The sequence below is a fragment of the Lagopus muta genome, chromosome 1, assembly GCF_023343835.1.
Source record: "Lagopus muta isolate bLagMut1 chromosome 1, bLagMut1 primary, whole genome shotgun sequence".
NCBI lineage: Eukaryota > Metazoa > Chordata > Aves > Galliformes > Phasianidae > Lagopus > Lagopus muta.
In genome coordinates, this window is record NC_064433.1 from 174,741,716 (window position 1) to 175,318,431 (window position 576,716).

General features: G+C 41.5%; 7 protein-coding genes across 24 annotated transcripts; 4 read left to right on the forward strand and 3 right to left on the reverse strand.

The window, feature by feature from the left end:
* Nucleotides 1-32,640: 32,640 nt before the first annotated feature.
* On the reverse strand, nt 32,641-97,951 carry CDK8 (cyclin dependent kinase 8). 5 transcript variants are annotated; one of them, XM_048933690.1, is made up of 13 exons: nt 97,449-97,951; nt 78,720-78,795; nt 72,562-72,672; nt 70,676-70,816; nt 53,505-53,562; nt 50,608-50,739; nt 48,008-48,151; nt 45,968-46,037; nt 44,845-44,917; nt 39,927-40,024; nt 38,479-38,557; nt 38,201-38,350; nt 32,641-33,936 (listed from the first exon to the last, which is right to left on the reverse strand). In XM_048933690.1, exons 1-13 carry the CDS (start codon nt 97,574-97,576, stop codon nt 33,811-33,813), a joined length of 1,386 nt encoding a protein of 461 aa, XP_048789647.1. In that variant the 5' UTR covers nt 97,577-97,951; the 3' UTR covers nt 32,641-33,810. The 5 variants fall into 5 exon arrangements, with proteins under 5 accessions (XP_048789647.1, XP_048789648.1, XP_048789646.1 ...); XM_048933691.1 differs by having other exon boundaries at nt 38,201-38,359; nt 97,499-97,950; XM_048933689.1 differs by having other exon boundaries at nt 38,201-38,356; nt 97,449-97,950.
* Nucleotides 97,952-103,422: 5,471 nt separating this feature from the next.
* On the forward strand, nt 103,423-112,076 carry RNF6 (ring finger protein 6). Of its 5 annotated transcripts, none has more exons than XM_048933668.1 (4): nt 103,423-103,527; nt 106,758-106,959; nt 108,302-108,409; nt 109,224-112,076. In XM_048933668.1, exons 2-4 carry the CDS (start codon nt 106,767-106,769, stop codon nt 110,960-110,962), a joined length of 2,040 nt encoding a protein of 679 aa, XP_048789625.1. In that variant the 5' UTR covers nt 103,423-103,527; nt 106,758-106,766; the 3' UTR covers nt 110,963-112,076. The 5 variants fall into 5 exon arrangements, with proteins under 5 accessions (XP_048789625.1, XP_048789622.1, XP_048789623.1 ...); XM_048933665.1 differs by lacking the exon at nt 103,423-103,527 and adding an exon at nt 103,538-103,779; XM_048933666.1 differs by lacking the exon at nt 103,423-103,527 and adding an exon at nt 104,044-105,652 and having other exon boundaries at nt 106,754-106,959.
* An 11,287-nt stretch (nt 112,077-123,363) lies between these two features.
* On the forward strand, nt 123,364-445,602 carry ATP8A2 (ATPase phospholipid transporting 8A2). 8 transcript variants are annotated; one of them, XM_048933644.1, is made up of 38 exons: nt 142,393-142,493; nt 147,964-148,027; nt 158,483-158,627; nt 171,794-171,893; nt 172,481-172,579; nt 173,396-173,441; nt 175,384-175,424; nt 177,259-177,332; nt 179,877-179,946; nt 182,223-182,350; nt 183,331-183,442; nt 184,082-184,247; nt 186,607-186,734; nt 187,436-187,513; nt 189,506-189,594; nt 190,365-190,409; nt 191,636-191,711; nt 200,102-200,207; nt 201,196-201,278; nt 202,414-202,463; nt 204,402-204,471; nt 206,167-206,251; nt 206,997-207,136; nt 209,983-210,121; nt 215,012-215,076; nt 245,944-246,116; nt 296,615-296,798; nt 300,751-300,861; nt 335,404-335,478; nt 338,572-338,694; nt 339,769-339,847; nt 343,109-343,170; nt 343,494-343,550; nt 347,834-347,941; nt 410,390-410,478; nt 416,340-416,444; nt 432,299-432,390; nt 439,359-445,602. In XM_048933644.1, exons 1-38 carry the CDS (start codon nt 142,425-142,427, stop codon nt 439,454-439,456), a joined length of 3,624 nt encoding a protein of 1,207 aa, XP_048789601.1. In that variant the 5' UTR covers nt 142,393-142,424; the 3' UTR covers nt 439,457-445,602. The 8 variants fall into 8 exon arrangements, with proteins under 8 accessions (XP_048789604.1, XP_048789602.1, XP_048789607.1 ...); XM_048933646.1 differs by having other exon boundaries at nt 142,398-142,493; nt 147,874-148,027; XM_048933647.1 differs by lacking the exons at nt 142,393-142,493; nt 147,964-148,027 and adding an exon at nt 123,364-123,464.
* A 6,102-nt stretch (nt 445,603-451,704) lies between these two features.
* On the reverse strand, nt 451,705-454,397 carry SHISA2 (shisa family member 2). Its single transcript, XM_048933718.1, has 2 exons — nt 454,036-454,397; nt 451,705-453,035 (listed from the first exon to the last, which is right to left on the reverse strand). Exons 1-2 carry the CDS (start codon nt 454,334-454,336, stop codon nt 452,482-452,484), a joined length of 855 nt encoding a protein of 284 aa, XP_048789675.1. The 5' UTR covers nt 454,337-454,397; the 3' UTR covers nt 451,705-452,481.
* Nucleotides 454,398-460,000: 5,603 nt separating this feature from the next.
* NUP58 (nucleoporin 58) lies at nt 460,001-496,769 on the reverse strand. 3 transcript variants are annotated; one of them, XM_048933682.1, is made up of 16 exons: nt 496,424-496,769; nt 492,841-492,980; nt 491,570-491,605; nt 490,164-490,316; nt 488,312-488,446; nt 487,518-487,628; nt 484,892-484,916; nt 484,377-484,442; nt 483,464-483,638; nt 482,100-482,179; nt 481,648-481,766; nt 479,549-479,631; nt 476,615-476,816; nt 470,657-470,755; nt 467,772-467,867; nt 460,001-462,009 (listed from the first exon to the last, which is right to left on the reverse strand). In XM_048933682.1, the coding sequence occupies exons 1-16, from the start codon at nt 496,537-496,539 to the stop codon at nt 461,840-461,842; spliced, it is 1,806 nt and encodes a 601-aa protein (XP_048789639.1). In that variant the 5' UTR covers nt 496,540-496,769; the 3' UTR covers nt 460,001-461,839. The 3 variants fall into 3 exon arrangements, with proteins under 3 accessions (XP_048789639.1, XP_048789638.1, XP_048789640.1); XM_048933681.1 differs by having other exon boundaries at nt 491,570-491,608; XM_048933683.1 differs by lacking the exon at nt 470,657-470,755 and having other exon boundaries at nt 491,570-491,608.
* Nucleotides 496,770-497,723: 954 nt separating this feature from the next.
* MTMR6 (myotubularin related protein 6) lies at nt 497,724-524,733 on the forward strand. The gene is made up of 14 exons (XM_048933680.1): nt 497,724-497,845; nt 501,142-501,258; nt 503,379-503,541; nt 504,700-504,857; nt 505,662-505,790; nt 506,829-506,963; nt 507,977-508,109; nt 513,636-513,745; nt 514,264-514,389; nt 515,672-515,721; nt 516,254-516,454; nt 517,117-517,251; nt 517,330-517,456; nt 519,419-524,733. Exons 1-14 carry the CDS (start codon nt 497,822-497,824, stop codon nt 519,677-519,679), a joined length of 1,869 nt encoding a protein of 622 aa, XP_048789637.1. The 5' UTR covers nt 497,724-497,821; the 3' UTR covers nt 519,680-524,733.
* Nucleotides 524,734-551,289: 26,556 nt separating this feature from the next.
* Nucleotides 551,290-561,194, forward strand: AMER2 (APC membrane recruitment protein 2). The gene is made up of 2 exons (XM_048933675.1): nt 551,290-552,144; nt 552,319-561,194. Exons 1-2 carry the CDS (start codon nt 551,319-551,321, stop codon nt 553,197-553,199), a joined length of 1,707 nt encoding a protein of 568 aa, XP_048789632.1. The 5' UTR covers nt 551,290-551,318; the 3' UTR covers nt 553,200-561,194.
* The last annotated feature ends 15,522 nt before the right edge of the window (nt 561,195-576,716 follow it).

The following is a 576,716-nucleotide window of genomic DNA, read 5'->3' on the forward strand; positions in this document are numbered from 1 at the left end:
CTTACTCTCCTTACATCAATCTCTGCTTCATTCTCCCCTACTCTGTCCTCACTTATATATGTATCATCTTTCTCATGTCATTGTTCTTTTTAGTTGTTGTGCACAAACATTAAATCAGGAATGAAAAATGTTAAAGCACACCTATGTTTTCCTCACTGCCTCACTTCTTTCAAAAAATCGGGGAGCCAAACTAGAGTGAAACCCATCACATCCTACGTGATACTTTCAGAGTCTCTTATGTTTCACTTATCTTGACTGCAACTCATTGGGCATCCAAGCTATGAGTGGTAGAATCTCAGCAGATCTTCAGCTGTTGCTGATGTACAAAAGCAAAGAATTTGTCTGTCTTCAATATATAAACAAGATATTTTGATTTCCACAAGTAGTGGTCTTGTGAAAGGTGTAGGCATATGATGGACTCTCACTGGTGTTTATTATATGAAATGTCACAATTATAATATAGCCCTCCATTTCTGCTCTACTTTTTATTCCTATGATATAATTAAATTATGAACTCTGAAAGGGAAAGCTGTCCTCCATTTTAAGAATTGTTCAGCATCTAGCTCACCAGGGCTCCGATCCCTCATTAGATCTCTGGTAATACCACGACGTGAATAGTAATGGGGTTGCATCTGCCTGCTCACTAACCACAAGTCTCCAAGCAAGCCTAATGCAGCAGATCTTACAGCCAGTAACACAATAACTGGAGTGACAGATCATTGCAGTGCTTTGTGCTCTGCCAGAAGTGTTACTATGAGTATAAGCAATTAAGCTGGTTATTAATAATCTGAAAGCACTTTACGCATGCATAAATATAAACCACAGAACTCCATTCAGTTGGGTAATCTCATTTTGCTACAATGATCTCCTTCTAAAATTTCTACTAATAATAGTGTTTTCACTTCTACTTCTAAACTTTGTGTCTTGTTGCTTTGCACCACTATATAGCTGACATATTTCTCTTCTGAGGTGATCAGGTTTCTTCTATGGAAATGAAGACATACACAGAGCTACATTATATTTTTTATGTAGATGACAGAGAAGTTTATAAAACCCTTTCTTCATATTGAAATATGTATAAATGTACAATTTTCCTACTCTAACATAAAACGCATTAATGACATTTAGCAACTAAGCTCTTTAGGAAGCCTTTTTGAAAGCCAAAATAGTAGACACTGGCTCCTAAATCATATTTATTCCATGGTGTCATAAAATCCAAAAGCAGCCAGGAAAGAGAGAAAATACCCTTCATGCACTTTTCAAAATCTCCACACAATTTGGATGGTTCTGAATATAAAATAGCAATGTCATTTGCAGCTGGCTATTTATTATTTATTGCACAAGGCTATATAGCCACACATTTCTTTATAATACATGAAGGGAGATTTCAATTAGTAAAGCAGAGGAGATTTGGCCTTTTAGACAGCCATGCATGAAAACATTTGAAGAACATAGCTGAACTGTGGTTCCTGAAGATCTGCAGCCCTTTTAATAGCTACAGTTTAGGATTTATTCCTCAGAAAGAGCAATTCTCCTTGACTGAAGCAAAGTTTTTGTATCCAAATGAAAACGACATATTGAAGCACGGCAGTCTGGTGGCAGCTTAGGTAATTTCCTTTATTTAAAATAATAATAATCATTTGCTTGTAACTTTAAATAAGCCCCAATGTGTTCTTTTAGGTCAATTCCCAAAGGAAGAATAAATGCAACTTTTTTTTCTAAACAGTGCTATAGTCCTGAAATTATGTATAACATCTGATAGCATCAGTTTGGGGACTATCTTTGGAAGCTTCTCTGCTATAGCAGCAAACCAAAAAGATAAGCAAACACAAACTAGAATCTGCATCGTTGCTTGGAAACAATCAGTTCAGGAATGGCATAATCCTATTAGTCTAAAGAAGGCCAAAATTTTAATAGATTTCATGCAATTCAGATGCAAACTCTTCCTCTCAAATCAAATTTTATTATGTATATATATAAAAAACAGTTTTTCTCTTTTTTTTTTTTCTTCCTCCCTATAAAAGGGTTTACATAAATGCCTCTTGGCATCGTGTGTGGAAAGACTTAGATGTGCTAAGTCTTCATTGATTTGCTTGGCATTCTCGTGGATTCCCACTACCAAAACATACACATTGAATTATGCACTCATGTTAGTGGTACAAAAAAGACATTACATTCAAAAGAAGATATTGAAAAGCTTAAAAGACTGCTGGTGGAATACAGAAGCATTGATTACTCAAGCTGGGCTTGGCACAGGAGCACATATAGGAACGCAGAGGAATGCTCATGTCAGTGATTTTAGGCAGCTCAGTTAGTTAGCATGTCTGGTTATACTTCCATTGGGAGTGGAGAAGACACCAGCAGCTCCCAAAACTGAGCCAGAGTAGAAGTCAAACTTCACGTCCTCCTCTTTATCCATAGGCAAGGAGCCTAGCTAGCCAGTAGGAGCACTGAAGTTGAGTAGAGAAGCCTCAGGCCTGCTCTAATTTACTTTCAGCTGTCTCAGAAATCAGCTTAGCACTCTGGGACTGCTGCAGCAGAGGGAAAACCTGTGCACATCTTGTGGCAGCAGCCTGGACAGTGCTGAGCACAACTTAGTCTGATAGTAGATAGTTCTAGTGATGGTTCATGAAGATGACTTTCCAGCTTCAAAGCTGTGCAGAGCATAAAGGAAGGCATAGAGGAAGCTTTCAGTCTTCGATGGGTAGAACTGCATTTTTTGAAGTACTTATATATATGCTTAAATCTATTACATGCTGAGCTCCCGTTCTCTTCAGTAGAGCAGAAACTTGTGTGAAATGTAACATACACTGAAGTGCTTTCCTAGTGAGAAATGCCCTGCATCATGGTCATGGTTGCTGGCTTAAATCCAGCCAGAAATGATAGTCATCTAGCTTTATTGCATCAGTGTTAAATTAGCTTATTGACCCTGTGCAGCTCCTTCTGAACAAATACCACAATCAGAGGCACTACAACAGCCATAATTCATTTCATACATAGTCAGCAGAAAGGCAAAGGAACAGCCTTACAAACTGCTCTGCTTTTTCTCTCTAGGAGGCTTCTCTTCAAGGCAGGGTTGTGATAAACATGGGGCAGGAATAACGCAGAGACACCTACTGACATTGCTTAGTCTGAGCTCTGTTCTCTCAGGCCAACAAGCAAGCCTGCATTTTCAATGGGTACAATATTCCTATTAAAAGAATGAATTCTGAAAATGAAAATGGGAGACGATTCTCAAAAGGGATTTTTATATCCACAAGAACTCTTTATGCCAACTGCTTAAAAAGGCTTTGAAAATTTTCCAAGAAGGCACAACACAGACCCAGATTACTCCTGCTGCTTTAGCTTTATAATTACCTTCCCTTTCAGTACTTATTTTTGTCTTCAGAAGGGTGCCCTGCTCTCCATCAGCCAAAGTTCCTTTTCCTTGCCAGCATTCTTTAGAAAGAGCTGAATAGAGCTTCTCTTTCCAACCCCACAGGCATGGCTTGGCTGTGCCACAGGATACCAAAGGCAGAAGCACAAGGTGCTCTTGCCCAGCTGTGCCTGAAAACTTGTCCAACTTTTCTAGCATTAAGTATTGACATAAGGTCCAACTCTTGGGTGCAGCACAGAGAACTGCCATCTCCTGAAACCTGTGCTGGTCCCACAGCAATTGGCAATGTCTGCTTTGCCAGCACAGCTCTCTTGAAGCATAACCCATTCTGTCACTCACGTACCTGCATTACATGGCTGACAACAGAAAATACTTGTGTTCCAGCCAGCCCTCAAAGTGTGGTGTTTTAATGAGACAGGGTAACCTGAATTAAAGACCAGATCCACAGTTCCAGTGCAAATTGCCAGAGCTTCCCATGAGCCTTTTTCAGTGCTGAAGTTCCAGTGAAATTTAAAATGCTGTATTTGGATGAGAATCTTTCTAAGTCCCTTTGCTGCCATTTCTGTGCAGAAGAAATTTTTTCTTTGCAGAAGACTCGCTTGACCCAGGTTCTTTGAGTCTGTCCTGGAGACTTTTCCTTCTTTATTAACTATTCTGTTGGCTAGACCCCCTGGGTGCTTGTATTTCCACTTTGAGAGCAATAACGGCCTTTGATGCCTTTGCTGTCCTTCTCCTACCTCCTAGCATGGAGAAATTTTTGAGCTAGCTGCTCCAGAAATGCAAATCAATGGATGAAAAGATAATAACATTTTCTCATTTGTGTTCCTTAGCTACTTTGTCTATTAGAAAACCTCATTTCCTGGGCTTTTATACACCTTCAGCTTTCCTGTTTCTTCTTCCTTAGATCTTTTATAAATTGTAACACATTTTCATCTTAGAAATATTGTCTGTTTTCTTTAATACCTGACCATCAGATTCTTTCTTGTTAACTGCTAGTTTGCTGTTATTATAAGCATATATGTGGTATGCAACTATATGTACACCTAAATGGTCTCACTGGTGAGCTTTTGCTGTGAGGAGGCCAACAAAGCAAAAGAGTGATGATGTCTAAGTAGCTCAGCTTTATACCCTTTCTACACTAGCCAAAATCTGCGTGTGCTAAGCTTTCCTGAGAGGCTCTGAGGTATTAAGTACTTGAACTTGTAGCCCCATAGCCCTGTAAATATAGCATTGCTGCTGCTCACAGTGGGCTGTAGGCTTTCTGCTGAGTTTTTGAAGTCTAGGACTGAGGTTCATCAGGCTGGTCTGAACTTGCCTTCACTTGCCTAGAGCTTTGTTATTTAGCCTGTTTGGCTGTATCACGGTTTTTCAAATGACCAGATGGGTGTTCCTGATTCATTTTGCTTATTTTTGCATAGTATAACCATCATGTTTACATTGACAGTAGAAACAAATAGCTATTCTATGAAGAACAAAATATGTACGACTCCCTTAATGAAGTTCTGTAGTGGAATGCAAGCTGGGCATAATAGTAGAAACCCTGAAAATTGGGACAAAGGACACAATGTGTAGGCATGGGATTATAAGAAAAAAGGATGAGGGCTAAAATAGCAGAGCCCAGGGCTGTAAACAACAGAAAGTGATCGGGCAAAGAAATGAAATCATCGAAGCTGAACAAAGCATGTTTCAGGGGTGGAAAACAGAGCAAAGAACAGGTATTTAACACAAATGAGAGGTACTATATATAAAAATTGGTTATAAGGTAGCCTGGCAAAGCAAGGTGTGAAATAAGTTCACATAGAGAAGAGACCTTAAGGGGTCACCGAGGAGGAAGGAACCATCAACAAAGCAAGGAACGCACAACTGAAGATGTCTTAGCACCTATGAGGGTAGTGAGAGGGGCTGCAAAACCTGGACTGTGTAGTAGGACTAGATATAACAATTTTAGCTGTTATTATTATTGAAATATTTTCTACAGTAGCATTCTGCGTATTATTTTTTTTCCTTTCTTCGCAATACTTAGATCAAGAATAGTAATAGTTCTTTGATTAGATCATTTGGCTTTGAATTATGCAAACAACTGAGTTTTAGTTCTGCATGTGCAGTGCATTTCCTTTGTGCCCATAACAACATTTTGAGCTTAACACATGCAATAAATCCATTATGCTTTGGAGACTTGGGCAGTTTTTGATTTCTCTCTCTGCCAACAGCTTTGCACAGCAGACACCTGAAGGCACTGACATTATCATCATTCTCCCAGAGCAATGTGAGTAAGAGAGGGAAAGAACGCTCAGCAGCCACAGAGCACACATTACAGCCACTCAGCTGGAGCAGCACCTTCACTGAGGCCATAAATCCCCACTCTGGTATAAATTGCTAATTCCTGCAAGAAACATTACTCTTTCACATGACTCTGCAGTGTGTACAGATGATTCCCATTGACACACTAGTGTGTTTTAATGTTCTCTTCCTGCTTTCCCAAGATTTGAGTATGATAGGATGACTGAAAAACAACCAGCATCTTTGTTTCTGCATGATGGCAAAGCTACTGCATGCTTTATCAAAATGGTCTTCAGCCAAGAATCACAGAGCAGAAGAAATCCCCTGATGATATTGGACATGCAGGATCAATTACAGCAGTTTCATGCCCACAAAGGCAAAGTCAGTTCCTTACTGTGCTAGTTTTATTGCTTGGAGAAAAGTGTCCAAAGCAGGCTGACTGAAAGTAGCCCGAACTGCTCAGGCTACTCCTCCCTGTAACGCTAACCAGATTTCATTGTTTTTCCCCTTATTATTTCAGCACTTCCAACATTTCCTTAGAAATTTCCAAACCTTTGCTGAAATGGATTAATTCAGTAAAGAAAATTCCAGCAGCTCCTTCTGAAATCATCAAAATAATCCACTGCATTTCCAAAGCTGCTATGTGCAAGTCTCACTCAACAGCAAGAGCTTCAGTGGGAATTCGGTGCCTCTGAAAGTCCAGCAATAAGAAAATGTTAGGCCACAGGCAAACTGGAAAGGATAATGGCAAATGAAATGAGAGAATGTCTTTGGGAGAAACAGTACCCTGGTGAAGAGGATACCAAATCTGTCTGCTGCAGAAATTTTCAGGTTACTTGTGGAAAAATGCAGCTGTTAGTAAATTAAAAAGTTTTCATTGGCAGATTAGCTCCTAAATCCTTTGCAGAAGAAGAGAATTAAAGGGGAATTTTAATGAGGAAAGGATAGTCAGTGGGAACAGGGAGCCACCCCCTGCATGAGGTATGTATGCCTTTACAGTGTGCATGCATTTTACTTGTGTTTCCCATCTTTCTCTCTGCCCTGTAATTTAAGGCTGTGTGTTCAAACAGTGAACTCAGAGCTGCAGAAAGGAAGTTGCAGACAACCTACAATTAACTGCCAAACATGATTCTGAAGAGGTTTGCAATTGGTGATAACGGTATTGTTACTCCAATTCTTCTCTTGTAGATCATCCCTCATTACACACAAAGCCCTCTGTGTTTAGCAGCATTAGCCCCTCAAGCAAGAGATTACAGTAAGAATATTTAAAATTTTATTACTGCAGCTATTTTTAAGTCCTTAGAGGCAGTGAATACAAGGTGGGAGTGGGTAGTGCCACAAAAAATCATTTGTGTTTGTATCAGGCAACAAGTAAACCACACGCATCTAATAAAACTTGACATAACAAACCCTCAGTGCAATTAGCCTTTAGATCAGTAATTTTATAATTCAGCTGTTCAGCAATGACTCAAACCTGTTGTATGCGATTTTCAAGTAGCTAAATAAATAGCTTTAGCAAACAAAACAGAGACCTGCAATTTATCATTCCAAAATGTACTTTTCCATTACGGATCTCAGAGGTATTTTGAGATCAAACTGTCTGAAGATGATTTGGGTTAAATAGATGGGCTTTACCCAGAGCGGTCTAAGGCTCCTTTGAGAGTGTATAATCTGTGCCAGCGCTGAATGAGCTTGGAAAGCGTACCCTCACACAACAAGAGGCCATTTCTCTGCTGAACGTTTTACTTCACTGCTTCCTCAAGTAAAATATGCATCGCCTCTTACCTCTGAGGAGGGAGGCATGTATGCAAAGATGGTCACTGCACACAGCCTTGCAGGTAGGATTAAAATGAGAGATGTTTGCCGCTTCTTGAGCCTAGAGGCTGAGGTCTGTTTCTAATTAAGATACTGCTTAAATCCATGTAGGAACCTCATCTGCCAAATCCAAAGGTGTTGGTTTTTGTTTTTTTTAAATTTATTTTGATTTGTGCTATTGGTTTTACTGAGTTTTCCCATCAGTGACTCCTTCCAGAAACAGTATTTTGTGTCATCAAAGACCTGAGGAAGGGGAGCACTCAGCTCTGCTGCAATGTCCTTCCTTATTCAAGGCCCACATGCAATTGCTCAGGATCCGTGACACTGTACTTGGCTCCCAGATTATTCCTGTACCTCTGCACTGTAGTGTGTCACCTGGAGTGTTGCATTCAAATAGTTACACTTTTCCTCTTCTGTGCTCCATCATCTTTCTTTTCCTTAGCTCAAATGTATCTTTTCACTAGAGAAAAAATATTCAATGATTCAACAGTTTTCTTGTGCTGTGAAAATAGTTTCCTTTTTGAAGAGTCTGTGTTTTACCCTAAAATATTGTTTTATCCATTGGGCTTATAAATAGACCTATGTGGCAATGCCAAATCTACCTTACATCCCATGTCTGTCTTCTCATTACAGCATCATGAGACAGGGAGGCAGGCAGGCTATAGCTCTCATCTGACTCCATGAAGAACTGTAATCCAATCTGGTAGAGATGGGGCTGTGCTCTTCAGCATCACCACTGTTCATCTGAGAAGTTTTTTCTAAATCTGATGATGTGTGTAAGAAGGGCTCCTGACAGGCCACCGTGGAGGAATCCATTTCACTTGGTAAAACAGAAATAGTAATGTAAATTATTTATTTCTTTTAAAACCAATTAATAACAACATTTAATTGAACAGCGGGTCAATAAAGACTTGGGATCTGCTAAAGGATATCAGCTTAGACTGGGCAGTCAGGCTGCCTGATATGACATTTATGAATTTGTATTTATTTGTCAAGAGTAAGGTTGGTAAGGTGTTGTAAAGCTAATACGACTGACAGTGTTAAATACTGAGATGATATAATTAAAAGATAGCTCGTTGTTAATTGATATTAGAAAATTATTCACATGCTTTGGTGAATAGATCATTGTGTATCATTTTAAATAAAAATACAAATTAATTTTCTTTAAGGAAAGTTGTGTTTGCAGAGCAATTCTTTGTTGAAGCTGCTTTTCAAAATGCATTGCTATCTTGTTCTGCCAGGCTAAGAAATTAAACAGCACAAAAGAGAGAAAGCAGTACAGACTGACTTGAGAGATTGCTTTAAAAAATCTAGTAGCACAAAATGCTTATTTTGCTTTATTATTTTCTTAAAGAAAGCTGCAGCATCTGTCAGTAACCTTTGTGTGATTGGTGAGGAATAAATCTAGCAAAGTGCTACCCATATCCTAACTCACTGCAGTATAACAGAACTAAAAATCTTTCCCTTTTTATTACCAATATTTACACCCTGAAGTCATTTCATACATACAATATGCCTACTTCTAGCATATCCTAAAACGGAACTTTTGCTATGGTTTCTTCAGGGTAAGGTGTGGCCCATGCTGCTCCATACTTATCAGGCATCTGTTACCAAGATGCCTGTTTTGGCAGGCTTTATGTTCTGGCTATGGTCAATACTTCCTTGGATAGGAAGCTCCCAGCTCCGTAGCAGCCAGGAAATGCAGAAGACACTGTGAAATCCACACGAACCAAAGCCCAAACCAAACAGCTGAAACAACAGCTCTCAGTGGAACACAGCCTGACCCTCAGAACGTGCAAATTTCTGATGCTGGGCTGCAATTTGGATGGGTTTGGAAGGCTTTGTTTCACAAGGCTCCTGTCCAGTGGGGGCATGATGGGATTAGACAGAGTGATAGTTCAGGTTTGCTAATAATGGGTGACATTTCAGCTAATAATTCCTAGAGGAGAAAGAAGGCTGGGAAAAAGAGACTTAAGCCTGCTAAGGATATGTTTCCACCAGCATTTGGCTTTAAGAGGTGCTTTTGCAGGTGTTTAGCAGTCCTCAGGGAACCAACTGCACCTCAGGGTGAAGGTTCTATAACATCTGTAAGCTACATTATCAAATATTTGTGGTAACTACAGATTAGTACTTCTTCCTCCCCTTGTCTGCCTCCTCTGATCCCAACTCAAGAATCAACAAAGGCATTGCTGCTAGGACAAAGCTGCATTTGCCCAGCAAGAGATAAGGTCAGTTTTCTGTTAGAAGACTGCAAATAGTTTTACCAATGAAGCCCAAATATGGTTTTTAATCTCAGCCTCATAGGACATAGTGCCCCTCCCAGAAGAAAGGGATGAAGCACTGTCCCACCATCCCTGTGTCATGCTGTCCTGTCCAGGTGCAGAGAGCTCTTCCCCTGAGCAGGTCTGGTCTGTAGAAATTGAGCTGCAGATACAGAGACGAATGCCGAGGAGAGTATTTGGGAGTCAGATTAGAAATGAAAGCCAGATAAATATCTATGTTTGATTTTGAGCCCCTCACTGCAAGAAAGACATTGAGGCCCTGGAATGTATCCAGAGGAGGGCAATGAAGCTGTGAGGGATCTGGAGCACAAATCTGATGGGGAGCAGCTGAGGGAACTGGGATTACTTGGTCTGGAGAAGAGGAAGCTCAGGGGAGACCTTATCTCTCTCCAATTGCCTGAAGGGAGGGTGGGATGAGATGGGTTCAGCCTCTTCTCCCAGGATATTACCAGGCCCAAAGAGCATTCAAACTAATGACCAATTAATAGTACAGGATTGTTTAGCAGCCCAATGAAACTGCCCTCAATGACAAAACATGACAAGCTATTTTCAAAGGATATACAACATATATAAAGCATGTACAAATGCTAACAACTGGAACCAGAACTATCTTGATCACTCTGACACTCTGTACAGTTGCACTACATATCTACTGCTTTTTTGCTATCACTCAAGGGAGTTGTGTTCTATTATTTGATCTAAGGTTCTGCAGAAGGTCTTTCATGGCCTGGCTACCTGCTGTCTGAGGAATGACTATCAAATATGGAAGTAACAAAACAGCCAGGGCCTCCATTCTCAGCACACAAGATGAGAGGTAATGGCCTCGTTGTGCCAGGAGAGGCTCATTTTGGATTTGGATTAGGAAAAATCTGCTCTCAGGAAGAGTGATAAGGCAGTGTCACAAGCTACCCAGGGAGGTGGTCGGGTCACCAATCCTGGAGGTGTTCAAGAACTGTGTGGATGTGTCATGGAGGGACGTGGTTAGTGGGTTTGGAGGGGATGGTTGGTAGTTGGATTGGATGATCTTAGAGACCTTTCCCAACCTTAATGACTCTGTGATTCTGTGATCTACAGACTATATTTCCTCTGGTCTCTGTACAAGGTAACATTGCTGTTGTATACTTCACCTATAATTGATCACACAAAAAAAAAGTTGTGAAGTTCATGTGAATTTCTGTATACTTTCAGTTCAGATACCCATTTAAATAATATCTTGTTTTCTTTCTCCTCCCCTCCAGCAAATGTCACAGTCAGCAGAGCAGAGTTTCTGAAGGCTTTGTATTTCTCTGATAGCACAAAGCAATCCAAACAGTACCAATGGGCTGCAGCTTGGAAGCACTGCTGGGGAGGAAAATTAACGCAGCTGAATAAACATGGGTCAGCTTTGGCTGACACCTTGGGGTGAAATCTCTAGGTCAGTTAGACTGAAAACGACAGTAGGAAATGTGTCAGGCATGCAAGACCCAGCACTCCATGCTTCCCAGGCTCCAAAGAGATTTTTTGCAGTCCAAGCAAGCAGGGAATGCTTCTCTGCTGAGCCACTGGAGTAACTGACACTGGCAGGGGATGGATGAGTGCTGAAATCTACAGAGGAGGGTGAGACAGCCACCCTTGCTGGGGACAGGACAGTGGAGAAGAGGCAGAAATGAAGCGGAGCTGTTGCAGCAGCGGTGAGTTATTGCAGCACTCATTTGTACAAAACAACCATGCACAGACAATAGAAAGAAATAGTCATATTTTGAAAAGGCTGGTTTAAAAAGACACAATGCATTTCCTGACTGACACCTCCGCAGTAAATGTGTATGAATTGCTTCTGACAGCATGCAGCTCAGAGAATTATGGGTTCTGTGTGTCCATAAGTTCTACTACTTGGATTTCCATAGGTTGGCTAATGGCTGTGAAATTCCCTCCCAGCTGTTAGCTGGAACATTGCATCCAGAATTTAAAAGCACTCTCATGTTGACTGCTGTGTTAGAAAAAGAAAGAAGCTACATGGGCTAAACAGAGTATTATACCCCTGGATGCAGCCAAAGGGAAAGACTGTTCCATCTGCAAGGCTATGGCCCTAACTGAATAAATGCACAAAACGGCATCTGCAGCATAACCCTGCTTCAAGCACCAGAAAGAATCAGGTCCTAACTGCAGAGATATGATCAGCTGCCCATGCAACACCTCATTGTTTCTATTCATAAGTTCCCTCTATCTTTGCTTTTTTTTTACTACACCATTTTCAGGCCAATGAGAAATTCCTCAGTTCCCAAATCACATTCAAGCTACTGTAACCCCTGGCTGCACTTGAAAGCAGCGGATTCTGATTTGGTTTTGCTCTATTATTTCAAGTTTCCTCCCTTGACCTCTTGAAAAGATACCATTCAAACCCTCTGAAAAGAAACTCTGACTTGCTAGTTGTATAAATTTTCAAACAAAAGGCATGAATAATTAGCTCACCCAATTTTGTGCACTAGCAGAACCCTTGTTAACAGACAGCAACCTTAGAAAGACGCTTTTTTCTTACCCAAAACAAAACCACAGTGCTCTGGTGCTGTAATGGTGAGAGAAAACTTGCACGCTGTTGATCTACTGCAGTTTTATAGATGACCTAATGCTGTTAATTAACAGCTACCAGAGAGTTTACTTGTCTCTATGTCAGCAAGCACAATTAAATACAAACTTTTCTGTCATGAATCTAAACTATCTTTTAGGGGCTGATTCTGCATTTCATTTGCTATTGAGACAAACATCCCTGCACATACCTAGGGTAAAATAGCTGTGCAGCAAAACAGCATCCTCTGGGGTCATTGGGAGTTCACTCAGCACAGAAGAACGACTTGGTATTCTGTCTGTTAGTGATGGAAATATCTCACACTTAGGAATTTAAACCCACTGCACAAGGTGAAGCTAAAGCTCAGACAAAGATGATAATGGCCGCCTCATTGTTAGACAACTGCTTTTACAGTTCAACAAGTGAACATGAGCTCCAGACTATCGCTGCTCCAGATGGAGCCTGGCATAGACATTGTTCAGTTATTATGAAAGTCCGTATCCTGCTACTCAAAATGGCAGTACCCTATTTAGTGGGCTGTGTGAACAGAAAGGGTAGAAAACAGCATCTCTTGATGTTTCTCTGGGGATATCATAGGGCAATTTGCATCTTTATGATTCTCCCCAACCAGATAACATCAAGAGAAACTGACACCATCCACAGGAGACATGGACTGGCTATTGTCAAATCACAGCCACAGTTTGGGGCTGTGAAAGGCTTAAACAGCTTCATTTATAAGAATGTCCTCTCCCAAGGGAAATGAGAACAAAAGAAAGGAAAACCATCTCAGAGATCTTAGCTCATCTGGAAGGACACAGGCTTAGCATGGTGTCCTCAGAGTGTTGGAAGAATCACAGAATCACCAAGGTTGAAAAAGACCTTCAAGATCATCCGGTCCAGCCATCCACCCATCACCAATAGTTCTCACTAAACCACGTCCCTCAACACAGAATCCAAACGTTCCTTGAACACCTCCAGGCTCGGTGACTCCACCACCTTCCTGGGCAGCCCACTCCAATGCCTGAGCACTCTTTCAGAACAGTAGTACTTCCTAACAACCAGCCTAAATCTCCCCTGGCTCAGCTTGAAACCATTCCCTCTGGTCCTATCACCAGTTACACGAGAGAAGAGGCCGACCCCCAGCTCACTGCAACCTCCCTTCACGTAGTTATAGAGAGCAGTGAGGTCTCCCCTGAGCCTCCTCTTCTCCAGACTGAACAATCCCAGCTCCTTCAGCTGCTCCTCATAAGCCCTGTGCTCCAGAACTATTTACACTGCTATGACAGAGTGAATTTGTGTGTGGGGAATCATCTAGGAGCATTTGAGAGTTCTCCTGTGAGGATTTGCCTGTTCTGCCTTAATGGTCAAGGCAGTCTCTGGCTCCTGTGGACAGTGTAGTCATCTTAAAGTAGACATTTGTAGAATCATAGAGTCATAGAATTGCTCAGGTTGGAAAAGACCTTAAAGATCATCGAGTCCAACCACAAGACCTCGAGATGAGGCCTCACCAATGCCTCAGTACACAAGGATGACTTCCCTAGTCCTGCTGACCACACCATTCCTGATACTTTTCTACTTAAATAACCCAGTAAAGATCCCTCTCATCTCAACAGTAAAGGAGAACATTGACCAGCATTTGCAGTGACAGGTTGAGGTGTGAACTCCACTGCAATCAAGCTAATGTCATGCTGACTGTTTCCTCACAAACATGAGATGAAGTCCAGGGTCACTGGAGCCCCAGTCCAGCTGGTGACTATTGAGCAACTCCCATGATTCTATAACTGGGCCAAGGGCACAGCTGTAAATGAGAATTCAATCAGAACACTACAGCTTGGTGAAAAAATATCGACTTCACATTCCTTTTTGTTTCTGGGTAGAAATTTGTTAACACTCTTTTTTTTTTTTTTTGGAAGAAAAGAGATGGTTTCAATGGATATTCACCTGGAAATTAAAATAAAAATATACTTGTGAAAAAAAATGTATTTTGGGGGGGCTAAAGAACTTTTTTCCCTTTTGTCAGAGGCAGCTGATAAGGCTTGCTCTGCCTGCACCAATGGGTGCAATCACCCTTATTTCTTCCATCAGTATGTTTCAGCTTTGTGCATAAAACGATGGATCTGCTAGCAGTGTGCTCTTGCAGCTTGGAAGGCCAACTGTATCCTGCACTGCATCAAAAGGTATGCAGGGAGGCCAGCAGGGAGAGGGAGGGGTTTATTCCCCTCTGTTCTGCCCTTGGTAGGCCCCATCTGGAGTGCCATCCCCCTCCAGTACTGCATCCTCCATCTGGGGGGATCCCCCCCCCCAGCAGAGGAGAGATGCAGAAGTGTTGGAGGAGGTCCAGAGGAGGGCCATGAAGATGATCAGAGGGCTGGAGCACCGCTCCTGTGAAGAAGGGTTGAGGGAGTTGGTCTTGCTAAGCTTGGAGAAGGCTCTGGGGAGACCTTGCTGCAGCTTCCAGTACTTAAAGAGAGCTTAATAAGTAGGAGGGAGACCAACTCTCTTATACAGTCTGATAGTAATAGGACAAAGGGACATGGCTTTAAACTAGAAGAGGGAAATTTAGCTTACTTATTAGGAAGGAATTCTTTACACAAATGGTGGTGAGGCACTGGCACAGCCTGCCCAGAGAAGATGTGGATACCCCATTCCTGGAAGTGCTCAAGGCCAGGTTGGATGGGACCCTGGGCAGCCTGCGCTGGTTGGTCGCAACTCTGTCCATGGCAGGGGATTGGAACTAGATGATCTTTAAGGTCCTTTCCAGCAACAGCAGTTGTACAGTTCTATGATTCTGTGACCTAAGCAGATGCTTACTAGAGGAACAGGATGGTCCTATCATTTTTTTCTTAGACTGCTCACTCAGCCATTTTCTCTAATGATATACTAGAAAAGGAGCTGTCTTAGTGATGCCAGTTTGTAGCGTGGAGAACAAGTACTCACAATTGTATGGCATCCTGATCGTAATGGGAAGGCAAGCCCAAGTGATTCATGTCCTCATTTGCTCCCAGCATAAAGAAGTAGAAACTACTCATGAACTAGAGAGTCTCGAAGAACAAGGCAACCATTTGGAGAGTAACCTCATGCATGGAAGAGATCAGCAGCACTTTCTGCATAGGAGATGAGTGTCCTGCCAAGCTGCTTCTCTTTGAGGGTCACTGGAGAATCCTATCTAGAATCCCATTTTTTTGGCAAAATAGTGTTACAGCTCCCATCGCCTAGTCTTGCTTTGAGAGAAAGCTGTGGGAAACTGCTAGTCACTCTCCTGTTGCTCAGTTGTCCCTCTGATGTCACACCTGGGGAGTGGTTGCTCCTGGAGCTGCTCTGATGACTTAATGAGTACTGAACTACTTACCTTTCTCAGGGTGTCAAAGTAGTGACAGCCGAAGAGCTTGAGGAATACTTAGAGCTGATAGCTTTTGCAGGAAAGATTAGACTTGTGTCACTCTTACCTCAGGGAAAGAAAGATATGAAGCCATGCAGTCATTGCTGGTTATTTCCATGTGCCCTGCTGCCTCAATCTGCCTACTTTACGGTTTTCATTCCTTTTTAAGGTGTAACAGATGAAATGTGAAGTTCTGTTGGTGATATCATGGTATCTCAGTCCTGCTGCCACTTCCATCATGTCATGTAGGAGCTCCAAGGTTGTGTGAAGCGCAGAGTTAGTCTAACCTCTGAGTTAGTCTTCATTACCCTGAGCAAATTTTCTAGCAGCTATAGTACAATGGACACCTCTTTTTGCTTTGGTGTGACATTCCTTGAGAACTGGGAGGAGGGATGCTTCCCTCTCCTGGAAGTGCTCAGTGCAGAACTGGAGGGCTGTATTACTGCTGCCACAGCTCTTACTGCCCAGGGCCAGTACTTACCTCCCTGACACAAGCTCTTGTGGAATAGGAACATGGGGATACCAAGCCCAACAGATATGTTCTCCACCCTGTCCTCCCAGTCCTACTCTCCAAGGCTCTCTTGATCCCATTCATCCAACCTTCTTTGGCAGCTCTCAATTCCCCGTTGTCCTTTTCCCACCCTCCCAGGGCTTGGCAGCCCCGAATACCCACAGACGTGCAAAGAGGTCTCCTCTGTATCCTCCAGCAGCAGAATGCTGTTCTGCCCTCTGTCCCATCCCTCCTCCAAAGCATGAGATGGGCAAAACTGGGGAGCCCATGGGAAGACATGGCTTGGGAAGTCACACACATTATCTCTGGGAGCAGAGGGAGGAGATGTCCCTGCACCATGTTGAATGCCTCAGAGTGACTTCAGGCTTTTGCAGAAACTTCAGAGCTTTGCCAAGTTCAGGCCCTTTCCAGTTTCCAACAGTCTTGGCAAAAACAGTGTCTGAAGCTCAGGAGACTGACGTGGACAGGAAAAAAAGAAAGTTGATGTAATTCTGCTCCTTGACCTCCTGCAGCAAGACTTGGAGTGAAGAAAGAAGAAGGTGTAAAGGAGAAGAGGAGGAGGTGGGGAATCATTCAGCACTGTAATGAAGACTTTTAAAAATGTCTTACACCTTGTCGCTGAATTCAAAGCTGCTCCAGAAATGAACAGCTCAGGAGAGTACAGGGCTGTTGTTCATGACAGCCATGGGTGATAATGCCAGATTCCCTCACTGGTACATATTTTTCAGATGACCTTTTTTCCCCCCTTCTTTTGATGAAGTTCAAGAAATATGATTCATAATGCATAAATACATACTTCACATATTGGGAGAAATGCTCCTTTTTGGAGAAATGCTCCTTCTTGTAGAAATGCAACTTCTTGGCTAAAGTCTTATGATAAATTTTGTTTTTTCTACTGTGGAGCTATAAGAAACTAATTTACAAAGAACCATATTTAAAACACCCTGGAATTCTCCTTCAGGTACAACAGCTTTTCCCAGACCCACAGAACAAATCCTGGTCCAGCTCCTGTGCTTCAGACAGCCAAAGTTTTCATTCCACAGGAGCCAAGTGGGTACAGACAGACACACAGACGTGCAGCCACACCGCATGCCTTTGATTCGGTGGCTGCTTGGCAGACACTGTCCCTAGCTCCCTGGAGAGCCCTTTTCTCTGCCCCAGTCTGCCCATGTGCAGGCAGCATCCTTAATAAGTCAGAGTGAGCAGAGAGAGGCTGAAGGCAGAATCTCACACTCCATGTTTCTCTCCTGTAGCATCAGCCCCTTGTAGTTCCTTTGGGCTTGGGGCAGCACTACCCACAGAGGCTGTCCCAGGGCTTCCTCTGGCCTGGGAATAAATGAAGCAGCATGAAGTGGAATATAATGATCTGAAAAAATATAAGCAGGCTTCTCAGAATAAATCTTTACGAATGTCAGAAGGTAGACTGGAAAACATTCGGGTGTGCTTCCATTGGAGGCTTCACGCACTGGAAGGACATCAGGCTCTCATCTCCTGATGTGAGCATGTGTCTCCCAGCTGTGTCCCCTTCTGGATTTCTCTGCCAGATCTCTCTAGCTTCCATCAGCCACTTTTCCACCCAAATGCTGGCACCCACTGGTCATGGCAGGGCTACGTGTCCCCCAGAAAATCCACAGGGAATCATCTCCCTCTTATGGTGCGATCCCGTACTACACAAACATGCTCATTTCCAAGCTCTCCAACCTGTGCTGCTCCAACTGGGCTCAGAAGTGACAGAGGTGGAAGCCCACCTGAGCTGCTGAGCAGACAAGGGGATAGATGGAAAACACATGAACTGAATTGCCACAAACATGAAGAGACCCAGAATAAGTATGGGCTGGAAATTAGACAGTGGCATAACCACTAGCAGAGAAGACTGAGGGCAGGAAGAGGATGACAAAGTTGTTCAGTTTATGAGTGAAGAGGAGGTAACTGTTCATGGCTCTTGAAGACAGACACATAAGTAAGGCAGTAAGGCAGAGCTCCCAGCCAGTCCTTTTCAGCTCACATCCAACAACATTCTTTTCCCTAAAGCTGTGCTCAGAGTGACTGTGGTCCCTCCTCAGGGCATCTCCTCACCCTGCAGAGGGATGCTGTGGGTGTGAGCAGAACAGGGCTGTTTGTCCATAGCAGAACAGGGCTTTTTGCCCATAGGCTAAATGAGCTATACCTTTTTGAGAATTATAGAGCAGCCCAGGTTGGAAGGGATCTTGAAAGATCATCAGGTCCAAGTCTTGGGGAAAAAGGATCCTCAGTGAGATTATGGAGCATCCTGTGCAACTGCACACTGCACACTGCACACTCCAATACTGGAGATCCTGCCACAACCCTGGGGAGGTTGTTCCAGTGATTGATTGTTCTCAGTGTAGAAATTTCTTTTGCTCTTCACAGTTTACGATTTTCATAAACTTCACAAATGCTTGAGCAGTCACCCCGAAGCTAGGCTCTGCGGAGTTAACATCAGCAGCATACAAAATGGAGAGGAGCACAGTGCTCTGATGCAGCCCTGGGGCTGTGCGCATCGGAGCACATCCCCTGCGCAGCTCATGCAGATGCACTCCCAGCTGCCCTCTCCAACAGCACCAGCAGCAGCTCTGCTAATAGGACAGCTAATTAGATGTGTTAACAGAATGCCCTTGTCCTGTGAGTGGGGGCTGGGAGTTGATGCTTCGTTCCCCTTGCACAGTCCTCATCAGAGAAATGTTGTCCCTGGATTAAATCACCTCCAGCCGCACTTCCTATCAGGTTATCCCAGTATAGCTAAGGCCTTTCATTTACAAGTTTTCCCTGAATATCTCCCTTCTAAAAAAAAAAATTAAAACTGTGTTTCTTATGTAATTACATGACTTCATGGGTGAAATCTTTAGGAAAAACAGTGTAGCTCCTGACTTCCCAGTAACACAGGGGATGGTGGGTTATAAACAAATCACTTTGGAACTGCTCACCTGTCTTCCCTCTAGTGCTTCCAGGAGAAATTGCATATGATTAGTGGTGTTGTGATGGCTGGTGTGCAAGCCCCGTACCAGCCATACAGCTTTTTGTGTCAAATCCCTGATCTCTCAGGCACATTAATCACGACAAAAACAAGGCAGAAACTGTCAGATAGCTATTTGTAAGCCCTGGACCCCCATTTGCAAGGAGTTCCCAAGGCTCCCAGCTCAAGAAAACAGCTCAACACAGCGTGTTTTCCCCAGGACAAAGGTTCCTTTCCACGCACTGTTTGCTGCCTGCCCTGTGGGTGACATTTAAACTGGATCTCCTGGCCTCTCACCTATGTGGCTGAACAAGGTACAGCTCTGATCACATTCAGGTTATAAGAAAAATGGGTGGAAAAAAAGACTGAGAATTTTTTTGCTATTCTGGAATAATGATCTCTGAGTAATGCTGTAAAGAAATATGATGTTTGGAAATAAACCACAGAGATGTTATGGAATTGGATTGATCGTCATGGTACAGCTCACTGGGGACACTTTGCAAGCAGAGATGGCCATGTCTTACTGAAAGTATCATTTAACATGGAAAATGTAGAAAGAAAAGCAGAAGAGTAAGAAGAACACTTACTTCTAGGGAAGGCAGTGATGGAAAGGGAGGGAGAGGAGGAATATTTGTAAAGAGATCTGTGAAGATCACCGCACACTTTGCTCAAGCTCAGTATTCTGCCCACGCACCTTTTCCACTCGAGGTCCCACTGAGAAGGAACGTTTGGGCCTTGGCAATTTCTTTGTGGGGAAGACTCCTCCAAAATGGGCTGCGGTGGCTGAAGAGCAGCTCACAGCAAATTGTGGTTTGTGTGCTGGCAGCTGCATCACCCCAGCCAGGGCTGCCCCAGTCAGGTGGCTTGGTTCTGTTCACCTACCGGATGACATTTAATTTGAGATAAATTGCAAACGTTACAACCGAATGAACAGTTTGAAATTCATAGAGTCATAAATTGCAAGGCCATAGGGGGCTATTACCATCATCTTATCTGACCTCCTGTATAGCACAGCCATAAACTCACAGCCAGTGATCCCTGCATCCATCCTCGCAATTTGTGGCTGAGTGGGAAAGACACTCCATCTTGATAAAAGCCCCACTGTGACGGAGAACTCATGCATGATATCTCCTAAAAGCTAATTACCCACTCAAAATTCATACCTTGCTCTCACTTGGTGGTTGCTCCTTTCCTCGCTGTCCTTTAGTTACATTACTCACAGAGCTCCCTTGCAAAAAGCAGGCCGAGTGTTGCATTGTTGGTGGCTGTGTGGCACAGGGATCATTTGCTGTTTGTTGAACAGTCATGGATAGTCCTGAGCAAACATCTCAGATGGGATCGTAGAATCATCTATGAGTTTTGGAAATGCTGAAATATTCATTCTATTCTTCATGTACGGTTTGATAGAAATGATTTGCTGAGCCTTCATCTGAAAGGAGATGCTGCAGTAGTGGGAAAAGAAAGAGAGGGAAGTAAAAAAAAAAAAAATAATTGATCTGGGGATAATTGAGGAGAAAACTGCAGGCAGTCTGTGAAGATGCATCAGGAAATGTGGCCTGAGAAAGAAAAAAAGTCACGTTTTTGAAAATGTGAGTGCTCTGGGAAGAGTGGCACTGGGAAAGACAAAAGACAGGGGGGTTGAAATGGAGGCATCAGGCAGAGGCCAGCATCTGTGGGCTGCAGAACTGAGGAAGAGAGCAAGGAAGAAGCTTTCAGCTGCAGCGCTCCAAGCAACATGGCAAAGGAGGCTGAGAACTGGCACAGGCTGCCCAGAGGCTGTGGACTCTCCTCCTTGGGGACTGCCTGAGGCTGCCCAGATGTGGCCCTGGGCACCCTGATCTGGTGCCCCTGCTGAGCAGGGCTGGGCCAGGTGGCCTCCAGAGCTGCCTTCCACCTCCGCCATCCTGTGACTGATTCAGTGCATATCCAGCCAGGCACCATGGAGCAGCAGCACTGACACAGGTCGCTGCAGCATTAAAACAGGCCATTACAGGACCGGTGAGTTTCTTTACATCCACACACCAGCACAAAATCCAACCTTCCATTCCCATGGCAACCCCAGCCCGGCTGCAGCCTCGGTGCAGCGAGATGGAGGCATAGCGGTAATCTCTGAGCCTTGGTGTGCGAGAGGCAGTGAGTTCAGGTTGCTGGGGGAACCACAACTTTTTAATCATCCTGCATTAATGGTTTTATTGCACTGAATATTTGTAGTGATTGCTGTATTCAGACGTGTTAGGAGAGAGATTTGCCACCTCCCTGGGCACCTCTGTGCAGGGCTGGGAGGCCACAGAAGGCGCAGAATAGCTGCAATGTGGAGGGGCGAAACAGCAAACAGAAATGCTCTGTGAACAGAAGCGTGTGAAGTGTCCAAAGAAGAACATTCACAGCAGTGGCAGATCAGTGCTTGACACAACACTGAGTATTCTGGTGGATTTTGATTGAAGAGGCAGCTGTGAAAAGCATTAGGAGAGTGTTTTATGCGAACGGAAACTACAAACATTTCAACAACTAAAAAGAATGACAACCAAAGGGGAAAAGATTACTCAACGAGCTGTTTTCTGTAGGGCTGTGGAATAAATGCAACACAGACCAGAAGCCTTCTGCCTCCCAGGGCCTTTGTGGAAGCTCGTCATTCCCCTCCTGCCTGTACAACTCTGCTCAAAAACCTATTTGGAAAGCTTTAGGAAAACACATTGATCCTATTCTGTATTTGAATCAGCTGAGAAGAATGTACTTACCAAAACATTTGGGACATCATAAAAAATGACCCAGAGAAGCACTTGGAGGTTGTCCTGGGCTCAGAGTTCACACTAGTTCCTTTGGGTTTAACTGCTGACTTTCATCATCCTTCCCCCCCGACAAACACAGTTCAAATTGCACACATTTTACCCCTTCTCTGGGATACATCTGGGCTTCTTCTTGAGCCTCTGGGCTCCTGCAGCCTCTGGGCTGGAGAAGGTGGGACCAGTGGGGCCAGGTTTATCCTCCCTGGGTACTGCAGAGGCTCAAGCACGGTGCTGCTGGTGACCAGTGTCCCACGTGGAGTGAGGGATGGGGACAGCCTCACTGAGTCATATAGATGAAGTTGTTGCCTAGGAAAGTCCCTTCTGGAAGCAGCAGGAAAAACAGAGTGGTCAGCTCTGCCACACGCTCTGGAAAATCTTCCAGTGCTCTAGCCATGGTGACCACAGCCAAATGGAATGTCCAGCTGAGCCTTGGCTGAAGCTTTAATGTCACCGTTTCCTCAGTACAATTCCTGCCACTGGCTTTTGGGTCTTTGAGAGGGCTGTGGATGCCCAAGATCCTTGTGAGGGTCTGAGAAGAGGCAGGTCATTCACTCCATTAAAATATCAGTTGGGTGTGAAGTAAGAAGCAGCCAATGCTGGAAAACCCCAAGCAGCCAGAGCTAAGGAGAATGTCACAGAGAGAGTTCTGCTGGGCTGTGGCCTGGGAGAGGGACATGGCTGAGGGTCAAGAGACGTCTGGGCTAGAGGGGCTTTTTCTGGGTCATACAATCATAGAATCACAGTTGGAAAAGACCTCCAAGATCTCCCAGTCCAACCATTCACCTACCACCACGATTTCCCCACTAAACTATGTCCCTTAGTAGAACATTCAAATGCTTCTTGAACACCTGCAGGGTTGGTGACACCACCACCTCCCTGGGCAGCCCTATATCCCCAGGTGTCTCCTCACATTCTGGAGAATCTCCTCCTTGCAGCACACGTCTGTGGGTCTTGGGACCACCTCACCACTCCATGCCCACTTGCCCAGGCTTTTGGCCAAGAAGCTGAGTTTTGGCACCTGCAGTGAGGTACAGCTCATGATGGAAACTCAAATAAGGTGCAGATCAACTCATATGTACAACAGGGCTCCTTCCTTACAGAATCACAGAATCACTGAGGTTGGAGAGACAAGAAGATCATCCAGTCCAACCATCAACCCACAGCTGTGGCTGCTCTAGACCACATCCCTCAGTGCAACATCTGTGCATTTCTTAAACACCTCTAAGGATGGTGACTCCACCGCCTCCCTGGACAGCCTGCTCCAATGCCCAACTACACTTACTGTGTACAAAGTCCAGAAATGCTCTTGTCTCCCAGCACCTCCCATTTGTGGAGGCCACACTGAACACTGGGTTTCAGGCAGCACATTCCAGCACTGGTAGCAGTGATGCTGGGCTGAGCTTTCCCTTCGCTGGTGATGGCGAGGGAAGAGCAGCAACAGCCGAGTGAGCGCAGACTGTGCAGGGTGTCCCTGGTGCCAGGAGGAACCAAGACCCACAAGTGACAGTGCACCCACATAGGGCAGCAGGGGTCTGTGCCCACCGGCTCTTCTCCTGCACACCAGCGGCAGTCACACCTTATTGGAAAGTCCTTTGCACAGCCACTGTCAATGCCGCGGTACTGCGCTTTCAGTGCCCATTTTCTCTGCATGCAGCCAGTAATTTCTAAAGCACACAAAGTATTTTTAGAGCTCACTTTGAAGAGCTTCAGGTCTGCAATTGTGTGACTCAGCTGCCAATGCTATTTATTTTGGGTTTACATTCAAACTGAGCAATTACAGCCCTGAGCAGCTGTTTAGGTACCGTATTTCTTTGTCATGCTGCTGTACCGTTTGCATGCGGCATTGTCTGCTTTGTGCTCCCAGTTATTTGTCTAAAGGTTTCCAAAGCACATCCAGAATAAAGCCGTGGGCTATCACCTCTCTTTCTTCTGGCTGCGTGCAACCAGGCTTCCTGCGCCCGCTGCAGCACATCCTCATTCCGTGATGATACACCACGCTCTCCCAGGAGTGCTCCACATGATGACAGCTTGCAAAGTGCTGCTGCAGGATTTGGGTCACGGCTGGAGCATAACGTGGTATTTTCTCTTTAAAGAAAGTCTCTCGCACAGCTTTTTCCTTTCAGAGGAAGAAATTTCTGCCTCTTGCTGAGCCATTTGTACGGGTTTAATGATGCTCAAGACATTCATCATGGGGAAGGGTTCTGCCTGAGCTCCTTGTTTACTTCAAGTCCATTTATTTCTAACATCCTGTCCTCCAGTTCTTGAATCCTTCACCTGCATGAACAGCACCTTTAGATCATCTTTATTGAATACAGTTAAGTGTAGCTCATGGGGTTATTGAATTACAGGCATGAACTTACCAAAATGAGATAAATCACTACCATGTTAGCCTCTCTCTATTGAACGCATTTCACCCTGAGGCACGTTTCCATAGAACAGATACCATATATCAAGCATTTGAATACCCAAAGTAGCTAATGTGGCTTCTTCCTGGGAGACAGCACGCAGCAGGGGCACAGAGCTGCCTCTGAAGGAAGCCTAAAATATTCATCATAAGTAACAACCCCTGTGCAAGGCTTGAGCGTAAGGACTTGGGATGGGTTTTGAGACACATTTGTTCACTTTAGACTTTCTCTCAGGTGGAGCAGTATTGAATGAAGAGGGCTTGCAATGGAGCTGGGCTCTTGTGTTAAATGAGTGAACTGGGTCCACCTGCTTCCCAGGAACAAGACTGGGGGCTGCCTTGACCTCAGGCCCGAAGTCCCTGCTGACGTTCAGCAGTATCTCCCCAGCATGGTCACCGTTTTACAACCACAGTTCTGGAGGACCTTGGCTGCACCCATTGGGGATCTCCTCCAGTGTCCCATGCTCGTGCCCTCAAAGGTGGTGAGGAGATGAGATGGCAGGGTGACAAAAGAAGACTCCAAACAGAGCACTCTGTCATGAGGAAAACCCACCCTCTCTTCCCCCCCACCTCTGTAGTGCATCTCAAGGTCCTACACATCACAAAGCCTGATGATGAGCAACCAGAATCACAGAATGGCCAGGGTTGGAAGAGACCTCAAGAATCATGAATCTCCAACCCCCCCGCCACATGCAGGGCCACCAACCTCCCCATTTAATACCAGACCAGGCTGCCCAGGGCCCCATCCAACCTGGCCTTGAACACCTCCAGGGACGGGGCATCCACAGCCTCTCTGGGCAGCCTGTTCCAGCACTTCACCACTCTCTCTGTAAAGCATTTCCCCCTGACATCCAACCTAAATCTTCCCTCCCTCAACTTAAAACCATTTCCCTTTGTCCTGCTGTTGCCAACCCTTTCAAAGAGTTGATTCTCCTCCTGTTTGTAGGCTCCCTTCAGGTACTGAAAGGCTGCAATTAGGGCACCCTGCAGCCTTCTTTTCTCTCTCTTTTTCTCCCCATGCCCTGCAGCCTAGGCCAGCCCATATGATGGCCAGGGACAGCCTCCACCAGCACCACACTTACAACAGGGAGGGGTTTGACTCCAGATCACCTGCAGACCAGCAGCTTGCCTTTTCCCCTGGTTATTTCTTGTTCTTGCATCCCTATTAACTTTTCTTATCACAGTTTCACCTTTGGTATTTTCACAGTTGACATCATTTCATCATATTTCCTTTCCTGCCTTGTGGTTTGATAACCCTCATTTTTTTGTGTGTGCGTTTTTCTTTTCCTATCATATCATCCTGTTTGAATTCAAACCCCGAGAGTTTCTGGTGACCAAGAGGTTCTAGCTGGGGGATCCTGATTCCACACCTGTAAGTTGTCGATGATGTAAATCCAGCACACTTGCCCAGCTGAGCTTCAGCCTGAGGTCTGTGAAGTAAAGGCACAAATTCTATCCCTGGGGCCACGCAGAAACTCTCTTGTAGGTGCTGATCCTCTGCAGACAGCTACGAAAACCCAAATCACGCACCCTTTTGTGCACTTCTGTTCATTCACGGAATTATGAAAACTATCAGCTGCCTTTCACATTGTTCCTGCAATCATACAAAAGGAATGATGCTTTCGGATTGTTCTTCAGCCTGCTGAAAAACTGCTCTTATTTCTTATCATTATTAGCAGACACGAAGTTTGACTTATTTTCAGCTGAAAAGATTCACTCAGGTACAAAGGTGGAAATAAAAAGCAACTTCCCACATCACTGAGTCCACCCACCTGCCAAAGCAGGTTCCCTATAGTAAACTGCACAGGTAGGTATCCAGAAGGGTCTTGAATATCTCCATAGAATGAGACTCCACAACCTCTCTGGGCAGCCTGTTCCAGTGCTCCGTTACCCATACCATAAAGAATTTCTTCCGCATGTTAGTATGGAACTTCCTATGTTCAAGTTATAGGCCATTGCTCCTTGTCCTATCGCTATGCATCACTGAGAAGAGCCTGGCCTCATCCATTTGCCTCCAACCTCCCTTTAGATATTAATAAACATTAATCAGATCTCCCCTCAGTCTTCTCTTCTCCAGGCTGAACAAGCCCAACTTACTCAGCCCTTCCTCATAGGGGAGATGCTCCAGGACTTTTTATCATCTTTGTGGCCCTTCGTTGGACTCCTTCTAGGATATTCCCTGGCTTTTTTGAACTGGGGAGCCCAGAACTGGATTCAGTATTCTAAGTGTGGCCTCACCAGGACAGAGTAGAGAGAAATCCCTCGACTTGCTGACCACTCTCTTTTTAATGCACCCTGGGTTACCAATGGCCACAGCGGCACAGTGCTGGCTCACGGCCAACCTCTTGTCCACCAGGACACCCAGGTCCTTCTCTGCAGAGCTCCTCTCCAGCAGATCATACCCTAACCTGTACTGGTTCATACAGCTACTGCTTCCTAGACGCAAGACACTACACTGGGCTCTTGATAAACTTCAGGTTCCTCCCTGCCCAACTCTCCAGACTGCCCAGGTCTTGTTCAATAGCAGTACAGCCTTCTGGTATGTCAGCCACTCCTCCCAGCTTTGTATAATCAGCAAACTTCTTGAATGTGGGCTCTGTCCCTTCATCCAGGTTGCTGATGAAGATGTTGAACAAGACCAGACCCAGCACTGACAGGGAACATAGCAAGTTATAGGCCTCCAACTAGACTCTCCACTGCAGATTACAACCCTCTGTTTTGCTTGTGCCCATGTCCCACTCAGGACTCTCAGCACTGAGAGAGCCCCACCACTGGTGTTTCGTTCCCATTCTCACAAGTGAGCACAGCACTTGCTGTCCCTGCTCTGTTCAGATTTTCTGTCAGGGATTTCCTCTCTGTCCCCAGAAGATTGGACCTGTGGTAGCAGGTCGTGTGGCACTTTGAATTGCTCCCACACAGCTCCTGCACCTGTGGGCTGAGCTGCACACAGCAGTGTGCAGCCCAACAGCCCAACAGCCCCGCTCCACCTGCAGCCTTTCTGTGACCCAGTGTGAAGTGCCACTGTCCACCGAGCATGGTGGCCACTGACAGCCCCCTCCTCTGTGCCCACAGAGCTGAGGATTGATGAGATCACAGAATATCTGAGTTGGAAGGGACTCCAAAAGATCACCTGTTCCAACCCCTTGCAGTGAGCAGGGACACCTACAGCTGGATCAGGTGCTCAGAGCCCTGTCCAGCCTGATCTTGAGTGCCTCCAGGGACAGGGCATCCATCACCTCTTTGGGCAACCTGTGTCAGTGCCTCACCACCCTCACTGAACAACTTCTTCCTTATATCCAGTCTAAATCTCCTCTTTTAGTTTGAAACCATTTCCTCTTTTTATGTCATCACAGACTGCTAAAGTTTGTTCCCTTCTTTCTTACAGCCCCCCTTCAGATACTGAAAGGCCGCCCTCAGGTCTCCCTGCAGCCTTCTCTTCTCCAGGCTGAACAGCCCCAGCTCTCTCAGCCTGTCCTCACAGCTGTTCCATCCCTTGGGTCATTTTTACAACCCCCCTCTCAACATATTCCAACAGCTCCATGACTCTCCTGAGGACTCCACATCTGGATGCAGTACTGCAGGTGAGGCCTCACCAGCACAGAGCAGAGGGGAGGATCACTTACTGCTGGCCACACAGCTTTGGATGCAGCCCAGGATACAGTTGGTTTTCTGGGCTGAGAAGGCACATTGCTGGCTCACGTCCAACCAGTACCACCACCACCATCCACCAGTACCATCAGGCCCTTTCAGCAGGGCTGTGCTCCATCCTTCCATCCTCCAGCTTGTACTGATAGCAGGGATTGCCATGACAATGGTGCAAGACCCTGCACTTGGACTGGTTGAACCTCATGACACCTGACCCAGCAGCTGCTCATCATCCCCAGGCTGTGGACACATCACCAGCCTGGTGACACAGGACATTCAGGCTGCTCTTCGAATGTCAGCAGCTCGCTCAGCTGAGCAATGAGGGGGATGTTTAACAACAGCTGGTTTTGTCCAGTATGCAAATGTAATACATGGATATCCCACATACCTGCACTGCTAAAGGAGGTAGGACACAAGGGAAGCTTCTAAGGGAATTTCTAAGCTTCCAGGCTGCATTATCAACCCCTCTCACCTTGTCCAGATCTTCTGGAGAAGACACAGGACAGAACACCAGGGGAAAGCCCAGTCCCTGAGCACAGGACATGAGGAGTGCCTGAGCCACATACGAACTGCCTTTACAGAGGTGAGCATGCCTCAGCCCACACAGTGCCGAGGTGACTGCTGCTGGCACCCAGACATAGAAGTTACCTAAGGAGGCTTTCCCCAGGATGTGCTGGATGTGTGAGCAGTGTGACAGATCCGCGGGAGCATGTGGCCAAAACACAGGTGGTGTGGCCTCACCACATCCCTAGGTGTGGAAGCAAACTTTTCAAGAAAGCATATGCGTGTTCCACTGTTGTGGAGGCAGGGAATGATGCACCAATGCATTCTGTGCTGCATTCACCCCTCCTCCACCTCATGCAGCCCAGTGTGCGTGCAACCCCTAAGCAGGGTCTGAAATGTAAAAGGCTAATTAGGCTCCACGTGGGAGCCAAGGGAAGACTTTGACCATGGCAAGCTGAAAAGTATTGCTTGGTACTTTGCGATCTGGGAGCTTTTGGAGCTGTGGTGGAGCTTATCCATGTTCACATCCTAGGTGAGAGCTGGTGTGCTGCCCCAGGGCAACAGCCTCACTGACACCAGTGCCAAGTTCCACAGCACAGAACCCTCCTAATGGCTTTGGGGCAGCCTGTTGAAGTCAGCCAAAATACAGATTGCTTTAAGTCCTTGCGAAGAACTTACCAAGTGAGCCTTGGTGGAAGAAGCAGCTGCATTTTTTTTGCTTTCAGAGGATAAGCACCTGCTGTCTGCCTCCATGCTGCTCGAGCAGTTTGTACATCCTGTCATTCAGATGCCTGCCATGTTCACAAAGCGTTCTTTATCCGTAGCTGTGACAAGAAATTATGCTGAATCAAGCTCATCCACCTTGGTCTCAGGGAATATTGGCTATTAAACTGTCTCAGAAGCAGCTTCCTGAAGCTCTGTTGCTATTCAGCCTCAAGGAAGATGCTGAGATGGTTATGCTGCCTGACAAAAGGACGACTCCATTCAGAGGTGTAACTAAAATAGCAAGCAGGGAGCACCACATTAGTCAGTCCTTCCACAAAAAATATGCTCAACTTACAATAGCAGCAACATTTTGTCCAAATGGCAGGTCTGCAACTTCACAGTTGGCTCCAAGAAACAATCTGTGGCCTCCCCTTTTGAAAGGCAATAACCAATCGAAGCTCCTCCTCCCCAATTATCCCAATTATTCCAGTTGGTGGCAGTCAAACTGCCTAACAGTGCCCATAAAATCACCAGCAGCCACCACACATGAAAGGTCAAGCCTTTCAGCAGAGCCAGGATTGGCCTGGGGAGAGGCAGAAGAAGTGGCTCATTATTTAGGGAACAATTTCAGAAAGGAATCAGTGGACTTTGGGGAACAGCACAGGTAATTTCTTCCCATAAAACCTTTGCGTGCAACTGACCCCAAGCCCTCACTCTCATTGCCACTTACACTCGGGTGTGAGCTGGCAGGAGACAAACAGCAAGGTGAAAAAAAGAAGAGTTTCCAAGATCCCTTCTGATAGATCTTCAGGTGGTTCGACATGCCCCACTCACGCTCTGTTGTTGTCTTCTCACTTCAGATGGCGATGGAGTTCCCTTTGCACTGCTTCCTATCAAACACCACGCTAAGGGGCAGTGAAGTCTCACAGAATCACCTTGCTCTGTGTTTTGCTCTGTGCAAAGCTATGAGGTCGCTGAGACACTTGGGCTGCTCATGGCCCTCAGCACAAGAATGCGAAGGCACTTGCTCTTTCTTGTTCTGTCAGAGTATTACGTCAGGTGCTATGAAGAGAAAGGGAAGTGGTGTTTGCACCTACTGCTCCTGCCTCTTCCACATGAATCTTCCCAGCTCACAGCAGGCTCAACTCAACCACGCATCCCAGAAAGGAAAAAGCAAAGTGAAGGAAAACCCAACCTGAGCTCTGCCTGCCACCCAGCAGCACACTGCCCTGGCAGCTCTGTGAGCTCACCAAGCATTTTTCAATTCCTATACAACACCACAGAAAAGCAAAGGGCAGAAAGGGTCTCATTTCCTTCTGCTGCTGCTCCTCCCACCTCCATTAACACTGAAACCTTCTTCAAAAAGGGTCTTTGCAAAAAAACGTTTTCTATTTCTTTTAGAGAGATGCATCCTTAGCAAGTATAATAAATTCTGACCACAATAAGCTCTGTTTTACAAAGCCTTGGCTTGCTGCGAGTGCCAAGGTGAATCAAAGTGCAAAAGCGTACTTAGTCTAATGATTGAGCTAAACCTGTAGCCCCGCTTTCAGCATAAGCCTACCCTAGGAAAATAATTTATTCTTTAATCAGAGAAACAAAGACTGGCTCCCAGGCTCCAGGTGTTTGAAATATGCTCAGATTGGCCCAGAGAATTGTTGATGAAAAATGAAAAGCTCTGAACTTCTTGAGTCTCACAACAAATGCTCAGCTGTGCAAGGAGAGCTGCAACTCGCACGCCAGCTGCCACCGCCTCGCTGCTCTCACCAGTCTGCAACTGCTCTATTAAAAAGTTCTCAAAGATGCTTTCTTCTTCCTTACCTTCCCTTAGCCTCACATTAAAAGCTCCCCAAAGCCAAACCCGGACAGAATGAATTTATGCTTTTGTTTTTGAATAGTTCAGGATAGTGATTTCCTGTCTTTCCTACAGTCTTCCTTAAGACAGCATTAAGAACTAAGAAATTTATTTGGTGCAGAAGATAATTTTATAACTGTCACCTACACAACAAAATTAGCCTTAGCAACAGTAGAAATGCACCCTCTCTTGAAGGCAGAGGTCACACCAAGTACTGACAACCTTCCATTCCCACCGTTCTGGAGAAAGAGGTGACACTCAGACATCAGAACAAGTCTGATACAGAAATGACTGCCCTGTAGGACTGCAGTTTGTTGAAGCAATCTGTGATACGTTTACAAGAATGGAGTAGAATGAATGAAATGACTGCAAACGGAGGAGCAGACAGCTTATAACTACATGTAGGGCATAATTTAGTTTCACTATTATCAGATGATAAGCTGTGCCTGCATCTCCAAATAACCTTTTCAATGGGAAAATTAAATTCAAGTGCAAACTAATGGCAAGGGTTCTTTTTGTCAGCTGGCAGCACATCCCTATAGAAAAATAAATTAATGTTGGCCTGCTATTTTCAAACAAAGCATTGGAGACATCAGAATATACTGGTATCAAGTAAGATTAGCATTAATATGAATAATACTAATTCTCATGCATTAATAAGTCCAAATAAGCAAAAAATCGGGGCTGACAGAAATTTAATAGAAATAAAACTGCATAAAAATTACTCTTGTCACCCCTTCAGCAGCTGTGAGAGCCACTGAACACACAAGTTCAAAGTCTACATAAATATTTAGGAAAGAAGGGAAAAGCTTTCATGTGAAAAGACACCAGAAAGAATTTTACAGCACTCCCAATTCCATATTTCAGTTTATTCCAGACTTGAGGAAGTCACATTTTGACTCTATTAAGTCCACGATGAATCTCAGGCTATCGCTGAACTTCCTCTTTCTCAAGCAGCATAAACTTTGGGCTCTGCCTTTTTTCTTTTGTCTTACATCTCAAAAACATTTAGACCTCTTCTCTACTCCATTACTTTTATTACACCTCAAACTTACCCCTGGTTTGCGTTTTGGGTTGGCTACAGATTTGTTTCTCCTTTGGCTGCACCCAGCCCCCACCTCTGTGCATTTTTTAGTGCCCAACTTCCCTGCTCTTTCCATGGGACAGATGGGTCGTACAACTGGACATTCACTCTCCATGAAACGCTCGCAGACAAAATCCTGCACATACTGCAAAAGATGTTAATGTCGTAAAGTCGTGGTATGGTATCAGATCACAAGAAAGTGAAAGAAACCTTAGGAAAACTACTTAAGCAAGAAGGTCTCTGGATTTTGCAGATGAGAACGAGCTGTCTGATCCATAAAACACAGCTGGCAATGGACCCACATTCAGTGCACCTCCAGCTGACCAACCAGATGTCCCCAGCAGGAGGCAATGATGTTTTATGAAGGCATCTATCTTTTTTCTGCTATTTAAAAAGCAGCAGAAATGCAGGTTAAATGCTGTTTGTGAAAACAAAACCCAATATATACGTACAACAGGGGACTGGGGCGCCGCGCACTGAAGGAATACAGGCAAAGATCATGTGCAGATTTATGAAAAATAAATTTATTACATAACACCTTGTTTTAACAATGTTCGATTTTTCTTTTATTCAGAATACTTGCGTCATTCATGTAAAATAGTTTGATACAGTACATTGTAGGTAAGGTCTTCCTCATAAATTCTAAGGCTCTCCTAACACCTTGATCCTCTGCTGTAAGGATGGCACCCCTAAACAACGTGCGGACATTTAAAAAAAGAAGAAAAGAAGTAACTGAACGAAATTTGAAGTCCACTACACCAAGCCTGCTCTCAAAAATCATGACGAAATATCTGAACGGATGCCACACCTCTTCAGGGAATATCACTCATGCTTTTTTAATCCCAAAGCATGCTCACAAATCATTAACACCAACAGGAAGAAAAAAAATAAAACACTGTCTATGACAATCATTTTCACTTGTTTGCTGAACCAAACATGTTTATATCAATGACAACATACTTATTTTACTATCAAATAGCAGCTTTAATACCAGTCAAGTCATAGATTTAAAAACAAAACCAAAAACTTACGCTGGAAATTAATCTTTGGGACGTTTGTAATTGCTGGAAAAAATGCAAACGTTTTCATGTCCATAAAAAAACCTCATCGTAGCAATTGTGTTGGTCATCAAACATTGACCTACGTGGAAAATGAACCAACCCACAAAAGTCACTAAAAATAAATGTATACCAAAATAATTTCAGTTGGAATCACGGTTATTTTGCTTTTTTTGCCATGTTAACACATACTGTATGCTTCAAGTACCAGTTCAAAGATGTCGTGTACTATTGGTCAGATAAGGTTGTTACATCGAGAAAATTCACCACATACGACAACAAAAATGCTTGCCCCTAGCACATTTCACAGCTTCAACTGCTACAGACTGTCACTGAACAAAAATGCATCGGTCAGTCTGAACCATGTCAAGTAAACTATGGAAGTAGCATATCCACAACACAAACTGTGCTAGCACTTTCTTTTCAAGTCTAACCCAACAACAGGTACAACTGGGAGCCACTACTCCATTCTGTGAAAGGTGGTGGAACTTGGCGATCAGACGTGTTGAAGGTGTGGTTGTACAGTACATTCTTGTGGCCCAGGCCAGGTTCCAGGCAGGCAGCTGCGCAGTCCTGCAGCATTAGCAACAGTGCACTGACATTATTGGGATGCAGCTCAGTACCGATGTGTCTGATGTGAGTACTGTGGAGGCTGCTGGGAGGTAGTTGAATATCCCATGCTGCTCTGTGGCTGCGATGTGCTTGGTCCGGGGTTGGGGTAGGCAGCATGGGGATTGGAACGCTAGAAAGGGGTAAAAGCAGAGGAATGGTAATCCTTCTCATCAGCTGGGTCTACAGAGTTACTTCTTCTAGAGGTACTGAGCACACGCAGTCCTAAAACAGCTGCTGTCCCTATACTCTTCTCACTTTGATTACCACAGGCCCTGATGTGAACATCAGGAACAGCAGGTTAGAAAGGCACTGCTACCACCAGTCAGTTATCCACTCTGAATTACCTTTTGGGAATCCACACCCATCAGAGCCAAATCCCAACAGCCCTCCAGGTAGATATGGCACAGCTGCATGTTACAGAAAGCTACTATCAGCCACATCAGAGGCTTCTCCACTTGCTCCCTTACACTGCCAAGAAAGTATTTTGGGGCTGGAGCTCAGATCTGTGCAGCTCAGTGCTGATGAGCCAGTTGGAATCATTCAGACCTCCTGTTACAAAGGATGCGTTTACCAACCTTCTGCTTGGCCTGGGAGCACGGGCTGGAAAATGATGAGTGTGTTTAGGCTAAGGGGCCACCTAGCAACCTTATAGCTCCTTGGAGTTGGGTTAAAGATGATAGCCAAGCTCTTCTCAGTAGAACCAGATATTTCAAGGGAAAAGGGCCACGATGGCAGAAGCTTGGGAGGTTCAGGTTGGACATTAGGGAAAAAATATACACAAGGAGGCGAGCACAGCACTAGGAGAACTTGTCCAGGAAGGCGGTGAAGTCTCTGCGGCTGTCTATGGAACTTTCCACGACTCGGCTACATAAAGCCACGGCTGACCCGATTTAGCATTAGCAACAGTCCTGCTTCAAGTGGGAGATTGGACTGGATGGTCTCCAGAGGCCTCCTTCACCCAGCATTTCTATGATTATTTACCAAGTGGAGCACTGCAAGGAGACCTCAGCATGTCAGCAGCTGTCTAACTCAATCCCAGCCTAGAAGTCAGTTATTTACACAGCTGGAACTATAAAGGGGAAGAACTGCATGCAGGACTTTGAATGTAAGCATATGATCACTGGGTAAGTTTACACACAAAAATCACAGGTTTTGGAAACTGCTGTGCAACTTCTGAACTCTTGATACCACAAGATCCGTGTTAGCAAAAGCAGCTCCTACTAAAGGTTGGGAAACTTCTCCATAGCGAGAACTCCAGGGCCAAAGTGGAGCTACTGAGATCTGAATACACCAATCTGAGGTTAAACAATGTCCCGAAAAAGTAAAATATTAAAGTAGCTTTAACGATGTCATCAGCTGGAAAACAAATAACAGGATTGGGTTTTGGCTTTTTGTTTGTTTACTTCTTTTCTGCCATTTGGCATATAGAGTGGAAACTATAATTGGGATGTTGAGCAAGGAAAAATCAAAAGCCAAACTCTACTTGCTAACATATGCTCACTGGATGGAGCTGGCTCTCTAGAGGTGCATAGTGTAAAGAAGAAGAAATGGCAAGAGCAGCACTTAGTGACAGCAGGAACAGATTAGCACTGCTGAGCTTCACCATTAACACAGCGACAGAACTTCTGTGGCACTTGCCTTCTCTTCTAGAGATGGACTCAGTGAAAGTGCCAAAGCTCTGGGTCACCCCTCTCCACAGAGCAGACACAGGATGCATTACACAGAGCAAAAAAAAAACCAACCCCTCAGCAGTCTTTTTGCTCAAAAGTGGCTCTCCTATATAGGAAACTGGAAAATATCACAAGCACAGCCATTTAAAAATTCACCATTCACTGAAGCTGTAAACAACTTCTGCATCTCTACTTCTATAACTGATGTTATAAGGTGGGGCTCATTAAAGAAGTCATGTTTTTCATGAAACTTAGTGCAATGAACAGCTTTTGTTTTAAGACAAGATGTAAATAGCCAGTACTCTTTACAAACCGTTAAGCACCCAGAGGGCTATAGCTGGCAAAAGTGCAGAGTACTGGAACTGCTTCAGTTCATTTAATCGCATCAGCTTCAGAAGTGTCATGTTGCAAATGTAAGGAGAAGGCAAGGATGTCTGTATGCTATGTGTCCACTATTTTTATGCACAGCAGAAAGAATTTAGAAGGTCAGCTTGCTCTGCAGAGAGTAATTCAGCTTCTAAGTGGAAAGGGAAACTGCCGTAGTGTGTCCTGCCCAGAAGATGGCAATCCTTCTTCGCAAGGGGAACTTCAACAAATTAAACGAAGAACAAAGAGTAGGTGTTGGATTAAAACACAGGGCTGTATTGTAACATTTGCTTGCTGTCTCTTTGAGCTGCAGGATCAGAATTAAGAAATTTGAGGAATGTTTTCAGGGACACCTGAAACCACCAACGGGCAACATTTAACTGCTTTTGTTCCAGTGCCAGCAAGTGCACATCTCCTCTCTTTGCCTACCATATTTTCCAGATAACCTGATCAGAGCAAAACCCATTTCCTTCATGTGAGACTGAAACAGAGGGGTGAGGGGAGGAAGAACAGAGATTTTTTGGTTTCCTTTTGTTGTAGTTGTTGTTTGTTCAGTAATTTTTTTTTATAGAACCAAGTGTTTTGCTTCCTGAAGAAAGCAGAACTATTAATTAGGAGCAATCAAGTTATTAAAACGAGCTCCTGAGGGAGTAAAGTAGCTGCTATCACTACTGCAAGGCAGAAGTACTCCGAAATTAAGTTTGTTGACAAGGGCTGCCCCCATCTACAGTCCTGGGATGGCTACCAGAGAACACAAAACTGTTTTGATGAACACAAACTGAAGACAAAACTAGTTCAACTCCTTCCAAGGCAATTTCAGTCTAACTTCTCAGGTAGCAATCTTAGCTCTTGCTCATAAAAGTGGAAACATAAGTTTGTTCCAAATGCCAAGCTACAGCAGCAAAATTAGGTGAAGGATGCTTAAATAGGGCAAGGAAATGGGGCTCCTTGACACAATACATGCAACCTTCATATCAAACTCCCCAGATATGTGACTCAAGATGACATGAAGATTAAGAGGGTTACAACTGCATATGCTGCCTTAAAAATAGATGCACAGAAATAGTAAAGAGCCAGCTAAGAGCACTATTATCAACTTTGCAGCCTGACAAACTGAAAGAGATGAATCTCCAGTAAGAGTGTTGTGATGCACAATCCAAATAAAAGACAGACCACCTTTATATTCAGAAGCTCAACACTCAACACTCTACTTTGTAGTTAAGATGGACCACATAGTTTCAAACAGCTCAAAAAATCTATGTAATTCTAGGAGAACAACTTGAAAACTGATAAATTACTGATGTCCTAAGATGAACTGAACCATGGCTCACTGGGATTTATACAAAGAGTCTCAATAAGGCTCCTGAAAATGGCCCTATGTTACATTTCCAGATGTTTTCAAGTTGTGCATACTGCCCCAAGTATACCCATCTTTCTAAGCTAGGGTCATGTGCCCAGGCAGACTCCTGGGACACTCGATACTCTCATGAACAAACTCTGAAATACAAGATTTCAACACCCATTCGTGTTCATGGAGAAACAGCCTATCAAACTGCGAAAAGCAAGTCAACAACAACAGTTTTATTAGTGAACAAATGCAATCTTCTTTGACTCTTCCTAAGTTTTGCTGTGGAATATAAGGATAGCTAAGTGAGTTCCAGGTCATTATTTCTCATCTCCTGAAAAATGTCTTCCTTGCCCCTCTTTTGTAATTTCTAGCTAGCTTTAGCTGAATGTTCTGTCTTTAATTCTTCAAGAGCAATCTCATTTAACCCTATACATTTCGATAACATTCCCTGTGCAGACTGTGGAATATTTTTTGACCCCTTTTCCAATTTCCTAATTTGACTTCACTTCTTCACTTACTGATTGCTGCCATCGCACCTGTCTCCTCATATCAGTAACACTGGGCTTACTCGATCTGGAACCTCACTTGGTTTTCATGTCAACTTTGCCATCCAAAATTCTGCTTTTCAGTCCATTTACCCAACTAAAACCCTTGTTCAAACTCAGCTTGTTTACTGCAATATGCTTTGCCTCCTAGCACTGCAGGCTTGTCAAAATAAGCAATGTTATTTTTAGGTCATACAGAGAGAAGCACAACAGGCCCCTGATCTACAATCAGCACTGCCTAATACAAATGCAATAATTAGTAGCTATAATAATTTCTGATCCTAATTTAGTTGAATGGGCTGCAAACTTAAGAAGCAACAGCATATTAATTGGCAGGCAAACCATCAACTAAATGCAGTTGATCTGATGGATGCAAAAAAAAACCATTTACAGGATTACTTTATTAGCTTGAAGAAATTCTGTTGTGAACATGAGAATCAAACAAGATAAGAAAAAAAAGAATACCTGATAGTCTGAGGTCATAATAAGTCCACCTGAGGTAGTGGTAGGAGGAACAACTCTCACTTTTTTCAGTGGGGGTCCCTGCGTGTGACTGTTGTCTTGGTTCCCTGGATGACCAGTTCCATTAGTATGGTTATTGCCCTGCTGCTGCTGCTGGTTCTTCTCAATTGTTTAAACACAAAGAAAAATTTCAACTCAAAAGCAGTACATGAAAAAACATGAAAACAGGAAATAGTGTGAAAGCCAGTGAAGCACGATGATACCGTTCTTCCAGTACTTACTTTGTCTCCTTTATCATCTGGTTCTTCTTCTGTTAAAAATTCTCGTTTTGGGTAAGGGATTTGACAACCTGCAAAAACACTGCCCCCCAGAAAAGTCTATTTATCACTGTATTAGAACAGAAAAGTTAGACCTGTAAGATCCATACTCCACCCACACTAGTTTCAAGTAGCCTCACTGGGAGCCTTTATCTACAACAAATGGAGTTCTCCTTTTCTTACTTCCACCACATACTAGACTTAGTAAACCTGTTCACATTAGTTTTAAATTTTACATTGCCTCTGATAAACTCATCCAAATTCCTAACAGTTTTCAGCGTTTCCAGTAACTGGTGATGAAACTGATGGCTGGAAAGGTATCTGCAGAGGACCACAGAGCTGCCTTCATCCAGTCACAGCATAATTCACTGTCCCAAATCCAATTAAAAACTGGCCTGTAAAGTCCACTGCCTATTAACAAAACCACCTGTAACACTTAAAAATAACTGGAAGTTTCATCTTCAATTCATATCTCATGGATCACACACTAATTTGCTACTGCTAGCACAAGTTAAGACTTATCTGCCCTTTAGCAATAAAAAACATTTGTAATAATGTTTCTGTGCACCTGTTAGCATTACTAATAGTGCATTTGCTCTGAAATGCCAACTTAATACAAGAAAGAAGTCAAGCACTGACCTAAAACCAGATTATGCACAATCAAATCATTCACATGACAACATTAAATAACAGAGGCAGGTCAGGTTATAAATAACTTAGCAGATTTTAGTGATATAATGTCATTTTAATTAACTGCTTTTAAATATACATACCATACTTTGCAAATTCTACCCTAAGTAACTGTAGAGAATGATGCACAATGGGCACTAATCGCTTCTAAAGATGTGCACATTCATGTTCTGCACTGTTGTTTTTTTGAGGAAAGGAGAAGTTCATTAAAAATGAAATTATTCATCGTCTCTAAATTTTGTTCCTTTTGTAATCTCACTGCTTAAACAAAAGGGAGCATCTACAGAAAACAGGTTTAAGTTGTTAAGGATGACAACACAGAGACACACAGCTGAGTCTCTTCACCACTGAATTTACAACAAAGGCTAGGACAGAAAAATGTAAACTTATTAGTGAGTGTCATTTGGCATTCTGGAGCAGAGGAGTGGACCTGCAGGCACTTAGCAGTTGTCTACAAAGATCTGTAGCATGCCTAATCAACCTGTCAGTGAATAACAAGATTAGTGCTGCAACTAACAGGATCAAAGTTCCATAAAGCAAGAGATTAATAAGAATGCTACTTAATTTTAAAATCCTCAAACAGCGTTTTAGCTGTTAGAGCTTTCTTTGGATGTTAGACAGTAAGTATTCAGCTCAATATTCACCAACATTTATAGCAGAGAAAGCATGCACTTCTAAGGCACCTCTGGATGTACTGATAGGTTAATAAACTGACCACTTACTCGGATGTGGGAAGCGGATCTTCTAAGAAATATGGATCCTGCATAGCCTGTTCTGAGGTAATTCTCTTTATTGGATCCATAGTAAGCAATTTCTGAAGCTACATAAAATGAAAGATAAAAAGCTCTGCATTATCAGAACTGATATAACAGAATTTACAAAATATTCATTTTGTAAACGAATTTCATTTCAGACTACATTATTTCTGAAAGATCAACTGATACAAATGTCTCCGATGTCAAAACCTTAACCATAAATGGCAGGAACCCCATTCTTTTCTTTTGTTAAAAACACAGCTCCACACAGAGCATCCATAACTTACCATCAGTTTTTGCAGCCTGTCACTTCCTGCTACATGCAACACGTGCATAATTGGCTTCATAACTACACTTAACAGGAAGTCACATCACACCATTTAATTAACACGTAGCAATTGATAAGCAAAAGTGATGCCATACTCATTATTCCTCATTATTTTGTATTGCCACATCAATATATTTCCACTGTCATCCATAGAATTCAGAAGATCTCTATAAAGTCACAATTCAGAAAACATGATAAAGCGGCCACCAGCACATCCAAAAACTCCACCTGGCTACACAACTTTTTATTACCCATTCCTGCACGTATTTGTCTCTTCTGATAAACACAGATTCTCCAACACAACTGTTTGCTACACGTTGTTGGTACGCTGAAATGGATCCAGCGCCATTTCTCTATCAGATTAAGACCTGGGCCTTTATTTCATGAAGGTGATAAATCAGATCAAATGACAGCTACTTGAAAAGAAAGTGTATTTCAAAACATCTGTGCTGGTTAAAGACAGTGAAGATGATCATTGCCGATAAAGTATGAACATGCAAAAGACAAAGTAAAGTACATTTCAGAAAATAGCTGAACTCAGGTCAACTAAAAAACCAGCAAAACCTTACCCTTTGACATGGCACATCTTGCTCTCACTGGAATGCATTAAAAGAGGGCTAAGAAGCACACACGATATTTGCCCTGTGCCTAACTTTTTAAAATGGCAGACAAGATGTTTCAGTGACAGGGAGCACAACCAAAACCCTAAGGTAACACACAAAGATGAAAATTTAATAAAACAAACCTGCTAATCAAAGCAAAGTGAGAAAATGATACGGAAAGTTTCAAACACAGGTACTTAGATGCACGGCCTTTGAGAAATGCTCAGGATACATAGCCAGAATCTCATCCTTACCAACTTAAAATACCACTAACAAACTTGAAGTCTAAATTCAGCATAACACTGAAGACTGAAAGGTGGTTTTAAAAACATCTCTTGCATGTGTTTTGCTGTTCTAGTCTAATTTTGCAATCACCTGAACATTTTCAGAAGCTGTCTGGACTTCACACATCTGCCACTGTGACATCTCAACAGCAATTTTCAATAAAAAATACATTAGAAATACCATGTTCTTTCCATATGTTTAAGATCTTTCTCTGGTTTAGGATCTGCAGACCATAGAGGTTTTGTCTAACTCCAGTACTGAAACAGCAGTACTGCATTTTAGAAGTTTCTCTTTCTCAAAAGGGTGGTGCAGGTGCATCTGTTTCTGTCCATCCATTCAGCAGTTATTTTGTGGAATACAGTTGTGCTAGATGCACAGCTTTTCTGAGCAGAATGAGCTGAACTTCAGATAGTAACAGGGAAAGAAAAATAAAAATCCTTCATGTATAATTTTGGAATACAGCACCTGAGTCAAAACTACACCTTGACCATAGAATTACAGAATGGTTTTGTTGGAAGGGTCTTTAAATATGATCTAGTTGCAACCCCCATAGCTGCCATGGGCAGGTATGCCACCCACTGGACGTACTGTCACAGACAATGATCTTCAAAAGAAATGCTGCACTTTTGACTTAGAGCACTTTGTTTTGAAAAATAAGCCATCTAACAAGATGTGCAGAAATTACATATGTAAATAGCATGAATTTCACAGTTGCTCTTCATACTTTTCATGAGATTAACCTTTTTATAAAGATCTAGTGTCACAATCTATGTATGAGTTGATCATCTCCTTTTACTAGCTATAAGTGGGCATATGCAACCACAGTGCAGACCTCCATATGGCAGACAGCTAAAGTTAGAAAGTGCATTTCCTCTCCTCAGCCTTCAGTTCTAATGGCATGGTTTAGAACATAATAAATCACAGAATCATCAGATGCTTTGGGCTGGAAGGAACCTTTAATATCATCTAGTTCCAACCCCCTGCTATAGGCAGGGACACCTCCCTTTAGACCAGGCTACTCAAAGCCCCATCCAGGGGGCCTAAAGGAAAGCTGGGGAGGGACTTACATAAGGCCATGTAGCATCAGGATGAGGGGAAATGGCTTTAAAGATTTAGACTAAGTATCATGAAGAAATTCTTCACTGTGAGGGTGGTGAGACACTGGAGCAGGTTGCCCAGTGAGGTTGTGGAAGCCTGGCCAATTCCTCATCTAGCAAGTGATCCACCCATCAAATCTATTTTTCTCCATTTGGTGACCAGGATATAATGCGGGAGTGTGTCAAAGGCTTTGCAAAAGTCCAGGTAGGTGACATTAGTTGCTCTTCCTTTATCCACTGACGCTGTAACTCCATCATAAAAGGGTAGGTCAGGCACGACTTACCCTTGGTGAAACCATGTTTGTTACCACCAATCACCTCGTCTTTGTTTTCCATGCACCTTAGTAGGGCCTTCAGGAGGATCTGCTCCATGATCTTGCCAGGCACAGAGGTGAGACTGACTGGTCTGTAGTTTCCTGAATCTTCCTTTTTCCCTTCTTGCAAATGGGGGTTATGCTTTCCCTTTTCCAATCAGTGGGAACTTCACCAGACTGCCATGACTTTTCTAAAAAGACGGATAGCAGCTTGGCAACTTCACAGAATCACAGAATCATAGAATTGCCCAGGTTGGAAAAGATCTTAAAGATCATTGAGACCAACCACAACCGAACCATATCATCTGCCGGTTCCCTTAGAACCTGTGGATGGATCTCATTGGGTCCCAAGGACTCTGAACTTTTAGGTTCTTTAGACGGCCTCAGACTTGATCTTCACTTGAAGCATGCTGATCTTCCTTCTCCAAGTTCTTATTTTTGCTTTCTGTAGCTAGGGTAGTGTGGCCAGAACCCTTGTGATGAAACTGAAGCAAAGAAATAACTGAACACTGAGCAGCTTTCCCTGTATCCCATGTGACCAGATCTCCAGTTTCCTTCCAGAGAGGGCCCACATCTTCCCTGGCCTTCCTTTTATCACTGATACACCTCTAGAATTTCTTCTTGTTCCCCTTGATGTCCCTGGCTAGATTTAATTCTATCTGGCTTTTAGTTTCCTAACCTGATTCCTGGCTGCTCAGACAGCTTCTTTGTAGTCCTCCCAGGTAACCTGTTCCTGCCTCCACTCCCTACAGACTTTCTTTTTGTGCTTAGGTAACTCCAGGAGCTCTTTGCTAATCCATAGAGGCCTCCCAGCACTGCCATCAATCCAGCTTTGTTTTTCACATCATTCACAAGGAGTCACAATAGGCATTTTCAACTCCCCGAGTTTGCACAAAGTTTTTGTGGAACTATTATCTCAATTCAAAAGCAATCACAGGAGTGAAAAGAAGGGAAAAAAAGAAAATTGCCAACACACTTAAAGAACACCACAAGCATAAAAAACATTATAAAATTCTGGCACTTTATTAGGAAATTGGCTTATAAAGCCTTCCCATCATGTGCAGACAAGATGTGAACAAACTTTGTAATCATCAGCAACAAAAAACTAAAACCACAAGACAAATTTAATGACTGTGTAGCCATTATCGTGTGGGAGACATCCAAACTATTCTGTCCCCTTGTTCAGGCAACAGCACAGACATGAATTTTTCACTTAGCATTACAAATATTGTCTATAAAAAACTGTTGAACCAGAAGATCACCTGCCTGAGCAACATAAGAAAAATACAGTATACTTTGTATGACTTTGTGACTACATGCCATGGGATAAAAGGAAAAATGAATCAACCAGGAGCAGCTGCTGGGTCTCCATGTTCCAGGGCACATTTAAGCAGGAAAACAGAAACCAAAGAAAGAGTTGGAAAAAAAAATAAGCTGGAAAAACAGAAAGGAGTCAAAGTTGTCTCATGTAACATCAGTTCCGCATGTGACAAGGAAACCTGTACTTCAGTGTCAGGAGAGGAAAAATTCTACTTAGTTCAAGCTGATAAATGAAAGCAACTTGGCAACCACACTTATCCATGCATTCACCAGTTCTGGAATTAGCTGGGGTGTTTTACAATTGCAAGTGTATTATTTTAATGGAAGTCTAAACAAAAAGAAGTGTTATGTTCTAGAGACAACTAACTATTGTAAGAGTACTGAAGAATACTAAAAAGTTTCTGTAAAAAAAGCTATTAAAGATTAATGCACCAGGAACACACACATTATGTAATTTTCTAAACATACAAGTCTCAAGTAAAATGTTGGGCTCTTTTGATTTGGCAGCTATTTTCTTAATTCATGTTGTTTTGTTTTCAAATAAGCAAGAGTGGTAAGTTTAAAATGAATATGTAGAAAATAATGTGATTAAGGATATTTTTAAAACAAAAAATAGGCTATTAGAAGTATGTAAAGCAGCAAAATAGCAAAAATAATAGTAATATTGCAAATATAGCTACACATTTAATACTGTTTCAAGACCGAAAACTTCTAATACACTTGATAAATGAATTAATCTGATGAATAGCTCACAGAATTATACTACTGCGAGAAGATAATGTGTTTTTGCAACTTTCAAATCATATATCACTTATTACTAACTTTATTTAAAAGATGAAATATAATATTTATAAAATAAAGTTAGTCACAGACTCTCAATCTAAACAATTCTAACTTATGTAAGGATTTTTATTTTATTTTGTGAAAGCAGGAACTTACCAAGTGAAATGCCTTACTGTCTGGTTTAACTTTATGCTTTTCCATATATTTGATAAGGCTGCAGTTGGTGTATCTAGAGAAGAACAGAAAATTAAATTTCTAATACGCAAAGCAGTGATGCTACAAAGCTTTCTTAGCACTCAAGAAACATATTATTGAGAATAGCTGTCTTTGCTAATCTGTTAAGCACAGAAAGAGCAGCAACTACCAAGACCAGAAGACTGCTTAAAAAGCATTCAAACACTACAGAAATTCATCTGTTCCCTCTCACATGTTTGTGAATACACATCACATCAATATAAAAAGCCTACTCTTAAACCATGTACAGTCAGCAAACCTGGACTTATAGCCACTTCACTGTAACAGTTTGAACAGTTTCATTCTATCCAGAGAATTCTATGTATTTCTAATATTAGGACACACTGAGATAAATGCCATGTCCGTGTCAACACTGTCCTACAACGTGCAGGTTGTTACAAGAACATCCACAAACTCACTTTTTTGAGCAGAAGCTCAGAAATAAGGTCTCTAAATGGTTTGTTGCGATAGCATTGCAGATGCAAGAAACATATAATAACAGAGCTCCAAATCCCTCAATTTGATCAGTAGGGAAGCAAAAAGACAACAGTGGTAGGGTCTTAAGGGCAAGTATTAGAATCTGGTAATGTGACAACAACATGTTTAAGATATTCTTTCCTTCATAAGCTACCCCAGGTATCATGACTGACAATTATACTCAGCTTGTTAGAAATACTATAAGCTTGCAAGACTACTTATATGCAGCTATCACAGGAGAATCATTTTCAGTACCACAGATTTGGAAGCAGCTCTGAGAAACTATGCTTAGTAATCTTCAGAGCTGTCTGAGGTCTTACTGGCATCAGTAGTTTCACACCTGCCACTCTCTCATTTGCTGTCCATGTCTGGCCACTTTTCTATGATTCACATCAACTCAACAGATCAACTTTACCATTAAAAACCAACTTTCTACTTCTTCAGAATCTAAGTCCCAGTTACATAGCCACTGCTTAGGATGAAAACAACCTAAACTATAATAACTTTAAAGTAGGAGGGAGAAATAAAATAGGCATTCTTCAGAAAGCTCATCTCAACACAGACTTACGTGTTTCTTCGGAAATCCTTCATTAAAGTTGAATGTTCAGGCATCTTTTTTATGTCTTCCCAATCTTTATCTGCAAAAATCAGTATTTATTACTTTATTTTTCTTTCTCCTAACTACAACAAAGGCTTTTAAAGTACCATTGTGGACCCTACTTTTTTCATTCAGCTACTCTAAGCTTATAGCTACTTATTTCTTTACATTCCCTCTATTCACAATTAATCTTCTCAGCTCATAAGAGATTCTATTTTTAAGTAACTCAAGAACTCCAAAAAAAAAACCTACCAGCTACAATGAAGATCTCCATATGACCAAAGGACAACACAGAAGAAAAACATGTCAGCCCAGTGCACTTGCACCCTTCAGGTTGGTTCCCTAATTTATTTAGGAACAACAGTGATCACTGGGTAGGATTACACCCAAGTCTAGTAAACATTCATTTTCATTCTGATAGTTTTGTTACAGGAAAATGCATGGAGGTACTGTGTAAATCTGTGCCAGCTTCAGCCTAAAAGAAATCCTGTTTGTCCAGAAAAGGTCAAGGTGGGGTAACATTAGCACATTCCAATTAAATGACATTTAATCTTAACTCTCTGTATGCACAAAGCCTGAAATGCCTTTAAAAATAAAACAACACTCAGCAACATCACCTGTTAGCCTCAAATGGATTATGCTCTGTAACTACTAAAAAAAATTCTATGGACAAGCAGTTTGATTCAAGTCAAATCTTTACCAAAACTAATCATATTTGCAAATCCTTGGAGCTCAGAAGTATCAAATTAATACATAAATCCATAGACATTCTCTACTTTCCCTGTTGTTCTGTTCCTCTCCCTACCCCTTCTCAAGACAGCTGAAACTTTCAAATACAGCAACTGTCAGTCAAAAAAATGTTGCTATTAAATGAAAAAAATAGTAATTGTGAGAAAAACAGACCTACAGAATTGAGAGTAAACCATAAAACAGCACTATTTAAACCCAACACAAAAAACAATGAGATCGTTATCTATTTGTGTAAGCTACACAAAGACAATATCAACTCCAAATAAGAAAGGAAAAGCACAAGAAAATGATAAAATTCTAGGCTAGACACCGAGAAGTTAAGTAGTGCTTAAAGAGGATAGATTGAGGGGCTTTCATTAAAATTAATCCACCTCATGTGCAAAGGCAACACTTATAGCAATCTCATACAGCAGTATGGAAGCAAGGAACTAAATAAAGGAAAAAAGAAAGTCAAAGGGAAAGATGAGAGCAATAACCACACAGAAATAGAGACCACAAACTTTGTGTGATGAGAAGGAGAAAGTCCACCAGCACAGCAAAGAAAGAGGTTACTAATACTAAATGGGAACAGAGAATACAGGGAACACAAGCAGTGAAGAGAAAGATGACTGAAAGGTAAAAATAAGCCCCCTGCAATTCAGACACCTGCAATCATATAAGTACTAGCAGAAAAATGCTGAAATGAAACTATTCAAGATATCCTGTAGAATAAAAAATGACCAACACTGAGAGGAAAATGCAACAGGAGACATCCACGCTGTGATTTGTTTTGGCTCATGTGACCAGTTCTTTCTTCTGGTTTGGACAAAATACTATTTCTCTGGAAGATAACCTTTCTACAAGGGAGAAACAAAAAAAGAAACATCCTCCTCTAATTCCAAATGTAATCTTTCTTTAATTTAGCATACACATAATATTCAGAAAATGTAGGTATTGTTCTTGGTTTTATACAATCATAGATCACTTTTCAAACATAAAATCAATCCTGGAGAAGTCCCAGAAATATTCTATATTGTTTTTAATCATCCATCATTTAAAGAGATCTTTTAAAAACAGAATATTGATACATTTATAGGCATAGATAAACACATCAGTAATAACAGGAAAAATATTTGATGTAACTATTAGATTCTAGGTGACTCATGACAAAGTTTGTGTTTAAACAGCTTTGCTGCTTTTGTCAGCTGCCACCTTCATATGCAAAAAACACAATACAGATATCTTTCTTTGAACAGCCGTGATAAAAAAGACAACACGTACCTGCAGGAAATCCCATAACGTTGAATATTCTGTCCAGCTGGTCATGGTGATAAGGATTACTAGTTTTGATATCCTCTTGTCGACAATGGAATATTGGCTCTGATGTTAGCAGCTCTGCAAATATACACCCTATGGCCCAAATATCTTTAGAAAAGGAGAACAGAAATAAACATCAAATGAATCTTTCCAAAAGCATCTTGGTGAAGTAAAATGTTAGTTTTCCACTTATGGGTTAAGGTTCCTACACGGAAAATTCCAAGTTTCTATTGTACAACACTTCTTAAGATTTCCCTTTCAGCTACAGGTCCATAATTCAGTAACACAAGTATCATAAAAGTTTAGTGGGGCTTTTTGTTTGTTTTTTTGTTGTTGTTGTTCATTTTGTGTGTTTTATTCTGGTGGGTTTTTGTGTGTGTGTGTGTGTGTGTGTTCAGTGCTGTTGCTCATTTATTTTTGTTTGCTCATTTTTAAACACAGTTACCACACTGGTAAAAGTGAGTTTGATTTAAAACAAAGAAAGAAAAAAAAAACCCCAACAAAAGCTATTTGATTAGCTGTCCATACAAACACAACTGGAGAACCAACCAACACGTCACCTGCTCAAGGTCACACTGCTCCCATCAAAACATTTGCTCTCTGATCAGCCCCTCATTTTAACAAATATTTAAAGGTCCCTAAAAAATGTGAGCAGTGATAGAGAAATAACCAAATGCTAGCTACAGAGTTTTGCAGTAAAGTAATAAAACTGCTCTATGCGCAAGCATCTCACCCTCTTTAAAAAAAAAAAGTTCTTAAAAAAAAAAAAGTTATGCTTTTCTTTCTGGATAATGTTCTCCCCAGCCTGGGTTTGGGTTTTTTTTGTTATTATTTTTTAAAACAAAAATACTTTCATTTTTAACTGCTTTGTCACAGTCCGCAAAATCAGTCTAAATCTTCTGAATTGCTTCCCCCATTTTTTTCTTGTATATACAAGAGCAGTTTCTAAGTTACATATACTAAAGCCACATCAAACCTTGAATGAACAAGGAAAGGTCAGGAACAAGGACAAAAGCCAATGATGCAGAGAACACAACCCCACTGCTCAGTGCTTGCGTGCAGCCAGTTTTTATCAGTGCTGAAAAAAATTATGCACTAAAGGCCATGGTTATCCATGCAGTTTCACATGCTGCAACCAGAAGGAAACACCAATAAAACAAAAGAACACGCAAACACTATAAAAAAAGCAGTTAAAAAGAATGTACTTAATACAAGAAATATGGTACTAACATAGTTGCTGAAAATACATTTGAATCAAAGATTAAAATCTCTGAGAAAAACATTGACACAATATTAAGAAAAGAATGTGCAGCCTGACAGGAGAACTTCAGGTTACGGAAATAATAACATCTGTGCCAATGCACAGCCTCCACGTTTGTCCAGAAAAAGAGGAGCCCTGCAGGGGAAATTGTTTCCCCAGAAACATGTGTCAAGCTTTAACACATTTTGAAAATGAGCAGCTTGAGAGGGAAAATTTCCCAGATCTTAGACCTTAGGGTCTCTCACTCCCCTCACTGAGGTGAACACCGTCCCCAGCTGCCCAGGCCTATCCCTGCCCTCCAGCTACAGCCTACCATGGCTCTGGATTTGGGGACACTCGTACCGCCCAGCGGCAGGTGGAAAGACCAGCACAGTGATGGCCACTCAGACTGGTGAGTAGGAGTGATGAAATAAGGAGCTGGCAGCATTCAGCTGATGAATGATGTGATGTGAGGATGATGAACACCATCCTCACAATGCCTGCATACAGCCAGGCTGCAGGTCTGGGTGCGCCCACAGCCCCTCCTGCTGCAGGGCACTGACCACGTCCCACTGCCTCAAGCAATTCTGAGGCACTTGTGTGCTTCCAAAAAGACAGAATCATAGAATGGCATGGGTTGGAAGGGACCTTAAAGCTCACTGAGCTTTAACCCCTTGCCATGGGCTGACACCGCTTGGGCTGCCCAGGGTCGATCCAACCTGGCCTTGAATGCCTCAAGGGATGGGCTAAAACAGGCCTGACAGAGCAGAACCTGTTATTGGCAACTTCCGTCCACTGAAGAGAAACACATAACAAATAGCAAACTTAACATGATTAATTTCTCACACACTTTGACAGGTGCACAAGTGAGGAGTAGCAAGTAAAATGCCACGTTGCATTAAACTTCACTGATACAGGTCAGTGCAGTGAATACATTCTCCATTCTATGCTTTCCCAAGTATATTTCCCAAGCATTTATAAAACTAGATGAAAACCTCTGCAATGAAATCAACACATTATGTCTCATCATCACATGGGTATTACCAACAGTTTGAAGATGCATCCCTATCACTTTAAATCTAACAGCAGCTAGGAAATTCTTGAGGAGCAGCCATTACACCGCATTGCAGGGCACTCTGAACCAAACCCAGAAATGTTTCATTCCTACAGCTAGTCAGAAACCACAAACAACTTGTCAAAGTTAAGCGTTTCCTCGAGAGTTCAGTATCACAGCTGCTGACCTTTGTACTGTTTAATAGTATTCAATGTCTGGGTGCAATCTGCATGAACAATAGTACAGCAGGTTATCCTCCATTTTACTTACCGATAGCTTTGGTATAATGCCTCGCTCCAAGAAGCAACTCTGGAGCTCGATACCAGAACGTTACAACTACTGGATCCAAGTCTGCTAAAGGCTTCAGAGGTGAATTAAATAAACGGGCAAAGCCCATATCAGCTGCAAAATTTAAAGAGAGGTGTTTTAGTCTTTTAGGAAAACTACCGTATATTTTTAATAATGAACTGATTGAGTTTGTTAGAGCTACCATCACTGTGCTAAATAAACACAAAGACAGACTGCAGCAGATAGGAATTCTGTGAGCAGATTTCATGTTCTTAAAGCTTTTGTAGAAGTTACTGGATGCCATCACCTACAAAGTACATCATTATAAATCATTACTAACACGAGCCATTTAGAACGAAGAATTAACCATTGTTCTGAAAAAGCGTATCATTCACTTCTCTCAGGACACTGGTAAATCCTGACTCATTTTACCTGATGTTCTCCGGTAAAATAATCCATTATACTGCATGGTCTTTCAAGAAGCATTTTACATGTGAGCAAAACACAAGTTCTGCACAGGTTAGAATGATTTATAATACATACGTGCATGCCACAAAAGCTACCTACTCATGAAGTTAGCTGTAGCAAGTTCTCCTCCACAGAAAAAGCAACTAAGCCTACAGCACCTGCCTCCCTAGCAATATTCTGTCAAGAAGTTATTATTTCCAGCACCAACATAACAGTACTAGACATCATTAAGGTTCTGATTTTAAGCTGTGCTTGGGGGATTAAAAACTGCTTTTTAGAATTGGTAATATATATATCTTCCTAGGAAGCTGCCTGAGCTAGCTGGCAATAGAAATGATACAGGAAAATGGGCAGAGACTAAAAATTGCAATTTCACCCACTGGATCTGCTTGTCTACCCAGTGCTCCCCAAATCCCAAGAACAGGGACTCTGGTGCAGGGGTATACACATGCTGAGAAAGATTGAAAGGAGATGAGCAGCCATTCTGAGGGCAAGAAACTATCTGTTATAGCTCACTGGCGGGGGGGAAATCTGCGGTGTAATATGGGTCTCTAACTTGACTAGACAACTTGAACTACTTTTTCATATGCATTCCTATTTATGATTGTTTTAATGCATTTAAAAAGAGAAACATTTTGCCATTTTCTAAATTATAGATTACTGAAGATACGATCAAGTCACTAGCATCTATAAAAAATTAATAGTCTGCAGAAATTGTTTGGTTTTTTTTTTATACTCAAAATGACGCAAAAAGCTTATAAAAGTTATTTTAAGTTAAATGCCAGTTATGTATTTTTTAGAGAAATTAGTTGCACTGGAAAAGTGGATGCCCTTGTTATGGGTTTAATTTCTGCATTTTTTTCCTGCTGTGGTAATATCTTAAGAATATGAGAAAAAAAATCTACATTTTGATAACACACTTAGAAATGCAGGGTCCCCCCACCCCCTCCCCCCGGGAATGGATGGCTCAGAGGACTGGTGGTACAATCCAGAATCTTTCACCCGTCCATGATCAGTCTGACTAAATTTGGTTGTGTTCAAACTTATTCCCAAATTAATTCAAAACTATCCATTAAGAGATAAATTGGTGGTCTGTGTGCAAATATTAGCAAATAGTTGTGTTCAGCAAACACCGCCACCACAGTTCAAACTGCACATGCCCAGAGAACGACCTACGTTCTTCATTTTGGAAGCAACTGCTCCATGAAGAATATGGCAGTAGGAAGAAATAGTCACTTCTGCTGTCTGTGCTGTCCCTCTTTTGTACGTAGAAGACCTCAAGTTCTGCTGTCAACCCTAAGGCTTAGAGGGGCACTAAAATCTTTCAGGGTAGGATGTGCAGAAGTGTTCAGCCTTGGCCTATCTATTCCCTTGGGTTTCAAGAAGGGAGGGCAGAGCTAGAGCAGCACCGAACGCTCCCTGGAAGTCCTATAGCCCTGTCCTTTACACTAGTGATTAACGTTATAGTTCAGATAAACAAAACAGTAAGTGTACAGAGCAACAGTGCAGAAGAATCACCTCATAAAAGAGAGCCAGAGGGAAGTGAAAAAGACGAACTACCTTTACAATAAATTAAAAATAAATAAATAAAAGCCTATAAGATGGGGCTGTATTCGCATAACAGATACAAGGAGGCTGTGCATTAGCAGCCTGTTCCCACAGCACTGACACACTAATGCACAGCCTGCTATTGCTTAGTACTGTTAGGCTATGGTTAGTTTTTATGTATTTATTTACTTTAATTTAAAACAATTGAAGTTCTGTGAGTTATCCCCTCACTCTGAGCAGGAATTCCCACAAAAAATTCTACAGTGGGGAAGCGTTGGGTCACTCCTACCCACTTACAGCCCATTTGGAGCATTTAGCAGGAGTTCTCAGTCAATGTTTTGTCTGAATTCCTGTGTTTTCTGGACTTTAGGATCCCTCGTGCTGATCTCCAAGAGACCTGTCTGCCCTTTCAAAAACATGTTGTAGGCTTGATGCCATCTCTGATTTCGTTATGAAGTTTTAAGGTTTTTAGGAGTAGCAGTGGATAGTTCCTATTTAGATTTTGGAAGCAGCAGCAAGATAACGTCATGACATTACTAGGGCAAATGGACGAAGTTTTAAAACCCCATTTCTTTCTCCTCTCCTCCCTTGCTGACTCCCTTACCCCCACATCAACACCCACCGCCCCACACAAACACCCATTTAAACAAAACATATTGACATTTTCCAGCTTTGATTGGTAAGGCTACCACATTTCATTGGCAGGGATCTAACATCAAGGAGCCAGTCACTCAAACACAGCATTTAGACAATGTCTCCAGCAAATACTAGTATGACAGTAACTACTTTAAGGGGTACAACCGCACCTCCAGAACATTCTAACTTAAATGCTACACTGGGACTTATCAAAGATATCAACATACCAATTTTTACTCTTCCTCGCTCAGGACCTTCACCCATAACTAAAATATTAGCAGGTTTCTGTGGAAAAAAAAATAAATATACAATACATATACCACGATAAACCTAAACACAGTCTCTGAAAAGTTAGTTAAGCTTTGTTTTGCCAGTTTTAAACCAGTTTTGTTTTGATCAAAATGACAAGTTTCTCTACCACGGTAAAGCTGTGCAAGGGCCCAGCCACGGGCTCTCCCTGACTGCACCTCCCTCACGTTTCCTCCCAGCGTGGCTGTGCTCCAGCACTGTGCTCCCTATGCTGCTGCCCTACCGTCAGCCACCCCAGCAGGCACTCTGCAGCCTCCCACATTGCTGTGGAACCCCTGGTATTCAACCCGGTGCGCTGGGCAGGAGGCAGACCCTGGCTGCTCAGCATCCCTTGGCACTGGTGCAGGAGTCATCAGGCACCTCTGCAGACACGTTTTCCATGAAAAAAGTACATTGCCATACAGTTTTATATGGGAGACAAAAATCATCTGGATTATTCCTATTTACAAGTATATACCAATTCAGACAGCATGAAACCAGAAAGTGTTCCCATTGTGCTATCTTTCTCTCCATTATTTTGATAGAAAAATACCGATTCTTCCTCTTCTTTCTTTTACTAGAGGTGAGTCACAGAACTGAGCTGGAGCTCAGCTGATCAGTAAGACAACCACTTGCTCCTTAATCCATTCTCCCATCCTCTAGTTTCTGTTCTCAAAGTTAAGTTCTTAAAACCCAGTCTCTGTATCTCCATCAGAAGATTCCTCACATGCTAACATGCTGCATATAAATCAAGCTTCACTGCTTATTTTGAAGAAGCAATGAAATTTACAATGAAATTTTAAAATTTATACCAGTGTGATTTTTTTTGTTTGTTTTTTAAATTTTATCTTAAATTGAGTGATATCTACTCATACAGTGATTCTTGGACAAAATGGGGTCCTAATCAGTTGTCCATTAGAAGAACTGCAATAAGGTCAAGTTACCATCTAGCTTCTTTTTCCCACTTTACTTGGACCTGAAGAAAGAAAGTAGTCCAGCAAGAAAATTTAAGCTACTTAAAATTTAAGAGAATGAATCCTAGTACCTCTTGTAGAGAGCAAAGTGTGATCTACCAAACATTCACTATGACTGAACCTATTAGATTTTGGCATAAAGCACATTCAAAGAGTTAGAAGACCACAGTTAAATACCAATCTAGTAATAATTCATATTGCACAAAACTAGGTGAAAGGTAATAACTGGAAAAAAAAAAAATCCTTGAGAAACTTCATTACTTCGGCCAATGAAAAGCTCCAATGGGGGTTTCTGAAGCTGCACAACCCACGTACAGAATACATAAATGGAGCACAGGGTAAAGACGAAAGCTGGTGTTACAGCTCGGCTGACCAAAGACTTTCTGATAGCAATTACAGCTCAGCAGAGCACACCTGAGCTGTACTAGCTCAGTGATGTGCAGAAGAATTTGTGTCCCACACCACCAACCCCATCTTTTTTTTCTTTTTCTTTTTTTTTTTTTACTTTATTTATTCTTTCTTTACATACAGGTATACATTCCATGCGAGCAGTGCTTCAGCACAAAAAAAAAAAAGCAGGATGTGTGCACATGGCCCACAAAGCATCAAATTCAGTTGTTTCAAGAGAAGTCTCAGAAATAAGCAAGCCACGTAAGTCTTCAAATTCAGAGGTAATGCTGAAGTTTAAAGCAATTCAAACTACTATTCAAGAAAGACAATTCTGCCACACTCTCTTGCTACACACTGATTCAAGGAGAAAATATGCAGTTATTTTATGAAAGCTGCTTCAGTGTATCTAGGATGTTAATGAGCTATTTGCCTGATTAATATATTTTTAGCAGAAAGATTACAAAAGCACCAAAGTTTTTCAGGTAAATCGTATGCTATTCTGAAACATCATATTTTACATGTTGGTAACACTCTTTACAAAAATGCTTATAACATCCTCCTTATTCTTTTACCTTAAAAAAAAAAAACAAACAAAAATTACTACATGGACTGTGATGGGGGTAAGAAGCCATTCTCACACCTGGGCTCCAATACAACAGATGATTAATCAGCACAGCACAGGGTAACGCCTGCCCGAAATGTTTCTACCCTTAGATCAGGGTAGGTGCACAGGAGAAAACACAAAGATGAGACAGAACTGGTTAGCAAAACAGGTAACAACAGCAACAAGTAACTTGATTCATGCTCAGGGTTTGTATTTTTCCTCTCAGGATTCACAGAAAAATTTTAAAACCACAGACAATTTAGAATTCCATGTAGGAGTCTTTGGAAGCCACAAATTACCAAAAAATCTCAGCCATCAATCTTGAATAATCATTCACAGCAGTTCACCTCTTTCTAAAGTCAAAGGCCCGTCTCTGCAAAAGCACTGTTTGAAAAAGATTCTTATTGCAGACAATACTTATCACTGTAAAGAGAGACAACATCATATTTAAAACAAGGATTACAACCTGGAATTTCCCAATATCAAAATTCGATGGAAGAAGTTCTACCACAAAGCAGTACAAGGACAGCGTGGGCACTCCTAAAACATACATACTGGGGACTCTCAAAAAAAAAAAACACAAAAAAAACACCAAAAAACCAACAATCGAGTCTACTAACAAAATTCAAAACATGGGTCAGGAACTCTTATATAGATCTGTCTCCAGTCATAAAATGGATTAGGCTTAAAGGGACCTTAAAGACCCTCTAGTTCCAACCCAAGTCCACCATCTGGAGAAAAAAAGCACCACCAAAAGAGACAGATTGGGAGAAACTGAGTACATATTAGACAACTCTAATTGCAAAGAAAAATAAGTAATCATTAGAAACAGAAGAGAGAAATCCAGACAAACATCAGTTTAATTTAGTTTTCGTTTAATTTTCATTATTCAGAGAAAATGAAGGTTTAAAGTGCTTATTCAAATCCCTTGGGCTATGCAAGCGAAGAAAAAAAAATCTTACAGCTATTTTTTACATTGAGTTCTGAAAGCAAACTATTTTAAAACAGTAATCTTTTTTTATAATTACTAATAAGTAACTTTTGAAAGTCACTTATTTTTGTTGCAGCTGAGACACATTTATTTTTGCCTTCAAATAAAACAATTTGCTTATTATGCCAGCCAAACATAAATGAGAAAACTGCTGAGATCCTAAACCAAACGTGAAAAGCCATGCAGTAATGAACTGCTGAGTACTTGGCAAAGACTAATAAAACAACATTCAGATACCTTTATAAGATGAAAACTAATCCCCCCCCACCCAACCCCCTTAGTCTCATCAGTAATGGACTAATTCATTCTCGTGGACAAACAGATTTGTGACCATGGCACAGCACTGAATCTTACCCAAAATCTCACTTTGAAGGACTCCTAGACAAGACCTGTGTAGTGCAATTAATCACTATATCTTTAAAGAGAGAATAAATATGCTCATTGAAATATTTTATATACTCTTGCTTTAATCAGTATTTGTAAACTGCACACGATTCCTAAGAAGCAAGCTAATATCAAATAGAGAAGCTATAACAGAGAATACACTGATAGAATTAAAGATCTTCAGGCAGTCTTCCTCTTCCATCTGCCTCATCTAACACGTGAAATATACCACTGCCTCCTTACTCTGACCCCCAAGTCTGGGACAGAAGGCTGCACAATCCTTCCAGGCAGACCACCTTCCTTCACTTTTATTACTGCAATATCTTTCCTAAACTTTTCAGGCAAGCAACGATGTTATACCCATTGCTTCTTTTCTTAAACTTCAGCAGACATCTTTGAATACCTACAACTCTTTTCAGTCCCTTTATCTAGATTGAAAGAAGTTCTTCTGCTCAGTGTTTCCTAATAGGATATTTTTTACTGATTCCTCTCCCTGTAGTTCTGCCCCAGGGCCACCTATTCATTTGAACTGGAGCACCCCAAATTGCACGCTGCTTCTGTTGAGGCTTCACTAATGCTAAATACAAGTGATTATTTTACATGCCTGGCATATAGTCTTCCCTTACATACAATCCCAGCAGGGTACATGGTTTTGCCAGGTGATTGATTCACGTTGAGGTTATGAGCCATGCATTTCCTTCACATCTTTTCTGCAGAACAACTACTTTTTAAAAACATTCCTCCATTTGAACAAAACATTACACTCCCACACTGCTTCTAAACATACAGTAAAAATGTTTAGGTTCATTCAGAGAGGAATTCCAGGCTTTAAAACATATTCCATTTTCTATTTTGAAGATAAAAATGCAAACGACATGAAAATTGTACCAATCCTTCTCAATGACAAGTAATCATAGATCAAAAAAGACATTTGTGTTGCTTGCAGCGAGTTACAAATAAGAGCAGGAAATGATTACTTGTCCTCATGCTAAGTGATTGGAAACCATGGGGCATTTTTTGTGCTCCAGTAAAAGCACTGTCAGAATCTACTTTCAGTAAGTTTCATTCAAAGCAGTGAAGAGGGAAAGAAACAGAGTTTTTGGAAAGTGTAGCAATTGTTTTGCTACTACTTTTAACGCTGAACCAGACTGTAGGAATTACTACTCTATATATTTTTCACTACCAGACTGCATATGAACCAGTTCGTTTTAAAGGCTATACACATATCAATGAATAACCAGAATTCCTTTGATTTATCTATGGTATTATAATGCAGATGTGACCTTTTTTTGCTTGCCACTTATTAAAGTTTTGCAGTAGTCTGACACAGAAAGAAAGAGCAGCCTGACCTTCTTTGTTACTTCCGTTTTAATGCACCTTCTAATAAGGTTTAAGCATTATCCTGATTCTCATTTGGCCTAATCCCATAGTTTGGCTGCTAAAACAGTAGAGGGGTGACTTACAGCACTGACTTTTCCAGACCTCTAATTGTGCATCTGATGGTCTCACAGACAGTTTTCAGAACTACCATGCCATGTATTTCTATGTGTGATGAGCCAAGACAGCTGAATTAGTTAACACTTGTTTTCATTTGAAACAGCAGCTTTGAGAACAATACTAAGCACAGTGGTTTTATCCCTAAGTTATTTTGCCTTAGCAATCAATTTCAGCAATGATTCTATTAAGATTCAGAATTAATAACTTTTTAGTATTTCACTCTTCATTATTAAGCCATATAGGAAGAGATTCAAATGTACAACTCCACAATTGCAAAGGCTTTCCAGTATCAAATTGTTACCTTCTGAGGAGAACAGTTTTTGTGACTGAAGCAGAAATCTAAAATCCTGATGTTATTTCTCACTTCACAGTGAGGTCCTGTGAGAAGAAAAGCTGAACACACACAGGCACAAAAAAAAAGGAGCCTTCGTCTGGCCTGGTAAAATTCACACCCAATTTCACGGTCTGTGAGCTGCAAAGCTTCACAGTTCTTAAGCTACATTGGTTTGCTGAGCAACCTTGTTGGTCTTCAAATAATTGTAACATACACTAAAAATATTCACCTCAATGAGACATGTGCTGGTGCTGCATTCTTAGCAATTCTACCTCATTTTCGAGCATTTGATGGTCACAGAAAATAATTCAGTTACACTTCCATTGGGAACAAAACTCAACACTACAATGCTAAACAGCACTGCAGCACAGTGAAAATATCAGTATTATTGTATACAGCTGATAGCATCAGCAATTTTCTGAAGTTAATCTTTTCCTTGTATTAAAAGATGGGCATTCACAGCTGAAATATTTTTAGTGATACATTAACTGAGTTGGTCTTTAACATAAATAATCAAAAGACCACCATAAACAATGTAACTTTTAATGGAAAACAATACTCTACAGAATTGAATGTGTACTGAATCTAATCATTGAAGTATTTTCAATTGAAAGTATATGAATTCTGTTAACAAATTAATTTTCTTATAAAAAAAGACAGCTCAGAGGGTTACGTTTCGATTTTTGGTTTCTTGGGCGTTGTGGGTTTTCTCTTTTTGTTTTGGAGATAAGAAAATATTCAAACATTTAAAAATTAGTATTTAAACCAGGAACTGTTAAATTTTCAAGGTACAAAAGGTATTTGTACAGGACAGAAGTTACATGGATGCCATGTCTTTGCCAGGGAATCCTTCTGCTAGGTACTATCAGCATATTACATCTCTGCTTCATCCTGATGAAAGCTGGCTTTTTTTTTTTTTCTTTTCAACAAGCTTCAAGAGTTTATTTCAGTTACTATTATTCAGTTACTGAAAACATGGGGCAATGTAATTTATTAAGATCTGTGCATAACATGCAGGCTTTTCTATCACTTTGATTAGAAATGCATTGTACTGGAAGATGTAATTACGCTTTTCAAGCCAACTGTCCCATCCAGTAAAAGTGTACATCAGACTAAGCTAGAAGGTGCAGCTTTCTGTACAAAGTCTCCAAGGACAAAAAGGTAGATATCATAGGCAAGAAAAGCGATTTCTGCAAGAAAAGTTACTAGCACATAAACCATAGTTATTGTATCACCCAAACATGCAATAAGAAACTTGAACTAAAACAGACAGACTGGCACAAATGCACTTCCTGTGTATTTTGCTACAAGCGATTATCATCTCTGTGGGTCTGGATGGCCGCTTCCTGTGAACACACTGGAAGCAGGGTCTGTGCCTTGCATCACAATCAGATATCTGGACAGTTTGCAAAGCCATCATATGAAAAACCAGGCTAGTAACAATAGAACACATTTACTATAGACAAGAAAAATCTGGTATAGCGTGCCCATCAGTTCATGTATTTGCATCCCAAGAATTCAACCTAACTCAGGCAGGACTTCTGCCCTTGAAAGGACAAAACCACTCAAGTTACTTTAGTGAAGTCTTCACACACAAATACACACACACAAATGGTATGATTATACATACATGAATGATATCCTTCAATATATTACCTAAATGACACTTAAGATGATTCTTCCATTATGAATATACTTCAATCCTTCGGAAGTAAAAAAAAAAAAAGTAGCAGAAGTATTTTTAAAAATACATAATAAACAAAACATAAAAAATGCTAGTTCTGCACATGGTCTTCCTGCTTTCCGAAAGATGCCGAAGTATAAGACAGAATAATATAGTAACTACATCTGTTTGGAAAGCATCTTCACTGCAGTTATTGAAATCTTCAGCTATAGATCAAGGATTAGAATAAATCAGAAATCTTCAGTTATTGAAACTAGCAGGAAGCAGAACAGCTTCGAACACTTCAGTTAAAAATAGCTATGAAATACAGAAAACATCCAAAATGACAGCTGAGAAATAAATATTCAGGAAATGAAATACAAGCGAGAAAAGAACATTACAGTCATCTGACCATCTTTCTTTCCATTCAAACAGATGCATCTTTCTGTTGCTTCATCCCCTCACTTCCATGTTTTATATTGCATGGCAGAATAAAGCAAGCATGGTTTATAATGCATGTTCCTTTCACAAACAACTTATTTTTTCTCTTCCGAAGCATTTGTGAAAGCGGTAAGAACAGACTGTGAGACTGCTGCATTAACTACTACTGAGTTTATGACTGACTGAAAATACCAAGCTCTGCCTGTACAAAGAGATGGGATCCTTCATCTGTCAAACAGTTTTGAGCAGCCGATTAAAGAAGTTTGGAACACTGTATTTTTAAACACTTAATTGTGCAAGCTGCTTAGCAGAGAGCCATTAATAGAAACCTCAAGCCTTCTGGACAGCTAAACAGTGATGGTAACTTTCACGAGGAGCTCATACATCTTCCCAAGGAAAATACTTGCATAAAGCTTTTTGATGGCCCAGTTCTCTCATGGTCAAAATTCATGGTCAAAATAACGAAAAAACAATATACAATTACACGGAACATAAAATGTACTGCTTTTGTAATCAGTGGGGGGTCAAAAAAATTCCCCCATACACTCTTCTGTATTCTTAAAAGGTTTCTCCATTCTATATATTCTTATCCAAACATTCATCACAAAAATCCTTAACATCTTCAATTTAAATGTGGTAATACTCAGAAAACACCTTCCAAACACTTTTTGCACTACCTGTTTACTTTTGCTACAAAGAATTGTCAACGTATTCCATTGTACTTTGCTTCTTATTTACCCTTCTCTCACAATTAAATCAGGCTTCTAAAGGCTATCCCATCCTGTCAGAGATCCAACAAAACAGATACATTATGCATTATTTTAAGTAGGCTGGAGCCCTTTTGAGCATTCACAATTTACAGGAGCTGGTATTAACTCTGGCAAATTTAATGTCTGAGGCATCAATCAAGATACTGCAGTCCTTAATCTGTAAGGGAAAAGGTAAAGGATGCTTGTGAGCTTTCAATAACTCCAGGAAAGAACAAAGACATGGAATCTTAAAAGCCTTCACTGAAAATAAAATTAAAAATCTTTCACATATCTAATATATTAATCTGTTCACATTTTCTCCATTGCATCATGACATATTTCAGTCTAAAGCACTTTAACAAGTGGAGGTGTTTTCCTGAAGGCAATGCTACGTTCTCAGCATCCAAGTCCTAGATTCTCCTGCATTTCTCATTGCATTCCAGCACCATCTTGTTTCCCTTGTCCACCTCCAGAATCCTCTAGCACCCCTCCCATCCCCTATCTGCTTTGAGGACCAAGTAAAGTGAGCCAGGGGAGGCGTGTGGTATAAATGCCCAGTGAATCACTGTCAAAGGAATGAAGGCAAGCCCAACTGAAATGGCCTTGGTACACGTTCTCCTTTATTGGATTACTTCTTTTTGTGAAGTTTCTAAAAAACGTCATGGCTTTGATACTTTATCTTTTCATCACATTTATTTGAAATTTGATAAATACAAAGGTTACGTGAGGGAACTAGCAAAAACCAAACACTCATTTAAGCTTTGTTCCCACTTATGTTGTTCCAGCCATCTCTCTAGAAACTAAAGTAATAATGCTGTCATTTCTTCTAAAAAGCTCTAAAGTACCACCATGTTTTCATTTTAGAAGTCAGTAAACAATAAGCAGACAAGGACATCTGTGGTACTGTTACTGAACGTGTTCCACTGAACAAGGACAAACTTCTCTAAAACTAATACAACAACATTATTTAATTCTTTGGGACACTGAAAAGGCCTTCCCTGACTTCACAGCAAGGTGAGGATGTAAAGTTTTAAACATCGGCCCTGAAACATTCCATCCCACGCTGAGGGGCTTCAGCAGAAGGAGGAGAGAAAACAAAAAGCAGCATCCTCAGACCTGCAATTCCTCTGCAGGTACTAAGATTCTTCACTACCTAGCTGGTCTGAGGTCAAAGTTTAAAAAGAATGTGATTCACAATGACACTGCAACATCAGGAAAAAGTGTGTTGTGTGCACTGCTTCATGTTTGACAGTTCCACAGCAGATAAGTGAAAAATCTCACTGAAGAAATATCAACGAATTGTAAATGACAGCAGGTTTGCAAATATTATCCACACTGTTAGATGAGTGCAGTGTAACTTCATGCCTCCACATAATCATTCATCCCTGAGCCATCTGGTGGTTAATAAGCAGCCTTATGTTCTCCACTCTTTTTTTTTTTTATTATATCTTATATGTTGCCGATGTGAAACTTTTCACTAACTATGGAAAACTGAGAATCTTTAAATGCATTTACTCAAGGTAGTAACAGCTTAAAAGTAAGTCTGCCTAGTTTGGCTCACATTATTGCCTTGCTTAATCGGCAAACTTCTAATAATTTTGTTCCACCTTGATCTGCAGCTTTGGGCAAAGACTGTGTTTACTGCAGTTTCAAAGCAAGATATTCTCACATAAAGCCAAAGTGCTGTCACCTGAAAATTACAACTTCACTACAGTGATGTTGGACTTCACTGTTATCTCCAATTATTTTTAGAATTATTTATAGAAGAAAAATATTGAACTAAAAACCAGGAAAGGTATTGATGACCTAAATTTAGGTTTCAGTAAAAAAAAAAAAAAAAACAAACAAACAAAAAAAAACCCACCAACCACAAGTCAATACTGATACATAAGACAAACTATCAGAGTTGGACTCTATAAGATAATGAAAGGCTTAATAAATTTAGTCATCTTTACTATACTCAGATAAGGTTGGACTTTATCAACAAGTCAATATAATCTGGAACAAAAGCAGTTGTCTAAAAGAGGTGAACTTGGAAAGTGTTTTCAAAGTTGTGAGATTTCTGACCTTCCCTGCACTCGTGAATGAACTCTACAGACAGGCTTCTTAATTGCAATCAGAAAAACCACTACTACAAGTCCACCTATTCAGCACTTGACTTTGTAAGAATTTAACACCACTGTGAGATAAAAGACCAAAAATGTTTAGAAAAATGTTTTCTATTTTTCATGAGCATTGGTTGCATGGATAAAGATTTATTTGCATGTATACCTGTTGATCTCACACATTATAATCTATTTTGTAGTTTCACTCTACCCTTTCCATGGTTCTTACCCCAAAATTCACTGACCTTGCCCATGGTTATAAGATCTGAGGTTAAAAATTAGGAACCTTCAAATCCTATGAATTGATCTATGAATTTTAAAAGACCTAGTCTATCTGTAAAAAAACAAACAAACAAACAACACTAATAAAGGATGTATTGGAAACCCACATACAAACGGAGAGGCACTTGAATACAGTGTTTTCATTTATCTTTTCAAGTTTTATTTCAGCATTAACCAGCTTTAGCACAATAGGAATCATATTCCAGCCAAGAATATGAGAGCGCTAATCCAAGAAAGCTCTAAAAATATGAAATCCAGTTACACTTCCATCAACATAGAAGTAGTTCATTTTTTATTCCTTCAGAACTCAAATATCTTTTCCTAGAGCTACTGTGGTTATGGAAGTTCTTCATAGCCAAAGTTGGCTCAAATATATAAAGGTTAAAAAGCCACATAAAGATAAGTTTTTGTTTTTCCCCAGCAAGCAGCTGGAAAAGTAATTTACTAATGAGTCATCCTGATGTTCAGAATATTTAATTAGCGCCCTAAAGGAAAAGACAATTAATTCCTGGCTAAAAAAAAAAACCCTAAAGATTAAAATAAAAAGTGGACCTTCACCCACTTACTAATTCCTACTTTCTCATGCAATTTGACAATCCAGTACTAAGACATCTTTTATTTTATGGCCATACAGTTTCCAAAAAACATTACTTGGGATACAGCATCTTTTTCCTCTAGGGAAAAAAAAAATAATCAAAAACTATGAATTTCCTCTCTTCCCCTGCCGCAGTCAGGAGAAATAGCAGAAATTTTCTCTTTCAATGTAGAGGTTCTGACACATTCTGTATAAGCTATTTAATCTTTCATTTTCTTACATCTATCCTAATACTCCTTCCCCACCCCATTCTCTTTAACTGATCTGTTGTGAGCCGGATTTCAGATTTTGAGAAAGCAATAAGTGAATTTCTGTAAACATATCTGTGAACGTACAGCACAATCGGGGGTTGGAAGGCACCTCTGGGAATCTTCTGCAAAATGGTTAATGGTACACTCTGTCCCATTATCCAGATCATTAATGAAGATGTTAAGCAGCATTGACCCAGCATCACCCCTGGGGATTCCCTGCTACTGACTGGCATACAGCTTGACTTCGTGATGCAGATCATGACTCTCTAAGACCATCAGCTCAGCCAGTTTTTGATTCACTTCCCTGTCCACTTACCTAGTCTGTACTTCACTAAGTTTGTCCATGAAGATGCTACAAGATGAAGTGTTGAAAACATTCCTAAAGTCAAGACAAACAACATCCAGAGCTCTTTCCTCATTCACCAGGCTAGCCATTTTGTCCCAAAAGGTTTTCAGGTTGGTTAAGTGTGATTTTACCTTCATAAATCCACGCTAACTACTCTCAATTCCCACCATGTCTTTCATTATGTTTTAAAATGGCTTCCAAGAAGATGTGATCCGTCATCAAGGTGAGAGCAGCTGGCATGTAGTTTCCCAGATCCACCTTTTTGTCCTTCTTTAGGTCGGGGTGACATTGCCTTCCCTCCCCTGATTGCTATGACCTTTTAAAGAGTGGCCTTAAAACAACTTGATTTTACAAAGCCAGTGATTTAAGGTATGTCTATAGGCTTTCCTATGGTGAGTTCAAAGATCTGATAAGAATGCTTTCAACTTTTCTGGCCGCAAGGCTGGTAGCATGGTAGCAACACACTGTATTTCTAGCTTCAAATCTTCATTTGTACATATCTGTACACTGACAGACTATTGAATGAAGTATTTTTTGTTTGTTTTACCTTGGAGACCGTTGTCAACAACAAGGCCCAAGAAGCACACAAAGTAAAATGGATTCTAGTTAGCAGAGCTGGTCTTAAAAATGGTAAAGATCTTCAACATGTTTATTTCTTCTTTTTTTGAAAAGTCACTGATATGAGCATGGGATATTTGCTTTTGCAGTCTAATCTGATCATTTCCACTCTATTTAGTTACTGTTTTGAACTTTGAGTCTAATACTAAAAAAGGGGGAAAACAAACACTCAAAAAGGCAAGCAAGGAAGTAGTTGCAGCCACTGTAAAGATCTGGATTAAGAAACACTAGATAACAGTATTTGAACTATAGGATATTCAAAATTACAATTCATAGGAAAACCCAAGTTGTTATAACCTAAGCAAGAGAAAAATATTCTGCCAGAAACATTCTTTCACGTGCACAAAATGCTTGTGCATACCTTGGAATCAAAAACTTTGAAAAATGCAACAGATAACAACTTAAGTTGATTTTTTTAACTCCTTTCAAAAATCACCAGTAAGTCAGTAAAATGCCATTTAGTAAGCAATGCCTAATACCTGGTTATAGGTGTAAAGAGACTGAAAGACCACACTGCTTTTAAAAGCCATTAACTACTTTCTAATAACAAATATAGCTTCTATCAGCTCTTTGTGCAAATGGTCTTAGTTTTGTGAGCACTGAAGGGCATTCCTGCATTTCTGAAGTAGTGCTTGAATACTGATCGAGGTTAACATCCTTTGATTCAAGAGCTCTAATGTGGAAAATGGTAAATTGGCATAATAAAAGTTCCATGTATTTCACTTTGCCTAAGGCACTTATTTAAGTGATTCACAACTAGAGCCTGGAAAGTGACTAAGATGTTGGCCTACAAAAAAAACACCCTGGCAGAGGCTTCTCCTCACTTACTGAAAGCATATCTTCAGTATTCTTGCTGATCCCAAAGCTGGCAATAGGCATTCTTGGGAAGAGCTCAATCTGAGGAAACAAGCTTCCAACCAGCACTGTATTTTACCCACCTGAAAGCTCATTACCAAGAAGTGCTCACCCCAAAACAGCAGCTGAGCTGCAAGCTAGGAATACATTAAAAATGTTGCAGTATCATGTGCTATCTCTAGTATGCATATGGTCATGTAGATCATAATGCAATTCCAGACTATTCAGGACGTTAATGTTATTGACAAAGCCTGACAGAGATTATCAGTGCTTTGGCAAGAGACTGGAAGACAGCAATGGGAAGCAGAAAAGCAACACTGTGCTACCGACATCCATACCTGGCTTGCCAAGTGGCAATACATCCACTCACACCGTGCACAAAGTAACTGGCCAGACAACATAGTCGAAAGGTTTGCCAACAAAAAATGCCTTGTAACAGCACCTCAGCTGCAGAACTTTAAGGAAGAGCCATAAGATCCTCTTTTTTTGCTTTCAGCATTGCAGTACGAGGTGAGTACATCAAATATTTTTGGTGAAAACCAAGTTAAATCACAGCTTAATCTTACTGTCACTACACAAAACCAATGGAGAAGTGTGCATCTCTTAGCCAAGACTGGACCCAACCTTTGGTCAGGCCTACCATGCAATAACGTTACATAATAATGCATTTTCCAACATTACCATAAAAGTTGCTGTAACATGCAAAGGGGCCTCTATTTTGAGCCCAGTACTTGAAACCTTCCAAGCACGCTGCAGAGACCATCCTTTCTTTCCTTATGTTGCTGAGAATGCAGATTGATGAAAACAGATTTATGGCCAGTTTTCTACTTATGCTTATTTTTAGCGTAAATAAGCTCCTAAAGTACAGGAAGAAGTTTGATAGTTGGATAAAATGAAGTAGAACAAAGACAAGGAAGAGTAGTCAGCAAAACGCTGTGTGTTTCAAGCATGCTTGATAACTAAATTCAAAATATTAAAACTATAATTGATCCACTTTGTGGTAATTACGTGAAGTGTTCTTATTTCCTTCCTGCTACAGAGAATGAATAAACAATCTGTTTTCAATTGCTTCAATCATAAAATTAAAAAAAGCTAAAGAATATTCAAGTCAAATATGAAATTTTGAAAGGAATGACACTTGCTGAGAAATTTCACAGTACGTTTCAAAGACATGAAAAAGCTAACTACTTCGGCACAGCACTACTCAAAGATAATCAGCATCTTGCTTGCTAATAGAAATGGTGAACTGGCTTTCAGATAAGTAGTAAAAAAGAAACTGAAGACAGTTAAGTTATTGCTGAGGTCTGCATTCATTCACTTTGTAAAAAACAAACAAGGACTAAAAAGAGCAGATTAAATGTCTTCCTGCAGTTACTATTTCATACACTCACTTTATACAAATCTTATACAAATTAAGCCTCTCTAGTTCCTCTGCTATGAAGACATTTCACAATCTAAGCTCATGTGGTTTCAATAATCATTGAATTTCACTGTCTGTTCTGTGGATGCTAGCAAGAACATTGCTCTATGCTATGATTTCTTTCTGGTTACAAAAATCAGATCTCAAAAAACCTTCAAAACTTGACCTACCTAATGCTAACTTCAATAATGCATCTTAAAAAACACTACAAAATTGCACTTCAGAGACCAGTTTCTCAAAAAACTAACCTTAATCTTCAAAAAAATCCTTACCCTGTAAGATAGATGTACCAAAGAACAGATTTTTCTGCTGAAGTATTATATTCTCCAGCTCCTTACCACAGCCAAACAACATCACTCAGAGCTAACGTGTGAAATGAACATAAGCGTGTTACTTGGTCAACTCTGTGTCAGTATGCATATATGTTCAGATATAAATATACCACTTAAAAGACAGTCTATCCAGTCACCCTGTCAGGAGGTGAAACTGGTGACTAACATTTCTGAAGGCTGATATTACAGATATCCTGGAACAGAAACATCTCAGAATAAGCATCAACTGAGATGATTTTGCTTTACATCGGAACGTGCATGCTATTAAAGTCTCAACTTACAAGCATTAACCAGGCACCAATATGCCCCTATCTTGCTAAGACAGAATATTAGCAAGAACCCCTTCCCTTATTCAAGACATTTCCAAAAACTGAACATATGAAGAAAATATTTGACGTACAATTCTGTTTTTTGCTGCTGCATGGAATACACGCCATCCATATTCCACAGATTTTCTATTAGTCACATACCTCAAACTGAACATTTTGTAAAGAACCCAACGGTCTCCCTAAGAAGGACACTGCATGCAGCCCCTGCACAGCTTTTGTATGCTTCCTCATCCACATGGCTTGACAAGATTCCAGTTAAATGACCTCTCAGACTCTGCCTCAAGCTTTCGCCTTCTCCTTAGCTACCAGAAGATACTCGGTTGTGATGGTGGTTTTTTGCTGGACTGAGACCACCAACTCATTTCACACAGGTCAGAAAATGAGATGGTACTTGTTTTGGCTGTTGCCAACAAGTGTATTTGAGCTACAGACCTAGATGTGAAAGGCTCTGTAATAAATTGCCAATCTCCTGAGCCATCCAGTTAACAACATGCATTATTTTTTCCACTCAATTACATTAATACTTTTCTACTTAAGTTCATAAATTTTCTGAAGCCTTATAAAGTAAAACACCAGAAAATTCAGATTCTTGATGACAGGTCATTTGTTTTCCATATGCCACAAAAATTGAAGAGTACTGTTGCAGGCATGTAGTAAGGGCAAGACATTACCTTCTGGTTTAAAACCAGATGTCTGTGCAGTAACATACTATATATTCTTATATTACTTTTTGCTCCAGTATTTCATGGAGTGATGACTAAACCAACACAAGATTATTTTTTTCCCCTCAGTGCTGAACCTTTTGTTCAGTTTCTAAAACCAGGATCAAATTAGAAACAATATTCATGCAACACTGTTGTAAGAAAACAAGCTTCCTTGTTCTTCAGTTCTGAGAACATTATTATTTTTTCAAATATAGATGTTTTACCATCAGTTTAAAGAGACTAGCACACTACAGAAGCATTCATTAGACACAGAAACAGAAGACAAATAACTAGTCATTGACCAGATTTCAAGGAACACTATTAAAGCTATTTCAAAGACAAAAATTGATTCTAGCAGTTCCTGAGGAGCAATATGGAAGGCACCAAGCATAGAATAGTGCTGGTAATATCTACTCATGGGAATGACAGGTGAAACTCATTATGCTCTCATGTATTAATGAAATTTCAGTAATTAGAAGTCTCACGTATCATATTATATTGAAGAACGCTATAATATGTAAGAGGTATGGACAACTGGGTCAGGAAAACAAACCAGACTTCAAAATTATAGAACACTGTCATATGCCAAAACAAAACTATGGGCATATTTTAGAAGCAAATATTTAAGAATTGGCAGGATTTACTCATTTAAAACATTTAATGGAATCTGTTGGTTAAGAAATACTAGTTCAAGTTCAAATGCTTTCCTTACATTGCAGTTGGGATAAACATTAAGTCTTCAGCAGTTAGTATGGCTATATTTGTGATATAAATGCTCTAAAAAGCTAACTCTTGAATGCCATTAACTTAAGTGAAACTGACAGTGTTAGGAAGGTAGATTTTTTGTTTAATCTTCATTTCAGCAGCTCTTGTAGTCAACCATCTTCTCTCACACCTACCCGCACGCACTATCAACTATTTCTCAGGCCTGCAGTCATACTACCAGAGGCACATTCTGTAGTTTAACATGCCTGTTATTTAAATTAACAGTCAAAACCAGTTCATTTAGAAAAAAGTAAACCAGCCGTCTGATACGCTTCACTTCCATAAGCTTATTACAACATAGCAGGCTTTGAAAATTTGCACACAGGGCTGGCTGACTGCTGTATAAAAATATTCATTTTATTTTATTTTTCATTAAGGGCCACTTGCCCTTAGCACAGAAGATTGTTTCCCCAAAAAAACAAAAATAAAAAATCCTTGCCCTTAGTCATCCCAGCACTAAACCCACTGCAGATGAACTTACCAAATCCCTGTGCAACACCCAGTTAGCATGCAGGTAGTGAATACCATCTAGGATCTGATATAACAGTGACTTCACCATTCCCCGAGGTAACTGAACTGGTTTCTTGTTTGCTTTAGAAGCCCTGTGAAACTTGATTATATGCTGTAAAGAGGAAAGAAATCAAAATTTAAAAAAGTAAATTTTTTTCTTTTAAACTTCAGCATTACAGAAAAACATTGCCAGCCAATTCCTTACATAGATGACAGTTTTTTGCAAGCTTTCATAATTCATTCTCCAAATTAAAAACCCTTACGAACTAGAAAATGAGTACTATATGAAATAAGGCTAACACCATCTCTCAGAAATGAAATCATCAGTGCAAACTGCCTCGCACTGATCTTCCGTAGGTCTGAAGTTTCTGGAGAATATTTTTATTTGAGGCTGATATCTCTATATATCACAGCACAGAATTAAATTACTTTACTCCTGGATCATTTTACTTTACGTTTTCTCTTACGGTCGTGACACTAACATTCAAGATTTAAAGCCAGGTTCTTTGAAACTATATGAGGAGTTTCTAACTTTTAATTTAATCAAGAAATTAATCTGAGCTTAGTCCATACTCTCAAAAACATCATACAAAAGAGCTGTTGCTGACTGAACAAAGCTACAAGTTTGTCTATCTTAACATCAGTCACCAGGCCACACACAGAAAAACCTTCAGCAATTGTCTGCATACACAGGCAATGACATCTAGCAACACAAGAGAGTCCAAAAACCTATGTTGTCCTAACACTCAAATCCCAGATGCCACTAACATAGAATCATAGAATCATTTGCCCAGGGAGGTGGTGGAATCACCGAGCCTGGGGGTGTTCAAGGAAAGACTGGATGTTGCGTTGAGGGACATGGTTTAGTAGGAGCTATTGGGAATAGGTGAATGGTTGGACTGGATGATCTTTTAGGTCTTTTCCAACCTTGGTGATTCTATGATTCTATGAACACAAGAGAGTCCAAAAACCTACGTTGTCCTAACACTCAAATCCCAGATGCCACTAACATTAATGGCTTTATGCCATATAGCATGTGTGTCAGTCTTGGTAACCATTATCTTGTTTCTGTCCTTTTGAGAGAGGGGTAATATCTAGAACAAACACTGTCTGTGATGGCTCATGTGATTATCATACTCATGTGATAATCAGAACCTAATCCCACCCTCACCCACCCAAAACTTGGCTTTGAACTGCTGCCACATGTTCTTCCTATTGTAATGAGGAAGGTCCTCTCTTTTCACTGCGTTCCTCAAGTTCCAAATGCCCCCTGGATACCTGACTACTCAACCCCCCAGGGCAGTTCCTCCTCTAACACAGTGTCCTCTCCCCAGTCTCATTATAACAAACTGCTGCACTAGCTGTGCCCAGCACATATGTGAGATTTCAGAACAACATTGAGTAAAAAGCTCTTTTACTGTAACATACGGATGATGTCCCCATTCTGTGCACTGCTGTTACTTTGACATCTTTTAATCATAGATGACACACAGGGTAGGTGAAACTCTACCCTATTTGCTCAATGTATGTTATTTTTCCAAGGCAATCCACCTTTTACACCACCAATTACACTTTCCCACACACATCATTTTAGCTGTAGCAAAGGATTAAATCTGCATTTAACTAGATTTTTAGCTACTGAGGGCTGAATGCAGGTTTTTGTCTTAAAGAGCTCACAAGCTAGCTGTATCGTGTGGTTGCCCAACATTTTCCATTGCTTTTCCTTTGGTACTGAAAAAGTTTCCAACACACACTGAGAGTAAGAGGCTATACTGTTTTTAAATCAATGCCTCTTCCCTGACCTTTCCCCTTTTCTGCACATAAAACTGACTGTTATCTATAAGTAATTCACCTTACCCAGAGGTCATGTTCAGCATAGTCAAAGAGAAGCCACACTTTCCTGTCAGCATGAGAAAGAAAGACCTTTTGCAGAGAAATGACATTTGGATGCTTGAGCTCCCGCAGCAACTGCAAAATAAACAAAGACCATAATGGTTATATTCACACATCCAGAGCTGTGGAAGGGCTAGAAAAATGAAGAGTAATAATAGCATTTGCTATGTATTCTACAATACAAACAACAATGACAAAAACTGAAAGAAAATAGCATCTTTTTCCCCTTTTTTCTTTGTTTTTTAAATGACAGAATCAGTCACTAGTTTGAAACCAAAGCCAAACACACAGTTTGTAACCCCCTTAGAGCAAACACTTCCTATTAATTTTCTTTAAATCTCAGTCAATCTCACTATTATCCAGGATCACAATGCTCCCTGAATAGCCAGCTGTGGCAGCTGCCCCTTCCTACAGGCTCTAATCTTTGACACAGCCATTTGGGGTATCCAATTTTCTCCGGATTCCAAATTATCTTGGAAACTCTGCATTGTGGTTGCAGTCATTCCAGGCAGAAGCTCATGACTCATGGAGCTCCTGTCAATGCAGTCAGCTAAATGAAGCTGTGGTTCACAGGATGGAGTCAGCTGATGTAAAAGGTCAGCTCCACCAAAAGAAGGCAGCCCAGCTCCCTCCCACAACATACGCCAGCTATGGCACTCACAGAAGCCATCCACCAAAACAGTTCACCAGTTCAGAAGAAAACTAACCCAGATACACAAAGGTGGCAATTTTCTGCTGAGTTACAGAGCTGCAGTGAATTGTGGCACTAACAGCAGACCCAGCAGCAGCAAAAGGACAGAACACAGCTTGGAGCAAAGACTTTCAGCAGCAGCGGGCCACCAAATCAGCTCTGCTGCCTTTAGAAACTGCAAGCTTAGTCACCTCTAAAAGGAAAACATAACAGACAGCACAAGAACTGAATGCAGAGAGAATGAGTATAAGCCTTACCAGTCATGTTACACTTTACTGTACTCACACAATTGCTGAAACAAAAAAACTTCTCGCAAGTCCCTAAGCAAACTACTCTCAAGCATGGATCCACAAGGTTGGAGGAATTTTTGTCAGCTTACAGATGGCGAATGGAACAGTTAAGTCTGCTGGAAATTATAACATTTTAAATAAAAGAGTGGCCAGCTTTTTTTTTTTTTCTTAAAGCCAAGGACAATTCAAACAAGTCCTTTAATATAAAATTAAAAATTAGAAAATTAGTATTTTATGTCTGAGATTGAATCTAATAGGAGAATTTTGATTTATTAGACAATAGAGGAAACGAGATAATTAGTTCCTTTCCATTGATAATTCAGTTTCATGCTAACATTTTAGCTGCTATTTAGAAAGTAGAAGGGCTATCCCAAAAGTAATGTCTCCTATTGTATGATGTTGGCTCGTGACATCAGAGGTGGATGTTGGTATTGTGGCAATAGAGCTGAACCTGCCTGCCAATGTTTTGTACATAGGAAAACTGCACAGTTCCAGTATGCTAAACTTCTTAACACACTTAAAAGCATTCAACAGAGGAATTTTAAGGCAAGATCTGAAAAAACAAGTGTGGAGTTCTGTAAACGTATATGATCCCTGCATAGCATAAGGATTGGGGTGAGAGGGAGAACACCACAGAAATGCCTGTTTGTTTTTGTCCGTTACAGGTGGGGGTCATTGGTGTTGGGTTGAGCCTAGCCAGCAGCTAAGCCCCCAAGAAGGAAGAGCACAGGTGAGAATACTTTTGGGTCAAGATAAAAACAGTTTAATAAGTGAAGAACCGGGAGAAGAAAGTAATCTAAAAGCACTAACTCATCACCTTCCATAAGCAGACTGATGCAGACTGCCTCCCACCAATGGTGACCTACCCCAAACCCATTTCCCCTCAGTTTTTAATGCTGAGAATGACGTTATAAGGCACAGACTATCCCTGTGGCCAGTCTGGCTCAGCTGTCCCTACTGTGACCCTTCCCAGCCAGCCCTCAGCCTTCTCACTGTGGGGGCAAAGTAAGAAAAAGTCAATGCACTGGTATGTTATCAACACTATTTTAGTCACAAATCTAAAACACAACATGTGCTGCTATGAGGAAAATGAACTCCATCTCATCCAGACCCACTACAGCATTGAAGACCAAAAGTAGGAGTCAGTCTCTTAAAAGGGAATGAGGTTATAAGGCTCAAAAACACACCATTCCAGTCCTTAAAGCCAGAAGAACTTTTTGTTCATTCAGTATAAATTCATGGTGCTAGCTCCAATTTATACCAAACATTTTGATGAACTGACTGTAACCAGAATATTTCATGACAGTACATAATTATATCTCCCAGACCAAAATCTAACCATATCTCCTGTGGTCTGATGACACTTGTATCAGCAGTCCAACTCTTCACACCCATACAACTCCCGGATAAAAGAGGATGACAATAGTCAGGGCTCCAGAAAGTATTCATTACCCTTCTCTTCACCTTCTGTTCCATTTGAAGTCCACCTGACTCCTTGTTCTCCATGTAACAAAAATCATCAGCTTTAAAAACCCATCCTCTTCACATCAAATGTGATCCATCTTAAAGAACACAAAAAGAATCTATCATCAAAGCTGGACCAGAACACAATGCAGAGATGAGAAACCTCCAGTAACCCAGCAGAATGGTGCCCTGTCTGCACAGCCAAGCAATATAAACATAATCCTCCTTTATTCATGCCAGGAATAGCCAGTACTGTGGATTATTAAATTCATAGCATTCCTTCTGATCTGCTACGTGCCAAGCTGCTGCTTTCCCACTTCCAAATTCAGCCAGAGGCAAGGTCTAAGTAGCAGAGGGTATACTTCCAAAGTGGGCACACACATACAGACCCGTACATGTAAACACACAAAGTACAGACATGACCAGTCACCGATAACAAAGGCAACAGAACAGTACCTCCTCTGCAGGCACACAGACACAAAACTTCACCGCCTTACTGAGCAACATAGCCACAGAGAAGCAAGGAGCCAACGCTCAGCCTGCTCACATGGAATCAGACACTTATCTCCCCTCCCCACTTCCACATGCTTATTTCTCCCAAACCCACCTTGATCTCAACCCTTCCTGCCTTTTACCCTTTCCCTGATCATCCTACAGTAAGTTCTACACAACCTCAGCATCCCTCCCAAATACTCAGTAACACCTCCGCATTTTCCTGTAATACTTGCAGCCATCTTACTTTCCCTCTCATCAGTTACAAAGCCCTCATTGAGTCTAGTCAAGGATAAGCCTGAGAGACTCCTTACGTGGCCCATCATCAGTGCTTTAAGAATTCTGGCTTTTGTTACTGCCATTGATACAGGCTGTTTATGATTCATGCATCTGTGTTCTCAGTATTATCACTCCTGCTGGCTTTTTATCCTTGTCTTTTATGCTGAATAGCTGTTAACCACATATTCTTACAGCCTGCTTTAAAAGCTGATGCATTTGGTCAAAGCAAGACAGCCACAAGCATCTCAGTGAACAGGATGGCTAATGCACATCAGCAAAACCATCAGAATGAGGAAATGATTGCTGCAGTGATGACAGATGATCCCTGAATTACTGTCTTGGAAAGGCTGAAATGCTCCAGGACAGAGATAACAGAGCAATAAATGCAGACGCTGTCTGCAGGACAGAAGAGCTCATGCATCACGTGGGCTGTGTTTCCAGCAACCTCACTCTCCATGAACCAGGCCTCTCCAGCACAAATGGCACGTGCCTTTCCCATTTGCCTCATGTCTAGCAGCTGACAGAGATCAATGAAGAAAAAACACTGCAAGAAACAGAGTATGCAACCAGCATGATATTGCTTCTTGGCCTAAGGACTCTCATACCCTGGTTTAGTTCTACAGAAAACACAGAAAGTAGACAAAAAATCGTTCACCCTAGCTCTCAGCAAGTGACTGTCTTTTTCATCTGCAATTAATATGATGATTCAAAATTGTTTCCACAGGCAGAAAGATTTCCCTTAGATCAGAAAGGCAAAACCTGGCTCACATTCAAAGAAATACAAATCTGCAGCTGATGAAGATGATGATACATCCTGTTTGACTTCAGGGACATAACCTTATGTCTGTCCCATCTGGGCTTGCCCTTGTTTTCATAAACATTGTTCAAGACACAGCAAGAGAACCAACAGCAATTGGTTCCTAATAGCATCCTAATAGCAAATCTTGGGCTCATACTGAGGTTCCTCTACCTCCCTCTTCAAATGCAGAAATATCCCACACCTACGGGCAGCTGAGGGACAGTAAATGAGTGTCCTGATGACACAAAATGCCAAGAGGAAAAAAAAAAAGGCACATTGCTGATTTAACTTTTGTGGTTTCCAAAATAATTGAGTCTTCCACATCACACATAAAAGGCAATATTTGCCAGCATCTCTCATGTCCAAGCACATTCAAACTATTAGAAGTTACGGAAATGTTCAGGGTCTGCTAGAACTAAGGAAATAGACGAAGAATCCCAATGACATGGGCACCTGTCACCAAGCTCAGCAGATTCTGCTCTTCACAGAAAATGTTTACTCCTTAGGAGCCCACTTTTAACATTTACTTGGTATTTTATTCCCTTTTCACAGAACTAGAGCTATTACTACTTCCTTTTATACAAAATCTCTCTATCATATTGCTTGTATACATACCTATAAACCAAGGCAGCCATTTCAGCTCTGGTCCCTGTCCTAGTCACAGCTCTTACTTTTAACTGATGTCATTCAATAACTATTTCACTTTCAGATGGTTTGACACTGTCAGACATCAGCCTGGATGTTTGCCTCAAATAGATGACTTAGAAAAGTAGGCTATGGGCATTTTTATACTTAAAAAGGTCACTTGAGTCCTAAACTAGATAGTCATTACAAGAAAGAATATTCACTGTATAGTTCTAAAAAATGAGTTCATAGTTTGATATACATCAGTGATTGCTTAAGTGATTCTGCTATTGTGACTAACATACAAAAGCTTCAGCCTCCAAAGAAAGTGAAGTGGATATATTTCACACACAAAACAAGTTGTGTCTAACTTCCTCTTAATACCACTGTGCTCATAAAAAGCATTCACTGGAATAGTCTAGAACACACTGCTAGTCTGCCATTCAGACCTGAATTTTATGTATGACAAATAATAAGTTCATTAATTAGATATACAGATTCCATCTTAGGACACAGCACTACTGATCAACTCAGTATTCATATATATGTGTGTATATATATATATATATATATATATATGTGTGTGTGTGTGTGTGTGTATATATATAAATATATATATAGAGTTTATATTATGCAGTTGTAATATATATACACAAATACACACATATATTACAACTACATAATATAAACAATCTAGGTATTATCTTTGATTTCCTTCTCCATATGAAGCTCCATTTTTTTTTTTTAACACAACATTATTTCACAGAAATGGGGAAAATCTGTTTAATGGAATTTAAAAAAAAAAAAAAAAAAAAGAAGAAGAAATAATTTGGAGGGGATACGGAGGTGATTTTCTTCTTAACTCCCCAAAACAACATCACAAGAAAAGTAAGGAAAAATAGGTAAATAAACCAAATACTAAATTCCATGATGAACTACTAAATCAACTGCAGGGAAATTTGATCACATCAGCACACCAAAAGCCAGATGGAAAACAAAGCAAAGCCAACAGGTGCTCAAGAAGTGCTGCTTCAGGTTACTCCAACTTTCTATCCCCATAATCACTTCTGGGCTCCACTCCACCCTTTGGTCTTGATGACCACTTCCACTATGATTTTGGGGCCTTTAGAGCACGCTCTGATTGTTCTGAGCCAAAAAGAATTAGTATCTCTTTAAGAAATAATTGAGGTAGTAATGCAAAAGTCAGATCAAATAAGTCATTTAAACCACTGACTCCAATCACATCTTGAAATTCTGCTTTTAATCTGCCCGAGGCAAGCAGTAAACTTTAACTGAAAAACAGGCATTCACCGACAGCAAGTAAAACAGGTGCATGCATTTCCATGACATTTCTATTTGTTTTATACCTCCATGATAAAAATATAGGACCCATAGTAGGATAACATGATTCAGCAAATAAAAACATGCATTCAATCAGTACTTTTAATAAGTCTGTTAGCTAGTAGAAAGAGCTGTTACTTACTGCTATTTCTCTGCATGCAGACATAGAAATTCCAGTACCTTCTATCTGCTTTAAAGCGTAATCTTTATCATCTTTCCTGTGAAAGAAGAAAAGAAATTTGTTTTAAAAATAGCACTACGAATTCAATGAGAGCTCTTTACCACCATGTCCATCCAAGAGATTTTTCACAGGGCTCAAAGACAACCCACTGTTCGCATCAACCTTTCTAAACAGAAAAGAGGAAAAAGTAGATTAATGGGCAGAATACGAACATGGTTAATGGGGAGAAAGAATGGAATGAAACTGTGAGTGGGCGAGAACAGATTTCAGCAAGAGGGCAATTACACCGAATCAGAAAGATGAAAGAGAGGGGACATACAAGAGCTGACACAGGAAAAAAGGAGCAAGGAGGACAAAGACAGAAGGCATTAAAATGCTTCTATATGATAAAAATTTAAAACTTACTGTCCTGGAAAACAGACTGGGACAATAATGAGCACAAACTCATTCACACATCCAAAACAATTAAAAAAACCCAAATACGGAGCAATTCTCTATTTTTCACCTTATACGAATGTTAGTAGTGTGAAGCCTGAAAACAATAAACTTTCATTATTAAGCACATAATTAAACCACGTGCCTAATGATGACGCTGTTCTAAGAATGAAAAGCAAAATGAGACATTTATGATGGACAGGAGATTCACAGAGCGCTCCAGGCAGCTAGCACAGGGCTTTCCTATGCTGCTGATGAAAGGTGAAATGATTTTGAGCTAGAAAAACTTCCCTCTGTCTTTTCTACCTCCCTTAGCTGGTAAAGGCTTGCAGCCATTATTGGATATAAATATGAAGCAAAATGGATTGGACAGGAGGTTATTCTCATTGTTCTATTCACTTATACACCTGATTTTCAAGGTATTTGGAGGGATCGTTATTGCATGAGAAGTGCTACTACACAACTGCTGCTCATACAAGCACTACCAGGGACAGGACATGGCGCAGGACTGCTCAGACTGAGGGTCTGCCATTGACCTGCCTGCTTTGATTTCATGGCAATAGGAGAACTCAGTACAGAAAGAAGTGCTGCCCTACAAATGGTGTTACAAGCACTTCTGGTAGCGCTGACTGCTGCCTTATACTTAGGATTGTGGACCTCTATTTTTAACTGATTAATTTTTTGCCAAATTAAAAGTCTAGATTAAAATTTTCCATAACAGATGGTACTTTCTCTGGGAATTCTTAGAAAAAAATAACTTCAGCTGTTTCCTAGAACAAAACTGGAAAAAAACCCCATGCATTTATTCTTGCTGAATGTTCTAGAATTATCACTTTAATGGGAGGTGGGGGGGGGGGGGGTGCAATAACATTGCGTCCTCTTTCTCCTCACAAGAACATACTCACATTGGATGAAATAAGAAGTTGGGAAAAATAAGATTTTTCAAACTGAAGAACAGTTTCAGACCTGAGCTCTGAGATGCTGTGCCCAGCCATGCAGCACTCTGTGGCTGTGTCCCCTTCACCACTTGCTCTTCTGCTCCTCCCAGCTGCTAAAATGCTGCACTCTGCTACTGGAAGCAAGGACGCTGTGCCCTGTCCTCCACTAAGCAAATGTTTGAGAGGAAACATAAGCATAGGTTGATACATTGGAGGGAAGGGAAGCCATCCAGAGGGACCTGGACAGGCTGGAGAAGTGGGCCCATGAAAACCTAACCAGGTTCAACAAGGCCAAGTGCAGGGTGCTGCATTTGGGTTGGGGCAATCCCAGGTACTGATAAAGGCTGGGGGAAGAACTCCTTGAGAGCAGCCCTGCAGAGAAGGTACTTGAAGATCCTGGTGGACGAGAAGCTGGACGAGAGCCAGCAGTGTGTGCTTGCTGCCCAGAAGGCCAACTGTATTCTGGGCTGCACTAAAAAAAGGTGGCCAGCAGGAGAGGGAGGTGATTGTCCCCATCTACTCAGCTCTTGTGAAGCCCCATCTGCAGCGCTGCGTCCAGGCAGTGCAGGAAGGACGTGGAACTCTTGGAGCGGGTCCAGAGCAGAGCACTGAGATGATCAGAGGGCTGGAACACCTCTCCTATGAGGAAAGGTTGAGAGAACTGGACTTGTTTAGCTTGGAGAAGAGAAGGCTCCGGGGAGACCTCATTGTGGCCTTCCAGTACCTAAAGGGAGCATATAAACAGGAGGGGAAATGCCTGTTTATGAGGGCGGATAGTGACAGGACAAAGGGGAATGGTTTTAAACTGAGACAGGGGAGGTTCAGGTTAGATATTAGGAGGAAGTTTTTCACCCAGAGGGTGGTGATGCATTGGAACTGGAGGCATTCAAGGCCAGTCTGGATGCGGCTCTGGGCAGCCTGGTCTGGTGGGTGGTGTCCTTGCCCATGGCAGGGGGTTGGAACTAGATGATCATTGTGGTCCTTTTCAACCCAGGTGTATTGGAACTGTTGAATCATGGCCTGAACCTCTGATTGATCACCTTTGGCAAGCACTGAGTCAGCTGTGGGAGCACAGGTGAAGGCGATTCAGCTGTGTGACTGGAAGGGATGGAGCCTGGCTCCACCTCTCCTAGACCCCATTTAAGGGCTGACTGCCACGAAGGAAGGATCTCTCTCTGGAGATTGCCTCTCGTGGAGTTTCTTGCAAGCCTACAACACCAGTGAGCACTTTTCATTTCTGATTATCTTTTCCAACGTGATAATCTTACTTGCTTAACTTCTCTGTATGCATAATGATCATCCAATACTTTACAACATCTGTATAATGATCTTATACCAGGCCATTCTATAATTGCATACAGTTAAAAAATAAGTAAAATTTAGGGTAAAGCTCACTGTAAGCACTGCACTATGCTCTCTTCCAGAACAAGAGAGAAAATAACAGATGACTTAAGGCTTAAATTCAGTAGATGGTGCACATGCAGTTGAGTTATAAAGCAATATTCAAACATCTGTTCTACACTGAGACTAGAAAACTGCAATGGTTCCCCTCTACAACATTAGTGTCAGCTATTCCATTAACAAAAGCAGGAAAAACCAAGTTTGATTGAGCCAAGCTAGACTGGCTTTCCATAATTCCTTGGTAATCATGAGAATTAGGACAATATTCTTTTTTTTAGAGGGAGGAATAAGAATTTTTTGAAGTGTTATGAAATCTAAGGAAAGGTCAAAGTGACTGAGCTTATTTTACACAACTTCTAGAAACACTTAACCCATAGTCTGCGTTTACCATAACACAGCCTAAAGAGCCTCTCTGTGTTTGCATGGATAATCACAGACTCACAGAATCGTAGGGGTTGGAAGGGACCTCCAGAGATCATCGAGTCCAACCCCCCTGCCAAAGCAGGTTCCCTACAGCAGGTCGCACAGGTAGGCATCCAGGCAGGTCTTGAACATCTCCAGAGAAGGAGACTCCACCACCTCCCTGGGCAGCCTGTTCCACCTTCTTTGAAGATACTCAGTGTGTTTGACAAGGCAGGAAAAAAATTTAAAAAAATAAACTGTAGATGTATTCCCGAGCAAACTAAGCAACAGCACCAGCTATTTATCAGCTTACATTTTAAGGGCACAGAAAGACTCAAACCGTAGTTTACCTACAGTTCTAACAGAAGGATCACATTGGGAAAACCTGACCATTTTCTCAGTTGTGTGAGTGAGACTTCCAGTAAGTCCAAGCAGATCCTCCACAGCACAGCATGCTCAGAGAGGATGGTAAATCTGCACAATTATATCCCAACTACTACCATCATATATTCTTGTGTTTAAGTAGGCTGGCATTTTCAGCACAGGAATACTCCTTATTAGTAACAGCTGTCAAGTGACAAGAATAAGGGAACTTCCATTGTACACCACTGCTGGGAAGCTCTTACTCAGGGTGCAATGAGGCACTGGCACAGCTGCCCAGAGAGCTGTGGGTGCCCCATCCCTACCTCTGAAGTACTATAATACTTTCCACAACAACAAAATCAAACTGAACTGATAAGTACAATGGAACCTAAAGGAATAATCAATGTGAAAAGAACACAACAAAAAGCAGCGAAGAGTAGGAACAGATGCCTGCCAAATGCAAGCACTCTGCACAGCTCTAGTGTTGCAAGGCCTGGTATTTTTACCATTTGTTAGAAAGAATAATTAAAGCATATATAAGCATATATGCTACACCTGGAAGAAAAGGGGGCTTGTTACCTAAAAAATACCTTAAATAAACATCAGTGTTACTGTTATTTCATATTATGCATGTTGTACAAATGTACTGATACTGCACTAAAGGATATCCCAAATGCTGATCATGAGATCAGTTACAAAGTGAGTAATAAAAATAGAAGTACTAAAGACTTAAAAATCAATGGTTGTTATTCCAAATTTACGCTACTGTTAAAAACAGGTCAGAAATTTGAAATTAACTAGTCATAACTTAAGAACAGTTCTTTAAAAATAAGGAAATGGAACATTTGTCAGCAGCTAAACATCTGAGGGAAACAGCTTCTGCTGTCTTAAAACTACCAAAGGGAACTTTAAATGCAGCATCTATTCAGTAGAAAATTAATGAACCCAGTAATTGTTTATGGTTCTTATTCTCTGAAGAATATGAAAATGCTCATAATTAAAGATAAGGATACTAACAAAACATAGGATTAAAAAAAATGAATGTTTCATTCTACCTTTGAGAATTCCATTAATATCAATAGTAATAAAAATAAAAAATCCTAAGCACAGCTGTCATAGTACTGTTAAAGTGACTCAGTCTCAGCAGTATTAATCCAAAATCCACTGAATGTGCTATCACAGAATCTTTTGAGTGAGAAGGGATCCTTAAAGGGCATCCAGTCCAACTTCCTGCAGTGAACAGGGAAACCTACAGCTCCATCAGCTGCTGAGAGCCCTGTCCAGCCTGACCTTCAATGCTTCCAGGGACAGGGCATCCACCACCTCTTCCAGCAACCTGTGCCCGTGTGTCACCACCCTTACTGTAAAACACTCCTTCCTTATATCCTCCCTAATTCTCCCTACTTTTAGTTTGAAGTCATTTTCCCTTATCCTATCACAACAAGCTCTGCTAAAATTTGTCCTCTTCCTTCTTACAGTCCCCCTTCATATACTGAAAGGCTGCTCTCAGGTCTCCCCCACAGCCTTCTCTTCTCCAAGCTGAACAGCCCCAGCTCTCTCAGCCTGGATGTTTTTGTGGCTCTCCTCAGGACATGCTCCAACAGGTATGTGCCACTCCTGTTACTGAAGACTCCACATATGGGTGTAGTACTTGCAGTGAAGTCTCACAGCACAGAGCAGAGGGGCAGGATCACTCCCTTGCCCTGCTGGCCATGCTGCTTTGGATGCAGCCCAGGATACGGTTGGCTTTCTGGGCTATGAAGGTACTTTGCTGGCTCTCATCCAGCAGTACCCCCCGGTCCATTTTGGGAGGTCTGCACTCCATTCTTACATGCCCCAGGCTTCTACTGACAACGACCTTGGTTTTTGCAGTTGAAAGTGAATTTGTGTTATAGACATCTTAGCTTTGAGCAGCTTATCAGATGAATGTCAAGTAACACTGAACCCATAGCTGTGCAACCAGCAGAACGTCCACATTATTAACAGTAAAACATGGACAGGAACTTTCATACATGCTAGAAAGCCATGCAAGAAATATTAAGTGTTGCCCTACCTATTAGAACTTCAAAGAAGGGCATGGATGAATGAGAGGTTTTATTATACTGATAAACATCAAAATGGAACTCTATAGCAAAGATTTAATTTACTACCAAGGAAGAAAGAGATAACACGAAATTAAAAACAATTCTATTATTCTATGAATTAACTGTAGCAATCGAGTTCAGAGAGGAGAAGAAGAAAACTTCTAGTGAAGCTGGTCATAGCAGCTGTGTGGTCTTAGCGCACATGTGAGATGGAAGGAGCGGCTGAAGGAGCTGAGATTGTTCAGTCTGGGTAAGAGGAGGCTCAGGGGACACCTTATTGCCCTCTACAACTGCCTGAACAGAGGGTGTGTGAGGAGGAGGTCAGCCTCATCTCCCATGTAACAGGGAGAAACAGGAATAGAATAAGTAGAAAAGGCTACAAATTGTGTCAGAAAAGGTTCAGGTTGAATATTAAGAAAAAATAATTCTCGGAAGAGTGGTGAGGCATTGGAATGGGCTGGCTGGGGAGGTGGAAGAATCACCATCGCTGGAGGTGTACAAGGAAAGGGGAGATGTCACACTCAGGGACATGTTGTAGAGCAGAGGTGTGGGCTGATGGTGCGACTCCATGATCTTAGCAGCCTTTCCAACCTTAATGAAATCACCTGAGCTGCAATTCAACAGCTTTAACTTAGATTCCATGAACTTACCAGCATACTTAGAGCTTACACAAAGATCACATAAAATCCTTTCACCCCTACAGGAGGCTGACTTACACAGCCTGCCTTCCTCCACCTCCCAAAGACCACTGCACACTGACAAGGTGCTTGCTACAACACAAGCGGTACAAAGTTTGATAAACTGCATAACAGGCACCTGATTTACCAGAAAACACTTCGAATCCAAACACTTGTCAAAACCAATTAGCACACACAGCAAGTCTGATCAATGGCTGTGTACCTTCAGATAAAAATTGAGAAAAATCTCACCAAAAGGACAAAAGGGGCTGCTGTATGCTCAGCTAAGTGCTGAAGTGCTCTGAAAGAGATCAGTCAGAACTAACACAGGCACAGCTGCTTCATTCAAGATTAAGTTAGCACATCTTCTAACTAGTATCATCCTTCCAAGTCAGCTTGAGATACTACACTCACCTTTGCAGAAAGCCGCAGTTGAGTTCTATACCCACTGCAATGTTGAGGGAAAACTAAAGTAGACTTCTTTTCCAACATACAGAAACAACCTGAAGTAAAACTACATTGTGCACTTCTAGCTGTCTGAAGGTTCCTTTAAAGCTATTTTACTTTCACTGGTGCTCTATGCATTACATATATCACTACAAAGAAATAATTCTAAAAATCTCTGAATTTTCTATGATGCACTTTTTTTTCTGCCTTTAAAACAAAAACTATTACCTAAAACAAGCTGGATGAAGCAATACTGAATTAAATACATTAGGTCAAACAACTGGTTCTTCACTTGACTGAATTTTAAAACACTATGAAAACGAGAACGGTTATTTAGCATACGTGAAACACAGATGATAAAATTGTCTTCTCTATTATAAATTTTCTGTATACAACAAAAACATGGCTGTATATGAAAGTTCAGATTTATTCAAGTCCAGAGTATTTAAAAGTATTTACAACCGGCTTAAGGTTCATCCCAGCACAGATTGTTACTTGTTTCCTGCACAGAAGATATCAGTCAAAAATCAGATAAAAAACAGATTCTGTCATGAAAGCCTCTTATGTATTCATTAAATGAGAAAGGATAACGTCCGCCAGTCAGAAAAGCTACTTTGTAAAGGATGTCAGCTTGGAAGCGTACTTGCAGCTATCCTCCTCTGCTCTACAAAGACTTTCCAGGTACAGGTGAATAAAGAGCAGTTTGTACTTGTTCAGCTGTAGAGAACAATAAATTCAGTGCCCAAAACATTATGACTCCAGACTTGTTTGTGCTTACCACTAGAAGCAGTGCTCCGTACTGCTCTTGATGTGGCTGCTGGCATCCGCACCTGCTGTGCAGCATCAGGCCAGGTCCCACTGCAGCTAATGACCTCAGGACTGAGTTCTGGTCTATAACAAAATCACAGTGCAACACCCACAGAGCCGTGCTACTACATGTGTGCACTTCCAGGGCATCTGTGTTTTTTTTTCAGGTGTCGCCGATGTGCAAGGGCTCTCAATGAAACTGGTACACAGCTAATATTGGGACGACCAGCTGTATCTTTTCTCAACAGAATACAATTAGTTCAAGGCAAAAAATAATGTATGCACCACGTTCTAAAGAGAGCAAGAGCAACAGTAAGTGAACACTGCAGCAGAAATCCAGGATCTCAATTTTCTTTTCACTCTAAGACAATGGCTGTGGATAGCTGATGAAGCAGGAACACGTCACTAGGAAATCAACACTACATGCCCTCATCTTACTTTACTTTCTAAAGATTGCTAGAGCTGTCGAAGACAAGTCAGTAGACCTTTCCTATGACTGAGGAGAACTGCTCAGTAACTAATACATCATTTTATGAAGGCATGTCATGTCACAAGTTGCGTGGATGTTACTCCAAGTTTCTATGTGATGCGTGACCACAGTAACTCCTGAGGAGTCAGGAAGTGTACAGACACTCATATTTGAAGAAATTTGAGAATTCAGAGAAACTGACAGAAACGTTTAATTGCCTTGTTCTCTCCTTTTCATCTAGAGAATTAATGTATCAAGAATCAAGAAAGTAATATACTGATTACCTGCCAATAATTTCTAACATTAACATTTAAATACTGAAGAACCTAGCACAAGAAAAAGACACCTAAAGATGCATTTCAACACTCTGCATGTTTTTCCTTTTAAGGTATGTCTATTAACCACAAAAATGAGAACAGGTAAAACAGCATATTTTAAGTTATGCACTTTTTTTTACTATTACAGCCCCTACTTCAGAAACATACGTTTTATCCTGAAATTTTCCAGTGTGACTCAATCTTGCTAAATCTTCAGTATTCAATTTTTAAATACAGCATTCTTTAAGGAGACAAAGAAACCTTTAGAAAAGAATAAAAGATTACAAGGAACGCAATCTGTGACTGAAGCCCATGTTGTGGATTTGGAACTAAATTTGCAATATGTCATGTAAAAATAGAAGGCCATAGTACTCAAGGAAATACTAACAGAAAGAAAAACATGGCAGGGAAAGATGTGCTAGGAGAGTTAAGCCTCCAGTTAAGAAATTCAAGGCTTTCTTTATTACCAAGATGCTTGCAGAACATGGCACAGCTGATATGCCAGAAGAGCATCATTATTCTTACCAGAGAGCAAGGCTTGTGCAGAGAGCATTTTCTACTTCAAAACAAATCCTCTAGCAATCAGACCTATTTGTGAGTAAAGCATATTCCACAGCTGGAGGAAAAACCAGCAACAGCAAGCCAGTAAACCACATTTCTGAGACAGCTAATACTATGTGGCAAATGGCAATTTATCACTTTCTTCCTTTTATTCTTTGATTTATTTTTTTAATTAACACCTTTTGCCACAACACATAGTTTGGCAAGAAGTTCAAAGTAAAGGAATAAATTCAATGATACACTGTACATGCTGTTCTTCTGACCCAAGAATTTGCTGCTGTCAAAAGAAAAGTATTTCCTTGCCATCTCCTCCTTCCTGCTCCCAGCCAGAAATCCCTTCCTTCTGACACTCTGGTCTGTGCCACACTCCTCCACCAGCTGATTCACCCCCTGCAACAAGATATTCCCAAGAAACAGACAAGCAATTTGGATAACACAGTACGTTAGGCTACAGAACAGTTTGATGAGTATCCAAACCAGCAACAAAGCATGTGGTACGAGCAAAAGATGAAGGGATGGATGGTAGAGGAGATGGAGAGGTGGAAGAGAAAAGACGCTTCTCTGCCAGTTCCCCCTTCTGGAAGCAGTGACACACAGTGAGCGTGCTTGGCCACAAGTCAAAAAGAAATGAAACTAAACAACAGAGACAGAACAACCCATCCACCTATCCTAGTGATCAACTCCAGCACAGAATGCCCACAGAAGCAAGAATGCCTGGGATTCCCTTTTTCTTTTTCCCACAAAACTATAATTTCACTGCCAGCCTGAAATGAAAGTTTTCATGGAGTACAATTACAAGGACTGCTTCTATAAGAAGACGAGCTAGCAATTGCAGCAGTGAAGAAATTCTGCAGTGACAGCCAAATGACGTTACTCCTGAGAAAAGCTGTGCCACTTTGTTGAAACACACTGCAGTTTTAACATCCCTTTATCTAAAGCACTACACAAGGTACCTACACAAACTCTTCTTAAAAGAAAATATTGCTGGACTTCATTTACACTTTCTTGTCTCAGACTGCTCTTCAGTTACCTTGGTACTGTGTGAGTAAAGAATCATCACCTCACAGAAATGATTAATTTGTTATCTCTACAACTTCCTGAAGGGAGGTTGTGGTAAAGAGGGATTTGGCCTCTTCTCCCAGGCAATGAACAGGACCTGGGGAAATGGCTACAAGTTGTACCAGAGGGGGTTTAGATTAGACATAAGGAGAAACTTTTTATCTCAGAGAGTGGTCAGGCACTGGAATGGCTGCCCAGGGAGGTGGTGGAGCCACCATTCCTGGTGGTGTTCAAGAGGCGTCTGGATGAGGAGCTACAAGATATGGTTTAGCTTGTGGTAGCAGTGATAATGAGAAGACGGTTGGACTAGATGATCTTACAGGTCGTTTCCAACCTTGTGATTCTATGATTCCTTCAGTCTTGCAAGGTCCTTTCCGGAGCCTTCACAATCAGCCCTCACCTTCACTACCCCAAATAACTACCTCCAGGCAAAGCTGTTTCCCAACTATTTATGATAAGTAATTTCCAGACAATATAAAAGTTAAATTGTCTCTTCTCCTCAGAACCTTTTATGGGTCCACCAGCTCTGCTGTCAGCCCACCTTACTAGTTGGTGGTTTCCACTCTTCCAATAACTCCTTCAAAAAAGTCACTGTTGCCCCTTTCCAGTCATTTATGGCTCAATTCGAAGCATCGGGTTATGATCTGTACTTAGCAATCCATTATACTTCTGAACTCCTTCAGATGTGTGAATGTTTCATCTTGAAAAGTGACCGCCCTTCAGTTTGTTCAGGCAGCGCCTCCTCCACACACTGCAATTTGGGATCTCCTGTGGCATTCTTTAACTTCCAATGCTTTAAGTTCTTCTGTAACACACAAAAGCAAAGCTCGTTTCCTGCTGTCATTTCACCTTCTCTAAATGTTTCTCCTATAGGTCAGTTGTCCTCCGGTTCTACAGGTAATGTGGTGTTACAGATGCTTCAGAACAGGGTAGAAAATGGGAGATTAATTTTATGCCCACTTCAGGATTGAGAGGGGAGATTGAGACTTGTGTGTTTTGAAGGGTTAGATGCAGAGGGTGCCAGAGGGCTATGACACTGCATTTTCATACTGAGCCTATTGTTACTTTCATTCTTTTCCATCTCCATAACACACAGAAAATGTAATATTTAATTTTTCAGTGTTCTTATTCACAACAGCTTCCTTTATTGTACTATTTAGCTGTGCCAGATGCTTTTGACCAATGGTTTTACAGTATCTTGGTGAGTGATACATACCCACCAAAAGTTAAATCTGTTCTCAAGTAGCTTGCAACATCTCACCTTTTCAGCTCACTTTTAGCTTTAAGAAGCTGTATCTTCCTCCCACTGCCATTTCCTTTCTTAAAAAGGAATCATTGAATGAAGTTAAGTGGTACTTTAGTGGATTACTTAACCCTGTTTAGATCCAGCACCCCCTCCAAATGCAAACAACAAATCACGTTTGTCACAGCCCTCAGCAGTAATACTCAGAATCAGCTCTGACATCCCACTGCAGACAAAGCCATGAGTTGTTTCTCCCTGCGTGGGTCCCATGACCAGCTGATTCATAAGGAGCTACTCACTGTCCCCAGGATTGTCTTGGTATCTCCCCCTGACAGAGCATCTACCTAAACTAAATTAGGCAACAGGTTTTTCATTACTGTTTGCTCTGCAGCCACTCTAATCTTACACAGACAAACTAGAGTCAGGCAGCAATAATGCTATTTGGTTTTTTTTTTTTTGGCATGTCCTTTATGTGTGCCTGGAATTCTACCTGTACAGATTCCAGTGCTGCAACAGGTACTTTTTGGGAGGTTGAACTGAGTACTTTGGTATCTGACACTCATCTGGAAGTCAGATAAGCTTCCAATTGAGCTGAATTAACCCAAGAATGAATGCCACTATTGGGGCACTCATTTGTGAGCAGTTGTTTTGTCCAACCCTGTTTAAATAGGATTGCAGTCCACTCGAGAAGCAAAGAGTTTGAACTCCAAACAGTTCAAGTACAAAAAGTTAGATAAGATCCAAATTACATTCAGAGACAAACTTGCTGCCTTAAAGTCCACGCAGGCAGCACTTGCCCCAGTTGCTTCTATTAAGCTCCATACCTCGTACAGTAGCTCCGTGAGAACTACTGCGTTCATGAAACCTGATTTTCTGAGGCTTCACTAGGGGATTATCCAGTGTCTGAATGCAAACTCTAATTGAAAGTACACCTGCAGCAAGGGCTATCATTCATAGGACAAGGCTTCTCTCCCAGAAAACACAGCCAGAAACACAAGGCAGAATCTGGGGATTTAATGCAATTCAGATCCCTTTGTATTTGAGTTCAGTCGCACGTATTAGTCAAACACACAGTAATGAACTGAGTCTTCTTTTTTACAGCAACTCTCAAGTGTCCTTTACTCAAATGTCAACATCTTGTATGCAAGGTGTTACAAGCACACAGAATGGAGCATTCCCAGAAAAACAGGCAGATTGTCTCACTGACCTTTCGTTGTGTTCTTCCTTATTGACAGAACATGTGCATTTTTTCCAAGACTCATTTTAATTTTGGATGTTTAGGCTATCATCCATAGTAGATTAAAAAAAAAAAAATGTTCTCTTGAACATTTTGGTCTTTAAAGAACACATCTACAGTTCAAATCCCGGTTTACCATTCTTTTCCCACAAATACTGAATTAACCACCCAACACACCTTACTATACCTCTTACCGCTCAAGGTAGTTTAAAGCAGTTGAATTGAAACTGTTGCCTGAACAGCAGCTTCTTTCTGTTCAAGAACTACAAAACAGTGCTTTGACATCCTGATCTTCAAAAGCTTGGGACAGTCTTTGGCTGGGATGTCCCCTGCTCTAAGGGACATCAGCAGAATTCTCTACAGGTTAAACTGTCTAACCAGTACCTCTCCTGTATCAGCTAAGAAAGATTTCACATTTTTACACAAATTTCAATAAATTTCTTCAAATATATATTTATTAAATGGAAAGTCTACAAGACACAAAAGTATCTAGTTCATAAGCAGCCTTGTACCTAGCAAAAACACATCACTATGGATAATCTATTCCGTAATCCCAAATGTGCTATTAGAAGGGCTTGACAAGGTCTCAGAAACCATTTGTTGAGCCTCTGAGATGACAAGGTAAAAACAGCAGGCCAGCCAGCACACAAAACTCTCTGAACAGCCATCAGCCTGCACGCAGTGGCAACACAGCACCATTGCCAGGCTCTTGCAGAAAAAGAGAGTGGGAAGGGAAGGGGGGCACAAGAGTCAGATAGGGGGAGAAGCCTCAACCTCACTCCCATCCACCCACACCAGATGGGTTTCTCTAAACCTTTATCCCCACAGTTCTTCCATTTCTCACTCATTTGCAATTTAGATTCGAAGAGAAGCTGGAGCTGCAGCTACCAGCATTAATCATGCACAGGTAGGAAAAGCAGCCTCCCCAGCAGCCCAGGTGCCATACTGACTCCAGTCTGCTTTCCACATCGTTGCAATTCCACAGCTGTAAGGTACACTGGACAATGGCAGACAACTACCAGGCTTCAACGACAAAACAGACACATCAGTAATGTAATTTGGGAGTCCTGGGGAAGCGCCTGCCATCATTACACACTGCTGGGCTACAACCTCACATAGGCAAGCCCCAGTTCCTGTGCCCTAAAGGTGTTTCTATTGTAGTTCTTGTATTTCTTAACAAAAAAAAAAAAAAAACAACAAAAAACAAAAAACAAACAAACAAAAAAAAAACACCTATTCTTAAGAAAAAAATTCACAGGTTCTACTTCAACCATCTGCAAATTACAGCCTTTCCAACTCCTCTGCTCAAGGACATTAAAAAAAAAAGATACAAAACAGCTGTAAACTTTAATGTTTAAACACGAGAACCCAAGAATACCCAAGAGCTAGAGCAAGCGTACAACCTCAGTGCCATTTGACCAAGGGCAGCACTCTCTTAACACACACTTTCTCTACAATCAGCACCTTCAAAACCTGTTAATGAGAAACCAGGCACAGCAGTACATCGCCCTGTTATTTACATGTTCTATTATTCCAATTTGTAACCTAGAATAAAGCAGATACCGATCTCGGCTCTCACACCCTCCTCTGTGTGCTTGCTAATGGCCTCAGATAGCAATGAAACACTCAAGGCTACACAGTTCCACCTTTGCTGCTGGCTACCAACATTAATTGAGGCATGTGGCAAGATTACAAATAGACTGTACCAAGGAAAGCCCAAGGCTCAGCAAACAGCTCATGGTGAAGATGGGCCAACTGACCTTAAAAGATACAAAGCCTGGAGACGCCTAAGAGGATGAGAAGGGAAGGAAGCAGATGGGAAGATAGCTAGCTATATGAGTTTTACAAAAAAAAATTTAAAGAGCACAAGACTCAATGCAACACAGCACACATACCTCATTATGCAGATAGAATTTAATTAGATTTCCAACAACTATGGTAATGGATCCAAAAGAGACTCAGGGCATATATTTTAACAAGATCATACAGACATATTACATAGGCACTAAATAAAGTCTGTGACATTTAGAAATTCCACCCCATTGTTCACAGTAGTGGCAAGCCAAGTGCTTGCATTCTGACTTCACACTTTCATCCCGTGCACATCACCTGGTGCAGTGCCACTGCTTCTGTACAAAGGAGTTCAACTTGACATGTGAATACAGGTAAGAAAAAAATATATTGTGTTTCTTAAACAGTGAGAAGACAAGAGCTGTTTGTCAGTTCAATTTGAAAGCTAACAGGATGAACTCCATGACACAGCTCCAGCAAAGGCTCAACGCAGAATTAATCCAGAAGCTGGAAGCCTAGGTCTGTTGCTTGCCTTCTTGCCAAAATGTCCTTGCTGGACTCATTGCTTCTATTTGTGGCACTCCCAAGCTCCACATTCCTCTCACTAAACCCAAATAAGTGAACGATCTACGATCTCAAATAGGTCAACCAACACATACCCGTAAATACCCACAACATGCACTGTTTCATACTACTTAAACATGGTTTCCATCTCTTTAGCTTCAAACCACACATTTCTGAAACAGAATCATCATAATTCTTGCAATACTCTTTTCCAGGTAAGTAGAAACTACCACATGTCACACTGAAGACGAAGCAAACCAGTCATTCACTGGATGCCACTACTTTCTCCACCGCTGTTTTTTTAATACAACTCGTGCAGACCCTCAAGGAAAAGAAAAAGCCACATATGGATTTGATTCTTTGAAAGGTACAAGTTCAATACATAAATGTATTTTCATGCTTTCAGCTAAGTGTTAGTACATCCAAAAGAAAGAATGTGTCCCTCCGCTTACAGAAATACTTCCAACGCAGAACTAATGGCTGAAATGAGAATTAAAAAATAAAAAATCAGCTGTACTTCTGTTGGGCGCTTAGATCACTCCTTGTATTTCCTGAGAATAAGCTGGGAAGCATGAGCTTACTGACCATGTGTTCCCAACCATGAGCACAGTCTCCAAAGTCCTCTTCTCCTGAAGAGTGAGAAGATCTTCCCTTCCAATAACATGTGGGAGATGTTACTACAGACTGGGATTTTCAATTATGTCATTTTCTGCTGCTGTAATTAAAGAGTTAGACATGGCCTTACAGTGACATTCAATAGTTCCTTATTCTCATCCAAACCACAACCAATAAACAGGAAGAACAACTATTTGGAAACAGTCCAAACTGCCACCGAAGCAGACATCCTTGCACAACAGCATATGCTTCTCAGAGACCTCAGACATCAGCTGTATGCTAAGAATCGAAGGCACAGGACAGCAAATAAAACAGCGCAAGATCAACTCCATTACAGTCAGACACCATTGAGGAGTCAGCACACTACCACCGTGCTCTGCCAGCACAGAAATCACAGCCTGAGAGGTAACAAAGCATCTGCTGCACACTCTGGGGCAAGCTCTCCAGTTTCCAAGCACCTCAGCATGCTGCAGCCATCAGCTGGGAGTCAGTTCCTGAGGAACTCAGCAGGAGTCTGATCTCATCAATTAAACAAAGCAACCACCTCAACTACATTTCTAGCCCCAAAAGCTAGAAAACGCTGGCCTATTTTCCAGTTCTGCTGCAAGTTAAACAGGTAGTTTTAAAATCTGTGCTGAGCAACATTCCTGAATGAGCACCCAAACAGCATGCAGAGCAGCTTCAATGCAGGAAATAACTGAAATTCCCCAAACAATAAAAAGTAAGCTGTCCTACTGCCACTAGAGAGAAGAGCAAGTTTCCTTAGGTACAGAGTGACATTGAGCATGGCACACCGTTCCTTTCCTGCCTGCCAGTAGAAGGAACTGCCACCTCACGCACTCTGCTGCTGTATCAGTCACCAATGCAGTCAGCCTGCTCAGAGGTGCAGGGCCACCAGCACCACTTGAAAAGCCGGGAAGATTCTTTTCAACCACAGGGCTACAAAGCTGATGACAAAAGGAATGGAAATGAGAACTTGGGAACTGAATGCAGCTTTGCTGCAGGCCATGTGCCACACAGGGCTTAGCTGTAGCACCACAGGAGTACTCAGCTGATGTGATGTTCAAGTTTTGGCAGGCACTATGTTAGAAACATCAATGGAAGCGCACCTGGTGACTCCCCGTGCAAAATTCTCAACACAACCAGTCCAGTCTCAAAGCCTCACCTTGTGGCAAAGGACAAGGCATAGCTGGATTGGCTTTTTTGCTGGTGCAGGACATAAAAACCATGTTACGTCTTCATCAGTACGTCAAGAACACGGAGCATCCTTCACTCCTTTTAAGGCTCCTTGCTGCACCAAAATGACCATGTAACTGTCCCCCAAAGCAACCCCTCATAGTTTAACAACTATTACATTTATTTACATATTATTACAACAATTACATTCCTACTGTTTGGACCCATACCTGTTAATCTAGTTTCACGAAGGCAATCAGCAAGAAGGGGTGAAGACCGCTGCTATACAGAAGGCACTAGATCCTTTTGCTTGTAAGATGGATATTCATCACTGAGTTTTTAAACGTTTGCACAGGATGAATTATTAAAATATAGTTCTTTCCTGTGTTTATCCTATTCATTAGACATCCATGTATAGAATGTCATTTAAGAAAGCGCAGCCTCTATTTTTAATAAAACATTTGCAGTCCTGTAGCTCAAGCACTTAAAAAATTGTGACGCATAATAAACATGGGACTTTAGTTATTTAAAATGGGATTTAGAATCATATAATGAAATTTAAAGTAAATGCACACCTTTAAGGGAAAAACACATGCAAATTCAGCAGGAAGAAAGAATTTCACACACAAAGAAAGTTTGAGCTGTGCAAGAACTACAAACAAAAAGGTTTCTCCTCTAGCATTATACAACATGTGGGGAAATATTACAGCAGTGATGCTTTGTATATAGCAGTACTGAGCTCTACCTTTCATAAGCTCACACTGTAACATGTACAGTGACCATCCATACGTTATCATAGTGTCAGGAAACTGAATTGCTATTAGAGACCTGCTTCTGTAATTCATTTCTTTGTGATAAAGGAATCAAAATGGAATCTTCCCCTTTGATCCTAATTCCACCCACATCACTTAAGGCCACCTATGTACCACTATGCCATATGCTACAGAAGCATCCACAGACAGTTATATCTTAAGTGTTTCAGATATTGTCCAAATGCAATTACCCAGCATATTTGAGAGTTCTCAGCAATCTGGCAGAGAAATGAGAAGCGCTGGGGGAAGAGACTGGAAAAGAGGCACTGAAGAACACCTGCAGATAAGGAGATGTGCTGCAACAGCTTACCTAACTCACTGCAGTCTATGCCCTTGCACCCCCCCGTCCAAAAAAAAAAAAAAAAAGAAAAAAAATCAGACCAGGTAAGAATTATTCCTGCCAATGGTCTGAAAGATTCACATGTAAGGTGTAAAGTAGTTAGCTGAATCCCAGCAGCAGACAAAACCCATGGTGAAATAACAGCACTCCGATGAATAGCGGTGCGTGCAGAGCCGGGCAGCAGCCCCACCGCAAGTGCTCTGCAGGCAGCGCTAAGAGCTTACATAAAGGGAACCCGATCGCATTTCTGCCGTGGCTGACCACAGTCTGCTCTAAGCTGATTTACCACAGGTAGAAACAACGCCCAGGCTTTCAAACGCACATCTTTTCAATGAGAAAACACGGAGTTCGAGGAGGTGGACAGAAAAGCCGGGTGCGACGGAGCAGCGGGACCTGTTAGAGCACAGCGCTGCCTCTCCCGCTGCCCTCGCCCCCCACCGCCCATTGTTCTGGCACCGACGCCGTGTCACCGAGAGCCAGGTGACACACCTGCATCTTCCTAGACGGGATTTCTGCGGGGAAATTCACTTACCGCGGTCTGTACTCAAATACAGACCTTCGAAAGCATCCTAAAGGAGACTTGGGCTACAGGAGCAGCCGGCAACAACACCCAAAATGGTGACTACAAGGAATAAACCAGACAAAAAGCGTTCAAAAGGAAAAAGGAACCGAGCTCAGCTTTACGAAGCCGGCGGGCGGGCTGACGTCTGGGGGCCGCCGGCTTCTTAAAAAGGAAAACCCGCCGAGTGCCGCCTCTTATCCCAGCCGTGGCATTTTTCCTCCAGCGGCCGCCAGCCCGGCACCGGGGCGGTGGCGGGGGAGGAGGTGAGGGGGGCGGCGGTGCCGAAAGCCGCTCCGGGGGGCAGGAGCCGCAGGGGCCGAGCGGCAGCCGCCGCCGCAGGGACGGGGCCGGGACTGGGGCGGTCAGAAGGGAGCCCCGCTCCTCACTCACCCGTCCTTGCGCTTGGCTTTGTAGACGTGCCCGTAGGTGCCCCTGCCCACCTTGCAGCCCTCGTACTCGAACAGGTCCTCCACCCGCTCCCGCTCGCCGGTCAGCTTCACCTTGAAGTCATAGTCCATCTTCGCCGCCCCGCGACGCCTCTCGGCAGCCGCGCACCCCGCCCCGCCGCCCCCCGGCAGCGGAGGCAGCAGCAGCAGCGGCAGGAGGAAGAGGAGGAAGAGGAGGCCCCCGGGCCGCCCCGCGGAGCATGCAGGGCCGGGAGGCGGCGGCGGCGGAGCTGCTCGCTCCTTCCCTCCGCGCTCCGTCTCCGGCCGCTCCCCTCCTGCCCGCCGGCTCGCGGCACAACAGCCGGGCTGCGCGCGGAATACGGCGGCCGCGCCTGGCCGCACTGCTGCAAAGAAGCGTCGCAAACAGCGGGCGCCTCCCCGGGCACGGCGGACAGCGCACCGCGTGGAAGGCGGCGGGCTCTGACCACAGCCCCACCCTCTCGCGGCCCGGCGTGCCTTGCGGCGCGGTGCGAGGCGTGCTGGCTGCTGTAGTGCCGGGGGAGAGGCACAGCGCAGGGCATGCTGGGAGCTGTAGTGCCGGGGGAGGGGCTTAGGCGCGGGGCACGCTGGGAGTTGTAGTGCTGGGGGAGGGGCACGGCGCGGGGCATGCTGGCAGCTGTAGTCCTGCCGGCCCAGCTCCCGGGTATTGAAAGAAGAAACCACGTTTTGTGGACCGTCCAGGGAGCGTTTGTGTTTAATTTACACCTTCAGGATTCCTGAAACTTGGAGGAACGGCTGTACGAGCCTCCTGTGCTGGCACTGTGCCACAGGCCCAGTACCAGCTGTGGTATTGCTGTGTAGCCGTGAGGGACCTGATGCCCGCTGGAAGGACACTGGGCAGGCGTTGTGAGCAGAGCGAGCTGGCACGGCCTCATCCAGCACCCAGCTCCTACTGGCCAGCCCCAGAGCGCAGCCCTGCTGGCCGGGCTGTGCGCAGTGCAGCACTCTCACAGGGGCGATGGATCTGCAGTCTCCTTCACGCAGCTGCTGTTACCGGGAGGCAGTAATGGGTGAGGTTAGGCTGTCCCAGCTGCGGCACCGTGGGGTGTGGAGGAACAATGAGTGCATGAATAAACACAAGGATGCGGCAGCCAGAGGGCCTTCTGAAGACTCGTGCTCTTTGACTCCTTTGCATAAACCATATGGAAAGAATTCCTTGCTTTGACAAAGAAAACCTCACAAGTCAAAACCACAACAGAAAAAAAACTTTTTCCTCTCTTTTAGGATTTTATTCCTTTTCTAGGAATGTTCAGAAGTCTGTCTTTCTGCAGATCTTTCTTCCTTTAGCTTTTCCCACCATTGGGATTGCGCACCATCCAGAATTGGTGGATTTTTTCTCTGCTTCTTCACTCTGTTTGCGCTTCCAGTACTTCAATTGTTGGCAGCATTGAATTTTATCGATTCAGATGGGTGGTTCTGAAGTCATAAGAAATTTCAAACGAAGCGCAAGTTGAACTTCTTAACGACAAGAAACCAACATGGACATTTCAAGACCAACTTTTAATTCTGCTTCATGAAAAAATACACTCTTGTCTGATTTATTTTAAATATTTGTCAAAATATGACATAATTTTAAGAAAAGGTTAGTTTAGGAATCTGTTCTTAAAAAGAAAGAGATGGCCAGGCCACGATCTGCTCTTCCTGAAGTACCACAGTGGCTCTTTAAATTGATAACATCTCTTATTTCTTATTCTTTTGCCTTCTTTCCTTTCATGCTGTCTCAGAAGTCAATTTTAAAATATATTCTTAACAACTCTTAACATCTACTTTATTCAATTTTTTTTTCCTAGCATTTCTGGCTTATGTTACAATGTCCTGTCCCAAGCTTGTGTTGTTTCTAATGTTTCCAGCACACACATAGTTTAGACATTTTTTTCTTTACAGCCACACCTTTAAAGAAAATCAGAGATCTCCACAGAAAAGCAACCATTGCCATGTTAGCATTGATCACGTGCAGAGGGTTGGAGATAGTTACCACGACACATCCCCATGTCACCGTAATATCCACTTGCTCCATTTACCAGTTTGCCAAATTTGAACAAATTTTGGCTATTTGGAGACTTTTTCGTTTCAGAACAGCCACTCTGAAATGGCTAATTTTTTTCTTTATTTCCCCAGAGTGATATTCTGTAGCTTAGGTGTTCCCAGGTTGGTACTGAGTGAAAAAGAGCCAATCCTGCTAAACCCTGTACATCTTCTGCTTAGAGCAGTGAAAGCTGAATGCAAATGAATGATGTGGTGTTTGTGGTCTGTTCTTTTCACTTTCCTGTGTGTAAAGAAAAGCCATTATACTTACATAGTGTGAGCATTTCCTAGGAACCTTGCAGTTGATAACATGCAGCTATGTTAGCTGAATACTGACAGCATTTAAGAAGCTGAGGTGCTACTCCCACAAATTGACATATAAAGTTAAGTACTTTCTATTATGTGCTCAGCTGCCCTTTGCTATAAAGTTGATCAGACCAGTGATGCGCTTAACAAGGTGTCTTAGATTCTGGCATGAGTGCAAGTCATCAACAAACATACACCCATAGTTTGGATCCAGATCCAGAGAGCTGTGTTAGCAGAACATCTGTTTGCCAGACACATGACCATCATCACTATCTGTCTGATTGTTTTATGCCCCTGAAGAAGCCAGAGTGTTGGTCCTCAAGAGTCTTGACTTCAAAATTCTGCCTAGGAACAAACATCTGTCTACTTTTTTAGAGCCCTTCCGTAGGGAAATAAACTCTAATACTGACAACTATGTTAGAGATGTATGTTAGTTCAACAGCAAGAATCATAGCAAGAGACCTTAAGAGGTTTGTTAGTTTAATATCCTGCTTAAAGTAGGATTGCTATTAAATTCAGGCTGCTTGAGAAAAAAATGCTGAGGGAGATTCCACAGCCTCTTGACTGTCCTCAGGATAAAAACACTTGTCCTTATTTTGATGCCGAACGTCTATCAGATTCATGGCTACTGTCTGCCTTCCCACTGTGCACTTGGCTAAAAAGTCTGGCTCTGTCTTCTCAGCAACTTCCTTGCGAGTGCTGGCAGGCTGCCCCTTCTCCCAGCTGAACAAGCCCAGGTGCCCACAGCCTCACATAGAAGCGTGCAGCCCGTGCATCTTGGTGCTCTCTGCTGAATTCCTTCCAGTTTGTCAATAATTTTCTGTATGAATATTGTTCTGCTGAAGACCCCCCAGACATAGCATGGTAGCATGGTATTCCACGTGACGGCAGTCAAGCACCAAGTAAGAGGAAACCACTTCCCAACAACATATGTGTGTCATTAGCTTTTCTTGCTGCAGGGGTGCACTCCTGACTGTATATAAAACATGATTATATATAAAAAAACCCGACACATAATAGCATAAAGTTACTTTCTAAAGAAATTAAATGACTGAACAATTGAATGAAACCAGGTTTATAGAGCTTACTTTAAGATTAAAACCGGTTTCCTGAGGTTTGCTGCCCTCTACAGGCTACTTCTATTATCGTCCTAAAAGAGGTATTTTATGTGTGGGAAAGTTGCTGCTGCAACAATAATAATGTTAGAGGAAAGATTTACTATTGTTATTTCGGTATTAACAACACAAATAAGAGCATAAAATAAACATAAGAAGCATAAAATAATCAAATACTTACACTGCACTTCTGTGAAATACAAATATGAATAGGAAATGAACAGAGAATTGTGCACCGTAGAAAAAGGACTCTTTCAGTCTAAGCTTTGAGTAAAGAAACATGGATTTATTTATCTATCTTCCCAAAACATAGCATAACCTTATTCTGGATGAGCAGCTCATGTGTGCCTTGATACCAGAGAAGATGCTGAGCTTGACTGTGATTACTAAACATCAGAGTGTGAGAGAAAAGGACTGCCAGAAGAGGACAACAGGAAACCATGAAGAAATTGTCAAGGGAGCAGGGCATTACTTTGTATGCAAGGCAGTTACTCAGACTCCTATTACAAGAGTGAAATCTGTCTTCAGGAAACACATATTTTAGTTATATCAGGCAAAGGAAGCCAAAGCACACTTCAGCAATCACTAACTTTCATGGTGTGATGAGAAACATGAATAACAAGGGTTGAACCCTTGAATAAACCTAGTAGAAAAGAGTAGCCTTGAGCATCAGAATAGCCTCGGTGCTAAAAATGTCCTTCCTGTTGCATCCCTACATCGATAGCATGAACTGGCAAAAACAAACAAACAAACAAAAAACCCACAAAACAAACAAACAAACAAACAAAAAAACCCAGTATAAACTAGTAAGAAACCTAAATGTAACTCTTTCTTACACTTCTTTCTCAAAAAGTATAAACAAATTGTGCAGTATGTAAAGAAGGGAATAGAAGTGTCTTCCTGGAGACTGCCCTCAGCCCTTCCTATCACCTCCCTTATTCATGAGGACTTGTTTTTGCATCAAGACCAACTGCAGGATATCCATATTTTATTTCTCTGAGGAAATTTGAGCAAAAGTATCAGCAATTTGGATATCCTAGGAATGAGGTGATTTTACTGAGGTCTCCTGTTCTGCTGATTCAAATAGTTTATACAAGGTGTGGAATGCTCCATCTGTCACAGCCCATCAGCTTCTGCCCTGTGTAGAATCACAGAATCGTTTGAGTTGAAAGGAGCCCTTAAAGGCCATCTAGTCCAACTGTCCTGCAGTGAGCAGGGTTACCTACAGATCCATCGGGTTGCTCAGACCTCCATCCACTGTGATCCTGCACAGTGATGGGGCACCTACCCCCTCTTTGGGCAACCTGGGCCAGCGTATCATGCTTATTGTAAAAAAACCTCTTCCTTACATCCAGTCTAAATCTCTTGTAGTTTGAAACTGTTTCCCCTTGTCCTATCGCAACACGCCCTGCTAGAGATTCTGACCTCTTCTTTCTTACAGTCCCCCTTCACACACTGAAAGGCCACTCTCAGGTCTCCCCATAGCCTCCTCTTCTCCAGGCTGAACAGCCCCAGTTCGCAGCCTGTCCTCTAGGGAGGTGTTCCATCCCTTGGATTAGCATAGAAGCTACCAATGGAAGCAGCACAGGAAAGAAAGCCTGTGCACGTTGTTAGCATAGCAGCAGTGTGCACGACAACTTTGTAATAGCATTTGGAGCTTGTGTGCAAAGTTCTATGCTACAAAGTGACTGAAGTCACAGCTTCTGCAACGGCACTGAGCTCTTGGAGGCTCTCTTCGGAAAATGGAAAAGGTGAAGGGAGACAATGGCAGAAAAGTGAAGGAAATAGAAAGGCAGAAAGGAAAAGCACAGTCACATGGAAAATACAATCATCCTATCCAAAAAAGCAAACCCGGGAAGGGAAGAGCAGGAAAAAAGCCAGATCTTGTAAAGAATAAGATATGGAGCACCAGGAGCAGCTGAAGCTGCAGTCCTACGCTGGTTTGCCAACGTGCAGCAGTGATCACCGGAACGGAGAGGATATTCCGGTGCCGAGAAGGGATGCATGGCGAAATCCTGCCTGTGAAAGTCTATCCGCCCTCAGTCAGGGCTCACACCCGCCTGGAGACAGCGATGCGAGTTGTGACCCACAGCGGGCTGGCTAACGAAACGCCAACACCCGAGCAGACTTCCTTCTGCGTTTAACGGGAGAGAACGTGTCGAGGACGGCAGTTAGGAGCGAGGAGATCAGCGTTAGCGCGGACGCGTACAGTGAGGCGGCGCGGGGCCGTGCAGGGAGCTCACGGGCTGCCCGCGGACAGCCGGGCGAACGCGAGGCGTTTTTTCCCCGAGCTCCTGGCCCCCGATCGGCCGCGGCCGCCCCGCAGACCGGTAACGGCTCCGAGCCGACAATGGCCGCGCGCCGCCGCACTTCTCGGCGCGCGGCCGCCGCCAGGCGCGCGCCCCGGCCGTCGGCCTTTGTCCGGCGCGCGACCCAACGGTCGCTCGCGCCGCGGCTGCGCATGTGCGGGAGGGGGCGGTGCTCGGCGGAGGGCCGCACTCGGAACTCGCGCTCGCGGCTCCCGGCGGCCGCCCGGACCGCAATCGGGGCCGGGACGCCCGCTCGCACGGCTCAGGGGTCGGTGTCTTTCCGCTCCCGCCGCCGGGAGGGAAGGGGAGAGCGGAGCGGGGCCGGGAGCCGGGCCGTCCCGCGGGCGGCAGGCGGGGCCGGGCTCCCGGGTCTTCCCGGCCCCTCTCCGGGCGGCCCGCACCGCGGCGGTCGGCGGCACGGACGCCTCCCCGGCTCCGCGCCGCGGGTGATGCCGCTCCCCGGCGGGCGGGGCGGCCGGGTGCGCGGGCGGCGCTGGAGGCGGCGATCCGGCCGGTGGCGGTTAGTGCGGGGCCCGGCCAGGGAGCGTGAGGAGAGCCGGGGGGGGGGAAGGGGCGCGGACGCGGCCTACCTCGCCGCGTCGCGGTGGGCCTGCGGCCGGGCGGGCGGTTGGCCGAGAGAGGTGTCGATCGCTGCCCCCGGCCTGCCCCGGCCCGGCGGCGGGCTGCGGAACGGGGCCGGCCGGCCGGCCGGGGGGGTGCGCGGCTCCGCGCCTCCGGCAGCGCCCGGGCCGCAGAGAGCGGCGCGGGGCCGCGCTGCCGTGGGAGCGGGGGAGGCCGCGGGGGCTCTCGTCGCTGTGCCGCGCTTCCTTTGTCTGCCTCTGCTTCCCCCTCCCTTCCTCACGCAGAGTCTGGTGGTTTCTCTCCCTCTTTTTTTTTTTTTCTTTCAAGTTCGGTGAGATCATCTCGCCCGGAGGCTGAGATGTGACGGAAATCCTAAGTAGTCTCGTTGTCCGCGAGGTTTCCTCATCTAAACTCAGTTGTCGTCTTGTAGTCAGGTGGTAGGCGATCGGAAAATGCATACCTCGTGGCCTGCGGGGCAGGGAGGCGTGGAGGGGGGCCAGAGCTTAAAAGCGCACGGTGTGTGCAGCTTAGGTAGAAACGATCGTAAATATTAGAGAAAGGGCCAGAATAGGTGTGAACTAAGAAGGAAAGGAGTTTGTCTTGGGCTGGAAAATGTGGACAAGCTGCTGGCTTGTGGCACTTGTTTCTTTGCAACGGAAATGTAACCCAGAGCTGTAAATGGATTTTACATTTTTGTTTCTTAGTAGTTAAAATCCTGCAGCTTTCAACGCCTTGAAATATTTTAAGGGCCAAAGTATTTCATTTTGGTGGTGTTTGATAACAAATATGGCTAGTAGCTGTCATCCTTGCAGTTGTGTTAAACAGATGGGACAGCCAAAGGCTTCTCACTTCTTATGGTTTCTAAGTGAGTCACTTAAGGAGGGTGAGTAATTGCCCTACTGTCCCATTGTCAACAAAACAGTATTTTTGTGTGTGGTAGAATTCCAGATTTTGCATGAATGCAGGAGGAAAAGCAAAGAATCCTTCTTTCACACAACAGTTTAAATTTAGGTTGAAGGAGACTACATGCAGCAGGCTTCTCATCTCAAGAATCTGTGTGTGAGTTTCTCTGCAGCAGTATGGTGATATAGCCAGGAAATCAGTTAACATAGCATAGTTATAGGGCGGGCACTAACATTTACTGTTAGGTTTTCATCTCAACAGCAGCCTTACGTGAAACTAAATAAACTTTATTTGTTGTCTTCTGTGTGCTGCTTACCTCAAGTATTAAGTCAGCTGGGGGCGGAGGCATTTTCTTTAGTACTTACTGCAGCATGGATTAAGCATTTTCATGACAGCAGTCAAGTGCTGCTGCTGTGAGGATAGCAATAGTGCTATTGACCTTGTTTTGAGTGGAGGGGGGGCAGTTGCATTTGTTTGGAGGAAGGCAGGGCAGTGATAAGAAGAGCTGGCTGAGAAATTGGTGTTAAAATGTGTTAAGAGAAGTGACCTGATTTGGGCGTAGCCACTGTGGTAAACAAAAGTCAGTACTTAACTGCAGATTGTGAGGCTGAGCACAGAAGGTGACAGTAAATTAACAGACTATGCAAACATTATGGGAACAGAAAATGGCTTGTGAGGGAGGTACTCAGATTTCATACAGTTTAAGTTAAATGAGTTAAACATCTAGAAGAGAAGTATTACATACATCCAAATGCGGCATTGGATGCAGGAGGCAGATGAATGACAAGATTGATTGGCATGTTTGGAAATGCAGTCACCTATGGTGAAGGGGGAAAAGTAGCAGATGGGGTGGAAAATGAGGAGACCGAGGATGCATCAGAATGGATCCCACAGAGAACATAAGCAAGGTATATTAAATGTATGCCAGCGTCTGCTGTTGGCAAATACATTTCCTGACTCTTCATATCTGTTGGCAGCAGTGATTAAGATCTACTCTTTATTGACTGTGTGTTGATTTGGTCTGCTTGTCAGCTTGTGAGCTTTTCTGTGAAGACTAATTACCGAGTGGGAGAGTGCTGAGAATGCTGTTCTGTGTTTCCCCATTTAACACTTGAAGGCATTGACATGTTGGTGAATTGACCCCTCAAAAAGAAGTATTTATCCAATAACTTCTTCTCCACAATTAAACAGAGTAGTGCTGCATGGTGATTCGTGGTAATCTCATTAGAGAAGTGATCTGTTCTGTCAGTTGTCTACCACAGCAAGTATTACAGATGGCTTTTGTTAAATGTGAAGCCCTACTGAAAGGATGACACCCTGCTTTCTCTTCTTTAAAACTGAGTATTGAAAAACAGGTATGGCCAAGAAAAGGGAGATTCATTCTTTTGTTAGCTTGGACTAGAGATTGCAAGGAAAATGTAAAACTTGTCAGAATGTCAAAAGGATAACTTCCACCAAAAACGTATCTGTAGGCTTTGTACTGTGGGAGTGGTGGTATGGACTGAGATAATGCTGTCATGTGCCTATCAGTAAACATTTCAAGAGTTCTCCAAAGCAGTAACTGTTTTTTTTGAAGTCTACGCTGGGTAATTACAGAACAATGTTTTCAGTGATATTTAGCTTCTGAAGTACTATACGCTGCTGCTTTATTTCACTGGGGAAAGGTGATTCGTGTTATTCCTTTAATTTTCAATGCTGTCCTTATACAGCAAAAAATAAACCTTTCATTGCTGTTGTATTTTAAAGTTGGTGTACCAACTTCAACGTCTTTTCCAAGAGGAAAAAGGGACTTCGAGCTATTTTTGTACAAGTTAGAAGCAAAACACTTGTACAATGAACAACACTGGTGAACTGACTTGGCAAATAACATAGAGTTTGGTTCATCTTAATCACCTTTACCTATTTATTAATAAACTAATTTAAATGAAAATGGTGGGAACTTCTTACCATAAACTAGATAAAATCTTACCATAATTATTGTACAGTCTAACCTTCCAATTTTGCATAAGGCAGCCTGGCATCATGGATCGCTCTCGGCACCGTGCAGGGAATGGCAATGAACAGGCATCTTCACGAGAGCATGGTCATGGTGAAGATGAGAGACAGCGACAGCTGGAGCGCCTCAGCAGGGAGGAAGCCTATTACCAGTTCATCAATGAACTCAATGAAGACGACTACAGATTGATGAGAGACCACAACCTGCTTGGCACTCCTGGTAAGATGTGGGTACCTTCAGCAGAAAAGTTGTACTGTGAGGTAATGCTGCTGTTGTCAGGCTCCACATTTAGTAGAAATGTGGATTTCTATTTAAAATTAATGATAGTCAATAAAAGCTAACTTAAATCGATGCTGAAGCTTGAAAAAAAAAAAAATTATCTGAATACTGGTGGTATTCAAACCCAGATAATTAATGCTAAAGTAATCTGGCAACTGATGTCACCTACCTGGACTTTTGCAAGGTCTTTGATATGATCCTCCTCCACATCCTTATCTCTAAATTGGATTTGAAGGGTGGACTGTTTAGTGTATAAGGAATTGCTTGGATGGCTGTAGCCAGACAGTTGTGGTCAGTGGTTCTATGTTCAGGAGGAGGCTGGTAATGAGGTGTGCTACAAGGAATGCAGATGAGATGGGGAAGTTAGCAGTAGTAAAGAGAGAAATCCTAGCAAATGGTTAACAAAGCAGGAATAGTCACCACCAGGGATCCAGCGGTGTCTTGTTGGCCCATAGGGAAGCTGCAAGTCAGTCAGCGACGTCTGGGTGAGCTGCAGTGCTGCAGTTCTGCCAAGGTGGTACCCGTTCTTCCGTGGAACTCTTTTGGTTTTCCGTAGTGTCCTTTTGGTTGCCAGGGGCAGCAGCTGATTGTCAGGAGCACTTCTGTTTGGTTCGCTGGGGCAACGGCAGTTGCCATGGGTGCTTCTGCTTTGTTAGTGAGGGGAGACAGTAGTTGAAACAGCACGTCCACTGTACATGCCCTTCCTGTTGGGTAGTGGGCAGTAGATCACGCGATTGTCTCACAGTGAGCTGCTAGGTATGCACACTGACTGCATGGTGGTCCTCTCCTCTGAGATGATCCCCACAAGTCAGCTTGAATGCCCAATAGAAGCAACAGCTGAAAAGGTTTCTCCTGGTTGCATATGTTTCTCTTGCTGCTGTGCTTATGGTAACCATTAACCCCAAAAGCTTGTCCAGCAGATTATGCCCTGGATGTGTGCTGCTGAACAAGCTTTGAGCCAGAAATTGTTCCAGCTTCTTACAGGGTCCCTTCCAACTCAAGCCAATCTATGATTCTATGGTATCTATCTGTGGCAGTACTTTGGGCTTCTGGTTGCTTGTTTAAAGTAAGCATGCACTTGATGCTCATTCAGTATCGACCCCTCCCTAGTAACTACTTCTTGTTATCTGCTTACTTGTCTTCCAATTTCACCCTAATGCTCCTTGCTTTTAAATTTAAATTTACCTCCTTTCTTAAGATTTTTTCTTCAAGATGGAAAATATTATTTCTGCATGGCTGTGTTGAGCTGATAACAGCATGATCGATATGTAAACTATTTCAGGGGAAATAACAGCAGAAGAGTTGCAGCAACGCTTGGAAGGGGCTAAGGAGCGTCTGGCATCACAGTCTGATCTGGAAAACAGAGAAGGTGAAGGTAGAACTGCTGGAGGTAAATATTCTTTCTTCATATGCATGTATGGTACATACAGATATTTAAGAGAAATGCTGATCAAAAGTCTTTTTTTCACTCTGCCTCTGAAACGTTCTCAAGTAAGAAATTTCCTAATGATATAAAATTAACTTAAAATTCTTATGAAAGATTTTAATGGGAGACACTAATTAGTTTCTTCTCTTCTTCTGATTTCCTTTTCTAATGAGTCTAGGAGCGCAAAAAAAAATTATTTTAATTCTTAAGAAGTTTTAGTATACATTAGAGAAGTTAGAGGAGAAAAGAGGTCAACTGGTAAACAGTTAACCTTTCTTCTGTTTTGTTTTTGTTATCTTATTTCTGTTTGTTGTAACAGTGAGGTTGATACTATTTATGCTCATCACTTCCTCACCAGTATTGGCTCATTTGGCCAGTTCCTTTTCTAAAAGGATAACATCTGTCTTAGCTTTTCTCACTTTATCAAAATTAGTTGACAGAGTTACTCTGAAATCAATAGCTTAAGTGAGAGACGGATATTGGACAAATTGAACTACTTTTGGGCTGTCTCTGAGCGCTTTCTCAGAAGAGGCTGTGTAGATATATTAATTTATTTGTACCTGCTGGTAAGATCAAAATTCCAGCTTAAGCTTAACAGTTTTGTTGATGTTTCTACATGAGCATATTTTCAGCAAAATTACGTTATCAGGGAGAGGTAGCTGTCCTGCTACCTTAACTCTTAGGAAGTCAGAGCTAAGCAAGCGTAGAGGATTTGGAACGCATCATAGTGTGCTAAGAATGCAATTGTATGGATGCTTGCAATTTTTATTTCTCTCAGATTCTGATGTTCTTGCAGAAAACTCAAATGGTGATTCTTTGCTTGAATGGCTGAACACGTTTCGTCGCACAGGAAATGCCACTCGCAGTGGACAGAGTGGGAACCAAACCTGGAGAGCTGTGAGTCGGACAAATCCAAACAGTGGGGAATTTCGATTTAGTCTTGAAATCAACATAAATCACGAGCATAACAATTTTGAAACCACTGGTGAAGAATATGTGGGTATAGATCGTAGCAGAATGTATTTAGAAAGAAGACATCAAAGAGCTGTCAGTCCAGTAACCACACGAACAAGAAGCAGGATGACAAGAGAAGCGAACAGCCAGGCTGCAAGCACTGCAAGAACCAGGTCTTTAAGAAGCTCTGTAGTGCAAAGCTCTGAAGCAGCCTCTCTTCCAATCTCAGGGAGGCTCAGGAGTAGAACGAGGGAATTGACTGGCCTTCACCAAACAAATACTACACGTCATAGTTCCACAACTGCTGGTGAACAAAGAGAAATGCCAGAAAGAGGTACTTCTACAAGAGTCACAAGACGTAGTAGATCTAGAGCTAACGTTCGGGTGAATACAAACCAAAGACTGGAAATTCTGCGGTTGAGGTCTACTTTGAGTAGTCGAAGCCGCTCTCCACTGCAGAGGCAAGGTGAGACTGCTTATTCTGGGGAACTTGGGCAGAGGCAGAATAGAGGTACACAGCAAGCTAGTAGAGGTAGAAGACAAACAGCACAACATCCTCAGCAGCCTGCTGAAGAGCAAGCAAGAAATAACACTCAAACGCCTCAGCCTTCCTCTGCAGCCCCATCTGCGGGATTAACTTCAGAAGAGGAGGAATCTGGTAGGCCAGTAGCCGCTGTTAGAAGGCATCCAACAATTACACTAGATCTTCAAGTGAGAAGAATTCGTCCTGGAGAAAACAGAGATCGGGACAGTATTGCTAGCAGAACTCGTTCTAGAGTAGGAATGGCAGAAAACACAGTTACTTTTGAAAGTGACACTGGAGGATTTCGGAGGACGATATCGCGCTCAGAACGTGCGGGTATTCGAACCTACGTTAGCACCATACGGATACCTCTGCGTCGGATTTCAGAAACTGGGCTTGGCGAGCCTTCATCAGTGGCTCTTCGGTCAATCCTTAGACAAATTATGACAGGTTTTGGAGAACTGAGTTCTTTAATGGAAACTGAATCTAACTCAGAAATGCAAAGAGGTGCTCATCACTTACCAGATGTACAGGCAGAGCAGAATAACTCAAGCTCAGTAAACAATAGCAGTGATCCAAGTGAGGTTTCTCCTCGGAATGGGCACGCAGTAGAAGACGACAGTGAAAGAAACAGACAGAGTGATGATACACGACACTATGGTCGCAGTAATGAGAACCAGGATAACAGACAGTCTCAAGACGCTAACAGCCTGGTGGAAAATGGAACTCTGCCCATCCTTCGGCTTGCCCACTTCTTCCTGCTGAACGAAGACGATGAAGACGAGCGTTTAAGAGGTTTAACCAAAGAGCAGATTGACAATCTTTCTACTCGGAATTATGGGGATATCCACACTGAGGAGGAAATAAGTAAAACATGCAGTGTTTGCATTAACGAATATGTAACGGGAAATAAGCTAAGGCAGTTACCTTGTATGCATGAGTTTCATATTCATTGTATAGATCGCTGGCTTTCTGAAAATTCCACTTGCCCAATTTGTCGGCAGCCCGTATTGGGGTCCGATGCCACAGACAACGGCTAAAATCATTTGTACTACTCAACATTTAAAGATCTACTTCTGCTCTGTTTATGATGAGCCAGAGCAAATGAATTGACTTGCATAGGGGTCCATTTGTGTGGGGAATTTTGTTAGGTTTCTTTAAAATAATAGGAAACTTGTCTAAATCTAGCAATGTAAATAACTATTTTTCTCCAAGTGCAGATCTAGGAGTACACATAGAACCAAATGATATCGGTAAAGTTTATATTTTTTTAGGTAATTTTGTTATGCTAAGCACTTTTGTAAATAGAGAAATGCAATAGTTAATCGGTCCTGCTTCTCGTATGTTTTTTTTTAACAGCGTAATGGACTCACTTTATTTAGATTACAAATTGTTTCACACAGACCTACCACTGTGTTGAAAAATTAGTGTCTAAATAGCCATTCATTAGCTTTTTGTTCTAAGAACAATTTCTTTTACAGAGTCTCTTGCTGGATATGTTTGCTAAAAGTATTTAAGTTACTTGAAGTGCTCATTTTAATATACAATATATTTTTTTTAACATTCAGATATCCTTTCCAAAAACTTGCCAATTTGGTTCTATTTAAAATTCTTATGGCAATTTTTGCATGTGGTTTTACACAATGCTTAATGCTGACAAGTTCATGTTCAAAAGGATGGATTAGTGATAAAAATGTGCATAATTAAAAGCTGTCTCTGACAATCGCTGTCTCTTCAGTACAGACAGCCGTCACGTTGATGACAATTCCAAGAGTGTGTCTTAATGAACATGTTTGCTCAAGGAGTAAATGAGCATTGAGAAAGCCTTTTTACTTTTCCAAATTACTCAATATTCATGTTTGGTTTTTTTAACTGCCTTAGTTTAAAGAGGGAAATAATTCCTTAATCATTATATTGTCAACAATATGCATGTTTTGTGCATCCTACTCAGAAAAACAAAGGCTTGAAGTGTTTTTGTACAGAATTTTAAGGTACATATGTTACTAGTCCTCTTGAAACATATCTGAGGAGCAAATGGCAAAAGACACTAAAAAGGACAAGTAAGCTTCCTTTGAAGTCCCCAAATTATTGTACTATTAGATATTAAACTTTATACCAGTAACTTATAAAGAAATAAAGTTGCAAAACAAATAACTGAGGCCTTGTGTGGGTTGCTTTTGAATTGTATCCTGTACGTCGGTAAGAAGACTTACTGTTGATTCTCAGGTTTTTTTCCCTTTCATTTCCCCCAGATATGTACTTGTGTTTCCACAGTATGTGTTAGCTGCTGTGGTAGGTTAAAAGAAAAATCGAGACAAAGCACTCTTGAGGCTTTTGGAAGTGTGCTGAATGTTAGAAAAGCTCATCTTTCTCTGAGGAATGTACATCTCCATCTGCAGAGAAAGGCAGAGTCATGAAACACGTACGTGCGTATGTTGAGTAGTTGAAAGAATACTTAGTGAATAAAGTTGCACTTTTTCTGATTATGGACTGCCTTGACAGGATGTGTTTCAATTAAAACACTTGGTTAGGCAAACCTGGAGGGGAAATGATACAATCCTGCGTGAGGCTGTTGGGTATCTTTTTTCAGGTTTGCTCATGAAAACCTTGTGTCAAAAGTTCCATACATTTGGGATGCTTCTTTTTTATTCCTAACAGTAGTTGTAAGAATTTTTTAAAGAGGTTTAAATGAGTTTCAGGATATGGTGATGATCTCTTCTGATGTCATTTGGACTGCTAATTATTATGAACATTGCTAACATCTCTCTGATAGCTCCTTAGCAATATTAAAAAGTTAGATTTAAACATTGTTACCAGAAATTTTTTTTAAGTTTTTCTGTTATTCTTGTTAGCTCCTGATATGGACAGTAAATATGTGGGTGCCTTCTGCTACTTCCTTGTCTCCTGTGGTTTTCCTTTGTATTTGAAAGCTGCCTCACTCAAGTGCTACGGCTGTAGGCACCTGCCTTTGCCTCACTGTTGCTTTGCTGATTGTTTTTTTTTTCAAAGTCAATTTCTGCTTAGATCTTTACTGGATCACACGTTTATGTGTTTCATGGAGTGTTTATCAAGTTGGAATCCTGCTCACTAATGCACTAAAGGTAAAGAGAGATTCCTTGTGCTTTCTTTGATTAGGTTGGGGTTTTGTTGTCTAATGGCAAGAGCAAAATTTCTGATACAGTTCAAGTCTGAGCTGCAGTTACTGAGCTGGGGAATTCCAAACAGTTAGAGCTTTGCATGGAAATCATGGGCTGCTGGATAGGAAAGATGAAATCTCCCATGTTATATTCCTGTCCTGTTGCACATGAGTTGTTCTTGTTTGACCTAATTGGAAGGGCATGTCATTTGTTCCTCAGTTTTCCTGGCAAATTGTATTGATGGGACCAATTAAAGGCTCAGTTATTCAGTTAGGTATTGGCTTCTGTTGCTGAGATATTCCTTCAGTTCTCCACATCTACCTTCAGGTACCTTGTTGTACCTTGTCCATGGTTTGGGAGTTTCTTGATCCAAGTCGTCTGTGTGTTTAAGAGCTTGGTTAATTTATTCCCCATGCATTTCCTAGTGGCTTTCAAACTCATCTGTGTTCTTGATCTCCACAGAGATTTGCTTAGAGGTAAAAAGTTTCTTTTGTTGTTTTATACTCAATTTTTTACTGTTTAGGATCTGTAGATTTTGTACTGTAAAATGCCACATCACCAAAATAACACTTCCCCATTCATTTTGCTAATTCTGCCACTTTTTATTTTTAACACAACAGTCTTAACAAATCACTTTCTACCTGGAAACTGTTCTTTATTTGTAATCATCCTTGTTGCTCTTTTTTAATGGGAGGACAGGTACTCATGTAATATTTAAGATGTGCATGCAGTAGGCATTATAAGGAGATAGAACAATAAATCATTTTGTACCCTCTGTGATCTGAATAATTCCTGATATTCCCGTTATGGTTTTGATTGCTGCTGAACACTGAGCTGATATGTTAAGGAAGTACACAAGAAGACTTCACAGTTACTTTCCTGAGTGCTGAATAGTAACTCTAGAGCTGACGACTGCTGTGAGTTTTATTTAGTCCTTTCCCCCATAGGGGAATATGAAAGCTGAATGTTCAAATTCTGTAATGCCACAGACTTTTATTCTCTTTTTCCTGTTAGTTGTCACGGTCTTCCATCCCACTAAGATGCGAATTGTTGAATGATCCACAACTTTCTTTCCTTCTCTTAGAATTCAGCATATTTGACCATTTCCCATGGATGTTTTCATTTAATTTACTTGAATTTCCACTTCCCAGTTAAGAGAATTATCCAATGCAATTCTCAGATTCTTGTAGCAGCACTCATTAGGCATATTTTTTTCCCTTTTCAAAGGGAGGAAACCTGGCCTTGAGCTTTTCTGGGCCGTCTGTGCCAGTGCCTCACCGCACTGAGTGAAAAGTTTCCTCCTAACATGTAATCTAAATCTCTTTTAGTTTAAAGCCATTCCCACTTCACCTGTTTCTGTCTGTGTAAAAGGTCAGTCTCTGCTGTTTGTAACAAGCACTGGAAGACTGCACTGAGGTCTCCCTGGAGCTTCTCTCCTCCAGACTGAAGAACCCCAGTTCCCTCAGCTTTTCTTAGCAGAAGTGCTCTAGCCCAAAGATCATCTTTATGGCACTCCTCTGGACTCAGTCCAACAGCTCCAGAATCTTGTTGTATTTTGGGCCCCAGGCCTGGGTGCAGTTCTCCAGATGGGGCCTCACAAGGGCAGAGCAGAGGGGAACAATTCCCTCCCTCTCCCTGCTGGCCACCGCTCTTTTGATGTGGCCCAGGATACAGTTAGCCTCAAGTGCACCCTGATGGCTCATGTAAAGCTTTTTGTCCACCAGAACCCCCAAGTCCTTTCCCATTCGGCTGAGGTATGCCAGGTGGCCTGGCCTTCACCCTGTTCATGCAGGGGTGATGGTAGAGCTAAAAGACTTCCCTGAGGAGCAGTGTCCTCTGTGGCATTTTTGGGTGTTAGTTTCTGTGCATCTGTTACAGCACCAGATGCAAGGCCAACTGAATCCTGTGGAAAGGCGTTGTTGGGTGGTACTCAAGGTGCCTTAATGTTGGAAGTTACAAGTATCCCCTTTTTAAATGCCCTGAGAGCATTAGTTTATCAGGTTGTACTCTAACAGCACAGCAAGCCTCTACAATTTGTGTCTGTTGTAGCAATTAAAGGGAGGTTGTGTCCAATTGTATGAAATGAGTGGCTGGACATTTTTGCATCCTGCTGAGACATCTTACTGCAAAGGTTAGCATGCAGGGAAGATCTTATATAAGGCTACATAAGATGAGCAGTGACTTGACATTTACAGGATATAAAAGACTCAAAGCCTCGTAGTTAACTACAGTCAAGGGAACAGGGTGCTCAAATGCAACTACAGTTGGAAGTTAAGTAGAAGCAAGCTAGGAAACGAGGAGGAATGTTGTCTATGCCAAGGTGGTGTGGCTTTCTAGTGCCTCCCATGCTGATGTTATTGCTGTACAAATGGGGCCTCTCAGAGCACCGACTGGGTCAAGTTCACTTGTGGAGCTCCTGTCAAATCTTTCCTTACATTTTGCCAAAGAGCTATAAGTCTTTTTTACTGCATGCATTTCAATTCCTATCTTTAAGAGAAGAATTTAATTCTTTGTGAATTAATTCATGATTCTTATTGCTCATGATGTTTCTTCAGTATGTTTGTGAGAGAAGGATATGCTTTGTACTTAGAAATTTTTCTTCTCATCTCCCTTACCTTAGATGATTTTCTTCATCTTTCTTATCTTTTTTTTTTTTTTTTTTAAATGAGCATTAATTCAGCAGCCAACTGTCTTCTATTCAGATATTTAATAAGATCTGGCTTACATAAATACAATTTTATGGCACAAAAAAAAAGCTAAAAATAAAGAAATGTTAAAAATGAATGGCTTTTTATTCGGATGCTATAGGAAATGTCTTCTAAGCCATCTTTGGATTATATCTAACAGACATTTCTTATTGGAAATCTGCTTCATGTACACAGCTATTGGCACTGGGCTAGCTTTACCACTGGAAGGAGTAAGAAGTTAAGCAGCTTTTATTGGTGACATTAAGAAAACTAATTTTATTTATATGGAAGTAAGTTGGAAAACATGGGCAGAAGTTCTAATAACAAAAAAAATTCAATTGAAATAATCTAGAACATGTCTCGAGAGTCTTGATGCTGAAAATGACCCAGAGAACTGGATTGGACCCTGAAAAAGGTATAGAGAACTACAAGGCTAAATTAATAGGGTTTTTTTTTTGTTTTCATTTCTTACATGTATGATATTATCTGTGACTTCCTAGCTGCTGTTATGGCCACGTAGGCCTCTGTAATAGTTTCTCCTTTAATAATATATAAACTAGAAATGGATTCCTGTGTTGCAAAGTAACTGCAAACTATGCAGAAGTGTTGTCATTTCTTCCTGTTCCTCAGACTCTTTCCATCTTTTTTAATTCTATCATCTTAGAAGCAGACTGCTTCTGCAAAGTAGCATCCAGGATATTTCTAGATTATCATTCCACAACCGATAAAGATTATTCTTGCCAGTTTCTTCAGTATCCTGGCACATGTCAGCAAAATGTGAGGATTATTTCTTTCAATACAGATCACTAAGAAAAGACACTGACATTAAGTTGATTGAATCTGTAGGATTTACCCATTCCTGAAGAGGCTTTCAGACCTGACTCTCCTGATCATACACCACTGCAGCATGAGTTTTGGGGCTGAAAGCCAAATACAGGATAATAAGGGAGAAAGGGAGCAAATGGCAGGAAGCTCTGTGTTATGTCATACAGTCACATAATGTGGTTATAGCTATGCAGCTGTGCATATGTAGCTTTGATCAGAACAGCATACACAACAAAAGAAATGAGCACTTTAACAGTGCAGCACTCAAATATATGTCTTTAAAATGAAATGTGTCCTTTGCTCTCCTTGGATGCTGTGCAGCTAATCTGGCTTTGGCCTGGTGTGCAGGAACCACTAAAGATGAGTAGTGCAAACGTCCTGGAGATTTCCATTGGCTGCTCCAGTGTGCAGTGGGAATGAGTTGAGCCCATTATTTGGGGGCACACACTGCCTCAAAGCAAAATTTCTCCCATTTTCTTCCTTCAGCTGGGCTTCCACTGGAATTTGACCAGTTGAAATAAGACCCAGCACAGGTTCACCAACACACGGCTCAGTGCAAGCTGCCGATTCGCATTCACGCTTATTCCAGCAGGTGTTTGTACCACCACTAAATTTATCTTCTGTGTAATATAAATTGCCTGAGGTGCAAAACAAACGTACACCTAACAAAGCAATACAAACACAGCTTTGAGTTTCTTCTGTGGGTTGAACAGCAAAATTATGGGATCATTTGTTATTTTAAGCAGTCTTTTAAAAAAAACCTGACTTCAGGCATTCGTAATACACAGTTGGGATTTTCATCCTGAGATAAGTGTGTCAGGTGTATCACTTAGTCTTATTTCTAAGAAAAGCTCTTGTATATTATGCTGGACCTTTCTGTCTCATCTTTAGTATTAAGTCTTCATCTAGGACAGTTCTATTAAAATGTATTTCCTTATGCAGCATTAGTTTTAGCGTGCTGAACATTTGCACATACCTTACGCAGCCTGCAAGCTATTTTCATAGTTCTCATAGCTTTGAGCTTCTTTGAGCTCAACATTTTGCATGCAGTTTATTCCATTTGTTGTGTTAAAAGTGTACGTATAAATAAGTTATTCCTCTTCTGAAAGAATAGAAAAGCCAGTATATGTATGAACAGAGCATATCATTAATGTTCTTATATGTAGCAGTTAACTTTGTATGCATATGATAAGAATAAAGAAGCACACTACAACTTGCCTAATACTGTAGGATTTTCCTGTCTGTATATATATACACAAACATGTATGTGTGCCCATATGTGCACAACATTGGAGGTGTTCAAGGCTCAGTAGTTTGGGGCTTTGGCCAACCTGATCTCATGGGAGGTGTCACTGCCCACGGCAGAAGGATTGGAATTGAAGGGGCTTCAAGTTCTCTTCCAACCCATTCTGTGTTCCTATGATATATGTGCATTAATTGAATTCTGCAGGAAAAACACCTGTAAGCATAAGGAAAAAAAAATATACAAACATAGCAACGTAACAATAAAACTAGAATTACTGAATATCTGGATTTGGGTCCTTCCACTGCTCTTCTTCACTGTACAGACACTATAGTAGGGCACTGTCCCCACGATCATAACAGCTGAGACCTCTGCTTTTTGGACTACTTAAATTCCATTTGCTTAGCTTGTTTTTCTTAAAAGTTTATGTTCAGTACAAGATAGAAGTAATAAGTTTAGGGTTATTTCAGCAAGAGTTTTCTAAAATGTAGTCCCTATTTCTCTCGTCTGCTCTCTTTTTCTCTCCTCTCCACCTTAGACAATGTTTCTGGCCTCCCATCTGTTCCCAGTCACTTGGTTCACAACATTCCCTTATGTCCATACTTTGTTCTGACCTTTAACATTAAGTTATGGTTCCTTTCCTGCCTCTGTGTATGGAAGTCACGAGATTTACATCCTTGAGGCTAGTGCAATTAGAGAGACATAAAACCCCAGCAAATACACTGACTGAAGCATGCTAAGTAAAAACCTGGCTGCAGAATCTCTCTGCGCATCTGAGGCCGTGCCGTCCAGCAGAAGAGGGCGCCCGACAATAAACGTTGTTTTCCGGAGGGGAGGAAGAAAAGCAGAGGGCTGGGACCAAAACCTTTCTCTCTTGCGCTGGCCCAGACCGCGAGCCGGGAGCGGACCGTGCTGCTGGAGCTGTCCATGGTGCTGGAGTTCTCCACGGTGCTGAAGCTGTCCATTGTGTTGGAGCTGTCCGTGGTGCTGGAGAGCAGCGCCCAGCACAGGGAGCCATGGGGGAACGCAGTGTCCCGGCTTTAAATCACGTTTCCAAGGTTTTAAAACTACTTTTTACTTAATACATGCAGTAAATCACTTTTTCCCCCTTGAATGCAAATATTTACATAAATCATACAGATATACTCTATGCCAAACTATTTCCTATCAAATGATTGCGCTGTCTACAATAGCTAGTTCAAAATGTATTTTCGAATATTTGCACATTTGCTGCAGCATGTGTCTTCATCTTAACAAGTGTGTCGTTTCTCATACATGTTTTGGTCATTCTGATCACGTCTGATCAAGGCCAACTTTTGCTTCTCCGCATTTTTTTTTTACCATACTACGAAGTGGCTGCCACCAAATCAGTATGGCACTCTTACCTGCAGGTCTTGGGTTCTCCTGGCACCAGTCTCATTGATCACATTTCAGGAAAATGTTGAATTCAAGTTAGCTTTCAACCTAGCTGTGGAACAAAGAGGAGAATAAACATAATAAAAATACATCTACTATCCACATTCTGAAATTTATCTTAAACTTGCATTCCTTGAGCCTTTCATTTCTCCAGTGTTATTTTTTGCTTAACATAGCTATCTTTTTATTTTTTATTTTATTATATATATATAACATACATATAAGTATATAAATGTTATTTATTTTATTATTTTATATTTTTATTTATTATTTTATTATGTAACCCTGCACAAAGATTTGGTTTCAGATCAAGGCAGTATGTTTTTATTTTTAAATCCAGAAGAATTAAACAGGCAGAATTTTCGTGAAATTACTCTAGTTCTGTAAATGAACAATAATATCACTGGTAAAAACCACAAGCTCTGTACTGAGCTTGTAAGGCCTCATAGGAGGCATAGGAACTCCCTCCCCCCCCCCCCCCCCCCCCCCCCAAAAAAAAAAAAAAAGGGGGGGGGGGGGAGAGGGTTAGAACATTGGCAATGCAGAACTGAGGTCTATGAACAGCTCTTCAGAAATCAGTTAGCAAAGTGCAAACTTGGAACCTGGGTAAAACTGGGTTTAAGGATAACAAAAAGAAGAAAGAACAAGTACGTAACATGCATAAATAGCATTGCATATAAGAAAATAGGATGTAATGCAGAACTGTAGACAAATGAAGAAAGAACAAGATGTAGAAGTCTGTTAGAAAACATAAAAATAGCTGCAGGGTCAGCCTCAACTGAAACAGAAGGAAGAAAAGGAGCAAGAAGAAACTTCACCACATCACACTTTTCTCAACAAAGCACTTGTTGAGAAGACACCAATGACATCTGCTGTTCCAGGGAGATTAACACTGTCAGCCTCAGATCTCAGAGGGATGGCTGACGGGTGAGCACAACACCAAGAGAGGAACAGATAGGAAGAGTGCGTCTAGATAAAAAATGAACTGTTACATTTTTTGTAATAGCATTCTCTTCTTTCTTTTTTTCTTTATTTTCTATACTAAACTCTCACCTAACAATTTCTTGATGAGACAGTTAAGTTTTCTGTTACATACTAAGAAATTCTATGTGAGGCATGTTCCCATTTTTTTTCTTTTTATTTTTTTCCTTTTTTTTTCTTTTTCTTTCTTAACAAAACTCTGTAGTTTGTTTCTCTGTTAGTAATTGGAGCAAAGGATACATCTTTTGGACACTAGGGCTTAGCAGTCTCTCCAAGGTCCCAGACAGTATCTGGCACTGTTAGAAATAGAACCAAGATATCCTGTCTTCCAGTCTGGCACATTAACCACAAAACCATTCTTCCTGCCTTTGCTTTATTTATTACATTGAAATAATTATGCAAACTGAGATCTTTGAAAGTACATTGCTATAAATACTAGAAGAGTAAGCACACTGTAATTTGAAGATCATCAGCTCCTTTCTCGTTTTCATCACATCATTCAAACCGTGGAGCCATTATGACAGACCTCAGGGAATCACACTGTCGTGACTCATGGTCCCACAGTATACAATATAGTGCGCATCAGCGGCATGGCAAAGCCAGGCATTGCAGAACAAAAGGACAACAGTGAGGTCTGTACAGAACGTATGTCTCTTCTCACAACTCAGGGCTAACCTGGTACTTGCTACTAATGGTTATGAGCTTGTGGAAGCAAAACCACCTCAAGTTCACCTCAGGACTGCAAATTACCATTCCTGCGGGCCCTACCCCTTGGCCCTCTAAAGAGGACTCAGTTTCAGTCTCAGTTACCGAGAGAATCTGGCACACCTTGCTTTCTCACAAGACACCTGCACAGTATACTTTCTCCCTTTTACTCCCCAGTGACTGCAATGCATAGTTACACCAAGCAGCTGCAGAGAGAGATGCTGTAGACAGATCCTCCAATACTCACAGGCAATGCAGAGACAAATATTTTTTCCTTCTGTGCCATTCAATTCCTGGTACCTAATGCTTAGGGATCTGCATTCCACAGGGATACGACTCAGGCTTGTTGTGTGTGGGATGAGATATTAAAGCTCTTTGAGGAAGGAATATGAGGAGTCGATTTTGCATGTTAGCTGGGGCAGTGAGAACACTGAAAAGGACACGGGTGAAAGCAAGCACTGCACATGAAAAGGAAGAATGCACCTTAGCTGCTACTTAGCTATCAGAGAATACCTTGCAGTGCTGATAGCTTACAGTTGGCAGTATTTTTAGTGTACTGCAAACATAACTTACCTGACAGTTAATTTCTGAAGAAAAAGTAAACACAAAACCAGGAGCTGCCATTCTTTGTTGGTCATTTTTTTTCGCACTCTCTTTGACTTTAACCCAACAGCTTGAACCCAAAGTGACCTTCACTTTTGTCTGTTAGCTAACACCATCTGGTTAGGCAACAGACAATTCATCCTGGTGCAGAAATACCGACCATAACAAAAAATAACCTGTGGGAAGTCAATAGTGTAAGATATTGAGCTAAGAGAAAGCCATATTCTTGAATGAAACCTCCATGCCACATGCTGAAAGTGGTACAGTCATGCAGGAAAGCCAGCATTCAGCATTGCTTCTACCATATGATTTCATTCTCAAAAGCAGTCTGTCCCCAGAGCAATAAAATTCACGAGAGCAAAAGGTTTTCTCTGGGCAGAAGTTCTACAACAGCCTTAGCTCAAAGCAATTATCTCCAGAGGAGTCCATCCAGTGCAGTTACCATAAAGCACTGCAATTCCATGCTTCTCTGCAGCTATGAAGCCCAACATCATTTGTAAACTACATTTATATTTGCAGCTTCCTGTGAGGTCCTAGCTGGAAACTATCAGTTTCTATTGTTCTATGTGAGGATGCTGAAGCACAGTGAGGTTTGGAAGCTTGGCTTTATTTATGATCTTTGAAACAGTACCAAAATTTCCCATCTTGTACTCTTGCCATCTCCATACGGTAGAGTGGTTTGGATAATGTTTTAAGGCCTTTTTTTTTTCACAGACTTTCACAGTACTGGACATTGTTTCTTATGCAGCTGATCTTTCCAAAACCTCGTCTCCTCACCTCTGATGAGCTTCTGCCTCTCTTCAAACAGCCTACCAGAAGCTACTCGTAGGGTAGGCAACCCTAGCAGAGAAGGCAATCCGTTCAGGTGTGGCAACCATTGCTGGCTGTGCTTGATTGAGATCAGTATAAAAATTGAGATACACTTTTTGGTAGATAGAGTTTATTAGTGTTAGGGTGGGGAGGAATGGCTTTAAAGTGAAAGAGGGGGAAGTCATGTTAGATGTTAGGAGAAAATTCTTCACTCAGGGCACTGGCAGAGGCTGCCCAAAGATGTTGATGCCCCATCCCTGGAGATGCTGGGCGAGTGCTGGGCAGCCTGGTCTGGTAAGTGGTGCCTCTGTCCATGGCAGGGGTCTGGAACTTGGTGATCTTTAAGGTCCCTTCCAGCCTGAGCCATTCTATGGTTCTATCATTCTATTTTTGTTCTATAATTTCTTTCCCTTTGTTTGACCTCGGGCAAACTCTTTATTGCAAATGCTGCACAGAAAGAAAAGAGTGATGCACTGATCAAGTTAAGTGGTATATTGATTAATCTTTCATTTATTTCTTTTTTTACCTTTCATTTACCAGATGTTTTAAGTTGAAAAGGAATGACATGTCTCGTGAAGAGGCTGCCAGTGATGAAGGATGTCCTTGTAACTGCAACAAAGGAGTTTGCTTGGGGATTTAGATCCAAGCTGGGCCTTGTTAGGATGCAACAATGCGATGTCACGCAATCACAGAATGGCAGGGGTTGCAAGGGACCTCTGCAAATTGAGTTCGACCCCCTGCTGATGCAGGTTCCCTACAGCATGTTGCACAGGAAAGCGTCTAGAGAGGTCTTGCGTATCTACAGAGAAGTAGACTCCACATCCAGCCTGTTCCAGAGCTGTCATACTCGTTTCAGATAGACAACTTTAGGAAAACAACAGGCCTACTCGCTCATTCTGGGTGAGTCCGGCTGCTAGGCGCTGAGTGCCGGAGAAGTAGCACTCCGCCCGCAGGCAGATGGCTGGCTGCGATGTAAGGCAGTAGGGAACGGGGCTGCCTCCCGCTGCCTCCTTACGACCTACAAAGCGGGCACGGCCGCACAGCCCCGCACAGCCCCGCACCAGGGGAGCGCCGTTATTTCCGTAGGCAGCGCCGAGGAGGCGGTCGGACCCGCGGCCGCAGGCGGAGGAGCCCGGTAGGCGCCCGGGGCTGCGGGGCCCGCGCTGCCCGCCGAGGAGGGCCGGGGCCTCCGCCGCCGCCCGGGGCCGGGCGGGAAGGGGCGGGCACCCCGCTCGCGGAGCGCTCTCCGCCGGCCCCGGCCCCGAGGCAAGGAGGCGGCGGGCCGCCCGCGCTGACCCCCGGCGGGAGCCGCGCCCGGCAGGGCTTAGCGCCTCGCCCGCCCCCGCAGCGGGCCGCGGCGGTGCCGGCGCCGCGCGGCGTCTGCGCGAGGGGTGGCCCATGCCCGCCCGCCGCCGCCGCCGCCGCCGCAGCCCCGAGCCGGCCGCCCCGGCCCCAGCATGCCGACCAGGGCCGGCCTCGACGCGGCGCTGAGGATGTCGCTGCGGCGGAAATCCTCCAAGATCCACTCCTCGGCCGGTGAGGAGAGCGCGAGGCGAGGCGAGCGGGCGGCGGGGCGGGCGGGCGCGGCGAGGGCGGAGGCGGCGCGGCTGAGGAAGGAGCGCGAGCGGCCGGGAGAACGCAGCTCCGCGGCCGCGCCGCCCGGCCCTGCCCCGCCGGGCCCGCTCCCGCCGGCGCCCGCCGGTTCCGCTCGGGAGGCGCGGAGCCTCCCCACAGTGCCCCCGCCGCCCTCGGGGCCCCGCCGCCCGTCTCGGAGCGTCGGGCCGGGCGAACGGTAGCGTCGGTGACGTTACTCGTGCCCTGTAGGCGGGTCTCGTGAAGGCCGAGTTCCTGCGCCCTGTGCAAGGTCTGCGGGGAGCTGGGGTGCAGCGCGATGCGCTGTTTATTGGATGAGGAATGTGCTTTTGAGGAACGTTTCCCCATCAGCTCTGCTGTGCAGAGAGCACCTTGGAGAGCGTATATGGGGTTGTTTTGGGGTGATGCTGAGCTGGAAGAAGTCCTCCAGCACGGCGTGGTTGTTAGCCCGCAGAACCAGACTGGAGATGATGTGAAGGAGAAGCCGCTCTGCTCTGCACAGCCTGGTCACTGTGCTCACGTCCTCCTGCTCGGCCTCACTGCTTGCTAATAAGGACAGAACCCCCGGGAGCTCTGCAGAGCTGCTGAAGTAAGCAGGATGCTGAGCAGCGAGCCATGCAGTGCTGTCTCATGGGGAACGGGAAGGTTTCAGCCTAGGGTTTAGCATGTTACCAGGCTGTCCTCAGTGTAAGCCATGCAGATGAAACAGCCCCACTTAAGCAGATTGCTCTGTCTGGTGGCTGGGGTCGTGTCTGCCTGACTGCAGTCAGTGTCAGGGAGCTGTTGTTCAGAAGTGCTATTTGTAACATTTCATTCAGAGTCTAAACTAGTGTGCTTAGCCAAAACCAGCCCTTCAGAAGGTATCCAGGTGCAGAACATTGGCACTTGAAGAGTGTTTGGCCGGAGCATGGCATATGCACTGAGTTTAAGCTTCAGCTTCTGTACATCTTACTCATGGATCTGGGTGGCTGTGTTGCATGTCAGTCATTCTGGGGCACCTGAGTTATACAGGGCTTCTAGCTGGGATTTGTCTGTACCTAGATTTGGACTATCTCATGTACCCTGCCTTTCACATAACAGAAATCCAAGTTAGGTAAGTATTTGAAGAAGGGTAGGAGTTGCTGGGTAACACTGCTACCACTGCTTCTCAGCTGTTGGCAGTGTATTTCTTATTTAGAATATTTTTCTGGAGGATAACAGAACCATATCACATTATATCTATACAAATTTACATAGTACAGGTTTGTCTAATTTAAAACATACACTTGTTAATAAGGATGACTGTGGTTGACACAGATCAGGACCTATGGGCTGCCAGAAAGAAGCTCCTGCCTTCATCTTTCTGGAAGAACACGCACTTGGGAGCTGACCAACCACACAGCTGAAAATGAGGTCAGGTATGGAAGTGTGATGGCAGTGCAAGACCTGAAGGCCTTTCTTGAGCTGAGTGGAGGGAAGGAGGATCAGTCACCCTTTCATCACCCTTAGTAAGGGTCATGAAACCTCTTTAACCTCTGTGACTCCCTTCATGCAATATTTGAGAGTATTCTGCCTGCTTTCTTTTTCTAAAAAGATGCTTCCTGCTTTAAATACTTGCAGTGTATTTGCTAGTCCTGTTTACTTTTGAGGGAGCTTTAGTATCTTAAAGTATTAGCTTTTAAACTGAACCGCAGAGATTTCTTTTCATGCTGTGTGAAGGATTTCAGCAGCTTATGGGTGTACTTGTTTACAAAACGACACTCTGTGACGATCTGATGATCTTTTCACATCAGATCCAGTTGTGATTTCTACCTTTGCATTTTGTAGCATCACTTCTGCATTTACTAATACAGGATAAAATTCAGTGGTTTATTTAGTAGAACTTTAAACCTGCGCAGCGCTGGTGCAAAGGACCACAGAGAAGCAGATGAGGTGAAAAGGAGAAATTAGAGATGGCGAGTCACCTCCTGCCACTCAGGATCAGTCCTTTTCTACTTTGTGCATTTTCTCATTAATCGATTTCTTTTTTTGCTTTGTACAATGAAATCTTTTTATTGCTGTAGTGTTGTACCAGCTGGGCTAAATTGATTAGATTAAAATTATTCTCAAAGAAGTCTCCAGTTCTTTGCTGTTGGAACCGCAGACATCAAAAGCCAACCTGTACCTCTCCTTCCTGTCTCCTTAAGCCACTGAAAATAAGCAACTGTCAATAACATATTGGATGATTACACAACAGCATTTTTATTTTTAGGGCAAAAGATGTTGAATTCCTACTTTAGATTGGATTAAAGGTACAAATGATCGCGATGTCATTTACTGAGGTCTTCTTCAGCCACTCAGTGGTGTGCATCAGCAAGAAGAGATCATTTTAGCATAGAGTTAGTCACTGAGTCTTCTCCCTGGGCATGAGGAACTGAAATATAAACATCATTTTGCGGTACAAAACCACACTCCTTGTATGTCTTTTCCATCTACATTTATGCTTAAGTATTTGATGACATTCTTTTCTGTGTCTTTAGTCTTAAGACCAGTGACTGACTCCCAGAGTCTTACTCCCTTCTGATTGTGAAGGGTCTTCACAGTCTTCGGACCCACTTCAGTCAGAAAAATGCTTCAGAGGTGTCTGCTGATGCTGCAGAGGTCAGGTTCAGGCAGTTCAAGAAGTGCAGTGAAGACTGAAGCTTTCACTGTGCAGCTCACTGAAGTCACCTGCTTTGGGCTGTCCACATCATACTTTGGAGGCAGATAAGCAATCACCCTGAAGGCATTTTTAACCAAACAAACCCTAGGAAAGAGGTCAGCCTAGTGCTGAACTTGCAAGAGTCCTCAGATACTAACATTTAAATGTTTAAGAGCAAAATCCCTGCTCTGCTGTGAGAAAGACACTTGGCAGTCACAGAGACATCGGGCACTGAGCAGAGATACATCCTCAGCAGATGCTGCTGCAGCCACAGTGTTGTCAGACATGAATTTTAGCCTATGATGAGATGATTTCCAGGTGAAGACTAAAGCATGTGTGTGCTTATGCAAATGGTGTGGTAATTACTTGGGTTACTGAGTTCCTGTTTCTTCTCATTGATGTATAACTTAGGATAACGTGCAGCTTATCCAACCACTTCAAATGCCCAATCCTATTCTCACAAACATCAGCGACAATTACGTCTTTTGAGCAAGATCTCATCACAATACATGCTGTGTTTTATGTTACTGTGCTTTTATACTTGCATGGAGTGGAATCGTGTCAAGCAGAGTGAGCCCTTTTTGAGGTGTAAACTGGCAGTATGACAATGATGCCTAAATAAATGCCAACCCAAACTACCTTTTGTCTTGGGTAACTCACTCAGAGCTTGTCTGGCTATGAAAGTTAGTGTAGAGTAAGATAGGAGGGAATTCAAAATGTATCTGCTTATGACACTGACTCAGAAAAAGATGTTTTATGCACAGTTCCTGTGAAATAACTTCATGTATAAAGCCTTAAATATTGTTCCAGTAGAAGCACTTTGCCTTATTAGAAAGAGAAAGGTGAAATGATGAAGAAATACATTAAAGATCAAGCCCCTCAGATGATAGAGGACATGGTTATTCAGGAGTTAAACAAATTTAATTAACTTTCAGGTTTTAAGATTAAATGTGTATTTAATAAAAATAGAACAGTTCTAGCTGAATTTATAGCCAATACTTTCATTCTCTTACCTATGTTATCTTTTATTTGAATACGTGCAACTCCATTGAAAATGGACAAGTGTTTTGTCTACTTTAGGAAATATTTTTTCCTTCTCTGCTTCACTCTCTCCTTGGGAAGAGAGAGGTCTGTTCCCTTGCAGTGTCTGCTTTCACTATACTTCCCTATGCTACTGTGCGTTAGCAGTGATGCTGTTGTAACTCCATGCAGGATTAGAATGCTGATCAGAACATAACATGATTGCAAAGAAACCTGTCTGCCTGTTCAGGTTCCCAGAATATAGAATCATAGAGTACTCCAAGCTAGAAAGTTCCCACAGGAGTTGACTCCTGACTCCACGAAGAACTGTTCAAAATCCTAAATGCATTGAAACTGCATTTACTGAAAGTAAAAAGAAGTTGTTCAGCAATGCATTGCCTTTGCCTCAAGGTTGTCCTGATCTCTTACTATTCTGTAGGAGTTTGTGTATGGAAACTTATGGCTTCAGAACTGGTGCTGTTTTAAAGCATTCCCTTTTTCTGAATAGTTGTAGCTGATCACAAAATCTTTCTTGTATATATAGGTAGTGGAGCAAAGCAATATGTTATATGTTGGAAAGGCAGCTGAATATCTCTGCAGCTACAATTTTCTGCTCCTGGGAAGACATTAATTAAGTTTGGCTTGGCCTTTTTGTCAACATAAATGTTATCCTTTCAGTATTTTCTAGCTGAGCTTTTTGGAGCAGTTGCAGATGTACTAGATGTGAGATCTGAAAGCTTTAGATAACTCATTCTTTGCTGGTACACTAAAGGGACTCCGACTCACTTTCTGTGCTGAATAGAAGGAGGGCTCGGGTTTGATTTGTTGCTACTTGAGTGCTGCTCTGCCCCTTCACCTGAAGCACCATGGAGGGAGGGAATTGAGCATCCTGTGCTGTGAGATCTTGGAGCATTCAGCCCAGAGTTTGTGAAAAGGATGTGTGAATCACATAGCTCAGGCTTTTGTGGGCCTGAGAGTACTTAAAGCAAATGTCACCTTATGATATGATAGGTTATTTCTAAACAGCTTATTTCTAAGCAAGAGACAAATGATGTGAAAGACTATATACAAAGCCGCCATCATGCCTCTGAAGTGGGTATGGTCTGTGTCTCTGTCTTACTAGTTATGTGAATGGGAATCAAGACTTGAGCTATAAGCCTTAAACTGAAAGCCTGTTATCATTTACCTACATTTCTGCATCATGGGGGAGGCTTAGCATAATTCCTGTTCAGTGATTTTGAGTATTCAGTAATCCAGTTGCTGGATATGGAACTAAATGTGTTAACCTCAGTTCTGGCATCTTCTTTTGATGAGAGACAGAAAGACAGAGGAATTAAAAGTGTGCAGTTGGGTGTTGTCTAAACCAAGACTGATGTGAGGTTCTATTTTGATCAACTGATGAAGAGTCAAATCTTTTCCCCAGAGGTTCGCTAATACAAACCTCTGCTTGGAAGCCATCCTTGTGCCATTTGTCTGCCTGGTAGTCGGGGGGAAAAAGAGCTCATGTAAGATCTTAGCCGACAGATAGAATGAGAGAGTGCTTTTCTTCTCCCTCCTTGCTTCCAGTCAAACTTGTCCTAATCCATTCCTACCTGAAGAGAATTGTTGATTCACTATGCACTCCATCCCTAAAATCCTGACTCTTGCTAAAGTTATTTTCCACAATCTTCAGTAAGTGAGAAAGTTCTTACCCTCTGATTTTGATGGAAGTCATTTTGTTTACAAGTATGACATTTGCTTATGCATTCTTTCAAAAGGCTTTAGACCGTAGGAATCTTTAATAAGAGAGCAAATGGGAGTGATCTGTCTTCAGAAAGAGAAAGTTGTAAGAAGATCTGAAGGAGATGAATGAGTTGATTACGTCAAGAAAAAGCAAAGGTTTGGGAGTTGGGGTCCAAATTAACACACTTCAGAAAAGTATGGTTATTGGTAAATTTATCAAAATGCAGATCTGCACGTTAACTCAGTGGAATTATTTTAGATTTGTTTCAATTTGAGAAATTAGAGTTGGACACTATTTCAGGTCTTTACATATAGCGTTTAGCCTTAGCTTTAGGAAGTATTAAAACTACTCTCTCTAAAGTGAGTAAGGACAGTTTTCTTCTAAAACACTGCAGAAACTCATGTTAGTCAGTGAATGTGCCACTGGAGTTGCTGTTTTGGTTATGGCAAAGCTCCTCAGGGCAGAATATACACAATATGCACAAGAACAAGCTTTCATAGATGTCAAGTCTGGGAATGCATAGTAAGCATATTCAAAGTATCAGGCAAATGTTTGGAATTGCTTTCCAGTAGGAGTGTTAGGAAGGAAACTTTGTTTGATTTCACAGGTAGATTTGATTGATATATGTACAGGTCTATGAAGCAATCATTTGGAGTGGGAGGAGCTGAACTTTTAAACAGGCTTTTGCTTCTAGGTCTGTGTTTTTAAACACCTGGTAAAGCCAGGAACTTCAAGGGCAGAAAATAAACGTTATACTTTCTAGGAGAAGATTGTAAAATAGCACCTGCATTTAATATCTGACTTCCACTGAATACTAACAACCATAAAACTTCATTTTAACTATGCTAGGATTGAGATGATCTGTGATGTCTGCTGTTGCTTGAGTTTCAGATTAAATTCTTGCTCAAAAATGACCAGTAGTTGTTTGGAAAATAGCAAAAAGTGCACAAAAGCAATACCATGAGAAATGTAAAATAGTGGAAGAGCGTGGTAGTAGAGGGGAAGGAGGAAGTTGGTAACCCTAAGTGTCCTGGTAATCAACAGGAACAAAAGAAATCAGATTACCTGGAAGAGCAAGTCTAAAGAGGGCAACATGAGGTCGCAACAAGCAGCATGGCCATGGTTGTCCACAGGAAGTCTGAACTGTTGAAGAGAAATGTGTATGTTGCTATAAACTGTACTAATCTTATGTTGGAGAAGATGGAGAGATCCTGTTCCTTTCCATTTTTTTAGTGTGACTGTGCAGGAGGAGGAAACTGATTGTTCTATTTTGTCACAAGGTAAGCTGCAGTCGGTGTATTTTTTTTTTATCCCTGTAGTATGAACACAGCTTGGATGCAGTTGATAATCAAAGCACAGGGGGGTCTTTATTTTGCTTTCCCAAGAGGCATTTTCCTAGTGATGTGTTTGATGTCCCATCCCTGGAGACTTTCAAGGTGAGGCTGGATGAGGCCCTGGGAACCCTGATCTAGCTGTGGTGTCCCTGTTCACTGGAGGAGAGCTGGACTAGATGGCCTTCAGAGATCCCTTCCAACTCTAAGGATTCTGTGATTCCCCAAGCCTTCCTAATGTTGGTTTATCCAGAACTTCCTCCTGCGAGACGCAGTGTCTGGTGCCAACTGAAAATTCTCTGTAGGGAACAGCACACAGGATTTAGAGGGGCAGGTAGAAGGACTCCCACTGCATTGCTGGAAGACTGCGCATCCCCACAGAGTCTGTTGACTACTCCCATTTGCCCATTTGATGGTTGAGCGCTAAGTTTGGCACCACGTACTCATAAAAATCTGCTGTGTGAGCACTACCATCTCTCTTTGCAGGCCTCTAAAGATAGAATCATAGAATCACAAAATGGCCTTTGAATGGGTTGAAAAGGACCTCGAAGATCATCTAGTTTCAACCCCTCTGCTGTGTGCAGAGTCGCCAACCACCAGACCAGGCTGCCCAGAGCCACATCCAGCCTGGCCTTGAATGCCTCCAGGGAAAGTCTGATATTGAGTTTCCTAACAAGAAACTTTTATTATTACTTTTTTGAAGTTCCTTGCCAGGCAGCAGGCATGTTGCGCGTAACCATCCTGCTGAACCTCTGTCATCTTCAGTTACTGGTTACAAATCAAACCAGTACTTCAGTTATGCCCACTGAAGAGATGATGGAGTTTATGTCTCTGTTGCCCTGCTCAGACAGGGTAGATAGTACCCATAGAGCATATGCTGACATTAATTAGGGAGTAGAGAACTGTAAACAACCCAGTCAAAGTCAGTACATGAACTAGCATTCAGTAATGAAATGTAGTGCTTTAAAGAGAAGGCACAACATTTACTAATTGGAGAAGGGCAACAATGTGGTGGCTTTGGTCTTCACAGGGTTCTAAAGCTACTTCCCTTCAGTTCCAAGTGTTCTGTCATTTGTGTCCATGGAGCAAGGGAATAATTTTACCTGCTTCATAGAGTCATTATAAGCACAGCATTTGTGTGGTGCTAGGGGAGTAGAAAATGGTGTAAGAAGTTTCTTTAGACAGATATGCATGCAGATGAGTTTCTTCATAGGTGCTGTCTGGCTCTGGTGATTCAGACCTTGTGAAACTATATCCACGTGAGTGTCCTGGAGAAGAAAAACAGATTGTGACTTTTCATTGTAAAGGTTCATTTATATATTTATTTTACAAGTTTTAAATATGTTGATGTAGTCATTATATAAAACAAGGGTGTTTTGTAAATGTATTTCTGTAGGTTATTTCTGCTCAATTTCTTACTACTAAAATCACAGAGTAACAACAATTCTGTAAGAAAGTTGCTACGTCAGTTCCTATAGCCTAATATTTGAGAGGAGCGATTAACAACTGAAAGAAGGGGGAAGGGAAGTCCTGCATTAAGAAGATTGGCAGTGCTTCAGCTACAGGGCTATGCTGTGACTGAGGCTAGAGCCAGAAATAGAATTGGATTAACGAAAGAAAAGCAAGTAGCTGAATCTAAGGTCAAAGCCTTAAAATACAGAAACGCTTTAAAATGATCTCATACACCACAGTTAGGAAGAGATATTTAAGGAGCTTTCCTATTGTGTACACCTGTGAAAAGGAAAATCAGTTCATACTATAAGAATAGTGAAAGAAGACTTAATAGAAAGCCAATTAAGAGATCAAGGCTTAAGCTTTAAAATATGAGAGAAAATGACAATAACCTTTCCTGGCTGCATGTGCAGGTGTTAATCCATGTGTTATGACAAGTAAGCTAAAAAATAGGGAAGGCATAGCAAAAATAATGCCAGCACTACAAAATGAAAGGAACAGTAAAAAGCAAGTTACGTGAAGATTCTCATTCAGATGGGACAACACAGTAACCTATAAAACTGAATAGGTTCTTCCTGAATGCCTGAGCAAAAAGTAGGCTTAACCTGATAACCCGATCCTAATTGTTACAGCTCTGTTTATACTGATGAGCCCCAGCATCCTAATTTGTAGTTTGTGAGAAGCATGCAGATTAAGAGTCTTCAGAAGAGGAAAAATGAAGTAGAAATGAATGTCTGTAGAGGTTTTGGGAGCATAGGCTGGAGCATTTAGGAGCTTTGTTCTTTTTCAGGTTTAGCTTTTAGTCAGCTGAGTTCTTTTTAAAATTAGGAAGAAGACTGGAGTTGAAATTATTAGATACATATATATATCCAGTTATGTTCATAGCTTTCGTCTTAGGTAGAGTAGATATTGACTGTCTTTATTTCTTCTTTCTTTTTCTAGGTAGATAAGATGAATTTTTTTTCCAAGCAGGAAGGTGGCAGAACCTAAAATCATAGGAGGGGTCTGGAAGTAGGGAAAACAAGGGCAACGTCTGCATTTTGGTATAAGAACTGCATTCTGTGTCTGCAGTGGGATACTGATCAGCAAAAGTATAGCTGAAATTTAAATCTGGAAAGTAACCAAAGATGTTTTTATATTAAAACAACTCTTTCTTGTGGTTAATTTGGTATTTTTATTGCTGTTGTCATACACGCACGCATAAACTGCGACACAAGTGCTGCAGCAGGGCTTCTCAGCAGATGTGCAATAGAAGACATTATAAAGATTAAAATACATGCTCAGTGTGAGAGACCCCTTCATCCTTGTCAGGGTGTAGGGCTGCTCGGTGCTAAGAAATCAGTATTTTATCAGTGAGCTCAATATAAAGATAATAGCTGAATGGAAGGTATTGCTCCCTGATGAGCAGCTGTGCTCTTGGCCCTAATAGTTATTCAACAGAACTACTCGCTTATTTTATCTTTCAATCTTAAAAAAAAATAAAAAAATATATATAAAAAGGGTAACTAATTGACTTTCAACGGATGTCTTTTCCTTCATGAGAGATGGAGAAACTTCAGAAACCTGTATGTAATCCAAGCATGGATGCAGCTCAGCACTGACTGAAGGCTGCTTGAAGTTCTGTCTGAAGCAGTTTAGGACCGCTTTTGGATTCTGTCTTGAACCCACGTACTGTATTTTAGGAAAGTTCTTGTCAGTCAGATCTGTCTTAAGAGCAATGCTGCAGTGCTCTCTGCACCTTAATGAATATGTTGCCAGTGAAAATGGAGTCAGATAGGTGGTGATGCACAGTGTCAGGCGGGGGTTTGTTTGTCTGAGCTGTTTTCCCTTTCCTCCCTAGGGCTACTTTGCCATGAAAAGCTCCTCCAGTACTAGCATATGAGTCATAAGCATAATTTCCTCTAAATCCACAGTAGGCTGTGCAATACTAGGTAATTAAATATTGAGAAGGTCTGTGATTGTTGTCTGCTCACTCTGGTAGCAGTTCCAATAAACCAGTGTGTGCCTCTTGCAGGCAGGTACCGCAGTGTCTCAAAGCTGTTGTGTGGATGCCTTACAAGTGTGCTTAATCCTCAGCAGGGATGGGATAGGTCAAGCTGAAGCCTGATAGAAAACAAACAACTGTTTGGGAGGATACGCTGTGTATTCTAGCAGATCTGTGTGGTCACAGCCCCAGCTGGTCCAGTCAGCAAAACTTTACTGAAATCGCATTCACCTGCTCCAGTCTGCAGTAGGTCAGGCTGGGTCTGGTCTACATGCTTCCTATTAAAATGTGTAGGAGCACCATAAAGTATTTTTTAGAGATCAAGCCACTGAAGCTGTTCAGAATCACAGAATCACATAAACGTAGGGTTTGGAAGGGACTTCTGAAGATCATCTAGTCCAACCTCCTGCTAAAGCAGGCTCCCTACAGTAGGTTGCACAGGAAAGCATCTGGATGGGTTTTGAACATCTCCAGAGAAGCAGACTCCACAATCACTCTGGATTGCTCATTTCAGTGGTCTGTAACTCTCACAATAAAGAACTTTTTCCTCATGTTCATATAGGACATCCTATGTTCCAGTTTGCTCCCATTGTCCTTTATTCTGCCACTAAGCACTGTTGTCTTGATTTAGGAGAAGAAGAAAAAATATTAGGGGAAAACAAAGAAATAATACTTCTAAAATTCATCCAGTACAGGTGCTGCAGGCAAGACAGCTGTTCCAGGAAGTAAAAGTAGAGTAAGAAAACTTGCTAGGCTGGGCTTTTTGTAATAACAGTGCTTTTTTGGGGAAGACTTTTCCAGCTATATTTAAATACAGGAGTTCAGCATAATGGTAGCATGTGGATGGTGTCACTTTAATACTGCAGTACTAAAGTAACTGATATCTTTATTTTTCACATAACTTGCATCAAAGGAAAGAATCCATATGAGTACCTAGTTTAATAAGCTTGCTTTCATCCCTGATCTGATCTTCCAGCTGGGGCGGTAGAACAGAGATGAAACTGGCTGATATCTGTAAGCCTCTCTTATCTGACAGGAGGGCCCTTTCCTGTAGAGGGCAGGCAAAGGCATAAGATGGCAGCTTTTCTCCTGTCATTATTTAAACATTGCTAAATTTTTTGTTCTGGATGAGTGTCTTATACATGCATTAAGCTTAAAAATAAACTTGCCCTACTGAAGGGTTTTGTTAAGATAATGTTCACAAGTCTGTCTTGAGCTTTGCACACTTCTCTTCCTTAAACTATCTTTAACATCATTACTGTGTTCTGTTTTTGTTAGCCCTTAATGTTGCAAGTCTGCTGTGAGCAACAAAAAGATGTTCTGTACAGGATCTTTCATCTGGTGCTTAAGACTGAGAGCATTCTTCTAAGTCCCCAGAGCCCTGCACCCCAGCTGTAGCATTTCTCTTAGCATGGAGCTGGTTTCCCTCCAGCGTACAAGTCTTTTGGAAGCTACTAAGCTGGTGAAGTGGGCTCTAAGTTCTCATATTAGCATAGACACTCCTATTTCAAGGTGCCTCAGAAAGAGAAAGATGTGCGTTAGTGCTTGAAAAGGAATCTCAGAAATGTGCTACCTCTGCATGCCCCATCCATATTGTGATGGTGATATAGGACAGCAGTCACTTGGAAATGTTCATTGCTACTTGTAGAGCTCTGAAACAGCCTGAAGTTTCTTTCTGCTTCTTCCTGTTCAGATTCATGTCCATATAGTCCACTCCTCACTGAGGATAGAATTTCTGTTTCTCTTGCTGTATTAGAGTGGTGGGTTGCATGGATTATGCTCATAGCTCTGAGGTTCAGTGCAGAGCTCCACAGACATCAAACGATTCTTCCACTGAGCAGTCCTTGGTCTGAAGTTGAATGGCTAAAATACTATCTAATTAACAGGACAGTATTAAACCTATTCCTGCATCACACCAGACTTCACAACTGGTAGGTATTGCGTTAGAAAAATGTGTGTATTTGTTAGGTATTTAAAGAACACAATAGCCTAATTTTATTAGCACTGCACTGGACAATTGCAAATACACTCTTCTCTGCAAGGCATTTGACTTCTGCATGAGGTAGCTGAGTGCAGACTGCAATTAGTGACAATGAATTAGTTTCCAATTTGCTCTCCTTAATGTTTCCATTAGCAGTCCCACTAACAGTTGTAGTGAACCTTTAATGAATACAGTAAGCCACATAACCCACACAAGCCTCCATGGCTGCATACATGGGGTATTCTGTAATGGCACTGTGCAGTCAGGTTTTCCATATGATTTACTAAGTATTTTATCAAGAACTTTCTATGCTCGTTCTTCTAAAAGTATTCCCTCAGTCAGGGGAACGGAGTGTTTCATTGTTGCCCCTTTTTTGTATTGACTTTGTTCTGTGTTAAGCACGCTTGAAGAAAGGCATAAGTAGCAGATGAGTAAGGGTATAGTGGGTTAATAATGTGTTGTTAAACTAAGAACAGTACACTTATTAATCCTTAGGATGTAGCACAATGCTGGGGTACCCTCTTAGGCAACATCAGTCTTACAGAGGCATTTTGGTGGCTTTTGCAAGCAGTGAAACACCTCAGCATTGGAGACAGGATCTGCTCTGTGCCCATCCAAAGGCGTAGAAAAGCATCTAAGATGATTACTCAGCTGCATAAGGCTATGCTGGATGGCAGGTCCTTCATCTAACAGAGGCAGGATCAGGTAAAATTAGATCTCATTTCTGCAATAGCTGAGCCAAAATTAACTTAAAAGGGCCCCTTCCCAAAGGAAGGGAGGCTAGCCAAAGGGACCTGGAAAGGCTTGAAGTGTGCTCATGTGAAACTAATGAAGTTCAACAAGGTCAAGTACAAGACGTTACGTTTGGGTAGGGGCAGTCCCAGATATATGTACAGTCTGGGAGAACTCACTGAGAGCAGCCCTGCTCAGAAGGACTTGAGGGTCCTGGTGGATGAAAAGCTGGACATGAGCCAGCAGTGTGCGCTCACAGTCCAGAAGGTGAACTGTATCCTGGGCTGCATTAAAAGAGGGATGGCCAGCGGGGAGAGAGAGGGCATCGTCCCCCTCTGCTCTGCCCTTGTGAGGACCCATCTGGAGAACTGCACCCAGGCACAGGAAGGATGCAGAACTGTTGGAGCAGATTAGAGAAGAGCCACTAAAATGGTCACAGGTCTGGAGCAGCTCTCCAATGGGATAAAATTGAGGGAACCAGGGTTCTTCAACCTGGAGAAGAGAGGCGTTGTGGTCCTGTCACTGACTGACAGCAACTCAACAAGGGGAATTGCTTTACAGTAAAAGAGGAGAGATTTGGATTAAGTGTTATTTAGTAATTTTTTCACTTGAAAGGTGGTGAAGCACTGGCACAGACTGATCAGAGAGCTTGTGGATGCTTCATCCCTGGAGGCATTTAAGGCCAGGTTGGATGGGGTCCTCTCTGGCCTCCTGGACTGGTGGTTGACAGCCCTGCCCGTGGAAGCGAGCTGAAACTGCGTGGGCTTTAAGATTCCTTCCAACCCAAGCCATTCTATGATTCTGTGATTGCACATGGTAAAGCTGCTGGGCAGAGGCTGCCTGAGGTTGTGCTGGGAGGGAGGGTTGTGGCTTCATCAGAGCCTGTCAGTCAGTCTTTGCTACAGAAGTTTTTCCTAATTGCTTCTTGCTGGTCTTTCTTCCTTCTCCTTCCAGCAGAAGGGATATATGAGTTTGAAACACCGAAGTTCAGTGGAGGTTGTTTTAAACATTGGTTTCCTACTTCATAGTCAAATGTCCCTTTCAGAAGGCAGCCTCAGATGCATCATGTGCTTGTTGGCGTGCTCAGGGTTGTGCTATTTAAATATCTTTTCCTCAACATCTGGTGTTCTGCTAATGTTCGTGCATAAACTGTTGGGGTCTAGAATGTCACTTACTCCTGTGTTTGTCACCTGGCATTTCTCAGTGTTGATCTGCCTGTGAAGTGCATACACCTATACATTAGACAGCTGCAAAGCCCATAAGGAGATGTGGAGGAGTTTATGTGAATCTTAGATGTGCCTGTGTTCCAAAACAAGTCCTTCAGATCCAAGAGGACAGGAGCAAGCAGTATAGCCTGGTGAGTGTCGACGTAGCTCCAGAGTTCCTTATCAAAGCTGTTTCTGCTCTATGCAGGGCCATCCACTTGCCCTGGCTTAGTGCAGGTCAGTACTGAAGGTGTAGTTCTGCTGCTGTTGGGTGCAGCCTTGAGGAAGTGATGCATCTTCAGGGGAGCATGGCTGTCTGGTAGCTGGGATCTTGTCAGTGACTGCAGTTGGCAGCAGTGAGATGGATGGTGTTGGGTTTGTAGCCCTTACAGAGATCAACTGTGAAATGTGGAGGATCCTGCCCATACTTGGTTTGGTTTGCATTAGGGCCACATTCTTCTGTACTTAAGTGTTAAAATTCACCCCTAAAAGGTTATTACCCATGTCTGATCAGGGCAGCTGTGCACCTTTCCATACAGCAGGTTGTATATTGGAAGATAGGTGTTTTTCTAATGTGTTGTCATTCTCCTAAGCCTAGAACCTGCAGTGTACACATGTGTGCTGTCTCGCATCTCCCCCTCCACTCTTCCTGCTTGCACCCCCTCAAGGCAGGTTGTGGTGTCCCGGCAGTGCACTGCCCTGCCAAGGGAAGGGTGCATGGAGCAGATTCTCTTTTGGCCTGGTGGAAGGCTGTGAGGCAGTGGTCTTGGGTGTAGACCGAGTGCTGCTGCCACAAGGGGGTGAGGAATGCATTTCTTCCTTTTAGCTGGTTGACTTTCAAGCTTTCCCCTTGTATGACAATCTAGAGTTCTTGCCTTAAATATAGAAAGTGAAAATCAATCAATCCAATCAAGTAAATCAACTACACTGCTGGGTTAATATGATATGTGAATAAATGCAAGGAGCTGTAATAGCTTCAGGCTGCTTAAAACAGGCAAACTAAAAATGTTTTAACATGGTAACACATTTCATTGGTGTTTACTCAGTAGGTTATTAAGAACAAAGGGATAGAATAAAAATGTGTTCATTTTGTTTGATAGTGTTTCACTGTTTGCAGGTACTTCATCTTCTTCATCTACATCAATGTTTTAGCTTTCTGAAGTGGAAAGCCTATTTAGTATGGAAGTAATGCTTTTGAGAAAAAAGCACTGACAGCTGAATTGCAAGGAATAGGTATTGAATCACAGTCCTTTAGCTTATATCTTGGTTGGCTCCCCAGTTAGCAGCGGAGCACAAGCTGGATGTCAGGATGATAGTTCACTGTAATTGTTCACTAATGGCTTTAAATAATAGATGTACCAAGACCTTACTCCTGTTTACTTAAAAGCTTAGTTTATGTGATAGGTTTTTTTGTTTAAGTAGGTGTGGAGGAGCAGTTGCTGTACCTGGAGGGCAGTTCCAATTGGTGAGAGGGAGTCAAAAGTTGGTTGGCTAATGACATCTCAGAGCTAATTTGTTCATGCTGCAAGCTCTTTTTTTTTTTTCTTGGAGTGATTATAAATCAGTACTTGAACTGTACTCTCATAGTCCTGGGCTATCTTGATGGAAGTAGATTACTAGCATAGTCTAGTCCTATCGTGTAACAAGCAGTATCACTAGAGGGAGTGGGCTCAACTTGTAGTAGGGGAGGTTCAGCTTGGATAATAGGAAAAATTTCTTCTCTGAAAGACAGGTCATGTAGTGGGGTGGGCTGCCCGTGGAGGTGGTTGAGTCACTGTCCCTGGAGGAGTCCAAGAAGCATTTAGATGTTGCACTGAGGGACATGGTTAAGTGAGGAGACATTGGTGGTGAGTGGATGGTTGGGCCGGGTGATCTTGGAGGTCTTTTCCAGCCTTGGTGATTCTGTGATTCTACGATTCTACAAAATCAGCTGATCGAGGTGTACTTCTATCATAAGGAAGGTTGAGCTTGCACTCTAAGTGCAGCTTTGGAGGTGCATCCAGCTTGTATCACATCCATCATGTGACGTGCTGCCACTGCAGATATGGATGTTAGCAGTGAGCATAGATGTGAATCCGCATCTCCTCGGTTTCAAGACTGGAAGATTGCTGGAGTACTGAGAGAACAGAGGGTCACTGTGTACAGTGATGTCTGTCTCTGACCTTCTTTGGCCATTAATATAGGAGTATGAGTGAGTGCTATCCTATCTCAGATAAAAACAAAATTGGTGGTTTGTACGCTAACTTTACTGTTGCTTGAGGAACTGTTTTTTATGGAATTGGTGTTCAGGTCTCCTGTGCTTGAGGTGCTTTGGGAAAGCTCAGGCACTGGCCTTCATCAAGTCCCAATGCATTGCCACTTTTTGTTGACATGGGGCTGTTACTGACATGGGAAAGGTGGGTTTTTGAAGTCTTTTTGCGCAGTTCTTCTCCACTACCATGGTGGTGATTAATCTTTGCAGAAGGCACGTGGGCTTTTTGACTTTTTTAATGGACAAGACTTAGAACAGCATCAGGCTTTTGATCCTGGGCTGTGCATGCATGTGCCTGAGTGGATGAACTGAGCAGTGGTCTGGGGAGCATGAAGAGATCAAAGAAGACAGTTTGCCCTGAAGTCACAGCTACTAAATAAAACTATGAAAATCATCTTACCTTTAGCACATCTATGGCTTCTGGTTATCAGATTTGACAGCTTTGTTCAGAGAGCAAAGAGCCTGAGATAGCGGCCAGAGGGAGGAGTTCATGCAGAAGGAAGTGGAAGTGAAATGAGAAAAGACAATGAAAGCATGAAGTGTGAGAAATACAGCAATTCTGATCTGTTTTCAGCTGAATCTTGGTGGTTTTGTGTACAGTCAGAATCATTTGCACTGGGACAAGGGGGGATGTAAAAATAGGGCAGTGTAAAAACAAGCAGGTTTAAATGTGACTGAAAGTACAGCTGGTTTTGCCCAGTAAAGCAAGGCTTGTAACAAAAGAACAGGTTTCCATTGTGCTTATTTTTCTGAAAATCTATTCTCAGAAGTTGTGGTACCATGTTTTATGACAGCGTAAAATACAAGATCCATTTGTAAGCATCTTTCTCCTGTCAAATGCAGCTGAAACAGCTACAGAGGAACAGAAAAGCTGAGCAGAGGCCAGGTTTGCTATAAGGCTGATTTGCAAAACACGGTGAGCAGGTGGGAACAGGTGCCTTAGTCACAGGTAGGTGGAGTGCTCATGAAACCAGGGGTAGCTCAACCTGGCTGTTTTTTAAAGCTTCCATTTTGCACTGGGAAACCACCAGCCATTGCTCTTCCTCGCTTCACACCTTCTGAAAAGAGAGCAGTATTTCAAATAACTTTTACAGATCAAGGGTTTTATGGACAAGAGGAATATAAGCCCATCATTTATAGATTTTATTTATGTATTTTTTATTGTATAGTAATCTGAGTCCTCTGTAGATGATATGGCAATATGGGCTTTGGTGCACGGTTTTGAAATTAAAATCAAGTGTGTGTATCCCTTCAATTTACAAAAAATTTATCCGTAGACAGATGAATTGCCTGATGAATCACCAGAGACATTAATCTTACTCAAACATTAGAAAGCAGAACAAGAGACTGGAAATTGTTGAGTATTAATTTTTTCATGTTTATACTACATATATTTGCGTGCATGTTTCTTGACCCAAGGCATGCTATCACTAACTTGGAAATTGATTAACAGTGAATTGGAATGAAATTCCATCTTATTCCAATTCCATCTTATTGTCTCGATGTTACACCACAATCTCCCTGGCTGCTGAGCTGCTCTGAGAATTAATTCCCTTTCCAGGATATGATACAGAATTTGAATCTTTGCTCAAGCTAGGGAAGTATGTTTAAGAGAGAACCACCATGTATTGCTTTATTATTAACAAGTCTTGTCTTCCTGGCAGTTCTGTGTGCATTTGTCAGTGTTCAGCATGATAATATAAAACCAGTGCCAGGTGCAAGTGTTATGCTGTGACTCTTCTGAAAAGGTACTTGACAGAAATCTTGAAGGGATGGATACTGGAGGAGGACTTGAACAACACCCAGCTAGGAGCAAATGAGCAGAAGTTGGTTGTACCTGAACTTCTGGCATAAGTTGAGGATCTTGAATGCAAGTGGCTGAGTTACTGCGCTGCTGTCCTGGTTTTGTCTGGGATAGAGTTATTTTTCTTCCTAGCAGCTGGGATGGATCTGTGATTCAAGGTGAGAACAGTGTTGATAACACACTGATGTGGTGGTTGCTGTAGATCAGTGCTTACACTAATCCAAGGACGTTTCAGCTCCTCATGCTTCCTGACTAGTGAGGAGCTGGGAACGCACAGGGAGCTGGGAGGGGCCAGAACCAGGACAGCTGACCCCAGCTGGCCAAAGAGATGTCCCAAACCATGTGGTGTCATACTGGGCAATGGCACTGGGGGAGTTGGCTGGGGGGATGCTGTTGCTCAAGGATGGAGTGGGTGTTGATCAGCCAGTGGTGAGCAAATGTGCATCTCTTTTTGTATTCTTTTACATCTTTCTTTATCAAAATATTCTTATCTCAATCCTGAATCTCTTGTACTTTTACCTTTTTTGATTCTTTGCTCCATCCCACTGAGGGTGAGAGAGAGCAAAAGGCTGTAAGGTGCTGAGCTGCTGGCTGGGTTAAATTGTAGCGCCTGTTCATTTGGGAGGCTGGTAGAATGACTGGGAATGCCCAACTTGATCTCAGCAGTTTTAATCCACCAGCAAACTGTTCTTAAATCTCTTTAATATATGGTGTGACAAACACCGTCTGTACAAGAGCTGGATTTGAAATGTTCAAAGTGTTTTGTTCAGCTTGGAGGAGAGAAGACTCCAAGGGGATCTCACTGCTGTCTTTCAGTATTTAGAGGGATCTTATGAAAAAGATGAAAAGTGATGTTTTACATGGTCTGATAGTGATAGGACAAAAGGGAATGGCTTTAAACTAAGAGATGGGAGATTTAGGTTAGATGTTAGGAGAAAGTTGTTCATTCAGAGGGTGGTGAGGCATTGCCACAGACTGTCCAGAGAAGCTATGGACTATCCCTGAAGGTGCTCAAGGCCAGGTTGGATGGGACCCTGGGCAGCCTGATGTGTTGGCTGGCAGCCCTGCCCACGGCAGGGGGTTGGGGCTGGATGGACTTCAAGGTCCATTCCAACCCTTATGGTTTTATGGTAATTCTGTCATTCACAGTCTCTAGGAAAAAAGATTAAATATCTTAATTGGGTGCTACCCTCACCTATTCAGTCTGTTTTGAGACAGCACACTAGATCTTAATAACCCACTTGAATGAAGTATCTGGGAAGCTAATATTGACTGGGGCTGCAGCATGTTACCTGTGGAGGATTGTTCTATTCATCCCTGCAAAACTCCTGTGGGTTTCAGTGACACTGAGGCTGTCCTGGCAGTAGTTAAAAACAGGTTCTCTAATAGTGATTAAACAAAATGCCATTTATATTTCTGTTGTAAGAGAATTCGAACTGTTACATAACAAACACAGTTTGTCTAAATATAGCTGTAAAGAATAACATGCATGACTTACATCTTGTAGCAGATGAAGATTTTTACCACAATTGCTAATTGGAATGGTTTGTGGCCAGCAGTCATGAAGTCACCAGAGCAGGAATAAATGCACCTAAGCCATTTGTGGCATTTTGTTTCTGTCTTGTCTTCCTTCTCATTGCTAGAAGCTTGGTTTGTGTGTTTACTCCTTTTCCCCAGTGTGGTACCAGAGGTGGAGGGCATTTCCTTCATTCCTCAGTGTTCCTTTGGTGGGAGCAGCTGCAGGCCCTCTGTGGTTTCCTTGTGCTGCACTGTGCTTCTCTCTGCTGGTTCAGCTGATGGGGTACATAGTATGCACAGCTCATCTGCAACTTTTGGGATGCATTTATGTCACCTCTCTGTGTGGAATGAAGGAGCTGAGGCTCAGCAGGTGTTTGAGGTGTAGGCACCGGAGTAGTTTGATCTGAATTTGAATAGAGTTAAGCAGTTGAAGTCCTGTAAAGTCCTTGCCCTTGAGGAGCACAAATATTTTAGTTCCTGTAGGAAGAAAAGCTATTATTAGGACACCCAGTGTGATGTGGAACTGTTATAACAATATACTCCTGGCTTCCAGAAGTAATTGCCTTTTACAAGTTCAGGAACAAAGGTGCAGAAGAACACCTTGTTGCTTAAAAAACTCTAAGAGAGCAGTTGACATACTGATGAACATTAGCTTGTTCATCCGGTAATTAACTTGAAATTGTTTTAAATAAGGACAGCAGTGAAGCTTTGAAGATCACTCCTTGTTCTACATTTGGGAAGACTGATCAGTGGCAGTTTGTCAGCTCTGAGCAGTAGGAGGCTATGCTGAAAATGTTTTAACTGTGCAGAGAAACTGGGGGATGGAAACTGCCTGTTCTGTCCCACAGCTTGTTGGGGACTCAGCAGCCAGGAGAGGTGGATGAGTGCTACAAGATCTAGCCCCTGCCATTTTGCTGTTTAGGAGACAGTGGCAGCAGCCACTGCAGACACTGGGTGCAGCCATGTGTGCTCCAGCACAGCTGTCCCACAAGAGAAGGTTGTAGGGTCTTCTGGGTTGTTCAGGGTTCCTTAGTGAATAAAACATGGGAAATGGTGAATGGGAGTAGAAGAGGTTCTGCCTGTGTAAGGACCACCTTTTAAAAGCTTGTGTGTTCTGATTCCTAAAGGGATGGTAAATGGTAGAAAGATGTGTACCAAAATAGAAAAGTCTCTGCCCTGCAGCTGTATTTCAGTAAGGACCCAGTAAACTCTCACAAATATCAATGGCATGCCTGTTTTTTACTGCAGCCTCCCACATAAAATGAACCAGCTGATATCTGCTGGCCTCCTAAGAGCCCTTGGCTTGAAGCAGGGGGGGATTAAACAAACAAGCTGTTACAGCAGAGAACCCTGACAATACAACACCTCCTTTAATATAAAGTGCCAGGGGTGAGAAGATAGGTAATGTATTTTTTTTTTCTTTTTAAAGAACCAATGAGCAAACCTCCAAACCTCAAAATCCAAGACTCAAAATGTAATTATGTTTTTAAAGCAAAACTTTGCAAAATCTTCTTTTTTTCTGACTCAGTTTTTCCATTTCTGGAACTGACAATACTGAGTTGCTGATACTCAGCATTATGCATGGAAGGATTTCCAGTAATAAAGCAATATTGATACTAGACAGTGCATGTTGTTGAGTATACTGTGCAAATGGCTAATTTGTCTTCTCCTTGGCCTGAGAAATGCAAAGGGAGACGTGCACAAGCCATCAAAGGATAGGGACAGATGGGTTCAACGAGAATTGGAGCTGGACCATTTTGCTTAAAGAGAAATACTGTGCAGTTCGGCTGGAGAAATGTGGTTTTTATGGTACTTCTAAAATGATTTGGAGCAGTCACAAGAATCCCGGAAGCTAAAGTCATGTATGTGTTGAGGTAGCCTTGTTTTACTGATTTTTCAAAATAAATTCCATAGTTTTTGAAATGATGTAATATTCAAACCTGACAGTATAGAAAATGCCATAATGTCATGGTGAAGTCAATCTCCCTGCAGCAGCCAGCACATACACTTGTTGTACCTACCACATCTGTCAAGGACAAGTCTTGCAAAACTTCAAGTTACAGTACAAGAGTTTAGATAAGGCTTTTTGCCCCTGAAAAGAAATGATGTGGCAAAGTTAAGCAGTCTGATTATATTCTCATATAATCCTTCATTATCTTCTGTCCAAAAAACGTAGCTCGGGCATACAAATCCAAAGATGGACTTCATGTGTTGTGCATCAGCAGCCAAGTTCAAAAAGATCTGATGGCCTTTTTTACAGAGCATGAGGTACAATTTTTGCCACTTTCCATTTTAAAAAATAAAATGCAGTAACTTGCACTGTAACTTCATCCAGAACAGTTTTAGGCAGGTGTTACCATCATCATGCATTTCAACTGCAGTTGAGCCTTTGAAATAAGATGCTGGAATTGGGAATGGCCATGGTAGCTCTGAGGTTGCATAGAGCAAACGGAACTCAGGGCAAACAGCAGCCAGCATCCTGCTGGGACCCTTCTGGGCTGGGCAGTCCAGTGCTTTGAGCTTTCCTACCTGTGGGTATGCTAACACAGCAGTCTGCTTTCAGATCTTGCTGGCCTGGATCAGGTTTGGGTAGAGATAAGTCAGTTGTGTGGTCTATAGTAGGGCACCAAGAATGCAGGCTGCCCTAGTCAGCTGGCAAGCTCTTAGCATTTTTAGTAGAAAAAACTGGCTACAGCAAAGTACTCAGCAAAGTACAAACAGATACAATATGTTTTGCTCACAGATTCATCTGTGTAGGGAGCAGATAATGTTCTCAAACGTTGTTCTCAGATGTTTTCCTCATGTATTATGCAACGCTTCCCTAATGAAAGCTAGATAAGAGCAAATAAAATTGTGAGTGTCTTCCTCTCCTGAGGAAAAAACACTTATTGTAGCTAGCAGTGTCCTCTGTGATTTCCTGTCATTGTCTTGCTCATGAATATTTGACGCCCTCTACTTGATGATCCCTTACCAGCCATAGCTGTGCTCTTTGCCAGGTGATGTTCTGGCTTTCTGCTCCACCAGCCTGCAGCCCAACAGACCCCTCGTGTCTGAATCTGGTTTTGCATTGGTGTAAACAAAACACTGCTCTGCATTAGGTAGTGTTATGTTGGTGTGCTGGAGAGACAAAACTAACAGAGCAGGGAACTGCTGGAGTGGCCCCTGAGCAGAGCCCAACAGTGCCCTGTGGCATACCAGAGCCAGCTTCAGCTGCCCCAAAAGGGACCTGCTGCTGGGCAGAGCTGAGGCATGAGCTATTCTGGTTGTACCTGTGGGAGAGCAGATTGAAGAAAGGGAAAAACTGCACAACAGCAGCTGGGAGAGGGGGATGAGAAATAGGAGAGAAGCAGCCCAGCAGCCCCAAAGGTCAGTGCAGAAGGAAGACGAGAGGTGCTCCAGGTGCAGAGCAGCAGATCCCTGCAGTCCAGGAGAGGCCCACTGTGGGGCAGGTTGTCCCCTTGCAGCCCACGGGCACCACGTTGAGCAGATCTCCACATACATCAGCGTGAGGTGCTCCACAGAGGAATGTCCTGGAAGGCATATGCAGTATTGGAAAGGTAGCTTAAGATATGATGTAGTAAGCCAAATCCTAGCCGTCTCACAGGGCTGCCCTGTGAGGCTTTAAGTATGATGCTGACGCTTTGTTTTCTTGTCCCCATCCAAAATGCAAGTGAATGGTCTGGAGGGGGGCAGGGGAAGACCCTGGAAAGCTGCTATAGGGACCACAGAAGTATATGTGACTCAAAAGAAAGGCATAGACTTATGGGGTACTATGGGTGAAAGAAAGGAAAACTACTTTCCTTCTTTAAAGGCAAGGGACTTTTATTACCTGAAGTAGTGGCTGAATGGACTTTTATTAACCTTTTCATTTGAGATCCAGAAAACACTGGCATCCTGTTCAGAGGCAAGGAAAAGTAAGTTTAACAAAACTAATTCCTTTTTTGTAACTGCAAAGATGAATCAATCTCATAACCTCTAACACTGCAGATAGCAGCTCCAAAGGGAACACAAGTTGAGTTCTATTGTGTCTTTTTACTAGCATTTCACTTGAAAAAATCCGTGCTTTGAAGCCTGGTATGGAAGGGTCAGAGCCCAGTAGCAGGTGGATGGTTATTTCGAGTGCAGGAATTAGGGCAATGTCAAATTCCCCTTTTTGCTGAAACATATTAGAATGTTCCAGGGAAAGCCACAGTAGTCTTCTTGTGTGGGTATACGCAGACACAGACTGCACACTCTCCTCCTGAGAATCCATTGCAGAGCAATTTGAAAGTGCAAAACATGTATTTCACAGATTACCAAGAGGATCGCTTTAATCAGCTTTGAGACCTGCTAATGCTGTAGAGATCTTTGAAGGACTACTGCTGTTTTTGTCTTCATGCAGCTGATGCAAGACAGAATGAACATCATGCCCTTGTGTCATCGCTGGAGGAGATGCATCTCCATAGGTAACTGTACAATGGGCAGCTGCTTTTGTGCATTATATGGAACTGTGGGGGGACAGAATGAACAACAGCAGCTTTGGGAATGCTTTAGAGCTAAAGGTCAGTATGTATTCAGTAAATCTTTCTAATCTTTCATTGGCTGGAAGCCAATGTCACAGGCCTTGCAGCTTCTAGCAGAAGCATCAGAATACAGATAGCTTTAAATCAGCAGTGTATAAAGGGGAAAATATTTCTCTGTCTTCTTTAAATTGTTCTCTTAGAAATCAAGATCAGCTGTGCTTGCAGCTGATATGCTTAAAGCCGTTAGTAAATTGTTTTAGGAACAGATGAATTACAGAAGGAAGAAAAGCACTTGTGTGCTAGAATACTAATAGAATTACGATGTGCCAAAGGTATTTTTAGCTTCAACCAATATCAATACAGAGAAAAATGCCTCAAAGGTGGGAGGAGGAGAGGCTGCAACTGTTCTCTTGTAAGATTAGTTGTGACTGCCAGTTGTGCTAAGAAGATTTCTGTGTCCATTTCTGCAGTATTTTTGTAATCACTTAATAGATGCTCTGCACTTGGTAGCATGGCCCACAAATAGGATTAGTGGTTATGGCAATCTAACATGGCGTTGTAGCACTTTTGTTGGGTATAGAATCTTCCCTGGTTTGTGAGATTATTCAGAGGAGAGATGCTTATTCTTTTTCGATCTCTCAGAATCCATTTTTGATTTAACCTCTGCTACCTCATGTTCACTCTTTAATTTGCTTTAGCAATCAAATTTCTGAAAGAAAAAAAAAAATCACTCCAGGATCTGCAAAGGATGGTACTGAAAGGAAGTTGTAGAATTATTTCTGAGCATTGTAAAGTGCAGTGGATTCAGTGTTATGACATTGGACAGTAAGATTTTGAACTGAAAATTCAAAAGAAACTTGGTAAGGTTCACCTAAGAGGCTGAAAGTCCACACAGAATGGATTCAGAACGTGTTTTCATGTGTGTGCACAGTGGAATCTGCATTTTGATTGGTACCTTGCATGCAAAATGCTTCCAAGTTTTATTAAAGGAGCTCTAAATCCAGTGTTCTCCTAACTGTCTCAAATGCAGGCAGTTTGCATTCAGTGTATCCTAATGTTTACAAATGACTTTTGAGCTTGACTGACAGCAGGCCATGCCAATTCAGAGGTTTAAAGAAGAAAAAGAATGAGCTGAGCAGTATTGGATGAGCAGAAACAGAATTCCCCAAAGCCTCCAAATTCTGTAACCGCCAAACAAGAAGCATCAGTGTTTGGTGTTTCAGCTTCTGACAGACTCTTGGGTGAGTTGGAAAAAGGAAATAACATAAAAAATGTTTCTTTGTTACTATTAGGATACATACACTTTATAACCAATTCTCCTTCAAAGCCACCTTTTCGGTGCTTTTTATGGGGTTTGTTTAAGTTGTCATCAAGTTCTTCAAACTATCAGCACAAACTTCTTGTAGAAACTTTAACTCAGTCTTAGTGCCTTTCCATTGCTTACTAAGTTGTTGGATACCCAGAGCGTACGGGTCTTGGATTCAACTCTTCAAATTACCTACAGGTTTGAGAGAAGCCAATTTTTAGAACCAGCTCTTAGAAGACCAATTGCACTTGAAGATGTTTTGGGTTGGGACTGAGGAGTTTCAGCACCAGCTTGAGAGATTCCTCTGTCTTACTGGAGTTGCAGAGCTTATTATATATTTAAATTTCTGGTGATGAAGAGTAGTTGCTGATGCAAGTATTCGCTCTTTGTCATGGTATTAAATCTCACTTATCTGTTGCAAGAGACCCATAGACCATTAACAGACACAGTATTGTCTACTAGAAAAAAATATTGAAGCTCAGGTTATGATGACAAGCTGCTAGCAACTACGTGAGTGAGCTTGGAGAACAACTGAAGGATGAGTGGAATAGAGCCAGGGTCTAGAAAAGCCGTTGTTGTCCAGTGTAGTACAGGATCTTAAACAACACTGGTATCAATTATTAGTGCTCCACTGATCTGCTCCTGGACTGTGTTTATTCTGAAATTGTGGTCATAACAATAAGTGACTGCACAGAGTTAAGTTTTTTCCATTGAAAGATGTGAGCTTATGTGGTGTCTGTAGTTTGTTTTTCTTCTAACTTTTCTTAACTTATCGGTGATACAGGTGCAGCTATGGAATTTAGCTGACAGCTGTGGCTATGAAGCAAGAGGCAGAATAAGAATAGATTGCATTCGTCCCTTCTGCAGCTTTATTAGCTCAGCGTTATCAGCAGGAGCTGCCTGGTTTTGACATTAAGTGAGCAGGTACAAAATGACTTGGGAGATGGAGAACAGCTATTTTAGGCAAAGTGTTATTCCTCTTGTGGCCTCATCAAGGTTGCATACAAAGATTGTTGCAGGGAACAAACATCAGGCCTTTATTTTGCCATCCAAAGCAGCAAAAGAAAAAGAGGCCTTACTTCAGACTGCAGGCAATTCTTTCCTTTCCCTTGTCTAATTATTCTACCTTTTTTTTTCTTCTTTTGATTAATGTCTTATTCACTAGAAGAATTTTATTGGGTGGACTTTCTTCTTATCCTTTTCCTCAGTAAGAGCTCTGTCTGTTGACATATCTGTTACCTGTACGTGATCATGCATCTGAGTTTTCTCCATATAGTTGTTGCTAAGCTGTATTGCTGCAGTAGTTTGATTCTAGTTGCTGCTGCTTAATTCTTAATTCTAGTTTTCTGCAAGGAATTTGTTCTGTCAATAGTGACAACACTTGGCTTCATCATTCAACAGGATTTGGTCACATGCATCAAAATTCAGGCTCCAGCTGTCTCTGCTTGCAGCATGTAATTCCATTCACTATCTGACTGAGCCTGCTGTTCAAGACAAGCTATGTTTCTTGCCTCTAACTCTTCAGGAGTTAAGAACTGGCAAATTTGTCATACTTGGATTGACTGGTATGTGCAAGCTCTTCTTTCAGCTTCACTGAGCTCTGTTTATAGCAGGAATCTTTGCACTGTTTCCTGAATGGCAGTGTTAAGCATTCGTACTGTATTATTTATGTTCTTGATGACTGGATTAATGTCTATTTAAGACTGACACGTGCTGTCAGCTTCACATAGCTCTCTAGTTTCAGTGTAAGCAAACCCAAGCTACTGACCACTCACCTGACTTCTGGCTTTGAGTGATTACATGAAATTGTTCAAGAAATTGGTCTCACAGAAGAAGGTTGACAGGTGACTTCTTTCCAGCATGACAACTTCTCTTGCAGAGCAGTACACTGTCCACTGTTTTAGACAGCCCTTTGGTTTTAAGTAACTTCTGAAATACTGAACATTGTCAAATTGGTTAACTTCCCTGCCCAACAGTACCCTTCTTTGTTAATTTTGTTGGTCTACCTGCATTGTATAGCTATGCAGAGAACAGAGATGTTACAGAGCTGCTGGCTATTTAATTTCCTTTGCAATGCCTGGGTCAACTTGATTGATGACAACTCTTTTCCTGCATCTTGGATTTCAGAAAATAAGCTTCCTTTGCTCAATCATGTTCTGTCATGTCTCTAAAGCTTTATTTACTCTTAATATCCTTCTGGGGACCCTGTGTTCATCTGATTCTCAATTTTGTTGTTGGTCTGCATGTAGCACTGAAGAAAATTCCTGTCTTAAAATCTGATTTTTCTGCTGTGCATAAAATATTTTTCATCCTTTCTGTGCATCTTTAAAACATCTTCAAAGGTATAGATGTGGTTTTGTCTTCTGACTTGAACAGATAGGTTATCTGAAATGTTTAAACCCTAGCATTCCAAGTTTAGTTTGTAATAGAACCATTCCATAGCAGTCACAGCTTTTTTGACTCTAATGCAGAATTTTAACCACTATAACTCTTGCTGTTGACAAACAGGAATTTGGATTAATTAAAGAATAAATGTCTAATCTGATGTTTTGCTCAATTCAGCATGCTCAATGAGAATCTGCTGGAACAAGAAAGTATTGAAAACAAAACAGCTTAAGAGAAATGTAGAGAATATACCTACCAGTTTTAGCGTCAGAACTGAGTTCACTTCCAACTTGTCTATTTCATATTCTCACCAGCCAGGAAAAATAAATACCTTCCCCAGAACTGTTTCACTGTATGTAGTGCTGCTTCTGTTTTACTGCATGAACTGCTAATCTGAGTGGGAGTAATCACCCAATCTCTGCCATGTAATGCAGACAATACAAATAGACCATTTTGTTAGGGTTGCATGATGGGAGCCTCTTATCCTGTTAGTGTAATGGTTGTGTGGTTTCTAATGCTTGGAATGATGGAGATGAAGGGAAAACTTTCTGTTCCCTTAATGCTTAAACAAGCATTTCCTGATTATACTCTGAAGCTTGCGTACTTATGTTCCCTCATTTACTGAACATGTTGTAGCTAGCACACAGCAGTTTGCAGAACTTGTCACGGCCTTCTTGTTGCTCTAGGCTGAAGTGCTGAATGTTAGGCCTCCAGTCTAAAAGACTTTAACTGCTTCTGTGTAGCCCTTACATTGGCAGGACTGACGCCGTTGCCTCTTTAGATGACCCTTTGCCCTTCAGCCTGATCAGACAGTACTGGAGCAGAAGTGTAGTGTTAGTGAAGTTCTAAGCTAAAATACTCAAGGATTTTCTGCTTTTTCCTACTTACCATTTGTATTCTTGCAGGAATTTTGTTATATTATGTATAAAGGATTGCTTTTTACTAAATGGCCTCAACAAAAGTTGTGTAGGAACCCAAGGCAACACCCCTGGGAGAACTGTGGAAATGTATCCTATGCTTCTCTGATTTATATCTGCCTATTAAAACTTAGGCAAGTCCAAGTCATTGTGTCTACAGTAACTTCAGGTAGAGCAACTCTTGCATAATTCCTGGGAGAAGTGAGTGGTGATTTGCAATTATATTAACTTCAAGGCTGTTTTTATGAACCCTGATACTTGTCTGCAAATGTCTAACCACATCTTATTTTACAGAACACTTCTCTAATAACAAAGAAGGGAAGCATGTTTAAAGTGACTTCTGATGAGGTGAGAACTAGGAAGGAAAGGGCTCCACTGTAAGTTACTCAGAACTTTCTTTCTCAGACTCTTCTATATAGTATTACATTACTGAATGCTGTAGAAGCTTTCTCATTTTCAGAAAATAAGGCCTTAATGCTTATCATCAAGTTGTCACATGAACTGGTTATAAGTCATGGTCAAAAGATCGCAATCCTGGTAGGAGCCGAGCTTTCATGGAAGACTGGGCAGCTGAAGTGCCCTACAACTCCTCCTAGGGCGTTCTGTGCTCAGGCTGTTTGAACTCTTACCTTTAAGCATTTTCAGATTCCCTGTTAAGTGCATTGCAGTGGAACAGTGAATGGAGTTTATGAAACAGTGCAAGAAGGGAGTGTGTTTTGGATAAAAGCAACTTGCTTCAACAAGGGGTCTGAAGCTTGGCTATGTAAGAGGTTGTGGACAATTGTCAGCTACAGAACTTCTCATTTGGTGTCATCTTTAGCACTCAGTGAATAGTTTGTGAAACTAACCGTGCGAAAGAGAAGTTCATCAAGAAAGTGACGGTAACTCAGAGCCTGGAATGGCTTGTGAAGAACCAATTTCATTTCACTGCAAGCAGAATCCCAACCTATCTGACACCTCTTGAAATATGTCTTACAGTTTCAGATATTCAATTTGCATCTCCTTTCTCTGAGGCTTAGCCTGTAACAGTACCACTTCATGTTCTGTTGGAGGCTCTTGGTAAGATTGTTTGCTTTTATTTATTTATTTTTCTTGGAGAAGAAGTGTGTTTCAGCTGTCTCTAAATTGAAAACCACTAAGTAATACGTTTGAGGTGACACAAGCAGCTGCGTCTGGTTGTTTGATGTTGGGCCTGTGACTGCCAAAGCAAAGAATCATGGAGCAACAAAGGCTAGATAGGACCTCTGGAGCCTGTAGTCCAACTCTGCTCAAACAGGATCAGTTTCTTTAGTTCAGTGTTTTCATTTACTAGATCCTAGTCCTGCAGTGTGTGTGAAAGCCATAAGATTATTCTTGGCTGTCACACTTAGCATTACTTAAGTTCCAAGCCTGACTCAGTGAAGACTTTCTGGTAAGTGCCATTGCAAACCTGCTGTTCCTCATAGTTTGTGATTCTGTTATAAGCACTTGATGGAGTGCTCCATTACTCTGTTAACACTTTTTCTTAAAAATGGAACGTATTAGTAAAGCAATCAGGCACCTCTCCAAGATGGAAGACAGAGGTAGTAACAATGATCTACTTCAAGGGAAAACAAGTGCATTGCAGTGAGTTCTCTCGTGACCTGTGATGGTTGGCAAGCTTCATAAGTGACTGATCTATGTATTAAAAAAATATTAATAAATTAAAGAAACAAACTGCCAAATTCAGAACACTTTATTTACTCAGAGAACTTACAATTAATAATGAGCAGACATTAAGGAGATAGATATGTGTGGGAAAGACCACATTTGCAGGTCCAGTGAAGCAAGATTATTATGTTTTACTGAACTGTTTTTCAAGTGATAATAACTGCAGTGTGAAGTTGTCTGGATAAATCAGGCATGATGTCCTAATGATGAGAGAAAACTATAAAATAAGGTTTTTTTGGTATTTTGTCAGGCTTTAGCCCTTACTTTTTTTAGAAAATTGATTACATAGTGTGAAATAAGAGCTTTAAAAACCATGCTTTACGAAAGGGTGTTTAAACTCTACTCTTCCTTGTGGAACTCTGAAAGCACAGTGGGAAATAATATTAGACTCCTGCTGTAGGTGCCTCAGGTCCCAAAATTGAGGCCAGATGTATTAGGCACTGTTCAAATTCCACTGAGATCTCAGTTCTGTTAAAAATGACAAGTAATGAGTGTTTTCCTGGATAATCATGGTGCTTTAGTAGCTCTTTGGTACCTTCACATGTACCTGTGGGGAGTCTGGCTCACTAGTATCTCATAATGTTTTTTTGTTTGGTTGATTCTCTAATTTACCTTTTGTGATTTCTGCTTTACATAAATAGATCAAGACTCCATCAAGGTTTATTTCCTGAATAGAAGTGGGAATAATCACTTAATGGCATATTTTGATTTTGGTCAATGACAACTTTTGGCCAAGTACTAAAATTCTTCTTTCTCTTTTCCCTGAATTGCACACTCACAGGCTGAGAGCAATGTGGTGACACTGGGAATGTATTTCCATGATTTCTGGATGGGGAAGAACTGGCAGAATGACTGGGAGGACTGACAGAGGAACTCAAGAGTAACTAGTTGAGCTGAAGTGCTCAAGCAGTGAAAAGAGTAGCAATGTTTAAATGCTGAAGTAATACTGGATATTCTTGCAGAATCTGCTTCTTTCTATCAAGTTATCTTGACCTGACAGATTACACACAGACAGATGTAAACTGTTTTGTATTCAGGATGCAAATGCAAAATGATACACGTTTAGGATCAATGTAATGAGAATATCCAAAACCTTCTGTAGTTAACCATACCAACTAAACAGGCTGTGATGGTCAATGTTCTACCATTAATGTGTTCTGCTCTAGTTTTTCCCCCATATAAATTGGGTTGCAGTGCTGCAAGATCTTGAAGAAATAAAAGAAAATGTAGATCCCACGGGACAAAAATCTTCCCTGAGTGCTAAGTTGGTCAGCCCTGAAGCAAAATTAATGAACTTGATGACTTTGGATACAAAGAAGTAAACATTGCTGAAAAAGAGCTGCACCCCTGTAGAAGCTGATCAAACCTGCATGGTGTGTATCCACCTTTTCTCAACCAGTGAACAGAAGTGAACTTGTTTTCACCTTTTTGAAGCGAGTCTGTGCATGGTCTGGTTCCCTTGAGGAAGATGCCCTCTGAAGGTGGTGTTGCTTCTGGCACTGCTGTTCACCAGGAACCCTTCAGAAGCTTAGGGCTCCTTAATCTTTCTGAATGTGAGGAATGAAAGCTTGTACAGCCAGTACATAGGTCACTATCTGCAGGCTTCTGGCTACGATCTGCTTAGAAACAGGGAAGGGAGGTGGAAGGCATTCCTGCTGGGCAGGATTAGTGGGTAATCTTCCAAAATGAGGCTTATTCCACTAAGAATTGAAGCAGCTGATTTGAACCACTTTCAAAAATGCAAACCCTCTTAGCACAGCTGCTTATACAAGCTCACAAGCTGGCTTTGAAGTCTTCTGCTATACCTAAAGAATGAGGTTTATGAATTTGTCTTTGGAGCATCTCTCTTGGCAGTAGAATGGTCAGGAAAATAGTACGTGAAGTAAACCTAAGTGCCTTTGAATTTGGTCATCTGTCAGTTATTTCTAAATGTTACAGCACAGCTTTGTGATAGTTGATAGTGAAGAAAACTGGTGAACAGGAAGATTTCAAGAGTCAGAGGGAGTGAGATGGAAAAAAAAACTTGTTTGTTACAAGTAATGTCATCAGGGGGAGGGAAAATGTTTTTAATTGTATGCTTGCACAATTATAATTGTGCTTCTGTTCAGGAGCTTGACAAGGAAAACAGATGAAAGCTGCTTCCTTGCACTTAATGCTCTTAAGGGTACTGCCCTTTGATCTCCACCCAGTTACACAACATGGAATCAATGGGAAAGAACAGCAAGTCTCCAGTACTGCTCTTAGCTCTGTTTTTCTGCAGAGTAAAATGTTCAGGAAGATTGAGTGATCCTTTGTGTTGTGGCAAGTTTCTTCAGACTGAGTAACCTGATACAGTATTATAATGGCATTATCTTGCATGATACACAGTCTTACATATTTTATTTCAGGTATTTGTTCATGAAGTATGTACATAAAGCTTATTTTTGCTGTCTGAGTTAGTGTCAGATGTAAGTAAAGGCAATCAATTCATTAGGCCTCACAAAGTTCAGTTTAATGTATCCAAAATACGAATTTACAACGTGAAACACTTGTGTTGGGCAAGAGATGGTATTGTTGAAAGCATATTAGTTTAATTACACAGTGGCTTCATTGGCCAGGTATGAGAACTGTGAAATTTTTCTTGGTACTGACATGTGTTGTAAAAACAAGGGGTAATGTTGCCCTCTAGTGCTTAAAGTTTAGAGGTTGTAGAGCCAGTTTGCCGTGACAATAAAATTATCAATAGTCTGGAAAGGCTGGGGTGGAGGAATAGAATATCAGCCTAGACTGGTTTATTTCTTACACACACACAAAGACAAGGCATATACCAGTAGTATGTGAGAACTTAAGGGCTGTAGTAGGGCTGCTGTTTTTCCCTCAAGCTGTAGTTAAGAAGGACACAGTTAAATTTCAGGGGCACTCTATGTACTGAGTTCTTTTTAGGCACTGTTGGATCCAATCAGTTTGTTGCAGGTTGATACTAGCATAAATCAGAAATAGCTGCTGGATTTGGCTTTAACACTGATTAATACTGAGAAATAAGTATTGTATCTTTGAAAAATCATATAAACAACAACAAAAAAAAACATTTTTAGAGGATTACTGTGATCTTATTCTTGTGCATAGAGCCACCTTTGCTAGACTGTAAATCTGTGGCTTGTTATACTGCTTATCCAGTGTTTGCAGCTCAAGTAACACAGCATCTCCATGGCTCAGAATGGAAGGGGAAAGCTGAAATACATCCCTGCCTCAGTAATATGTTGAGGCTTGGCAGAGAAATAGCTAGTTATTTTCCCTGTACCTGTGTTGGCTTCCTCTTAGCGCAAAGTGAAACGGCGCTTTGCATAAGCAAGTTGGAGTTAAATTATTTTCAAGTCTAAGAACTCATCTTTGAAACCGTGAGCGTAAAGCTTTCGGTCTCTTCAGTCCAAGTCGAGGTGTGGTGCTGGGGAAGGAGCCCTCTGGCCAGTGGTCTGTCTGTGGTGTCACTTGAGGGAAGAAGCTGTGCGTGAACTTCTCCCACCCCCGTGGGCCTCAGCGAGGTCCGTGAGCGTGGTTCTTTGCCTTGGGCTGCGCCGGGCAGGGGCGTGCGGCACTAGGGGCACAGATGGGCAGCACCGAGGCCCGGAGCGGCGGTGTGCCCGTGCCTCCCGCCCGTGGGTTGGCCCCGCGCCGGTGCCTGGCGGTCTCCGGCAGCCGCGGGGTTGCGGGGCCGGATCCCGGGGCGAAGAGCGGCCGCGGGGCGGGGCCCCTCCCGCTGTTCGAGGCTGGCGGGCCGCACCGCTGCCAGCTGGCTGCTGTGGGCCCGTGCCCCCTCCCCGGCCCTGCATTATTTATCAGCCGCCGCCGTGGTAACCGGCGGGGAGGTGCTCCTGCGGGCGAAGCCGCGGCTCGGCCCGGCCTTTCTCCTCCCTCAGGCGCGGCCCCGGCGGGAGCTGCCGGCCCGGGGTACCGAGGCTGCGGTAGGTGCGGCGGAGCGGGCGGGATGGATGGATGGATGGATGGATGGATGGATGGATGGATGGATGGATGGATGGATGGATGGATGGATGGGTGGATGGGTGGATGGATGGGTGGATGGATGGATGGTGGCCCCGCGCTGACCGCCCCGCTCTCCCGCAGGACCGGTGTGTTCCCCCACGGGATACAAGAAGGCGGATGATGAGATGTCCGGAGCCACGTCTTCGGCGGATCTGGACGAGGCGCCAGCCCGCACCATTTACGTGAACCAGCCCCAGCAGAGCAAGTTCCGCGACAACTGGGTCAGGTACGGAGCTCCCCGCTTCTTCCTGCGCGGGCTGCTGCCGTGGGCACGGAAGGATCCGCCGCCCCTCCCTGCCAGCACCGCGCGGTCCGGCGGGGCGCAGCTCTGCGCGTGCGATCAGAGCGCTGAGCCCGCGGAGCTGCTCGGGTGGGTTTTGGAATGGCAGGATCTGGTTCTTAGGTACGGCAGGTGACCTGCAGAAATGTAGCGTGAGGTTTGGGTGAAGCTGGCTGTACAAACTCCATGCAGCGTACTCTTCAAAATGAGTGATGCTCAGACTCAAGGATAACTTAGACTAAGTGTAACAAATTGGAAGGAAGGAAAAAGCAAGTCTTAACGGGGCAGGAATAGCTGAAAAGTTTACAAATCCCATTTCTGTGCATTTGAGGCTGTGGTCCAGTTGTGTTTGTAACAAAGACCAGTGGGAATTGTCATTGGCAGTCGGAGCCCTTCCAGTGTGTGTTTAAGTGTCGGTGCGATGAACGCCGTGCTGTTGTGGGTTAGAAAGGTGAGAAACAACCACTGCCACAGCGGTGTGAGGATGTGTAAGGTGCACAAAAACAGTGCTGTTTGGTTAGCGAGGTGAGCAGATGGCTGCTGTCATGACCAAGGAGTGTTATTTAGCAGGCGTCCGTTGGTGCAGATGTTTGGGTCATTGTTCAGGGAATGGTTTATACAATGAGTGCCTTTGTGAAAATACAAAAGAATTTTATATCCTGTTGAAATGATGTATTTTATTGGCTGTTTTATTGCATGTATATGATCAAAGGCAATTTGAAGAATATTATCTCAAAGATTGCTGGTCTGTGTAGTGCAGTGACTTGCACATAATTTTCTAAACAACTTTTACTTATAATATGCCAGCCTGCAAAAGCCTATGGCTTAGGAGGAGTTACAGTTATAGATTTTCATTGTGTCTTGTTTTTTGTACGTGGACAACACCATCAAATGTTTTTTCACTTTTTTCTTTCTTAAATATTGTATGAGTTTGATGCCTTTTAGGGATAGAGTATTTGTATTTTTCCTACTTCACAGTAAAAAATGAGGGGATGAAGATTGGCTTAATGGCTGTTTATGAGGGTGGGTAGTGATAGGACAAGGGGGAATGGTCTTAAATTGAGACAGGGGAGGTTTGGGTTAGGTATCAGGAGGAAGTTTTTCACACACAGAGGGTGGTGACGCACTGGAACAGGTTGCCCAAGGAGGCTGTGGATGCCCCATCCCTGGAGGCATTCAAGGCCAGGCTGGATGTGGCTCTGGGCAGCCTGGTCTGGCGGTTGGCGACCCTGCACATAGCAGGGGGTTGAAACTAGATGATCTTTGTGGTGCTTTTCAACCCAGGCCATTCTATGATTCTATGGTTAACACGTAGCTTAGGTTTTTCTGAAGGCATTCAGTTTTGATCTGGTGAAACTGTATGGAAATATAGGGTGTAACTATGTTACTAGGAGTTAGTTCTTGCTGGCCTTGACGCCAGTGCTTGAGCAAGCTGTGTCCAGTTTACAGTCCAGATGCCGTCCTCTGACACCTAAGGGGCATTTCAATAGCTGTTGTAACTGACTTCACACTGGTTTGCCTCCAAACTTGGGCGGCTTGATCCAGGAGTACTGGTGTAACTAAGGGTAGGACAAGAAGAGGTAGCATAATTGGGAAAGCAGAGATGTTTGCATTGCCTAATTAGCAATCTTAGCTCCTCTGCATCACTTAGGAACTGATTCCACTTTGTAATTGCTTGCTCCTGGTTACGAAGGAAGCTTTGACCTCTTCCCAGCAATTTTTTAAGGATGACAGCCTTTCACTGTGGAGTTAGATTTCTCCCCTCAGCTCAGTGGAAACAAAGGAAAGGTGATGTATCCTTGTACCTCTTGTGGTTCAAAGGGTGTCTTTTGTGCAGTGTGAGTGGTTACTTGCTTGTGTATATTGCTTCTTCTCTTCAGTACAAGTGCTGTATTTATTGCCTGTGGACTCTTGCTTACTGTGTCCAGCTTCTGGATTTCTCAGTGCCACTGGAATTGAGGATGTGTATGAAATGTCAGTGTGCCACAGTGTGGAGTGCTGTGTAAGCAGATAAACATCTGTATATGAGGGCTTACAGCATTAAACCCAAGGAGATGGGGAAGCTTTCTTTTAGCATTGTGTGACTTCTGACTGTCAGTTTTTGGTAGTTGTCAAGAATTCACAGTGTGAACTTGTGAATGCTCATAGGAAGCTTCCCAAACCTTGAGGCATTATATGGAATAGTTTGCTCAAAGCTGAGCAAAACAGAGCAGGAAACAGAGCTGGATTTTCTTCAAGATGAAAGTGTTCTAATTCATCACAAATACGCTTTTTTTCTTGCTCTCTCTTCCAGGAGAGAGGCAGTGTTAAAAGTGAACTCCTATGGTTTTTTTTTTGTTTTTTTTTTTTTGCTTGTTTACTTGTTTTGTGGGAGAAAAAGGAAAGTGATGTATATATCTGTGTATCTATGTCTATCCCTATTTCTGATTTTGGGCAAGTTATGCAAAACAAGAAATTCCTGAGTACAGCTTAGAAATTCTATACAGTACTAATGCAGAGATGAAGCGGATGGCAAAACAGGAGGACACTGTAAGATATTAAAGTGTGAGGATGCGGAAGGAGGAATTTTTTTCAATCCTTTTTTTCTCTCCCTCAACTTAATGGTGTGAGTAAGTGAGCTTGTGAAAATTTGAGGAGTGATGGTTGGATATTTCACTGCACATTTCAGACTTTATCAGAAGATATTTTAAAACTCAGTGGCACAACTTTTTATGTGTTGTGTGCCTGATTTAGTTCCTTTGTAAGGAACTTTGGTTCCTTACATGTATCACCATTCTTCTTTGCACTGTAGCAGCAGTAACTCCTTCTGTAGAAACACCCTATGTGTTTTCCCTGTTAACTGTGTTCCATTTGAAAATCTGTGTCCATGTGTAACTTTGTTAACCTTCTAATAAAAGGTAAATAGAGTTCCATTTTTCAGCAGAAAGATTTTAGAAGCTCTGAAGTATGCAGAAGTGGAACAAAAGTAATTACTGTCCAACATACCCTTAGCTCCAGTGTTGCATTCTTACTCTTATGAAAGCTATCTAGCAGCTGTTTGGACTTGTTCAATATACACAACTTAGGTATGTATCTGTTTATTTAATATGGCTATTTCTGTGTATAAATTTTAAGTTTAATATGAAATGAAACAAGTCCACATTCTGAAAACCTGCAGCCTTTCTGTACGGAGCTCTATGCTCCTAAAGGCAGTGGTTGTAATCTGTAATCTGAGGCACTGAACCCTGATGGATGAAAGTCTACCAGCAGCTGTCACAACCCTAAAACATCGTTGGCTGCAGAAGTCTGGTCACCTATCTCACACTGTCTACAGAGACACCAGCCTGCTTTTTTTCCTCCATTCTTCTCAACAGGCTATGGGAAAAGGCTTTCTTTCTCTGTACTTATTTAACATACTTTCTCTTCTCTGTAATCCAGGTGAGAAGAACAGAATAATAGTGAATCATTATTTCCAACCTGTACCTGGAGTGACTGAGCAGTGACTGATTAGGCTGGTTTCTACCCAATTACAGCAGATCATTGTGGTGTGAAAAGAGCTATAGCAAGAGTGGCAGCTGGGCTGGCAGTTCTGACTTGAAACATTTTTTGCTGAGTTTGATGGTCTGCCTGTTTCAATGACAGTACCTTATTTTTGGTTTATAATGTGATTGATTTTCTTAACAGTGAGGGAGATGACTCAGAAGTCTTTATTTCACAGTTTGAAAGCAAACTTGAGTAGTGCCTTGTAAAAACAGAGAGTGAAGATGGGGCGTGATGATAGCGGCTGAATTGTGTCAATATTTCTGAGATGTATGAGGTAATGGCATAAATACCTACCTAACATATCCTCACTGGTGTGCAGGAGACTGGTTTATTTTGCTTAACAAAGTGAGAATGTTCTTCAGGACCACTTTTCACTGAAGTAGAATTCCTTGGTATTCCTTACTAATATGGGAATTGGCTCTGAGTTCATTAGCTTATACTGAGTACGTGAGACTGTACTGAAACATTCTTCCAATGCATGTGGTAAGTTCCACCAGTGGAGTGGTCTAAGTCGCTCATTTGTTGCAAATATCTTGATGCTGGCATTAAAAACAGCTATTTTTTATTTTTTATAAACAGAATTTCTCCTGCCTTCTTTATCCAAGAAACAAAGCAGCGCTGAAATTAATTCAAAGACACTTAAAACTCTAAATTAGAAAAAAAGAAATCCCAAGCACCCAAACATTACAAGTGTTGTGATAACTGCTTTCTGCAGTGTTCCTGTATTTCACACTCAGTAGTGCCTTTTGGTGCAATTCTGAGCACATCTGAGGCAGGACTCGAGGTTCAGCCTTGGTGTGTGACTTGTAGGAGAGCAGGCACAGACACCACTAAGAGCAAAATTCTATTCCATGCGTTTAGTGGATCGAGAAGTCTTGTTGAAAAACTTCTCATCAGAAGAGGATTAGATGGCTTAATCTATTAAGAAGACCCCTCAAAATGCACCAATATCCACAAAATCCATTGTTTGGAGAGCTGTGCTACCACAGCTTGAATCTTGCTAGAAAAGTGAGCGAGAGGTAAATTGGTTTCCACTTCTGAGCTGTGCAACATCTTAAAACTTGAGCAAATCTTTGAGAAGGAATTTCTTAATTCTTAAGGCAGAGATATTGCTGCACAGAACGTAGTGCTGGAAGCTGCAACAAGGCTGCTAGTTGTAACGCAGCAAGACTAGTGCTTAACGGGCCACTTAGCTGGAGTCCCAGGCTGTTCCATCAGTTTACTTACAAGGTGCTTGCTGAGACAAAGTTGTGACCACAGTCTTTGTTCCTTTTTAATTTCAGTTGTATGGAACCAAGCATTAGGTTATATGCAGGCACTATAGAAGCCACTTGCATTACTGATAAAGAGCAGTTTGTGCTATTTTGGAATGTGTGGGAAGATTTCCACTGATGCTACTGAAATACAGGTTGCTGGTAGCAGAAGCCAATTAGTATTGACCAACTAATGCAGATAACCCAGTTAGTGTTATTTATCTGCACTTAGGCTCTAGATTGGCTTTCCTTTTTCTCTAAAATGTGCTTTATGTAAGTGCTTTCTGCATGAAACTACCTGTATTTAGCTCATAAGTTTCAGACAAGATAACCATTTGTAGTGGTATTTGTATTACATTTGGAAATCTTTTCTGTTGTTGTATGAGTAGATTGTTTAGTGGAAAAGCATCTTGGAGTCCTTCAAAGAATGAATATATTGTCAAATTCCAAATGATGCAAGTGGTAAAATGCTATTGTTAAACTAATTCTCTTCTAGCTTTTTTAGTTCTAGGTAGATATTGTGTTCAACTGGTAAGAAATGCTGATTTATGATAGAATATAACAAACAATTCTTCTGCAGTGCAGCAGTAGCGGATACTGAAATCTATCACAGTGCAGAAAGATTTGGATACCATTATGGAAGGAGTGCTTTAGCCATTGGAACGCTCTCCATACTTGCCTGGTGTTGGTGATGTGTTGCTAATTTGTGCCAATGTATTTGAAATGTCAGCATCTTCAATCTTAGTGGGGTGCTCCTCTCCAGGTCCCTGGGACAGTTAAATTGGTGAATGTAGCCTGGACTCGATGTCCAGATGGGAAGAACAGCTGTGAGATGGCTGTGGTGCCCCTTCACCTGCTGCGTGCTCAGCTCTTTGGCATCCTGAAGGAGTTTTTTTAGTTTGTTTGTTTTCTCCCAGCATCGTGGTGAATTTCATGTATCAGCAGTAGCAACACAGCATGGGAATGAAACTGGGTCATTTTATTGGGGGGTTGGACTCGATGATCTCTGGAGGTCCCTTCCAACCCCTACAATTCTGTGATTCTGTGATTCTTTCTCCCTTTGCTTAAATTCACAATTTAAGCAACTTCCATACACCAGACCTTAAAGTTAAAAAGCAGTCCGACTTGATGCAAACAAATCTGCTTTCCCACATTTGTTGAATAAATATTGGCCCGTCTTCAGCAAGATGTGTTCACTTTTGACTCTGCTTTTCTACTTTTTCTACTTTTTTTTTTCCTACTTTTTTCTTCCACTGCTTTTCTTTGCTCTTTCCAGTGAAACGTGAACAGGAAGAAGTGAAGTTTTTTTGTGGTTATTCTTTATGTTTGAGTGAGAATGGAGTTGATTCAGATGCACTTTTGAAGGAACAGATAGTATTTGCTTCTACCACCTCCCCTACTTGTCAATGAAGAAGTAACCATTCTGACAGTTTCAATGACACTTAGAAATAATGGCTTTAGAACTGGGGATAGCACTGTGAATTTCAGATCGCCATCACTTGTAGCAGGTGGCTTGTGTCTTGATTTCAGTTTTCTTCATATCAGTGCAGTGTGTTTAGTGAAATCTATTCTGGGTTTGCACAGTAACTGGATATGTTGTTAAACTCCCTTTATTGGACAGTAGTATATCCAGGTTAATTGTTTGTCAGCTCAATTTTATTGAGCTGTACTTGCCAGCAGGGCTGCATATTTCTTTAGTGATGACCTGACATTGTTGGAGCTTGCTAAAACAATGTCGTGCCTACGGAGCTTTTAGAGCTGTTTTCTAAACATGCTTTGTTCAATGCGTTTGTTACTGACAAATAGCCGGGAGTCTTTTCTCTTCTCTATAGGGATTGCATGAATAGAGAACAAATGGAAAGGCCTTGTCTATTTGTGTGCTTTAGGAGAATCCTCCAGCGTACAGGATTTGGAAGTAAAAATGCTACCACTTCCATTAAATGTGACCACAGGGTTTGGGTTTTTCAGTTAAACTGAGCATAAGCAGTCATGCTAGTGCCTGCAGTGTATGAAGGCTGCCATGAGCGTTGCTGTAGGAGACCTTTCTACTGGAAAAATGCTAATTTTGCAACGTTAATTAGCTTTTGCAGTTTCCCACTTTCTACATGTGGCAGAAGTCCTGCCACAAGGAACTGTAGGTTATGGAAAGCTGCCAGACTGTTACCTGGTTGTCAATTGTTCTTACTGAGCTAGAGGGGAGCAGGATTGTCAGGCTCCAGTGGACAGCAGTTCACAATGCATGTTCCAGCACTTCTAGCTTAACACTGCTCTGTACAAGGTTAACTACCTGTAGTACAGGTGATACCTGTGAACTACAAGTGATTGAGGATAAGCTTGTTGCTGATGCAGCTTCTGAGGATGTGCAGATAGCTCAGCCAAGCAGGGCTTGTAAAACTCAACATCAGTCCTGAGATGTCACTTATGCAGTAGGATAAGTAGGACTGTTGGCCAGAAGTAACAAAGATAATTAATACTGTTAATATCCATCTAAATAGTTGCTCACAAATGTGCGTACTGGCAGAAAGCAATGCTATGAACAAGGCATGACTGTGAAGTGAGTGGGTGTTTTTCTCTGGTAAGAGAGGGCTTTTCTAAGTATGGTAAAGAGGCGTGATTGGATTTTTGAGTATCACAGTTGTGGAACAATTTGCCATTGCATTGGTCAATGTTGCTCTGTGCCTTCCCTGTGCCCTGCTTGCAGCCCAGGCAGTGGTGGTGAAAGTTGGCTGGCAGAGGAGATTGTGGGCTGATGTGATACCCTGAGACATTTAAACTCGTATGAAATGGCCTCTTTCCCGACATTATATGATATGAGAAGACCTGTGCACACTTAAGATGTGATCACTTCTTTCTTCTACAAAGGCAGAACAAATTTCTAGAAGACACAGTGATGCCTTTTGTTACTTCTGGTAGGAGCCCACTCTGTAAACAAAGGAATCTTTGTTCTAAGGGAGATCTGAGCAGGGGATGAGGTCCATGGGATAAGAACTGCCCCTTTGGTTGAAAGTTTTTTCAAGTTACTATGCACTGCAGTTTGAAACTGCAAGAAATCTTTTTTTTGTGTACTTCCAAAGTTCAAATGCTTTAATTTTAAGATATGTGAATATTCCTAATCATTTCTCATAATATATGGGTAATTCAAGAGAGCAGATTCATCCCTCTTAAATGGCCTTGCAGTGGTTTTGTTGGAAGATGTTTCAGAGCTTGATGTTTAGATGGCTGGATAAAACATTGCTATAACAAAGTTGTGACCCTTTTTATTTTGGGGCAGTATATAATATAAGCTGCTTTCGTGCAAGATGTCAGTGTAACCGAAACAGGGAAACAGGAGGGGTGAGCAGAAACTAAAAACAAAACAGCCATGTGGAGTATGGGCAGCGATGTCTCCACATCTGAGTGATGGATGTGGTAGCTTTTGGTTCTTTGCCTTGCTCTGGTCGGGCAACTCAGCCTGGAGCAATCACAGCCCTTAGGATCCAAGCCTTGCACTCCAGGGCTGCTATTATTTTCCCTCTTTTGTTCCTGAGCCTGTCTCAGACTTCCTTCAGAGACTGTCTCAAACTGTCTCAAGTACTGAAGCACAGCATGCCCTTTCCTCAGCTGATGGAAGTATACAGGATTACTGATGGAAGTTCTATTCTCAAGGATTCACTTGACAGAGTGAAGGGAGCTCCATGAGACTGGAGGCTTCATTTGTTCAAACTGAAACTGCTGTCTGCCAAAACAAGCCAGCATGGCTTGCTGAGGACCTCATTTCCTTTTCAGCAATAATCACTGCAGAGACTTGTAGGTAATTGCTCTTTATAAATCTTACATCTCCCTTTTTGGGAATTTGTAAACATCTGACTTTTATGTCTCCTGTGTCAGTTTCATCATTAAAATAACCTTCCACACGCACAAGGAACCAACCTAGCTAATAGTCTTCATGGCAGCACTGTTTGTTGGTGGGGTTCTGTGTGAGTGAGCTTTCTCTGCACCTGCTGTAATAACTGTGTGTTGTTCATCTAGTTAAATGTCATCTGAATTACATAGTGCTTGCTGCTGTGCTTCCTGCAGCAGTAACAGCTCTGGAGTTAGCTTGTTTTAGTGCTGCTTCTGTACTTAAGAGCTGATGCAGAACTTCTGTAGCCAACATCAATCTTGCTGTTAAGAGATGTCATGTGCCTCCAGGACCTTAACACGCACACGCAGTTCCACTGAAGGCAGTGTCTGAACCCTTAATTCAAGTAGATCTTCTTGATTGATTTTTTCCTTCCGCTGTTCCAGAGAACCTGACCTTTTGAACGTGTTAGTGGAAACCAAACCTGCTCGTGAGAGGAGTTCAAGTCCTTAATGCTCAATTACCCAGCCCCCCCATGGTTCACATGTCTGTGACTGGCTCTCTTTCTGCTTGCTCTTGCAAACTTACAAAAGCACTGACATGAAGCAGTGCTCGTGCTTCAGCTCTCGCATGCGAGAATATTTCAAGGTTTTTGTTTTTAAACTGTGGAAGAGACAGTTGTAGGTGAGTGCTGGTGAGGGAAGTACTGTTACCTTGTCACTCTGGAAACAGGACCACCTGTGCCTCAAAGAGATCTTGTTCTCTATGACACGAGGAGTTGCAAGGTGAAGTTAATATCTGTGCTGTTAACAAACAAAACAAAGCCCCACCTCAGTGAAGGAGTAGAAGTGGGTGATTTAGAAATGGTAAAGCTGTATTCAAATGCCTCTTGCCAGTATGCACTTGCTTCTAACTTTTTTGCCTTTATCACAGAATCACAGAATCACAGAATCACCCGGGTTGGAAGGGACCTCAAGGATCATGTAGTTCCAACTCCCCTGCCTAGCAGGGCCACCAAACATACACATTTAGATCAGGTTGCCCAGGACCCCATCCAATTACTGGTAGTCTTTGTATCTTCAAGGGTGATTCGTAGAAAAAACATGGGAAAACATGGCTTTATGAAATGTATTGGGGACGGATATAGGGATAATGGTAGCTTATGGTGTTGTTACAGAAAAATTACCCATTAATAAGTGAAGTAAATATATCAGAACACAGTTAATGAGTTTCTCAGCTTGCTGCTTGCTACTTTTTGTGCAGATGTTATAAGAAAAAACTCATCTCTGGTATTTTTTTAGTAGCACAAGAATGAGTTAAGGTATGTGAGGGACATACATTTTTCCAAATTATACAATGGTTGCCTTTCAAAGAAATCTCTGCGTTTCTGCCAGAGAGCAGGGCTGGACTTTGAGCTCTACTGATTTGTGTCCAAACTCATTCAACAGCGTCAGTCCCACTTTGCTCTGCAGTGTAACTTGAAACATGACTTACATGAATTAAGTTGCAGATATCAAGGAGACAAATCTGTTGTAATGTTTGTACACCTGTTTAAGCATGAAACCCCATCGGTAGGCAAGGTGTGCGTAGTACACAGCTGTTGCTTTAGGAAATGCTGGTCTGTTATTTAGTTTTCTGCATATGCTCCACTCCTCACCCTGAGCTGCAGACCTGTAGTGCCTGGCACCCAGCTGCCAGAGCTGCAGTGTTGGGGCTGGTCAAAGGGCTAACCTCTGTATACTTGTCCTTAGTGACCAAAAATGTGCTCCAAATGAGCTGGTAACAGCTGAATGTGTACCTCTAATTAGTCATACCTATTTTATTCTAAGCATCTGCCATGTTACTTAAGTAACAAAGTCCATGGATATAAGGATTTCATGCATATCAAGTTCACTCAAAAATGACTCGTTGTGTTGATGTTAGCATAAATAAGAGCATGGTTTGGAGCAGTCAGCTGCAGAAGTTGATAAATGGTAGAATGTTATAAATGTTTTGATATGATTACAATTGCACGAGTTCTGGCTCTTATCAATCATAAATCCTATGAGCATACAATCTAGAAATAAAAATGTGTTCCAGCATTACATTATTCTGTTCCACTAGCTTGGTGGCCTGTAGAGCATTATATGTAGTTGTAATGTATCTTTGAAATCTGCAAACTCTTATTATTATTATTTTTTTCTTTAGTCCTGCTTGGGGGATTCACATCTGGTGTAGATCTGAACTATTCACTTGATTAAAAAATGTGTTAAAGATGCAAGGCACTGCTGAAATTTGTTTAATTATGTTCTGTATTATAGGAAAGATATTACACTTGAGATTATGTGCATGTAACTTCAAATGAAGGAAAAAACAACTTGGAAGTAATAGCATTCAAGGAAATAAATTCTCTTCATTTATACAACAAATGTTCTACTTAATCTTTTAAATGCAGACATGTGTTTTTGTTCAGTTGGTTTTGTTGGTGTAAGCTGTATGGAAGCCTGATCCCCTGATATTTCTGTAAAATATCACTTTGGGTATTGAGTATTGAGTAGTAGCAAAAGGAGTCTATACCCTGTAGTTTTAGAAATGTTCTTACAGTCTTTTTTCTTTCTTCTTCCCCATTTCTTTTTAGAGATCCAGTTCAAGTAATAACTGCTTTGCATCCGACCTAGCAGGCATCTCTAATTGCTTAACAAAGGGACTGTATGAAATGGAAATACATCTCCCGCAGTCAAATAAGATGTAACCTTGATTGGTTGTATTTCATCACACCTGCACTAATTCTCCTCTGGTTTCCAAAATGGAGCTTCATGTAACAAACTGTGCTATCTTATGTCTTATAACTGTTTTGTTCCGGAAGGTGCAGCAGTCATTATATGGCTTAGAAGTGCAGACGAGGAAAGACAAGAGGGAGAAGAAAATGATTAAAGCATGGAGAGTGCAGTTATCTAACTTTATATGTATGAAGATAACTAAGACAACCCTACTAAATTGTCTGGTCAAAGTTGTAGTAAGGGTTTTGTTCATAGCAATCAGTTGTGAAAGACAGAACAGGTAGGCAGTGCATTTCATTTTATTATTTCATGATTTGTGATACATAGTGTTGTGGCTTGCAATTATTCTGAAAGGCTTAAAGGTGGAAGATAACTGGAAAAACATTTCTCAGAGAGAAGCGGGCTTAATAGACTTGGGAGACTTCAATAATCATAGAGTCACTGAGGTTGGAAAATACCTCTAAGTTATCCAGTCCAACCACCCACCTGTCACCAATGTTTCCCACTAAGCCATCTCCCTCATTGCAGCATCTAAACATTTCTTGAATACCTCCAGGGATAGTGACTCCACCACTTCCCTAGGCAGCCCATTCCAGCAGGTAAACAAGTTTCCTTTCTTTGAAAGGAGGAGCACTGATGAGCTGTCTATTCTCTGGGAACATAAGCTGCCTTTGTTAAAATAATAAAATATAAACCCAAAGGACATTTAGTATAGTTTGTCTGATTCTTGCAGGGCTTACAGTCAGTGTCTTGGTGGAAGACAGCTGTACCATGGCTGCAAGCACTTGGTTCTTAAGGTTCCGGCTCATTTTAATGCCCAGTGCATAAATGAGGGAAGTAATACAGTACAAAATAAATCAGAGCTGCTTTTTTAACTGTAAAAATTATTCTTTTCATATAAGGGAACGTTGTGTGCTACTTGGATAAACTGTGCCTCTCATACTGCTCAGATAGTGCGAGAGAACTCGTGCATCTGAACCTATATCAAGAAAGCACATATATCCCCAATGTCAATATTATGTTCAGAGTGTAGGCTTGCATGTAGTAGTCTTACTTTCTTGAGCTGGTTTTGGTTACTTGACAACTTGGAGATGGCTTATATAACTCATTGACAATTGTGTGATTGAATCTTCTTGTCAGCTTGGACACCTTTCCTGAAAACGCATTCACATTTTGCATAATAGCCATTGCTGGATTTGATGTGAAAACAAGACATTATGTATCTTAGAGATCGGTTAGTGTTTGTGGAAAATAGAAAGCGTTATTGTGAAACTGTGGATGGTTATTATGGAAAATTGTTCATAACTGAACTTGGGTTCTGAGCTAGGAGAGGAGGCAGCTCAAAAATGTCACTGTACCATTTCTGATTCTAACTGTGTTTAACTCAGCCTACCCCAGTATTTAAGATTCATGCTCTGTGAATCTTAAATACTATGTGTTTACCCCTTGAGGTGTAAACACTTACATGCTTTAACCTGAGCTCATATTGCTGCTGCTCATGGTACTGGGGTTTGAACACACATCAAGTTATAGGGTGGTTCTCCTAGTCGTTGAGGTTGTAGTGATGTATTGCTGTCTGCCTTCTGGATCTGTGTGTTACCTCTTGTTCTGTATGGCTCTTCATTGTAATACAGATAGCTGAATTCCTTCATATTGTACATGTCTTTACTGTATGATCTTCAAATCATTTTCTAACAGCGGCTTTAGAAGCCTTAATGTTCAGATGAAGGATTAAAATAAAAATCTTCTAACCTACAGCACAGCCAAGTACAGTGTGGTGACTTTTCTACCTCGATTCCTGTATGAGCAGATAAGAAAAGCTGCAAATGCGTTCTTCCTCTTCATTGCCTTACTGCAGGTATAGTTTCATTGTTTTACTTTCATTTATTAAATAACTGAATGCAGCTACAGTTATTTGAATGTTCGTGGTCGACTGCAAAAAAGTTCTCGAATGTACGTTAAGTCGTAACATTGATGAGATATGTACTTAACAACTGAAATTAGAGGGTATTTGAGCTGGTTTTTTTTCCAACATAATTCCTAAAATCAAGCTAGTTATATTATTAATACAGTAGTATCACAAGATATGGAACTACTGACCATATTGGGAAAAACATGCATAGATTCTTGTGAATGTGCCGATATTTTAAATAGTACAGATATTCACCCTGAATCAGTGGCATTCATCAGCTGAATGCTTTTCTTATTAAGAAGTAAAAGAAAAGGCCTGTACAGCAGCATAATCATAGACATTCATAGCAGTAGCTTCTTCAAGTTGTTTGGGAGCTTAGGCTGGTGTGTCTGCTGAACTTAAATGGCAGTCATGTACAAATCAGAATTTAAGCTCTACCTCTGTTCCTGCTGGTAACTTTGCATAAAATGCTAAATTTGCTAGAAACGTATTTTAAAAATAATATGAGCATCTCTTTTCCTTTCTGTTTACAGCAAATTCCAGATGTCTCTCCAACAGGAAGATATACCACCTTGGTGCCATTGCTATTTATTTTGACAGTTGCTGGCATCAAAGAAATCATAGAAGACTATGTGAGTATGAATTATTATGTGGGAAATCTACACTAAAAACAAATGGTGCTTCAAAAAGCCATGAGATACCATAAAGCTTTGCATCCCTGAAGTCTATTTAGCCATTACTGAGCAGTGGCTAAATACTTTCAAAGATGCTGACTCTACAGGAATTTCTGTAGCACACAGAGATAAGTAAATTATTTTCTGGTACAGCTTAAATGGTGAACAAAGAAGTTGTATGGAAACAAGTTGGTGTAAAACAGAACACTTATCAAGTTTATCTGCTGGTGCTTTCATTAGGAAAGCCTGGCTAGAACAGGAACTGTAGAGTCCTGACATATATGTAGCCTTTTTAGTAGGTCTAGGAGATCAAAATCATTAAAAGTGTAAAATTATCTTCAGGGCAGACCAAAAGAAATTCTGGATACTGTTTATAATGACAACGTGTTTATACTTTGCAAGGTTCTGATTAATAATTTAACTTAGAAAACATTTTAAACACACAGTACGTATAACATGTATACTCCAACTGTCATCTAAATATACTATTGCTTTCTGTTCCCTTTGTTTTCCTTTCAAAAAACAATTTTGGATACTTGAGTTTTCTGCTGTTGATCCATGTTTGTGTCTGATTGCCAGCATGGAGAGTGGTGCTTTAAAGTTGTATTATTTTGTTTGTAAACCATTTAGATTTAGGTGATCAGTGTGGCTTTTTTCAAAACATACAGGCAAGAAAGACCCAATGTATCTTCTTGTGGCATGTCATGTTTCTAGCTTTAATGTGTTTGGAATCCTCCCTGAAATGAGCTGTAATGAAAAATATTTTTCTTGCAGAAAAGACATAAGGCAGACAGTGCAGTGAACAAAAAGAAAGCAGTAGGTAAGAATAAAGAATCTTAAATATTTGAAGTGCAAATAGTGAATACAAGAGTACTTTTTTTTATTATATAGACTTGTGTTACTGAAACTGTCATTATTGTGGCAAGTACATGTCTTTTTGGAGTCAGAAGTTACTGGTGTGTCAGGACTGCACCTTACAAAATGTTTGATGCTGATTGTGTGATGCCTGGGGTGAGAGGTTAGGGGTAAGCTTTTAGAATTTAAAAGCTGATTTAATTTCAGAGTTTGAAGTCACACAGATCTCAGCTCCTCCGTGAAAACAGAGCAGTTTTCTCCTCCTCCAGAATACTTCCTTGACTGTTCAAAATCCACCAAGGCTATAAAACTTGTATCAAAGGATATATATATATATATATATGTATGCATGTGCTGCCCTTAAAATATAGGAAGAACTCTGGGTATTCTGTGGATGTGCTTTCTTTGAGGTGTCAGCAAAAGAAAAGAATAACAGACTTCCCATAAATGCCTATGTTTACCCCTAATGTATTGAAACTGCTTGACACTGATTACCTCAAGACATCATTTTCATTTTCTTTTCCCTTAACTGAAAAGTTGTGCAGAAAATAGTAAGGATTTATTGATTGCTACCCCACAGCCACTCTGCAATCACTGGATCTTGGTGTTCTCAGACATTCCATGGTGGAGCTCTATAGGTGAAACTTATAGGTGATCTTAAGAAGCTTTTCCAGCATAAATGATTCTGTTGCTATGATTCTATATGTAGTTTAAGTGTCAAAAAGCTAAAGAAACACTTAGTGGAACATGAGGATCAAAACAACATGCTAGATCCATGCTTCAGTTAACATGCAAAATATATGCAGGAATATTTTCAGTGTGTTTTTCCTTAGTGCTTGAGCGGTTACGTTGGTCATTGAGGTTGTATATTAATGAACATCAAAGAAAGCTTTGCTTTATCAGTTCTTTAAGGTATTTTTTTCCTGCAAGTTTGAGAAGATGTTGCAGGTGCAATTATTAATCCTCAGAAACCTGCAGTTGTCTAGCTGTAGTACAACAGAACTTTCTATAGATAACATTAGAGGCTGCTCTTTCCAAGGTCATGTAGGCAGTTCAGTCTCATCCATTTATGGATAGAGAACATGCACTAACAAACACTTAAGAGGAAGCTTATCATAGTAATTGTGGAGAGATAGCCTAAAGAACACAAGATACTCTTATGGATCTAACTGGAACATAGCAATTGAAAAGCAATTGTTTTGGTGTAGTTCAACTTGTATTTTTTGCTTCTGTATTCTAAATACAGTTTTCAGAATATACTGTCATCATTTTTTTTTAAGAGAAAGGTTAGAAAGGCACATTTATGAGAGTGTCATAAGAGTGAAAAAATGCATTATAAGTATGAAAAGCTTATTTATGTTCAGAGTGGAATTAAGGCATTTTAAACTTAGGTTCTGTATGTGCTTTTAGATACCTAGACTCCTCACTCCTCATACAGCTGAGTGAGGTCTAGGCCATGTCATCAGAATAGAGAGCAGTTGTGCTTACCCTCAAGCAGACATCCACTGTCTGCTTAACTATGTTCTGAATTCCACCTGTAGTGACCAGATGCTTGCTTCATTAACATACATATAGACTTTGTATTTATCTCTGTTTAGCTTTTGATCTTTATTGTGTGGCTTCAAAACATGTTTCCTGTTTTCAGTTTCCCATAGAGTATGTTAACTTGGTTTACAGAGTGAGTTTGGTATATATGAATTAAATTGCCTTTGGAAGAAACCCAACTGAAAGTTGTTCAAGTGAGCATGTGCAACTACGCTAAGAGCTGAAGTGTGTTAGGCTTGGAGCCAGTGTGTGGAGATTACATTGGATGTAGGGAACAGACCATGTTCTGTGCTGATAATTGTTTCAAAATTTGTCTGGTTCTTGCGTATTTATTCTGATCTAAGTTTACATTTTCTTTTCAGTTCTAAGAAATGGGATGTGGCAGGACATTGTGTGGAAAGAGGTAAATATAATTAGGGATGGGGTAGAGAGTGGAGAAATTGTTCAAGAGTTTTTCTTGCTTGAACAAAGAGGGAGGCCTAGAGTTAATATGTCCTATGGGTGCCCTGTGACTTAAGGTGGGAGGGGTCCTTTCTGCTGTAATGGTGAAAATTGCCCTGAGCAAAACCTCTAGATGCTGATCTTTATTTCTTAGTACTATGTTTCAACCAAATGTTGCAAAACTGTTGTATTCTTGCTTGACAGTTAATATATTGTGGTGTATAAATAGTATTTTCTTTTCAGTCCATGTCTAGAAAAGTCACTTTCACTGCAACACTCTACTTCTCTTACGTATTTTTGTCCCTGTGCTAAAAAGTTCTCATGTTTTGAGGCTAATTTTTTATTTAAGTAAGGAACACAAGACCTGCTGCCACCTTCAGCACACTTGAACGCAGGTTGTATTGAAACTTCTGGGACAAGCTGAGATTTATTTATAGAACTTTCTAAAGTCCCTCAGCATGCAGTGATGTAATTTTGGCTGTTAACTCCTCTTAAAGACAAAATGAGTTCTGTTAACTAATAGATGAAGGTGAGCTACAGTCTTCTGTAAACTCAGAGAAATGAGACTTACCTCAGGAGACCTAAATGCAATCCTGCTAAAGTGTTAGATTACAGCAGAAAGTAAAGATCTCTGGGGATTCTGAGGCCTCTTGGTTATGGTTATTTATGCTGTTCCACATCCTGTTTGAAGTGAAGACAATGAACTCAAATATAAGATTTGAAGCTGAGCCTGGAATCTATTTTTTTTCTTATACCCGTTGTCTTCTCAGATAGTTCTTCAATTGGTCTGTATCTTGCATTTGCATATTGTCTATGCTTGCATGTGTTGTTAGGGAATAACAGTGCTATCAATGTATTTACTTTAAGACAGATTTCTGATACTTGAGCTTACAAAGCAAGGGAATTTGTTTTCAGTGGGATCCAAATAAGGCTAATGAATCTGCCTGTTCAATCATGCCATCTGTTTCATTTGTAATAAATTTGTATGTTCAATTATTTGAAGTACGTTTTGGGCTGTAAGCAGTACATGGGATGCTCAGAACTGATATACGTTAGGCAGTTCTGGCTCACTGTCTTGAGAGAGTTGCATGGAGTTTTGTAGAAGGACAGAGTATATGCAATTCCTGTAACAGCTGCTGGAAACTCTCAGGTCTTCAGTACTCCAGAAGTTATGACTTTGCGAATCTCAAGTTACTGTGGGTCAGAAAAGAACTGGTTGATTGCTGTCCATCTGTAGAGACAAATCTTCTTGTTAGTGACTGTTAGAAGCAGTGCATCTATATAGTGTTAAGGAAAGGTAATGATGCCTGAGTGGGTAAGTAATATGGAGAAAAAAATTTAAAAAACTCACTCTTATGGAATTTGATCTTCTTCAAGTATCAAAGGTACTTTTTAACTGGGGAAGATCTTTCTGTAGGTTAGATTAGACTGTACTTAAATGAAAAAAAAATAAGTCAGATACGGGTAACAGCTGAATATATAGAAGAAAATCACTTCTACTAAAAGTTGCTGCACAAGTTCATACTTTCCTATTATGTATTCTGTACAGACAAATATATATGTATGTATGTGTGTATATATATAGCTTATTTTGCCTTCAAGAAACAGGAAGCTTTGATACTAGATCTATAATCTTGCAGTGAAAAGTACTCTGACTTTCAGTAGCACTGTCTGTAGTTGTTTTGTGCATGATTATGTTCTGTTGGGTGAAGAACAATAACAAACTAACATTGCAGACAAGCAAACTGTTTGTTTTTCTCTTCCATGCTACTGCACCCCTGCCCCTGATTCAACAGGTAGCAGTAGGCGATATTGTGAAGGTCACCAATGGGCAACATCTTCCAGCAGACATGATCATTATATCTTCCAGGTATCCTGTTTGGGTGTGGAAGTGTCTGATGAACTGAGGTGCAGAGGACTCTAAACTCTGTATTTTCTATTAATAAAAACAGACATCAGATGACACTACATTTTCTCCACATCTTAAAATAAGATTTCAGCAATGTTAAAGCTTGCTTTACCAGGCAGTGATTTTTTTTTTTAGCATTGCTGATAGTTCATAAAAAAGAAGGCTTCTTTAAGACTTTGGTAGTATTGTGTGTTTGTAGTATACAAAGTTTGTCACTAGGTTTTGAAGATGGAAGATGTGTTGCACAAGCTTGATGCAGCCATTTGTTTCTTGGCTTTTTGTGGACCCCCTTCATTTAATCAAGGAAGCTTAAGTTTTCTTCCATATAATTCCGCTGAACTTCCAGCATATTTTCCTGCCACTCAAAGATTTCTTCTAAAGCTTTTCAAACAGTAATTTCAGAAGGCTAGCCCAAATGGCTTTTAAGTTGCTAGCCTGCAGCATAGGTTTTGGGCTTTGTTTGTATGCTCGTTGCCTTTAGGTTATTGAACACAAACCTGTGTTGAATTATCTCTAGTATGGCAGCAGCAGTAAACTGAATACCATTCCTTTTCCCTTGTGGGAGACAGCACAACTTTTATGATACAGTGGAAAATGAAGGCTGGTAGTTCATAGAAGTATTTCACTGGTACTCAGAAATGGGAAGCTCAATCTCTTCAAACTATGTTATGTGATCAAGGATAGAGGCACCTTCATTCCATGGTTTACAATTCATTTTTGAAACAACACTATTTTTTACAATAAACAGTTTTCAACCTTCACATGCAGTTAGTTAGGCTACTCTCAGTAACTTTCTGTTTTGGTGTTGAGAAATACTTGTTCTGCTTGAACTTCTTATCATACTATACTAAAAAACAACCAAAAATCTTTCTGATTTATGCCTTAACTTGCATGGGTCAGCTTTTTGATCTATTATTCTACTAACCTGCTGTCACTGCTAATCATGTAACTGAAGAATTAGAGCCAAAGTATTTGAATTTTAGGAGAAACTTTGCTTGAAATAAGTAGCAGAACTGCCATAGTGAATGCTGTACAATTGGTATTATTTCCATAATTTTCTGAATGACTAAGTGTCCTCAGTTCACCAGAAGGCTTTGCATGCTCTGAATGAGTGGGATTTTTTGCTTTGTGTTAATGTGTTAATATTTTTGTCTGAACTGATTGTCAGAGTTGAAATAAGCAATTGTTTATCTCCTTCTTGCTTTGCCTCATAGGAGAAAGGTGACATAAAATGAAGTTTGCATACAGAATAAGTTTTCATGGAGGAAAAATAAAAAGTAATTTGAATCCAAACACAGCTTTGTATGGAAACATTTTTACATTGCTGTGAAAATGTACATTTACAAGGAACTGCATTTTAAGAGTTTTAAGAGTTCTCCCTGAGTTAACAACCTCAGCTGTAGTGGGCAAAGTATTTCTAACAAGTAAAATTGGAGTTGGATTGAAAATACAGTGTGACTTTATTGAGTTTGGACTCAGTTTGCCCACACAGGAGGAGAGAAAGAACAAATGCTGCACCTTTCTTCTTGAAGAAATAATTAATGGAGAGAAATATCTTCTTACTGTTATATATGTGTCTGTTTTGTAACAAAGCTTTTCCTAAACAGCATTTGTTACTGACTCCTGCTGATTAAGTACATTTGCAGTTTAAGTAATTGTTTATTTTGGAAAGCAAATAGCAACATCTCAAGAGTAAGAAAAGTGATTGACTGGAGACGTATGTTATTTAGGTCCAGAGGGGAAACTGATGTTCCCTAACAGCCTGAGAAGCCAGTGATGAAAACAGTTTTGGTGGTGCCATATAGAGCTTTTAAATCTTAAGCAGCATGTCAGGAAGTAATCTCTGATAGAACTATGTTTCCTTATTGCAGGTGTTTATGCACACTGTTCCATTTAGATATAGGAAAGGCCTTCACTAATTGAAAATGCTTGCACATACAAGGAAGAATTTTTGCCCTTTTAGGTAAAGGCAAAAGCAACTCTAGAAGATGCAAATCACAGCCCTCAGTTTCAGTCTCGTCAAACCCTGATTCCTTACAAAGTGGGGAGCACTTTGTGTTTAGCAGTGTTTTCAGATTCAGTTGAATAACTTCTGGGCATACAAGTTGGTCCTGTGGATCACGACATTAGTATGCATGGTTCACAAAGTCAGTAGCAGAGAGCACTGCTCTCTTCTTCTATGTGCATCCTCTTACACTGTTTGCTACTTCATCTATGCACAGCTCTTGCAACCTCAGGTGATTTTTGTGGACTACAATGTAAAATATCAAATTCAGGAATCTAAATTAATTCTTATTAACCTGACTTAGTCCTGTCTTTTTGGATAGTTTTGCATGAGAGCATTCAGGCATATGTACTTTCAACTGGTTCTTTCGTTGTTGTGGACCACCTATGTGATTTTTCTCTTCAGTTTATTGAAGATGTATTGTGGACAACTTAACGCAAATGTAGTGGATAAAAAGAAACTTGTTTTCAGTATCTAAAATCTTGTCATATTCCTTACAGCGAACCTCAAGCCATGTGCTATATTGAAACAGCTAATCTTGATGGGGAGACGAATCTTAAAATACGACAGGTAAAACAAACTGAATTTTGCCATATTTTTCCTCTACATGTGTAGTGCTATCTACTAAGCAGACTGTGGGCTGTATGACAGCAGTTCTAGTGCTGTTTAAAAACAAGACAAATAAACAAAATATGCATCTCTTTCCAGGTTACAGTAAGCCTTTTTATTCAACAGATAGGAACCCAAGCAATGGTTTGTGTACAAGTCTAAGGAGCTAATCTGAAGGAAACAGGGAGGTTATAAGTTTGCAAAGGTAAATCCAGCAGACTTTGATAGTATTTTGCTTGAGGTCCAGGGGGTGCTTCGACCAATTTTCCTGCCAGTTATGATAGCATTAACTTTAACCTGACTCGTGTGAAACACTTGAAATAGGTTTTGACTCTGCCTTGCTGAATTGAGCGTAGCACTAATATTGAGAAGATGTTGAGGTGTCACTCTTAAATGTATATGACGTTGTGGGTGGGACAAGTCTGGCATGGTTTTTCTGGCATATGGTTTGTATTGAGGAATAATTGTAGGTCTTGCATTTATATTTGGAAGATACAGAACTATAATTAAAAACTAAAAAATGATAAGTGGGATTTGTTGGAATAGCTTTTGGAATAATAGACTTTCCAGCAGTGGTGAATTTTCATCTATTTTCATCTTTTTCATCTATTTGTGCCTCTTGTTTTCCCTAAACGATGATAAATTTTTGCCTAAAGGTGGAGTTTTTCTGTAAAAGCACTTCTTGAAAACAAAAACTTTTTTTTTTTTTTTTTTGAGTGAAATTTTTTTCTTTTAACTTTTCTTTATTTTAGGGGAGGTATCTAAAATATCTAAAATCCTCTGTACTAAAAGTGAAGTAACATCACTAGTCCTCAAACTGTGGAGGTGAAAATCTAAGCAACTTGTGCCCATTGATGGATGAATTTTTATCAAACAACTTTTTGCTAATACTGGGAAACCCAAACATTTCTTAGTATTTTAGTAAAAAGAACTTTATCAAGAAGCTGTGTTGGTACACTGTGCTTCCAAAGAATAAGCAGGATTCAAGTACTCAAGTGCTGGTTTTATTATTAAAAACATGAAAAGTGCTTGTGCTTGTGGTCACAGCTACAGTCTCTGCTGTCACATACACCACTCTGTTACTTCTCCCTCTGGAGTGCTCAAAGGAGCTTTTCATTATGCTTCAGTTAATTTGTTCCCTGTTTGTGGTATAAAATGGAGTTTGGTCAGATATTTCTAGTTTTGCTGGCAAAATCCAATTCATCATGGTGCTTAGAAACAGTTGAGAATCCTTGCCTTCTTTCCGAGAGAGTTACAAAAAATGAGTTTGATTATATCAGTATTTCAAAATGATGCCTACATGTATAAAATATTTATATATATATATATATATATATATATATATATATATAATATTTATATATATAAATATAAAATATTTATATATATATATATATATATATATATGCTATTTAAATATATATATATATATATGCATTTTAAAAGCTATACACTTGTGAAAGTATGGCTTCCTGTTCTGAGAGCCCAGTAGATCAGATCACACTTTCCTGTCGAATTTTATTTGCTTCTGGACACATGCTTAAAAGGCAGTATTAAAAACAAACAAAAACCAACTGATCGGGGGGGAACTTCTCTTAAAGATTTGTTCTGGCTTGCAGTACTGTGGTCAATCTGGCAAAAGAAACTAAAATGGGATCACTCTTAACCAAGTGGAGGCATTCAGAGTTGAAAAGCAATGGAATATTGTGTGTGCAATCCTTGAGGTGGAGTGGCAATATGTTAGATTACAGCTTCATGTTGGATTGAAAATTAACCTTGAGTTCAGTCAGAGCATAATGCATGTACTGACCTATAAGAGTCTACACTTAAGGGTGACTACATTTAACAGCAGCAATACATCAGCAGAGCTGTACTTTGAGAGAAAAGCCAGGCCTCTTTAGGCTCTTTGTTTCCTACTTCATCCTGCACATGTGCAACTTAATGGTTTATGGATATGAATTTTATGTGATTCTCTTGGTCAGAGAGATTGTTTAGGCTTTCTGCGTAGGAGGGATGTAAGGCAATCTCCATAAGCAGCCTCACATGTGCCTGTAATAATTAAATATTGCAGGAAAGTTAGGGAATACTCATCTGAAAATAAAAACACAAAATGAGGAAGAACAACAAAACATTCAAGCAAATTTTTAATTATGAAATATTAGAAGAAAGTAACTTTTCCTATCTTCTTGCCTTCTAACAGTTTTTGACAAGAATCTCCTTTGGTTTGGTCTCTGCAGGGGTTGTCTCAAACTGCTAGTCTCCAGTCAAAAGAAGAATTGATGAAAGTATCTGGAAGGATAGAATGTGAAGGACCAAACCGTCATCTCTATGACTTCACTGGAACCTTACGCTTAGATGGTCAAAGGTATCAGCTTGATAACAGTCGTAGACTCCTTTGGTTATGATAAATGCTTTCTGCAGGCTTTTCTTCTGCAACACTGATCGTATATCTGTTTTTAGATGGAGTAGGTTTGCCTTTCTGTGGAGTCTTCTGTTTGCTAGGGGAGACATGGCTTCTTTGAAATCATAGTTGTTCTTTACCTAAAGTGACACTTCGGGAGGAGCAAAGGAAATGGTTTTATTTTTAGGATTGTCTTGCAACAGGAGATGTGCAGAGGATACTGGAAAACTTTATCTTCTGACAGGAGCTAAAGCTGAAGCAAGCTCAGTTCCATATTGAAAATGATTCCAGAATCTGGAGTTTCTGTCAGTATGACTTGGATGCGTTGCAACTCTTGAAAGGAAAGAAATTCTGAGAAAATAGATTTTAGGACTATAAATAATAGAACCTGAAGCGTCAGCAGTAGTATACAGGTTTCATCTTACTGTACAGGTTTCCTTGCACCAAAACTGTACTACTTGAGTGACTAAGCAGAATAGTGACAGATGCGCGAAGAGTAAAAGATCACTTGCATATTACTTGAAAAATCACATGGGTAATGCATCTCTTCCAAAATGCTTCTTTAATGACATGTATACAGTTATAGCATGCTTTGAGTGGACGGTCTGTTTGCAGTGTGATGCTTCCTTGTCTTGGATATGAAAGAGAATTTATTAGCCAAAGTGAAGCAGAGAGCTGCCACGGGTTCTCAAGTGCTGGGAAACTAGAGGAGCTCCCTAGAATCAACTTCTTCCTGCTCTGCTTAGCATAGATTAGGCTTTCAACAGAGGAGTGAAACCTGTGTATTGTATGTATAATTATATGATGGTGGACAATATAAGTTGATAAGGGAAAATGCTTCCCCTTCTTTCTTGAGCTGGGAGGAAGCTAAAGCTGAAAGGAGAACTATTTTCCTAAATTGTTATTGAGAATTGAGAGATGCTTGCTTGCTTCTTGCTTTGCAGCCCAGTTCCAGTTGGTCCAGACCAGATCTTGCTAAGAGGTGCACAACTGAGAAACACTCAATGGGTGTTGGGTATTGTTGTGTATACAGGATTTGATACGAAACTCATGCAAGTAAGTTTTTAAAGATTTGGAGTGTGTTCTTTTTCTGCATTCTACTTGTCTTTCATATTGGAGTTCATGAAATGGTTTGATTCATTATAGCTGTTTAAGTAGAAGCATGAGGAGAACAAGGATACTACTGTACTTAAAATTGTATATGTACAAAAACTAATGGAGGTGTATATCTAAAATACTTGATATGCAACCAAAATTAATTATATTCTATTTTTTAGATTGTCTATTGGCTCATTTAAAACTGAGCTTTAGCAGCTGAAGAAATGATAATGGCTGCCTACTGTTTTAACACTTGAACATAGACAGGTTAAGACTAAGTTTTTTCTTTGTCTTAGTGGCAGTGAGTTTGGAGTGCTTTTTCTGCTCACCTTTGCTGATGGCCATTGGGAGCAATGGGCAGCTAGGAGAATCTATGAGATCTTTAGTACTGCATGTTTCTCTTCCTCCAATATTTTGTCAGTTTAGCTGTTGTATGGAGCCCTGGCTACTATTCTGACCTTTCTTGTCTTTGTATACAAAATTGATCTACATAGAGCTGAAGTATTAAGTTCTATAACTGACTTAAAAATAAAGAATGAATTTGCTTCTGCAACTATTGGTATAAGCCATTACCTGATTGCTTCTGTTGCTGTTCAGAATTCAACCAAAGCACCTCTGAAGAGATCAAATGTGGAGAAAGTAACCAACATGCAGATCCTGGTTTTGTTCTGTATTCTCCTGGTGATGGCCCTTGTGAGTTCTGTAGGTGCCTTATTATGGAACAGAACACATGGCGAAGTCGTGTGGTACCTTGGCTCTAACAGTGAGTATACTGGCTGTGTGTTGGGATGTGTCAGACTGTATAGACATCCAGGGTCTTAACTCTGCCAAATGAATTGACAAAGTAAGAAATGGATGAAGAAAGAAACATAAGAAACAATGCTTGCTACTAACTTTTGATTCTTTTGTTTTGTTTTTGGGTTGGTTGGTTTTTTTTGTTTGTTTGTTTTTGCATATAGGCTGGCTTAAGTTAATTGGCCAGTGAGGCTGCTGTTAATAAAATGTTTTAAAGGTTAGGTAAATATCACTGGGCTTCCACTTAGGGAGCAGGAAACAAACAGAAAAGAGGCAAGAGTGGTGTTTGTTGCTCACACTTGATGTTCACCTCTGTGGAGACTGTATGCATCTGGATTTCCACAGAATTTTTTTTGGAGTAGAACGTGTATTGTTGCTGTATGTATCATAAATTGATTGTACATGACTGTAAGATAGAAGGTATCTGGCTTGATGGGACTGACTTCAGCTTTTTGCTTCTATTTGGAAGAAAAGGATTTGTCTTGATGCATTTTTTCCCCTGTTTTTCTACATGCTGATCTTTTGTGGAGAACTGGAGTGCATGCTAACTCTTGTGATTTTGGTGCTTGTGATTTTGGTGACGTTTGAGTTGCTTTGGCTTCTGATGTCTGTCATTTGTAATGAGAAAACTGATTGGTTAGTATGCTTAAAGGGGTTTTTTGGTTTCATCTGTACTCTTTGAATTTATTAGTTCAGATATAAAAAATGAATCTTATGCAAACACTTAGGAATGAAATGCATCATTGCTCATTAGACTTCTGTTTTGGGGGTTATGTTGTCTGATTATTAAGTGTACTGTTGAAAACATTTTGAGATGCAGGTCTGAAAATGATTGTCACTGCAAATTGTCTTTCTGCTCGTGATGGTACAGACAGATGGCAAAAGGTATCTTCAGCCCTTCTACAACAAAGCACAATTATGATTAAAAAAAAAAAGGGAAAAAAGCTTTTGTAGGAAGAGCAGGAAGTGCCTCAGGCTTGACTTCAATTTGTGGTAGTTGCAGTGTTGTCTTCCAGTAGCAATACTGGCATTTCTCAAATTATATTTTGTACCCTCAACCTTGGTTTTTAATGAGGAAGTTTAAATTCATGCCTTCAGATGGCAGGAAGGAAAGATGAGTGAAACAAACTCGTGAGCTTGAACTAACATGGAACAGGTGCAACCTGTAATAAACAAGGATGAGAAAGTAGTTTCTATAGGTGCTTTCCTGGAAATGAACACACAATTTCCATCACCTCTGCAATTATTATACATGGGAAATACTTTTGTCAGGCTTGATCTGGAATTTTCATTAAATGTCTAATTTCTGTAAAGGTTGTATTAGAAAAAGCTTTTTTTTCCAGTGAAGTGTGCTTTCATTCTTCATGTTTACTGATAAGGGGTATGAAACTCGCATGTTCACACTTGGAGGTGACTGAGTCCAAACGGCAGCTTTTTGGCTTCTATCTCCTCGTAGTTTGCTGCTCTGCCTTCATCTCAGGTTAATTAAGTTATGGGCTGTGACCCCATTGTACTGGGCTCTGCTGTTCAAAATGCCTCCTAAAATTCAATAACAGTGCAAAATGCAAACATGGAGACTATGTCTACTGTAGAGAGGATGTGGTCAGCGCCATGGAGAAGAGAGGAGCTGTTATCCTATGTCTTTCCTGAACCATTTCTTTTCTGTCTGCTGTTCATAAATGCTTTTCCTTCCCTTTAAGAGCAGTTGTGCTATTTGGGCGACTTGCCCAACATTGGCTCTGTTACTAACAGCACTTCTGCCTAAGCAGGATTCAATTAGTTTGTTCTCCGGATGTCTGTGTCATCTTGCTTGCTCATATTTCTTTAGAATGAAGGACTTCTCAAGTCTGCCAATGCTGGCAGCTTTTAGAACAAATTTTATTCTTTGTTTTTAATTCCACTGAGACATACAGGATAGTTTCTGAAGGGTAAAGCTATGTTATGAGTGATATTGGTGGCTCTTAATTGGAGTATTTGACACATTAGATAAATGTCTAATTTTGGGTTACAGTGTGGAACATCACACATCTCGCCATCTGTTCAGCAAAATATTCTCAGAAAGTGTTCTTATCTCTAATACACAGCCTCAACGATTTTATGCTTCACCTGGCATAGTGTGCTCTATCGTCAGGCATGTGTTCTGTGGGTGTTTTTATATATGTAATATTCAAATCAATATTAAAAAGACCCTTACGCTAAGCTAACACACTATTTGTTTTAGTGCTACTAAAGATGATCAGGTCAAGTACAGAAAGTTGGCTGTCCCTATTCTGTGCCACTCAGATTTCTGCCTTCTGCATGATTGTCTTGTGTTTTTCCGTCCACAGAAATGCTATCTGTCAACTTCGGGTACAATCTGCTGACATTTATTATCTTGTACAACAACCTTATTCCAATCAGTCTTTTGGTGACGTTAGAAGTTGTCAAATTCACCCAAGCTCTCTTTATAAATTGGGTAAGTAACAGCAGTTGATGTATTGCAATCACTTTTGCAAGATGGTGTAAAAAACCTGATATCTTTACCAGGATTTCTGGTTTTGAGAGCAGGACAAAATTCAGAGGATTTATTTTGTGTTAGTGCTGTGTTCCACAAAAAAAATGAAAAGATTTTGTTGTAGGGATCTCTTCTGTATAAATAATTGCTTTCATGTATTTTAGGTTTTGAGGATGAGGGAAGTCTTTAAGCTGAATTACTCATGATAACCTATAGCTTTTCTCAGCCACAGCAGACAGAAAGACTAGACTTGTTTGGGTGAGGTGTTAAGTTTTTTTGGGAGGGGTTGTTTCTTGGTTGTTTTTTTGGTGTCTTTTTCTTTTAAGTCTTGAGGTTGGCATTCAGATCCACTTTGGTATGAGTCATGATATTTATGATATTTCTCAAAAGACATGAGTTGGTGGTGCCTTATGCTACAAAATGGTTATACTTTTATTCAGGCAAGTTCTGCTTCAAACTGTGTATTTCTTCAGTTATGTACTGGAAAAATTCACACCTCTTGAGCTGAATATCAGCAAGTAGAAGAGATAAATTCCTTGTGTTAGTATGCATTAACCCTTGAACTTCCAGTAAAGATAGAGCAATTCTTATAAGATACAAAAAGATTGGAGACTTTAGTGTTCAACTTGCCTAGTATACATCTAATTTTGCTCTCATTTCAGGACATGGATATGTATTATCCTGAAACTGACACACCTGCAATGGCCAGAACCTCAAATCTTAATGAGGAACTTGGGCAGGTAAGCAAAAATTTTCTGAAGTGTAATGTTTGTATTATGTAGTTTTATATTATTATATTATATTATTATTATAGTGTTATAATAATGTGTAGTCTGGGGAGATGGAAAGTGTGAAAGAATGCTGTGCAAATGAGCTTTATTCTTTTGCATTGTGGCTTGCTTAATGCAACTTCTTCGCTTTCATTAGTCCAAGTCTTGCCAGTATGAGGCATGATAGGATCAGATTTAAGGTCATACAAGCAGTTTTAAGCCTGAGAATAGAGTCTGCATTTCCTACCTTCTCTTGGAACTGACTTTGTCCTTGAGGTATCTGTGCTTGTGATTGTCTGTACCAGAGCAGGATATACAGCACTTAGCTTGGCTAAGGAGCAGCCCCAAACAGCCTTGGCCTTCCTTTGTCATTCGTGTTTCTGACTGCCACACAAAAAATGGAAGTAAAAAAAAGATGTAGCGTTATTCCTAGCTTAGATTGTGTTCCTTGACATGCTTTTCCATTTTCCTTTAATAATAAAGGACTGCAGCATAGGAAGTTCCGCACAAACATGCGCAAGAACTTCTTTACAGTGAGGTGACGGAGCACTGGAACAGGCTGCCCAGGGAGGTGGTGGAGTCTCCTTCTCTGGAGATGTTCAAGACCTGCCTGGATGCCGACCTGTGCGACCTGCTGTAGGGAACCTGCTTTGGCAGGGGGGTTGGACTCGATGATCTCTGGAGGTCCCTTCCAACCCCTACAGTTCTGTGATTCTGTGATAATTGTATATTAACTTGTGGTTATAAGATATTCGTTACAAACACCATGCAGTTCTGGAAGCGAGAAGGGAATAGAATGGAAGGGCTTCCCACAACAAAGCTACTGGAGATCACAACTTTGCCACTGAAATTGTGCAGTACCACTGAGAAATCCTACTTTTTGTCCTTGGCCAGTAAAATCATAAGTATGTAAATAAACTACATGAACTTCATAGTTTGTGTGAACTTAATCTTGGAGATGATGTGTGTCTATGTAAAATACATAATTACATTTACATAACAAATACATTGTGTGCTGCTCAGCAGAATGACTGTCAATATCTTTTGAGCTTTTCCTTGGAACTGCTAAAATATAATTTGTATTTGTGTGACTTTGAGAAGTTACTACAATAATCTGACTTCCTACAAATGTTGTGTAGCATAATGTATCTTGTTGGCCCTTATGATGCTTTTCTAAAAGTAGCTTAGTATTGCTTCCATGCAACTAGGCTGAATTTTTATATTTTTCAGTGGAATTACTTGATCACAAGTGTTTTTAGCTTTGTTGTAGGTCAGAATTATTAGTAACTTGAAGTTTCTCAGATTTTTGGGTATGTACTTTGACTTCTGACTTGCTCAGGCTCCACTTCCAATGCTATGTATTCAGAGATTATTTAATGCATTGCTAAAATGAACTGAATTGAGTTGCAGATCTTGATGAAAAACTTTCTGCAAATCTAGAAGAATTCTGGTCTTTAAATGGACAGATCCCTGTAGTAGTACCATCCCTTCTGAATGGTTGCTGGTTTATAATCTTATCAGATTCAGAGATAAAACACCATGGAATTTAGCTCTCATCTATTTTTTTTTTATCTGTTGTGGCTTAAGAAAGGTAGGAACCTTGATTCTTTTTATGCTTCTGATTTTTCAGGAACCTTTACTTTAGTTTCCTGTCTTGCTATACAATGTTAATACAACTGAAAGATTCAGTGAACGTTGAACGTTGAACTTGCACAAGCCAGTGTAACTGGAGCTGTGGCAATTAATACCTACTACTTGATCCTTGCTGCATTTACAGATAAATAAGAGATAATACCATTAAAGAGCTTTCCTGATTGTTTTCCTTTAGCTTTGATATGACAAACCTGCATTGTGACATTTCTGGGTCTTAGGTCTGTTCTTGAATTTTCCTTAAGCTTAACTGTTTTCCATTTATTTCAGTCTTGTTACTTTGCAAGTTAAAATTAAACTTCTTTCTTCCAGGTAAAATACCTGTTTTCAGATAAAACGGGTACTCTAACATGTAATATCATGAACTTCAAGAAATGTAGTATTGCTGGAGTGACATATGGGTAGGTATGACTTTTTAGAAACTGTAGGTAAACCTGTGCATGATCATATAGATACTTCTAGATCACAATATCATCAGAACGTGTTGTTCAGTGTATACTGTAATGTATTTTATGATCACAGTTATTAGCTTTCATTTTCGTGTCCTGTGACACAAAGTATGAAACACAAACCTGGAGAACACTTTACATGAAAAGAGAAATAATCTTATTGCTTCCTAACTGTCTGCTTGTGACTTAAAACAGAAGAGCTAAATACCCTCTGGCCCCTTTGCAGAGGGAAGATTACGTGGCTTAAAGGCAGAAGTCTATTTTGCTTCCATGACTCCCTCTAATAGTGAGAATTTCACTACTGTCAGATAGTTGTAATTGTTGTCAGAAGACAAGAGTTAAATCTTGCTTGTACAGGAGCGATGCCCACTTAACTATTTTTGTTCTGTTTTTATCAAAAGGATCTCCTGGGATCACTCTAGTATTTCATAGCACCTGGCTTTTTGACTCTCAGATGCTGTATTTTTGGTCTTTGCTAATTTTTTATGACTACTCTTAAGGCCTCCATGCAAAATAGCCTTTGAGTTTCATGGTAGCTAACTTAGATACTTCAAAAGACAGAGAATATTATTCAAACCTTAGAAAAGCTGAATCCGTGATTCCATTGTGTGCTTGTATGTGTGATGGCGCATTGATCTCTGCCTTCTGCCTATTTTCTAGTTTGCAAGTGGAATAAATGCTTCATGGGGTTTGTTATTTTTCTTCCCCATCTTTTCCCTTAGCCATTTTCCGGAGTTGGAAAGAGAACGTTCATCAGAGGACTTCAGGTAAATACATTCCAACGTGTTTGTATTCTGTGTAGCAGAGTGGGAACAAACTGTATAAACAGACTGCTTTCAAATTTGAAACTGAAAGAAGCCCAATGAAACGATGTGTTTGAATGTAGGCTCCTGTTCAAAAAGCATTTAGGGCTGGTGGGTGGTGCTGCAGCTTTTTTCACAGGGAGAAGATGATAGAGACAGGAGGGTGAAGTGGCAGTGGCTGCCCTGGCATGGATGCCTGCTAATGCAGTGCTCGTTTATAACTGCCAACAACAAAGTAACAAGCTAAGAGTGACTCTTATTTCAGTCTCCAGTGATAAATGTACTGCTTTTCCTCCACTTCACTAAGCTCAAAGTTGACAAGAAGCAAAGAAATTTCTTAACTGAAATGTGATGTTTTACTTGGTAAGCTGGGAAAGTGCTAGATGTGTTAGTGTCATAGATGGAGTGAAAGCCTAGAAGGAAGTCATTCACAGGAGGTGTCAGTGTAGCATATTCAGTTTAACAGGAGGTGGGAAAGAGCCAGAGAGTGCTGATGTGGCTTTGAATGTCTGATATGGGTAATGAGGGGTATGAGTACCCCTGAAGAAACAGGCAGACACCGAGTGCTATTAGGAAACTACTTCCTTATGAGCTAAGTTAAGCTTTTCTAGTGCTTCTGATTTTTGTGATTACTTCCAGTAAGAAGTTAATATGAGAGGCTGCTACTTCTGCTGAGATGGAATTTCTGTAGATGCTTCTCTCCTTTCATGTTGTTGCTTCCTTCATTAATTTTTTTTTTTTCTTCCTCATATGCTTCCATTAATCAGCTCTGTAAAAGAATTCCTAGAATTTCTTCCAGATACTAATTTGGATTCCATAGGCTCAGAGTCCTTCAGGAGTCAACTTAGAGCAGAATTCACTGACTTAAGAGAGGAAACTTGAAATCAATGTATTTTAAGAACACTTAAAAGCTGTTTCTGCTACGCCTGTCCCAGGAAGTGTACTGACACTTGAATGTTGAAATATACTTCCAGGCATACCTCTTTAGGCTTCTTACTGCTGTGGTGAAGAGAGTGTCAATTATTTTCAGCATTTTGTGTATGAGTCATATGATCTTTTCACAATACTTGCTAGGGCAGTAGGATTTTATTTTAGTTCTTTCTCTCCAACAAAGTGGATGAATAGAAAGAGATGAACTGATAAGAATGGCAATATTGTTACTGTTATATTTGTCTTGACTTGCTCTGCAGCCAGCTACCTCCTCCTACCAGTGAATCGTGTGAATTTGATGACCCAAGACTGCTGCAAAACATTGAAAATGACCATGTAAGTCTACTTCGTGAATGTCACGTCTCTTAAATGCCCTATTTTCTAGACCAGTCTGAAACTGAATGCTAAACAAATCTGCTTCTGTGATCAAGTTTGCTCTACAGGTTTGTCATAAAACAGATGAAAGCACAGAGAGATATGGGAAACAAATTGGCTTCCTCCTACCTCTTCCTGTTAAAATACCTTTAATTTTTTTTTATTTTTAGCAATAATTCAGGGCATTACAAGGTGATTGTATTGAGACCTGCTTAAAATGCTGCAAATGATGGAGATTCTGTAAGGAACGTAGCAGATTAGGATTTAATTGCAAGCCTAATCTTACAGTGACTGAGACCTAAAGCAATGGATAGTTTTTGTGTCATTAGTTATATCGCAAGGGGACGTACTTCTTAGGACTGTCAGTTCTCTTCTTATTTAGACACCTTGTAGCTATAAAAAGAAGAAGAAATCACTTGTAAAATGTAGAGAGAAAATTAAAAAGCATGACCCTTCTGTTCTGCAGAAGCTGTGCCACAGTATGGGATGTGGATATTGGCAAGCAAAAACTGAAACAACAAACTTGGTTAGCAGACTGTTCTTACTGTATAATTTCTGTAACTTGGCAGGCTAAGTTTAATACGAACATCTAAAATAAACTTACAACATGCTGTTTTTCTGCTGCAGAGCTTTGCTTTCTGCTTTGCTTTGCAGTATTAACAACTTGAAATGCATCGTAGTACAAATATCTGAAGGATTATTTTATTACCGTGCATTGCATTAAATTCCTCAAGGTGAAGGAGCCTGAAGACAGCTCCTGTTATCCCTCTCCGGATAATGCACTGGCTTCCTGTGTGGCTTTGGCACTCAACTGCACTAGAAAGACCTACATCCAGGATGAGGATTACCTCCTGTTCCTGTGTTCTGTTTATCACAGAATCATAAAATCATAGAATGGTTTATGTTGGAAGGGACCTTGAACATCATCTAGCTCCCTCCCCAGCTTTCCTGTAGGCTCCCTTCAAATACTGGAAGACTGCTGTAAGGTCCCCTTGGAGCCTTCTCTTCTCCAGTCTGAAGAGCCCCAGCTCTCTCAGTCTGTCCCCATACAAGAGGTGCTCCACCGTTCTGATTAGTGTCCCTCCTATGGACCCGCTCCACCAGCTCCATGTCCTTCTTGTGTGTGGGGACCCAGAACTGGACACAGTACTCCGGACAGGGTCTCATGGGAGCAGAGTAGAGGGACAGAATCAGCTCCCATGACCTGCTGGTCGTGCTTCTCTTGATGCAACCCAGGATACAGTTGGCCTTCTGGGCTGTGAACACACATTGCCAGCTCATGTTCAGTCTTTCATTGACACCCCCAAATCCTTCTCCTCAGAGCTGCTCTCAAGCCATTTTCCACTCGACCTGTATCTGTGCTTGGAATTGCCCTGACCCAGAAGCAGGACCTTCCTCTTGGCCTTGTTGAACTTCATAAGGTTGGAATCAGCCCACCTCTCAAGCCTGTCCAAGTCCCTTTGGATGGCATCCCATATTATTAATGTGCAGTTACAGTTATGGTTTATGGTAGTGGCTCCAAAGTGGTAGTTGCTGCACTAAAGGCTTAGGTGCAGACTATAGGTAATATGTGCTTGGGCTCTTACTCACTATCTGTTACTCTTAGGGGTGTGTAGATGTGATTTTATGTTTCAGTATGCTAAGCAGAAGAGACATACATTAGATGGATTGAGAGTTTCTCATTTACCCTTGAGGTGGCTCCTTAACCTTAGGATATCTTTTTTTTTTTTTATCTCCTCAGGGTAGAGCTGCTTCTTTGTGGGATAGATGGAATATTCACTGCTGACAAATAGGTTTAGGTAGTATCCCTAGGTGTCACTGTAAAGACAGCTGAGATAGAGAGCTTTGTTCATCACGTTCAGCTCTTAGATATCCAGGCTGCCTTTTAGCTGGCAACTTGAGTGCAGGTAAGTTATTGCACTGTTAGTTAAATCAGCTATCAGGCAAGCAGTGGGGAAATTTCTGCCTTATGTTACTTCAGATGGGCCTCTTGTAGACCACAGATGCCTTTTGAAGCCTGACAGTACTGCAGGAACAGATGCTACACATGGGGAAGTGATGATTTAGCGTAAGACTTAAAGAATGGGTGCAACAGTTTGCCTGCGTTCTTTTAAAATATAGGTCTCTCTCTCAAACTGCATCCGTGAGATGAGGACTGGATTACAGCATGGAGGGTAAAAAGTTGCCTGTTTTTAGCCCTTAGCTTCAAGCCTGTTCAGGTGTATAAATTGTCTGTGTTTATGTGGATCACTTCAATTTTCATAGCTTGTTGATGCATGCAGATGTTGTTCATGTATGTATGACAGTTTCTACTCAGAGAACTGAGGTGGTGAAATGGGACTTACAGCACTAGCAGCATTGTGGGGTCAGAAGCTGCTGTACTCAGCAAGGCAGTGAATTCCCTTTAAACATTTGCCTTTTTGCAGCTGGAGCTATCAGTGTGTTATCTTCTACCAACACTCATTAATGGCACACTGCTTTGGTTGTGAAGATTGCATTGCTTTTTTTTTCTCTTCAATCCACTCACGTACATTACTTTTAGAGCTGTCTTAACACCAAGTAATTTTCTTTCCAATATGAAAATTAAAAAAAATATAATATGCAGGTGGCTCCAAAAGTAATGCCTCCTGGTTATTTCCATGGAAACTAAATAGGTAGAGCACAGTTACACTATTTGACAGAACAAATTCTCAGCTACAAAGCACTGTTTTTCGACATAATCACACTATTAGCCAATTTGTGCAGATCATCTGATTAAGACACTTAATTTTCTGGTGTGATGGCTGTGCATGGCTTGACTGGAACATGGCTTGTCTTTCAGGTTGCTGTCAGCACTGCTGAAATGCACCACCCACTGCCCCACTGTGCTCAGACACACAGTTTGGTCTCCATAAATGTTCAGCAAGCATCAATGAATGTCAATGAGTGCAACTTTTTCCACATGGAGAAATTCATTGTTTCATATGCACTTCCATGTCACAATTAGTCAGTTGACAAGAAATACTTGTTACTCTTCTGCTTTTTTGCATGCTGCATATGGGACTTGGACATTTTTCTTTTATTGAAGTACAGTCATTCAATCATTGGTTATTTTTCAGTGGTTTTGACAAGAAAAACCTGTATTTAATTCACTTGGAATTCCAGTGCCCCTTAATGTGTTTCTGAATGAGTTCCTGAAACACCAACTCCAGCCTTACCAGCTTCCCTGTTCTAGAGGTGACCAGCATGACTGGATCCTCAGCTATTTTCCACATAGTTTAATGAGCAAAACAGTAAGAATTCTTATATCTTTTTGAGATAGTGAGTTATAGTTCTCTCTGGTAATAAAATGAGTAAGTATTTTACTAGCTATCATTGGCAGGATGGGCAGCATTTATTCAAAGTACTAAGGTCAAGTTCTTAAATTGTGTTTTAGTGTTCTGTTGAACACTTTTGGACAAGTTGCTTAGAAATCTATCAATCTAGCTTATCTGGAAACATAATAGAGGCACTGATCTGATACTGCTGGAAGTGAATAAAGAAATTACATGTAACTTTACATGTAATCTCTTTGTAACTTCAGGCTATGAGTATCTAGCTAAAATAATGCAGTTTCTTCAGAGTGGCTGACCTGCACGTGTGACACGCAGATATGTAGTTTGTTCCAAAAGACCAAGTTTCAGCTCAGTGTTTATTCCCCCTGAGTAACAGAGAACATGTATGCAAAGGGATGAGAAGTTCTAATAATGGTTTTCTGACCACTGCTCTGTGTTCTGCTTGATAGAGGTTAGTGTTGTGCCTTCTGGACAAGGCAAAAAAAGCTGTATCTATTTTTATTGCAGATAACGCTTTGTAGATAACAATTCAGAGACTGCTTCCAGAAATGAGACTGTCTCCACATGTCCGTAGCTCTTACTTTAGAGACACAGTGTGAATTAAGTTCAGACAGTGAGATATATTGCTCATGGAGTGGTTACACATTCGGTATTCCACACTGACCTTATTGTGAGCGTTAAATTGTGTTTTTGCAGTAGAAACTTCCAGTGCCAAGGTGTAGACCCTTACTGAACTTATAACTTCTTACAAAACGGCTGCTGCAAGAAAGATGCTGGGCAACAGAATAGAGCAGAAGCTAGGACACCCTGACCAGGGTAAGAAATTAGTCGAGAGGGTTTGAGCAACACCCACCGGGATCAAACATGAACAATGCGAGCTTTTGCAAAGGAATACGCAAGGGAAAGGCTGCTAAATACATGTAAATATAGAACTGAATTTATGCTTGCTAGCACAGCATAATAGGTGCCATAAATCAGGAATTGGGGCTTAGTAACCTTTAGATATTTTCTGATATGGGTTTGTTCTTAAATATGGCTTTCATAAGCAGTAAGGGAAGGAAAAATACAGAGCAGGGTAAGGAATGCCTGGCACAGGATGAAACAGCTATAACAGCTTCAAGAAATATTGCCCTTCTGTATCCATAGAAATATACAAAATTATCCTAAAAACAATAGGTTGATGGTAGACCTCATATGGAAAACTGGATTAACAAATGTGTTGCATAGATTGTAAGCCTGGAGTACCTAGTAAATAGGAAACAGGCAACGAAAAACCTGTGATAGGAGAAAAAGGTATAATGAGAAGTGTTTCACTGATCAAGTGTGTGATTTCTCCCTTGCCATAAAGGGGTGTGCACCCTCCATTGCAATAACCAATAAAAACTTTGCTGTTTCACTGAGATCTTTGCCTGGTTGGAAATCATTGAAGCTGGGCATTTCTCGTATTATTCAGAGAGATGCAATAGCTTTGACCCAGAGCTGTTGGCACCCAGAGAGAGGAGTGGGGAAGAAGGAACCTGGAATGAGAGTTTTGTTCCTGCTGCAGATTTAGGAGGAAGGAAGAAATGGAATTGGGAGAAAATAGATCTGAGTGTAAAATAAAACTTATGAGGAATGCCTGATAGAGACCATCAGTAAGAATCTGTGAGATTTGCTTTAAATAGAGGAAAACAAGTAATTAAGCAGGATCATTTAACCTATGGTACTTCCTTATGCTGGGATTAAATGTGTGATGCAGAGGATAAATTACTGCAAAAGCCGTTAGTGAGACTGAGCTGTTCACAGCTCTGAAGCAGACATTCAAACATTCTGTCCTGATTCATGCCAGTGCAATAAATATTATATCATTGTTGGAACAATATAGAAAGGAAACAAATGACAGTTGTGTGGAAGAGCTGACCTGTTAAACTAAGCTTCTGTCTGGTGATCAGCTGCTGTAGGTTTGGAAAATTGCCATGGAGTCCATTGTGAGATGTGAAAATACCAAGGCAGCAGCAAATTACCCTGCTGGATTGTAAGCAGAAATATACATGTAGGAATGATTAAAATCAGTGATGTTACCCGAGACAGGTTTTTTCTAGCTGATAGAACAGGTAATATTGAAGCATGCAAAGAGGCTAGGTGATACAGTTGTGAGAAGGACATTGAAGGTCTGCAGCAGCGGGTGCTGAAGTGAGAGTCTGGCAGGCTGTGCATTTTTGAGAGGTAGAGGTATCTTACATGGCTTTCACTGGAAATAATGGAGCAGCAGTAACCTCTTGAACAGTGCTTTCCTGTGAACTTATCATTTCTCACACTACTCTTTGGTTATGTGCAATCTGTTCATTTTCTTGAACCACAGCCTCTGTTCTTTGCATGTTGAATGCGACAGTGGTTATTTTAGTGGCACGTGACCATGCAGCTCAGAAATCTCTATGCAAAGATAAAGGCCTGTGTGAAACAGTGATGTAGCATGTGGTAGATGGAGAAGTATGAAGATGTCTGAGAGCCAGCTGTGAATGCTGCTGCTCTAACTAAGGGAAGATGCATTTTAAATTTCCCTTTCTGATGTAGGCGTCTTTAGTGTCTCTGATTAGTGGTTAATGAATGTGGTGTATTTCACATTTTAGTACTGCATTTCTGAGAAAAATACATAGAATACAAGTTTCACACATCAGAGAATATTTGGTGGCATGTAGCTTTCACTTGAAAAGTGTTCATTTCAACATAGCCTTTGAGTTCTGTTGTGAAATGTTCTACTATATGCTGGGAAAATAGGCAGTGTAGAAGCATCTTCTAATTGTTTAAAAAAAAACCTTTGGATCCTGTTTTACTAGATGATTTTACAAGATTTCAGTAGATAAAAACCAGGCTTTGTTTTATAAGGTTTGTGTTTGTCTCCTCCTGATTTTCCTTGTAATATTACAGTACTATTTCTTTTGACCTGATGTGCTGATAGCTCATGTAATACTTTTGGTTTCATAGTTGCTCTGATAAAAAGTATAAAATAAGCTATCCTAATGAGAATTTTGGAAACAAGATGGCTTTTTCCATATTCCAAAGCTCATGAAAGTTTGCAAACTGAACCACAAAGGATGACTTCAGTAATTTTCTGCTAAAATAACTCCGTCACTGTACAAATGGCTGCTGTGATGTAAGGTTTCAACGCAACAACTGTGGGCAGTATGGTCAAAGCATGATGAACTGAGATGATTTCAGCCAAGTGTCCTAGTAAAGGTGTGAACTGCATATGATGTTAATATGCCTGGTTTTGATCTGGGCAGTTGACTACTATTTCTGACTGCTATGAGACTGAAAACATGGGGCAAGAGGAGAGGGGTAAAAAGGAGGTAAGAACAGCATAGAGGGCTCTGCTTCCAATCACTATAGCCATAATTGCCAGAATTTGCTGATGAGCAGTGTGTTATGACACCTTCAGTGTCATGGATGTACCTGGTGACTATGCAGTATGAATGATGTTGTGTCATGATGCTGAAGTTGTAGAAACTGTTGGTGAAATTTCTGCTTGGCTGGATGAGTGGCCCTGATATGGCCCTGCTAGGCAGGGGGGTTGGAACTACATGATCCTTGAGGTCCCTTCCAACCCGGGTGATTCTGTGATTCTGTGAGTGTTCCCATGTGACAGAATATGATGGCTACTTTTGCTTGTTAATCAGCAGCTATTTACTCTGTATGTTCTTCACTCAGAGTACAGTTGCAATGAGTTGAATTTTGGTGTGGTTACTTTCAATTTATTGAAAGTTCTCATGGAAGCTATCAAAGCAGTAGATCTTGTTTCTTAATAATCAGTATATAGTTAAAACCTTTGGCCTGTGTGAAGCTTGGGGTGCTACATATCGTATCATAGAATGACCTCGGTTGAAAAGGACCACAGTGATCATCGAGTTTCAACCTCCTGCCACAGGCAAGGTCACCAACCACCAGAGCAGGCTGTGCAGAGCCAAATCCAGCCTGATCTTGAATGCCTCCAGGGATGGGGCATCCACAACCTCCTTGGGCAACCCTCTGTGTGAAAAACTTCCTCCTAATATCTAACCTAAACCTCCCCTATCTTAGTTTAAAACCATTCCCCCTTGACCTATACTGTCTACCCTCATAACCAGTTGTATCTCCTCCTGTTTATAACCTCCCTTCAAGTACTGGAAGGCCACAATGAGGTCTCCCCGGAGCCTTCTCTTCAAGCTAAACAAGTCCAGTTCTCTTAACCTTTCCTCATAGGAGAGGTGTTCCAGCCCTCTGATCATCTCAGTGCTCTGCTCTGGACCCGCTCCAAGAGCTCCACGTCCTTCCTGTATTGGGGGCCCCAGGCCTGGACGCAGTTCTGCAGATGGGGCTTCACAAGAGCTGAGTAGAGGGGGACAATCACCTCCCTCTCCTGCTGGCCACCCTTTTTTAATGCAGCCCAGAACACAGTTGGCCTTCCGGGCTGCAGCAAACACTGCTGGCTCTCATCCAGCTTCTCGTCCACCAGGATCTTCAAGTACCTTTTCTGCAGGGCTGTTCTCAAGGAGTTCTTCCCCCAGCCTTTATCAGTACTTGGGATTACCCCAACCCAAATGCAGCACGCTGCACTTGGCCTTGTTGAACCTGGTTAGGTTCTCATGGGCCCACTTCTCCAGCCTGTCCAGGTTCCTCTGGATGGCTTCCCTTCCCTCCAATGTATCGACTGCACTGCTCAGCCTGGTGTCGTCTGCAAACTTGCTGAAGGTGAATTAGTTTTTAATTGCAGAATTAGTGCTTCTGTATTAGGGTGTTTGGAGGGCTTTCCAACTCTATGTAACTTAAGTGAAACACTTCTCTTTAGCAATATAGTTGATTAATGCTAGCCTTTGACTCTGTTGTATTGATGTTCTGGAGCCAAGTAAGACAACTACTGCAATCAGGGAATTATTTTATTTTATTTTATTTTATTTTATTTTTCAAGTTTTTTTTTTTTTTTTTTTTTTTGTCTGTGATCTAAGAGATCATTTTCTCAAGTTGGGGGACAGCTGCCTCTGTGTGTAATACTAAAATTGCCTCTCCTGGTGTTCTGTCTAGCCTACAGCTGTACACATACAGGAGTTCCTCACTCTGCTGGCTGTGTGTCACACTGTAGTTCCTGAGAGACAAGGAAATAAAATTATCTACCAGGCCTCCTCTCCAGGTTGGTTGCTGCTTTCTTTTTTTTTGGGGGGGGGGGAGGGGAGAAGGGATGGGATGTAAGGAGTGGATGTATGGGGATGAAAGGAAGGTCCAGAAACTTCTGAAAAGATCACTAATTTTAAAAGCAGGATGGTCCTCCTATGTGATACTAGCAGTAGATCTGCCATCCTCTGTCATTAGTGCATGCTGCTTTTAATGCCTTCTATAAAACTGCTGTTAAGTCCCATTATGTTTTTGACAGGCTGAGCTTATCATCCCTTCTGCTCTTAAGAGGCCTCTCATTCTTGTCTCTTTGAGGGTTGAAAAGCAAAGCTAAAATTTCCAGTGATTTCACTGTGTAGAGGGAAGTGGAAGTACTGATTTGTTTCTGCATGTAAAGTTATTTGGTGTATTTGGCACAAGTGCAGTTTATTTTTCCTTATTTAGTAGATGCTGAAACAGGACCCAGTGTGATACAGAGTGGAGTCTTGGCCATATTTGGACATGCTCTTCACCCATTTTGTCCTTTCAGGAAGTGCAGTAGTACTAAAAGAGCTACGTAGGGCCAGTATTCAGAATAGCAGGACCCTGTTCCCCGTCACAGAATTGCAGAGTGGCTTGAATTAGGAGGAACTTAAAAGCCCATCCAGTTCAAACCCCTTAGATGAACATTGTAAGAATGTAGGGTAACTCAGCTTTGATCTTGCTTTTTGAACAGGTATTTCCCCCTTTTCATGTAGAAGGAAACTATGACTCCTCCTCAACAGCGGGGCTTAATGCTTCAGTAATTGCAGAGTGTTTTATACAGATGGAGTATGAAGTTTGTCTAGCTGATCTCACATGGCCTTTCAAGGAGTAAAATGTGCTACTCTAGCAGTTGTACAGGCACAGCAGCTTGAATAAATGGGAAGGGTGGCTTCTGTTTTGGCACCATGTCTTGCTTAGATGTGAGCTTTGTACTTTCCTTTCTCTGCATATCACATCAAATCTAATCTTTTATTTATTGGCAGATGAAGGGGCTTTAGTGAAAGGAGCAAAAAAACTTGGTTATGTCTTCACAGGAAGGACTCCACATTCAGTTATCATTGATGCGGTAGGTAGACTGTGTGCCAAGCTCATGAGCTCATGTAGAAAATATATGTTTACTGTTTAGTTCTTCTTACTTTTAAGGCCTTTACTAAGGTAGGTACAAAAGGCTTTTGTTGGTTGTGAAGAGTTGTTTTAGTCTATTTTATATGCAAAGTCCTCTGTTCTTCTCTGTGGAATGGGCAGTAGGGAGTTGGAAGCTCATGTGAAATTATGGCAGTTGTGTCTGAAGAACATTTCACTTAAACTGGGAAGCTCAAAGTAGCACACATCCATAAGGAAGTCATAGAGTCAAGGCTGAGAAAGACCACTAAAATCACCACCATGCCCACTAAACCATGTCCCTCACTGCTACATCTCCTCTTTTCTTGAAAGGCTTGTCTAGCACATTTCGTTCTGTTGTATTTGGTAGTTACTCTATTTCTAAATGTTGAATTGCTTGTATTAAAACATTTCTTTTTCTTCCAAGTTAGATAATCTTCTGAAGAAATGTTATGTACCTTGCAATCTCTGCATGTATGCTGGGGTGTGTAACTAGCAGATAACATTTGACATGGCAGTCTCAAACTCATGAAGCCACATTCTGACTCTTAAGTTGCAGTTTGTGCTGAAGTGGCTCCAGACATGTACAGGTGCAGCTGAGATAAGAACTTTCTGTGGAATACCTAGTAGGTGCTTACTGAGAATAATGGATATACTTTTTTCTTCTCTGTGGATTCACTTTCAAATTTTTGGTACAACTCCAAGCCAGGCACTTGAAACATCTGACAGTCTGGAACTTGTTTCAAACCTTTTATTTTGCAGGAAACTAATGCTTAGATTAAGGAGAAGAGCTTAGGATGAGGCATGTATTCTAGAGCTATCTACGCTCTTATCCTCTCTGCAGAAAGCAGAGGATGCTTATATCTCTAATAGTAAGATAATTTTTTTTGAAGTTGTATAAAAAGAGTAAATGGAAGTGCCATGTCAAATGATCTTCGTTAAACAAGGCTCTGCGTCACTTGTGCCAGGAGAGGGAGCTATTATCTCAGCTTATTTACACCAGGATGTATAAGCAGAAGTGTTTCAACTAACTTGTATGTTAACGCATAGGAATATCACGTGATTTGTACTTAAAATAGTAAATATCTTTGTTTTTGTAGCTGGGAAAAGAAAAAACCTTTGAAATTCTTAATGTTCTGGAATTTTCCAGGTAAGTTTTCTATAATATATTTTACTCAGGGTAGTGAAAAACATTTTAAATAAATATGTATCTTTGATAGGTAGATATATAGCTAATGCAGTAAAAAAAACCTGAACCTCCTTAGTTTTTTTTTCTCCTGCTCCTCCATCCCCATTTTCCAATAATGATCTAAAAGAGTTATTTAAAAAATGGTGTCTGGTGGCAGCTGTTAGAATGGGAGGTTGGAGGTTTCTCTGCTACCCAGGCTCTCTTTTTACTGTGAAGTTGCTGCTGTGAGAGTGTTGCTCCATGCTTCACTTATATCTTGATGTATCCTTTGTCTACTTCAAGAACATGATTTCAGATTGAGTGTTTACAGAAGTTGTGCAAATCACTTGTGTTTTACTTTCATAGGTAAAATTGCCTACTGAAGGACTTTTTGGTGCTCATTGTAAGAAACATCTCAGCTGTGAACAACTAGCCATGATTGCTTTTGATTTCTTTTCACCTTTTCCCATTCTGAATGCAGCTACTTAGGCTACATATGAAAATATCTAAAAGTTGCTAGGAGAGTCTTTCAGGGTTTCAGACAAGTTGACAGCTCTCCACAGACAGCAGTATCTGTAGCCCTCATGCAGTGCTTTTAGTAAATGCTGTCCTAGCCCTTCCCTGTGTGTATCAACTTTCCCACATGACCAAGTGAGGAAATCCCTATAATTACATTTCAAAAGCACATGGAAGTTCCCCAGGGCCATTAGTTTGCTGCATAAATTCTTAGCATAGTTAACTTGCTTCCAGACTTGCTTTGGAAAGCACAAAAAGATGGTTTTGTCTGATGAGACATAGTAAGAGCTTGCTATTGTGTAAATGTTTCCCAAGCTTACAAAAAGAGGTTAGATCTGCCAGAGTAACTTTTAAAGAGAAGGATTTGAGACTTCACATTCTGCTCTGTTTCTACATACTTGTAAGAAAGGAAGGAGGACACCTCTGCTCCTTGTTTCCATCTGCTTTTTTTGGCTAAGGACAAGAACTACATGAAGTCACAGACAGCTTTAGGTTTGAAAGACCATTAAAGATCACCTTGCTCCCTGCCAAGGGCAGAAACATCTTTAACTAGGTCAGGTTGCTTAAAGATCCACCCAACCTGGCTTCCAATGATGCATCCAAGTATGCTTACAGATAACTTTTGAATATGAAACTACAGTTTCTTCAGAGTTCTCTTGAGAGGAGTTTATTCGTTTGCCTCTCACCATTATAAACTGCATTTTTATTTCCAGTGTGTATTAGAAAAGAGAGGTGGATAACTGAAATGTCAAAATGTATATATTTAAAATAATTAAGTTTAAAAAAATCCCTTACCTTAACTCTTAAACCTTAGATTCTTGCACTGTTTACTTTAAAAATACACATATACAAGACTTGGTCTTGATGTGCAGCTCTCAGAGAGTAAGGAGGCTAAAACCTGATCTGGAGTGTGACTATTTTCTGTGATATTTTTGCATGTTCTTCATTCTTTTGAGTTAAAAATTTAAATAAAGGCCCCTATGTCAGTAGGTATTTGTTTCAGTATGTTAGGAGTAATATACTTCCAGCCTTAATATTTCCATTTCTAGCCAGAATCCCCAAAACATTACCTTTGAGATATAATAAAAAAGATGAGAGTAAATGACTCCTCTTTGTTCAAGATAATTGTTATGCCATCTTGCTTTTTTCCAAGTTCTTGCTCACATTTGGCTGCAAGTACAGGTGTTTTGATCAGGTGCTTGCCCATGGGAACCATGGGGCTGAAGCTGGAAATGTGCAACTTAATATTTCTTCTTGCTTTCTAGGACTGTGAGGTCTTCAGTTATTACTCTTCCACCTCACACGATCCTTGATGCACTAAGCACAACTGAGTATTCACTGGCTAGAACAGGGCTTCTGCTTCATCAATATAGATAATGAAAACAAATGTTTTTCTTTCAATAGTAACAGGAAGAGAATGTCTGTGATTGTTCGAACTCCAGCAGGACAACTACGTCTGTACTGCAAAGGAGCTGTGAGTAATTATACCACTTCAGTGGAGAGCTAATATTACTAGTTATTGTTTCAACAGCTGTGACTGATGCTGGCACTTTATGTCTCATACGTAATACCAGTTGGCATTTTGTTTAGGACCAAGTGATTTAGGAGGTCTGTAATTCCTTCTTTGACTTCTTTTGCAGGCAAGTTGTTAGGCTATTTACTATCCAAGTGGAATCCTGAAACTTACAGGAACAGTACTCTCAACTTAAGCAAAGGCTGGATTTCATCCAGCCATACAACAGGAATTCAGGAGCTAGACAAAATGCTGCTGTCTAAAGCTGTAATACTAACTTTTGCTTTCAAGTGGTTGGCTCTTGATCTGGCTCTCTCACATCTCTACACCTGCTGTTTTTTGTCATCATGACTTGCACCAAGTTATGTTTCTGTCTTCACTGATGGGCAATAACTTAACAAAATACAAAGGCTGTAAAAGCAGCATTGTCCACAGCCATAGCGCTCTGATTTCAATGGAAAATCATGGAGGTGACTTTTTACAACAGGGAAAACTATTTCTAATTTCCGGTAAGGATCTGGTTTACTTGACATATAGGCTTGGGTGCACAGCTCTGCTTCAGTTTAACTCCTGTGATACGGTAAAGATGATGCTAGCTTCAAGCTAAAGTGGTGGGAATGAATTAAGCCTGCTTTTGCTACGCGATACTTTAAAGTTGTGTGCATAGTAACTCCTCACTGATTTGCACCTGTTTGTGTTCAATCACTGCTATTACTGTGCCTCTGTTAACAGTTTCTTGTAGATTGGCAGTGAAAAGGATGGAAAACAGGAGTAAGAAACTTCTTGCTGTCTTTGATTTGAGCAGGATCAGATGTCTGATGTGCTGATTACTACAACCCTTTTGCTCCAATATGGTTTTTCATTTTGTTTGTTCTGCTGCATCTACTGCTCATCTACTGTTTCTGTTCTGCACAAAACGTGCCAGGTTCTGATGGAAACATCTTATCCTAACACTTAGATCATAAATTTCCTGTTTTATATGACTATTCCATGATGGATGTAGGCCTATGTGCTTAGTTTGCTTTAGAGTATGCATTTAAGGACATTTAGGGTTTGCATATTTTACTTAGCATAGCAACTCAATCTGGTAATCACATGATAAAACACAGAGACAAGAAAGATGATGATGCTGCATTTTGATTACTTCTGTTATTCATGTACATAAGTATTTCTATTGCCATGTGATTTAGTGTTAAAGAAGGAGCTGTGGGAGGAAGGTTTTTCTACCTTCTGTTTTTAAACATCAATGGAAATCTCTTCTAGAAAGGCAGGAAGACTACAATGAGTACTAAATAAGACAACATACTTACATACTCTGAAAACTAGTACGTTTGCTTAATTCAGACAGGAGTGTTCTCCAATGGTTGAGAGGGGATTACATGATGGAAAAGTCCCTATTATTTAAGTGGGTAGAGACAGTGTGTACTTTTGTGCCTGTTATATGTAGTTGCTGCACTATGATCTCTGCTACTGGGCACAGCTCAGATGATTATTCAAACCAGTGTCTCTGAAACTTGAATGCATTACATTAAATTTATTAGTCTTGGGTTCTGATGTAAGCAAGTCCAGTCAGGTAATTTCACTAGATCTGGTACATACACACATTGAAACTTTGTATGCAGACTTACTCCATTGTAATGAATTTGCTTTTAACAGGACAATGTAATTTTTGAGAGGCTTTCGAAAGATTCCCAGTATATGGAGCAAACACTGTGCCATCTTGAGTACTTTGCCACAGAAGGTAAGAGAAGCAGCATGTAAAAGTCATTCAGTTTATTAGTTTATTTCTTGCACTACCTGAGCTTTCTTGTGCCAAATAAGGTGGCTGTATGTTCAAAATTGGTATGTAGCAGCAGATTAGCAACTTGTAAGATAACTATACCTAAGGAAATTTGTGCCCTACTTCTGCTTCTGTGCAATTCCAGTACAGAAATGGAATGTGGAAGGAGTTGGAACTCTGTGATTAAATGAAGGGACACTAATTATATTTTTCAGTTTAATTGGAGAAACTGGTATTTTTACCACTGTAAAAAGTCAGATGACAAAGTCTCTGGCTTTATGAAGCAAACTTAATAGCATGAATATACTGAGATGCCTGGAGGGCACAAGATGATCTGAGATGGTCTCAAGACCTTTGACTGATGTAACACCTCTGTTCACAGGGAAGTGCTTGGCTTTGTTCCCTTTTCTGCAGTAGGATAAAATGTTGGCATTAACTCTAGATTACAATACTGAAAATTAGAGAGAAGCTTGTACCCATTAGGCCCTCTTGATTTGCACCAGCAGTAGTAACCTGTATGAGCCAGACACTCGTTTAGTATTTGTGGAAACAAATGCATTAAAAAATGTACAGGAAACCAGAGTTCACCAATTTGCAGAGAGAACTGTTGACTCCAGTGAGAGGGTTAGAATTTAGTGTTCATTAGACCATTTTGCAGGTACTCAGTCACTGCACACCTAAAATTGCACTGTATTCTGTTTTGTAGGTCTGAGGACTTTGTGCATCGCTTATGCCGATCTGTCAGAAAACTCTTACAGAGAGTGGCTGAATGTCTATAATGAAGCCAGTATACTTTTGAAAGACAGAACTCAGAAGTTGGAAGAATGCTATGAGATCATTGAGAAGGTAAGAATTTTTTTGAGGGTCGAATGCAGATTGCTTTTGCATGCAGTTTGGGCTTTATACAGTGTAACAAATAGTTCTTTTCAGTTTCAGAAGAATGGAATTGTATTCTTAATTGAAAACCTTAATTGAAAGTTAATCTAACTTGATAGCAGAACTGATATAGTCAGCATATTGCATCAAGTTCCCACTTGCTAATATGTGAAGAGATGCTGCTTCTTTTTTGTAGTGCAGTCAGAGCTGCAGTTTTCTGAAGGATGTTTCAGACACTGCAGGCATTACCATGTGCTCAGTGTGGCCTGTAGCTCAAAAACTGCTCCTTTCACGTGAATTGTTGAACTAATAATTCTGAAAGTTTAAAGCAAGTACGAGAGAAAGTTTTACCTGATGGCACGTCTTGCTGAAATGTTAAGATGTCAACACTAGGGGCCAGTGTTTGATATTTGCTGGTCTTTTATCTGCTTTCTGAAATGCAGATGGTCAGCTCACCTAAACTCATTCATGTTCTTTCCCTCTTGTTTTGAGTTTTTTACTGATTTTTGTTTAGTGGTTTATTTTGAAGACTTGTTATTAGCTTTATTAATGTTGCTATATTAACAGTGCAATTCAAATTCCAGAGGCCTCTTCATTGGTTATTCAAGTTATTTGGGCAGAATAGGGGAGAAGGCTGAGACTAGGATGGGAGCCAGCTTTAATGGAGTAAGAGAAATGCTCCAGCAACTCATGAGGTGGTAGCTGAAGATTAGGTCTTACTTTTCAAAATGTCTAATGGTCATTTTCTGTTGGCTGATCAGTAACAGTGTTGTTATCTAAGCACTGATTTTGAAGGCTTATGTAGCTTTTTGCATTCCTGCACTTTGCTTTCATATTTTACTGATTTCACAAATGAAAAATTGTTGTGGGTGATCAACCCATTAACATGGGGCTGATTCTTTAACTTGAGGATGTTTTCTCAATCCTTCAAACATTTTTTGCCGTCTACCTTCTGCCTCCTTTCATAATTTAACATCTTGAAAAATGGGCAGCCATGAGTAGGTTTTTGATTTGGAGTTTTGAACTTTGTGGCACCATGTTGGAAGGAAAACACTGACTTTCATGTTAGTTTACTTTCTGGTCAGGGTGTGAGCAAGGAATTGTACTGGAAACTTAGATTTTTCTCAGAGTTTGTGTTTCCCTGGTTAATTCTCTCGTATAAGGAATTTTTGTTTTTTTTTTTTTTTTTCCTAGATAATAAGCTGAGATTTAGTATCAAATAACTGTTTTAACATGCTAACTTTGCATTTAAAGGCTTTAAGTGGTGGAGTCACCGAGCCTGGGGGTGTTCAAGGAAAGGCTGGATGTTGTGTTGAGGGACATGGTTTAGTGGGAGCTATTGGGAATAGGTGAACGGTTGGACTGGATGATCGTTTAGGTCTTTTCCAACCTTGGTGATTCTATGATTCTATGATTCTATAAATAAGAGTGGTATTTTAAGTCTGACTGAGGTGACTGGATTGTAGTAAGGTGTGTGTGTGTGGGGACAAACTTCAGCTGTCTTTTTGGATACCTATAAATTGGCTGAGAGGGTTTCAACAGATGCAATGAATAGTAACTCCTTGCTCCTGGCTTCGGCCATTCCCAGCACTGTGCTTTAATGTGTAATCAATCATTTAACAGGTAAATTTGGGAACATAAGACAAGTTGCACTTACATACTTGCTCTGTGTTTGTTACATTCAAATGCGACATTGTATTCATTGGAGGAATGTTTTACCAAAACTCAAAGGGATTTCAAAGAAAATGGCTTGTGGGAGTTCATACTACTGCCTTTACCTACTGAACATCTTAACAAAACTTGTTTGTTGTCAAGGCTTACATTAATTAATGTCTGGTTACATGCCTGTATGGACAGCAGCTTCCCCTTCAGTTATTTATACATGCATAGATAAATACAAGCAAGAACTGCTGTAATGTTCTCTTCATCTGTTTTTGCTAATTAAAAAAAAAGTAGTGCTTGCAAGCATGAGAAGTTGTTATGCTCTCTGCTCAGTTCCTGAAATGGGGCATATAACTAAGCTCAATTTATATCCATTTCTTTTAAATTGAACATTTTTGCATGTCTAAGCAATCATTAAAAATACTTCTAATGTTCAAACTGGGTAACTGGATTATGCCTTTTGACAAGGTGTATTTCTTTGGTATTTCTGTCAGCCTGACTTTTTTTCCTGTAATGTTGCCAGATCTCTTCAAGCAATCGCTCTGCAATTGCATATGAATATGGCTTATTCTGTAGCATTAAGTGGTTGTGTGAGACATTCTTTTCTGGCACACATCTGTATTAGACTACGGATACTTGGACTGATTAATGTCCATACCACTTCTATTACATCGATGTGGTGATTATATCCATAAATAGTTGGAATAATTTTTGCTTTGATTGTATCCATTCTGTGTGCACGTTTTACAGGAGGGAAGTTAGTTTCAATGATGTGATGGCAGGTGACTTTTGTTTTGTGAGCTTAAGAAACATAATCTGTGGCCACTCATCATGTTGCTGCAGTGATTACTGAGTATTCTAGTGTACATGTTCATCCACAGGATAGCTTTGGAGCTGTTTAACTTCAATTAACTGCTCTTGAAACTCTGCCAACTTTCTGATCGTAAACGCTGGGTTCCATTCTGTACATCCTGAAATGTGATTTGTGTGCTGGGGAACTGGAAGAGGCACACCAAAAACCTCCTGGAGTATGTACTGCTTGTCAAAAAGCTGTATTAGCAATGAGGCACAACATGTTTTTAATTCCCCGTTTTTAGAGTATTCTAAACAGAGATTCATCCTAAGAAACCAATCCTTCAAATTCTTTCTTTCAGGATTTACTGCTTCTTGGAGCCACAGCCATTGAAGACCGCCTGCAAGCAGGTGTTCCTGAAACAATAGCCACACTAATGAAGGCAGAAATTAAGATATGGATTCTGACAGGGGACAAGCAGGAAACAGCTCTCAACATAGGTATTCTTTTTGGTTACATAACGTTTGTCTGAGGTGTAGCAGGTTTGACAGTAGATGTGATGTGTGGGTTTTTAAAACAAAAACAGGCCTGATTTGTACTCATAGACTGGCTCCTTGGTAGCTGATAGGCTTGTGGAAGCCTTTCATTTGGAGAATTTGGAATTCTGGAATGAAAGTTTTGCACTGAATGTCAGGCTATGTGAAGCTGCTGGAGAGGGTCCAGAGGAGGGCCACAAAAATGATCAGAGGACTGGAGCACTTCCCCTGTGAAGACAGGCTGAGGAAGCTGGGCTTGTTCAGCCTGGAGAAGAGAAGGCTATGAAAAGACCTCTGCAGCTTTCCAGTATTTAAAAGGGGATTATAAAGAGGAGGGGAATCAACTTTCTACTCGGGTAGATAGTGATAGGACAAGGAGGAATGGTTTTAAGCACAAGGGGGGAGGGAGATTGCATGTCAAGGGAAGCTGTTTACAGAGAGAGTGATGAGGTGCTGGAACAGGCTACCCAGAGAAGTTGTAGATGCTCTGTCCCTGGAGGTGTTCAAAACCAGGTTGGATGGGGCCCTGGACAACCTGGTCTAGTACCAGATCTGGAGGTTGGTGGCTCTGCCTGCGACAGGGGAGGGTTGGAACTTGATAATCCTTGGGATCCCTTCCAGCCCAAGGCATTCTATGATATGCAGCTTCTTTTAATGCACAAAAGATTTAGCTTTTGGCTAACTGCAGTTTTTTGTGAGAAGAAAGAAGATATTTCTTTTTACTGAAAGTAGAGGGCTCAGTGAGTCTGTAATGTTTTAGTATTACTGTGCATTATATCTCAATTTATTTCACAGTTAGTCATTCTTATGGACTGCCTTCATTTGATTTCAGTACGGTTAGGGATATGATGGGAGAAAAATGGGTATAACTTACAACTTATAGCAAGATTTGTTGGTGAAAGTAGGTGGATATTTGAATAACTAACTACTCATGCTGTCACTTTGGTGCATCTTCTAGTCAAGTATATCATAATTGTAGTCTTCATAGAATACTGTTGCTATTGAATATATGGATAGTTTAATATGGATTGTTTGTCAAGGCACAAGATGGGTATTCTTATGTCTCAAACTTACTAATGTATTCCAACTTTGCTGATTCTATGATCTTAGCTTACAGAATGCTGTTTGTAATTTAAGACCCAATCCACATGTACAGTTACATTTCAGGTATTGTATGCAATCTTGGGAGTAGAACTATTTTCAGTTCCTCATGGTGCGTGGCAATGATGCTTACAGTCTCTTGCTTATGCTATGGGTATGCTTATGTACTTAGGTCGTCTTCAACTCTTGGCAGCCACCCTAAGGAGATGAAATACTTTGTTTCAGTTTGCTCTTGATTCTTTGGTCCTGAGTTTGCTTGTTTGACTGTTGTCTTTTAATTGTATTATTGACTTTTTTATTTGAGTAATGCTTCACCTTGCTGTGGGGTGGTTGCATGCCTTCCACTCAGTTGTGTGCCAGTTTTGCAGAATGAGTGTGTTTATGATGGGTTTCAATACTGATCAGACATTACAACTTAGTATAGGAAATAGGAGTTCTGGTTTCAGAAATGTCTTCAAGCATGACATACAGTCTGCTTTCTGTTTTTAGCTGCTGAAGCTGTCATTAGCCAGTCTCTGCAAAGAGCTGTAGAAAGCTTGGCAGTGTTCTTCTGGCAACGTAATTCTCCTAAAACAATCTGCAGAATCTGAATTTCCTTTGCCTTTCAGTAACTGTTACTCTGAAATCTGTGACAGACTTGTGCTTAGCACCATCCTGGTAGGCTCCCAGGAAATCTGAACTGATGCATTCTAGCCAATAACTTGTGCTAAACTAGTTGCACATATGAAAGGCCCTACAATCTTTTTAGTAGCCATAAGCTGGGAGTCACCCACAATGCCTCTGCATGCCTTCATTTCATTTACCTTGACTCTGTATCTTCACATCATAGTGAGCGTGCAACCTGAAAGTCATGAAGCCACATCTATGTGTGCAGCTGCTTTCTGTTTTCCTTACTTTCCTCAGGCCTCTCCTGGAATACTTCTGTCATTTTTTCAGTTGGAGAAATTGAAGCAATGCCAGTGAGCTTGTCTGTGTCCCACAGCGAAGCTGGAGCAGGGCATACGTGCCCTCTGTAAACACGGAAGATAAGTGTTCTTGCCTCAGATGTATTCTGTATGCCTGCAGTGTGAGTGTGCCTGTGGGCTATGATCTTGAACTCCAGTTCAAGCAGTCTTTCTCCCAGGATACTTGAAGGGAAACGAGTCCCAGAAGCACTTGATTCATCTGCTCCATGGGCTTTTAGTTAGACTTTCAAGTTTAAGACCCAGACAGCAATTCACAAGTGTCGATTGACATTTTATATCTGGCTTTGAGCCAGCAGTTGATCAAGTCAAAAGCATTGACAAAAATATGCCCTGATCTCAGAGAGCCTGTTTTTGTTTGTCTTGTTATTTCTGCCAGAAATAACTATTATGAAACTTCCTATATAAAATAGAACTACAAAATTCCCATGTAACTTTATGATTTCCAGATTTTGGTTTATATTAATGCTAGACTTTAACATCTTCATAGTCCTAAACTTGTGCATTATGCATAGATCTCCTGTAAAACATTAGGCATAACTTACACCCTCCTATTCTAAGCTTGATCTCACTCCTGTTTAATGTGATGACAATGCACAAAATGGTCTCTTCTGACTCTGTGACTTCCAAGTCAGACCAAGTTAGCATTTTCCAGAGTTTTTTCTCTAGCTCCAGTTGTCAAATGGCATCTTGCTAGATTTGAAAAACTTAAAATGAAGCAATGAGCAGCAGTTTAGAAACTGCAGCTTGCTGTTGCAGCTGCTATTCCAATCAAATGCTCCTAGAAAATGCATTTGAATTAGTTATACTGAATTTGTAACAGCCTGCTGCGTGAGGTTATTGCCATTCTCTGGGGAAAGAATAACCCTGGCATGGAGGGAAATGATTAAGTTTGTAATATCCTCTTTTTCTCCCCAGTAAAAATAAGGAAGTAGTTCTTCAGCCTGGGACTAACTCTCAAAAATGGCAAACTCTGAACTGACTTCTCACATCAGTGTTTTGTCTGTACCTGTTGTGGCTTCCTTTCTCAATTCTGTGCTACTCCCTAGAAGACAATTTCACCGCTGTAGGCTGTCTGCAAAGCTTTCGTGTTGCAGGTTGCATCTCACTGGCATATATTTCACCTCTTTCCCAACGGTTTCCATGCCGTTCTCTATCTTTCTGTAAAGCAAAAAGTAAACCTTAATACAGTTAAGATGATAACATTTCTGTAAGGCTGCATCTGATACTCATATTCTACACAGCTGTGAAAATGGAATAGAAACAGAACTTCTGCAGGTAATCGTATGTAGTGTCTGAAGGTGACCGTATGATGCAATTATGCCTTTTACAAAGAAAGATGAGGGATTTTCTTGACAGAAGTCATTGATGCAGGCATGCCAGCCCTGGATTATACCTAGAAAACTAGCCCAATTATAAAAAATATTGCAGCCTGAAGAAATGATTTGCATTGCAGTTCACAAGTCTGTATGGCCTTCCATTCGAACCAAAAATCTCATAGAAAACAAATCCATGCCTCAATTTTCTCTTGCTGATGGGAGGTACAAAGAGAGTCTTAATCTTTTTATACTGACTGTGGTTCTACTTGCAGTGGTTCCCCTTAGAAACATTACTCTTATGTTGTAGTAGTATACTCCTTCATATAAGAAATGTAAATGGACAAGAAAAAAAATCCCACAACCCTTTTGTAGGCCTCATTTCACAACCGTTATTTCTTGAACTTTCTGTGATTCATTTTGTTGCAAAAGTATGGTAGAACTGCAAAACAGTTTGATTATATTTTCTTTTCTTGCGTGACTTAGGTCAGCAATGAGGCATATGGTTAATGTTTCAATAGATAAATAGACCTGTGCTTTATGAAGCCACATGACAGTGCCATTTGGAAGAGAACTCGCATGTGCTTTGAGAATGCAGTAGGATCAGTCTGCAACTTTTGATTTGCTTCTTCTCGTTAACAGTGATGGAATTACACTGTTTATTCTGTTAGTTCCATGTATGTATACCCTGGATGGCTCATCATCTCAGTGACAGTCACATGATGGAAGAACTACTGGGTCAGTGTTATTAAGCAGTGCTGCAATCTTTAGCTCTTACAAAAATAAGGGTTTTTTCTACTTTCAGTATTTTTTTTTTTTTTTTAATTTGAATCATGGTGTCCTGCTGAATGTGTTGAACTGCATTCTGTGCACTGCTCTGCACTGTGATGATGTGCTGTTTGTTGGCTTCCCAGTCCCACGTGAAGAACAGTCTAGTACAATTTCTTGATGCCTACAGGAGCTGGTGGGGCTCACCCCTGAACACCTGAACTGTGTTTTTTGGTGAAACTCAGGACCACCTTCCACACTAAAACCCCACAGACGTGCTGAGGCTAAGTGGAGTGTGATGCAGTGATGTGTGCTGATGCAGTGTGTGTGCTTCCAGCTGTACGATGTAGCTGCAGCTGACTTCAGATCCATTCCTGTAATGTGCTGAAGGTCATTCAGTTTTCATAAGGATAAATGAAGTTTATGTATAGGAATGATTATTTTTACTGTAGAGATATAGCATATCTCTAATGAATATTGTATTTTCTTTGGTTAAGTGGTGTATTTGGAATTGCAGATAAAATGGAGTCTCCATTGCCAATAAACCTGTCAAGTTGGAGTGTGGCCTTAACCTTCCAGTAGCCCTGCCTGATGGGAGTTGCTGCTCAGATGTAAATCCCAATCTAACACATAGAACTTCCTTTTAAGATTGAGCTCAACTGTAATACTTCTCTAAAAATCTAATTCTTGTTTCATTCCTCTTGCAGGGTACTCTTGCAGACTCATTTCACAGAGCATGTCTCTCATCCTGGTCAATGAAGATTCCCTGGATGTAAGTAACTAAGTAAATTCCAGTGTAACTCTTGACCAAATTAAGTATTACTCAGAAAACGGAAAGTTGATGGGCTTTCTTATTTTGATTCCTTTCACTTGGCTTTAGGGGTAGCAAGATTTAACAACTCATTTTAGGAGACCACTAATGATCACGTATCAAGCATGCTAAAAAGGATATGTTGTACAAAATGAGCTTCTGTAGTCTCTGATCACAAGCTGTACAAATCAAACTAAAGTCTCAGAACAAGGAACTAATTAAATCCATGGGTTTGATTTTACTGTAAACTGGTGAAACCTGCAGTATGCCTTCAGGAATGTGGTAAGGCTCTGCTGCGCATATAGGAGTAAGGTGTTTGAAGAAGGGAAAAAAGTTTTGAAATAAAACCAAAGCAATTTCAGTGCAAGAAGCTATCTTCAGTATTGCTTGTAATGGCTGCAACCAAACCTTTGTAAACTATTTAAACTATCTTGTGAGCTCACCTGAGTGTAGCTTCTGAGACCTGAAAATTAGATTAACAAGTGATAGCTGTGTTCCTCAGGTATGTTTCATAAACAAATAAATAGAGTTCAGATAGTTAAAATAATACACTTTATCTTCTGGAGCAGATTCATATACATTTTTCTACTTTGCTTGTTTCAGTGTCGTTGTCAGCACTTGATATCACTTGAATATCAGATTGCTACTAAAGGTATTTGTAGGACATGACAAAAGATCTATGTTAAACAAAATCTGATACTTGCGTTTAGCATTTATAGTTCATCCTGCCTGACACAGTGAGTGATGCAGAGCTTGTATCTCCACATACCAAAGGAGTTAACGGATATCTGGAACTCTGGTGGCAGAAAAAAACAGCTGAGAAGCAGCGTTTTCCTAGCTGCATCTACGTGATTTAGTTAACAGTAGCCTTGATAGTGCTTTCAGCTCAGACTCAAGTTTTCTGAATGCATTTGTGGCCTCTTATGCTGTAGTGTTTTAACTCATCAGATCTCAAGAGTTCAAGGAGTTGTCCAAGGGGAGAAAGACTGCCTCCAGGGGAAGAAAGGCTGCAATACTAGTTTCCATGCAGCATAATGCATCCTGGTGGAAGATGTCTCTTGCTGAGTTTGAGCAATGTAGACTGTTACTTCTGCAGCAGAAATTAACTGTCTTCTGTGTTTCTGCATAGTTGAAGTTGTTTAAATAATTCTACTTGGATGAGGAAACTGCTTTTCTTTTCTGAATTATTATTACATTAGATGTGCCTAGATGGGAGTTATGTACATTTGGTTTCAATCAAATATCTTGCTGAAGACTCCCATCTGCTCAAACATCCCACTTTTCCACTTCTGTATGGCCCCTCTTTAAGGGAACTGTTCCTTTCCTGTGGGATCAAAATACTCTGCTTCTGATGAGCATTCTGGACCTTTTAACCCAAAGAATGATGCAGAACCTCAATAGAAAATGAACATCTGGTGGTATTTTTTTCATTAGACAGCCAGATTAGTGGGCTACGATCATAAGAAGAAGAAAACTTGGATTCTTTATTCTAAATGTACTGGGAACTCACCACCAGAAGAAGGAAAATGATTGTGCTTGGTTTTTGAGTTTCTTGTACTTTCTAAAACTGAGTTAAAACATGGTTTAAGTTTTTTGACCCTTGAAGTAAGACCTGTATTTCAATCTAAGTTTAAACTAGTTCCTTGAAAATTTCCAAAAGGAATCAGTGTGACTCCTGTGGTGCCTATTTAGAAATCATCAGAGTTGCATAAAGATTTGTGATTCCTAAAGAAAGGCATGCAGTATGAAGACAGAGGTTCTTACTGGGTAAGAGAAGAAAAATGGAGCAATGTTGCTTAGTATTTAGAAATATCTAGAAGTTGGACAAGATGGTCGTCAAGCCACGTTAACTTTTTTTACTTCTTATTTTGTATACAGTGATAGAATTGCAGACAGATTTCTGTTTGTGAATATATTGCAGAAGGTGCTGAGTAGTATCTAATAGCTTCAGCAGTTGCTTCTAAGTGCTGACTTCAGGTAAACTGGCTAAAGGGACCACGAGAGCACAGTCTGAATAACAAAAGTTGCTTGTTGTGTATGCTATAATGGAGAAGGCTTCAATCCTGGGAGGTTCCTTTAAACTGTAGTTCAGGTAAATGGATGCAAGGGCATTCAACATCGGCAAAAGTGAATTTGTATTTTTCAAGAGGAAAGCCTGGAATTAGGCAGTGAGAAACAAGAAATCCATGCTTCAGTCTCCTTTTTTTTCCAATCTTTCCCATCTGTAACATCAGGGGCAGCTTGGCCCTGACCTATGTGGAACAAGCTCTGGTTAATTGGGGTGACTGCACTCTTGTCTTGTTCACAACAGAGGTGTAGACTCATTGTTGTGCAAATCATGTAGCTGTATGAATGAATACACTGACAAATATTTTTATACAATTGTTTTAGACTCCAAAAAGTCTTCTATGTATTATTACTAAAATTTGGTATGTTTTCTGTGGCTTTAGGAAAGTAGGAGTTATAGCTAATTTTATCTATGCCCTTGACATCCTATTAGATCTTTCTGCTGTTTAGGCAAGCCTTTCATTCTTGTCTACAAGCATGAGAAATCGGAGGCCTGTAGCAACTGTTTGATTCAGTAGATCCAGCGATGTGTTCAGAGTGCTGCTTTAGTGAGAGCTCGTTGTGTGACCATAGCTCTTGACTGTGGTCTGCTCACCCATGGGTTGGATACGTGGTGTAGGGACAAGGCATGCTGACAGTCTCCATGCTCTCCTTTTGAGTCTCCTCCAGATGATCAACTGCCTGCCTGACAGCTTTAGTTGATAATCTCCTCCTCAATATATTCACTAAATGCCAAACTACTTGTAACAAGGAATCTGTCTTTACTGTTCCTTTCTTAGCAAAGATCTGCAAAAGCAGACCTGGCTACTAGAAAGGAAAGCAAACTGGAAAAAGAAGCAAGAGCTACTGAATGCAGCAGTTCCTTTCATAAACATTAAACTTTCTTATTAATAAATGTAGCAGCCCTGTTTTGGGAAATTCTGGTAACTTCTTGAGAATTGGGAATGCAGAAGACTGGATAACTGAATAAAGAACTGCATACTTTTTGTAGTGATACAGAAAAAGTTAATATGTAGGTTTTAATACTGCTCTAATTTTAAGAGGAAGCAGCTTCGTACAGTTGTAGTACAAAAGAGGAAAGAGGTACAGTTTTAGGGGAAAAAAATAGACGTAGGGTAATAAACTGAGAAGCTTAAAGAGTTGAACAGTCTGGGAAGTTTTGAGGCCATATTAGGCTCTGTGATGGGGATTAGGTGAATGAGAAAGTATTTTAAAAAACTGTTAATTTTCAGTGATAATCTGTCCTCTTATTGAAGTTGTTACAAATGCCTGTGTTGAAGTGTTGGCAGATGCCTCATGACTCAGATATGAATCCACAGAAAGCAAAGTTATATCGACAGACAGAGTCCAGAATTGTAGGGCAGTTCTTGGTCACATGTGAAAAATGTGTGTCACATGTATGAAAATATTATTGTGGTTTCCTACCTCTCAGTATAGGAAAGCACGTTGTATAGGAGGAGATGTGCAGCCTTCTGAAAGCTCCACTTTTGTATTTCAGGTGTGCTGGGATGGTACTATATGGAATACTGGCTGTTAAGACAAAGTAGCTCCTCAAATAAATGTTATGAACTGTTTGCTTACTCTAAGTGTGAGAGGTCAAAGATGACAGTGTCAGTAATATGGGCCCCTTTGTATGCATCTTACCAGCTGGCTCACCCTAAGGATGTGCTAGGGTGAGAAGCCCTAATCAAGGATGGATTGGGACACAATGAAAACCCTCCTTCCTTCCTTTTTGCTTGGCCTCTGCCAACACAGAAAAAAAGTACAATCAGCTAACATGCTTTAAAATACCCAAGTAAAACAGGAAAACCACTCTGATCCTCTTTTCCCACCTGCCACATCCAATTGTGAGAACTTCTCTAAATGAGGAGATCTCTGGATTACCAGAGCACAGCAGTGGCTTCCGCTTTTTTTTTAAGTTGGAATTGCAGTATTGCTGACGGCTCCTGTTGAACTGAATGCCTTATACTCTGATTTTGGCCTCTGGTATTACTGCACACTTGAAGGCTCTCATTTGCAGTGCACTGAAGATACTTTGCAGAAATGAGTGCTAAAAGCTTGGCAAACTAATGTGGTGGGGCCTCTCACGCACATCATGTGGTGGTGGGAGAATGGGAAGAAACAATAGAAGGGTTCCATCTGTGCATAGCACACTGCTTTTCACAACTTTTAATCTTAGCTGGTATCTTCTGGCTTCCCCCTGCGTGAGCTAAAAAGGAGATCTAAAACTTAGAACAGTTCTAAAAAGAAAAGCTAGGTATCTTTTTTTTTAATAATTATTTTCATTTGTGTTGTCATACTACTTTGTAGTCATCACCTCAAGTTTGTGATTATAAAAATGAAAATCTCTCTTCTGGTCCTGTAACTTTAGATAAGTTGGAACTGGAGATGACAAACTTAATCTCAGCTGAGCATGTTGTTGGCAGAGGTTCTAAGGAAGGGGTCATGACTGCTCTTTGAGTGATTTGAGGTTGGAAAGTGATAGCTGTTAAACAGCATCTCTTGTGCAAAGTCGAATTTACTTCAGATGTACCATGCATCAGTATTCTTGGACCATGTCAGCATTAAGTACAGATTTTATACTTGAAATAGCCTGTAAAAAAGAACCACGGTTGATACATTGGTGAATAATGCAGAATAGGATTCTGCCACTAGTAAGTGGACAGGCTTGAGCAAAAGCAGCAGGTAGAATGTTATCTACTGTTACTTTATTCAAGTTCTTGCTAGACACATTAAAAATTGGTTGTGGAAAATGAGCATTGCTTGTTCTGTCTTCTCTTGGCCTCTCATCTGATACATACTTACATTTAAGACAACAGCATTAGAAATTTTTCAGTAAACACCAAAACTAATGGAAGTTACTTTATCAGAACTAATGGAATTTTTTATGCTCAGAGCATAAAAGAAAAATGAGAAACAGAAATACATGATGTGTCAGATGAGCAAAAAGTTCATGATAGATATCTACTGTTCTTTTAAGTGAAGAAAATTGGTGATTACACGGTGTATCATGAGCACATATCTAATATTGAAGGCACTTCAGCTAAGATAACTTTCTTCTTTCTGAAACAGGAGTACAAACTTGTGAAGTTCTGAATTGGTGCTTCCAAAATGCTTTCTGTGGCATCAGCCTTAAACTTAAATGAGAGTGGCTCTGTATTTCTCTCATGATCAAGCACTTTTATAGCTATTTTTAATGTAGAACTAAACTTTGTGAAAGCAGGCCATATGTAAAACCCTTATGTGCTTTGTTAATAACTATCACTGGTTCTTTTAATTCTACAGTAGTTTTATTCAGTTCATTACTGCTTATTTTTCAAGGTTGGATCTCTGCAGTTAATAATGGCATATTGCACCTGTAGCAAATTATTACTACTGTTCAACTTAGCCTAAAATGTATCAACAGAAGTTTCTTACACTGAAATCCTACAGCATTATATTTAATATATTCTGCCTCTGAAATCCATTAAGGCTAAAAATGAATTTTTACAGGATCCAAGTTGAGCTTAGAGCCTTTAAATATTGATGCCCTTTCCCCTTGTGTGACTTCAGCCCCTTCCTTCTGCTCCTTGGCATGCAGCAGCAGGTGAGATGTGATCGAACAACTGTCTTGGGTTGTTTTTGAGAGCTAGAATTTTTTCTAAATCTTGCAGTTGAGGGAAAAATCAATCATTTCTGTTCTCTTTAGAGAACTACTGGGAATAGAAAAGACTAATCCCTAGCTTGATTCAACTGAATTCGAGAAACTTAGCATAATGATCTGCAAATGTTTATCCCTTGTAGACCTAACTACATGCATACATATGTGCACTTGATTTTTCTTTCCTTTTCATAATAAAGCTTCTTCAAGTGAAAATATTTTGAGCACTGGGTTTACATTGAGTGTGATTCTTGGATTCAGTTTCTGCTTAATTAAATTGGAAATGCCATTAAGTCATCTTTTGCACTCTTAACCTGGACAGAAGTTTTTTGTTGGCATGTCACTGATGTTGAATTGTGAGAGCTGTGGGAGGGAAAGCCAAGAAAGGGAAATCAGATGACCTAGCAGGCCCTGGAAAGCTTGGGATGAATCCTGGATATTACAGATGGTAAATTGTGGTGGTGGTGTTTTCCTTTCGATGCAGTAGAAAAAAAGAGCTGCAAACTATCTCACTGAGTTGTATATAATAGTAGTGGAAGGACAAAACTAGAAGGAATGATTCTGAACCTATGCGTAGTATTTTGCTGTACAGTAATTCTGTTAATAGAAATGGAGCTGCGTGGCAGCATTTGTCCGGCAGGATTCGTGTGCCTTGTCTCAGAATTAATGGCAGTTACTGTATAGATGTGTATGTAACCACAAACTGATGCTTCTGTGCACGAAGGTACTCCGTGCTAGTGTCTGTGATAGTAATCTGCCTGAAGGAGGAATAAGAATAGAAACAGATGCTGGCCTCCTTCGTTCTGTGCTTGCTCAGCTGAATCTTTTGCATATTTCATCATTAGGATGAGCTATTAAACAAGAATAGAAAAAATTCTGTTCCTGCTACCATGGTATTTTATACATATATAAATATATATATATTTATATAGTTTAAAACTACGCCACAAAAAAAACCAAAACAAACAAAAAAACCAAACCCAAAACCAATAACAAAAACAATACACAACCAAGTACCTTTACAGTGTTATTTGGTGTTCCCTGTTAGTGTAGATACGATGAGGATTACCTTTTGTGCTAGAGAGGAAATCAAGATACTTTTTTTCCATTTTCTGCTATCATCTGCCTAAATGCTTTCAGATAAGTCAGCATTCCAGAAAACTGATCAATGTCAGCAAGATCGTTTTTAGCCAACCATCAGCTCTCCTTCAAGTAGACACTTGGGGTGCCCCTGTGCAGTCTTTAAGCTCTCCAGTTACCAGTCAGCTTGGAACTGTAATCAACCATATAGCATAATGCTGGGAATTTGCAAAGGAGTCTAGTTAGGAAAGAATTAATTTCTCGGTTGTACCAAGTTATTTTTTATAGCTCATTTCTTGTACAAGCCAGAGCTCATGCTAATAAGTAGTTATGCAGGTGCCCAGTAATCAGATAAATTTCCAGAAGTATTGAATAAAAAAGGTTGTTTTCCTGGTTTGCTTTTGCAAAATTAATAGAATTTTTCACTGTGCCAAAAGTGGATATGGAAAATATATAGCTTCTCATTTAAAAACCTGCTTTAATTTGAATTTACTGTGTAGAACTACAAATTATGGCATACAAATGTCACTTGGACTTGTAGGTCTAAGTACACACAGGGCTGTGTAACCTCAGTGTTAGATTACTATTTTCTCAGGAAATAATACTAATAAGCTTGAGCTGTGAGTGCTGAACGAGTTGGGCTGTTATTTTTATTTTATCATGCTTTCCTGTTTTAGCATTCTTTAATGACTGTTTTCCCTTATCAGTAGTGGTGGTTTTTGTTTTTTGTTTTTTCCTGTTAGTATTTTCTTGCACTGTAATAGTTTGTTTGCATGCAATGGGGGTGCTCGTATCATAAAGATTGCAAGGATGTACCTTTAGGAATCCAGAATCCAGGCTTCTAAATAACTGTTCCACAGCTGAAATTTTGGGGGGATGAGGAGGGGGTAGTGTGTCTGATATTGTCTATCGTTTTTTCTCTCTCTTTCTGTCTTTGAAAAAAGCTTTTCTAAATTACTTTTCCCTTCTTGTCTTCGTCTCCAACAGTGATCATATTTGACAAGACCCAGAAAAGACCTTCCAGCTTTAGCTTTAGGCTGCAGGTATTTTAGCAGCTGGGGATTCATCCATGTAATGTCTTGTCCGTGCTGTAGGACACAGTAGCTCATATTACAGAGAAGCAGAAAGGAAAAGTGTTGATGGAATTCCATTTAAAATATGATGTCTCTTGTGTAAGATTTCTCATATGTTTGAGGAAAATGACTTAGAATGCTTTTCCTCTTAAAACTATTGATGATGTTCACATGTGTGAAGGGTTATCTCTCAATCCTCGAGTGTTACCCATATCTGTTCTCAGTTGTGTAACAAATACAATAATGGCTTCAGTTGGACAGTGAAGCAAGTATCCATTGGCTTGAAAGATAGGATTTTCTGCACCATACTAACATCTTCCTAACAAATACAGAGAAATAATGGAAACTTAAGAATGCATAATGAGGTGAACACAGGGTTTTGTTAAATGAGAAACTACCCATGAAATGCTTTTCCTGCTTACAATAAAGCGTGATGATGGTTTTAGGTGAACAAGGCGAAGTGAATGCCTGATTTGTAGGCAAATGAGTTATGAATAGTGATCCTCTTGATTGACATGGTTAATATTACACATCTGTATAAACAATTCAGGTTGGACTTTTGTATTGAAGGGTAAGAACTAAATAGCCCTTTCTTTTCTCAGGATACTTATTTTCATATCTGATCTTTTGCTTTCATTGAACAGGAGAGAGGCCTTATTTATGTAAATTTATGGTCTGTGGTGTTTTGTGGAGGCTGGAATCTTGCTTTTTTTTTCTTTTTTTTTTTTTTTCTTCTATTTTTTACATAAGCAGTTTTCTCTTTTGGGGCTAGTTTAAAGCAATGAGACTGATTCACCTGCACTGTTAATTTAATGAGGGTAGCAGACAACTTGCTTTGGGATAAGAATTAGGGCATGACTAGATTGCATTTTCAGGAAGCAAATTTAGTTATATAGGCATCTGTGGTCTTATTTTTATGGCTCACGTAATACTGATTTACTACTTTGTTAAACCGTTTCCCGAAGATTAGTTTCACTTTTTAAAGAATTAGAGCATCATTCTTGTAGCTGAGACTTGATTACTTCTTATGGCTTGTTCATCCATCATAGGAAGGAATAAATTTTCCTCACATGATAATTAAGGAAAGATTTTTAACATTTGGGTCATACCAGAGAAATGGCTCACTGAATTTTGCTAGCTTATTGGTCTGTGTCAGAAACTAGACTTAAAGAATTCTCCATCTGTGTGAAGTTAATAGTTGTGTGCTTTCTGCCTTTTAAACTTATACACTCAGTAGAACTGATGAGAAAAATCTGTTTGAAGTGTGTAGATTTTTCACCTGCTTTTGCCATGAGGAAGTACATTTGATGCTTACCCAAAGCAGAGATGTATAGAGTCATTTTCCCTCCGCTTTAATTTAGAAAGCAATTTGTTAGAGAAACTAATTGGTTAGAAGTTAGGTGGTAAGATAGTTTTGAGACAAAACTGGATTTGGATATTTTGCATCTGTTTTTCTTGAGTAGTTTTATGTTTTCATTCTATGTCACTTGAGTCATGTTCACTATTTATCTAAACATAATACAGTGCTGTCATAGCAGGTTATCTGGAAATCACTAGCTTTTCTACCCTGTCTGAAACCTCCACTTCACTGTTAGCAGTATTACATTGCTCTATGAGACAATGTTTTGTAAGGAGAATGCCTCAGTCAGTCCTGATGGAATAGCTGCCACTGACTTGAAGTGTTTCAGCAGTTACATTACCCAGTGGCAGGTGATTTTACAAATAATGCCGGAAATGACAGAGTGCCAGATTTTACAGGTTCTTGCCAAATCTTATAATTATCTTAACCAGTCTCCTAAGCAGGCCTAAAATTTCCATTCTGAAATGTCAGATCTTAATGCTGGGAAATTTTTGTTGTTTTTGTTGTTGCCTATTTTAGAAAGTTCTGGGACCAGGAGTGTTGTTCAAAGCTGGGGTGATTCAGATGTCCTCTGAAGCTTCCATTGTGCTGGGTTGCAGCAGTGTGCATGCCTGTCGCATGCTCTGGTCCTTTGTGCTAGCAGGACAAGATGGACACAAGAGAATGGGTAGGGAGTAAGGGCTGAGAAAGTTTACTTCACAAGCTTGGAGTTGCTCTTACTTCTTTCATCCTTGCAAACTTGGGTTTTCTGCTCCCGTTGGGTAGTCCTTAGTTCTACTCAGTTCTACCGTGCTTTCCCTTCTACCCTGCCATGATAAAAGCAGATGGTGAATTTCTAAATTTAGTGATGGTGTTGTATTCTGCTTGTTGGTGGAGTGGCTGTATTTCATGCCAGGCCTCACCTGAGTAAAACATAGGGTTGTAAAATAATTTCTTCTGCTTCGTCATTTAAGTTCCCTTCTCAAGCTCCACAAAGCCTCCTCAGCATCAGTGAGATGTGCTTATCCCATGAATACTTTTTTCCTTCATTTCCCCCCCCTTCCCCCCCCCCCACCCAATTGTTTCCCTCTTCTACATCGTGAACTTCTTGCTAATGTTTTCCTTCATGTAGCATTACAGACATCTTGTGACAGATTATTTGTGGGGCAAAACTAGCTGTTAAGAACATGATTTCTCTATCAGTAGTTTTTTAACCTTTTAACTTTTCTCACTCTTCCATAAATCTCAGATTTGTGCATATACATGAACTGTCATAAAGTTTAAACTTTGCAGTTTACTTTTGATTTGGTTGACTGAACAATATGGTCTTGAAAAAGCAGAGTGTTTCCGTATGTCAAGACAGTTCTCCTCCATCCTTGCTATTAGCTCAGATAAACAATGTAAGATACTCTGTGTAACTGACCCAGTTAGCCTTATGCAGTTAGATAATAGGGAACAGGGTTTAACCTTAGAGCTTTCACATCAGTTGGTAATGTTCAGGAAAAGAAAAAGAAAAAAGAAAAGGAAAAAAAAAAAGTATAGTGTGTTGTGATTGTCTTTTTATGGAAAAACAGATTGCCTGCATGTTCTCTGTCGAGGAATGTAGTACTAGTCTGCCATGAACATACTGTCTAACTGGGAGAAATCTATTTTTAATTTTGAGTAAGCTCTCCTGAAAGAATACAAAGCATTCCTCCAATTTATTTATTTATAAATATGACATATTGCAGAGGTTTTCTTTTATAATTATCAGCAGACAAGAAAAAGTCAACAGCTTGCAGATTTGCTCCAAGAGAATTCTGTGAATGTATAATAGGGTCCATAAACTAGATGACAAATGAGCTTTTGGCAAGTAGGACTGCTGTAAGCTGTGTCTGCACTTAGGAATGGTTGGGTGCATGCTGTGATGTTGAGCCACTGGGAATTCTGAAGAAATATGTGGAGTTTAATGATAAGCCTGTTGTCTTCCAGCATTACATGCCGAAGTTGTGATGACTCACAAGAAACTTGTTTGGTGGTGAGTTTGGTCAGTCTGTTACTGCCTCCCCGTTTAGAACAAAATTGCCTGTTTTAAGCTCAATTCTCACACTGATAGTCATGGACAGCAACTGTCTGCATTACAGCCTCTACCATCTCTTACTGCCTTTACTCTGGGATAGTGCTGTTGATGGGGGAATTCTTCAGAAAGCCTGGAATTATTTGGAACAAATAAAACAGTCCTTTGCTCAATTGATTTCTTGAGACAGTACTGCTACTAAATGCTTGTGCAGCTTTTGTGAAAGTGCTAAAATGTGTGCTACAAGCATAGGACAACCTCTGATGCTTTTTTTAACACTGCAAGTGTTGATCATTGATGGTTTCTGTTAGCTGAGATGGAGAAGGTGGGATGCTTCCAGTGTTTGCAGTTATTTAACCCTTTACACTGAGGCTTCATGTAATGCAGCTCTTACCATTCTGAAGCTGGTTTTGGAAAGCAACTTTGTGAAATGCCTGTGAAGCTTTTAGTTTTGCCTGCCTTATAAACCTGATTTATTCTTTTTCTGGTCTCCTGGTTATGCTCCCAATTTATAGTGATGCCCCAGATCCAAACGCTGTTTTTCAAATGAGATTTTGCAAATGGAATGAGCTGAGTAGTTTTGAGTCGCACTGTGTACACTCATGGGTTGAGTTTTATGTTAAAGAGACAACGTGAAAACTGAAAGAGGATGAATGCATACATGCTTCAGAATATTCACCTGAGTGCCTGCCTGGCTGTACCCAGAGGTTCTGAAATAACTAATCTGAATTCCTTACTGGGTGCTGCAGACTTCATGTCTTTATCAAGAAGACTGCCTGTCTGGTGATGCAGTGCTTTTTAATAAGCACTCTTGCTGTTTTTTCTTACCTTGAGTTTTGCAACCTGTAGTTTTCATATAATTAATGATAACTTAATAGTGATATTCTTGATGTTCTCTGATACAGGGAAGTAGTTCGTGTTGTGGTGTGAACTGACAATCCGATGAAAGGCTCTATGGGAAATACTTCGGGTGATACAACATAGCATTGAATGTAACAAACTTCTGAAAAATCTCAGGTGGAAGCCTGGCTGTGTAGTCCATCCAATCTGCACGTTTGTTCAGTGCATGTGCCTTTGGATCCTTTACAGTTGTGTAAAGAGAACTGCTCAGTATTGCTTTACCTTTTGTTTCAGTTAACAGTAAAGACATTAGCAACTCCAACTTAGGAAGCAACCTGGATATTAGCTCAGTTTACTTTCATATTCCTCTCATTTAAGTAAAGCCACATAGCACTGAAAGACCTCAACTAAGACTCCTTCCCTAAGGATTCATCTCTGAGGGAAGAATTGGAGCGTTCCTCTGCGTGGCTGGCTCAGGTAACAGAGGTGTTAGGTAGGAAGTTCATGCTTGTGTAGGTCTACACCCAAGCACTTGCATGCTTATTAGAATAATATGTGCATCTTGTATGCAGTATTCAACCGTGATCTGTTCTGATACTCCAGAAAAGAGAAGGTAACCCCTAGGACAGCTAGCTCTTGAAATGCTGTTTACTAAAGGATCAAAGCAGTAGTTGAATTGCATTATTATCAGATATCTTAATTAGACCAAAAGACTGAAAATGATGGCGAGCATTTAGTAGAAAGCTGGTCTTAAAATCTTTGTCTATTTTCTGCATCAAGGAAAGCTCATCACTAGGAAGTTTTCTTTCAAAAGATGGAGGGATTTGGTGCCTGTTGTTAATTCCAGCTATTGTAGTTAAAGTATAGAATTCACTGAAATAACAAGATATGGCCATTTGTAGAAAGACAAGGTATCAAATTCTGCAGTAAAACTGGGGACCATTTATGCAGCTAATTGTGACCAAAGATGTCTGGCTTGAAGAATTCTGTGCTCTCAGTGGGGGAAAAAAGGGTCAGCAGAGCATGTCCTTTCTGATGTGAAATTTAGTAATCTGTAGAAGTCTGGGAAAATGTGGATGAATAAAACCAATTAATAGTTTAAGAGATTTGTAAGATCTCGTTTGGTAATGTCTATGACGCTGTAGCAGTAATGTATCCCAACTTATCTATAAATAATGTAAGAAAGGAGGGACAAGTTCAAAAATTAAGAAAAATAACTGCTAGTTAAATTTTTGAACTTACACTTTCTTTTCAAGTTATTAAAACTTAATTGCTATGTCTCTATTAGGTTTAATATTACTGAGTACCCAAGGGATTTATACTTCTATCCGGAGCTTGACAGACAAACTCTACAGTTCAGTAGACAGAGTTAATAGGTTTAGTAAATATTAGTAAAATAAATCTATTGTACAATATATCTTTAGGGAAATTACTCTTGTGGTTTAATTTTAAAAAGGAACACGATCTTGATGTTTTTATGGAGTTTTCTTATTAAAATTATTTTTAGTAATTGAAGAGAGTATCATGTTTATTAGATAAACTTTAATAAGACGTAAGATCCGTACGTGGGGTAAACTGATAGGGAACTAAATGGTGTGTTTTTAAAACTAGGGGAGAAAAAAAGCTTTCTGAAAGTTAGTGATCACCTCAGGGATTGGTATTTATTTGACTAGAAAAAAGAAGTTTGCCTGGGGCTTTCTTAAAAGTACCTTTATATACTTGGCTAGAAAATAAAAAATGCAGGAAACCATCAGCATGAAAGCAATTGGGTGCTGTGTCCGGCTTCACTTGAGTCTCTGCTGGTCAACAGTTAGACAAAGTTCAGTTTTATTTACAGTTGTTTCTATGGCTGGACCGAAGCAGCCAGGTGATGAGCGTGCAGTATCCCAGAGCGGCAGCAGAGTTAGAGATCTGCTTCCTGAGCTGCCTGTGTGTGCCAGGTAAGTGGCATTTTACACTTGCTGTTTGTGAAGCCAGAGCAGGTGTTTGTGGTAAAACCAGCAACATTCCAACTTCACAAGTTTTGGAAGCAGTGATGCTTCCAAGCCTGTCTGAAATGCCAGCGTAAAGCAGCAGTTTGTAATCGATTGGAAAGTGGTTGAATAATACCAAAGACTACCTTATAGGCTGCCCTGAGACTCATTCTGCATTGTAGTCACAGAGACAGTTGCCAACAAATATGTTATTTTTTCATGGGTTTTTGTGCTTTTGGAACCATAAGGAATGGATAAACGAGTCTGCAGCAGAGGAAGGTGTTAGAATGAGTTATTTGTGAGAGTCTGATGGGGCCGAGAGTCTCTGGAAGATGCTCCTTCCTGTGTGATTCAGTACCTGCCACAGGCACAATATAACATTTTCCTAAGACATGTACTGTTGGCCACCAGAATGTTCTGGGGAAGCCAGCTTAGGGTGGTGGAGAAATCACTGTGGTGGTTTTGGACAGAGAAAAGTCTTTGGGTGGTGGTAGTAGTGGTTTTTTTTCCTTTTTTTTGGGAGGGGGTGGAAGTATGTGAAGGTAAGAAATTGAAGCAGTTTAGCTGCTTGAGGTTGAAAGCAAAGAAACCCCTGTGAGAGATTATTTGGCAAGTGGTTTGTCCAGTGTTTAGGAGTCATGTGAGCCTTCAATAAAGAAATCTGCAAATCAGAGAGATTATTCTGGCAACAGAGTTAGGAAGTATCTTTGCCAAGAATGAGTCATTCCTATTTGTCAATATTGTCAGAGAGTGCTGTATTCAATGAAATAAAAAGTTATTGCTACAACCATTGTACAGAAGTGTAGTAGAGTTACCTGTTATTAGTCTCCCAAGAGCAATATAGATCTTCAGTATAACTTTTTGTGGTAGTCATTTACAGAAAATGCTTAAACTAAATATTACTCAAAATGCACCTTAATAGTAAAGAGTCATATAGGACCAAGAATGCTTCTATCACGTTTCATACCCTTATATGAGAGCTGAAGCACTTGTACTGATGCTGCCTTAACTTCTGCACTGGGAACTTAAACCACTGGACAGACAAGGTAACTGATGTTTATTGGGTAGGCTGTTGAACAACGAGTCTTGGAGTGCCTCAACTTCAGTCAGTGCAGCATCTGTTAAAATATGGCTGGGTTTCTTACTAGCTATTTGGATTTTTGGCTATTTGGATTTTTGGCTATTAGTATCTCTACAGTCTAATCATTATTGTTCTCACTGCTATTCCAGTATTTTTTTTTAAATTGGAGAGAAGCTTGTTACATATGTGTGCTTAACAGATGCCTGGTGTTAATGGGAGCTAAAATAGACTGAATATTTCAAAGACTAAATATCACAGACTAAAATAGGAAAAAAATAAATCGTCTTTTATATCCCAATAAGACATTGAATTGAAATACGTTCTGCTACAAAAATTGGCAGTATGTTGTTTAAGACCATGTCTGCTGCCTTATAAATGCAGTTTCAATAATCCTCAGCTTAGGTTCAGATGTACAAAGGACTGGCTACAAAATCCTTTCCCATTAAGCATTTCAGGAACACATGATGCTTTATGAGCAGAGGTTAACTAGGGCCTGAAGGAAGCTCAGAGCAGGAAAGAACAGATGAATTTGTAGCAGTGAAGACCACTAGCCAAGCCAAGTGTTACTACTGCTGTGTTATTATTTAAAGGTAGAATCTGTTGCTCAGATCTGCCAGTGTCTTATGAAAGATGGAGTTCTGCCCTAACTCATTTCAATGTCCAATGATGACTAAATTCCAAATTCCCACATGATAGGATTTCAATTCATGTAGTCAGATTGGTTGTCTGTGTGATTTAAGGATGACTATTTGCCACTTGAAACCACAAATATTACCTTGACTGTATGTGACTTTACACTCTAAGTAGAGCACTGAAAGTCTTCATGGTGCTACCTACTGAAATAAAGCATTCCTACTGAATTGTTTTTAGCTGCTGAACGTATCTTGTGAGAATAGTGGAAAAAGTTGCAAGAAGAATATGCAATACCTGGAACCTTGTAGGACTGAGAAAAATGAGGTCTCATCATCCCTGTGAGTTTCAGGAGTATTGTGTACAGTCACAAAAATTGCATGATAAGCTTGTGGATTTTGGGCCCTTCTGATTCTTCCAGAGACTCATTTCTGCAGGTAAAGCATTTATTGACTTCAGCTGGGAGAAAGCATTTTGTGGATTTTGTTCTATATTAAAAATAGCACATTGCTGAATTTTGGTTGATACTTGTGACATCTCGTAGAATTAAATTGGACTGTGCTTAGCAAAGGTCATTTTTCTATTGTTGTGTAGCCTGCAGGTGCTTGGAATGGAGAACACTTCACAGTTTACTTTTTGTCCCTCCAAAGAATTCTAGTTAGCAAACTAACCAGCAATATTGTCCAGGGAGCAGCTGCGTGAAGGGCCCTCAGCATTTCATTTTCAAGGAAGCCAGTGGCCAAGCAACACTCATTCCTGCTTGCATTCTTGTTCATGGCTGAAAAAGAATGAGGAAGTTGCAAGGCCTGACCATCCTCAGGCAGTGCCTCTGAAGCTGCTGGCAGGAGGATGCTGAGAGTGCAGCGCATCAGCCTTCCCCAGCCATGCAGCCTGTGCCTGTGAGGGAACGCTGTTGGAGGGAGTCAATAAAATCTCAAGCTACTGACTGATTCTGGAAAAATTTTAGTCTTGTCACTGTCTTTTATATCTGTTAATGCATTTTTTTTTTTTATTTTTCTTGTTTTAAATCTCTCTAATCAAGGCTTCAGGCTGTTGAGGAGCCTCCAGCGGATCAATTCCATAACTAAGTCTAGCCTCCTCTGAGCAGTTAAGGCTGCACTGTAGTTGCAGCATATACTGAAGCATATAGGTTTTGTTTTTAGTTTTTGGTTTTTTTTTTTTTTCTTTTTTTTTTTTTTCTTTAACACACGCAGAAAAGAATTGTGTTTGACTTAAAACTGAAGAAACAATCAGCAAATATGATGGCCTCTCTGTCGTGCTCCATAGAGCCAAGTCCTGCTTCTCCTGAGATGGCAGCCTTCAGCAAGGGGCAGTGGCTGCAGCCCACTCTGTGCCATGCAGCCATGGATAGGCTGGATGCCTCATCTCCAGTCTCAGCAGTATGAATCTGGGAGCAGAACCCGTGCTGCATCATGCTTACATGCACACATGTGCTGTCAGCTGAAATGAAATCAACTGGTCCAAGTAAAACTTAATTGTACGCGTTTTTTCAGCTCTCTACTTATGTCCCCTCGTTGCTCATTCACTTGCTGTTTTTGAATTGCAAGACAAAAGATTTGCATTTTTTTGGTTTTATGAATGATAGTGGTGATCATGAATTGATTTCTGGAGAGTGGCATCTTCACATGCCACTGATGATCACTTCATTGAGCAAAATGGGTAATTAAGTTCATCAGGCTGGATTGCATGAAACCAGCTAGATAATTTTGCTGTGCTTTTTTCACTGTATGACGTAATGCTATAAAGGTTGTTCAGCTAGTTGATGGGATCCCCAGCTCAAGTAGTACATAGTTATATGGGTTTTGGAATATTTAAATGAGCATAAAACTAATTTTCTCAGGTGTTGCAGTTTTTACATTCTCTACAAATGTTAGTGTGCTAAGTAGCTTTGCTAACAAATTTCTAAAATTGAATCAGTTATTTTATCCTATAGATCTAGCAAATATTCTGTTTTTTTAGTCCTGATATTGTCATTGTCTTGAATGCTGAGCTACAGAGCTTGTAATTCTAGCTTTGGGACACAGGGAAAAATCCAGCTTCACACGTCTTTGTTCCAGCCTTCCCATCTTCACATCATCTTCGGCCATGGTTTAGTCTCAGGAGCGTCCAGATACAAAGTATGGCTTGAAGAACAAGTATTTTCTTTGCTCAGGATGCTCTTCAGCCTCCACCCACCCTCTTGGCAGCGTTTGTTTTAAAGAACTTGAGCATTGTTCTGACTCAAACACAAGGCATACCACTTATGTCATTTTCCCATTTGCTTGGCCAAGGCTTAGGCAGGGGAGTGCTGCCTTGTGGGCTGTCTGTGCTCAGTATTATTACAAGTCATGAAGGGCACAGGTGGGACTGAGGCCAGGTATGAAGAGGCCCGTCTGTTGCATCCTGCATATTCCCTTGGATAATGACTGAAGGGCAGAGGATGCCTGAATTAATTCATTAATGAGTCAGTGATCTTCAGGGACTTTAAATGAGTTTAGGAACCCTTACAGAAGTCCCAGTTGGGTGGGAACAGTTAGTAAATGTGCGTGTTCCTTCTTTCCAAGGACAAGGTCTTGGAAGTACAGCTTGTATCAAATCCTTCTGAAAACACCTCTGTGTTGTTGTTTTATTGCCTAGTCAGCCATGGGTAAAAAAAAAATGCATAGTCCAAGGAGCACAAGTAACCTCTGATGTTTGTCATGCTTTAAAGGTAGAAGTGAAATCTCTAAGGTTATTTCAAGAACTGTAATTTCTCTCATATTTCTCTTCAATACCTGTATTGTGTCTAAATCAAAACCAGGGCTTTAAGAAAACAAGCTGCGTTAAAAGCAATCTGCTGCTTGAAAGCCAGTTTTATTACAGAGCTCGCCTGTGCTGATCAGCTGCTCTGGAACTTTCTCTGCTCCACTTGGAGAAACAGATTCTATAGTATGCGAGCACTTGAAAGGAAGACTAATACGACAGGCTGGCCTGTTGCATGCATGGGACTGTCTTGAGTAGCTTTGAGTTTATAGTTTGCTGTTTGGCTTAATACTCCAAGTAGTTTCCTTTTACTTAAGCACTAGAATAACTTTGGCTATGAACTCTGACAGTGGCATGGCCTCTGTTACTTAACACTAGCATGCAACTGAGCCATTAACTGCACAGATGCTAATGGTTGCTTTTTTAAGGGAGATTCTGGAGAGAGAAGTGGGAATGAAAGGCTAAAAATTATTGAAACTGGCTTTTCCCTAGCCCTTTTTATTAGTATGTAGAGAGGAAAATTCTGTCTTACCAACCTTGTTTTCATGTCTTACAGATTGACTTTACCATATACGAAAAGGTACAAACAGTTTTTCTTTTAAACACAAGAGATGTAATATAACTTGGAAATAGTAATTTTTGGAATTGCTTGTACTGTTCTGAGTATGAGGAAATTAGGTTGAGGCAATCTGGTCATGTACAAGCCAATGGACTCTATACCCTTTCCTACATATGGTGCTCTTTTGGGGAAAAGATGGGTTTTTTCCTATATATTTCATAATGTTTGTTTTTTATGTGTTAATAAGCATGGATTTTGTACTTGTTAGCACTAATAAAATTCCTTCAGTGTACTCTTAGCTACATTATTGGATGCTATTGGTCTCCCTTTCAGAGAAGTTCCCCTTTTGACACTGATTCAGAGTGATAATGTTTTATATCACCTGAGGTCTTGTAATGGGGATACTACACCAATGCAATATTTTATGTATAATTTTATACACACACATATAGAGATTAACATTACTCTTTTTTTCATGGTAGTAAATTATAGGGTAAATTGGATGTCCTCACTCCAGTGTCACTTCCTTTGCTGATTTCTCCCAGCATTTTGTGGGCATCTGAATGTACTAAACTTATTTACAGAAGCATGAGGTTAAGACACTGGAGGGCAGAATCCCACATCTTCAAGATCTAAGGCAGAAGGTTGTAGTGTCTTCTTATTCTGGAGATAACTTGTGAGCAGAAAAGTCAGCTGTTCTTTGGGAAACGGTTTAGAAGAAGCATAATTTTCTTGAAGAGCTTTTCCTTCTGTGATAAAGCTGGACTAGTCTTCTGAAAAAGAAAAGCAGTTCAGACTTGTGTCAAAAAGTAGAAGGAATTGAAAGAGCTTATTCTGTTGAATGCATTTAATAAAGCTAAAATACTAAAACGCAAAGACACCAAGGCATTCTAGCTTGTTAGCAAACCAAGAGGCTGCTTCCTCTTGGCAGATTACAGTTGCTTTTAATAATTACACAGATGTGTTATTGTGCAGAACAAGCATTTCTTTCTTGTACTTTATGTCGTACAAGTCATAAACTATCTTGCTGTAATATAAATTGTTCTCTGTGGTCAAATGACTAATATGTACTGAAAGCAATGGATAGTCCCATGTAGAGCATTTCTGGAGTAAATGAAAATTGTATAATCATCTTAATCTTGTTCTTGGTTTAAGGAGAACAAGATTTTACTACAGTCTTTGAAATCCCCAGTCTTTCTGAGATGCACATGTGTTTCTTACACGACTGTCAAAGGCACCGTTCTGAAAGCCAGGAGCCTTTTGCAACTCTTCTCTGCCACTACACTGCCAGGACGCTTCATCTGTGAGACAGCGAGATAGCTGGTTGGTGAAATGGTAAATTGTTCTATTCTGCACAAAGAGGTGAAAGCTTCTTATCCTTCCTACTTCTCCCCTGCTCTGAGCATTCAGCTCATGGACTAGGGAGATTTCATGTAAGTTCCTTAAAGACACCACATGGCTGCATGCTAAGCTTAATGCTCTGAGTAAAGTTATCTGGCATTCTGCATCAGATTGGACTTCAGCACTTAACCATGCAAGTCTCAAGTGTTGAGCTGTTCGGTGCTTACAGCCACCTTGAAATACCTGACTTTAAGTTGTCTGACAATGGGATTTGTGTTTGAAATGGTGTACCCAGCTGGCATATTTGGAAATGATTTTCCTGTCATCAAACACAACTTGTAAAATACTGCTTTCATTTTTCTTTTTAAACCACATGCTGCATGTTTGGAGATGAATGCATTGCTGACAGGACAGAGGTGCCTTCAGGGTCTGTCTTCTTCCTTATTTACAGAGTTCCTTGGCTCCTGCATAATCAGTTTGTTACAGAACTGAAAACATCCTTGAATAATTATCTACACCTCTTGATGGTCCAGTTCATCTGGACTTTCAGCTGCCACTGGAGACGTCAGAGTACTGATATGATCTGTTTATCTAATTTTTAAAAGCAAAATTTGGTCTGTATGTGATAACCTGAGACTTGCTGTGAAGATTAAGGACCCTATATAGGCGTTTTAGATTACTTGGCTTACTGTGAAGGAATTCCAGGTTGAAGTTGAATTAAAAGCTACGAAAATAATCTCAGTGCAGCCATCTAATATCTCCGGGTCCTTCATATGGATGTTTTTCTTGGCATGGAAGGAGATCGTATTCATCAAGCAGAATCACAGTGCAATTAAATAGGCAAGTAGAGGCAGTGATGTAATTTGATGTGCTTGAAGAATCGGTTCTTGTTGCTTTGCTTCACATTCTTAGTGACATTTGCAAGTTGCTGTATAAATGTGTAGTATTTTTATGCTGCGGTTCTTGAAGTAGGATATGGTGAGATTTCTCTCAAATGGATTTGTATAAACAGATCCCAGTATTGCTGGGATTGCATATATAATATTGTGCTATTTGAGCTTATCAAATGTATGCATTAAATATATATGGTGGTGAACTGTCTGTATGACAGTGCTCAAAGGATCACAGTGAACGGGTTACATCTGGCTGACATCTGGTCACCAGCAGTGTTCCCCAGGCTCCATTCCAGGGCCAGTACTGTTCAACATCTTTGCCAGTGGTCTGGATGCAGGAATGGGAAGCATCCTTAGCAAGTTCACTGATGATACTGAACTGTGAGGTGCTGATGACTCTCTGGAAGAATGAGAGGCCTTGTAGAGGGATCTGGATACACTGGAGCATTGAATAGTCATGAACAGCATGATCAACACTGGAGCCGAGAGCAGCTCAGCTGAAGGGACCTGTGGGTGCTGTGACAGCAGCTCAGCATGAGCCAGCAGTGTACCCTGGCAGCCAAGGGGCAAACCATAGTTTGGAGAGTGTTAAGCACAGCCAGCTGGTCAGAGATGATTCTCCTCCTATGTACAGTGCTGGTACATCCTCACATTGAGTATTGTGTGTGGTTCTGGGCTTCACAACAGAAAAAGGATGTTAAGGTGCTTGAATGCATCCAGAGGAGGGATTGGTCAACATCTATAGACTTTTGTGGAAAGGCAGGTACTCATGATAAATAATCTTCCCAAAAGATACTGCTACTTATGCTTCTGAATTAAGTGGAAGCTTCTTTGGACTTGGTGGAGAACGTTGCTGATACTAATTCTGAAGGAGCAGTTCTTTTATGTCGTACTTGAAGAAATGGTTTAGGAAACAGTACTACCCAGCCATTATACACTGCTACTCCTGTTCTTACCGGGCTCAGAGAATGTTAAATTTTGGCACTGCTGTCAGAGGAACCTGGGATCAAATGTCTTAAAATGTTCAGGCAGAAATTCACTCAAATTATGCTGGTTTTGTACTAGAGAAGGAATATTGGACAACTGTATATTTCAGACTTTTTTTTGGTTCATTTTAATTTTTTTAGAATTCTTTCAAAGGGTGAAAGTCAAACAATATTGGAACTTGTAAGATCAAGTTGATGTTTAACAGTGTGAAGTGTTATTGGGGTGCTCATCCAGATGAATTTGCATATGCTACCATGCTGCGAGGCTACTTGTCTGTTGGGATTTTTAAATTTGTTTGATTTCTTCAGTGAGTGACAAAAAGTTCCAGTAAAGGTGAGACTTGAGATCCTGTTGTTGGGCAGGAGCGCTCTGTTGCATGAATACAAAACAGGAGCAGAACAGGAGTCAGTAGATTAGAAGTGTATGCAAGTGAAGTGTTATGCTGTGATGAAAAAGCCAGAAGGCCAGCTGGAAATACAGCACAGGAGCATAGCCTACTCTCTTCAACACAATCTCTGCCTCATCTATGGTACTGTTTAGCCAGGTAGTCAAAGCCTATTGTCCATATCAATGTGAAGTTTGTATTTTTGAGTTTGTGACTTGCAGAAGGCCAAACTAGTTTTGTGGATGCTTTTAGAAACATCATCATCTTTGAGAAAGTATGAAAATGCTTGTCTGAATGTTGGTGAGTAGAAGGTGGAAGCTTATGTTGTTGTAGAGTAGATTTTATTGGGACATATTCTCATATTAGTTACTACATAATTCCCATTCTGCTCTTCTTTTGAGTTTCCATTTAGATAGCCATAAAACACAGCATTTGGATCAGCTTTTATCTAAGCTTTTATCTAAGCAGGTGACACTGCATCTGGCAAACACTGCTGTATTTGAATTTTTTTACCCCTGCAATTTAACTCTAAAATAAAAGCATTTAGAAGTACGTAACAGTACACAGAATCAGCTGTACAGAGGAAGATCTCTTGTAGGAACTTGCAAAGAAGGGAAGCAGAGGAACTTGGCCAACAAATCCTGCAAGTGGGTACTTCTACCCAAGAAATCTTTCCTAGGCTTTCCAGCAATGTACTTTGCTCTCCCATTTATAGCTAAGTCTTTGTATGTTGCCTGTTGGCTTTTAGAGACTTGTTTGCTCACCTGTTGGAGTTCAGTGTAAAACTTGGAAAGCTGGCAAAGTATGTGTTTTAGAACTGAAGTAGTATTTCTTCCTCGGTTTGAGGCGACCTTTCAAGGTTAGCACTTGCACATGTGCTATTTATTGTGCAAAGTACTTCCAGAGACTCCTCTGCCCAACAGGTGTTGCTCTAAATACTTGCATCACATTTCACCAACTTTGATTTAGACATTAGTTTGTCTTGCCTTTACGATCGTTATCCCAATTCTCCTGTAAACTTGCGTCTGCCAGATGTCCATACAGATCCCTCAGGCATGGCAAAGAGTTTGAAGTGAAAGACTCCTCACCACTCAAATATGTAGTGAAGCATCTAAGTTGCAATTAGGATACAGTGGACAGCTTCACATGAATTTGAGCTGGCAAGTGTTACCTTGAGTGGAATTACACGGCGAAGTCAGCCATGGAAAACTTCTCATTTAAAACTGGGGCAGTGGACATAGCAGGCATTTCCACTTAAAATATTCTTTTCAGTACAGCAAAAGAATTGTTACATGTGATTATTCACAGCGTCTACTCATAGGAAGGAAGTGGAAGTCACAAAAAATGAAATTCTGGTACGAGAAGTTGATCTGGCACTTCAGTGTTTTCCAGAGCAATGAATGGGTTGGCAGGATGGTGGAAGAAGACAGAAATACTTAAATGGCATAGGTAGCAATGCTTCCTAGACTTCTGATAAATATAACATGTAAACTAGTAGTTGGCTGTTAGCCTAACTCAGCGGTTAGCTTAACATCTTAGTGTGGCAACTTGTTCTGTGAGGATCATCTGAATTCCTCTGAGATGGAGGAGGAGATTCAGAAAGTGTATGTAAATTGTAGAGACCAGAGAAGGCCAGAATGTACAGCTGATTTAGCGGATATTTGACTCATCAAGGTCTCAGATCTGGGAGATCTAGGATCCTCTGCTTCAGATGAACAGGGTTTCTCATCTGTCTAAATCATGCTACTTGCTATTTAGTTTTCTTTTCAGGTCCACGCACCGCTCTGTGCTTAGAATGAATTATAGACATAGATATAGACAGTTCCAGACTGTCATTTCAGTGACACTGTGACCCTTTCCAGAGAAGAGTCAGGAAGTAAGGAAGAAGGGATTTGCAGCTTATCTTGCAGCAATTTTGCTTTTTCTCTCTGGATATCAGCTTGTTTTGTAAGATAAATTTAGGAAAGAGTTGTTATACCACAAGATTATTTTGCTAGTCTTACTGCTTTTTTTTTTTCTTGGCAAATATTTGATGCTGTTTTTTGCATTGGATAACAAACTGCTAACCACTAACATGTCTTGCTGTAGCATGTTAGCTTCCCAAGTTCCACAGGGAGCACATGGACTGTATAGTGTGCTGCTGTTAAACAAAACAAAAACCTTGAAATGAAAATCTTTTAAGATTGTTATATGGCCTGTGCAGTTCTTTTAAGGACCCGTTGTTTTCTGTCTTGTTTTCAGTGATATCAGCTGAGCTTCATTAAGTTAACTCAATTTTCATTGGCTCACAAGTTCACTCCGAGTTAAAATCCTTAGTATTTGTTACGTGAAATTAAAAATAATAGTATGGGAAAACATAGGATTTGGTTGTGTCACTTTAGTTTCTTAAATACAAAGCTTGGCCTACCAGATGTTTTTTTCTGAGGCCTTAGAAAGTGATAATATACAAACATGCCATTAAAATGTTAGTTACAGATCCTGAGAGTGCAGTCTAGAGAAAAGACCACACAAACTCTCATTCAGGATGTTTTCATTTTCTGCCTGTCAACAAATTACACTCTGCTGTGGAGATTTATAGTAGTGTGCTAATCATGTTACTCTGTCTTCTGGATTGAAGCCGTGCACACGCAAAACAATAAAATCTGAAAGTTTGTTTTTAAGGCAGTAATGCAAGTAAATGGTCTACTCAAGGATGTGGTTGTGGTTGTGACTTGTTAAAATGGAAATGGGAAAATAAACAGGAAAAGCATATGGAGTAGGTTTGTTATGGAATATACCACCATGTCTTGAATTTAACTCAAGCATGAAGACTACACTATTAACCCTTAGACACACTTCTGTGAGTCAGAATTCTTGACACATTATTAATCAAAATCCCCACTATCCATCACCCTGGTAGTGAGTGAGTGCTCAAAAAGAGAGGAAAAATAAGAGACCCTGATTTCTTTTGCTTGCTCAGGTTGCAATCTTCATTTAATGTACTACAAAGCTCTCGTTTGCTTGGTAATTATGTATGAATGGATTCTTAAGGCCTTGTGAAGCTGTAAGACTGATAATGTTGCCCTGGTTAAGCACAATACTTAGGTATGTGCTCATGTCCTCTGTTGGCAAATGAAATATTTGTATTTGAATAGCTCACTGAATCAAGGCTACTAAACAGGTGGTTGTTCTGACTTCTATTGCCTTCTATAGACCCTTAAGTCAAATGGTATCTGTATTTTTAATTTTGGGGAGAAAAATCCATCTGCCAGTGTAGTAAAGTCTGGTGGGCAGGCACCTCTTCAGGGTTCTCCAGAGCAGCTGCATGCTGTGTGCAGAAGGAAAGTCTTGAGGGAAGAAAAAAGAAGTTTATTGTGGATATGTGAAGTACTTTGTAATATTCTGGGTTTTGTTTGTTGTTGTGTTGTTTTGTTTTTCCAGAACTCCTGACAAACTTTCCATTTAGTTTTGATGGGTACTTACCAGAAATGGTAGTGATATTCCACTGGTCTGAGTTTATTCAGACTCATTAGGACAAGTATTGATTTCTTCTCCATCATGCTTCTTCCAGTAAAGGATTGATTTATTCTTGCCTGATGTGACTCAAAGAACAAACTTTATCCCTTGATATCAAACAAGAGTAAAAGCTAGCTATCAAAGTGGAGATTTCTGATTTAGTTATCAGTAATGAGTTGCCCATGGAGGGATATCGTTTCCCTTGGTTTCCAAATGTTTGTTATCTGCTTAGTGAGGAAGTCTTTGTTATATACCCAGTGAGATCTCAGGTGGGTCTCTTTTGCTTAATTGTTCTGGTCTACAGGAGCAACGAAATAGGCTCAGTTGTTGTGTTTGTTTGCTTTAAAACAAAGCAAAACAAAAAACCCCACAACATTTTAAGTAGTTGGAAGAAGCAAATGTAGGAATCAGTATTTGACTGTATAAGCTATTAGGTTGTAAGTTAGGAGGAGTATATTGAGAGCTTTACAAAATGCATTTTAAACTGGATTCCTGACATGTAATTGTTGGTTTGTAAATTACTGTGATATGTTAAATGTACTACTAATTCTGCAACACCCTGTATATAAGATACGTAATAAGTTCAGTGACCAGAGCATGAATTAGAGAAGGCATGTGTGTAGTCACAGCAATAAGCTATCGTCTTCTCACCTGATGAGAAACATTACCTTAAGAAGTTTTTTTTTTTGTTGGGTGGCTTTGTTTTGGTTCCTGCTTTTTCTGGGCAACAGATGCTGGATGTTGAACATTCCTGCTCTCTTGCCCTCAGATTCTTCTCCAGTCTGTGGTAGGGGGTGGTTGGGCTGTGGCCCTTCACTGCCCTTCCCCAAGATACAGCCTTGTTTTGTTTTCTGGACCAATTTCTTGTGGTTTCAGCTGTCGTTTGCTTTGTGTTTAGCTTTCAGGAAAGTGTATATAAAGCACACCATGAAGTCATAAATCTAATTCCTCACAGTTTAATGAGGCAGAAGGGAGTGATACATTCATTATTGTAATGAAGAAGGTGCAAAATGTAATCTGTCTGAAATAGCTGCTGTATGCTGACAGTGCCCCGTGCAGGCTGTTGTCATACTAGTTAACTTAATCTATAAACTTGTCTCTTTGAGGGACTAGTTTCTTAGTTTGATCAGAGTTTGTTTGAACCACCATCTAGAGAAAATAAATAACAAAGCAGTTTCTGCTCCCTTTTTCTTCCTTTCTTGTGTGGAAGTGGCCCAGTTCTCTTCCCACTTAGGCTTACTCTGAAGAGTTCAGTCATATAGTGGTCACTTTATCTGATAGCTCCTTCCCTCTCTTTCTCTTTTTTCTCGATTCAGAAGTACTGCTTTGACTGCTGTTATATTCAAAACTTCTTCACCACTCAGAGTTCATTTCATCTCCAGTATTTGTTTTTTCCCTTGGCTGCATTTTGCTTTACATCCTACTTACTATTGAGCTGAGATGGCCTCTGCTCCCTTGCTTTTTTTTTTTTTAAACTTCCCAATGGTTCTGAATGGTAATTCAGGATTAAGGACTGCTTTGGAACAGGCATTGCTTGTGGCTCAGGAGATGCCTGAGCTGCCAGCTGCTGGGGACCAGGAGGCTGTTTTGGAGAGTGCTGGGATTTGCTTTCCATACTTTTGTTTTTTTTTTCCACTTTGGCCACCGACATGATGTTGAGCCTCTGGTTTGATTAACTGTAGCTATTTTTGTTTGTATTGTTTCACTGTCTATATTTGTTTGAAGCTGAGGTAGACAAACTTTAGCTTTATATGACACTTGAATTTGACATTGGCTTGAAAGTACAAAATCGTCATCCAGTTTGTAATGTAGCTCAGACTTTTTCTGTATTTATTTACATAGTTTTTCATGGAAAGGATTATTCAAGACAAGTAAAAAAAAATAAGTAGCTTCTAAGCACTACAGTGCGCTCAGTCTTTCTGCTCAGTGCACTGCAGCAGTTGTGCCTTGGAAGAAGTCAGACCAAGTTCACTCAGTGTTATGCATGAAAAACACTTCTAAAATTAAGTGATTAAATAATTTCACTTGGATCTCTGGTGTATTTTCCTGTCTGAAAGAAAGCCATTCTTATTTGAGCTGGGAGTAGAAAGACAAAGGAAAAAATTCCTTTACCATGACCTTATAAATACAGACATTTCAAGATCATTGGCATAATCCTGTAGCATAAATCCTTTTAAAATACTATAATCAGCAGAATGGGGACACTTTTATTGCTGATTATTTCTGAAAAACATTAGTGGGGTGATTAGAGCCCCAGGTAGCTTGGGCTGATTCTGCTGTTAGTGTGGTAAAGCTGCAGTTGGAAAGCTTGTGGTCACTGACGTCTGCAGTCACAGAACTCCTAGATAGCATGAATATTGCTATTACAACCCTGTAAAACTGTATCAACAAAATGGGGGTCGGAGGAAGTGAGAAGAAACCAAAACAATCAGGTAACTCTAGCTGCTGAAAGGCCTGGAAGCACCAATATGCTGTATGACATCTGAGCAGCCATAATTTTATAGGCACTTGGCCTCTAGCAAACATGAGAAAGTTTGGGTTCATCAAGTCTGGTCTGCTGGCTTTTGGGGGTAAGTGGCAAGGGGTTGGGTGGCCTCTGTGGGGAGGGAGTAGGGGCTGTGCTGTGCTGGGCACAGCTGCTTCTAGCCCACTCCGTAACAGCCACCACAGGACACAGCTGGGCTCAGCAGTGAGATGCTGGCACCTCGGGGAAAACATATTTAGGGGGATACAGAGCTCTGCACAACAGTGTGAGGAGTGAGGTAAGGTGTGGGAAACAGCCCTGTAACATTTGCTTAGTGGGTTCTCTTGAAAAACATTTACCCCTTCCTAAAATATCAGATCTAAATGTTAGTAGATGATCTTTGTGTGAGCTTAAAACACTGTGGCTATTTCAATTAGTCAAATATGCAGCTTTTCTCAGTACTTCAGTATTCGAGTTGGAAAACGTTGCTGTGCTATACGCTATGCATGGGACAGTACTTCTCAGTTGGAAGATGAACACCAAGTAGGAAGGGTTTCTGTGAGATGTTTTGGACAACTCAAGATATGTACCTGTTAGTTGTCTTTTTTGGCTAGGGACTCTAGAATTTGCAGATCCTACAGAAAATCTTAGTAGAAGCCAGACATGCATCTGCTATGTTGACATTCTTATATTTAGCACCCCTCATATAAAATAGCCATCTAGCTTTCTACAGGGGAGGAACAGGGTGATCCACGTAGTTTCCCATCGCTACATTCACAGAGACTGAATGATGTCTCAGTGATGTAGTGCTCAGACACAGCACATGCAGGCTTAAATCAAGAAATGAGAACTTACAGTGCTGGGAAGATTTTCTTTTTGTGCTGTTTATTCCCGACTGTTCCCTTCATGTGCAGATACTGAAGAAATCACTGAGTGCAGGCCTTAGTTGAAGTGATTGGTGCTCCTCAGGACCAGCAGATGTATAATCCAGAGGAACTAGTTTAGATACATTAGGGTGTTTTTGTTTTTGTTTTTTTATATCTGTCTATTAAACAGATGTTACAACACTTGGCAACTATTTGTGGCTTCACCATCCTTGCAGAAATCTGGATTTATAAAACGGCGAGTGGATTGCAATTATCCAAAAATACTTTATTTTCATTTCTGACAGTTATAACTCTATTCTAGTGGCTTTTCTTCTTATGTAAAGAAAAACAAAAGGTACTGCCTTTAGGCTAACACTGAAAGACCACAAATAGGGTACTTTTGAATATCAGTAAGCAAAGAATGTGTAAAACTTGGTTTAGCACAGTCATTCAAAGCTGCATGATTTTAAGATGAGCAGGAGTGCATTTTTTTTCTGGTTGATTTGAGTGGAGAAAGCATAAGAAATGAAGTGAGGACTTGTTAAAACAAAGCAATTATTTTTGCATATGCTAATGATGATTATTATTTTTCTTTTTTCCAACAAGAGGAAAAACTGAAAAATTATAGTCCAGCAGTTAGTGATCATTTATCATCTAGAAAGTAGTGTTGGGTTTGCTGGCTATTCAAGCCTTTGCTTTTCATTTTCTGCTATCCCATGTGCCATGAGTCAGGGCCTTCTCTTCCAAAAAGTGTACGCATACTTCAGATGATGAGAAACTTCTTGAACCATTTAGCAGTAGTTGTTAACTCTGCTAGACCAGATAGTTAAGCTAACCTGCATAGTAAGAGAACTGACTGCTTTCAGCATGAATTTCATTGCAGTGGGACTGGAAGTATTTGGGGTGATAGTGAACACATGATTTTTCTCAGCAGTAGCTGTTTGGGGTAGAGAAGAGTGAACAAGTATTAATACTTGGGATGGTGTTGAAAGACATGAGAGGCATTGGGTTTTAGCTGCCCTGAAGTTTAAGAGGATGTACCACAACTGCTGTGGGCTCCTGTATCACTCAGGCACGTGTAATGAAGGTGTCAGTCTGCACATTTCAGTATAGGGGCGTATTTTCAGTATAGAGGCGTGTATTCCTCATCAGCCTGACTGTTGTGTGACTCAACCTAATGTCTCTACGTGAGGTCTTGTTAAAATGCTGTTCTCTTCAGTGCTACTGCCCACTATTGCATAGTACAGAGATGCCTTGTTACAGTTTGGATACATTTGCATATAAACATGAAACATTTACTTCTGTTTTATACTTCAGGCAACAAGAGCTTCTTTGACTCATCATTGTAACAGTCTGGGGGACTCCTTGGGCAAGGAAAACGATATTGCTCTGATTATTGATGGCCATACACTGAAGTATGCCCTTTCATTTGAAGTCAGGCAGAGCTTTCTGGACTTGGCACTCTCCTGTAAAGCAGTCATTTGTTGCAGGTAAGAAATTCGGGAATTTATTTTAACGGTAACAGAATGGGCATGAAGCTTTATGAAATTTCCTTGTATGTTAGCTTTCATTTCATACTTAGAGTATACTATTCAAGAAGTAAGCTGCAGTCATGAGCCACTTGATAAAGTAATTGATTTCTCTGCTGTGGAACTGCTGAGAAGCTGGGGCTGTGCTGGGAGAAGCAAAAGAGAGCTATGGAGAAGTATTACTCGTATATTGCAGCCAGCTCTGTGAAAGCATTCGTAAGACTGACCAACAGGCCAACGGAGTTGAAGATTTCAATTCTACAGGATCCTCTTCGGTGCAGCAGCCTTGTACACCTTCATGATGAGAATTCAATCAGCTGCACCACTTATTCCAGTAGATCACAAAAATTTGCCTGTTTGTAGTTGAAGCCATACATCTTTTATATGAGGAGAGGTTGTGAGGATTGGAACTGTTCAGGACAGAGGCGAGAAGTCTTAGCGGGTATCTTGTTGATTGGTATAAGCACCTAATGGGAGGGAATGAAGATGAGGGGGCAGGCTCTTCTGTAACAGTGCCTAGTGACAAGACAAGAGGCAAGAAAAAAGGTATGACATCTGAAATTTTAGCTGAATACAGGAATACAGTATTTTACTGTACGAGTGTCAAACAAAGGAATGAGTTTCCTGGAGAGATTATGGAGTCTCTGATGTTAGACATGGAAAACGCACCAAGATACATTCCTGAACAGCCTGTTATACCAGATCGTGCTTAAGAAGGGCAATTGAACAAGATGATTCCAAGCTATGCTTATTCTATGATTCTGTGACTGCATGATAGTGTTGTTGTATGGGATCTTTTTTGTTTTCTCCAGTCAATGTTCTTAGCCCTTCTCCAAAGCTCTCTTCTGAATGGTTGCCAACTACAATGACTTTTAATTCCAGCTCAGTCCCTTATAACAGTTTTTTAGCTGTTGCTGTTTGATTATTTTTCCAAGGGAGCATGGCATGAGGTATTTATGAGTTTCATTTTTGCAGCTGTTTCATAGGACGGAATAAATGTGTGTTTTACAAGGTGGAGCTAATATAATTGCAGTAATTGTCTCTTGAATACAACAGGTTCAGTTCTTTTTTGGGATCCAAGAGAACAGTGGAATTATTGAATCCACCATACACTTCTTATGCCACTCTTACTCACCATGGAAATGTGTGCTTGTACATAGAGCTGGTCTGTGTCAGTCTGTTACTACCTTTGTGCTCAGTTACCTTGGGCTTACAAAGCATCGACTGCTCAGGAAGTAAATGGATGCCATGCCGTCCACTAATGCTGTAATCTAGGGAAGGAAGTTGACAACCAAAGTCGTTATTTTCATCATCTATCTGTACTCTTTGGTATAGATCATTCTGAAGCAGATTGTTAGTTTATTCCTCAGAGATTTGGTGAGCTCTGTCAAGGACCTGTGTAGTTAAAGAAAACAATAGGCTGAATTTTTACTGCAATTTTTAAAATTTGTAGTTCATTTTATATGTATATATATATGCCTGTTTCCAGATATTCCAGATGCCTGTTTCACAAACAGAAATGTAATGTTAGGCGTAACATTTTTTTTTCTTTTACTTTTTCATAACCAAGCTAACAGGAGTTTTAATTATTAATGAATTAGAAAATTGAGGAACAATGCAGGAAAACCATACTGTAAAGTATAAATCAAAGGGAAAAGATGATGTAATTTCTTAGGCTTAAAAAGAGAAATAAAAATAACAGGGTTTTGAATCCCTGGGGAAAAAGAGGAATGCCTTTAATAGCCTTTAAGTCTTTACAGGAAACTTTTTCATTTACTTGCCAGGTGCTTGATACTGAAAGAGGAAAACATTTTTTCTACTCTGGGCTGCTTTAATGGTACTTTGTGTGTAAAACAAGACAGTGCACTTAAACTTCAACAGGAAAAAGTTTTAAAATGTAATTGGCACAGCAAGAGGAAATTTCAAATTAAACAGAGTTAGTCTTCAAACAAAAATGTTAATTGAGAGGGGGATCTGGGTCTTTAAACTTGGTGGTATGATGTTTTGGGCACTTTAGGAGGAGTGGTGTTGCTATTCTCAACATAGCATAAATTTGTGGGACTTAATATTTCATAAATTTACTGTAAGATTTTTCATTCCCTCTGGGTGTTTCAGCTGCATTTGCCATTCAAGGATTTTTTTATTTTTTTTATTTTTTAATATACTTAATATATACTGTATGTTCATTTGCTGGGCTTTAGGCATAAACTGTAGTTGAACTTGATTCTCAGGAGTAATCTCTGAAAATGAAACTGTAGTAAGCCTGGCCCCGTTTTGCATTTAGAGGGAGAGATGGTATCTTCTGCTGGGGTTAAGTCTTCCAGTGTTGCATAGTCTCTTAACAGGCCACTGGCACAGGAGGAAAATACACCCCTTGGGAGAGTGGTGAAGCCTGAAAAATCAAACCAAACAGTTCTTTAAGAAAAAGCCTTGTTTGTTGAAAGTTTTTTCAGAGACTGACAGATCTTATCTTCCTTTATACTGACTGGGATATTGGTATGCAACTGGTCCAAAGCGAGCAAAAGTTACTGTTCAGCAAAAAGAAATGTTGCTTGGAAAGCAGTTCAGTTCCATACTTGATTTGCAAGACCTGGGCTGTTGCTGATCTTTCTATAGAGTTTTCATGTTCCTAAAAAATGTTTTCAATTTTTTTATGCAAGTAGCAAAATGTGTTAAATGGTTAAATGAGGGTGTTTCTTTTTGGTAACAAAAGGATATTTTATCACTTATCTAATGTTTGTGCCTCTTAGAGAAGGTTAGTTTGTACAGCAGATCACTCTTTGTGTTTGAATATGAACGCAAAGAAAGATGCATCTTTCATGTGACTACAGCATAATTAACTCCTTACTGAAGAGCCTGCTCTGATTTAAAATCATCCATGCTTCTTGAATGAAACAAAGATCTCTAGAAAGATGGGTGGCAGAAGGCTAGGACAACATCTCTCATTGGGCTCCTTAGGGTGTTTCTTGTGTTGGTTGTATTGCTGGCCACCGCTGCAATACATCTTGAAGTAGTGGCACTGGGCTGCTGTTTAAGCAGTGTATTAATTTTATCGTAGAATCATTTGAATTGGAAGGGACCTTTAAAGGTCATCTGTTCCAACTCCTCTGCACTGAACAGGGACACCTACAGCTCCATCAGGTGCTCAGAGCTCTGTCCAGCCTGACCTTGAGTGCCTCCAGGGAAGGGGCATCCATCATCTCTCTGGGCAGCCTGTGCCAGTGCTTTTCAACATCTATCTCTACAGACCAAGAATGTTGAACTGAGCTTTTGTACCTAGACCCTGCAGCCTTTTTCAACAGTGAGCAATGGCCTGATGTGAAGAGGGCTTGGGTAGGTGTGGCAAAAGAAACCAAAAACTCCACCTCATGTCTGACTTAAAATCTACTGTTCTGAACTTCTTTATTCACAAATGAGGAACATCAGCTGGCATGCTGTGCAATCGTAGGGATTGTAATCACTCACCTCACAAATCTGTTCCAAATGAAACAACAGCAGAAGCCAGTCAAAAATTTATTGTTTCATTGCTGTTTCACTGAAGGTTTTGAGAACTTGGGACAGTTGTGTTGTGTCTCATACCTCTTCACTGAGATATAGTGAAGTATTTTCTTCTTAAAGACAATAAAGTTAGTTTGACCACCCTTTTCTTTTCCTGCATTTGTTGCATAAGAGTCATTTGTACTATAAGGCCACCGACCCTTAAATCCAGTGTTTATCTGTTTTTGCTTTTCTTGTTGGGCTGATGGAAATTAGTGTAGCTGTGAGGAATTGTGAAGCTATCGTGACTTCATTACACTGATATATATAAGTCCCAATATCTCATTTTTGGGTTTTGGCTCTGGACTATTAGTTAACCTCAAGAGGAACAGAAATAAATGTTTCAGTAGCTGTATAATCTGTCAACTCTTCTTCCCTGCAATTAATTGATGCCCTGTTCTGCAGAGACCCATGAAATGGCATTACAGTATAAAGAGAAATTGAGGAAATAGAGCAACAGTGATTTCTGTGCATTATCTGCTGTTTCCACAGTGCCATTTGCCCTTTTGTAGTTACCACACCACTATTTTGCTGGCTTTTAGCTTTGGTAGTTGTTGGTCAGTATCTGAGTGTTAACTGCAGAACGCACGCCTAGCCTCACCACCCAACCTTGTCAGGATATGTGGCATAAACTCTTGTTTTCTGTACCTTGAGAAGTAGTGAAGCTGTAGTGATGGTAATTAAAAGCCAAGGGAAAAAGTAAACAAAGTGAGAAAATGCATGTGATTTAAAGAAAATAACCCTCTCTAACAACAAAAAGAAAACCTGATTGTTTTCCCTTTCTTGGCTGTTTCAAGCAGAAGTGCACACATGGGTATTCGGGGTGGGGAGAAGACATGAGCCCAGTAACACCACCCTGAGAAAAGATGGTAAATATTCCAAAATGAGCATGCCCCTTGGTTAAAGCACGTCTATTAGAGTGCTGAAAGGGAGGAGGTTTTAATGAACAGAAAGCAGATGACAGGGGAAGAAAAAAAGCAGTCTGTGAAGAGTACCTGTTGCTAATTGTTAGTGTCACTTTGTCAGCTAGGTAATGAGAAGACAGATGAGGAGACAAGAGAAGTTGTCTCAGCATGTGAGTTGTAAGGCCAGAGGTTGCATGCTTCTAGTCTTCCATCCTCATTCTGAGGAGACATCGATAATATAGCTCACAAAATGAACATCTGGAATACCTCTTAAATATTTATGCCCATAAGTCTCATTGTTGCTGGGGTTAGTACCTGACAAAGTGATTATTCTGTGCTGTAATTCAGAATGTATGTATTTATTAAATCAAAAAACTGTCTTGTTGACTTGCTTTAGAAAAGAGCCCTATTCTTGTGACAGAAAATTATAACACAGTTCTGATTAGAAATATGCAAACTGTTTCTAACATTAATTGGTCCCAAAGAAAATTATGGATGTATTGCATTTTCCTGTATATACATCTGATGTTTTCCCTCATCTCTCACCTACTGAATTATCAATGCTTGTTCTCTTGTTCTATTTCTGACAACTCATGACAGCATGGCATTCACCTCATAGCTTTGAAAACCATGAGGGAAAAACCCTTCTGGCAGCTTTAATTTTTACAGGTAATGGAAGTGGAAAGAAGGCTTGAGGTTGCACCGTGATGTTGTGCTCTCTGCACTCTAGAATAAACACCCCTCACAGGTAATTAGAAATGATTGCCTAAAATGTCCAGTATATATCTAGGCATGTGTAAAGAAATCTCAGGACTCAATTATTACTTTTCTTAAAAACTTACTGGCTGCTTTGCAAGAACATTGTAAACTTGCAAAATGCCACCATATCTGTGTTGGAAAGTCAGTATGGCCAAGCTTCAGGAGGAGGCTGGTCTTGTTCATGAGTTTGGGGAATTATCTTGCCCTCTGAGAGACACAGTGAGCTTCTGCTGAATGTTTTGGCTTCTGTTTGTTCTTGTTCATCAAATTCCTGAGCTGTGACAGTTCCAGAGTCTCCATCTCGTAGCTTAGCTCATTCAAATACATACCTAGAGTTTAAAGGAGGAAAAAAATTACTTTTAACTCCAGTCATCTCTGTAGTCAACCCAGAATACAGAGTAAAGGCTCGAATCCTAAGTGTATTCATGCTGCTCCAAAATATTGATGTACATTTCAGCTGTAGTAACTGCTGCAGGCTCATCCCTATGCAGGATGATTCTCTGGCAAGGAAACATGTACTTACCAAGTCAGAAGTATCTTTGAATCCTATTCACTTTCTTAAGATTTGTTTTTGTTTACACTGAAAACACGATAATGCTGTCCCAGTCTGTGTTGTTTGGTTTTTAAATCACAGAATCACAGAAACACCAAGGCTGGAAAAGGCCTACAAGATCACGCAGTCCAACCATCCACCAGTCACCAATTGTTCTCACTAAACCAGGTCCCTTAACACAGTGTGCAAACGTTCCCTGAACACCTCCAGTGTCGGTGACTCCACCACCTCCCTGGGCAGCCCATTCCAGTGCCTGAATGCTCTTTCAGAAAAGTAGTATTTCCTAATGTCCAGCCTAAATCTCTCCTGTGGAGCTTGAAGCCATTCCCTCTAGTCCTAGCCTCGACTCAGGCGAATGACTCAGATGAGGCAGGTTTTGCTCTTTCCTTGCATAACTATTCAATTGCCTGATGGCTTGAACTTAAGTGGTTCCTGCTATGTGGCCAAGCATTTCCTTTGCTTAATTCCATCTCGTTGTTACAACCATGGCTATGTTATGAATACTTTCCCTCTTCTTATTTTTGGTGTTTGAGATGAGGAATTAACTCAGACAAAGTTGAAAATCTGTAAGTTGAGCTGCTCTTTATTTTCCAGCAGTAGTCACAATTTGGGAAAATGCTTGCCTTTCTGTGTTATTCATGAAAAATAGTGATAGAGTATATTTGCATTGGTTTTGGAACTTCTGTGTTTTGATTCATATAGAGTACTTGATTAAGAGTTTGATTTGTTTTCATACAGGATGACCAGTTCAATAATTTCTCTGATCATAACTACACTTCTGAATGAATCATTTGCTCCTGAAACACTCTACTACATTCACCCAAACTTCCTATGCCTGTAACCGGTCCTTGATAGTGGGTTCACTACCAGCATGATTTTTAAAAAGTTGGAGGAAAGGCATGAATACAGCTAAAAGCCACTGACTTTCTTGTTTGGAAACAGTTTTTTGTTTTTTTCCAGGAAGAAGGTGTGCCTTGATAGAAACTAACATAAAAAACTAACATTTCCTTTTAACATAAGGAGAATATGTCCTACGAAGACTGAAGGAACTGGGGCTGTTCAGTCTGGGGAAAAGGAGGCTGAGGGGAGACCTTACTGCTCTCTCCCAATATCTGAAAGGTGCTTACAGTGAGAGCAGGTTGGTTTCTTCCCACTGGTGACAGGTGGCAGGATGAGGGGAAATGGCCTCGAGTTGTGCCAGGGTAAGTTCAGGTTGGATATCAGGAAACATTTCTTTACAGAAAGGGTTGTGAAGCACTGGCATAGGCTGCCCAGGGAGGTGGTTGACTCACCATCCCTGGATGTGTTTAAAAACCGTTTGGATGTGGTGCTCAGGGACATGATTTAGCAGAGGGTTGTTAGAGTTAGGGTAGGATGGTTAGGTTGTGGTTGGACTTGATGATCTTTAAGGTCTTTTCCAACCTGAGCGATTCTATAATTCTGCTCTATGATTCTATGTTTTTTTTTCTCTGAGTGCTGTTTATTTTAGCTGTTTTCTTTAAAGTTAATTCGTTGTCTTTTTACATTGTGAGTCTGGTATGTAAGTGAACAAAACCTTGATATTTTACTTGGTGTATTTCATAAAATGCAAGTGAAATGTCTGTCTTGACCAATGCTTTGATAACTCTCACAAACAAATCCAAATGGTATCAGTTTCCTCACGCTAAGGTACTGTGACCAAATTTCTACTGGTCTTGTCACGTTCTGAGTAGGAGAAACTAGCAATGCTCTGTTTAATGCTACATTTCCCAAACTGAAAAATAAACATTCCTTAGATACTGCAGATGAGAAAACACTGTGCTGCTGGAACGTATGCTATTTTAGAGGAAAGATAAATCTGTGGTTTGGAACACCTTCTGTTTTATGAGAAGTTCACAGTACTGGTGTATTTTTGTTTCCACAAGTGTTACTGTATTAACCCCAATATTCTGGCTGAATTGCAACTTGAACAATACTTTCTTCTCAGTGAGTTTCCTACAGTCGAATGTGATATTCTTCTTTGCTTCCTATTCAGAACTGTTTTAAGGTTGCCAGTGTGTATGCTAAAGATTGCTAAAGATGTGTTTGTTTTTTTTTTTACAGTTGCAAGATTGAGAGATGGTTCATAGCAACCCTGGTTTACCCAAGTCCTTCTACCTTGCCAGTGCAGTTGTAGATTAACTTTGATGTTAACTTCCATTAGCAAAATATCCAAGTTCTTTCAAGATGGCTTATATGGCATATATAATATATGTTCTCTGACTGGATGTACAGAAACAGTCTTTGGTGCATATATTTTCTGTACCTGCTAAGAGCAGTTTATTAATTAGATGATGTAGTTTAATAGCAGCTGGTTGTCCTGTCTTAACTGAAGTTTTACTCCAAACCTAAGTTTCCATCAGACACTGCTTTATTAGACAATAGTAAAGCAGAAATTTTCTTGTTCTCTCATTCTGGCATCATTAGACTTTTTACATAGTCTTGTTTCTGCCCTCCTTCTTGCTTGTTGCACAGAATACCCCATCTTCAAGTTCCTGGAACAGTAAAATCCTGCCAGGGAGTGACTGAATGTTTCCTCTTATGGAATTCCCTGTTGGCCCAGCAGGCTGGAAGGAGGCCAAGGTGCTGGTGGCCTTCTGCAACCTCACAACTGCTTTGTAAAGGCATCTGGCCTTTTCAACTGCTTGTAGATAAAAGAACACAGAAAGTAAAATCTAATGCTTGGAGAACCTCATGAGGCAATAGGTAACTCTTCCCATCCTAATCATGGCTTACCATTCTGAATTTTCTTGTCTGAATACTGAGTCATTATACAAGCTGTCAAAACTTACACTAGGAGGAGACAATATAAAGATACTCACTGCTTTTATTTAAATAATTTTTTTATTTTCCAATTTAATATTTGATTTTTACTAATACCCAGGTACATGAACATGCAGAAGACATGACTCTAAAGAACTGGTGGTTCTGCAATGCATTAAAAAGCAAGACACTGAAAACAAATGATATCACTCCTGTCATAGGATTCAGTGAAGTTCCCTGTCCTTTAGGACCAGTTTAAATATTCTGTTTTTCCATATTTAAAAGTACCAGATACAAAACTGCAGTGAGAGGACAAGCAGTCTTTTTTACAAGTTTCTTAGTAGTGCAGGCAATTAAGTTGATGAGAACTCTGTTTTCTAGTGCACTACAGTAATGTGGAACAGTGGACTGGAGAAAGTGACTCTAGTTGAAGTTTCTGAAATATTTGGAGTTGGTGGGAGTTGAATATTCATAGGGAGCATAGCTGAATCCATCCTAGATAACTTGGAAAAGTCTGACCTTGAACTTGGCAGAATAGGCAGGCTTAAACTTGTTTCCTTGCTCTTCATATCTTTGAAGTCACGGTAATAAGAACAAAAGAGTATTTGAGGCAAATGTACAAAATCTGAGTGGATTCAATGGACTAGAACAGAAAATAGACTCTTTGGATTTGCACATGTGAGCAGGAAGGTGGAGAAGTGCTGGCCACAGTGGATTATGATGCTTTTGGCAGGCTTGTTATGTGCCTGAGATGTAGTAAGATCGGAAGACTTAGCTTTTCTTTAGCTATGTGAGTAAATCCCACCATTCTGACAGGCAGAAGAGGCTGCCCAGATGGTTATCTTGCTAAATCTCTACCACCCCTAGCTGATGGTGTGATAGCTTTTTGGGGATTTAGGCAGCTTCCTTTGCACGGTTGCCCAAAGACAGTAGAAATAATCCTTTGCCGGCAAGAGTTTTCTTTGTATTGTCTGATAAATTCTAACAGCCCTCTGGAAGTGATGTTCCGCTGCTCATGCACAGCAAAACTCAAGTCATCCTTCCACAAGGAAAAGATCTTTTTTCTTGTCAGTAATTCTCCAGAGTACTTCCAAGAAAAGAGAAGCTAAAAAATGTGAGAGGTCTGGACTTTGAAAGATACACTGCAAAATTTAAGAAGTACTTTTCTGCTATACTGAAGCTACCATGCAGCTTAAGAAAAGTCATTCTCTGAGCAACACCACCAGCATTAAACTGTTAGAAATCTGGTGGTGGTCTGTTGGAGTCTGTGTTCACCTGCAGCTGTTCCTTGTGCTTTCATCAAAAGCTCTGGTTTAGCCAGCTCCATTCGATTCTCAAGAGGCTGCTTCTATTTCTGCTGATGTCTGTGCTATTAGTTTTCTTCTGCTCTTCTGAATGTCTGCAATAATGTCTACAGTGTATGATAGTGTTAGGCACTGGAAATGGTTGTATTATTTCATCTTCCTCTTTCATATCTCCCTTCTCTTTAAATTGCTCCCTCTTGCAGGTCTTCTGTGAAATGTCTCTCTTAACAGAATAAGCTCTGTTTGTGCATTTCTATTGTAGTTTTCTTTATGTTCTGCATTTATCTTCATGCATGCAGTGCACAGGATCTCAAGTTCCTACTGGTGGATCTTTCATCAGAGCTTTTAATAGTCTGTGGGGTGACAGTTCTGGTTATTTGCCTGCCTGCGGTCCTGGAGAAGCTGTTCCTTGTGGCTCTAGTAAGGAGGAATGAAAAAGCATTAAACAAAAAAAAGCTCTGTGATAAGCAAGTGTTTTGCCTTCATTTTGAGACCCTAATACTGGATGCAGCTGGGATGAAGGCAACTGTTTGAAAACTCAAATGCCTATCATTATGCTGAAGAGCATCTTGTTCTTGAAGAAGCATGTACTGAGCATTCGGGGTCCAAACAGCTGGCCATCCTGAAGGTGTAAGGATAAAAGACCTTATCTGCAGTTGAGGGTAAGACTGCTGTAGTTTACTTCTTCCCTGTAGTTTTCCACTTAGCTTTGGCCTCTTAATGAGTGAAATGTCAAGCTCCAACTGGCTGTACTGGAAGGTGGAGGCTCATTTTTGCATGCAGTATGCTTGTTGTCAGAGTCATTGCCGAGTTTCTCCAAAACTTCCTACTGCAACACATCTCATCTTGCAAGTAAGGTACTTGTATGAGTCTTGGTGCTTGGTTATATGAATGGATCATGCACATCTGGTGGTGTTGTGTGATGGGTCTTACAGAGTCATTTATTTCATTCAGGAGATGGAATGACTCTGCCTAAATGATATGAAGGTGTCCAAGGTGTGTGTTCATGTTGAGATCACTGCCCATCAGACGAGTGCATGTCTTGGGCTGAGGAATATTTGTGGTGTTTTGTGCATTGTCCTCTTCCCTGCCATCCCTCAACCAGTATCCTAAATAATGACAAAAGTACTGACTTGTGCTGCTCAGTTCATGAAATCATTAAAGTGTGACTAATTTAAACTGATGAGAATAGAGAAAACCTCCATGGCAAAAAGCAAGTGTGCTTCTCCTTCTGCCTGATTATTATTATTTTTAATTCTCTTCAAGGTGTTCTGTTTGTCCATAGTTGCATTTACAGTTGGTTAAGAACTTATGTCTCAGAGGGCAAAAGATCAGGCAATGCTTGTAGGCAGGTTCCATGCAAGCTATCCATTCCACTGCTGTTAACCCTGGTGATTGTGCTCATGGATGGATGCTGGGTGGCTAATTTTGCTTTGTTTTATAAGTACAGCTGGTTTTAGAAGTCTAAGGAAGAAATGCACGCAGGCTCTCTCCCTCTGTTTCTCATGTTTCTTTTGATAACCAACATGTGTGGGCTGGAAATATAATCTGTTCAGGGATATTTTTGTTAGGGTAGTCTTTTAAAGGCAAAATAGAGCTGAGTTTTATTCTGCCCAAGTGTAAGAATCTAATGAATGTTTTTAATTTCTGTGCTGAGGAGTTCATGGCACATTCATGAAATCTGTTGGTTCTGCCTGGGTAGTTGAATGGGTGAAGGAAATAGCGATTGGAGAAGAAAAAGTGGCTCTGTGGCCTACATCTTGTGTGTTTGCAACTGCTGTTCTTGGAGACTGCCATCTTGTCCTCCATTGGTTGTTATTCCATTCAGCTGTGTCTGCTTCTAAAGGCAGACTTGGAAAGCTACCTGGTTACCTGCTGTCCTCTGTCTCCTACTAAGATTTCTTTTGCGTTGTGGTAGGTCAAAAGTGTGGTACTGAACTACTGAGTAGCTGTTCTGAAAACCGTTGGCTGTTTTTGTGAAAAGCTCGGTTTGTCACTTTAAGGCAGTTCTTAGGAACTTGGAATTTTTCTTCTTCCTTTAAAAGGTTGACATATTTTGAACTTAGTTGTAGCTTGAAAATCTCAAGTACCTTCACGTTTAGAGAGGAAATACTGCATGGCTATTTTTGAAGCAGCTGACTATATGTGATTATCTGGTTTATATGAATGTGACAGATATACATATACGAGTATGTGCAAGGTGTGGTTGAGAAGCTACAGCTCTGTTTTTCTCCTTGCATCTACTTCATTTAATTGTTTTTTTTTTTTAAATGCTGTGATTAATGTGTAGATCAGCAAGGCATGGGGAGATCCTGTTTGGGCTGGGACACTGGAACCAGGACATAATCCCAATGGGCCTGTGGATCCAGAAGCTGCTGCTGAGCATCCTGGGCTTGATGGGGGGGCACCTCTATGGAGGGAAGCTCCATGCATTGAAAAGCTGAATAATCTCTCTGCTTTGTTCTGCACAGTTGCTAATATTAAACCAGTTGTTGCTTCTGAATCTTTGGTGTTGTGGATTCTCTTAGCTGCTCCACAGACTGCTCAATTCCTTTCTCATGCAGGGGGCAAACTGGCCTTTGCCGTGTATGCAGTGGCACTGGGCAACCTGTGGTGGCGGTCACCCCATCCCTGGAAACATTCAAGGTTATGTTGGATCAGGCTGTGAGCACCTGATGGAGCTGTAGGTGTCCCTGTTCAGTGCAGGGAGTTGGACAAGATAACCTTTAAATTTCCAACTCCAATGATTCTGTGATTCTGTGCTCTGCAGGCCTCAGTGCCTGTTGTCACTTACCAGGTATTTCCCTGGACTTTTAAAAGACTTACTTAGCATGACTTCCTAAATGGACTGGGGAGTGTGAAGTACTCGTGTCAGAGACTAAGTGTAACTGAAGTGGAGGGCAAGGGTGGATGGTATTTTGTAAACAAGTCAGTGGGTGGGGGGCCCTTAAGCATAACGCAGTAGTTGTAGCCTCTTCAAAGCACAGCACAGCACCTCTTTTCAATTTAAAATAGAAAAGGAGAGCTGCTTAAACAATGGCTCATTTTTTAATAAATACAATATGCATTATTAGTATTTTATGTATATTAGTATTTTCCATTTATTCTGCTCAATCAAAAGACAAATCTTTTAGATGATGTAGACAGGACGTGTTTGGTACACTGATCTGTGGTGTGGTTGCTGGGGTCTCTGCCCACCTCACATCAACTGAAAAACTGAGAAGCAATGAAGACAGAAAATAAGCACTCTACCATTTCATTTCTTCCTCACTGCCATCTCTGCATCTTCAGTTTAAAACAGAGATATAATGTATGCTTCAAATTACAAGTGACAAACAAATGCACATGCTGTTATGAAGTAACCATGTATAAAAGAGATGTGGTCTGACTTGATAGAAGTAAAAAAATTCAAGGTGAAGTTAAAACTGTGCCCAGAATGTAACGTTTTACTGTACCACGTGCTGCAAAGAGGGTTATGGAGGATTGGGATCATACAGAAATGTCAGAGTCCAGAAAACAGATGGCAACAGCCTTTTTTTTTTTAAAAAAAAAAAAAAAAAAAAAGCTTTTGTGGTTTATTTTATGAGTAAGCATTTAGAGAACTTTTGAAAACATGTATCTTGGACCCAATACCATATTCTTTGTCCTGAGAGCTCATTATTATTGTTTTGATACAGTTGGGATCTATTACAGAATATAAAATGCTCTGCTGACTTGGAGTTCTGTTTTAGCGTCTGTTTGCACACTAACTGATGCATGTTATCAAAAACTAGCTCCTGATACATGGCTTCTGAATGTGCAGGAAGGAGAAGCAGTGTTCCAGGAGCTCTGGCTCAACAAGGCATCTCTTGGGGTGAAGCCAGTGCTTTGTCTTCATATGACACATCCATTAAAGAGAGCTGTAAGGAGTCTCAAATACTACAAGGAATGGGACTTGTTGCTCTTTGAGTGCTTATACCCTTTGAACTATGCCTCCCCCAAGGTGCCAACACACAGCAGCAAATGAAGCTGGTGTGTGAAGATATGGCATTGTTTCAACATGGAGGCAAATCTGTCACTTCAGTGTGTGCTACAGAGCTGTACAGATTTTCATGGGCTTGCTTAATGTAGATGGAGTTTCGGAGAGCCTGGAGAGCTTTGCTGAAAAGCATAATTTATTCTCGAGTCACAGCAGGGAGCTTTGAGAGTGGAGAATCCATGGAGGAAAAGGATATTCCTCCAGTCTGGTTGGTTTATTTGTTTTGCTAAGTTTTTATACCATTTCAAATTGAATAGGTTAATGTATGACACCATTCCTTTCCTCATCAAGCTTTATGTGTGGTTTTGAATTTAAGGGACAAGAACACTTTTGTGGTGGGGTGGGATGCATCGTATAGCCTTGTGCCTGGTGCTTATAATGTGTAGCCTCTTTATACAAACACTTGACTACTTTCTCATCTCATTTGTGGCTGATTATGCATTGCCTCATACGTATTTGTAACTATTAAACTATTTCAGTGCATACTCCAAAATTTGTCTGGGCAGGTAAGTGTGATGGCATCATGCAGACCATTGCTGGCTATTCTGTAGAAATGCTGCTATGGAATATAGCTCTCTTTCTCAAGTGAGACAGAGGAGGTTTAAACTGGACATGAGGAAGAATTTCTTGATGAAGAGTGTGGTGAAGATTTGGAATGGGCTGTCCAGGGCAGTGGAGTCCTCATCCATGGAGTATTAAGAAGTGTTTGGATGTTGTGCTGAGTGTCACATGATTACACTCAGTAGGTCACGTTAGGTGTTGGAACTTGGTGTTGAAAGTCTCTTCCAACTTAGATGATTCTCTCTTACAATTTTAATGAGAATTTTAAAGGTGTGAGAAACTGCATCTTTCACAGTCATTGCCTTATCTTGTTTGACTCCTCTGACACACCACAGTTTATATTCCCTTCTTCTTCAGACACACTCCCTCCTTATTCACTTTGTCTCTTTTTTCATTTTTTGGATGCTGGTTGCGCAAACCAGACTTACGGGTTTATCTCTTACATTGTTGCCAATCTGCCGTGTCTAAGGGAAAATAGATTATTTTTTTCCTTTCCAACTATGTACTGCAGAAATCAATATTTTATGAGATGATAGACAGCAGGAGCAGTGGCAGCAGCAGCAACATAGTTGTAGCTGCAGCCAACAAGACCAGTGTACGTGCTCAGTATTTAACCTGAGTCCAGAATGGGAGAACTGGAAAGAATTTTGTTTTTGGCTTGAGAACAAGAAAAGGATTAAAATACCAGTAAACTTGCTTTAAGTTTTCTTTCAGAGAGGAAGGAGGAGCTGAGTGCAGAAAGCTGTACAGTATGGTGTTTTATGTAGTGATGACTGAAGATCATAAAAAGACTTTTTTCTATTGTCAGTTCTAATTGGCGGCTGGCACTGATTAGCAAGAGGAAGAAATTGAGGGGAAAAAAAGAAAGACAAATGGGGAATTTTATTGAATGGAAAGCTGCTGAACAAAAGAGGACTTCTGTTCCTGCACATTTTAGTGGTTTTAGAGAAATAAGCCTTCTGACCTTCAATCTCTTTGAATTATAGCTTGGATAGCATCATATAGGGATCAATTTCTTAGCTGTGTTTAACTTGTTCAGTTAAGCTCTTACATGCCTTGATCCATTTTGATTCCCAAGTGTGAATTGGGGTTTTGCCTACAAACTGTTTATAATTCTTTGTCTCCTCTGTTTAAAAGAGAAGGGGGACAGTGGGAAAGATATGACGGCAAGTAGTTCTTGGAAATGTGGTGTGCCATATGGTTTGCTAGGAGTTCCTATGCTGTGAGCTTTTTTCTTTTTAACCACCCATGCAGTAGTGCCAGTGACGTGCATAAATTTTGTGTGGCAAACTCTAGTAGTGAAATCAGAAATATCAGTCCATATCTGCTATGGATATGAATTGAATAGCTTTGCATCTGTCACACTTGTTTTGGAAGCCAGAGTACCTGACGTGTGCTCCCAATTTACTGTTGAGTTTTGGCTTTCCAACCCTTCTGTAGTTCACTTCTGTCTGTGAAATCAGGATAATATGTGATAATGGCAGTTCCTGCCAGCTTTGCACCATGAGGGGCCCTATAAACATCTTGTTTGTTCCAAGATGACTTCAAGCAATGGAGTGGTTCTGCAAGTGTGGGTAGGAATCCAATGTTTTACTGAAAAGAAAATAAGTGCAGAGTAGTTTTATTTTTAAACATAGATGGATTAGCTATTGAAATTGCAAAATCAACAAGTGAATTTTGCAAGGCTGGTGATAATAACAGATAGGAAAGAGAAATGGCTCAAAAAAACAAGAACAAACTGCTGTTTGGCCATGGACTTAGTTAAATACCTGACTAGTTTATGTGCTGAAAGTAAGTTAGCTGCAACAGCCATCTTCTCTTCAACAGGATAAACTGTATAGTGTGAAGCCTGACTGCAGAAGCCCAGACTGCTTGTATCTGCTTGCCAGAGAATCTGCTATGAGAAAATTGACTCTGCAATGTGTATTAACAATAAGAGTTCTTTATGTTAACTCCACATTCATTCATATATAAAATCTTGCTGCTAAAACTGGAAAGTATCTCTCTAATCATCTTGAAGACAATAGAGCTGTGACCGATACATTGCTTGTATGTGTAAATCAAAATGCATATTCTTCTCTTTTAAAATTAAGTTATAGTATTTTGCACACAGAGCAAAACTGTGTGCAGTAAGTACTTCAGCAAGCCATTTGGAAGAACTGCCACATAAAACTTGGAAAAAATCTTTTTTGGCTTAAATATTGCATGGACTGGAAACTTGCTGAAGGACCTAAGAGAAAATAGTAGATGTGGCAGTAATATGAGCTGCAAGGCAGGAACAGTGCTTTCAGGATAAGTATCAGACACGGGTTTATTAATGATTTAGTGAAGGAGGCTAAACAACTCATCAGTTAAATTTACAATTTAATACCAAGTAGGGAATTTTTGCAAGCTTGGAAAGAAAACATGTACAAAGCATAGAGTGGTTGGATCTTAGGAGACAGTAAGAAAACAAAATGAAAAGATGTATGTTTTAGCAGAGAGAAAGAGAACTGGCATATTTCTTAGATGGGGGAAGTTTGTTCAGCATGTTTTACCTGGCTGTATGTATGCTTCTGCTGTGCTAGTTCAGGGACGTGCTTTGGCAGCTGTAATTAGTGTTGAATTCTTATTCATGTTGAAGACTGTGCATGAGAATTAAAATTGGGTCATAAATACTATAGAAAATCAGAGGCTATTGTTTGTAAGACCATATTTCTCTAAAAAGCAGACTGATTCTGCAGAGATGCTGAGGGTCTGTATCTCTGAGGACTCATAAGAAATGAGAGCATTTAAAACTTCGTGGATCAAACGCTTTTAAAAGGTTTTCCAACAAAGAGCTAGTTTATGCCCTGAGCTAAGCTGCAATTCAGACTATTGTTACTTGGTGTTTATGTAAACTGTTCTCTTTCAAAATATGTAATAGTGGCTCAATAAAACAACTTTTCTCCTATTCTGTCTGTAGGGCACTCAGTGGAGGATGGAGAGGGGGTTCAATTGTGTTTTCCAGCAGTAGTAGTGTAGTGGGTGTCTATGTATAGTGCCTGTGGGGCTTCCAGAGAAGCATGTGAGCAATCAGTCTCTGGTGTCTTTTTATCTTCCAGCCCACTTAGCCGTGTAGGCAGGAAGCACATAACATTCTGCTCTGTGCTGTGTAGAGACGCAAGCACTGATCCCCTTCCAATAGATATACTGTGCAGAACTTCATTAGCTCACAGGGGGCAGAGCAGTTCTGTCTCTAATAGTGCTATACTTGTCTGTCTTGCCAAAAACATTTTACTAGATGCTGTTGTACCTGATGCTTGATATTATTGAAGCTTGGGGAACGTGTATGGTTGGACTTGATGATCCCAGCGGTCTTTTCCAACCTTAATGATTCTATGATTCTATGTTGTTTTATAAATGACATTGGATTTCCTCAGCATTACATCTATTATTAATGTTAGCAATTTTTAAATTGGTCATGTTCATTATAAGGAAAAGTTTAAGCTCCCTAATGTAAAGCACAGAACAGTTTTCTCCAGATATTCCACCACTGTATTTTGCTTGATTTCATGTTGATAACCAAGGCAGACAAACGTGAAACAAAAGTCCTAACATGCCAGTCCTTTTTTTTTTTTCTGAAAAATTACACTACAGATGTTTTTTTCAAAGTTTTTCACTCTTAATATCAAATAATTCAAGTATGCTGAGGACTTATTCCTATTAAACCTTTCAAATTCATTGGTTAAGCCCTAATATAGTTACTTTGCCTTGCTATTGAACTTCCAAAGTATTTATTCATATCACCTTTGAAAAACTGCTCGAGTGAACTGCAGCAGGAAAACTTAGAATCCTGAAATCTTTCCTTAGTTTTAGTTTAGCTTAGTTTTCAGGCTTGATAGCGTGGCTCCTACCTGCCAAACCAGAGCTGACATACTGAAAAACATCACGCTACTCTTAAAAAAACTGCTCCATGATGCACAGACAAACATTTTCTGAATAACCTTACATAATTCTGTTCGTAGCTTGCAGTGTGAGGGTTTTAAGCAAACAGTGGGAGAAACTCATTCAGGGGTGTGGAAGGCATAAGGCCTGCAGTGGTGGTGCAGTTTGTGCAGACAGGGGCATGGGGTAGAGTTGGCCATCAATCACAGGAAGCAACAGGGGCAGCGTGGAAGTGTAAGTTGTATGGTAGATCTATGTATTTTTTTCTGACAACATGTATGGGGAAGAGAAAAATACAACTGTATTGATTCATACAATGAGGTTTTTTGCCCTGTGGAAGCATTCATAGTAGTTTAGAAGAAAAAATTTGGGGTGGGGGTGGTGGTTAACTGTGATTTATAGCGAAATGTTGTCTGTTGTTGCATAAAGAGATTGGTCAAATGAGTACAGAATCAGGTCTGTACCTGTAACTGATTTGGAAAACCTCTTAAAGAAAATTTAGTTTGATTTAAAATAAATAGTTCTGGATTCTTTTCTGTTTTAAGGTTGTAGTAGAATCATAGAATAGAAGAATGGCCTGGGTTGAAAAAGACCACAAAGATTAACAAATTTCAACCCCCTGCTATGTGCAGGGTCACCAGCCACCAGATCAGGCTACCCAGAGCCACATCCAGCCTGGCCTTGAATGCCTCCAGGGATGGGGCATCCACAGCCTCCTTGGGCAACCTGTTCCAGTGTGTCACCACCCTCTATGTGGAAAAATAGATCCCCTTCTAGTAGCTTATGTTCATTGTTCCTGGAAAGAAGAAATCTTACCTAGTTTTACCAGTTAGCCAATGTCTCTGTTGTAACCTCTGTCTGCCTGACTAGGATTTAAAAAAAAAAAGGGGGGGGGAGGGGAGGGGAAACAAAGGCAGGGGGGAGGCAGTCATTGAGTAGTAACAAAAATGTGTGCTGTGTTATAGAGACTAATTGAATGAACCTTGATGGATGTAAATGACTGAGCTCTCCTCCACTTTGATTTCTGCATTTTCTCCTATATTATTGATTACTCCTTGTGGCTCAGCAGTATGTCTTTGGAAACCTTGATGGTGAATAAATACTTTGTCCCCAGTAAACAGATTATCAGTTCTGCACTTACTTTCATGTCTGTTCGCTGGGTTTCATGGGCTGGTGTGTCACCAGTTTTAAGTCGGGGTCTGATTTTGTTTTGGTAGTGACTGGGTTTTGATATGTTAGGTGACTATGAACATCAGTGTTTTCAAGACTTACCACAACAGTGCGAAAACCACTGATTTATATTAACCTTTCTTTTGGACTTGCAGTCTCAACAAAGTTTCAAAATTGTTTGACCCAGGACTATCTTCAGCTTCTGATGGACATTTGGCAGCAATCCAGTGGTTAGATGTCACTTTTTTTGCCTGATCTCACTAATCACTTCTCTACAAATCTTTCAGATTCCAAAATTTCTACTTCTGAACCACCAGATCTACTGCTATGTGTATGAACGCATCTTTTTTTTTTTTCTTTTTTTTCTTGCAATCAATTTATTTAAGGGTTTTCCTTTACTTCCACGTTAATTTTCACCAACTTCCATGCTACCAGAGTGGCAATAACAGAACTTTTAAATCAAGTTTGTGGTGTCTGGTTTTCTTCCCCTACACCAGCGGGAACATGGAAGCCGTACATAGTCTGCGCACTGAAATAGAAAAGCTGTTAAAAGTTGATTTAAAACAAATAATCCAGAACCCTGCTAATAGTGTTTGTACTTCTGTGGAGTGTCCAGCATGGAAAATAAACTAATGACTTGTGCAATGGTGAATGCAGGAATTGGGCATGAAGTTGACTGCTGCTAAAAGATTAGGACTGTTCACAGCTGGTATCACAGTGCATTTGGGGTAAAGAGTTCTGTTTTGCAAATGAAGCAAATCTGGTTCTGCTCTAGTGTTTAAAAACGATTATGATTAAGGAAGATAGCGCAGAAAGCAGTTTAAGGCATCCTAATATTTGTTTTCTTAGCCAGTTCTTGAGGGATGGTGCAGAGTCCAGTGGGAAGCCTGTATTTAGTGGTGTTTTTCAGGGGTCAGTGGTGGGTCCCATCTTGTTCAACATCTTCATCAATGATCTTGATGAGGGGATAGTGCAAGTATGTAGATGATACGAAGCTGGGAGGAATGGCTGACACACCAGAAGGCTGTGCTGCCATTCAGCGAGACCTGGACAGGATGGAGAGTTGGGCAGAGAGGAACAAGATGAGGTTTAACAAGGGAAAGTGTGCAATACTGCACCTAGGGAGGAATAACGGCATGCATCAGTACAGGTTGGGGAATGACCTGCTGGAGAGGAGCTCTGCGGAGAGGCACCTGGGGGTCCTGGTGGACAACAGATTGGCCATGAACCAGCAGTGTGCTCCTGTGTGCAAGAAGGCTATTGGGATCCTGGGTGCATTAAAAGGAGTGTGGCCAAGGGAGGCGATCCTCCCCCTCTACTCTGCCCTGGTGTGGTCTCACCTGGAGTATTGTGTCCAGTTCTGGGCTCCCTAGTGCAAAAAAGGCAGGATCTCCTGGAAAGAGTCCAGCAGAAGGCCACAAAGATGATAAAGGGCCTGGAGCACCTCTCAAACAAGAAAAGGCTGAGTGACCTCGGTCTGTTCAGCCTTGAGAAAGGGAGACTGAGAAGAGGTCTGATCAGTGTCTATAAATATCAAATGTGCAGGAGGCAAAGGTATGAGGCCAGACTCTTTTTAGTGGTGCGTAGCAATAGGACAAGGGGAAATGGCCATAATCTGAAGCATAGGAAGTTCTGCACAAATGTGCATAAAAACTTCTTCAAGGTAAGAATGACAGAGCATTGGAACAGACTGCCCAGAGAAGTTGTGGAGTCTCCTTCTATGGAGACATTAAGACTGGCCTGGATGCCAACCTGTGTGACCTGGTCTAGGGAGCCTGTTTTGGGGGTGGTTGTACTATAGATGATCTCTAGAGGTCCCTTCCAGCCCCTACAGTTCTGTGATTCTGTGTGAATTAGTTTTTGCATGGAGCTCTGGTCATAAAGCATCTCTTTGGAAGCCAGCTGCAGTAGCTCTCTGATCCCCTGAGGATGGCAGCCTCAGCATGTGCACTGAATTGCTACACATAGCACTCATCTAAGCAGTTCTACAGGTGAGAATTGATCCTTTTCCCACCCGCTGGCCTTGTGCTGGCATTTGTTTCTTTGTGAGGATCTCTGAGCTAACCAGTCAGATTTTTTTCCAAAAACTGTCTTTCAGAACATTTATGTACAAAATATTTTGGTTTGGGGAGAAAGAAATCTGTCAATCACTTTAAACACCAAATTGCTCATCAGTATTCTTCTTGCCTAAACCTGACAATCTGAGTCTTCCAACATAATTGAGAGATAGCGCTCTTCACTTCTTGTAGTTTCATGAGGCCATTCCACAAGAGGCTTGATATGATACTTAGGCAAGTCATTTGAAAGGCTAGCAAAACTTATTGCCTCATTAAGGTGTCTTTGTCATGAGTAGCTTTAAAATACCAGGGAAGCAGGGCAGTTTTTCCATAAATTCAAGAGGACTAAGCTGTGCTTCAGTGTCAATGCAGCTATCATTGCACAATCTCAGACACGGCTCTGTAGAAGCCACCTGCAGCACAGCTGCCAGGCTTCACCTTGAGCTCGGTGGTTCCCTGAAGGTAACTGGTACACATGTGGATGAGAGAAGCAGGTAAGCAACTGCTTTCTGCTTTGTTTCTCTGGTGCTTCAAGTAGAAATGGCTGCATGGGCAAGGGTGCCTGTGTCCTATTTGTTTCAAATTTCCGTGATCTTTGGAACATAATGAAGGTGTTAGAAACATCTGAGGCTCTGCCCCTCACTTGCTTTCATCCGGTGACTTGGGGGTAGCACTGAGTGATAATGGATTGGGGAAAAGGCTCTTTGAGTTGTGTCCTTGCAAGAGACCTGGGCTACTACAGAGCAGTTTAACACTTTCCTACTATAAAGCAGGCCAACAGAACAGGGAAGGAATAAGTAGAAATGGTTTGGTGGCTGTGTGTGGCGCTTCTGCCTTCCTTAGTTTTCCGCAGTAATTTTGAGTATTTTCCACTTCATTCCCCCTTCTCTACCTGGTGCCAAATTGACTTCCGGAGTATAAATTTGGCTAGTGATGGGGGGTAAACACTAATAAAATCCTCCTTACAGCCTGGTTCTGTGAGGTGCTAAATACCTCCTATTAGTGCTTGACACACTGTGGGATTAGGATTTTAAATCAAGTTTATGTAGTGATGGCCCTGTGATGCTGTTGTTAATAACAAATCATGGTCGAAAACTCTGTAAAGTGTTTTAAATGGTTAAAAGGAAAAGAGAAATACTTAAAGAACAGAGTACTAAAATCTGTGAGTCATTTCAAGGGAGTTTACAGATGTGGAAATGAGATTTGACACTGATTTCAAATCTATGAAGATCACGTGAAAGGTTACTCATCTGAAGCAGTGTTTGGTTTAAAAAACAAGGAAATCAGAACGAGGCTAAGTATTAAACTGCCAAAGCGATTCTTGTAAATCCTCATATTGGTTTGGTTTGGTTGTTGTTGTTCTTTTGTTTCTTTGTTTTTGGAATCTATCAAACTCTATGATCAGCATTTGTTGTAATTCTCTGAAGAACTAAACTCAGAAGGCTGTGCAGTGGAGAGCTTGGTGCAGGTTTTGTGATGGCTGGCACACATGTTGTGTGCTGAAGTTTACGATAATGAGACTTCATTAGCTTGAAGTACCAAAGCAGTGAAATAATGGATCTCTTGATAACTGTTTAAGAGCAATTGAAATGGAAGAAAATTTCAGACATTAGTTTAAAAATAGGCATACAAAGCAGGAATTCTTTCAGATGATGATAGAACTTGGAGGTCTAATTCAGCATTGTACTGACTGCCTTCAGGATTAACCCAAAACCACTGAGTAAAACCACTAGAAGCAAGAGAACTGATTTTGGGATGCTTGTAATTTGCAGGCTTGAAGCAATTTCTTAGTTAGAGATTGAGCATAACGCAGTATTTGTGATGGGCACTTGGTAACGTTAGTCATCTTAAATAGCTTTCCAGATGCTTTAATGCTTATCTATTTGAAAGCTATTAGATAATTTGAAAACTGATTATAACTGATTTATACTGCTTTCTTGACATTATTAGCATGAGTTATTTAACAGAGAGAGTATGGCTAACGCAGAGATGTAAGCCATTTGAAGTAACAGCCATCTTCAAGTATTGCTTAACAGTTTTTTCCAAACATTTAAATGTTTTCTGTAGATATACTTTGGTTTGTTTTCTGTTAATGTAGAAACCCTCAGGAAATTCCAAAGGGCACCATTTCTTGTAAATTTCTTTTGTATCTCTCATTGCTTCTTGTTGTAGAAAACTTAAGTGATATATTTCTTTACTGTAATGCAATGTAAAGGATGTAAAGGTTAGTTGCATATTATCTGTTCTCTATAGCAAATACTTTGCTGTTATGAAATATCCAGTATTTGTCCTGCTTTAATGGTGAGGTCTCTTCAGCACCCTGTTGTAGCCAGTGATGTATAAGCCCCAAGAAATTGTCTTCTTTGAGAATACTTACTCTTCAGGATACATTTAATTGCAAAATCACTTGCACTGTGTGTGTTCTGGGTCTTCCCAAACTACCACTCAGTTATGTCTAGGAATTAATAAATAAATGGATCTATTATTTCTTTCTTTATAAATGAACCTTCAAGACTTCATATTTTTCTCTTCCCATGAGTGACTGTAAGTTGAAACATGTTCTGTTTTGGGACTGGCCGAGTTCCTGAAATTGTTTAAGCGATTTGAGAACCTTCAACATGATTTTGCTTCGTGGACTCCAATAATGGAATCATTCTGTGCCTGCAGCCTCATTCATAGCAAATTAATAACAGTGTTATGAAAACCTGTGTAAACCAATAAGGTAAAATGTGACATGAAATTCCTACCTTCCTACTATTACTTGTTGTTAGAATTGGCTGTCATATTGTGTTGAGCTTCTAAGGCAAAATAGAAGATTTCACTTAGTTATTCATATAGTTCACTGCAAGCAATCATGCTTTTGCCTGTCCCTGAGGACAATGAAAATATCTTTTTCTTTTAATATAATGAAAAAGCTTACAGCTCTTCCACGTACCCATGAGGAGATACTGTCATTCACAGTCTGTCCAGCTTCCCTGGGAAGGCAGATACTGAATCCGTTTCTATGCAGCAGGGGCTGCTGAATGCTGCAGAATGAGCTGCAGAGCATGCACTGGAACTTAACTGCAGCAGCGAGGTGGATTAGCAGAGTTTTTGTTTCGTGTTCTTTGATCTGGAAGTTGCAGTTCACAATGCAAAGCAGTGGATTGAAAACGCGGGGTACAGTCCTGCAGTCTCCCTTCCACTGCCTTACCCCCAAATCCAAACCCCACAGAACCAAAACAAGTCCCCCAAGCATTGCAGTTTGAGTCATATAGTAAAACTGAAACAGCATCTGAGTTTAAGCAATGGCCAAGATGGAATTAAATTATTACTAGAAAGTTAATGTTCTGTTACCTTGAGGGAAATAACCCTCAGCAGAAATATTTTTCTTACTAATTTGACCAATTTACGCAAAGCAATTTAAAGTCTCTTTTGCCCTTGCTCTGACACTTGCATTCTCAGACACCAGTGAGGGAAGAGAGCTGAGCCAGCAAGGGAAGGGATCCTTGGTGCCAGCTTCAGGTTTTGAGTAATGTGAGAACTGACATCTGCCTGAGATGATTCTTTTCAAACACTGCAACTCACAGAGCAATGCTCTGTGGGATTCAGCACGGGGAATGTGCTGTGGTATAGTAACAGCTGGCTACAAATATGGATAGCAGTCCTGAAAACACAAACAAAAGACATCAAGCTGAGGTCAAAACAGGGAAGGGGAAGAACATGTAAAATGGATTTTCTGTTTTAATGTGAATTTGTGAAGATAGCCACTGTTCCTTTCCTAATATTGTCCTAATAAACTATGGGTAAAGGTAAGCCATGTGGTTAGTTCATTGATTCTTCTGGTGCTTGCACTGCCAACTCTGTACTGCTATAGGCCTTGCTTTAGGTTGATTAAAGTGTCTGTTACACTCCCAGACCAAGTGTTCAACAGCTTCTGGAATAGTTCTGTCTTATTTTTCTTTAGATTAAAGAAAAAAAATGCAATCTTGCTTTATGCTACGATAATTGGATTGCATCAGTGAGGCATCAAGACATCAAGACAGGGCCATCACCACGTAAAAATCATGTTTCTGAGCTGAGGAGACATTAGAAGTAAGTCTATATGTCTGGTCGTGTAACACATTGGCTCGTTCTTGCCTTTTTGTGCTGGCAATTTCTACCCATTTCCTACTATAATGTTGAAAAAATTATTTCAGACATATGTATAATAGTCTGTTGAGTTGTCGTACTTGAGCATAGGTAAATTTTGAATAGTGTGGGATGTTAAAAGGAAAGACAATACTTTTCCATTTAAGAAACTGATTCATTCTGTGTGATAACACTGATTCTGAGCTCACAGAAACAGGGATGTGCTCATGGGTTTTGCTTATTCTCCTGATTCTTGGCGTTACAAGTATTTTTTCCTTCTGGTTGCAGAGGTAACTTGGACAATACGTGATGCAACGTGGTTATTTTGTGGAAGTTCCAGGTGGCAACACAAGCTTTGCTAGAGCTGAACCATCAGGGCTGACAATGGAAAACAAACTCTGCAGCCTCACTTTCCTAGGAAACAGCAATCTGTTGTTCTCTGAGAGAACTTCCACATCTATCGTCACTGCCCTTTGGAAGTTGCATCTTCCTTATGCTATAATCTTCCAGTTTGTGCCACCCTTCTTGCCTTGCTCTGTTTTTGAACTGTTTTGAAGAATTCTCGCCTAGAGAGGTGTATCCCAGCATCTTGGCTGCTCTGATTCACTTTGTTTCAGTGCCTAAAAAACAACATGCAGCTTGTTCCAAAAACGCGTATGCAAACTGTCTCCTGTGGATATACAGTAGGAAGGTAGGGATGCCAGAGGCAAGTGACATCTGCGCTTGATGGCAGCAGAAGAGTAAGTTCTGTGAAAAAGGATTTGATTGCAGTAGCTCTTGCCCTGACTCTGTCAGCCAACTGCAGACAGAACTTCCATTTCTAACACAACATTCCTGTGGTCTGCATTTTGGGCTGATAAGGCTTTGCCTCTCCAGTGTGTCAGTGAAGTTTCTGATGAGGACTCTTAAATAGGATTGAGCCCTGCCTGTATGTGATAACATTGCCCATTCATGTGTTTTACAGTTGAGAACTCGAGCTTTTTAGGTTCCCAGTATTTGTAGTTTTTCTGTTCAGAGAAAACTGTTATTAGGCCAGGGAGGTTCAAGTCTCACAGAACTTCTGCCATTCCCCCAGTCCATCCAAATCTGCAAGTCCTTGGGAAAAAAAGGATTTCTCAAGGGTGTTAGGCAGTTTGTGATGTGTGGATCCATTGTGACCCTAAATTAGGAGTGTTCACATGTGCCTTGATTGATATTGCCATAACTTGCCAAGCTCAAGCTTTTATACCAAGTAGTCTTAGAGGCAGGCTAGAGGGAAAACAGACCATATGGGTAAGGAGTTGATGAGCAAATCAGGATCCCAAGAACTTGCTTCTGTGACTAAATTTCCCCAGCGTACCTCACTTCTGCTGCAAAGCTAGGACATAGTGTTTATAGATGCAGTAGATGAGGAGAAAGCAATGCAAATGGATGGATGTGTGGCAGGGATTAAAGGTGAGAGCCCTGCAGCTGTGTGTTTCTTGTCAAATGTGTTCATAAATGTCACTTTACTTATCAGTGAAGGAGTGCCAGGAAAAAGCAGAGCTCCTTTAGGAAGTTGTCTGTTTGTGAGACTCCAGGAGTTCATAGAGGCTGAGTTAAAGCCCCATTAACTGCAGCACAATCTGACAGCTCATGTTGTCTGGTAGCAGGTACCAGCTTATTACAGCACGTGGTGACGACGCACTGAGACAAAAGGACTGAGCCAGTTGTGCTGCTGGCAGTGTTGTGTGTCAGACCATGAGCAGCATTGAGCAGAAGGTGCTGCTGTCAGATGCAAGGGGTCTGTGAGCAGCAGAGGTTGTTTGGAGTGTAGAACACTGACCTTGGGGCAAATTGTTTATTTATTTTTCCCCTCCTGCAGCACTAGCTATTTTTAGTTGCATATTTCTTTGGCTTTATGCCACCAGGTCACGTAGTGAGACCTTGAGTTTCTTTGGAGTTGCGATTATCAAAATCAAGAGTTGGCATGATCGCATCCTTCCTAAACCGAAGGGAAGGAATTACTGTAATCAGCAGAAGTAAATTAGCTTTTCCATGTGTTCCTGGGTGTGATGCCCTCAAATGCATGGGGCTGAAAGGATGCTGCTGTCAGTGTGTGGTGGTGACTCATAGCGATGGGCAACCTTTCTATGTAGTCCCACTGTGTGCTTACCTGAGAGGAAATGGTTTGTGCTGGAATAAATGGGGCCAGGTGTTGTTTTGTGACACTGTTCTAAAAACTCTGAGGCTTGGGACAAAGCAATCAGCCTTATGAACTCAGTGTTGCAAACAAGTGTTCAAAAACTTCCAGGGCAACACTATTTGATTGTTTAATTATATATAGATAGATATGTATATACAAAAGGATCTAAATGAAAAACACAGAAGTGATGAAATAAGATTGAACATAAAAAGAGTATTGCTTGCCAGGAGGAGATATGGGGATTGGTTTTCTCATTTTTGTTTGCTGAGTTTTTTTATGGCTTTTTTTGGGGTGAGGTGAGGTGGCTTTGGAGCTGGGGGGAGTTGGTGGGGGATCAATTTAGTACAGACTCTTTTGTCTCAGTGGGATCCAAAAGTTTCTCTTCGGTATTTTTGCTACCAACATCCCTTCTTGGCTTTAAAGGGAGAGGGAAAAGAAAAAAGAAGAGCACCGCTTTATAGTTTTGCATTAAATTAAATGTGCAAACAAATCTATTGCAGGGAAAAAACACACCAACCAAACTTCACTCTTCTCTAAAAGCTGGAACATTCCTGCCATTTCAGCTCCTGAAAAGCTTGATTTACACTATCCTAAATCACTCTCCGTGATATTAATCAATACTTTCTCTCAGTTTTAAAACAGGAAATAGCTTCAGTCTGTGTTTAAACCCTACAACGTCTCATGTCATGACCTTTTAGTAGTTGGTTCCATTTCTCCCCCTTCCCGTTTTTCTCTTTTCACATAGGCCTCTGTGTCTCCTGATTTTTGGAGCTGTAGGCACTGTAGATGTTTCGGTTCCAACTTCATGTGCCCGCGCTTTACAGGCCTCGACTTCCTCACATCCTGTCTCCTTGGCTTTTCCCTTTCCTTTCCCTTCCATATTGCACTGTTTTCCCAGCTATGCAGCTTCTGCCTGCAGCCATTTAGTGCTGGGCTGCGTGCTTCTTTTAGCCTGAAAACTCTGTTACATCTGCTGAGATAATGAACTTCTTGACACCAGCTGTATAAATCATTACTGTGGACGGTAGCATGGAAGTAGGTAGGAGCATCTGGGAGGCTAATCCTGCCATCCAGGCAGGCAGTTTAGGCATCCTGATCCTGCACCTTAGAAATGTGAAATCATGTATTTCTTTGTGGCATTCTGTTCAGTAATTCAATCGCATTAAATCCCTTCCTGAAGGGGTACAGGGACACTTAGTATCTCTCCACTGGTTTCCGTTTGTTGCGTTTGGAGACCTGACAAACCAAAAGTATTGGAGGGCTTTCAGTCTTAGCTGTGCAGACATGTATTGAAAGAACACTGCATAATTTTAACAGACCTTGGCTTAATTAACAGGATCTTCCAGGAGGGGCCCCAGGTCTCCATGGCCAGGATACCAGGCTTCACTCACACAGGCGTTGCAGCGGGGCTCCTGCCAGGGCAGCTGTCTGCTGTGCGGTGAGGAATGCTGGTGCTCATTGATCCGTTCATGCACCAGGATAAACAGCGGGCAGCATTAAACTTCTGCATGTTTTCTTTCCTTTTGGTGCAGATGTTTACTGTGTCTGCGAACAGAAAACTGTTGTATTTTTTCCTTTTTTTTTTTTTTTTTTTTTTTTAAGAGTGCAGAAGTGTAGGCCAGCTTGCTGGCTGCTTTATTTCTTTTTCCTTGTCTACAAGATATGTTGTTTTTTTTTTAAGAGCCAAGTCTCCAGAGTGCTGTCCTCAAGTTCAGTTTCCTGGTTGAAAATCTGCATACGGTAATGCAATATTCTTCTCCGGGAAAGATTTTTATGGCATATGTAAATGAAATAAGACCAGCCCCTGGTGGTATTGACAGGATGCTGAGGAGGAAGCTGATCGTGTATTAACGTGCTTGCAGTGTAGGTCATTCTCACCGAACCCTGCAGCTCTGTGAGACTCAGTGCTTGGTGGAGATGACTTCGCATTCCTTCAGTGACCCTTTGTGAAATACTGTTTCTTTAATGAGAAATATTTTTTTTACAGGCATCTCTCCCTAAGCATAGAAGATGAGACGTGTAATAGTTATGTTTTTAGAGGCATAATTAAAGAAATACGAGTGTGTCTCTGCCAAAAAAACTGGTGTGAACATATTACAATGGGAATAATCACTTTCTTTTGTGATTATTCCATTCTATGAATCAAACTGGCCTCTCCAGATTTTAGTGTGCTCGGAGCTGATCTTGTTTCCTTACTTAAACTGTTAAGAGAAATTTGAATTTCCATTAATTTTTGTTTTCTGAAGTAGAGAAGACTTTTAGTGGGAGACGACTAAGATTTCAGCAGACTCAGCAAAACCATGGGTGTATCAGATCAGTTTACAGGTTTGTTAAGGAATTAGGTATATTGCTCTTTTAAGAAATCTTCATTTGGGACAACAAATAGTATTTAAGAAATTTTTTAGGTGTCTTTCAGGAACAGTTGAAAAGTAATCTGGACAAAACTGATCCTAAACATCTTACTGTGTGCATTCTAAAATCTGGTGTTGGTACATTTTTTTGCAGAAATTTTCCAGTTGCCCTGTTTCACAGCTGGAAGTGTCCTTGCGGTTCTGGAGCATTAAGAGAGGTATTAATTTCCCATGTTCAGGAAGCAGTAAGCTTTTTGTCTGCTTTCTGCAGCGCTGTGTTGAAAGCAAACCTTCAGGCAGGTTCTTTTCCCTTTTAGCAAATTTGTACAGCTGAAAGAAAAATATCTTTTAATGGAGTAATTGGCTGTTTCCACCAAGAATTCTGTGTTTAGGAGGTGCTGTTGATAGCAGAGCTGAGGAGTATCTGTCAAGCAATACACTACCGAAAGAGATAAATAGTGGGAAATTTTCTGTAGCAGGAAAATGGAGTCTGCTTGATGCAAATCTTGGAGCACTACATGTGGTTTGAAGAGCACCTTGACGTTTCTTTAAATAGAGTAATGAGAGGAGAGTGGATCCTATTCTTCAAACCAAGGAGTGAGGCTAAATTCCAGAAGCCTCTCAGTCTGATTTGGTGTCCAACATTAGGTCGGAATAGGCAATCCAGTTTATACTGAGACACTTACAGTCACTGTTCTGAGCGTTCTCTTGTCACAGGAAAGAAATGCTGCCCTACTTTTCTCCTCTCCTCTAAGTGGTGATTCCCCATCTGGCTGGGCGAACACCTGAATGTGAGTCTTGCAGTGCTTTTGTTTTTCATGTTCACTTAAGTGAGAATAAAAGCATCATCTGAGGTAAATGTACTTTGACAAAATGTTGATTTAAAATTTGTCTGTTTTTAAATTTGCCTTCTGTGTTAAATAATGACTTGAGAATGGTTAAGGGGAAATATTTGATGCGTCCTTGTACGTACACTGTGACTGAGTCCTGAAGGTGGGAATCTCAATGCAATAAGATCTTCTGCTTGGTCATCCTGTCCAGGCAAGAGCTCCTTGGCATTTTGCTCTGTATCCTTGAGCTTTTCATGTTTGGTTTGCCTTCTGGAAGTGTTTTAGCTGAATTAGGTACGTAAGAAAACTGCCATGAAAGAAATTAAGGAACAAAAATATCAGTAAGTGCCAAATTATGTGAGTGAAGAATTTGATTCTCTTTGCTAGCTCTTACTTACTTTAGGAATAGTAGTAGCTGTGCTTTTTTATTTTTTCCCTGTGCTTCTCATTCTTCATAAGATTTCCTTAGTCCTAATGGATAAAGTCTGTTGAAGCCTGAATATACTTCCAAAAACTTTCCACTGCTTTTCCATATTCTTTTTTTGTCAGTTAGTACAGAATTTAAGGAACTACGGTCCATTTGCCATGAAAAGTAGCTAAATCCTTCAATTTACTCTTCTTTTCAATTGGTTTTCTGTCGGAAATCATTAGCTTGGGTATTTTTCTAAAGATCTAGACTACCATCTCATAGAATAGGATCTGTAATATTCAGTGTGACCTTTCATACATCATATTTAAGTAAATAAATAAAAATTTGAAGAGCTACTTAAGCTTTGAGAAGAATAAAAGCGAAAGGGACCTTTCATAAGAACTGCCCTGTGTTCAGCCAGATACGAGAATGAGCAAAACAGTGGCAAGGAGATGCAGCTGACCAAGCAGTCTGAGATGTTCATTAAGAGATTTGCTTCTCCTTCTAAACTCTTCCTATCTGCATAAGGAAGTAGGCAGTAAAGCTACAAAAAGGAACTTGAATTCTTGGTGTTAGTAAATGCTGCAATTTTTTGAAGTCTTTTATATGTTTCATCAGTCTCATCAAGTCGGGGGAAAAAAAGGTAACATACATTATTAATTAGTGGTAACTGATCTCTTTTTGCCTAGAAGAAAAAAAAAATTGTAGAAAAGCAGGTGTACTGCTGTCAGGTTTTCAGTTCAAAGCAATAAAAGATCAGTTCCCTGGCACGACATCACATTATATTTTACTACACAAATTGCTATCAAATACGTTGAAATTCTAGGATTAGAACATGAGCTGAATTCCAGCTTTTCTTTTCCAAGAGCTTTTCAGTAGGATGTGTTCCAAGTGAGTTGATAGTACTGCAGCCTAGCTGTTGTTTAACCAGTGATTGGTTGGTGTAGAATCTTGTTTGCTGTAGTTGTCATCTTATGATCAGTTTCACATATGAATGTTTGAACCAGACAAGACCCAGTGAACTCCACTTGTCTTCCAAAGGGTGACCATTAGTAGCTGCCTTGGAAAAATGTGTAGGGAATGTGGGGCCTCATCTGCCAGCAGCTTTATCTGCACCTTGTTTTCATAATCCTTGATTATTTTCATAAATGTTTGGTGTTTTTTTTTTTTCAGATTGTGTTAAACTCTAATCTTGGTTACAGAGCACCCTTAATCACAGCCTGGACAGAGGATGTTACGTACTGTGCAGAGCTAGTAGTTTTGCTTTTAAATCTGTCTGATTAATTTCACTGGATGCCATCAAGCTCCTGTGTTTTAAGAAATGATGATAGTCATTCCCTGACTGCTTTCTTTCCCCCCACCACCTCATCAAATGAACCTCTGGTATATTGACTTTTTATTGCCTTTTTCAGATAAAGGGTCTTTGCTCAAAAGCACTTGCATGTATTTGGTCTTCCATATCTCCCTTTTTTTAAGCTCTTCTACTTCTTTTTATCAGCTTGAGAGATAAGAGAGACCCTTTAAGAATGTGGGTACAACGTGAATTTATGCAGTAGCACATTGGACTTTTTTTTGTCATTTATATTTTCCTGATTTATAAACTTATTTCCTCTTTGGACATAGCTGAGCAATTTCCTTAGGGGGAATTGCTGAATCCAGAAATAACATTGACTCCAAAGCTTTGCTTAAGAACTGATGTGCTGATCTGATGGCTTCTAAAAATGAGTCAAAAGACTGTTGGTAGAACTGATAAGTAGCTATAGTGCCCAAATCTGTCTGACATGCATGAAATAGGCCTCCATATGTACAAAATGCTTTAAGAGTCTGGCTCTCATAGATGACCTCTCCTCCCTTGGCCTTTCCCATTGGACTGCAGTAGCAGCACTTGAGGGGGGCTTGCAGAGTGAGGGGGCAGGACAAGATCCTGATGGCCAAACCCTATTCCTGCTTGTTCAGAAGGCAGCCATCTTACCTGGATTTATTCATGTCTCATGAAGGAAACTTCACTGTCTGTCTCTAAAGGAACAATTTAGTTTTCCTTATTTCCTGATGTGTTTTGTTCATCTGGGATGTGGTTAGTAAAATCTAAACACAGACATTTATTTTCATAGCAGTTAAATAACTTCCAATTATACATTAAACCATCCGAAAAACAAGAGACATCTTGCTGAACCCTGGAAGGGTAAAGTGCAGTACAGTACAGCCAGAGTTTGTATTACTCATGACACATTTGAAAGAGTCATAGACCATTTGTTCAAATATATTTTTTTGTCTTACTGTTCTTCTGTAAACACTACAGCAGCCCTGTAGAAAAACAGGGTATTGGGCAGAGTTGGAAATCTGAATGTCTTTACTAAAGTGAAGCCAGTGGAGTTTGTCACTGGATTTTCTCCAGTGCAAGGACACTGAAAGAAAGGTGAGCCAGTGAAATGGGAGACAGTAGAAGGAATTTTAAGCAGTATAGAAAAGAAGAAGGGAGGTCACGTTTGTTTTTTCTAATTACGATTTCAGGAGAGTAACAGGCTGCAAAATTACTTAATTATCTTATGTTTATTGTAAACTTCTATGCTTTTTCTGAAGACACCAGAAGTGCTTTTTTTTCATAAATCACGTTATATCAAAGCACTTTCATAATATTACAGAGTGCTATAAATTGATGTCACAACTAAAGAAAAACACTTTTATCTGCAAGCACTTAAGAACATTACCACTTTCAGAACCATGTAAGACGTTAGGAGCAGGCTTGTTCAACTCCTTTCAGCTTTCATGCTGACATGTACCATATTGAAGACATTGGTTGTTTGTACAATACTTGGTTTGATCTTTTTTCCTTTTTTGCTTTCAGTACTGTTGAATCAATCAAAGGAAGTTATTGCTCTGTTGGGCATTAGCATACATTTAGATGTTTCTGCATTAAGAACTGCTCACAGAAGAAAAGGCTTTTATGTCAAGAAGGAGAGTAAACAGTATGACTGCAGCTGCTTTGAGGTGTGCTGTTATTTCTGACCCACGTATATTTGAAAATGAGCCTGCTTGTACTTGCAATTATTCCAGTTCAGATTACATGGTTGTGAAAGGTTTCCCCCTCCCTCTTCTTTTTTTTCTTTCCTTTTAATTTTAATTCCTTTATTCTCTGTAGCAACCAGACAAATGCTACAGATGGAGAGAGAACACTCAGTGGCTCTTGAAATGGCTTGTTCTGTTCATTGATTAGCATGCACAACTGAGTTGATTTCTTTATCTGCTGCTACATGATGTGCTGGGAATAATAATGCAGTTACAGTTGTTACTGCTAAATATTCGGAATTGCTGTATGTCACGTAGATACAACTTCCCTTGGAAACTTTCTTATGGTGGACTTATTTGGAGAACTCAACTCTACAGAGGTTTGTCTGATCATCTGGACCTTATTCAAGCCTCGTTGAAGTCAATGGAAACGTTTCTATTGATTTCAGTAATCCTTAGATTCCCAATCCTTAGATTGGAAAATGGTTTTAAGTTGAGGGAGGGAAGATTTAGTTTGGATGTCAGGAGGAAGTTCTATACTATAAGAGTGGTGAGGTGCTGGAACAGGCTGCCCGGAGAGGCTGTGGATGCCCCATCCCTGGAGGCATTCAAGGCCAGGTTGGATGGGGCCCTGGGCAGCCTGGTCTGGTATTAAATGGGGAGGTTGGTGTCCCTGCATGTGGTAGGGGGGTCAGAGATTCATAACCCTTGAGGTCCCTTCCAACCCTGGCCGTTCTGTGATTCTGTGATCAAAATGGTTACTGTCAGCTTTTAAATGGAGTAAAAAGACCCTTAAAATGCATCTGTGGCTTACCTAATAGTAGACTTACTTGTTATGTTTTTGTAGATGCCATAAATATGCTGTTAAACATAGGAAGAGATAGACAGGAATCAAGATGTGGCTCAGATGTAAAAGGCTGGGAAGTCTTAATGTAGAAGTTAGCATTCTCCACAATGTTCATTGCACAGGGCAAGAGAAAAGAGGTTTTGTTTCTCAACTTCCATTCCATTTCTTTGGTCAAATCTCTTCTTTTTCACTTTGAGTTACAAATAGGTATGACATAGAGCTGGAACCATCCTAAATGCTAATATGTATGTCCAAGTTTCACAGCAACTATTATAGAAATGAGTTTCTTGAAATCTTGAAATTGGGAGAATTAGATCTAGTTCTCAGTTTTCACATCTCTAGTGAAGGTGAGGGGAATAAATAGGAATGCCTGTTACTGCAGGGTCCAGCTTTCCCTAAAAACAGAGTTATGATCAGACATTAGGTACTAGTGAGAAAAATGTTAAATTTTGCTTGATTTGGAAACAGCTGTGTGGAGAGTAACTAAAAAAAATATATAAGGTTTTGTGAACTGACCCATTTGGAAATGATCTTTCCCATGTGGAACTCTTACTTGCTGGATCAGAGCAATTTCTGTTAAGTCTACACTGTCTATCTGTCGAGCTTCCTCAAGAGATCTGTTTATTTCTTTTTATGGATTGGCCTTTATGGCAGATTTTTTTTCTGAAGAGTCTATGTCATAAAAATCAAGAAATTTTCTAACATCAATCCCAAAACAGCGTTAACTTCAAGTTGCCAAATCCAATGCATGTTACTGTCTGATGTATCCACTGTTAAATTTGTGCAGGTTTTTTTTTTTTTTTAATGTTAGATTTCTGTATTTTATATAAATAATTTTAACACCAAGTGGATTTATTCGGAGAGAAGACAGGTGATGTTGTGACAGTGAGAAGTCTGAAGTGCTGATGGAGAAGGAAAGGCAAGGCTGGAGGGTGAAGACTGGAGGGTGAAGACTGTTTATATGGAAAACTTGCTTCAGCAGCATAGGATAATGACAGGGGAATGTATGCATGCAGGCATGCAGGGGAAGAAGATGAGGTTCTGTGCTGAAGTATTTCTGCTGCAGTTCTTTGTTATATTGTGTTTCACTTGATAGCAAGGCAGCATTTCTACTGAACTTGTGAAAATTCAGGCCTCGTCTCCATGTGACAGATCCACATGGAAACTTTTTGGGGACAACAGCACTCCTTCAATAGGCAAGTCTCAGAATTGTCATTAAATTGAGACTAGAATCATAAAACAGGAGGCCTAGGCCAACTTCTTGTTCAGGACAGATCCTGTCAACCATGACTTTTTTTAGTTAAACCATGAGAAATTCTAATGGGTACAGATAGCACAACGTCTCTGGAACATCTGTTCCACTGCTCAGTATCTTCATGAAAATGAACATCCAATTTGCAGTTTTCAATCTGTGACTATTGCCCCTTGTTATGTTGTTTGACATAACGAGGGAGTTTTTGTTACGTCCTGGTTTCAACTGAGACAGCGTTCATAGCACGCTCATGTTTTCATTGTTGCTGAGTGATGGGAGAATGCCCAGGCCTGGCTGGACTTCTTGGAAGGGAGGGCCGTTGCCTTTATGGCATGACTGCAAAGCCTGGGGATGGGTGGTCTGAGTTAGGCACAGTTTATTCCATACATAATGCAGATGGCTATAAAGCTGTGGGGAGTTGCGTGGAGACTGCCACTGCTTTGAGGTGCTGGTGTCTGTCGATGGGCAGTGAGACGTGGTGTTGGTTAGTGGTGGGCAGTGAGACGTGGTGTTGGTTAGTGGTGGGCAGCTGGCTTGTTAGCTGGGCATTGATCAGTGAGTGGTGAGTAACTGCACTGTGGGTATATATTATCATTGCAGTTACCATTGCATTTTTTGTTTCTGTTTTCCTTTTCTGTCTCAGTAAATAATTTTTATTTCAATCCGTAAGTTCTGCTTTGTTTCCCGTTCTCTCCCTCAACCCACTGAGGGGTGGGAGGAGTGAGTGAATGGCTATGTGGTGCTGAGCTGCTGCTGGATTAAATCACAACTCCACTCTGAGTAAGTTGTACTCTACTGTAGTTAAGTACCTGTTGTCTGCTCCTTCACCAGACTGCACGCATCCAGGTGACACAGCCTCTTCTTATGGGCTGTGTGTTTTGGACCCCTGGCCATCTTAGCCATTCTCTTACTGGACTCTTTCCAGTTTCTCTGCATCCCTTTCCAACTGGAGGCCCAGACCTAAGCCAGTTACCCATGTTATCTCACAGATGTTGAGAGGGGTGATGGTAACTCCTCATGCATCGAATACACAACTGAGCTCATTCACAATAAAAGTACACTTTTGGCTCATTGAAACTGCTGCTTGCCATAGCCCCAAGATTCTTTACAGCGTGCCTGCTACTGAATCATTTTGCAGCCTGCACCAGCGTTTGGGGTTGTTTTGTTCCATGCGTGGAGTTTTGCTTTTCTCCTCCTTTGTGAAGTTTGTTGGCTCCAAATTTCTCAGGGTTCCTTTAAATCAAAAATCAAAGCCCTGCGATTCCTTGTCATGTAGTCCACGTATTTCAGTGTCACATGCAGACTTCTGGAGGGTATCGCTTTTGTCAGCATCTGGGCCACTGGTGATGCTGAGCAGAATAGATCCTCAGGCTGTTCTGACTGTTACCAGCTGGACACTGAATGTTTGACCTTGTTCTAGTGAATTATATTTTATGCAAAAATAAATAAATAAATAAATAAATTAGTTATGTCCTAAATACATTTAAGTGGTTGGATTTTCACTTGGGCTGTTTGCCTGTCCTGTTCCCACATGTTGGCTTGCGTGTGATATATTTGTGCTGGGGATGAGCAGTGTAAAATGAGAATAAAAAGCTCTATTTCTAAAAATTAGCAAGGAAACTACAGTACAGTTAGGGCCAAATGCACTTAGAGACTAAGCAGATTCTTTTCCATGTATTTTTTTTTAACATCTTTAAGGTTTAGTAATATACTTTTTTTGGCATTCAATTTGTTTTTAGAGTTTTTTAATCCAAAGTGTTAGCTTTGATTTTAAGTCATGATCAAGAGTGACTGTAAGACTATTTGTAGACTAATCTTGATGTTTTTCCATTATACTCATGGGAGAGCTGCTCATGTAATATCTTTCCACTTTCATGAACTGAGTGTTTTGACACTTTCATGTTAGAGTTGCTGAGTCCTGGAATTTGCAATAGTAACCCTTGACTATGCCTTCCACATCACTGCCAGCAAACTTGTAGCAGCGCTACTCTGATCCTATTAAAAGAATGTGAAATGCTGCAGCAAGGGTAGAGGATCTTACAGATGTATAGAAGGGGAAGTTGCTTTGCAAAACTTACTTTGAAGGAAAATGTAATACCCTGAAGATGTGCATGGGCAGCCCAGCAAGACAGCCATCTTTGCAATAAGTATACAAGCTGTACTGTGGAGACTGACTGAAATTCTGTACTGAGTTGTCTTCAAAATAATAAGCACATCTGATTTTTGGAGGCTTGTGATTGGTTCTGTACCTGTTTTTTCTTCAACTCTTTCTCTCTGCCTTCTATCCCGTGTTGTGGGCTAATGTAGTAGGAGCTTGTAGAAAGTGCTATGTATCTGCTGAATCCTTCAAACAGAGCTTCTCATGTTATCAGTTCTATGTTCAGTTTCTGCGACTTATCTCAAGAGATTTCCAGTTGCCAGGAGTGCAGAAATGGTCATATTTAAGGGGCTCACCTTTTACCTGTGGTGGTGAGATTTTTCCCAGTGCTTCCTATTTCATAGAATCATAGAATCACAAGGTTGGAAAGGACCTACAAGATCATCTAGTGCAACCATTCTCCTACTACCCTTGCTACCACAAGCACTAAACCATACCTCATAGCTCCTCATCCAGACACCCCTTGAACACTGCCAGGGACGGCGGCTCCACCACATCCCTGGGCAGCCATTCCAGTGCCTGACCACTGTCTGAGAGAAAAAGTTTCTCCTTATGTCTAATCTAAACCTCCTCTGGTACAACTTGTGTCAGTGAGGTCTCCCCTGAGCCTCCTCTTCTCCAGACTAAACCATTCCAACTCCCTCAGCCGCTCCTCATAAGACTTGTGCTCCAGACCCCTCACCAGTTTCGTTGCCCTTCTCTGGACATGCTCCAGGACCTCAACATCTTTCCTGTAGTGAGGGGCCCAAAACTGAACACAGTACTTGAGGTGCGGCCTCACCAGTGCTGAGTAGAGGGGGATGATCACCTCCCTGCTCCTGCTGGCCACACCATTTCTAATGCAGGCCAGGATGCCGTTGGCCTTCTTGGCCACCTGGGCACACTGTCGGCTCATGTTCAGCCGAGCATCAACCAACACCCCCAGGTCCTTTTCCTCTTCACAGTCATATTTAGAAAATGAGTTATTGTTTTGAATTTTTTTCAGATGAAATCTATGAATATAACTCTGACATTCAGTAGAAAGATTTACATGCACTTGAGTTTCCAAGTCTTATCTTGTAAAAAAAAATAAATAGTAAAACAGTGCTGTGCAAATTGAGAGAAGGCTAAATGCTGTGATGAAAGCCATCTTATAATTGTCAAATGAGCATGAGCTTTACCACAGCCTTTCTCTACATAGAAAGCACAATGAGCTAGCTGACTTGCTTTTCATGGCTGCAATGAAAACAGAAAGCATGTATGTAACCATACCAATATACTCTGGTGTATATAGAGAATATCCTGGATAATTCACAAAACACCTTTCTTATAGAGTCTATGAATATTTCAGCACTGGGCAAGTCGTCTTTTTCTTCTCACAGATGTTCTAACTTTAATCTTGCTTGAATCATGAAAAATATCCCTTCAAGTCCTAGCTATTTTCCCCTGTCTTCCCTATTTTCCACTGTATCTTTTAAAGGAGCTTTGTCATATGGTCTGTCTCGTGTACCAATTTCAGTAGCAGCCCAGGCTATGAGCATTTTAATTTAGCAATAATAAGGTAGCTCTGTCTGATACTTCACTTTCGGCACTGAGAAGTTGGACTTCCTCCAATGAAACATCACTGTGGCACTAATGATCTGAAGCAGTCCAATGCTTAAAATTGCTGTAGCAGGGATGCTTTACTTCTTCTGGTCCAATCTGGTATAAAAATGAATGGGCAGGAAATGTTCTGTTCCTGGTAACGGGCTGGTACTTTGTGCTGCCTCTCAGTTGTCCAGAAGTTCACCTGAGAAGAACAGAAGTTATTAGGAAAGGATTTGTTACAATGCCCACTGAAAGTTTGCAGAGCTGCTTTCGTAATTCCAGAAAAGCAGTTCCTTCAGGCAATATCATTCTGCCTGCTTGAAGAGATTAACTTATTAAATGCACCTATCCGCTCTCTCCTGTTCTTCTCTCCTTGTGATCTCTGTTCAGGTGCCTTGGTTTACTGTCCTTAAGTAAAAGATGTGGAGGGAGGAACAGTGTGACCTGGCATCTGTTACTTAGTGCTAACGGCAGCATTTTGTGGCTTTTTAATAAAGATGGAAAGGTTTGACATTGTGAAGATTTGGCTCCTGGTTCCATACTCCACTGGAGACTAAGTCAAGAAGCAAAATTGTTGGCCTCGTTTGGGTTTTTAATCAAAATACTTGTGCTTTTTTGACTGTCTGCACTCCTGGAGTACTCAGTCTGCACTGGTAGGACTGCTTCTGTGGTCAGAAACACGGATGAAACTAAAACTAAAAATCATATGTGCGAAAGAATATCAGCTTCAAGAGCTGAGACACATGCAGGAAATGAGAATGGCAGTTTCTTTGATGCATTTTTCTCAAAGCCCCTGAAGATTTCTTTTAATAATAGTGAGGTGGACAGCTTGAATCTTTAGAAAGAAGTGTAATTCTGCAAGCATAATGCAGAAGTCAGTGCAACTGCTAAAAAACAACGCAGTGAGTTTGCTAGGTTTTTATGCTTGTGTTAAAGCATTTAGACTGTGCCCACGCTGTGAAATGGGAGTGCGAAGGAGTCAGCATGGGCAGTGGGCTGTGGCAGCTTGTCCTGCACAAGCGATGCACTCACACTCTGCTTGTGATGTGGGGCATCAGCTTCATGTCATCTTCTGCAGAAAAGTCCTGAGACTCTTTGAAAGGAGCTTCAAACTCATGTGCAGGGCCGCAGTATGTGCTCCATTTACCGTGCAGTCTCTTTTGTTTTGCTGTTTTGCTTTGCAGCTGCTATGCATTGCTGTTTGGGTCACAAACTGCAAAGCATTTCTTGAAGCTTAAACCTGAACACTGAAACACTCCCTGAGATGTGAATATATTGAAAACGTAGAAGGATGCTCAGTTTTTTGGCAAAGCAGATAGGACTGCAGGGAACTTTTCACAGTATAGATGGAGGGAACCATGGCCTGCTGGGAGCTGGGGGTGATGGTTTCAGAGCCACTGGAGGAGCAAACGACAGTATGGTGGGACAAATCCCATACGGCTGTGTCTAGCCCCCAGCATAAGGATTTATCTGCACTGGACAGCTTGTCTGTGCCAGCACAGGTATGCACTGAAACTGTGTTAGAGAGGTGTGTGTACCCAATTAATGCCCATCTGACAGAGACACTATTATTAATTTTTTTCTGGTGTAAATTTGGTCATATTAATTTATATAGATTATGACTGAATACAACAAGATCACCTTTCTACTCTAGATAACATTGCAATGCTTTGAGTTAACCTGACTGTCCTCTAGAATATTAAGTTTATTTCCCCCTCCTTCCTTCCTTACTTCTTTCCTTATCTGTGTTGCTTGGAGTGAGTCTGAGGTGTAGAGGCTGTTGTTAAATATGCTTTCTTGCAGCTTGCGTTCTAGCAGAAAACAGAAAAGTTCAGTTGAACAGGACCTACGGATATCATGGATTCAACTGCCCAGCGACTGCAGAGCTAACCAGAAGTTAAAGTGCTTTGCTGAGGGCCTTGTCCAAATGTCCCCTGAGCACTGACAGGCCTGGGAGCATCAGCCACCCTTCTGGGAGCCCCTTTGTGTTTGACCACCCTCATGCATAGTGAGCATGCTTTGAATGTTTTTTCTAAGTTAATATTTAACCCACCTTTGAACAGAGTGCAGATTTAGTAGTTCACCAAGACTGAGAAGTAAAAGGGAGTTCATCCCAGTCAGACTTTAAGTGCCAATATTTTTTCTACCTACAAGTGGCCTGTTTGCTTTTGTTTTTGATAATCTCATTGTGAATACCCTCATGCTCAACTTCCTCAACTGTTAAGAGCTTTAAACCCAGAAATTCTTTCCTCCCCCCCCCCCCCAAATGTCTAGGGTTTAGGGACTCAACCCTTTTTATCTTCTTAGAGACCAGGCTCTAGGGAAGGGTGGGAAACACCTTGGCCTCGAACCCTGTCATGAAAAGAATGTGGAGGGGGCTCACCTGTCTTCACTGGTACAACAGCATTCTGACTGCTGGGCTGTGCCGATAGTTCTCAAATGGAAAATGTCCCTTTTTCACAGATAGGCGGCACTTTCGTGGTGGTTTATGACCCCTCAGCATGACATATTGATAGTTGCAGGGTAAGATAACTTCCCTGGGACTGCCTATTTCAAGAGCCTGCCGTTCAGATTGCCTGTGCCTTTGGGAAGTAATTCCCAGTTGCAAGTCAATCTCTTATATGTGTTTTCATTTTAAATTCCAGGAGTTATTTCTTCAGAGGGGGGAGGAAAATGAGTCATACAGAGTTACTAGTGCTCCAAATGAAGAAATACACCTGTCAGTGCTTGGAACACTGAAATAGCTAACTGTCTCCAGTCTGTTAGCTATGTCTCCGTCTTTCTCCCCTGCAAGTGCTTCTTGGGTGTGAGGTTGGTCCTGCAGTGGTAGCACTGCCTGGAGCTGCTGCACTTGGCATCTTGGAGCTGCAAAGCTGCCCGCGCTGTGCTCAGTGCTGCCAGGGGCTCTCGTGGTGCCAGGGGCAGCGCTCAGAGGGGAACTTGTGATTCCATGTTGGCCTCTGTCCATGGCTGAAGGGCCAATTAGTGGCCACGGGTGGCCCTTGTCACCTAATTTCACCAAGTGTTACAAAATTCAGTAAGCAGCTGTGCTGTGAGACGTGTGTGCTCTCTCTTTGTGCATGTGCTGAAGATTATGAAGGCAGAACTTGATGTGCTTCGGATTGACAGGTTTTGCTCTGTCATTAGGAAAAGAGAGGTTTCTCTGCTGCATGTGAACTGCTCAGCCTGATTAGCATGGAAATGAAAGTGCCTTAATCAGCTTGGGGTGAGAAAAGCTCAAAATTAATTTGATACATTAGTTTCACTTTAAAAATGCATTATAACTGTTGCCACTAGCGACCATTATAGTTAAAAATGCAAAGCAGTCTCCCATTCAACTCCATGTTTGTGCTAACTCATCACTTTCCAAATGATTCATTTCCCAAAGTAGGTTTTTTTCTTGTTTTATCTTCACCCTGTATGTAAAGCAGGCTGGGAGAATGGCAATCCAGAGAAAGAGGCAGAGGGATATCAAAGGGGACAAAGATGCTGACTTGAAACTTAACCCTGCATTCGCTCTGGCACTGTGCATCGTGTCATGCTGCTAAATAAGTGAATCCAGCTTATGGAGATTATTTCGTAGTCCTTGCCCTGTGGAGATCACTTCTGTGACAACTGAGTGATGAATGGATTGTGGGGATAATGGAATGCAGGTGGGGAATTCTCTAATGATAGTAAAAAGAAAGAAACAAACAAACAAAAAAAACCCCGCCATGCATGCATTTAAAAAGAATATCCTTAATTTTGTGATGAAAAGATAATAAATGAATTAGTGGGGTTCCTGCACCTCAGTCACACACAGAAGACTGTAACTCAGTGGCTTTGTAACTACAAAGATAACCTTGTATTTCAGATAGATAGATAGATAGGATGAGAGATAATGGCCTCAAGTTGTGCTGGGGGAAGTTCAGGTTAGATATTAGGAAAAATTTCATCTCAGAGAGTGGTGAGGCAGTGGCACAGGCTGCCCAGGGAGGTGGTGGAGTTGCTGTCTCTGGTGGTGTTCAAGAACCGTGTGGGTTGTAGCACTGAGGAGTGGGGTCAGTGGGCATGATGAGCTGACGGTTGGACTGGATGATGTAAAAGGTCTTTTCCAACCTTTATGATTCTGATTCTATGTTATTGAGCAGAAATTTCTATTAGACCTAAAGTAAAGCAGAAAGAACTACCTATTATTTTGAGAAGAACAGCAAAGTATTCTATGAGGATGTACATGGGTGGGGGGGAGAAGGGGTTGATACAGAGTCTCTCTCAGCATTGGAAATCCTGTCCTAGATAACCTGAGATTCTGAGTTAATACATGTTCAAAAAGTAGGCATGTGATCAGCGTATCAGGTTAAAAAACTGAAGTAAGACTTCTTTGTGATTACAATAAGATGCAAACAAACTCGTGGTGAGGAAAACAGGATGTAAACCTTTTTCTTTGTTTTTTAATGTTTGAAAATAATCTTCAAGTCAGTCTGATTGAGTTGTGCCAGTGAGGCAGTTTGGAGGATGACCTGCTCAGTAGCAATGGCTACAGTGTGCAGAAGTGTGCTCGCAGCTGGCAAGTGTGATGAAGCTGTGGTTGTTTCTACTGAAGCTGGTAGAGCTTTGATAAGACTTTAAGTTGTCTGTGCTCAGAAGGGATGGGATCATGAGAATACTGTGGCAAGAGCGGGGGTGCAGTCAAGAAATGGGAATTGTAAGAGAAGGGAAGGAGGACACTGTAGATCAGTTTATTCAGCAGCAGTGGAGAGGGAGGGAGGAGGTGTTTCAACCCCCATAAAAGCTTGTGCACCTGGGCAGTATTTAACACTGCTGTAAGATCAGATGGCCTTCATTTTGTCTGATGCAGGCATCTCTGTGTGAGCTTTTCTCTTTCAGACCCTTCACAGTGCTGTAGGGAGGAAGGGGAATTTTTAAGAGAAGGGGAACTCTACCATTGCATATCTAAAACAGGACAGGTGGATTGCACTCCAGAAGTGCCAGTGTCTCTCCATTGACTATAAAAGTCCTGTGCAGTGATTAGCAGATAGAGATGTCTCCTTTGGAAACACTAACAGCTTCAGAGACAGCACTAAGTGAGCTGACGGATAGTTCATAAAAAAGCACCAAAGGAATCTATCTGACTAGAGACATAAGTGCTGTTCCAGAGCCAGTCCCTGTGAAATCTAGTTGTCAGCAGGCAGAGCACATTTGGATCACTCCGTAAATGAAAAGCACTCAGTGTAATGCTTTTTAGTCAACGTGTGTGAGTGCTTTTGTTCATTACCCTTCTGCACATGTTTCTCTATCGCTATAGGTTAGAGCAAGTTGCCTCACAGCATCACAGACGTAATTCAAAACCATCCCTTCTTTGGATGACACGTGGTTGAAATCTGCACACTGGCGTGTGTCAGAAGAAATGGATATCTAATTAAAAGCTGCTAAACATGATGTCATGGCAACATTCCTTACTTGCAGTGGTGCATTAATTTACCACGCTTCTCTTTCAGAGGATCAGTGCATATGCTTAAATGTCAATATTATTGATAGCTCTCAGCTTTTTCTGGACTGTCTCCCTTCTCTGCCTATACTGAAGATGAGGTCACTGAGCATTTTGAGGTAATAGTGCATTTTATGATAGAACAGGGTAAAATCATGTTCAGTGTCATGAAGGTAGGCTCTTGAGAGCCTCTTGTGTTGCCTTAATGAAGCATTTCAAGGAAGCAGAATATCAAATTAATGTTTCATGTTGAAGACATTGATGTCTGTGTTAAATCCTGTTACAGCATGGAAGCAGGAGGACGTAGTACTTGAAACAGCTTCCTTCTGTCTTCCTTATTCTTTCACAAATTAAGTTTAAGCGATGGTAAGAATATTTTAAAAGAATATATTTCATTGAATTAGGGGTGGGAGACATATGCAGTTTGCAACAGAACTGCTCCAGTCTCCTTGGTCTAAAAAAACCCAATGCATAAAGGGAGAATAGAGCGTAGATAACCAGCATCAAGCTGTGCCTTGCTTGGGTGTGGAGGGGTTTGTGGGGCTGCTGGCCCTGCAAGCACAGGAGGGAGATGACCTTGTAATGCAGTTTTATTATAAGGTGATCTCTTATAAATTACCTGATCTTGTTCTATACTGATCATGTCTTTCTTATATACTGTTGACTTCAGCAGGACCTCATCTTCAATTGGTCCTTCAGACTTGAATACGATAAACAAAAGCCCATTGGTACTAAAATATTGCACTTATATTTCCCATCTGTGGTTTCTCTGTACACTTTGAGGCATCTGCATTAAGGGCTTTTGTAAAAAGCACTTCTCACAGTTGCCATCAATTGCTCTTACATACCTATAACTATCCAGAAAGTGCAGATGTGCAGAGACTGAGGTAAGAAGCTCTTTCTCACTTCCCATCAGCAGCAGTATCATGTGGAGCATGGAGCTGACCTGTGTGACAGAGGGCTGGTTGTGCTGTGTCCTGCCCATTGCATTTGTAGCTGTATGGACTTTGGGAGTAAGAGAAATACATCCCTTGACAGATTGCAAAAAGTGGAGTAATGGAATTGACTGATTTAAAGCAGGTGCAGTGCATTAAAAAATTTAGTTAAAACTCTCCTGTATTACTTTGCTTGTTAAAATAGATATTTAGTCTTTTCTTTTTACTTGCCAGTTTTTAGAAATATTGTTCCTAAACAAAATATTTTATGTTTATTTTTGAAAATATTATTACTTTACTTTTTTTGATTTATCTTTCATTGACAGGAATTGATGAGCTTCTTTGATTGTCCCTGAAGTACTCCTGGTTTAAAAAAAAATACAGATCTTGAAAATTCCTAACCCTTGCTAGAATTCTCTTTTTAAAGAACTAAAGCAAAGCTGAGCAAACCTTCTGGCAAAATGCTGAGTAGATCTTTTTTTTTCTGAATAGGCTAGAAAATATATTGGGTAAGATGTTTGCTCACAGAGGCAGGGAGGCAGTGGCACAGTGTTGGTTTTAAAGCTGCTGAGAGCTCCTCTGCAGAAGTCAGGAAAGCCACCTCCAGTGTGCTCTGTGGGCTCCAGTGTTATCACTGCTCTCTGTGGTACAGGAGCGCTTAACCTGAAAACTTGAATTTCACATTCTTGCACAGTTCCCTTATGGATTTAAGTGACACGAGGTTAACTAGTTCCATATCCTTCTGAGGGCCCCAGGCTCTGGGCTGTGCTTCTCCCCCAGCTCCTTCCCAAGGCACAATGCTTTGTGTCCTCATTGCTTTCACCCGTCCCACAGCGGGGGAAGTAACGTGACATCAAGGTGTCTGTCATCTCACTCCGGATGCAAACTGCTTTCTGTAGTAATCTGTTAAAGATATGACCAAGCAGGTTTGAGACTGAGGAGAACCTTCCATTTTCCATACCAGCTGTTACCTTTTCAAGAGCACGCTCACAAGTGTGCTTTCCTGCTCCTGTAAGCGTGGTATCTGAACTCTGACTTCTTTTCCCAGGAATATGCTTAAAAGAGAGAACTGGTCTAGGCTAAGTTGATTATCTTCGTTTTGAAAGTAGAGACAATAAAAATAATTTATGCATGAATACTCGCAGTGAATGCCTTTGAGTTTCACTTCAAATACACTGTGAGACATTGCTGGATGGCTGGGTAATGCATGAGTAAACAGAAGATTGTGATGCAGCTGATGTTTTGCTCACATCTTAATTCTTATTTGGGTATATATCAAGGCAAGGCTTACATCCCGATATTGCTGCCGTAAGCTCTGCAGTGAAAGACAGGGATGTTCCACCAAAAGGATAATTACCAAGAGTTGCATGTTGCTGCAAATTTTTTCTCCAAAGTAGTTGGCTCTTTCCTTGCGCTTTTTACTTTGAACTTACTCATTTGTCCAAGAATCTTTGTGAACTTGGCTTTTCCTCCTCCTCTTCCATGATACCACCTGAGGGAAGCTTCAGGTTAATCGTGTCCTGCGCTATAATCTTCCTCTTATTCATGTAGGCTGCCTATCAAATGTGGGAAATGAACTGCAGCTCTGATCATCTGGCTAAAGGGGATTAATGTCACCCAGGGCAGCACTGGTACCAAACAGATTACCAGGAGCAGAAGGGGCCTGGGAGCAGAAAGTGAGTTGGGAGGGGTGTAAACCCCCGAGGAAATGAGCAGCCATCTCGGTTCATAACTTTTGTAGTTATACTTTGTGCAGCAAAGCACGTTCCCACGAGGGTGACGGTGTGCTTGATATAGAGGGGAGAGAACCAAGGAGATTCTTGTTAGCACGAGTTCAATCAAAATAAATGACTGCAATCAGGTAACTCCTTGTGCTAAAGTCTTATTTTAGATTTCATCTTAAACAGAATGCAGAAAGACTTTTGGTGTTTAAAGCGTGTTTCTAGTTTTTACTGTGGCTCATTTAGTTGCCTTTTTTACTTGGTATATTGAAGTTGTTAGTCTTTAACTGGGTGTTACCTAACTGTGATTGTAGAGCTTCATTTGATGTAGAGGGTAAAAAGCATGCTCTGTATGCATTAGGTAACAGTTCACAAATTTATTTATATGTGGGCATTCGGTTTGTTTGACAATTAATGAGTATTTCTGTCACCTTACAACTGAAAACTAAATGAATGCAAACTGGCCTTGTTCTTGTCTGGAGAAGAGAAGGCTCAGGGGAGATGCAGCTATAGCTTAATATATATATATATATAGAGAGAGAGACCTTATTGCTCTCTACAACTGCCTGAAAAGAGGCTGTGGTGAGATGGGGGTTGGCCTCTCGTCCTGGGTAACAGTGATAGGATGAGAGGGAATGGGCTCAGGTTGCACCAGGGGAGGTTCAGGTTGGATATTAGGAAAAATCCCAGAAAGAGTGGTGAGGCATTGGAATGGGCTGCCCAGGAAGGTGGTGGAGTCACAGTCCTTGGAGGAGTTTAAGGAAAGGGGAGATGTTGCACGTAGGGACATGGTTTGGTGGCAGTCGTGGTGGTAGGTGGCCAGTTGGACTTGGTGATCTAGAGGTCCTTTCCAACCTTAATGATTCTGTGATTCTGTGAAAGCTGTGCAAGTTGCTCTCAAGGGATCTGGACTCTGAAAAAAATGCTGTATGAAAAGCCTCCATTTTCCCAATTCCCCAGGCTCTCCATTCTCTCCCATTTTCACAGTAAAGCTTTCAGGTATCAGTTACATTCATTTTGTTCAATGCTATGTGGGGTGACTTGAGATGTGGAAAGTTATGTCTAAGGCATTATTTGAGGGAATAAAAAATAATTTGGAATTTTAACTGAAACTGATGGGGAAAGGGATTAAAGTTGTTTGTACAGATGGGCTCAGAATGGAAATATTTAATCTACATGTAGGTATTTCCAGAATACCTCATATGATTTGGTAACCTGATCCACCTTTTTCATAGAAAAAAACGCATTTCGGATGTCTCATCTAATTTAGTGACCTAGTCCTGCTTATTTTTCCACTTCCCTGGTTTAGGCACCATTGAATTCCATGAATTTTTATCGAACTGAAACTGATATAAAAATGAGAGAAGGGTCACATTAATGTGACTGCTGAAAATCCCCATGAGAGTAATACCTGGTAGTAGTCAGGTGTTTGATGGTTTGTTTTTGTATTCAGTTGGTTTTTGAATTGGAATTAACATCATCACTGAAGCCTGTATAGCACCAGCAAGGAGGACATATGGAAAATCTATGGGAAATCAGAGAGAAAGCTTTTTTTTTTTTTTTTTTATACAAAGTGAGCAGTCAGAGCAAAAAAGTGGGTTTGCAAGAGGGAAAATAAGCTGAAAAAAGGAATAAGGTAAGCCTACAGCATCTTTTCTCAGTGACTGAAAACACTTCAGATGGATTTATTTATGGTCTTCCTTCTTTTGAATGGAGGTGCTCTACTGATCTGTAAGCTGTGGGTGCCGGAAAGGAAAATCCCTTCTCCAGTGTTCCCACTATGATGCCATTGATTTACACCAAAGTGCCTCTGATGGCACTGGGGAATGGAAGAAAAGCTTGAAAATTTCATGTCTGCTAGGTCTTATTTTAATCATTACTTTCTCATATTTTATGCAAATGCAAAATTATTTTTAAAGCTGCTTTCTCTTTCTAAATGGTTTGGCACAGGTTCTGAAGCTTAGTTGTTAAATAAGGAAACTTTCCAGCAACTACCCTTTGATTATTTCTAAATGTAGGTGACAGCTGTCCTTTTGGAAAAGGCACGTAACTCAGCATGTGAGAAACTGACACATTTTTGTTTCCTTTTCAGAGTATCTCCTCTACAGAAGTCTGAAATAGTAGACATGGTAAAGAAACACGTGCATGCCATAACACTTGCCATTGGGGATGGTGCCAACGACGTGGGAATGATCCAGACCGCTCATGTTGGAGTAGGGATCAGTGGCAACGAGGGCATGCAGGCAACCAATTGCTCGGATTATGCCATTGCACAGGTCAGAGGCAAAAAAAGTCCAATTGCCAAGTCCTATGTCAGAGACCCCACTATGTTGCCATGTAGTGCTCGATGTCTTCTCTTAGCCTTAGAGCTAAGAGAATCTCAGATCATTTCGTTTTTCAAGGCAGTATCTAAAACAGATACCTGTGATACGGTTTTGGAATCCATTGTTTTGATTTCTGTGCTCTTCATAGCAAAGCTCTGTCTTCCCTGGAAGCTTCAGTTTCCTTCTGCTGGCCGTGTAATGGCTTGGCTCTTCAATAATCAGAGAAAGGCACTTTGTGATGCTTAAGCTGACATGCTTTAAGTGCAACTTATCTCTCGTGAAAGTCCTTCTCACTTACTATGAACAGGCATTACAAACAGGTGTGTAAGAGTGTGACTGTTTGGAAATTCTTATTTTGAGGTCATGTTCTCCTTTTATATTCCTTCCACCCCCTGACATATCCAAGAATTGCTCATAGTCCTGAAGAGTTGGGCAGTGTTTTCATTTTTGGTATGTTATTTTGAACACGATTTGGGTGAGTGCTCCCAAACAGTCCTATGAAATTCAACCCTGATTACTTAAGCTAAAGAGGAAAGTAGAAGAACTTTTTTTGTTTAGTTGAAGGAACTGAGCAGTAGGATTATATAAAGCTAAGTAAGGAAGGAGGTACTCCAGTAGACAGACATTTTCTGAATACTGTTTACAGTTCAGGTTCCTTGTGGTGTTTTTGAGACTGATCACAGGGCAAGAATGAATGAGAGCTGGCAAGAAGCAGAGACGATCCACTGACACTTAAGAAATCTCTGTGCATCAGCTGCTGTTCCCATCTGCTGGAGTACAGCAGATTTGTTCTACCAAATGACATGAAATGTTACTTTTTTCTGGTAGTTTCAGTAGAAGGTGAGGTTTTAAAAAGGTATAATAATAATGATATTATTTAGACAGATAACTGTTTAATGTGCCAACTGTGCTGTGAAGCCAAGTGGCATCCTTGTATTGCTGCTGTATAGCCTTTCGTGGTCAGATGAAGCACCATGCATTCCAGCTTTGAATGACTAAGGCCTTCTAAATTTATTAAGAAAATTTCAAGCTATTTCACCAATGGCTTTTTCCATAATAAACAGTGTATAAAATTATAGAAACTGCCATAGGAATAGTCTTTGGTATCTTGCAATGATTCTTCTTCTAGCTTCTGTAGGTTATACACTGCTTCTGCTACATAACTTATTTGAATGCTCATTACCTACATTTCCTCAGAACACTGATTGCTTCTATTTTAATAAGTAAGCATAAGCAGTGAGAGTTTTGTCCATGAAGGGGCAAATAGCAAGTCCTACACAAAGCTTGATTTCTTTTGCGTTGGTGGCAGCAACATTAAATCTTAAATCTTCACGTTCACATGTTGCTTCTAAATTATCAAAAAGAAAACCAATGTCTTTAGACTTAATGTTAAAATTAGGGAAATTGGTTGTTTTTGGTTTAAATTACAGTCAGGGAGTTAATGACAATAGCAATGAATCTTCTTAGTTCCATGTGAAACAGAAGCTGGTCATGCGAGCACAGAGTTTAAACTTTCAAAAAATTAGTGAAATACTGTGGAACTGTATTTTTTTGATTATTTAAGAAAGGTTTATGTTAGAAAAGATGTCAAAGAATCCCTCTTACAGAGGACCAGTAGTGTGCGGTTATGTTTCAAAAAAATGTTCAAAAGAAAAACTTGATCTCTGTGGGGTGTATTTCTTTCAGTGAAGACATACAACTCCCACTGAAGTGTTACTGTGTGTGCATGCCTTGAAGGCAGAGCATGTTCTTATTGAGTAATTTAAAACGACCGCTGTAATGTAGCATCTCATGTTCAAATGAGATTTCAAATACAGTGGTGCCAGAAGTAGGCACTTATGGAAGTGAAAGTCTCAATATAAACTCGTTCAGGATTCCGGGGGGAATTAAAGCATAAACCAAACAAAAATAAAAAGGCAACTTACGTCTGACTCTGCTCCAAATAACTTCCACAGGTACAGGGAGCATCTGCTGGAATCATCCTTTCCCCTTTAAATGATCTTGCACCAGTGATCCATGTTTAGAGAATTCCCAAACCAAACAACCTAACTGCTAGAGAGACTTAGAGAGCAGTAGAATTTAAAAACTTTTTCCCCAGTAAAAAGCTTTATCATCTTAATCCTGAGAGCTTCTGGTACCTGGAGAACTTTACCTTTTCTGAACTAGAGCAACTTCTTCCTTAGAGAAGTGTTCATATCTCCATTAAAAACCCATGAATGTAGCAGTGCCCAAACAAATGCAGTATCTCAGAAGGGCTCTATCACCCATGGTCACTCGAGTGTGCCAGTAGTTGTGCATTTACATCATTCCGGCGATCAGCATCAAAAATTTAATGCCTTGCTACATCTTAATAGTACTTCTTATCACTGCAAACAGGCTTGGAATGGTTATATTTAGGTCACTAATGTCTCTCACTGTGCAGTGGAGTGGATTCATCTTTGTGACAACAGAGGTTAAAGAGCAGTTAATGGTAGGATTTGTCCAACCTGGAGTTGCAGGAGCCACATCTGAGACAGTCACTCTTCAGATTCAGCAGAGAGGGAATATTTTAGGGTGCATCCAACTCTCTGTTCTCTGCAGGAGGTGTTGGGGGCCACTTGTCAGGATGTGATGGGGATCTTCCCATCATTGCTGATGTTTTGTCATGTAGTTTTGAGGAATAAAGCTACAAAAATGCCACAGATTAACTGAGGCAGTAGGTGACTCATATATTACCTGCTCCCTTCTAAGTGTCCTACTTTCAGTCCTGATTCTGGCTGAACCACGAAGCTTCTTTCACTTTTATTTTCTCTCCTCCTTTCTTGCTGGCATATCCTAAGAAATCCACATTGCTGACGCGTGTCAGAAAGGTTGTTCTTAGAGGATTTGTGGTTCAGTGATTTCTGTGCTGTAAATCATGGGAGCAGAGTTCTCTCATGACAGTTCTAATTCATTACTGCAGATTTCAAAGTCTCAAGTAAGTTTTTAAAATGACTGAGCTGGAATCTGCTTTTAAGAAGTCAGTCTTTACTATCAAGTTTCTCCATTGAAAAGGAAGCAAAGCAAGTAGTGTTCTTGCCTTTATGTCCAAAAACCCTTCAGGTTCACACGTGCTGAACTGTAAATGAAGTTCCCAGTTTGATCACTCTATAGCTGGACAAAAGAGGAGAGCTGAAGCCATTAAAAAAGTTCACTGACAAAGCCAAGACGAGATATTACCCATTTCTAAGCTGCATTGGTAGACTACTTCTATATTTTAAAAAAAAAAAACAAAAACAACAACAAACCATGTGTGGTTTCCACTAGTGTTGCTAGGTATCCATTTTTACAATCCCTAGATTCATTTACTTCTCTTTTTGGGCTCTTTCTTGATACAGAGCATCTAAAATGGCTTATAACATGATTGCATACATTTGGTGGGCTGGTAATGTAAGTGTTCATGCTTTATAAAAGATTGCATGCATCTCCTTTCTTCTTTTTTACATTTTATTTCAACTCACAACAGTTCTAGTGATGAGATTATTAATTTTGCTCAGAAAAAAGAGATGTTCCTGAGCATTGTAAGCCCTGAAACAGAGAAATCTTTGACCGTGAAATTAAGGGTTTACATTTATTTTTAATCTACAAGGCAAATGTTAGCCTTGTCAGATTTCACTACCAGGGTAGTGGTACTAATTGAAGGCTTTGTGCTGCTTAAAGACAACATACTTTGTGTTTCTTAGATTTTGTTGTCAGGAAAGACTTTCAGTAAATATTAAGTGCTAGGGCATACATTTTATATATGTGTGCTGCTGAAATATTCAGATATTGCGCTTCAGCAGTTTTCATAGCTGATCTGAGGCTTTTTTGATGTGGGAGAATTCACTCTAATTTTTTTTATTAAGCAGTTCTTCATATGTGTATAAACTTGTTTTCTCTGTTTCAGTTTTCCTACTTGGAGAAGCTGTTGTTGGTCCATGGAGCTTGGAGTTACAATCGAGTTACCAAGTGCATTCTCTACTGCTTCTACAAGAATGTGGTTTTGTATATTATTGAGGTAGGAGTAACAAAAGGGATGGGCTTTAAAGGTACTTACTCCTCAATTATTTTTTTTTCTAAAAGGAAAAACTGAAATGAGTTGGCTTTGGTTATTTAAAAGAGCAGGCATTTTTTTCTGTTGCCCATTTACAAACTGTTGCGTTGCCTTGTAGTACCAGTGAAATTATAAAATTAATCAGGTCATTTGATTTAGTATCAAACTGCTTGTATTTTGTAAAATTCACTGCCTGAAGAAGTCAAGTAACCAAACCGGGTTTTGAAGAAGGTTGAATAATACAATGAAATCAACATAATGTGTCTTAGATAGGAGCGTGATCTCATGCTTCAGGTGACAGTCTAAATTTAAGAAGGTCCAGGAAGGGATCTTTCTTACTGTTCCTTGTTGCCTATTCAGATACAAGAGGAATTTGAACTCAGTGGGTTGGTCGCTTGGTCTGAAAAAGCAAATTCTACATTTTTTGTGGAATTTTTGTTTCATATTTCCATATGTGTATATGTTCATTTCTCTATGTCTACAATTAAGCAGTCATGAATGAGGTTAATAGTTAGAAAATTAGAACACTTATAACTAGGCAACCAGCCTAATATTTTAGCAGATGGTAAGTAATGTTTTACCATTCAGTGAATCATATTGTGATCAGTGTGTGAATATCCAGCTCCCTCAGGGTCTAGTCATCTTTTATGCATGGTGTTAGGCTCTTAGAGTGCAGATATTCTAAATCATGTAATTTTTCCTCTGTTAACTATTTCTGAATTAGCTCTAACCTTGTTTTTTAAAATTTCAGTGTAGATTAAAGCATGCTGTCAAAATAATGACAGTGTATTGCTGTGGTGGGTGAGCACAGGATGGTTGTCAGATATACAATAGTTTTAGATTTGTAAAATAATGCAAGAAGTCCATTTTTCTATATTGTAAGAATCCAGTCCTTGTTTGTATTCCACTTCTTTAGCCTGTTTTTCTGCCAGACTTAAATCTTCATTCCTCCTGAAAGCTCACAAGTGTGTTCTTATCCTACTGAGGAGGCCACTTTCACAGTTCTGAGGCAATTTTATCATGCTTATATTTATAATTAAGATTTTATTTATGCTTCGCTTTCTGAAATGGTCCTTAATTTGATTTTGGCTGATCACAAGTTATGCTTTTTAGTAGTGGCTTTTAAGCGTTATTGGAGATGAGAGTGATATTCATTATTGTGAAGGAGAAATACAAAGTACTTGTCTAGTGGGGCTTTTACTGTGTCCTGTGGAAAATAGTATTTTCCTGAATTGTTCAGGGAATGCTTAATAGCTTCATGATTGTCATTTTTCTTCTAAAATTCTTTTCTCATTTGGAAAAGTGTTTTTGAAAATCCTGCTTCTCAAATACTACATTTGCTGCTGAACTTTCAGCGGAGAGCTAAATTACATTCTGCCCTGTGAGAAGCTGGGCAAGAGGTTGAAGAGAGGTGAAAGCCTCTGGGACTTACAACCTGAGGTAGCTTAATCATCTCTCTGTGGGGAGGCATTTTATTAGATGTTGCTATATGATGCATAAAATGCAAGTCTGCTCTGAGGATGTAAGGTCAGATGTTCCTGCTCTGTGCTGTCTTAGACTGTGTTCAGTTCTTCTGTATGCTGTGCTGAGGGACATGAGCTTTTGGCTCTACTGACTTTCCTGAGTAAGAGTGGGAATCTGTTTCTTCCAATACTGCAGAAGTGCAGCTGGCTTCAGCCCCATGCCTTGCTAAGTCCTCTGTGTGTACAAGTTGGGAGCAAGTTTAGGCTTATGGGAGATGGAGCAAAAGAAAGATGAAATCTCTACACCCACAGTGGTGGGAAGAGCTCAGTTTGTAGTTTCTATGGTGAGTTTCTTTCCTTAGTGTCTTTGAGAAACTTTGCCTCCAAAACCAAATATAACTAGCCAAACTGACTGCAAACTGAAGAGACCCCAGTTTGGGAATGCTGCAGGTCTGAGGGGGATGAAAGAAGAGGCCTCTAATTCTCTTTTTAGCTTTACCTTTAAGAAAGCTGAGTTATTTTGTATTTCTGCCGTGAGGCTCTGAAGCACTGATCAATTTGTGGTATGAAAGAAGCTCCTCAAGGGAATCCATTCTTCAGCTTGAGATAACAGTGCTTCGGTGCCCAGTGCTACTGCCCTGCTGCTAGTGCATGTTTTATGTTCCTGATTGCTCCCCAGTACTCTGGACAAGCTCAGTATTTACCCGAACTTCCTGCTTGGATGTGTGATGTACAGGGAATATTCTTTTAGCATTATAATGAGATGGGGATTTGGACTTGAACTACATTCTAACTTGATCTTCTAAAGGATTGCAGAGTAAATATTTATAAAGTTGAATCAAAAAGCACATCGGTCAATATGACAGACTGTCAGTTATACCTTTGTTACTGTGTCTGCTTTATTTCAATGAAGCTTTAACACCTGAGGAATAACAGTAATAAGACTTATGTAAATGAACTTTGCAGCAATGATGCACTGGGGCTTCATCATAACTTTTTTATCCTGAGACTTTGTAAGTGTCATAGACAGAAATGGTACTCAGACTTCAGCACACGGAATATCTGGACACTGAAGTTGGAGAGGCATGTGTAAAAGAATAAATTAAACTTGAGTTAATTAAACAGTGACAAGCACTTGAGAATACCTTGAGAATACCTCCTTTCCTGACATCTCAAGTTTGATGTACTAGCAGTTAGAAGTGCTACACTTAGAAGTGCATCTTGATACCAAACACTCTCATACCACGAGAACCTAAGCTGTGGCAACTGATTTCGTGATTTTCCCTTTAGTTTCTGGGAAAAGTGGTAGTTAAAATAAAGAATTTGGGATTTGGTGGAAAGTGTGTTCAAGTAACTGTGATCATGGGCTTCACTGTTCAGTGATGCTCACGGGTTGAAGCTGACTTTTACCTTCCTGCAGTGGCTGATCCTTGTAGAAGACGCTTGGGTCCTGTAAACTATGTTTGATTTCAGCTGCCTTACCAATGACTAACATGTATCTGCATAGGGATTTCACACAGCTAGAGAGCTAATAACAGAAGACAGGCCTCATGGCCTGATTATTACAGAGAAAATGAAAGAAATATTGCATTTTCTCTGGTTTAAAATGAGATCTTCCTACTTTTGACTTTAAAAAAGAATTAAAGGTGAATTTTGAATCTTTTGAAGTAGTTAACAGTCAGATTGGAGAATTTGGTCTAGCATAGCATCTGGAAACTTGGTATTGCCTTACTCCTTGTGATCTAATTTCTCTTCCCCTTTGCTTTTCTTCATTGATGTACTCCAACTGACATTCTGACTTTGCTTTTAAAAAGTATAAAACTCAATAATACAAATCTAAACAAGAAAACAGGTCCTGGAAACCAAAATTCTTTAGTTGTGATTTCTTGTTCATGCTGGATGCCTTGGATATGATGATTACAGGGGTGCTGTCCTCACCCTCAGAAATTAATCTATTTAGAAAGTTACTAAGATGACTACAGGGGTATAATGTCAATATAAAGCCCTCTTTTTAGTTTCCTTATATTGCTAGAGCAGTGTGTACCAAAAACTGTTGGATTACCTTAAACAGAAGATCAACTGCAAGGTTATGGCTTTTTAGGACTTGAAAAATACCTGTGCATCATTACATAGCACCATCTCATAGAATTACTTCTGTAGCTGGCTTGAAACTGAGTAGTAAAACAAAAGATCTGTTTCACATCTGCTGAGCAGATATATTTCACTGGAGATGATATAAAGTTGTCCTGATGACATCAAAACCTTGAAATATAGCTGATTTTGAATGTAAAAGAATACAGGAATGTTGCTTTCATATCATGCTTGGAGGAGTAGAAATACAGCAAGATCAAAGGTGATATCAGTAATAGCAGGTAAGAGTTCAAGGCATTTGGGAATGGTTCTGGGGAAGCAGTAGCATGGAAGATATCTTGTGTGATGCTCAGCTGGAACAGAAGCAGAAGTGAATGGAAAGAGAGGGGGAGTGTATAGCACGCGTAACTTGCAGCTGCATTATTTTCTCCTCTGCCTTAAGTATCCAAAGATAATTGTAAGCCTAGATCTGAACACCATTTCTTTATGCAGGTTGAGAGTGAAAGCCTTAACCTACACCAGAGCAGTGTTAAACAAGATAAACCATAGAATCATCATATCATAGAATCACAGAATGACCTGGGTTGAAAAGGACCACAATGATCATTGAGTTTCAACCCCCCTGCTGCGTGCAGGGTCACCAACCACCAGACCAGGCTGCCCAGAGCCACATCCAGCCTGGAACATCTAAACATACTAAGGGACAAAATGATAGGATTATTGTCCCTAATTTAGAGCTGTTTTCAAATCTTATTAAATTCCAAGTAAATGCAATGTTTTGATAGGCAAACGTTTAAAAAAGCAGGAATGTCACAAGTGCAACACAGTCTGACTGTGATGAATGTGAAGGGCTCCGTGTGTTCTTGGTGGTCTCCACTCAGACTTGCTGATAGCACAAGCCATGAAAGTGCACATGAAATGTTCCTACATGAGATCTTTTCTTCTTGCTGTGTGAGACTTGTTTTTCTTTTTTTATGCTTTCCTGTCAAACAGATTTGTTTAAAAATGCAGAAAGTAGGCATGGGAGTTCTTTCTTGTCCTGTTACCAAAACGGCATGCAGAAATTGGTCTATCTGACATGATACTAAAAAGCATGCATCTCTGAATGTGTGCTTATTCCCTGATATATGCGATCAGACTTGTACTTAAATCACCGTGCCTTCTGTTTCCAATCGGCTGTGCATCTCTGAGGTATAGCTAGACAACAGAAAACCTGAAGCCTGGGGATTGTTGGAGTGAGTTGAGGACTGGAGTGCAATAACTGTTGTCATAAAAAGCAACTTTGTAAAAAGATAACAGAACAATATTTTTCCCCCAGTGTTAGGCTAAGATTGAGAACATCTGGCTGTAAAATTCCTGAGCGGGGGTAACAGTAATACAGGCAACTAGTTGTCTTGTCATGCTTACAGATTCAAATTATTCAGTCGCATGCTGAAATACTATGGTAGGTATTTGATGCTCCTTACTTCTTCGTGCTTACACTAGGTTAGTCCAGTAGGCTTATAGCAATTCTGTGTCATGAAACAAAGCAGAAATGTGTGCCATTTCTGTTTGTGTAGCAAACAGAAGTCTTTTTGACTTCTCATCATACCCCTGGTCACTAGATTACTATGGACAGGTCTTTCAGATGCACAAAAGGTGGGATTCAGCATCCTGAAGGTAGGTTGCAGGTGCTTAGGAGAAAACCTCTGTAATGTCCATTGAGGTGGCATTTATGGATGGCTCAGTGGTTGCAGGGAGCAGTGTAGGACTGTCAGATGAGCTACAGGATCTCCACCTATCTGGAACGGAAGCATTACTGTGTTAGCATGTATAGATAGCTAGGCAACTAAATCCTAGCAGAAAGAGAGGCCTCTTTTTGTTCTTCTTGTTCATTTGATTTTTGAAGCCTTAAATAAATAAATAAATAACAGGAATCCAAATCTTCCAACTTGAGCAATGGCAGTCAGTTTAAGAGATGCAGAAAACTTGTGCAAGTTGTGGGAAGTGCAAGGATAGGCACAATGTGAGAAGCAATATATGTGTATGATACTCAGCACTGTCCCTCTTCACAATTTTAAGAAAAACTAGCCTTATGTGCTCATTTTTTTCTTGCACTGTTTCAGACTTAACATACAGCTTTAATGCACAGAAGCAGAAAACCTAGGGCAACACAGGACATTACGCCCTTTCCACCCCCAAAAGGACTCATCATAGGCCCCAATTCAATAAAGCATTCTTTAGTAACAATAGTTCCAGAAAACAGATCTTGGAAATAGCCTGCCAAACTTGTAGAAATATCATAAAATACAGTTGGAACCTAATCCAGAATTATGCAAATATACATGTGTTTATTTTTCTATTTAAAAATACATCCTAATTCCTTCTTGGTTGTTCTACAGCTCATAGTTTATATGCTGCCGTTGACAGTTTATTCCCTATTTCAACCCCCGTTGTGTGAAGAAGTTGTCAGAATTGCTTATAGGCTGGTCTCATCAACTTTAATCCACGATTGACTTCTTGGATTTTGGATTCCTAATTGAGTATGTTAATCCCAAGAGTTTCCAAGGAATCAGTCACAAAGATAAATCGATGCTAATTTTCCTTTCTTTTTTAGTAATATATACTGCACAGAGAATCATTACAGAGCAGTCAATCTTTATTGAAAACAAAACTGACTTAACTAATAAATGGCTGGTTTAGAATTTTCTTTTAAATGTACCCAAAAGTGATTGAATCAGTATTCTGGCATTAACCTTTTTTTTCTTTTTAAGAGCACTGCCTTGGCTGCACCTCATAAGCAACAGATCTTGTATGTTTTTAAGATTTAGAATATTATAACAAATAAGTGTGGCTCCTTAGCTTGGTCTCAGAATCTCTTAGGTAGAAGGTTCAATACATGGCGCCATAGAGTACTGCAAGAAGAGATCTTCTGGGATGTTATTTGTTGGGCAGGTAATACGTTCAGAGCTACCAGATCCATTCTTTGTGTAAATTTGTACACATGAGAGAGAAGATGCATAGCAATTTTTTTTCCTCAAAAGGTTTTGCTTAATTTGATTTGAAAACATTCTTTTTTTTTTTTTTTTATCTGGGGGACTTAAAGCAATAATAATGCTGTTCTCTGAATTTGTGGCCATTAAATGTGAAACAATAACATCCTCCTGAGCACTGTGTTCATCAAAACTGTAATTCTGTCATCAATAAATGTTTTTCCAGTTTAACATTCTTACCAGTGAAAGCAAGGTATTGTTAGGACATCACGTTATAAAGCCCAGATAACCAAAATGCATGGAAGATTTTAAGAGGGAAGTTAAAGCTGTAGAGAGGTTGGTGATTTAATAAATAAATAAATGAAAGTAGTCTGTATGTCAGAGAATCACAGGGGTTGGAAGGAACCTCAGGAGATCAATGAGTCCATTCGCCTTGCTAAAGCAGGCTCCCTACAGTACATCACACAGGTAAGTGTCCAGATAGGTCTTGAATATCTCTACAGAAAGAGACTGTACAACCTCCCTGCGCAGCCTGTTCCAGTGCTCCATCACCCTTACTGTAAAGTTCTTCTGCATGACAGTGCAGAACTTCCTACATTCAAGTTTTACGCCATTGCTCCTTGTCCTATCACTGCACATCACTGACAAGAGCCTGGCTTCATCCATTTCTTGCTCCAGATGCGTGAGATGTCTGGCTCACGGGCTCTTGTCCTGGTGGGGGACTTCAACCATCCGGACATCTGCTGGGAAAACCACACGGCGAGCTGCAAGAGCTCCAGAAGGCTCTTGGAATCCATTGATGATAGCTTTCTGGTTCAGGTATTGGACAGACCGACCAGAGGTGAAGCGTTGCTGGACCTGCTGCTCACCAACGCTGAGGAGATCATCAAAGGCGTCAAGGTTGGAGGCTGCCTGGGCTCCAGCGACCACGCCCTGGTTGAGTTTGTGATCTCAAGCGATGTGGGCCTGGCAAAGAGCAGGACCAGGACACTGAACTTCAGAAGAGCAGACTTCAAGCTACTCAATGGATTGCTGGCCAAGATCCCCTGGCGCGCTGCCCTCAAAGACATGGATGTTGAGGAGAGCTGGCGGCTCTTCAAAGAGGCCCTCCTGGAAGCACAAGAGGTCTCCATTCCGCTGAATAAGAAAGTGGGCAGGCGAGGTAGGAAACCGGCATGGCTCAGCAAGGACCTGCTGAGAGAACTGAGGGCGAAGAAAGGGGTGTACAAGCTCTGGAAACAAGGCTGTGTCACCTGGGAAGAGTACAGGAATGCCGTCCGGACTTGCAGACGTGGGATCAGGGAAGCCAAGGCGCAGGCAGAACTGAACTTGGCAAGGGACGTGAAAAACAATAAGAAAACCTTCTACAGGTACATTGCCCAGAAGAGACAGGCCAAAACGGGCGTACCTGCTTTGGTAAATTTAAAAGGAGAACTGGCTTCAACAGATGAAGAGAAAGCCGAGGTGCTGAATGAGTTCTTCACCTCGGTCTTCACTGGTGGCCAGGATTCTAGTCTTTTTCACGTCCCTGAACCCTGCATCCCCAAACCTCTATGTGGGGACCGAGGAGATAAATCCCTCCCCACTGTAAGGGCAGAGCAAGTCCGAGAGTGCCTCCTTAGACTGAATGAATACAAGTCTATGGGGCCGGATGGCGTGCATCCCAGGGTCCTGAAGGAGCTGGCCGAGGTGGTTGCCGAGCCGCTCTCCATCATATTTGAGAAGTCGTGGCTGTCAGGTGAGGTCCCGGACGACTGGAGGAAGGGTCACGTCACTCCCATATACAAGAAGGGGAGCAGGGAGGACCCGGGGAACTACAGGCTGGTGAGTCTCACCTCCGTGCCTGGGAAGATCATGGAACAGATCCTCCTGGACAACATGCTTGGTCACATAAAGAATGAGCATGTGATCCGAGACAGCCAGCACGGCTTCACCAAAGGAAGGTCATGCCTAACTAATCTTGTGGCCTTCTATGATGGAGTGACGGCATTGGTGGACGAAGGGAAGGCGACTGATGTCATTTACCTGGACCTGAGCAAGGCCTTTGACATGGTCCCCCACCACATCCTCATCTCCAAATTGGAGGGAAGTGGATTTGATGGGTGGACGACCCGATGGATAAGCAATTGGTTGAAAGGCCGCAGACAGAGGGTGGTGGTCAATGGCTCCATGTCCAGGTGGAGGCCGGTAACAAGTGGTGTCCCCCAAGGGTCTGTCTTGGGACCGGTGCTCTTTAACATCTTTATTAATGACATCGATGAGGGAATTGAGTGCACCCTCAGCAAGTTTGCTGACGACACCAAGCTGAGTGGTGCGGTTGATACGGTGGAAGGAAGGGATGCCATTCAGAGGGACCTCGACAGGCTGGAGGGCTGGGCTCGGGTGAACCTGATGAGGTTCAACACGGCAAAGTGTAGGGTTTTGCATTTGGGCCGGAAGAACCCCAGGCACCTGTACAGGCTGGGAGGAGTGGTCCTTGAGAGCAGCTCGGCAGAGAAGGACCTGGGGGTCCTGATGGACGAGAGACTGAATATGAGCCAGCAGTGCGCTCTGGCAGCTCAAAAGGCAAATGGGATCCTGGGCTCCATCAGGAGAGGGGTGGCCAGCAGGGACAGGGAGGTGATTGTCCCTCTCTACACGGCTCTTGTGAGGCCCCATCTGGAGTACTGTGTCCAGGTGTGGAGCCCTCAGTACAAGAAAGACATAGAGATTTTGGAAAGGGTCCAGAGGAGGGCGACTAAGATGATCAAGGGGCTGGAGCACCTCCCCTATGAGGACAGGCTGAGGGAGTTGGGCTTGTTCAGCCTGGAGAAGAGAAGGCTGCGGGGTGACCTCATTGCAGCCTATCAATACCTGAAGGGAACCTACACCCAGGAGGGGAGTAAACTCTTCAAAAGGGCTGACAACAGCAGGACTAGGGGAAATGGTTTTAAGTTGAAGGAGGGAAGATTTAGGTTAGATGTTAGGGGGAAGTTCTTTACTAGGAGAGTGGTTAGGCCCTGGAACGGGCTGCCCAGGGAGGTTGTGGATGCCCCGTCCTTGGACGTGTTTAAGGCCAGGTTGGACGGGGTCCTGGGCAACCTGATCTGAATATGTATGTTGGTGGCCCTGCTAGGCAGGGGGGTTGGAACTACATGATCCTTGGGGTCCCTTCCAACCCGGGTGATTCTGTGATTCTGTGATTTCCCTCCCAGCTCCTTTCAGATTTTTATTAATTTTAATCATATCCCCTCTCAGTCTTCTTTTCCCCAAGATGAGCAGACCCAGGTTACTCAGCCTTTCCTTATACAGGAGATGCTCCAGACCCTTTATCATTTTTGTGGCCCTCCACTGGACTCCTCCTAGTAGATTCCTGCCTTTTTTGACCTGTGGAAATAAGAACTGGACATAAATATTTGGAAAATGCAAACGTAGCCAGCCAGGACAATTCAGTGCATGTGTCATGACTTGTGAGTAAAAAGATGGCTGAACTGTAAATTGATAGCAAAATTTTAGAGGGCAAATAAGCCCTGTGAGGAAATAACTTGTGCTCAGTGTGTTCAAGTTGATATTAGCAATGTATGCTATGGTAGAGGTTAATTCTGACAAAGCTATTTTAAAATCCAATACCATATCACTATCTATAAAACTGTGTATATTTAAAATATATATATCTAAGTATTATTTTTATATCTAAGTATACATAAAAGTAAAATACAGCTTATTATAAATATATCTTGGGCTTGTGCTGGTTTTCTTTATATCTGGCCTTTATCCCTATAAATAGAATTCCTTTAGGGGAGACATTCTTGATTTATGTGGGAATAACTAATAGCAAAGTAAAGTTCTGTACATTTTTTTTTATTTGTGAAGTTTTATTTTACTTTCTACTGGTCTAAAGCCATAGGCTGGAATGGGGAAAGCGCAAGGTTTTCTTCTCTTCACCTGTACCTCAGTGCTATAAATAGTTGTACATTCCAAATGTATTTCACAGCAATTGACTTCGGTCTGTAAATGGTAATACAAATGAGGCTCCATTTTACCAATGGCAGGTTGGTGATAGACCTGTCTGAAATGACTGCATGATAATTAGCTTAATTCTCTGGTTTAGCAGCTCTGAGCTGCTGGTACTACAAACAGCCCCATCAGCATGAGTGCTCTGTGACTTAATGCAGCTTGGACAGGGGAGAGAAAAGCACCATTACTTCTGCTTAGTTAACTGTGTCAGCTGCAGTTCAACCCAGGTGCTCTGTTTAAAGCGTTAGAAAGGGCATAAAAGCCCTGTGAGGAAATAACTTGTTCCCAACTAATAGCAGTGGACGTAGGTTGCTCCAAAAGTAATACCTCCTATGTATTCCCATGGAAACAATGAAGAGCACAATAACACTGTCTAATAGAGCAAATTCTCAGCTACAAAACACTGTTTTTTAACATTGTCACTACCATTAGCTGTGCACTTTTGCAGCAATAAATACGAACCTGCATGCCATACTCATAACAGTCTGCATCAGTGGAGGTGACACACTGCTGCTGTCACCACTGCTGTAAAGCACCACCCACTGCCTCACTGTGCTCACATCTGCTGTTTGGTCTCCATAAATGCTCAAGCATTGATGAACATCACTGGGTGCCATTTTTTCCACATGGAGGAACTCAGTGATGCACCTTTGCTTCTTCAGCGCTTCCATGTCGGACACCATTGTGTCAGGCTGCCTCTCTGCTGCCATCTGTACACCACAACAACATGTAACAGAATCTTGGAGTGAAGGTTCCACCTCTACTGCCATACTATCAGTATTGTGGGCCAACATCACAAAACAGGAGGCGTTAACTTTGGAGCAGCCCTCATCCTATGTTATACTGCAGTTATTCTGTGTTAAAGTGCTATTCAAAGCAGTGATTGGCCTGGGCAAGAGGAGAGGTTTGGAGTTCTTGTGTAAAGCATAAGTTCAAGTAGGGCCAGAGAGCTTGGAATGTGGCAGAAAATCTAATAACAAGTCATGCTTTTGTGAAATTTCACAAATTTTTGTTTTAAAATTAACTTTGAGCCTGATGTTGGAAATTTGGGGCTCGTTGCTATGAGCATTTCCACTGAAGGCAGTTGAGGACAATTTCTGCTTTCCTGCTGATTCTTTGGAATAAAACGAGTGTGTTTTTCCAAGTCATGTGGTAGGATCATATTTATTGTTATGTCCTTTTGGAAAAAAAGTGTATTCGTCTGCATAGGATATGTTTCAACACTGCATTTCAACTGTCCCATTTTCTAGTGCATCCATAATACAGATGCATGCTATTGATGCACTCGTGGCTTTCCCGCCTTAATATTGCTTCACAGATGATTACAACTACCTCCTAAACACTAGCTCAGAAATGTGTTGTCAACAGATTTTGAGGAAAAACATCCTTCTTGAGTTTGCTACCCATGCTTATAAATTTTTTTATAGTGCTTACATAATGACCTGGGTTTATCCTGTTTTGGGGTTTCTTGCTTTCTTTAGGATCGTAACCTGAGGAAGGTATTGCAGGGAACAAATTTAAATGAATAGAAGCTCTGTTTTTAAATGCTGCTAGAAAACAGTTTTACCATTTCACTTGGATGAGCACTAATGATTAGAACACGCACAAAAAAGCCTAAAACAAAACAACAAAAAACCATCTAACAACCACCTCCACCCAGTTTCACTAATTAACCACTAGAGAGAGTATTTTATTTTGGCATTCATAAAAGCATCTGTAACCTAGTTTAAGTATGTGTACAGGACTTAGAGTAAAACATGTAGCTTATGTTTGTGACAGCAAAACAAAATGGTTTATAATATGGGCTTGAAGGTTTTATTTCCTTGAGTTTCAGGGTCTTGAACCAAATTTTTTGGCACATCAAGGTCAGGCTTTTAAAATAAATAGCAACAGTCCTCATCTCCCATGATCCCATGAGTTTAGTCAACTCTTTGAAAGGGTAGATAACAGCAGGGCAAGGGGAAATGGTTTTGTTGAAGGAGGGAAGATTCAGGTTGGATGTCAGGGGGAAATTCTTTACTATGAGAATAGTGAGGTGCTGGAACAGGCTGCCCAGAGAGGCTGTGGATGCTCCGTCCCTGGAGGTGTTCAAGGCCAGGCTGGATGGGGCCCTGGGCAGCCTGGTCTAGTATTAAATGGGGAGGTTGGTGGCCTTGCTGTAGCAGAGGGGTTGGAGATTCATGATTCTTGAGGTCTTTTCCAACTCTGGCCATTCTGCGTGATTCTGTGTATGTGATCAGTTCAGTCCACAGTGCAACCTGCAGCAGCATTGGTGTGGCTTCCAAATGTACTTCTACAGCCTCTTCTGCTCAAGAACCACTTTGCTCACTATGTCACCTCTGGGATATTTTTCTCCTATAGAAAGCTGGGATCATTGGCTGTGGGCAGAGTATAGGAGTATAGTTTCTCAGTGGCCCTGAGAGGCTTTGTTTCTGTAGGGGTGGCTGCGTTGGTTCCTGGATGCAGTGGATTGTGGTGGCAGAACACAGAGCAGCAGCTTTGAGGAACCTGTCGCAAACAGGTTTTTGTTTTTCGTTGAGATTCTAAGTGCAACGCAGGTAGCTGTGCAATTTATAAGCTTTTGTTGATGTATGTGCTCTAGAGAGCATGTTGTTGTCCTTTCCATCTCCTTGGTCTTTATAAAAAAAAAAAATAATGTTTAAAACATATTAAAATGCAATAGAAATAGTAAGTCAAGCTGCCTAGTAATAGCGCTACTCGTAAGTTATAGTGCATCTTTTTGAACCGATGTTTAAAATGGATCAGTTGCAGCTTTTTTCCCCCAGGATGTCCTGTTGTCATTCTCATAATGCTTTTCCCTTCTTTTCCACTTCTCCGCTAACTTTGAACCTGATTATTTTCTTGCACCTGTGCAATCTGAGCACATCTTGGAGCACTGTATTCTTGGCACTTCTGAACAGAGACTTACAGGTCAGCATAACCTGTGTCAGTCAGGCAAGGGAAAGAACTGGGTGTGAAGCAGAAGAGTTGAGACCTCCGTAATTTTAACGTGCATTTATGCAGGTACTTTCATGGTGAATATAAGCATCAGTATAAGCAATAATGATGGGTTAAATCGCAAACCCCAGGACAATGTGCGCAGGAGTCCGTTCTGTGGAAAAGCAAGGGATAACCTGTGTCAGTTCCTATGTGCTGTGTTTAAAAAAAAATGAAAGTCCTGTTCTGCCCCATCAAGTGAAGACCTCTGACTTGATGCTGTCAGAAGAGGAGGAAGGCCAAAGCTCGATCTGCCAATTTTTAAATGTGCTCTTATTTTACCTTCTGTCTTCTTGCTGGATTTCTCACCATTTATGCAAAAGCAATTAAGGATTTGGAAAGCGAAAATGGAATTTATTGGCCTTAGCTGCATCAAAGTTCTGCAGGGATCCAGTGGAGGTATAGTTATGTAATTTATACAAAAAAAATCCATAGCAAGTGTACCAAGAAAAAAAATCTAATACTGTATGATCTCATCCAAAAAAACAAACGGTATTATCTTTATTAAAAAATGGCAATCTAGGTTGATCTTATTAATATTAACTGACTCAAATATGCCTAAATTTTATGTGTAAAACACATCTCACTAGCAGCAGAAGTCATCAGTAACCAGCAACACCTGAGCCCCTCAGCATTATTTGTGGTGATGGTTCCTGTCAAGTTCAATTTGGGTAGAAAAGCGAATCTCCCCTTTGGGTTTGCTAACAGTGTTCTGACCTTTACTCCCTTTCACTGCTGAGGAGTGACAGGTGTCTGGAGGGGCTGAGCAACGTCACTGTCAGCCTCTGCTCTGTGTCAGCTGGCATTCATTAGCATTAAAACTGCATTGGTTTTGTACTTCCTGAAATGTGCTTGTGCCTGTTAACACATCCTGGCTTGTGATGAGATAGGAAAAGGTAACCAAGGTGCTGTACTCTTCTGTTTTTTCAAAGCAGTCTGCTTCAGGATGAGATTTCCACAGTGCCATTGTTCATCCATGTTGGGGTGGGTCCTGCAGCTCTGCACTGGGTGCTCACCATTGTGATCCCCCTCCCTCAAGAGATACCCATCCAATGCGTTGTGTGTGCATGGCATGGCTGGGCTGGGCTTCCACCATCACCTGAACCTACACCGGGGCTGTGCCTTAACACAGTGTGTATGCATGCTGCCATTAAAATGGACACTCTAGTCTTCCTTTTTCTGTGGGAGCATGTTCCTTTCCCCCTCCCTTGATCAGGCATCAGTATGTGCACAGTTGCAGGATGCTCTCTCAAATTAGGGTTCAGGCAGATCAGGTTCCTGATGTAAACTGGAGTTCATGGATGAGAGTTAGGACCACTTTTCTGGCAGCAGTGTGGGTTTTTTCAGACAGAAATGTTCCTGTTACTTCAGTAAGCTGATGTAGGGCTGTGTCACTGTGTATCTGCCGAAGCATCCCAAAACTTCAGAGATAGAGCAGGTGAAAAGGTGAGTTGGTATTCACTGTCCTCCTCCCAACATTTTGCCAGAACTGCTTGGGGGGGGGGGGAGGGGGGCTATATTTTATCAGATTGTTCCTTTTGGGCAGTCTGTGTGTTGGACTGAGAGGCATCCCAAATGTAGAGCTGGGGAAGAGGAAAGGAGACTGAGAAGTGAAGGCTGATCCCAAAGGACAAGGGGTGCGGAGCCTTTTCCACAGGTCCATCACGTGGTGCTCATTTGTGCAGAGAAGCTGTGATCTCTCAAAAACTTGGAAATCTTTGGAGGCCATAATTTTAAGAGAATGTGTGTAGAAACTCTGGATTTTATGGTGTGTGATTTGTGGAATATGGAGGGGGGAAAAAACCTTTAAGAATGCGTATTAGGCCATCTGGACAGAGAGGAGGAGCTGGTGTGTGCTAAAATACAAGGTGTTCCTGCAAGGGAGGAGTGATAAAATGATAGCAGTGAAACTCCTGGCAGACTTGACTTGTCTGGAAAAAGGTATTAGTATTTTTCAAGCAGGTCCTGATTTATGCTGAGCTGACCTAAGGAGGTGGGAGTAGTACATGTAAGGGAAGAAGCAGGCATATGCTGCCTGCTTTGAGGGTCTCAAGACAGACTTACCAGTCTCTTCAAGTTACCTGCTATTGCTCAAATGCATTCAAGGGAAGGCATGAGAGAGATGGCAGAACACTGTAATATGGGTTAGGGCTAGAAATCTGTGCTTGACTTGATTACCAGGGAAGCCTTGGCAATGCCTCCATTCCTGAGCACTGTGAAAAGGGGAGTCTGCAGAGTTGCTGTGGGGTATACATGGCCTGTTTGGTCTGAGGGACACTTTGCCAGGCACGAAGTCTCCTTTTAGCTTCACTCTCTCCTTGAGGAGACAGTCTGTAGCCTCTTCAGAGATGGTATCTTCAACTTTTTTTGCTTTCCTGAAAGATTAGTGGAGCTTTTAGTATGCTGTTTTTGACACTTAAATATTTTACTGCCACCTACATGGTTTTTAATGAGTGATGTGTATTTCAGTGGGTTCTGCTTACTCTCAGGATAGCTACGGTCAGTGGGAAATATTCATGAGCATGAAGGTATTTCTGCTGGGCATGATCTCAAGCTTTGCTTCTTTTTATGTCTGACTTTATTTCCTACAGAGCAGCTTGCTGGATCAGTAAACGAGAGTAAACGAGAGGTTTGCTCTTCAGAAACACAGCACAAGTCATCTGGTCGTTGCCTGTCACTCCTCACATAGAGGGCTGCCTTGCAATCTGAGTGTTGGTGTCTGTCTGGGCTGTTTTGTTTCTCTGTTTCTACCTCTTTTGCTGAGAGGTGGGTGGGAAATTGTGATCATGAGAAGTTTCCAGCCCTTGCTTTTACCACACTGATATTTGAGATCGATCGATACATTTGCTTTCCCTGTTTAACAAAGAAGCCAATTCACATGTTTTGTTGGAACCTCAGAGTAGAAGTGAATGATAAAAATATGGGGTACAGTAAAACCCATTTGGGGCTGTGCTCAGGTATTTGATAAAATTCTCATTTGCAAGAGAAGTTTCTGCATGGAAAGCTGCCACTGCATATACTTCTGTGGTATAAAATCTAGCAACACTCCCACATCTACTGTCATATAAAAAGTAATGAGGCTCGATTAATTTTATGGTATTTCTCTATTTGGAATTATGGCTGGAAACTCCTATAGTGGGGAGGAAATGTCAGCTGTCTTTGGTTTGAACAGAGGTAATCACCATATAATTCTAGCAAATAGGCAGAAATAGACCTTCACCTCCCCGGCTGAAGTTGTTTTTTGTGTTGTTTTTTTGCTTTTTTTCCCCCCTGTCCTACTGGCATTAGTCACAGCAAATACCTGCAGTGAGTCTGTGTTCTGCTCCAAAAAGTTATTTGGGTCCTGGTGTATATGCCATTAGAAGAATGGTTTTTGTATTGCATTTAAATAGCTCTGGCTTCCGTTGCAATTGCAAAATTCTCCCAGCTAGGTCTCGTGGACTTTGTTAATGAGAGCAGATCTTTCAAGGTGTTGGGACGTTAAAAACTACTGTTGGCTCCAGTCAGCACTTCTGCAGCTGACGGAAACTGAGACAGTTTGCCATTTCCTCCACTGGGTGCCTGGGCCTGGAGCAGTGTCATCTTCTGGAGGACTTCAGCTCAGTCCAAGGCAGCATTGTTATTTCTGGCTTCTGTGCTGGGAGCAGCAACACCCTAAAGGAGATGATGCTTGGCGAATCTCCTTTTTTCATTTGAAACACTGCATAGGCAGTAAAATACAGAATCCATTTTTATTTCACATCTCTGCCTTGGCAGTGTGTCTTTCAGCTTTGAAAAACGGTAGCAGAAAAAAAAAAAGCTCTTTTTACATGCTAGAAATTATTAAATGATGTTTGTTTTTAAAAAGCTCAATGGTGCTTTGATGTCTCTAAGGGGAGTGGTATAAGATCTTACAGGACTTAGTGTTCAGCACGTTGGCTTTGTAGCAATACACAATAAGTATTCTAACTGATAAATTAATAAGCAGAAATCCATTTATTGTAGGAAGCAAAAGAATCCTTTTACATTCTAAGCTTTTGTTGTAACATGTTCTCCAAATCATTAATCATCTGTTTTGCCAAACTGCTGTAGGAAGTTGCATTTCTGAAGATCATTTGTGTTTGTGTCAGTGAAGTTGAAGTGCTCGCTGTTGCACAATCTGAGGTGAACTCTTCTCTGGTGTAGCTGCAATTAGAGCTTTTAAGGGATTGTCCTAGGAATGTCTATGTTGTTCTGCAGTGCTCGTGGGTTGCTCTTCCCAGTGCAGAAGAGGATTCAACCAAACTGGAATGTTCTTGTTTGAGTATGTGCCATCCTAAGGTATCTTGGTTTGCCATCCACAAAGATGCTTTCTGTCTGTTAACAGAAAAGGTGCAGTTATGGAAATCGAAGATACAGTTGTTCCACTTTGCTGGGGAAGAGGAGTAGGAAAAAAAAAATAGTGCTGCAAAAAGGAAAGCAGGTTTTCCCTGGTATTTCAAGCTGCTGGAACTCCAGCACAGTTCATTTTCAGAATTAACAGCTTAAGGTATTTTTCTAATGATCCTTGGGTTTCAGCTATTTCATGACAAGCATTTTTTAAACCAACTCACTTGAATGTGCACATCCCTTTGTGTCCTTGATGTGTTTCTTAAAGAGGAGCTGGTTCTGTGTTTGCATTAATCTTGCCTAATCTGTTTCCCAAATTGTTTTGAAATCCCTTTTGTATGTACAGCAGGAGGCTGTATAGTTGCAATGTCAGAGTTGGTAATTCCCAATATCCCTTGTCTTTAAAACAAATTAGTTGCTAATGAAAGTTTAAAAGGAGTTGAGTGAAACATGGATATTGCAGTTAATATTTCCAGTATTTGAATTAGTCATGGCTGTTTCTCAAAATCTGAAGCAAGAATTTGGTTCTTCATTGAAGTTTTTTGTGGTGCAAATAAAATGTTCAGAAAGAATATCTATAGACTCAGACAAACAGATCTCACAGAGCCAGATCAGTTGCACTTCGTATTACTGAAAGTAAGGGAGAAACAGTGAAATCATCTCATTTTTCTGTCATTCCTAGAACGACAAGTTCTTCTGCAGCAACAAATCGTTTGCAGTCTCTTCAACGTTTTGTTTTCTGCTTTATGTAGTAATGATGCTAAGTTAAAGGAAAATTGTTGGTATTAAAAGAAGACTGTTGACGGCAACCTGAAGATGTTGCACTTGTTTTTCCTAGGAAGGAAAAATGCATGTGAGAGGGATATATGGGATGATGACAATTTCATGTTGAAAGGCCACCTTCTGGTTATACATGAGAAATCCTGCTTTTGGAGCCAGGTGTGTTTCTCTGTAATTACAGGAGCTGAGGAAATCGACAGTGTATGCTGCTCATGCTTAGCAGACAAAATGTGCAGTGATGTTGCTCACATAATCTTTTCTGCCTCAATTTCATCCTCTATCATTTAGGTTATCTCAGCTGATTCATCACTGAGCATTGCTGAGAAGATAGAAACATCGCATGGGTCAGAAAGAGTGGAAATAATAAAGGGTATGCTGGACTCAGATAATCTTTTTCCTCTAGGTGTCCCCTTGGTACAGATCTGTATGAAGTATGGAGTCCCCGTCCTTTAGAAAAAAAGGTTAACTTTCACTTGAAACATATTTTTTGGGCATCTCAATACAGAAAGGACATGGAGGTGCTGGAGCAGGTCCAAAGAAGGGCAACAAGGCTTGTGAAGAGCTTGGAGAATATGGCCTATGAGGAGAGACTGAAGGAAGTGGGGCTGTTCAGTATGGGGAAGAGGAGGCTGAGGGGAGACCTTACTGCTCTCTTCCGATATCTGAAAGATGATTTTTTTTCACTCAGAGGGTGTTTGGTGCACTGGAACAGGTTGCTCAGAAAGGTTGTGGATGCCCCGTTCCTGGAGGCATTTAAGGCCAGGCTAGATGCGGCTCTGGGCAGCCTGGTTGGTGACCCTGCACATACCAGGGGGGTGGGAGCTACATGATCTTTGAAGTCCTTTTCAACCCAGGCCATTCTATGATTTCATGATTGCAGCAAGAGCGGGGCTGGTCTGTTCTCACCGGTGACAGGTGGCAGGATGAGGGGAAATGGCCTTAAGTTGCACCAGGGTAAGTTCAGGTTGGATATCAGGAAACACTTCTTTACAGAAAGGGTTGTGAAGCACTGGCATAGGCTGCCCAGGGAGGTGGTTGAGTCACCATCCCTGGATGTATTTAAAAACCATTTGGATGTGGTGCTCAGGGACAAGATTTAGCAGAGGGTTGTCAGAGTTAGGGTAGGATGGTTTGATTGCAGTTAGACCTGATGATCTGGAGCATCTTTTCCAACCTGATCAATTCTGTGATTCTATGATTACAAAATGAATTTTTAAATAATTTGTAAATTAATAATCTGATACATACCATATATGATTATTTTTCTTAAAACCATGTTTTACTGCAGGTGTTTCTGATGGAGATTTGTGTGGTGTTTAATATGCTGTATATACTGATGTTTTGATTTGAACCTGGAGCACCTATATTAAGTTTGATTATGTGTGGGTATTAAAATGGCTTCCAGTCAGCAGTAATCAATCATAATTAATGACACGTGTTGATACTTAGTGTAACTCCACTAAGTGCCCACAGCAGTGTTCTGATTTGAAGCAACTTTCTGCACAGACTGTTAAGTTGAGCACATATGCACAACTGACTGAATTTAGTTGACTGGCTATTTACTGTTTGGCTTCATGGTTCCACACAAGCTCTGCCTTTGAATGTATAATGAATGAGACTGAAAAATGAGGTGTCCGGAGTTTTCAGCTATTATCTGCCAGGCACAGTGGTCGGAAGTGTGGAAGACCTTTGGAGGTAAGACTGAGAGGGCAAACTAGCTTTAAATCACTCCAGGGAGAGCTTCAGAACACCAGAACCCAAAACAGTACCTCTCTATTTTCAAAGCGGTGTATGCAGGCAGAACTGCATGACTCTCATTAAGTTCATTTGAGTCGTGCAGCTAAAGCCCCATGTGATGTTTTGAAAATGTAGGGAATAAAAACGATCTTAAACCAGACATCTGGGCTTCTATCCAGTTTTCCGGTGGTAACTTCTGATGCATGCCGTTAATAAAGCATCATCCATGGGCTAAATTATTAAACTACGGAACTCTTTGTGAAAAACTTGTAGGTCAACTTTATCAGAAAATCTGTGTGCACCACTGCTGACCAGAAGGCCGTCTTGCTCTTGAAGAGTGATCACCAATTTCTTCCCCTGTCCTACTTGTCACTTGCCTTTTGACTTCCTAAATTTCTCACTGTACAAGCCTGTAACTGTGATTATTCCTTCTTCTCTTCTGTTAATTTCAGGGGGAAACTAATACAACGCTTTTGAGAACAACATTTCATTTTTTAAAAGGGTTTAGCCTTAAGATTTTACGAGTTGTCTTTATAATACCCGTTATATGTGATACTGTGAACTTGCTGTGGAAAATGAATGCTTTATTTTCATACCAGGTGCTTTGCTCTTTGTTTTTTTAATTATAGGAACCTTGGAATTTCAGAGTATATGCTCAAACCGTATACATATAAACTGATTTCTTCAGAGAAGTGCCCTGTTTTGTGAGAGATTACCCAGCAGTAGCTCTGGTGACTCCTCACTTTCTTAAATCTCTGGTCTTTGATGTGGGGCAGAAAGCAGAAGCTTCTTTGGAATATAATGGCCCATCTTCACACATGTGATGATCTGTTTCTTACTATCTAAGCCTGAAGCTCGGAAAGAAGTGCAATGATCACATAAATATTTCATCCCCAAGGAAGGCAAGCTGACTGTGGGGTAGCTGAGATGACTAAAATCCAGCTGCTTTAGTTTTCATTTTAGAAACTATTTCCTAACTTGTCAAATCCTGTTTGCTTCAAGATTAATATGTTCAGTAGTCTTTTAATAGTAATATCTCAGCAAAAGGAACACATCTTCATGACAGAACCTGATACTGACCACAGAAAGAGGGCAGAGGACAGCCCTCTGGGAATGCCAGAAGTTGCCAAAGATCAAACCTTTTAATGTCAGCCCCTTGCTATGGACTTGCAGGCAAGTGCAGCCCAGGAATTAGTTGTATCACACAAGGGCATTTCTGAGGCCGGGGCTTTTCTTCTGTGTTATTTCCAGCATTGACAGTGGGAAAAAAACAAACCCAAAACTTTGAAGGCGAGATGACTGATGCAAGTAACTATTTGTTATCTTAAAATGATCCGAGGAACTAACGCCATGGCAGTGATAAATGGATTGTATCATGTTCCTTGGGAATTGGATATATCAAGAAAGACTAAAAGAAAAGCTTGGGAGTTAAAAGCATTAATTGTATTTAATAATTTACCTGAAAAAAATAATTGCTGGATTACTAAGGATAGAAGAGCCCACGTATAGCTTCTGGACATTCTTCCATAGAAGTGGTTGGCCATGGCTGTATGTGGTGATAAATTCTCTGCTGTTAGAGCTGAGCAGCAGAGACAGATCCAATGTAAAGTGGTTTAAGGTTTCTTCTAATATTTGAGTAGTACAAGAGTAATAATAAGCTTTTTCCCCCACCTCTCAACCTTCAGTGCTGAAATCCCCAAGCAGTGAAGCAAAGGCTATTTCTGACATCCTCTCTCTCCTCGTGTAGTCATCCAAACTATAAACAAACGTTCCCTTGCCTGCCATATGAGCTTGACTACACAAGGAAGTTACAGTGGTTTAACTGTGATGTGATTGTAAATCCATTTAAATTGGTTCCAAATGTTCTGTGAGCACTCTAAGCCTGATTTATACTGAAATGATAGTCTGGATAACTTGTTCTGTGGGCTTGCAACCTGCATTTTAAATTAATTTAGTTGATTGTTGTGCTTCAGTATGGAAGACGTACCCTTAAATGCAACATTAAATCAGTGTCTGTTTTGATATCCTATTTGGAGTTGAAATGATCAAGAAAGCACTCCTGAGCAAGTGGAGGCTGGGAAAGCCACATGCAGTAAAAGAGTGGTTTCCTTTGTTTAATTCCAGATGGGTCTCTGGTGAGTTTTGAAGAACTGATAGGTACTCTGTGTTTGTCAGTTCTTCGTGTCTGTATTGCTCAGTGTTAGCACCCTGAGGAACAGTAAGCTGGCTGTCTTGTGCTCTTTGTATTTGGTGTGGGTAGACCAAGTATGATTTGTCTTTTAAAAACAAACCTTTGAAATGCCATAAAAAAGTGAGTTCAGTGTTTACAGCATGAGTGAGGGCCTGTGTTGTGAATATAGGTGCAAGATAAGAGGAGGATGTTTGAAGGCACAAAGCCTGCCAAGATAGCTTGAAGGACTGGACTACATGGGATCAAGGTACCAGGTTTCAAACTAGCTGTGGACCATACGTATGGAGAGACATTTTCATAGCTTAAATGCCACTGGAGAAATCTTCATGACACCTAGATTAAAAGACTTACTCTCTTATCTCTTGGCATCCTTGAGAATAAGTATCTTTTCCATTCTTGCCTGAAAAGTGATCTGGGCTGCCTCTGCTTCAAGTCACCAGCCCTGTCTTCTAAAAAGAGCCAGTAAAAGTATTGTGAGAAAAGTATTCAATCTTGCTTATTGACCAGCTGGTAGAGTTGTAATTTAAGAAAAGTCATTCCTTCATCCTTTCTGACTCTTTGTGATCCTGTTCATAATGTTCTTTGTCCTCCCTAGTCAGGTAGGTCCTGACAAATAAACCGCAATGTTTATGAGGGCTGAAGAAACAGAGCTATTGCACATTGCTGCACTGGCAAGGCACAGGAAACCTACGACATTTACAAAGCTGGATATATGCAACTGCCTGCTCTGTACTCTTCCCATCCAGAAGGACCACGATAAACTTGAAAGACAGGTTCGTGTGAACCTGATGAGGTTCAAAAAAACCCAAGTGCAAGCTTTTGAGCTTGGGTTGGGGTAATCCCAGTCGTATATACAGACTGGAAGAGCTTGTTGAGAGCAGCCCTGCTGAGAAGGAATTAAGGGTCCTGGTTGATGAAAAACTTAACGTGAGCTAGTTGTGTGCACTTGCAGCCAGAAGGCCAATGGTATCCTAAGCTGCATGAAAAGAGGAGCTGCCAGCAGGGACAGGGAGGTGATGGTTCTACCCTCATGTGGCCCCATCTGAAGTACTGTGTCCAAGTGTGAGGCCCCCAGCACAGAAACTATGTGGAGCTTTTGGAGAGGGTCCAGAGGAGAGCCATGAAGATGATCAAAGAGCTGGAGCACCTGTCCTGTGAGGACGGGCTGAAGGAGCTGGGCTTGTTCAGTCTGGAGAAGAGAAGGCAGTGGGGAGACCTTTCAGTATTTAAAGGGAGATTATAAGCAGGAGGGAAATCAACTTTTTACATAGGTAGATAGTGGGAATGGTTTCATAGGTAGACAGGGAGGAATGGTTTTAAACTAATGGAGGGAAGATTTAGATTGGATGTCAGAGGGAAGTTTTACACAGAGAGGGTGGTGAGCTGCTGGAACAGGCTGCCCAGAGAGGTTATGGATGCCCTATCCCTGGAGGTGCTCAGGGCCAGACTGGATGGGGCCCTGGGCAGACTGATTCAGTATTTCATCTGGTGGTTGGGAACACTGCCTGTGATAGGGTGGTTGGAATCTGATGATCACTGAGGACCGTTCCAACCCAAGACACTCTGATTCTATGAAGTGCTGCAAGGATAGAGTGTGGCAGTTCCACTCAGGACACAAATATCCCATTGTTTTTGACCAAGCTTTGAGGTCACATATAAACAGTATTTCAACAGTTAATGTGTTTTCCAAATTTTCAAGTAAGTTTATTTGTGGATTGTTTTTCTTCATAATTTTTTTTGCATGTCTGTCCTCTTCTTTTTGGAGAGTCTTTCAGAAAGAGAAATTCTCTCTGCTGCCTGCTTGCTGTGTTGGGTCATGGTGTACAATTCTGTCCAAAAGACAACTGTTCAGTTCAGGAGTCACAGAATTGCAGAATAGTAGGGGTTGGAAGGGATCTCAAGAGATCACTGAGTCCATCCCCCCTGCTAAAGCAGCTTCCCTACAGTAGGTCACACAGGTAACCTTTCAGACGGATCTTGAATATCTCTACAGAAGGAGATAGACAGCTGTTTTAGTGCTCCATCACCCTTACTGTAAAGTTTTTCCGCTTGTTAGTATGAAACTTGCTGTGCACAAATTTTAGGGCATTACTCCTTGTCCGATCCCTACACACCACCACAAAGAGCCTGACCACATCCATTTCCCTCCCACCTCCCTTGGGATATAAACTTTAATCAGATCCTCCCTCAGTTTTCTTTTCCCCAGGCTGAACAGACCCAGGTTACTCAGCCTTTTCTGATACTGGGGATGCTTCAGACCCTTTACCACCTTTGTGGCCCTCCGCTGGACGCCTTCTAGGAGATCCTTGTCTTTTTCTGACCTGGGGAGCCTAAAACTGGATACAGTATTCTAAATGTGGCCTCACCAGGGCAGAGAAATATGAATGCATGAACTCCTAGGATGTAATAATCTTTTTTTTTTTTTTTTCAGTGTTTCATTTACTTTGTACGCAGCTTTATCAGAAGATATAGCACATGATTTAAAAGCATACTAGGAATTTCTTTGTATGTGTTGCAGTGAAAGAAATCTAATCGCTTTTGAAAAGAAGTTCAAACATTATTTCTTTATAGTGAGAAGTACATCAGTAAGTAATTTGTCAGTGAAATGATTGCATGTGCTTAGCCTGCTGCATATTTTGGCAAAATATATATTTTGGATCTAAGTCTTTTAGCTTTAGCCAGAGTGTAAAGAAATAATCTTAGACTTAATTTACTAATGTTGCATTTAATTTTGATATGAGAGCAGTGGTAAGGAGGACAGGAGAGTTGCCTTTTGTTACTAAATCTTGAGGTCTTGAGGTAAGTGATGCCATGCTTAAGAAGAAAATAGTAAGTTTTACCTATTTTAGTTAGCCCCAAAGACCAATTAAATGATTATATTAGAAAATAAAAATAGAATAAATGTAAGATGAAACGTACTTGTAGGGAGCTTTTCAGATTACAGCATGTCCTGATAGGGGCTAGAAGCTCATCTCTGTGCTGCAGTGCTAGTAGGACTGTGAGTAATGAAAAACAGGGGCTGCTTGTGGGATTACCACAGCGAAGGTTGACTGCTGTCAGTGTGACTGAAGGTGAGCTGTGGTTTCTGTAGTGCTCTGGTTTTCTGTCACCAATTTTGCTGTTTTCCTTGGGTTCCAAGCTGTCAGAAAACTTTATATAAACATCTTGGAAAAAGTAGCTTAATTCAAGGGCTTGCAGACTGAATTTTATTTCACAGGGAGAAAGGGGGGAAGCTTAGACTTGCAGGGGGAAATTGGCAGTTGATGTAGCTGTAATAGGGAATCCTGAGGGGCCTACAGTTGCAGACCTAAAATGACCCTGCTACTGAACTGCTCCTATACATTTAATTCAGCAGCTCTGCAGAAGGCTTCCTTTGTGATAACAAGGAAGGTAAGGTCTCTGAACCTGCATTTGTACGTGTAACATAAGGGACTCCTACAAATGAAAGTAAGAAGCAAAGGGATTGAAGTGAAGTGTCCTGTAAAATGGGAGTTGGAGAATGACAGTCAAGGTCTCAGTCACCATCAGCTTTATTCCGTCAGTTAATTAAAGGAGTACTGGAAATGCACTTGGTCCTTGAAATCATAAAATCATTTTGATTACTTACAAAACATAGCCTAGGTTCGTATGGACGACAGAAGAATACACCGTCGTATTCTAATTGCATTAAATGAATACTCATCTCCCTTATCGCTTTTTAGCTTAGTGCCCTTTGCACTATATGCAGATGTAAGTGAATGTAACTGTAAGTACACTGGGAAATTCTGTTCTTCATTAAGCTGCACGTAGGCTAAAAGGAAACTGCTAACAGCCCAGTCCTATGGGGAGAGGCAAGCTTACCCACTAACAATGAACTGAGTCCACCATCTCTTCCAGAGTCCTGCTAGACAGAATATAAGAATGTAAAATAATAGAGTAATGTAAAACAGACTTTTGCAAGGCAGAATGTAAGAATCTATACGGTCTTACAGAACCCAGCAAGAGAAGAAAGTGTGTAACAGCAGAGATTAAAGTCATCAGTCTAAGTATATTGTTTTGCTCAGGTCTCTGATTTGTTGTTGTTACTGGATGTGGTCCAGTATTGGTGTGGTGTCTTCACTATCAAGAAGCCCTCAAGACTGTGTTGTTTCACAAACACTCTGCTGTATTAAAAGCATCAGTAATTAATAAATTATCCATTATATATGATGTTTCTTATCCAGATTAAGGGCAAAAGCAGAACCATTTTCTTAATGAATTACAGCATTCAATGTCATCCTTTCTCTAATTCAACTCTGCCTTCCTCTATCACTGTTCCATCCCTGAACAGTGCTCTCAGATTCAAAGTTGTCTTTACGGCCTGTTCCTGCGCTCTTGCAATGCTGTGGCAGGTACTACATGAGTCACCAGTTGGTTTGAGTTGTTCTTTTCAGCTAACTTGGGTGTGAAAAAGAGATACTGTGTCCTCAGGAGAAACAGGGAGCTTGTTTGTAACCTCAGGGCTTGTGTATATATGTACATGCTCCAGCTTGACTGAGGCAAGGAACATTCCACCAGTGTCTGAGATACAGCTCTGCCAGGATGCTGGTTCCTAGTGTGCGTATTTAAATGTTGGTTGTTTTGTTTTTCTTGTTTGTTTGTTTGTTTGTTTGTTTTTACACTTCCCCTTTTCTCAAATAATTTTTTTTTTTTTTAATGAATTATTTATTTATTTTTTTAAAAATGTTTCCTTCTGATTTCTGGAGCCACAATTGTGTCAAAGCTTTTGGTCTTTGTATGTGCTTATTTCTGTACAGGATGTACTGCAGTGCTTTATTATGTATGGCTCTGAGCTGATCTGCTTCGCTTGGGCTGCAATGAGTCTTTTGTGTGTGGCCTGGTGTCAAGAACTTTGGAGTTTTTAGCCTTACTTTTGACGTGCAGTATTGTCAGGCTTGACTCATGAAGCCACACATTTTGTTGGCATTCTGTTGGCATTTTGTTGGCATTCTGCATTAGAGCTGCTGGCTTATCTCTGCTATAGCAGTCCCTGCTTTCCTTCCCTCTCATTGACTTTACTAGCAGCATCCACAGTCTCCTAATCTTCTGTTTGAAATACTGCTTCCCTTTCTCTCTGACATGATTCTTGTTAATGTATTCAAAGTGCTTAGCAAAAATGTAGGTACTCAAGTTGCATGAAGCTGTTGACATTTCCTCAGATATTAATACAAATTGTTAAACTTGCAATTTCTATCCATTTATTTGAGCACGGTTTGTTTGAGAACAAATTAAGAGCAGAAAACGCAAAGTACTTCTTTCTTTTATCATTGGTTAAAGATACCACTTAGCTTCGGAAAAGCCATGGGGTCATTTAAAACCATGTAATAGCATGTCCTTATCTTTTTATGTGAGATGTGGGTCAATTACACAGTTCTGAAAGTTGTATCAGGACCAGTCTGGAGTGATTACATGCTGAGGAGATACAGTAATTTCTCATTAGTATGTGCCAAGCTATTAATACTCAGACTGCACTATTCAATCCCACAATGAAGTGCAAGCAGTGATGGTTAGAGAAGTTGATTAGGCAGATCCAGGAGGTAGCAGGGGGAAAAAAAGAATTTTACGTTAATGAATTGGCTGTGACTGCAGTTGCTGACACATGTTCACGTTAACAAACCTTTCCTTACAGCTGCTCTTGGTATGCTAAGGAAGGGAGTGTTAGGAGCAACGTTTACTTGGTGGAAGGCTGATGGCACTGGAAACCCATGGTGGGAACTCCCATGGCTCTGTAACTCCCAGCAGCCTGCTGTGATGTCTGCAGCCCGCGGCACAGCCACAGAGCCACTTTAGGTCTAGAGTTACTGTGTGCGTCCCATCACCTCTATGGTGTCTCATATATACATGATGAAACTACCCTTGCGTAACTGCAGCAGCTTTCTTGGTAGCCCAGGAAACATAAGGGAAGCTGAAAAATTCAGAATAGAGTTGACTCTGTAAAGAAGAAATGTTCTGAGCAGCTGTAATGTATAACCACATCTTTTGTCAAGTACAGCCGCCCTTCGGTAACACAAGCAGTTTCTAATTGTGCTCTCTGAGGCTTGCTTCTGCAACAATTAGAGCTGGAAGAATATGAAGTTCCTACAACACTTAACACTAAGGGGTGGAAAAATATCCTGCCCTTCCTCTATCCTCAGTTTCATCAGGCTAAACGAAATAAACATCAGAACAAAATCTGTCTGAGAGCTGTAATGGGCTGCCTGGTCGTTTTGTTCACGATGGGAATACTGAATGCGTAAATGTTGCTGGAAGAGCCAGCCTTTATGTGTCCCAATGACTGGTTCCTCTGGAGTGTGCTGCATGGTCGTCTTTTGATGTGTGTCATTTGAGACAAGAATCAAAACTGCTCACCAGTTGGGTGGTGGTTGGGAACACTGCCAGTGGTAGGGTGGTTGGAATCTGATGATCATTGAGGACCATTCCAACCCAGGACACTCTGACCACTGAGTAGAAACATCTAGAGAAATTCGCTAATTCCTATTTAATTTTCAAGTCTTCAGAATTACTGTATTTCAGCTGCAAAATACTTCTTGTGCCCCTCTGCTCCTGTCCTGCTCTGCACTCGCCTCTCCTGCTAAGTGTGAAGTGTTCTTCTGAGGAACGATGCTGACACTAGGTGTGTGGGTAAAGCAAAGCATGGCAATAACATGTATGAGGAAGAAAAGCCAATTTTCTGCATGTGCTTCTTGAGTATGCAGGGAAAGATGAGGCTGATAAAGCTGTGCTTTTTACAATGCTGAAATATAAAATGTATTAGTAGTCAGCAATAGAAAAATAACAGCTGTTCAGGCTTATTTAATAGATTAGTGTTTAAAACCAGGAAATCTCTGTTGCATTGGTTGCTTTGATATCAGTTTATCTGACTAAGCTTTGCAGTAAAAATGCACAGGTTTTTTGTTTGTTTGTTTTGTTTTAATGAGAGCATTTTAATGAGCAGCATGCAGTTTTTAAAATAATTGTTAATATTTGGCAGAGAAGGTGGGAGACGATTCTAAGCTTAAAAGTACACTTGTTTGGGTGCACAGGCCTGGGGGGAATGGCTTCAGTTGAAAATATAGATCTGTTTTCCACACACACCTAATGGGGGAAATATTTCCTGGCAGACCATGCAGGTCTCAGGCAGGCATGCCTACTCTGTCAAATCTTATTATCAAGGCTCTCTACCTATATTACAGAATTGGTGCTGTATCCTCTCTAATGAAGGGATTATTTTAAGGCCATGTGCATTTCAGCAGGAGTAAGAGCCTTGCATTGAGAGAGGCATCTGTAACGAGGGGTTTTTAATCAGGATACATTATTAATGAAGTGCACAGGAGACGCACAAACCTGCTTTATTAGGCTAACTGTAAATGAGCGCATTCGGTAAGAACGTGCAAAATGTGTGTGTGCTGAGAGAGGCTATTTTGAGAATTTAACTCATTTCTGAGCAGTAAAGGCATCCAGGCTGGCTGTAATTGGTGCCTGTGGCAATTGTTGATACCCTGACTACATTAGCTTTCCTTGCCCTTTAGCGGAATTGGGAAAACATTTCTAGTACTCGTTAAGCTGTCTATTATCAAGACATCATAAATATACACGTTTAGAATGGATCGTTTTCTATCCCAGTGCCTTAGAGCACTTAAATAAATTAGTTCCTACTATTTCAAGTATTAATGTTGCGGTAATTATGCATGAAGCAATAATGCAATTAAAACTGCCTTCCAAGTTGCTCAAGTGGGAATATTTTTAGAAAATAATACTTGATCTTTTCTCAAAATACACTCCAGAGCAGGTGGATGGGCTGTGTGGCTCACGGTAATGGCAGTGCGAGACTGTTTTACCTCAGGATCCTCCATTGCCTGCAGCTCAAGTCAATATTAACCAAGTATTACCATCTGTTGGCTTTTGTTGACCTCTGGAAGGAGGCAGCAGTCTGATTTTATTTTTTTTTTCCTCCTCTCTTTTTTTTTTTCCTTCTCTAGTGGCAAAATGCCCACATCACAGCTGGCACAGAGTGCTCCAGCAGCAGGGGGTTCATATTTAAACAATGCAGCCACACTTCAAGGTGGGAAATATGGGCTGTTGTTCAGTTTGCTACATGTTCCACTTCCTTTATGTACAATGCCTACTGCTTTCAGATCTTTGCAATATCAGCTATAATAAGTTGCAGTAAAATATCAGCTCGGCTTTCAGCCTTAGGTCTAAATTTCTTTACATTTAAATTGGACCTCTTGTTCCTTGGGAGAAAAATACATATCTTGTCGCTGAGTTACAAGTAAGCTTTTCCAGCTTTTTGGCAGTCAGGTAATAGTTAAAGGGAAAAGATTTCTTTTTTTCCAGCCAGAAAAGCAGTTTAATGACTTTGGATCCGTGTGTTCATAGCAGCACTGTAGCTGCCCTGCAAACCCCTGGAGCTTGGCAAGCCCAGCAGACTTGGCAGGTTTTCCTGCCAGCTTACCAAGTCTGAGTCAAGCATGGGTTGTTACAATTTCGAATCTATTTAGAATATTTTGTTAACTGGAATATTGAGGTGGAGGGCTTTTTCCTTTGCTGACCTTAAAGAATACCATCCTCTCTGCAAACAGCTACTGCTTAAACTACATGTACCAATTTATGACTTGTGCTAAATGCAAAATAAGTGTGTATTTTATGCAGAGTATATGATTTGTTGCTCTTGACATGAAGGTACTAAGGAAGTGCACAACATTCTTTCCGTTGTTTGGCGTTGGATAATGTGAAGGTCTGGTGGAGACGAGCATAGCTGTTACTTTTCAGTTTTCTTTTTGAGAGCACAGTGCAGGCTGGTGTGGGGAGGAATGGGGAATGAACTCGCTTCTAATTTTCACCTGTATGGATCCTGCCAAAAGGAAAACAAGTTCAGAATTTGAAATTGGTGTATGTTTATGTTGCTGACAGTTAGTTCTTGCCCAGCAAAATCATAGCAGTCCTGAAATAAGAACAGTGCTTTTCTGCAGAAAATTCATACAAGGTTAAAGCAAAGTTCAGAAGACTAAAGATTGTGGCACTTAAATACTTCATTGCCACAGACAGAAACATCCACCTCGTTATTCTTCTACTGTGACTGACGGATCTCTGGGGCTTTTAGCATGGTCTTTAATGAATTCTGCATCACCCAGTTGTGGTAGGATAGCTACTTTCTTAGTTAGAAGAAATGGGCTTGTGGAGAGGATATCTTTCACTCATACTTCCAACAGTCCATCTACTGCATTGTAAGACACTTTAATAGCTTGGCTTTCTCCAAGTTTTACATAATTGTATATTCACTTCATTACTGCTAATATTTTTTATGGGAAATGTGAATGAAATATAATAGCTTTGCCTGGTTTGGGGCTCATTTCCTATCTATGAGCCAGCTACAGCAAGTCTGACTGCTTTATTTCACCCACCCAATGGAAAATCAAGGATGTCTGTTGCTAGAGGACTACCTATAAGAGGCTTCATACAACAGTGATATCCAAAGAACCATGAGCCAGTGTCATGAAAGGCCTCAGTGTTGGTCACTAATCCTCAAAAGTTCTGTTTTGCCTGGTGCCTAGAAGACTGAGCAGAACATGGGCTGAGGTTGCCAGATAGGCAGACAGGCTTTTGGTTTGTGAGCTACTTAAGTTTCTCATATTGGTCCATTTATTCATCATAGAATCATAGAATGGCCTGGGTTGAAAAGGACCACAATGATCATCGAGTTTCAACCCCCTGCTATGTGCAGGGTCACCAACCACCAGACCAGGCTGCCCAGAGCCACATCCAGCCTGGCCTTGAATGCCTCCAGGGATGGGGCATCCACAGCCTCCTTGGGCAACCTGTTCCCGTGCGTCACCACCCTCTGAGTGAAAAACTTCCTCCTAATATCTAACCTAAAGCTCCCCTGTCTCAGTTTAAGACCATTCCCCCTTGTCCTATTACTATCCACCCTTGTAAAGTCGTTCTCCCTCCTGTTTATATGCTCCTTTCAAATATTGGAGGGCCACAATGAGGTCTCCCAAGCTCATTCATGCTTGCAGTAAACTGCAAGAGGCCTGGGTGATCACTGCTAAATATTGAGGAGGAAGCTTGTTTGAAGCTTGGACTCTTGCCAAGAGAAGCTGCTCTCAAGTTCCTTACCTGCAAGCCCCGAAAGACTTGCTGTTTCCCAAGACCTTTCATAGCTTTCATTTAAATAACTGAGGTATGCAGTTTGTTACAACTCCCCACATTTGAGTGAGAATGGTCAGCATGCTGCTTTGGGACAGTTGTTGGGCCCCGAGAGTGGTGACCACTCCGTGTACTGGTGGTAGAAGTAAAAATGATGAAAAAAGATTGGAGTATAAAATTATGGGTTTTTTTCAATCCTTTTCTCTCGACAGACTTGGAGGGATGAAGACATAACTTATTTAATTCAAATTCATGTATGATTGACAACGTGAATATTAGAGGAAATTGAATTTTAGGAATTAGGTATACATTTTTGTAGTTTATGCAAGACTGATGTATTTCAACTAACTGGAAATAGAATGCAACTGATGGGTCTTTTCAATCTTGTCAATATTTAAATCTTCCCTTAAGTTGCCTCTGTCTCATGCTGAAGAGTCCCAGTCTACTTAGATACCAGATTCATGAAAGCATTTGCAGGTCTTGATGCAGTCTTCTTACCTTCTATTACTTGATTATTCTATTCCCCTTTTTGAGATAGAGCACAGGAGAGAACAAATGGTATGCAGTTATATAACTCCTATCTGAGTTATTTTGCTCAGCCACTTCTATTGTACAAATTACAAACGAACCAGAGAATAAATGGTGCTGGCAGGAGAGTGCTGCGGCATCACTGATAGAACAGTGCCATGGACTGTCAGGCAATGAAATGTAAAATAGCAAGGTAAACATAAGATAAAATATGTTAAAAACTGGTGGTGCTTGAACTGTAATTTTCAACTAAATGTTGTGGTACACGGGTTGAGCTCAAATGGGCTTTACAAATGAACTTTGAAAGGGACAGTAATCACAGATTCAGAGTGCTCCTTTGACAGATAAATGATCACAGATTCACATCCCTTGGGAAAAGGCAGTACTTTCCCTTCTTCTTTCCTTAGCCTTTCAGTGCCCAGCTCAGTGTTCTGACTTAGTAAAGCATTTCTTATTTTAAAAAGCTGCTTCAAAAGTAGAATTAAGCAAGTAGGTCCACATAAATTCTGGAAAGAATTGACTTACACAGTGCTGCATATAGCATTCTTCTGGCATTTTGGTGTTAGAGTCATCTCAGAAGGGAGCTCAGAAGCCACCCAGTCCAGCCCTTGACTTAAAGCAGGGTCACAGGGCTGAGTTTGAGCCATGTTGCTCAGGGTTCTTCAGCTGTATTTCATAGACTTGTGAAAGGATGGAGACTTAACAGAATCTTTGGGCAACTTCTTCCGTTGTTTAATTCTTAATTTATGTTTATTAAATAACAATTACTATCATGCAAACAATAACATTATAGTAATGTAACTGAATCAGTACCTCTAATTCTGGGAGTGTAACTAAAACAGAACACAAGCCAAACAGAGCATCCATCACAAAACAGCTAACGTGAAAATTCTGATATTTGGCTCTGATGGAAGGTAGGTGGAAAGATGGCTCGAAGCCATGTTATTTTGCCTGTAGTAAGACTTCAGAAATATTTTGAGGCCATTTCTTCTTTTGAGAGTAACAATTCGTATACAGTAAATTGTTCCATCACCTGTGTATTTTATTTTAAACAAGCAGTTCCTTGGCAATATTTAAAATCTTAAGATTTTGAAAGAGAATAACTTCCTGGCACTGCTGATAATTATTTTTAAAGCATGACAAGCAGCTGTCTCCAGATGGTGGTCTGTGTTCCATATCCTCCTCCTCTACTGTAGATGGAAACATTTACTGCAGTAGTAATCTGAAGCTTCTTGTAACCTGTCTTTCTTTGTTTCAGCTTTGGTTTGCTTTCGTTAATGGATTCTCTGGGCAGATTTTATTTGAGCGATGGTGCATTGGTCTGTATAATGTGGTAAGTGCTACATGTTTTGAATTGGTGTTGCTTGGGATGTGTGTTAGTGTGCTCTGTCCCATTTCTCCTAGGAAACAATCTAAGTGTATGCCAGGAAAGGTGAATTCATTTATAAAAGCCATTTTGATCTACCCTGAGCTATAGAAAGCGAAACATATTGAATGCTGTTTTTAATCACAAAAATAAATTTTGAGAAATAAATTTTGAAAAATGCCCTTAATGCATAAGTGCTTAGCCTAGTATAACTTCAATAAAACTGGAGCTTTTAGATGTAGTTTAATTTTCTCTTTGAAAGCATCTTTGGTCTCCTGTACTGAGATATTTTACTGACTGCTAACGTTCAAAATAGACCTTAGCCTTTGTGTTTTTATTTTCTTACCTTTTCATAATATGTTCTCGTCTCAGTGATTCTGATCCATGCAAAAACATATTGAAGCATTTACTGATATATAATTAGTAAATACAGAAGAGTTCCTCTCAGATCTTGTAAGAATTAGATGCTCAGTGAAGCATCGTGCACTCTGTACTGAGTCAGTACAGAACTGAAAGCAGCACACTGTGTAACCAGTATTCCTCACCTTCACCAAGTGTAGGATGTGTTGGTCTGGGAGTGCTTTCAGCTTTTAGCTCTGCTTTTCAGGGCCCCACACTGTATTGTGATTTTATCACTCTAATCAATAACTTTAATCTGATTAAAGCCTGGAAGATCTCTGGGGCCATGTTTTGCTGCATGCTATTGGCCTGTGCTGGTCTTTTTAATAGAGTGTAATGTTACTGATGGCTGGATTCATAAGCTACTAGGACACTTTGTCAGTGTTGAAAAATCCTTTGCATTTCTCTTTAGAGGGGAGAAATTAATTTTTTTTTTTTTAAATCAGACTCTTTCAAAATATGTGGAAATACAGAAAAAGCCAGCAAATTATCTCTATCACCGAGTAGTATTAATGGAAACATTTCTGTCACATTTCTCTAATCTTAAAAATGATGGCACAAACCCTCATATGCTCTAAGATTTCATACTCTCCATGGAAGGCATTAATTCAGGGATTTTCCACTTCCTCTTCACCCTTATTTCCTGACTGTTGCACAGTCTGTCATTCATGGTTAGATATTTGCATCTATTATCTTTAAACCTGGTTTGATGGATCTACCTACCCTACATTTAAAGCTCATGGATGAGGCTCATCTTAGAGAATCAGTGGAGTATAAATTAATACTTGTTTCATAAGGCCACTATTTTCTAAATGTAGAACTGGTCCCAGAGAATCACAGAGAATCAAATGCTAGTGGGGTGTTAAGGGCTTCCACAATTTAAAGAGGTTAGGTTTTTAAACGGAGTTTAACTCTTCTGTTCTTTTCTATGTTAATTAACCCTCTGTTACATGCAGTCTCAGTGAAATGCTAAGTGTGGGAAATCTTACTACAGCACTTTTGGAATCATAGATTCATTTGAATCGAAAGGGATCCTTAAAGACCACCTCGTCCAGCTCCCCCGCAGTGAGCAGGCACATCTACAGCTAGATCAGGTGTATAGTGGTTTGTGCTGATTAATATAATAGGATTCGTGTTAGGGCTGCAGAGAATGGCCTCAAACTGTGCTGGAGAAGTTCTGTTGGATATTAAGAAAAATTTCATCTCTGAAAGAGTGGTGAGGTGCTGGAATGTGCTGCCCAGGGAGGTGGTGGAGTCACCCCTCCCTGGGGGTGTTTAAGAAACATTTAGATGTGATACAAAGGGACGTGGTTTAGTGGGGAAATCATGGTGGATGGTTGGGCTGGATGATCTTGGAGGTGCAACCTTGGTGATTCTATGAGCTTCCTTGCAAATTAGAAACAAACAAACAAATAAAAGAAACCCAAACCACCTCTCCAACAGTGTCTTGATTGAATTGGGAAGTGTCGCAAGAATCATTAAAAAAAAAAATAGGGAATTGTCTTAAAGGTATATGAGAACGTGTCTTGTTCTGGACTATGTTGGACCAGTGGTCTTAGTTCTAGCTCTGCCCACCAATAGTTTAACAATCTGATTTATTACTCTCTGAGCAAAAGAAGTTAGGTCCAGGAATGGAACAATTGCTTTTTGCTGGTGTCTGGTCCTCCTTGTTGCCTTTTGTCTGCTCTCCAGACTGCCAGCTCCTTGGTGGTGGGAAAGAGCCCAGTTTTCACCAAATTGAAACACATGCTAGAGACCAGTTCTTAACCTGAAACTGCTAACTGAACTGTCCTCAAACTGTTAAAAAAAAAAAAAAAAAAACTGTTAAAAAACTGTTAGAAATTAATTTTCGGATACAAACAGTGTAAAATTACGTGGCTAAAGTTTAGCCTTGGTGACATTTTCACTGTTTACTGACAGTAAGAAACATGCATCCCTGAGGTGGCTTTAAATGCACTGCCTCGGATCCTGGAAACACTTGAAGAATGATGTGGGACCCAGTAGAGGCTGACTTGCTGTGATTGTGGCAGGGTTCTGCTGCCTTTCCTGGAACATTTCCGAGTCTTGGTTATCTCCAAGCAGTCAGAAATAGGGACACACAGAATGGTTAACTTGTTCAGGACACAACTGGCTGGAGAATTCCTGAAGTACTGCAGCAGAGAATGGCCATTGTTTTTCAGTGTATTTTTAATGTGACATTCACATTTGTTGTGTTCTCAAACTTAGCTTTGGTTAATCATATGGCATATTTAATTATGCCTACAACATGCCTATGGATGTATTTGAATCCATTCCTTCAAGGCTTTTTTGAAAAAGTACGTTCTGTCTTTCCTTTGCACTCTGGTGAGGCCTACCCTCCCCAGATGAGCTGCTGCATCAGAAACTACTGAGGGCTAACTTCTTCAATGTAAGCTGCTTGGGTAGTAGCACCGCTTTTCATTTGTGCTTCTTTTCTTTGAAAGTCAATATTTGAGAGTTACACGTTTCTGAAATTCATGCATGGATTTGTTTGGACATCTGAAAATTATGTCAACACACCAGTTGGTAATGCATCTTCAGTGAAGTGTCTGGGAATTTTGCTGTTGACTACATACTGAAATATTATCAGGGATCCACTTAAAACTCAGAGCCGTTTTTAATGAGCATTTGCTTGCTTTGCAGATTTTCACAGCATTGCCACCCTTCACTCTGGGAATCTTTGAACGATCGTGTACTCAAGATAGCATGCTTAGATTTCCACAGCTATACAAAATTACTCAGAATGCAGATGGGTTCAACACAAGGGTAAGGGAACAATCATCTGTTTCTTTAAGAACAACATGAACATTTTGATTTTGCAGGTCTATTTCATCACAACATAACTTACTCCCCCCTGTCTCTTCTGTTTTATACTACAATACTGCAACAAGATTGTTGTTTTCAAAGGAATTGTGTTTCATTTTAAAAAAGGACAACAACAAAACAAACAGTTTGTTTTCAAGTGAGGATTTTCAGAAGTGGCTTCAACTGAAACTTGTCCTGAAATATCTGTGAACAGTGATTTCCAGAAATCATTTGTATCTGAATATGATCTTTTAATTCACATCTACTAAAAAATGGTTATCTTACCATTCTTGTAGAAACTGAGTGACTTCATCCACATTTATTTAATACAGAGGTTGTCATAACACTTCCTTCTGGAGAGCTTTTTCACCGTTAATCTGTTCCTCTCTATTATTAGAGAAAATAAAAATCAAAAAGTAAAAATCGATTTATTTTGACTTTAACTTTTGAAAAATGTACTTTATTTCATTTTGCTATTTTACATGCCAGAAAATGCCAGCACTGGAATTCTATGTTTATTTCATAACAGGCACATTTAAATGTACTTCTGAGTCAGGGTGGCTGTAAGACTGCTTTGATTAGAGAGGAGGAAGAATTTTGTTGAGCGCATAAAGCTCTACTTTGTGCAAGGCTGCTCTATCTGTAAGTTTAAGAATTGCAGAGCATAGAAAGTGTTTGCCCATTAAAAGAAAATAGAACACTTCATGGTATAGAACCAGTCTTTTAAAATCTTTCTTTGAGATAATTAAAGAAAGGTGACTCCATCTGTCTGCTGTATTTTGATAAAGATCTTAAGTTGCAAGTCTGCTTGCCTGTTACATTTTAACTGGATAGAACAAAATTGCCCAACTGGACCAGTGTTTTCTTGTGACAGAGCAGAAATTGTAGGAGGAAATGGATCTTAGGAAAGTTTAGGTATTTCACTTCAGGAAAAATATCGTCTGACTCTAAACTACACAATGAAGCATTTGTTGGGAGTTAGAGAGAGGTCAAGAGTTTTGGACTTTACTGATGACTTGGTTTGTTTTCCCTCAGGTTTTCTGGGGTCACTGCATCAATGCCCTGATCCATTCCATCATTCTCTTCTGGTTTCCACTGAAAGTACTGGAGCATGGTAACAGCTTCATTATTTCTTACGCCAGTAACTGATGTTCAGTCTTACAGAGCCAATGTGTTTGCAGAGTTGGAGGTTGTAACAAGTTCTAAGGAAATAATGCTGACAGTTCAGTACACTCTAGTTGCTGTTCTTGGCCAGTTATCTGGCGGCTTCCTGAGTTTATTCCTATTTAACTTTATTATTGTTCATGCAACGATGTTAATACTTAAGAAATTAAATTACTGTTTAGCTAAAGTCTTACTCAAACACTAAAAAGTTCTGTACAACACCTGATTTTTTTTCAGTGATGTGTTTGGACTTCAAATTTTTACTGTTTTTGCAGTGGTTGTTAAAGCAGCTGGTAGCTGTATTACAAGTTTTGTTTTATCTTTCTAGATCTCTCCCATTCCATAATGCAGTACTGTAAAATATAAAGTGAAAGAACGAGATTTCACTATCACTGAAGTCTGTGGTAGAAGTGAATTGCCTGGATTGGAAAAGATTGGATTGGGAGTCAGATATTAGGAAAACAAGACTTTTTTTGTATGAACCAAGTTTACTAAGACTTGCTTTCTTTGAAATGTAGTGCAACTGCACAGTATTTCAGGGAACAGTAAATCCCATGCAGTTCCTACTTAGATTTGTTATATAATTGTGTGGGCAGAGAAAACATGGGAAGTTCGTTTTACTGTATTAAGAAACGGGACAAAATCAGATGCGGAATTTGGGGGAAGTATTTAACAAAACATGAGTTTTTCAAAACAAACGCTTATCTGGAAACACACTTCAGCTTGAGGATGGATTAACTGGAGAGAAGGTAAAAGAAAAGGAAGGGAAGATGAATGCTCACATCAAAGGCGCATGATGGTGGAGATATGGAGGAGGGAGATTCATGTTTCTCTTTACCTGGTTCAGTAAAACTTCAGTGTCATATCCTCAGTGACAACTTCACACAGTGTGTGACAGACCATACAAGAAGGAGACCTCCCTTTCCTCTGTGGGCTGAGAGCTCTGTTTCAGTGTAGGGGGAGAGAAGTTGTTTTTGTTTCGTTGGTCTTTGTTTTGCTTTGGGGAGTCTGGGTTGTTCTGTTTCACTATTTTTATGGGAAATGTTAATCTTGAATAGCTCCTCTTTAAATCCAACTTAAAATGCTCTGGGCTGATTTCTGTGATAGTTGCAGGCTATGCTTTTTGTTTCAGTCTTCCATAAATACTTTTCTGACTATTCAGTTCCTAAGTAGATAATACACTTTTGCTTTAGACAGCTGGAATGGTAAGACTGAAATAGTCACCTGCTCATATGGTAACTTTCTTTCTCAGATAATTTCAATGGGTTGCTTAGCTTGCTTTCCGAAGAGGAACGAATATTGAATTTTCAAGTTTCTCTGTATTTCTAAGTAAAAGAAAAGAAATGCCAGTGTCATACACAAAAGTGCACCATGTTCACCAGGATGTTTTTCAACCTCTCGAGTTCCTTAGAATCTGAAGTGCACGTGTTCAGTGAGCACATATTTCTAAAGCCATGCAAGTGTCCATTCACTAAACATCTGTCTGTTCTCGTTAACAGAAATATCATTCCTTTCAGGACTGCTTAGCCTGAAGTGGAAGGTTATGGAAAACTCTGGAAAAAAAATTTCAGTACATTGACACATTGCAGTGTAACTTAAAAATATATATATATATATATATATTTTTGCAGCAAATTTTACTCCATTACTTAAATGTGCACTGTGGTGTGCTAGAGCAATATACTGTCAGAGTCATTAGATGAGTTTATTATAGAGCTGTCAAAACAGGTAAGTTTTTAGGCATCCCTCTTTGTCGATAAACAGACGTTAGGCATCACCAGGGTTTATGGGATGTGGAAGGCTCCATTCTCTCATGCTCTTTGCCTTTTTTGTTGATACTAGAGCAAAGAGGCTGCTAAAACTTTGTGTATTTGTGAATGATACGATAAATTTCTGAGGCCACAGAGTACCAGGAGAAAAAATGCGCTGATAGAGATGCCTGTGAAGACCAAACCTATTGCTGAGCAAACTGGATCAGGTTTTTGATCTTGTTCTGCTGTTTGTGATTAGTATATCTGGTGCTGTTTCATAGTAGATTGGGTTCAAAATGGAAAGAAAAGCCACAATATAGAATTGGTGACTTCTGGAAGATATTCAGAATCTGCCAGTTGTTCAGAGAAAAACACATGCAGCAATTATAGAAGCAAACCATCATGAGAAGCTTGGACAGCTGTACTGTCTGAACCTTTTACCCATGCTCTGGACAGAGTCTTTACCAGAGGTCATGCTGTCAAGGGCTCTTCTCTGTAGACTTCAAGATCCTGGAGACGTGCTTTACAGGAACATAGTTAACTGAGTAGGTGACCCTGGTTTTACAATGTCAGATCCAGTTTTGCAAATAAACCTAGCTAAGTGGTACCCTCATAGTAGAAGCACTGTACTAGGCAGTATGTGTTTAGGAACAAGTCCAAGGGTTTTATCTTAAGCCTTTTTCATCCCTGCTGTTTGTGTATTTCTTTAGCAGTTGTCTTAAAACCTGTGAAAATACCAGTACTTACCATGCTTGTGTAATGCTTGAAAGTTCCTGTGAGTATGAGTTCATCTGGCATTAGCGTAGCTGTTGAGTGTGCTTTCGTGGTGTTCCGGTTTTATTCAGCATGGGCTAAGAAAGACTAAACAGACATCTGAAGCACTGCCAAGGTTGGCACTTGCAAGTGATAGATTAACATGTACTTACCCTCCTGTGCACTTGTCTAAGAGAAAGCGTGCGGAGGGACTGAATGCTGCTCAGTTACTGAATTAACCTCCAGTGAGGTATTTTAGATATTAAATGTACTTTTAAGAGGAAGCTGCAAAAGATCAATCTACATAGGCAACTTTGCTTCAGCACACATCAAGTCATGTATAGGCTTTATTCACAGCGGAATTTGTTAGAGCAGTCAATAAGCAGCACAGAGCAGATAGTCACAGAAGTGATGCCGACCTACCTCAGCTCTTAGAGACAAATTGCACATTAGTGCCTGGCAAAAGTTTCCCTTCTGCTAACGACTTCTGGCAAGCAGGGCTGTATATATACACTCTATCTGAGCATTCTGTCTTGTTTAGCACAACTGGTGCATTACCAGTAGCTCACAGCTTCTAAAAGTGCTCTTTGACATTCCAAAAGACAAGTTTGGAACAAGTTACTGTGTAGCCTCCTCAAAATCTCCTCGATGCTGCTTCTGCTCTATTGATAAACTGGTTAACAAATGTGACAATTCTTCTTTTTCAGATGCAGTATTCACAAACGGGCAGGGAATCGACTATTTATTTGTTGGAAACATAGTTTACACTGTAAGTTTATGTATCCAAGACATTTTTTGAGTGGTCATTTTTTTACGCTGTCAGAAAATTATGTAAATCGGAAGGAAGTTTAAGTGAAGTCAGACCTATGTTGTGAGCCTGATTTTTTTGCCTACTTTCATTGTTTTTACACATGGACCAACAGTATCTTCTGCTGTGTCCATCCCCCACCCCATTCTGCCAAGGCTGCAGGAGGTGGGTTGGTACTTAGATGGTACTTCCATTTTTAGGTGTTAAAGGGAGATCGGGCTGTGAACACCTCCAAATTTGAGAGTGCTGATACTGAAGCTGTCTTATGTCTTTTTCCTTTACAGTACGTTGTAGTCACTGTTTGCCTAAAAGCTGGCTTGGAAACAACTGCGTGGACTAGAGTAAGTATCCTTCATTAGCTTTTATTTTATTAGCATACGTTTTTCCCTGATGAGCATTAATACAGAAAAGTAGTACTAAAAATCATTTGAGGCTGCAATATTTTAATTGCATCTTTTATTTAAGGATAAACTAAGTTCCATAACTATAGGAGAGAATGAATGCGCTCTAAAGATGTGATAAAAAAAGAGCATCCTATCAGAAGTAAGAATTCTAATTCTAAAAGAATTTTGCCAACATTTTTAAATATTGAAAATTCAGAAAAAGATGCTAGAAATTTGCATAAGAACATCTTTTTACTCTGTAGCTCCTTCAAAAATTAATGCAGTATTGAATGATGTCTGCCCACAGATAAACAAATGGGTTTTGCAGAGTTCTTTGAAGCTAGTAAAAAGCAGTGGTGACTTCAGATTGGTTGAGAATGTTTGTTTGGAAACTTTCAGCAATAAATAAGGGATGTTAGTCAAACAGTTGTGTTGATTCCTAGATGTGAGTCACTTACATGCAGTGAGTGAATGCTCTGTTATTGGTAGGTGTCAGAATCTGCCAGGGCAGTGACCTCCAAAGAATATGGGGGGTAGGAAGTTCCTGTGTTGATGGAGCTCCAGCACTTTTCTTTCTTTGTCTAAACCTCATGAAAACACAAATACTGTGAGTTTGGTGGAGTCCCTGTTTCTCCACGACCGTATGAGATGCCTTATAGAAATATTGTTTTCATCATATTCTAAGACGTAGTGCCCTTGAGACTAAGCTGTTTTGAGGAGCCCCGTATTCTTCTTCTATCAGTTTTCTGGAGGGACTTGGCTAAATCTCATAACCTCTTTCCTCCTATTAGTTGTAAAATGTTTCCTTTCGTTCCTCACAGAGGAATTGTTAAGATTAATGAGCTGATGTCTGCTCTGAATTTTAAAGATGGAATACTATCTGTATGGGCTATGTAGTTATTAGGAAATGCTAATGCTTTCTGCCTCATTCCCTCATCAGAAAATAAAATGGGGTCTTTTTTGTTGTTGTTTATGCACAGGTTCTGTGTTTACTAATATTTTAAAATGCAAAAGCAGTTAGAAACAAATTAATCCCCTGTGCACTGAAAGATGACTTATTTAAATCTGCAGTGGAGGCACATAGCCTGTTTAGATCCTGTTATGTTTGAATTATTTGATGCTTCCTCCTGTCTCCCCTCCCCTGGCTAAGTGGTGACTTTTCAGTCACCTGGGAATAATAATGATTTCCCCTTTCTTAACTTCATTTAAAAAGATATCATAATTTTTAGTAGATCTCAATGTTCTTGAACAGTGGCATTCTATACAGGAAGTTATTGTTCTACAACAGAAAAATGTTTGTATCTATGATCGGGTTTTTTTTCAATATATACTCTAATGCCTGTCCCATTGCTCAGACCAAGTGATTCTCATCATCTTGGAATCTGATATTACAATTATTATTTCAGCTGTGAGTGAATCAACAAACAAAGAATCTTTAGGTTACCTGAAGAGTATTAAATGTACAACATTGAGTTAAGCCTCTTCTCCATCATCGACTGGATTGGTTACATGCAATTTGTTCTTCAGAGCGAGGGACACTGCCACTTGGGAGACATCTTGGGTTCAGCTGAAAGCTTTAAAATAAGAAACACAGATTCAGTGTTGCTGAGAGGCTGGTAAACCCAGTAGGCAGTGTGGAAAGAAAGGCGTTGGTACAAGCAGTAACATGACAAAGAAAGAAATCTGCCCATTAGGGCTGTGTGGGGCTACTTTCTCTTCATGTTGCCTGTATACATCATTGCAGCAGGCTTTTCCAAAACACAGCTTTCTTCAGAGCTTTACCATACTGCTTAAACTGCTTCAGATAAATTGTATGCACAAGACGTGCAGTGTTGTTTTTTTTTAATGTATGAGCACTATATTTCATTTTCTGTTATTTAACATGTCTGACAAATTTGCTTCTTCTGCTTTGACATGAGTTCTTCAGCAGTAAATGATAGATCAGTGGAAAATTATCAGTTAGGAAAATTATCAGAGCTTGGTAGGGTTAGTGTTTAAGAAACGTTCTCCAGCAGGACAAGGAGGGCTCTTTCAAAAAGCAGAGAAAGGTAGAGAACTAATGCAAATAAATACAAACCTGATATTGGTGAAGGGAGGTGCGTGCTGAAAGATGATTGGGACAGCCATGAGAAGATGATGAAAACAAAATGAGCAAAGACTTTACAAAGCTTTGCAAGGGCAAGATTAAGAACTGCAGAACTCAAGAACTGCCCTGCCAGCAGAACGGAAAGAACCAAGACAGAAGATTCACTGCCATAAATACACTAGGAATAGGAATGTGTCTTTGAGTGGTTTCTCTGCTTACTTTTATCTTTACAGCTTTTAATTCTAAAGCCTGTAGGAGTCTGCAGTTTGGAAGTACCAGTCCAGGCCACCCTGGCTCTTCTGTCCGCTTGTTTGGGATGGAAGGCTGTGGCTCAGAGGAAGCTGCCATCTACTTTTGGGAGAGCAGGGCTGGTGCTGTTCTCCTGCCACTGCTTGGGAATGGCTTCTTTTTAAGTGAATTCCTGCAGCAACCCCACAGCACTCTTCAGTGGAGCTGAACACCACAGCTGCTTGTTGTGGCAGGGCTCTATTCTGGTCAGAATATTGGCATGAAATGTCCTTTGTTTTCAGAACAGCAAGCAAATCAAATGAACTAAATTGCCTCAACTTCCCCCAGATTCAAAAAAATAAAATCTCCTAGTCTCTTCTTTATTTATTTCATAATCATAGAAACCTTAGAGTTGGAAGGGACCTTTAAAGGTCATCTAGTCCAATTCCCCTGCAATGAACAGGGATCGGGTTTTATTCACCTTAAAACTGGATCAAAATAACTTTTCCAGCTGCTGGTCAGGTCTCCTGGGTGAAACAAGTAAATAGAAAAGTCTGAAAACAAACCTTCCTGCCCACAGTGTCTCTCCTGGGGGAGCCCACCCCACGTCCTGCTTGCTTGCCCAGCCTCCTTAGGGGTTGAACAAAACTCTGACTTTCTGAGGGTGCCTGGAAGAGCATTCTTTCCATCACCTCTGAAGTTTTGCTGTATGAATGCTCCTTCTGTATGCTGTCTCCAGTTGCTTCCAGCTATCTGCCAGTCTGCACTGGTGCTGCAGGCTCCCTACTTGTTTCCTCTACTTCTGCTCAAGAAAGCTCTCCTTTCTGAAGATGCTCAGTACTTCCAGGGAAGGAGCAGTCTTCTCCCTCTAGAAGTTTCAGTCTCACAACAGACAGAATGCAGTGCCTACCGTTAGGCACTTTGATTCTCAGACACTGTTTGAAAAAGAAAAAACAAGTCAACATATACAGTAATCAAATACAAAGTATAAATCTGAGAACTAAACAAACATACTGTGTATCCACTACAGCCCCCAGTGAATGAATTCATTGCCATGTTTCTAAGGCCGTATGTATGTAGTAATTAAGATTTATGCAGGTACTTCTCTGAGTTGCAGCCAAAGTCATCAGCCGCAGGGGTTGTTGGCATCCAAAAAAGCTGGAGCCAATAGTGAGCTCAGTTGCGTGTTACAACCAAAATTACTGATTCCATCCACTGCACTGTAAAAGTAAAACAACTTAAATAATCTTGAACAGCAAAATAGTTTGGGTGTGTAGGAGAAATGACTTTCCTTAATGCAACTGAAATGAACTGTATGCTGGACGTGTTCTTGGTCTCTTTGATACTGCTTTCATTTACTCTTAGTCTGCAGATTAAAGAATCAGTAAAGACATAAACCATATTGCATATCCATAAATCACTTAGAACACTTTTAGAGTAGTAAAGGAAAGCTAATCAGTAGATGTTGATGGTTTAAGCGGTGGTATCACAACACTGAACCTTCTTCTGTGAAAGGTGTGTGGTGCACATGGATGCGTGCATGCACTCTGACATGAAGGATTTGTCAGTACGAACTTTAACCTGTGCCTTTGAAAAATTCTACCTTGATGTATGTGTTGAACCTGGCATGTGTACAGTGGGAACCAGGAGCTAGATGAGAGAAATCAGGGCTCTAAGGAAAATCTGATGAGTTTTTGGAGCTCCGAGTAAGACAGATTGGCTGGGAAGACTGACTGCCGGCTCTGTTGTGAGGCAGAGATTAAAGAGGAGGCTGTTTTATGCTGTTTAAACAACCTGTGCTACTGGCCTGAGACCAAGGGCAGTAGACAGGCCTGAGTGAGGCTGATAGAAACCTGACCAGAAAAATAACTGCTGAGGTAGCCGGGAGGTGCGCTGTGCTGACTCTCCTCTCCCTGCTCCTTGACAGTTCAGTCATCTGGCCGTCTGGGGAAGCATGCTGCTCTGGCTCGTCTTCTTTGGTGTCTACTCAGCCATGTGGCCCACAATCCCCATCGCACCCGACATGCTGGGGCAGGTCAGTATGAAGGCTTGGTAGCACAGTGGTGCTCAGCCCGCACATGCACAAGAGGCTTGTAAAGGATTGTATGCTACTAAGAGCGCTTGCACTTAACGTTTCTTAAAGCTCTGCGTTCATTTACCTGAATCTCCTCATTAGAAGAACTCTTTCTCCCTGAAGATGACATCATATGCAATCATAGGCACTGTAGAATCAACATGACAAGTCTCACTTCACTCGAATAGCACTGAAATTAGCTCTTTGATTAATGCTTTCCTGGTTAGACTATCTTTTATAAAACTCCCGGTACAAATCTAGTTTTTGCTCTAGATTTGTGGAGTTTTCTCTCTTCCATGTATTTTGGTGTAATATTTTTCCCTCTTCCCTGCATTTGTTCAGAATGAATCGGAATTGACTTGAGAACAGCATGAGATGGTCAGAGGCAGAAGGGAAGCTGACCTGTTAATGGTCCCTCTATAACACCACTGGAATGTTGGATTTGTTCCTTCAGTGTCAGCTGAGTTCCAGGTGGTGAAATTTTTCCCTTTGGTGTCATTACTTCAAACTGTGGTGAGCACAGTGAGTCACAAGCCTGTAAAAATCACTCAAAAGCCTTGTGAATATTTAAAATAGAGGGCTTCAAGGAACAATGAAGAATTTAAAAATATATGGTAAAAAAAATATTCTGTAGAGTGGAACTGTGTCAAACTGACCCACAATGCGAGTTTTGCATAAGAGTTGCCTTTAAAGAAAGGGTGCTGTTTATGATGGATTATGTTTATGATACAGAAAGAAAAAAAAGCTGGAGTTTTAACGAAGAGTTGGAGTATATTTAACTCAGCTCATCCTTGTGTAGCAGAAAATAATAGTTAAAATAATCAAAGTTTGAAGAAAGCAAATAGAGATTTTTGCATTTACTCTCATTTACACTCAACAAGAACAGTCTGGCATCATCGTGTTACTAACAAAATGCATATTGTATAATTGCTGATAAAGCACTGGGGATAACAGAGGCTGTTGTAGGCAGACAGACAGCTTTTTGCAGCAGATTGTGACAGGCTGGGATCAGCAGGTAAGTGGCTGACAGACAAAACCTAACTTTTTGGATAGCACAGAGATGGTGTCATCTCTGTGTTTCATAGCACATACCACAATAGCAGCTGTAGTTCATACATTTATGTATCAGGCAGAAATTTGACTGAGTATCACATGGTGCCATTAAATGTTTGTCCTTCACAGCAGATTAGAGTGCTGCCCCAAACAAAAAGATTTACATTAATTAAGTTCTGGTTTTGCTCGGATATATTTCAAAAATATATTTTTGAATTTAAAGTTTGAATGGATTTTCTGACATCATGACTTGGGAAATGGTACTAATGTCTTGCAAAGTGTGTGTATATCTATGTAAATATGTGTATATGTTTTGCATATTATGTTTTTGACGCTGTATTCTGATGCATTGTTGGATTTTCCTTGATGTCGTAAAATCAAGGAAGGTTTCTAAGGTAAAAGGAACTTGCTTACCACTTGCATTAACTTGTCCAAAAGCTTGTGAGTCATCAGATGCTGTCATAATAGCAGCTTAAGGTGAAATGTGCTGTGATCGTTCTGGGTTGCCTTGCTTCTCCCAAACTTAAGGTATTCGTTGCTCCTGCTTTCTGTCTTTCTGCATTTGCAAGTAATCAAGATATCATAAAAGTAAAATGAGATGATGAAAAAAATTTGTTTTTTTAAATATCTTTTTTGTGTGTGTGTGTTTATTAAATGAACCAAATTCCAGAAGCTGTTAGGTATTTATTTTACGCAAATGCAATAGCGCTTTTGATGGGAGCTGTTCTAACTACTGTACTCATCTGGCATCTGTGCCAGCCAGGACTTTGTGCCGTGAGTAAAAGGCCTAGGATGTGCAAAACACTTTATTTTGCCCATTCATCAGATGTCAGCATGAAGCCTTGCAGGTATTTGATGATGTGAAAAGATGTTTAGTTTCTGCTGGGATTTACTGAACCATTTTTACAAAGTATTTCTTTCTTCTGGCTATTGTATCTTGAACATTGTCATGGAGAAAATACTACCTTTTTTTTTTCCCTCCTGAAGGACAAGCAACTTAGTTTTTCTCTTCTGTCAGAGTCTACGTATTTCTTCTTTCTCCACCATACAACTTCCTAATAGAATGCATGTAATGCAATAAAACAAATACGTGATAAAAATGTCGATAGTCCCTAAGAGAAGTTTCCAAGAACAAGACATCTGGTACTTTGGAAATAAACTTTGGTTGTTTTGGGGATACCTTTTCAGATATACAAATATAGTTGGCTTTAGTAGGATCTGTAGAAATAAATCAAGACAAAGTCATTCCTCATAGGTGACTTTCCTGAATCCTTTTGTTTTTTGGTTGTTTTTTTTTGGTGTGGTTTTTTTTTTGGAGGAGTTATTCTTGTGTTTTCAGAGGACAGTGACCTGAGGACACCCAGTGCCAATTTTTTCTTGCCTTTGAAGCCAGGATGCTTCCATGGGAGCCGTGCCCCAAAGAGAACAGTGAGCAATAACATTTGTGCTCACTTCTTGCATATGTCATACAGGTGTGTGCGCGAAATGCTGCTCATCTGTTCTTCAGTGTGTTTCCTCATAGGAATTGCAGCTTACTTTGGGTTTATGAGAACAGTGTTACACTGTACGGATCAAAGTCTGTATGTGAATATATCCGCCCATGCACATACACAGGTACTTGGATCTGAAGGCATTTGTAATGTACATGTATGTAAGAAAACATGTATGAAAGTGATCAAGCTTTGATTCTTGATCCAGACATTATCTAAAGCAAAGAGGAACAAATCTCTTCCTTCCCCACCCCAGGGTCAAATGCAGTACTTTGGGTGTTATAGGGGAGGGGTGTTCCTGTCAACCTCCTGGAAACTTCTGGTATTGCCTCTGGATGAAGCAAGGCTTAAGATGTGAGTTTTGCTATCTGTTTCCATACTGTGATGTAATCGTGTTTTGTCTTTGTCTCAGTAGTTGTTACCATTAATGAAATGTTTTCAGGAAAATTAGGACTACCCTTTTAGCCTTGAGGAGAGAGGGTAAAAAGAATGTTTTTAAAATCTGTTTTTGAGAGAGTCACAGATGGTGGTTAATCCACAGTGCAAGTTAGAAATGTCTAGATTTTTATATTTTTGCTTTGTGTTATATGTGGTCTTAGCTCAGAACTGGGATTTGGAGTTTGGAACACACCTTGCTGTCAGAGCAGCATTCAAAAGACCTTCCTCACGTGAGCCTTCCAGCCCCACCACAGCAAGAGAATGTTGCAGTTGGAGCTGCTGCACTTTCCATTTTCTTTTGTTTGACTGCTCTTGAGAATAAATGGTTGTTCCATCAGCTCTGCTTCTGTGGAGTGTAAGCAGCTGAACGTAGGAGCCACTCTAATGCTTTCCTAGTTCTAATCCTTTATGGAAGACTTTTTTTTCTTCTTTTCTTTTCTTGTTTTGTTTTGTTTCCAGCTGAGTTGTCAAATTCTTGCTAGGTTATCTGATTATTTACTTAGAGTTTAAGAAGGCTGTGCATCATTTTTGCCAGGCTGCTGTCTGAAGGATCCCAGCAGTGGAGGTGTCTGTTTGATCCTATTTAATGTGTCAGTAGCAGTACTTACTCAAAGCAGTGGTTCATCAAAGAAAACATCTTCCTCTTGTAGCAAAGCTGCTTCTTCTTTTCTGTTTGTATGTCATTAGCATGACAGATCCACCTTAGCACTTGCAGGACATATTTGACTTTGGAAGGCAATGTAGAAGATTTCATTTACGCTGCGTGCACGGCTGGTTTTGTGCTGACCTTCAGTCTGAAACTCTTTTAAATCTTGCTGATTGAGTTGTTGCCAGAGCCTTTGAGAAACATGCATGGGAAGAGTTGAACAACACAAGACCAAGAAACAGCAACAACAAAAAGCTGGAGATTAGATGCTAATCATTTTTTCGACATAATAAACAGGTTTCACATTACAGCCTTCTCAAATCTGTACTGAAATACAGCTCAGCATACATTTCCATGCCTTCCAGAATATTTCTGGCTTTTTTTCTCTACACTTGTTTTTTTTTTTCCAGAAGTTTCGGTTGTTTTCTCTTTGGCTTCTCATATTTCCACAGTGTTTGGAGCTAGTTAGAAAATTGGCTGCTTTGATTGTGGTTTGTCTGCAATCAGTTGCACATTACATTGTGGTGTCAGTGTTTTGTTCTGTGGAAATTCTTCATTCAGCTGTTAGTCAAAAATCAGACTTCGTCTGCAAATTGAGGTTCTTAATGCCTGCTGATCAAGTTTGTTTTTATTATTATGCACAGTGGTCTCCATGGCACTTGATGTGGTTTTGGAACTTTTCTGCCGTTTTGGACTAGGCTCCAAGTAGACAAATTAGACTAATGAAGCATGCATATATTTTCAAGCATCTGTTGAAGGAGTGAATTTGTTGTTTTTATGATCCACACATGGCTTTCAGAAATGAATCTGTCATTTTTAGGTCCCTGGTGTGTTCTGTATCATATACCAAAAAGAGACCAAAAAAAAAAAGAGAAAAAAAAAAAGAGATGGATGAAATAAATATTTTTACTTACTTCCGAATGTGAAATCTGGGGATTAAGCATGCTTACTTTCTGGAGGTTAACTCCCCCAAACATGCCACTTTACCTACTTGGCAACTCTGTGACAAATCTGTCCTAGATATTTGTCAAAGGTACCCCTGAGTTCTTTCTCCTTTGAAAGTAATGCAGCTGTGCCTGGTGCTGTGTTGGCCTTTCCTTATAGAGCCATGCGAAAATAGGGTTAAGCCATGAACTCATTCTGGTTCTGGAAGTGGCAGTGCATGTCAGGGCAGTCAGCTGGCCTTGAAGTTTCTCTTGGTTGATCACGTGTGCATCTTTCCTACGCGGTTTGTTCCTGCACAGTAGTGGCTAGTGAGCTGCTACATCACATGGAAGAACAGGAAAGTGACTGTAGGTAAACTGCTACTCACAGATTGCACAGACAGTGTACACGGGCTGTCAGCTGCTTTTCCTTCAGTGCTGTGATGAAAGCTGGACACTAGCCATGCTGTCTGACCAGTGTCTGTTTTGAGATCCGGTAGCTTTAACAAGTTTAAATACAATTCAGTAGCTTAAGTTGAAACATAGTGTATACAAAGGCCATTTACACTTCTGCGTAATTGGCCGACTAACCAGATTATTTTGTTTTGGAGTGCAGTATCCAGGAACACAGGAACAAGCTCCTTCGTTCAGGATAAAATTATAGCTCTGTGCTTCAAAAACTGCATCTTTTTTCAGCTTTGAGTACAAGGTTGCTCAACGTCCTTCAAAATTTGCCCTAAATTGCTTTTTCGTGCATTTAAAAGTAGAAAAATCTTGCTGCGTGCTCATAGGAAGATGTTTGTAAGACATCCTATTCAATATTTTCTTAATTAGAAACATCTGGCTTTTAAATTTAAAAAGCAGCTACTGTATTTTACCAGAGGCAGCATACACTAGTATTCATTTCTACAAAAAGAAGTCTGTATTTTGAGCCATGCTGACAAGCAAGGAAAGACTGAGAATGCATGACTTGCCGTAGTGGATCAGAGCATTTCTGATGTAGTCTGCATTCAACATTAGAACAGAGGGGAAACAAACTGTTCTACAGTGTGGGTTTGACATTTAAGACTGGGGTTTGTGTGCATCCCTGTTTAAACAACAGAACTAACCCAACTTTACTTTTCGTACAATTATGGAACTCTAGAATATAATGATGAGGAAGGGGCCCACAAAGATCGTAGAGCCATATAATATCCTGAGTTGGAAGGGACCTATAAGGATCATTGGGTTTAACTCATGGCTCCATGCAGGACCACCCAAAATCCAAACCGTGTGTTATGTCTGAGAGTATTGTCCAAACTATTCTTGAACTCCAGCAGCTTGGGACTGTAACCAAGGCCCTGGGAAGCCTGTTCCAGTGCCTGACCACCCTCTGGTGAAGAATCTTTTTTTTATGAGAAGACTAGTGAAGCACTGGAACAGGTTATCCAGAGAGGTGATGGCTGTCCCATCCTTATACACGTTCAAGGACAGGATGGATGGGGCTCCGAGCACCTGATGGAGCTGTAGGTGTCTCTGTTCATTGTATGGGAGTTAGACTAGATGATGGTTAAAGGTCCCTTCTAACTCCCAGGAAGGATGTTTTGGGGGACCATGTCAAAGGCTCTACTGAAGTCCAGATAGATGGCATTGGTGGCCCTTCCCTTGTCTGTTGATGCAGTTACACTGTCATGGAAGGCCACTAGGTTGATCAGACAACCATGTAACTACATTCTGGACATGTTGTTCAGAAGGATACTATGAGAGATGGTATCAAAAACTTTGCTAAAACCCAAATAGTCACATTCACTGGATTTCCTTGGTCAACTGCATGGGTAGCCTTGTTGTAAAAAGAATTTAAGTTAGTTAAGTGGCGCTTTCTCCTTGTGAACATGTGATGGCTATGACCAATAGCTGTGTTGTCTTTCAAGTGTTTTTCAATAACTCCCAGAGTAATCTTTAATCCTATTATAGTCTTTAATCTTTAATTGCATAATTTAAAATTATTGTTATAACTTGGGAGTAGCCAACCAGTTTTTGTGTCCCAGTTTTTGGCCTCTTTGATACCTTTTGCCAGTCAATTTTGTAGGCTAACAGTGGGCTACATAAAGGATGTGGGGTGGGCTGAAGGGCAATGCTATAGGCTTCATAGCCAAAAAATCTGTCACTGCCTTTGCACAGATTTACTATTCATCACTCCTGTCTGTGGCTGTCATATGTAGGAACTACTCCCACTGCAGGCATGATGAAGGCATTGTGCTGGCATCAAACAGTGACCTGTTACTACATGGAGTTTGTTGTCTTGATGATCTGGAATTGATGAAGGTGAGTAGGAGAGAGAATATGAAAGTAGAGAGAGCAACGTCCTTTGATTCCTATAATCTCAAGGAAAACATAAGAAAGATGGTAGGGCAATTGCTCATGTAAGATGATTTTTAAAAATGCATTTAAAGTTCCCAGCAATGAAGTTGTTGCTACTTTAGAAAATAATATGAACATCAGATGGGATCTATTCCAGAGTGTGACTGTGTGTTGGAATTAGTGGTTTTATAGCTTGCTCTGGTCACGCTTAAGTCATTTTGTTTTCAGATGGATGGATGCAGTAGAGCCCAAATAGCAGATATTTGGGGTTTTCTTGGGATGTTATTTTCTCCTTCGTTCCTTGGAGACAGAAGGGCTGTGTTATGTTTTTATTTGAATTTACTTTGATGTATTAAGGGTTTTTTTTTTTGTAGGGGGACTTAGTTTTGCTGAATTTGTGCTCCACATCCTGTGATAGTTGGGTTGCATTTTTGTAAGAGCCAGGCATAACTATTTTCTATGGGAAAAATATTTCCAGATCAATTTGAAACATACCTTTATTCCCTTTCCTCCCTACAGTATATGTTTCATGAGATCATTTTTTCCCAATTGTATCATGTCAAAATTTGATCCAAAAAGCCCTGAGGAGTGGAAATGATCTTGCTTTTATTGTGCAAAGACTGACATGGGTGCACAGGCTTTGGGAGCAGCAAACCTGAAGCAGCACAACCCTCCTGAGTGCCCCATGCATGGCTGTGGGTCAAACAAGGCAGTCTGTCCCCTTCTGATTTCTGGTCCACTTGGCAGCCAGCAGCAACTCCAGTATCTTGTGCTACTTCTCTGCTGGGGGATGTGGTGAAGATAAAAAGAGTTCTAAGCTGAATTCTGTGAGATCTGGGATGTTTGTGAAGCAGGTCAAAATGCACCTATTTGTCTTGTAGTGTGTGATTTACCAGATCTGTGTATTACTTGAGCTGGTATTTCTATGACAGTAATCTCATCAGAAGGCTCAGGTAGGGGTCTATGGAAAATAAATGTTATAACAGTGGTGCTAAGCAGACATACATCCACATGCGCTTCCAGAGGGCTGTGTTTTCTGGAGAACAACGTGTAACTGGATGGGATTGAGAGGAAACAAGGACTTGGAATATTATGGCTGTCATCCCTGTAATTATACCTGAAATGTGAAGGCCTGCTCATGATCCCATGTGCTACCATTCTTCTCTGTAGCATAAAACCCAACAATGGCAGCCCTCAGTTTCTTGATGTTGGGAATGGAGTGTTTTCTACTGCTGAGAGCTGCAATTTCCTGCCAAACATGCTGCAGGGAGCACAGATCTGGATTTACAGTTCTTTTGCAGTATGAAGGCACTCATGTTTTCAGAAGGTTCCTAAGGAAGGAAGAGGATGAACACCTCCCAGTCATCAGCTCTGCCTCTATCAGTGCATGAGGTGCACCCAACTCTGAGCTAGGGAACGAGGTTCCTCTCTAGAGGGAAAGCAGGGAACATAAGGGATTGAATGGAGAAATGTTGGCCTTCAAAGTTTCCATTCTGTATTAAGTTCATTGCTTGCCATTGTACGGATGGATTGCAAAATGTGTGAGTGACTAGAAGAGGATAATTTGTTTAGCAGAGTGTAATTTTAGACTCTTAAAAAAGTGACTGTCACTACTGCAAAAACTTCTGAGCAGTATTTTGAATAGGCATCTGTTTTGGTAAACATGAAAGGGGTTGCATTTTGGTGTTTCTTTCATTAGTCCCCATGGTTTCCATATCTTTGCAAATGGTGGTTTTCTGTGTTTTGACCATTACTATATGTACCTACAGCAGAAGAGCTAATGTTTGACATTTCATTTCCACATGTGTAAGAAGTATTTCTGTTAAGAGGTTCTGAGAGTATTTGAGAGAGATGTACCAAAAAGGAGTATTTTTCACTTTCATTTCTGTGTCCATAATTTCAACGAAGCGTGAAAAATAACCAGTTCAAGATTTGCTCCAACAAAAGTTGTGTTCAAGGAAGGCCTTTCCAAATTCTAGTGAAATTTCTCCTCTGTAATGGTATAAAAGTGAGAGGCAGTCATGGTGAATTTCTTTGATAGTACTGTGCAGTTATTTTTCCACTGTGCTTTGGTTAAACTGCAAATGAATATAAAAACAAATCAAAAATAGAGAAGGGAGAAGTGAGTGTACTGAGTAACGAGTTGCTCATCTGGGGAGGACAGGGCAGACTACAAAAAATAAGGCTCTGTCAAGCTATTTTTCTTAGGTGCTTATAAAAGTGCTGTTTTCATTTGGGGTGAGACAAATCTTATTGAAGCTGGTGGCTTTAACCACTGCTGTTCATTCAGAATATATGTGAAGAGCAAATGAACTCCTAGAATACCGGTCTCTCCACACAAACTGAAAGGTGTATGAAAGGCAGCCACAAAATCTAAAATGATTTCTAAAGTTCCAGTGACAACATCTAGGGACTTTTGATGTCAACTGTGCACGTAAAGGGATGTGGAAGTGCAATGAAGTGGAAATGGAAGAGGGAGGACTGAGGGATAATTGAAGTAAAATTACTGGCTGGATTTAGAGTTGGGACTGTGAAGAAAAGGCGTGTTCTGATCCTTGATATTAGTAGTCAGAAAGACATGATGAACTCATGTTCAAACAAGCTTATTTGTTTTACATCCCTATGTAGTCTCATCAGTTTCTTCTCATGAAAATGGTCTGTAAGGATTCGAGTTTAGCCAACTGCTGGCTGCCACAGGCATGACAAAGTAAGTGATAACCAGTAGTGGATGTGGATACAGGGTTTAGTCCAAATGTGATCAAAATTTGCAACCAGTTTGTGCCAGTTCCAGCTAAGCAGACTTCTGCTTGAGAGTTCCAGAGTTCAATTCTAAACATGTATGCACACATGTATCCACTCCTGATTATTTGCTGCCTGTTAGCATTCATGCTGTTTTCTGCAATGAGATGTTAAGCAGTATTGTTTTACGACCATCTGATAGATGTGAAGGGAGACATTGTGCCTCAAAATCAGTGCTACTTTCTCCACTGAGAACAACTTTTTCAGGTGCAGCTCCTTGGATGCTATTGTGAACTCCATTCCCAGCTTGCCAGCCTGCCCATTCTGGGACTGTGGTGAGTAGCTGCTCCTCACACATCCAGACTATGATTTTAATGGGACTGCATGAATAGTTTCAATTTGTGGCAGCTGCAAACTCAGGTCCATGGAATCCCAAATCCTGAAATACATTGGTTTCTCATTGAAATATTCTTAAGGATGTTAGGGAGTGAAAATGCTCTCCAGAAATCAGTCTAACTGGGCAGACACAGCTTTGTGGGAACTCCACAAGAGAATGGTTTTCCTAGAAGGCTGAATATCATGTGCTAACCTATTGCTTTTTCTGGGGTTCAGATTGTTGCTGAAATGTTCTTGTCCACAGTGTTTGTGGACTGTAAAGTGTTGATATAACAGATGTATTTATCATTAAAAGTTTAGTTTCCTTTCTCCAGTGTGCTTCTAGTAGACTTACGTGACTCTTGTTTTAAGGCTTTCCAAATCTTGTCTCATATGCACAGTATGTGAGATAGCATGCTTGTACAGGGTAATAACAGAAGAGAGTGAGTGGCTTCACTAGTCACAGGCATCTGTTAGGAGAAATTTTTGTGTGTTTTATCTTTGATGTAGTATATATGAAATACTGCTCTGATCTATTTAGTGGAATATGTGATGTGTCCATACAACACAGAGGACCTGTTGATATTGTGTCATAGACAATGGATTTCATATTAGAGGGCAGAAATTGACTGGAACCCAGAAGGCTTGCTATATACAGTCTATGAGCATTAGCAACTGTAGATAAGTTGTAGTATCATCTGTAAGAAGAGTTCTTCCCCATCTTTTGTAACTGATTAATCTGACAGTTCATTGCTAAACTGACAAAGTTGGATTGAACAGTGCAGAAAGTTCAAGTTAACCTTCTAGATATTCATTACAGAGATCCTGAGCTTCCCGTGAAGTAGGCTGTGTGGAAATCTGCGTAAATTTGTCAGCTCAAATGGTATCTACAGTGCATTTGCAGTTACATTTTACACCAGAATCGCTTCAGATGCTACTTTAAGAAAGTCTTACAAGAGTGGTTGTGAGAGAGAAAGAAATGTCAAGAGGGGCAAAAGGAAACAAGAGCTGTAGAGGACATTGCCTGAGTTAAATTATGCTCATTAATTCAATTTGAGGCAGGAATGTGTGTAAATAAACCCTGGCAGCTGCAGCAGCTCTCATTTCTGCAGGGCTTTGGCAGGAATGCAGGGGCCAATGGACATGAAATCCTGGTGCTCTTTTGAGAAATTGCAGGCAGACAGCTCTGCGGCCGGGAGAAAGAACAATCAAAGATTTACTGAAAAGATGTAATCGCTTTAAGCAGACTTGAAGAGTGTGGAGTTTCAGACATGCAGATTTGGAGGTAAAAACCAAGTTATTGAAAAACCACGGGGCTTACCTAATTCTCCTGAACTAATAGCATTATTCATGTTCCTGATGTCCAGCCTCAAAATGGAGTATTGTAGCTGCACCATTCATTATCTTCTTGGTAAACAGAGTCTTGTCTTTTTACAGGTAATTGTCTTTGGGTATTGTAACTGAGCTTTATACATAAAGTGAAATATATTGGCCACATGAAGTGACCTGTCTTCTGTCCCAGGAAGTTCAGTCTTTGGTCCTCTTCCTGCTGCGGGGTTCATATGAATGCATTCTGTGATTTCCATCATTTGATATGGTCCTAGGATGTGCCCTGTCAGAAACATTCAGAGGACAGATATCTCATTGGATACTGAGCTGAGGAAGGGAGGCGGAGGCTGGTTCTGCAACAATTAATGAGTGATGGATGGATGGTCACATCAGCTGATTTTTTCAGTTGCACTTTTTGTTATTAGCAGTCACTGTTTGTCAGACAGTGCTTTGGGTCTTAGCTTGGTATATCAGCTCTGTACAAAGAATAAGTGGAAACTATGTCATCAGTCCCTGAAAAAAAAAGAAGAATCCTTGCTTTTGTTGGTTTTCAGCTAGGATTTTAAATAACACTATCACTTAGAGCTAAAACAATTTGAACTTTAATTCTAATGTTTGAGGTACCCATTGATCAAAACTTACCAAACAGTTGAAAACTTCTAGCTTCTTTATTGCTATATGCAAAAGCAGGACTTTTTTTTTCCTGAGATGAAAGCCAATTTCAGTGTAGTTCTTCTATTCTTCAGGTTATTTTATCCCAGTTCCGTTGTATTCAAATATTTGCGTACCTGAAACTTTCTTAACAGTGTGCTTGCAAGGTACCCAATGTAAAAACAAAATCAAACAAGGTCAAAGCTATAGAGCAAAAGATGTAAACAACTCGTCAGTGGCAGTAATAATGGTTAGTATTTGGATTTTCAGTGTATTTTGGATTAGCTTCGTTTGCAGTGCATACACAGGTGCAGTGTATTTAATTTTAATTTTGAAGTGTAACAGAGTGTATCAGTAGCGCTTGAAATTTCAAAGTAGGTTTCCAAAATCACACTTTGAAATATGAAGCTGTTCTGACCTTCCCACTGTCATCTTCTGTTCTTGTTGGGTGTTGTACAGGTACTCAGGTACGGCCAGTGACTAAACCAGAAGGTGCTCAGTGATGTTCACAAGCAAGAAGATAAATAGCTTTTGGACTGACTTGTGTTTTTGTAAATAGCTGTCTCACAGAAGAAGAAGCAGAGCTGCATTAAGTATGTTGACTGTCTTAGGTCATGTTTTTCTTGCTGCTCTGTGGGAGAAGAATACTTGAGCAGACGGGAGATTTTAAACCACTGAGGTAGGAGCACTGATGGACACTTGGCAGTGTGTATCATAAAAACAGGGAACTATGAAAGGCAGCCCTCCGGTCAGGCAAAGAGACAGATTCACACGCAACCCTTGCATTAATTATGTTTAAAATGGCGTAAAACCAACAGCATGCTGAAGTTTATTGGTCCTTCAGACAGATTAATTACAAGCTTGTCATAAATCTGTTTCTTTTAGTATGGCAACTATCTGCCTGAGCAGTGGTCAGAGCTCAGAGCGAACTGCTGAGAGTTTACTGTGTTCTTTTGTGCTTCCCTTCCTCTAAGCTGTTGTTTACCTCCAGTATCGCTTTGCCCCTTTCAGCCTAGCTCGCCCCCGACGTTCCTGGCTTCAAACCCCATCTAACGTGAGGTTCAGCAATGGGAGAGCACAGGAGCTGCTCACACCTGCTGCCTTTCAATAGCCGCCTCTGGGTCAGTAGCCTCTGGCTGGCTTTGCCATTCTTGGAAAAATTGAATTTTAATCACTTTGCTCTTGTCAAGAGCAGCGTATGAAATGCTCTCTCCTCAGTCTCAGAGCAGTGTCTGAAGACGTGTGTGACTCCCCTGGAAGCCTATGCTTGCTCTTCACCTCGGCTGGAACAAAACTGGCTGTGATTTGTATTCTGCCTGCTGTGGGCTCCCCTGCTGATGTGCAGAGCGGCATCTAATACTGGAGTCTGTGCAAGCCTCATCCTTGTGGCTGCTTCCTTCTGGGCACCTGCACCCAGCACCCTGGCGTATCTCCCAGCAGGTGTCTTTGGTGCGGCTGCATTGATGCCAGCTCACAACTGCTCCACCCGCAGCGCTTCAGCACATCATTGCTGTTAATGCACATGTATCTGCTTGTCAATAAGATTTTTGTTTCTTTCTGGGACTTGCACTGCTTCTGCTCTGGCTGCTCAGAGCCTGCTGAGAAGCAACCTTTGCAGCCTGAAGTGGGACTCCTTACCTCTTCAGCCAGCTCCTCGCAGGGCCCCTGGGCCAAGTGGGGCTGGCAGCCACAGCCCTGCTTTCCCAGCCCCACACCTGCTGTGTTAACAGCCAGGGGAAGCTGCTCCCTCGCCGCAGACCATGCATGTTCCAGTCGAGCTTCGAAAGAGCGGAGAGGACTCGGGGGAGGAATTCTGTGAGCAGAGCAGCCATCACAGCAGGGGACTGAAGGGCATTTTCCAGAGTGCCCCCAATTAATTAGCGTTGCAGTGGCTACGGCCTCTCGCAGCAGCCCAGGTACGACTGAGTGCCAGTGCTGCAGGGAAGGCTCTGAAGAGTCATTTCAGCCAGTTCTTTGCTTTTCCTTTGATTCCTTCCATTTTTCCTTTTTCTTCCAAAGGGATTCAACCAGGACAGGAGTCATGGCCTCACTGAAAGGGAATTTTATCACAGTAGAATGCATTACTGAGTTACAGCCCCTCCTCGCTGCTTAGCTACTGCTGGCCATTTGTGTAATCTGTTAAACAGCCTGGAAAGTTAGAAATGTCTTTGCCAGAGCTCAGCTATAAAGCACAAAAACCAGCTTATGCCGTCTTAAGTTGAAAAATCAATTGGGTCTAAAGTCTGCCTGCATTGATATGCTGTGGCCATCTCAATGACTGGCAAAGCTGTTCACATGCCATGCCTGTGCTCTGCTATCAGGATTTAGCTTCCCAAAGCCCAGCTGGCCTCACATAGTCTGTGTGCTTTGGGGGCTTTGCCGTTTGTTAAATCAGATATCCAAAGAGCTTTCCTCTGTTTGCTTCCAAATGTAGGGCTTCCTCCTTCCAGTCTGTGCTGGCCAGCATCTCAAACTAAGTAATTCTTAGCTAGGGGCCAACAGTAGGTTTTCAAATCTGTCTTAAGTCATAAAGCAAGACAATAAAGTTTATAGCAATGAAGAATGAAGAGATTCCCACTTCTTATCTTAGTCATGTAGCAATAGATGCTTTTTACCACATAACATTATCAGATATGCTGTCTAAAACACCAGATAGAAGTGTTTTTAATCAGACTAGTTCCATTAATGAAATGATTTTTGTTTCTGCCAGTGGAGGTGGATGCTTTTGTTGTTAGGAGCCTGGGGCTGGAAGGCTTGGAGGATGGGGAAAGTTAGTGTGTTAAAGTAATTATTGCTGTGATTTCACAGACTAATGGCTTGTGACCTTTCTCTGCCTCTCATTGGAAAGCTGGAGATTTCCCCTCTGTGGTAATCTAAATCTGCTATTGTTGAATTCTTATGGTGCAAAAATCCCAAGTAGCCCTCTGCTTTCCCCTAGAATCTTGCTGTGGTCTTGAACAGTGTCCTTCTAAAACTCAGATGGGTTTTACTGTGAAACTTTAACTCTGCTTTTGTATGTGCTGTTTACAGTATTATTGCTATTATGATTGCATATTTGACTTCAAACACTCCCTTGCAGTGTTGTGTAATTTCTTTCATGACTTGCTTACATGTGTCATACTTGATATTGCTGCTTTCTCTGCTCTGCGTAGGATGATGCGTTCCTTCTTTTTTATGCAGTGACCACTCATTCACAGAAAATATGACTGAGTGAATAGTAGAACACAAAACAATAGTGAAAGTGTGGTAATTTTAAGCCCTGCTTAATTAGTTCTCTAGCCCACTGCACTATGCTCCGCAATCTAAGAAATAGTGTAGTACAGAGCTGCCATCTAAATTATTAAAATCTGTTTCTTGGAGAAGAGAGATGTTCATAAGTCTAACTCAATAAAGACTTATTGAATTTTCTGATAGAAGGAACTGAGTAGATACACAGTGGAGAAAAAATCACAGGGGGCCATCCACCAGTGATCGGGTGGTTAAAAAGAAACCTTTGTGAAGGATAACGTTTCTTAAATTGTATGCAACCTTTTTTTGATGGTATCGAAATGCAATTCATCAGCTGTGTAATGTTCTTCCTGTAGAGGAACTTTATCAGTGCTAGCTCAAAATGATTGTTTTTCCCTGGCTACTCTACTTCCTAGGCAACTTGAACTATTGCTTCAATTTCCCGTTATTTTCCCATCCATCTGTTGTCTACCTGTTTTTCAGTGTCCATTGCTATGTATTCCCTTCAAACTTATTCATGGTTTTCAAGTGAAAGAGGAATCAAGCTACTGCCTTCTCTGCCCTCAGCAGCACTCAGCACTGTACTCTTCTGCTTCTTCCAGTGGCCTCACTGCCTGGAAAATGGAACCTTCATTGCCTTTCAGACTCCCTTACATCCATGCACCTTCTGTTCAATAACATACTGGTTTCCTCTGACATCATAAATCACACCAGTTTTCCTACCTGCTTCTCACAGTGCTCCCCCATGTCTTTTTCCTGGTGTTTCCTCAATCACTGTAATGTCAATAATCCTTTGTGCTATTTCCACTCCTCCTATCACGCAGGATGGTCTTTGGTCCAGGTCTGTCCTCTCCATATTGGACTGTCATCATAACTGATTTCCAAGCCAGGCTTTTCTATCTGTTGTTTGTTTGTTTTTTTACAGTGCTGGTGTCATCTTTCTAGTACAAGCCGCATCTTGTCCCAAGCCGTCACGTTTGCTTTGCCATTTCTGTTTCTGTGGGAGAGAAATCTGGTTGTACACAGCAAGCTATAGTTATCTTTTAATTAAATGAGGTGCTACTGAGAAAAAGCAAAATAGGTTTTGACCAGAGCATCTCAGCAGAATAGTGGCAGGGCTGGACAGATGTCTCCTAACATCTGCTGGCTTTGAAACTTTTAAAGCAATAGTGGTGTTTCATTCTGTGTAGCAGATGCCACTGAGATACAGGTAACTAGTTGTGTTGGTAAGACATGGTCACAGGTACCCTGCAACACCATGTTAACCTCCAGTTTCACAGCCTGACTCAGCAAAATTTTAATTAGAATATTGCTTCTCAGTACTGAATTTTGTAAGGAGTGTGCTAGACGGTTCTTCATGCAGTGCATGGTTGGCAAGTACTTGTAAATAGTGTTCAAAATAGACATGCAACTGTAATATCTTATTAATAATCTTCGCCCAGCGTGTGTAAAAATTTGACAAGAAATACATCAAAAGGGTTAAGAATTCAAAGAAGTGGTTAAGGATCAAATGCCTCCACAGAGGAAGAGGGAACTCAAGACTGAATAATGCTGTGAGCTTTCCTGGAACTGAGCACTGCCAGCTGCTGTTATAATCCCATCACTTTCTACAGGCACACTGCAAGTCTGGGACCATCATGTCTCCCAGTTCAGTATTAAATGAAGTTTTGAGGATGGCACGCAGGGTTATGTCATCTTCTTGATGAAGTGGCCTGTATTGTGCATCCTCACACATCTGTAACCACTTAGGAATGCCCCTAAAGTTTTCCAAACTGTGACAAACCACAGGATGAACAAGAGTAGCTAAGGGATAGTGGAGGAGGAACACCGGATTTTTTAATGAATAAGCCTCCAGTCCAGAAGGCAGTAAATAACTTCAGAGGAGAGACTTCTGCTCTGACTAAGCATTTTGCTTTTTCAAGAAGCAAATCTTATTAATGCTTTTTCACTGGAACTCCCTTAGCGTGGTTTGTTCTGACCAAACGTTTGGACTTGTGCCTCTTGCAGACAGCTTGCAAAACCCAGCACAACAGCAGTAAAGCAGGATGTGGGGTTTGTTCAGCTGCTAGTCTTGTAGTCGTACTGTGCTGAGAGATGCACAAAGCGGTGCAAGTAGGTGTTTGTGAACACCTAAAGGGGCTCACACTTTTTCTGAAAATTACTTTTCCCCCATTTCATTTTCCATTCTCTACCTTTTCATCTTTCCTTTTGCCAGTTCAGGTGACTCTGCATCCTTCATTGCCAGCATTCCTCGGTCCTGGAGAGATCAGGAAATGGGTGCCATTTCCCATCGTATTTGAATTACCGTAGTTGGTTGAAGAAGTGTAAAACACAGGTCAGCCCATTAGTCAAGCTTGCAGGCCCCACTTGAACTTCTGTGGTGATCATGGTCTGCCTCTTATTTCAGCCAAGTGTAATTTGGGAAGCACTAGTGCAGAGCAGGGAATTAAAGATCACCTTGGTACTTTTTGATAGGCTTCAGTAGTTTTACAGATGCTGCCCTAGTCATTGTTTTACATCAGACTGTACTACTGATCAGATGAGTATCACTTTACTAAGAAGAGTCAATAACAGATAGCTTGCTTGATGCTGAGTCCTTTAATTCCAGTGTGATAGCAAGGCTTTTTGCCAGAAACTTCCAGCAACCCATGGGGCATTCAGCAGAGCTCTGATAGGGCACTTGGTGCTCACGCTGTCCGCCTGTCCTGTGAAACCAGGATCCCTGCCTTCACCTGAGGTGCCAGCCTTCCCATTAAATGTTTCTTGCTCTTCAAAAAAAAATCCCTTCCCTTCCCATTAGAGGTTCAAGAGCAGCTGAGCTCTGCTGGCATCCTGTGCACCAACAGCTCTCTTATACCAACTCACCGTTGGTAAAGAGCAAGGACGTAGGCTCACACCCAGCTGCCCCTTTCTGCTCTAAGTAACTTCCCAACTTGGTCACAGCTATTTTTTTTAAAACAGTAGAATGGAAAGGATTAATTTTAGAAGAGGATTCAGGGCATTCTTCCCTGGGGAAATATAGGGTATTACCTCAGATATGCATTTGCATCTTAGAGTTAAAAAGCATTTTTGCATGCTGTTGCTGAAAGCTGTCCTCTCTATGCTAATTATTTCTGTCCCTGAACTCTCCAAATTCCTCTGTTTTGGTATCCCAAATTCCCTAATCATATACTTTCAATCTTTCCAAGTTTCAGCAGCTAAAATTTTCTTTCCTATGCATTAATCAGACTCTGATCTTTTCAAATTCCCTTCAAGCTTCTCCTCCTGAACTGTTTCTAGTTTAGTGTTGCCAACTCCTGCCATTTATTACAAGCAGTGTGAGCTTGGCCTTTGCTCAGGAGGCCATAGGAGCAGGAGAGCATTTGTAATATACTCCTCCTACCTCAATAAGCTTTGGAACTCAAGTAAATCTGGCTGTCTAATGTACTAAAGCATGAAGGAAATTGCTGTGCTCTTCACACAAAAATTCCATATTCTCTATATTCATCACATTAGATGTGAATGTATGTACCTCTCACAACACCTTCTGTTATTTGGTGTTACTTTGGGCAAGCAACCCATTTAACATATAAGACAACTGAGCTTCTAAGCGTTACTTAGGTAGGAAGAGAACCAGCTAGTGTAAATAGAGAAAAAATAAGTTCTTGGATGTACTGCCCAATGAACAAGCAGCCTCTACTGTAGGCTTTGTGATCCCACACTAATGCCTTTATGTTTTGCATTCGTTCAAGCATTAGAGCTGATCTCTGCTAGAATAGAAGCCCGTTTTCACCTTTGTAGTAACACAGATCAAGTGCTATTGTGTTGGGGTTTACTACCTGCCCGTGTTGATATAGAATACCCTGTTTGTACACCCTGAGCTAATAAGTGTCAGTGCAGCTGACAAACTGGACTAGCGATGCTCTATTCCTGATCTTCTCTGCGGAAATGAAACTCTGTAAAATAGTCCAGAAAGGCCTAATTACACTACTGATTTTTCTTTAATGCAACTCCAGATCTTTCCAACTTTCCAATTGAAACACAGTCTAACAAAATAAAATCGTGAATGTGGTTTTCTACTTTTGCCTGTACTCCTACAGTGTGTTGCAGTTTCCGTGTATATTGGCATTGGGTGAGCTCTCTCAGTCAGTGCAGTTCTAGCTTGACCCTAAACAGTGCTGCTTGTTCTTTGGCCTCTTCTGACAAGTTGGTTTTTTTCTGTGATCATCTTCATGGTCAGATGCTGAATGGAAGTTGCATAACGCAGTTGAAAGTCTGTCTCACTGTGACTGAAATGATGTTGGGTCAACCATTTAAATTCAGAAAGAAGAAACTTTGAGTGTTAGTAATCAGGGGATACCTCCTGTAAGGTATCAAGGAGAGATCTGATGTTTTATTTGCAGATGGAAGTGCATGTACTTCACATGTTGCTAATAGTTAAATGTTGTAAAGACCAACAATCTGCACTTCAAGCAATGTGTGAAACTTCGTTTTGAAGTAGGGGTGTTTGGGGAGTCAGAGAGGAAACTCTGGTAGCCAAAGTTTGTACTTCTGTATAGTTTTTCACATATCAGTGAAACTGTAATGTCCTGAAACTCTTTTCCTAATGAAATGAGATTCCTTTTTCTTTGTAAATGAGATGTATATTTTTAAATGTATTTACCAAACATACCTCATCTTGAGTGAGTAAATAACAGTGCTGATAGAATGCAATAAGTCTTTCTCTCCTTTGCCTAAAACCATCATTTTGCAAACATCAGCAGAAGTTCCCAGCAGCTGTGGTCTTACAGAGGCGCCGAGCAGGAGGAGAAAATCCCCAGCACAGGCCAGCTGTTGGCCAGAGGCAGAAAGGCAGTAGACTATTCTCATACTGGTTACTGAAGCTCTTCACTTGAATAGCAGCTGTAGCCGAGACCAGATGAGAGCCCCAGCTACCCACTGCAATATACTTTCCACTGTTTGAGCCCTGGATTGCTTTCTCGTGTGGGTTTTGTCCAACACCTTAATCTACTATGTCACACTTGAGGGCACTTGGAGCCTCTCTTCTCTATCTGCCTCCACAGTTCAGTGACATTTGAGTGAACTTTAATACTGAGACTGGCTCTTCTGCCAAACTTGTTTGAATTTAGCCAGTGTGTTTCACAGTTTAGAAAGGGACAGGCAGAACACAGAATGATAAACCTAATCCTTATTCTTAATGCAGAGGCTAAATAGACACTTCTGTTACTTGTTTGGCACAAAATTCTGCTGTTATGATTTGGAGTTAAGATGATAAAGTAGTTTGAGTCATTTTGTTATACCAGGACCGTATGATGTATGGTGAGCAGTCTACCAGAGAACAGCACTGCATCCCTGGGAATGAATCATCCTTCTTCCCATGCTAGGGTCTGCTGCTGACCTCAGCATGCCTTATGACTGTTTTCATCTTCTTTTTACAAAGTACATAAATACCCAACTTCTGCACATTACAGATCTTTGAGCTGATATGTTTAATGGGTTCGGAAGCACGATTATATTGGGTGTATGTACCTCAAGGGTTTCTTGGGCTCTTGTGTCTTGATCTCCCGTCAATCTTCATATTGCTCACAGATAACTATGCTGGTGGGAAGTTAGGCTAACCTCCAAACAGGGACCTGAGAATGAGCTTTCATTACTGAATGGACTCTGAATTAGGCTGAGTGTGCTACAGCCCAGACTCCAGGGAGATGCACAAAATTTATGAGTTCCGTCTCCAGCCTGAGCGGAAGCTTAAAGCAAGGCCAATGGCCTGTAGTGCAGGAGGAGAGCATGCAGGTCACCAAATTTAACAAACCAATGTGAATTGGTCAGCCTGATCTTCCTGTTCAGCTTAGACACCACTATTAACTAGGTGGAGGATTCTCTCAAAACTCACAGAGTGTCTTGAAGAGTGACACGGTGTTTCACAGTTTGGCAGAGTAATCAAACCTGTTTCCTCCAGTTGAGGTGTTCCTCTAGCAGCTGTGTTCACTCCTCTGTATTGCAGAGTAGGTCGTGTAACAGAACATAGACTGAATTTGTGAGTAGTGACGCATGTGGGGAAAGCACTTCTTTCTTCCATGGTTCTACAGTATACAGGAAGTATTACTTTTCAGAAAGGGTGGTCAGGCACTGGAATGGACTGCCCAGGGAGGTGGTGGAGTCACCGAGCCTGGGGGTGTTCAAGGAAAGACTGGATGTTGTGTTGAGGGACATGGTTTAGTGGGAGCTATTGGGAATAGGTGAACGGTTGGACTGGATGATCTCTTAGGTCTTTTCCAACCTTGGTGATTCTATGATTCTATGATTCTATACAGCAGTGCAGTGCAAAGAGGAGCATGTGCTTGCAAACCATGTTGGGAGTGTTTCCTCATTCATGGTAGGTAAGATCTTACTCCATTAGCTGTGTGATTGATTTTCCTGAATTGAATGCATTCTCTGCCACACTGTACAGGGCAGTATCTCTTTTTGTTAATTACTGGTGTTTATCTTCACGTTGAATCCCATCTTGCCATTTGATTTTTCATGTAAGGTTTTTATTGGCAGTTGTTAGATGTAGTGATTTAACAGCAGTGTTTTTTGAAGAGGCTTTGCTATAGCTGCAGCTGTTTCTTTTGAGCTATATTTAGCTCTGCAAAGTCCATGTTAATTCGGAAGTTCTCTTTTGGAAGAGATATCTTATGCTTAGTTTTATCATTCTTTGAAAAGCTAGGGAGTACTTTCAAATGTACTTAAAAAATGATAATGTTTCCGCTTGAAAAATTAAAGCTCTCAGGGCCTTATTTCTGCCTGATGCTTCTGCAGGCAAGATATAATTAGTCATCTGAAAACTCTTGTTTAAAGAAAAATCCTCTGTATAAATGCAAAGAACTGAGAAGGAAAGGATTTAACTGACTTATTGCAAAAGGACACAGGCCTATTGAATGTCAAGTAGGTAACCCCTACAGCTCCAAACCCTGTGCTTTATGTACCTTCTAGAATCCATATAGCTATGTCTTGTCTTAAAACAAGGGGAGGGGAACAAAATAAGACCAGATGTGTATGAGGAGCAAAGCAGGTAATACCTAAGTGTCTCTGATACCACAACCAGACTTCTGCACTGAACACTTCCTGAGCTCTCCCTCCTGGGTGCTTTTAAATATAAGGTATATTTTTCAGCTGGGAGGTTTTCCCCCCTGATGGAGGTGGTTCTTTGTTACCTTGGCCACAGGGTTTGTGTGGTTAAGTGTGATACACCCTCAGTTTATCAACATTACCATTCTTGGTTTGCTGCTCCAGGGACGTAGCAGAGGTGGCGACATCCAGCTAGTTGTCACATTGACAGTGCAGGAGTTGGTGTAGGCTTATAGAGCAGAGCTAATGTTCATGAATGCACTTACACTAAGTCGGAGAAGTGTCTGTGTTTAAGAGAACTCATCCAAAATTTTGACAGGTTTATTCAAAAAGTGTAGTGTATTTAGTTTGCAAATCCATTTTTGTCATTCTTTTAGCAGTAAAGACAAAAACATCTGCTTCACTGTATACTTGTTCCAGGAGTGTCTGTCATAGTTTCTGGCAAGGAAAAAGTTAACAGGTAAACCCTCAGGAAGTAACTACTTCAATATTTTCCAAATCAAAAGAAATAATTATTGGGATGCCAAAGAAAATAGCTTCTTGTTCCCATGAAAAATAAGTGTTTCTAATGGAAATAATTGAGTCCCATGGCAAATCTGAACTATTCAATCAGGTTTGCTTAATTTGATCTTTAAAACCATTTCCTTTCCTGCTTGCCAACTGTCTGATACAGAAATACTGATGATTTTAAAAGAAAAATGAATAAGACCCTTACTTAGAAGAAATGGAACAAAAAGAGTTGAAGAATTAAATTTTATGCCTGATTGTGAGTTTTGAAATTCCCTCAAATGGCTCATTTGTATGTCTGCTATTGTTTGTCAAAGAGACAAAAATGCTTATGAAGAGAGGATCAGGAATCTTTAGAAAAAAGCACGTATTCCTTATTCTGAATTCTGGATTTCCAAACATACCATGATAGTTTTTCGATCTATTTTTCCATGTAGGGAAGAAAATAATACTCCTTGGCACAGATGACAAAGGAATTGAAGTGTGTGAATTAATGACACTTAAAATTCATAAGGTTTCATAAAGGAGCTTACTGGTTAAACCATGGAATTGTTCGGTTGAAAGATGTCTCGAAACAGGTTAAATAGAGTGTCTGCAAATGGTGATTTCTCTAGTTGGAAACAGGTTACTAGTGGTGTACTCCAGAGGATTGCTCTTTTTAATAATACATATATAAATAGTTTGGATGAGAATATCAGATGTATGATCACATTAAATGTTCACTCATGCTACCAACGTTAGAGGAAGGGAATAGCAAACACTTCAGAATTTACGCAACCCTGTTCAGAGGGATTTGGGATCTTTTAAGTGTCTGAGTCACTCAGTGAAAAACACTTTTAATTCATACAGATGTAAAACAATGAGTCCGGTGGCAACCATGAAAAAAAAACACCAATAGAGCATTCACAGAGTTCACTGACCAGACACAGAGGTTTACTGTTCAGCTGCGTAGCTGAAAATTTTAAGCTCAGTATGGCTGTGCAGGAGAAAGTAAGAAAGAGAGGTTAATACTGAGAGAAGGAAAATAAAGTACAAATTGAAGAAGAATATAATGATTGAATAGTGCACTGCTAGATCACAATAAGGAATGAGATGGGCTGTGAGGCTTCAAGGAACAGATTTCGGTCAGATTACACAACTAAAACTAAAAATCTCCAGATACTGAATAGGGAGGAACTAGCTGCAGTAGGATCTGTCTCTGGATCTGATGGGTGGACCACTCGATGGATAAGAAAGTGGTTGAAAGGCCGCAGACAGAGGGTGGTCATCAATGGCTCTATGTCCAAAGGCTGATAACGAGCGGCATCCCCCAAGGGTCTGTCTTGGGACTGGTGCTCTTCAACATCTTTATCAATGACATCGATGTAGGAATTGAGTGCACCCTCAGCAAGTTTGCTGATGACACCAAGCTGAGCGGTGCGGTTGACACAGTTGAAGGAAGGGATGCCATGCAGAGAGACCTCGAGAGGCTGGAAAGGTGGGCCTGGGAGAACCTGATGAGGTTCAACACAGCAAAGTGCAGAGTTTTGCACTTGGGCTGGAGGAATCCCAGGCATCCGTACAGACTGGAAGGAGCGGTCCTTGAGAGCAGTCCTGTGGAGAAGGACCTGGGGGTCCTGATAGATAAAAAACTGAACATGAGCCAGCAGTGTGCTCTTGCGGCTCAGAGGGCAAATGGTATCCTGGGCTCCATCAGAAGAGGGTGGCCAGCAGGGACAGGGAGGTGATTGTCCCCCTCTACTCTGCTCTTGTGAGGCCCCATCTGGAGTACTGTGTCCAGGTGTGGAGCCCACAGTACAAGAAAGACAGAGAGCTGTTGGAGAGGGTCCAGAGGGGGGCCATTAGGATGATCGGGGACTGGAGCACCTCCCCTATAAGGACAGGCTGAGGGAGCTGGGCTTGTTCAGCCTGGAGAAAAGAAGGCTGTGGGGTGACCTCACTGCAGCCTATCAATACCTAAAGGGAGCATACAGAGGGGAGGGGAATCAACTCTTTGAAAGGGTTGATAACTGCAGAATAAGGGGAAATGGTTTTAAGTTGAGGGAGGGGAGATTTAGTTTGGATGTCAGGAGGAAGTTCTTTACTATAAGAGTGCTGAGGTGCTGGAACAGGCTGCCCAGAGAGGCTGTGGATGCCCCATCTCTGGAGGCGTTCAAGGCCAGGTTGGATGGGGCCCTGGGCAGCCTGGTTTAACATTAAACATGGAGGTTGTTGGCCCTGCATGTGGCAGGGGGGTTGGAGATTCATGATCCTTGAGGTCCCTTCCAACCCTGGCCATTCTGTGATTCTGTGATTTGTATTGTGATTCTTTTTGCTACATCTCTAAGTAAATCATCTTGAGATGGACAATTAAGCCAAGCTCTTGAGCACAGTGCAACTAAACACTGTATACAGTCTGTGTAGGTATAGGTTTTGATGCATGCAAACTGGGATCTCTGCACCTTCAACCTTGTAGCAAATCATGCTGTTTTGCCTGCTTGGCCATGTTTTACACAGTATTAGTCTGACTCATCTTGTCTTGCTTCCTCATTTGCCACTTCTTTTCCTCGGATATGCTTATTGTATTGGGGCTCTAGATAGCAGGTTATTAACAAGCTTGGAAAATTAGGACTGCTAAGCTGTCCTACTAAGGTGTCCTACTATGGAACATGTCTCAGAATGTCAAGACCAGAGCACTGGCAGCAGGTGGGTTAATATGCTGCTGAGAATTGCACTCCATAGGTAAAACAGTGGAAGGAAAACTCAGTCAACAAAACCCCAAAGGTAGACGTTGAGAGGTAGGGAGTAAGATTTCATCCACACAGTGAAAAAAAGTTGTGATGTGGCTGAAAGAAGTTTCCAAAAGCCAGTATGGCTCTTTGACTGAAGTGAGGCTGATGGTTTGTTGCAATTTAACAATGTTTATATAGGCATAAAAGTGTTTAGAGGTAAGTGTTTCCTGTCTGGTTACAAACTTGTTTAATCTCTGCAATATAAAGAGTTTAGAGAGAAGCTTTGATGTGTCAAAGAAACTTAGCAAGAAATACTACCTGCCTTTGGTGGAAGGAGTAGGTTCGTTGCAGAGCTTCAGCAGGTCTCTGGGTCACCTGAGGCTTTGCAGGAGAGAGCAGAGCCTGGCGGGAGGTCAGTGGAAAAGTGCAACTTCTGACAATGTGGTTTTTTTTCCCCAATATTGCGCATCTGTAAAAAAATGTAACTTTTTTTTTTTTTCTTTTTCTTTTTTTTTTTCTTTTTTTTCCTTTTTTTCTTTTTTTCTTTTTTTTTTAATAGAAGCAGTTCTTAGGCTTTTCCCACCAGAATGTGAACAACTTGTCACAGTTGTGTTTGGTGGGTAGACACTAGTCTGATTTATGAACACAGTTCAATTACAGGTACAAATTTTGCAGATGCAGAATGCATTTGTGAATAAGAGCCTTTCCTCTGATATTTCCTCTTTGTATTCCACATTTGGTCTTGATTGCGTAGCCAGTGAAATCAGTGGGAAATCTGCCATCAGCTCTGATGGGAGCTCAGACCCTTGGGTCTTTATGCTTCTGGTTATTTCCACTCTTTTATTTAGCTAATAAGAATTACACAAATTCTCCTCTTACAAAAATATTCTTTCTGGCAGTAATAAGATATATTTCCCCTGAGAGCTGTTTTTGCTATATTGCTATTGCTTTCTGATCCTTAATGGCTGAATCCTGGTTGAGCGTCTCGTGAAACTAGTCTGCAGGCTTATAGGCTGCACAGTCGATCAGAGAACAGGGGAAGCAGGGCATGGCCCAAAGAGAGGACTGTCTGACTGCTTTTGCTACAGTGTGAGGGCTGGGGGTAGAAATGGAGATCGCTGAAATGAGAGTTTCTAAAATGGGCGTTCTGATTCGTCACACTGAGAAAATTTTATAGATAATTTAATCCTATGCACAACTAATGGCATGAAAAGGGAGCAAGGAGGCCGTACCGATCTTCTCTGCACTAAGTGCAGTAGTTTAGGTCCTTGTGTCGTGTAACTTTACACTTAGAGATGGGAGCAGGGTAGCAGCAAATGCTGTTCATATCAAGTTGTAGATAAGGGTGTCACTGGAGCCTTTTGCCCCTTTAGGTGTCTTGTAACAGCCTTTCACAACAGCTGTTCCATTTTAAGGATGAGTGCACACAACAAATTCCAGACATCCCATGGCAGTGCAGTTGCTGAATGGTGAGTTTCGGCTTCATTTGGTACAGGCCTCAAGAGGGCTGAGACGGAGCTGTCAGCGCTTATTGTTCAGCCTCCGAGATCTAAATAAAGAAAACATTTCAAATTCCAGTTGACTCTGTTGTTTAACTGGAGAGAAATAAACATTGAGAGCATGGGTTTTTAAACCAGTCGTACCCCTCTTGCGTTTATGTTTCAATTGTGTACCTAAAAATATGAAGATCTTGGTTTAATATCTTCATAATCTCCGACAGTTAAAGAAAGGGATAAGAAAAGCAGATTTACCCAGTGACCAGAAATAAATGAATATTCATTGTTGAGGATAAATTGACCTGTATGCTTTTCTTCCTAAATTGTCTTCAATCTCTCAATTCTATTCAACAGCTCTGAGCGTAACTAATGCTGCTTTTCTGAAGTATGCTTTTAATAAGTCAGCTTTTGCTCATATTAGTAGTTTATGTGTTTATTAATACAAATAACTGCTAGTGGAATGTTGGCTGTTCATCATTATTTAAAACAGCTTTTGAACAAAACAGAAATATGTTTCATCTTCATAAAACTCCAAACATTTAAAGCACAACCTTATGAATTACTGGAGAATTGAACTGGCTTCTTCTTCTGCTAGACAGCTGTACTTATTTTTTAGAAGCCCTTTCGTAGATGATTCCTCCAGAATTGTGGGGGCATTTTTTAAATAAGATTTTTTTTTAATGACTAAAGCAAAAGCTTTCTAAGCGTTGCTCAAGAAAACAAAAAGCTGCAGAAGGAATGTCTGGAATGGCTATCACACATGCTGGTGGAGAAGCAGAGGTAAACACTACCAGTGGGATTATATATTGCTTCAAAATCACATGTTCATTTGTGACACGAAGATTAATTTTAAGAAGAAATGTAGTGCTTGCATGAATTTTCATATCATCTCTGTGCACAGCAGAACTGGTCAGAAGATTGCATGTGTGACTTTGTCCATGGTGGCTCATCTATGGACAGATTTCAGTATTTTCCAGGGAGCTGCGCCCTTCTCTGTCCCTTCACAACCATAAATCTTCACGATGCATGCAGCTACTTTAGAAGTGAGTCCAAAATGTGTTGCTGTCTGACCAAATGGTAGCGTAGCTCTCCCAAGAGAAAGAACACATTGTTTTTGCAGTTTTAAATAGAGCTAAAGGTTTAGTTGTAGTTTAGCCCAGCTATTAAATTACTTTCTCAAGTGTGTTAGGAAATATACTTGATGGTTGGGAATACAGAGGGAGTGTGTAGTTTAGTTACTGGAGCTAGACAGAGCTATTGCCAAATGTCAGTACCATTGTATACTTTAATGCAAAGAGCTGTAATCATTTTATATAGGAATTATTCTCTTTACAATACTGAGAGAAGCTGGTCACATTTTGTCAGCACAGGATACTTTCAAGCATGCATAAGACTGCAAATATACAAAGAAATAGTGTATGTTAAGGTTAACTGCACATACATATAATGGTGTCAACTATTATATCTCAGCCCCTCCCAAGAGGTAATAAGCAAACATTCTGTAGACGAATGGTCTCTTTTTTTTTTTCTGTGCTCCCATGTGAGGCAGTCTAGGGTTATAAATGTTTTGATGATTTATTTCCTTCTGCATCTTTCTTTCCTGCTGTTCCTTATGTTCTCTCATCCTTTTCACATTCTTCTTCCCCCTCCCCCACCTCTTCCCCATATTAATTTTCTTTAAAAATCAAATCAAAACAAAAAACAACTTGTGGCTAAAGAAGTACTGTTTATTTTGCTATGAAAACCAATACTTCTTGATTTACTTCCAAACACCCCATCTTACACCCATTTAGCTTTTGTTTCATGGCAGCAAGGTTCTTTTCACTCTGAAGAGTTTTCCTCTTGGCACTGGTGGTTTATTTTAGGAGGAACCGGAGACAAGTATGTAGCATTCTTTGTTCATTTGATTTCAACGGATCTTGTTTGAATGTGCCTAAAATTATCACCTATAGTATCACTGTTCCTTGATCTAATGAACTTGGGTATATTTCTGTGGATTGTCTTCTGTTTTTCTCTCGGGAGGAAATGGAGCTCTGTAGTTTACTAGTAAAGATGTTAGAGATTTCTTTCAAAAGGTTACAGTCTTTCCTACTACACTGCAGCAAATACTCCAAAATATTGCTCTTTAAGAATTTCTAACATGTATTGCTCCATACCATATGCTGTCTCTTGGAGGTAGGAGAAGCATGTCTGCTTCTGACGTTCGTATTTCAGTACTGTGAAAAAGTTCTCAAAGTAGGATGTTACTTCCCTCATTACCTGGACATGTTTTTGGGTCATAGCTCAATTCAAAGAATCATAGAATTGTAGAATTGCTCAGGCTTGAAAAGACCTTAGAGATCATCAAGTCCAACCACAACCTCACCATCCTACCCTAACTGTGACAACCCTCTGCTAAATCATGTCCCTGAGCACCACATCCAAATGGTTTTTAAACACATGCAGGGATGGTGAGTCAACCACCTCCCTGGGCAGCCTATGCCAGTGCTTCACAACCCTTTCTGTAAAGAAGTGTTTCCTGATATCCAACCTGAACTTACCCTGGTGCAACTTGAGGCCATTTCCCCTCATCCTGTCACCTGTCACCAGTGAGAAGAGACCAACCTGCTCTCACTGTAAGCACCTTTCAGATACTGAGAGAGAGCAGTAAGGTCTCCCCTCAGCCTCTTTTTCCCCAGACTGAACAGCCCAGTTCCTTCAGCCTCTCCTCATAGGCCATATTTTCCAAGCCCTTCACAAACCTTGTTGCCCTTCTTTGGACCTGCTCCAGCACCTCCATGTCCTTTCTGTACTGAGGTGCCCAAAACTGAACACAGCACTCGAGGTGAGGCCTCACCAGTGCCGAGTACAGGGGCAAGATGACTTCCCTAGTCCTGCTCATCACACCATTCCTGATCCAAGCCAGGATGCCATTGGCCTTCTTGGCCACCTGGGCACACTGCTGGCTCATATTCAGCCGACTGTCCATCAGTGCACCAAGGTCCCTTTCCATCAGGCAGCTTTCCAGCCACTGCTCCCCAAGCCTACAGGGTGTCTGGGGTTGTTGTGACCAAAATGCAGGACCCGACACTTGGCCCTACTGAAAGTCATACAGTTTACTTTGGCCCATCGATCCAGTCTATCCAGGTCCTTCAGTAGTGCCTTTTTCCCCTCAGGCAGATCAACACTCCCAACTTGGTATCATCTGCAAACTTACTGAGGGTGCACTCAATCACCTCATCAAGATCATTAATAAAGATGTTAAATAGAAGCGGCCCCAGTACTGATCCCTAGGGGACACAGCTCATGACCGGCTGCCAACTGAATTTAACTCTACTGACCACAACTCATTGAGCACAGCTCAGTTGATCTGCTGTAGAGAGATTCTTACACATTTGGTGATGCATTTTTATCCCCTTTGCTTTGTCATCTTCTGGCGCTAAGGAATGGGGAAGGGGAAGCCATCTAAATGGTGATAGGTGAGTAATAACGGCCAGACAGGCAACTGTAGTGTTTCAGTGATCCTGTAGACTGGGAGCAAGTCATATTTGGGTTTGTCCTGTTGAAGTTGGTCACCTTCTATGAGAAGTAATGGTGGTGGGGTTTCCGTGTTTGTCAGTCTGTTATCTGTTGTCACTGTGAAGGAAGTCCCTGGTTATTTCCTGTTAGTACAGCGAGGATCTTGTTTGTGGCGTGCTAAGCAAGAGCCGAAAGGAATTATGCACATTTATCTCATAGATCACTGGTCAGAAGACCACAAAATGTGAAACATTGATCTGGCATGTGACCTGCTTGTGAGAATTCAAACTGACTTTACCTTTCTTTTCCAAATAAAGTGAATGTGCTTCACTTCTCCTTTACGTGGGTTCTTCTCTTTTATACGGAGTTGAGAACATCATGTTCAGCTCAGCTCTCTATCTTGTGAAAGATGTGTGTGCCTAAGTTGCAGCTGGGTGTATAAAGCATGTTGGCACCCTTTCTAGAGTCTCTAATAAGTAGCTTTCAACAAAGCATCAGCTTGTAAGTGATGAGCTCAAGTCCATTGCTGAGCTCCTAGAGTCTGGGGAAGACTTTGATAGCTGGGTTGAGCGTTTGTCTGGTGGCAAGTTGGCCTCCATGTTTTGCTCTCTCATTAGTAGAAAGTTGAAGAGAACTGAGCTTGGGAGACTGTATTTGATTGCAGTATAGTCAAATGTGAAATATCCAGGGAACAACATAATTGCTTATCTTGTGATAAGCAATAGTAATCTTGAGTTACCAGCTGCATCCTCTCCCCACAATTTCTACTGAGATAAGTTTTCTCAATGCAGAATTAAAACTGAAAAAATCAACTGGGATCACATTGTTTCCCTATAATGCTTCTCATGTTTCCACGTTGGAGAGGCTGCTACTCTATTATAGATTGAACAGAGGTAGGATAGTTTCCCAGAAATAAATATCTTCCTATCTACACAGAGATAAATAGCTTGACCATGATTTCACATTAGGTCGTTGTCCAAGCCAAAGTCTGTTTTTCCTTACTCTTTACCCTATGCCCTACAACCTCTGTAACTTCAAGAATTTTCTTTTTATTATTATTATTCTTTTCTTTCTGAAGCACTGAGAGGTAATTCTTTTCATTGACAGTAGTAAAGGCGCTAATTCATACCAAGGTTGGTGAATGGAGAGATGGATGCATGCAAGAGATAATATGTAGAGAATATTGCCTGTGTGTGTAGTGATGGAGCCTGCAGTTGTGTGCAGGGGAGCACAGTGCTAGCTGTACTGAAGAATTTGGCATGAGTTGAACGCAGGGCTATTTACACTAAGTCTGTAGAACTGGAGTTTCTACCGGTCTTAAAGCTGATGTCAGTACCCCATGTTACCTTTGAGAAGTGGCTATTCATATTTTTTTTTCTTGTAAAAGCAGCATTAAAAGGATAGTCTTAAACACTGATATCCCCAAATATTATATATTAGCATTAAATGAGCTTATAATAATAATGGGAAAACCTTTAGGAATTGTGACCTTTGGAATCATTTGAACCGTCTGCTTTATGTCAATTTTTTGCCTTTTAGAAAGTGCTAATTCTTGTTAAGTCCGCATGAGAGACTAGTTTAATGAGCAGATTAAATGGGTGATTATACGTCTTTTAAAAATGGGTTTTGTGGCCGGGCTTCACGATGCCACTCTCCGATTTGGCACAGCAACATAGAGAAGTCCTTTTAATTACCCCTGCAGGGTCACTGGGACCCAAGCTGTTTGCTTTATTAAACCCTGATGGCGCCTTTGGAGCAGCTCCTTCTAAACTCTGCTGTCACAATTGTATCTAAATTAGCATCTGAGTGACCCTCTGTTCAGGCTTCCCAAACCCCAGCTGACGGGGATTGGCAGGAGATGCTAATTGGTGGGGCCGGGCTAGGGACAAGGGCTTGCCAAGATGACAAAAGGACTAATGTTTCTTTCAATATGCATCCAGATTCACATAAGTACCTCTTTTAATTACCAAGAATTATTGTAATGCCCAGTCAATGGAATAATTGACCCTCAACAGGGAGAGCTTATTATGTAATAAATAATGGCGCAGGCCTTGTCAGAGTAGCAGGTAGCGGGGTGATTTGCTGGGCTGAAAAGAGCTTTTCTCAGCAAGGGCTCTGGGCTAGACCAAGGTATCCCAGTAGGAGTCCAGCGAAGGGGACTAATTTGAGTTTAACTGAGAGGAAATGCGCTGAAAGCTTTTAGACTTATCCTTAGGGTGACAAAGGAAGGGGAAGAAAAAAAAGATTGGGTTAGTAGCTTGGCAGCTTACAAATAGGGAATCTCTCTCTGATGAGGCAGACAGTCAAGCATCGTGCAGTTGCTTTTATGCTATGGATTTCTTAAAAGTGTATCTTCATTTGGAGAAAATGGAACATCGTTAGAAATAAGCTGTTGATATATGTAAATTGCCTTATGGCCCTTTTCTAAAGAAACAAATCTGAAGTGGTTTTGCGTGGTCTCCAGTCATTCCTTTTGGACTCTTAAATCCCAAAAGATGCTGCAGACAGGAGGGATTAGATCTGTTCACAATGACACTGAAATAAGTACAAGATTCATTTATTTTGTTGGTGTGCCCAGAAAAACTCAAGATTCAAGATCCAGCTTCTATTCTGAAGTCTGCATGTTTTGCTCCATGTTCATAAAGAAAATACAGTCTACAGTAGAGCAGTTATCCTGGTGTTCAAAGAAGACTCTGGGGATAATCTTAGAAAGTATTGGCAAATGTACATGGAAAACACATAGAGACATGGAAAATCCCTTCCCCTCCCCCTTGCAAACATGGAAATAGGCTGTGCACACACCATGCTCTGGGGGGAAATGTTGGTAGTCTCACTTATGACAGAGCTCTTGTCCTTTTAGGTCAGCCTATTGCAAGTTTGGCTTGACATATTTTGGCAGAGCTACTTGGGGAAATCTGTGTAGTGTCTGCCAAAATGAGTTTTGGACCAAACCACGCTTCTTAGTAACTTGCTTCTGTTATTAAGGTCACTCCTGCAAAGCGTGCATTAAGCAAGAAAATAAATATTGACTTGGCTAGGTGATATATGAATAGCACTTTTTGTTGTGTTTGTAAGGTCACCAGAAAGATGTCATGGAATTGCCTCCTTGTGCTGAATTTAATTTCAGTTTATCCACAGTTCTGTCATGAGGGAATAATATTTGTGATGTACAGTACATCAGTATTCTGAAAAAAATATATTCTAGTTCAGAGATGTTACCAATGTGATGCTCCTTTAAGCAGATACTTTTTGCTTTGTATGCTCTTTAATAGCATAGACATCCAGCAGAGGTTTAGCATAACAGAAGGAATACTTCAATCAAATGCTGATAAGCTGAGTTTGAATGTAAAATGAATGTTGTAGATTAATTACCCACAAGTCATCTTAAGCTCTTTCCATTTAAATGTGCTCTTTTCTGCTCCTTGTAATCTGCCCTTACCTGTCACTCAGACTCAGTGCTCTCAGGTTGCCAGCGCAGGAGAGGAGCAGGCCTGAGGATAAATTTTGTCCAGTAAACCCAAATGTGTCCTTCCTAAGCCCTCCATCTTCTCTGAAGAGGTATTCAGATTAAGATGAGCTGGTACCACAGCAGCAGCAGTGGTACTTCACATCGAGTGATCACTCAGAATCAGCGTTTTCTGAAAAGTGAACCAATCTTCAGCTCTACTTTTAAGATGTTAGTGAGTGCCTACAGAGACTGTGCACATTCTCTCAGAGAGTTTAAACTTATGCAGCACACCTGAGAAATCATGAGACCATCCTGGCCCTTCCTGCCCTTCATCTCTCTGAGCTATGCACTTTACTGCTGCTGCTGTCATGAGCCCTTATCAAGGTCCTGCAGTTAGGATTGTTTTAGGAAAGTCTCTGTCCCTAAAGCATGTCAATTCAGTACTGGAAACAGGAGAGTCAAAGCTAACAGGCAGTGCAGCACAGCATGAGAAGGATCTATGTATTACTGAGGTGATCTGGAAGGGGAAAAGAATTTTGAGGTGGGAGAATGGAAGCGGGGTGGTGAAATAGCTTTGATAATGTTCTCCCAGAAGCAGCTTTAAAGAAGTTGAGGATGTTTAGATAAAATTGGTAGGTTTACAAGCAGCAGATGAGCCTTAATTTTCACCCTTTTCTACAAAGATTTATTTGCTTACTTGACATGTCTCCTTCTTCCCTGCCTCTCTCAAGCTCCATTTTATTCTTTGTTCAGTGAGGCTTGAAGCAGCAAGGAAGTTAGGGTTGTGCCCACTCTGATATCTGAATGAGGTGGCACTCGTGATGAATTAAGGAGATGAGAATTATAATACTTATCTTCTTTTCTGTGCGCTCTGTAGGCAAAAGTATCAGCTGATCATTGTCCTCTTTTTATCAGTAACTATAGGGCTACAGTCTCTAAAGCATCAAGACTTGAGTGATAGTTAGAGTAGATGATGAAGTAGCAGGGTAGTTAGGAATTATTTTACATCTATTTTTATTATACAAGATGAAGGGGAAATTATTATTCCAAGGGCATTTTTTATGGAAATCAATCTGTGACCTTAGCAAATCTTATTGTTTTAGAAGAAAGTTAGGAGGTCTATTGAAAATTCAAGTGCAGTAACTCAATCGAATACTGTAGTGGAGATAATGACAAGATAGAAAAATAAATCTGTACCCAGTAAATTCCTTGATAGAACAGTTATTGTCTAAATGGAACACAGTAAGCACTTTAAAATCCCTTCTTCTTTTTTAACGAGTGCTCCTGAAAAACCTTAAAGGTATGCAAATGAACTCAGTCTTCAAGGGAGAGACTAAGAATTAGATATAACTTAATTTGACTTCAGCTCTTGGAAATGAAAGTGAGGAATAAATTTTCTTATTAGGACAGCAATAGGCATGGATAACTGAATCAATTATCTTTCAAATTTTTCCTGATATGGTTTTCTGTAAGTGGATATGGAGTTTGGCCCGCAGAGAATTCAGCTGTAAAGAGCATAAGGGGAAATTACGTTAATGTATCTTAAGTCAAAATGACATGGCTTTGGTGAGGAAATTGTAGTTCTTTAAATTATCAGCATTATTGAAAAAGTTGATGGAAGATAAAGGCGACCTGGATGAGACAAATTACTTGGATTTCCTAAAAGCTTTCCAAAACGCTCCTCCTAAAATTCCACTGAGGAAAATAAATAGCCATGTAATCCAGGGTAAAGTGCTGGTGTGGATTAAAAATCGTTCAGGCAGGTGTGTACATAGGAAGCAGGACTGAGGAAGGTCAGTGAAGTGACCTAAACACAGCAATGCTGTAAGGCAGAAAAGATGGGAGGATGTAGAAAAAGGGGGGAGGAAACTTCTCTCAAATTTATCCAGAGGGGAGGGAGGTGGCTCTGAATAGAAACTACGTTTTCTTGAGGATGGTGTATCTGAGCACTTCTGCACTGTAAATAATGAAAGGACACGTACTTCACGCTTCTAATATTTAAGTTCTCTTCAGACTTCTGCAGGAGTTTTCAGTGTCCTTTTTCTTGCATCTCCTGTATTGTGCAAATGGCCTTTCCGCTGTGCCTGGGTCGCTGGCCTCCTGCCGCAGCCAGCCTGTGAACTTTGAACTTTGCTGCTGCTGAACTTTGCTGAGGATGTGCCAGGACATGGGCACAAATGCATCAGGGCTTCATTAGATGCTAAAAGCAGTACTGTCAAAAGACACAGTCCGTGCCTTTCTTGAAAATTTTAATTTACATGAGTGCTAGGCAGTAGCTCCACAATTATGGCAACTTCTCAGCTGGGAAAACATAATTTTGTTTTTCAGTTGTTTTTATTTTATTTTATTTTTCTAAGACTAGCTCGCTAGAGTTTAATCCTACCATGTTGAAATTTCCAGTGAATTGGGGTTATCTTAGTAAAATGGCATGTTTTACTACCCCGGCTCAGAAACACTCAGTCAATAAATTCTTGAGGATGGATGCTTGTCTGTAAAAGAAGACTTTGAATGCATTCCACAATCTGGCAAAAGATTTTTAAAGTAAAACAGTGAAAAGAAGGGACCAGTTACTTAGTGAGTCACCTTTGATACTAATATTCCATCTTGTTATTTCTGTGTGGGGCATTCTGTTGATACTTAGGAAACATACGAATGTAAGGAAGCTGCTCTTCTTGAATAGGTACTCCTTTAGAATAAAGGAGAGCACTCTTGTTACTCTATTAGGCTCTTGATAGCAATTACTTAAAAAAAATGAAAAAAATTTTATATGTAATCAAAAGAGAAAGCAAATGTTAAATAAATGTCTGCAAAATTTGTTTAACCTGTTTACTTGCCTGCGGAGCTGTACCATGAATAGCTTGGTTGCAAAAGCTGGCTTAGGCCATTTATTGATTATGTCATGTATCACCGTGCATTAGAAATATGTGCTATATTTACAGTATGGAAAATATTTATTTCATAGCTTATTTGGGCAGATGTGAGCAAGTGTAGGAAGTATGTTAATATATGGAAACACGTAACTGCTTAAGTCAAATGTTTCCGCTGCTGGTAATATTCTCATTACAGATTAAATTTCCACCTTAAGCACAGCTATGCTCTTTTCTGCCCTTCTCAGGCTTGCCAAGAGAAGGCATGTCTCTTCAGCAGTCATCAAATTTATTTAATCAGAAGTTGTTTGCTCTGGTGCCTTCCATAACAGGCCAAGCGGACAGAGGGTCACTGAATGTCCAGCTATGAGCGAGAGGATACAGTTTAAGCAGGGTTTATTACAAGCCAAGATATATGAAATGTTGCTGTATCAGGTCACTAATCCAGTTGGTCCTCTGTCTTCTCTCATGTTACAAGTAGTAGCTGTATTTTTCAAGATCTTCCAAAAAAGAAAAAGAAAAAGAAAACAAAAGAATTTGGACCATCAGGACTGACTGAAGCATAAAAACCTGCTGATTAACTGTGATAATTTGGATAGCAGTGGAGTGCACCTTATGCCATGATCCATGAGCATTTATACCCTAGAAATCGTATTTCCTATGTGGCCCTTTTTGCAGTCTTAAGAGGACTTGTAGGTGGTTGGTAGAGCTGTGTTACTGATACAGAAAGGTCAGCTTGATCACATGGTGTTGGCTTTCTTTGAATCCAGCTGCTAAGCTACAATAAAAGAAAGCTAAAAATATATCAGATATTTTCCTAATACTATACTACCATGAAAGCAACTGAGTAGTTGTAGAAGGTCATCATGGAGCTACAGGTGGGAGGAGCTGCCCTCTTTAAGCAGTCACTCCAGTCACATAGTGCATTCCAGTAAGATATCTGGTGTTTCCGTCTTTGAATGCTGTCTCATACCAGTAGAACTGATGGAGGGAATAGGATTCCTCCATGATTTGATAGGTTATTGGCTTCTGAGATTTGCTGTTGGAATGCATTCCTCAGGCTCTCCAGCAAGGTTTATCACTTTCAAACTTGCTCCTTCCTTTTGTCCTGCCAAAGGTATTTAGCAATGAGAAGCACAAGGCAGGCTGGTGATCACGCCAGCTAATGATGAGCTAGCTAGTTCTGGTCTTGGATACTACTGAAGTATTTGCAAAGTACCAGGATCCCACTTGTGTTTTCAGACGTGATGAATTCACATCCCTTTACTTGAGCCTCATCTCCCATTACTTTGTCGTGCAGTTCACAGCTATATTGCTGTCAAGATGGAAAGTTCCGGGGTCTCTGTCAATCAAAAATATTTCTGATTAGTAGGTGAAAGAACTGTATTGAGTACATTTACCCAACAGCTGAATGGGCTGAAGTTTCACACAGTGTCTTTAGAAGTTTTCACTGAAGTTGGATTTTATTTCTCAGTTCAAGCTACTATTTGCTCCCTTAGCTTATCTGTATTGCATCCACAGAGAGGATGTAGAAGTGGTGCTCCTGGTGCTTTTCAATGATGGCAATGGAGAAGTGCAGGGACTGTAGTTTCTTTTGGAGCTGTTGGTTTCCACTGAAGGATATGATAGCTACACATCTTTTCCTTTATTTCTTTTATGATAAACCATCTGGTATTCCTCTTGCCTTTAAATGAAAATGTCATAGAATCATAGAATGGTTTGGGTTGGAATGGGCATTTAAGATCATCTAGTTCCAACCCCCCTGCTATAGGAAGGGACACCTCCCTCTAGACCAGGTTTCTCCAAGTCCTGTCCAGCCTGGCCTTGATTGCTTCTATGGAGTGAGCATTTACAGCCTCTCCAGGCAACCTGTTCCAGGGTCTCACCACCCTCACAGTAAAGAGTCTCTTCCTAATAGCTAGTCTAAATCTACTCTCTTCCAGTTTAAAACCGTTTGCCCTTGCCCTGTCATTACCTGCCCTTATAAAAAATGTCCCTCCGAAGCTTTTCTGTAAGCCCCATTCAGGCACTGCAAGGCCACTATAAGGTCTCCTTGAAGCTTTCTCTTCTCCATCCAGGCTGATGAGCCCCAGCTCTCAGCTTGTCCTCTCAGGGGAGGTGCTCCAGCTTTCTGGTCATCTTCATGGCCCTCCTCCAGATCTGCTCCAACAAATCCATGTCCTTTTTTTGTGAGAGGCCCCAGAATTGAACACAGTGTTCCAGGTGGGATCTCAGGAGAGCAGAGGGCCAGAATCACCTCCCTTGACCTGCTGGTCACACTTCTCTTGATGTGACTCAGGATACGGTAGGCACGTCAGTCTATGTCTTCACTCAATTAAATCTGTAATTTCAGAAAATCAGAGCAAAAAGGTTTCCAGAAGAAAGTAACAGCTTTTTCTGTTGTAATGCTGTTAATGGTGCTGAGCAGGCTCATGGAAGTTAATTCGAAGGCTGAGAGGCTGCTACTTACATGCTTGCAGAAAACAGAATAAAAAAAGAATTTGCCTTGCACATTGCAAGAGAGCGAAGTCAGAGGGAAATGAAGTTCTTCTCTAAAAAAAAAAAAAAAAGAAAGCAAGCAAATGGAGTATGAAGAAGCAAAATGAAATATGAAAATGTATTGTTACTGCTAAAGAACAGTGTTGATGCAAATGTGTATAAACAAGTGTAAAAACTTCAGCTGAAAATTACTTGTGAAGAGCTTCCTTCTAGGAATAGGAAATTCCAGAACAACTTTCCAGTGGTAGTAGTAGAGGAAGAGAGAGAAAACAAACTGCTTTGTAAAGAGGAACTTAAGTTCACGAGGTGACAATATGACAGAAATACCTTATTGAAAAAATAGACAATTTCTGCTCTTGAAGTGGTACAGCAGGAACCACAGAAGTCACAGCAGTGCACTTGGCTGCTCTCAGAGCAAGCTTTGTAAATGTGTACTTGAAATGACGCCTTGTGCTGCTGCCAACGTGAGAGGCTGATGCAAGTTCAGTGACCTGCAGGGCAGCTTCCTGTTGGAAATTCCTATAATCTATTGTAAGCTTTCAACTTGTAGATAAGCCTAAATTAGCATTTTAATATTCTGATATCATTGGTATTCTTTTTTTTTTTTTTTTAATATTTTATCACTTCAGAATTGTTGACATAGGATTACATGCTCCTCCTCATGTGCATTATGTGCTGGAGTTGTCTGATGACAAGAGTGAGGTCTCCTGGATTTGAACGTTCTTTTCTATAAACAATCCTGCATGTGAAAGACAGGTACTTCTCTGGTCATTCCCTTTTGCATTGACAGATACTTGGGAATAGAGTAAATATATATTGTTTGGCCTCTGCTTTAAAGTTATCATGTTCAACAAGACTTGCAAGTGATGACAGTCAGAGCTGTGCCACCCAGTAGCCTCTTGGTCAAATAGGTTGTTATCCTTTCTTTCCAAAAGAAGTGACCAGGAGCCTTTATTTTTCTTTGAAGTCTGTCTACTGTTAGGATTTGATAATTCCATTTTGAGCAGTGTCTAGATTGCTTTTAGTTATCTGTGTTACGTACCAAATCAGAAGAGTAATTTCTAGTAGTCCTTCAACGATTAACAGTAAGTGGGAAACTAGTTTTATGGAGATAGTGGAGGTTAAGAGATGTGCATACTTGATTAGTTCAGGCCACAGAAATGCTGTTTTGGAGCTGTTTAATTTTGGATTCCTTTAGCTTTGTACTAAAAATTATAGCAGAATTGGAAACCTTACAACTTGTAATATATCACAGAACTTCATCCACATTCTCCATAGTGTGAGTCATGGAAATGATAACTGATAGAAGTCATTAACTGATAACCTCGAGTATCAGGTTATATGAATAGAGCAGTTGTATGGCGTCATTAGAATCTCCCAAAGGGACCCACAAGGATCGTGGAGTCCAACCCTTGGCTCCACACGGGACCACCCCAAATCCAGTCCCTGTGTCTGAGAGCGCCATCCAAACGCTCCCTGAGCTGCAGCACTGGGGCCATGCCCACAGCCCTGGGCAGCTGTTCCATGCCCACCACCCTCTGGCGCAGACCCTTTCCCTCACCCCCAGCCGCCCTCCCCTGACGCAGCTCCATGCCGTTCCCTGTCGCTGTCACACAGAGCAGAGCTCAGCACTGCCCTCCGCTCCCTGTGAGGAGCTGTGGCCGCCATCAGGCCTCCCCTCAGCTCCTCTGCTCTGGGCCGAACAAACTAAAGGGCATCTGCTATTCCATATGTCTTGTCCTCCAGACCCTTCATCATCTTTGTAGCCCTCCTTTGGGACCCTCTCTAATATCTTTATTTCCCTCTTGCTTTGTTGCACCCAAACCCACCCCCAGTGCTGGAGGTGAGGCCACACAGTGCAGAGCAGAGGAGACACCCTGTCTCCTTGCCTAGCTGGGCCTGGGACATCCCTGGGCACACTGCTTGCTCTTGTCCAACTTGCCATCAGCCAGAATCCCCAAGTCACCTTCTGTGGGGCTAGCTTGTGCATCCTAGTCTGTATATACATCCAGGATTACCTCATCCCAGGTGCAGAATCTCACATTTGCTCCTGTTAAACCTCATGCAGTCATTCTATTTCACTAGCATACATTTTGTTACATTGGATTGGGATGGAGGTGAGAGGATGTTCTTGCTTTGGATCTGAGCTTTTTGTGGTTTTTTAACAGGAATTCATTAAAAGTGAATAGCAAGAAGAAATCAGAGACACTTGTGTCTTCAGAATAGCTGAGCTACAGCAGAGAATTTGATATGTGGGGAGATGAAGGATGGCTACCCAAGATTTGTTTCTAATCCCTGTCTTCAAGAACCAGTTTTCAGAGCAGGACATTCTATAAGCATCAAGAAGTTCTGTTGGAGAGCAAACTGATGTAATTTTTGGGCTTTTTGTGTAATATCCTCACTTCTTCTTTTGTACATAGGGTTAACTAGAGCTGTTGTTGGTCTGACATCTCAACATAGGGTTAGAAGCCAGCAACAGTCTGGAAGGTGATTAACCTAAATATACTAGTATTCTGGGGTACTTCAATACAGAAAGGACATTGAGGTGCTGGAGCAGGTCCAAAGAAGGGCAATAAGGCTTGTGAAGGGCTTGGAGAATATGGCCTATGAGGAATGACTGAAATAATTGGTGCTGTTTAATCTGGGGAGGAGGAGGCTGAGAGGAGACCATATTGCTCTCTTCCAATATCTGAAAGGTGCTTACAGACCTTACAGGCCAAATCTTACAGCGAGAGGGGGGCTGGTCTCTTCTCACTGGTGACAAGTGACAGGATGAGGGGAAATGGCCTCAAGTTGAGCCAGGGTAAGTTTAGGTTGGATATCAGGAAACACTTCTTTACAGAAAGGGTTGTGAAGCACTGGAATAGGCTGCCCAGGGAGGTAATTGAGTCACCATCTCTGATGTGTTTAAAAATCATTTGGATGCGGTGCTCAGGGACATGATTTAGCAGAGGGTTGTTAGTTAGGGTAGGATGGTTAGGTTGTGGTTGGACTTAGAATCACAAGGTTAAAAACGACCTATAAGATGATCTAGTCCAACCATCTCTTCATCACCACTGCCACCACAAGCACTAAGCCATATCACACAGCATGTCATCCAGACAGCTCTTGAACACTGCCAGGGACGGCGATTCCACCACCTCCCTGGGCAGCCATTCCAGTGCCTGACCACTCTCTGAGAGAAAAAGTTCTTCCTTATGTCCAACCTAAACCTCCTCTGATACAACTTGCAACTTGATGATCTCTAAGGTCTTTTCCAACCTGAGCAATTCTGTGATTCTATGATTCTATTTGTGCTGTGGTGCCAGTGCATGTCTGTGCTTTCCAAGCTCCTGCTGCCCATAGCTGAGCTTCAGTGGTTTGTCCATAGAAGCCTGATTACTAAACTGCACAAGCTGAAGAAAGACAATTATTGTTCTTACAAGTAGAGTCTTTATTTTTGTGCTGCTATACTGGCTTCAATTTTGGTTTTGGGAACGTCTGTAGTTTTTGGATGTGTCAGAATGAGTAGAGATTTTGCGCCCTGTATACAGAGTCCCCTACAATAAAGCTCTACTGAAACCTGTGTGGTCTGAGAGCTTTTTGTGTTTGCATTAGTTTAATTGCTTCTCTGACCCCTCTTCCTCAACTGGCCTTTCAAGCTCTGTGGGCTTTTAGCCTCACTGATATCTCTCTGCAGGATCTGTGTACCAGGAAGCATCCAGGCTTCCCTGGAACTCCCCCAGCTCTGCCGTCTGATTATCCAATAGCTTCTCTGGCTCTTATACTCAGCTTCTGGTTTAACACTTTTAATAGATGTAATTCACTTCCTTCTGCTTCAATAAGATGTGGAAGAGGAGTTTATTAGTTTTAGCTCTCTTCATAATACGTCTGTTTCAGCATCTGGCAGCTTTTTCATTTCTTTCAGAAGCACAGTGTTTCTTTGCCCTCTGAGAAAGAAGAGTCCTTTATAAATATACTTGCAGACTGTTTCTTTCATGTAGCACTTCCAGTTATTTGATCACCTGTGTTAATTTCTTTTGTTGTTTCCTTTTATTCTTTTCCCCTCTGGGTTAGCAAGATTAATTAGTCCTCCTAACTGTAATTCTGTGTATCCAAAGCAGTGTTTTTTAAGTTTTAGTCTTTATCATGCCAGTCAAATAGAACATATTTTGCAGTTAAAGCATCCGAATTGACTTTAATCCTACATTAGGAAAATTTTCTCACTGTATCTGTTGCATAATATCAAAGAAGGAAATGCAGGAATTAGGATAGCAAGTTATAACCCAATCTGAAGAGAATGCAACTCTGTGACTTTCAGTTATTCGCTCATTTCACAAACTGCGTCTAAACAGACTTTTGTGAGTGCTCTGCAGGGAACCTGAATCCAAAGTTCCAAACCTAATTTTCCATTAGGTATACCCGTTTTTTACCCCATGTGTTTAAAGGATTATCCATGAAAATCCTCACTGACGTCCGAATCACCTTTTTTCTAAGAATTGAGATAAGTACTTATTGTTCTGGGAACTCTTTGGTGGCTTGAGGTTGCCAGGTTCAGTAATATCTGTAAGGATTTTAAAATCTAAATTCAGATCTCCCCTTTATTTCAAATGTACTTTCTTTGACAATAATATTGCTGGACTGTCTTATCTCTTGATTTGAATTCTTGTGATTTTGCTGAAGAAGATCTAAAAGTACTTCTGGTTTCTTGAGTCAGAAGAGGATAATGCTCCTAGGCAGAGATAGGACTGTGGTTTGGGGTTTTGTTTTGCTGTTTATAACTTGTTTCCACCACTGTTTCTGTTTTATTTTTATCCAGTGTTCTCTTGAGATACCTTGAACATGTCTGCTAAAGAAACCCCAGCATCCATTTTAGGATATGCCTGTGCTTTCTCTGCCCTCTGTTCTGCATGGTGATACGTATCTCTCTTTTTGTAGATACCACACATTAAAAGTTTAAATGAAATGTCTTTTTTAGTCACTGTGTGATGTGGTTGCCTGTGTATAGCAGATATGATATCATTCATGTCAACTCACTGGAAGAGTGAATGTCACCTATCTTAGTGTCAACATCAAATGCCATTCCCAAGGTATTTCTTCTTCAGATCTTCCAGACTGTCATCTGAATTATGTGAAACTTATGTCTTCTACTGCCATCTTTCCTTGTCCTTTTTAAGTTCCATACACCTTTGTTAGCAGTCCTCTGTTATTTCAATTATCATTTTGTTTAAGCAGTCCTGAGCTGACAGTGTATCCAGAACCATTCTAGAGTAAGTCTGGGAACAGTCAGGAAATTACAAAACTCAGGGGTTGGTCTCTGGATAAAACAATGGATTTAGTGAAGATATGACATTGAAATCTGCCTCAAATACTGGTGAGTGTAAAGAGGAAATGAGAACTTAAAGGATGAGAAGTAGAAGAGAAGAAGGAGAATGCAGATTTGAAAGGAATTGAGAATACTGAGGAGTACTTTAATGACAGGAATCCTTCTGAGTTTCTGGCACTTAATAGGAAGAAGTGGAAAATGCTGATGAGCAAAGGGGTGCATTTTGCAGAAACTCTGACTATGGAAAGGACACCGGCGTGCTGCAAGAATCTGACCAGATTTGAGACTGTCGAGGTAAGAAGAGGAGTCTTCAGCATTCCACCTAACTGTTATTGTTTGTGCAGAGCTCTGGGAGCTGTCAAGTACCTGATCAACTTGATGCCCTTCCCCAAGTATTTTGTTTCTTTTTTCTCTGCTTAATTGATCAGCTTCTACAGCCAGAATGCACTAGACTTTTGAGCAGCTATATGGTCATGGTTCTGTCAGCTTAGTTATCAAGTGTCTAGAATTAGCAGTTAGTCCTGGAATGTCATACCAAAGTTCTGAAGTTGGTACACCAGTTACAGCCTCTTGTTTTGCTGTTTGGTAAAGCGGCTGGGATGTGGTCTCCTCAGGTGATAGGAAGCACTTTGTTGCGGTGAGCATGTCCTGGAACTTGAAAGCAAGATGATACATGGAATCAGGTTATGTTGTTTAGCTTGCCAATTTTCATGTGTCCTATATTTCTTGTCTTATAAAAGGTGTTAGGTGAAATACCGTGTGTCTGGACAGAAAAGTTAACAGAAGGCAGCAAATGCCTAAAACTGCATAGTCAATATATGGAGCTAAGGTCATTTTCAAAAACTTTATTAGCATGATAATATCTGTCTTAGACTGTACATAACTGTGTTAGTCAGGGCAATTGGATATGGAAGCATCCTGAGTCTGTCAAGACGGACATAGCAGCTGACAGTGTGTGGAAATGGATCACTTTATCTCTTCGCTGAAGTGATGTGTGAATTGTATGCTTTAATGGAGGTATGTCTGAGCTCCTGAACTCTGATGTGTCCTCATCCAAATTAAAATAAATGCAACAGTCTGTCCTGTCCTAATTAGTTAAACAAATGCTTCTGCTAATGAAATGACAGAGATGACTTTAATCTTCTAAATTGAAGTATTTCTGGCTCTGAGCCAGAGGAGAACATAGTTGTAGCAGAATTACTGGAGCATTTCTGTAGAATGCTTTATTGTTGGATCTGCAATCATTTGGACAGGCAAGTGACTATCTTTGCAATCACTGTAAATATCATAATTTCTATTCTGTGGATAAGAGAAAAATATTACCGTGGGAGGTATGGTCAGGGTGAAGTTCAAACTAGTAGTGTGGCTGTTGGTGAAAGTTGTAGGAGAGCTGACATCCTGCAAGTAATGGTGTGTTACAGCCTCTTTCAGATCAGCATGAAAACCCAAGAAGTTTACACTAAATTTTTCCCTCTAACAGTTCCAGCTAGCAAGGAGTCTTTGTCATGGAGGCTCATGTAGCATTTACATGTGTCTTTCAGAATATATAGAAAAGCACCACAAAATGCATGCTTATAAGAATGGGGGCAGGGAGCATGTAATGAGAATTACAACCTTTGTTGTTCTCCTAGGGCTGTGACTGTGCTGCAGCACAGGAATTGCACACTGAACCTGGTTGAAGCATACGTGGAGTAGTGAGTTTCCCATGCCAAAAATAAGCGTGAGGTAGAAAGGCTACATGCAGATTAGGAAAATGAAAATAATGTAATATGCACACAGTCTACTGTCAGTAATGTAGAATAGGTTATTAAAAAAAAAAAAAAGGTAAAGATTGTATGAGGAAGCACCGCTGTCGTGTTAAACTGGGGAAGAATTTGGCTCGTATTTAATGTCACATCACTCATTTAAAGCTCTAAAAATAGTGTTTATAATAAAACCCCTGACACAGCCATGGCTAGCATAATTCAGATGGCCCCTTTCCCTTTTTAATTTGCGAACAAAGCTCCCCCTTTGAAGAAAAGTATTTGTTTACAGTTGTTTATCAGAGCAGGAAATGGATCAATTAGATGTAACTTTTAAAGTTAATTGACTGCCACTACTAAAACCACCTGACATCATGCTGGTGCCAGCAATGCCAGATGAGAAATCTCACCATTGTTGCTGTGGGAAAGGCAGGGACATGATGGGAAATGTTATTCTTGGCACTCGGAAGATTAAAAATGTTAAATATTTATAGAGTCTTATCTAAACTACTGATTGGTTATTAGTGCCTTGAATTGAGGCAGGGATGTGTGAATCCCTAGAGCTTCATGGCCCTATCCCATCTGGATGAATCTGAACCGTTAATGTAGAATTGGTGCTCTAAGTCTTCCTCTAGCTGTATCCTTCTTTCGACCCTGCGCTGCCTTTGTATTTATTTCTTTCTCTTGGGTTGTTTTTCTAATGATCTAGAATGTAATAATAGCACGAAAGAAAATTTAGGAATCCTTCCTCTTAGAAATATTTGGCTTCAAAGCTGTATTTGTATCTTTTTTCAGCTGCACAGGCTTATAGTCTTTTTTTGCCTGTTCAATAGCGGATTGACTTCATTAGCATGGTGCTACCTCGTAGCTGTAGTTTGTTTAGCAATCTTTCCCACTTCAGCAGTACTTCCCTGCTGACTCACAGGGTTTGGAGGGGAGAGGTTAACAGATATTCTGGGTTACTTCTTGACAAATTCCTGGCCCATTTGGAGACTCAAGAAAGCTATTAGATACGTTTATTGGTGTTGCCAATCCACATTTTTTCCTGTCAGTTGCGAATAGCTACAGCTTTTGACAACTGTAATGAGGCCTTTGATAATGCTTAGGCTGCTTGTAGCAAATAGACTTACTGTGGGAGTCAGAAGCCCTTTCAGAAAGCCCTGATTTCAGATCTGAGGGAACCAGGGTAACACAACCTATAGCTATAAAAAACTCTCCTATCTTGCCTAAGAGCCTCACAAGAGGACCCCTTGAGTCTATAAATGAGGTTGAAACTATTTGGTGTGGCTAACATGTTTCAGCTACTTTTTAAAAAATTAATGATCTTTTTCCTCTGATATTATTTCCATGTTGCTGTCAAGCCTATGGTAAAGCGGTAAGAGAGAATGAATGAGCTTGGGGCATGCTTTAGGGGCAGAACAAGTAAGAAAACTCTTTAGGTCAAGTAGTTATCTTACTTAAAAATAAGTCTTAAATTCGATAGACTTGTGAGCCTAAGGCAAGCTTAATTAAACTTAAAGGAGAGCAAAAATAAGCATCTAAAATGCTGTTTTGATTCTCATAAATCTGAGTAAGCCAAAAACTGGATTATTCAATTATGTATGGTCGTGGAATTTGTTTTGTGAGCATTTTCCTACTTAGCCCAGATTTTCAGCAACCTTCTCTTCCTGCCTGTGTGCTCTTGGCTATTTCCAAAGGAGGTGAAGAAGGAGCTTCAGATTTTGGTTTGGGGGCTCAGTGCTCCAAGTCTCTCCCATTTTGACATTAGGCTGGCTGTGGGCATACTGGAAAGCGTGTCTGCAGGGAGGAGGTGATGCGTTGATACTGTTCAGGATATTCACCACAGACTGCCTATCTGCAGCTGTGCTTGCTTCTCCACCTGAGGAGGTGGAGTTGCTCCCTGGGGAGGATTGTGAAGCCGCAGTTTGGAGTGCAAGTTTAATTGGAAGGTGCAGGCTGGCCGCACCATGGCTTTTGTGGGCTGAAAGCTTGTCACTTCTGAATGAGTTCAACATAAGAGCCTGTCAGTCTCATGTTCACTTTCTTCTGGTAAAATATTCTTTAAACTGCTCTGCATAGCTAACATCTGCATTGAGTTACCTTTCTGCCTTTTATTTTTTGACTGAAATGCACAGTGCTTGAACATCAGTTTAATTTACTTTGTCTGTTATGCAAAAATAAAAACTTTGAAGAACTCACGTAATGGGTTTAAGTATCACTGAGACAGACAGCTACCCGAGCTGGTTGTGTGAGGAGTTAGTCATGTCCTAGCTCTTACCCACCTGTTCCTTGGTTTTCCCATCATTTGAGAGGGAAGGAGAAATGAATAGATCATCGCTATTTTGATATAACAGGTCTCTTCACTGTGATGTCTGTCAGGTATCCATGCAGAAGACTTTATGTACGCTCAGTGGGTTAGAAGAAGGAGATGAGATTTATCAGCATCTGCCTTGGAAACCAGCATCCCTGATAATAGGATTCTCTGAGCCCAGAGAGCCCTCACTGAGTGTCATGAGGACCAACTCACAGTCACGTGACCACCAAATTTAATGAACACAGGAGAACAGTGTGTTTTAGAAGAAACTGTAAGAAGCAAGGGGATGAGTAGGTGTAACTTGGAAATGTGAAGGTAAGATGATGTGTAGGGATCAATGTAGCTTTAAGGTGTCCCACTCACTGTTATGCATCCTCTCAGTCATGCCCCTTTGATTCCATCAATGTTTTATTTCTGGCACTCCCAGTATCACTTAACTGCAGCCTCCAGCCAGTGCAATCCAAAAAACGTGTATCTAACCTACTACCCAGCTGTGACAATGCCCAGTAGCAGATGGTTAGGAAGAGTGTAAGAATAGAAAAGGATATAGTGATACTTTTGTGATGCAGTCTGCAAGCTGCCAACAACTCAGGGACTTCAACACCCAGAAATAGTACCATTTTATATATCAAGCATCAATTTTATTGTTTTATTTATATTTGAGAAAGCTGTATATTGTTAAGTTCAAATAGAGCTTTTAGCATTACCTGTCTCTGGTCCACAACATTCTGAAGTGAAATATGAATGAAAGTGTATTACCAGTAACCCATTTTGAACCTACTACCTGGTGTCTGATCTGATGTCCCTGTCGCTGTAGTAAGAGAAAACAAGGCAAATGTTCTGTTTACCTGTATATCTGTCATTCTCTTCTTTGCTGATTTTTTTGTCCCCCTTTGTCCCTCCCAACAGAAATGGAAAGTCATTCCATTAGCTGTTACTCAGTGAAACTATGGTATGCTCTGTTTACTTGTTACTTTTACATTCAACCTTTTGTAGTGCTCCTGTGTCTGTTTTTGAATGGAGGAGGAAGCATATAGGTGAAGTACAGATTTTTATAGCAGGAGAATGCTGTTTTTCTTTATCCTATTACTCTTAAATCTTAATGCTCATTTATTTTTTCAAAGCACTAATTAACAAGATCATATTCCTTAGGCCTTCAGCCTTCCCTTATGTCTATCACTCTTCATTTACTGACATTGAATCTTATTTTATTGCCCAAAAGGTCCTTTTGCCATTCTTTATGGCGTTATTTATGCTCCTCAGTGGAGATATTCTCCCACAAACTTGCCTTGCTAGTCACCTGTTTTCAAGAGTATGAATATGTCAGTTGGCACAAGTTGTAGCACAGATGTCTGTCGTCTGTGCTGGTGATCTCCCTCCATTAAGAGCACTGTCTTTTAGGCCTGCTATTGGTTTTTTATTGCCTGACTGATTACTCAAATGCGCAAAGACCTTCATTCTTATTCTGTGTTATCTTAGTTTCTGAATCTCTGATAGAGCTGAAGCAGCAGAATTTGGAAATCTGAATAAAGAGAGGTTATCTGGTGGAGAAAATCTGTTTTACTTGGGCAAAGAGACTCTCTGGGCTGCTTGTTCTGCCGTACCCAGGCACACCAGACAGGTCGTGGGTGCCTCTGTGGAGGCAGTTGCAGTCCCTGGCGTTCTGCCTTCCGGAGAAATTGCCTGGAGCTGACTTCACCTGCTCTTGGCCCAGAAGTACTGTGTGATGTCAGGATGGTTGCTTAATTGCTATGAATGTTCATTTTCCATAACTGTGGTATGGGAAATAAAACTTCCTATCTCACAGGCACACTGTAGAGTCCTAATTAGCCAACAGCATAGTTCTTGCTGGAAAACCTTGGACTGAAAGAAGCTGAGAAATGCAAAGTATTGCAAATATTTCATCTCGTTGTACTTGAACATCGGTGTGACCCGTACTCCAAAGTCAGTTAAGTGTTTTTGAAATATCCCAAAGTAGTCATGCTGGTAATAGGTGACTCATTAGTAAGCAGCCCATGGTGTGCTCACTGCTCAGATGTGTGTACTCATGGGGGCCTGGGTAGGCCTCCAGAATTCCCAAAGGCCCAAAACAATGGTTTTAGTGGAAAAGCTAGTTGGTAAGCTTTTTAAAAGTGTCTGTTGTTTCTGGTATTCAAAACCTGAAATACCTTTGGGTTTCCTTTCTAATGTCACTTAAATGGAAAATTTCAATACCTTTGCTATTTTAATGTTAATTCCAAAATTACTGGTTTTCATACACTGTGCCTGGCAGGCTTTAAGCAGTATGTCACCATCCACCTTTTTCTCTAGCTGTGCAGAAGCTATTTTAAAACTGGTCCTGATGATACGCTGCTGACGTGATGTTAAAATGTAACCTTAGAGGAGCGTTTCTGTAGAGCTACACACAACATGCCATTGTAGGTTTTTGCAACCAGGGGAAAATAAAACAGGTCAAAATAGGTCAAACCTCAGCGTGAGGAGTATCTGTGTTACGTGAAAGATGAGAAATGAAAAATTAACCGAAATGAGAAATAGTGATGTTTGTGTGTTCAATTGGTCTGAGTTCGCTATGGGGCTTTGAATTGTGCTGCTGCCAGATCTTGTACTGCTGCTGTCAATCACCTTTTTTTTCTTTCTTGAAAGGCTCGTGGCAAATTTATTTTGGATAGTTTCTTAACAGGTGTTTCCTTGACATTACGAATGCCTTAAATGAGAACTGGCTTCATGTCCGGAGCTCTCAGCTGAAATCACACGGCGGGCCGACACAGGCGCTCCGTGTTTACTCATCTGCGCCCGCGCTGACAGCAGATCCCCGCCGATTCCCACAGTTGGCCGGGGCTGGACGCAGAGCAGATGTCGGGGATTATGGGGAAGGCTTCGGAGAGGCTTTAGGCCTGCATGGTTGCGGAAGTAATTCATTGCGGAGATGCAGACAGGGCCCGCCGGACTCACGCTCAGGGGTCTGCTGGAATAGGTCTCAGTGGATTTCAATATCCAAATCAAAAACAAATGTTTTCCTGGTACCTTTTAATTAAAGGGAAAGCATAAATCAATATAATAAAGCTAATGCACCAAGAGGTATCGCATTTCTACAGCTTTCTCCCTAACAGAGTAGCTGGCAATGGGGGTCTCTTAGAAGAGCTGTGGCTTGCTGAGTCGAAGGGTCTCCATGGGGATGGCTGGATGGAGGTGGGGCAGCTGCAGGCCTGGCCTGGCACTGCCTTTCAGGGGAGCCTGGTCACCTTGCAGCAGGGCTGGTGGTTACTGTGGTTGTTTTGCAGATGTCTTGTGAATCCGGGGTTGCTTCCTGTGGGACTTGTCTTCATTTGGCTCTTGTCTTTTCAACGCTGCATGCTCAGAAATTAGCCATCTGTGGGAAAACAGAGGTGGCACAAGGCGATCCAGACTCGTGGTGGAAATGATTTATTGTGATGTCTCCCACAGACATCACGTATTGCACAGCATGCCCTTGAGGTTTTGAAGGCATCTCTGTGGGCCAGGAAGGTACCTTCTGGCTGTGATTCATCTGTTGATGGGTTCAGAGCAGATATCTGTTGAAAAGAGAATTTATGTACATCACTACTATCTTCTATTGTGCTGTTGCTATTAAGATTTTGGTTAAGGGTGAAAGCAGTAAGAGAGAAACAGGATGCATCTCCAAGGTTTGGCAACAGTGTGGTGGAGACGATTGCAAATGTACTTTGTATGTGATGATGCAGGAAACAAAGCCGTGTGTGGGAAAAAGTGGTATGTACTTGAGCAATGAGGTAAATTGCTTCGTGAGAATGAAGGGTAGTAGTACCCTTTTGTGGTAAGACTCCATTGATCCAAGTTGAACTGCAGTCATGCTGAAATAACCCACATCTTTAGGGCCTTCAAGAGAGACAGCGTGACAGTAACAAAGACTTGGAGCTAACTGTGTTTGGAACATGTTTTAAGTGCAGCCATTGAGTATAGTAGCTGAGCAAAGATAAAATCCCAGGTGAACACATAGTCACTGAACTAATAAACTGCTCTGTCTACAGAAATGTGATATGGGGAAATTACTTATCTGTTGCAATTCCACGTTGCTATAACAGATAAAAACCAAAGATCTGTAAAATTAAATTTACAGGATGTAGTTTTTCAAAGCTGTGCATGGAAGTGAAGTACTTTCAGCTGCTATTGGTTGCTGTCAGAATTCAGCCTGATTTATAAACATACACCCCTATTTGAAAAACTGGAAGCTTTGCAGTTATTAGGACTGATTATTGCTATACTGTTAGCAGCCCTTTACTGGAAATCCTGAACTACTGAGGAATCTACAAGATGTAAGACAGAACAAGGTACACTTATACTTTATCAAGAAAACAGTTAAAAGCAAAATATCAAAAAACATAGCACTTTCCATTCATTGAAACTCTTTGCATCAGCAAATCCTATGCAAAGTCACAGTACTTTCCAACAGTATTTTGTAACTGCCTGCAATCTCAGGTGCCTACGTGCCCCATCTCAATTGCTGGATCAGGGCTCTGGAAAGTAGTAGTCTAGCTAAAATCCGCTTACCTGCTATATGTATGGGCAAGATGCAGGATCTAATTTGGACTGATTTCCATGGAAGTTTTGGCACTGATCATTGCAGGTCTTTTCTATATATATGCTGTAGAACATGAGTTCTAGTCAACAGCTTCAACTCAGAAGATAAAATCTTTTAGCTGATCCAGACAAATGGATAGATGCCTTATTATAATTAGCTGAAATATTCAGTATTGTAGCAGAGTTAATGTGAGTTGTTCTCTTTCTCTGTTTGCCTTTTTGAGGTGTTCTACAAAAGCACGAAAATATTTCACAGTAAATGGGAAAACAACGGAAATGGAATAAATGCAGACTTTAAAGTATACATATATTAAAATATATGTATAAAATATGTATAACAATTATGTGAGATAGCATCAAATACCATTTTCTCTATTATAAAATGGTTTTTTACAATACACTACTTAAGCATTTTAAAAAATAAAAATTTTAAAAGCAGTGAGGTGCACTGTATTTTGGCATTTTCTCTGAGGTTAGGATACATGCTCAAATTCATACAACAAAATAGTATGTGAAATAACACTGAGTTTCCTGAACATAATCTTTTTGCTGCTTTTGATTGTCTTTTTACTCAGGGATGCTGCTTTGCTAATAGCGGAGGGGAGGGCGTATGTTGGAACAAACGCATTTTGTGTGAGGGAACCAGTGTTGGTGCAGTAGCACAGTTGGAAAATTTCAATACACAAAGCCAGGAAATTTGAGGTTCTGACTCTTTTTTGGTACGTGTAACTTGGCAGGTAGTACAAATATCTTATATCTTCACTGGCAAGCAACAGCTTCTGCTAAACATAATTATTCCCTTGGAGCTTTAAATTCAAAGGTGGGTTCTGTAAAATTTAATTTTTTTCCCCTGCAGCTTTCATGATAAAGGAACAGTTATTAAATAAGGGCAGCTACCATACAAGAGTGGTTACTATTAAAACCTGCACAGGAAAAGTTACAGGCACCAAACAAGAGTGGTTATATGCTGAGCATGACTTCAAAAAGAAGAAACATAATGTAAGATATAAATTCATTTTTATATGCAGAGTAAAAGTTTGTGCTGAAGTGCATGAAACAGTGAACAAGACAAGCTGTTTCACTCTCAGGTCTATCAAGGTTACTGCTTCGATTTACATTAAGTTCTTTGTATTTGTGCCTGTGTTTAATTTGAGGGGGGAAGGAAAGAAAAACTGCAAATACTCTGAAAAAGTTCTGGCTTTCACACCGGCAAGCACACTTGGATATTGATTTTATTTCGGCTCAGTGAATGTGGAGTAGCAGGACCAGCTACCACACATAGAATCGTAGAATGGATTGGGTTGGAAGGGACCTTAAAGGTCTTATAGTTCCAGCCTTGGCAGGGAGCCACCCATGGGCCTGCTCTTCCAGGTCCTCAAGTGGAAGCTGAGCTTAAGCTGCTACAAAAGAAGGTTATATTGTGCTGCACAGCTGTCTAATTTGCATCATCTAAGAAAACCCTGATGGTTTTATGACTTAAGGTACTATCAAACTTGACTCAAGTGAGAGAAGGTAAATCATGGGTGCCATTCACAGCATCATCTGAACCAGATTTAGTTTTCTTCAAGGTATTCATGGTGCACAAGAACTCCTTACTCAGAAACTTTTAATTTGTGCTGGGGGAGCTCGGACCAACATAGAATTAATTTTTGATTTTGATTTTTTAAACCTGGAAGTAAAATTAGTCCCCAGTACCGTTTACCTGAAGATTTACCGAGGTATTTCATCCATTTTAAGGAGGAAGTTCTTTTGTTAATGAGCTCTGTGCTTCCTAACAAAATTTCAGGAAGCCACTGATGTTTATATGGAACATGAATTTACTACATGTTTTTAACTACTAGTCTTCTCCAGATGACTCTGAGGAAGCATTTGTTTGCATTATTGTTGAGTTTAACATAATCAATAATGAAAAAAGAAATGACAGGCTGCATAAAACTACATCAGAGTTTACATTGCCAGTGAACCATAAAGTCAAATTAAAACACTATCTGATTAATTTCTTTAATTTTCTTCTATCAGAGTAATAATGGAAAGTAACATGGGCTGGTGCCTTATTTAATTGGTAGTGTTGTATACTAATTAAGTAATGAGGTATAGTAATATTTTCTTAGGCAAAGCTGTATATGCATAGTTGACACAAACCAGAGCTTATTAACACCCTTTGAGACACAGTTGCCTAATGATATATTAATGTGTATTTCATATATTTTTCAAATCGTAATTTCTGTTAATTACATTAAGAAGTAGAACAAGAAGATGTTGGTAACTTGTTGTATTCTTCCATTATGGAAAATTAGTTCCTAACAGAAAATGAAAGGGAGTAGAAGTTCTGAGGATTTCACTGTGCTCCAGGAGTGTTGTAACTCCAACTGGTTTCTCCCAGATAATGTGAATGTGTGTGAAAGCTTTGGTATTGTAGCACTGTATTGCCAGTTCCTGCAATTTTCTAATCATGATTGTTCAAAAGAGTAATTTATCGTTGTTGCTGTGATTCTGTTTTCCTGGGGTTTTAGGTGCTTTTGTCTGTATTTTCATACACTCTTTTAACCATTGCACCAAGCAACTTCTTTAATGAAAAACTTCTTTCCGGAGGCCTAAATCCCAAAATATCTTGGGCTTTGCTAGGAATACAAAGTATATGTCTTTGTGATAGCACTGGCATTTTTCTTTATGTTCACAATACTACTCTTATCTTCCCTCTCTACATTTATATCCAGGCTTTAAATTAAAATTACCAATAGGCTTGATTGGTATGGCATGAAAACTAGCTAGTGGATAAGTTTCTTATTCTAGTCTTCCATATGGTTTTAAGTATGAGATTTAACAAGTCCAAGGGCAAGATGTTTTACTTGAGTTGAGGCAATCCCAGATAGGAGTACAGATTGGGAGAAGTACTCATTGAGAGCAGCCCTGTGGAGAAGGATATGAAGGTCCTAGTGGATGAAAAGCTGGACATGAGCCAGCAGTGTGCTTGCTGCCTGGAAGTATCCTGGGCTGCATCAAAAGAGGGGTAGCCAGCAGGGAGAGAGTTGTGGACCCCTCTGCTCTGCACTGTGAGGCCCCATCTGGAGTGCTGCATCCAGATCTGGGGCCCCCAGCCTGGGGGGATGCAGAGCTGTTGGAGAGGGTCCAGAGGAGGGCTACGAAGATGATCAAAAGACCGGACCGTTTCTCCTGTGATGAAAGGTTGAAGGAGCTTGGCTTCTTCAGCCTGGAGAAGAGAAGGCTCTGGGGGGAGACCTTGTTGTTGCCTTCCAGTACTTCCTGCTTACAAGCAGGAGGGAAACCAACTTTTTAAACAGACATGTAGTTATAGGACAAGGGGGAATGGCTTTAAACTAAAAAAAGGGGAAGTTTACATTAGATGTTAGAATTTTTTTTACTCGGAGTGTGGTGAGGCACTGGCACAGTCTGCCCAGAGAAGCTGTGGATGCCCCAGCCCTGGAGATGCTCAAGGCCAGGTTGAACCAGGCTCTGGGCAGCTTGACCTGGTGGGTGCCAACCAGCCTCATGGCGTGGGGTTGGAAATGGGTGATCTTTAAGGTCCTTTCCAGCCCAAGCCATTCTATGATTCTATGACTGGCAAAATTAAAAAAAAAAAGAGTAAAATATCTGAAAGAAGTATCTGATTTTTCTGTGCTTCTTTTACCACTCTCAAGGGGAAATGGCTGTATGAGTGGAGACTGGAAGAGGGAGGAAATAGGTTTGAGACTGGACCAATGTGTCACTGTGTTAAACCCAGCCAGCCAGTGAGGTCATTGTTTTCATCTGAGTCATTTTAGAATGAAAACTCTTACATTATGGAAAACATTGCACATCTTTATTTCAGACATGGAAATATCCAGCCAGCCTTTCAGGAGTAGAGCTCTGCTGATTTTATTCGAGGTATCCCTGTCCCAGTGGTGTAAACAGGAGAGGAAATCAAATTCTTATGCCTCATTTTTTTTAACACTTTGCCACTGACCCAAAGTAAGGTATTCTCTAGGTACGTTTCAAGATGCTTGTTGAGGAGGGTGCCAGTAAATCTGTTCATCACACCTGTCAGCCCTGAATCTAGTAAACCTGTCCAGCCTGGAGCAGGCTACAGTTATAGTGGGGGGAAAGGTTCTTAAGCACCGACTCATGTTGAGGCTATATTATGTTCCAACATGCAGAGGGAAAATCCTTGAGACTGCATTCTTGGCTGTTGATTGTATTTCATACATAGGCTCCGGTAGGCTCAGTCTCTGTGTAGGACAATTTAATTGAGGGAGTTGGGCAATCTGCCAGCTCTGCAATTGATTTGTGTGGCCATGGGCAAACCATGTCATCTCTCTGCACTCGGGTCTTAATGTATATGGTCTTTAAGGTGGGTCTTAGATGAGTAACACTTTATCTTGCTGTATAATATGGTAATTATAACAATTTGTGTGTTTCGTATGATTTAATAGCATAGTGATTGTCACATAAGCTAAGAGGAGTAGTAGGAGGTTTTGGCTAAATCTAACAATTGCTCTTTTATCATTTAAGTGGGTGAAACCATTGCTACTTTATGTCTTGAGAATAATTTATGAAAATGACACCAACTTCGAGCTGTTTGTATTGCACGTGCTTGCAGTGTTAACCTGTGGCGAGTCTGATGTCTCCTTAAGATTAATTCAACTGTTTGCTTGATAAGCATTTAATATTTTTGCTCTTTCATGATTAAACTTACACATCTTTTTGAAAAAAATAGCAAACTGACCTATGCTGGCACTGAAACATTTGGTCTTAACAGGATCCAGAACATGCAGAAACTGCATGTTCTGTAAGGGAAAGCATATTTGGGTAATGGTCTATCAAGTATGTAAATTCATCCATTGTTTATAGGAGAGTTTCATTATCATTTTCGTGATATGGACACCCCTCCCAATCATCACGTGGCCCTCTTTTCCCCATCTCCTCCTCTACTAGTAGCTGCCGAAAATGGTGGTACGCTGTCTTCCATGTTTGACTAGTGAGGACCAAAAGTAATCTGCCTATGATTGTGCAGGTGCCCAGTTGACAGCAGATTGGATTTGGATCCCAAATGGGTTGCTGGCATTTCCGTGAATATGAGACTGAAATTGAGCAGCTTATTGGATCCTTATCCATGTCTCGTGGAGACAGTTATGAATAGGATCTAGGCACAATTCCAGTAATAATTCTTGTTGCACTATAAATACAAAACCAGCTGTTTTCATGGTGAAGCTATGCTTTTGCTGTCCATTTTTAATCAGAAATAGGATGCATGGGCATCTGAGGAAATGAAGCAATAACAAATTTTATTATTTAGAATGTGACTTTATATTTTATCTCACTTTTCTTGAATGATCTGAGATGCTTGTGATCCTTGTTTGGGTTGTCTGAATCGTTTACTGGTCCCCAGTTGTTTCCTAACCACGTAGTGATAAGAATACAAAAACAATCAGAATGTCTTCCCACACCTGAGCACTTCCTGGCATTATTATTCTCACTGGAAGGAATTGTTGAAATTGGTGGCACCACCTATTGGCAGGAGAGTAAATCTATGAATAATGTTTATTTGCATACTAAGATAGAATAGTAAAATAGATATTTTTGAAACAATGGAATTGATATGCTTCAGTAAAGCTAGTCCTTGATTTAAAAACAAAAAACGAAACACCGCTTAGTCTAAAATATATTCCTAAAATAGTAGTGATGCAGAGCAGATCTTTCTAGTTATTCATGTTGGCCAATACTGTCACTTTTTTTGTTGTTGTTATGTTTAAAAGACTTTTGAAAAGGTACCCACCCTCAAAAAGCAGCTTTGCAACTGGCTAAAGGTGTTAAGACCTGGATTATTTGTTGATTCTGTGAAATAACTGGAGGTAAATTTTTCCTTATTTTGTTGTTCTCATTCTTCCATTTTAACAGATGTTACCCCTAGTCTGAAATGAGCTATCTCTCTGCAACAGCTTCCCAAGTGTTTGGGAGGAAGCAGTTTAAGCTGCAGTGTCTTCAGCAGGAGGATCTGCATTAGCTTTGAGGGTTTCATGGATGCTGTGTGATAAATGGCTTCTGGTAGTTGGCTTTGAGTGTGCTAGTCACTAGTGTTTATGCCAGAAGAGTCTACAAATGACTTAGTTGCACATCATGGGGCCTGTGTGATGACAGAACTGGTTGAATTTTCAGTTTGTTTAAAAAAAAACAACTTCACTGTGGCCTTCTTTAAATACATAAGCATAAATAAATATATGTGTACATTTTTTCGAAGGTGGTGGTTCCTATTTAGCATCTCTACTTTTCTTATCTGGAGGAGATGCCTGATAGCTGAAGGCTGGCACTCCTTGGGGCTGGGCATGAAGGTGCAGTGTTTCCTTGAAGACACATTGCAGACCAGGCTACACTGCCATCATGAATAGCTGAACAACTGCAGGGAGGCATGGGAACAGCTGCGAAGTCTGGAGAAGGCTTTGATGCAATATATATGTCTTCTCAGTATAGCTTCAGTTCATAACCCAGTTGGAAAACATCCTAAAAATGCTGTCTATGGATGTGCCTACGTTAGGTGGTTTCCAGGGATTCCTCTGCTGAGGAGCTGTGGTTGTGTGAGCAGATGGTGTAACCCTGCTGGGGCCCGGACAGCATTCAGGTCTGTGTGCAAGGCAAACCAGTTGCTGTCCTGCAGTGGAACGGGCACACAACTGCATGCAGAAACTGAAAACAAATGGGCAGAAACAGTGCAGGTGAGCTCAGGAATGGAGCATGCTGTGTGGAAAAAAGCTTGCCAGCAGTAATGTCAGTGTCTGAAGGGGTGAGATAGTTGGTTTTACTGTTGTGGTGCAGTTTGCCAACAGGCTGATGCTGATGTAAATGTAAAAGAAGCACAGTTTATGACTTGAGCTTCCTTAGTGCAGAGGGCTTAAGGTGCAAAATGTCCAAGCTCATAGCCATCAATTGAGCTGACAACATGAGAAAAAGTAGCATTTCAGTTCCTGGTGAACACAAAGTTGGATTGTTCTGTGCTTTAAAAGAACATTAAGTTCATTTCAGCTAGGAAAGCAAGAGGTAGAATGTAAAGTACTTGGAGCGAAAATGCCAGAAAATGCATGTATGATTAATACCCTGGTCCTTTTCTCTTCTTTATTAGCAGAAGCATGGAAGGATGGTCAGTGAAAATGCTAATGTGATTAAGCTGCTTATGCCTGCAGGGTCACAGCTGAAGAAAAGCAAAGCACAAGTGTGAATCTCATCATATTTTGCCACTGAGTTACTGTAGTTCAGCTCCTTGGCTAACAAGTTGAGATTTTCCCTCTTACTCCTGCCCATCCTTTGCTTAAGTAAGCATAGATCAAAACTGACGGTATGCTTCTGGCATTCTCATGTGAAAGTAGGCATGAGGGATCACAAATAACTACAAGCTGATTCTCAGACTGGAATTTGTTTGCTGACTGTCCATGTGGGTGGCAGTGTCCATAAATGTTTTAGCACAGTCTGGTTCATTCTTGGTCTTGGTACAAGATTTACCACTGACCTGTCAGTCCAGCCGCAGCATGGAAGACTGTACATTCAGAAGTGAAAAATGCTTTTGGAAGTCTTCAGTACTTAGCAATTCAAGGACAAGCTGCTGCTGGCTAAATGTGGCTGAGCAGAGAGGTGGATGACTCTAAATAGGGAGTGACAATGGGAGGAAATGCTGGGTGCAACAAGTGCTGTCCTGGCTCTGCAGTGTGGTGGTTGTTCTGGGTTTTAAGCCCCTCTGTACTGTGTGGCGGAATTCCTTCTGTTGTGATCAGATGCCTTTGTCTTAATGAAGTATGTAGCTACAAATCATCTCCTCACTGTTTCAAGGGCTAGAAGTCATGTGTTCAATTTCATGTTCTGTAGTTCAGCTTTGTGCTTGTCTATAAAATTTCCTGACACTTCAGTGCTATGGGCTGCTGTTCCCTTGTGTGCTGCAAGTGAGGCACAACCAAACCATCTCAGTCTGCGTGTCAGCAGGAGACAGCTGCTTCACTTCAGAGTCCATGGGTATATGCCTTCCTGCCCTTGGCTACAGATGCACACAGACATCTGTAGGTACACCTGTGGACATTGTATGTGGCATAAAGATACTGAGAAGCCAAGGTTTTGGGTAAGGTACGTGGCGTCATTCACAAGCAGCAAGAGAGCAAGGTGTGGCTAGCTGCTGGAAATGCTGTTGACACCTTTCAGCCCATGTTTTACTTGTGCTCTGCACACGATTCATTACAATAGAAAAATACTCTTTACTGGTGTAGCAGAGAAATTAAACGATTCTCATGGGATGTGTGTATGTATGTTCACACATGCATGCAGGAGGTGGTGAGGTTGTTTCCAGTCTCCTGTGTGTCAAACCTGGTTTGACCGTTAATTTATCTGTAAAAGGTTCTAGAGAGACCCCTAAATAAATGACCTGAAATAGCAAGTCCAATAAATAGTGCTATGTTTCAACTTGGTTCCACAGCTCTGTCTGTATGCTGGAACCTACAGAGTTTGTGCGTATCTCCTTTCTCAAGTCCTACCAAGTTTTCTCTTCAAGCATTGCAACAGTGTAAGAAATGCAAATATAAACTTAGAGCTCTTTGTTTGTAAAAAAAAACATTTACAGAGACAAGAGTGAATCCTCTTTCCCCCCCTTCCCCCGGGTTTCAGGCAGCAGTAGTTTGAACAGGAAGTACTGTATTTAAGTGCAATATGAGTGAAACATTTTAGTGAGACATCTTGGTTTGTTTGTTTTTGTTTGATGCTGCTCAGAGATCTGAAGCAGTAGGGTAGAAAGAGTAAGCAAAAAGCAGAAAAGGCTTATTAAAATTAAAAACCTAACGTTTATGGTGCACTTCTCCGTGAGTCAAAATGTCTGCTTGGATCAAAAAATCAATAGCAGCAGAGGATTTGATCTAAACGCAAAATTTTTGAGAAGATCAAGGAAATGTGGGAACATGAGGAATGATTCTAGTGAGAAACGCTGCTCTTGTTTCTCAATTATAGGCCTAATTTCAATTAAGAGTTGTTGAGACTTCCGCCTCTCTTCTTACCCCCACAGATTTCAACGTCATCCCAATCACAGTTGCTGTTTGTTGCCATCCCTCTACTTTTTCCCTAAAATCAACCGCTTAACATGTGATGTCTTGAAAATGCTCATGATTTGTTTGTTTTCTTCGTAGGCTGGAATGGTGCTGAGATGTGGCTACTTCTGGTTCGGGTTATTTCTCGTGCCCACTGTGTGCCTTGTGAAAGATGTGGCATGGACAGCGTAAGTCCTGAACCTGTCTTCTCTGAGTTCTGGAAATTATTCTGCATGCTCATGTTGTCCAGTTCATCCTGTACCAATCCGAGGGAGGCAGCCTTCACTGAGTAACAAAGATATCTCTCTTGATTATTTACATTGTCTACCCTGTGCGTAAACAAATCAAATTCAGACCTCAGAGATGTCCTATTCTAAAAGGGAGCCAATATTTTGTTTGGTTTGACTGAGGTTACGTAGAACATAAAAATGCAGTACTCCTGTCCTTACCCTGTTCCAGTTTCCAGTTGCTGCTTTTTAGGTTCACTCGGCAGTGGGTATTTGAAGATTTAACTGAGAGGAGAGCAGTACTCACAGAACACTGTATTCAGTTTTAGTAACTTCTTCCCTGCCCGGAAAAGAGGAACAAGCCCTGTGAAATACAGCTCTGTGTAATCTCCAGATCCTCTCAAAACTCTCTAGTTTCAAAAATCTGCAGAACTTAAACAATTTCAGTAATTCTGGTTTAAAGAGAAGGAGCTTCTCTATCACGGCAATTGAAATGCAGAAGCATTCTTTTCAGGTAGCATTTCTGGTGTTCCACTTGCTTTTTAAGCATCTAATGACCCACAGCTTTCATTCTTTCCTTTGGAAGTCTGTTTAACAGCCAAGATGTTTTTGATGATTTGTTGGTGTGTTGTGATTTGTAAATGTTTTTCTTTAGCCTAATTAATGAGATTTTTTTTGGATTCTGAACAGCTAGAAGTAACTTTGTAATCACATTCTCATTGTGTTAGAAGAGCAACAAAGAAAGCATTGCCCTTTCTCTCATCTGAAGGCAGTGCTGGGCTTTATAACCTGACACAAGGACCCAACCCTTTCTAAGTCAGGAAAAAATTGAGATCCCAGCTGCCATGAAGAGGCAGAAGAAGAGAATGCAGACTAGCATGTCACTTTGTCATGAGGGCCCAAAGTGGAAGCTTCATCCCACAATGAGCTGTTGATCAGTCAAGGAAGGCTCTGTTCTAGGGAGAAATACAAAAAAAAAAAAAAAAAAAAAAAAAAAAAAAAAAAAAAAACCACCAAAAAAAACCCAGAATGTTTGCCAAACATGGGTACATTTCAAGCTCCAGCATATGGGGTAAGTCAGGTAATATACATGCATCTGAAAATCTGATTTTTTTTCTTCCCTTGGGGCTGATGGCATGATTAAATTAAACTAATTTTGCTTGGCAAACCTGCCAGTCAGTAGATATGTATTGTATGCTTTCCCATTTTCTTCATCAGCTTAATTTTCATGAGCTACACAGCTAAAATTGAATCTAAGAACCATAATATAAAATTTATGTTAAGGTCGAACTATGATTTAATGGTTTTGCACACTAGAGGGTTTTTTGTTACATTCATTAAATTTCTTCAATTGAAAATAATTTAAGAACTGTAAAGCTGAGCCCAAAATGAGGCTAAATTTGGATACTTAAGTTAGCTGTGTCAATGAGCTGGTTTTTAAAACTGAAAAAATCTTAGAACTCATTTAGTGTAACAGGCCCTACTCCTGTGTCAGGCATTATTTAAAATTACATGCTCAGAAGTCAATGGGAGTACTCCTGTGATACAAGCCAAATAGGAGCTGAACTGTTTGCGTCATCAGGAATCAAAGATATATTTTGGTGTCCAAGACTGTGCTTCAGTTTTTCAAATGTTTCTGTGATAGTTCAGTGTCCTGCACTTGTCCTCTGTTCTTATCAGTTCTTGGCAAAAATGGCTAAAGAGTTGTAAAACAAACGAGGCTGAAGCAGGCTCATCCTCAGCTATTACTCATGGAAAACTGTTACTGACTCAGCCTGTTCTTCAATATTTCTTAGAGAATCTCAGCAACATAATCCTTTCATTGCTTCAGAGCAGGAATGTACAGAGATTGTGAAGCTTGGAAGACAAACGTGTGTGATTGATATGCTGGATATTTTCCCAGCAGATTTTAAACAGGAGGCTCCTATCAACATTAAGCAAAAAATCTGTTCTCTAAGCAGGACTTCTCTTTTTAACCTACCACTGAAAAATTAACGCCATTAACATTTTAACTAGGATAAATGAAATGACACAGCTATCAGCACTGCCATATGGAAGGAGTAAAGGTCTGTTTCCTTTCCAAGAGGCTTGCCATTCAAAACTTGAGCCCAAGGCCTCTGGAAGTCAGACAGCACATTTCCACAGCAGTGGTTACAGCACATGGCTGTCCATAATTCAGCAGAATCTGGTTTGGGCCATAAAATTCCAGCAGATTTGACTTCTCGTGGTCATGGAATTTGTCCCTTTCTGATCCTTTTGGATGTGAAGTGTATGTCCACAGAAAGAGCATCTGTGTGACCCGAAAGATACATACCGAATTTCAGTACAAAATACTGTCAGAAAAACAAATATGGTCCAGAGTTTTTGCCTGGAAGAAGGCTAAAAGGAATAACCCAGTGTGTTTAAAAGCCATGCAAATATTTGTTTCTAAACTGCCATTCTGTATCCAGTGTCAAAATGTTTAATGCTGGCAAGCATGAGCGAGTTTTACATGTTCCCTTTGTCGTACATGCTGCACTTGTCAGCTCCCACGTTCTCCACAGCTCCAGGTTTTTTGTTTAAATATTCTTGTGTATGTATGTATATATGTATATGAAGTGAATCAAGGAAAAGTGGGATACTTCTCACTTTAGAAAAAGAAGGAAGCTTATTATTAATTCTTGGCTGCAATACCACATTGTTAACTTTGGTCCACTCCTTGAGTTCAGTGGCTTTGCTTGGATTAAGGTTCTGCCTTATAAAAGTCCCAGTTGTGCTACCGTTGAAAAGAACAGAGTTTTATAAAGTGAGTTCTTCCTTACAGTTGGCACATGTCACTTGAATGCATGTCGCTGTTGCTAAGAAGTCTTGAAATGTCAGACCCACAAAGCTATGTGAGAATCATAAAAATGTAGAACTTATTCTAGCAAAATTAGGGAAGAGGGCAAGAATTTATTTTTAAAGATGGTGTCTCAACACTTAGTATTATAGCGAGACATTTCTTGAGCCTTCCAGTACTTACCAAAGTCCTGATGTGCTTTTTTTTTTTGTGAGGGGAGAACTAGGGGAAGAAGCACATTGTACTTGCCAGCCCTTGCAGGGTAAATAAGTGACAAGGCACATCCTTGTGTGCACTTGCAGTCTCTGGAGCATGGGACACCTACTATGGTGTTGATAACGAAGAGCCACAGTAGAGGTGTCATTGTGCTTGAGAAAAACTTGTGAATGCAACCGTGCTCCTCCCTGCCATGTCCTGACCTTCACAACCCCCAGATATCCCCCCAGGGCTGTGATGTGGAGGTATGCACTTCCCTGACTTGGAAGGGGGAACAGCCAGCTGAGATGACGTTCAGCTATTCTTGTGGTCCCTGATCTTAATATCCCTATGTGTGAGGAAAGTTGAGTTTGCCTTTATATAACTCAACAATTGCAGATGAACGGGAACAGCAAATACAAGAGCTCACAATTTATTGATGGCTGATCACGTATCTAGGGCCGCTTGTAGAGTACAAGGTAAAAGCTAAGACTTCTACCTGTGTTTTTATATATCAAAAGTTAACAATGTGCTGTTGTGAAAAAATCATGAAGTATCCAGTCCTGTTGCCAGCAGTCCATGGAATATCTGCAACTGGCTTTGATGGGAGCAAGCCCAGGCTCTGAGGCATTTGTAATACCATATTTTAGTATTTGTTCCTGGAGAAACGTGTGGATAGGTCAGCTCATGCACTTTTATAAATACTTCATTACTCATTCTTCCATGGATGTTCTGTCTCCAAGTGAAGAAGTGACTCAGTGCATAACAATTACCTGGGGGGGTTACTGTTGCTTCATGGATACTCAGCCATGGCAGAACATACGTATTCTGTTATTTCATTTTACTTCTAAAATACTTCAGAACACCTGACTTTGGAGCAAACGTATTTTTTCCATATTGTGCAATACCTGCTTTTGCTGTCCTCCCCTAATTGGATTTTGTTGCTCAGTTTCCATTTTGAATTTGCTGTTCACCCCAAGGAAGAAGAAGAACATCCCTCATTTCCTATGCTGTGTGGCATGAAACCTTGGGAGAGAGACCGAATAACTTGCAGATTTCTGTGTTCTCGTCTATGGGAGAACAGGTTTTAAAGGGGTTTTGTAAGTTCCAAACATTCTCAGTGCTGAAATTTACATTAGTAGGTAAAAGATGAGTTCAAGGTCAGTGTTTTAATGTATTTACTCAAATTAAAGAGTGTGGTAGTTACGTCAACTGTAAAGATTATGAGAATTAATAATTCAAAGCTTTCTCATCTAAGAAAATCACTAGTTTCCCATCCTCAAAGAGTTTAAACATTAGCTTGACAAGTTATAGTAACTCAAATGCAATTAGTATCTGTGCAGCTGTGAGTTATCTCACGTTTTTGAAATGCTGAATTTTAAAATAAGCTTGCTATCCTGTATTCTCCTGTCACAATATGTTGGTGTTTCCTTCATATCGTACTCCTTGGTGCTTTAAATCAGGTACCTCTCCTAGGTACATCCTTGATATCCAGATTCTACTGTTTTATATTTTCTTGTTCTGTTTCCTTTGCTTTGCTCTTAAATTCAGATATGTTTTGAAAAGTTTTCATTTTAGTTTCTCATTCTGAGACATACGGGGCCCAATTCAGCACCACGAAGACCAAATACTTGGATATCACTTAGTTTCAAGCCACTCACATCTACAGTGGACTCAGCAGAGGCTTTGTGGTTTTCATTTCTTATTCCCCATGGAAGGAGGGATAAGAATCATGCTTTTTAAAAATAAATGCATCTTCATTATAGTTTAATTATATGTACAGCAGTTACTTTTCAGCTAGAGGAGGGAAGACGTTTTGTAGTGTTGGTTAAGGATGATAGAATCCGTGTGTAGGATTTTTATAAAACTTGAAAATAAATTTTTGCCACCTCTAGATCTGAAGAATATAATTTTAATGCCATGAAGTGAAGCAAGTGGTGTATTACCGTCCTTGTTCCCATCTTGTTTTCGGGCTTATCGTGCAGTCACATGCAAATCAGTATTGTCTCATGGGACACTTGTCCTCCTCTAAGTGACACAAAAGAGGAAGCTGATCAAAAAATGTCCATTGCAGAAAGATCCCCACATTTCGTATTATTACTTTGTAAATGTCAGGAGAGGGGACTGGGTTCTCCTTATGCCAGTTTAATTTTTAGTAGTACTAGAGTGGTAGGTGAAACTGAAAAAGAGCCTCAGTATTTACAGGGGGGAACTACTTTCCAAATTGTGGTTACGTGTGTGGTGCATGCATGGCTCATTGAATCCCCAAGCTGAGAAAATAGGACAGAGCCAGTCTTGTTACTGTCATCTTGAAAGTGCAGAGAAAAAAGTGCTTTTTCAAGTCATGTGAGACTGATAAATGAAAATAAAGGGGCTTGAATGGCAATTATTATCTGAGACTCTCCTCAGGTTTTCAGAGCAGTGTGACGCATAGCTCAAAAGACCGAGTGGAATCATGTTTTACTGCCATGAATATTCAATGAATTTTTGTTCTTTTGTCTGAGAGCTCTGGTCCTGAGCAGTCCCACAGCAGCAGTGTCAGGTCTCCACAGTCCGATAGCTGTGCTAGTTGCTTACATCTTGAGTGTTGTGTTGAAGCAGACAAACTCTGCCAAATTTCTCATTTCTTATGTAATATTTTGCAGGTATTGTGAATCTGGGCTGACTGTTCATGTGCATTCACTGCCTTACTTCCCAAATCACATGAAGGAGTTGCCCTGGCTTCTCATACAAGAAGTAAAATTGGGCTTTTTTAACATCACAACATTCATGTGGCTTTCCTTGTGTCTTCCTTGTTATTGTGGTACAGGGCCAAGCATACCTACCATAAATCTTTGCTGGAACAAGTTCAAGAGTTGGAGATGAAGACAAGAGAGCTGGGAAAAGCCATGCTTCGTGACAGTAATGGAAAGAGGTGGGACAATAATATGCTGATGTTTAAAAAAAAAAATTACTTGTCCTCTCCTCTTTTTATTTCTTATTGTTTAAATCTGATTGCAGACAGGTAAGAAGTCTTCTGCCCTGTATTATTAATTTGTTGCTGTTGTTCCTTTCCATATATTCTTGTTGCCCCCACCAAAACCCTTTTGGTTTTGTTTCTCCTATGTTATTGCTAGCGAGGCTGTATTTGTAAACTACAGCTCAATCTCCTGGTAACAAGTAGTGCTATTACCTGGCCGTTTAGCCAGACTGTTTTGAAAGGACTTTGTTGCACATACTTTCTTTGCCATCAAAGAAGTCAGCCTAATAAGTTTGTCCAAGGTGGAAACTGTGACTCAGGATTTAAGGAGGGTTAGACTGTAGCTAAAGGGAGAACTGGCTAATCCAGTGTTTCTCTACAGCTGCATTCGTTCTCACCTCAAGGTGTTGTTTTTTGTTTTTTGTTTTTTTTTTTTAAATATTTTTGCTGTTTTCCACTGCAGTTTTGAAGGCCCCTGGGTTCAGGGTTCTCAGTTTCTCGTCATACCTTTCCCTTGTATCCACACCATATGGACTTGAACATACTGCTATTATTGAATCCTTCTTTGTAAGGGGAGAGTATGTGTTGGTATGTGTTGCGTGGGAACCTTTGTCTCTTCTGAAAGAAGCTAAAGAAAATCACACGGAGGCTTTTGCATCCAACAGTTTCATTTGCCATCGCAGAATGTGGTTCTGCATCAGCTAGTCGGAAAAGCTCCCTGGGTTCAAAAACGTTTTAGAACTAACTCTTCTGTTCCCTAAACAATATGGCACCACATGACTTGCTAAGAAACGACACGATCATTAAACTGGATTTTAGCAAACCTTATAAACTAGCAAACTGAGTGGAATGGAGCTTTTAAAAGATTTTGTTCTTGTGGGGCAGGGTCATCCTTTGAGCCTTTGATGTCTATTCTGAGGTAAACTAATTGCCATATTGTAGCTGCTGCTAAGATGAGTGGGTAGTAGATTTTTCAGCTGAACTTGTGAGTTAATAAGCACTATTTTTAGGGAAAATTATCAGGGAGTGAGTTTACCAAGATTGTAGTAAACCAAAAAGCTTTAAAAAAATGCTTTGTGAACTACAGTGTGTTTGTAAGATGGCCTTAGTGAGCGGAGTTTGCTTCTCAGAAGCCAAGACAAAGTAAACATAGTGTTGTTGATTAAAATCACTTCAAAATGCTTGGTATGCTCAGTTTTTATTGAGCCATTTTTCTGCCATGACTTTTGGAGTCTACAAAACACTGCATATAAATTGTGCTCACTTGGAAAAGTCACAAACTGCGCATCAAATTGCTTAAAAAGAAAAAGCAAACTTTGCAACACTGGTCAACAGTGTTTTATGCCATGATTAAAATCAGCAAAAATGCCTGAAGTCAGGCATCAAATTAAAAATAGGTGTTGTTTTTAGTTGGCTGAGTAGTCACCTTAAAGTCAGTTGGAGTCAAAGTGGTACCAAAATCAGGTTCACCTCCCAGCCAAAACACGTGAAAGGTGTGACTCTGGGTTGTGAATTACTGCTCACAGACCAATTAGATGCCAAGCAAGTGGGATCCAGTTGTGCTGAGGACTGGCTGTTCCCAGGCGTGCTGTTCTGATAGTAGGAGCCACACAGCTGCTGCTGTGGTTCCTATCAGTGCCTGGGACAAAGCTGCATTTGTGTCAGTGAGATGTTTGTGTTTTCCTGCCAGTGTTAAGTGCCAGTTATTGACAGTCACGGAGGGAAGTGAATCCACTTTTTGCAGGCAGAATCTGGGGGTCGTGAGGCAGGTTGACATAGTATTAATAGTGAGAAAGGTTGTTAGTGTTTAATCTGTTTATATGCGTGTGTATGTGTCTCCTAGAACTTGATGGGTTTCTTCTCTGTTTATACAGACAGTCCTGACTTGCTGTAAATTTAAAGACCATGTTGTAATTCACTCATATGCTCTATGTTTTCATAGCCTTTTATTTTACTGCATTCTTATTGCAAACTCTCTCATCTGCATTCCTCCTCCTCTGTATAGCTTCACTTCATTCTCGAAACGCTTGCATGGAGATGATGTAAGGAATCCCTACTGGCCTTCTCCCCTTCTCCCTCCCCCACTTCTTTCCATGCATTTGTTTGTTCTTCTTCCTAATTGCTCCCAGATTTTCTGGGTGGTCCATCTGTGAACTAGATAATGGTAGAGTGCCTCTGCCTGCTAGGAGCTGGTGTGCTGTGCTTGTGATGTGGCCTCCAGAGTGCTCTTCAGAGTTGTTCTGCCTTTTATCTCTTTTGTTTGTCTCCTGGCTCTTTCACACCTGCTTGAAATCGTGAGCTTGTCCAAAGGGAAGGGTGGGAAAGAGGCAGAGGGACCTTACTGCAGTTACAGCCTCTCTGGTTCATATTCTTTATTTTCTCTTAAGTGTCCTTGAAGCCAGTGGAAATGAGGAGATGCATGCACTTCTCTCCCCTGCTGCCCACAGCCCCATTGCTCTTAGGGTATTACTGGCAATGTGGCACTGTGCAGAAAAGGAACGTAACCAGAGTCTCTTCATTTCTAACACAAAATGGAGAGCTGTGTTAGAACTGCACGGGTCTACCAGTCACCTCTGAGTGCTGGTGTCAGCTCTTGGTTGGAAGTGTTCCTGAAAACACAGCCATTAGGTGTTGGTTTGTTCAGGCAGCTGTGAAAGATAAGCTTGCTGTCATCGGGTCTGGTTTCCTGTCTCATGTAGTAGATGCTATTTTTGTTCAGTGTTTTTTTTCACAAACAAAAAAAATATATATAAAAATCACACCCAATTAAAGATAAGGGGGATTTAGGGAGCTAATTGCTGTTATCATTAGATAGACTATAGGGGAAAAATGAAGTGCAAGATGTGGATCTTTAGGATTATTCTGTTAAACAAAAAGCAATTCACAAACCCCAGAAGGCAGTGAGACCATCTAGACTTACACAACAGGGTGCCAGCAGTTTGCAGCAGCTCACTTGAATTTCTGTAAAGCATGAACAGGGTAGCACCTGGGTCTTCACTGCAGTTTGGGTAGGAGCACCAGGAGATCTCATGTGCCTCTAAATATGCACATCCTGCTTTCGGTCTTCACCCTGGCAACCATTCTTGCAAGAGACATTTTTCCTGGTTAATAAAAAGTGCCTTCTAGTGCCAGTTAGATTTTCTAAATCTTAGTTTCTTTGAGCAGTGTCTGAAATTGAATTTGCTTTTATTGAGTTAAAACAAACAAACAACAACAAAAAAAAAACAGGCATATATTTTGTCTTTATCAATGATAAGTGAGAAAAGAAAATGGGAGGTGGGGGCTGGTTGATGATGGCTGGTGTGTGCAGGAAAGAGCACTGGCATGCAGAGTGCTACAGCCTGGTCCCAAATACCTCAGAAAAAGCACTAGTGAGATTCTTGAAGGTGATACCAAGTATACTGCTGTGAGCCGTAAAGGGTTTTGTCTTCATTTTTTCTCTATATCTCATCTAGACATCTGAAACTTTTATTTTTCATGGAAGCTGGAATGATTACAAAATCAGATGATTCCAAGAGTTAGTGGATTTAATCAGGGGAAAATGCCACATCCGTGGAGGTGTTTGATGCCATATTGGATGGGGCCGTGGGCAACCTGATCTGGTGGTTGGCAGGTTTGCCCATGGCAGGGGGGTGGAACTGGATGATCTTTAAGGTCCTCTCTGACCTAAGCCATTCTGTGAATCTATGGAAATACTTGAAAACTGATGACCAGAAATAGCTTGAGAAGCAGAGGTGGGAGCGTGCAGCAAGGAGTTAGCAAGGGATCCCATGGTGTGTTCACATTCCTGCTTGTGGAAGATGAGTGCCTGCTCTGGTGCTCCCCAGCCTGACACACAGTGGCTGGCATCCAGCCCGGCTGCAAGGTGAGCGAGCCTGGGTGCAGGAGGGGAAAGGGCTCCCTGGCACTCATATAACAAAGGGCAGGATTTAACACTAAATTTATGTGGATTCAGAGAGGTGAGAGGGGGCAGTCTGTGTGCCAAAGTAAACAGGGACATGTGGAGACACCTGCCCAGCAGAGCTAATCATGTTAACATGTGAGATTTACACACACGAAAAAAGTTTTTCTACAACTTTTGTATTCAAAAGTGGCATTGAGTTCAGCTGCAGCGATTTTTTTGTATCTTGAGGTAAGTTTGCAAGTAAACCTTGCCTCGTTTAGGGCCAAGTCTTTAAGTCTTCGTTCACTTTTCAGTCCATCTAACCTCTCGTTGAAGTCAGCAGGCATTCAGGTGGAGTAAAGCCTGATTAATGACCAAAGCAAACTTTATTTTGGAAACCCGTGTCATTTCAGTGCTCCAACGGCCAACAAGGAGAGCTGTGCAGCATGCTCCTTGTGACAGTAGATTTTCTATTGCATAGTTCCCCTATCTGAAGCTCCCTTTGAAGGTGGCTTTTTGGTTGTTTTTCTGTTCTGTTTTGTAATTTTTTAGTGGCTGGGATGAGAACAGTATTTGATACTGAAGAATGATGCAGCTTTCACTGTTGAATTGCTTTACATGGACTTGAAGGGCCTGGGCTGTGCTGTAGAACAGTGCCTGCTCCACTGAAATATTGGGAAGAATTCTTTCAAATTATTAGGAAAACTGAAAGGCAGTGTCTTTTATTCAGCAAAGAGAAATTGAAGTGGCTGCTGAAGAAGCAGACCCCACTTCATGTTGTGCATTTTAGCTCTGTCTGCTTCCAGATATGAGCTGATGAAAGTTGGCCACCTCTTCCTTTCATCTCCGTTTTGTAGAACAAGTGCTGGTTTTCCATGCGCTGAAAACTGCAGTGCTCCCCAGTCTCTTGCTGTCTGTCTTCAACAAGGAAACTCTGTGATGGAAATTCTCTTTCACTCCAGTGCTTTTCACCAAAGCCGCCTGTTGCTTCAGTGAAACATGCACGACTGGTTCTCACCTCAAGAGCAAGCTGTCTAGTGACCTCAGCCTGGGTTTTATGGGGTGGGTGAGCACAGAGGCCTATCTTGTTTCCATAGCTGTGTGAGGAGGTGGGCAGTCGGGTGACACAGGTGCTCGTGGGAGGGCTCCTTTTGTCCTTGCGGAGGAGACCGAGGTGTGGGAAGCCTGGCAGGTCCTGTGGCTACACACATCCGAGGGCAGGGAGCCTCCCGCCAAGCAGGGCAGGAGCAGGAATGCTAAAACAGACTTAATTCTCCACTTATAACAAACCCTGAATGAGCTTGAGCATCTGATCTCCTCATTCCAGAGGAAGAGGCGAGCATTTTCATTAATGTCACCAGAAGCAAGACTTGGGCTCGTTATATGTCAAAGGACTTTGTCTCTTTATTGATGCATTCCAAATTACAGCCGCTTGAATAGAGAGGCTGGTGGCCCCTGTCCATCAGCAGGTACAACAAATCTTATTTCAAACAAACTCAGCCTTGTGTTTTTAACTGGTTAAACAGCAGTGGGTGTTTGGAGCCAAATTCTGGTTCCATGAGTGCCTTGAGTTGGGTGCAGTGACTCAGGGTACTCAGGACCACAATCTGAGCCCATCATTCAAGCATAAAATAAGGTTAAAGAGAAGAGCTGTATTTTGGTTTTGAGGTCTGAGGCTTTTTATCAATTTTTCCAGATGTTTTTCACACCATTTCTGGGAAGGAAAGGCGAGATTTCCCCACCAGCATACACAACAAAGTGACTGGCATATTTACGATTTTTTCCTTGCAGCTTTACTAGTAAAAAGATATTAGACTCCTTTTACTAGCAAAACGCACATAAAATGATATCAGTGCTTTTTCTGTTAAATTCTTTGATTCCATATGGTAGACGTTCACGTATGGTAGGTGGAAAATGCTTAATTTTATTTTATGCTTGTCCCTTTGTCTCTCTCTCTTGTCCCATGTCAGTAAAGAATCACCACATCATTTCCTCATGTTAATACATACCGTTAATTTCTGGCATTTCTAACTCCTAGGCACTTGCAGATTACCAGGGTTGGTTCTGGCTTGAACTGGGCAGTGTAGATGTAGTGGGGCAGAGGAGGGAGGGAGCAGGAGAAGGAGAGATGGTCAAGCTGGTGGAGAGATGAAGGGGGAGCTGCCATGTTCTTGCTGACACAGGCAATGCATGTGCCCAGCTGCTCGCGCACTCCAGTTGGAACTGATGTCACCCTTCTCCAGTGCAATTAATTATTTCACATATTGATTGTGCCTGTCACCGAACTTTGAGGGAGATGCAGTGCCACAAGTAAAGTTAAAACCTGGTGACCTGGAGAAGATTTAGATCTGTGATCACATCTGCTAGCAAAGTCGGAGTTGACGGAGGTACAGTATCAGTACAAAGGCCAAAATGAAGCTGTAAATTGAAAGGGAAGATTAGGAAAAAGGGAACATAACAAGATGAGGGTTAAAACTGATTAAGGGGCCAATCTCTGTGATGCCTAATCCGTAGTTACTGGGTTGGGCACCGGGGATCTCCACAGGAGGTGGAAGAAGAAATCTTCCCTCCAGGCTGCACAGCAGGAGAACCGCTTCGTAACAACTATTCCAGTGTAATGGCTTCAGCAGTCTCGCCCAGATCCTCCTGGCTGTCCCATCTACGAGGAGGGGCAAGACAGTGCGTCTTCCCAACAAGAACACAAAAACCTCTACTGGGTACTAAATCCTTAGTGGACAGTTACAAAATACATAAAAGCTTGAAGAAAAGCAATTTGTTTTTTTTGCAAGTCAACCACTGTGCTTTGCTCTTAAAAAAAAAAAAAAAAAGTTAAAAAGTAATGAGAGGAGAGCTTAGAGTTTTTGAACAGGAGTTATTTTAAGTTCATTCAAAATGTGGAGGTATACTTTATTGTAACCTTCTGTTGGGGATTTTTTTGTTCGCTTGTTTAAAAAACACCACACCTTTCTGTAGAGACCAAGCATGGAAAACTTCAACCCCACCACGGTGACTGCTTCTGACAAAATGAGTTACTAGGAAAAGAATGTTATAGTTGCAGCTGTATGGTCACCTTATCTGTAGAGGATATGACTGAGCACCCACTAGAGTAAGTGCAAAGTGAGGCACTTAAGAACAAGAAGAAAGCAGCCCTGATACTGAGGGAGGTAGCTGAAAAGCAGCAAGTCATGCTTAGCCTTTTCTGTTTCTTGGAGGCTTAAACTGAGTCAATTCCCATATTTTGGAAAGAGTGAAGGCAAAATTGAGCAGCTTCAACTTTAAGTTAATTGGTTTTGGGGCAGTTGACAGTGACACCCACCATGTTATGATGTGCATGAACACATGTAACGTTTGCAGTGCTTGCAAATGGAAGGCACTCTAGGCAGAGAGATCTCATTTATTAGACTTCCTGATTTTCAGAGAGCCATATGATGTTTATAGTGTCTGCTCTTAATGGTGCTTTTAAATGTACTTGGTAATACCACCTTCTGTACCAAGCAGTTCTCTTAGAAAAGTTTAGGAATAACAGCCTCAAAAACTAAGACCAGAAACCCCTGTCCAAGTGATTTCTGAAGTCAGAGAAGGACTTTTGTGCATTAAGACATCAGTAAAGACATTAATAATGACAGAAGAAAATGTAAGTCATTCTTGCTCATCACCCAGAGGAAAAGCTTTGTCCTGCTTTTAACCATACAGATTTCAGACCAATTTGAAGGAATTTTGTGGACTTGTAGTGAAGAATTTGGTCTCAGAACTCAGCATACCGCCCTGGTGTCACCCACAGTGCCAGCTGAAACCCATAACGTACCTTGGCCTCTGCTGCTGCAGGGTGGTTCTGAACTGGCACAAGGGGATTTGGCAATGTGGATGGACCCTTGTGCACGGAGCCTGCAGCTGGCTGGCTTCTGTGCTGCGTATCTTTCATGCAAACTTCTGAGGTGTGATGGGAGAGCTTCCAGGCCAGATCACAAGCTGTAACAATGGCATTTCTCCATTGGAAGAGAAATGAACTCGGGAAGCAGCTAGAGGAGAGCTGCTGCAGTAACAACACTTGGGGATGTCAGCCCATGGCAGGGCATAATGCCTCCAGCTTTCTCGGGCAATCAGCTGCTTCTGAGCCCTTTGTTACTCCCTAGGGCCTGGTTGTATTGATGCAAAAGTCATCTGTGATTGGGAACCTCTTGCACATATCAGCCTGCAAATGGCACAGGCCATGCTTCCCTCTGCACTTCCCTCTGCACTGTGCTCAGCAACCCCTTGGTCTTCTAGACATGGTCTGTTTCTTGTTGATGGCTAATGGAGTATTTACAGAAGAATGCAGAAGGGACTGGGATGCGGATGTCTTATTTCGACTGCATCTTGAGTGATTAAACAGTGTGTAGATGCAGACTCTACTAAGAAAATGCTGATTTTGGCTTTACTGTTTAAAAGCCTCAGACGCTTCCTTGTGAAATGCTCTGGAGATTTCCTTTGATTACCCTGCAGCTTCATTATCAGTAATGCCTGTTTGCCTTTTAAATTAAGACCTGCTATCCTGATTGACCTCATAGTAAAACATTCCTGCAATCCAATGATAGATAACCAAAAATAACATCTCCCCTTTGTGGACCGAAACAGAAAGCAGCAGAAGCCTATGGTTGCTACTTTGACTATTCTGTAGGAGGGTGATTTCATTTTGTGATGCCTCCATCCCATCCTCTGGTCTTTGGAGACATACTTGCTCAGACAATTGGTCAGGGTGAACCTTTCCCATGTGCAGCCCTTTCTCCCAAAGCTCTGATTGTTCTGGATACGGGAGTACACAAAGTTTTGTGAATCCTCAGCCATCAGTGGGATGCATTTGAGATTGTTTTGCATGCTTGTTCAATTTGGGGCTCATGGTCTGTGAGAATACTGGGTTTTTCCATTAGCCTTATGCCAAGTCGGCATTCACTGTCACAGAATCATAGAATCACAGAGTCATTAAGGCTGGAGAAGACCACTAAGATCATCTAGTTCAGCCATCAGCCCATCACTACTATGCTCACTAGACATGTCTCTCAGAGCCACATCTCCATGTTTTTTGAACACTGCCTATCTCCAGTGTAACAACTCCTTTACATGAATTTGAGTAATGCATTTGAGTTTGAACGGAGAGAAAACAAATCAAGGCCTGTGGCTGTGCTGGAGGAGCGCGCTCAGGCAGCAGGGAGAATGGAGCACAAAAGGAAGACAAACAGGTATCTTCTGGCCAATTACAAACGTGTGGTCAGAGCCTCTGCCTAGAACTTGCTACTCACCCTTTGTCCACCAGAGCAGTGATGGACACTGGAAGTGTTTAAGCAGGGTTACAGCGCGCAAGAAGTGAGGAATGGAGACTGGGAGAAGCAAATGCATCCTCAGGAACAATTGGTGTATTGTGGCAGGGAGTGATCTGTGTCAGGTTATGCTGATGTAAAATTAATCACACCTGAACCTCTGATTAACCTTTAGAAGAAACTTTAAGGAATCTGAGAACCAAGAGACTGAAATGAAAATCAACAATCTGCTTGTAAGTGGTTTGGTGATTACGAGTGATCAAAGCTGAGCATGTCTGATTGTTTCAGCCCTTTTTTCCTTCTCTTAATATTTTATGTTGATGCAACTTTCAGAGATGGAAGAATGTCAACAAAGAAACAGCAAGCTTTTGTGTAAGTCACTGTTTGGAACATCAATTTTAAAAATTGAGAGAAGAGTGTTCGTCTCTCTCCTCAAAATCTAGGATGAAAGGGACAGAAACTTTTGATCTTTTAACTCGTTCAGCCACATGAGATGTTATGCAGAAATTTTCTTTTCCCCTTCCTCCCTGCTGTTGTAGCACAATTACAGTGAGTTGCAAGAATTATTTGCCACAGGAAATGAATGTAAGCAGCCAGGACTGCTTGGACAGCAAGATATTTAACAGAATGTATGAGTGGGGGAAAAAAAGATGCTAAATGTGAGTTTATTGCTGTGTCATTTGAGAGTGCATGTGGGTAGGAGGAGGACTGTGGAGTGAAGAGCGGAATTTCAGCCTGAACTTTGTAGGGTTTTCTGGTTTAAACCAAGCCACGCAATGGTTTATCTGTTGCTAATGCCACATCAATAGCATAGAACTGAAGAAACAGTGATAGAGCACCTCCAGACAGTAGGGCAAAGGGCCAGGGTCTTTCAGTACCTGCAGGGGGTCCACAGGAAAGCTGAGGAGTGACTTTTCATAAGGGCATATAGCGAGGATAGATTTGGACTAGATATCAGGAAGAAATTTTTTACTGTGAGGATGGTGAAGCACTGGAACAGATTGCCCAGTGAGGTTGTGGATGCTCCCTCCCTGGAGACATTGGGGGCCAGGCTGGATGGGACTGTGAGCAACCTGATCTAGAGAGAAGTGTCCCTGCCTGTAGCAGGAGGGTTGGAACCAGATGATCTTAAAGGCCCCTTCCAATCCAGACTATTCTATGGATCTATAGTCTCTAGCTATTTACACAACAGAAGAAGCATCCTGCTTGTCCTCTGGCCTTACCCATGAAGGTGATAGTGGGTGTCTTGCACTGAATGGCTGTGCCTCTGCCACGGGCTCATTGGGTGCTACTAAGGCAGAGGGGCAGCAGCTGGGATATGCTTTCTGTGTTATTTACATAGTTTTTAGCAGCCCTAGGAATGCTGCACTAATAACTCAATTCTGCCTTTAAGAAAGGCAGGAAACACAACCAGATCATTTCATATGTGTCTGTCTAACTTCTGAATAATCCATAAGAGCAGCAAATAAAAACAAGAGCATCTTTGCCCATTTCTCATGCCTGTGCTCTCCATCTCCATTAGCAAATCATAACAAAACACAAGCTCATTTCATAGCAGTTCAGCTCATGTGAGACAAGGGGAGCCCTGAATTTTTTAAGCTCAGCTGTGCATGTGTTTTCTCAGGGAAGATCCAATTTTAAGAGACACCTGCATCCACTTTAACCTTCCCTTTTTTGTGAGCCCTGCTTTGCCACCAGCCAATTAGTGAACCGGGGAGGACATTCTGGGTCAAGCTATACCAAGTACCGCAAATCCTCATTAACGCTAATTAGTCCTCAGTAGGTTAATTGGTGGTGAAGCTCATCTTTTTTTAATTACTTGAGCAAATGAGCCAGCAGGACGTTGTGGTCAGCTTTGAATTATTCTGTTTGTTTTGGTGTTCCTCATTTGAATGTGTAAAGCCAGATGTTTGCTGCCTGGATTTAGGAGCTGTTTGCTCTTGTGAAGAGCAAGAAGGGAACACACAGAGATAAAATGAAGATCTCTTTTTACATCTTTGAGCAGTTCAGATGCAAAAATGGAAGAGTTATTTCGTTCATGGAATGGAAAAATTAAATGTTTTTCGTTTATCTTTTATTTTGTCATATGGTTAATGAATTTGTGTAATGTTGTTAGCATAGACTTTCAGGCAGACTGAAGTAATCTCATCCCATTTAGGAAGACATTGCAAAGGTATTTCTTGTGCATGGTATTTTTTATTGTTGATAGCAACTGGGTCTAGTTTTCTATGACATGAATAATTACTTTTTTCAGTTGTTTTTTCAAAGTAACCCTCTGAATTGGGCTTTTTTTTTTTTTTTTTTTTTTTTTTGCTTGTTTTTGTTCTGAGCAACTATTGATTTGTTTAGTTCAAAGCATTCTGTCTGTGTGCTGTCCTTCGTGTAATTACAGATAGATGAAGCTTCTCCCTTACCCTCCTGAGGTCACTAACCAACCAAGTAAAGCATATTTCACTGTCACTTTCCGGGTCATTGACTCCCATCAGGATGTCTGGGTTTGTGATTTCTTTCACTCTGACACCTTTTTTAGGTCCTGAGTATAAACACAAGCATATCCAGTATTCACCATATGATCTCATATTCTCTTTTTTACCCTTTTACTGTGATGCATCTGAAGATGCCATCCTTAGACTCTGGTGGGAGGGTTTCTTTGCTGGCTCTCTGTGTCTGGAAAGCAGATTTAACACTTACGATCATCACAACTAATACTCAGGATTGATTTACAAGCAGTGCATTTGTGGGTAAGGACTAATATGTCTGGGAGTCTGAGGCCATCACTAGTTTTGCACTGTAGTGAGGGGAGACCAATGAGAAGTCTTTATTTTTTGTTATCTGCTAGTAGCAGAAGAAAACCTGAAAGCAAGGACTGAGTTGGTATCAGTGCAGACCTTGGTCTAGTTAAGTAGTCCATTCAACTTCACTTTCCTTTCACGCTTTCTATTGGAAGATCTAATACCTTTTAATAAATCATACTCATCAATTTCAGAAGAGTTGTATTGCATTTACTTCTGATGTTAGGAATTCATTTTATACTGCTTGATAGGTCTCAACATGCAGTATATTTAGTTATGACTTGCACTTAGAGCATAGTTGTTCAACCTTTTGGCTTGCCTGGGCCGCAGTGAGTGAAGAGGGCCAGGATTGTCTTGGGCCATATATACGTAGGTCACTCCAAAAATAATGCTTCCTATTAATTTCCATGGAATGGGTAGAAAAACACAATAAGACCATTTCATTGTGCAAATTTTCAACTAGGAAACATTATTTTTCCACATCGTCACCACCACAAACTATTCATTTTTACCAGGAATGATCAAGAGCCTAAGTGGCATGCTCTTAAAAGTCTGCAGCAGAGCTGACCCACTGTCACTGTTGTCACCACTGAAATGCACCACTCCCCACCTCGCTGTGCTCACGTCCACTTTTCTGTCTCCATCAAAGTTCAGCAAGTGTTGATGAATGTCACTGGGTGCCATTTTTTCTGTGAAGAGGAACTCAGTGTCTCACATGCACTTCCATATCAGATGCCATTCTGTCAAACTGCCCCTCTGCTGCCATCTGTCACATAGCAACAACATCTAATGGGATATTGGTGGGAAGGTTCAGCCTCTTCTGCCATGCCACCAGCATCCACCTCTGACATTGTGGGCCAACAGAATAACATAGGAGGCATTACTTTCAGCGAAGCCCTCTTTAAATATATACTACAGTTAATGTGTATAAAGTAACAAAACTTAATTGTTAATTTTTTTATTAAAACATATAAAAAAGAGAGCAATAAAACCATAAAACTGCTGGGATATGTGATTTTGTTTTTGTGAAACTAACTCATCAGTCGGATTCAATGGCAGTAGTTGCAATTTGTACTAAGTTCTCGAGGTGTTTGTCAGAGATTTTGAATGAAATTTTACTCTTCCTGTACTTCATCCTTCAATGTAGTTGTTCCCAAGTGTATGCAATGCCAAAAAGTGATGACACAAGTAAATCGTGACTGTGATGTGAGGAAAATATCTCTCTGATAAGAAGACTTATAAAAGTTTGGTAAAGAGATGATCAGGTTTTGGATTGCAACTCTCTTTACATTCCAGTTGAAAATTCACAGGTAGTGTATTTATGTTAACTGAAAATAGAGTTGCAAATAAACCAAAAAACGGATGATTTTCTGTGGCAGTCTTGAAACATATTCTCAAATTCCTTTATCAAAGCAGAAAGCACAATGGCTGCATGTTTTTTGCCATTCCCAGGACTGTGTTTAACTAATGTATCAAAATCCATAAACTTACCTGCCATCACTTTTAAGCAGTCCATCCAGAAGTGGCCTCTGGTCTCTTGCTGAGATGGGTATGGAGACGATGGACAGGTGTCCCTCTTCTCTCAGTCACAGACCACCACTAGGTTCAGATTGTTTGCTGCACATACGGTCTGTGCGCTCCCGAGTGAGCTGGCAGTCCTCTGCTGAGCACCACATTGCTGGGTAGTACACACACCAGCAGTGGTGTTTCTGGAGGCCGTCAACCTCTTTAGCTTAAGTTTGGAAAATGTCACGTCTCACTGTATACCTGCCATCCTCTTCTGTGATGACTCTTTGTAGTATGCTTTCTATTCTGCTGCATGCCTACAGCATTTGGGTTTTTCTTTGTATACTTGGTTTTCTTTCAGTCAGCCAGTCTTTTTTCTAAGTTGGATCTTCCAAGCTCTTCAGAAGTTTCCATACTGCATCTCTGTTTTTAGTGGAAAACTGTAATTCTGTCTTTGAATGCATGCAGATCTCATGATCCAAGTGAGCTCTTACAGGCTTTTTGATGCTCTCAGTTGGTGTCTTTAGTTTTGCTTCCAACTCCTATTGAAGGAAAATGCTACCAAGGAAATAAAACTGGCTGCAGACAGGAAAAGCAACCTAGAGTATCTGTTGCAGGCATGATTCTGCTGTGACCAGTGAAGGAGGAAAAGAGACCAATCATCTGAAAATGTTGACAGTTCATAAAGATTTTATGGGAAAGGTCCAAAGGGTTTCTTAACCTGGCTGGCTGGACTCACAGATCACAGGGAAAAAAAAAGTGAAAAGAAAAAAGAACAAAAGGAGGATTCCTCCCTTTCTTTCATGGGCATCTTGTTACTCGCTAAACGGGCTGTGCGTCTGGATATTAACCTAATGGAATATTAAGTGCAATATAAGCCTGCATGGCTGGGTTACACATTATAGACGTATCGGAGATTCTTTGCTTACTTTCTTGTTTGAAGTTAGCAAATTGCTTCAGTGAAAGGGAGTTGTTTGTTTAAAGCTGTTGTGAGCTTGTTGGCAGCAGCAGCTGTGCTTGCTGGGATTTCCATTTCATATACCAAATATATGTGAACTTGTAATCTAACCCAAGAAAGATACCAGCGTTTGCCTTTCAAACGTGTATCCACATTTATGGCATAACCAGTGGAATTACTTGTGAATGAGGACATGAAAGAACAAGCAAGACTGGAAATGGAAGCAGGCAGCATAAACGTGGTGTAAATGGAACAAAGGCGCTGCAAGGAGCTGCAGTATAGACATCTGCAGTGTTGCCATCTCAGTGTTAGGAACAAGTATAAGACAGGGAAAAAAGCAACCCCATCTTACAGGAACTTTCATAGAATCAGCATAGAATCATAGAATGGCCTGGGCTGAAAAGGACCATAACGATCATCTAGTTGCAACCCCCCTGCTGTCAGCAGGGTTGCCAGCCGTTAGACCAGGCTGCCCAGAGCCACAACTTTCAACTAAAGTAGGTTGTAATATGTATTTCTTAATCATCTGATATACAACAGTTCCTGAACACCTCAGTCCAACAAGATTTCTACACCTACGCTGTCTTCTGTTGCACTTTATGCCACTTGCTTACATAGATAAGTGCTCTGAAATGTCTGGATGTTAGCCATAGTCTATTCTTGACATACAGTTCTTGATGTCTGTAAAACTTAAGAGTGGATAGTGGCTCTAATGATATGCATGTATATGTTAAATCCAGTTAGTTTTTTCTTTCAACTCCTTGAAATACATATTTTTCGCCTTCAGCTTGTGTTTTTACTGTTGGTAAGTTCAGTCTTCTAATATGAGCTGTGTAAAGCAAAGGGGACTCTTGAATTGAAAGTTTTTTTCTCCAGGATTGGAGATGAAAATCTTTAGAACTCAACAGTGGTGCTGCCTTCAGTTATTTCAGGCACTTTTGCAGGTGTGATAGAGACCTCTTGCCATGTGCTAAGCTGCAACGTGTTGCTCCTTCTCTCTACGGCAGTTGGTGGGTGCCATCCTTTGTGTAATACTAGAAAGAGATCTCCTTTGAGATGCTCCATACCACTTGATGTTGGACATCTGATATGGCTTGTAACAGTTTGTAGATGTCTTACATTCAGAAATCACAATGACTGTGATATTAGGGATGGATGAATTAAATGTAATCCTTAAAAAGTGGCCTTAGAAAGGAAGAGTTTCTATTAATAGAGAATATTATGGGTATTGTGCAGTTTAAAGGAAAGGTTTATTTTTTTCATGCTGCCACCATCTCAAATACTGACAAAGCCAAAGCTGACAAGTACTTCAAGTACAGCTGACATTTATCTTACAATTATCTGGTTACTCACTGACTTTTTTTTCCTTCCCTCAGCGTGAACGAACGTGATCATTTGTTAAAAAGGCTTGGCAGGAAAACTCCTCCGAGCCTTTTCCGTGCTCATTCTGTCCAGCAAAGTGTATCACGTAAGTAATGGTTTGTGTATACTTGTGTGTTGCACTGCAGTCAGTCCCAGAGGAGTGAAACGAAAGGTGATTACTTTTTAATTAAATTGTAGGTAGAGATAATCTAGTGCAGAAGCTGAGCTGCCAACCAGGAGATGTACATTTGGAAGTGGAATTAGTGTATTTGGCCCTAGGCAAGCAGAGCTCAAATGTGCATAATTCCCTAGGATTCAATCAACGGGCCCAGATGACAGAATCCCAACATGCAGATTCTCTAAACGTAAAATCCTGATGGTCTCAAGAATTCTGTGAAATCAAAAACTTAGCAGGATAAAATAAATGTTGTGATAGAGCCTGGCTTAAATAGAAACGGCTTCTTTATTCATAAAGTCTTATTAGTTGTGGTTAGCTGAGAATACAGTGATACTGCAGGATGCCGACTGGGAGTTATGTATGTCTGATGAGGAAAGCTGTGGCAAGCAGAGCTGCATTGCTCCTCTCCCTCTTCATCCTCTCTAGGGAGGACAGTTGACCTCACACCTCCTCAGTGATGCTATTTGGAATAAATTGCATTTCTTGCCGGTGTTGAATTCATCCATTTATTCATCTTCCTGGAGGAACACATGACAGGCCTCTATCTGCCAGACCTGGGTTTTTTTTGCTCATCTTACTAAGGAAATAACCCCCTGCATGCAGCACCACTGCTCTGAGGGCAAGGGGCAGGCAGTGGGATTTGGGTTTTGTATCACTGTTGCAATGAGAAGTTAGATCATTGACTGCTCAAGAAAGCTAACTGGAATCTCACTTGTTGACTGTGCTATTTTCTGTGGCAGAAATGTGGTTCATGTCATGGCAGCAAGGCTGGGATTTGAGAACTTAGATGCTTGAGGTATCCTTGTTTTCCACAGGAAATTTGATCAGAATGGGTGGGACACTGATGAATCTGCTTGTCTTTGTCCTTTACAAAGCAGCTGTAAAGATGTTGCTTTCAGTGGGATATAGGGTCTTTAGTTATCAATCTCATTGCTCCTGGCAAAGGAGATCGATGCGCCAAGCAGCCCTGTGGACCACGTGTTCTTTCCAGCATCTAATCTTCTGAATCAGGGAGGCAGGGACGCTGACTGCAGCTCTGCTGTGGGCACACAAACATCTTCTGTGAGGGAATTCCAAGGAGGATGACTGGCAGAAGGAATTGGTGAAATGCATTAAAAAATTGCTGTCAAGGAAGTCTGCTGAAGGCACCACAGTGCACAAAGGAGATACACCGATAGTGAATGGTCAGACTTGAGACATGCTTTTAGTTTGGTGGTGCACATATCAGTATAAGCGAATTGCAATTGGGAAAGAAAAATGAGACATTGAAATGAACTCTAAGTTCAATAACTAGCTGAAGTGCTAAATGAGTCAGTGCAGTCAGGACAAATTGCAGTCAGCGATCTGTTTCATGTGAATATAAATTTGATTGTGAAGCTGTCAGGTTTCTCAGACTCTTTCTACATCGTAGCCACGATTCTTTAAAATTTCCATCATCTCTTGTCAAATGTATTTTCAAATGCTGCATAGCTGCTGCATGTACAAGGGCATGTGAAATTCGGAGAACATATGTGCTGTTTTCACAACCCTGAGTTGTATAACTGTTTACTAAATGCTGGAAATCTTCAAAGCAAAGAATTGATGAATAGGGCAGTTGCCTTGACTTGCTGGGCCAATATCTTAAATCACACTACGTGCGCTGTGTTTGAAGTCTTGAACTGTTTGTGTGTTATTGCCAGGCTCCAAGTTCTCAGCCTGTAAAGGGCACTTCTTCCAAAAATCTCTTGTGTGACTTCAGCTCAGAATCTGACACTTGCATATAAAACATGAAAATGGTTTGTTTAGTTAGGGCTGACAAAGGCTTAAGCAAATCAACTGCTTTGGTCCCAATGAGGAAGAAAAATGAGGTTAGACTTCCTAGAACAAATGGTAAAGATGCAGTACTGGTTTGAGATGAACTTCTGACAAAAATTGTTTCCAACTTTTTGGTGAGGAAGCGATGCCTATATAAATGTGTTTCAATCATATGGAGATAAGTGCCAGAAAAATAGTGCAAGGAGTTTCAAGGCTACTTCTGGTGGTCTACAGTGGCGGGGAAAGATGACAGAGTGTAAGGCTGCACAGCCCTGTGGTGGGTGGGAAAGAGAAGCTTGCGCAGTGTGTCTCATAGCTTTCTGTTGGTGAGCCATCCCCTTTCCTAAAGCATTAGCAAAGCAAGCCAAGTCTCCGTTGCAGTTGCTGTCTTTTCTTTTTTAGCTCTGACTTTGTGGAATTAGCAGCTCCTTTAGACAAGCTCTCTGGACACCAAAGACAGTTCTTGAGTCCCCTGTCTTCCTTGCACGACTGGCCTCTGCCACCTGTCCCCAGAGCCTCACCAGCAGGACAGGAGGGTGGTGCTGTCCCATTTGCTCAGGTGCCTTCATCCTTGGCTGTCTCTAAGGAATGCCCAATACAGTCTCTCCAGTGCAGATTCACTCTCATAATTCAGAGTACCCTGTCAGTGTTCAGTTGTCATTTGTCTATGCATGCTCTTACAAACAGAGCGGAATCCCCCTATTAAGCACTGCTCTGGCAGAACTCCTCTTTAAATGCAGAGTGCCGTGCTTGAATGAGGATTAACGTGCTTGGCCCAGATTTCCTATGTTTGCAAAGAAAATCCCTCTTCCTTCAATGGTATACGGTTATTGCATAGAGTAAACGTGAACACAGGGCGTATGGTTTGCACCTTATTAATCAGTGGGAAAAAAACACCTGTCAGCTGAGGTTTGTTTCACAGCATGGGGGCTGACGAATAATAAATAATAATAACGTGTTCATGCTGAGGACTCTAATCTTACCATTTATTTTCCACTAGCAGACACCTTCTTCCTTTCACTTCACTCCTGGCGCATTTTGATTTGAAACACAACAGGGTAGCTACTTCAGAAGCTTTTAAAACTCTGTTTCCTACTATCTTACATGTGTTGGAAATATAGTATGTCTCTTTTTTTTTACAAGGCAGCAACGTATTTGTTGACTGTTGAGTAATGTGACTATATTTTAAAATCATCTTAAGGAAAAGCAGTGGGAATAATTAGTTTAGAATTGATGCCGAGGCATCTGGCTCTGTATTTTACATGCACGTACCCATAAGTTAGTATCTGGGAAAACAGAGATGGGACCATTTGTCAGGAATTCCTCTTGGGTCTTTCAGAGAACACTGGCGTGGTTTATCAGCAGGGAAATGAATGATTTCTGTAAGCATCAGTCAGAATGCAGAAGATTTAAAGCAGCTCTTGCTTTTGCAGGATCAGTAGAAGAGGGTTCCCTGAGAAGTCAAAGCTGACTTTGCATTTACAGTTTAATTGGGAGGCGTGAATTGTAACATCTTATTAAGTCTCCTTAAAAACTGTGCAGAACAGTGTTTGGCCTGAGAGAGAATTTGGCTGGCCAAGCAATACTCTAACATTGATTTTCGTTTTGTCATAGAGATTTTGGTAGACACGGCACTTTCTAAAGGGTTGTTTTTTTTGGGTTTTTTTTTACAGTTCATTTCCCTTTTAGCGGATTTGAATCTGGGTGTTTTTCTCCCAAGACAAACAATATGATGGCACAAGGCATCTTACATTGCAGGCTGTGCTGAACTGCACACTGCTGTGTGTATGAAATAGTGAAATGCTCAGGAAGGAAAGATTTCTGGGAGGCTCCCAGCCAGAACCTGTGTTTGTTCAACAAACCCAGCAGTTCAGGTGTATCAGATGAGCACAAGGAGCAGTGAGCCTCTAAAATAAATCTCTGAAGAATGTAAAACTGCACAGTCTTTCAGTGAGCAGATTTTCAAGCCGTCACAGAGTAGTAGGGTCAGAAGGGACCTCTGGAGATCGTGTAGTCCAGCACCCTGCTCTCTGATCCCATCTTGGAAGCTATTGCACATGAGTGAGCTGCTGAGATGGAGCAGTGCGCTCTGCACATTCGGGATGTGTGCAGAGAGGGTTTCTCTCATCTAGCATTGCACAGACCAGAATGGTCATTGCAGGAAACAGAAAATGATTCTGTTAAATTAGAAACCTGATTGGAGACTGGATTCCGATCTACTAATAGAATATCAAAGCTTTAAAAGAAAAAAAGCAAAACACCAGAATTCTTTTAAAATTCATTAGGTTGCCTGATAGTATCGGGTACCAATGAAACCTTAGATTTGATCAGAATGTATGTGAATCTCTGCTTGGCAAATGAGCCACGCTGACGGAGATTTAGAACTGCTCCTTCCCTCTGTTAACAGAAGGTCTCTGAGGACAAAGGTTCTTCCTTCTGCAGCAGCCGCGAGTGGCTGTGGCCACAGAGCCCCTAAGAAGCGCGCTCCGTCCTGGGGCTGGAACAATGGGAGCCTTGTTCTGCAGCAGGCTCCTAGGTGTGGTTTTAAAGCCAGGGTTCGGGGAAAAGTTCAAACTTCCGAAGCGTTCCCTAGTAACTGGCTGGTGGAAACTGTCATTGTTTTTGGATGGGGTCTGAAAGCAGTGGAATTGGAGAGTGGAAACAGAGAATGTGAATGGGACGTGAGTGTTCACAGCATTCTCATTGGGCACAGACAGCTGCCAGAGCAGCTTGAAGCTCAAGCTTAATCATCATACCAATTAAAAGTATAGTGTGAAATGATCTTGTTGTATAGAGATCCATGGTAAAAGCTTTAAATATAGTGCCAAATGTTTTCACTGAATAGGGGCAAGGTGCAAGTACTTTCCCCTGACAAATGCACAAAAACCTCATTGCTGATATTTTGGAGTGGATTAAGAACACAAGGACATAGGAATGCCACTGGTATTCTTAACCAGTGCTCATCTCAATCCAGCAAAAATTTGTAGGCTAAGGTGTTTTCTGCTGGTGTGTGTTAAATGTCTTTGACTGCATTTTGCTTTGGCTTTGCAGAGTGGTTGTTCTGCCTAGCTGTTCTGTAGCTCTGGAAATAAGCAGGTAATGGAAAAATACCTAAGTCTGACAGGCTGCACGCAGTTGTGCAGCAGGCAGTGTTTTCTACAGTAGTTACAGCAGTTGAATCTACTGAATCTACTGGTCCTACTGGTAAGCCAGTATGGCACAGCCATCTCAATGCACAAGCTTTGGAGCAAAGCTGCCAGGCTGTTAGGGTTTAACCTTGAAGTCTTTGACCAAACTGACTTTCCATCGAGAATTTTGCCAAAAAAGCTAACAGGAGGCTGGTCCTTCAAATGGAATAATCCCACCAGAGCTATTTATGCAGGTGTGAATCCACCTTTTTTTAAATGAAGGCCTGTTTTGTAAATATTTCCTTTGCAGTTATACAGGATGCACATAGTTTTTCCAAAAGAGTTGTATTTCATGAATATACTTTGTGAACCTCCAGCTAGAGACAGGAAAGCCCAAGCTGTACCCCTGTAGCTGTATGTATATTGGCATGGAATGCTCAGGGAAAATGAATAGGGATGCCAGGATCAGTCACATAATGAAATTGAAGTTCTTACAGTGTTACAATCACTCCAAGTGGGAAATGTGATTGCTCTTAGTTCTGGATGATGTATTTCTGCTTGAACCTCCTCCGTCTGCTAACAAAAGTTTCCTGCTGTGCTTGTGGTTCAGGTCAGTTAATCTTCAGCTAGTGTGCTCATCTGCTAAGGTAGGGCGCGTTCTGCCTTCTGAAGTCGCATCTCCACCAAAGTCCCTGTTAGGCATCAGAGGTGATGTTGACCCCCATTCTGTGAGAGGAGAAGACCATCCCAAATAACTAAACAAGACTCAGCAAGGTCTCCTTCATATCCTGCTTCAGCCTTTTCTCTCTTGGTACATGATCCAGAGGGAATACGGCTTGAGCCTGTTAAGGGAGGACTCCTGAAATACATCTCTGGGTAGCACCTGGCAAATCTGTCCTCCCTTACCTGGTGCTGCATCTCTCATCCAGGGGTGGCTCTGAGGTAGGATTTCAGTGTTTGTGAGCTCCCACTTCCAGGACTGTGGTATCATTCCTAGGTTCTCCTAGGCAGAATTCACACCTGCTCACTCTCGCCTGTTTTGTTACTACAAAGCCTTATCAGGCTCTGTGTAGCCTGTGACATTTTCTCTGTATTTTGAAACAATGCAAATCTTTTCCATTCTGACTATTCATTCTCTCACAGTGAAATATCCTTTCTCTGTGTCACAGACAATACTGTGCTTTGCTCTGTTCAGAATTTTCTGTAAATTCATGTCTGATTTTAATATTGTTTTGAGTTTCACTGTCTTGGTCCATTAGTTGTTGTGATGGTTTTATCAGTCGTGGTGTTTTGCAGATGATGTCAGAAAAGTCACTTGTGTTGTCCACAGTGCTTTAAAAGAAACCAGACGTGTAGTTCTTCTCATCTGAGAAGAAGAGGGAGTCTAGGGAGACTAAAGGATTATGTTAGCTCACAGAATTAACTTGTGCAGAACAGAAACCTCCATAATAAGTTGAAGTTTCTTTTCTTCAAGATTTGGGTGACTAGCCAGTTGCTCAGTGCAATTTGTCAGGTGACACCTGGGAACTTGTTAAAAAATAAAAGAATTCCTGAATGGACTTAGGAAGATGTGACTCAGATCCAGCTGCGGTGTAGACATTTCTGTGTTCCTCCAGGCAGACCACAGATACCAAGCAGACGATAGCGTCAACCAAAAATGCAAATCTCCACCTGCCTGTTCAGTCTATAAAGAAGCTCTGCTACTGTGGGAGTCAAGCTGGTGTCCAAAATTTATGCAAAGTTTGTTAGCTGGGTCAGCTCAGAGGGAAACATTGACCATGTACACTAATGTGGCCTTTGAGAGAGCAGTAAGACAGAGCTGGCAGGCATCCATGTGGGCACAGCTATAGATGACAGAAGTGCAGCATAGAAATGAGGATCATTCCTGCCTGTATTGTAATTTCAGCTATGCCTAAAACTGTTTGGGTTTTGAGCTGAACTCCGGTCATCTTTCTTCTTCCTTTGCTTTTTCAGATGGCTATGCGTTTTCTCAAGAAGAACACGGCGTTGTTTCCCAGTCACAAGTTGTTCGATCCTACGACACAACCAAAAGGAGAACAGAAATAGAATAAATGGTTCTTTGCTTGATGGGTGGTGGGAATAATGGGATTTGGATCAATGCATCCACTCTTAACACATTCTTGACTAGGGCTGGCAGCAGCAGCCAAAACACCAGAGAACTCATTTCTGTGGCCTTAGCCAACACGTTTCTGTATTCTCCCTGCAAACCTCGAGTAGTACGTGTTGTGGGGGGAAATCATTGTTCAACTTCAGTCGCAAAGCTCTGCCTAAAGTTTTGTTTATGTTGTTATGAAGCATTTGACTGTGCTATGTGAGGTGTGAAATTAAAAACAATGTTTTACCACTGTTTAAAGCATCAGCATAAGGTTGTTCTGGGAGAAAAGCTGAAAATTTATGTTCCATGAGAAATCAGCCTTTGCTTAATTGGAACAGGGTGCTGAGATTTCCTGTTTTGTTACATACAGACCAGGAGCACACGGCTGCATGTAGACTTTATTCCCTCCAGCATTCACTGATTACTAGATTTGACTGAAATATTTAACAGACAATTTGGCATAAAAATTTTGATTGCAGTGGAAACACAATCTGTAGCTAAAAATGCTTATTTGCCTTCTTATAACAGGGTATCACAATAGCAATGAATTATATAGAGTACTTCTTGCCCTCTTACAGGATTTATTAGGGCTCTATCCTAGCTTTCTGAAAACAGATCAATAGCTTACTTGCACAGCCAGGCTGTGGGAGTTGGAGAGCTTGCCAGGCAGCTACGTGGAGCGCATGGCATTCTCACAAAAAGGAACTCACATAGGTAACTCTGCAGGTTATATTTCGATGTGCACTTCAGATTTAGCCTGGGATTTCCCTCCATTATCCCATTCCCATTTTAACAATAGAATGAACCAGTAGGAACAGAGAGGTAGAAGCTTTTCACATCCGTAGACAGACGAGTGTGTGCACCTTGTGCTGTGATCCTACAGAGGCGCTCCTCCGGCCAGGTGCGAGGGGAGGGCTGGGGGAAGTTAGGAAAGGTTAACATGCATGTGAGTGCATGTGCACACAGAGCTGCTCGTTGTGGAGGGAAGAGCTGCTGCTTGTTTGTGCGGCCAGAGCGGGCCCTTCTCTAGAGCAGATCCATCCGCAGGCTGCCCGCCCCTGCATGGCAAGCCCTGGGAAGAACGCTGCCTTCACTGACTCTGGGAGAGGGGCAAGCGTGCTGCTGCATACATTGGCACTATGGAAAAAGAGGGAAAACTGGGGCATAATTTAAAGCTGAAAGAGCTCTTAGAAAGCTTATGCTGTCCTCCAGACAAGTTCTATTAATTTTAGTCGCCAAGCCACGTTTCTGAATTGCATAAAGTAAATACTGCTGTGTTCTAGCCAGGTTTTGTGGTTGATGTATATACTACATCTGTGCGTTTGAGAAGTTGGCGCTGTTTCTTGCCCTATTGACCGTCATCCAGAACTTTTGTTGATTTAAATATATCCGAAAGCAATTTGAATATGAATATTTATGCTTAGCAAAGAAAAAAAAAAAAAACCAAACAAAAACCAGCCTGACTCACTGGCTTCATCTCGCTGACAGGCTGTGAGTGAATGCTGGCACTGCAGCAGCAGGCCGGTTCCCAGTGCCACCTCAGGGGCCCGAGTCCCCACCCATGTTACAAAGAAGGTTTGGCTCCTGTGGCACCAGGCAGGATTGCTCCTGGATTAGGTCGATGGCAGGGAGGGAAAAGTCATCACCTTCTTTCTGCAGTGCTAATGAGACAATTATGCAGCAAGGGGAAATTGCAAATAATTTTGCCATAGGCGCAAATGTCGAGGGGCCAAGTGTGTGCGTGTGTGTGTTTTTCTGCGAGATTAGTTTTGTTTAAAGGCAGGAATTCTAGGGGAGAAGATAAATAAGGGGAGGCTAAACCTGATCCCAGGAGTTTGCAAATCTTAATCCTGATCTAACCTGTTAAACAGTTTCTTTCATTTAGAAGCAAAATCTTTTTAGGAAATGTGAGGTGTCCTCGAAACTGCTAACTGCTTCTTCCTTTTGTAGCACCACAAGGAAAATTAGCTGCCCGCTGAGACAAAGTGAGATCAGCTCACTCTTTGTATTCTAAGCCACACACTAAACATCGGTATGTAAACAATTTGGAGGTTTTTCTTGAGGATACCAAAAAAAAGACTTTTAAAAACCTCCGAGTAATGGAGGAGGGCAAATAAATGTGTTGAGCAGAGAATAGAAGGGATCCCGGAGTCTTTTCTGTTCTTAACTTGGTCCAGCAAACGTTTCACAGAGCCAATGAGAGGTGCTGGGGAGGAGCAGCTGCCATCCAATGTGATTTATTTTATTGGCACAGGCTGTGGGCTGCATCACTGTGACCTCTCTGTAAATTGAGGTCAGAGGGGAGCACGAAGACAAACCCACCCTCGAGTGAGTGGGGGCTTGGACCGAGGTACGTTTGTTGGATGTCAGCTCAATGGGAATTACACATGGGGTTTGTCACACGGCTATACAGTATGTGACACCGGGGCTGGCGGGTCAGGCTTTATCATCACTGTAAGGCCTTAATCTCGATCTGAGTTAATCCTGTGGAGCCCACCCAGGTCAAGGCCTGGCATTCTTTTTGTTCTTTGGAGTCGTTACAGGAATTAATCTGTTGTAATGCACTGTAGGCTGGATGTTGGAGTTGCTTGCTGTTGTGAACAATGATTAGGTGTATTCAAGTGTCACGTTAACAACAGGAGAAGGGCAGCTGTTCTGTATCAACAGGATTCCTCGTTCATTAACACAAATGCACGTAGCAATAACAGCGACCTTTGAAAGCACTCTGTGGAGATGTCATCAGCTAGACAGGGTAGTGGAGCGGAAGGAATGGGAGGTTTCTGCTTGACTGTCCAGATTTAACTACCTGGGACTGAGTACAGAAGGGTTTCTTCAGCAGCTCTCTGCACTGACCACAGTGGTGGGGCTTGATTCAGTTTGGGTTCTTTCCAGTATTCAGGAAGAAGTCGTGATTTTCCTGAGTTAAATCTGGATCTGGTTGCTCCTTTTTGTATCACTGCAGTCATCGTTTGCACACAGGCTGCCCTTCCTCTGGCTGCCAGCTGGTAACAAATGAGCGGCAGGGAGCTGGGCAGTGCTGAGCAGCCCACTGATGTTTCCTTTTCCCTGCCAGGGCTGCAGGCCTTGCTGTGGGGGACTATCTCGGGAAGCCAGGAATTACTTGTCAAGCAGAAATGGCAAATAACCAATATAAGTATCTGAATCGAACTAAGCTGCTAATGTATCTGAAATTCTGTCTGGAGTTAACACGAACTGTAGGGATGTAAATTAAGATAGCAGTCAAGCCTCACTAGTCGGCACTTCACCAGCCCACACGCTTGTCCATGTGTGCCAGAATTGTGCAGGCTCAGCCTGCCCCGCCAGCAGCACACAGCAGATGCTGTGCGGAACACCTCTGTTCCTAAGCCTGTGTGATTTTTGCAGTGTGTACTTGAGTGTGTTAGCTGGAAGACAATCGATGCTCATAAATAAAGAAAGGAATGCTTGGGTGGACCAGAATAAGTGAAATCTGGGGACTGAGGTGGCCAGGGGCACGCTGGGTGCAGCTGGGCTGTCTGTGGGCACCCCCAAGGCCCTGGGGGAGGCACACGGTTCCCCTGCCGCTCCTGTCCCACAGCTTTTGTCCTCTGGGGCTAAAGCACCACATCTGTAGTTTTGCATCGCCTCCAGTCATCAGTGCAGTAATGCCCAATTGACATTCTCCCATGGTTTAAGTCATTAAATAATGACTTAATTTTGTTTGTAACTACTCTGGGGACAATACTGCTATTATGCCTCACAGCTTAGGTTTGAAGTGGAGCAGCCCTTGAGCAGGTGCTCACCCTCAGCAGCACACTGCACTTGTCAGCTAAATCCCTGGTTTAACGGCATCGAGGGTATTTTATCTTAGTTTCAGCTCATCACATTCAATGCCTTAAACTTCCATCAGTTTGCAGGGCACACTCCTGGCCTCTCACTGAGCCTACTGCTGAGCAGGACACAACGACGATAGAAAACACAACAGGTCTTTCCAGCCATAATGGATTGGAGGAGAAATTGGCCGGTTCTGTGCTGTACCAGCTGCGTTCGGTCAGCAGTCTGCTTCTGAAATGTGGCACTGCCCACATGCTCAGTCTCCACACTACTGGGCTCAGGCTGCCTAAGAATCGTCCAGCCCTTCCAGGACGGACCATTGCACTCAACTCTGCCAGGGTCTGTGCTGCAGCTCAGCTTTTTGCAGTGCTCAGCCTCCTGGCCTGGCTGCACCAGTCCGTGCTCACACTCACAGCTGAACAGCTGTTACATGTAAGCACTAGTGCTGTGCCTGGAGGGGACAGCAGGACCTGTCCATGCGATACATGACAAAGGCAAGCCATGTCTGGGTGCAAAGGATAACTTACCACACTTTCACCTGGCAGTAAGATGAATGGAGGCTTTGCGCCTGGTTTGCAAATGAAAACTAGAGAGTGCCCTGTGCTGCTTGGCCACAAAGGTGCATCCCAAAGGCGATCGCTTCTCAGTGACCTGCAGACAGCCCAGATGATCTGAGCGTTACTTGGCCTGCCATCTGCTCTGGGGTGGGTGGTCAGGAAGGATGAGGGAGCAGGGGGGGAAATGGCTGGGCAGGGACCAGGGGAGCAGGGGAGCGGCCATCCCTGAAGAGCCATGATAAAGCTTCTTCCTTGGGCTCCTTGCTGGGAGTAGGCATACGGCAGTGCTCTCATCTCCTGAAGCGTCTCTCTGGTGCAAAGCTGGGTCCCGAGCTTGGAGAAAGGGAACACATCGCTGTCAGCAGCCTCTGCTGCCCAGTGTAGGTGCCAGTGGTTGGTTGGTGGGACAGCTCACAGGATTGCTTGCTGGCTGTTGTCTACCCCAGGGACACGCAGGGAGTGAACGCTGGTTGGCTTTGGTTGTCCAGGGAGCGGATTTCTCAGGTGGAACTTGTCAGTGGTGCTCCTGGGCTGGTTCCTGTGCCGTTGGCAGGCGGAGGGGGCCTGTTGGTCAGGAAGGCTGGCCTTTTCACTTGAAGGCTGAGAGCTGTTTCATGCCAATTTACGTCATACTCATTAGTGGTGTGGACAGAAGGTAAACATCTTCTGCAACCTTCCTTTATGCGTGCTGATGAGACAAGCTGCTTGAAATCTGCAGTTTGTCTCGCAGCATCTCAGCATCTCTATGGATGCTGAAGTGAAATGTAAAGTGGGTAAAGGACAAGTTTGGTGCAGGGGAGCCCCCACCTCGGAGCAGTCATGCAAAGCCTAACAATGAAGGAAAGCCAAAATATTGCCGAAGTGTCACCGTGCATAACTGTGAGGTCAGCACCCCTGTAATTAGCGAGTGGTGGAGCTGAGGCAGAGAAAGCCAATATCAAGAGAAAGACGTGATTGTTTTAGGTTCTGGCCACCTTACTGGGTGGCTTCCCCAAGAAGATGTTCCAGATGTCTTGGCATAAATTAATCCCCTTCAAAACATCTGCTGGGTTTCTTAGAAAACATGGAGTTGAACAGCTGCTGTATGTGCTTTGCTTTGCCCTTCTGGTTGATATTTTGTTTAGGAGGTGAGTGCAGACACACTGCTCTTACCACCAGCAGCACGCAGACTGAAAGCAGCCCCAAGCAGGTCCCAGCTCTCCTCGAGCAGGGCCTGGGCTGATCCCCAGCACTGAGGGGCTGAGCCCTGTAGGTCTGTGTGGGAAAACCTGCCCCAAAGTGCAGCCATCGGTCCGGGAGGTCACACGTTCAGCAGTCTGAGTGACAGGATCCTTACCGACACATTTTTCATCAGTGAGCTGAGTCATGTGCCCACTTGTCTGTCATATCTGTGCTCAAATTGCTTAAATATTGTTACAGATGGAGAGGTTTTAATCTGGGTATGCAGCACACAGTAGTGCTGTGGGGGAACGCTTAATTGGCTCCCAGCAGAGCAGAGGGAGCTGGGTGCTGTGTGGGTTTTCCTGCAGAAGCCTTCCCATTTTCACCTTCTATTAATGTCCTCTGGTCGTTTCAGCGCAGCATCGCATTACAGTGGGGTTTGTTTCCCTCCCAGACTGAATACAAATGAAGGTCATTTACTCGTATTTTTAGAAGGTTCTGAAAACTTAGCGAATTTGTAGCTTTGAACAGAATTGTTGACTGTTGTATGTCTGCACAAAAATATTTCAAATAAACCTTTTATTAAAGCAACTCAACAGACTGAGGCTTGCTTGTTTTATCCACCCCACAAGTTTTGCAGCGAGAGCTCAGAATTGAATGCGTTGGACATTTTGCCTGCAAAGCTGCTGTCAGGGTCGGTTTGGGTTTTTATTACCTTCTGGGTACAGTGACACCTCTGTTAGTGCCATGGACAAGAGAGTGTCTGGATAAGAGCAGTGCTGGTGGGTTCGTGGCGTGTGCCTGGTGTTTGAGTGCTGTCTGAAGGTGGAGAGCCATCTATTCCTGTAAAGTAGGTGGGCAGGCTTCTCTCCTACAACTGCTGTGTGTGATCTCACCATGGCTTCACTATAATGAGCCTGGGAGATTTTTTTTAACATCTAAGTCACACAGACACAGCCGAGTAAAATGAAGCCTTGGACTCTCCGCTGCTCTTTTTCCCATAGCTCAGTTTGCAGGAGGATATTTACCACGGAACCTGCATGCTCCAGGGTGATGGGAGAGGACGGCCTGGTGGTGCACCAAGCCAGTGACACGGGAACATCGGTACTGTTGTTCCCCAGAGCATCCTGAGCAGTCCTTCCCCAGAGCACCCCAAGGTCCAGGGCAGGCAGAGGAACACAGCACCCAGCCCTGCCAGCGGTCCTCCACTCCTCACTCGGACAATCGCCTCTCGCGCTCTCTTTCCTCGAGCCGGACTCTCAGCCCACGTCCTCACACAAGGGCTCTCCTGACCCACTCAGCTCCATACCTCACCAGCACCCAGCGTGGGCAGAGCTTGCCCGGCCAGCAGTGGTACCAGGTGACTGCTGTGTGTGAACTGTCGGCCCCGTAGAGTTCTGGTGACCTCAGAGAGTGAGAATTGCACGATCCCCATAGAAAGTAAAAGTGCGTGGGCCTTAGCAAAGGGATCTCTTTGTCCAGACACTATTAGATATTGGTGTTAAATAGATTTCCGCAGGAATAAAATGCATATTTATATGTAGTCTGGCTAAGACTGTTCCTCTTTAGGGTGCTATAACTTGATGGTTTTTTCCTTACAGATTGTCGCACTGCTGACTGAGCCATTTTTAAGAGCCTAGAGAGACTCGTTTCAACCAACAAATTACTTCTGGATTTTTTAAATTTAGGAAACAAAGAAGGGTTGTAAGCCAAGTTTCCCTGTTTTGCTTTACAAGTCACTGCTTGAGCACATTTCCAAGGGCTTTTATCCCAGAAGCCCTGGTATCTGCATCTCCTTTCCTGATGTGTCCCCTGTGCCACAGCCTGGCACCGAGTGCAGGGAGCCCTCGCTCTGCCAGGTGAGCACCTACACCAACGACAGACTCGTGATAGACCTGAATAAAGCTGTATTCACCTGGCTGTGGGAGAAGGTTCCCTGCGCTGTCCTCTGTAGTGTGCTAGAATCGAGATAACACTTGGAATTGCTAAACGAAATGAATTGCTTCTTACACCCCTTATTAGAGATGTGAGTGAATTTCCCCTCCGCACCCCCAGCAGCGTGACAGACGAGCGCCCGCTGCTCACATCCCCCAGCACACAATTGCAGGAGCAGCTGCTGAGGCTGTCGCCGGCGTCCTCGGTGCCTCATACCAGACCAAAACAGAATCAAAGGCCCTAAACCCTGAGATTAATGCTCGAGTCTGAAACGGGAGCATTGAAAAATAAAAGCGTAACTGAGAAAGGTCCGGTTGAGGAATGTTAAGCGGGACGATTTCAGAAACATAATCCTTTTGTGCAAGCTTGTGGCAGCACCCAGCCACCAAGCACTGCCCTACCCCAGGGGCAGCCCTGAGCCCCTCAGCTCCACCAGTGTTGATGGAGCGGTGAGTCCCGAGAAACGTGGCAGGAGCAGAGGGTTTCCTGCTGCTTCCTGCTCCACAGGGAAGCAAGGCATGGGAGCATCACTGAATGCCAGCCTCAGGCATCCAGGCTGAGGAAGGGGCTGCTGGGCAGCGTGAGGTGGGAAGGTTCTGGCAGCACTGGGTAGGTGTATGCTGTGTTTTCATGCTGTGTCAGCTCCGATTCATGGTGGATGACAGTGGAAGAGGCAGTCCTGACCCCTTGCTGTATTGCCATGGTATCGGGTGCTGCCCCACCAAGATCATATCTGTGGGGCAGTGAGGACTGGGCTTGCTGAGGTACACAGACACAGAAGTGAGTGCTGCTGACACCCTACCCTGACACTACGAGCTTTCAGGATGCCAAATCCTGGGGTGACGTGCATGGCAGCGCTCACACGCCTCGTGTCTGATGTCGCCTGATGGCGAAGCCTCAGCACAGCTGTCACAGCCAACAGCACTCATTTGCTGGCCCTGACAGATGCTGTGGGTTGGTGATTTGTGCTGGAAACCAGCACCAGCGCCTGGGGGGAAAGGAGACTGGGAGAAGTGGGATGCTGGGCAGGACTGGGTTGTCTGATGCACTGGATTTATCACCACACTGGTTGGGCTCCTTCCTTCCCTGCCCCATGTTGCCCGCTGAGGAAAGAACTGTGTCCAAAGCACAACAATGCGGGATTTCTCCCTGGCAAAAAAAAAATAGACATATGTATTGTGATCCTACAGCCTTCATATCAATGTGAAGCCTGGCATCAGAACTTGAGTGCACATACCTACACTGTAAACATGAATTCAATTAAGCCCCAGTTCATAACGACTCTTCGTATCTCCCTGCACACAGCAGGAAACAAGTCTGCCTTTAAACCAAGCCCCTGGGTCTGCTTTTAAAGCAAAACTCTGGGTGTGATGGTGCACCAAGCACAGCCATGGCATTCAATTTGCACTGCAGAACTGGGAATCGCATTTTCCCCACAACGGGACACTCGCAGCAATGCACAGACTGTCGGTGTGCGAAGGCACCGGGATTCTTTTTCTCAAACACTGAAGGAGGCAGCAGCTGCATAAGCCAATATTTACCTGTGGGGTAATAAATCATAGCACAGGCTGTGTGACACGAGGGATGCTCACCTCAGAGGGACATCCCATGCCCGACCTGTCCCTGGTGCACAGGAGCACAGCCCATCCATCTCTGCAGGCCTCCTGCGTGTGGCTCATGGCTGACATGGCTCAATGCCTGGGGAAGAAGAGAAGGCTCTTGGTTTGGCTGTTGTTAGTACAGCGCACCGATGGGATGCCACCTTGTCAGGGCTTAACAGGACCGAGTCCTACTCCTTTTGTTTCTCCTACTCCTTCATACTCTTTACAAGTTCACCTACAAACCAGATGGGGCAGTGCCCTGATGTGCTGCAGCACTAACCATGAGGCCGGCCTGATGGAAAGCAGCTCACCCATCCTTTTTGAATAATCAACATTTTCCAGCTTGACGTATCATCATTCTCAGTCTTACTGGAGGTTTTCTGAAGGACTGAAAAGGCAAATAAGGGTTTGCTTCTCTGAAAGCAAAGGGTTATCATGTTCAGAAGGGATGCCACTACCACTCTTTCTTGGACACTTGAATTATGCTTTTGCTATCAGAAGTCTACTGAGCACATGAAAGGACCCTGCAGTAGCAGACAGGGGTTTGTCTTCAACTTGGGATAACTTTCAGATTTCCTCATGCATTACTGAGAAGTCAAACATGAAAAGGAAAGGGCATCTCCATACTGAGCAGCAGATACCATCGGGTACAGAATGGCATCATCACTCCCCCGCCCGGAACAGAATAATCACCCAGACTGAGCACTACTAAAAAAATGAAATAGTTTACCAAAGCTTTCCATCTGGGAGCAGAAATAAGCACTCTGAAAGCTGTGGTCCATGTCACACCCTTGAGAGCCCCCCATTAGTTGCCTAATGAAGATGATGGAGCACCGAGATCCCCAGCTGTGTGCTCTGAGCAAGCTGTGTGCCACGCATTTGCCTGCCAGGAGCTTGCCTCCCTGCAAACACTACTTGGAAAACAGGGCAGGCATCATCTTTGGTGGGAAATGGGCTCACCTCCCAACGAAGCTGTGCTGTTGCTACCTAACTGCCCCACCTCTCTGCACACTGCTGCCTGCGTGTGGGATGCAGAGAAATGCTGCAAACCCCGCTGAAGACAGAAAAATAATACAAAGGGACCTACAGAGAGGCAAGAAATAATACAAGCAGGAAACAATAAAACGAGCTTCAGCTTGGAAAAATACAAGGGAATACACGCAGGGAATAATATTTAATAACAGCTTCAGTGGGAGGAAAAGAATTGGGAGAGCAGAAAATGTGGAGGGGAAAGGAGAGCTCCAGCAAAACTGGGAGTGAGCAGCAAACGAGATGTTGTGAAAGGAAGGTGCTGAAGTTCACGTGCTGATCTGGGACCTGAAATCTTGCTTGCTCTCATGGGGGATCACATTCCAAATTCAAGCACCAGACACTGATGGCACCGAGCTCCACATCAGTACACGTGGAAGTGCCTGGCAGCAGCTGTAGAGGGTGGCAGCATCCCGCTGGCTGTTGGTAGTGCTGGGCTGCCCCGGTGCAGCACAGTGGCTCTGGATGCCACGAGCCCACTGCCAGCCTCCAGGCCCAAAGGGGTGCAGCTCTACAGCAGACTCAGGAACACATTCAGCAGTTGTTCTCACAGCAGCTAGTTCCTTCCGCCCATGGCACTGGGCTTGGGCACACACAGTGCTTGGGGCCAGACCTGCTCCAGCACAGAGGATGTGTCCCACAGGGTGAGGCAGGGACAGTGCAGCAGCACATGCTCTGCTCTCCACCACTAACACCCCCAGCTGGCACCACCATTTCCTGACCACTGCTGAGAAAAGAGCCTGAAATCAGTAGCAAGGTATTCAAAGAGAAGTACTGAAAAAGCACCCCGTACACTTCCAACTGCAAGGAAGTGAGAACAGATTTAAGAGGTGTAAACAGCGGGACAAACAGGAGGAATTGTTCAGGGCAGTCTGGGAAGATGAAGCTGAGTAACAGGATTAAAGCTAGCAAGGCCTACAGGCACACAGCAGTCAGGAGGGCTGAGCGTGGAGGTGCAGGGGAAAAAATAAGAAATGGGGGAAAGACAGAGGCTCCTGCACAGCAAACACCCATTTGTTACAGCACCCAACAGCCTGTTGAGTTTGTCTTCTCTTGCTTTCCTGCTTGGGGTACACCTGCACCACCACAAGGCCCCCGTTTCCTATTCCTGCCTCCACCACTCAGCCTTGCAGCACCTTGAGGGCAGCGCTGCTGCCGCTTCCAAAAACTGTCCGACAGCACAGCCTTGGCTTTGATGGGGTGGGACAGGCCATTACAGAAAGGGGCAAGTGAGGCACTGACTGAACAGAAAAATGACTGACAAAGCAAACAAAAGGAAAAGTCACACCATAAAGTATTTATTAAGAAACAAAGGGGGCTTTTTTCTTCATTTGTAAGAAACACTTTAAACCAAGTGCCCTTTCAGAAATTTAAAAGCTATATCAAACGTTAACATTGGTTTTACATTATTATACATGACATTAAAAAAAAAACAGCACATCTCACAAACTTCCTCTTATTACAACTCAGGTCGCTTTTCCTTCCGCTGTAAATTATTTTCTACAGATTTAAATTTAACTTATTCTTTTCTTTTTAAACAAGTAAACAATATACAAAGAGTCACCTGAATGCCACGGGTCACAGCAGGCACCCCGGCACGGGATGCCAACCACCCCACGAGGCCGCCGGTCCCAGCACAGTGGGGGTCAGTGCCGTGCTTCTGGGAGCTCACAGCCTGGGGAGAGCACAGCCAGGGCCAGCAGAGCTGCTACAGGTCACCCATTCACCTTCGTCCTCCATGGTCACAAACGTTTCTCCCTTCTGCAGACAACTGTGTGTGTATGCAGCATGTTTACAGGCAAGCTGTCACATTTGGCGACACTTCCACGCATCCACGTGGTTTGAAGAGAGACATGCAATATCAGCGTCCGGTTATTGCTATGTACTGATGTGATATCAGCCAAGGAACCCTCTGCTGGTTCTGCTCTGCTTGTCACGACTGCTCGCTTCGGGTTTCCCCCTTCCCACACAGTTGCAGCTGCTGGGGATGCTGAACTGGCAGCTGCTGGAAGGGCCTGCAGCCACAGGGAGGGTTCTGTCACCAGCCTGATGGGTCGGTGTCTGGGGGTGTGAGCCTGACAGAGGCGCATGGAAGCTGCAGCATGAGGTCAGCCGCTGTCCTGAAAGCAGTGCTGGTGGCAGGAGGAGCAGGCACCTCACACCCTGCTCATAGTAGAAGTTCATGCAGAAGAAGCAAGCGTGTGCCAACCACTACTGGTTGTCAGCCTGGAGGCAACATCAAACCAAGAAGGGTTTCAAGTGCACTGCAAGTAGGAGCTGAGCAATTGGTGCACTGCTACGTAAAGAAATTCCTACATAAATACGGGGGAAGCTGCTCTCACAGGAGCAAGCACCACATGGCAGTGCACCCCACAAGGCCACAGCAGCTGGAACCAGGAACCAAGCACATGATGGCTGCTCTGCCCAGCTCTGTCACTGTCTGTGAAGCAGTGGGAAATGTCACTAGGAGACAGGATGAGGAGAGGAGAAAGGCTTTGTGAGCACTGCGCTCTGTTCTGTGTAACAAAGCTCTTCCGCAAACTAATTAGGCAAATACTTCTGACCATGTCACACCTGAAGGGCACTTAATGGCTGCGGCATTATCTCACAAGCACAGTGATCTGAAATGCATATGCATTTCCAGCATAATCCTTTGCCACTGTAAATCATGCACAGGAATGAAAGCGTATCTGGAAACGTTAATTCAGCGGTATCATCCTACAGTTCTGGCAACGGACCTCGACGAGAATAAATGGTTTATAAACACTGCCTGACATGCATGAGCCTTCCCAAATTATTTACAAGCGCTGTTCAGGGAGCCGCGTTCCAAGGAAGTATTTCTCCTCTGCTCAGTTTGGAAATTACAAACGCACCGTGGCAGGCAGCTACACGGTGACTGCCGGGTACATCTTCTGCTCTCCGCTGGCATGGGGGTACGGAGACTGGATCTGCCGGTAGCCGCCCTGCAGCCCATCCAGGAACTGGGGCACAGGGGCGAGCGGCACCGCGTCGTGCGGGACAGCGTAGCCCACATAAGGTGGGTGCAGGAACTGGCCCTGGTGTGGCACGATTTGGGTGGCCTGCTGGCAGTTGAGCACCGAGAAATTGGTGGGCATGTTGACGTAGACATTGTTCATGGTGCCCTCGGGAAGGCAGCAGTTGGTCTGCGAGCGGGTCGGGGGGGCACGGGCCCCCGAATTGGCGCTGGAGCTGGAGCTGGCGGCAGTGCTGGACTGGCGCGAGGAGGAGCCGCGTGATGTGCCTGTGCTGGCGATCATGGGGATGGTCTCCATCAGGCGGGAGCCGGCAGGAGCGTGGCTCTGCTGGGGCTCCTGCTTGGGCCGCAGGCAGCGGCAGCAGCAGGCGGCAACCAGCGAGCCCAGGATGATGAAGGCGACGAAGACGGAGCCGACAATGAGGAATGGCACGTAGATGGGCACTGCAACAGCAAGGAGAAGGTGGGCAATGGGGATGCGAGCAAGATGGCCCCTCTGCCCACTGCCAAACCGCCTCTGGGCTACAGCCCAACATTCAGGAGGTGTCTCCAACCAGGAACACCCAGCAGAAGACCAGAGTGATGCCCCAGGATGCCGGGGTGGCCATCGGTGCCCCACACATCAGCCCTGGCTCTGTGCAGGGTTTGGTGCTTTGCCACCACATGGGGTGCAATGGAAACACAGGACAGCAGTGGCGACACACAGCCCTGTATCTCTGCGAAGGACCAGGAGTAACGCGGGGACGCAGCCTCCCTCCAGCACTCCCCAGCGCTCTCAATGAGCCTGGGTTTCGCGTCACCACCAAAACCCTCCCAGCTCCTCCCGAGCAGCCCTAAGAGTGCACAGACTCAGGGCCGGACCCGGAGGGTGAGTGAAGCTCTGCACATCGAGCGGTGCTGCAAAGGCTGTGCTGAGCCGGTGGCAACTCAAAGGCCGCTCCTTCCCCATTTCTCCAACACCACCGAACACGCCCGGTTCGCACGGCACGACGCCCGCAATGACACGCGGCACTCGGCTCCCGGCAGGTGCCCGCACTTGCTGTGCCGCGCCGCTCACAACTTCCCCGACAGCGAAGCCGCCCCGACCCTGCCCCGCTCACAACATCGCTGCGTTGTTGGCGCGATGGCAGATTTAGAGTAGCGATAGAAGACTCGAGCTGATCCTTGACATTCCGTCGTACCAGCAGCCGCCCGCAGCAGGGCTAAACGGGCGCGAACCCCCCGGAGGCGTCACGCCGCCAAACCCCCCACCGCGAGATCCGCTCGGTTTTCCCTTCCGTTTACAGCCGGGCTGCAGCAACGGAGAGCGGCGGCAGCGCCGCACGCGCTCGGGACGCGGGAAGCGCCGTCCCTCCGCGCGCTCCGAGCACCGGCGGACAGCCGACCGGGGGCGAACGGAGCGCCCGCCCGAGGAAAGCGCGGCACCGCCCCGCCCGGCCCTCACCTGCCGCCCCGTCGGGCCCGTCGCGGGGCCGGCCCTGCTCGCCGCCGCCCTGCCGCCGGTCGTTGTCGCAACCGCCCTGGTCGAGGCGCGCCTCGGCGCTGGAGCAGCAGTAGCGCAGCGCGCAGCTGCCGCAGCAGATGGTGGCGTCGCCGCCGTCGAAGCGCTCGGGGCACTGGAAGCCGTCCCGCCAGCCGCCCTGCCCGTCCAGCCAGCCGTGGCAGTATTCGCCGCTGCCCGCCGCTCCCGCCGGCAGCAGCCAGCCCAGCGCGGCCAGCAGCAGTGAGCAGCGCCCGCCCCACATGGCGCCGGGTCAGAGCCCGCCCGCGCCGGGGCAGCGCCGCCCGCCCCCCGGAGGCTCCCGCCGCCGCATGCCCGGGCCTCGCCCGCCGGGGTGCGGAGCCGGGCGGCAGCGCTGCTCCGCGCTACGCGGCGCTACGCCCCGCCCGCCGCCACGGCCCGGCCCGCGGCCGCCATGGGCCCGGGGACGCCGCGAGCCGCCCACCTCCGTGCGCCCCGTCCGGGCTCGTCGCTGGGCGGGGGGCGCCGCGCCCCGCCCTTATAGCGGCGGCCGCCACCCCCGCGCATGCGCTCGCCGCGGGCCGGCCCCTGGCCCCCGCCCCGACGGCGCGGCCCCGGCCCGGCCCCTCGGCCCCGGCGGGAGCGGGGCGGCACCTGCGTGGCGCGGTGCGGGCGGCGGAGCCCGGAGGGGCGGCGGCGGCGGCAGCGGCGGCGGGAGGGGGTGGGCGCAGCCGTGGCGGGCGCGCGTTGGTGCTTCCCGACTACCTGAAGCGAGCGGGGGAGGCGAGCTGGGCGTTCCTGGCGGCGCCGAAGTATCGGCAAAGTTTGCCTTCCCCTCCGCAGAGGCCGGCACCCTCCGAGGCGCAGGCGGCTCCTCAGCAACAGCCCGGGGCGCTGCCCGATCCGCGAAGCGCCGCTGCCGGCACCGCCCGGTTTGAGTTCGGGCTGCACTTGCATTCTCACGATGACAATACCCGCACTGGTATCGGACAGGCGCCCGTGTGTCCACCCCAGCGCAGCGCGGAGCTCTGCCGTCCCGGCGGTCCCTCCCGGCTCCCCCAGCGAAGGAGCCCCGCTGTGCCCCGAGCCGGTACCGCGAGCCCAGAGCTCGCTCCGCTCGTGCCGTGTGGCACTGCGAATCCGCTTCAAGGCGAATTTCTTGCATTCATAGCCGCCTCCTGCACGCGTCCGCGCGCCCTGCCGAGCTGCACGGGCAGAGGATGAGCTCGCGGCTGAGCTCCGACCTGCCAACCCAGCGGCACGCAGGCACAGCTCGCCGCAGCGTGGCCGTGCTGCCCCCGTGTGACAGCGGCGGGAACGGAGCCCCGGGAGCCGCTGCCGTAGAGCCGCACGACACTGTGCGCCCTGAGCACGGCCAGAGCCCCAGCTGCTGCTCTGCCTGGGGTACTGCTCGCATGGGGTGGACGTTTTTATTTTTTATTCCCGCTCAGGGAACATATTTAATATCTGTGTTTTAAAATATACGTGTATTCTTGAGAGAAAGACTTTCTTTTACTGGCTCTCAGTTCCTGAGAAATAATCAGAACAAGTGGAGCCAAGGAAAACCTCACTAGAGAGTCATGACAGTAGGAGCAGCCCAGGCTGTGGTGACGTGAAGCTCCATCACCAGGCCCTGGGCAACAACAGCCCCACAGCAGCACCAGTAACACTGAAACCTCCACACCTCACAGCCAGCTCCAAAGGCACAGTTGCGTGAGCCAAGGGCAGGAGGCAGCTGCAGCCCCACCATGACACCAAGGCCAGCACCCACACAGCTGAGGCACTTGGGGCAGGTGAGCAGCTTGACAGCAGTCAGTCCGTGTCACACTGCTATGGGAATCTGGAGGTCCCTTCCAACCCCTACAATTCTGTGATTCTGTGGTTTACCCACCCTGGACCTCCGCACACCGCAGGCCCAGCAAAGCCAGGTACCAGCAAACAGAAAATACACCTAGTTATGCAGCCCCAGATAAAAAGAAGGAAAGAATTGCTTCTTAGGGCCTTGGTTGCACAGAGAAGCTGAGGATACCCCAACCCCAGAGGTGTTCAAGGCCAAGCTGGGTAGGTCCTTGGACAACCTGAGCTGGTGGGCAGTAGCCCTGCCCAAGGTTCAAGTTGGTCGGGCTGTAAGGTCCTTTCCAACCCAAGCTATTCTATGACTCTACGACTACACCAACCTTTCCCAGCCTGCTCCCTCCCAGCCACACAAAGCAAACAGGCAGGGCAGCATTGTCATCAACTTACTTCAATTGAAAAACCCAGAAGCTTCCCCTACTCACACTGCTTTGTGCCAACCAGAACATGAAACAGGAGCATTTTCAGTCAAGTGAAGGCAGAGAAAACAGTCTCAAAACTGAGATTTAACTGTTGCTCACCTCGTGATGCAGTGGCAGCCAGCAGCTTTGCGCCCACAGGCACTGTGCTGTGGAAGCAGCACTGCCACACAGGTGTGGCCCAGCTCACTGCCTGCACAGTGAGATTCACATGTGCTAGGCAAGAAAAAAGTGTTCTTCCTCTTGGCTTAATGTGTGGGTTTGGGTTTTATATTATTAGTTCAAATGAGCAGAAAATTAAAAATGCATAAAAGTGTATTTAGGATTAGGAGATTTTAGCATATTGCTTACATCACTAGTTAAAGACTATATTTGCTTGCAGCATTGCTATTTTACTTAGCATCAAAAGTGCAGATAAAACCTGACTTACAGAGTTCTACGCTCATGGTCTGAGTTGTATGAGCTCAGCCAGCAGTGCAGGCAGGGATGGGCTGACTCGTGCTTTGGCAGTATGAGGCATGCCAGCACCCACCTGCTCCTACAGGGCTGTTCCCAGGGTTTGGGCAGTAAGCTGTGACATTAAGCAGTGCACTGTTAGTGGCAATAAGTTGCTTAAGACAGCCATCAATTTCTGTAGTGACCAGATGAAATAAAGGTGGCCCTGACAGCTAGGAAACACTATCAGTGTTAACAGCATTAGAGATTTTTGATGTCCAGTTTGGAGGAGCTGCTATTTAGCTACCCAACTGAGGAGCTAATAGACTACTGAGTTGTAGCTCAGTAATGTTTACGCAAATGTTTACAGTTTATATTTTCTCCACCCAAGGTTTCATCCAACTCAAAGTCTAAAAAGCTTTTTGCCACTTTTTCCACCCCCCAAGAGCTTACACCAGATAAACCACTACTGAATTTTGAGTATTTATCAAGGCTTTTCCTTTTACTATGAGCACACCCTAGTGCCCAATCAAAACCTCATCATCCTGGCTCACTGTTGTGGCCGGGACAGTCAGCCCAAAAGCACCCAGTGGTTCTGCAACACAGCACGTTAAGGACACAGAGCCAACAAGGCACTTCTTGCCCAGGAGGCAGATAGCGTCTGATCAGAACAGGATTTTGGAGACAACTGCATGACATTTCATAATGATTCTGTCCTTGGGCTGCCCAAGTATGCGCTGTACATTGAAACCTGCATTGAAAAGAAGAGGGAAAATTGATCAGTTTGAGAGCCCAGTGGAACAAACCAGAAAAAACACTTCATGTCTGTTCAGCTGTTGACCTGCTGGGACAGGCACATGCTTCCCAAGTCCTCCATGCACGAGTTCAGCAGAGCTGACCTGCTATCAGTTCTATACCTAATTTTGCAGAAGCTTCTAAACTTAAGCAGCTCAGAGTAAGCTGGAATTGCCTTACTTATACAAAGTTAGGGAAGGAAGGAGCATGCTGTTCTCTGGAAAAAGTTGTGAAGGCTAAAGCAACACCTGGCATACTCACCTCCTCACTGCAGCGCTCCACAACTGCAGCACAGGATCACGAAGATTAGGTTCCTGAGGCTGAGTAAGAAAGCATTGAGTAACAAACCTCACAGCAACACAGCCAAGTCAGTCTCAGGGATTGCTCAAATGCTGGTGCAGAGGAACAAAAACCTTACCACCTTAGAGAAAGGTGCAAGAAAACGTGAGTGACCTGCAAAAAAAGGTGAGGCTGCACAACTGTGCCTTTGAGAGCCTTGTAGGGGCTGTATGAAAGTGGTTGTCTCCTGCCACCTGGTGAAAGCAGCATTCTAACAGAGCTTTTGGAATCCCAACAGGAAACCCTTTGGGTTGTTTTCTTCCTACCTAGAAAATTGAACTGCTACAGTCATCCGTTTCTACCTACTGTAAGCAATACAAGAATGTGCTTTGCAGGCTCAGTTGATTTAGGAGCACAAAATATCAGCATGCAAGCACTCGGCCTTGAGCTCAGAAGTGATCCTGATGTGAACTGAAAACTGCCATCCCACTGACAGCAGGAAACCTCACACTCTGCACCCCATCTCCCACCCCTTCCCAGCAACAAACCCATCCAGGTAGGTGGGAGGCACTGGGCCATGGCAGCACTCTGCCTCACCGCCTTCCCAAAGTCCAGCCTGGGTTGTACACAGGTTGTGCAGCCCTACTGCTCAGCATGCAGAGCTAGCAATGCCTGCAGGCAGTCACCATGCACTCACAAGGTACTGAGCAAGGAAGATAGGAACAGCCAGCCAGCACAATCCCAGCAGTCAAAATGTATAATTTAATGCTAGAAATCCACTTACTGCCCTTCCCTCCCCCCCCCCCCCCCCCCCATTATATACCTGAATAAGAGTTTTCAGAAAACAAACTTTTATAGTGCATGATGTATTTGCACGTTGCATCACGGATGCATTTTCCTATATGGTTACTCCTAATTTCTCATGAAGCCCTGCACATTACTGCTTGTTTACCCTCTGCTGAGGCATTCCAGGTACCAGCACCATCAACAGGTAACAGATGACATAACAGACCCTGGATTACTTCTATTAACAGGTAAAGAATGGGAGGGGAAGAAACCCCACAGAATTATCACTTATGTCAAAGAGGAAAAGGCCACTAAGTCTAGAGTTCAACATATAGTCCTGTTAAGAACATGTAGGTGGAAGAGGTGTGCCAGGATCTGGATTTCAGAGGCCTGTGGTGAGAAGATGCATGAATCCTTCCCAGCTCCTCCATTTCAACCTCCTCCCATCCAAGCAAAAAGAAAACAGTAAATGTGCATGGTAGGCAGCACAGTCAGCTTGTCAGGAACACAAGCAAATATGGGTGTGCAGGTTTTGAGATGATGGGCCAGGAAGAGGTTTACGATGCAAGCAAACTGAGGCTTAACTCTGTCACACCTCTTACGGATCTTGCAATGAGAATAATGGAAAACCCAAGGTCCTTCTGGTAGAAGAGGCCACATAAATCCTTCACACCACAACTGTACAAGGTCTTAACAGATAAAGAGAATCACATCCCACATCCATCCCACTGCAATCTTGCCCTCTTGAAAGAGCCAACTGCAGACTTGATTTCATTCCACTGTGTGTAAGCACAGGTCAGCTTAACATGCCCTGTAGGAAACTGTCATCCCTCGAATGTATTTGTGTTCTGCACTATAACTGTATTGCACAGCTTTACTTTGAAAAAGTATTTGAAACAACACATGCAGTGCGGAACCATGAAAGTCATGGCTAAATTCAAAGAAACATGCTGGGAAGGTAATTATTTCAAATCCAACTTCAACCACTTTAGTTTGTACTACAGCATGCAATTATGGCATTATGTAATCACTTCTCTACCTGGGCTAGAATTAAGGAGAAACAGGCTGCCTTAACATGAAGTGAATCAGAACAAAATACAGACACACAGGAGGCTCAGACAGCTTTAGAACTGATTAAAAAAACCTACCTAGTACTATGTTACAGCATGGCCCAGCTTCATACAGCTCAGTGTGAAGAGACTCCAGACAAAAACCACCATTCCTCCCAGCCCAGCCCTCCCTCTCACTCCAGGGATTGAGGCCCTAAAACTTCAGCAAGAAAAAAAACCATAGAATTCTACGTATTAGCTGATTATAGTTTTGTTTGTTCTACATAACATAGGAAGACAACAGGAAATGACCTTTCAAATAGGCAAATATGTATTACAAGGATCACAGCATTTGTTTTATTGTTTGCACAATGGTAAGTTGCACATATGGACAAGGAGTACATACTTTGAATTGGCTTCACAAATTAATACATTACAAGTCCAGTGGTTTAACATTATTAAAAAGCAATAACAAAAGAATAAAAACATTGTGGTTTTGACTGCAGCCCAACGTATGTTTTAAAAAAGGTTAAGTCAGAACAAACTTTAAGCTTTCAGTTTTCCCAGACGTGAAAAACACACACTGGATTCCTAAGGGAGCGCTCGCAGAGATGCAATAACATACAAGTGTACAAAAGCCAGGAGTTCTGTGCTCAGTTTCTCTGAATTCTGCCAGATCAAGTGATAAACATCTGTCCAAAAGCAACCACCGCAGACATCACTTCCAAAACACACTAAATGGTAATAACACTGCCATAACTGAAATAACTCAACGCTTGGAAAAAAAACAAAAACAAAACACCCTTATGCACTTTAACTGTTTTAGAAAAAAGGTGTTTCTGTGAAGACAGTGAATGTTCATTTGATGCATCTTGTATACAGAAAGCAACACTCGAACCCAAAGTCCCATATTCACATTTCCACTCACACTAGGCAGTACGTACCTCTTTAGGATGCTTTCCAGATGTTTCTAGCACACACTGAACTGGAAATGCAGCACAAGCAGCTATGATGTAATACACAAGATTTATACTCTACTGTTGCAGTAGTTTAACCTTCAAATTACATCATTTTTCTCAATTCTTCAGCAGCAACTTACTGTACTATAGCTCATATTTAAAGCAGATATACACCTGCTCTGGTGTTTGTGCTAATAGCACTGACTAGAAGCAGCTAGTGAATCAGCTCTGATTTGTAACAGTTAATTCCAATCATGGCTACAATGGTACAATCCACCCCCCCTCCAGCTGCTAGGAAGAGCTCATGCAGGTTGACAGCTCTGCTTGCAAGCAGACCTTGTGGAACCCTGAAACCCTGCAACGTCCTGCCGTGCAGCTGAAGAAAAATCAGTTGGGAACATTACCTAGGAAATGTCTGAGTCAAGATCCCGGCTTCTTCTTTAAGAACTGGTTGAGAAATGGCTAAAATAAACAACTTCACACACTGCATCCACTGAACACCGCATACAGAACTTCATGAGATAGTAAACGTTTTACTTCAGCTGGTCTTTAGCAACAAAACACAAGCAGCAATGACGACACAGCCCGGGACCCCCCGTTTGAAATCCATAGAACATCAAGATGTGGAACCACAGAGCAACGTGGACAAACAGAACACAAAGTAAAGGAGACCTGTCTGTGGGGAAAGGTTTGCACATCTGGTTTTATTTTATACATACACATACACACTGGTGTGTGCACTGTACTGTATATATTTACATCCATATACACAGAAACACCCTGAAGTAGATTTAAAGGCCATATCCAGGAACAGAAGATATGAACTCTAGTATTTGTACTAGAATATACTTTCTGTACAAAAAACAAATATGCATATATTCATATGGTATAAAGCTTATTAACAAAAAATATTCTGCTACTAACATTAGTTTAAATAGATGGTTTTACAAGAATCTTTAATAATGCAGTATAGAACATTTCTAAATCTAGGGCCAAAAATAAAAATACATAAACAGGTTTATATTCACAAGAAAATAGCTGTTCAGTATGAGTCATTTTGTGTTTCAGACTAGGGAAAAGTAGCAACTTTTTTTTTATTTTTATTTTTTATAAATCCCACGGGATGCGATTTAATCAATGCATCAATCTAGAAAAATAGACTTCTCAGATGAACAAAGTTGATTCACTTCCACTTCCCTAAGAGAGGTGCCTATCTCTTCCCTCGCTTGTTTCCAGCTGGAGGTTTCTTCAGCTGAAGAAGTTGCCCTCCTGTCCCAAAGCCTGCAGATGCAGGATTAGACACCCCGAACGTCAAGCCAGCTGATGCTGTGATGCCAGGATTGCTGAAGTTAAACCCAGATGTAGTCGAGCTGCCAAAGCCTTATGAAGGAGGGAAAAGACATTTTAAAACATGGCTTATATCGGGATTGCAAATTTGTTTCTCCTTGGAGCTGTGAGCATCAGCTACTTTATTACTATATTTATAGTACTGTATACCAATGTGGATCTACAACAGTACGTCGTGTTGCTAATACGCGTGGACTTGTCAGCTATATCAGTTGGGATATTACGGCTCTAAAACAGCCTACTTCAGTGATCATAAGCAACTCTAATCTTAGATCACAGCCTATTTATACAGTACCACTATTCACATCAAAGTGGCAGCCACAAACCCCACTGAAACTGCACAGCAGTTGTAGCACCATAACCCCCAGCCCAGGCTCCCAGCACTGCATACTGAGACACGCAACACTAAGGGAAGGCAGAGGTACAAGCAGACCACGAGCCTCACCTCACCTCACAGCAAGTTAATGGCAAAGCTGGATACGCAGCCCCCTGCCCTACTGACTAGGCTACCTTTCCCTGCCCTTGCAACAAAAGTGGCACAGACCCTACATTAAGTAAGAGGTAGGAAAGGTTCAAAATCTCTGTCAAATTCCTGGTATCTAAAAAACACCCTTTATGACTTGAGTCAAACAGCAGCCTTGAAAACAAAGCTCTGGTAGGTGAGCAAGTTTTGCTGTTGCTCACATTCACGTAAAAAAGGAGGGAGGAGTTACAAAAAAATAATTCCATTCAGTTCAGCTACAAAGCAAGATCAGCTGAAGAAAATCCATTCACCACTTTCAGCAACAGTAACGCTTCATCATTTTACTTTCTTTTCTGAAGTATAACCAACTTGGTAATACTCAAAAGACAGAACTGGAAGATAAGTTTCCAACTACTGGTCAATAAGTAGAAGCCCATAACTCTTACATTCTCTGAAGAAATCAGATAATAAACAACCACACAAATACAACAGGTGCAAGTGAAGATTTCAAGTAGTTTATACATGTTGCACAATGTACATAAATATTAGAAAAAACAAGACTGATTCGCAAACAAGTTTGTTCTTAATAAGCACTACTTAATTTCACCAGTTCTCTGGCAGACAGTAAAAGCAATCCTTGATTGTATCAGTATCAACTGAATATCTTATCTTTAAAGCCAAGAAATTAAAACCCAACTGGTTTTCTCAGCAGAATCTCAAGTTGCCCACATGAGCCTGATATCTTCCCTTCTCTCACTCAGCTCTTGCTCTAATGCTTCAGTTACATTTCAAAGTCCAAGGTGGAATTCTCCTCCTGTAACGTCTGGATCTGGGTCAGACAATCACACTACAGTAACTCATCTTGTCAAGGGGAAAACCAAGCCATTATGGTAACCGCAGTTCTTCAGCATACACTTGCCTGTGCACAACTCACTGTAATAAGTACGTGCATCTCAAGTGTATCTAGTGATATTGTTCGTTTGGCTTTCACCTAAGCCTTCTGGACTGATTTGTCTCTCATCCTAGATTGTAAAGGGTGAAGCAGATGTCACTATCCTTCCATTTTCCTGTTAATTCTGAATACTAGGTAAGGTTTCGAAAGAAGAAACTGGTTTTTCATCTGGAAGTGCCATGAATGAAAAAAATCTTTAATAACATAAGCTGTTCTTCATAAGTTAAATTTTTACTTCAAGTACAGAGTTGAGATAGCACGTAAGTATTGGTTTCGACAGAACACACAACACATACAATTCACAGTAAAGTTGTATGTGATCCACAGTGCCAGGGGTGAAGTGCATGTGAACCACCTCCATCCAGCTGCTTCTGGATGCAGGGAACACAACATGAACTTTGAGTAATGTTAGAGAAAGAAAGATGCACGAGCTGTGTGTGACAGGCGACTGAGAGGATGTTTGTTAATTTACCTGTGACCCAGGAAGCAACAGCTGTACAAGTGCTATTTAGGATGGCCACAGAAGTGTAGAAAGGTCAAAGGGAAATTAATCTAAAAGGCTTTGTCCTACAAATTCTTTTAAGAGGAAAAAAAGGAACCCTTACACAAAATATTCAAATGAAAATCTTGAGGTATCTTTAGAAATCAACTTCCAACAAGACACACATTCAGTTTTAGAGGGACGAGCTGCACACAGTCTTGAATCACAGCTGCAACATGATCAATTTCTGGCTTGAAATTAACATTACTTATGTATCAACAATTCCTTTCAGGAAGTAAGCGACCACCCGTCCTTTGGAGGCACAAACTTAGCCTCAACCTTAAGGACCTTAGAGTACACTTCACTCATTGGGCATTTGCACCTCTGCTTCATAGCCATTGGAAAAGACCTTCAAGACTATCAAGCTCAACCATCCACCTGGCCTACTAAGCCCCATCACACACACTCAAGCAACTCAAACTTCAGGCAAACCTTTCAGAGAGGTAAAGCCAAACAAAAGATATAAGCTTTCTCATTAACAGGTTGTGGTAGTTTGCTGTTCTTGTTTCAATGCCACAGGGATAACCAGCAGTTCAGCAGACCTCAAAAGCAATCTCCTCCTCCCTCCATATTACAATAGGACACTAATTCAAAACGGATTTCCAGCACAGCTCTGGCTGATTTACAAAGGCCTCTGTTACTTGCTCATGGCTACTACATATTGATTACACATAGGTCCATTTTCCAACAGCAGAAGCATGTCCTTCCATGATCCCATTCAATTGTCTCTTGTATCATCATTGGCACTGTTATTCTTCAATAAAAACAGTTCTCTATTACAAACTCCCAACTCAGATTTCAAAGCATGCTTAGTATCTCTGCTTTCACACACTCTCCCCCCCCCCCAATATTATCTCTGAAAAATTCAGTGGTGATTTTTCTCCTTCTCTCATCATTTTGGGAGTCAGTGTTCTTAATATTCCACCTAAATCAGTCTTTTCGGTTGCCATTAAATAAATAAGGAGTTAGGAATTAAGATGGACTGTTCACTAGGAGTAGGCTCTTCACAATGGAAGGAAGCTCTGCCTGCATTTCAGAGAAACATTTGTTTTATCGCACAACTGTGCGCACTAAAGGAGTCTGTAGAATGCCTTGGGTTGAAAGGGACCTTAGAGATCATCCAGTTCCAACCCTGCCATGGACGGGGTTCCACCCACCAGCTCAGGTTGTCCAGGGCCCATCCAACCTGGTCTCGAGTGCTCCAGGAATGGGGAATTCACAGCTGCTCTGGGCAGCCTGTGCCTCTCCACCCTCCTAATAAAAAAATTTTCCCCAACATCTAATCCAAATCTACCCTCTTTTTGTTTTAAACTATTCTCCCTTGTCATATCACTATCTGCCTGTGTAAGAAAAAGTCAGTCTCCTTCCCTGTCATAAGCTCCCTTCAAGTAGTGGAAAGCTGTAATGAGGTCTCCCTGGAGCTTTGTCTTCCCCAGGCTGAACAAGCCCCACTCCCTTAATCTTTCTCCATAGAAGAAGTACTAACGCTCTCTGATCGTCTTCGTGGCCTCTTCTGGACCCACTCGAGCAGCTCTGCATCTTTCTTGTGCTGGGCCTGGACACAGTACTGAAGGTGATGCCTCATGAAGAGTGAGTAGAAAAGGACAACCCCCTCCCTCTCCCTGCTGGCCACCCCTCTTTTGATACAGCCCAGAATACCACTGGCCTTTTGGTCCAGAAGCACACGCTGCTGGCTTACATCCAGCCTTTTGTGCACCAGAATCCCCAAGACTTTCTCTGCAGGGCTGCTCTCTGAGTTCTTCCTCCCAGTCTGTACACATGCCTGAGATTGCCTCGACCCCATTGCAACACCTTGCACTTGGCCTTGTTGAATCTCATTGGGTGACACGGGGCCATTTTTCAAATTTGCCCAGGTCCCTCTGGATGGCATCCCTTCCTTCTATTGTATCAACTGCACCACTCAGCTTGGGATCATCAGCAAACTTGCTGAGAGCACAGTCCCACTCCTGAGAGATTGACATCGAATTGAAAGAAGACTAGCTGCACTGCCTTTCACCTACTGACACACTAGATATAGAGACTGCTCCTGGACTGAGCTCAGGCTGCTATGAAAAGTTGCTTAAGTACTTTCATAGCACAAAGTTCTCTTCAGAAACACAAACCGAAACTGAGAAAAACAGTAAATACTGCTAGAAAAAAAACCACCAAAGTTTTGTAACAAATGTACGTAACTCAAACACTCAACAGGAACTCTTTGAGGACCTCTAATCTTCATTCTAAACTAAGAACAAACTGGTGGAAAGAGGAGAGTTGAGGCATTACCTAAGCAACCCTAGATAGGATAGCAGAACAGTTCCTTGTGAATGGGCAAAACACCAACCAAAATGCTCACATCTAAACAAAAGCAGTAACATCAGTATAACCACACATGCCACCTCCACCCATCTCTCAACTGCTGAAAAGAGAAATTCAGAAAAAACATAAAACTACCTTATGGTGAGTAATAAAATATTCCTGTTTCAGGATTCTGGAAGTGTTACTTTGGAAATAGGATATATAAGCTAAAAAAAAAAATTACTAGCCTTACACATAATTTATACACACACAAAGTATTTAAGAGTTTATGCAATCCAGAAGCTATAGATCAGAGTTTTGGACATAAAAGGTAAAAGTTAACATGCTTCAGGATAACCAAACTGTCACAGAATTTTCTACTCCATGATCCCAGCCTAGATGAGGATCTTCGTGAAGACTATTTTAGAAAGTAGGAAATAATTACATTTAATCCTTAATGTTCCTGGTTACCACCTTCTGTACCTGTGACTTGAGACAGCTGAAAACAATTATAATCTTATTGTGTCCAACTCATTCATGCTGCTAAAAAGAGGCTGCAGTGTTATTTGAAAGCGTTACTATGAACAGAAATGTCATCAGTGCAAGTTTTGACTTACTTGATATTAAAAAGATTAAAAAAAAAAAGAAGGCTGATGCTTTGTGTGCTGCAAAGTCAGATGTTCTTCCAGAAATGCAGTAGGCAGTTACACCTTCATTCTGCTATACAGCCAGATTAGTGAACTATCCCCACCTTATAACACAAAGCTTAAGGTATTTCAGAGGCCTATTTTATAGAATGATCCAATGTTAACCAAGAAAGTAAAAATTCATGGGAACTGAAGATGCTGGTCCACGCTGACCTACTGGACAGTTACTAGCAAATAGCAGTCATTTATTGTGGTTATAATTATAGCAGTTAAAACTTCTTTTTTAAAAAGCAATCATCGTGCTACTAAAATGTGATTCCTGGAGACACGATGCTCCTTCAGTCTGTCACTGAAGAAAGGCTGATAAGCTACATAATTCAAAAACAAGCTCTAATTTAAGTAGTAAATAGAGATGCAAGTTATAGGAGTCCTTGTAAGATTTCAGCTATCTGAATTAAGGAGAAACTACATCCATATTTTCATCTTCTCACCATCATCCAGGTAAAACAAAGTAGTGAGATGATGCTGACGAGATTAGCTCAATTGTCAGAGAAGTAATTTCATTTCATAATAACGAACACATGAATTATAGGCATACAGAAAGATACCTATAATTTGCTCTTCAGCATATACAGGATAAGAAAAAACATCTGTAAAACGTTTCTTTTTAAATACAGGAAGTGGAATTACTGGTATACTTGTCACTAATTTATGCATTCATTTCAATAGCTCAGCAACAGTATGGCCTATACATTCAGGCAGTAACTGCATTTCTATGCCTCAGATTGCATCTGATTCAATGTGATGCATGTTCCCCTCCTTCAGTTTTGACAGACACCATTAAAAAGAAAAAAAAAAAAACCACACTCAAAACTTGAATTAAATAAACCAACCAACCTGCACTTAGACTTCCTGATGGTTTACTTGTTGTTCCAAACCCAAATGACGATGCTCCTGTGGCACTGCTTCCAAAGGCAGAGCTACTTCCAAATCCTAGCAGAACAGTAAAGACACACAACAAAAAAATTATAGGCACAGCAATTAAGGACATACAGGTTTTGGGCAAGTATTCTAAAAACAAACTGTTCTAAGCATTATTTGGTAAAGATATATTTCCAAGGCCACCACCATAGGTGGCGTTCTCAACATAGCATTGATTTCTGTAAGAAATCAGTGTGAACAGGAAAGCCTTGGAGAAAATTATTTCCTTCAAAATACAAAACTGAATAAAACAAGCTATAAATGATTACAAGTGAAGTATCCGGGTTCACCAAATTGCTAATGAACTGCTGTTAAATCAGCAAGAAAACAACATAACAAACAAGCCAAAACTAGGAAAATTCAGACAAGTTATATGACTTGTATTACAGAAAGCTGTAATCTTCATCCACAACTCCAAAAGAAAAACTCCCTGGGCTTAGAAGAGAGCAGACTTCTCCTTGAGTTACTTGGCTCACTTCAGGGCTTATTTCATCCACCCCTACTCTAAGCAGAATGGGAGAAGCTTTATATAACAAAGTAAATTAGAATCTAGAATAGAAACAATTTCATACTTTTTAATGGAAAAATCATCAAAAAAAAGGGCAGCCATGAATGTTTAACTGTATATTCATTTTGCAATTCCTATTTATGATCTCAACGAATAAATTTCAGAATTTCAAACTCTGTTATGAACATGAAGTACCTTCAAGATAAAAGGAAAAGCAAGCTGATACGTGCAGTTTGAGATTAAGGACAGATCAACAGAAGAGAAATATATTCTGTATTTTTTGTTGTCTCAAGAGACTGTTGGAATGAGCACAGTATATTCAAGGAGACGAGGACCCTGCATCAAGTGCGACGTGTCCAGGTAATGTACTTCACTGAATGGAGTCTTTACCTCCTTTAGCAAAACAATCTTGACCTTTTAAAACTAGTAATGATTGGATACTATCTGAGGCTGTGTTCCATAGTCTTCTGTCATTTTTAAACCAAGTGCAGTTTTAATTTAATATGACAGGAAATATCATTTGAATGCAGGATATTTTGTTTTGAATGATGTACCTTTTTCCTCCTTTCTAGCTGGCAATGAATTACCAACAGTCAGGTCTCTATCAGCAAATATTTCATGAAGCATTGGGTCAATATGCTGCTTATCTAACATACTGAAGAGCTAAAGTCTGGATGCTTATAATCCACCAATTCATAAATATTTATGTTTCCCAGCTAAAATGCAGTTTCACAAATGTTAAAAATGCTGCTAAGTAAGAATTCCAAACGTCTGGAATATTCACTCTGCTCACTGCCTTCCAAGAGCATTGCTGCAGGCCAGTTAATACTAAGAATAAAGTATTCCTTTATTCTTCTATAGTTGCTTCTGTGAGACAGCTTTCTCGATTTGCCAAAAGACCAAATCTTTACAAATTAATATAGAATAGATGAAACAAGCAACTGCATACTGGCTTATGAGAAAGGGGCGGTAGGCCTCTAATGCTAAATTAAAAGCAGATGTCCACCTATTTAAAATAGAATGCTCCTTATGTTGGTAAGACTGATAAACACAAACAATCTTTAGACTATAATTGCTTTGGTTGCATCTAAATTGCATCTAAAACACTGCAGGAATAACAATAATCCACAGTCATTCTTCATTCAGCCCACCATTGTTATTTCTCCTGTTTGTTGTTGTTTTATAGACTTATCTGAGATAAAACCTGAGGTAAAATCTGATGTGAAAACCTACCAGTAGACTTAAAGATAATTTCAAGATCATCATTTAAGGTAAAGTTGACATAATCTTCAAGTGTTATCTATCATAGCAGTTAAGTGTTTCCTAGCCAGTGATTTTATTATTTTTAAGTGTTACAGTAGCAGTTATCACACTTTGAGAAGATTCAAATGCAGGGATACAGAATGCAACTGCAGAAAGGATCTAATAAGAAAAACCACAACGTACCATTTGTGATCATATATATTGTCTTTGTAGATCTTACACAAAAGCTTCAATAAACACTGCTGCCTTTTGATGTGTAGTGTAGGAACCCCTGACTGATATAGATAGGAACATTTGTATGCAAATATATTTCTAGTTGTAATGCATTTTCGGCAGAACTACATCAGAGGAAAAGGTCTATAAATATATTGAAGTTTTCTTTCAGGTGTCTCTTACTAGCACTATTAATCAACATTATGAAAGTATTTTATCCCTTCACTTTCAAATGTTGCTTTGCCTTACAGGTTGAAAAAGACTTTTCCCTACCTCACCACTAATGAACAGAGTAACAGCTAGAGCAAACATTTCAGCCAGCAGGACCCCAGAACTGTATTGTTTCTCTAGCAATGTCATATCTTACTCCAATAAGAAACTGGCCCCCACAGCTAAGAGCTGTACACAACAGGTGAAACATCTCTATATATTAGTTATAGTATTCCCACGTGCTAACTTTCAAATACTCAAATTAGTGCAACGTGTAGTTACAGAAGAATGGTCTTGATTCACTTTCCTACAGCTCATGAAATGGCTTGGGTTGGAAGGGACCTCAAAGATCAAGTTCCAACCCCCTGCCACGGACAGTTGCCAACTAAGTTCCCAGGTTGAAGTTCTCCACGGTTTTTACTACAGTATTGCATTAGCCATAGCTAACACTTTCTGTAAAGCACGAAGAAGTTTGTGAAGTGCAGACTGCTGACTGTAAAGGTCTTGCCCCAAAACAGATCATCCTCTTGGTGAAGTTTCAGGTTTACAAGAGATTCAGATGTGCGATATCATAGTTCAATGAAATATTAGAAAAATTAAAGTGTACCTCCAAGGCTTGAAGAACCTAAGCCACTTGATTGCAAGCCAGTGCCAATACCTGAGCCGAATGGCGTTCCAAAACTAACTCCCAGAGATGGTTGTGGCCCTGGTATAAAAAAAATGAGAACAAACTTGCCTTACTCTTTCATAATAAAGAGGTCCTTCATTTATAAGTACTTGACCATGTGAACATCATCACTGCTTTCATCAAATTCCATTAAGACTCTAAACTTTACCTTACCTCACTTAACTGTCTGCCTTTATGTCCACCTGACAAAGATCTAGGAAAACACTGACTGTAATGAGGTCAAACTTGCCCCAAACTAGTAGCACGACAGCAACACCATTTACCACTTCAAAAAGTTTCACCTTGAACTTTCATAACTGAATCACTAATCAAGATCCTGATAGAACTATAGGTAACATATTGCCTCTTGTATTAATGGAACTGAAAAAGTGGGAACCTTTAAACCAAGAACAAAAGAACTGACACTATTCTATCAATTCAATAAATAGGAATCTTCAAAATTACTCAAGTATTCCATCCAAATTTAAAGAGAACACTAAGATAAAAAACAAGACAATGACTTTATTTTATTAAATTTATTGTTCATTTTTTAAGCAAGTCAATTACACAGTAACATGACAATTCGATTTTTTTTTTCCACACAAGTGATAACTGAGTTCTGTTAAGCTCTGCTACATTACACCATTCAGTAAGGTAAACTAGTCAAACCACCTGTTTTGATAAACATTTACAAAAGGCACGATTTTGTGTACCTTAAAGAATTAGATACATTCAAGATTTCAGAGTCAGAGTTTGTCCCATAACTAAAAAAAGTTGACAGTGGTTCCCCTGCACATTTGCACTGAGGTGCAGGACTGTTAAAAACCATTTTCAGTCTGCCAAGATAAAATTTACAGCCTCAGTTCATTTTATTTTTCTTACTTTTTTTTTTTAAACCATTGGGAATAAAGGATCAACTTGCTAGCCCATTACTAACACATTTTAAAATAATTAATTCTGATAAATTAATATATTCTAACAGTTTTCACAGTACAATTTTATATTCCTGTCTTTTTCAAGCAGTTTTCAGTGCACTAGTCAGTTTCATCACAAAAAAAATACAGTGCCAAACTCTTAATCCATAGGCATTTGCACCTTTCCTCAAGGCAACTTCCTTTGTCTTTGAACATGCTTTATTCACTGTGTCTAGGAGAGTCATGATTTATTCAAATGCTACTTTAAGGATCCAACAATTAAGTCTTTTTCCTTAACAGCTACTACAGTTTGGGTTTAATTCCAAACGTGCTCCTTAATACCACAATACTTTACATACCTAATATTTACCTAAGGTTCTAAATTGTAAGTAGTTCAAGCTTTAGAAATCATTTCAGTTTTTGAAGCTTTCAATGGAAAAATCACTTTGAATCAAGTGAAAGGCACTGTATATTAAAAGAAACATTTCTGCAAGGAACACAACTCTTACGTGATCCAAGCTGAATGACATCTGCATACTCACAAGTAGTGTTAAAGTAAATTTTAAGAGCAACTAAAAGTCGTTAGCTTTCTGTCTCCGCCTGGCAGGGAACACTTGGAAAACTCACACTAATCTTTCAGCTGAAGTATACCAGATGCTTTAACTACTATTTTCCACAAATTGCAAACTAGACTTGTTCACATCCAGTTTAAGTACTGATACATCTATCTAGCAGCTCTTAAAAAATAATAGTTTTCATCAATAAAAAGAGACCCTAAACAAGCCAGTCATCTAATAAACTAAAAGAATCCCAAAACACATATCCAGTTCTTTCAGAGTGCACAGGTTTTCTATCTCAGTAGGAGGCACTGTTAGTGGAAGACCTTAAAACAAAACACTACAGTCTTCCAGGCAAGGTTTTTAATTCCCCCTCCAAATGCAATATGCTTTTAAGAGCCAGTAAAAAACATATAAAACAGGATCACATCTCTTAGGCTAACAAGCTTTTCACTGAGCAACAGTATTTGATATTTGCTGATTTGTACCATAATTTGTGCTGAAGGCATCATCGCTACTTAAAGTTACTGTAAGTAAACAATTTTCAATAGCAAAAAAAGAAAAGCCAGTAATAAAAGATTCCTCAATGCCAGAAGTACTAGCAAAAATTAGTACTTCTGGTTATTATAGGTACGAGACAAATTCTTTAAAACATGTAATTTAACACTCCTCTAACTTGCTATATTTGCCCTGTAGAGCATTTCAGTTTCATTAATTGGACCCACAACTGAGAGTCCAGACAGGTCAGCAAAATTTACCAAAGTGACATTCTTCAACTTTTAAATCACAGCTGGTCCTAACAATGAACAAATTCAGTGTCACAACTCGGATCTGATTCTGACAAAGTAATACATTGACTAGTTTTAACCAAGGTTAGTACCAAATTACACGTAAGAAAAATTAAGTGCTATGAAGATTTGAGTATCATTTTCTATCAACTCTTTCAAGTCAAAACACAAGTAAGTATGCTATGAGCTTGATTACACATTGACCAACTCTGCACTTCACCAGTCAAGGAGAGAGTAACTAAGTTCTTGGGGAGGGGGGTTGGTTTTTTTTTCTTGAAAGCAGAGGGAAGGTGAACTTGAAAAGCATTAAGACAACTTGCCAGAAAAACATCAGTTTCAACCTCATGGATTTACAGCTGTTAGCTCACTAGGCAGTTGCTTCCATTAATGTCTTTCATTTTAGACTCATCAAGAGTAAGCAGTAAACTAGCCACCATCATTTTAACTTCCATGCTGTTAAAAACTGTTCAGGGAAGATGCAAAGGAGGCTATGATTCGAACTGTAGCTACTACTGCACAAAAGCATAACCAGCCCCACTGCTATCAGTAAAGATGTGCTCCAAGTAAAAGTGCTAAACCAGGGAGAAAAGCTGCATGCAGACAAGATAAACAATTTTATTAACTCTAGCTTCAATAGAACAGCACGAGAATTGTGCTTTACTGTGCACATCACAATCCTGGGATCGTGATTACCTACCCCAGGAGATCAGTGCAGTGCATCTTTGCAAGCTTACTTCCATATGGCCAGGATCTATTGGCTTTGTTTCAATATAAGTCAGACATGCCTTGGCACACAGAAAACAGATGTGATGCATATCAACATCCAGGAACTGGGGAAACAGCCCCCTGATCCCATATATCCAAGTTTAGATGTAGCTACTAAACTTTTGACTTGAACACAAATTTCAAATATATTACCTTTTTCAGAGGAAGGACAGTAACTCCAACTTAACCTTACAAAATAGACTTAACCATGTAAACATCAAATACTTTTTAAGAAGAGTCTAACCTTCCTGATCCCCCAATATTACAGTACCACACATTACACTTTAAGTAAAAAACAAAACTTTCAAGTCCAGATTAATTGTCTTGTTTTATTTTTATCTTAAAAACAGCAACAGCAGGTCAGGTATTACACAGACCGTCCCTCTTCTCCATTCCATACACCTTACTTCTCTCATAACCTTCTATTATCTTTCCTATATCCGACTCTAAAAGATCTAAATCTTCCAAAGGAATATGCATGATTAACTTCCAGTGGATAGATCATCAAATTTATAACAACACAAAGTTAAATCAAGCAAGCATTTGCAGTTTTACTGCAGGAAATGGCACTGAATGTTTTTCCTCAAGGAAGGAAAAGGAAAGAAAGAAGAAGCAATCTTCAAATATTTCAAGATTCTTGCAAAACTGAAATAATAGACTCTTCTCCACTCAGAAGAACAAAAGTGGTGGTCTTAAGTTGATGCTAAGAAGTTTCAGGTAAGGTGTTGAGAGCAAATCAAGAACTATCATCAGTAGTTTAGGAAGATTATGAAGTGTTCCTTCACAGCAAGTTTCTAAGACGTGAAGATCATTCTGGATCAGTTCAGACTTGCTGTCAAGCCAGAGCGTAGGTAAGATGACCTCACGTTCCATCTAACTATTTTTTAAAATGATATTTTAAGTGCTCCAGAAGTGCCACTCAAAACATCATTTACCTCAAGTTCTCCAGTTTATCAAACAAATTTCAAGGAGGGCAACAGTATTTCAGTTTAAAAAGCAGTAGACTTAAGTTCTTGTCTACTTTTGTTGGTATGTGCAAGATAAGTTTTGATGGCTTTGTTCTATCAGCACCACTTTTTGCAGCTGGTGCATTTTTGGCTTTTGATACACTGTCAAAATAAAAGGCCAAACAAAACAAAACAAAAAAAAATGGAAATAAACCACCACCAAACCAACCTAATAAAAAAAAACAAAACAAGAACAACCAAAAACCCACGCAAACGTTGTGCCCTTTGGCTCCTCGCACTACAAAGGTGTGTTACAAAAAAGCTCTGAGGTATGAAGTCACCTTACCTCACACCTGTTGATAAATACCAAGTCCACATTTTGTTCACTCCTACTCCTAAGGGAATATTCATGTCTTGCCATCAGTGGCAAATTAATGAAGTTACTATCAGTTATCTCAAAACAGGACCAAGAAAAGGAGATTTGAATCCCTTTGAAAACGTAAGTAGAAATTTAAATTCAACATCTCAATGTGTGACTTGCACACACAAACCTATAGTGATCACAGACAGTATGAAAAAAAAGACACAAGGAGAAGGATGAAAGGAAAAAGAACTATTTTGGTAACGTTAATATGGATGGTAGTGTGGAAGCCTAAAAAAAAATACCAGTGCAACTACAATTCATAATGTTTCTGTATAAAAGCAGAATCTTCTGTTGGCATCACTTCAACAGGACTTCCATGAATCAAGATAGCAGCAAAACAAGGAAGAACAAAGACTACAATAGAAATTAAGAATATAAACATTTCATAACTTCCTTTTCTGTTGCATTCAAACAATGTTGGCATAATTGTCTTTTAAGCTCATCTCCTTGCCAGGACTGGAAGCACATTCTAGTTCCCTTCTATGGAGAGGACAAGGACTGCCTACTAACAAATCAAACTCCTAGAGTGATTGTTAAGCAAGTCTTTCATCAATCTTTCAAAGTTTGATCACCGCTAGAAGACAAGGGAGGGAGAAAAGTTGCTAATTTGGCTTCCAGTACAAAGAGGCAAACATCTTAGAAAAGCATTAGAATGCAGCTAACTGAACTTCTCATAATTTGCCAAAGCATGTTCAAGTAAAATTAAATGAAAGGCTATTATTTCTGACAAATAATTATACACCAATTGACTTCTCTATGTTCAAGAATCCCTCTCTGAGAAGCATTGGTTAGGATGTCAATTAAGGTGCCAAAAGTTACTTCTTTTGCTGTACATAACAATTTTTTTATTGGCAGTGGATCAGGTATTTCTTCTGCTTTAATTTCCTCCTACGTATACATGCATTACAGAGAATCACCAATCCACTTTACTTTCTCTACTAATATTCACAACAACAGAACAGCCTGCAAAAACTACCCCAGCATCACCCTGGGTTGGCTATAAAATAAGTCAGACACCCACACTCCTATCCCTACAGATTTTTGTTCAGCTATCCTTCCTGTTCTACAGCATTTTTCATTTTACAGTTCCAAAGTGCTATATAAAAATGCATTATTCATTTTACACACAAAAAGGGTGATGTGTCTTTAGATATTCTCTCCTTACTGATTCTTAAATAATTCACTATAACCACATAGTTCTGGAAAGAGGCTACGCTAAACGTATTCAGAGATGTTACCAAAGAGTAAAGACTCACATTCCAAGGGGGTAAATTAGAACAATACAGTAAATATCACTAATACAAATAAATCCACAAGTTTAAGTATCTGCTGTATAATTATTGCTAAGTCTACCCTGCTTTTTCTATTGGCTATGCATCAGTAACTTTACTCATCACAACGTTTAGAGTTTTAGTCTAACACAAAGGAAGACTGCATAGAAAATGTTACACAAATTGACTACTGTTGTAACACTAATAATCTATAACTTGAATGCACTCAGACCTGTAGCAGGCTGTTGCTGCTGAGTAAGTGTGGCAGCCATGGCAACGGCTGCTGCATTTGGTATGTTGCTGAAAGGGGTCGGTCCAGTGGTAACGCGTGGCGCGCTCTGCCACTTCTTAGCTTCTGTTCGTCTTGCCTCAAACACATCCATGGCATCTCCCAGAAAGGTTTTCCTGTAGCCAAGGTATTGGTCTTTGAGCATCTGAAGGGGTGGGGGAAGCCATTTTAGTTCAGCATATTTGACATAAAAGCGTAACTTAGTAAGAAAAAAAAGAAAGAGACCAAGTTATAAATATCATTTCCTTGAATTTCTTAAAAAGACCTGAAAGGATCCAGTCAAGTTAGAAACTCCACAGCCATAAGTTTTTCTTTGCTTATATGCTGCAAAGTGGTTAAATGTAATAGTTCAGAATGATATCAAAGTCTTTTAAAGTAGGTGTAAATCAACACCATTTGATTTTTGTCAGTACACTAGCTGAGCAAAGAGAAAATACAGCAGCATTATTCATCATAACAAGTTTCCTTCTGTGCTACCCTGATCACATTAAAATATCTTCTGCTCTATTTCACCTCTATTTCTGTCTTTCCTTGCTTGCACTTCTCACTACAAGCTCAAAGAATGTATCGCTTTAAGAGTCATTCTTGTTTTTGATACATTTTGTTAGCTAGGTAACATACTGCATTTGCACTCACTCATTCTTTTGCTTTAGACTACCAAATTTGTTCCCTTTTCCCTCACCTCAAGACCCCACCTTCTGTCCCAATACCTCACTTTGTCTTATGAAGCACTTCTACCTCTATCACAGATGAGGGAAATACGGATATCTTAGGTAACATAAAAGGACTAAATGACTTCATTTAACAAACTGGTAAAACTGATTTCATTAACAGAATATCCTGAAATAAAACAGGGTTACTAAAAACAAAATGAAACCCAGTAGACTGAACTGAATTTTATGAAGACATACTACTTCCCAAGATTCTGGCTAAGCAGATGCTTGTTTTACGAAGGTTAAACGTGCTCCTTTTCTCAGAAACACTTCTTACTCTGCATTTTAAGTCTGAATCTATCAGAAATCGCACCCATCAGAAACAAAGACTTCTCTCATCATCAGAACAGGACTGCTATCTTTGGTGAGAAAAGATGCCTGTGGAACTTTGATGAGATGTAACACAATGCCAGAGCTCAGAAATGGCATTGGATATTCCAGAGCAGGTCCTAAGGCAGAATGATTAAATTAAGTTCTCCACCTTATTGTGCCCAAGCACATTTTACTTTTCACTGAATCTGGATATAAAAATGCATCCATTATGTAAATACATTTATCAGCTAACCCTGTGCAAAGAAGTTTCAGGCCACATTTTACCACAACTTCAGACCTTTGAGGTGAAGTATATATGCAAGCCAAAAAGCCTTCTTCAGATAAAGGAACGAGTTGCAGTGATAGCTCTGCCTCCATAAATCATATTAGAACCATCAAATGATGAAGAGGCAGCGCTTTCAAAACTGCTCTACTCTCCTAATGTCTCCTATCAGTTGACAAACCAAATCAGACCGTTTGAATGTCCCTTTGCAGTATGTTCATTTCCCTGATTTTTGAAGCTTTAGTTGTAATTTTGTTTTTCCAAAGTATCAGCCATCGCACTCATGAGACTGAGACTCCCAACAAGAAAAATCCTTCAAACAATCCCTTATTTTCAGGCAATAATAAAAAAAAACCTCTTTCATAATGAGTCAGGCCAACCAATTACTTGAAACTATCACTGCTAACACCTGCATACTAATCCAGCTCTTCATATCAAAGAAGACATGCATCACACACAGATCACATCACAACTTTGGTCACACTCAGATCTTAGGAACAAGAAACATAAAACACTTTTGGAATCCTTTTTGTTTAATTATGCTGAAATTATAGGAGAAGCTGATCTATTCTGTACCTGGTAACAAAACGAATTAACCAGAGCACAAAAGCCTGATGGTAGGTAGCTGTAATCCAGTAAATATCCATGCTGACCAAAGCAACAAGATACAAAGAATATAATTCCTACAAGAGCTTTAGCATTCCTTAACTTTTCCTTAAAGTCAATGTCCGTAAGTGTTTACAGAACTGGCAATATAAATTTTAGGGAAAAAAAAAGCAGAGGTTTTTTTTTTTTTTTTTTAACCTATTTTGCAAAACCAAAGACTTGCCCTTTGCTGTTTTAATGTGTTGGAGCTTGCTTTTTTTGTTACCATGAAGAGTTGACACTTCTGAAACTATAAAACACTGACATTTTGTCAGTTTGTCCAGAACTGTCATGAGAAACTCAAGCTGGAGCCTATGGTGGAAAACTGAAGTCTAACTTGGCTCCTACGGTGCCCTACTGCATAAGCATTCTTTCAGCAGTAGTCATTTTATATATATATATATTATAAATATTATAAATATTATAAATATATATATACATATGCAACTTTTCAAGAAAATCAGGTTACAGAAAACAAAGCCAGAACACACTTATCACCAACATCCTTCATGTAAGAAAAAAAAAAATAAGTATCTTCTTTTTCCTGCTACCTATTTGAGTAAGAGCATATGTAGATTGTCCTTGCTTGACATCAAGATGTCACCGAGTACAACATATCCACATGAGCAAAAAAAAAAAAATAAATAAATCAAGAACTGATTAACAATGAAAAGAAATTACATTAAAAACATTTTGTAACTGAAGTGACAGCTCAGCTGCCACCATCACTACAGACAGATGTTTCAAATTAAACTTCAGCTGAATGAAAGCTATCCTTTTAATCCAAGTATATAAGACAATTGTTTGTTTTGTGTTTTTTTTTTTAAAACAATTTGACAGAAAAAAGCATACTTGAAGATACAGTATCAGTTACTAACAGTGTCTCTTCAGTTCTTTCACTAAACACATAAGAACGTGACATACCTTTACGTTTTCATGTATGGACTGAAGTTGTGCTGCTAAAGCTACAAACGTTTGATAGATTTTCTGCATAGCCATAGACAAATCTGGAAAAGGCACACAGAATATTGGTAAATGACAACCTTATTTCTAGGAGGAAAGGTTTAGTGTTTATACTATAGAAAGAAGCCCACTCTGAATCCACACAGAACAAAGCACAGAAAGACTATATGAAAATAAATTCATGTCTATGAGAAACCCAGTTGCATATATTTTCTACTCAGTAAATCCAGTAGAGTGCTCAGTTGATTTTGCATAGAGATGAGAGAATAGAGGCCTTACATACACTTAGAAAACACGATTAATAAGCATTACAGAAACTCTTTCCTTCTATTCACAAACATATCACAAACTGAGTAAACTATACCAGTGGAGCTTTCTTGCCTACATAAATTCCTAGATTTACAATATCTTACTTACCACACAAATATGAAATTGTTTTCAGTGTATCTAAAATAATGTAAACCTTTAGGATTAAAGATGAAATCTCAAAAGGTTTGTGTAAAATAAGGTGCTGACAAAAAAGCTTTTTTTTTTTTTTTTTTTTTTAAAGAACTGCATGTACCAAAATGACAGATGGAAAGGTAATGGAGGGATCTTCCATTGAGATTAGATTGCTTCATATTTCTAGAAGGAGGCACATAAGCCACTGAAATCCAAACAACAGCCATAAGTTTCCAGAAGACGAGATATTTTAAGTACCAAAAGTATCTGCAGCTCCGGAGGGGAACTTCTCTATTATAACTTACAATTCTTTTTGAAGAAGAGAAGCTGGGGAGCTTTTGTATGTCATCCTGTAAATATGTGGAGCCAGTGGAATCTAGGAACACTGCTTTCAGACTCTTTGGAAAGATATGGCCAATTTACTGGTACCAAACTCAAGACGCTTCAAAATTCAAGACATTCCAGGTCATAATTTCTGAGTTCTCTTGTATGCTGATAGGTCAGCTATCCACACATAGAATACACAGCCAACTGGATCTGCTGACAGCAGACTGGCACAGCAGATCAGTCTTGCTCATGCAAGCAAAGAACTTTACACTGCAGCAGTACATTGCTGAAAAGCCTGTGGAACACTGTTTTGGGAAAACCTCTTATCAGAGATCTGGATAAAGGGACACAGCAGCAAAAAGACTAAGTCTTCTTCAACATCTGTAGCAAGCTGGCTCTGACTAAGAAAAGTCCTCATTTTGATTGTGACTGGCCAGAGCAGACAGACTGCTTGTCTGTTCAGACAGAGCGCTACAAGGACACGAGGTGCCAGACCATGAGGTGCTAGGACCCAGCCTAGCCAGAAGGGTATCACAGATGTTAATGCTCCCACTTTTATGCTTACCAAAGGAAATGAAATCAGATTTTCTCACTATAACATTAACCTCTAGGAACGCTACACAACGACAAATGAAATGAGTGATCTGGAAGCAGAACAAACAAACAAAAAAACCCTAACCAAACGACCAGGAAAACTTGGGCCAAGTTAAGAAAAGACTGCAGAGCAGGGTGATTCCTCTGATGTTTATGAGTTCATTAGGAACGTAAACAAGGACAACAAGATGGCAAATGCATACACACTGCCAGAAAGGGAGCACAGAACTGCTCTTAAGTATTCTCAAAATGTCTCAGCTGTGCCCTAGTCCCATGAAGAGCCCTGAACTTCCATTCACAGCTCCCATGCAGGAGCCCTAGCTGAATGTAGGAAAGACTCAGAAACCACTCTCATGAAAGAGCAAAAGTCAGACAACATGAGTGTAAGAATATAGCATTTCTTTACTTCCTAATTTTCAGATGAAGTTATGATTTGTTTTCCTAGACACCTTCCAAAATTTCCAAATGACACAAACCAAGCACACAAACTGCATCTCAAGAAACAAATTCATTTTACAAAGCTTAAGAGACTTTACAAATTCAAGGCTATATTCCAAGCCACAGAATTTACCTGAACATTTGTTTCTGTACATTAAGTAAGGAGATTAATTACTGTTAATTTTAATTTTTCATTATTAAGCCTACTATAAGCATAATATTATCTTTTGTGTCTGAAACATTTAAGTAGAAACATTTACCTTGTGGAGTTATATGTGAATTATTTGCTTGAGTAGCAAGATGATTTTCCAGTTCTTCTATTTGTTGCCTATACTGCCGCAGTTGTACTTCAAACTGCTCTACCAAGATTCTGAAGTAGCTAGGTGAGTAAAACAGTGAAGTTTAATCATATGATTTCATGGATTTGCCACCATTTGAAAACAAAGAACACACCACCACGTTAGCTGTCTACATTCATTTCATTACTTGCAGCAGGTATGTTTTAATGACACTTTTGATGTTGTTCTACTAGTAGAAAAAGAGCAAGGACTGCATTTCTCATGCCTGAGATCCAATAAGCACTCATACAATGAAGCATTCAGTGCAGACATTACAAGAAAAAAAAGTGTGTCAACTTAGGAAGTTATATTATTGCCTTTTTTTTTTTTTTTTTTTTTTTTTTTTTTTTTTTTTATAAGCAACAGTAACTCACTCTGCTGGGGCTGTGTTTTCATGCTGGAGACCAGGAGGAGTTTTCTGTGTTCTTAATGCTATTTCTGCATTCTTTAGCTCCTAAATAAATGAGGAAAATTAATAAAACGTAAGGTTCTGAATTAAGTGTTCAAAAGAAAAATAACTACAATTCTTCAGTTAATCCACAAACATGGGAAGAAAACATTCTGTCAGTTAAAACTATGATAGAATATGACCAGAAATTCTTCAGAGAACAGATTGTCATGAGGTTGAAGAACTGCAAATACCAAAATATGTTTAGACAAGAAACAGGCAGCAGTGCACCCTGAAAGCTTGCTGATCATCTAGTTCTTTAAATATCATCTAGTCCAACCCTCCTGCTATGGGCAGAGACTGTCACAGGTAAGGTTTGCATTCTGTTGTAACAAATTAACAGGCTATCTGAAGTAAAGACTAAGGGGGAAAAAAACAACAACAACAACAACAGTCAAATGCAAGAAAGTAACACGCCTAAAAAATAACAAAAAGGGCTATTTTGCCTTTAAAAAAGGCTTAGTAGTGTGATAATGCTTCTTTTCCTATGGAAAAGATCTTTTAAGCAGAGGATTAGACTAGACATTCTCTTTAATACTTTCTAATAATACTATCATTAATCATTTCTCAGTGCCTAGTTTTATTATTAATCATAAAGAAATAAGAGAGTATTACTAACAAGTTTTTTGCTTTCACAGCAAATAATTACCAAAGCACAACTACAGAGTATTTCCTTTCAAAATTTAGGAACATATTTTCATTTTAGAATGAAATACACTTATAGACAAAGCAAGCAGTTCAGAACAAGCCAGATGAAAGAACGAATGACACCGAGCTTAACTTCAAAAGCACTTGAATCAAAACTTGAGCTCATGCTTGTTAGACAGTTAATACAAGGACCAGTGGATAGAGCTGACTTCTTCATTAAATAAATACTGGACATAACTAGACACTTTATCCCTAATATTTTTAATTTATTTTTTAAGTGATGAGAAAACATACTTGCATTTCCACTGCTCAGCACGTGACTGCAAAAAAACCTTCACTAGCAGTTGAATGTACAACTGAAATCAAACTAGAGTGGGTGCCTATTCCCTTCTGTTGCCTATGTAAGTGTAGTGCTTTCCTGAATAAAGCTCTCCTTGCTGTTACACTTAGCTGAAAATACTGGCATCACAGATTTCAGTCAGTCGCCACCTCCAGTAATTTCAAGAAGATCAGAAGGGATTCAACTTCTCACTTTGTTTACAACTGCTTCAATTTGGAGTTTTGACACCTTAACTTGACTGATAGAAGAGTATATATCCCACAGCAAACATTCAAACTCTACTTAAGAAAAAAATGCGATACCTGCGCAGTTTCCATTTTCAGCTTGTCAATATTAAGAGTGTTTCTTTGTAATCCACTGGCAACTACAGACAGAAGCTGTTTCAGAGCTTTTATATCTTCCTGTACTTTAAGCATTGCTTTAGATGACATTCTACTAATTTCTTCCTGAACTTGTTTTTGTTCTTTCACAAATTTCCTAGAGAAGGGGGAAAAAAAAAAAAGGAAGTGGTGGGAAAGAAAATAACGTACTCAACCTAAAGTACTGAAGTGTTTACTTTAGTTGCACTATTCAAATAGTAATGAAGTTAATTTTCCCAAAAACCAGGTACAGAATAGTAAAATGCAGAGTAACATTAACTCTTAATATGCTAATACTGTAAATCAGCAAAAAGCACAAGACTTTAATAGTAACTGTATAAACATTTTACACTGCACCTGATAGCTAAACTACAATTTATATATACCTAAAAGTACATAAAGTAATTTCTACATTGAACTCACAAATACTCTAAAACATAGTCTAGTCAGAGGCTGTATAACTTGCCTCTTTCCTGCCTGAATCAAGGCTAGCTTGCAGTTCTCTTCATGCTATGCAAGATCAATAGTGTACATGCAAACAGAATTTGATACTTATTACACACATGCAAGAAGCTTAATGCTCCCAGGGAGGGCTGGATCAGCTTCTAGAAGTGTGTTTCTTGGACACGCCTGTTTGTGGAAACAGGACTGAAAACTGAAGTGGCAAAAGCTGGGACATCAGCTACTAGAATTATTCACCTACTCTGCTTCCATCATTAATCTCCTGCCAGCCTCAGGCTAATAAGTCATCCTGCACAGTCTGCTTTGTTCTCTACTGCTTTCTACGCTGTTGTTACAGAGTGTTAACAGAATACAGTACTTAGCAACACCACTGTCATAAATAAACACTACTTACTGTAGATTTTCTACATCTTGGCAGATTACTGGAGGTAGATTTTCATCCTTTAGTGCTTTGCTGTCTCTACAAGAAACAATGCATGTTTAGATGGTGCTTCAATACTGTCAAGCATTTTTACATGATTATGAAGTACCATGAAAACTTTCAAGTGACCAATCACTCAACTTTGCACCTGTTGCATGCATGCTGCATCCATCTAAGAATGATTTGAATTAATTAATAGCCTGATACTATGAGAGTATCTAACACCATGGTGTAAATACTGCACATAATTTACAGAAACCATTTTTCAGTCTATGTGACCAGTTTCAAGTACAAAGCAGCAGGGCGGTAGGCATTGCAATTTGCTCAAATGCAACGCTTCAAAAGGATGAACCACCATTATTAAGTGACCCATATCACAAGAACTGGTTATTTATTTAAGCCTTTTCAAAGATTAAAGTAGTAGAAGAGGCAGCATATCGAAAACAGCTAAGCTTAAGATACTGAATGCAAAGAATCTGAACACTTACTCTGGTCTTGTTCCCGTTTTGTCACCTAGAAAATAAAAATGGCAGATGAGAAAACACGTAGAAAAATTGACAAAAACTTTAATAAGATTTTCCATTAAGAAATGATTATTGCAATCTGATCGATTTTCTTGATAAATACAGCATATAAGGAGAAAGGTTTTCATTTGTTCTCCTTCAGAGATAAGTCTCTCTTCAAGAACAATGACTCACGCGTTCAGGTGTTAATCTCTTGGCACAAAAATTAACGTAAAACATCTTGTGTCACCTTACAAGTCCCTTCAAATGCACAAGCTACTGCAATTACATAAGAAATCCATCCCTGCTTAAGCTTGCTGGATTTTCTTAAGAGCTCTACTATTGCACATTGTTCAGGAATAAATGTGATTTCACAGAACCAAAGGTGTTACTGCTTATCTATCATTTATAGACTCCAAACTACACATCTGCACATCTAGATTAGAAAACTAAGATGCCAAACACTTCTCTTGAACTACACAGAAAGGAGCTAAAAGCAGTATCACATGAACAGGCAAGCCATCAGTACTTCTAGTCACAGCCATGGACAGAAGTTGCACCTTATATCAGAGCAGATTGCTAGTAAGGTTGCTCAGACTGGTTGCCATTCAAATCCTCACAGCATCATCAAACTAGAAGGTAGCCACGAAGGTCATGTGAACACCAAAACTTAAGCTGCACAAGCCAGTGCTCCTGCCAGGAGAAGCCGCTTGTTTGAAAAGAAGTAATTGCTTAGATCTGCACTCTGTCATCCAGTACCAGAACCCAGGGTCTCATACCTATTCCCTACACCTGCAAAATGAACAAACAAGAATCAACCAATGTCCCATTCCTCCTCCACTCAACCTAAACAAAACCAACAACCAAACAGAAGCTGCACAAAACTGGGAAGAAAAAAAAAAGATGACCCAAACAAATACCAGAATTCAGACTCCTTTCTCAGCTGACAGCCTAGGTAGTAAAGCAAGTTTAATCTGCGTTCTCAGTCACTAATTTTTCTAGCTAAACTTCGTCTGAACAGTACCTACAAAGTGAAGGACAGATTTGAAATCATACCTAACTACTTGTCTGACCATATGCTCACTTTTTTTGATCACACACAAGAAAAACTGACATACAAGAATAACTCCCAGCAGCCAACTATAAAGAAATACTAGGCAGCCACTCCTCAGTCTCAAGTCGAAAAACATACTGTAGCAAATTCCAGAAGACAGCATAAAGGTGCCCATGTGTCCTGGAACTCCATGGACAGTAATCTCACAAGTACTTCTTTTTAGTAGCCACATCTCTTCCTTCCTTTTCTTCAGGAAGGAAAAAAGGTTCAAGCCATAAAACCAACACTCTCAAACCTTTCTTATTGCAGTTTCTCATGTAGTCCTACAGGCAACTGTACCATCAAGAAATAAGCAGTACTGCAGAAATAGAAACATTTGTCAAGGCTTCTTAGGTCACTACTACCTGTTACAAGAAATTCTAAATTAAATTCTGAATTTTTGTAATTGAAAACTCAAGCAGTCCCCTTCAGCATTTTCTACTGCTTAGTTTAGAAATCTCTTCACTCATCCTCCTGACAGCAACAGCCACACACACCCACACCCACCAACCCAGATTCAGTACACAGCAGGAAGTTGGTAATCAGCTCCTTCGGGATTACATCCAAAGAACTGAGAAAAACAATGCTGAAGTAGTCTGTGGTTCTCTAGGTCATATTTTAAGATACTTGTACGTTATGGAAGAGTTGTGCAATCCTAATATCACAGTAATGGAAACTCCATGAGAACCTAAGAATTGGAGCTTTTTCATCACTTTCAATAATAAAGTAAAAAAAGAGAAAGTCAGCATCATGCTGAGCACTCCAGTTTAGAAAGCCAACATGCAAGCACAAGGCTCTGCGTTTCCACAACTCACAGTCCTTCGTAAAGATGGTTTCATGAAGCTTCTATTAGTTTTCAGAATACCTGATTTCAGAAGTTTTATAATTTGCTCTTTAATGAAATAAAGATATTAAATTAACAGTTTCGATTCCCCAGAGAAAATAGGCATTTCATAATCAACTTTAGTTAAGATGCTTTAGATGTATAAAATCAAGGCAAGTAAGTCAACAACCACCTGTCAATACTCACTTTTCCCTTATTTAAGTACATTGGACCTACCTCAGACTTAGGTTTAATAACTAGTGTCAACAACCTAATGGAGGGTAACAGATCCCCAGCACTAGAAAGAATTTGTGGTGAAGAATAACAGGTGAACAGGACATTTTTATTCTGTAGGTTTTGAAGAGGAGGAGAGAGAGAGAAAAAAAAAAAAAGCTATCTCCACTCCACAAGTCTAAGAACTGCTACTGCTGGAGAAAACTGTTTTCCAGTGAGCACTTTCTGTATTTACAATGCATTTCTTAAACATCGCACTGTTCCCCCATCTAGCGGCCAGCCGATGCAACTGTTAGGAAATCTGCCATGACTTTTCAACAACCAGCCCTGAGTCTTTTATTCCAGGAAGGCCGCATTCCTAACAGTGAAACAGTGCTGTCCTCAATCTGTTGCACTCAGATACTTTGTCAATAAATTACTGCATACGTTATCAGTTTTAAGTGTTTTAAAAACAAACTTACTCTTTTTATCTGAAGAACTACTAAAATCAATGCCTCCAAGACCTTCATTAGCAGTACTGGAAGGAGCTGCAGTTGTCCCCAAAGTAAGGCTCAAAGCATTCTGCCCAAGTCCTTTTAAGAAACACAAACAGAATTTCTGCATTTAAAAAGTAGTTTACTTTAAACTAAAACCCCAGACTACCTTGCTTGCAATTTCAGAGTCCATTTACTGCATTTGGATTAAAAAGCACAAAGAAAAACAGATTTTATCAAGTTTCATACAACTGTATATGGTTTTTAATGTAATTTCCTTACAATATTTTTGAAATAGATAGGTAACATCATCAGGATTGTCAACACCTTTCTGTTTCATTCTGTTTAAGAGCAGCATGTTCCCAACACTACATATTTTTCTTCTAGAACTCAAAGACAGGAAGTCAGTAAATAACTGAAAGGATAATACTAAGTCAAAGGTTTTATTCAGACTAAAAACCACCAATGTAAGGAGCAATCAACTTGAATAAGATATTAAGACAACACCACCCTCTCTCATTTACAGTCAGCTTCCTTGAGTCAATTATTACAAAGATTTTTCTTGTATTTTCATTAAAGAACAAACAGGTTTAAACATTAGGAAGAAGCTAAGGACTTCAGATTATTTTCTACAAATAGCAACAGTTTCAAATAGTGATGCTTAAAAATGACTTTCATGGCATTAAGATTTACTTTATATAAAATCTTAGATCATAATTTAATACAACTACACAATCACAAAATTTTGAGGCAGGAAAAGGAAAAAACAAATCAACTTTTACCTGTTGCTGCTGTGCTTGTATTCTGGAAGAGTGAACCTCCTAAACCTGCTAGGGTCCCTCCCAAGGACAGGCCTGTGGAGGCAGTTGTAGTTGGCGCAGTTGTTCCACCTAAATTTAAGGTAAAGCCAGTAGTACCTGCAGAGGAAAAAAACCCAACAATAAAAAACAAGCTTCATGTAGACACTGCATTCAAAGTCATCTACAGAAAGTCTGAAATAAAGAAATAATCCTTGTAGTAACTCAATAATAAACTCAGCTATTGTTTTTTTCTCTGTGACTTTCTACCAGAGACTTTCAAACCATATGTGACTTTGTTTCACAATATCATAAGCTTCATTAGTTTATCTGCAACTGTAGCAAAATTCTGAGAGCTACCCAGAATGCTAGATAATCTGGAACTTCACACCGATTTTACAGCACAATGGATCTAACAACTACTACTGACCTTTTAAATGCCAAAATGTTTGTGTTAAACATTAAAGCACTTCACTTCCAAGTGCAAGGTGCTGCAACTGGGTCAGGGCAATCCTAAGCACAGATACAGTTTGAGTGGAGAATGGCTTGAGAGCAGTCCTCAGGAGGATTTGGGGGTGTCGACTGATGAGAGACTCAACATGAGTCAGCAGTGTGTGCTCACAGCCCAGAAGGCTGACTGCATCCTGGGTTGCAGCAAGAGAAGTGTGACCAGCAGGTTGAAAAAGGCAATTCTGCCCCTCTACTCTGCTCTCCTGAGACTCCACCTGGAGTACCGTATCCTGTACTGGAGCCTCCAACACAATGAATAGAGCTGTTGGAACAGATCCAGGGGAGGGCCATGAAGGTGATCAGAGAGCTGGAGCACCTCCCTTACGAGGACAGGCTGAGAGAGCCAGAGCTGTTCAGCCTGGAGAAGAAAAGGATCTGAAGAGACCTTATAGCAATGTTCCAGTACTTGAAGGGGCCTACAGGAAAGCTGGAAGGGACTTTTTATAAAGGCATGTAGAGACAGGATGAGGGGAAGTGGTTTTAAACTGGAAGAAGGTAGATTTAGACTAGACATATAGGAAGAAATTCTTCACTGTGAGGGTGGTGAGACACTGAAACAGGTTGCCCAGAGAGCTGCCAGAAAGAATGCTCCCTCTATGGAGGCATTCAAGGCCAGGCTGAATAGGGCTTTGAGCAACCTGGTCTAGTAGGGGGTGCCCCTTCCTAAGGCAGGGGAGTTGGAACTAAATGACCTTAAAGGTCCCTTCCAACTCAGACCATTCTATGAGTCACATGAGTCAGATTGAAAAAAAATAAGACAGACATCTCATTGTTCTGGAATTAAGTATCTCAGCTTTGGCAGAAAAGGGCAGAAGCAGAGAAGGACCACTGGCATAAAGTGACAGAACACAGAAGACACAAAACCGTGTTTAAACCGTGTAGGCTCCTGGGGTAAAAAAAAACAAAACAAAACCCTCTGGTCTTAATTATCATCATGTATGATGCAGTTTATGTGAGTTGTAGCATGATGGAAAGCGTTGGACAGTAAGAGAACTACACAGGAAAAAAAATATCTCACTTACACTTTTAGTTAACTATTTCATGCTGCCTACACCAGGTAGACATTTTTCAGCTATAGAACATGACAAATCAGCTGTTGCTACCCTCCTAATGACCTGGATAACAGGCTGCCTAAATTACAGGCTATATTGTGCTCTAAATAAACGTAAAGATGGCCTGCATTGGGCTCCTCAAACTTAGAGCTAGAAAAATCCAATGAGCCTTCTTACTGAAATACCACAAAAACACGTAAGTACTAGAATAAAATAGAACATAGCACTGTTTTAGAATAGTTATGTTGTGAAAACGAAACAAAACATTTTCCTACCTGCTGCAGGAGTTGATGTAAGAGCAGAAGATAGTGACAGGCCACTTGCTGAGGTAGAAGTAATAGATAAAGCAAACGGTGTGGCTGAACCTGCAGGTTTGTTGAAGCCTAAACTAAAGCCTGTGGTAGCTGCTGATGTGGTAGCAGGTGTGCCTAAAAGAAATTCCCAAAATAATTATCATTTGTGGATATTTTGTTTGAGAATGAGTATTTAACCTTATCTTCTAAGTTATATCTGTTTAGCTGTCACTAGCATCACTGCATGAGACCAATTGCAGCCAATAAAATATTTCCATAGCATCTTCAGATACATTTCAAAAGTATGTTTCCTCCAGAATTTCAAACAATCTATGAGTATAGATTACATCAAAAGGTAATTTAAAAGTGTAAAAGAACTTCCACCAAACAGATCTGGCTGAAAAAAACTACTATTGGTGGATGGAACTATAGTGTCCAAAATACAGACTAAATTCTCCACTGGACGTGCATATCGGCATGAGAACAGGTACCCTTTCAATTTGCAAACAAGAAAAATGTGTTGACATGTTACTCCCTCCAACTCTGCTTTTGAACACTTGCAAAGTTAAACAAAGCTTCTACTTCCTGCCAACTTCACAGTAAGAATATGCCTTCTGTTCTAGAACATCACAATAACAAGCATCAGAAAAACACTATTCTCAGTAAGTGCTGTGTATCTGTTTCCAATGACATTTCATTCAACCACAGAAAAGAATTACTATTCACATGCACAGCACTGCCATATATGATTACGCATATTCTGGCTTAGCTGCTCCTCTCCTCTCCCATCCACTTCATTTACTTCTTCAGTACCACTTCCTCCCAATTAGCACAGCTTCCAAAGCTCTAGGACACCAGTCTGTCCTGTAGCACTACCACCACCACCCTGACCCAAACACTTCTAATTACACAAGCTCAGTTGCTGGTGTTTCAATAACAATAAAAACACCCACATATTCCTGTAATTCTAATGATGGCTGAAAAAGTTATTACATATACATCAGAGAAACATATTCTTAATATCCCTTCCCAGTTCAAACCTCTTTACTCTTCTACTAGAGGGAATCAGCAAACAGATCTGTTCTCTCAAAGTTCATGACAGAAAGAAATTCTATCTTAAGAATTCTTTGCTAACAGACTCCACTTCTCTGCTGAATGATGGAACTCATCAGGGGATTTAAATGCAGGCCTAACCTCATTGTGACTACTTTTACTGTTGAACAGCAATGGAATAACCCTTTAGCTGCACTCTGGCTCACTACCTTAACACTACAGACTGCAGTTAACAGTGAGCAAAAAGCTTGCACACATGTTAACCTTCTACATTATAAGAACTGAACAACTTCTTCTCTGCCTGTACATCATTAACATCCAAATGAGGTCCTTACCCAGAGTCAGTGCTGGAGCAATGGTTGTTGCTGTTCCTGCTTTAAGAAGAAAAATAGAGTAAGAACAGTGAGGACCACAAAGCAGTTATGTTATTAACAATCATAAATATTTATTCTGGTGTGTTGTTTCACTACATGTAACATCTTGAAAGCAAAGTAACTGCCACACCAAAACCACTATTTGTAATTCCCAGCTACACAAATCAAAGTATAAAGCCTTTAAAATAAAGCCTTTAAAGCAAACAATGTATTTTTACAAGAATCCATTAACAGTGAAGCTGATGTAACATATCAATACTAAATTTCAAATAATTGAAGGCACACTACAACATGAAGACTGATAATTCTATCAAGTATTTTTTCAGCCATCTGACAATACATAAAATGGATTTATAATTTATTTATAATACAATGAAAAGGATTACAAGATTTTTGTGAAATGCTGTGTCTTAGCTTAGGATGACTGCCCCAGTGGATATTTGGGGTGGAGAACACAGAGCCATGCAATTTCAGACTTTAAACAATTAGAAGATCAAAGAAATGATGCAAAGAGCCAAGACGAAATGGTCCCAGCAGAGCAGGACAGGATTTTGGCCTACTGATGAATTCGTTTCTAACAGTGGTATCTCTAAGAACCGATCTATTTATTCAGATAGATGAAGAAAAAGGTACTGTCCCAATATACTGAGGCCAAAATAAAATTCCTCTTTGTGCACAATTACTGGAAAACAACTCAAGACTGAAAAGGTTCATTACTTTATACACCAATTTTTAGAGGACTATAGACTTAACTACGGACCTAAAAAAAAGTCAATTTATTATTTTCATTAATGTTGGCAATACAAGTAAACTCACTATTGCAAGACCGTCAACACCAACAATTTCACATTGATTTAAGTATTTTTCAGACCAAAACACATCTCAATCTCAAATCATAGTTTTGAGTCTCTTGGAATAGGAGGTCAGTTGCAAAATATATACACGCAATAATAATCAGGATTCAGATGATGGCACAATTTATACATATGCCTTGTTACAGCTTCTAGTAGCTGTATTTATGTTTCTGCATCATTGGTACTACATGCTTCTTACTAACTTATTTCACAGTTCAATTAAATTGTTTTTCAAATTTATTTATTAACAATGTGACATAACATTCTGAGCTACAGATCTGAGTGACTATGAGCAAACATTATGATAACCCTGTTTTTGTGTGCATATGATACATTCCTTCACCGTTTCATACATCTGCTGTACAAGTGTTTTCCTACCTGTACTGGTGCCTCCCAGCGTAAAGCCAGTGGCTGGTTTTGATCCAAAAAGCCCGCTCCCAAATCCCACTGAAGGAGCTGATGTGGTTGCCGTAGCAGTGGAAGAACCCAGAGTTCCAAAATTAAGTCCTCCTGTAGAGCTATTACAAAATAAGGCTGTTAACATTTATTATTTCTTAAAAGGAAAAAGTCCAACCCCCCTTATTTCTGTTTCCCACACTTCACCTCTGTGAGTTGACAGAACACAGCTGACCAGGATGGTCAGAGCTCACGCCAACCAAAGAGGAATCCACCTTCCTCACTTGTACGGCTACCTGGAAGCCACAGCTGCTGTGACTCAGAGTCCAGCACCTGCTGAATACTTGGCTGAACTGTTACATATGGCTAGAACAGCCAAAAACTTGCACTTCTCTGTCAGTTGCCTAATGATTTCCCCTGAACTATTGGAACAGAGGAACAAGTGCTATTGCAAACATGACAAACCTACAGGAACATCTTCTCAAAGCACACTGAAAGTACTCCTAGATGTGTCTAACCAGAAACCTCAACTCACACACTACTTCATTCCAAAGCAGTAAGCATACAGACACATCACACCAACAGCACAACTTTGTCCTGCCTTAGCAAGAAACAGGAACAAAACTGCTACTGTTACCCATAAATGCAAATCACAGATGACCCATATCTACATTTCAAATACATTCTTTTCCAAAAATACATTGTGCAATCCAATTAAAGAAATTAACTCCCAGAGCTATTTTCACTGGGAAGATACAGGAAAGAAAGGAGAGACTCAGAATCTAGCAATCAAAAGGAAAATATTTATTTATTTTGGGTAGCTACACACCATAGAAATCTTATGGCAAACACAGGACAAGCCTTACATTTTGCACAGAATGCATTAGGTTACTGCACAGAACATATGGGGAATACAATAACGATGATCATCTCTAACCTGTGAAGTGACAGGTACTAGCAGCCACACTAATCTAAGATCACAAAATTCTGGTTCTTAATTGATGAAAAGCTATGTGAATGATTTCTTTATAGTAACTTCCAGCTCCCACAGGCAGACCTCTTGATAAACTACACAAGTTTCTTTCAACTGAGCCATCTGGCATAGAGTACAACAGTAGCAATGAAATAAAGCACAGTTTGGACTTCAACTTAACAGTCTTTTAAGTTTTGGATGTTTAATATCCTCTATTTCCTCACCTCTTCTCTTTCGGTACAAGCACCGATCCTGTGCCCAACACATTAATCACAAGAGTTAATCCTTAAGAAGGCTGACACAGGTTTCTACACTTTAGGTCTTGGAAATACCCACACAACTGATCCTGTAAAGTGGTTCAAGTTCAAAACCTACATGCGAGTCATCCTTAAAGGTAAATAACTCAGGAAAGAGAGGCCAAGAAGTTGAGGAAGACAAAAGACAAATAATTGTCCAGCTTCAAAGCCTTCAGCTTTTTTTTCCCTCTCGAATTTCAAGATGCCAAACTGTAGCAGCACATCCTAATTGTTTATCAACCTGAATATACAACATTGTGCTTCTCTCACTGGCTAAGAGCTTGTTTCTCATCTTTTCCTACTACAGAAAAGGATGATTTTTCTATGATTTTTTTTCCTAGTCCCTGCATTCCAGTAGAAGAAAGCTAAGGTGCAACTGATACAGCTCAGCATTATGGGGAAAATGAAAACCAAACACAACAGTAAATACAGAGAAATTTAAAAATACACAAAGTTTAACTAAACCAAAACATAGAGGCAAACCAATGGCAGCACAGGAAAGCATGGACCACAAGGATTATTTACTACCTGCCCATAGATGGAAGGCATCACTTTGACATGGTGGCTCCAAAGGAAAACTCAGACTTTGGAGCTAAAACAAGTCATAGAATGGCTTAGACTGGCAGGGACCTTCCAGTCCATCCAGCTCCAACCCCTGGCATAGGCCGGATTGTCACCCACATCAGGATGCCTCACAAAGCACCGTACCGGGCTAAAGCTGGATATGGAATACACTGATAGATAAAGCATTGGAACTGCTAGAGATTTAACACAGGAATTACACGGCCTGCCATACCATACTCCTTAAGACACAAGAATATAAACTGTGACTGATCACTGTGATCAGTAATACCTATGATTAGAAAACAGAACAAAACCCCCCTTTCCCCCAGCACCTGGCAATATTGCCCTTCAGCCCTGCAGAGAAGAGAATCAGCTTCTTCCTCAAGTCTTAAACACATTTTCAAGTAAACCACCCCATAGGGATGCTTAAGATTCTTTCATTTACCACCCAACAGTAAAAAGGCTTCTGCGATGCTCCCTGACCAATAGCCCTGAAGACTCAGCCTACCTGTAGAAATAAAGTTACGAATAAAAATGCCAAGCACATCTTTACTATTAATTAGCACCTGTTATATGCTTATTTTATTTTTTTAAACAGATAAAAAAGCAAGATAAAATAGCAAAAAAAATAAACACCTATAAATACATTTAAGTGCTACAGGAAGTTTGTACTAACTCCATCAACCAGACAAAAAAAGTTCTCAATTATAACAGTACAATTAAAATAATGGCTTGGAATAAAAAAATTTTGGACTGTCTTGTTTTACTCATAGGAACTCAGTATTAAACAGGTATGGGACAAAAGAAACTTGAAAAAATTCTTAACAAAGCCAACAAAAGCTTTATTGTAGAGGAAAGAATATGCAGAAATACATCATGAATCTATGACGACAGGACAACTAAGGCATCAGAAGAGACACTGAAGCCTTGCCTCTCCCATAAGTGGTTCCAAACAGCAATAAGGCCCTTTAAACCCAGAATCACAGCATGCCTTGGGTTGGACAGGACCCCAAGGATCATCAAGGTCCAGCCCCCTTACCACAGGCAGTGCCACCAACCTCCAGAAGACGCTCTCAGATAATGAAAGGGAGCCTTAAAGGTGATAGAACTCAAAGGATTCTACGAAGATCCCCCATCCCCTTCCTGCTGCTAATTCCTACCAATGCTTCGGGGCGGGCATTCTGAAACATACCCATTCCAGATTAACGTCCTAAGTAGCTCACTTATGGTTCAGCAACTATTTTGGCACGTTCAGATTTGGGAAGAACTCCAAAATACTAAGAAAGCTCCAAAGTTCCACTGTAACAGTCCTAAACTTCAGCAGAAGCATAGCAACAAGGAGATGAGAAGAAATGGTATGCACTCACACATCCACAGGCACACACACGGAAAAGAACAAACCAGCCCTCGCACTCAACTATAACTCACAGAGCTCCGCCAGCAGAGCCCCGCGCAGCTCAGCGCACAGCAGCGGCGCTCCGTTTCCCCGAACGCAGCGGGCACAGGGCCGGACGGAGCCCCGCGCCCAAGGGCCGCAGCACGCGGTGCCGCGCGGCCACCAGGGCCGTCCTGTCGGCGGGGCCGGGGCTGCAGCCAGAAAAACGCGGACAGACCCAAGCGCGAGGCTGCCCGCCTGCCCGCATCCCGCCCACCCCGAGGCCCATGCGGGCCAGGCCGGGAGGCCGGCAACAGGGGCCAGCCGACGGGGGCCGGGGGGAAAAGGCCGCGTTACCTCGGCGCGGTGGTGCCGAAGGAGAACCCACCGCCCCCACCTCCTCCTCCAGCTCCGGCGGCGGCGGCCGCCGCGGAGCCCAGGGTGCCCGCGCCGAAGGAGAAACCCGCAGACATGGCGGCGGCGGCGGGAACGGCGGCAGAGCGGTGCCGAGAGACGGCGTCAGGCAGCGGCGGGGTGCCGGCAGGGCTGCGGGGTCCTCCCGAGGAGCAGCTGTTGCCCTCAGCGCCACATGGCGCCCCGTAACGCCTCCGAACGCGAGGGCGGCGGCAAGAGAACGGGCGGCCACAGAGCACGCTCCCTCCGCGCGCCCGCCGCAATGCACCACGGGATGGCGGTACCGCCACCTTCCGCTCTTAAAGCGGCAGCGCCCCGAGCTGCCGGCCTTGCTCCTCGAGAATCGCTGGAGAGCGAGCGGCCTGCTGCTCTCGTGTCGGTATAACGGGAAACGGGGCTCGCTAAAAGCGTGATTTTAATAACGTGTGATGGCCTGTGGGCATCATCGCTCAATCATCTGAAAGCTCGGTGTTTGAGAAGCGGATAAAATGAGTTCATTTGGTATAAAACCTGTACGCTGCGCTATTTTTAATTGAACTGGCAGTGCAGTCCATTGTTTAAGCTGCTTTATCATTTAATTACGGTACCAGGGCTCTGTGTGCTGCCTCCCACACAGCTGTGAGGTGCATAACTGTTACTTCAGTGCAGCCTGAAACTAAAAATTCCTCGTTTGCCAGCACGCATTGTATCAAAAAGGGCCCCTATGGGGTGGAAGTTTGGAGGACAGGCTCAGGTTGATTATTAGGAAAAATTTATTCTCAGAAACAGCAGAGAGGCAGTGGCACAGCTGCCCAGGGAGGTGGTGCAGTCACCTCCACATGAAGCTGTGGCACTGAGGGATGTGGGATGTGGTGCAGGGGATGAGTTGAGGTTGGACTGGATGATTGTTTCCAACCCCAAGGATTCTGATTCTGCTCCACACAAGGCCTAAGGAACCAGGGAATTATCCTTTTTCCTAGTCTCCCTAATAGCAGCTGCCGGAGAAGCTCTGCATCCAGCACTGAGCTCCACAACTCCTAGAACTGCACTCCCATGCCCTTTTTCCCCGACCGCTGCGCCCACAAAGACACACTGAAGCACTGCGAAGCACTACCAATCACATTAGGAAACAACACTCCGCAACTCCATGCAAGCCGTCTTCACGCCCCCCATATGGCACTATCTCCTGAAGGCGCATGCGCAGCAAATGGTGAAGGCACACCGCGCACCCTCCCGCCGCTAGGGGGCGCTGCAAGCAGTTAGGGTAGGCTCCGCCCAGCCCCGCCCCGCCCCGGAAGCGGCAGTAGGTGACGGCCGGCCCGGCCCGGCGGCAGCACGTACTGCGTTCAGCTCAGGGCCGTCATGGAGCACATCCGCACCACCAAGGTACTGCCCGGTACCGCGGGAGGGGTGACGGTGCTGCTGGTGTTGGGATGGTCGCCTGTGGGAGGTACCGGGGCTCGTTCAGGCTCATCGTGTCCCTGCCTCGCCGATGTGTGAGGGCGTCGGTGCCTCCTCCGCAGCTCTTACCTCCATCCATTCCTCCCTCCCTCCCTCCCTCCTTCCTCGCCCGCCTTCGGGGCGCTTAGTGCTGCCGGGCCTCTCGGTCGGGCCGCTGAGGGTCGCAGCTTCCCGCTGTGGGCTCCCGGGCTGAGCTGTCCTTTTTATGAGGCTCTTTTTGTTTCTGTTTTTATCTTATTGCTCTCCTTTATGATAATATATAGTTCATATCTGTATGTATAGTCTGAGCTCTTTCCGAGTCATAGCTTAGCAGTGTTTTGTTTTCTTTTTTACTGCTAAGTCTGCTGTGAGGACCGCCTTTTTCTCTGTGGTGCCTCGGGGCTCGCTAAGCAGGCGGTTTGTAGCCTGGCAGCCTGACTACAGCCTGGGCTCGTAGGGTGTTTCATCACGTTCTCCATACATTTACGTCCAATAAATTTATAATCACTGCAAGGGAAATGGCTTTTAATTTCGAGGGAATAATACCTGAGTTACTTGATACAAAACGTATGCATCTTATTTCTTTTTATGTATACATACATGCATATATATAAAACTGTAGGATGACCTCTAGCAAGGCTACTGTTCCCCCCCTAATCCACTTTAAAACTATGGGTTTCATGGCTAAAATAACTTGTCTTTTTGATTATAATTGTCATGCTTGCTTAGCTTTGTGTAAGCTAATGGTTTCTTGGATGTCCAGGTGGTTTAAGGTACACGCATGCTAACTTGTAATAACTGTGATTGTTGCAGTTACAGGAGGCACAGTTGCTAAAGTCTATGTGCCATACAAGGTCTGTGCATATGTAGGTATGAGCACAAGCCTTGTTGCCCTCCTTTGGACCTGCTCCAGCACCTCCATGTCCTTTCTGTACTGAGGTGCCCAAAACTGAACACAGCACTCGAGGTGAGGCCTCACCAGTGCCGAGTACAGGGGCAGGATGACTTCCCTAGTCCTGCTCACCACACCATTCCTGATCCAAGCCAGGATGCCATTGGCCTTCTTGGCCACCTGGGCACACTGCTGGCTCATATTCAGCCGACTGTCCATCAGTGAACCAAGGTCCCTTTCCATCAGGCAGCTTTCCAGCCACTCTTCCCCACACCTGTAGGGTTGCCTGGGGTTGTTGTGACCAAAATGCAGGATCAGACACTTGGCCCTACTGAAAGTCATACAGTTTACTTTGGACCATCGATCCAGTCTATCCAGGTCCCTCAGTAGTGCCTTTCTCCCCTCAGTCAGATCAACCCTCCCTCTCAACTTGGTGTCTGCAAACTTACTGAAGGTGCTCTCAATCCCCTCATCAAGGTCGTTAACAAAGATGTTAAATAGAAGCAGCCCCAGTACTGAGCCCTGGGGGACACCGCTTGTGTCTGGGAGAATTTCAGCTTTCCTTTCTCTACTAATTCATCTGTTATATTGAAACATTTCTGTATTTTTGTCTTCAATCTGTAACACCCAGTCCTAACAAGCTGTGTGGTTATTCTCTTTCACAGGAATTGGGTTATGTTAGCAAGGTATCTGATTATGTGGTATCTGTATCACTGACTTGTTAGTGCTGGTTACTGCCAGAATATTTCTTCTGCTTCCTTAAGTGAACCTTGTTTGCAGATGTGCTAAAACTCTATAGCTGTCTTCAGTCTGTTATGAATCCATTCTCTTCAAAACTGAACAAAGGATTTGTGGAGCTTTACAGTTAAAAAAAGCAAGCATGTTCCTGAAGCAGGTGTGTGCTTTTTTTTAGCTGAGTGCCCTTTAAATCTGGCTGTCAGGTTTAGCTGAGCATACCATCTATGGAGGCTGTATCTAAAATGCTCTTAATCTGTCTTTAAGTAAAGTATATCTAGAAATTGGCCTTCAGAGTTGGTAGGCTTTAAGGAGTTGGAGTACTTATGCTGTCCTGGCATAACTAGGGAAGAACCATATTGTTACATGGAGAGGAAGAGAACTTTGCACGTTTGGATTCTGTGGGCTTTATCACTGTAACACATCTGGAGCAGTTTCTGTGCGCTTGTCAGTTTGCTGGGGTGCGCAGTGCAGATCTGCAGATAATAATTTCAATGTTTGCACTCTACTGTATTGATTATGGTGCTCTGTATCTGAGCGTCAGTACATTGCTGATTGCAGCACAACATATTTTGAGTTACAGATATATGCAACTTCCTTTTATTATTTTTTTTTGCCTTTCAGATCTAGAATATTGTAGTAGCAAGGGCTGTGAGCTGATGCTTGCATTTCCTGCGTCCTCTTGGATGCATTACATGGATTTTTTCTTTAATTTTCAAAAAGAAATTTAGACTTGGCTAGATTGCAATAAATAACTGAACTGGCAATTTTTTTGGTTTTAGTGATTTGCATGTGTTTTTAGTAGATAATTAAGTTTGTACATGCAAATTATGTAAATTGAGACCTGCCTAACATCAATGCTGTAGATGTGAACTTCGATCTGGGTGCTGATCTTGCTGGTTGAAAGCCTTTGGAGCTCTGTGTAGTGTGCAAGTGTAGTGCAGCAGCATCAAGCTTTGGGCTCTAAATTGGTGCTAATGAGCCAGTGCTGCCAAGAAATACAGGAATGCATAGAGATAAGCCATTCACCCAGCTCCTTTCTGGAATCATGTAATGGTTGCCTCAAACAAAGCAAATGAGTCACTAAGGTTACCAGCACCAGATAAGATGAAGGGTATTTGAAAATCGCTTTGCTTTGAAACAGTGCTGATGGAATACCAGGAGAAGTGTGTCCTTGGAGGATTCAAACTTGAAGTGACTTCACTTTAAATAGGAGCACGGTCCCTGCCTTTTTGGGAGATATTTTTCTATTTCTCATAATGTTTGCATTTCTACTTACTTTATCTATTAGGAAAAATTGTTGTTTTTTAGTCTCTTAAAGTTGGGAATGATATAATCAGTGTTAGAGAAGTCAGGAGAGCATAATTTTTGTAGCTGCGATGAGGGTGCAGCCAGCTGTTTGGAGAAGTGTGTATCTGAGATGAGCTATTAATGCAGTACTGAGATGTGAACAACAGAAGATGATTAATGTATGAGATTGCTCCCATAAAATACAGCAATTTCCATGTTTAGAAATTCAGCTTTTTAAAAAAACCTAACACCTTGATCTCTTTAATAGCAAATAACCACAGCAGCTAAATATTAAGTTCTGCTTTCTGCCACGTCTTTCTTACAGGTAGAGCACGTGAAATTACTGGATAGGTTCAGTACCAGCAATAAGTCTCTGACAGGAACTCTGTACCTTACAGCAACTCACCTGTTATTCATAGATGCAAACCAGAGAGAGACTTGGGTAAGCATAACAAGTGCCCTTGGCTCAGAGGTGTGGGCTTTTCGGGTGCGTTTGTTCTTCCTGAACATTGACTCTATTTACTAGAATGTTTCTCTGAGTTTAATTATTCCCTATGCTCTTCTTGTTCATGGTACCATAGTAACTTAATAACTTAGGTTGTACTCTTGCATGACGCTTTTGCAGTTGAAATATATGATGTTGAAAAGTTTTTCGTGTTTTGAAGTTGCTGTTGTTTCTTCTCTATAGCCTTCATTTGTATTCCTGACCAAATGTGTAGTGTGCTGTTTGTTTTTTTTAACATCTGACTTGCACTGAAGCTCACAGATGGTGTGGGAGATCGTTAGATAACTTGAGCTTTAGGTTTAAAGTTTCTGTATTACCTTTATCATATCAGATCCTGCCTGGGTTAAGTGAGACAGCAAAATCCAGTGAGTTAGGTTTGGTGATCCTGTGTGCTTTTTCAGAGTGTTGTTCATCTTTAGAATGAAAGAATTCTGAGGGACTGCAGCTCCTTGATGACTGTGACCAACACTGTACAGGCCAAGTACAACAATTCCTACTCGTTTTTCTTCCCAGTTCCCTGGTGGCACGTGTGTGCATCAAGTTCTGGCTTCCACTGTAGCACAGCTACCTGAGGTCATTGCCCTCCAGTCTGTGCTTCTCCGGGATAAAATCTCATTTCCCTGGGCATGCTCTGCAGTTTTTTCTGCAAGTGGAATTTCTAGTACCTGGGCAGACAGGTGTTTTCAAGAGAAAAAAATAGTTTTTTCAGTGATATTTTCTTGGATACAGGGTACAATTTTGTATAGTGTTACTATTAATTGTTATCCTTTGATGAAAGGAGATGGTGGGGAGAACTTCAGAAGCCTTGTTTGTGCCTGCTTGTGCACAGCCTTAAAGGTCTTACTTCAGTGATATTAAACCTGTACTTTGAATATTGCATTTATGCAATGATAATGCAACTATCAAGTGTAATCATAATGTTGTCTCTCTTCAGAGTATATTCTTTTTATAAATGCGAAATTGGCAGCATAGTTTTCAGATAACTAATTCTGATCAATATTTATGAGGAGAAGATGATTGCTTTGTGAAGTAACTGAAAAGCTGTTGAGAAGGTCTTGTTCAGTTGAGGCAATTATCTGTGGCTTTCTACCCAGGATTGTGCAGTCATTACTTTCTCATTTCCCAGACTTTCTGTGGATTTAGCACAGATCCCATCCCTGTGACAGTCTTTTGCAAAAGTAGTTGAAAGTCACTTAGCTAAGACTGTCATGTCTACAAAAATACAATGGATAATCATAGAATCATGCCGTGGCCTGGGTTGAAAAGGACCACAATGATCATCAGGTTTCAACCCCCTGCTATGTGCAGGGTCACCAACCAGCAGACCAGGCTGCCCAGAGCCACATCCAGCCTGGCCTTGAATGCCTTCAGGGATGGGGCATCCACAGCCTCCTTGGGCAACAGTACAGTGACAGGGCAATAACAGTGCAACAGTAGTGCAATAATAGTACAGGAGAGGTTTCTCTTGTCCCTGTCAGTGATTTGAAATTATACTCCTGGCTTGAATGTTAGAAAGCTGATGTAAGTAGGTGACTGATGCACAAAATATTAAATGTTAACTGCACCAACAGGCAAACAATGCTAAATATTGTAATTCTAAAGTTTTCACTATCTTCCATATGTTGCTACTTTCTCTGACCTATTTCACAATTCAGTGAAGCACAAGGAAGCACGTTCCTCTAGATCTATTAAAATATACCAAGGAATTGTATCCAATTAGGTGAGGTCCAAATGAGCTGTTCAGTTAGCAGAGCTATAGAAATTACTCCCGTGGAGCTCTACTTCTTGATTTCTGTGTTTAGAAGGATATGTATTATGTCTTTGTTTTGTTTGTTTTTGTATTTTAATATAAGGTGACACTTCAAAATACGAGGAAAGAATGCCAGAATTGGGTTCATTCTTCTAAATATATTTTTTATATAACTGTAACGTTGACAAATCTAATTAAAATCCATATTCAGCCGAGTTTAATCTCTCTTATCTCTGATCTTGAATACACTATGCTGTTCTCATTTTTCACCAGCAAGCTTAACACTGTGAGCTCTTATATGCCCTAGATATTACATCATCACATTGCTGCAGTGGAAAAGCTTCCCTTGACTACTTCAGGCTGCCCCCTTGTCATCCAATGTAAGAACTTCAGAATAGTCCACTTTGTTGTTCCCAGAGAGAGAGATTGTCATGACATCTATAACTCCTTACTGCAGCTGTCAAAAACAGGTGAGGCTTCTAACTGCAAAAGACTTTGTGAAATATGCCTGGGTAATAAGTTAATGAGAAAAATTCCATGTGTGGGTTTTGTTTTTGAGAAATGTGCACTAAAAAGTTCAATATGTAGAATGTTATTAATGAAGTATTGATCTGTACACAAACTCAGAAGCTGCTGTGTTGTCTGGCATTTGTAGCTCCCTGATGTTGTCCAGGAGAATGCAGCATTCCTGTAGATTCTGCATTTCAGGTGTTATCATTAATTATGAATATAAACACATATAGTCTCTTTAAGTTGATGTGTTCCATAGGTTAAATGCTACTAAAGAAGTATTAATATTACTGATTTAATGCAACTTTAAAAAGCTGAAGTTTTGATGCTAAAATAACAGTATCAATTTAGTTTTAAGAGTCTCCTGTCACTTAGTGCGGCCTTCTGCACTTCTAAGTATTTAGAACAATGTAAAGTTGTGTCATACATGAGTGGTGTGTAAGAGAAATGTTAGAAAATATTTTTGAAAGCTTTCTCAGTTTAAAGAGAACTTTAACATTGCTTTTAATGTTCAGTAGATTTGTTTGTTTTTTCACCCCTAAAGATGATGTCTGCTCTTCCAGCTTGTGTGAAGCTTTTTCTAATAATAAGCTGTTTTATTAGTCTTCATTCTGTGACTTTCACTTTGCCCATTGGTGTGACTTCACAAATGTCCCTACTGAAATAAAGCCTGTTCTTCCAGGAGGGTTTGTATAACCTACCTTTAACTGGCATTGTCTGTTAACTGTACAGATGTTGCAGAACAAATATTTTAGAAGTGCCAAATATCTATTAACTCTAACGTCTGAGAATCATGAAGCCTGAAATTTAATGCTTTTAAACTAAAAGAGGGGAAATACTGGGTATTAGGGTGAAATTCTTCATTATGAGGATGGTGAGGCACTGGCACGGGCTGCCCAGAGAGGCTCTGAAAGTGTTGGGTGGTGACCCCAGGCAGTGTGATTGAGTGGGAGGTGTTCCTGCCTGCATCAGGGGGTTGGGACTGGAGGGGTTTAAGGTTCCTTCCAATCCAGATCATTCTTTGATTCTTCTTCAAGCTTTGTCAACTGAGTTACCATTTTTACCCCTCATTTTTGGGGACAGCTCATTACACAATCTTATTTTTCTTCACCTTTTAGCAAAATATGAAGATCTGTATGCCTTCTCCTATAATCCAAAGCAAAATGAATCTGAGCAAGCCAAAGGCTGGCAGCTTATTGATCTAGCAGAAGAATATAAGAGAATGGGAGTGCCAAATGATTACTGGCAGTTGTCTGATGCAAATCGTGATTATAAGGTAAGGGTTGTAGTGGAAAAAACATTCTGCTGTCTGTTTTTTTTTTTTTTTGCTTTATTCTCTGGCTCTGGTCCAATAGAAGGCACTCTAATTCTATGAATTCACTTGGCTTGCAGTACAAGCAAGGAACTTCCAGGTGGAAAGAGTTTATTCCTTAATCAGTAATCACTCTCACAACTCACAGTTTACTGTGTAGTCAGTCTCACAACTCAAATTTATTTTAAAAGGCCTCACTCAGAGTATGTGTGCATGGATGCATATGTTCTTTGGAATTGTTTGAGTAGACTTAATTGAAGTCCAGCCCCAGTGATTCAGGTGCTCTGCAGTTTTGCTCTCTGCTCTTAACTGAGAGAGGGACTCTAGGATCTGCAGTGCTGGATGTGGTAGATGATGGCTCTGGTGGAACAGCTGCTTCCCAGAATAGATTTTGCCTTTCTCTGTAGTCTGCAACTTTAAAAAATGGTGGGAATAGCTTCTATATCTTATTTGAAACACATTCTCAACAGTTCTACCAAAAAATTGTATTCTTAAGGTGAATGCCGATATAGCAGTGCTTTCCAGCAGTGATTGGTTGTCAATTTGACCTTACTTTATACCTTTTTGGCTAGATTTTTCTCTTCAGAGAGGCTTGCATGTATATAGAGAAACTATGTTGGAGTTTTCCTTTAACTGCTCACAAAACTGGGTGCAACTAAACTAGCATAGGACTTTGTACCTAGTTAGAGATCTGTGCACAGTGCTTATATATATATATGTGTGTGTGTGTGTGAGTGTGTGTGTTTCAAACGTACCTGTATCTTTCAGATCTGTGAAACCTATCCTAGAGAACTTTATGTTCCCAGAACTGCAAGCAAACCCATAATCGTTGGTAGCTCCAAGTTCAGAAGCAAAGGAAGATTCCCAGTGTTGTCCTACTATCATAAAGATAAAAAGGTACGGTCTGTTTTCTTAATGCAAGTGGTCTGAAAAGTATTTCTCAACACTTGCTGGTAGTTCAGGGTAAGTGAGCAAGTAAGTAGACTGACTTGAATTAGAACAGTATAACTCATGATGACCTTAAGTAGGGCTGACATCAGTAGCATCTAACAAGATGCTGAATTAAGCTAAGCCAGTTTAACAGAAATCCTTCAGTAATCAGTTGAATCTATTAAAGCTTTCAGAAACTGAACATAAGACCAACTGAAGATAGATTTTTGTCAAGTTGTCGATAAATTGAGAATAAAGTCTGCTTTTTCAAAATAGGCAAGGGGGAAGAAAACCTTCCAAAGAATATAATTTATCCTGTAAGGAGTAATTTGCAAAGAGAAAAGTGAGCTAGGGAGTGAAAAGTAAGGTTTTTTGCAAGATTGAGTAGACAGAGGTACGAAGCAACTTCTGCTTGTCTGTAGATAGGTGTATCTGAAGGGAGAGCAGGATTGGCACCTTGGTGAGTGGAAGAATTTTTGAATGATAAATACTGAATTAGTGTATATGTCTGAAGATGATTACTAATTGGAAAGTGTGCCTGATACCCTCACAAGGGCAATAGATTGTCGAAAGTGAGGTGGTGAAAACTACGTCAGACTGTAACATATACTTGCAACAGTAAAACTATACGTAAAGTAGTAAAACTAACTGTCATTTTTCATATCAAGAGAAATTTGCTTTATTAAGATACTGATGTGCTTCTTTCTAATTTCTTAGCCTATACTTTTTGAATTTTTTCAGTTGAAGTTCATTATTATTATATTATATATCATTATATATCATTAAACCAGTACCTTGCCCCCATGGATAGGTCTGGAAAAAATGTTTTGATAAAACTTTAGGTTTAAATTGTAGGCTGTATCTGTTTTAAAATCTGCAGGTTGAAATACCTGTCAGTATGGTTATCTGCCAAATAAAATTGTTTAGACATCTTGAACTTATGGGAAGTGTTTTCAACTACTGATATTAAACCGATGTTAACCTATTGTTTGTTTCCTCTTGTAGGCTGCAATCTGCAGATGCAGCCAACCTCTCTCAGGCTTCAGTGCCAGGTGCCTGGAAGATGAACACATGTTGCAAGCAATCAGTAAAGCAAATCCTTCAAATCGTTACATGTATGTTATGGACACCAGGCCAAAGGTATGTAGGGCTACAGAACAGCCTCTCTTCCTGCATGTTAGAGGAGTACTGAGATAACTCTTAATCCTTCCAAGTTACACATTAAGGAATAGCCAATATAGTCATATTTAAAGGTAAGGATGAGCATCGATATTCCAGTGATTAAGCACTTGCCTTCCTAAATAAGTCAAAACACATGTATGTGATCAAGTTGATGGTTGGACTTGAACTTGAAGGTCTTCCACATAGAATCATTTCACCTGGAGGTCCCTCAGAAAGTAATGCTTCCTATTTATTTCCATGGGAACTACAACAGATAGAAAGAGAATAATAACACTCACCTACAAAACTATTCTTCAGTTAGGCATCACCATTAGCTATGCATTTTTGCCTGTGATAAACAAGAGCCTGCATGCTGCACTTATCTAAAAACAAAAAATCTGCATGGCTATCCAGAATGTGTCTTGCTTCTCACACTGTTACCACTGCTGAAATGTGCCACATACCACCTCACTGTACTCACATCCACTATTTGGTCTCCAGAAATGCTCAGCAAATGTCAGTGAGTGCATTTTTTTCCATGTGAAGAAATTCAGTAGCACACCTTTGCTTCGTACACACTTCCATGTCAGGCACCGTTTTGTCAACCTGCCCCTCTGCTGCCACCTGTGACACAGCAGTAACACATAACAGAGTGTTGGTGGGAATGTTTAGCCTCTACTGCCATACCACTGACATCTGCCTCTGATGTCGTGGGCCAACATAATAAAGTAGGAGGGAGAATAAAATAGGAGGGGAGAATAGGAAAATCTCAAAAGCGTTGTTCAGACGTGTCACTTTGAATGTAGATTTACTTTCTGTGTACTACACTTTTCTTATACTTAAATGTTTAACAAACTGTTAGTTTTTTATGATTCATGGTATGTGCTCTAGTGTGTTTTTTGCCCAGTGTATTCCACTGTAATTGCATAATCTTAGATCCTAATTCGACATTTTGAGTGCTGACTTTCAATACTTCAATTTTGTTTTCTTAGCTTAATGCGATGGCAAACAGAGCTGCTGGGAAGGGCTATGAAAATGAAGACAACTATTCTAACATTAGGTTCCAGTTTGTTGGAATTGAAAATATTCACGTGATGAGGTCCAGCTTACAAAAACTTCTGGAAGGTATGTTCTAACTGTACTATAACAGCATTTATGAAAATAAAATCAGTTTTCTTCTGACATACTTAACAATAGCTTAAACTGTATTGAGATTTCAGCATTCTTATCCAAGCTTCACGTTTAGCACCAGCTGACTGTGTTCTGTTCTGGTAGTGTGCTACCTTAAGCCCTTACTGTTAAACTGTAAACACAGTGAATGATTTTACTTTGAAGAAAGAACTGAGTGGCACCCATGTTGAGTGAACTTAATTACTGTGTCAGTGACTTATGGGAAAGACTTCTCTTTTCTGAGTATACATGTGTATGTACGTAGAGGTATGTGAATATGTATGTAATAAAATGGTTTGTGTATATACGTGCATCTTTCTTTATGGAACACTGATTGTTCAAGGGACTTACTTGTGCAGAACTCAGAGTAACTATGGTTTGTACAAAACTTGAACTCTTTGTCTTGGCAAACCACTCCTATGCTTGTAGATGCATCTTACAGAATATTTGGTAGAAGGGAATGGAGGGGGGTGGAAAACAAGTGACCCAGTTCACAGTATGGTGAAAGCAGTGAGGCAGAAATCTATGTTAATGGTATTTTTCTAATTAGTTTCCTTAATGTTTTACTAAGGTAATCAGCTGAAAACAAATCTAAGACACTTGGTGGAATATTAATGCTGTAATTAGAGTACAGTGGCAGAAATCAGACTTACAAGCATGACTAATAGTGTGCGTATATTTAAGCACTTCCCTTCTAGAATTATCCTTGTTTTTCCAGATGGGGAAGGCTTACACTTGTCTCTCTTAGTGAAGATGTTCTGGCTATTTTGGTCAAGAAATTTTACAGGCCAGTGGTGTGGTCTTCCTTCATTTTCATTGAGCCTGTATCTACTGTTAACCTATTTCTCAGGCATTCTATGTGAAATATTACTTGAGCTTTGATTACGTATTTTGTGGTTATTCCTGTGTGCACTTTATTGAAGAGAAAGATGAGCAGTGCGAGCCTGAACTTCAATTTTTTTGGAAGTATGGGGTAATCCTTATTTCTCTTGCAAATCTCTTCAGTTCCAGAGAACTAGCTCATAAATGTTGGTTTATATTAAGGTACTGCTCCTCCATAATGAAGCAGTACGAGCATATGCCTCACAGTAAAGCTTTAGACTTTGTTTCCACTTGATGTAGCACCCTAGCAACAGATCCTTATGGTATATTTTTCTCTAATAATACATTTCCACAAGGATGGAATATTTTTTGCATTTGAACTTGTGTGAAGAACTGGTTTCTGTAAATTGAACAACAACAAAATGTCTCAACAGTTGTGCAGTTGTTCTCTAATTCAGGATTTGGGGTAAATGGACACAGTTGTTCCAGCTCTGTTCAGCTGGTCTGTAAGTAGATGTTTTTTTTAGATTGTCATTGTGGATTCCTCCATCTGTTTTTGTTGCCAAACAGACTTTGCAGTAAGAGCTTGCTTGCTTTTGAATGTTGCTATCTTTGTCCCTTCAGGCTTTCTGTGAGATCCACTAGATCTGAAGGAGAGGGATTGTTGAAGTGAGGTGTTTCCAGATTTTAGAAAGCCCTACATAACAGCAGTAAGACAAATGACTGGAAATCTATGATCTCTTGGATTGTTTAATCTAATTGCTGCTGTTCTCTAAATACATTAAACTCTACTTTTTATGTAGGAGCAGTAGAGGCAAAATACTTCCTGGTAGTTTTTTGTTACTGGTATTTGTACCAAGTTCCTGTCCAGGGAGTTTTAATCCGAATTGCACCATGAATCTTCTCAACTAAGTCTTGTTGACTTTCAAGGGTGTCTGTTAGTAGCTTACTTCTTTCAATAGGGAAATTTAAAACCTGAAGCTGTTTAAGATGATGGAGTGGCTGTCCTGGATTTCCTCTACACTTTCAAATGCTGTTCCTAAGGTGAAGATACTATTACTGGTTACCTCTTGGAATACTGGAAAGGAAAGAGAAGAGGGGAATGGAATTATGTCTTTCAGGGAAAATAAGAAATATGCATCTTTAGTGGCAGGAAGGACTTTGAAAACTTAGAGAGGCATGCAGTAAGTAACCTTATAGACCTCTGTAGAAATAGGGTGTTAGTAAGGTGATCTGGAAGAAAATGCTGTGAGAAAGATTCATAACTTCGAATGAGGAAGGCACCATTTAACTTCTGTGTTTGGGCTTTCTTCTAGATACGCTGAACTGAATGTTCTCTGATCAACAGTGTGATACCAGTGACCCTATTCTTTCAGGTCTTTCTAACTGGGACTGTACTCGGTTTTATTTATAACAAACAACTATTCTGCTTTCAGCGTGTTTCTGATCCTAAGCTCTTTGTCTGTCTGACTTCCTTCATAATCTAATGAAAGGGTTGAGAAGACATTTGCTTGCAAGTGGAATGTAAGGCAGCATCTTTGACAACATCATTCTCTAATGGAGCATGTTAGGGGGCTTTTCAGTCTGTTTTTCTGATTCAGCTGCTGCTTTAAAGGTCCTCTATACAGTGGAACAAGCTCCTCTAAAACAGCCATCTGAAGTGTGAACTTAAGACTGTGATGACTGCTCTCCCAATGGGCAGACTGTCTATCTCTGCAACACTGATTGAAGATTCTTTGCATAGACGATGTTTGTGTCTGTGCTGTTCTATTAAACAAGGAATTGACCTTTGTATGTTCTTTTGAAAATATACTATTGCACGTCTGGGAAGTTTCATAGAATCATAGAATCACCAAGGTTGGAAAAGACCTAAAAGATTATCCAGTCCAACTGTTCACCTATTCCCAATAGCTCCCACTAAACCATGTCCCTCAACACAACATCCACCCTTTCCTTGAACACCCCCAGGCTCGGTGACTCCACCACCTCCCTGGGCAGTCCATTCCAGTGCCTGACCACCCTTTCTGAAAAGTAATACTTCCTCATGTCCAGCCTGAATCTCCCCTGCCGTAGCTTGAAGCCATTCCCTCTGGTCCTAGTTTGCATGCAGATAAGCAAAAAGGCATTAAGTTTTCTGCATTAACAGCTCACTTCATATGTTTGGAGGGAAAATTATAGCTTCTGTGATCTGCTGCATATATGTTGATGGTGGTGGAAGTGTATTAAGCAAGTGTTTTGAAAGTTACATGGAGTGTTGTGGGGTGGTTCTTTGCTAAAAAGTGAACTATCTTAATTTACCGTGCTTCAGCCACCAGGTTCTGACTGCAGGATCCAGTCACCTTGTGATGCCACTGCAGTCTGAGTATAAGGACAAACGTGTAATGGAACAAAGTAGTCCTTTGGGCCCATATGCATGCAGGGCATGTCTTTATGATGGGATCCCTATAGCCAAAATTATCTTAAAGAATAGTTATTGTGAAGTAGGTAAACCACTTAATGGTGCCAAAACCAATCTTTTGCTCTTTTGGGAAGCTTAAGGGAGTGGAAATGATTGTTTAGCACAAAGTCCTTAATGCAGTTTCTTTGTTTCACCCCTTAGTAACATAAAATGTCTGTGTTAATCTACAAAAATAGGAAATTAATTATTGGTTCTTTGCGTATGCTTTTTTGTTTTTGCCTTGAGTTATGAAACGATAGGAGTTTGGAAACACAAGATACCAGACAAAGTATTTTTTCCAAACTGAAAATGCTGATCAAAAGCTTGTTTTGACAGAAATATCTGGGTGAAAGGAAATTGAGGGCTGGATACCTCTTTATTTTGTTCCTAACAGCTTAAGGCTTTAAGCCTTAAGCTGCAGAATGTAGGGGTGTGAAGTCATGAATAATGCCTGCAGGTATTGCTTTCTCTGTCCAGTCTGTTCCTTGCAGATGTTTGGCTTTCTTTGGGGGGACGTTTTTACTTTATCCTGGAGTGGTGGAGCTACTTATGTGCTGTTGTGGTTTAACAGATATATAGAAGCACAGGTAGAGTTTTTCACAAGCTGTTAGTGTCAGCAACTTGGAAGTATCTGGTAGTTCTCCGACTGCTCCACTGTCATGTGGGTGATTTTTCTGAAGCAAAACTTTTGCCTAATTATACTACTTTATTTTTTCAAAGACCACAGAAAACTGAGATGTTTTTTCCTGATTTTACTGATGTTTATAGGCTGCCCCTTAAAATTAGGTCTTGTATCCAGGAGCATACCAGTGTTCTGTTATTTCATTGTACTGTGCTTTGCTGGCTCTTTTCTTGTAGTTAAGGAAGTCGTGTGGGCTTTAGAAAAGATGCTGCATTACTTGGGAATTTATTACTACTTGGAAACTTGTCTTTGTTATAACATTCAGCAGCAGCTGGCATTGAGTCCTCCTGAGCAATAGGGAGTATATCAAAACTTGTGTAACTGAAAGCTGAAAAACATGTAATGTGGGTGCATAGAAGCTCCAGAAGGCAGTTTTATTGTTGTTGGGTTGTTTTTGTTTTTGAGATCTTAGTGTTCATTACATCAGATTGCTTGTGTGAACATGGAACTGCGTCACACAGTGACTTGGTGAATTTTGTCCTTGACTTCTGCTGCTGACTCATTTCCTCCCAGTTCAGAGATAAAGGTTATTTTATAACTGCCGTAGAAGTGCCTCCACTACTAACTTTCAGCTACAGTATTGTCTTGTTTTTAATTTGGGATCATAAATAGCTTGGCATAAAATTAGCTTTCCTCTGTCAGGTATTTATGTAGATTTCAATTTCAGGTATTATCTTTAAGTATCACACACAGATAGATGAAGGTGTGTCAGTGGTAAATTCCAGTTGTGTTTAGATAATAATGCAACTGTGGTGTTTGAAATCATGTGCTAAAGGGCTAGTGAAAAATCAGTTTCTACATTTGGTAGGCGCTTGATGTCCTGAAAGGACTAGGTCATGTATCTCATTTCTGAACTGGTAACATCCCGGTGAGAAAATGTCTGGTCTACCTCTGTGCCTCTTGCTGTTACACTGTAGCAGCTTGCCTTTAATTTGAGCTCTTCTCCCTCCTTGGTCTTACTGCTGTGGGATCAAAGTGCGCTGTGGGAGAATGGCGAACATCAGTCGGTATTACAGTATGTAAGTTCTGGAGGCAGACAAAATCTGCATGGTTTTTAGTTCATCACTTTCTCCTTGTGTTGCGCTCACTTTGTTCTTGGCAGAGCAGTGAGGGTGATGAAACACATCCTGACTGCTTAAACTGTATCTGCTCTTTGGCTGCAGTTACTTTGTTAGTGCTAGTAATAATGTGCAAGTATGTCTGGGAAGCTCTTGGGCATTTGTGTCCCTTCCTCGGTAGGATAATGGTTACAGCTCCCTGCTGGGGTAACCGGTGTATTTGCTTTGAATGGTTCATCAGATATACATGAAGATCTTACTCTCATCACTTGTCATTGCTCAATTCTGTGGAGTAGAGTTTTGGATAAAAAAAATACTTTGTACTGCCTTTCTCTTAATCATTTGAGTGGTGGTTTCCTAAAAGAGATGTCAAATCAACTTAGAACACAGAAAAATAATTTCATACTGCTGAATGCACTCTTTCCATTGCAGGATGTTGGAGCTGCAACTGCTTACAGCTTTCTCATCTCATTTTCTTTCAGTCAGTGGCACAAAGGGTTTGTCTGTCAATGACTTCTTGTCTGGTTTGGAGAGTTCTGGATGGCTGCGTCATATCAAAGCTGTTTTGGATGCTGCTGTCTTCCTAGTCAAGGTACTTTGTGTGCTGCTTTTGTTTGAGGGCAGGTTGGCTTGCTATAATATTGTCTAACATATAAAGCTCTGCAAATACGGTTTCTTTACTTCACAAAGAGGGAATGGTTTGAAATAGCTTTCTTTCTTTGACTGGCCTGCGTTGAAGACCTCAAAGATCATTGAGTTTCAATCCCCTGCTATGTGCAGGGTTGCCAACCACCAGACCAGGCTGCCCAGAGCCACATCCAGCCTGGCCTTGAATGCCTCCAGGGATGGAGCATCCACAACCTCCTTGGGCAACCTGTTCCAGTGTGTCACCACCCTCTGTGTGGAAATCTTCCTCCTAATATCTAACCTAATAACTTCTCCCATAATATTTTTCTTGCTGTGTGAAATAAAACAGACAATGCTGTGAGTTTTGGATAAATACAGCTTTTGTATGTATTTGGATAAATATAGCTTTTGTATGTATTTGCTGAGTTATGTCTGAACAACGCAAACAACAGAGCTTTCACTAAGGAAACAAATGTCTTGCAGGCAGTAGCGGTTGAGAGCGCCAGTGTGTTAGTGCACTGCTCAGATGGCTGGGATAGGACGTCCCAAGTTTGTTCTCTTGGAGCTCTCTTGTTAGATTCCTATTACAGAACAATCAAGGGGTTCATGGTAAGGAAGCTGTCATATTGTTGAATTGTTCCTTGGTAAATCAAAGAATGTAAAATGTTTGTGTGGAGGTGAAGTGTAACTGAAGTGTAACTTCAGAGTAACTGAAGTGATGTTTGCTTTTTTTTTTTTCTGATTACAAATACAGAATCATATTTGCAGCACTTGTGTTAGAAATAGTTGACAGTGGGGAAGCACTGTGCGTTTAAAGTAACCTAAGAGACTGCAATACAAATAGCAGATTGTTTCAGGCACCCTGCAGAAATGTAACAACTGCCTCTTCAATCTAAAATAACAAAGCACTTACCTATGAAATACAGGGATTCTGAAGTGCTTGTGAGATAAATAGACTAAATTTCTAGCAGCTATGCACTTTCATTATTTGTCCCAAATCAGTATCACTGAGATCTGAATGACATCCCCTCTGAACAGCAGCATAGAGACCTGGACATATTTTAGCAACCTGAAGTACTTCATCTTCCTCGTGAGAGGAATGAAGGATTTTAGTGTGGCTATTTAAAACTTCCCAGTAGGAAGATGAGCTGTGTGTTTGACATGGCTTGGTGTCATGGAAGCACTTCAGTTAACACGCCAATTGTGTTCCAGGTATTATTTGTGGCAGTTAGCCTGGAATGAATACAAGCCACAAAAGCTGGAGTGAGAAGGAATTGGTGGATGAACTATTCATGGATAGTGGGAATGTCTGTAAGGACCTTTAAGGTCCTTTAAGGTTCTTTAAGGACCTTATCTAATCATGTATTTTATCTTTAGTCCTCACTTTTGATGTAAAGTTTTGGGAAACCTTCTGCAATGAGGAATCAGTCCTCTGCACTTTTTAGTGCCTGATATTACAACTGGAGTGATAAAACAAGCCAGTGTTGATAGCAGTAAAACTGCTAATATCATGTTAAGATGGTATTGTGTGATTTTATGAAAATCATAGTAGCAGGAGTGCAATACTAAACTTTTTCCCATACGCAGCAGTTAATTTTTTGTAAATTGATAATTTGTTTATGTGACTCCACTTAGGTGTGAAACTGTGTAGTATTCATGTGCTTAAAGTGTGTCTGCTTTAACAGTAGGTTTCTGATTGTCAGCCTGTTCAGCTCTTTTTACTAATTTTAGAAATATGACTTGACTATGAAGTGATACACAATTGCTCCTACTGTGGTTAAATTGAGTCAGATTTAAACTGCAGTACATTGATAATCTGTTGAAGTTAATTCTGTGGATGCAAGACTTAGTAAAATTTTGCATTAGTTGTTTTGTGTTTTTTACCCTCTAGGTCTTGATAGAGAAAGACTGGATTTCTTTCGGGCACAAGTTCTCTGACAGGTAGTTTGCTCTTCTGATGTTCAGGAATGTATATAGTGAAATGAGTGACAAATATTACAAAAAAGAGTGGCAGCATTTTGCTCTAATACTTTGGCATGTGTATTAAAGAAAAAAAGGAGAAAACTGCTTGTGCATTTTAAACTACTGTATTGTTGCTAAAAAAAACTTGCAGTGAGTAAGCAGTAAGTAGACATTGCACTTTGTGTATTGTTATTTAATTAAATACCTATTGAGTAGCTGTTTTATTGCAGGCATAAGTCACTGTTGCCTTGTTCTTACATGCTTGGATTTGCATTTATCCTTACTTTTGATGATGAAATAACTCTCTCTTTTGTAGAAGTTGTGTGTGATCAGGGCAGGTTAAAAACAGAGCTCTTTGTATCATCAGGTGTTGAATTGTCCCAGTTGTCAAAGTGAGGTCTTCAGTCTCCAAACCAAGAGTTGTGTCAAATTAACATGCTGTAGTTAAAAGACCATAGTTGCACTTATTCTCAGTTGCCAACTTAAACCAGTGCATCTGTTCACGTTCCAGGTGCTGTCAGTTGGATGGTGATCCCAAAGAGATCTCCCCAGTGTTCACTCAGTTTTTAGAGAGCGTGTGGAATCTGACTGAGCAGTTCCCACAGGCCTTTGAGTACAACGAAGCTTTCCTCCTTCAGATCCATGAACACGTCCACTCGTGCCAGTTTGGGAACTTCCTTGGAAACTGCCAAAAGGAACGAGAAGAACTGAAGTAAGCAGATGCATTGTGTCTGCTTGTTTGTTCTGGCAGAATGAGAACTTGTGTGAATCTTCTCTATTGCGCTCTAAATTAAACTGGCAGGATAGGCAGCGATGTTGAAGTGCGGTGAAGAGCAGCAGTGCTTTCCATGCTTTTGCAAGCTGAATGCTTTTTTTAATATGACTGGGAGAAAATCCCCTGCTCATCTTTTGTAGGGGAAGTCAAGGCATCTTTCTGCCTCCTTTTTTTCTAAAAATGGGTATGCTTAAGTCGGAAGCATCGCCTCATTGCTTCCCCAGTCTGTTTTCAGGCAACTTTAGAATTGTTTGCCTTTCTGACTGACAGTATTGGAAGTATTGATATGATGTCTCAATGCTTTCAGTTGGAAAACTTCTGGAAAGTTTTCAACATCTCATTTTTGTCTGTAAGTATTTAAAAGGCATTTGTTGCAATGAGGAAAAACTTGCACAGCACTATTTCTTCTATAACTGATACTTTTGTCCAACATTAGCATATGACAGGAATAAGTTCAACTTACAAATTTTGAATTAAAGTACTTTTAATTTTTTCTTTTAACTTATTTAAAGAATAATCAAAGATGGATTTTCTGTGTTGAATAGCTACTGTTTTTTACTTACAGTCAGCGTCTTGATTTGATCTCTTGTTGCCTTAAGGTTAAAAGAGAAGACATACTCCCTGTGGCCTTTCCTTCTAGATGAACAAAAGAAATATCAGAATCCTCTGTATAAACCAAGTTTTTCTCCGAATCTAACTCTTTTGGAGCCTAATACTGTGTCATTCAATTTCAAGTAAGTTAGAACTACATACTATACTTTTCTTCAATTTTGTTTATATTACACATAGTTAAAATTGTCTGCTATATGCAGGTTTTGGAGAAATATGTACCACCAGTTTGACCGAAGCATGCATCCCAGGCAGTCTGTGTATGACCTCATCATGGACATGAGTGAACAAAACAAACAACTGGAAGAAGACATTAAACAACTGGAAGCTGTAAGTATTACAAAATAAGTGTATTTACCTGTGATTTGTTCTTCAAATTCATGTATAAAGCCTGTAATAATGCAGCTAGCTTTTATATGAATGTTATTGTTCTGTGTCCCAGTACTTGTTCTACATAGTTTTGAATTCACCTTCCACTGTATGCTTCTATGCTCTTAAATACATGATATAGTTCTTTGGTAAGGCAAAATAAATTGTAAGACCACTTTACTACCAAAGCAAAACTGGAGGTGGTGTAGTATAGGTTAAATCTGTGGAACTTACCTTAGATGCCAGGCGCTCATCATAGGTTCAAACTGTGGTGATAAACTGAATAGGCTAAAAATGTGTTATTTTGGCAGTAGCTACTAAAACAGGAGGCCCTAATCAGTCCTTCTTTCCTTAACTTGATGTGCAGATGCATAGAACTTTAAGTCACCTTAACTATGGGATATACATTGGATTTACTCTTGTCTGCAAGTAAGCATTACACAGAGACAAGGTTTCTGTGACTGCTGGTCTGCTACAGTAAACAGTCAGGGAGGACTGAACAGAATCTCACCTCATTCTGCTGTGGATTAATGAGTGGTGTATAACTGATGCTGTTTTATGCCAGTTAATGAGCTAAACTCCAAAACAATTTCTCTTCAATTCAAAAACATTTCCAATGTACGTGCAGTAGAGTTGTCAGGTCATGGCTTGGACCAATGGATGAGCACCAGGTGAGAAGGTATGGCTAATCCAGGGAGCTCAAGTGCAAGTAAGGCACCTGAGTGACTGGAAGGAGTGGACCCTGGGTCTGCCCCTCCTCACCCTCATTGAAGTGTTAGCAGCCAAGGGAGCACTACCTCTCTGGATAGAGACAGCATTCCTCTCAAACCATCACCAGTTTCAGAAGGGGTGAGCTAATTTTTGGTTTTTATCATCTTTTCTCCGTAGTGCTTGTGTCCCAGAAGGAGCTGATTGTTACTGCTGCCTTCTGCTGTGCAGTATGAAATTAGGGTTGTATTTATTTTGGTTGCTAGAAAGGATAACACTTCTATATATTGTGTTGTGTTTGTGGGGAGGGGGGATGTTTTTATGAAATTAATTCTACCTAATATAATGAATTCAGGTATCTTAACTAAGACTTGAAATAGAGTTAATTTTGTCCATTTAAATTGTGTTATATAATTGACGAATGAAAGTAAAAATTTAAATGAAGCAGAATGGAAACTTCATTTTTCTAGAATCTTGTTGAAAGGTGTGAACTTCACACAGGCATTTCTCACCTGAATGGATTTAGAATACTTTCATAGACATTCTGCTGCTATCTCCATCTTCAAAAAAGTTTATGTTAAAGACAGTGAAGTCTTCTGGATTTAGTGTAGGTTATAATGGAGCATGAAGGCATCAAGAAGAAGAAAAAAGAACTATTTAAAATTGTCAGTTACCAGTGAGACAGCTTGAATTAAAAAAACAAAACAAAAAAAAACACCCTGGCCAGATCTTTCCTCTTCTCTTGCTCTGTGCTTTCAGAGTAGGTCTTTCTCTATCTACTTTCTAAGTCTTGTAGGAAGCTTTTAGGAAGAATGTAAGGAAGGATATAAAGGCTTATGACACTGTGTTTTCTCTCTGTAAGATACTCCTTTTCTGCTGCAAGCTCCTTGCTTGCTGTTAGTATTGAAGCCTCTGTTTGTACTCCAAAATGTGTTTCTGTCCTAATAGCAATCAGACAAGGGACAAGCCTGTAAGTATTTCTCCTTCATTATGAACTAACAAGCAGCTTTCTCTCTTCTGCTCAGCTGCTGTTTGTAAGCATACAGTGCTTGTTGCATCTGTTGTAAACTGTAGAAAAATGCTGGCTTACCCAGTGCTGTAACACTTACCTGCAGAAGTTGAGTTGGTGAGCAAAAGTACCTTCATCTGTATTCAAGCCAGAATGTCACCAGTGTGTCAGTGGTGCTTACTGTTAGTAACTATTCTCTATTTCAGAAAATAAAGCAGAAGAGAGGGCAGTCAGATGCAGTCCTTCTGAAAGAACGTCAGCACTCTGCTCGTCCTGCACCCGTGATGCTGAAAAGCCCTCCGTGCTTCAAGAAGGACCAGCCTCTGATCCCTTTGAATGATGCTGTAAGAACTATAGAGGGCAGCAACGCAGCGGACAATCGCTACAGTGAACTGATGGAAGAGCTTTCCAAAGCTGAGCCTGCTATTGTCAGCCTGGAGTACGGAGTGGCCAGGATGACCTGTTGAAATCTGGCACAGCGCTCCTCTGTCCTAGACTGGCTGAGTTAAAGGACAGATTGTTTTTGAGGATGGGTCTGTGCTGCATGACCAAAACACGATTTGTATATCGGCAAGTTTTGTTGATGTAGACTAGAACAGCATGCTAGCTGTCAGGTGTTTGCTGTTCTTTATACACATATAGAAAAGTGTAGTTGCCTCTATTTCTTTTAAAATACACTTGGTAAGTAGTGACTAAAAATGGAGGAGTGGTATGGTTGGTATGTCTTTGGACTGAAGTCAGTTTGCACTAAACTAAAATGGTAATCTTACTTTATTCAGTATAGGAAAACACAGGTGGTCTTTCACAAATTGATTTTATGTGGGCAAGAAAACTTGAACTTTCTATTTTGAGAACTGAAGCTGTGTGTATGTGTACATCACATATGGTAAAATTATGTATATTCTTGCTAAATGCCACCCCATACTATTATTCAGTATATTAAGTGCCAGGGAAAAGCATAATGTATTTCAAATCATAAATTGTTGGCCTTAAACCTGTCAGATCAGTGATACTGGTGTCTGTGACTGCTGCAGTCCGTAACCTGACTCTGTTTATGCTGTATTTGCTCTAAGTGCTCTTTCCTTAAAACAGGATTGAGCATAGGGAATGAAGCATGCCTAAGCTGGCGTAGCCTTTCAGCGAATAGCTGTATGAATGTAAATTTATTACTGAATATTGTTCTTTCTTACAGCTCCTCTATCGTTTAAAATATAGATTGGCCTGATATTGTTCTCTTGCAGCTCAGTGGGTTGAGCATAATTGAAGCTACAGGTCATGTATTTGATCTTGAATGTTTTGATTTGTAGCAAGTACTTAAATGTAGAAGAGAGAGAGTAAAACACGTCAGGAGAAAACTTGGCCAGTGTCTGAATGAAACTGGACTATTCAGATTGTTTAACTGTGCGCTGTGCAGTTGTCCAAGTTCTGGGAATGGAAGTGGAAATCTTGGAATTGTAGTGAATTAGCACTGCTCCCAAGTGCAAAAAAGCTTCTATTTGGGCGTCTGAAGCTCATGAGAAACTGAGTGCCTCGTACTAAACCTTTCTTTAAGAGAAAACTGTAGTTATTAGGCTCCCTCTTTCCTTGTGAAAACCTGTCCAGCCCTTGCATTTTTAAGCAATTTCAGTAGTCTGGAGATACGTAGTTAGGCAAACTTCATCTAGCAGAACATAGTAGACTTCCTGACACGTAAGAGGGAGGGCGGAAAAAAATAAAGGAAAATCTGTGGTATGTAAACTTAACTCTGTATGCAGCCTTTTAGTAAGGGAGAAGGTTTCTGTCAGTTTCTAGCTCATGATTGGTTTTCTGAGCAGGTAACAGAACAAAGAAGTACAAGTCAGTGCCCAGATCTTTAGTGGATTTTACAGAGAATACTTTGGGTATTAAGATCCTTAGGTTGATCCTGCTGATGGTCTTTTAGATATAAATCCTTTTTAGTGATATGGGAGAATGAGTTTATTCTCATCTGAAGTCTCTTTTATTAAAATTACTTGATGTAATTGGCAGTTGTCCCCTTGGCACCTGATTAGATGCAGGACTTTATTAATAGGGCTGATATAGGTGGTGATTGAGTTGCACTTGTGAAGTATGGGTGAAATTTAACTCTGACCCTTGTATTTGGTGAGTGTAAGTCACTGTTTCTCTCTTTTATTTTCTGAAAGTCTATAAATGTAAATAAAGGTTCGTAAGTCTTTTTATTCTCAGAGAGATGGTGATATTTAAACTACATTATCCATGTTTTGATTTTTTTCACTGTAGGTTTTGATTTTTGCATTTGCACAGTGGTGCCTTACAGGGTTACAGCAAGAGGTTTCTGTGCCTTGTCAGTTGTCTGCCCTTCACCTTCTGTATCAACTTGATTCTGATTTTCCTTTGAAAAACATCTTGTATATTAAGCTTGTGTTGTATCACACCAGTGAAACAAACATCACTGACAATATAGGCAAGCGTTATCAATTTGTAATTGTTTAATATTTAGCTGCTCTGATGTGCCATGTACATTTTTTCATATTTATTGTTTAGAGTTTATGAACTCAAAAGATTACATGAAGCTTTTTTGCAAATACTGTTGTGTGTGGTTTTTACTTTAAGAACCATCCGACTGTACCCTGCATAGAAAGCTTTTAAAAAGATCTACTTTCAGTACTGTTTAAGGGATCTTCTTTCAGTCTTCAGGCCTTTTTCACTGGAAGAGGTCACTTGCAGAAAGCAGTTGGGATGCCTTTTTATTTTATATAAAAAAAATCAAGGTGTTTAACATTGTTAGCCTTAAAATGCACAAAACCTGTTTCTTCATTTAAAACCAACCAACCAACAACAACAGGCAACTTCCTGGTTCAGAGTATCTTGCTGCAGTAGTATATGATAGTTATGTAAGGTGGTTGTGAAGAGCAGCTTAAAACAGCTTTGCCAGTCCAGCCCCCAGGGTCAGCAGCGAGAGAAGGTCCTGCAGAGAGGCAGCTGTCTGTTCTCCTTTGCTGTCTGCACTCAAGCCAAAACTACCTTAAAGCACATGGGACCTGCGGTGAAGTAAATAGACGGCAGCAAAGCGAGCTCCAGCACAGAGCTTGGCAGGATGGCAGGGACTCAGCAGGGCTGCGCTGTGTCCTTCAAGAAGTCAGCTGAACGGCTGAGGCAGGAACCTTCCGAGAGGAGGAGTTGTGATTCATAGTGAAGTGCATGAGTTTGTGTTCATCGCAGATGTCTTGTTCCAGGAGAAACTGCAGTATCGGAAAGGTGCCCAGCACAGCTCAGAACTGTTTCCAATGGTGTCTCTGACTTCATGGTGCTGCACTGACCAAGTGGGAATGTGATGGCCCAGGCACAAATTTGCTGTGGCTGATTCTACTTCATTGGCTGCAGGCATTTGGTACCTGTTGATTCTGTGCTTCATTGTGAGAAGGTCATGGTAAAGTCTGCTTGATTTTTTTTCTTTAACTTTTCCTCTCTCTAATCAGAGCACTATTGAGGAAAAACTGCACCTTTTAACTGACAAGCTGGTAGTCTCACCCGAGCAACTAAAACTGCTTTTATGTTCCACCTGAGGCAATCTAAAATATTTATGTCACTAGTACAGAAAGAGAAAGGGTTATTTTTGGGAGGCTATGTATTGTCATGATGTATTCCTTCGATACTAGTTTAAATATCCAGCTGTTCTGTTTTGTAGGACAACTGCCAAATCAACGGACTAAGAAATTAATTAAGCAACACTGCACTGAGCCCGTGCATTTTCCACACACCCAATTACTAGTGACCTAAATCAAGGGCAAAAGCCTGAGTCTAGAGCTTGTTTAGAGCTTCCATAAAACTGCACATCTTTATCTTATGTGGAACATATGTCCTAAAATAATGTCAGGTAGGGTAAAAGCTATTATGAATCAAACTGCAACAGTTCGGTGTGTTTCTTACTTACTGTAAGCAGCTAGAGAAGGCCTTTCAGGAAAAGGGGATGAGTTTCTCTGTAGCTGCTGTTTTCTGAAGGCCTTTTATTAAACGTTAGTACTCAGCTGAGCTCTGGGAACTTGCTGCTCCTAGTCTGGTAAACGAACACAATGAACATGCACTGTTGTTGCAGTCCCTGAGCTCCCTTACGAAAGAGGGGAAGTGGGGCTGGCATAGCTTGATTTTTTAACTACTAACCTCTTGAGGAAAATTACTTAAGTGACTTAAATTCTGGGTTAAAATAGCACAGGACCCATGCTATTAGCATCTCTTTGAAGTCCTGCTCTGCTGTTGAGCAAGCATAGCTACTGTGAGGGCCTCACATAAGAATCATTATTGCTTTCTATTTGGTTTAAAGGTGACCCAGTTTCAGGCTTGGTCACTCCTCCCTGCTGGTAGTCGATTCAACCCTTGGTCAGAACCTAAAGCTTGCTCTTAAGACTCAGTATTTAGTAGCTGATGGTTCTAAGCCTGTAGCTGGTTGTAGATGGCAGTCATGAAACCTGTTTTACCCTTTAGATTAGATCTTTATACTTGGCTGGTCTGCTTTGACTGCTTCCACCATTCATGCTGCACTTTAAGCATTGCTTGGCATGCTGCTTGATAAGTCTTTCAGTTAGAACAGGCTTCTTAACGTTTCGAAAGTACTGCAGTTTTCTTCCAGTACTGTGAAGGTTTGGTTCAGCCTCAGTGAATACCATGGGTGTGCTGATGTTTGGTCCAGTTGGCTTGACCTGCCTACATGTTAAACAGCATTGAAAATCAATTCAACGATGGAACTTCAATATGCACAATAGGCATAAAGGAAAGGATGCAGTCAACCCTCCCATGGCAGCCTGTAGCAGGCACCCTGCTGGGACATGGCTCACAAAAGCAGAAGCAGCAAAGCTGTTCTGATGGCCAGCAGCATCGAGGGCATGAAGTGGAAGGTTGGGGCCATGCTTCTTGGCCAGTTTCCAGGTTCAGATGCTTTGTGTCTCTGCATCTCTCTGGCAAGTGGGCAGCCTTTGTAAAGTGCTTCCCGGGCTGCCCCACAGCACTGTTCCTCAACACCTGGCATTAAGTTTGCACCCACCCATGCTGGCTTGCTCGCTTTGTCTTCCTCTTGCTCTTCAATCTTACCATTTATCCTCTCACGCTGTTGGTGAAGCCCCTTGACAAACATCTTTCTGTCAAAGAAAACGGGTTTGTATTTCTGGCTCTTGGGAATCTGTACCCCTGAACAAGCAAACTTGAAGAATACTGCTTGTTTTCTCTTCTAGGGTTCTGAGGGAGCCTCCTGACTCCCATGGTCACTTCACTTATGGCATTTTAACTTCAGACCTGGCTTTAAAAAAAAAATCATTTAAGTGCTGGATGTGGCAAGGGGAAGGAAAACTTTCTTCATTGTGATGTGTCTGGAAGGACCGGCTGTCCTAAAGACTGCTTGTTGCTCTGTAAATGTCATTTATCTGTGCTGGGATAATGCTTGATGTTCATGGAGAAACTTCAGTAAATGGGATTTTGTAAAGGCTATATTATTTGTACATGTTCTGAAAATCCATGAATCTTAAAATAAAATGATCTTAGTATTGCCAATCTAATTGAGCATTAAACAGTCCCTTCATAATAGCAGTGTGTAGACTTTACTGAATAGAAGTTAATTTTTGTGGGTGAAAAATCTGGTACGGGCTGTGGAATAGAGAAATGGCTTGGCCTATTGATTAGTTTCTCGAATGAAAGTTTTGGAGACTGGCTTAACTTCCTCCCTTGTTATTGGCTCTATGCTGCTGCCCTTTAATTACAGACCTTGGTGCTGGGAGAACAGAGCTCTGTATTTTTACTTAGCATTAACCTTACTCCATACTTTGTAATCTAAATTAAAACTTTCAAAAACATCCAGCAAATCAGGGTTCCAAATTGGAACGATTGTCTGGAAACGCCACCCTATTCTCAACAGCTTATTTCAATTAAATATTTAGAATTATTTTCTTTAATTCTTAGCTCTGAGGCTTACTGGGACTACAGTAAAGATAGCAGCTGTTTTTTTGACAAAGCTCTTCCTAACTACTTGCTCTTACACAGTGCTCAAGCTTCTTGCAGGAGCATTTTGCTCATATTTCCTATGATAAGTGTATGGATTATGAGAGTTGAGTTAGGAGATGCTCTTAAAGGCTATCTAGTCCAATTCCCTGCAGTGAACAGGGACACCTACAGCTCCATCAGGTTGCTCAGTGTCCTGTCCAGTCTGACCTTGAGTTTCTCCAGAGAATGGGGCACCCACCACCTCTCTGGGCAGCCTGTGCCACAGTCCCATTTACTTAGGCTGCACTGAGCTCCATTTTGATCTGCACTGACAATGTGGTTTCTGTTCATAGTACAGTTGGAAGCAAATGGACCTGAGCACTGGACTCTGCAATCTATAGATGATGTTGTCATCTTTGTTACAGACTGGAACCCTCTTTCTGTGGCTGCACGTAACCTAAAGGGCTGGAGGTTGTTTTGTTTAGTTTTTTGAGCAGCTTCATTTAGGGTACTGGAACAACAGCATGAGAGAATCTGCATAGTTCCATTAAGGGGAAATGTCAAACCTGCTGCAAGTCACAGCAGTGCATTTAAACCATGAGTCACAACAACCCAACATCTGTCAGTGGGGTTCGGCCTCCAGCGGCAATACTGCTACGTGAAGTGCATCAATGTGCTCGTCTATGTGCGTGCTCCATAAAGGCACAGAGAGAGATAGGCTTGGCCCTGTTGACCTTCATGATGGCCATGGAGGCTGTGGGGAGGAGGAGCAGATGCTGCAGTGGCACGAGAGCCTTGATGTTGGCCATGCTGCTTCTGAAATTTGATGCAAGACAGAGTGATCCTAAAAATGTTACCATTCGCTTTGGGTTTCCATTCCATCCCCTAAAGCTCCTGAGGATAAAGCATTAAAGATGGTTGTCCTCTTGCAAGAATGGGGTTCAGCTGCCAGCAGGTTGTTCTCAGAATGCCCAGGAGTGCTGATGCTGTTCAGAAATACTGCTCAGCTCCAACGTTGGCAGCTTTGCTGAGTCCCTCTCCATGAAAGCACAGTCCTGCTGCAGCTTCGGCTTTTGTCTGAGATTCATGTGAGAATACTTCAAACTCTCCCAGCGGTTGGAGCCTTTTTGCTTTGTCTCCCGATCCCACTTGAAGCTTTCAGTGATCTGGGATTTTGATAGTGTGCTGATGGAAGGATTGATTTTTAATACCTTCTTGTTTTCTTGCTGGATTTACATGACATGGTCTGGCATTCGTAGGTTATTTGATGACGTACAAGTGGTCACAAGAGAGAAGCGTGAGCACTCCTGGTGCCTGGTGTGGGGCTTCATCTGGGTGAAGCTCTGTAGATATTTGGTGTAGATATTTGGTGGTGCTTTTTAACAAGTCGTAATGAATTGGCTTTGGATGGGAAATATATGTTGTGGTGGGAGAACGTGAAAGAGAAGCATGGGCTGTGGATGTTGTCAAATAAGGCGCAGAGGGAAGAGCGCTGAGGTTTTGGTGGCTTTAAAAAGGACAAAATAAAAACCAGGAGGCTGGGCTGAGCTCTGTAATTCCTTCCTCGTATCCCCCAGCACACACAGCTATCCACAGTGCCAAAGGACAGCCTGGGAAAGGAGAGATAACTGCTATCTGAGTATTCGCTGATACGAACCAAGAAAATGAAGGGAGAGTGGCTTCTCCAGCAGAAATTGTGTGGAGGATATTGAATTCCAAATGCAGATCACAAGGTTGTAAAGGATTGAATTTCTGCTTACAGACAGCAGCAGGAGAAAGGATGGTCAACTGGACTTCAGCAGTGGTAGTACAAAGGGTCAGGGTTAGCCATAAGAAATAATCTCATTTATTAATGTTTGTGGTGTTGTAATGCGCGGAGAACTTTATTTATCTAACCTTACCGCTGAGTTTTTATACAGCCCTAAAAATTCAAATTTCTGGGTTTCAATTTGGCTTGCTCTACTGAAAAATGGAAATCCACATGTAAAACTTTGTTTTGCTTTCCTGTCCTAAATTCCTGCCAGAAATTATTTATAGACTACAAACAGGTGTGAAGCTTTGCACTGAGGTCCACATGCTCCCTTGGGGCCAGTGTCCTTGTGGCTATTCAATTTCTGGTCTGCTCTGTTACTTGCTTCTCTCTCTCCCACCTGCCTCTGTTCAGTCAGACCATGTGGCCACTGTGGCACAGAAGAGCTACTCCTATGTAGCTCTGGAGGTTGGGCAAAGAACAAATGTTTGCTACTGAGCTGTTCACCTCAATCACAGCCAGTCAAGCCAGCAAGGTAGAAAAACACCATTTGGGATTCCCAGCAATAGCACACCATGCTTGTCCTGAGCTGCAGAACAGTGCAGTAATTACAGCAGGTTTGTAGTAGAACTCACAGGCTGACCCCTTTCCGAAGACCATTAGCCAGGCTTTGCCAAGGGCTGGGAGGGCAGTGCTTGAGGATGTGGAGCCATTGTTAGGAGCATCAGGAAGAGCTGCTCTGATTTACTGCTGTTCACAGGAGCTTGTGTCTAGCCCTGCTGCTTTGTAGGCTTTGTAGTGTAACAGGTAACTGCTTCTAGTGTTAGCTACACAGGCAGTAAGGGTGTTGCAGGCCTGCTCCTTTCCCAGCATGGTTTTAGAAATTGATGATCACAGCCTAGGAAGAGCTAGGGCATCTCGTTGTTAGAAGGTCGTGGGAACTTAGCTTCTAGCAGAGTTTGGGTCATTAAACAGAACTGCAGCTGTGCCACTGAGTGAAGCTCTTCCAGCTTCAGGGAGACTTTTGGGCTCACTGTAAATCTATGGTTACCTTCTCTGTAGCTTTTCAGATGGTGGCTTCACACCCCTGAAGGGGTTGATAGGGCTTCTCCAAAGCCACTGAGACCTCAGTGTTTGCCATTTTCTATGCATACAAAGGTTTTTTTCCCAAATGATCAATTGTCTTGAAGATGTTCCTACATTTGCAGAGGCAGCAAGAAAGCAAGCTGTCGAGTCTAACCTCACCTAACTCACCTAAGCCTCGTTTCTGTTCTCAGCCTTCACTGGGGTGAAGGGCTCAGCACAGAAATGCATTACCACTGCCTGTACAGCTGCTTCCTCCTCCTCAGGGACCTGGTTCTGTGGGCATGAAGTGAAACGGAATGGAAGTGGGGCGGGGGGTTGTGGATTCTGCTGTGGGTGAAATTATAACATTAATAACAGTGAAAGAAAGCAGTGCATTTGGCTTTGTGCATTTATTTGCAAAAGAGGATAAAAGCAATCAAATTTAAGTACAGCTTGTTACTAGAATGTACAGTACTCACAGTGTCTTTATGGTGAGTTGGAATTGAGAAATTAACTGCTGTTAATGAGAGCCAGGGAAGCAGCTCTGAGCATCGTGTGTGGCTCCTTGGGTTTAGTGCCATTCAAACACCGTTGTCATTGCCAGATGAGCTTTTGTGTGCCATCCAAACCAGGTTAGAGTGATGGAAAGAGCCCGAGGCTCCTTACATAATGCAGTCACGCTGCTGTTATGTTATCATTTTCAACTGTAATGCTTACAGTAACAATAAATCAAATCACTGTTTTCCTTACTGTGGAACAAAGATTATAGAAACTGCCCTCTTTTCCCTGTTACTGCCTATTTTAGTAGGCTTTAATATCTGGTTTGCTTTATCAGGCATTAGTTTGACAAGTTAAATAAAATCTACTTTTCAGACATTAAAATGGGAAGCCAAATAACAGCAGGGAAAATATCTGTGCCATGTCTTAGGGAAGATTCTCACAGACTTTCCAGCAAGCCTTGTGAAACTGCAGCTGGGACCCCAAACCTGCAAACTAATGGTGAGAATACCAAACAGTCTGGCAGTCCTGAAAGCATTCTCAGTCATTTCCACAATAATGGATTTGTACTGCTTGAAGGAGGTATATGAAACACAAGTGAACTTTACATGAGAATTTGTGCAAGAAAGTCATGCTCAGTTCGTAGTGCAAACTCTGTTAAAGTTGCCCCAAGAGATCTTAGTACTAACTCTGAAACAATACACAAGTATGTAGAATCATAGAATGGCCTGGGTTGAAAAGGACACAATGATCATCTACTTTCAACCCCCCTGCTATGCACAGGGTCACCAACCACCAGACCAGGCTGCCCAGAGCCACATCCAGCCTGGCATTGAATGCCTCCAGGGGTGGGGTATCCACAACCTTCACATCCTCCTTGGGCAACCTGTTCCTCTGAAATGGAATGTCAAAGCCATACACTGCAGAAAAGCAAGGGTAAAGAGATGAAATGACCCTGGTAGCTTAAGCCAACATTCAAATAAATTACCCTTGAATGTCCCTTCCAGCAAACCTGGGGAGGAATCACAAGCTGCTGGTAGGTGGCCGAGACCCAATGCCACCTGCTGGGTCCATCTCCCAGCTGTGTACCTGCTTCCATGTGGACATTGCTTCTGGGCTGGCCACTCTTGGCTCTGCATGCTAATGAACAGCTGCTCCTGGTGCAAGACTGACCTCAGGCGGAGGTGCACTGCTGAACTGGGTTGTAATAAACACATGGGAAAACACTCCTTTCTCTTGCTTGAATGTGCAGGGAGCTGCGGGTGAGCCGCTCAGCCATGTGACAAGTCAGGCACCGAGTCACGTCCCTCTGCTTTTACAGGTCAGCAACCTCGAGCAGATTAAAAACATGGCCCACAAAGTAAGAGCTGATGTGGGAGCACAGTGCCCAGATGTGAAACACTGCCAGGGTCTGTTGGTGGAGTGCTTCCTGGCAGTGGCCACTGGACCAGCTCTGGGGAGCACTGCAAGCCGCCTGCACGCCCTCTGCTGTTCATGGGGATGGTGTAGTTGGCCATGAGAAAAGGAGCAGTTGAAACTACAATTCTTACTAGCATTCTTTTATAACTTTCTCTACTATTGCTCTGAAATAATATATTACTGCTGTTCTGACCACAGGCTTAGCTCAAAACCCAGGGCCACAGAATCATCAAGGTTGGAAAAGTCCCCTAAAATCATCCAGTCCAACTCCAGCCTGCCCCACCAAGCCCACTAACCACGTCTCTCAGTGCCACACACACATGGCTCTTGAACAGCTCCAGGGATGGTGACACCACCACCTCCCTGGGCAGCTGTGCCACTGCCTCACCACTCTTTCTGAAAAGAATTCTTTCCAACCTGAACCTCCCCTGGCACAACTTGAGGTGGTTACCTCTCATCCTCTCAAAGGCCGTGCACCTGAAGAGGCAGGAATAAACAGTACTTAATGAGGTGACAGAACAGCAGCAAAGCAACTAATGGGATTTGTTAACAGTTCAGGTGGTGACATGTGGGAGTGCGTTTCAGGGAACTGCTGCAGTTCAAAATCCTGCCTTCTGCGTAGCAAAATGATGGACTGCCAAATTGGAGATGCTTTCTAGAGTGGTTACCCAGAGGGAAACAGGCTACAGAAGAGAACTGCAACTAACCTTTTTGGTCCCTAAATATGATTTATGAACACTAACATGAATACTAAAGGCTGTTGTCAGTCTTGGATTCAGCTATATAGCTGGAAGTGCAAGCAGAGGGGGTACTGGTGGCATGCAATGCTCCCTGTGCAGGTCTGGAAGTCCCTGCCATGAAGATACAATTAGAACTAATATTTCCCTCCTCCCTGGAGCAAGCATTCAGCCAATTAAGATCAGTTTCCATCCCTCTGAAGGAGCAAAGCTGGTTTCCTGATACTTAGCCAAGGTATCTGATATAAAGGGGATGAGAGGGGCATAAGGAGTGCAATTTTGTGAGTGCACCTGGGCTAAAAGGTGATAAAAGCCTGGTCTTCAGTTTCCTAGGGATCAGGGCCTGCAGTGCAACTAATTTAGTTAAGGGAAAACCTTCAAACTATAGTCTCAACCCCAAGTAGGGAGATTTGAGCCGTAGGAGACTATTCTAAACAGAGGTATGGTTTTGATCTGAAAAGGGAGTGTTTCTGTCCTGTGAGAATGTTGTTGGGAAAGCCACACTAGAACTGAGGAACTGATTTGTGCAGTTTTGCCATGCTAAATGAAGATGCACTTAGTGTGGTTAACCCATCCCCAAGGCAATACTGCACCACATACACCCGTGTTTCCCAAAGGGCTTGGTGACAGTGGTGTTGGATCCTCATTATTTTCAGGGCCTATTCCAGATATGTCACGATACCATGGATACACCAAGGTCTGAGGGAAGGAAGCAGTGCCTGTGATTGAATACATGGAACTAGGAAGTAGAAGGAAAAGATCTGTTGTGCTGAATGGATGTATTGAGGTGTTCATGCTGTACACCACTAAAGACAATGCTCTGTATGCTCTAGAAAAGCAAGACTTGCACTTCACTGGGCACTCAGAAAATCCTCTTCTCCTGTGTCTCTCAAACCAAAGAGTTGAAATAGACAGAGGTAAGTTGACATCTATGTAGTGCACAGAAATTGTGTTACACACCAAAGATGGTTATTTGCTGCCTAGTAGTATCATCCTCTGTGAAGCTACCACAGTAAGTGTGGAATAATGGAACAATCAGTACACAAAGCAACATTTCTTTTTAATGTGGCACATTATGTGGCTACTCTAACAAAACTGATGGTGTGAATTATGTGACTTGCTTACAACAAAGCATCTTAAGTAGTTCATAAATATTCCTGTATGGCAGATTCTACAGATAATGTAAGCAAAAAATCTTTATTGTACCCCATTTCCCTGGAAAGCCTGTTAAGCTGCTTACAAATACATGATGCAGAGGAAGATATTTGATTTCTCTTAAGAAATATTGGTGGTAATTTCCAGATTGTAATAAGGGTTAATTCTTCCTTTTTAGCTTTATTCATCCCCAATGATTCTATAAAAATAGGAAGATGGCTTCATAGTTAGATCTGGAACTTTGGAAGATGTGATTTTGATGGCTGAGTCTGCTGCTGGCTCCTTCTGACCTCAGATAAGTCATTTAATCTCTATACTACTCCCGTTTGCCTGTGGAAAACTGAGATAATATCCTTTTTTCATCAATTCCCCTTTTCGTTTGCTTAGATTGTGATCTATTCAGGCCAAAGATTGTTCCTCTTATTTCATATGGTGCTCAGACCAATTTCACCGAGGGCCCTGAAGCTGTTACTATCTGTAGATAATTCTGTTTTCTAATAGTGTTATCTGGAAAATATCAGTAATTGGTCCACGAGAAGGTACTAAAATCACAATGAATAACTATCCTTCCCAAGCTGCTTGCAACTTCAATCAAATAGCAGAACAACAATATGATATCTATTGATTGCAGCAGCAGCGTACAGTTGGCACATGAAGGTCTCCAGTGTTACAGTCGGACGTTTTTAATGCTGAAGAGCTGTTTTTACTCCAAGATGGCTGAGGCTTACACTGAGGCTTTACACTGAGGCTTATAAAGCTTGTAAAAGAGGAAAGATAAGTCCCTGAACTCCAGCAGCTTGTGACATCTGCCCTGGGCAGCTGCTCCATGCCCACCGCCCTCTGGCGCAGACCCTTTCCCTCACCCCAGCCGCCCTCCCCTGACGCAGCTCCATGCCGTTCCCTGTCGCTGTCACACAGAGCAGAGCTCAGCGCTGCCCTCCGCTCCCTGTGAGGAGCTGTGGCCGCCATCAGGCCTCCCCTCAACCTGCTCTGCCCTGGGCTGAGCACACCATGGCCTCAGCTGCTCCTCACACACCTCGCCCTGCAGACCGTTCCCCATCTCTGTAGCCCTCCTTGAATGCTCTGCAATAGCATCCATCACTCCTTGTTTCTCACTGGTTGGGATGTGCCTGAACTGGGAAACCATAAACTTTGCTTTAATATCCTCTAATTAATGCATACTATCTATCCACTATCAACACACACATCTCTTCTTCATGTAGTATCTAAACATGATGCCTGTTTTTCACGTCAGCACTGAATTTCTCATTCATGTCATGTACAAACCCATGCAGGTTGGATCTGCCATGCTTTCCTGAGCAGCTTAGTCTATTCTGTGTCCTTTCTTAATATCCTTAATCTCTGCTTCTGGCAAATAAGATACTGACCTACTTTATTTTTCTGCCTTTGGAAAGAAAAACAAAGTGCACGTGGTAGAGCAGCAGCTGCTGCTGTTTCCTGACGGCAATCAAGAGGCAGATTGCCCTGGTTCAGGGTTTTGTTAAAGCCATTCCTGCTTTTGCAACCCCCTCTCCCCACCGTGTGTCCAAATGCTCACTGCACATCCCTCTGCTGCCACTGCATGTGTGCTGTTACATAGGTCTGGATAAAACAGAGAAGAAACACCATGAAATGGGATGGCCAGTGGATGAGGATGGATCAACTATGGGACAGCAGGGCTGCAGTTCTCTGTGTCAGTGCTCCCTCGTGCAGAAATAACTCCCTCACACAAAACTGGAAAGACCAATAGCTCCAGAGGCACTGCTGTACACCACAAAATTCCTCTCTGACCTTCACCTTAGCTGCCACTTATCTGGAATATCAGTGAGGAGCAGGACCACGGCATTGTGTTATCTTTGCATGAGAATGGCAATGCTTGATGGGGTGAGGAGGAAATGGGGGCATCTTTCCTGTGGTTCATCCTCCCCCTCCTTCTGTAATGGGTGATGGATGGTTTCAGCATTGACTGTTCACTGCTGCTTGCTCCATGGGCATCTTCCAGGAGCTCACAAGAGGACTGCCATACGGAAATGAGAGCTAGGCACCAAAATAGAAAATCAATAGTATGCAAGCAGTCTCCTCCCACATACGCTTTTGAAAACCTCCCCCGCAACCTTTTACATCAACACTAACCAGATTTCACCTATAAATCTACTGCCGTTAAGCTCCCTGAGTACCTCTGCAGCTCTCGCCTCTCATCTCCAACTTAAGCTCCCTTATTGACAGATGTACATAAACAACTTTTCCCCCCATGCTGCCTCAATCCTCCATTGTTCCAAACCAGCGCATGTGACAGCTCTGGCAGGGCTGCCTCCACCCTGCTTGCGCTCACTTGTGAATTGTTTGAAGTGGGACAGCAGAGGTTTGTCCCTACCTGGCTTTCCCAGAGTTCTTTGTGAGCAGCAGCCCGGCAGAACTTGGATCCCAATTCACGAGCTGCTGTGGGCACGGCTCCCTTCCCTGCACAGTGCTGGCACATGTCTGCACGGCTGCACAGCTGGGCTGGCTGTTCCACCCTTGGCTGTCTTTAGCAATGTCTTCAAGTGATTGTTTGAGAGCTGCTTGCTGCCACATCAAAGCAGCAGCCCAGACAAAGCACATTCAGGCTGGGAGCTGGGGTGGAAAGAGGAAAATCTGCAGCAGAATGCTCATGCAGAGCGGTTTTTCCTGTGCTTCAGTGGGAGTGAAGGGCATGTGGGTGACCTGCTGGCAGAAGGGAAATTTTATAGGTGTGATCCTGACCAGACAGAAAACCAATCCCATCTTAGAATGCTGTTAGCTTCTGATTCCTTCTTATTCTCTCTTTTTTTTTTTTTTTAAACTTGCTAAACTGTTTTAGCAAATACTGGTTGGAAGTGTTGGAAGGAATACCGAGACTAGTACCATAGCAAGAAGAGTTAACAGAATAGCTGAAGCTAACTGTGTTGGCTCTTCCTTGTAGTAAAAACAGATGATCAACTGAGAATCATAAAAAGAGCTAATCTCCATTTTAGATCTTGTTTAAGAGATTAATTATGGAATATTGTAGGCATAATTAAACACATAATCAAGGGCAAGTAGGCGCAGCCTTACACCAAGTAACAGAAATGTATAAAACATGGTGCTGAAACAGGCTATATTTCTGTACTTAGAAAACAAGAAACACCTACAGTCTCCTACATCTTTCATGTAGAATAGAACAATAGCGGGAAGAAAAAAGCTCTTGTTAGGTTAGCTTATAAAATCTACAGTGGATAACAACTAGTGACCTTCTATAGCCACAACTGCCATGAGCTTAGTTGCTACAAAGAGTTTGCACACTAATTATTCATAGAATCATAGAATGGCCTGGGTTGAAAGGGACCTCAAGGATCATCAAGCTTCAATTCCCCTCCACATGCATGGCCACCAACCTTCACATTTAACACTAGACCAGGCTGCCAGGGCCCCATGCAGCCTTGAAAACCTCCAGGGACAGGGCACTTGCACAGCACTACCTACAGAGCCTGAGTGACCACAAAAACAAAACCATGAATTCAGTTATTACTAATTTGTTGGATAATTAGAGAAACAGAAACCTGAGTAATCACAGAATCACAGAATCACAGAATCACAGAATCACAGAATCACCCGGGTTGGAAGGGACCCCAAGGATCATGTAGTTCCAACCCCCCTGCCTAGCAGGGCCACCAAACATACACATTCAGATCAGGTTGCCCAGGACCCCGTCCAACCTGGCCTTGAACACGTCCAAGGACGGGGCATCCACAACCTCCCTGGGCAGCCCGTTCCAGGGCCTAACCACTCTCCTAGTAAAGAACTTCCCCCTAACATCCAACCTAAATCTTCCCTCCTTCAACTTAAAACCATTTCCCCTAGTCCTGCTGTTGTCAGCCCTTTTGAAGAGTTTACTCCCCTCCTGGGTGTAGGTTCCCTTCAGGTATTGATAGGCTGCAATGAGGTTAGCAAAAAAAAAAAAATTAAAAAAATATATGTAAAAATCAAGACTCCTCTGTCAAGATTTAAGGATTTAAGGAAGTCATCTGGTAAACATTCAAAAAACAAAAACAAAAAACAAAACACTGCGGGGGATGTGAAATCATAGATTGAATTGAGAAAACTGCTTCCAGGCTGCACTTGTCAGCAGGCAGCACTTGGGTTTGAGGTTGTGCTTCTCTTGTGAGCTCCTTGCTAACTCTCCAAGTGTTTGTCAGTCAGCAAAACTGGCAGATTTCTATTTTTTAATTCTTTAATGATTTTGTCTGCCACAAACATATCAGTTTGGCCCTCTGCACTCTGCAGTTACTCAAATCACACATGACTGTTGAATCAATCGTAGCCTCAGGTGAAGGATACACACATATCCATGCCTGTCTGTGCATATTACACACTGGCTATTTAATTTGAAGTGTTTTTAATGCCCTTTTCTGCTCCAGAGGGAAATGGAGCTGGTCCTTTGCAGTGTGGGCATGGTGGTGACCAACTGTCCATCAATGCAGATGCCGGAGCAGCTGCTGCCTTGCTTAAAGATATCCTTGCTCCCAGTATTTCAGTTGCTCAGGACACTGGTTGGATCTTCTCAGTACACAGCACTACACTGTCACCATTTCAGCCTTTTCCTTCTCTTTCCAACACATCTGTTTAATGTCTACACCTTTCTTCAGGCCCAGCCATTAGTCAGACTGTTGATGCACACCAGTTTGTTCCCTACTGTTACTCTGTCTCTTTTTCTCATTCATTTTCTTGCCTTGTTCTTTTTTTATAACTGATCTGTATGGGGCACTGCTTATCCTGTGCTCCTGGAGGTGGCTCACAAAAACACTTGTCCTTTCCTTTCCTGTTTCTTTTTTTTCTGAAGGAAAGGTCTAGGCTACTTCTGAGGACAAGAATATGAAGAGTCTGCTTGAAAGTAATGTTGAAGGTGATGCCTCATCCACAGGTATGGGAAGAAAAGGAGTGTACAGAATCAACAGTTGCATTCAACCTATGAAGAGCATCAAGGATAACTCTAATCTTACAGACTGTGCCTTTCCCTCTGGGGATTTTTAAAGGAAATAGCTAAGGAATGGCCACAAGTGAGGGAGTGACCAGAAACAGAAATCTGATGAAGGGGTTTTACCAGGGGCTTCCTGTGGAGCTCAGCCACTTCCCACACTGCTCAATTCCTGTCTGGACTGTGTTGCCTTGTAACAGCAAGAGGAAACAGCGAGATAATAATCTGGAAGAACCAGAAGATCAGTGACAAGTGAGTTGAAGCAACTTACACTGGTGATAATGTTGTGGAAGCTCTGTCTCTGGAGACACACAAAGGTCAGGATGGACAGGCTCTGAGCAATCTGATCTAGCTGTAGGTGTCCCTATTCATTGCAGGGGAATTGGACTAGGCGACCTTGAAAGGCCCCTTTCAATTCAAATGAATCTATGATACTATGGTGTTTCTTCAATCAGATATGAGAATACTGAATCACTGCTGGAATATGGCTTGTGGCAGGCCAGCTTTGGAGACCTTTGGGGATCAAATAGTCTCATTTTATATGAAGGTATTTTTTTTTCAAGATTAATTCATTTATAAAGCAACTGTCCTGTCCAGATGGGTTTGCCCTTGTCTGGAAAGGACAGAAAAGAAAGGCATGAGTCCATTTTTCCTTCCTCTTATCCTCATGCAGCACTAGCTTCAGATTCAGTAATATTTCCTTTGCTTTTCAGCCACATGTCAAAACCAGGCTGGCCTCAGACTCTCAGGCACTTCTCACCTGCCAAAGGAGCGCCCTACCAGCAGCCTTCCGCAGCCCAACTGAGGAGTGACACTGCAGCCCCAGACAGCAAAAGTGACCTTCCCATAGGAGACTGAAGTTTGGGGTCCCCTGAGACCCCTCAGAGATCTCTGAGCTTCAGCCTTTCTTCTAGTTTGTTCCTGTGCCACCAGATCTCCTCAGGAAGATATGCTCACTTGCTGGAGGAGCAAAGTGACCCAAAGGGTGCTTTCCTCAGCTCCAGCCATGGCTGCCTTTTGTTTAAATCTTCACTTCTTGTTCCTCCTTTTCCCTGCTTCTTCTTCTTCCACATATGCAGATTTCAAGGGGTCATGTTGGTGCTGAGCATCCAGAGCCCACAGAGGTCTCAGGAGTGACATGGGCTGACGTGTGTCTCCCCAGGACCCTCTTTTACTTCTCCCACTGCTTTTCCAGTTTATCTCCAGAAGACAGCAAAGTCGAAGCTATTCTGGATCCCACTTCCCATGCCTCCAACAGTCAAGTACCTTCCATATTTCCTTTCAATATCAACGTTCTGCCGAATGAGGCTCCAGTGTTCCTAGTGAGACTGGCATAAGTGAATGCCCTGAATTTACATTTAGTCATTTCTGGGTGACCACTGACTGCTCTACTGTTGAAATGGGGAAGATGGTTACTGCAGTTACATTTCATGCTAAAATCTATGGCTTTGCTCAGCTTTCAAACAGAATGTGGAGAAAAGTGAAAAAGTGCTCCGCTAAATGTGAGAGGTGCGAGAGCTGTTTTTCCCTGGTGCAAAACTAAATCTCGTGTTTTCTGCTTCAAATAAAATGAGTGGTTAAGATTTGCAAAAGTGGAAGTGTTGGTGGAGAGGTGGGTCCTGCAGAACTGTCAGCAGTGTGGGACACATCCAACTACACCTGCAGGACTCACTGCCTCATCCCACCTGAGGTGACTGTTTCTGATCTGAGATTCAGGGCACTTTTTCAAACATTTATGAATGTCATCCACTTCTGCTTTGGAAATTGCAACTTCTGATGCACTGCATTCTATGGGACCAACAGAATGATGTGCAAAGATTTGCAGTATCTTAGGGCAAAAACTCAAGAAACGTGCTCAGAAATATGACTTTCACAAACATGGGAGCCACCACGTCTCCATCTGAATGGATGGGAACTGGGCCAGAGCTAATGAGTTTTACAAATGTTTCTTTTAAATCCTGTTAAAAATTTATTGCCTTAATAAGACAGTAATCCACACGTGCTGTAATGATGGTTACTAATTAAATCAGGTCGAGTCTTAGAAACACAGATAAAGCAAGCAGGGATTAAATCACTCTAGTAGTACTCATTTCTGTAGGAAATTCACAGTTGAATTTTTACAAAAAAACTGTTCAAATGACTTGAGAGACAAGGAAATATCTATTCAAAAATCCCTGTTTACTATGGGGAGCTTGAATATAGTGAAATAGGGATCTGATTGTATACATTGAGGGGAAAAAAGGTGTATACATATGAGGTTAGTACTTGCTGTAATTCAGTAATAAATCCTTCCACTTTGTTACTAACATAAGGTGTCATCCCAGAGCAAAAACCCAAAGCTTGAGATGTATCAAACATGGCCCAAAAGAATCCCAGAGATGCTGTTTGTAACTTAGACACAATGTGCCTTGCCAGGAAGGATGCACTCTATGTTGCCCTCTATGCCATCCACAACTTTTCCCTTTGGAAATGCTTTGTCCCCTGGAAGTTCTTGATTCTCCTTGGACGGGGCTGAAGCTCTGAGGTTAGAGGCACCCACTTCTCCTACAGTTCTCATGAGATCTCCACAAAAGGGAAATTTTATTCCAGATCCATGCAGAGCTTCCAGCCTCACGCTTCCGCAGGAGCCTCTGCCCATGGGGATGGGAGCAGCAGGGAACCAAGATTTTGAGAAAGCACACCATGAGTGGATTAGACTGGCCCAGGTGCACCCAGCTGCCCTAGACAGCATTACCACACCTAATTGTGCTGCATCTGCTCAACCCCATCCTTGCTTAAGCTCTGTGGGGCCTGACTGAGCTCCCGGTTACATCAGCTGGCATTTTTGTATGACGACTTCGATTTTTGATGTTTTCATTTAGCAGCTCGTTAAGACGCTTCAATGCAAATGTGGGCACTCAAGTTATGATTTATACATTGCCTGGATCTGTACTTCTCGTTTGATAATGTGTTGATGCAAATCTCCACAAAGGGCAGCTTTCTGCATCTCTGGTACTGTCTTACATAATCAGGTCCCCAGGGTGTTACAGATGTCATATAAAAATAGCTACATTTTAAAGTCATGCCTTTGTAATGTAGCCCAGTGGTGTGACTGCCCAGCTACAGCCGGTAGCAGGAAACCCTAAGATAACAGGAAACCCTCTCAGCAGAGATTCAGAGTGGCATTCTTTGAAGCTTTCTCTCCTCCAAACACATAGACTGAAAAACATGTTACCAGTTTGAAACGGAGGAGGGAAGTGTTTGGTTATTGCTTCCTACCATTTTGTGAGGATCCTGGGTTGTTCTCATTAATCCTTAAAATTCTTAAAATTTAAGAAAAACATGACAAACTATGCACAGATCCCTTATGAAAATGTACAGAAACCTCTCACGAATACTGCAATCACATAACTAGTAACAGGTTCACGTATTTCCCTAGGGTAAATGGCTTTTCACCTTTGATGTTAAGAGAAACTTCCAAATTCTTTTTCCTTCCTACCTAGGAGCAAATACTTTGTAATGGTTTACTACAGTGGGACATCTGTAATGCTCATAAAACAAAAGAGACTTTTCCAGTAAATCCCCTATCAATACTATTCACGATTAATAGGAAAGCATCATTCCCTTAAAATGCTTCATCACATTTGCAATCTAAAAGTAGAGTCAGGTACTGGAGTCACACCTAATTTACACTGGTGCGTGCTGCTGTGTTCTGCTCTACCTACACATCCCTGTCACTGCCTAATTGACATTTAAGTGTCTTCTGGGTGTTCAGTATAAGAGCAAATTGATGTGATTTTGTCCTTTTCTTACCTTTTCCCTTTTACTTTTGCAATGAAGTGTTTTGGTAGGGTTGGGTTTTTTGAGGTTACACAGAGCTGTATATTTACATAGGAGAAACCTCAGGGCAGAGAGTCGTGACGCTGCCTCCAGACACTGGGAACCACCCGATGATCTCAGTCTGCCCCAGAACAAGCGTTGTTTCCCTCTCCTGCTAACTTCACCGATGCGCAAGAAATTGTGGTCTGCCAGAGGCGAGTTTCTGATCACTGCTCCCAGCCTGGAGACCATGACCTTGACTTGTCATCACTTCCACCAACATCTCACCACCAACCAGCAGTGCTGGATGCCCACTGGCAGCCTCACAGGCTGTGCCATCAGAACTGGGCTCTCTGGTTTCTGAGGACACTGCTCTGAGAGCTGAATTTGGGTCACCATATTTAGGTCTCCACATGCACCTAGCTGTCAGCTCAAGCCCTCCTGCCTCCTGAGATAGCATCACACCTGTGTTCAAAATCTTACTAGAGAACGGAAGGAGCAAAGATTTAAGCCGATTCACAACAGCTTTAATTAAAACTCAATTAAACTCATTCAGATTTAAACATCCAGGAAACAGACACATGATCCTCATTTAATTACTGCAGCGCAGCCCTGTGTCCTCTTCCACACGCCCACGAGTGCTGGTTTTGTGTGGGGTGGGCCATGGGGTGCGTGGCTCTGCTAGGCTTCAGGAGACCCTCATTTCCCTGCCTCCTGCTCCACAACCATCCTGCCTTGTCCCCATACAGCACGCCAGCAGCTGCTGAGCAGCAGGGCCACTGCTTCTGGAGCCATGCTGCTGGAGGGGGCTGCTTTCAGAGTCACAATGGTGAGCGGGGCCTAGCAGTGGCTGCAGCCATATGGCTGCTCCAGGGGCTTCCTGACACAGCAGCCAGCAAATCCTCTTAGTTCAGCTTCATCCCCTTCCATTGGTGTTGGCCTTGCCTGGCTTCCTGCTCCAGTCCCGGTGCTCACCATAAGCCCTGAGACTTTTGCAGCCAGGAGGTGGATGTGGCCCCAAGTGCTCACAGCTTAAGGACAGGACAGCGTGGTTGTGTCTGCTCTCTGCACAAGGTCTGGTGCAGACAACTAGCATACACCTGCCCACATTGGTGCCATTAAGGCACCATCTTCCAAATCCAATGGATGCATCCAAGATCCAATGCACTAGAACTTGGATGCATCCATTAACTTGCCTGCTGCTCTGATATCTCTCATGGCCACATCATGGAGGTGAAGCAGCCTAAGGGGACCCAAAGAGTCACCATCTGGATGCAGTAACAGTGAACTGCCCTAAGCACTGATTCTCCTCTTGGATACGTCAGTAAGGTACCTGTGTTCTCCACTGGCAGCCAGTAAGTTCAAATCTACTGTCCTAAGGCTGTTCTGAAGACATTTGCTACACTTCAGAGAAGCAGAAAAGCAGGAAATAAAGTGTTCTTGTGTGGAGTGGAGGTAGGTGCATGGTCTTGAGTACCAGGAAGGATTATTTATGTGAACAAGAGCTTGATGCAATGTATTCCATTCCTTGAAACACAGGTAAAAAGAAACAAAAATCCCTGCTGCTGTCTTGTCAATTTTGAAGCAGCACAATAAAAAACATCTGCTGAAGCTAATGACTGCATTTGCATAGATTACATGTGACAGTCCAACACACAACAGGGTGCCCTGCCATGTAGATAAGAAGGCACAAGGGCTGTTCACTTCTCTGGCAATTGCTGCCAGAAGTCAGATGCATTTCTGCAACAACAGCATCAGCTCACTTCCAGGAGGTCTTTGGCTAGCAGTGATAGAGAAAATTTCTCATGAAAGGTGGAGGGATCTCCCCTGCCAAGTGCGGAGTAGAGATGGAGGGGTGAAATTAGCTTTCATGGTGGCATCCATATAAAGCCCTCTAGAGTGGCAGGGAAGGATCCCAATCTGCTCGGCTGTCCCTGGTCCCCTGAGGCTCTGAGCTGGCTACAACCCTGCAATAAGCCAGAGCCCAGAGAGGGAGGGCCATTACTGTCTATGGGGCATTGTGGCTGTAAGCCATGCTGGTTCCAGGCAAAAAAAAAATCATTCCTTTGTGTTTCCAGCACAGTGTCCACATTTATGGTGTTGCTTTGTTATTTCTGCAGTGGCTATGGACAAACACAAGAGGACAATTTACATCCTGAGGGAAATTGGTTCTGATATGGTGCTACTGCTTTTCGCTTTGCTTAATTGGGCTAACAGAAAAGAACAACAGCTGCAATGGTGGGAAGGAAAAATGCCTTTGCTTGTCCTCCTTTTGACAGCAGTCAGTCTAGCAAGGGTTTATCAATTGATTTGAGATGAATGTTAATGCTGAATACAGTTTGGTATCTGTTTACCCTCTTTACTGTTTCACAGCTACAACTCCACTTCAGAAAATAAAACAGACAGTTATTATTGAAGGAGAGTCTATTTGGAAGCCTGCTTAAATAATAGCAGAATGACAAAAGGAGAAGAATCTCAAAAAAATTGTTTTAGAAATTCTGTGTGTTTACATACATCTACGTGTGTGCATGAGTGTCATGGAGAAAGCAACTAAAAAGAGACACAGGCCATGGGCACTTATTTGTGACAAAAATCAGGTCATTTCCTCCAGCTTGTGTCTTCCAAGGCTGCAGATCTGACACAGTTCTTCCTTCTGGCCTCGTAATCCATGAGTGCAGGCAAAACTGCAACCACCTGTCAGCCTATTTTTGTGAGGTGCCATGAAAAACCTCTTTGAAAAGGACTGGACGATCTTGACCATCCTAGCTGATTCACATGACATCTTTTACAATAATGCATGGGTTTTGCATTCAGTTTTGCTGGACACAGAGAATGATATAACTTGGCCAAGAGTCAAGAGAGGTGGGCCTGGGTGACAGCTGCTGTTTCCAGCTTGCTTGTTCCATACCCTGGGTACTCCACCAGCCAACTCGTAGAGCCTAAACCTATGGTTCCTACATGCACTGTGTGCACATGATACCTCTCCAGGAATATGCTTCATCCAAGCAAGAAGAGCAGGAGTGCAAACCCCAGTGATTATCCCCTCTTGGTGTGAACCTATTCTTAAACTGAACTGTGCTCTTTTGGTATTTCAGTAAAGCTGTCATAAATCAACACCCACTGCTCCATTTATCTTCGTGACAAAAAAAAAAAAAAAAAAGAAAAAGGAAAAAAAAAAAAGAACAGAGAAGCCTTTAGCTGACATTCAGTTAGAATTGATCGAGTGATCTGCTTTCAGAACATCAGCTCTTGGCAAAAACAGCCCTTTGGAAAAACTCTGGTATTATTTGTATGGTGTGTGCTGCACAATGCTCTTTAGTGAGAGCAGGGTGTCAGAGACCTGTATTAAAAAGAGATCAGTGGCAGTGCTGTATGGGAAATGAATCATGGCCTCTACAAGCTACCAGTCCCTATGACTGTCTCAAATTAAGAAGCTCGCAGATGTATTTCAAGGCATCATTTTTAGAAAGCATGGGGTGCTGGATTTCTGTAGAATCCCTCACTGCTCTGAAGGACCAACAAAACCAAAATCTGGGCTGCACCAAGCCTTCCCAGTGGTGCAGCTCTGTCCTGCCAGCTCCCAGTCACAGCAGTAGCCTCACTGGGGCAAGAAATGGGCATCAACAGCTGCACATGAAACAGTGCACATTTTCACTGGAGTTGGTGGGAAATGTTTTATTTCTATGTAATGTTTTCTCCAAATGGAAAAAAATGTTGGCTGAAAAGTGTTGGCTGATATGCTTGGGAAAGGGAGGAAACAACTCTAAGTCCACAAATGCTGAAACATTTGGAGAGAGGCGGATCTGAGCAAACACAGGTGCTGCTGTCTGGATGTCAAACTTGGACTCCCTTTGCTATCAGTAGAGACAGAGCTTTAGGATACGATTTATCTCACTCAGCTGATGTATAAAACAGGCCAAATAAATTACACTCTAAGATTACCTATCTTTTTCCATATTTGAGAAAGGTGATTTAAGCTAGCAAGCTGCAGTGTAGCTGTTTATCCTGTAGCTGATTAAAGCACGGGGAGATGAAACCCTCTCTTTAGTCTGAAACAGATTGAAACCCATGGTTCTGACGGGTTTGCAAGGCGTAGCCAAGTTTTTAATAGCATCTTACATTCAGCTCTTTCAGATGCTACTGAAACGTACCCTATTACAAATATAGAATGTGCAATGTCTTAAGTGCAGCTTTTATAGCTGCTGTTTTGAGGGCTGTTAGAGATAGTGTATCCAGACAGTGAATTCTGCCATAAGTTTTGAAAGCCTATCATGATATCATAATAAGCGTGACTATTTCTCTCCTCCTCCATGATGATCCAAGGCAGTTTTACTTTCAAAGCTTTCTAGCAATTTCCTTGTTTCCCATGTGCTCAGGTTTCTTTCCCTGTTTCACTTTTGACCTCTGTGTCTTTTCACCCCATAGTGATGTGGGGGAAAGAAAGTAAATGAGTCAAAGCACTTCAGAAATCAAACCAATAATGTATCTATCAGTAATTATAATGAAATATAAGCAGCTGAATCTAGCAATAGTGCTGATGCTGGATTTGAGAAGTATTTCTTCTTTTTTTACAAAAAACAAAACAAAACAAAACAACAGAACAAATATGATCACATCTACATAGGTATCATATTTAGTGAGGTTGAATCTTGACTTAAGGGCCCCATTCTGACTTGTACATCCACTTACACTAATCAGAAGGATTTCTGTTGAAGTCAATGGAAGGGCCTGTGACAAGACAAGTGTGAGAATAAAGCCCAGGCACCCCCCATTGAGTTTTTGAATGCTTACTTCTCAGTAAAAAATGTCCTTTCTCTTCTCCCGAGATTATTCCCATCTGTTTGAAATATACATTCATACCCAGCACACCCATCCTTCCCCTAATCTGTTTAGACTTTTGAGCTTTTAATTAATGGTAGTGGGCAGGGCCTTGTCTCCTGTGGTACTCTCCAGTGCTATTGTCTGCCAGGTCTGCTGGGATTGCACAGCCATGAGCCTGTTTTCATTACTTTTTGAAGTAGAAGAGCTTAAGCAGCAGGATTAGGAAAAGAAAAAAGTTACTTATGTATCTGAGATATCGTGACCACTTTAAGAAGAAAATGAATGGCTGCATATCTATGTAAAAAAAAAAAAAAAAAAAAAAAAAAGGGGGGGGGGATTTGGGGATTTTGTTTTTAAACATTTCTCTTTTCAGTCCATTAGGTCAAAGAAGATAAACTCTCCACAGTTGCAGTAATCACAGTGCAAGACAATCTGGGATCGGGCTGGGTTAATTCTTAGAGGTTCTCACTGCAGTGTTACAGTGGGATTAATCTAGAGTGGGCTTTTTTGGTTTGTTTTTGTTTCTCATGCACTGGGCAAGGGCACTGACATAATATTAATTAGAAATAAATCTGTCCCTTGGGGGGCTACATGCACTGCCTGCATTTTTAATGTGTCTGTAGCTTTAAGACAAATGAAGCGTATTTTTCCCCTCTCATTTTCTCAATTCCTTCCTTATTTTTGTGTAATCCTTTTGTTTTGTATTAGAAGAACAGTTGGATAATACAAAGAATGTGTGCATACAAGCCATTTTTTCCAGTATTAGCTGAACCAGAAAACACAGAATTCTTTTAAGGGTTAAACTTATGTTCTGTTTCATTTGGTGTGAGTTACTGATTTCCTATTTTCCTCTTTAAAATAGCATAACATAAGCATTTACACAGAGATGTTGTTTCAGTTGAAAAGAAACAACAAAAAACAAAGTACAGTAATTTCCTTCTTTCTCACTTCAGACTTTTAGCCGATCTCAGAAAACTCATCACTGTTTTGCTCAGCCTGAACATCCACTTAACACTGAGTTTATTTATTTTTCTGATAAAATTGCACTGAGTGACAGCAGTAAACAAAAACTGCAATGTCCGTAGGATTTCTTTCATGTGTAAAGGTGTTGATGGCCTTTGCCTCCAGTCCGTTACAGGTGAGAACAAGAAGTACTTCTCCTAGTGAAGTCCCCACCAGCATTCTCTGGGCTCATACACAGTCTTCCAGGCTCATGAAATGGGAATGTGGTGGCTGCTTTTCCTTACCTCCACTTTTATATTAAAGAAGCACACAATCACTTATACTGATTTAGTAATCCAGCGAACAGTAACTCTTCCATTTTCTGATCCTGGAATGCACTGAAGTGCTCTTCTGTGCTGTAGCACACCTGACCAAGGTAAAAGAAGGAATGGCAGTGTTTGCAACAACTTTTCAAGTAGTGAGCCTTCTTTCCCTATCAGCCTGCAATTGCTCTGCACCTCCCTTCACTCACATTCAGGAACTGGCACAAGAATTGTTTATGGCTTTTCAAAAGCCTGCTGACTTCCTCCCATCTCCAGTCTGGGTCTAGAAGCAGGCACCATGCTGGCTGGAGCCTTGCAATTCACTTTTTGCAATTTAGATTCCCTACTCATCATCAGGAGAACCTACCGGTTTTAAATCGTCGTAACTTTAAGTCCCATTAATTATACATGCACTGTAGTACATATATGAGGGTAGAGACACAGCTGTGGAGAGTGCTAAACAAAATAAAAAAATGTAAGCTAAAGAGCTTCAGAAGGAAATGGGTAAACTTCGGCATAAAACTTGAGCATATTATGAGTAATATGTTGAGAAGGTTGCTCTGCAGAGTCACTGAAGTTGCTTAGAACTGACGATGGAAGATAAAAATTCCTGCACCTGCAGGCTTGCAGACACCTCAGTCTTGTAACACAACATTCAGCATGTGAGACAACATCAACACACCACAAAGCTTGGGGGCTTCTATCAAAACAAGGGAAAGGATGGCTTGAGAGCTGTCACTTCCATCACTAATTCATACTGGGAAAGTCTTAGGATTTTTATTCAGTATTCTGTGCAGTATTCTGTGCTGTATGCTGCAGGCTCCAGGGGAAATGAAGAAGCCTGTCTGGTGTAAACTCTGGAGAAAAACAGGGTGATGGTTCTGCTGCTCTGACTGGTGGGAACAGTTAGTGATGTCCCGGTGGCTCCTGCATGCTGCAGGGAGCAAGGATAGGATAGGGTCTTAGTATCTTGGTCATAGCAGACGGCAGTCTCAGATGAAATGGAGCAAAGCAGTGGCTTCATGAGGGTCTCAGCATAGGTCAGTGATGGAGCCAAGGCTGGGAGCTGGACCAGAAGTTTAGTAATCCTAAGCAAGAAGCCCAGAAAAACTCTAGGGTATGTTCAGAGAATAAGGAAGAAGATAGCTCTCATCTTAGAGTCTACAACTTCTATCAAAGTTTATATACCTGCAAATGCTGTGTGTTTTTTAAACGATCTTTTCTGAATAATTTTGCTACATAGTGTTTGCATGTCTGGTATATTCATTCTACAAGTCAAGACCAATCCACTTTCTGAAACATTTCTTCCATAGATTCTCTTCTGGAATATAATCTGCTGGTGTTGGCTGTGACATGCGGCCCAACATGGGATCTCGCCATCTGTGCTGATACCCCTTGGGATGAGATGAATCTTATACACATTTTGTGCAAGGCTCCTAGAATATAAAATCAGGTAGAATAGACAAGGACAAAGGGGTGAAAATGTCCCTGGTTTCCTTTCATTCAGTTCCCTGCTGTCCTGTTCCAGAAACCAACACAGCTTACCTTGAAAATGCATTGGTCCTGTACCCCTTTTCAGTTTTACAAAAATGACACCAGATGATTTGTTTCCAGGGGACTTCCTAGCCAAAAGCAGGGGGAACAAAAAGAGCAAAGAGACTCCACTCAAACTCTGTGAAGCTACCATTATATGTGAGGACTGGGATACGATTCATCACAGAATCATAGAATCATGGAATCATAGAATCACAGAATCACAGAATCATAGAATCATAGAATCATAGAATCATAGAATGGCTTGGGTTGGAAGGGACCTCAAGGATCATTAAGTTCCAATTTGCCTAGATCAAATACTAGACCAGACTGCCCAGGGCCCAATCCAACCTGGCCTTGAAAGCCTCCAGAGATGAGGCATCCACAACATCCTTGGGCAACCTGGCACCTTACCACTATCTCAATAAAAAACTCCCCCCGACATCTAATCTAAATCTCCCTTCCTTTAGTTTAAAACCATTGTCTGGAAGAGAACATTTTACCCCAACTCCCTTGATCTCTCAGCTGCCCCATGCCCGAATATCTCTAAGGGTAAAACTGAATTTGCATGAATATAACCACCTCTCAGCATTACTTGTCTTTAGTTAGACAGTGAATGCTTTGTTGAAAGGGCATGTTAACCAAAGCACGTCATGAGTTCATGCTGAATTCACAGATGTCTTCATGTTAAAACAAAATATTATTATTTAAAAAAAAAAAAGGAACGTTTAATTTGTCCCTTTCAAAATCCAGTGCTTTGATTTTTCATTTTAAAATGAGTATCCATTTCCAAAGGTACTTCAAGATTATTTAAATCACATATTAAAAAGTGGAAAAGGATTAAGAAGAAAAGTGTAGAAGAATTCAATTTGTCAAAACACTTCTTAAATAGTAATTTCAGACTGACCCCAAGTCACTTTCTTCCATTAACACATGGATTTTAAGTTGAAAGAAAAAAAAAGCTAAAAGTCCACTCTTGCCCTCATGGCTGCAAATATTCACACACAAAAAAAGAAGAGGGCACAATAACTTGTCTGTTCCTGTACAGCTGTGAAGCATTAAGTCATCTGGCCTCATCCTTTTGTCTCTCTCTATCCCACTCCTTTGGACTCACTGTTTGAAGAAAAATTGATATAATGTAAGGAACTGGTGAAATGTAGCAAAGCACCAGAACATAAAATTGCAGAAAGTCTCTAAGTCCATCAATCTGGCCAACTCTTATTTATTAAATAAGAGTTCCACATTTATATGAGGCATGTGATCAGGTTTTGTTCTACCAATTTTTCAAAGGACATACGTGTATTTGCATCTGCAGAAGAAGATTTGATATTTTCTCTTTTTTATTGAGTTTCATCCGTTTGACTAGAGAGCAGTTAACATCCCAGGTGATGGGGTTTGATGGAGGCTCAAAGTGACCTCCTGCCTCCATGGCTTCTGGGTGCTATGCAGATGTATGCAGTGCACACTGTGCAATGTAACTCAACCCTCTTCCAGCCAGTCTTGGCTTCTGTCTCGTTCATCCCTTCCTCTATCTCTAGCAGAAGACAGGGGATACATGTATGTTGAATTATGTGCTCATATTGCTCTTAACGAACAAGCAGCAACTGTGAATGAAAATGGAACTTTTAATAAATGAACAGAAGAAGGGCTAAAATCACTGGGTAAATCATTCGCAACCTGCCCTAGTGAGGAAGTGCAATGAATGTCCTATGTTACAGAAAGAAAATACAGCTAATTCTTCCAAGCAGTGAAGTCAATGAATGCAAAACCTTTTACTAACTTCAGAGGCCAGAACCTAGCCCCAAACCAGAGGGTTGACATACAGCTCTTCTCTTGTAGGTCTCAATTGTGCTTAGAACTGCTTAAAAGCCAAGAGGATTGTTTCTGTTTGGAGGGCCCCAGACTAACTCTGTACACTGGTCACTGGACAACCAGGTTATGTAGGTTATACCAGCTTCAGCTGAAAGCAGCTCTCCCACAGCCAGGTGTGGTGCACTGCTCTCAATTCAAAATTGCTCTGCCTTGATAGTGGTAGCGCCACCAAACCAGTTTGGAACTCTGAATCACAGAGTCACAGGATGGTCAGGGATCTCTGGAGATTAACTGGCCCAACCCCTGCCCAAGACAAGGACACAGAGCAGGGCGCTGGGGGCCACTTCCAGAAGAACACGTCAGGCCAGGTTAATTTCATAGAATCACAGAATGTCTTACGGTGGAAGTGACATTAAAGATCATCAAGATCCAGCTCTGTTATGGGTGGGGTTGCCATACACCAGCTCAGGCTGCCCAGAGCCCCATCCAACCTGGCTTTGAGCACCTCCAGGAATGGGGCACCCACGGCTCTCTGAGCAGCCCCTGCTGGTGCCTAACTGCCCTCTGAGCAAAGAACTTTTTCCTAACATAAAACCTAAATGACTCCACTTTTAGTTTAAAGTCAAGCCCCCACGTTCTATCACTATCAGACCACATAAAAAGACAGCCCCCTCCTGCTTGTAAGGTCCCTTCAAGTACTGGAAGGCTGTGTTTAGGTCTCACCAGAGATGCCACCACTGCTGGTGGCAGCGGACCGTGGCCACGAGTGGGGACTGTGACCACCCGAGGTGGATGTGGGGGTGTGGGTAAAGGCCTGGAAGGTGGGCTACCAGCCCACAGAACCTCCCACAGCAAGAGGGTGAGCGGCCACCGCTCCCCTCCAGCCACCGGCGATGGGGACACGCGGCGATTGGGAAAAGGGGTCCCGAGCACCGCAGAGAGAAAAGGGACGCGAGGCTGTGCGGCACCAGGGCTTCTCTCAGCGCCCGGCGGGACGCGTGAGGCGAGAGCCGCGCAGGACCACACGGGTTAAGTTATGTAAGCCATTTGGGGAGGGGTGGACGAAAGGGGCGCTGCCGGCGTGGCTGCGGCGGCTCAGGTTGATTGAGGGCGGATGACAGCGGCCTGGCGCAGGCCCACGGCGGAGGAAAGCGGCTTAGCCCCCTCCGGGTTGCCATGGAGATAGGCGGGCGGCGGCGGGAGCGGCGGCGGCGGCGGCGGGGCTGTCAGTGAGGCTGCACCGGGCACCGGGCGGCGGCGGCGGAGAGGAGGAGGAGGAGGAGGTGGAGGAGGAGGTGGAGGAGAAGGCCGCGGCGGGGAGCGGCGGCGGCAGACATGGACTCGCACTGCGACTGTGCCGAGCCTCCGGCCGCCGAGCAGCCGTCGGGAAAGATTAACAAAACCGCCTTCAAATTGTTCAAGAGGAGGAAATCCGGGGGCACCATGCCGAGCATCTTCGGGGTGAGGAGCAAAGGTGGGGAGGGGAAGGGCGCGAGCAAGACGGGGATGGTGCGGAGCAGGACGCACGATGGCTTGGCCGACGCCGTGCTGGAGAGCGGCAAGAAGGACGACGGGGGCGGCGGGGAAGCGCGAGGGAAGGATGCTCCGAGCAGGGCGGCCGGCGGCCTCGGCAGCTCGGCCGGCGGCTCGGTGGCCAAATCGCACAGCTTCTTCTCCCTGCTGAGGAAGAACGGGAGGCCGGAGAACGGCAAGGCGGCGGAGAACGCGGAGCAGCGGGCTGGCGGCAGACAAAAGAAGGGGCTGAAAGGGATCTTCAGCAGCATGCGGTGGCACAGAAAGGACAAAAACGGCAAAGAGGAGAGGGGAGAAGCCTCAGAAATCCCGTCCGGTCTTATTATGCCGGGGTCTCTGACTGCCAGCTTGGAGTGCATCAAAGAGGAGACGCCGAAACCTTTGTCTGAAACTCCGAACGGCGCGGGAGACGCCGGTCCCGAGTCGCAGCGGGAGAAGCGCGGCGGGGACGCGTGTGGCTCGGCCGGGGAGCCCGAGGCGGGAGCTGGGGAGTCGTGGGACGGCAGAACTCCCTCCGGAGAGGACCCTGCTGCTGCTGCTGCTGGAAGGAGACTCGAGGAGCTCTGCGGTGAGCGACCGGACCCGGGCGCAGGAGAGGTTGGGACTGCGAAGGATGCGGCCATAACAGGTGACGTTCCAATAACGACTATTCCCCCTGTTGAACCTCACTGTGATAGCGGTCAAGAGACGGCAGCCGCCCCTGACCCTTCCTCTGTTGATCCACCCTCAGAGCAGTCGATTGATCGTATTTGTTTGATGTTTGCTGACGTGACTTCACTGAAAAGCTTTGACTCTCTTACAGGCTGCGGAGATATTATTGCGGACCAGGAGGAGGATGTGGGCAGCGGGAGTGGCGGCTGCGAGAAGAGCACCCCCGGGGCCAGCAAGCTGGGCGCATCCAAGAAGCACCCCACCATGGTTGCCTATCAAGGAGGAGGGGAGGAGATGGCCAGCCCAGACCAGGTGGATGATACCTACCTGCAAGAGTTCTGGGATATGCTGTCACAGACGGAAGAGACCAAGACAGGAGGAAGAGGAGGAGGTGGAGGAGGGACAAAGACAGCCGAGGAGCTGAAGGAGAACCAAGGTACTGAGGGGGCCCAGAACAGAATGGTGGTGAAACGTGGTGGCCTCAACCAGATCCCCATTCACCTCAACAACAAAGAGGAGCAGAAGGGCAGGGAGAAGGAACAGCACGAAGGTGTCCCAAATAGTGATGAGGGCTACTGGGATTCCACCACCCCTGGTCCTGAAGAAGACAGCACTACAAGCATCCAGAAGGAGACCCTTCCCAGGGACAGCTACAGTGGGGATGCACTCTATGACCTCTATGCTGAGCCTGATGAAAACCCACCAGGAGGACCTCCAGAAGAAGAGGTCACCTGTACGCCACGCTCCAAGCCTGTGTCTCCAATAACGACCACGTGCTCACTGAAAACGCCCTCAAGCACAGTGAAGGACTCCAAAATACCCATCAGCATTAAACACCTTGCATCGCATCCTGCTAGCCATGGAACAGATACCAGTAACAGCCATCACGTTGCACACCATCACCTGGCCAAAAGTGAAATGCACAGAACAAAAATCCCTGTCTCTAAAGTACTAGTACGCCGAGTCAGTAACAGGGGCTTAGCAGGGACGACGGTGAAAGCTGCCACATACCAGGACAGTGCCAAAAAGTAATTGAAGAGCAGGTGGACATAAAGATAGACGGCAGGATCAGTATGTGAAAATCTGCATAGGAGGCCACAAACAGTGTGTTAATTTTGCATTGCCTGAAGGGAGGAACCTAAAAGGCTTATCTCACTATACTATGTAGGCCTGCACTTCTGAATCTGTATGGCTGAATACAAGAAGACAACTTTTCAAGCACTTTTTTTTTTTTTTTTTTACATTTGTATCTTTTTTCTGCAGCACTAAGTACTGGGGAGGTTCATTTTAACATGCCTTTGTGGAAGCAGAACTTGGATTATGAACCTAAATGAGTATCTTCCCTCATGCAAAGCAGTGCCACATGTTCTTCAAGGGAGCAAGAGTTACGAAAGGAGCGACATAAGAGGTTCCCCACTACACTTATCTCTTAATTGTTCCTGGGGAGGAGTGGGGGGAGGGTGCCTGGCGCCAAAAGTAGTGTTTGGTCTGCAAGATGTTGGAGAAAAATACCAAGCAAAAAACAAACAACCTAACAGGTATTTTACCTGATGTAGGAATGAGAGCACTGCTCAGCAGCAGACTTGATTGACTTATGTGCAGTAGCTAATTAAGGAGTTAGGTGGATTTGTCCAACAGGAAAATCTATTTTTGTTTGTCTGTCTGTTTGGTTCGTTTTGATCTGCTCTAATGTAATTGGGTAACAGAGACACCTGACGTAGGTTCAGATGTTTACATCAATACTTGTCCAATAATGCATATAATCAGGTTCAGGGAAACAATTTACTAAATGCCAATATATACACACTGTTCACATTTATACAATAACTTGCTTGCCATTTGTAAATATATACATATTTTAGCAGATTTACTCAATGATACAAATTTTTTTATAGAAAGAAATCACCTGTCTGTATTATCTAGAGTTTAAACAGAAGTTAGTTTTTATAGGTAGATAATTTTACAGTTCTAAAATGATAGAACTTTGTGTAAGTACCTTAAATTAGAGCAAAACTCTGTTTTGTATGGGCTCATGCATCCCCAGTTAAGTAAGTCTGAAGTGCTGGTTTAATTCGAGTGGCACATTCCATGTCAGAGCAGAATTTCTGACAGCATTGCCATTGCAAACCTCTATTTTCAGGGGTTTAGACAAAGTTACTCTGGGCTTAAATCTTACAGAGGAGGAACCCAGGAAAGAAACAAGTTTTTTAATTATTATTTTTAAAAATATATAAAATTAGTTTTTGACTATTTAAAGAAAGTCTGGGTTCTTGTTGCTTTTTATTTTCATTCTTAATAATAATTTTACTTAAAGAGATGAAAAGAAATATGGTAGGCTAATGGTCCATGAAATGGTCTGATGAGCTTGGATCTTATGAGAAATGTATTAATGGTCAGCATGTTTTTGAGTAGTGGCTACTGTACGTGGACACTGACAACATTTCCAAGAAATTTAATAGGGTTTTAATGTGCCTGAGGACATATTTTTATGATACACTGAAAAAGCTCCAAAAATCACTGAAGATTAAAAGCGAATATTATGTATTTACAAAATATTTTGATATGAGTATTTAATCATCAGACCACAGCTAATATAAAATATATGCTCCGGTGTATCTTACAAATAATATACATTTTAAGAATATAAGTCTATATTATGCAGAGAGTCCTAAATTCACGTAACTGAAGCTAATGGGTCTGATCTTATATAGCAGTTGGTTTTACTGTTTGTTAAACTGAAAGAAAGAAAAAAAGGAAAGTAAATATACAGGATATACATTTGAAGGATATTAAGGTTACAGATAAACCATAAAAAGCCAGGAATAACATATGTCTTATATGTGTGGTTCACTGAGGTGATGACCTTATGGTCACAAGAGGAGAACTGGCATCTGGCTGTGCAGTCACTGCAGGACGGAACACCAAGCTGTGCCACCCCAGTGACTAGGGAGAAATTGTTCTTTTCTGCTCAGTCCCTGCTTTCGTGGTTTGAGTAAGAACCTTAATACACTTCACAGAAGATAATTTTGTATGTCTCCCTTGTAACATACATACGTGTGGTTTCTACATGCCTACTCACACAGACACGTTGTACATATGCATGCCTAGTCAGAGCGCACCTCCTCCCAGCGTGCATGCACACGGGCAGACACGCACCCTGCACTCTCACACCTGTGCAAACATGGCCACGCATGCACACTCCTACATGCAGACTGAGGGGATGCACCACCAATCTGTTTCACAACACGCTGGTGATGATTGCCTGAGAAAGAGGTTTGCATTTGGCCTAACTCTGCTTATGCATTTTAGAAAGTTAAAGCTAAAATACCCTCAAAAGGTTGGATGTACAGAGCGTTGAATGTTATCCTACTGTTCAGCCCTAAGCTTAACATCCTTTTTTCTGTTCTTTTCCATGTGACTATAAGGAGCATATCTTTCCTTGCATGACAGCTCTGCTAAAATCATAGTTCTCCATTGTGTTTGATGGACAGATTGTACAGGGAGATTCTATAGGGTACCGGAAGTTGAGAGGGAGGGAGGATGCGGTGGGCTTGGGTAATACACAGAACTGGAAGCACTGATTGCAGGAGTATCAGTGGTGCTTCTTTGAATCACTGGAAGGTATCAGCTGCCATTTCTGCAGGACTTGTCTGTGGCAAATTATTCCTTGTATGCATTTCGTTTGCGTTGTGGCGTGTATGTATCAAGAAACCGATTGACTAACAGTAGACTAGCTCCCTCTCACCTACTGACTAACAAGATCATTAAAATGCTTTGGCTGCCCTTCATTTTCTCTCTCTGTTTTCTGCCCTGTTTTCCCTCCTTCCCCTGCATGCTGGCTGCTCAGTGCTGACTGCGGTGCGGAGCGGGCAGCCCTGGGCTGGAGCCCAGCATGGGGTGGGAGCACATCTGTGCTCACCTGCCAGGCCAGGTGCTCTCTGGTCATTTCTGTCATGTCCCTGTGTAAGTATGTCCTGTAGATCCCTTGGTGGTTCGTTTGGCTGCTTGCTGTGTACATATTTTAAGGACAATCATATCCTTAAAAGGAAAATGGGAAAGTAACTGTGGTAGGGCGTCAGTGTTTTGAATCATTGCGACACGCTGACACTGATTCAGGGTAATGGTCGTGTGAGAGAAAAATACAATGTAATGCTCGGATTAACTTTATATTTATAAAACTCACTTTTGTCTTTAAGCCATCTATGTTAATCTTCCAAAAGGTAATTGAAAATGTAATATTTACTAGGGCTTTCAATTGTTATGGAAATATTTGTATAACTCTGCACAATGCCTGAAACAATCACTGAAAGGAAGTTCAAAGGTTTTCTTTACACCTGTATTTAGTTCCTGAAAGATTCCTGTAAAATACTGTGAGATGCCTAATAACAAACAGTTAATGGCTTGCTGGATTTAAAGGCTGAGACACATGGAGGTAGAAGTCCTGAGGCATTCTGTGGTGCTTTGCATCCTTATTTATATTACTGTGTTCAGGCATATATTTTCCCTGGCTTCAGTAGCTATCGAGGTAGAAGTGTTCTGAGTCCCAAAGATAACGTTCCCCATTCTGTAACAGTTTCAATTTCCTTAAAGAATACTTTTGTTTACTTGTTTTCTTTGTTGTTTTGTGGTCCAAGTGATGCTTTGTAATTACCAGCTTGTATGTCATTCATAAAGGATTTTATAGATCAGAACTTGGCATCAGTTCTATATACTCTTTGCACTTCCAGGTCACTGCTGATTTGTATGTTCTTAGGCTGTTTCTATATATTGTGTAGCGTTTTTAGCTATCTACTGTGATTTCAGTGGTATACATTCCTGTCCTATATATATCAGCACAAGAGATTTCCCTTTTTTAGCATGAAATGATGTTTTTGTGGACTTCTTTTGTTACAATAGGAGTTATCTGTGCTATACGTGTGGCCTGCACCAGACATAAAGGCTCTTACGTTACCCGTAGTGCATTTTGCTCTTGCCAGTAATAGGACTCAAATCCATGTAACAGATTTCAGAAGAAATTACATGACTAGAATAAGAAACATCTATGTTCATTATTACTCCATCAATCACCAGCACTTCCTTCATCCACTGTGAACATCCTTACCATCATTCAGGGTAGTAGAGGACTGAATTTTAAAAATTACGTGCACAGATGTACACTATGAAAATTAATTCACTGATTATTTTTTAATGAATCTCTTACTAAATTATTTATCTAAGCTAAGCGAGTATTGCACCAAAGTCTTCAAAACATCTGATACAGATGGCATTTTCAGTAAGATGCTATCAGTGCTATCAGATGAGCCAAATTAACGGGCTTTGCTTAGCAAAGCAAACCCCAGTTGTTTTTTAGATCTGTAGTGCTGAACGAGCTTGCAGATCAAAGGGAGCCATTGATTCTGCTACGTGGCCATGCTCTGAGGTTTTTTTTTTGCCTGCTCTAATGGACTACTTTCAGAAAAGGCTTTTCAGCAAGATAATGGTACAGACAGTTCACGGTAACAATAGCCACTTATAAGGCACATGGTTATCTAACAGTGATAATAGGGGACTTCAGGCAAGGTGGCCTGGAAATGTATTTTCATGGTTATCGATATGAAAGGCTAAGGCTTCTGTCTCAGAAACCAATTTGACAACAATTAAAGATGTTGCAGGATTGACTCTTGGCAGAGCTTACACGTGACAGTTTCCGCAGTATTTTTTTTCTAAGTTTGGCTTTTCCCTTTTTTATTTTGATTTTGGTTTATGCTTTGTTTTTGTTTGTTTTGCTCTGTTTACATTTTCATTACGATGACACAGCCCTATTTGTCCTGGCAGAACTGCACAACAACTGACTCATCTGAGAGCTGCTGCCACTCGTCCTTTGGTAGCCTGGGACTGCTCCCCGTGCAGCATCCCTCCCTTCCACTGCGGGTTTCCCTTCTGATGGTTCACATGCTGTTTGCTGTGGGCAGAAAGCATCCAAATCTGTCGCACTGATTGCTTTCAGAGGTAGCTGATTTTTAGTCTGACTCATGGAAATTTTTTAGATCGTCTTTAGTTCACATCTTGTCTTCTATGTGAGCATCTTGGTTGGAATGGTCAGTGTTGATTAGGTGTTTTCTAAGTCCATTACTTGTAAAGGGAAACGGAAGAACTTGCCTTATGCAAAGGGATATGCCATATGCAAAGAGCTGTAACCACTCAAGCCACAACCTGGGGGCCTTTTCTCCTGCAAAAGCAAATTGTTAAATCTCTTCCTACCTTGGGGAGCTTCTCCATCCAAGCTTATTGCCTAGGAACACCTTCTCCAATCCCCCCCTCCCCCCCCCCTGTCTCTTGTTCTCACTCAACTATACTGCACTTGGTTGGGAAATGGAGATTTTTACCCTACCCCTCCATCACTCAAAAGGAGGAGCTGCTGCCAATGTGGTTTTCAAAAGGGCTTTACTCCTTGTATGGAAAAAATGAATTTGCCTTCAGAACAAGCAGCACAGATACTTAAAATGTGCTGTGTGATCTCATACACGTGGGTGAGGATGCTGAGTGATATTTTGCAGAGTGGCACATATCCTTCCACTTCTCTGTTGTGCGCAATTTATCCAATCTAGCAGGGATGCATGTCACACGTGTGGAAAAGCCTGGAGGCTGTTTGTTATGGAGGCAGTTCCCAGATTTTTTTTATCTTTGCTAAGAGCTGCTTTTCTTTTTTCCTTTCTATATATGTTTAAATAAATAGACCCAAAGGTGTACTGGAGAGGGGAAAAGGTTCTATACTTCACAGAGCAAGTGAAAACGGTTCTGTTAAGAATTCTAACAGCAGTGGCTAAAGGAAGATTGCTTTGCCTGTAATATCACATCCAAGTGATGCTCTGAGGTAGAAGCTAATGCAGGTATGGCCACAGAGCCAGAAAAGCAGCATCTGCCAACACAGTCTGACGATCTATTTCTAAGCCAAGCTAAGTTCTGCTGTGGCAAAGCTTCCACTGACTCCAATAGGAGCTGGAGAAGGTTCTTAATCTCTTAATCTTGAAGGAAACAGGAAGTGTTTCTTAAATAAGTCTTCCCTTTTTTAGAAGATAGATAAACATTATTTGGGTGATTGTGCAGTCTTTAATATTAGTGTAGTTATACTTCCACTGATTTGAATGCAAAACATGTCTTTCTGTTGTTTTTCTGTTTTAACAAGCAGCCACTTCTGTACGGCCAGTGCTCAGCATGTTTAAATTGCAGTTAACACAATCACTGTCTTCCTTAATTTAACTTCTGATGGCAAAAACAGGACCAGATCCTTTCCAGAGCACTAAAATCCCTGCTTATGATGTCTTTGCTCTTGTTTTATTTTTTTTTTTTAATATGGTAACTGATTATGCCTCCTTTAATTGTTTCATAGCAACATCTTAGATTTGTTTTAAGGGAAAGCAATGCCTACAGATTGAATGGCAAGAACTTGAACAGATTTTTATTGTTTTGGATGATATTGCATCAAAACAGTTGCTATTTCAGTATCAGGTTGCTTCCACGGGCTCTTTATGCAGAGGCACTGGAATCTTTGAACATAATATGCTCATAAAAGAACATTGGCTACCTCTGCTTTGAATTAAGCCTGACTTATAGTGTAAAAGCTATGCATCTGGTGATGTTTCTCAGTTCATGGCAGCAAACCCAAGGGTCTGGCCCAGCCCACCTGTACCCCATGGGCTGGGGGAGCAAGGCACTTAGCTTAGATACTTCCACACCCTCTGTAGCCCATGACCACTGCATGGTATGTTTGGTTGTCATTTCATCAGGGATGTGCAAAGATATGTGCCCTGGCAGGGTGGTGGGGGCTGCCCTCATGGCCAAGGACAAGCTGTGGAGGGAATGTAGTGGGATGAGACAACCCCAAATTCTAGGTAGGAGGCATGCACCTTTCTGCAGCACCTGATGTTACCCTGCTTTCCAAAAGAGAAAGCATGATTAAAGCTGTTGCCTTCATGTAAAGATGAAGTAAATGCTCTGCTGTGAGATGGCAAGCAACAGCTCTGCCCACCAGTGTTCCCACTGAAATAAGTGGCCCTGTTAGCAGTGTTGGTTGGTATTAAGGCTGAGCAGAGATCCCATAGTTTAGCCCCATCCGAATTTTCCTTGCTATGTTTGTCAGCAGTCTGTCTCAGAAAAGCTCTGGTGCTGTGGCTTGTGGCTCTGTTGAAAGGGAGAAGGAGATATGGAGGTGGTTGGTGGAAAACATAGGTTCAGGAAGTCCAGGAAATAGAGAAGTTCCTCAGTCTGTTATCACAGCTCAGCTCTGCTTAAATATCATGGTGTGCCTGAGGAAAACGTAGCAGGGACTGCTCCACGCTGCATCTGACAAACTGATGCTCGTGGGGCTTCCTACGTGCTGAAAGGGACAGATGTGTCCTGTTAGAAGTCACTTCATCTGTTTTTACTGGATGTGTTACAGCTGACAAATCATTGCTTATTACAATTTTCCCCTGTATTTTTTGTCGACCACCCCCAGCAAGGCAGCATGTGACCGATTCAAGATAATGAGCGTGGAAAGCCAGACCTCCCTGCTCTTACCTAAATGGTTTGCCAATGATCTGACTAGGCTGTGCACCAGCTTCTTCAGAGTGAAAGATCAGAACCTTCCAGGGGGTGGTTCTGTACCAGATTGTTAGGCGTATCTTCTCCTTTCCACCTCTGCAAACTTTGATGAATACGTGTCTCCTTAAATCACTGTATTCTTAACATGTGGAAAACGTAACTGATAGCAATAGATGACTTTTTTCCCTGGCAATTCACGAGGATATATTAATCAATGTTTGTTTTATTTTTAATTCTGTAAATATTTATTTTGTTACTCTGCGTATTTATTGGCACTGGTTCTGGTGTTTGCTTATGTGTCATTGTAAATGTTGATGGTTTCAGTAGTCTTGCTTCTAATGAATGTAAGGAACTCAGACTAACTGCACTTTTTTTCCATTCAAAAATCTTACAGTGAAAAACATTCCCACTGTCATATTACGTGTTATAATGAATACAGTTAATAAAATCGGTTGTCACTTTTCACTGATGAATGTGGAGGTTACTTTTTGATGTTTGAATTAAAGATAGAGTCGATCTACTCAGTGCACTGGAAAATACGAGGCTTTTGAAAGCAAGAATCAGGGAACGATGTCCCCAGAATAGCACAAAGTACATGCACATGTATGCAGTTTCATTTTAATGTAGAAATGCCTGTAGCAGTTTTACTAATAGCATCACCAAATAACTAGATTGAATTTGCTACTAAGGGGAGGGCTTTCACAAATCTGAGTGAGGTTTGGTCTTCCAGTTCTTCTGTTTCGTCAGCATGTTTTTATTTTGTTAGGTTTTGTTTGCCTGGCTTTTAAGTCACTAAGACAATGGAAATGGACTGGGTTTTGTTCTATTTTTCAAATCACCTTTGCTTCCTGCTTCTCCTAGTCAGGAAGCCAGCAGGGAAGCTGGTTCTCTTGGCATGCATCAACTCTGGAGCCACAGTTCTGGCATAACAACTAGAAAACGCTACTGCCATTGAAAGCTTTATTTCTTGCCTTTAAACCTGGGGCTTGACTACTATGAATGTGAAGTGATATTTTTTAGAATTCTGTTTTGCAACTTTCTCTACATTTCATGCGTTTCAAAGATACATTTTGCACTTGCATCAGTTTGGTTGCAACCTTCGCATTTATCTTCTTCATTGAACTGAGGTTCAAAAAGCCTCCCCCATGCTACTACTTGTCTATTTAGATACCGAACCTGACAGAATAAGAACTGAAATAAAATCTGCTCAAACATTTTTGAGGAGCAACAAAACAAAAGGCATGAGAAAGCTCATTATGCAAGCAAGGAGCAGGACATGGTGACATGGTATACATTGACTCTATGTTTGTACAAGCATAACATTTCTTTCCAGTAGCTGGAATGAGGCTGAAAAAAGGTTTTCCCCATGATTTAATGCACAAGCAATTTTACATTCAGGCCTTCTTGGCCTATGTTCCCTGTTGCACTTTTGTGCTTTACCCTACACATCTGGAAGTAAAAGAGTTGTTGAATAATTATTCCCTGCTGCAGAAGATTGCCTGGTGATTGCATTGCTTGTGTCCAAGCACAGCTACTGGGTTCTTGAGGGGCAAAGGTGTTGCAATGAAGTGTAGAGCAAATGTACAGCAACCATATGAATCTTGGAAACTGCAGATGTGTGATGTGGCTGTTCCGTGAAACCAGGCTACAGTAGGTGGCAGATCTGTTGTGACAGAAAAAAATTGAGAAAAGTGACAAAAACTCCTTTCTGAAATCAAGATGCTGAGTTTCTGTTATTCAGCTAACGGTCCCTGCCACTTGAAACCCAGGCCAATCCCAATAGCACAACTCTGTGATATTCGTGGCCATTTACTAAAAAAGTGGAATCTCCAAAATGTTTGCAACTGAAATAATGGCTTGGAAATCTCCCTCTGGCCATTCGCTGAAGTTGAATGCTCCATTCTGCTAAGTTATCAAGTGAAAGAACATTCTTGACTCCTAATAATTGGTAAGGAATACTGACCAGGCAACTGACTCTGAGTGCCTATTAGTCTCATTTTAAACAATCTCCCATGAATCATGGTATTTTTCCCTTCTGAAGTGATCATACAGAAATTATTTTCTAGGAGCTCACACTGAGCATAGGCCTGCTCCTACCTACCACATTGCACATCTGCTTCCAATTAAAATCATTCCACAGCGCCCCAAGGGGGATGTGGAAGAGAGGCTCAAACGTTTCTGCAAGGGGTTATTTCAGCAGCCATGGCTGCTGCTGTGGCAGATGAGGAGTAAGAACCTGCTTCATCTTTAACAACATGTCACCTTTTACTCTGTGAAGGCCCGGAGCACTTGGCTGAGATGCTCAGATGCTGGGAACAGGAGGTCTCTTGTTCTGACTAATGAGGAGGACTCATCCTTGAATGCTACGTGTATTCTTCTAGCTTAAGAAGAATGATTGTTTTAAAAGATAAGACAGAAATGGAACCGCTAGATACCATTTTAAATAGAACAAGACGAGTGCAAGGAGGAAAAGACTGGAGCCTGTTGAAGTATATCTCCTGCTGCTACTCCAAAGACTAACAGATAGTCTGTGCTGATAACAACCTGTGCACTGTGGTGAGAGTCAGGGACGGGCCCTTCTTCCAGCTGTTGGTGTCATTTGGAATTCATGGGCCACTTGGACAGAGGAGTGAACTCAGATCTGAGTGAAGATCTAAGTTGAAGCCCCAAATAAGCAGAATTTGACTGGTTACAGGTGCAGAAAGCATTGTAGAGGAGTGCAGTGATGGGAGATGTTGAGGCCGCTAAACTCAGGGCAGCCAGGAGTCATGTTGTCAGAGATGTTCTTGCCTGCTTCATGGGGTGGTGGTTCCTTGAGGTTTCTTTGTGTATCAGAGTGCTTCAAGAAGTAAATGAAGACATATACTTCACTTTCACATCTGTAATGTGGGATAGAGGCACTTTTCTATCTCACAGGAATACTAAGTTTATGCTGTTCAGGCTGTAATGCAGATGCTGGAGTAGTGAAGGCATTACAGATACTGTGCTATATCAGACAGTGGAACTGGTGGGATATTTACATGGTGTTCTCCAGCCACAAGCTACAAGAGCATGGGAACAAGCTGTGCTGAGCTCCTTGCTCAGGGCTGAGAGCAGGCAGGGCAATCTGTAGAAACAAGCAAATAGTATATTAAGGACAGAAATTACACCAAATCTGTGTGTCATGTAAAGCATATCTGTTTCATTCCTGCCCTGCTACATTTGATCACCTGTAAAGATGAAAACCAAATTTTGCAATAAAATAGTTTTGAATAAACACAGTCAATGTGTCTCAGTAAAAAATCTGACCTTGATTATGTCTGCGAAGATACAGATTAAAACCTAAAGTAAGCACAGAAAACATGTATTCTGTTAAAAAAAAAGCATAAAAAAAATATAGTAGTAATGAAAATCAGATGGTTTGTTTGAGTATTACTTTAAAACAGTGACATTCAGGAATCTAGTCAATCTTGGTGTATTGTTATAGTAGGAATATATTGGACCTACCTCTGTATTTCTCTCAGTTTCTACCCTTCACGTTCTGCTCTAATGGTGTTTTTTCTACTGACAGATAACAAGTCACACAGAAGCGTAGCACTTACAGTGAAGAAATTAGTCCTGCTATTCTTCTGTTTATAGACATCATTTTTTCCCTGTGATAACAAATTTAACTTTTCATCTTTCTAATTAAACCAAATTCAGTCATTATCATGCCACATTTAGGGTCTGATTTTGCAGTCACTGCATCTGAACAGGTTCATTCAAATCAGTAAGAAATGCTCCTATGCAACAAATGCACGAGGGATGCAGCGCTGCCTATTGCTTTCTCAGAAGCCTAGAATATTTACGTCTGTGATCACTGCATAATGTTGAACTTGCCTGTTGTTGCTGTGTTTTTTTTTTCTTTCCCCCATAGGTTCTGACAGAAAATCCCATCAATGTGCAAGTTATATATAAAAACACTTGGACCAGATTACATGGTTAAGTTGACTTGTCTGTGCTGAATCCTAATTCCCTCTCAAGATGTAACATGTATTCAGACCGATTTAAAATAAATGACTGTATCAGAAAACAAAACAGACATCAGAGCACAAGCACAAAGGCAAATGTCAGCTCCTGGCTCTGAAACAACCGGGATTCTCAGTCTGAGCCATGAAACCTTACATTTCTGCCTGAGCTCAGGCAAACACTCAACGCTATTTATAGCACAGCCTTTTACTACCCTTCTGTTAGAATGGGCTTCATCGGAGGATTTACATGACTAACCAAAAGCAAAAGCCTTTTGTACTTTGTTTCCTTAAGAGAAGACCAGTGTGAAGCTGGTGTTCACTGGGCTGAACTGCAGAAACTATCAGTTACTAGAAAACCAATTACTAATTCAAAGGCATCTGTTACCATGGCATAGGTCTCCTCTTCCTTCTCCATGCCCCAGATTTAAGATCAGTGATGGGAGCTTAGGGAAAATTCAAAGAGAACAGTTCTTACCATTCTGTAAGATAAAATGCATAGTCAAGGAAGGCCGCATGGTTTCGCAGTAACTAAGGCATAAAGGGTAAAGACCTCGGAGATGGCTCTGAACCAATAAACAGCACAAAAGACTCCTATTAGTAAATCAAGAGCCCAATGTGCTCTGGTTTCTCCTTTGTATCACCCTTTGGGCCACAAAGTTACTGTTCATGCCAAGGACAACAACTGGCACAAGGTGATTGTTTTAGATTCTGCTACATACCCTGAAGTCCCATGAAAATGAAAACCAACCCTCCCTTCACCCTCTGTTCCAGTTTCCACAGGCTGGGCAGGCCTACCAGCTAGTCCTTATCCTTTCGTCTTGCAGTGCCAGCTGCAAGCAGACAGACTTTCCCTAGAGAAGCCACACTTTCACAGAACCGTGCCTCTTCCTGCCTTCCAGATGGCAGCAAGCTTTTTAACAAGTTCCCCAATTTCTCTTTCCCCACTGGGACTTCATTTCAGTGTTATCTTGTCACCTCTGTTTCTCTCCAGTTGGATGATGTGCAGGAGCATGTCATGTAATGTTTCCTTCAGGGGCTACTGACCTGTAGTTCCCATGGCAGTTTCAGACTTCCCCGTGGAGAAGTGCAGCAAGCAGTGGGGATGGCTGATGCCCTGATGGACCAGGAGCAGACCTGGCTGCCAAGCAGAAGTTAGGATCACTTTGTTGAGGTTTACAGGCTGCTTGTTGCCTTGTCATGATCTGCATCACTTAACTGACTCTTCTCATCCCTAGAGCTTTTCCACAGGGCTTTATGAGGCTCCCCAGCACTGTTACGGGGCTGTTTGACATAGCTGGGAAGGAGAAAAGCTGGAGAATGACAGCGGACTGCAATCAGGTTGTGATAGTCTTTTGCAGATGTCCTCTGTGATCTTTCACACAAAACTCCATCTCTTTGCTTTTTCCACCTCTAAAATGGAGCTGATGGTGATCCTGCTGCAGGAGAAGCTTTGCAAAACTAAATACTTCAGATTTTACCCCACTGTCTGTAAAGTGATGTGAGATATGGGTAGGGGCATAGTGCAATAACAGCATTTTCTCATCTGCCAGCCTTCCCAGATTCACCAAGGGTGAATCAGGCTATAACCTGATTAAGAAAGGGGATGAAAAACTCATTTCCTTTCTTTTTTCTTTTTTCTTTTTTTTCTTTGGTCATAGGATGACAGTTCTAAGTCCCCAGCATGACGATGTAGCCATAGAGAAGCCATTGAGTTGCCTTTTCCTCTACCCGACCATAATACTGTTGCTCTCAGGGCTCCCAAAGTAGCCTTCCAGCTTCCTCCTTGCTTTGCTGGAGGGGAATGGGAGAAGAAGGGTGTTGAGGGAAATTGGCAACATCACGGAGAAGAGTTAGAGGGGTGTTCCAGTTCTTCCACAGTTGAAGTGAGAAGATGCTGCTAGTATGCCTTAAACCCTTGGATACATCTGTCAGACCCGGCTACAGATGCTCTTGACACCAGATGGCATTTCTGCTGGGTCCTGCCTACTACTGCAGACTCTCTACTTTTCTGAAACCAGATGAAAAACACCAGACTAGGAAGTAATGCCAGTCACAGAAGGATATTTTACTTCCTCCCTCACTTCCACTTTTTGACTTAGAACAGCAGCAAGTTATTCATTTCTCCCACTATGCAGTCAGAAAGCAGCTATCATTGACATCCATCTGATAAGCCAGGTATTAAGCCTCAGAAAGTGACTCAGTGATCTCCGAGGAGACTCCACAACTTCTCTGGGCAACCTGTGCTAGTGCCCCATCACCCGCCAGAACTGCTTGCTGGCGTTCAGATGGAACCTCCTGTATGCCATTTTGTGCCCACTGACTCTTCTCCTGGTACTGAGCACCACTGAAAACAGCCATGCTATAATCTCTTTGCAACCCTTCCTTTTGATATTTGTGAACACTTCTGAAGTTCCCCCAAACCTTCTTTTCTTCATCCAGAACAGGAGTTATTTTCCAGAAGTATCACAGGCCACAGCACTGCCAGAACCACATTGGAGAGAGGTGCTGGGGTTGGGGACTGTCTGGACTCAGTGCTGTCCCCACAGTGAGGGGACTCACAAGCCCTCAGGCTGTGCAGTATGAATTGGTGCTTGGAGATGTTGGAGGGGTGTCTGGAGGGATGGACAAATTCCTTCCTAAGGAACTGCAGTGCCATCTTACTCTGCCTCAAACTGGTGCATAATGGCTTGAAAGGGCTCACAGCAGGTGTAGCGAAGTTGATGCTGCCGATAGCACATGGGAATATTTATCTCCAAGCCTCAGCTCACCCTTCTTTCTCATGTTAGACAGCCTGCCCACCTTATCACTGGGTATTCACCCACAGGTGTCCCACAGCAGCTGCAGGAGAGGAACCCAGTTCTTGGCTCCACACAGAACCATTCCAAATCCATACCCTGTTGTCTGAGAGTGCTGTTCAAATGCTCCCTGAGCTCCGACAGCTTGTGCCCACAGCCCTGGGCAGCTGTTCCATGCCCACCACCCTCTGGCGCAGACCCTTTCCCTCACCCCCAGCCGCCCTCCCCTGACGCAGCTCCATGCCGTTCCCTGTCGCTGTCACACAGAGCAGAGCTCAGCGCTGCCCTCTGCTCCCTGTGAGGAGCTGTGGCCACCATCAGGCCTCCCCTCAGCTCCTCTGCTCTGAACTGAGCACACCAGGGTCTGCTCCTCATGCAGCTTGCCCTCCATATCCTTCTCCATCTCTGTAGCCCTCCTTTGGAAGCTCTCTAATAGCTTTATGTCCTTCCAACATTGTGGCACCCAAAATGCACCCAGTGCTGGAGGTGAGGCAGCGCAGCACAGAGCAGAGGGGACACCCACACTCCTCGCCTGGTGGCCATGCTGGGCCTGGGGCACTCCAGGGCACAGTTGGCTGATGCACATTAGTACCACATGTTATTCACTGGCCGAGTTTTACCACCAACAACTGAGTTATCTGTCTACCCTTCATCTGTAGCTATAACAATCCCTCTGGTGTGGTGTGAGAAGCACAGTGCATAGTGCTGCCCACCAGGCTCTGCCCTCAGCTCCTGATGCCCACCCAGAGCTTTATGTGTCACTGCCACCGGGAGAGACTCAGCTTCTGCAGAAGGCTTTCAACCCTGCCCTCCTTCCCCCCAGATGTTAGAAAAGCTACAGTGCTTGCAAGGCACAATTTCAACTTCTGTACAATTTTATCATTTCCTTTAATTGCTTCAAGCACTCTAATTTTTATACCATTGTGAAAGGATCTTTGTTTACGCTGATTGTGGAGGGCAATATTTCTAGCACGAGTAACCATGGCAATGAATAATTCTATTCTCAGGAACTGTGCCAGCTGCACTAATGCCTTATAGTAGAACTCCAGCAGTTTGCTAATGAGAGACTTCTAGTCTGTTGCAGGAGGACATTTTCCCTTGTCTACACATTAGCCTGCAGTATCTTAAAAGCATATTCTTTATCAGTTATGTTTGGAGAGAAAAATAAACAAAACAAAACAAGCCAATCTCAGCTACACAGCTGTCCCTGCAAGTAAGGTTTTCCCGTCTTCTCTTTGAGACTGCATTATGAGATACATTATTTAAGAAACTGTGCTATACAATAGTCTGTTTTAATTGCCACATTTGAAAACAAGGATGAAGTTAGGATGCTCCAGAGCAGCTGTCTGTTGCACAAAAAGATGTTGCCCTGCAAACTCCTCTAGTCAGATGTACGGCCTTTATTGCTAAGGAGAGCATTTAATAATTTTAGTAGATTCTTTTTATAAATAATCTGCTTTGAGTAAGGATCTTTTAAAATCTTTTTAATCCTTCCTATTACCTTACAGAAATAGATACTACACCTTGGAGCTGAATTACTGTGAGACGAGAGAACTGAAATTGATTGAAATATTGTCTCTTGTCTATGTATGAATGTAGTTGTTCTAGATGTAAAAAAAACAATCCTGTAAAATAAGTAAAAACCCATATCCTTTATACAATTCATTATTTAAGTGTTATTTAAATTATCTGAACAATAGTAGTTCTGACATTAAGTATTTTTAGCTTAGGTGTCTCGGGGAAACCCTCAGTTAACAGCTAAGCTACAGTTTCTGTCACTGCATGACCTGTGGTCTCAGAGTACAAAACCAATCAGCTGGAGAAAAGCATCCTCCCTTGTTTGCAGAAGAACCAGAAGAACAGTAACAATCCCGAGTCTGTTATCCCAAATAGATATCCTTAAGGAAGATTATGCAACAACTGTTGAATTAGTGAAAGCACTCTAGGATGCTTGTAGCTCAAGGTTTCTAGAAAACCATTTCTTAGCCTTGTGCTTTGGATCAGACAGAAGGCTGAACATGTCCAATCAAACACCAACAAGCCTTAAGATTTTTTTTCCCCACATGTTGCAAAATGGATTGATCTCTCCTTTGTGGTTAGTGACCCAGTGCCCTAATTTGAGGCTCTGCTGTCACCAGTTTCTGTGACGGACATCTGCCCAGAGCCAGCTGTCATGCCTGGCCCCCTCCCGGGGCTCCTCTCATCACCCTCCTGTGCTCTGCTCTCAGAACAGGTGCCTGCCCCTGTCCCTAAAGACAAAGCAGGATCCAGCAAATACACCTTCCCAGAAAATTCAGCTGGGGTTGTTTTAAATGGGAAAAATGACCCCCAAATGGCAATTTGGCTCAGACCGGGACAGCTTGGTTTTTCTGTGGCTCAGTAACACCCCCACCTTTCCAGCGCATGAAAATCTAGGTCAGTCTTGAGATGAAAACAGCAATGAAAAGCTGTAATGTTTTTCCACGGAGCTGTTGGAACTCAGTGATTGGCTTTTTTTCTTCCCAATTTTCTTTTCCCAGGTGAGACCATTGCTTCTGTTTAACTCAGACCAACAGTTCCTCTGCCTCCTGAAGAAAGAATGATAGAATCATAGAATTGTTTCAATTGGAAGGGACCTTTAGTGGCCATCTGGTCCAACTTCTCTGCAGTGAATAGAGACACCTACAACTAGATCAGGTTGTTCAGAGCCCCATCCAGCCTGACTTTAAATATCTCCATGGACGGGGCATCCACCACCTCTCTGGGCAACCTGTGCCAGTGCCTCACCACACTAACTGAAAAAACTTCTTCCCTATATCCTGTCTAAATCTCCCCTCTTTTAGTTTGAAACCATTTTCCTTTGCAGATTTTCTCAAAATATGCTCTTTGGGGTCCCTTCCCACCTCAACCACCCTGTGATCCTGCAATGTCTGAAGGGCTAGCTCAGATAGCTGTCCTGACTTGGTGACCTCCTCTTTTTAGTTGTTGGTTGTTTGTTTTTTTCCTTCTTTTTTAATGAAAAACGTACATTGATAGGGAGAGGAAAAGTGGAACAGACAGAGGAAAAAGAAGAAGGAGAGAAAAGGAGACAAAGAGTCACTTCATGCAGCGTTTAGTGGTGGCAGTAGCCCAAACCCAGGCTCTTTACTGAAGTGCAAATCCAGGCCAGTGCTCTTCAGAAACTCTCCTTTCCAGGCATGGGGATGGAATGCCCAAAAAGCTTCCAGTGAGGGGACCGACACCACAGGGGGTTAAAGCATTGCCATTTCTCAGGCAGTTTATCCAGTTTATCCTTTTCTGAGGGCTGTGGTTCTGCTCATTATAAGCAATTAATCTCCAGGGCCGCTCTCTGCTGTCAGCTCGTGCCGCCGTCACACGCCAGCTGAGCCGTGAGGAAGCGGCTGGCTGTCCCATGCTGCCTGGTGCCTCCTCCTCCAACTCATTTTGCTCCTGTTCCTTGCAGGTGGTTTGAGTAAGTATGTGTGTAGATGCAACATGTTAATGCTGGTCAGGTCTAAGTGTGAGCCCCACAAGTGAGGTAGAACCTGGGCAGTTTCAGCTGCTGCTGAAAATTAGGTTTGGGGTTGAATTAGATACAGTCATATGAGCAATGTGGGACATTCCCCAGTGCTTGGGAGCTCTGCACCAGCTCTGATAAGGGAGGGCTAAAAAGAAATCAGCATGATGTCTGGGAAGGTTTCTCATATAGCTCTTTTCAGTTATACCAAATTCAACTGTATGTTGCGTTCTACATTGCCATACTTCTCCATGCAACTCTCTTTCTGGATGAGTGCTGCTGTCACCAACGTTTGGTGTCACTAAGACTGCAGGGAAGTCTCAGACAGCTGAGGGGATGGTTTTTAACAATCTTCAGCAGTGTACCTCATTGTTGGCCCTTTCTATAACCTGTTTTCCCTTTTCAACTGATGGAAAGATCTGGAGTCAAGGATTTCATTTTACCAGCTAGCATCTGAAGCACTCTATTTGAGCAGTTCCCAGTGGGCATGAATCAAAGCAGCTGCCAGCAGCCAACCGAGGCAGCAGAACCTGGTCTAGTTCTTTCTCTCCTGTTTATTGATCCATCACCTGTAATATAAACCCCAGTTTTGAGACATCACAGTTATTTCTACCACAGATCTCAGTTCTCCTCAACACCATCTGGGAAAAGGCCAACTGCACACATCCTGGATCAGAAAGACTGCTGATAAAATAATGTAAAAATGCGTACTTCCTTTGAACTGCACACCACCTTCCTCACCAGAGCACACTGACATAGCTCTGGTTTGACCCACACCCATGTGCCTACCTGTGCACCCATCTTTTAGGCTATTGCTGGCAGCACCTGCTGATGCTCAGAGCTGTTCTACTTCTGCAGCTACCTCTATTTGGAGGAAGAAAAAGATAAAAGCTTCCCCATCTCTCACAGGCCAAGAAGAGAGGAAAATCCCACCCAACAAGGTAATACTGGTTAGACTTGTGGTTGGTGTGCCCGCCACTTAAAGCACTGGAAAGGTCACTGACTAAACACACCCGCAGAGCACAGTGCCTGCAGCTCCAGAGGAGGAATGATGGGAATGGTTTTGGCATTGTTTCCTTCCTCCTCAAAGCCATGCAAGTCAGGAGCTGAACACCAGGACCTGACCCTTGGCAGCTGGCACAGCAGGAGGGACAGACAGCAGATGCAGAGGGACAGACTTCTGTCTGCAAGCTGCTGCCTTCCAGCCTCGCAAAGCTGATCGGTTCGCTGGAGCATGCTCTGATGTGCTGCTGCTGCTTCTTTCTCCTGCTGCTGCTCTCATCCTGCGCCCTGACACGGTGCCTTCATGCTGCAGCTCCAAGGGATGTATGCATAACTCCCTTGGGAAGTTTATAACAGAATTTTCAATAAGGAAAATGAACTTCCGAGTGTGAAAATAAAGTCTTCCAAGTTGAATCTTTCCTCTTTTGTTGTTGTTGTTGTTGCCATTATCTCCCAGCTGTTGTTGAGGCATGACCTGGAATGACTCATGGTGCTTTCAGATGTCCCTGCAGACCAGTGGGACGCACTGCTGGGAGTGGATGGAACAGTTTTGCCCCCACCCTGCTGCAGCTGTGTGCTGTGCAGTGACAGGAGGTGGAGCAAGGAAGGGGAAGACGCTGGGGTTGCAGAAATACAACTATTTTACCTCTCCTTTGCCAGTAAGTCACCCAGCAGGGAGAGCCTCCTCAAATTGGTAGAGTTATCAAATCGAATGTCACGCAGAGCAACAGCACACCCTCAACACCACCCCTCCTTGGCACAGGCTTTACCCAGTCTTCATACTGTGACAGGTCCTTCTCTCAACTCATTCTCGTCCATCTATTTCCCAGACCACCCTGTTGGTTGTTTTTCGCTGTTATCTATGTAGGCATCTGAGCAGCACTGCACTTATCTGAGATTTCTCTTCTGCACATCAGGCTGGGGCCTCTTGGCTTTGGGGCACTAAGGAACCCAGTATGGACAGGCTGCCCTGTCTGAACTTGGGGGCTGCAGAAATGACTGAAAAACAAACAAATGAAAATAACAACAGTGGGGAAATAACAGTAGCTTGGCCATTAGTTGTCAATTTCCGTTACAGTGGAGCACCAGAGATTATCCCAGTATTTCTGTGATGTAACCCAGTTTTTGGCCATGGGGAGGATCTGGCACAGGAGGTGAAAAGCCATAGAAGAGGGATTCACCAGGATGCATGCATTGACTTGATGTCTTCAGGCATAATTCTCAGAGTTAAGCTGCGTGAATAGAGATTTTACACTGAAATGTATGATTTCCTCCAAATTCTCTTCTTTTGTGCCTCCTGCACGTGAGCTTTTGTTAGTCAATTGCTACACAGCGTTTTACAGCGTGTCTTTTGTTCAGTGGTCCTTTCAGCTGTCACACTCTGATCACATTCCCCCTAGATGTATAGAGAACTTTCTGTTTGCTTTGGGAGTTTTTTTAACAAATGTTTCATTTAATATTCAGTCCTCCTTACTGTTGTCAATGAAATCAAGATCCTGGTGAATTTTACTTGGAGCAACCTCAGTGCTGCATTGGTGAGGCCATGTCTTGCAACCAGCCACACGACTGTCTGTGCCACCCCTGGGTAGAAGGGAAGACAATAAAGACAGACCATAATGGGGGTTATCCTCTTTTTCCTCCTCTTCTCAGCTACTGACCCATCTTTCCCCTATGTCTCTTTCCTGGTAAATGTCTAGAGCTCCATCTAAGGGTGTCCTATTGAGGGAAAAAGAGAATTACCTGTGTTTTCTTTCTTTCTTTGTGTTGCATGTTGCATGACTGAAAGGCTTTTCTCTCTTTATCCAGTAATATTCTCTGGCTTTCATTTAATAATAACCTCAAGGGGCTGTCATGATGGACTTGCTGGATAACTGAAGTAATACAGATATATAAAAACTGCATTTCTGAAAGGAGTAATGATTTTTCATTAAGGTTATTAATGTCCTTCTGGGATTTATTTTTTTCCCCTGTTTTATTGAAATGTTTAAAATATGTAGAAGATAATATACTCCAGGTAAATGCTTGGATAAATCTGCCAGTTTAGCTAAGAGTTGGAAAAATCCTATCTAAGATATCCTGCAAGTTGTTTGGCAAAAATAGGGAAAGCCAAAGTTGACATTTTATACGTGTATTTTTTATAGATCTATAAGAAAAATCTCTCCCAATCCTCTGACGTCTTTTCACACAGAAATATAAGTACAAGCAAGAGAACAAGCCAATTTCATTTGTGTTCCTTGCCAGGTCACAGCTAACAGAGAGAAGTTTTTGAAATGGCAGCAACTGCTACTGATCCTGACCTGATTTGGAGTCTCTTCAAAGCATACAAATAAAGACAGGCTGACGAAGCCCAGCTCAGAGGCTGCTTTTCCTTCATTTTTGTCAGCTGGGACTGCCGCAGGGCAGGAGGAACGTCACTGGACAGATCAGGTGGTGGTGTTCCTTTCCAAATAGTTTATTACTCTGGAGAAGCAGACTCAAATCCTACACATTTCCTGGGATTGTGGAGCATTGGCCATGGTAGCAGAAGTTGCTGTTCATGAACACTCACCTCCAGAAACACTTATTCTCCTTTTCTTTCCCTCTTAGCTTTTCTCTTAAGTTCCTCCCAACACTCATGTGTACCTTTAGTGGCTGCAGCACTGGCCTTCCCTGGTATTCATTCCCTTCTCTGCACATTCATGTCCATTATTTCAATTGGATTTGAAGATCTTTAAAAAGCCAAAGGAAAAGGCTTCCCTTTTTCTACAGATGCTGCAGATTTGCTGTATTTCTCCTACACTACAGTAGGCTTCCAGACTCACTTCTTGTCAGTCATTCTGACAGCATTGGTGATGTCAGGAGAGGAGATCTGGGTGGGCAAAGGGATCGACTCTGAGTAAACATCCTAGCTATAAACACATACATATCCCATTTTCTGCAGTGACTCTCATTAAACAGGAGGCAAGCTCTTTCACAAGGGAGGATGGACATGATCAAGGCTCAAATCAGGACAGCTTAATTTAACATGAGGTGTTTGTGTTGGGTGTGTTGCAGCATCGTCCGTATTTGCAGTAGCTCTGGGACACTGATGTTTTATTATCCTTTCCAACTCTTGTCTCTAAACCCACAGTGTCTTGCTAAATATTGATATCCTATGACCTGCTCTCTTTGCTGCTCCTCCCATAGTTCACCCCAGGTCCTCCTCAGAAGGGAGTGCTGCCAGATGTGATGCCACCTGCCTTCTGTACATCAGCCCTTTGCCAGAGCATTTCCCTTGAAATAGAGAAAACAGATTTCCACCCTAAAGATGAGGTTTATCCTCATCACAGAGCTTTTAATATTTTGTAGTACATCTAGTATCTCTCATCTTTATCCATAAAATAAAAGCGCTGATGTCCCCATCTGTCAAAGATTATAGGTAAACATTCATTCGTCCCAGGATGTGATGGACACCCCCATTTCCTAATGTATAAGCACTGATGCCACTTCTGCCCTAGCTTCTGATCCAAGGGAACAGTCTCAAAGAGCATTTCAGAAGGTAGTCACGCTCTACTTGTTCATTCTCACTTAAAGCATTTACCCAAACATGGATTTCCACAAGTCGTCAAGTACTCAGTGTCCAAGCAATGTTTTAGTGCCATAAACAGGTTGATTTGAAGCAGTCAACAATAATTTCAAGCTCTGGAGCTGTTCTCCAGCAGATGGATTAAAAGCCTGCAGCCTTATGCCTTTTTCCCGATACATTTTGCATTCTCTCAGCACAAAACCTTGCTTGGTGCACTTTCCATGATAGTTGTCATTGCTCTATTAATTCCAGCAGCTCCGGGGTAAATTCTGCCTGCATCTTCCTTCAGTTATATAGCCATGTGATTTGTTCTCATCTGCATAATCCTCTGTCCATTGGCCTGAGATCTGTGCAGCCCTAAGTGCCAGGGATCATGGGCTCTGAGTGCTGCTAGGAAATACATAGACAATCACCTTGCACAATTTCTGACTTCTTTTTTCTTAGCATCTGATTAAAACTAATGTGATTCTGTTCATGAGTCACGTAATGCACATTTATTTCTCTTCCATGGCACCTATTTCTGTGAGGAGATGGATGTCTGTAAATGGGGTTACAGGTGCTTATCTCATCTCAGGACTTCATCTGAAGCAGTACCATGGTCCTGGGAGCGTCCCAGATCAGGTGTTGTGTCCCTGTGCCCTGAGCATGTGATAGGTCTGGCACATGGGTGCCAACCCACCTGGTTTCTGCACCCTAAGGACTTTAACTGGGGCAGAACCTGCTCAGCCTGCAGGAATCCTGGATGTGTGCAGAAGACAAACCGAACAGCTTAAACTGGGTGTTGGTTTGGGTTGAGAGATGCTTACATCAAAGAATCACAGAATGGTTTGGGCTGGAATGGACCTCTAAGATCATCTAGCTCCCAAACACCCTGCTTTAGGGAGGGACATCTCCCAGCAGACCAGGTTGCTCAAAGCCTCATCTGGCCTGGAAGCCCCGTCCGTCAGGAGTCTCTTCAGAGAGGCCAGACCAGGAGCTGCTGAGGGAACCCAACCCTCCTGCACTGGTGCAGCTGTGCTGGATCCATCCCTCAGCTACCAGCTCATGGTGGTGCCATCAGTCTCCAGCAGAATTCTGTTCACAGGTGTGACTCCCCAATCGGCTTCTCATGTGGCTATGGTTTATTACGTTTTTCTCTTAAATGATTTTAGTTTACTTACA

Coding starts and splice junctions, on each gene's coding strand:
- MTMR6 (XM_048933680.1), top strand. CDS start 497,822: ATGGAGCACATCCGCACCACCAAG. Junction 503,542..504,699: donor ACTGCAGCTGTCAAAAACAG/GTGAGGCTTCTA, acceptor TTCACCTTTTAG/CAAAATATGAAGATCTGTAT. Junction 514,390..515,671: donor GAACAATCAAGGGGTTCATG/GTAAGGAAGCTG, acceptor TTTACCCTCTAG/GTCTTGATAGAGAAAGACTG.
- SHISA2 (XM_048933718.1), bottom strand. CDS start 454,336: ATGTGGGGCGGGCGCTGCTCACTGCTGCTGGCCGCGCTGGGCTGGCTG. Junction 453,036..454,035: donor CGGGCCCGACGGGGCGGCAG/GTGAGGGCCGGG, acceptor TTGCTGTTGCAG/TGCCCATCTACGTGCCATTC.
- AMER2 (XM_048933675.1), top strand. CDS start 551,319: ATGGACTCGCACTGCGACTGTGCCGAGCCTCCGGCCGCCGAGCAGCCG. Junction 552,145..552,318: donor GAAGGATGCGGCCATAACAG/GTGACGTTCCAA, acceptor ACTCTCTTACAG/GCTGCGGAGATATTATTGCG.
- CDK8 (XM_048933688.1), bottom strand. CDS start 97,576: ATGGACTATGACTTCAAGGTGAAGCTGACCGGCGAGCGGGAGCGGGTG. Junction 50,740..53,504: donor GCGAGGAAGAGTAAAAATTG/GTATGTTGATAT, acceptor TAAATTTTGCAG/CTGATATGGGCTTTGCCCGT. Junction 40,025..44,844: donor ACAGTAAGGCATTTCACTTG/GTAAGTTCCTGC, acceptor CATTTTATGTAG/CTTCAGAAATTGCTTACTAT.
- NUP58 (XM_048933681.1), bottom strand. CDS start 496,539: ATGTCTGCGGGTTTCTCCTTCGGCGCGGGCACCCTGGGCTCCGCGGCG. Junction 487,629..488,311: donor TACAAGCACAGCAGCAACAG/GTAAAAGTTGAT, acceptor GTTTCTTAAAAG/GACTTGGGCAGAATGCTTTG. Junction 484,917..487,517: donor TAGTTCTTCAGATAAAAAGA/GTAAGTTTGTTT, acceptor TTTATTTTCTAG/GTGACAAAACGGGAACAAGA.
- RNF6 (XM_048933663.1), top strand. CDS start 105,626: ATGGATCCCACAGAGAACATAAGCAAG. Junction 105,653..106,757: donor CCACAGAGAACATAAGCAAG/GTATATTAAATG, acceptor TGCATAAGGCAG/CCTGGCATCATGGATCGCTC. Junction 106,960..108,301: donor CAACCTGCTTGGCACTCCTG/GTAAGATGTGGG, acceptor AAACTATTTCAG/GGGAAATAACAGCAGAAGAG.
- ATP8A2 (XM_048933644.1), top strand. CDS start 142,425: ATGGCACTGGGGGAGTTGGCTGGGGGGATGCTGTTGCTCAAGGATGGA. Junction 187,514..189,505: donor TTAATGAGGAACTTGGGCAG/GTAAGCAAAAAT, acceptor TCTTTCTTCCAG/GTAAAATACCTGTTTTCAGA. Junction 206,252..206,996: donor TGAGTACTTTGCCACAGAAG/GTAAGAGAAGCA, acceptor TCTGTTTTGTAG/GTCTGAGGACTTTGTGCATC.